The 576,716-nt window shown below is 39.5% G+C and overlaps 4 protein-coding genes, 4 long non-coding RNA genes, 1 other non-coding gene and 4 pseudogenes across 24 annotated transcripts, besides 26 other annotated features; 7 read left to right on the forward strand and 6 right to left on the reverse strand.

Annotated features, from left to right (window-relative positions):
* Positions 1-2,928: 2,928 nt before the first annotated feature.
* On the reverse strand, positions 2,929-104,537 carry LINC02201 (long intergenic non-protein coding RNA 2201). Its single transcript, NR_109881.1, has 12 exons — positions 104,466-104,537; positions 102,319-102,376; positions 99,923-100,043; positions 96,191-96,300; positions 79,403-79,446; positions 78,185-78,325; positions 73,634-73,837; positions 71,148-71,319; positions 15,110-15,214; positions 14,410-14,468; positions 12,866-12,958; positions 2,929-3,401 (listed from the first exon to the last, which is right to left on the reverse strand). It is a non-coding gene; the product is annotated as a long intergenic non-protein coding RNA 2201 (long non-coding RNA).
* Positions 49,695-54,515, forward strand: ARGFXP1 (arginine-fifty homeobox pseudogene 1; annotated as a pseudogene).
* Positions 67,953-68,052: an enhancer, noted in NCBI's record as "active region_22996". NCBI's record gives its function as "activates an Ori minimal core promoter by ATAC-STARR-seq in GM12878 lymphoblastoid cells {active_cell/tissue: GM12878}" and the evidence as "EXISTENCE:reporter gene assay evidence [ECO:0000049][PMID:35858748]".
* Positions 75,696-76,145: an enhancer, noted in NCBI's record as "active region_22997". NCBI's record gives its function as "activates an Ori minimal core promoter by ATAC-STARR-seq in GM12878 lymphoblastoid cells {active_cell/tissue: GM12878}" and the evidence as "EXISTENCE:reporter gene assay evidence [ECO:0000049][PMID:35858748]".
* Positions 103,657-103,857: a silencer, noted in NCBI's record as "peak5446 fragment used in MPRA reporter construct". NCBI's record gives its function as "represses an SCP1 promoter by STARR-seq MPRAs in K562 erythroleukemia cells {active_cell/tissue: K562}" and the evidence as "EXISTENCE:reporter gene assay evidence [ECO:0000049][PMID:32103011]".
* Positions 125,480-126,046: an enhancer, noted in NCBI's record as "NANOG-H3K27ac hESC enhancer chr5:122087198-122087764 (GRCh37/hg19 assembly coordinates)". NCBI's record gives its function as "activates a minimal SCP1, AML or CMV promoter by ChIP-STARR-seq in primed H9 embryonic stem cells {active_cell/tissue: H9 hESC(primed)}" and the evidence as "EXISTENCE:reporter gene assay evidence [ECO:0000049][PMID:30033119]".
* Positions 148,861-149,050: a silencer, noted in NCBI's record as "silent region_16269". NCBI's record gives its function as "represses an Ori minimal core promoter by ATAC-STARR-seq in GM12878 lymphoblastoid cells {active_cell/tissue: GM12878}" and the evidence as "EXISTENCE:reporter gene assay evidence [ECO:0000049][PMID:35858748]".
* Positions 148,973-208,520, forward strand: SNX2 (sorting nexin 2). Of its 2 annotated transcripts, none has more exons than NM_001278199.1 (15): positions 148,973-149,739; positions 169,243-169,360; positions 173,669-173,832; positions 175,846-175,912; positions 176,058-176,101; positions 177,449-177,590; positions 182,254-182,332; positions 189,873-189,948; positions 190,892-191,005; positions 191,257-191,350; positions 192,795-193,000; positions 200,027-200,170; positions 201,356-201,436; positions 201,552-201,623; positions 203,575-208,516. In NM_001278199.1, the coding sequence occupies exons 3-15, from the start codon at positions 173,794-173,796 to the stop codon at positions 203,623-203,625; spliced, it is 1,209 nt and encodes a 402-aa protein (NP_001265128.1). In that variant the 5' UTR covers positions 148,973-149,739; positions 169,243-169,360; positions 173,669-173,793; the 3' UTR covers positions 203,626-208,516. The 2 variants fall into 2 exon arrangements, with proteins under 2 accessions (NP_001265128.1, NP_003091.2); NM_003100.4 differs by having other exon boundaries at positions 149,057-149,188; positions 203,575-208,520.
* Positions 149,211-149,340: an enhancer, noted in NCBI's record as "active region_22998". NCBI's record gives its function as "activates an Ori minimal core promoter by ATAC-STARR-seq in GM12878 lymphoblastoid cells {active_cell/tissue: GM12878}" and the evidence as "EXISTENCE:reporter gene assay evidence [ECO:0000049][PMID:35858748]".
* Positions 149,431-149,480: an enhancer, noted in NCBI's record as "active region_22999". NCBI's record gives its function as "activates an Ori minimal core promoter by ATAC-STARR-seq in GM12878 lymphoblastoid cells {active_cell/tissue: GM12878}" and the evidence as "EXISTENCE:reporter gene assay evidence [ECO:0000049][PMID:35858748]".
* Positions 149,511-149,560: an enhancer, noted in NCBI's record as "active region_23000". NCBI's record gives its function as "activates an Ori minimal core promoter by ATAC-STARR-seq in GM12878 lymphoblastoid cells {active_cell/tissue: GM12878}" and the evidence as "EXISTENCE:reporter gene assay evidence [ECO:0000049][PMID:35858748]".
* Positions 149,611-149,730: an enhancer, noted in NCBI's record as "active region_23001". NCBI's record gives its function as "activates an Ori minimal core promoter by ATAC-STARR-seq in GM12878 lymphoblastoid cells {active_cell/tissue: GM12878}" and the evidence as "EXISTENCE:reporter gene assay evidence [ECO:0000049][PMID:35858748]".
* LOC105379154 (uncharacterized) lies at positions 161,914-219,526 on the reverse strand. 2 transcript variants are annotated; one of them, XR_007058917.1, is made up of 2 exons: positions 218,351-219,526; positions 161,914-163,583 (listed from the first exon to the last, which is right to left on the reverse strand). It is a non-coding gene; the product is annotated as an uncharacterized LOC105379154 (long non-coding RNA). The 2 variants fall into 2 exon arrangements; XR_007058916.1 differs by lacking the exon at positions 161,914-163,583 and adding an exon at positions 202,728-203,091 and having other exon boundaries at positions 218,351-219,516.
* On the forward strand, positions 170,065-170,204 carry LOC124901216 (uncharacterized; annotated as a pseudogene).
* Positions 183,622-184,126: an enhancer, noted in NCBI's record as "OCT4-NANOG-H3K27ac hESC enhancer chr5:122145340-122145844 (GRCh37/hg19 assembly coordinates)". NCBI's record gives its function as "activates a minimal SCP1, AML or CMV promoter by ChIP-STARR-seq in naive H9 embryonic stem cells {active_cell/tissue: H9 hESC(naive)}" and the evidence as "EXISTENCE:reporter gene assay evidence [ECO:0000049][PMID:30033119]".
* Positions 184,127-184,632: an enhancer, noted in NCBI's record as "OCT4-NANOG-H3K27ac hESC enhancer chr5:122145845-122146350 (GRCh37/hg19 assembly coordinates)". NCBI's record gives its function as "activates a minimal SCP1, AML or CMV promoter by ChIP-STARR-seq in naive and primed H9 embryonic stem cells {active_cell/tissue: H9 hESC(naive and primed)}" and the evidence as "EXISTENCE:reporter gene assay evidence [ECO:0000049][PMID:30033119]".
* Positions 218,915-219,064: a silencer, noted in NCBI's record as "silent region_16270". NCBI's record gives its function as "represses an Ori minimal core promoter by ATAC-STARR-seq in GM12878 lymphoblastoid cells {active_cell/tissue: GM12878}" and the evidence as "EXISTENCE:reporter gene assay evidence [ECO:0000049][PMID:35858748]".
* Positions 219,365-220,044: a silencer, noted in NCBI's record as "silent region_16271". NCBI's record gives its function as "represses an Ori minimal core promoter by ATAC-STARR-seq in GM12878 lymphoblastoid cells {active_cell/tissue: GM12878}" and the evidence as "EXISTENCE:reporter gene assay evidence [ECO:0000049][PMID:35858748]".
* SNX24 (sorting nexin 24) lies at positions 219,590-403,295 on the forward strand. 10 transcript variants are annotated; one of them, XM_011543349.4, is made up of 9 exons: positions 219,590-219,670; positions 265,004-265,102; positions 310,711-310,794; positions 320,032-320,136; positions 373,889-373,983; positions 375,382-375,414; positions 375,917-375,981; positions 381,659-381,722; positions 384,979-386,683. In XM_011543349.4, the coding sequence occupies exons 1-9, from the start codon at positions 219,611-219,613 to the stop codon at positions 385,112-385,114; spliced, it is 741 nt and encodes a 246-aa protein (XP_011541651.1). In that variant the 5' UTR covers positions 219,590-219,610; the 3' UTR covers positions 385,115-386,683. The 10 variants fall into 10 exon arrangements, 8 of the variants coding, with proteins under 8 accessions (XP_011541651.1, XP_011541652.1, XP_005272029.1 ...); NR_146145.2 differs by lacking the exons at positions 265,004-265,102; positions 384,979-386,683 and adding an exon at positions 372,185-372,314 and having other exon boundaries at positions 381,659-383,182; XM_011543350.4 differs by lacking the exon at positions 381,659-381,722.
* Positions 233,572-234,541: an enhancer, noted in NCBI's record as "OCT4-NANOG hESC enhancer chr5:122195290-122196259 (GRCh37/hg19 assembly coordinates)". NCBI's record gives its function as "activates a minimal SCP1, AML or CMV promoter by ChIP-STARR-seq in naive H9 embryonic stem cells {active_cell/tissue: H9 hESC(naive)}" and the evidence as "EXISTENCE:reporter gene assay evidence [ECO:0000049][PMID:30033119]".
* Positions 234,721-234,935: a silencer, noted in NCBI's record as "fragment chr5:122196439-122196653 (GRCh37/hg19 assembly coordinates)". NCBI's record gives its function as "represses an EF-1alpha promoter that drives an FKBP-Casp9 reporter gene in an ReSE screen in K562 erythroleukemia cells {active_cell/tissue: K562}" and the evidence as "EXISTENCE:reporter gene assay evidence [ECO:0000049][PMID:32094911]".
* Positions 237,351-237,645: a silencer, noted in NCBI's record as "tiled region #12893; K562 Repressive DNase matched - State 8:EnhW". NCBI's record gives its function as "represses a minimal TATA promoter and a strong SV40 promoter by Sharpr-MPRA in K562 cells {active_cell/tissue: K562}" and the evidence as "EXISTENCE:reporter gene assay evidence [ECO:0000049][PMID:27701403]".
* Positions 322,217-322,417: a silencer, noted in NCBI's record as "peak5448 fragment used in MPRA reporter construct". NCBI's record gives its function as "represses an SCP1 promoter by STARR-seq MPRAs in K562 erythroleukemia cells {active_cell/tissue: K562}" and the evidence as "EXISTENCE:reporter gene assay evidence [ECO:0000049][PMID:32103011]".
* Positions 360,570-360,639: an enhancer, noted in NCBI's record as "active region_23002". NCBI's record gives its function as "activates an Ori minimal core promoter by ATAC-STARR-seq in GM12878 lymphoblastoid cells {active_cell/tissue: GM12878}" and the evidence as "EXISTENCE:reporter gene assay evidence [ECO:0000049][PMID:35858748]".
* LOC124901213 (small nucleolar RNA U13) lies at positions 383,519-383,617 on the reverse strand. The gene has a single exon (XR_007059177.1). It is a non-coding gene; the product is annotated as a small nucleolar RNA U13 (small nucleolar RNA).
* Positions 396,466-396,760, reverse strand: RN7SL689P (RNA, 7SL, cytoplasmic 689, pseudogene; annotated as a pseudogene).
* On the reverse strand, positions 397,227-410,702 carry PPIC (peptidylprolyl isomerase C). The gene is made up of 5 exons (NM_000943.5): positions 410,486-410,702; positions 403,282-403,395; positions 402,752-402,845; positions 399,761-399,945; positions 397,227-397,980 (listed from the first exon to the last, which is right to left on the reverse strand). The coding sequence occupies exons 1-5, from the start codon at positions 410,600-410,602 to the stop codon at positions 397,852-397,854; spliced, it is 639 nt and encodes a 212-aa protein (NP_000934.1). The 5' UTR covers positions 410,603-410,702; the 3' UTR covers positions 397,227-397,851.
* Positions 402,339-403,538: an enhancer, noted in NCBI's record as "CDK7 strongly-dependent group 2 enhancer chr5:122364057-122365256 (GRCh37/hg19 assembly coordinates)". NCBI's record gives its function as "activates an origin of replication core promoter dependent on BRD2, BRD4, P300/CBP, MED14 and CDK7 cofactors, with strong dependence on CDK7, by STARR-seq in HCT116 cells {active_cell/tissue: HCT116}" and the evidence as "EXISTENCE:reporter gene assay evidence [ECO:0000049][PMID:35650434]".
* Positions 409,398-409,570: a silencer, noted in NCBI's record as "fragment chr5:122371116-122371288 (GRCh37/hg19 assembly coordinates)". NCBI's record gives its function as "represses an EF-1alpha promoter that drives an FKBP-Casp9 reporter gene in an ReSE screen in HepG2 liver carcinoma cells {active_cell/tissue: HepG2}" and the evidence as "EXISTENCE:reporter gene assay evidence [ECO:0000049][PMID:32094911]".
* On the forward strand, positions 409,899-430,747 carry PPIC-AS1 (PPIC antisense RNA 1). 2 transcript variants are annotated; one of them, XR_001742868.2, is made up of 2 exons: positions 409,899-410,265; positions 428,440-430,747. It is a non-coding gene; the product is annotated as a PPIC antisense RNA 1 (long non-coding RNA). The 2 variants fall into 2 exon arrangements; XR_001742869.2 differs by lacking the exon at positions 409,899-410,265 and adding an exon at positions 425,945-427,335.
* Positions 410,879-410,928: a silencer, noted in NCBI's record as "silent region_16272". NCBI's record gives its function as "represses an Ori minimal core promoter by ATAC-STARR-seq in GM12878 lymphoblastoid cells {active_cell/tissue: GM12878}" and the evidence as "EXISTENCE:reporter gene assay evidence [ECO:0000049][PMID:35858748]".
* On the forward strand, positions 444,760-445,057 carry RN7SL711P (RNA, 7SL, cytoplasmic 711, pseudogene; annotated as a pseudogene).
* PRDM6-AS1 (PRDM6 antisense RNA 1) lies at positions 460,208-464,293 on the reverse strand. Its single transcript, NR_146771.1, has 2 exons — positions 464,049-464,293; positions 460,208-461,916 (listed from the first exon to the last, which is right to left on the reverse strand). It is a non-coding gene; the product is annotated as a PRDM6 antisense RNA 1 (long non-coding RNA).
* Positions 461,868-462,412: an enhancer, noted in NCBI's record as "H3K4me1 hESC enhancer chr5:122423586-122424130 (GRCh37/hg19 assembly coordinates)". NCBI's record gives its function as "activates a minimal SCP1, AML or CMV promoter by ChIP-STARR-seq in primed H9 embryonic stem cells {active_cell/tissue: H9 hESC(primed)}" and the evidence as "EXISTENCE:reporter gene assay evidence [ECO:0000049][PMID:30033119]".
* Positions 462,413-462,957: an enhancer, noted in NCBI's record as "H3K4me1 hESC enhancer chr5:122424131-122424675 (GRCh37/hg19 assembly coordinates)". NCBI's record gives its function as "activates a minimal SCP1, AML or CMV promoter by ChIP-STARR-seq in primed H9 embryonic stem cells {active_cell/tissue: H9 hESC(primed)}" and the evidence as "EXISTENCE:reporter gene assay evidence [ECO:0000049][PMID:30033119]".
* Positions 463,218-568,243, forward strand: PRDM6 (PR/SET domain 6). Of its 4 annotated transcripts, XR_001742346.2 has the most exons (9): positions 463,218-463,496; positions 463,977-464,583; positions 473,631-473,938; positions 529,861-529,988; positions 533,491-533,615; positions 544,743-545,085; positions 554,124-554,300; positions 554,453-554,569; positions 560,802-561,057. XR_001742346.2 is itself a non-coding variant. In NM_001136239.4 (8 exons), exons 2-8 carry the CDS (start codon positions 463,992-463,994, stop codon positions 561,176-561,178), a joined length of 1,788 nt encoding a protein of 595 aa, NP_001129711.1. In that variant the 5' UTR covers positions 463,218-463,496; positions 463,977-463,991; the 3' UTR covers positions 561,179-568,243. The 4 variants fall into 4 exon arrangements, 3 of the variants coding, with proteins under 3 accessions (NP_001129711.1, XP_047273834.1, XP_011542028.1); NM_001136239.4 differs by lacking the exons at positions 554,453-554,569; positions 560,802-561,057 and adding an exon at positions 561,064-568,243; XM_011543726.4 differs by lacking the exons at positions 463,218-463,496; positions 463,977-464,583; positions 554,453-554,569; positions 560,802-561,057 and adding exons at positions 473,204-473,514; positions 561,064-568,243.
* Positions 525,131-525,636: an enhancer, noted in NCBI's record as "NANOG hESC enhancer chr5:122486848-122487353 (GRCh37/hg19 assembly coordinates)". NCBI's record gives its function as "activates a minimal SCP1, AML or CMV promoter by ChIP-STARR-seq in naive H9 embryonic stem cells {active_cell/tissue: H9 hESC(naive)}" and the evidence as "EXISTENCE:reporter gene assay evidence [ECO:0000049][PMID:30033119]".
* Positions 531,885-532,104: a silencer, noted in NCBI's record as "fragment chr5:122493602-122493821 (GRCh37/hg19 assembly coordinates)". NCBI's record gives its function as "represses an EF-1alpha promoter that drives an FKBP-Casp9 reporter gene in an ReSE screen in phorbol 12-myristate 13-acetate-treated (for megakaryocytic differentiation) K562 erythroleukemia cells {active_cell/tissue: K562(+PMA)}" and the evidence as "EXISTENCE:reporter gene assay evidence [ECO:0000049][PMID:32094911]".
* Positions 536,943-537,443: an enhancer, noted in NCBI's record as "H3K4me1 hESC enhancer chr5:122498660-122499160 (GRCh37/hg19 assembly coordinates)". NCBI's record gives its function as "activates a minimal SCP1, AML or CMV promoter by ChIP-STARR-seq in primed H9 embryonic stem cells {active_cell/tissue: H9 hESC(primed)}" and the evidence as "EXISTENCE:reporter gene assay evidence [ECO:0000049][PMID:30033119]".

Genomic DNA, 576,716 nt, shown 5'->3' on the forward strand with positions numbered 1-576,716 from the left:
GAGAATAACTTGAACCCAGGAGGCAGAGATTGTAATGATCCAAGATAGTACCATTGCAGTCCAGCCTGGGTGACAGAGCAAGACTCCATCTCGAAAAAAAAGAAAATCCACCACGGCAGAAGTTTTCTAATTGATCCTGCCCACAGGCAAGTCAACTTTTATTTTAATACATCAATATTACAATGGGATTCAAGTTTAAGGACAGTTCTTCCCCTCACCTTCTCCTGTAGCCCTTTGAATATGTCTCAGCCTCAGGCAAAAATAATGTCTAAAATTTTAAACAAGGATTTATCATCTATAAAAGTAGTCATGTAGATAATCTCAATTAATTCTCATAACAATTCTGTGAGGTAAGAGGGAGTCTATAGATTTAAAGCGACCTTGTCCTTCTTTTGTCTTCCTGGCCTTTAAGTCCAATCATGAATTTTGGTGAAGTACAGCTTCGTTTCTGTACTGTTCCAGGACTGGTAAGTATCAGTAGATTGCTGGATTCTCAACATTGGCCAGCTTCCAAGATTAGCCAGAATTTATTTCTGACAGCATTCTGTAAATTATGAATGCCAATTTAATTTCTCTTAACATCCTATGGCCCTGATCCCGTTTTTGAATTGGGCCAACTGATATCGCTCATCTCTACCGTAAAGCATTAAAATATAGTACTTAGTGAATAATGTTCAGAGCAATGATATAATTCTTGTGGGGTTTTTACTCTTTTAAATATATATACTAAAGAAAAAGAATGTGTACACACATTTTATTGAATAGTTATTTTTAAACTGAGAGCAAAAGATGAAGAGAGATTTGTGTAAAGAGCTCCCTAAGAGAAAGCAAAGAGGCAGGAAGTGTGGAAGAAAGAATTGAAAACACAGACCTGTCAAATTCCACTGAGGCATCAAGGGAACCGATTAAATGTGGTGAATAGAAAGAACTCTTTCTTCCTATACATAATGCCCTGGTACTGACCCCATCCTGACTGAAGTTTAATATACTTTATATCTACCAATTTTGGGAAATATTTCCATCACCTTGAACTAGGAGTCAAGGCTAGCTAAAAATAAAAATAAATTTTTTTTTAAATTAGATACAGTGATTTTGAATGGATTAAGATAGCATTTGAGTGTGTCGTGCCCTGAACAGACTTATCATCACTCACTGGGAGATGACTCCCTCATGTGATGCTGGGCTCCTGTAGTTTCTGTGTGGAGATGGCACTCTTTTACAAAGGCCATTGAAGTCAATTGTAGATATACTGTCAACCTGTAATGATCAAGCTTAACCATCTGCTTCAAACTGAATTCACAGCCTTATAGCTAAAATTGAGAATCACCCTTTCAGGTTGGAAGGGCTGGTAAGTACATGAGAAAGGGATAAAATATGCGGTCATATAACTGATTAAAAAAAAAGGGTCAAATGGCCTTTCAAAATGATCCATTTCTTTGGCTTTACTGACTGTTCAAAACAGCATTTTGTGCAGACTGTATGGAAAGAAATAAAAGTCTAGTCATTCATATTTTACCAGCTACTCTACACATCCCTAAAAGTTGACTTCATGGGGTTTAGATTTCTGTGGTGAAGAAGCCATATTGTCCTTCTGAAACCCATAGGAATCTTACGCAGACAAAACCCTCTCCACACTCTTCATGTGGAGACTGAACCTGGCCCACTGCACTACCTGTCAGAAGTGGAACTTGCACGGATGTATAAGACCCTGAGGTGGACTCACCACGAAGCTAATGAAGCTTAGCTCTAGAATCTTTTTTTTTTTTTTTTTTTTTTTTTTTTTTTTTTTTTTTTTTGAGACGGAGTCTCGCTCTGTCGCCCAGGCTGGAGTGCAGTGGCGGGATCTCGGCTCACTGCAAGCTCCGCCTCCCGGGTTCACGCCATTCTCCTGCCTCAGCCTCCCAAGTAGCTGGGACTACAGGCGCCCGCCACTACGCCCGGCTAATTTTTTGTATTTTTAGTAGAGACGGGGTTTCACCGTTTTAGCCGGGATGGTCTCGATCTCCTGACCTCGTGATCCGCCCGCCTCGGCCTCCCAAAGTGCTGGGATTACAGGCGTGAGCCACCGCGCCCGGCCAGCTCTAGAATCTTAAATCCCTGAACTTGATTTCTTATTGGTAATTCTGTAGTATTTTGCTTAAAAAAGAACCCCATAATTGTGAAAACTTCAGGTTCCACACAACCTGGACCCACCAAGAACAAAGTCACTAGAGCAAATGAGGTAGATATTCTTATCTCTAGTAAGCTTCAGAGCCCATGATTGATGTTCCTCTTTCGGAGATATTTACACAGAGGCAGAGAGAAATAGAGATGGATGCTTCTTAGTTTCTGCTCTCATCTGTGATTCTATGGTCTGAAGAGCTATATGCATTGATCCTTCTCAATTGTGGCTTAATCTGGATCCAGAAACCCTCTCTGAAAGAGGCTAACTAAGGAAATAGAACCTGGACCTTTTCTTCTGCAGTTAGCAAGAAAGAAGTTCTCAAGTTTGCATGTGAGATCCCAAAAGATAAACTTCTTCCATGATCACTACCCTTTCATTTGCTAACATGGCAAGTAGAGGCTGAACATTCGAATACAGAATGTCTTCAGGCCGGGTGCAGTGGCTCACGCCTGTAATCCTATCACGTGGGGAAGCCAAGGCAGGTGGATCACCCTGAGGTCAGGAGTTTGAGACCAGTTAACCAACATGGTGACACCCCATCTCTCCTAAAAAATACAAAATTAGTTGGGTGTGGTGGTGCATGCCTGTAATCCCAGTTACTTGAGAGGCTGAGGCAGGAGAATCGCTTGAACTAGGGAGACGGAGGTTGCAGTGAGCCGAGGTCGTGCCACTGCACTCCAGCCTGGGCAACAAGAGTGAAACTCCATCTAAATAAATAAATAAATAAATAAATAAATAAATAAATAAAGTCTTCAAAGGTAGCATAATTTCACTCTTACTCTTTTAATTGTGAGGTGCCAATGTGCCCTTTTCTTCTTGTTGAGTTAATTATTCATAGTAGGTTATTAAATTTGAAAACCACATAATCAACTGCAAATTTTTTAAATGTGGCTGTAAGTTCCCATCTACCTTTAGATACATAAAATAGGCAAAAAGTGTTTTGATTTTCAAAGAAGAGGAGTTCTCTCTTAATTAAAAGTCTGTGAAAGCCAAGGAGACTTTCAAATTTTTTTAAAGACCCCTTGTGTGAAATTTGCAATACATTTTTGAAATATGCCGCTGTCACAGCTGCCGTCTGATGAGGCTTGGGTTCCAATCTGTGCCTCTCCAGCAGTCTGTGCCACCATTGCTGCCAGGTGGCATCAGCTCCCGCTCAGCATCCTCCTCCTGTCTGCCATGAGGGAATAAAGCCGCATCTCCCTGGGAAGCTCCCACCGGTGACTCGGAAGAAATCTGTCTGCAGAAAAGAGATGGCAAGCATACTTGGAAATTTGAATTATTGCTGTAATCAGCACATTGCTTTCCTCCTTGTATTGAACCTTTGACATTGAAACAGTTTGCTTATACGTAGTTACAATATTTGTAATTTGCTTTGGGTTGAATTAAATGTAGTCATAGTTGTTTGTGGCTTTGAAGGAAGCAGAAAATATTTGTCTGCAAATTTAATGAAAATGAAATTAGCAAACTGATACTCAAGTAAGTCACCTTAAAACTTTGGTAATTACCAACTTATTATTTATTTTAAGAAAGTACCGTTAGAAGTGTCTATTTTAATTGGGCTGAGCCTAAAATTTAAAAAAAAAAAAAAAAAAAGCCTTACATAGAAAACATCTTTGTTGCTCCAAAGAAAAGTAGGTAATCCTTGGTTTAAGGCTAAGTATGCACATAAAGAAAATCAGAAAATGGAAGAAAAATGCTGAGAGCATCTGTAAACTTGGGCCTGCATCTTTTGTACTCCAAGGACAATTGTAGTAATTGTGCTGATGAAAGAAAATTTATGGATATAAGTCACTTGTGCCAATACAGCTCTGGCATATAGCTGTGGGTGCAGTTGGTGACTACAAAATCAGCCATTTGCAAGAAGACTTTTTTTCACCTTCAAAAGCTCCTCAAAGATTTTCCATCAATCCTTCACTATTAAATAGTGCATATCTTACTTTTTTCTTCTTAGACCATTGGAAAGACATTGGCGAGATTCCTGATCAATTTATATCCCAACATTGTATGACATTAAGGAAGAAATTTTCAGTCACTTCAAAATTGATTTCTTAAGCTGCCAACTTGCTTATACTATTATGGTAAGAACTTATAAAGCAAATAAAATCGCTTTCTACCTATAAAAGTGTGATTTGAAATCAACTTGCTGTCTAACCACAATATGTGGTGATTACAGAAATGCCAGCAAAAATAGCTCTTCATAAGAAAGATCATGCAGCCATGTCATAAAGTCATTTTCCTACTATTAGTTCTGCATCAACTCTCCCAAAACAGCATGATTTTACATTTCTTAAATATTTAATTTGTGTAACATGAGCACTTTTTGTACATGGTGGAGAAAAAAATTAACATAAGTGCAGGATAAAGTAAAATAATTACAATTTCCAAGGCTGTGCTTTCATTTTAGTGTTTAGATCTCTTATATACAAATATTCTTCAACATATACAATACACCTAACTCATATAACTAATCTTATTTTTCAGAGCTAGGAGTTGGGGAGGCAAGTGAGATGCCTAAGGCACAAAACTTAAGGAGATAGAGGGTTTTGGGGTCCTATCATACACTTATACTTTGCATCTGAAATGCCTCACCTGCCTCACGCTTATCCCAGCACTCCTGCTCCTAGTCCCACAGGAGTAACAGCCAATCTGCCATATTCATATTCAGATAGCTGTTGTTTTGTCCAATCACAAGTGTCTGGATATAGTTGCTTCCAAACTCGTCGTTTACATTAGGTATATCTCCTAAAGCTATGCCTCCCCCATCCTGCCACCCCAAAACAGGCCCCGGTGTGTGATGTTTCCCTTCCTGTGTCCATGTGTTCTCATTGTTCAATTCCCACCTATGAGTGAGAACATGCGGTGTTTTGTTTTTTTGTCCTTGCGATAGTTTTCTGAGAATGATGGTTTCCAGCTTCATCCATGTCCCTACAAAGGACATGAACTCATCATTTTTTATGGCTGCATAGTATTCCATGGTATATATGTGCCACATTTTCTTAATCCAGTCTATCCTTCTTGGACATTTGGGTTGGTTCCAAGTCTTTGCTATTGTGAATAGTGCCGCAATAAACATCCGTGTGCATGTGTCTTTATAGCAGCATGATTTATAGTCATTTGGGTATATACCCAGTAATGGGATGGCTGGGTCAAATGGTATTTCTAGTTCTAGATCCCTGAGGAGCCGCCACACTGACTTCCACAATGGTTGAACTAGTTTACAGTCCCACCAACAGTGTAAAAGTGTTCGTATTTCTCCACATCCTCTCCAGCACCTGTTGTTTCCTGACTTTTTAATGATCACCATTCTAACTGGTGTGAGATGGTATCTCATTGTGGTTTTGATTTGCATTTCTCTGATGGCCAGTGATGATGAGCATTTTTTCATGTGTCTGTTGGCTACATAAATGTCTTCTTTTGAGAAGTGTCTGTTCATATCCTTTGCCCACTTGTTGATGGGGTTGTTTTTTTCTTGTAAATTTGTTTGAGTTCATTGTAGATTCTGGATAGTAGCCCTTTGTCAGATGAGTAGGTTGTGAAAATTTTCTCCCATTCTGTAGGTTGCCTGTTCACTCTGATGGTAGTTTCTTTTGCTGTGCAGAAGCTCTTGAGTTTAATTAGATCCCATTTGTCAATTTTGGCTTTTGTTGCCTTTGCTTTTGGTGTTTTAGACATGAAGTCCTTGCCCATGCCTATGTCCTGAATGGTAATGCCTAGGTTTTCTTCTAGGGTTTTTATGGTTTTAGGTCTAACATTTAAGTCTTTAATCCATCTTGAATTAATTTTTGTATAAGGTATAAGGAAGGGATCCAGTTTCAGCTTTCTACATATGGCTAGCCAGTTTTCCCAGCACCATTTATTAAATAGGGAATCCTTTCCCCATTTCTTGTTTTTATCAGGTTTGCCAAAGATCAGATGGTTGTAGATATGTGGCATTACTTCTGAGGGCTCTGTTCTGTTCCATTGATCTATATCTCTGTTTTGGTACCAGTACCATGCTGTTTTGGTTACTGTAGCCTTGTAGTGTAGTTTGAAGTCAGGTAGCATGATGCCTCCAGCTTTCTTCTTTGGGCCTAGGATTGACTTGGCAATGTGGGCTCTTTTTTAGTTCCGTATGAACTTTAAAGTAGTTTTTTCCAATTCTGTGAAGAAAGTCATTGGTAGCTTGATGGAGATGGCATTGAATCTATAAATTACCTTGGGCAGTATGGCCATTTTCATGATATTGATTCTTCCAACCCATGAGCATGGAATGTTCTTCCATTTGTTTTTATCCTCTTTTATTTCCTTGAGCAGTGGTTTGTAGTTCTCCTTGAAGAGGTCCCTCACGTCTCTCGAAAGTTGGATTCCTAGGTATTTTATTCTCTTTGAAGCAATTGTGAATGGGAGTTCACTCATGATTTGGCTCTCTGTCACTGGTGTATAAGAATGCTTGTGATTTTTACACATTGATTTTGTATCCTGAGACTTTGCTGAAGTTGCTTATCAGCTTAAGGAGATTTTGGGCTGAGACAATGGAGTTTTCTAGATATACAATCATGTCGTCTGCAAACAGGGACAATTTGACTTCCTCTTTTCCTAATTGAATACCCTTTATTTCCTTCTCCTGCCTGATTGCCCTGGCCAGAACTTCCAACACTATGTTGAATAGGAGAGGTGAGAGAGGGCATCCCTGTCTTGTGCCAGTTTTCAAAGGGAATGCTTCCAGCTTTTGCCCATTCAGTATGATATTGGCTGTGGGTTTGTCATAGATAGCTCTTATTATTTTGAGATACGTCCCATCAATACCTAATTTATTGAGAGTTTTTAGCATGAAGCGTTGTTGAATTTTGTCAAAGGCCTTTTCTGCATCTATTGAGATAATCATGTGGTTTCTGTCATTGGTTCTGTTTATATGCTGGATTCCATTTATTGATTTCTGTATGTTGAACCAGCCTTGCATCCTAGGGATGAAGCCCACTTGATCATGGTGGATGAGCTTTTTGTTGTGCTGCTGGATTCAGTTTGCCAGTATTTTATTGAGGATTTTTGCATGGATGTTCATCAGGGATATTGGTCTAAAATTCTCTTTTTTTGTTGTGTCTCTGCCAGGCTTTGGTATCAGGATGATGCTGGCCTCATAACATGAGTTAGGGAGGATTCCCTCTTTTTCTATTGATTGGGATAGTTTCAGAAGGAATGGTACCAGCTCCTCCTTGTACCTCTGGTAGAATTCGGCTATGAATCCATCTGGTCCTGGACTTTTTTTGGTTGGTAAGCTATTAATTATTGCCTCAATTTCAGAGCTTGTTATTGGTCTATTCAGAGATTCAACTTCTTCCTTGTTTAGTCTTGGGAGGGTGTATGTGTCCAGGAATTTATCCATTTCTTCTAGATTTTCTAGTTTATTTGCATAGAGGTGTTTACAGTATTCTCTGATGGTAGTTTGTATTTCTGTGGGATCAGTGGTGATATCCCCTTTATCATTTTTTATTGCATCTATTTGATTCTTCTCTCTTTTCTTCTTTATTAGTCTTGCTAGCAGTCTATCAATTTTGTTGATCTTTTCAAAAAACCAGCTCCTGGATTCACTGATTTTTTGAAGGGTTTTTTATGTTTCTATCTCCTTCAGTTCTGCTCTGATCTTAGGTATTTCTTGCCTTCTGCTAGCTTTTCAATGTATTTGCTCTTGCTTCTCTAGTTCTTTTAATTGTGATGTTAGGGTGTCAATTTTAGATCTTTTCTGCTTTCTCTTGTGGGCATTTAGTGCTATAAATTTCCCTCTGCATACTGCTTTAAATGTGTCCCAGAGATTCTGGTATGTTGTGTCTTTGTTCTCGTTGGTTTCAAAGAACATCTTTATTTCTGCCTTCATTTCGTTATGTACCCAGTAGTCATTCAGGAACAGGTTGTTCAGTTTCCATGTAGTTGAGCAGTTTTGAATGAGTTTCTTAATCCTGAGTTCTAGTTTGATTGCACTGTGGTCTGAGAGACAGTTTGCTATAATTTCTGTTCTTTTACATTTGCTGAGGAGTGCTTTACTTCCAACTATGTGCTCAATTTTGGAATAGGTCTGGTGTGGTGCTGAAAAGAATGTATATTCTGTTGATCTGGGGTGGAGAGTTCTGTAGGTGTCTATTAGGTCCACTTGTTGCAGAGCTGAGTTCAATTCCTGGATATCCTTGTTGAATTTCTGTCTCGTTCATCTGTCTAATGTTGACAGTGGAGTGTTAAAGTCTCCCATTTTTATTGTGTGGAAGTCTAAGTCTCTTTGTAAGTCTCTAAGGACTTGCTTTATGAAACTGGGTGCTCCTGTATTGGGTGCATATATATTTAGGATAGTTAGCTCTTCTTGTTGAATTGATCCCTTTACCATTATGTAATGGCCTTCTTTGTCTCTTTTGATCTTTGTTGGTTTAAAGTCTGATTTATCAGAGACTAGGATTGCAACCCCTGCCTTTTTTGTTTTCCATTTGCTTGGTAGATCTTCCTCCATCCCTTTATTTTGAGCCTATGTGTGTCTCTGTGAGATGGGTTTCCTGAATACAGCACACTGATGGGTCTTGACCCTTTATCCAATTTGCCAGTCTGTGTCTTTTAATTGGAGCATTTAGCCCCTTTACATTTAAGATTAATATTGTTATGTGTGAATTTGATCCTGTCATTATGATGTTAGCCGGATATTTTGCTCATTAGTTGATGCAGTTTCTTCCTAGCATTGATGCTCTTTACAATTTGGCATGTTTTTGCAGTGGCTGGTACCAGTTGTTGCTTTCCATGTTTAGTATTTCCTTCAGGAGCTCTTGTAGGGCAGGCCTGGTGGTGACAAAATCTCTCAGCATCTGCTTGTCTGTAAAGTATTTTATTTCTCCTTCATTTATGAAGCTTAGTTTGGCGGGATATGAAATTCTGGGTTGAAAATTCTTTTCTTTAAGAATGTTGAATATTGGCCCCCCCTCTCTTCTGGCTTGTAGAATTTATGCTGAGAGATCCGCTGTTCGTCTAATGGGCTTCCCTTCATGGGTAACCCAACCTTTCTCTCTGGCTGCCCTTAACATTTTTTCCTTCATTTCAACCTTGGTGAATCTGACAGTTATGTGTCTTTGAGTTGCTCTTCTCAAGGAGTATCTTTGTGGTGTTCTCTGTATTTCCTGAATTTCAATGTTGGCCTGCCTTGCTAGATTGGGGAAGTTCTCCTAGGTAATATCCCAAAAAGTGTTTTCCAACTTGGTTCCATTCTCTCCGTCACTTTCAGGTGCGCCAATCAGACATAGATTTGGTCTTTTCACATAGTCCCATATTTCTTGGAGGCTTTGTTCATTTCTTTTTATTCTTTTTTCTCTAAACTTCTCTTCTCGCTTCATTTCATTCATTTGATCTTCCATCACTAATACCCTTTCTTCCAGTTGATCAAATCAGCTACTGAAGCTTGTACATTCATCACATAGTTCTTGTGCCATGGTTTTCAGCTCCATCAGGTCCTTTAAGGACTTCTCTGCATTGGTTAGTCTAGTTAGCCATTAGTCTAATCTTTTTTCAAGGTTTTTAATTTCTTTGCCATGGGTTCGAACTTCCTCCTTTAGCTCAGAGTAATTTGATCGTCTGAAGCCTTCTTCTCTCAACTCGTCAGTCATTCTCCATCCAGCTTTATTCCATTGCTGGCAAGGAGCTGCGTTCCTTTAGAGGAGGAAAGGCGCTCTGATTTTTAGAATTTTCAGTTTTTCTGCTCTGTTTCTTCCTCATCTTTGTGATTTTACCTACCTTTAGTCTTTGATGATGGTGACGTACAGATGGGGTTTTGGTGTGGATGTCCTTTCTGTTTGTTAGTTTTCTTTCTAACAGTCAGGACCATTAGGTGCAGGTCTGTTGGAATTTGCTAGATGTCCACTTCATACCCTGTTGGCCTGGTTATGAGCAGCGGAGGCTGCAGAACAGTGAATATTGCTGAACAACAAATGTTGCTGCCTGATCGTTTCTCTGGAAGTTTTGTCTCAGAGGAGTACCCGGCTGTGTGAGGTGTCAGTCTGCCCCTACTGGGGGGTGCCTCACAGTTAGGCTACTCAGGGGTCAGGGACCCACTTGAGGAAGCAGTCTGTCCGTTCTCAGATCTGAAGCTGCGTGCTGGGAGAACCACTACTCTCTTCAAAGCTGTCAGACAGGGACATTTAAGTCTGCAGAGGTTTCTGCTGCCTTTTGTTTTGGGATGCCCTGCCCCCAGAGGTGGAGTCTACTGAGGCAGGCAGGCCTCTTTGAGCTCTGGTGGGCTCCACCCAGTTCGAGATTCCCAGTGGCTTTGTTTACCTAATCAAGCCTTGGCAATGGTGGGCGCCCCTCCCCCAGCCTCACTGCAGCCTTGCAGTTTGATCTCAGACTGCTTTGCTAGCAATGAGCGAGGCTCCATGGGCGTAGGACCCTCCGAACCAGACACGGGATATAATCTCCTGGTGTGTCGTTTGCTAAGACCATTGGAAAAGCACAGTATTAGGGTGGGAGTGACCCAATTTTCCAGATGCCATCTGTCACCCCTTTCCTTGGCTAGAAAAGGGAATTCCCTGACCCCTTGCACTTCCCAGGTGAGGCGATGTCTCGCCCTGCTTCAGCTCACACTCAGTGTGCTGCACCCACTGTCCTGCACCCACTGTCTGTCAATTCCCAGTGAGATGAACCTGGTACCTCAGTTGGTGATGCAGAAATCATTCGTATTCTGCATCGCTCACGCTGGGAGCTGTAGACTGGAGCCGTTCCTATCAGCCATCTTGGCTCCGCCACCTGTATGATCTGTTTTTCTAATGACTTGGGGTCATCTATGGCTATGTCAAAAACTGAAACTTTGACCACAAGATTAATGATCACTTTTCCCCATCACTGACTGTGATTAAAACAAATTAAAACATTACGGTTTTCAAAGCCATCCACATTGTTTTTTTGGTTTTTGTTATTGTTGTTGTTGTTTTGCTTTTCTGAGTCAGGGTCTCACTCTGTCACCCAGGCTAGGGTGCTGTGTCATGATCATGGCTGACTGCAGCCTCAGACTCCTGGGCTCAAGTAATCCCCTCACCTCAGCCTCCCAAGTAGCTGACACTGCAGGAGCACATCAACACATCTGGCCAATGTTTTTAAATTTTTTTCAAAGCCCTCCACATTCTTACAGTTTTTTTTTTTATTGATTCATATTTATGCCTTACTTTTAATGCTGAAATATACCTTCTAAAACTTATTCCTGCCACTGAATTACCTCAGGCAAGTAACAATCCAGCACTTTTTGTACAGGAATACAATCTGAATAGTGATGAGTCTATGAAAAAATACAATCTTTTGCTGTAACAAGACATTAAGTAATATTGAGAGAATTTAGAAAATGTGACTAAATCCCAAAATATTGTTTTTTTGGTTTTTATTTTTTTTTTTTTGAGATGGGGTCTCACTCTGTCACCCAGGCTGGAGCGCACTGGAACGATCTCTGCTCACTGCAACCTCCGCCTCCCCAGTTCAAGTGATTCTCCTGCCTTGGCCTCCTGAATAGCTGGGATTACAGGCATGCACCACCATGCCTATCTAATGTTTGTGTTTTTAGTAGAGACAGGGTTTCACCATGTTGGCCAGGCTGGTCTCAAACTCCTGACCTCAGGTGATCCACCTGCCTCAGCCTCCCAAAGAGCTGGGATTAAAGGTGTCAGCCACCATGTCCGGCCTGTATTTTATTTTAATAATACTTACCAAATTATGGTTTGAAAACTTATTGGTAATATGAGTGAAATGGCCGAGGAGGAACCTCTGGCAATTGCTTCTATAATAAGTCATCACTGCTTTTCAGTCAAAGGTTACAAATATAAGTTATGGTATCTTTGCATTGTGTGTTTTTTAGTAAGGAATTCTATGGAGAATAATGCTTAGAAATTTGTTTCTGAAGCATTTCAAAAAGAATACATTGGGACTAATGGGCTATTTTCCCATGGGGAAGAATTTAGAACTGAAGTTCAGGAGAGTGGGCCTGACAACCTGCCCAGAGAGCTTGTCCATCTTTACTTTCTGGAGATCTTTGTCTCCAATTTTTTGTCCTTTTCTGCAGAACCCACTTGGCTAAACTTTCCTTTCACCACATAATATTCTTCCCTAGCATGGTCAGTGAATTCTGCTAAAATAACAGCACATAGCATTCATTCTGCATTGACTGTGGCTTGAGTGGTTATAGGTGTAAAGAAATTGACAGTTACAGCCAGGATTCCTGGCTAGGGAGTGGGCAAAAAGGGGCCTCTCCACAATCACAGGGTTGTCTTGATGCTCCTGACACCCCCAAGGCTGCAGAGAAGCCAGTCAAAACATCTGTATTCCTCACTCCCAGCCCTCACCTCAGACAGAAGCTTCTGGAAGTTCCCCAGCAGACGCTCAGGCTCTCTGGAGACCATGGTGGAGACCTAAACTACAGTGAGGACTATTGATCAGAGAGATGAACAAGCCCTGATAGCAAATCCAGCAGAAACCTCACCACTTTTTTTTCCCTGATAGCAAATCCAGCAGAAACCTCACCCCCTTTTTTTTTTCTCCCTGAAGACCTTTTCAAACCCTTCTCTATTCACTGAGTAGAAAGCAATAAATTAGAGCAGCAGGCTCAGAACTTGGAAGGCTCTGGCGGACAGGGTTAGGCTGAGTTATTGTTTTCTGTAACCCTCCTGCCTGCCCAGGAGTCATACATAATGGAGAAGGAGGTAAATAAGAATTAAATACCTGAAGTCTCTTTTTTCTTCTGTCCTTGATTACACCACTATTTTATTTATGATTCCCCAAAGAGAAGGAAACTTCCCTTATGTGCCACTGCTTCTGTAAATTGTTAAAGAATCACAAAAATGAAATACTTCACAGAAGGTTTTTCTCTATTATCTCTTTCCTGCCGTACTGACCCTTTAGAAGTGATGGTTTACCCATATGTGTTCCGGCTCACCTCTGCCATAGCCACCCGATCCCCATCACCCCCAGCTACAACCAGCTATAATCTCGCTGTATCTTATTTGCCAGTGGAGATCAAATGTATCTTAAGTCCGCACTGAGCTTGGTATAGTGTTACTAGTAGCGTCCAGGTTTTGCTTTATATAATATTGTTTTGCATCTCAGGGACAGTGTGCATGGCACACAGTGTACATTCTTTGTTTCATCTCTGCCTGAGAATTGAGTGCACAACACATGGGAGCAGGGAATAGGGGAAATGCAAACAGCTTAGGTTTGGTTTGGTTTTAAATACTATTCTCAATAGCTTGGTGGGGGATGGGAAGTAGGGAGTGTTTGTGTGAATTATTTGTGTAGTCTCTCAAGATGTCACTTTTCTTTGCCCAAAGATCAAAGAAAAATGTGTACAAACGAGAATACAAGGCTGTCTCATTCTGAATCTTTTTGGAAATTTCCAGCATTCAGTTATTTCCTCTAAACCAAATTTCAGGATTTTTGTTTCATACCCCTTACCCCTACCACCAGGAACTTTAAGAGACTGGGGATACAGGTTCTTCTTTCATGTTCTCTTCCTGCTAGAGGAAATGCCTTCTTAATAGAAAGGACTTGGAGTGTGAATAACAGGTTAGATGATGTCAAAGAAGAGACCAACATGATACCAGAAAGAGAAAGTCTTTGTGAAATAATTCTCCACAGATTCAAGGGGAAAAAAATGCAATGGAAAATAAAATCTGACACACATGACAGGCAGGATTCTTTAAGGACTTAAGTTAACCAAATATTCTCATTTTCTACCTTTTAAGACTTATTGTATGTGCTGTTCCATCAGACCAAAATAAGGCAGGTTTGAGGGAGAAATAAAGCCCAAAATGGAGGACACATTACACTGAAATTGCATTAAGGAGTGGTTTATTCATGGGAACGCAGCTATACGAACTCTGAGTCAGAGATATTAATAGTAGGCAAACTTGCCCACATTGATTCACTGAGTTCACATCAAGCTCCACAGTTTGCCTGACATGAAGCCTTTGAGTCTGTTGCCCCTCCATGAGTCTCAGCTCTGTGTGCCCTCATAGTGACTGCACTGTATTTTTTTCATAGAGGCTCTTTATTTTATACTATGTACACTATATATCTATTCATATCATATATATATAATATATATGGCATTGTATACCCAAATCATATTCTGTATCAGCAATTTAAGGGGATTTCAAGAGCACTTTTGTCTTTACTCAATTTTCATTTCACATACTGACTTTACAAGTTAACTTCCATGTGTGATCACTGTAATAATTAAGCTGTTTTGATTAATTATTACAAATTACCATAGCTGCAGTAACTGAAGGGCCCTGAAGGTGCATTCATGCAAAGTTCGCTAGCGATGCTTGAAGAATCACAGAAAATGCAAAGATACCAGAAGAGAGAGAAATGGAAAAATTAACCAATTTTCTAAAGAAAGATAAAAATATATTCCAGAAATTAAAAACCATCAAATTAATTTGATACCAATATCTAGAAACAAAATACAATTTTAAGATATTTAAATAACTCGGAAGCATTTGGGAAATACAATTAGCAAATGTAATTATACTATGAATAATTCATAGCAAACAAGGCTAATTTAATTTTTTGACCATACTTTCACTGTTTTTTTAAGGAAAAGTCATAAAAATGGTATATCTTAATTTTATTCTATTCTAATAGACAAAATAGAGAATAATATTAATTTATGGATTGCATCAAATTAGAGGGAGCTTGCAGTGGAGTCCTTTATTATTTTGCACTTAGAAATGCCATGGTTTAAATATTTGTCACCTCCAAAACTCATGTTGAAATTTAATCCTGAAGGTGGAAATATTGAGAGGTGGGACTTTTAAGAGTTATTTGGGCCATGAGGGCCCTGCCCTCATGAATGGATTAATCCATGCACAGATTAGTGGATTAACGGGTTATCATGGGAGTGGGACTGGTGGCTCTATAAGAAGGAGAAAAGAGACCTCAGTTAGCACACTTAGGCCTCCTTACCATGTGATGTCCTCTGCTGCCTCAATACTCTTCAGAGAATCCTCACCAGCAAGAAAGCCCTCACCAGATGTGGCCCTTTAACTTTGCACATGTGAGCATCCATAACTATAAAAAATAAATACGTTTTCTTTATAAATTACCCAATTTTAAGTATTCTGTTATAAGCAACAGGAAATTTATCAAGACAGTCCCATCTTGTCCAACATTTCTCTTTAACATCTTGGATGAAAAGCATAGAACAATTATACCTTGTTTGTGGATTTAAAAAAGCTGAACAGGAAAGCAAACACAGACAATTAGTATTGCCCGCCCCCCTCCCCTCCCCACACACACATGAGTAAACCTCATTAAACTAAAACTGAAGAGCAAAGCTAATAAAACTTCATTTAATCGGGAGAAATATAAAGTCTTCATTAAGGTGCAAAATTTAATTTTCCATGCACAGGATTAAGTAGATCCGTCTTGAAAACACATCTTTGGAAAAAAAACTGTTCTTTTTGTGGACTGAATATGCAACAGGAGTCAATCATGTGATGTATCTACCAAAAAACAACTGCAATCTTTAGTTACATTTTCAGTCCCCAAGAAAACGGGAGATTATCTGCCCACTGTGCTCCATACTAGTTGACGACACGTGGAGTATCGTCTTGACTTAAGGGGGATGCACCTTAAATCTAATCCATCTTTAACATGACAGCTTTTCAAATATTTGAAGACAGCTTCCAAGCTGCCTTTTCCAAGCTAAGCATCCCTCTTCCCAATAGAACAAGTTGTTATGTCACCAGGACAATTCCTTGTTAAAGACACTGCCCTCTACACATTTGTCAGCAACTCTTTGTAGTTATGTCATACAACTGAATGGGATGAACAGGATTGAACAGGATGTTCCAGATGTAGAATGACTGGCATAGAAGAGAGTAGGACCTTCACCTGCCCTGTGCAAGTTATTCTTCTATTAACCAAATCTAAAATTACAGTGCAGCTACATTATATATATACTTGCATTTAATTTATACTAATTCTACTATGTGTTTCACCAAAAATAAATTGAAAAGGATACTGCTCACTCAGTGAACACATGCTCCAGAGTAAACATGAAATGAGCAATGTGAATGGGGCATTCACGTTTCACAAATTGAACAGTTTTGATGGTGAGGGCAAAGTGTCACTCACCCTTATGCTTATGAGTGTCACTTATGACACTTAGGAGTGTCATTCATAAGCATAAGGATGAGTGTCACTCATCCTTACTGCTGTCCTTATGGGAAATTTCAGATTTTCAAGATACCTTTGACTTGATGAGAATTTTGTCTTTTTGTCACTTTTGATAACAACATGAGATTCAAGTCTTCTGTATTTTTTTTCTTTTTGGCAGTCACCTCACGTTGTTGAATTTATAGCATTTTTTTTTTTTTTTTTTGAGACGGACTCTCACTCTGTCACCCAGGCTGGAGTGCAGTGGTGTGATCTTGGCTCACTGCAACCTCCGCCTCCCGGGTTCACCTGATTCTCCTACCTCAGACTCCCAAGTAGCTGGGATTACAGGTGCACACCACTATGCTCGGCTAATTTTTGTATTTTTAGTAGAGACGGGGTCTCACCATGTTGGCCAAGCTGGTCTCGAACTCCTGACCTCAAATCGCCCACCCGCCTCAGCATCTGGAAGTGCTGGAATTATAGGTGTGAGCCACTGCACCCGGCCTATAGCCAATTTTTAACAACAGTCTTTTCATACAAACACATTTATATAAAAATGTAAATCAATTCTGCTCTATCTTATACTTTTAGAGTTGTTTTGTTTTGTTTGAGCCTAAGTACAGGATTTTATGTTTATTCCTATTACATTTCTTCCTATTACATACGACTCATCATTCCATATTAATGATTTAGGGGATCAAATTGCTATTAATATTATATTCAGCCTTGTGTCATCTAGTTTCCATAATAAACCAAAGCCTACAGCCTCCCTCTTGGTTGCCATTGCTGATTCATTAAGACTTTTGCACATGTAACAAACCTGCACATATACCCCCTGAATCTAAAATAAAAGTTGAAAAAGACTTTTGCATGAATTACTATATTTCACTGATTCTAAAGTGAATATCTCTTTCACATTTTACATATTTGAAATTATGGCTTAAAATCAGTGGGATCTTCAAGAGAATGAGAAGACAAGCCACAGAGTGGGAGAAAATATTTGCAAAATACATATCTGATAAAGGGCTATTATTTAAAATATACAAAGAACTCTTAAAACTTAACAATAAGAAAATGAACAACCCAATTTAAAAATGGGCAAAAGACCTAAACAGACACCATAACCAAAAATCATAGGAAGATGGTGAATAAACATTTACAAAGATGTTCAACATCATCTGTCATTAGGGAATTGCAAATTAAAACAACAATGAGTTACCACTATGTACCTATTAGAATGGCCAAAATTCAAAACACTGTCAACACCAAATGCTATTGACAATGTGGAGCAACACAAACTCTCATTCATTGCTGATGGGAATGCAAAGCAGTACAGCCACTTTGGAATACAGTCTAGGAGTTCCTTACAAAACTAGACATACTCCTACCAGATGATCCAACAATCATACTTGTTGGTATTTACCCAAAGGAGTTGAAAACTTACGTTCTCACAAAAACCTGCACATGGATGTTTGCTGCAGCTTTACTCATAATTGCCAAAACTTTGAAGCAACTAAGATGTCCTTCAGTAGGTAAATGGATAAATAAACTATGATATATCCAGATGATGGAATATTATTTGGCGCTAAAAAGAAATGAGCCATCAAATGAAAAGATACAGAGGAAACTTAATGCATATTACTATGATAGAACTTAAATAAAAGCAGCCTGTCTGAAAAGGCTACATACTATATAATTCCAACTACATGACATTCTGAATAAAGCAAAACTATGGAGACAGTAAAATGATTAGTGGTTCCCAGATATCAGTGGGTAGAGAGGGATGAATAGGCAGAATACAGAGGACTTTTGGGGCAGTAAAACTATTCTGTATGATAGTATAACAGTGGATACATGTCATATACTTGTTCAAACCCATAGAATACACACCACCAAGGGTGAGCCCTATTGTAAACTATGCACTCTGGATGGTAATGATGTGTCAGTGCAGGTTCATTGATTATAACAAATATCCTAACCCTTGTGCAAGATATTGCTAGTTGGGCAGTTTGTGTGGGGGACGTGGGGTAGATAGGAAGACTCTGTACTTTCTGCTCAAGTTTACTGTGAACCTAAAATTGCTCTAAAAACTAAACCTTATTGCTGGGCATGGTGGCTCATGCCTGTAATTCCAACACTTTGAGAGGCTGAGGCGGGCGCATCTCAAGAGCTCAAGACCAGCCTGGCCAACATGGTGAAACCCCATCTCTACTAAATACAAAAAAAAACAATTAGCCAGGCATGGTGGTGGGTGTCTGTAATCCCAGCTGCTTGGGAGGCTGAGACAGAAGAATCGTTTGAACCTGGGAGGTGGAAGTTGCAGTGAGCTGAGATTGTGCCATTGCACTCCAGCCTGGGCAACAAGAGAGAAACTGTCTCAAAAAAAAAAAAAAAATTAAACCTTATTATTTAAAAAAAAAAATCAATGTGATCTTAAAATCCCTGTTGGCCAGGTGATAGCCATGATATGGCAGTCATTACCTATAGATGCACAAACATGGTCATTGCTGCTCATATTATCAGCACTTCACATGAGTTACATGTACTGTTGAGATTTCTCATGTTAACTTTAAAATTTCTTCAAAAAGATTACACTATGATTTGTTACTAAAACAAAAAGTTATAATAGGCATGGAATAGCACAGAAACAGAGCAATGAGGTACACATTTCATATTAATCAGCAAATAATAGCCATTGGGGTAATGACCACACTCTGTGTTTTCTTGTGAATGGCACGACCTAGGAAAGAAGTGTCATAAGTTCATGAAAATGTGCTGCATTTTATTCCTGAGATAAGTACAAAAGGACCATCAAGTGACAAGTAATGTATTTAAGAGAAATTAAATATATTTAAGAGAACTATGATTACTTTCCTGCTGAATTCTACCAAATATTTAAAGAACTAATACCAATTCTTCTCAAACTCTTCTTGAAAATTGAAGAGGAAGGAATTATTCGAAACTCATTCTATACTCATTCCATGAGGCCAGCATTACCCTGATACCAAAACCAGACAAGGACAAAAAAAAAAAAACTGCAGGCCAAAATACCTGATGAACATAGATGCAAAAATTATCAGCAAAATACTAGCAAAGCAAATCAAACTGTACATAGAAAAGACTGTAAACCATGATACCATGATCAAGTGGGATTTATCCCAGGTTTGCAAAGATGGTTTAACATATGCAAATCAATAAACACAATATATCACATCAACAGAATGAAGAACAAAACCCGTCTGATCATCTCAACAGATGCAGAAAAAGCATTTGATAAAATTCAACATCGCTTCATGATAAGAACCTTCAACAAACTAGGTATAAAAGGAGCATATCACAAGACATTAAAGGCCGTATATGACAAACCCACAGCTAACTTTGTACCGAAGCTTTGACCTTTTCCTGGAACAAGACAAGGATGCCCACATTCACCATTCTTATTCAACATAGAACTAGAATTCCTAGCTAGAACAATTAGGCAACAGAAAGAAATAAAGGACATCCAAATTGAAAAGGAGAAAATAAAATTTTTCCTACCTGCCAATGGCATGATCTTACATATAAAAAAACCCTAAAAGCTCCACCAAAAGACATTTGGAACTGATTAAACAAATTCAGTAAAGTTACGGAATACAAAATTAATATCAAAAATCAGTAGCATTTCCTTACACAAACAACCAACTGGTGGAAAAAGAAATCAAGAAAGTAATCCCATTTACAAGATAGCCTTAAAAAATACCTAGGAATAAATTTAATCAAGGAGGTGAAAGACCTCTACAAGGAAAACAATAAAACACTGATGAAAAAATGAAGAAATCACAAAGAGATGAAAACATATTCATGGATGAGAAGTAATATTTGAAAATAACCACACTACCAAAAGTGATCCTTAGATTCAATGCAATCTCTATCAAAATACCGATGAATTCTTCACAGAAATTTTTTTAATCCTAAAATTCATATGGAACTACAGAAGACTCTGAAGAACCAAGACAATCCTAAGCAAAAAAGAATAAAGCTGAAGGCATCACACTGCCTGACTTTAAAATATACTACAAAGTTACAGACAGTAACCACAACAGCATGGTACTGACGTAAAAACAGAGACATAGACCAATAGAACAGAATAGAAAATCCAGAAATAAATCTACATATTTACAGCCAACTAATTTTCAACAAAGGTGCCAAGAACATTCAGTGAAGGAGAGACAGACTGTTTAATAAATGGTGCTGGCAAAACTTGATATTCATATGTAGAAAAATGAAACTAGACCCCTATCTCTCACCATATATAAAAGTCAAACCAAAATGGGTTAAAGACTTAAATGTAAGATCTGACACTATGAAATTACCAGAATAAAGCACTGGGGAAATACTTCAGGACACTGGTCTGGGAGATGATTTTTTGGATAAGACCTTGAAAGCAGAGGCAACAAAACCAAATATAGACAAATGAGATGGTATCAAGCTAAAAAGCTTCTGCATGGCAAAGTAAACAGTCAACAGAGTGAAGCGTCAACCTGTAGAATGGAAATAAATATTTGCAAATTATCCATTCAACAAGAGATCAATAACCAGAATACATACAGAATTCAAAACAACATAATAGCAAATAATCTGACTTCAAAATAGGCAAATGACCTGAATAGACATTTCTCAAAAGAAGACATATAAATGGCCAACGGGCATATCAAAAAAATTATCAACATTACTAATGATCAGGGAAACACAAAACCACAAAGAGATAGCATCTCACACCTGTTATAATGACTACTGTCAAAAAGACTATAAATAGCAAATGCTGGTGAGGATGCAGAGACAGGGGAATGCTAGTACAATGCTTATGGGAATGTAAATTAGTATAACTACTATGGAGAACAATATGGAGATTCCTCAGAAAACTAGAAATAGGTCTACCACATGATCCAGCAATCCCACTGCTGGGTATGTATCCAAAAGAAAGGAAATCAGTATATTGAAGAGATATCTGCACACCCATGTTTATTGCAGCACTATTTACAATAGCCAAGATAGGGAATCAACCTGTGTCCATCAACAAACGCTTGGATAAAGAAAACATTATATATATATATATATATATACATATATATATAAAAAAAATAGAATACTATTTAGCTGTAAAAAAGAATGAAATTCTGTCATTTGCAAGAATATGGATGGCGTTGGAAGGCATTATGTTAAGTGAAATAAGCCAGGCACAGAAAAATGAATATCACATGTTCTCATTCATATGTGGGAGCTAAAAAAGTGAATCCCATGGACGTAGAGAGTAGAATGATAGTTACCAGATGCTGTGAAGGGTAAGGGGAGAAGGAAATGAAGACAGTTTGATTAATGGATACAGAATGCAGTTAGATAGAAAAACTAAGTTTTAGTATTTGATAGCACAGTAGAGTGACTATAGTTAACGATAATTTATTGTAGATTCACAATAGCTAGGAGAGAAGATTTGAAATATTCCCAACACAAAGATATGATAAACATTAGAGGTGGTGGATATTATAAGCATCCTGATTTGATCACTACATATTGTATGCATGCCCCCAAAATATTACATGTACCCCATAATTATTATGTGCAATTATTATGTATTAATAAAAAAAATCTTCAAGTCAAAGATACATGATCTTATCCACTTACACACTTGATCCATACACCTGTTGCAGATAAAACTTCCATGGTCCTTTAGAACAACCAGGAGTGAACTGAGTAGTGAGAATTTTTCCTTGGCAGATGTGAAAGCAATTGTAAGACAAGCATACGAGTGAAGTCTACAAAGGATAATGAAAGAGCCTAGTGCATGGTTGTTAGAAAGTGAATGCAATCAATGGAGACAGCATAATTAGACAGCAATTAAAAAACGGAAATTTGATGCACCTGGATCAGACATAGCATAACTTCTCTTAGATACGATATTTTCGCTATGAAAATTTGTGCAAAGTGTGATTTTGCACACTTTGAAACATTTGATCAGTTAAAAGAGCCTAAAAACCTGATTCAGGAGGCATATACTTTTTGAAGCAAAGTTGATAGTTAACAGGACATCCTAGTCTAAGGTAACTAGGACAAGCACCTTCACGACTGCAATAGCATCCTAACTTTCCTACCTGCACCCACTTTTGCATCCTGAAATCCTTTCTGCATGCTTTCTAAATACAAATGCACACACATTAATGGGTTTAGACATCTGCATGATTTTCGATTACTCTTAAGAAAAATTCAAAACTCCTTCATGTGGCTCGGTCTGGACCAACTCTCCAGCCTCATCTCACTGCACGATGGCATTGTTGGCGCCAGACACTAAGTTCTTTCAGTTCCTTATATATGCCATGCTCCTGCTTATTGGTGGTTTCTCTGCCTGGTGTTTCACTTACCACTTCACTTCGTTTGGTAAGCTCCTATTCATCCTTCAGCTGCCAGTTCAGTGGTCACTTTCTCAGGGAAGCCTTTCCCAGCCTCCCTGACTACAGCAAGTTTTCTGTACACACACTGCACCATGTCTGTCTTTTGCACCATGTCTGTCTTTTGCACCATGTCTCTCTTTTTCATGGCAGTTAACCTGGTTAAAATTTTTCACTTATTTGTGTGATTATTTGATCAATGCTTTATCTGGTCCTTCCCACACACAAAACAAAAACTGCAAGCTCCAAGGATATAGTAACCATCTTTCTACTCGCCATTGTAATCCCTACTACTATTCCATTATGAAGTGGGTACTCACTAAATGTTAAATGAATTAATGTTAAGTAAAGACACCTCCATATTTCTTCTTTATTTTCTGTAACCACTTCTCATAAATCCTGGAAGTTGGCAGCCCTAATCAAATATGTCTTATTATAATGTTAACAAAATGTGGTGAAAGACCTCAAAAAGATAAAGCTGAAGTGCTCTTCCCATTAATGGTTTGCAATTACACAAAGACTAATGTTTTAAGGAGGATAAGATAGCTAAATGATGAATGGTTGTGATTCCACTGATAAAGAATGCAATTCCTCAGCCAGGTGCTGTGGCTCACTCCTGTAATCCCAGCACTTTGGGAAGCTGAGGTGGGCTTATCTCTTGAGGTCAGGAGTTCGCGGCCAGCCTGGCCGACACAGTGAAACCCTGTCTCTCCTAAAAATACAAAAATTAGCTGGCTGTGGTGGTGCATGCCTGTAGTTCCATCTACTCAGGAGGCTGAGGCAGAAGACTCACTTGAATCTGGGAGGTGGAGGCCGAAGTAAGCCAAGGTCGTACCACTGCACTCCAGCCTGGGTGACGAGAGTGAGACCCTGTCTAAAACAAACAAACAAACAAACAAAAAACAAGAATGCAATTTCTATTATCTTTTTTGTCATATTTGTGATTAACTTCTAAAAAAACAAACAAACAAAAAAACCTACCCAGCCAGAAATAGATATTTTCTTAGGAGAAAACTTCTTGTTAGAGAGGCTCAATTTTAAAAGTGTTAGCTTAGTCAATGTTCTGCATCACTTAAGAATACATAGGGACGGAATGCCTCCGTGATTATAGGGATTTGTTTTTATAAAATCTCAACAATGTCAGTTCTACTTTTTCTGACATTGAAATTGCCTAGGTGCTTTGGAAGACCCTTCAACTACAGAGCAATTAACTCCTGGTTTAAGACACCACTTCTGTGTAAAGATACTTCGCCTTCCAGGCCAGGCACGGTGGCTCACGCCTGTAATCCCAGCACTTTGGGAGGCCAAGGCGGGCGGATCACGAGGTCAGGAGATCGAGACCATCCTGGCTAACACGGTGAAACCCCGTCTCTACTAAAAATACAAAAAAAAATAGCCGGTCGTGGTGGCGGGCGCCTGTAGTCCCAGCTACTCGGGAGACTGAGGCGGGAGAATGGCCGGAACCCGGGAGGCGGAGCTTGCAGTGAACCGAGATCGCGCCACGGCACTCCAGCCTAGGACACAGAGTGAGACTCCGTCTCAAAAAAAAAAAAAAAATACTTCCCCTTCCGAAAAAAAAAATAGAATTAGCTAGGATTGGCGGTGGTGCCAAAACAATAGGCTATGGGGAGAGATTACTATGCTTCTAAGCAGTTATCAATGGTAGTGGTGCCATCTGGAAAATTAGTCTTGGCAAAATAAGTCTGGTCTAGCAGTTACGTCGGAAGGGATCCTAGGATTTTCCCCATTGAGCTGTGAGCATCGAGAGTAGTTGACAAGGTCCCACAGTTAATGGCTACTTCTGGCTACTGGCAGAGGCAAAGTGAATCTTCTCTGGAAGAAAGCTTCCTTAGTTATCAACTTGCGAACAGTGACTCCCATTGAATAAAATCAAGACGTGAATTCACAATCCAATAGCTCAAACACAAAAGAAAGCAATCCATTATGTCTGAGAGACAGTGAACAAAACCAATTATTTTAGACCCTCTTCTCAACTACTGCAGTTATTAAAATGGTCAGATAGAAAAATACAGACCTGCCTTGTAGGTAATATTTTGAAAAATTGAGGATGCATCACATAAAAGACAATCCCAACAGGAAAAATCCCAACAGATTTGAAAAGAAATAAATGCAGCTTTTAGACATTTTTTTAAATGGCATTATTAAAATTAAAAAACTAATCCACAATTAAAGGCCAGATAAGACATTTTAAGAGAGAAATAGTAAACCAGAATGTACGTCAAAAAAATACCTAGCGTATAGTGCAAAATGACGAGATGGAAAAATATTTTTGAAAAACATTAAGTGAAGCGGAAGATAAAATGAGAAAGTCTGCATACATCTAATCAGAATCCCAAAAGGAGAGAATAAAGAGAATGCAAAATAGGAAACAAAATGAGATCTAACAGGCTATCTACAAAGGCACGACAATGAGAATTACACAGTTATCTCAACAAAAATAATGGAATAAAAAATGTATACCCAGAAGAACTCTCTTTTAAGAGAACGAGGGTAAAATAAAGATTCTTTTTCACCCAAAGGAAGTAGATTTCCACCAAGGAACCAGCCAAAATAACTTCTAAAGGATATATTTCAAGATAAAGAATCATTCCAGAATGATAGTTTGAGATGTGGGGAGAAATAATTTTTCAAAAAGGCAAACATATCTATAAGGACAAACATTATATAAAATAATAATAATACACACAGAATTAAAGTACTGGAAAATAATAGCATATAGGTCAGAAGAGGAGTGATGAAAGTTAAAACATTCTAGGATCCTTGCATATTTTAGGAGAGAAGTTAAGATATTATTTAACTTCAAACTCTGATAACATTAAGTTAAGCATGCATGATAATATCTCAAGGATAATAATCAAAAGAATAGAATAAATTTACAGTGTACAAGACCAAAGCATGAGAGATAAAAATACAGAATAATACAAAAATAAACTAACAAAAGTTCAACAAAAATGTAAATAGATTAAACTCATTAGTTAAAAGGTGGAAATTATGAGATAACATTTTTAAGTCCAGCTATATACTGTAAAGAAGAAAACATCTAAGCATAAGAGTTTAGAAAGGTTGAACGTAAAGGGATGAAAAATTATATCCCAGACAGCTATTAGCAAAAAGGAAGCTGGAATAGCTATTTGAATGGTAGTTGCAATAGGTTTTAAGACACAACATCTTAATAAAAGGTTAAATTCACCAGAAATACATTGCATTATAAAATTATGTACATCTAATAAAAAACAGCCCCAAATATATAAAGCAAAACTGATGCAACCTACGGAGAAGCTGACAAATCCACAATCCCTCCCAGTTCCTAATAATCAAGCAGAATAAATATCAGTAATGAATAAGGTCATGAATTAGTGAATACATAGAGACCTTTTTTTGCAACAATTAGAAAACACACATTCTTCTCAAGTAGACATATAACATACATGAAAATAATATCTATGCAAGATCATAAAACAACAAGATTTAAAGAACAGATAACATTGTCTGACCACAATGTAATTAAGGTCCAAGTCAATTACAAATAAATAAATAAATAAATAAATAAAATGTTTTATAACATTTGTCTGTTTAGAAAACAGTTCCTCAAAAAGCTAAACATAAAGTTACCACATGACCCAGCAATTCCATTCCTAGGTATATACCAAAAGAATTGAAAACATATGTCCTCACAAAAACTTTACATTAATGTTCATAGCAGCATTATTTAATTGCCCGAAGTGGGAACAACCTGAATATTCATCAACTGATAGGTAAATAAACAAAATATGGTATATTTGTATAATTCACTGTTATTCCACCATGGAAAGGAATGAAGTATTGATACATGCTTCAACATGGATAAACTTTGGAAATATTATGCTAAGTGAAAGAAGCTAGATCACATATTGTATGTTTCCATTTAAATGAAATAACCAGAATAAAGAAATTTACAGATAGAAAGCACATTAGCGATTGCCAGGGGATGAGAGCAGGAGGTTTGAGGAGTAATTACCAGTGGGTACACAGTTTCTTCTTTTGGGTGATGACAATGTTCTGTAATTAATGGTGATGGCTGTGCAACTTTGTGAATCTAGTAAAACCTCTGAATCGTACCACTGAGAGTGATATAAGTAGAACTACTTCTGTTTCCACCCTTGGTTCTCAAACTCACATAATTATCCCATTGAGGATGGGTACCATAAAAATATCTTTGATTCAAAGTATCTATGTGTCCTGAAGGATGGCACTGAATTCTCGTAAAGTATTGCTTCTAAGCTGGCCCTTCAGTTTTCCCTTAACCAGGCCATTCTAACACTCTATCAGGCCAGCAGGTTCTAGGTGGTGTGAAATGAGATAGTTCCGGTGGATGCCCATTGCCTGCACCTCCTTTTCTTTAAAGGGAGTCCCCTGATCTGATGCAATATTATGTGTGATTCAATACCAGTTAACTAAACAGGGTTAACTCCCAGACAGTGGTACTGAAAGAAAGGCAAACTCATCTTAGATATGCCTGTTCCTGTCTCAGTGAATTGCTGGTCCTTCCAATGTGGCAAGTTTCCAATGTAAACCCCTGCAAATGTTTTCTTCCCTCTCACTACCTCTGACTGGATTACAAACTCATTTGTAATTAGTCATAGTGGCCCAAGGATAGATTAAGCTGACTGGTTTAAGTCAACTATATCCCACCAAAATCACAATTTTAAGAACAGAGGGAGGAGTTCACCCCCACAAATTTCATGTAATTAGGAAAAGGAAAATGGATGCTAGGCAGCTAAAGATGACAAAAACATAAGGTAAATATATCATCTATTACATTACATTACATTACATTACATTACATTACATTACATTACATTACATTACATTACATTACATTAACTGGTTCCTCCTCCTACTATCCAAAACAAGACTTTCCTGTTTGGGACATAACAGTGTAGAGCTGGAATTCCACTGATGAAGAACAAATGTGTACTAAAGCATTCACTACCAAAAATGGCTATCTACATATAAAGATCATAACCGTAGAGGAAAAATGTTTCCAGCTTTGATGGGAAACTTGTTTATCTGAGATCCAAGTCAACAAGTATGTAGAGCATAAGATATACACCAGATGCCACTGGGAAATACAAGAATGAGTAAAATACAATCCTGCTTACAAAAAAAAAAAAAACAAAACCCTTTAACATTCAGTGGAGATTATTGGAGTTTCAGATAGGGATGTTGTGCAGCCTCATGGAAACAAGCACACGTTTCTGCCCTACCGTCTCAAAGTTTTGTTTTCTGAAGGTCTTAAGGTGTCAGCACTGCCTTCTTCCTTTGTTCTTCACCAAATTAAATGCTAGACAGATCGTGACTAATGTTGCATATTAGCTTGTTGATCATAATTGCCGATTTAAATTAACAGACATACTTACCAGGAAACATTTGAGGAGAAAAAATTCCTTCAGGGGTAAAGAGTTCAATGCAATTAAAAAAAAAAAAAAAGGAAGAGAAAAAATTATAGTCTGGTTTTCCAGATAAAAGACAAGGTAGGTAAAGTAAAAGAATTGACTGCCTGTAAACTGGGGTTTTCCTGACCTTCCTTGAGTCCATTCACTCTTAGAATCACTAATATCCCTATTTTTAATGTTCACATTACCTACAGGAAGTCAGGTAGTAATTATCAGCAAACTCTACCTGGCTTCCAGGGTTGTTCAAATCATCAACAAATACACTGTGGACTTCTAACCAACTGTATAGAATATTGCAAAACACTTTTTATCAGACAGTTTGAAAACAAACAAACAAAAAATACTCCAGGTAACAGATATAAAAAGGGAATTCAGAGTCAGAAGCTGAGCAGTTGCAGAAAATTTATAGAAATATCTAAACCAATCAGAGCTCTTAATTGGGCTAGATCCTGGAGCTTTAAAGCTTGTACCTGACAGAGAATCCATGGTTTACGGCTATGCAAATGGAAGCTGGAATGAGATATCTACTGAAATCCAGGAAATAAAGACAAACTTCTCTGTTCATGAAACAAGAAACAGAAAATTTCTAATTACTGTCTAGAGAAACAGTAAAGAAACTTGCTATACACTAACAGCTAGGAGAGAAAAAAGATCCACTCTTGAGAAGCTGCACCACACATACGTGTGAGGTTCTCGCTTGTTTAACCCATGTAGTATACATTTATACACCAAGAAATTTGCATAAAAAACAATTCAGAATCAGTGAAAGCCATTCGGCTTTGACAGAGGCAAATGCAAAGTAAAGATAATCCGCTAGTCGAGGAGATTATTTATATTCCCTAAAATATAATCACTGCTAAGATTTTGGTATGTGTTTTTCCAGGCCACATTTTTCCATGGATTAAAATACCCACATCATATAAATATAGTCTGTGTGTTAGTGGAAGAGGGTCATTCTTACTGCCATCTTGAGTTTTGACATCGAATTTTTCTCTTTTGTTTTTACTTCAAGTTCTGGAGATACTGGATTGCTTTATGGTGTTGCTTTGTATTGATCCCTTTCGTGACCATGAGAGAATGTGTCTCTCATAAAATAATAACAATAAAAAGGCAAAGTCTAATTCATACAACATAAAAAGTTGGCTTAAAAAAATTTTCCTTGGGGATTAATAGATAATCTGTCCCTTTATTCTCACATAAAATCCATTAGAAGTCAAAAAACTCTTCAAACTTTTTTCTCCACATAGAACCTAATTTTGATCAAATGTAAGAAAGGTTTTATGACTAGCTGCTTCCCAAGCCTTGACTTTTACTTTAATCTTTACCTGTGTTTTGAGGATGCACACTCACTCACTCTGTCCTGAATCTTAGTCTCTTAACCTCTTAATCTCCTGGTTCCTTTTGCTTTCTTCAACACTGAGGACAAGAAAAAGGCTCCCATCCTCATTGCTTGAAGCACTGATTCACAATCTTTTCATTTATCACTTTTCAGCTGGTTCTAGAATATATCTCCCTTCCTCTCCATTGTAGAGGGATAAAATAAAATACCTAATTTTATAATCCATATTTTTAACATAATTTTTATTTATACCACAATCCCGGAATTTTCAGTCAAATTTTTTTCAAAGCAATCCCCCCCACCCCTCCCTTCTCTTTGCAAGGCCACTGTTTAATCCAGTTGAGTTTTTATATGAAAAACGTTTTAAGCGGCTCCAGTTGCTGATTTTACAAAGAATAAAAACAGAAATGATAGGAGCATTTGGCAAGAACCCTTAGACCTGAGCAGCAACCCACCGATACAGTCCTGCTACAGAAGTGATTTGTTTTGTTTCATGAACTTGTACAAGCAACTCTTTCTTTTTCAGTGCAAATGTAGTCACAAAAGGGAAAAAGACCAGCACACCATGGGGAGCACATATTCGGTTCTTTAACCAACTTTTAAAAATATGTTTTATGTCAATATCTAAATTACATAGAGCAGGCTGACACGCTCTCTTTTCCTTTTGTTTGTGAACTCTATTCTGAAAGTGGGTGTGAAATAATCCTTTTGCTTGTGCTTCTGGATTGGCTTTGATGAGTCAGATATTAAATATGGCTGGTTCAGATGTCACATATCGATGCAGGGCATAAATGTCAGCGTTTAGATGGGGAATAATTGGATTCATATCTATGTTATGTTTTCGAATTGCTGGGTCAGTTCTGGGTCTCCTGCTGTAAATTCTTCAACACAGACCCAAGTAAAAGGAATGTGACAGATTTAATACCTTGAATAAGTTATTAACTGTAAGGATGCATAAAACAGTGGCACTGCTGAGCAGAGAACATTACACTGCTCATAATTCTGTAAATGAAAATTCAAGTGTTTTTTTCATTTTAGTGAAATTTTTTTTCATTAGCTCTGTTGCTTTACTCAAGAAAGTTCTTTGTGTTTGATCTAATGTAAAATAATCACTTTTATTTGGCTATTTAATTTATGAATGTTTAAACTCTAAAATCCAAGTGTGAGAGAATGGATTTGATAAGAGAAGGGAGTTGTTGATAATGTTTCACTTCCCAAAATGTCAAGTGGCAGTCAGGTGGCTACTGTTGACTGCAACTGTGATTTTTCATGAGAACAATATCTAGTGCAAATCCCATTATAAAGACTTCATGAAATATCACCATTTATCGTCATAGCATATTTGCCTTTTTGTTATGGCCTAAAAGAAAGAGAACTGAAATCTAACCACACCTATTAATTTTAAAATTATTTGAAAAAGAAAAAACAAACAAGAAAGAAGCCAAGAAGCCAGGAGGAGAAGGATGGGTGTTTTTCATACCTCCCAGCATCAGCACTAGAGTCTTTAATGGTGGCTGGTGCTGGAGAGTAGCTTGGGTTTTTCTGCAGTAGAATAACAGCAGTGACTCTCTTATGCCTGTGTTACCAGGCCATCCCCACTCCAAGAAAATTCTTCATTTCTACAGCATCTTTTATCATTGCAAGCTCAGAGTGGACAGGGAAATTCAACACAATTACATTCATTTGGCCATCCATTTTATTACTTAAACATTGAATACCTCCTATAGAAAAAGTCAGTCACTGCCAATAAAGAGCTGTACTGTAAGTTATGCAAGAGTTTCTCAAACTTGGCTTATTCAACACCACCTTCTCTACTTATTTAGCACATACTTTTACAGGTACTCTTCCGAGTACTTTATGAATACTAGCCCATTTAATCCTCACAGCAGTCCAATGTCCTCTTTTATTGCCACAAGAAATTGAGGTTCACAGAAATCTAGTAATTTGCCCAAGATGACACCTTCACAAATTTTGCAGTGTCCACATCTCATCTACACATTATTTATCTGCTAATTTTCTTTAAGTGACTTTTTTCTCCTTAAGTAAAAGTATACTTAAGGAGTCTTATTGCTTCCATAAAAGGACAACAAATATTACCATGAGCTTAATAAGGTAATTATATTTTCAAATATACATTAAAATAAATACATATATCACATCACACCCACTAGGATGGCTACAATCAATAAAATGGAAAATAACTAGTGTTGGTGAGGATAGGGAGAAATTGGAACCCTCACACTCTGTCAGTGGGGATGTAAGATGCTGTAGCTCGGCCGTGCGTGGTGGCTCACGCCTGTAATCCCAGCACTTTGGGAGGCTGAGGCTGGTGGACCACCTGAGATCGGGAGTTCGAGACCAGCCTGACCAACATGGAGAAACCCCATCTCTACTAAAAATACAAAATTAGCCAGGGTGGTGGCGCATGCCTGTGATCCCAGCTACTAGGGAGGCTGAGGCAGGAGAATCACTTGAACTCAGGAGGCGGAGGTTCTGGTGAGCAGAGATTGCGCCATTGCACTCCAGCCTGGGCAAAAAGAGCGAAACTCAGTCTCAAAAAAAAAAAAAAAAAAAAAAAAAGTGCTGTAGCTACCATGGAAAACAGTTTGGTGGTTCCTAAAAAAATTAAACAAAGAGTTATTGTATCAGCCAGCAATCTCACTCCTAGAAATGTTGCCCAAAAGTTTGAAAATAAGGACTCAGATACTTGTACATGGATGTTCATAGCAGCATGATTCATAATAGCCAAGAAGTGTAAACAACCCAAATGTCCACCAACTGCCGAATGGATAAACAAAATGTGACACATCCATACAAATAAATTTCCAAATAATGGAAAATTATTTGACCATAAAAGGGATCAAAATACTCATACATCATACAAAATGGATGAACCTTGAAAACACGCAAAGTGAAAGAAGCCAGACACAAAAGGCCACATATTGCACAATTTCGTTTATAAAAAATATTCAAAATAGGTAAATCCATAGAAACAGGAAATAGATTCATGGTTGTCAGAAGATATAGGGAGAGAAGAATGAGGAGTGACTGCTGAATTCCTATGGGGTTTCTTTTTGAGGTGATAAAAATGTTCTGAGATTAGATAGTAATAATCAATGGTCAGTTTTGTGAATATACTAAAAACCACCAAAATCCACACCTTTAAAAGGGTGAGCCTGATGATATGTGAATTGGATCTCAATAAAGCTTCTATTTTAAAAATAGAAAATAAAAGAGAAAGTTTTTAAAAGATGCTTCAGGGATACTGCAAATATCTTCTTTCATTTGTAAGGCAAACATTTTTTGTATGTGAATAAGGATTTTCCAGGTACTATACAACAGAAACAAAACACAGAATTAAAAAATGGATGGAGAGGATGGTTTTTAAAAATACACACATATTACATTTTTAAAGATGTGATTGTGTTCCATCTAAAATAATTTCATGTGTACTACCAGAGGTAAACGCACCAAGATTTGGCAAACCCTGTTGACTATCACAGTGTTCAGCAAGCCTGGGTTTAAAGCCCAGTTTTAGCACTTACTATGTGAGCTGGGAAAGTTCTTTAATGTTTCTAAAACTTGATTTCTTCATCTGTAAAATAGGGATAATTCCTGGGAGTGCCAATATCAGGGAAGCCTGGGTCATTAACTTAATACAGTAACATGTCTCAGACCCTTGTTATAGACTAGAAAGGCAATGTGCTAGAAACATTATGGGTAATGTCATTGTATACTCTTAAAAACTGTATGGTCCAATTTAAATATAATAACCAAGTGTATAGTCTTCACTGTGCACAATTCCTCTAGGTACTATTGAAAAGCTAATGTCTTCTAAAGTCATACCCACTAAAAGGGTTATTGATACAGAATCATTGCCTTCTTCAAATTCCTTAAATTCAGACTCTGTTGTCTGACAGATCATACTTCGTTTTTAAAATTTTAATACATCAACTTATGGTAAAGTAAAAAGATTCTATCATTCTGCACTCTAGTAAAGCTATACCAAAAAATTGTTTATATTCTATTTATATTTATGTTTTAAATTTACAAGTTGTGGGGATCTTGTATATACCCTCAAAAGGGTTACATCTTAGAATGCTGAAAAAATTTGCTCAAAAATCTATAAACTTGCCAAAAAGAAAACATAAATAAAGTACAGAAACTATTACTCAACTCTTAATTGACACTGGGGTCTTGGTGTATCCTATTGGCTTCTGAGAGACCCACTCATGTACAACAGCATTCATTAACTAAAAATAAATTTCAAATGTGCAGATTCAGTGACAATAATAATAAACAAATGCCAAATTACTACGATATATTATACCCTTGCACCAGCAATCGAAATGAGCTTGGAGTCTTTGAAAGTCCATGTAGCAATAAAAGTATGGCCCCCAACTGGATCAGAAATGTGAGTGTGAAAACACTTTTTCTTTTAAAGAGTCTATGTAACAAGTCCTGAAGTAATAATTCAAATATTAAGCACACTATTACTCCTATCTCTTAGTCTCATATTTGATTGAATGCTTAGGAACCTACCTCACAGGGAGATGTTATGTTAACCAGTCAACTTTGCAAAGCAATCAAGGTTACCAAAACAGATAATGTTTACAAGACAAGGTCAAAAAGAACTTCAGCAACTTTTAGCACCTGAGTTAATCCCTAGTTTAATTTTTTCAAGTGTTTCCAGTCTGTCCCTAATTATTACTATTTAACTCACCCTTTATACAGAGCCAAGTAGAGTGAATTGGGCCCATGGGTTTTACATTTTTGTTAAAAGACAAAGGTAACATTTAACCAGGTTGAATTGTGGGTAGCAGCTCACTTCATGATTTTTTTCAGAGGAAATTTGACTGAACACATGGAGCTGGGTTTTGCAACAAGGTCACTATTTGCTTTACAAGTAGGTCTATATAAAATGGTATTTGGCAAGTATTCACCAAAACCCCTTACATTGTCCCACAGCTGAATTATTGTCCTTCCTGCTACCTTTCAATTACCAAAATAAAAAGGTCAGACTCATGACACTTTTTTAAAAAGTACAAATGTGAGTTCTGTTAGCAGTAACTATTTGTAACAAACTTCCATTTCTATTAACCACATTAGGACAGTGATATTTTCCTACATACATTCTGTGAGCTCAATAAATGCTCTCTGACAAAGCTGAGCTCTAATATGTGTGTGTGTGTGTGTGTGTGTGTGTGTGTGTGTGTGTGTGTGTGTATTTGTGTGAGAACATGCAAATATACAAATTGCCAAGTTGCTAAATGTCTGTTTATGTGTTTCCACAGAAGTGCTACTCTTCACAAGTGCCTAAAATGTAAAGATATATAGAAATAGGTATAAAGACCCAGGTATAGAGACACTAAATTATAATCAAATTAGAAAAGTAAAAGAAGTATATGTGTCTTATAGTACACACATTAATGGGGAAAACATTCTAGTTCGAATTTTAATTAACAGCTAAAAATTTAGAAAGTATTATCTGCTTTCAATGATAAAGTACTGAGTATATTTATTATTCAACTTATAAGTATTCCCAGATTTTATTAATAGGCTTATATTAGATTTGTTTTCTGTAAATTAAATCAACAAAGAAAATTAGCAACAAGCAGGGACTCCCTAGAAAAACTTTTATTTAAATTTTTAAAAATTATAAATTTAAAAGTTCTGTATAGAAAAAGAAGAACACATAAGTAAAGATACAAAATGAACTGGAAAAAATCCATGACATATATGACAAACAGAAAAGTAATATAATAAATATATAAATAATAATTTAAAATCTATAATAAAAAGATTAATATCTAAATTAAAATGTGGGCAAAGGCCCTGAGTGGGCAAGTCACAAAAGAAAGAATTAAAATGTCCATTAAACATGTAAAAAGATATTCAACCTTACTTGTAATTGACAGAAAGCAAATTTTAAAAGAGGAGAGAAACTTTTGACCTAGAAAAGTCCCACGTGTTTTTAAACTGGTAATATGAGGAGAGTTCAAAAAGCTCATGGAAAATGCATATTATAAAGAAACTATACATGGATTTCAAATTTTTTGCCCTCATACTAACTTGTAACATTCCTGAACAGGATGTGGTTTGAAGCACTAAGAAGGATAAGATATCAGTTTGAAAACACCCAGTATCAGAACAACATGATTTCTGCTAAAATTGAAGCCAGAACAAACATCAAATTTATGGTGAAGCTTGGGAGGAAGAATGGGGAAATCACTGATGGGATGAAATGGTGAGAAGATGAAGCCCACAGACAATCCACATCAATTTGAGGGGAAAAAATTAATCTTTTTGCTGCCCTAATTGAGGAGGACCAACAATTAACAGCAGAAACAATATTCAACACCATAGATATCTCAATTGGTTCAGCTGACACAATTCTGACTGAAAAATTAAAGTTGAGCAAACTTTCTACTGGATGGGTGCCAAAACTGTTGCACCAGATCAGCTGCAGACAACAGCAGAGCTTTCAATGACAATTTTAAACAAGTGGGATCAAGATCCTGAAGCATTTCTTCAAAGAATTGTAACAGCAGATGGAACATGGCTTTACCAGTACAATCCTAAAGAGACAGTACAATCAAAGCAATGGCTACCAAAAAGTGGAAGTGATCTGGTCAAAGCAAAAGTGGACCAGTCAAGAGCAAAGGTCATGGCATATTAGTCTGTTCTCACACTGCTATAAAGAACTACCTGAGACTGGGTAATTTATGAAAAAAGAGGTTTAATTGACTTACAGTTCCACAGACTGTACAGGAAGCATGGCTGGGAGGCCTCAAGAAACTTACAATCATGGTGGAAGGTGAAGGGGAAGTAAGCATGTGTTATCATGGAGGAGCACTAGAGAGAGAGAAGAGGGAGGTGCCACACACTTTCAAACAACCAGATCTCATGAGAACTCACTATCATGAGAACAGGAAGGGGAAAACTGCCCCCATGATTCAATCACCTCCCACCAGGCCCCTCTCCCAACACATGGGGATTACAATTCGACATGAGATTTGGGCGAGGACACAGAGCCAAGCCATATCACATGGCAACAGTTTTTTGGAAGGCGCAAAGCATTTTGCTCGTTGACTTTCTGGAGGACCAAAGAACAGTAACATCTGCCTATTATGAGAGTGTTTTGAGAAAGTTAGCCAAAGTTTTAGCAGAAAAACACCCAAGAAAGCTTTACCAGAAGAGGTCTTCTCTGCTCTGCTCATTCCTCTTGTCAAACAAAGACAATTTTGTAAGAATTTCGATGGAAAATCATTAGACATCTGCCTTACTCTTCTATTTGGCTCCTCATGACTTCTTTTTGTTTCCTAATCTTAAAATATCTGTAAAGGGCACCCTTTTTTCTTCAGTTGATAATGTGAAAAAAACTGTTTTGACATGATTAAATTCCAAGGTCACTCACTTCTTTAGGGATGGACTAAATGACTGGTATCATTGCTTACAAAATTGTCTTGAACTTGATGGAGCTTATGTTGAGAACTAAAGTTTATATATTTTTATTTTTATCTTTTAATTCCATCTTTCCATGAACTTTTTTAAAATATTGAGATGGGAGTCCCACTATGTTGTCCAGGCTGGTCCCGAACTCCTGGGCTCAAGCAATCCTCCCACCTTGGCCTCCCAAAATCTTGGGATTACAGATGTGAGCCACCACACTCAGCCTCCATGAAATTTTGAATCCCCTCATACATAGTATTGGTGATATTGGTCTCAATACAAGCACTCCCATTTTGTGAGTCAGGGTATAAACTGACTATACCTTTCTGGAGGGCAATTTGGCAATATTGTGTCAAGACATAAATATGCCTACCCTTTGATGCGACAATTCCAATTCCAGGAATTAATCCTAAGGAAATCATCAAATTAATGATCAAAAATACATACTTATACATGTTATGTAAATATAAACATAAATATGCGTGTGTGTGTGTGTGTGTGTGTGTGGTGGTATTGTATGTAAGATTCCATAAAACTTGAAAAAACCCAAATCTCTAAAAAAACAGGATAAATTAAATAATTTACTATGGCACTCTCAAATAATGAAATGAGCAACTATTTAAAATGAAAATGTAGAATTACATTTATTAACAAAAATTTTAAGGTATATTATTGAGAAACTAAGTTTTGAAACAGTTTTGGTCCTTTTTTTGTAAGAAATGTGTGTAACAAAAGTTTAGAGTTATGCTAAAATAAGAACATTAGTTGTCTCTGGGCAATGAGATTTTATATAATTTTTTTCTTGCTACCGTTCTGTATAGTTTAACTTTTTGGCAGTGTATGTATTATCTTTATAATCAGAAAAAGATCTCAACTTTATCTTATTGATATTCTTTTCCCCAATTCCCCAATTTTAGGAGCAGCAAAAAACATGACCCTACAAGTCAAACTGTTGACTACTGAACCTTCAAATTATTAATTATTGCCCTAACAATTCCCTCCTCTCTATTGGAAATACTCAATTTCTAAATTGCAATGTCTAACTTTCCCTTAATCTGTAGAACACAAGAAATCAATGTGAGTGACAGGAGTGACAGGTATTTATGTTTCTTTTCCTTTCCCAACACTTCTAGCACAGTTCTGCTGGAAATACATATGGTATTTATTCAACAAACACTGCTTCAATTGTAGTATCACAAGGATCCTGGAGACTTCCCAGTGTGGTCCATGGTAATGTGATATCAGTTAAAGAACTAAGTTGTTGGATTATCCAAAATAATAAAATAAATTATACTTCCCTGAGGTTTCTTCTACATCTAATTGATTAACACAAAACAAAGCTACATTATAATATACAGAAGAGGAGGATTTTTCTGATTCACAAATGACATAATTTATAAAATAGCAAAGCCATCACACTGATGGGACTGTTGTTTTTCTACATTACTTAGCAATCATGAAGCATGACAATATGAATTTTTTTGGGTGTTTTATAAAAACTTCTTAGAAGAGTTGGACGTAAAGATTACCGATCAGAATACTACCCTTTAAGACCTTTCCTCCTCATCCACTGAAAAGATACCAGCTAGAGCACTGGGAACCCACCAAGCAGACCAAGTGGAGGGCAGTGGTTTTAGGTATCCAGGTTGTGAGCAGCACATGGGCATGTTCACCTAGTAGACTTGCACCCTAGTATCTTTTAACACAATAAATGCAGTTGGCTCTCCATATCAGTGGGTTCCACATCCATGGATCAAACCAACTGCAGATCAAAAATATCCAGACAGGAAAAAGTTGGTGGTTGCATCTGTACTGAACATACACAGACTTGTTTTCTTGTCATTATTCCCTAAATAATACAGTATAGCAACTATTTACATAATATTTGCATTCCATTAGGTATTACAAGTAATCTGGATATGATTTAAAGTATTTGGGAGGATGTATGTAGGTTGTATGCAAGTAGTATACCATTTTATATGAGGGATTTGCACATCCCTGGATTTTGGTATCCAGCAGGGTCCTGGAACCAATCTCCCACAGATACCAAGATACCACCATACAAAAATTATATTATCTATTCTGTATAGTTTAACTATCCATTCTGTATAGTTTAACTAGTATTATCCATTATGCACCATTCATTTTTAAAACTGGATATACTGGATTATAGGATCTGCAAGCCATTAATATACTGGATTATATTGCCAATTTTTTGCCACTGACTCATCTTTCACTACAGAACTCACTACATTGCAGAGTTTTTATATCCTTATCAGTAATGTTAAGAAAATATGTAATCCTTGAAGAGTTTTGTTTTTAAATTACTAGACTGATCACTAAATAGCATGATGTCATTTGAGGCTCTGTTGCATTTATTACTGTGCTCTTTAGTGAGGGAAGAGTTCTTCATTTTCATCCAAAATTTTGTTTTTCTAATTTGAAAGTCATACAGGCTGAAAAAGACATTGTAACAAACCATAAAGGTATAAAGAAATGAAAACAACCCATACTATACCATTCTCAAATAGGATGAGTGTTTTGTACATGTCTTATAGCCAAAAGGTTAAGTGGGCAGGCTGGTGAAACCATAGTGCCCAGGGTTCAAATCCCAGATTTGCCAGTTACTAGTTCTGTGCCCCTAAGCAAGTGGCTTTGTGATTCAGTTTCTGAAGAGAAGGGAGGAGGGAATTAGTAGAGAAGAACTTTTAATGGGTGGTTATGAGAATTAAATAGGTTAATATATATATACAAGTGCTTGGAACAGTGCCTGGCACATGGTCTCATGTTAACTATAGCTATTATTTCTATTTTGAATTTATACATTAAATATATGGAATATACACATATGGAATCATATTGTTTGGCATCCTGCTTTTTCACTTAACAAATTACCTTGAGCATCTTTTTTTACCTTTTTTAAAATTTTTTCATGTAAATTAATATAGAATTGTGTAATCATTTTAATCACTACATAGCATTAAATTGCAGAGATGTATAAAATTCTGTAACCAATCAGAGGAAACCATTGTAAAGGCTCCATTCCATAATATAACCTCATCATGAAGATCAAACTGGGTTATTAAGCAAAAAAAGTGAAAGTATAGCCTGCTACTAAATCTTTAAAGTTTTTTACCAGCTTCACAAATTAGTGTCAAGAGGAAGAAGGACAGTGGGGAAGAGGCAGAGGGGAAGAAGGAGGCACACAGTGATTTTTTAAAAAGAGAGTTCTTTTAAAACAAAAAACTAATGTGCAATCCTTATAGCTCTCCTGATTGTTTATCCTCAGAAAATAACATCAAAGGCTCTTCAAAATCTCCTAAGTTAGTACCACTTGCTTTGGCTGATTTCATCACCTAAAAGATCTTACTTCAGATTGTTTCAGGGGAGAAACTGTCCCTCAATTAACCCTGTTGTCAGCAACACATGAAAAATAACCATGAAACAGAGCTATTTATAAACTGAATTTTGTAAGAAGAGGACCAAAAAGACTGATCTCAGATATTTGGGGTATAAAATACAGAGAGCATTTCAGTATATATTTCTATATAGAACTTTTTTTTTTGTCATGGGAGACTATAAAGTTTATGATCTTACAGGAATTTTTATTGCTGATGTATAGTATCTACAATGCTGATGTAGAAAAAAAATCATCTTCTCTGCCTTATCACCCAAGGTTTGAGTTCATGGTCATATCAAACTTCCAGACCAACCTTCCAAATTTTAAGGCCACGTTCTTATAGTATGGGGAGGATTCATATGGTCAGGAATATCATTGCAACAATCTTAAAGACCAGTCCAAAAAACCCTCTCAGTTTCAGAAATATTTCAAAACTCTTCCACATTCTTCAAAATCACAGGTTTGTGCTAAATCTGAAAAACAAAAGTATACTACTCTTTTTTCTATACGTGAAGATAACTTTATTGACCAACCTTCAGGCCCAGTGCTTTGGACTCGACCAGGCTCATTCACATCTGTGATGGATTACAAAGGACATGTGTTTTCAAGGCTAGAATTTAGTTTGTGACCATGGAATAGAAAACTTTAGTTAAGGGAGACCAAATGTTAAGCTCTGGTCTTATTTTTATATATATATACCAACCAATGATTCCTAAACTAGCCATGACTAATAATCCCCTGGGAAATTTTCAATGCAGATTCTCAGGTCCAACCCCAAACCTATAGAGTTGAAAACTCCAGGACCAAAACCTAGGATGTATTTATAACAGTTTAACACATATAATATATATACTTATGATATATATTACATATGTATAATATATATATATTTCCTCAAGAAATATTAATGCAAGACAGCACATATCCATCTATGGACTGGAATTTGGGAGGTACTGCTCTAACTACCTGGGTTAGACAGTATATTCATTTAGACAAATATTTCTAAGAAGTTACTGTGGTTATGTCTCTGGTGATACAAAGGAAATAAGTGTGAAATCCCTGTAAACAAGCTACTGAGTCAGCATTCCAGCATTCCCCAAAATGTTTTCCATGAGATGTTTATAGGTATTACATTTAAAAAGGGATTCATGATCAAATAAATTTGGTAAACTCTGGATTAAGCAAATTTAACTCATTTCTTTACTTCGGAATTTTTCAGGGACTTTAATATGTTGTGTCTTTCCAAGAAGGAAGTCAAACTTCTCTCTACATGGAATTCTTTTTTCACAGAGTATGTCTTAGAACAAATGTTCCAAAGAATACAGTTTTGGAAGTGCTGAACTAGATTATCAATTTCTTATGGACAATGATCATGACTTTCTACATTTTTCAACTGCTTGTAGTACCTAAAACAAAGATTACTAGTACATGGAAAGTCAGTTGGTCAAATGAATTCTCACAATCTGAAGGGTAGGTTTATTATCCAAGATGTTAAGGAAATGGAGGCTGAAAAAGCATTAAAGATTGCCTGTGCCTACAGAGTAAATCGGTCGTTTATTCCATTACTTTTTTGAATTTCATTTCTTCTTTTGGAGTGTTGGCTCATATTTATGCCCCCAGTAAAGCAATGGCTTACTTGTGAACTGCCAATTTGTCTCTTACTAACATTTTTAAATTAGCCTTCATAGATGCTAATAATTTTACTCAGAAGAAAGCTGTGTCTGTGGAATGATGTTAGAACTGTGACAGCAGAAACACCATAGGAGCCAAGGAGCTTAGCATGCCTCAAAAGGTGAGAATGGTACACATATGCACCAGTTTTTCTTATCAAAACGTATCAGCGCTTGTACAGGAATACAAGAAGAACACTGAGGAGAATAATCACAGCCTAAGGGAAACAGCATGGTAGTCTTGTAGCTACTTCCAGCATAAGGACCTTGCTGGGCATTATCTGCCAGGCTGTGGTGCGGGAAACCATTATACAGCATGGAAAAGTGAACTTGGCAAATGAAGGATAGGAGGAAAATCAAAAGAACAGTTTCTGTCATCAATTCTCCTTTTCCAGGACTGAAGCAAACTTGTTTGATATTTTTAGTTTGCTTGATTCTGAATGGCATGAAAATGCTTCCATTTCACTGGGGGAGGGCCAGCTGGAGTGAAAATCAAATGGCTGAGAACTGAGGTTTTACGTTTTATCTTTTAATATAGGAAAGAAAAGAAAAAAGACTCTATCTCAGAGTGGTTAGAAACCAAATTGTTTTTTATAGTCTGCATCCTGCTTCGATGAAATGGGGGTGGTTTTCATGATGTCATCCACATGGTTTAAATAAACAGTATACTAAGGTTAACAAGCTACAATCATAACAGAACTAGTAGGGGATTATAGCTGGGCTAATTTGATCAATTACTTTCAGTTCCAGAGGTCTCTAGATGAGACAGAAGCCAGTATACACATTTTGGCAGATGAAAAATTAGTTTGGTCAACACATACCCTGATGGTAATGAACATTCTTTCAAACTTCATTTTTCATCCCCAAGAGAGAAGAATCCCACTAATGCCAGTCACTGCCACTCAAAACCAGCCAAAAAGATAACTGTATTTTAGGAGCCAGAAATTTGCATTCCATGGGGTAGGCTAGGACTAGTCTTTTAGCTCCTCCATTGTGCCTGTGTTATATTTTAAGTTTTCCTCTCATTATTTTTCTCTTCAAAATTAATTGAAACTAGGAATAACTATCTAAAGTTTGTTTTTTTGTTTTTGTTTTTGTTTTTGAGATGGAGTTTTACTCTTGTCGCCCAGGCTGGAGTGCAATGAGGTGATCTCGGCTCACTGCAACTGCCACCTCCCAGGTTCAAGTGATCCTCCTGCCTCAGCCTCCCAAGTAGCTGGGATTACAGGCGTCCGCTACCATGCCTGGCTAATTTTTTGTATTTTTAGTAGAGATGGGGTTTTGCCATGTTGGGCAGGCTGGTCTCGAACTCCTGACCTCAGGTGATCTGCCCTCCTCAGCCTCCCAAAATGCTGGGATTACAGGCATGAGCCACGGCGCCAGGCCAACCATCTAAAGTTTTTAGTCATTCTATGCTATGCCTTCAACAGTTGATATTTTTGTTTTTATTTTTTTTTCCATAGCACGTTTGTTTGTTTGTTTGTTTCCATAGCATGTTTGTTTGTTTGTTTTTTCCATAGCATGTTTGTTCTGGGATACATGTGCAGAACCTGCAGGTTCATTACATAGGTATACATGTGCCACAGTGGTTTGCTGCACCTATCAACCCATCATCTAGGTTTTAAGTTCTGCATGCATTAGGTATTTGTGTTAATGCTCTCCTCCCCTGCCTCCTACCTCCGGACAGGCCCTGGTGTCTGATATTCCCCTCCCTGTGTCCATGTGTTCTCATTGTTCAGCTTCCACTTATGAGTGAGAACATGCAGTGTTTGCTTTTCTGTTCCTGTGTTAGTTTGCTGAGGATGATGGTTTCCAGCTTCATCCATGTCCTTACAAAGGACATGAACTCATTCTTTTTTATGGCTGCATAGTATTCCATGGTATATATGTGCCACACTTTCTTTATGCAGTCTATCATTGATGGACATTTGGGTTGGTTCCAAATGTCTTTGCTATTGTAAATAGTGCTGCAGTAAACATATGTGTGCATGTGTCTTTATAATAGAATGATTTATAATCCTTTGGGTATATACCCAGTAATGGGATGGCTGGGTCAAATGGTATTTCTGGTTCTAGATCCTCGAGGAATTGCCACACTGTCTTCCACAATGGTTGAACTAATTTACACTCCCACCAACAGTGAAAAGCGTTCCTATTTCTCTGCATCCTCGCCAGCATCTGTTGTTTCCAGACTTTTTAATGATCGCCATTCTAACTGGAGTGAGATGGTATCTCATTGTGGTTTTGATTTGCATTTCTCTAATGACCAGTGACAATGTGCTTTTTTTCATGTTTCTTGGCTGCATAAAAGTAAACAGTTTTTTAACTTTTTTTTAATTTAATTTTTTTTTTTTTTTTTTTTTGAGATGGAGTCTTGCTCTGTCACCCAGGCTGGACTGCAGTGGCACGATCTGGGCTCACTGCAAGCTCCGCCTCCTGGGTTCACGCCATTCTCTTGCCTCAGCCTCCTGAGTAGCTGGGACTACAGGCGCCTGCAACCATGCCTGGTTAATTTTTTGTATTTTTAGTAGAGACAGAGTTTCACCATGTTAGCCAGGATGATCTCAATCTCCTGACCCCGTGATCCACCTGCCTCGGCCTCCCAAAGTGCTGGGATTACAGGCATGAGCCACCGCGCCTGGCCTTCTTAACTTTTATTTTAAGTTCAGAGGTACATGTGCAGATTTGTTACATAGGTATATTTGTGTCATGGGGGTTTGTTGTACAGATTATTTCATCATCCAGGTATTAACCCTAGTACTCATTAGTTATTTTTCCTGATCTTCTCCCTCCTCTCACCTTCCACCCTCTGAAAGGCCAGAGTGTGTGTTGTTCCTGTCTATGTGTCCATGTGTTCTCACCTTTTAGCTCCCAGTTGTAAGTGAGAACATGTGCTGTTTGGTTTTCTGTTCCAGTGTTAGTTTGCTAAGGATAATGGTCTCCAGCTCCATCCATGTCCCTGCAAAGGACATGATCTCATTCTTTTTTATGGCTACATAGTATTCTATGGTGTATATGTACCACATTTTCTTTATCCAGTCTATCATTGATGGGAATTTAGGTTGATTCCATGTCTTTTCTATTGTGAATAGTGCTGCAACGAACGTAGGCATGCATGTGTCTTTATAATAGAATGATTTCTATTGCTTCAGGTTTATACCCAGTAATGGGATTGCTGGGCCATATGGTATTTCTGTGTTTAGGTCTCTGAGAAATTGCCACACTGTCTTCCACAATGGCTGAATGAATTTAAACTCCCACCAACAGTGTGCAAGTGTTTCTTTTTACTCCACAACCTCACCAGCATCCGTTATTTTTTTGTTTTTTTGTTTGTTTGTTTTTTTGTTTGTTTTGAGACAAAATCTCGCTCTGTCGCCCAGGCTAGAGTGCAGTGGCGCGATCTCGGCTCACTGCCAGCTCCGCCTCCTGGGTTCACGCCATTCTCCTGCCTCAGCTTCCCGAGTAGCTGAGACTACAGGCGCCTGCCACCTCGCCCGGCTAGTTTTTTGTATTTTTAGTAGAGACGGGGTTTCACCATGTTAGCCAGGATGGTCGCCATCTGCTGACCTCGTGATCCACCCGCCTCGGCCTCCCAAAGTGCTGGGATTACAGGCATGAGCCACCGTGCCTGGCTATTTTTTTACTTTTTAATAATAGTCATTCTGACTGATGTTAGATGGTATTTCATTGTGGTTTTGATTTGCATTTCTCTAAAGATCAGTGATGTGGGGCTTTTTTTCATATACTTGCTGGCCACATGTATGTCTTCTTTAGAAAAGTGTCTGTTCATGTCCTTTGCCTACTTTTTAATGGAGTTTTTTGTTTTTTTCTTGTAAATTTGTTTAAGTTCTTTATAGATGTTGGATATTAGACGTTTGTCAGATGCACAGATTCAAAAGTTTTCTCCCATTCTGTATGTTGTCTGTTTATTAAGCAGTTTTATATCCGTGGAGTATATGAAGGAACTGAGCAATGAGCTTTAGATACATGACTTTATCAGCTTTGTAAGATGCTGAATATAAAGAAATGATTTTTAGTATGTAAATAGAAGAAATGGATGATGAAGAAAAGCAAGTTATTTAAATTCCACAATTGCCTACTATTTAAAAGGCACTAGCTTGGTGGTACACGGTACTTACAAAATTGTATAAGTCATGGATCTGACTTGATTGTCTCCTAGGGGAGATGCCATCCACACCACAAATTATAACACACAGTAGATATGCCACAGAAGAGTGACAAAAATTTGACTCCTCATTCCAAAGTCAAAAGATTACAAGATCTCATTTGGGGTCAGGAATCAAGAAAAAATTCTGGGAAGAGCTTTCATTTGAGATGTTCAGGCCATGATATAGACATTTTAGCATAAGGAATAAGTCATAGGTAGCATGAAGCAGGGAATTAGGGAATGCCCAGGGAATGCTGAGGAGGACCTTTTGGTTTGCCCAGAGAATTGTGCTCCTAGAAGGCAGAGATCAAGACAGAAAAGTAAGTTGTAATCACTTTTGAAGGACTTTGGATTCCATAGGATTTGAATTTGGACAAAATAGTATAGGGAGTTGTTGAAAGTTTTTGAGAAAAGCCTATCGGAGTGAGAAGAATTATTTCAGAAACAATATCCATTCTCTAGCACAGTTGAGAGAGCTCAGAGGTGGGGCAAGTCAGAAGCTGTTATCACAGTAACTCTAGTTGAAAGATAATGAGAGTCTAAATTGGGCTAGTGGCAGTGGAAAATGAAAAAAAACCACAAAGGTTTTATACAAGGAGAATGTATAGGACTTGACCACTCGTTGTGGAATAAGAGAGATTGAGGAATTTTAAAAACTGGATTTCAAACTTGGGTGGATAAAACAATGGTGGTACCAACAATAGTGACATAAAAAATGAGAAAGTGGGGCTCTTTTGGTGGGTTTGGTTAGGTATCTTTGGAATTTGGGTGCTCCAATAACATCTAAAAACTTATAAAAACTTAGAAAGAGTAGTTGAGGGGAGATATACTGAGGGGGTTGAGAATCTGTTGAAGCAGAACAGAGTGTGAGTCCCCTCCAGAAAGAATTTTGGGTTCTATTTAAGAAATATTGAATGAGTTCCTAATAGTGCCAGGGACTGTGCCGGGCATAGTAAGGAAAACAAATATACAAAACAGATCCCTTAAAAAGTTCAGCATCTAGTAAGTTTCTCGTTCTGCTTCTATCACTTATTTGCTGTATAACCTAGGGAAATTAACAGTTCGGGATTGTTCATTTTGCTTCTATTCTGGGAATATTGCCGTGTACATGCTTAACCACTTAGGTGGTGGTGATAGATTTGCCAGGTGTAAAATTTTTTAGCATCATGGGGGAGCTCATGGGAAATGTTATTATGAACAGTCATAAGGGCTAGTGGAGGCAAGGAATTAGGTGATAGCCAAAATCCCAGTCAGAGTGGAGGAGCACAACACATGGGAAACATTTAGAGAAGTCTCTGAGGTTAGAACCGAAGCCAAAGCCTTCCACTAGTGCGTCACTTTCCGACAGTGCAAGCCAGCAGTGGCCTTGAAGCACTCCCATGCTGAGCTTAAGCACTGGATCCAGAAGCCAGAGGAATAACATAGACATTTCTAAAAAGGAACCCTGTATAGTAGAGGACAGTAGAGAAGTGTGAAAATTGCAGGTATCTTCACACTGTGCTGGTGTTTAGTCATTCAGTTGATACTTATTGAGTACTTACTGTGTGCTCAGGGCTACTTTCTGAGTGTACAATAGTGAGCAAAGCAGACATGTTCCTGCCTCAGTTTATTTGCATTGTGATAAAGGAACACCTGAGGCTAATTTATTGAAGAAGCATGATGCCAGCATCTGCTTCCTGTAAGGACCTCAGACTGCTTCTACTCATGGTGGAAGACAAAGGGGAGCCCATGTGTCGTATGATGAGAGAGGGAGAAAGAGGGAGGAGAGAAGGTGTCAGGCTCTTTTTTAACAGTCAAATCTCCTGGTAACTAACAGACTGAGAACACACTCATTACCATGAGGACAGCACAAGGCTTTTCATGAAAGATCAGCCTCCATGACCCAAACACCTCCCACTAGGGCTCACCTTCAACATTGGGGCTCAAAATTTCAACATGAGATTTGGAGGCAACAAATATTCAAACTATATTGGTCCCTGATTCATGAAGTTTGTAGGCTATTGAGGAAGACCACTATTAATCAAATTTTTACTTGACTGTAATAGGTGCTATAAAAAAGAAGGATACAGTTCAGCGAGAACCTCTAAAAGGAGGGTTTTCATTTAGATTGAAGTATCCAAAGAGCTGCTCCAAGTGAATTATGTTTGAGCAAACAGGGGATGGAGGTGGCCTTCAACAAAGTCCTTTATTGAAGTGAGAGATGAGGGGTGGACCGCCAGACAGATCTATTCCTATTCCTGGTCACTAGAGCATCCAATTATAGAATCCTGAAGGAATAAAATATCAAAAGGTCCAAAAACACCAAAGGTGAACCCAGTGACCTAAATACAGAGAGAACAGGAAATTATTCAAAGTCTAGTCATGCTTATTACAGAGGCTCTAGCACATAGTGGTAAAAACCAGAGTCTGGTATCAAACCAAAACTGAAGTCTGGCATTAAACCCCATGTGACTTGGACAAATTAGTAACTCTGTGTAAGCCTCAGTTTCCTCCTCTGTAAGGTAGAAATAATAAGAGTCACATACCCCTGTGACTGTTAAGAGAATTAAATAAAATAATTCATCAAACTTATAGCACAATTTCTTACACTATCCTTTAATAAATGTTAGGTGTTATCATCATCTTGGATAAGGATTTTTTACTGAGGTATACACTGATCCAGATACCATAAAATTCACTCTTTTAAAATGTGCAGTTTGGTGCATTCAGTACATTCACAAAGTTGTACAACCATCACTATCTAATTCCAGAACATTTTTATCAGCTCAAAAATAAGCCTCATATCCATTAGACACTTCCCTTCCCCTTTCCCTCCAGCCCCTGGCAACCACTAACCTACTTTCTGTCTCTATGGATTTGTCTATTTCAGACATGTCATATAAGTGGAATCATGTAATATATGGCCTTTTGTGTCTACTGAGCATAGTGTTTTCAAGGTTCATTCCTGTTGTATCATGTATTCATACTTCTTTCCTTTTTATGGCTGAATGATATTCCATTGTATAGATATAATGTATACATTATTAGTATACAAGTTTTTGTGTGAACATATGTTTCCAATTCTCTTGGGTATATATCCAGAAGTGGAATTGCAGGATCGAATGGTAACTCTGTTTAACTTTAGGGGGAAGTGCCAAACTGTTTCCCAAAGCCGTTGCATCATTTTACATTCCCACAAGCAAAGCACGAGTATCCCAATTTTTCCACACCCTCACCAACACTTGTTATTGTCTGTCTTTTTTATTTTAGCTATCCTGGTGAGTGTGAAGTGGTATCTGGTTGTGGGTTTGATTTGCATTTCCCTAGTGACTAATGATATTTATTGAGCATCTTTTTCATGTGCTTATTGGCCATTTATCTACCTTCTTAGAAGAAATGTCTATCCACACATTTGCCCATTGTTTAATTGGGTTATTTGTTCTTTTATTGTTGAGTTGGATACGGATGTTATTTAAAAATTTTTGGACACACTAAGGAAACTGCATTTCCAGAGAGAGACACACCATGCAGGACTGAAAATGGTTAGTCTAAGGGGATTCATGACAGATTTCAAAAACCATGATGAACAGAATGGCCCCAGAGAATTTCCAGCCAGACCCTTTCATCAACAGGAATGATTCCAACATGAAGGTGATACCACCACAGGATTCAGCTAGTCCCAGTTTCAGTCTGTCATCCAAGCTGGAGTGCAGTGGCATGGTCTCCACTCACTGCAGCCTCAACCTCCCAGGTTCAAGTGATCTTCCCACCTCAGCCTCCCGAGTAGCTGGGACTACAGCAATATGGAGAAGGCATCAAGAACGTACTTCATTCACCCACCAACAGTATGAAGAGCTAGAAGCTCTGTTTAGCCAGACTATGTTCCCAGATAGAAATCTTCAGGAGAAACTAGCTTTGAAACGCAACCTACTGGAGTCAACAGGTAAAGGCTTGGTTCAGGAACTGGCAATTCAGATTGAAGCAGCAGCAGCAGCAGCAGCAGCAGCAGCAATCAGCAAAGCAAGCAAACCAGATCCTTTCATCCAAGAAGAATGTGCCCACCTCCCCTAGAACATCCCCAAGTCCTTATGCTTTTTCTCCTGTGGTTTCAGATTTCTACAGCTCCCTTTCTCCTCAGCCCTTAGACCCTTCCAATTGGGCCTGGAACTCCACCTTCACTGAGAGTCCCACAGGTGACTTCCAAATGCAAGATACTCAATGGGAGAGGCTGGTGGCCTCAGTTCCTGCTTTGTACTCTGATGCCTGTGACATATCCCAAATCATAGAACTGTACAATCTTCCTGATGAGAATGAGATATCCAGCTCTTCTTTCCACTGTCTGTATCAGTATCTCTCACCCACAAGGTACCAGGTAGGAGGACAGGGTTCCTCTCTGAGCACCTTTGCTGGTCCAGCTGTAGGCCTATCTCCCACACAAACCTGACCCAGTATGACAAGCCAAAGCTTTGAAGCCTACAGTCTAACAGACAGCCTGGAATTCCAGAAGACCTCCAATATGGTAGACTTTGGATTTCTCTGACCAGAGTACTAATAAATATGGACCATTTAGAAAAGAGGTCTTCTTGCCTCTTGTACATGACTTTTTTCTCCTTTGTCTCATTTTAACGCAAACATCTGGGGCTGTGTCTCTGATTTCCATGGAAATGTTGCAAAAAGATTTTTCCAAGTAGAGCTGGGCACTATGCAATCAGCCCCACAATTCTTCCTGAGAAGCCTTCCTAGTCCCTTACATGGCCAATGAGACTCCCAAATTCCCTTCCCAAAATTATCCTGATTTTCTAAAAGTAGAACAGTGGTTTTGGGAGTTATCCACTTTATTTTTAAAAAACTAGGTCTCTCTCTGTCACCCAGGCTGGAATGCAGTGGAACAATCATGGCTCACCAGAGCCTTGACCTCCTGGGCTCAGGTGATTCTCCCACCTCAGCCTCCTGAGTAGCTGGGACTACAGGTGCCCGCCACCACACTCGACTAATTTTTTGTTTTTTTGTTTGTTTGTTTTTTGAGACAGAGTTTCACACTGTCACCCAGGCTGGAGTGCAGTGGCGGGATCTCGGCTCACTGCAACCTCCACCTCCCAAGGTTCAGGCGATTCTCCTGCCTCAGCCCCCTGAGCGGCTGGGATTACAGGTGCATGACACCATGCCCGGCTAATTTTTGTGTTTTTGGTGGAGACAGGGTTTCACCGTGTTGCCCAGGCTGGTCTCGAACTCCTGACCTCCAGTGATCCACCTGCCTTGACCTCCCAGGGTGTGGGATTGCAGGCATGAGCCACCCAGCCCGGCCAATTTTTGTATTTTTTGTAAAGGCAAAATTTTGCCATGTTGCCCTGGCTGGTCTCGAACTCCTGGACTTAACATCATCCACCTGCCTCAGCCTCCCAAAGTGCTAGGAATACAGGAGTGAACCATCGCACCCAGCTGGGTTATCCAGTTTAAAAGAATTTTTTTTTCAAGGAAACCAGAGAAGCCATCATCCACTTTTCTGTCTGTATCATTCCGATTTTAGTATATGTGTTGCCGAAGTGAGTATACACTATCATCCACTTTTAATGAGAGAAAGTTATAAACTTACATTTTGTTTCCAATTTTTAGGGTTTTTTTTTTTTTTTTTTTTTTTTTTTTTTGAGACAGCACTCTGCCTCCAGGCTGGAGTGTGCAGTGGCACCATCTTGGCTCACTGCAGCCTCTGCCTCCTGGTCTCTAACAATCCTCCCACCTCAGCCTTCTAAGTGGCTGGGACTACAGATGAGCGCCACCATGCCTGGCTAATTTTTGTATTTTTAGTGGAGAAGGGGTTTCGCCATGTTGCCCCAGCTGAATTTGGGATTTTTTTAAAGGGGACTTTCAGTCCAAATTTGAGGGGAAATTACTATCACCACTAGTTTGAATATAGTACAATGAAAAAAATATATATATAGTACAATGGTCCAGACATAATAAGAGGTGTAAAAACTAGCACAGGAAGAAATAAAAACAGATTTTTGAAGGTGAGATGAGAAACTCACAAAATTAACAAAATAAATAGCCAAACTTTTAGAATGACATTTTAGCACATTTTCCAGCCACATGATCAATCTACAAAATTAATATTATTTCTGAACACCAGTAATAAACATAAGGTAAGTACCTCTCAATAAAAAAATAGAAAAGTAGCTAGGAATTCACAAAGAAAATTAATACCTCTGTGGAGAAAACTTCAAAACTTAAAAAAAGACATAGAAAATGTTTTGAATATGCTGGGTGCAGTGGCTCACACCTGTGGTCCTGGCACTTTGGGAGTCCAAGGCAGGTGGATCATGGGGTCAGGAGACCAAGACCATCCTGGCCAGAATGGTGAAACCCCGTCTCTACTAAAAATACCAAATAAATTAGCTGGGAGTGGTGGCACATGCCTGTGGTCCCAGCTACTCAGGAGGCTGAGGCAGGAGAATCACAAGGATTGAAATTATGCAGTGTGTTCTCCAAACACGATGGAATGAAATTAGAAATCAATAGTGGAAGAAAATTTGGGAAATTCACACATATGTGGATATTAAACAACACATTCCTAAATAACCAATGGTTAAAGGGGAAATCACAGTCTGAGCAACATGGCAAAACCCTGACTCTGCAGAAAATGGAAAATTAGCTGGGCATGGCAGCCAGAGCCCACGCTCCCAGCTACTCAAGAAGCTGAGGTGAGAGAATCTATCCCCTGAGCCACAGAGGTCGAGGCTGCAGTGAGCAGTAACTGTGCCACTGCACTCCAGTTTAAGCAACACAGTGATACCATCTCAATAAATAAATAAATAAATAAATAAATAAATAAATAAATAGAAGAAATCATAAGTAAAATTGGAAAACACTTCTAACTGAAAAAAAATAAAAACAGAAGCACAACAAACCAAAACATGGGATGAAGCTAAATCAATGCTTAGAAGGAAATTTGTAGCTTCAAATACTTATATATGTTTTTTAAAAAGGTCTCAGATCAATAAGTTTTATACAGGAAGGAAGCTGGCATAGTTTTATTAATATTTGTCAAATTAAACTTTAAGGCAAAACTTTTTTATTGAGATAGAGCCTTGCTCTGTCGCCCAGGCTGGAGTGCAGTAGTGCAATCTTGGCTCACTGCAACCTTCGCCTCCAGGGTTCAAACAATTCTCCTGCCTTAGCCTCCCAGGTGGCTGGGACTACAGGTGTGAGCCACCATGCCCGGCTAGTTTTTGTATTTTTAGTAGAGACGGGGTTTTGCCATGTTGCTCAGGCTGGCCTCAAACTCCTGAGCTCAAGTGATCCTCCCACCTCAGCCTCCCAAAGGGCTGAGATTGCAGGTGTGAGCCACCTTGCCTGGCCAAAACAGTTTTTTAGAAATAAAGTTTATTAGGCAACAAGAAAAGGAACAATTAACCTGAAATATATGATAACTCCAAACCTGTATATACTTAACAACATATACCCAAAATATATGAGGCAAATTTTAACAAAAATTGAAGTTCTTAAGAAAACTTCACCAATACATAGTCATAATGTGGTATATTCATACAACACACTCAATAATTGATAATAACAGTCCAAAGAAAGCAGAAAGAAGGAAAGCCTAGAGCAGAAATAAATGAAATAGAGAATAGAAAAGCAATAAAGAAAAAAATTATGAAATCAAACCTGGTTCTTTGAAAAGATCAACAAAATGGCAAACATTTAGCTAGATTGCCCACCACCCCCAAAAGACTCAAATTACTAGAATCAGAAACAAAAGTCAAGATTTTATTACCAATCTTATAGAAATAAAAATTATTAGAAAGAAATAATATGAATAATTGAATGCAAACAAGTTAGATAAATGAAATGGACAAATTCCTAGGAAGACACAGAATACCAAATCCGACTCCACAAGAAATAGATGTTGTGAATAGAGCTTGCTGTGGTATGAATGTGTCCCCCACAGCTCATGCGTTGGAAACTTAATCCCCAGAGCAACAGCACTGAGAGGTGGGACCTTTAAGAGGTACTAGGCAGAGCCCTCATGAATGGATTAATGCCATTATTGTGGGAGTGGGTTAGTTATCTAAGAAGTGGGTTCCCGATAAAAGGATGAGTTCAGCCCTCTTCTTCTCCAAACCTTTATCCCCATCCCCACCCGTCCCTCTCTCTCTCTCTCTTTCTTTCTTTCTCTCTCTCTCTCTCTTCCCTCCTCTTCTCCCTTCCTTCTGCCATGGGAGGATGAAATATTAAGGCCCTGGCCAGTTGTGGCCCCTCCGTCTTCCATCTGAGGCTGGAAGACTTCCCGGCCTTCAGAACTGTAAGAAGTAAATCTCTCTTCTTTAAAAAAAAAAAAAAAAAAAAAAATTGTTCACTCCCACTGATCCTAGAAAAAATCAGCTCTCCAAGAAGTAGTAGATCATTGTTACTGGCTATCCGCCTTAGCAAATAGCAGATGCCTCAGAATTGGGAGGCATGGAGGTTCTTTCATGGCTAGAAAGAGCACTATAAACATGTTCTCCCTACTGTCATCTCCCCTTCTCCAAACCTTGTCCTCTTCCTTCCTCATGTTGGAAACTCTATCTAGCCCCCTCTTTCTCACCTCTGAGCACTCATGTGTCAGTCTCATGGTGCCATCTTGAGACATTTAAGTATACAGGTAGAGTCCCGAGGAACAGGAAACTAGTGCCAGAGTTGTTTGGCCAACGACCTTTTACAAATACAGGGCCTGGTAGATGGCAAAAATAAGTACAAACACCTTCCCTTCTCTGATCTCTTACACTCACCTCTGAACCTTGTCAGTACTGAGGCTGGCAGAGAGGCACCATGAGGGGGGAAATCCCAGAACTAGTGGCAGAAAAGGAATTCTTACCCTGTCAGAAACTCTGTGGCTTTTAAGCAAGTTACTTTCCTTCTCCAAATTCAGTTTTCTCCTCTTGCAAAGTAAGGGTAATAACACATGTTCTGCCTGTCTTGCAAGATTTTTGTGAAGATAAAATGTGCTAAGGTATGTAAAAGGGCCTTGTAAAATGCTATATAAATGAAAGTACTATTACCCAGGACTAAGAACTCAACTTGTGTATAGCATCACAGTTGTAGTTGAATAAGCTCCAGGATATTAAATATCTTTATACATCACTTCTGGGTAACTTGTGCAATATATAGTTTATATATGGAGTGTAATTTTTCACTTGGGGTATTGTTTTACTGTGTAAGTCCTAGTTATTTACAAAGGCTTTATTTGAAAATGAGCTAACACGTTCAAATTCCCCACATTCAATTTATTCACACATAGACATGTTAAATAAGAACTTCTTATTTTTCTGCTCAGATATTTCATCAAACTAAAATAAATGTTTAATATTATGTATTGTAGGTGTTTCAATATCTGGACTAAAATTGGTGTATAATTTATTCTGAGCACTTATATAGTGCCAAGTAGTATGTTAAACATTATGTCATATAATCCTTACCGCATCCAAATTAGAGTGTCATCATTATTCCCACCATTTCTGAGAGGGGAAAACTGAGACTAAACAAAATCACATCACCACCTGGTAAGAGACTAAGCTAGGAATGGAAATATAGTCTCCTTGACCTCAGATCTCACCCTCTTAAACTCCATGTTTGTAATATGCCAAGGAGAAAAAGAACACTGAAGAACTGGAGGGTGATTCTTCTGTGTGCATTTGGACTATTTATTTCCACATTTCATTATAGGATTACCTTGGTCAGAACCCACAAAAGAAAACAAACCAAAACAATTAGAGAAGACAATTAATATATGAACAGGGTTGATTGCCATTTGAGATTTAGTTAAGAAATACAAAGAATTTACTGAGAGTAAGAATTGTTAAACAAAGATATAAATTATTAAAGGAAGTTACAATATCTACTTTTCTGAAGAGTGCTAAGCAGAGTAAATCTCATCTTTTATAGCCTCTGCTAAATTCAATTAGGAAACTAGAGTCAAAGAAGTGAATGACAAGTTAAATTATAGCCAACATTAGAATAGTATAGCATATGAATGTTTATAAATTAAAAAAATACTAAGGAGAAAAAAGGGAAAAACTAAAAATCCTGTAAATGCCAATAATGTTACTAAGAAAAAAAGAACAAAAAATACATTTTAAAAGTTACTAAAATTAAAAATAACTGAGGTTACCCAACATTTTTTATACCTCTAGATACAGCATACAAATAAATCAATGAATTTTTAAAACCACACCACACACACACAGACACACACACACACACACACACACACACACACACACACCAACTTTTAATCAGGTTATATAAAAAGCACCATGGGTATTTGTTTTGTATAATGGTATGCATTAATGTTAATAAAGGAATTAAATATGTACCTTATATGATAAATATGCATATATATAATTTTAAATAGTTTTCAGCAGTAAGGGTAGATATTTGTTGTAAAACAATAAAATCAATTCAAACTAAGTTCTATAAATATGCTTAGTGTCACACTCACCCTACACACACTACAGTAACTCCTGCATATTGGACCTCTTACATCTTTTATAGTGTTGATTTTGTTCTTTTTATTTTATCTTATCATCTTGCCAATTACAAACTTACTGTTTTTAAATTATCCACTTGGGTACGTGTACACCATGAAATACTATGCAGCCATAAAAAGGAACAAGATCATGTCCTTTCCAGGGACATGGATGGAGCTGGAAGCCATTATCCTCAGCAAATGGACGCATTAGCAGAAAACCAAACAGCGCATGTTCTCACTGTAAGTGGGAGCTGAACGACGAGAGCACATGGACACATTGGGGGAAACAACACACACTGGAGCCTGTTGGGGGTGGGGGAGGGAGAGCATCAGAAAGAATAGCTAATGGATGCTGAAGTTAATACCCAGGTGATGGGAGGTTCTGTGTAGCAAACCACCACAGCACATGTTTACCTATGTAACAAAACTGCACGTACTGCACATGTACCCTGGAACTTAAAATTTGAAGGGAGGAAAAAAAGGAAACAGCACATTGAAAAATCTTTAAAACATTAAAAAAATAAGTTATCCACTTGGTTCAGCCCTTTAAAAGAGAGGAAATGAACTTACTTTTATAAAGTAAAAGTTAAAATATTTATTGCTTCCAGATCACCAGTTTAAATTAAAAACAGGCAGTGGGGATATTTTTTAATCAAATGCTTTGTTCTATTTATTTTACCTGTTTCATGTTCAATACTGGATGCAACATAGATTCTAATATTCCAAGTTACAAGTGAACAATGAGTATAGAACTGAACCTCTAATGAGCTACGTAATTCTTTTCCCAGAATGTTAGACTACCGGTTTGCCCAGCAAGCCATAAAGAAGATTTTTCCGAAATCTTTCCAATTCAATACTTTCTTTGTATCAATTGTAGTTTCTTATTTCCATTCCAGTTGGAGAATTAAGTTTGAAAGACTGTCCAGAGTATTCTTTCTCAAAGTGTGATATGCTATCTTGTTTGATGAATGTCAGGAGCATATTAAACATAATCACACAGTAATGCATTTACTGTGGAAGCAGTTGAATCATTTAAATAGTTCCAACAAACCAACTGCCTCTGTGAATAAGAACTGATTCTATCAGCACTTCAAACAGGCCTAGACCTACTTGGCATACAAAAATGCAGGTAACTCATGACTAATTATCAATAGGTAGGAAACATCTTCACAGATGGTGGTTTTCACTGTACTAAAACATGCACTTTGGGACACATACACACACACACACACACACACACACACCTTAAGGATTTGAATCAGGGATAAATCCATTCTAAAATTTTCCAGTTTATTGACCCTTCCAGATATACTTAGGTGTAGAAAGAAAAGTCTAATGCTAAATTTTGCATGTACATAGCCTTCCCAAATACATTTTAGTAAAATAAAATTGACACTAATGAAAGCACCGATTTCAAATGTAGTAATTGGAGATAGAAAAAAATAAGGCATAAATTATCTTAAGAAAATAGTTAAGTTACCTATGTTTTCTCCACAATTTGGTTTACTCTTCATTTGGGGAGATGGGAGAGTGTGCTACATCAAAAGTATTCATTAAGCGCATGTTCTCACATGAACTCCTAAAACAAGAATTTAAGTGCCTTTCAGTGGGAAAATATTAGCCTCATTGTTCATTTCCCTTCCTTATCCAAGACATACCTCATAGGTATTATAGTTCCGGGTTTCTAATTTGCTTGTTTGAGACAAATGATGCCAGAATTCAGAAAATCATTTGGGGCCACTCAAAACATTTATAAAAAGGGCTTCCCTTCATGCTAAAAACTCTCAATAAATTAGGTATTGATGAGATGTATCTCAAAATAATAAGAGCAATTTATGACAAACCCACAGCCAATATCATACTGAATGGGCAAAAACTGGAAGCATTCCCTTTCAAAACTGGCACAAGACAGGGATGCCCTCTCTCACCACTCCTATTCAACATAGTGTTGGAAGTTCTGGCCAGGGCAATCAGGCAGGAGAAAGAAATAAAGGGTATTCAATTAGGAAAAGGGGAAGCCAAATTGTCCCTGTTTGCAGATGACATGATTGTACATATAGAAAACCCCATCGTCTCAGCCCAAAATCTCCTTAAGCTGATAAGCAACTTCAGTAAAGTCTCAGGATACAAAATCAATGTGCAAAAATCACAAGCATTCTTATACACCAATAACAGACAAACAGAGAGCCAAATCATGAGTGAAGTCCCGTTCACAATTGCTTCAAAGAGAATAAAATACCTAGGAATCCAACTTACAAGGGACGTGAAGGACCTCTTCAAGGAGAACTACAAGCCACTGCTCAATGAAATAAAAGAGGATACAAACAAATGGAAGAATATTCTATGCTCATGGATAGGAAGAATCAATGTCGTGAAAATGGCCACACTGCCCCAGGTAATTTATAGATTCAATGCCATCCCCATCAAGCTACCAATGACTTTCTTCACAGAATTAGAAAAAACTACTTTAAAGTTCATATGGAATCAAAAAAGAGCCCACATTGCCAGGTCAATCCTAAGCCAAAAGAACAAAGCTGGAGGCATCACGCTACCTGACTTCAAACTATACTACAAGGCTACAGTAACCAAAACAGCGTGGTACTGGTACCAAAACAGAGATATAGACCAATGGAACAGAACAGAGCCCTCAGAAATAATACCACACATCTACAACTATCTGATCTTTGACAGACCTGACAAAAACAAGCAATGGGGAAAGGATTCCCTATTTAATAAATGGTGCTGGGAAAACTGGCTAGCCATATGTAGAAAGCTGAAACTGGATCCCTTCCTTACACCTTATACAAAAATTAATTCAAGATGGATTAAAGACTTAAATATTAGACCTAAAACCATAAAAACCCTAGAAGAAAACCCAGGCAATACCATTCAGGACATAGGCATGGGCAAGGACTTCATGTCTAAAATACCAAAAGCAAAGGCAACAAAAGCCAGAATTGACAAATGGGATCTAATTAAACTCAAGAGCTTCTGCACAGCAAAAGAAACTACCATCAGAGTGAACAGGCAACCTGCAGAATGGGAGAAAATTTTCATAATCTACTCATCTGACAAAGGGCTACTATCCAGAATCTACAATGAACTCAATCAAATTTACAAGAAAAAAACAACCCCATCAACAAGTGGGCAAAGGATATGAACAGACACTTCTCAAAAGAAGACATTTATGTAGCCAACAGACACATGAAAAAATGCTCATCATCACTGACCATCAGAGAAATGCAAATCAAAACCACAATGAGATATCATCTCATACCAGTCAGAATGGCAATCATTAAAAAGTCAGGAAACAACAGGTGCTGGAGAGGATGTGGAGAAATACAAACACTTTTACACTGTTGGTGGGACTGTAAACTAGTTCAACCATTGTGGAAGTCGGTGTGGCGATTCCTCAGGGATCTAGAACCAGAAATATCATTTGACCCAGCCATCCCATTACTCGGTATATACCCAAAGGAATATAAATCATGCTGCTATAAAGACACATGCACACGTATGTTTATTGCGGCACTACTCACAATAGCAAAGACTTGGAACCAAGCCAAATGTCCAACAATGATAGACTGGATTAAGAAAATGTGGCACATATACACCATGGAATACTATGCAGCCATAAAAAAATGATGAGTTCATGTCCTTTGTAGGGACATGGATGAAGCTGGAAACCATCATTCTCAGCAAACTATCGCAAGGACAAAAAACCAAACACTGCATGTTCTCACTCATAGGTGGGAATTGAACAATGAGAACACATGGACACAGGAAGGGGAACATCACACACTGGGGCCTGTTTCGGGGTCAGGGGAGGGGGGAGGGATAGCATTAGGGGATATACCTAATGTAAATGATGAGTTAATGGGTGCAGCACACCAACATGGCACATGTATATATATATATGTAACAAACCTGCACGTTGTGCACATGTACCCTAGAACTTAAAGTATAATAAAAAAATATATATAAATAAAAATAAAAAAATAAAATAAAATAATAAAATTTTAAAAATAAATAAAAGGGCTTATAGTTAACAAAACAAACTTTGTAATCACAAACTTTAATCAGAACAAATGAAACAACAAATGTCTTTGAACAAACTAGAAGACAGATAGACTTAGAAAACTTGGCTTTGCTGCTTAATAACTTTGCTTTGATGCTTCATGAAAGAATGGGAAGAGAATTGGGCTAGAAATCAGATGACCTAGATTCTTGTCCTGGCTTCACTATCTATTAGCTCAGTAGACTTGAGAAATCATTTTTTCTTTCCAAGCCTCTGTTTCTTCATCTGTTAAAAGAGAAAATAATAGAGACAATAGTACCTATTCTACTTTCTTCTCAATGAATGACACTTCAGAACCAGTAAACACTCACAAATCCTAAATCTCTTCTCCCAGTACCCTTTACCATTGGCTCTAAATAAAGCCTGGATCTCAGGTAAGAACACTTCACTCAGACTAGTGCTCCTCCAGTCTTATTTAAAAAAAAAAAAAAATCCTGAGGCTGGTGGTGTTTGGCTCATTAATTCTCTGCTTCTGTCTTTGCCATTCTCATCAACCTCCCTTGTCATTCTTCCTCCATCACCAAAGCCTTGGCTCTGGTTCACCACCTGGCTCTGCAACGTAAGTCTTCCTGTCATCCTGATGACTTTAGCTGTAATGTTCAAGAATTCATTCAACATGTTGAATCAGGGCTGCTCTGTCTATAGAGTAGCCGTTCTTTTATTCCTTTATTTTCTTAATAAACTTACTTTCACTTTGAAAAAAAAATATTGAATCAGGAACAAGAAAAGGGTGCCCACTCTCACCACTTCCATTCAGTATAGTACTAGGCATAGTAGTGTAGTCCTAGCCAGAGCAATTAGGCAAGAAAAAGAAAGAAAAGGCATCTAAAATTGGAAAGGAAAAAGTTAAGTTGTCTCTGCTTACAGATGACATAATCTAATATATAGAAAACCCCAAAGACTCCATAAAAACGGTTAGAACTAATAAATAAATTCAGTATAGTTACAGGACATGAAATCCACGTTCAAAAATCAGTAGCCTTTCTATACACTAGCAATGAACCATCCAAAAAAGAAATCAAGAAAACAATCCCATTTACAATAGCATCCCCAAAATAAAATAGGAATAAATTTAACCAGGGAGGTGAAAGACCTATACATTGAAAACTATAAAACTCTGATGAAAGAAATTGAAGAAGGCACCTCAATAAATAGATATCCCATGTTCATAGGCTGAAAGAGTTAATATTGTTAAAATGTCCATACCACCCAAAGCAATCTACAAATTTAATGCAATCCCTATCAAAATTCCAATGGCGTTTTTCACAGAAGTAGCAGAAATAATCCTAAAATTCATATGGAATCACAAATTTATTTTAACAATCTAGAAATCTGCCCAGGTCACATTTCTTAAGTATCCCCATGGTATTTCCAATTCTACATGTTTGAAATTTAACTGATAATCCTCTCCAACCAAAACTAGGCACTCCACAGTATTCCTTTTTTTCTTTCTTTCTTTCTTTTTTTTTTAAATAAGAGACAGGCTCCAGCTCTTTTACCCAGGCTGGAGCACAGTGATATTATTATAGCTTACTTTAGGCTCAAACCCCTGGGCTCTACGGATCCTCCCATCTCGGCCTCCCTGACATCTGGGACTATAAGCACATGCCACCATACCTGGCTAATTTCTTTGTAGAGACAGGGTTTTTCTATGTTGCCTAGGCTGGTCTCAAACTCCTGGACTCAAGCAATCCTCTGACCTTTGCCTCCCAAAGTGCTGAGATTACAGGCATGAGATACCACACCTGGCCCCGGTATTTCTTTTTTTTTTTTAATTAAAAAAAAGCACCATCATTCTCTTTGTCCTGCCTGAACTGGTTTTCTTTTCTCCTTCACCGAATTAACTCACCCTTCCTTCAAATATCAATTCGAACATCTCTTCTTTAAAGAAATCTTCCTGAACCAGCCTGACACTCATCACGTTAAAACTATATTTATTTGTATGATCATTTGATTAATACCCATCTCTCCTATTATAATCTAAGTTACATGGAAACAAAAACCATATCTGATTTGCTAAACATGATATCCCCAGTATTTAGCACAGTTCCTAGTATATAGTATGCACACAATAAACCCATTGAATTTATGGTTATAAGATAATTTAGTGTTTATACGTGGCAGATTTTGCTTACTTTGTCTCAGAAGTAATCATCCTAAATGTTTTTAATTAACCTAAATCACTCTAAAGACTTAGATAAGGCCGGGCACGGTGGCTCACACCTGTAATCTCAGCACTTTGGGAGGCTGAGGCGGGTAGATCACCTGAGGTCAGGAGTTTGAGACTAGTCTGACCAACATGGAGAAACCCCATCTCTACTAAAAATACAAAATTAGCTGGGCGTAGTGGCGCATGCCTGTAATCCCAGCTACTTGGGGGTCTGAGGTAGGAGAATCGCTTGAACCCAGGAGGCAGAGGTTGTGGTGAGCTGAGATTGCGCCATTGCACTCCAGCCTGGGCAACAAGAGCGAAACTCCATCTCAAAAACAACAAAGACTTAGATAAGACCTATATGTCCATTCCTAAAGACAGAAAATTGCTGAAAAGTAGACTGATTACATATGGATCACAGCCTTAACATGAGGCCAACTTCAACTTCACAAGGAGAAGAAGTAGTCATTAGTTAAGTACAAGAAGGTAGTGAGGCTGGGCGCACTGGCTCACGCCTGTAATTCCAGCACTTTTGGAGGCCGAGGCTGGCAGATAACTTGAGGTGAGGAGTTCGAGACCAGCCTGGCCAACATGGTGAAACCCGGTCTCTACTAAAAATACAAAAAAATAGGTGGGCACCATGGTGCATGCCTGTAATCCTAGCTACTCGGGAAGCTGAGGCGGGAGAATCCCTTGAACCTGAGAGGCGGAGGTTGCAGTGAGCTGAGATCATGCCACTGCACTCCAGCCTGGGCAACAGAGTGAGACTGTCTCAAAAAAAAAAAAAAGAAAAAAAAAAAGGTAGAGAAGTGAAACAAGAATGGAGCACACAGCCACACTGATATTCCACATTGCCACAGAGACACTGTCCAAAAGGAAAAGTTATGTTCATGCAAAGCCTCAAAGCTTGGTTGTCACTAACTGTGTCTTGCTTCAAAACTAATCTCTCTGGGCCATATCCAGTCAAGGCTCTCAACCATGAAGAGATTACAGTATCACTCTTGCATCTTTCCCCTCTCACCCTGAAAATGCTTTTGTGTATGTTATATACTAGAGAGATCAAAAGGCATATGAGAAAACACAGGATGCAGACGGAGTAAAATGCTTAAAATTAGAAGGGGAAATCATGACTTGCCATTTACTTATTTCTGCAATATTTCAAAATATGAACCACAAGGTATATGCCACTACTGTTAAAAATTGCAATACCTCTCCAGGCACAGCTGCATTTTTCTAACAACAAAAAAATGCAATACTTGCTTGATATTATAAAAATAATTAAACTTTATGGATTTAGATAGAAACTAGATGTGGGACAGGGCCACTAACCTAAAGAAAGATTTGTTTAGTCTGCATAAGTAACAAGTCAGAAATCTTTCTAACCCTGACAGGTAATCAGTATGTCACACCTTTCCCCCATGAGGGGAGACAAAACTTAATGACCATTGACTCTATCTGAAAACAGCCAAAATCGCATCAACAGATGGGTGACTGTCAATTAGCCATTTGTTAACCAGTGTGGATTTCTTGGCAGCTCTCCCACAACCTCAACAAAATGAAGAGAGGAAGTCATGAGCAAAAATGAAAGGATGAGTTCTCCTGAATCCCATTTTCAATTTTTTATAACATTTTATATTCTTGATAGAGAAATAATTGGGTGGGAAAATAATAACATGAGAAAATGAGGATCTTGTCCAACATAAGTTAGGGCCCTTTCTCTAAGATTTTTATGGGTTTCAGAAAAGTTATCTTTCTGGCTATAGATCTGCTAATATCAGAAATATCAAAAGAAGAGACTACATCCCTAATTAACTTTATCTGGTTATTAAACTTAAAAACATACTATTAATTCATAATAAAGCTTATTCAGTGTTTTTCTTCTGATAGCATTAATTTTCACTCCAGTTTCTTCATTAGAACATTAACAGACGTTAATGGTCAAGGGCAAATCCAAAGATTTAAAATAGAGAAAAACTATCTTCAAGAAAAACATTCTTCATCTTTAGGCTAAAATGTATGAGAATCACCAAGATGCTTGTTAAAATTGCAGATTCCAAGACATGTCTTCTATTTCATAAAACTAAAGTAATGCAAATTCTCTGCCTATAACTGACCTAATGAATTGGGGGGTGGGGGCTCATAGTCAGGGCCTTTACATGCTCTTCAGGTGTCAGGTGATTCTTGGGAACACTAAAGATGATTATTGTCACTTTAACGTGTCGTGTATTTGCTTTTTTAAAGGGGTCTTTTAAGTCTTTTTCTCAAAACATGTCTGTGTGAAAACTGCAGGAACCTCTGTGTGGGAATAAGGTGTTCCATTGTGTATCGCAAAGCATATTATTAAATTCACAGTGGCTACCGGGAATGATGGCAAGGAAGCTAGTTTCAGACAAAGACCTCTGAATGTACATTCAGAAGCCATCAGAACATCCCGCTTGAAATGAGATGACAGGTAGATTAGAATACTGTGGCGCTCAGCTACAGCCCCAATGTTCAGAAGAGAGAGAAAAAGATCTCCTAAAATATCCTCCCTCGGGATGTTAATGGCCCACCTCTAATCACACATCATTTATTGAATGTGAAAGGAGGTCTGATATGGGCAAGGTGCGATGACCCGGCAATTTATTTTACTTCTTGGTGTCACAGACATGTTTCTGTGGACTCAGCAGGTCAAAGAACTTAAAATGTTATCTAGAATAAGACAAACATGTAATTTTCCTCTGGCTTTATTCCATTTTTTAACTTAATGATTAATTAAGAGACATTCCTTTACTTAAAAAAATTGAGACAAGGTTGTACCAACCCTTACAGTAATTCGTAAAATCTAATGTCTGCAAAATTAAGCTTGCTTGGGAACCCATGGGCCAAAATTTCCAGCTGAGGAGGAATTTTTCCTAAAACTTAGGCATCCCCCAAATCTTTCCTGGGCAGCAACGTCCTCCCGGGCTTAAATTTTCCATCAGAACTCAGCCTTCCCTGTAAAACCTGTTAGCGTGATGTGTCTTCTGGCTGTGGCAGCGTTTGAAAGTCAAGCAAATAAGCCTTCCAGGGCTCACATTGAGTTAAGAAAACATATTCTGCATGACATTTAGGGCCAAATTAGGGACCAAAGTCCTCATTCTTTTACTCAAGACTAAGTTTATGTCTCCACAGGCAATGTGAAATGGAGTGTGGAGAAATGATCTCATGAAATAAATTAATTTAGACAGGATGCCTGGTTTGTTAGTACCCCACAGAGTGTATGTGTAAGTGTGTGTGTGCATGTGCTTGTGTGTTTAACAGCAGGTTAGGGAAACAGTAACACTAAAGAGATTAATGGAAAGCACTCTGCACTGGCAGTAGAATCGAGCTTTTCCTCTAGGCCCCACCACTTACCAATCATGTGACCTTAGGCATAACTCCCTAAGCCTCTGTTTCCTCGTCTGTTAGATGATCTTGTAAGACCCATTCAACTACCACCCAGGGTCATGATAAGCAGAAGGATAATTAACGAGAGTAGTCTGTATTGATATATCAAAGTTCAATATTACTGCCACTAAGTGTCCCTTCTAATATTTGCACCAGGCTCTGTAGAGACACATGGTCATTATTCTTGGGTACACACCGACACACCACAGCTTTGACCTTTCAATCTCTCCCACCAGGACCTTCGAGCCACACATTTACCAGCACTAGATGAACTCACTATCTCTGTAATGATCCCAACTATAGCTGCCTCCAGAACAAGATATCAGAATAGGAAATTGAATCTGAGCTTCTCCCATGGAAGGCCAGGGCATTAATCATGGTGAGCACACTGGGGGTTTTTCATCTGAGTTGACTGGTTGGGTTCATAAAATCTCTTTCATTTTTCATTGGGAGATTCCAAGTTTTATATATTTATTATCCCTCTCATTATTTCACAGCCAGCAGCATATTTTACTTGTAGCAGTGCCTAACTTGAAATAATTTTGGAAACCACAATGCTTATGAGGCATGGCTTACTGGGGCACCAGCAAGAAAACCTTGCTCTTTATTAACAGACTGGGTGAAAGATTGCTTACATTTGCACCCTGATGTGCACTGCCATTTCAGCTTTTTCCCCCTAACAACAACTACTGAACATGGGGATAATTTAACCTGGGTTTCCCCACCACCCCCCACCTCCACCTTGTCAGTTTCAAGGAACCTGGTATAAACATAATTTATGTAACTCCCCCTCTTCATACTGTAAGGCATTGACCATTGAGTGGCAACAGCAATAACAGTTATTTTCATGGCAAATGTGCTTCAGTGAAATATAGTACATGGTTGCCTCCACCTCTTTCAAGCCACAGTCTACCCTTAAGAAATTAGCGTCCATGGGTGGCTGTCAACATAGATCAACGTAAGGGGAAAAATATGTTCACTGAGAAGTTCTTTGGCCTGTGACTATAACACAAGGAACATGGTGATTACAGATGGATTTTTGCCTCTTTAAATGTTTCCATTCTTTTCCTACACTGCCTCCTCTGTGAGTTCATTTGGCTCATATCTGACTTACTTGACCATAAAAAAAGTGAGTTTAGGTCATTCAATTTGCCTAATAAAATACAACTGGAGTCTCTACCTTTAGAAGTAAAATGTTTATATATCTCATTTAGCATTGTTTCTTATAAATTTAATGAGATGATTGAATTAACACATTTCTCTAATAGGGAAGATACGGGTTATTCTTCTGAGTTCCCATTCAGGCAACAAGATGAAAATACATGGGCACAGACAATTGGGAGAAGGAGAAGGAGAGAGAGACACTACTAGAAGAGGAGGAGGAGGAAGACATGGACAAGGAAGTAGGTAAGAGTCATGCTTTTTCAATTTGGAATCCAGGACAGAAAGAGCTTGCAGTGTGGGGCATTCAGTGTTTCATGAATCATATCCCAGCATAGCTCCTGTGCCTCAGAAGGACCCTGACAATCAGCCAGACCATCTCCTTTCTTGAGGTCCCCTCAAAAATTCATGACAACACACTGCTTCAAAACCTCAGGAAAAGGCAATCCTGCAATGTTCTTATTTTGGGCCCATAACTAGGTTGTTGAGCCATTTTACTCCAGCACCTAGCACAATGCCCTGAACAACTGAAAAATCATCTTGAAGTGATGAATAAGTGAGTGCAGAATGTTTCTCTGGGTCTAATCTAAGTAGTTTAGGGGCAGTATGACGTGGTGGTTATGAGCCCCAACTCTGAAACCAAATGTGGTCTCAAATCTCAGTTCTGCCACTTCTTTGACCTTGTACTTCATTGCACCTCAGTTACCTTATTTGTAAAATGAGGATATTAGGATTGTGGTAAAGCTTTTTGTTTTTTTGTTTTGAGACGGAGTTTTGCTCTTGTTGCCCAGGCTAGAGTGCGATGGTGCAATCTCAGCTCACCACAATCTCCACCCCCCTCATTCAAGCGATTCTTCTGCCTCAGCCTCCCGAGTAACTGGGATTACAGGCATGCACCACCACGCCTGGCTAATTTTGTATTATTAGTAAAGACAGAGTTTCTCCATGTTGGTCAGGCTGGTCTTGAACTCCCAACCTCAGGTGATCCACCTGCCTCAGCCTCCCAAAGTGCTGGGATTACAGGCGTGAGCCACCGCGCCCAGCCTGATTGTGGTAAAGATTAATTAGGTACAATATTCTTAGTATAGTGCATAACACATAGTAAATGCTATTGAAGTGATTGCAGGGCCACTGGGTTGCATAGCTCTAAGGAACATTGGTCACATGAAAAGCTATGTGAATGCCACACCCTAGAGTTACGCAGGGTACAACCTGCAAGCTCAAATAATAGTGCTGGTATTTTGCTAGCATTATTATTACATTCTGCTTAGGCCTATTTTTTCTTTTTCCTTTTTGTCCCAATATCCACAACTTATGTAGAAAAAACATGAATATGTGTTGTCTGAAGTGCAAAATAAGAAAGAATTTTTACGCATGAGAAAACCAAAGCATTTTCTGTACTGTGTCTTCTTAGACATTTTCCTTAACCAAGACAAGCACGAGGAAAAGCCAGAGAATGAGAGTGTATTCATTCAAGTAGCTGACCACACACTTGGTCCAGAACCCAATCAGTCTCTTGAGGTAAACAGCCCGCATGCTTGTCAGCCTGAACACTGGTCTGTGATAGCCTAGAGGAAATGCACAGTGTAGAGAGAGGTACAAAAATGGCTGCCCAGAAGTATGTCTAGTGGAATGTCCAGATTCCATCTCCAGAAACCGAGAACCTCTAATCACGTAAACCAAAGAAGAGAAACCAGGCACAGTGCCATTCCCTTCTGTTGGAGCATGGAGTTTTCCTTGTCAGAAACACACAAGGATAACTGCCTTGAAGGCATAGAGGAATCAGCTCCCATCCCCATGAGTTCTAGCTGCTTCTTTTCTCTCAATCCTCACCTCAGTGTCCTTGCATGGTTTATGAGTACAGCTTCACAAACAGAAACACACACACACACACAGGAACCAAGTTAACTACAAACTCAAATGACTTCTTCTCATACAGAATTTCTGCCTCCAAGAAAGAAGCCTTTAGAACTCATTTGACAGAAATTCTCTCAGAAGGGGAGGTTGTTTTTGTTTTTCATGTTTATCACAAAGTAACCAAACAGCTACTCACTATTTGAGGAAAGATGCACTACCAACCAGACGGAGGATTCTCTCTCTCTCTCTTTTTTTTTTTTTTTTTTTTTTTGAAACAGGGTCGCGCTCTGTCATCCAGGTTAAAATGCAATGGTGCAATCTCAGGTCACTGCAGCCTCGACCTCCCAGACTCAAGTGATCCTCTGGCTTCAGCCTCCCAAGTAGCTAGGACTACAGACACGCACCATCATGCCAGCTAATTTTTATATTATTTGTAGAGACGGGGTTTTTGCCATGTCGCCCAGGCTGGTCTCAAACTCTTGAGCTCAGGAGATCTGTGCACCTCAGCCTCCCAGAAATGCTGGAATTACAGGTGTGAGCCACCACGCCTGGCCTAGAACTCATTTCTTAACTTCCATTCCTAGATCTTAAAAGTAAATAATTGGCCTCCCTGTTAAAATTATTATATGAAGATGGCTGGAGAGATAAGGATTATAATCCCTAGGGCCTGCAAAGAAAAAAAGGAGAACAGCAGCAGTTTCTTTCATCCCCCACCACACTACCATCCTTTGCCCCCTCCCCGCCGAAATACTTGCTGCACTTTGGCTGGGCACGGTGGCTCACACCTGTAATCCCAGCACTTTGGGAGGCCAAGGCAGGTGGATCACCTGAGGTCAGGAGTTAGAGACCAGCCTGGCCAACATGGCGAAACCCCGCCTCTATTAAAAATACAAAAATTAACCAGGCATGGTGGGGGGCGCCTGTAATTCCAGCTACTCATGAGGCTGAGGCAGGAGAATCACTTGAACCCCGGGGGTGGAGTTTGCCATGAGCCAAGATTTCGCTGCTTCACTCCAGCCTGGGAGAAAGAGCGAGACTTGAGACTCTGTCTCAAAAAAAAAAAGAAAGAAAGAAAGAAAGAAATATTTGCTGCATTTTAAGCACAGAGTTAAAACCAAATATTAACTTTTGGATTGATCTCAGGTTGCCATTGCCTTGTCTGACGTCAAAAAAAATAAGCAAAAGAGGGGCTGAGCATGGTGGCTCATGCGTGTAACCCCAACACTTTGGGAGGCCGAGGCAGGAGGATTACTTGAGATTAGAAGTTCGAAACCAGCCTGGCCAACACGGTGAAACCCTGACTCTACTAAAAATAAAAAAAATTAGCCATGTGTGGTGGCAAGAGCCTGTAATCCCAGCTACCCAGGAGGCTGAGGCAAGAGAATCACTTGAACCCAGGAGGCGGAGGTTGCAGTGAGCCGAGACCATGCCACTGCACTCCAGCTTGGGTGACAGAGTGAGATTGCGTCTCAAATAAATAAATAAATAAATAAATAAATAAATAAATAAATAAATAAATAAGAAAAAGAGAGAAGTGGGGGAAGAAGGAAGGAAGGGAGGGGAGGAGGAAGAGAGAAAAGGGGAAGTAACATATTCAGTATATACGGATTGCTTTCTGTAACAAATAATAGAAAATACCACAAAAAATCAGCTCTTCAGGGTGGATGTACCAATGTCCACCAGAAATTTCTTTTTTTGTGTGACAGAGTCTTGTTCTGTTGCCCAGGCTGGAGCCACCAAGACCAACCTCACCAGAAACTTTCTCTCTCCCTAGTCTGCACCCTTGGCATACCTTTATGAACAGGGCCCTGCAGTGGCTGGTGCGCCTCCAGAAATCACATCCATGTTCCAGGCAAAAATGAGGCAATTAGGCCTAAAGACTTCTCCTTGAAGGGCTTTGTCTTTTTGTTGGTGAAAAGAAGCCAGTCTCAGTAGACTTCTGTCTACATCTCATTGGCAGGACTCTATAAAACCATCAGATCTCATGAGACTTATTCACTACCACAAAAACAGTATAGGGGAAACTGCTCTTATGATTCATTTATCTCCCACCGGGTCCCTTTCACAACACATGGGAATTATGGGAGCCACAATTCAAGATGAGATGTGGGTGGGGACACAGCCAAACTATATCATTAAGGAACTTAGAATTAGCTGGTGTCAAAGCTACACAGAAGAATGCAAAATCATTTAGGATACTGCTCAGACTTCACAGTTGTAAAGAGACATATAACAATTCATTGCAGAATTCTTTGTCATCGTAAAAAAATGAAAGCAACCTAAATATCTACCAAAATTAGAATGGAAAATAAATTTTGTAACAGCTGTATCATAAAGTACCAAGCAACAGTTTAAAATAATTAAGTTTATTATATGTACTAACACTGAAAACTCCTCAAGACATATTAAGTGAAAAACAAGCTATAGTATAACAGCCATTTCACACCAGTTATATTAAAGATATCTCAAAATACTCTATATTTTACCAGGAATTATATATGTACAGATAATGATCTGGGAGGATGTACGCTAAGCAGATAGTAGTGTAAACATCATCTAGGAAGGAGACCTAGTTTCTAGGTGCTAGTCAAAAAGGATTGTATCTATATCATCAGAGTTTTAATTTTTACCTTAAGAATGTATTCATTTCCTGCTTGTGTAATAAAAAATTAACTGTAAATATTTTAATACCTTTAAAGTAAAATATAAAGGACATTGACATACTCGTTGAATTTTTATACCTACAATAGAATGAACAAGAATAATAAATGACTATTAAGAGAGTTATGCAATATTCTTAAATTATCCTAAAATACTGTTTCATAAAAATTACTGCCATAGGTTTCACTTTCATATTTTATCAATTTATTAATATTTTCTAAAAGAATATTTTAGACTATATTAGGTAGAATATTTTAGAATATATTAGAAATATTTAGGTATTTAGAAATACCTAAAATGTCTCTGGCCACAGGAAAGCATTAGTACTATGGACACATTTTTGTAGTAGCATGAAATAAGTAGGGGCATTTCCAGGTTTAAGAAATAGCAATGGGGCCAGGCGCCATGGCTCACGCCTGTATTCCTAGCACTCTGGGAAGCTGATGTGGGTGGATTACGAGGTCAAGAATTCGAGACCAGCCTGGCCAACATGGTGAAACCCCGTCTCTACTAAGAATACAAAAATTAGCTGGGCATGGTGGCACATGCCTGTAATCCCAGCTACTCGGGAGGCTGAGGCAGGAGAATTGCTTGAACCTGGGAGGTGGAGATTGCAGTCAGCTGAGATCACGCTACTGCACTCCAGCCTGGCAACAAAGTGAGACTCTGTCTCGAGAAAAAAAAAAAAAAAAGAAAAGAAAAGAAATAGCAATGAAGACAAGAAAATGATACAAAATGCAACTCAGTGTGAGTCATGAAATTTTACTTAGTTTACATAGGTCCTTACATTGTGGCAAGAATATATTAAAATAAGGTTTTAATGGAACATTTCAAAGCTATTTGATTTCCTTTCTTTTTATAATCAAGAGCACAACTGCAAGTCCCTTTTTCCCGTATAACAAAAATATTTCTGACTCAAAAATTCTGTGAGAATTTCTGCTCACTCTGTACCATTTCTTAAATATGAGTTTTACCTACACTCTTTTCTATATGAGATCATCTTGATTTCAGCTTAAAGGAGGTTTATTTAAAATGCTGAGACAGTAATTTCCATGAATTACCTGTCACTATGGGGAACATGGAGATGGGAGACTAGATCAAGCCTGTTGAGATTCAAACTTGTTCTTCCAGGAAAATCAGATCTGAACTTAACAATTATACACATGAATAGATGGGAGCAGCCAAAAGTCATTTCTATTTAATGCAGAAGGCATTAGAAAACTTATGAAGTAAATTTGCCTCCTTAATTATGTTTGTTGACACTGACTCTGAAATGAGTGTGGTTTGCATTCCTGAGCATATATGGACTGATTTCAGAGAAGGTGCTCAGAAGTGAGACAGGAGTACACATGGTTTTAATAATGACTATGCATATCCTGCAAAGTACGTAATCCACATAAGGATAATAAAAGACCTTTTAGTTCACTCAATTATCTAGTTAGAAAACTATAAACTCTAGCCAGGCTTCCTTTGTCCACTTAGCACACTTCTCGGGGCCCCCTTCCAGGTCAGTGAGTTTAGGCTCCAGGAATACACACTCATTGTTATCCCAGGTAAAACATCTTTTACAATCAATGAATCGTTAAACACAGTGAAGATCACTCGCGTTGTTAATACTTTTCTGCAGGATGTTCTTACACAAGCCCCAGGAAGACAGGCAAGCGAGAGTTCAGTCCGTGTGAGTTAAGGACAATCATGAATCCTCAGAACCAAACATTCCAGCCATCTTGTCCCTCCTGGCTTCATTTTGGTCCTTTCTCCCTCTGCTTCCATCCATCACTGAAGTATTTCCCACAAGGATCCAGGTCAATTCCAGCTCTCCTAGGACATGACACATTGGTATCTTAAGGGAATGATCTTCTCCTAAAGATTTTTTAAAGCTAAAAAAGAACAAAACTAAACACATCAAGAAACCATATTTTCCTTTCAACTTTAACTCAACTTCAGATTATTCACCAAGGCTCAAACTCAAATCAAGTTATATGTGGTTAGAGCTGGAAAAGAACCTGACAATCATCTAGTTCAAAACATTCATTTTCAGGTAGGGAATGGAGTCCAGAGAGAACAAGCAATTTGCCTAAGTGCACTCTGTGAGTTGATGGCCCAGTTTAGACTAGAATCTTGGTCACCTTGAGCCAAGGCCTCAAGAATTTCATGGACACCCTGATAAAAAAAATAAAATTAGGAAGTTATACCTTCTTCAGCAAATATTATATATTTCAATATAAACCCTAAGACAATTAGCTTGAGAGCTATGTCTGCTTGGGATTTTTCTTTACTTCAACTCTTTGCCCACCTCTCATATCCCTTTAGTGAAGATATTTGTGAATGATAATATTTCAAACTTTCTTTCCTAATCATAAACATCTATTTATCTGGATAACCTAGTCTCTTATTTTTACATTATATTTGAATTGAGTGTGTGAATATTTGCAAAAGTAATATTTCTTGGACTATTTTTTTGGGCCTCTTTAGATGTCCTGCTGTGTGAACTATTTGAACTAGAATATGATCATAAGTAATGGGACTCTTTCCACTGATAATATGGTTTCCATTAGAGCATAGTCTCCAGTTAAAGTTGAAAACTTTATTAGTTGAGTTACTATTGAATGATAAAAAATACTTTGCATTTACACAAAGAAAAACATATTGGAGTCCGGTTAGTTTGACAAAAGTGTGATATTTGCAGAGAAAGCCAAGGATTATCCACGCAAAAGGCCAAGTTAAATAAGACACAATTAGATCTCATTTGGCCTCCTACCTCTCAGGATTCATAAACTCACATTTTTGCAAACTTGGGGAAATAAATTTCATCTTAATTGTATCTTATTTCTCTTGGCTCATCTACATTATTCACACTCTTCTGACAGGAGCTTTCAGCAAATATCACATTTTCCTGCATCTTGCTGACCTTTTTTTCAAACTGGCTTTTCCTTTTCCTTATTAAATGTTTTTGAACAGATATCATATTTTATTTTGTTTAGAAAGGCAAAATAAAGGGTGAGAATTTATTCATCTACATGTCCGTGAGAAGAAAATAGACATCAACAACAGAATTTTTAGAAAAACATACTCCCAACCACTTAGTGGCAAAGATGCAGACTTTGCCACTAAGAATGTACACGGCTAATAAACCTATGCTGTCCCACTCTGTGGTGTGATATTAAAGGAGGTTGAAAAAATTCAGAGAAAGGAATCAAAAGCATCGAGACTTTTCTTTACACAATGAAAAAATTTGGACCAAAGGTTTAAAGTTCAAAGGTGCTATATTAATCTGTTTTCACACTGCTATAAAAAACTGCCAGAGACTGGGTAATTTATAAAGGAAAGAGGCTTAATCGACTCACAGGTCAGGATGGCTTGGAAAGGCCTCAGGAAACTTACAATCATGGCAGAAGGCAAAGGGGAAGCAAGCACCTTCCTCACAAGGTGGCAGGAAAGAGAATGAATGCAGAAGGAACTAACTACCAAATAGTTATAAAAAACACTGGATCTCATAAGAACTCACTATCATGAGAACAGCAAGGGGTAAACTGCTCCCATGATTCAGTTACCTCCACCTGTTTCTCCCTGGACACGTGGGAATTGTGGGGATTATAAGGATTATAATTCAGGATGAGATTTTGGGCGGAGACACAGCCAAATCATATCAGGTGCTGAATGTCAACTGACCTGAAGTAATACAACACATTACTACACTTCAAGAGGACTTGAAGTTGCCAGGAATCCCCTCCAGGATGCCTTACCCTCCTAGCCATTGTCTCCACATCAGTCCCCAACTCTGCTGCCTCTTATCTATTTTTTCTGCTCTTAAGTTGCCAAGACGATCATGAGAAAGACACAAAGTGTGTTGATGGGGCCTACTGCAGGCTCATTCTACTCTGCTGTTGGGTAGAAGATACTCCCGGGTTCTGGCGACAGGCAGGCCCTCATCTCCAGCCTCTTACAGGCTGCCTCTGGCCATCTCATCCATCCTCACAGCCTCAAGTGTCTTCTCTTGGTGCCTTATGCCACAGCTGCCTGTGCTGGGCTGGAAAGTCCCCTGAGTGTCATAACCTCTAAATTTGAGTATGAGTTCCACCACTTACCAGCTGAGTAACCATGAGCAAATTACTTAAATTCTCTGCTTGTCACTTTCCTCCTCAGTTAAATCAGGGTAATAATCTTTATTATGCAAGGCTAATAGGAAACAATGTATATATAGTATACGTAGTTTGGTGTCTAGGACATAGTAGAAGAAGAAGAAAAACTTCCACATGACTTAGCCATTTTTTTCCCCTGCTTTCTGTTTGACACCTTAATGCATTTCTCACAGAAGCTACTCCAGAGCTAGGCATGGTGGCGCGCACCTATAACTCCAGCTCCCCAGAAGGCTGAGACCAGAGGATCACGTAAGCCCAGGAGTTCAAATCCAGCCTGGGCAACATAGTGAGACACCTTCTCTAGAAATAAAAATATTATTAAAAATTTTTAAAGAAGCTACTGCAGAAAGCTTTTATAGCCTTAAGATTCTCAGTTTTCTCACTCTCAACCCATTTGATCAGTAAACATTGAGATCAGCCATCTCATGCGTGGTTCCTAGCCTCCTCCCTCTTCTGCTGTCCCGACACCCTCCTCAAAGCCCAGAGCTGCTCAGCACCTTCACTCAAATGTGTCCTTGTAGCTGTCTCAGAGTGAGAGGCATCTTCACACCATACCCAGGCTTACTTCCTTCCTTGGTCTTGTCTCATGCCTGATGTTTCTATCATATCTTCTTTTATTTATCTCTTGTGTGTTAGTAAGTTAATGAATATTTATTAATGTAGGTTTTGTTCCCACCCCACCAGTTCCTTCTCCACTCTCTACAGTTCTTCAAGTATTCTTATTCTAAAATACATCTCTGGGTTCTTCTCTCCTCTTGAGCTAGTACTCTGATCTTTTGCCACCAGGTCCACACACACTGCAGCAGCAGGTAGGGTTCAGGAATCAGGCTTCCCTTTCCCTTTGCCAGCTGTGTGTCCTTGGACAAATCACTGAACCTGTCTGTGCCTCAGCTTTTTCATCTGTAACATAGGCGGGAGGGAATAGGTTTGTTTTTATGACTAAATTAGTTAATTCATCCAAGCACCTAAAACAATGCTTACTCAGTTCATAATAAGTGTTCAATAAATGTGGTTCTCCTTGCCCACTGCTTATACCCGCTGCCTTCTTGCCACTCCTCCTCCATCCCCAGTGGCTGGCGACTCATTTCTTAAGGATTCTGATGGCTTCATAATCTCAAAATGAAACATCATTTCCCACTTTCCCCTCTCATTCTTCTTAACCTTTGTGCAGCTTTGACAAAGCTAACATCCCTCCTACTGGAACATCCATTGTCTTGGGACAAGGAAGGAAGTAACTGATATGTTTTTCCTATGACCCTCTCCTATCCAGGCCATGAGAGTTGACACTAGCACTGCTCCAAGGGGGCAAGAGGGAAGTTTCAAGAAGGAACTAGAAACAGACACGAATTTGGGTCTTTTAGTCAAAAGTCTTCGCAGAAAGTTTGTGTGATTCTTCACCCCTTGCCTCAATTTGGTCCTCAGAGTTGAAAGAAAATCCAGAGGGAAATGCAAGATAGTTAAGTATGGGAGCCCTTTGGAAGGAGGTATGGAACCCATCAAGGCTGAATATGCAAAGAGCAGTGAACTGGAAATGAAGCCATCACAGGATGACACAGGCCCCCAACAAAATTTTTTATGGCCCCAGAGTGTCACAGTAAAGCAACAGGAAGTTTCCCAGCTCCTCATTCCGCTTTCCCCAGAGGGATAAGGAAATACTGAGAGTAAGGCCAGAAAATCCCCAGGGGTCTCATGGGCATGCTGAAAGGACTCCGCTGTGGAGGGCAGCATAGACCATGGGACTAGAAACCCTCTGGGATCAAAAACATCTCAGAGGATGCTAGTGAGGATGGAAGCCAGCTACAAAAACCCATGACCATGGTGCCAGTGTGAAACCCTACCAGGCCAGCCCCACATCTCTCCCAATGGCCCATAAGCTACATGCCACACAGAAGAAAAAATGATAGGCAAAACAAAGCCCCACCTAGACTGTCAGCTCCCTGAGGACAGAGCCCATCCTACTGCTCTTTATCTAGCTTAGTGCTTTACAGATACAGATCGATAAATTTCAGCTGAATTTATTGATTACCTTGTTTCCTTTTCTGTCACCCTGAAATGGCACAAAAATCATCCCTCCATCTTTTTTTCCTTGTCTCTTCTTAAATAATGTTTTTAAATTCTGAGTAGATGAGGTTCTGAATAGATGAGGTTCTGAATAGATGAGGAAAGGCTATGAGAGAACAAATTTAAGCATCAGTACAGGACAGCTAGAAACTAAGTGGCTCTGGAATGTTCAGTAAATAAGTAGCTTGAGCCACTAGAGGGAGTGTGTACAGGAATGAATGAAATGAGATACAAACTGTGCTATAACATTTAATTGATAACCATAAATCTACGACCAGGAAAGATTCTTCTTTAAAAAAAAAAAGTAAATACTTTTAAAAGATAGGCTGTATGGAATATGTCAAATCAAGCTATTTCTCACCAAACAAAAGCAAAATTTAAACACTAGTTTATGCTGTGAACTTTTAAAAATATTAAATGTAGGCATTTGCAGTTCTGTGCCATTCAGTCCTAAATGGCAACTTAGTGTATGCTAACCAAATTAACAGCTCAATCTTACTGTTGTATTTTAGACTTTTCAATAAAAAAAATCATACATTAAATGTATCTCATTCCTCATTTCAAAACTTCAGGAGAAACTTTAGTGAGTCAGCATTTTACGCTTGAAGAAAAAGAGACCCAGAGTAGTTCATCAAATTATCCAAAGTCTTATAACTAGCTAGCAGATGAACTTATATCAAAAACTTTAGGCCTATATGGATAGAAAAGCATTTTAACAATCCACAAAGGGAGTCACTCGGTAGATTCCCTTTGTAAGACTCCTACCTTTGTGGTGTTCGTTCTTGAGAAGAAATACTCATTCTTTAGTGTTTTTTCAGATCAAAATGGCTCCACACCAACCTGGCCAGGGTTCTCAAGGTTACAGAAATTTTGATTCATTTACACAGCTATTGCCCCAGGTATACATGAGCTCCCAGGAGGACTGGGAAGGTCAGGTTCTACCACCATCCCCCTTTGTTTTCTTCTTAATTCTGGCCTCAGGCATTGCTTCTGCCAATTTTAAGCATCTAGTCAGTTTATTCCACTGGCTTTGTTACCTTTCCTTACAACTGGGCTTTGGTCTGAGCTACCTCAGTCCATCCCAACAGATTTCCCTAACTTGAGTCTCAGGAAAAAAAGTTGGGGCCTTGATAACTCCCCTGTCAGAGAATGTCTGGAACTCTTAGCAAAGCAGTACACTCACTCCACATGCTCTGCATTCTGGAATTGTCAGGATGGAGAGACATCCTAAGACAGAAAAAAATGTGTTGTTACAAACTTTGGGTAGAGCAATGTAAATATCCTGCCTTACTTATAATAAAAAAGGAAGATTACTCAAATGATTCTGACCTTATGACAAAATTACTTCATATTGACTTGCTTTCTCCACTTACAACATAGCAATGCCAGATACACTATTAGAAGTCTCAGCTCCCCAGCTGCCCACTGTATGTCGATATGGGATGAACCTAATTTTACGTACCATGACACATACAGAAAAATCTGGGAGTAACAACATCAATATTAATAGATAATAGCTGCTCTATTTAGACAGTTGGGCAAGTATTTTCCTCCTAAATAATTGGTACACTTATGTATCTGTTAAAAAAGGGTTTTGGCTGCAAGTAATAAATACTCAGTAAGGCTGGCTGAAACAAAGAGTGGTTTATTTTTCTCATATAACAAGCAGTTCTTCCAGAGGTTGTTCTGGCTTGGTTCAGTGGCTCAGGGGTATTATCAAGAATGCAGACTCTATATCTTTCTTCTATTATCCTCAGTACATTAGCTTTTCATCCTTAGGCTTTCCCAGAGGCCCCAAATACCTCACCCTATGTCTCATTGCCAGAGCAGTGTCACATGGCCACCGCTATCTGCAAGCAAAGGGGAATGGAATGACTATCATTATCTTAGATCCAGGACAAGGGCAAATGGTTAGGACAATTTTGTTGTATACAATCTGTGTATGTCCTTCCACCTCCAACAGTTGCTATGCATCTCCTGGGGCTGCCCTGAACAAATGATGGCTCTATAAGTGAGGGGAAAGGAAAGAATAACTATTGGGTAGGCAATTAACAGCACTGGCCACAGCTTTCTTCTATAATCTACCCTTTTCATGTTCTGTCATAGATGTTCGACATGATTTTTAAATATGCCTAGTAATATGTCATTGATTTCTGTCTCTGATAAGTACAGAAAGTCATCAGTCTCTAGGAAAGAGTCAAATCCTTTTTTAAAATGTGTGTGAGCATCCTTCCCCAGAAAAGCAGACTTTTCCTTCCTACTCATTTCTCTATATATTTCTGAAAGTATGCAATTTCAGTGGTCATCATTTAGTTATATTTGCAATTTTTTTCAATTTTCCTGAACATTAAATCAACCACCTACTCTTTTCTGTGACGAAATCAATGTGTGGATTCTCTGATTAACTTTGAGATGCTCTTCCCTGCTACACATAAAATTCTGTGGGTACTAAACCAATGAGCCTTTTCCAATCTCCATGATAACATTTATAGTCATTGTCATGTCAATGGAAAAAAACTTTCTCTGAAGCTTGGTATTTCAGTATAAACAAAACAAGCAACCTCATACACTTCTCCCTTCTTTTATGTCCCTCACATATACTGAAATAAATTTCACTTAACCATAGAGTGAAATATCCGCTAGCACTCTCCAGACAGTAATTGTTCTTCCATATTATATGCTGCTGATACAATATCCAACCTTATCGGTTGACAAAGAGATTCTTTTTTTTCTTTTATTTTCTGAGACAGAGTCTTACTCTGTAGGCTGGAGTGCAGTGGTGTAATCTCAGTTCCCTGCAACCTCCACCTCCTGGGTTCAAGCGATTCTCCTGCCTCAGCCTCCTGAGTAACTGGGATTACAGGTGCATGCCACCATGCCCGGCTAATTTTTTTTATTTTTAGTAGAGACGGGGTTTCACCATGTTGGCCAGGCTAGTTTTGAACTCCTCACCTCAGGTGATCCACCTGCCTCGGCCTCCCAAAGTGCTGGAATTACAGGTGTGAGCCACCATGCCCAGCTGACAAAGGGATTCTGTCAATTGTTCTTTCTGCTTTACTTCTGATCATAATAATTATCTTTACTATCATAAGTGCATTTAAAACTTTAATAGTAGTGTAATTTGTACTTATTTTTCTATAAGGGTTGAAGCTTTCAATAAAGCATTTGTATATCTGCCCTCTTCTTAAACTAGCAATTTTGTCCTGGAAACATTATTTTACCATTGTTCTTGGAATTTTCTATTGGTATACCAACAAAATCGCTATTTTTCTTGAACTACATCAATGGCTTTATGCCACTATATAAAAGTTTCATAATTGACAATGTACCAGGAATTAGGAGCAAATGGACTGCCAGTCTGATTAAATCTAATATTCAAATATTTAAATTTTTTACTTTTTTTTTTTTTTTTTTATGACAGGGTCTCACTCTGTCACCCAGGCTCAGGTTGGAGTGTAGTAGCAGAATCATGACTAACTGTAACCTCAAACTCCTGGGCTCAAGTATTCCTCCCGCCTCAACCTCTGGAGTAGCTGGGACTACAGGCATACATCACCACACCCAGTTAATTTTTTTTTTTATTTTTTGTAGATATGAGGTTTCATTATGTTGCCCAGGCTGGTCTCAAACTTCTGGCCTCCAGCAGTCCTCCCAAGTTGGCCTCCCAAAGTGCTGGCATCACAGGCCACTGTATCCAGCCTTTTTTTACTTCTGATTCACCCTCTTTTATTCCTACTGCCTGTGTGAAATCATCACAGTTACTAATTTATTTGTCTCAGGCCATGAGTCACATTTTATAGTGACACAGATGTGGAGCCTTTGTATGGCTGTGTTTGTCACTTTTGATCCATTTATTCATTTTTATGAATTGAACATATGACAATATATAATAACTATAAAAAGACAAATTCAGCACATGGATAACAAGCACATTGTGTGTAAATATGCCTCACTTGATGAACTGACTAACACAATTCTTGTCATACATGCACATTTTTAAGAATATCATACTTATTGAGATACAAAAGATTCCTGTGAAAATGTTAAATTTCAAAATTTACAAAATATATATGAACAAAATTGTTCCATTTTTCCCTCTGAAGGCTTCACACTGTCTGTGGAAAATTTAATATGCCACTGAGACCCCCAGTAGTCCATGGACACTTGAGGAATATTAAAAAATACTTGGGATACAGTTATTCCAACCATAGAAAGAGGAATTTTTTTTTTTTTTTTTTTTGAGACAGAGTCTCGCTCTGTCGCCCAGGCTGGTGTGCAGTGGTGCAATCTCGGCTCACTGCAAGCTCCGCCTCCTGGGTTCAAGCGATTCTCCCGACTCAGCTTCCCGAATAGCTAGGATGACAGGCACGTGCCACCATGCCCAGCTAATTTTGGTGTTTTTAGTAGAGACGGGATTTCACCATGTTGGCCAGGCTGGTCTCGATCTCCTGACCTCGTGATCCACCCGCCTCAGCCTCCCAAAGTGCTGGGATTACAAGCGTGAGCCACCACACCTGGCCAGAAAGAGGAATTTGAACTCCAAATCTATGGTCATTTCTGACTTGAAAGTTCTACACCTCCCATTTAATTACATTTAAAGGAAAAGTATTCCTATAGCAAACAGCAAAGGATGTTATTAGATTCATGAGCTTGATTTTATAGTTTATCCCTCCTGACTTCTTTCATTTTGACTTACTCATTAACTATAAGCACAATTCCAATTTCCCACCTGCCTAGAATCTTTGAAAATTCAAAAAGATGTCAAAGCACTTACCCAAAATCTGTCAAAGTTTAGGCTGTATTAGTATTGATTTGAGTTCATCGTAAATGCTCTAGACTGGAAGACAGAAAGAAGACCAACATGTAGAAGCGACAAAGTAGTGTTTTGTTTGTGTGTTTGTGGAGACGGGGAGAAAAGGAGATGTGGAGGACCGGCAAAAGCTAGTGCTCTCTGAGTGGCAAGGAGCTTCCAGAAAAAGCAGAGTGCTTTTTGGAGGTATTCAGTGAAACCATCAGTCATAATCGACCTGGGACTCTATAGAAGAGATTCAACACTAAGAAGGAAAGTAGGGTGATCTCTAAAGTCCTTTCCAACTCTAAGATTCTATTATAAGTAGAAAACAAAACACGACCTTTGTTGTAGCACTGGACTCTATAAAGTTTCCGTAAATAACAGTATTATCACAATAGAATTGATTGTAATCAAAAGAGTGAAGCACTCATTTTTACATAATGGATCATAAAAATAGTATTGATTAAAAAATATTAACACTGTACATATTAAAATAAAATCCTGTTTATAACATCACAATATTGTTCTTAATTTCTAAAAGAAACCCCAAGGGCTGTGGCACCTGAATAATCTCTAACAATGAACATATTGCCTTAATTATTAACACTAGCAATTAAAATGTAGGAGAGGCAAATTGATCTTTTTTCTCTAAGAGCTTTATCTGTTTCTCTAAAGGACAGTTAAAATCATCTAAGCACCATAAAAACTGGTGAAATCCTAAAAGGAAATTAGCAATTTCTAAGGTAAATATAAATTATTTTCTTTTGGACTCATTTTTTGATTTGTTTTGTTTTAGACATTTTCTTTCTATTTTCTAGTTTAAGCTGTAGCTGTAAATACAAAATAAAGCACAGGAAAAATGTTCCACAGTATTTGTCTCCAAAAAAGACCTAAGATATTTCAGTACTTTAACTCCAGCTTCTAATGTCCCAGTCAAATGTTACTACAGCATTTTTGCTTTTGACAGATGTTAGAAAACAAGCCAAGGCAGAAAATATCAGATACAGTGAATACAATGGTATTGAATACAATAGTAATAGTTAACAAAATGTGTCTTTATAGCAGCATGATTTATAGTCCTTTGTGTATATACCCAGTAATGGGATAGCTGGGTCAAATGGTATTTCTAGTTCTAGATCCCTGAGGAATCGCCACACTGACTTCCACAAGGGTTGAACTAGTTTACAGTCCTACCAACAGTGTAAAAGTGTTCCTATTTCTCCACATCTTCTCCAGCACCTGTTGTTTCCTGACTTTTTAATGATCGCCATTCTAACTGGTGTGAGATGGTATCTCATTGTGGTTTTGATTTGCATTTCTCTGATGGCCAGTGATGGTGAGCATTTTTTCATGTGTTTTTTGGCTGCATAAATGTCTTCTTTTGAGAAGTGTCTGTTCATGTCCTTTGCCCACTTTTTGATGGGGTTGTTTGTTTTTTTCTTGTAAATTTGTTTGAGTTCATTGTAGATTCTGGATATTAGCTCTTTGTCAGATGAGTAGGTTGCAAAAATTTTCTCCCATTTTGTAGGTTGCCTGTTCACTCTGATGGTAATTTCTTTTGCTGTGCAGAAGCTCTTTAGTTTAATTAGATCCCATTTGTCAATTTTGGCTTTTGTTGCCATTGCTTTTGGTGTTTTAGACATGAAGTCCTTGCCCATGCCTATGTCCGGAATGGTAATGCCTAGGTTTTCTTCTAGGGTTTTTATGGTTTTAGGTCTAACGTTTAAGTCTTTAATCCATCTTGAATTAATTTTTGTATAAGGTGTAAGGAAGGGATCCAGTTTCAGCTTTCTACATATGGCTAGCCAGTTTTCCCAGCACCATTTATTAAATAGGGAATCCTTTCCCCATTGCTTTTCTCAGGTTTGTCAAAGATCAGATAGTTGTAGATATGTGGTGTTATTTCTGAGGGCTCTGTTCTGTTCCATTGATCTATATCTCTGTTTTGGTACCAGTACCATGCTGTTTTGGTTACTGTAGCCTTGTAGTATAGTTACGTTTATTGCGGCACTATTCACAATAGCAAAGACTTGGAAACAACCCAAATGTCCAACAATGATAGACTGGATTAAGAAAATGTGACAAATATACACCATGGAATACTGTGCAGCCATAAAAATGATGAGTTCATGTCCTTTGTAGGGACATGGATGAAATTGGAAATCATCATTCTCAGCAAACTATCCCAAGAACAAAAAACCAAACACCGCATATTCTCACTCATAGGTGGGAATTGAACAATGAGAACACATGGACATAGGAAGGGGAACATCATACTCTGGGGACCGTTGTGGGGTGGGGGTGGGGGGAGGGATAGCTTTAGGAGATATACCTAATGCTAAATGACGAGTTAATGGGTGCAGCACACCAGCATGGCACATGTATACATATGTAACTAACCTGCACATTGTGCACATGTACCCTAAAACTTAAAATATAATAGTAATAAAATAAAATAAAAAAATAGTTAACAAAATGTCCCTTTTGGTAACAGATTACCAACCAATAAAAGCAAATTTACTGAGATAAAAACAAAATATCTGAATTGTTAATTGTTAGAGTCTGGTGCTATAGATTTGAGATGTCATGAATTTGCTTATATATATATATACACACACACTATATACTACAGATATAGCATATACTGTATATTGAGATATATATACACTATATATGCTATATAGTATACTATAATATAGTATGTTTACTATATATACTCTATAGTATATATAGTAATAGTATATAACATACTATTAGTATAGTATATATAGTATATATAGTTTATAATAGTATATATACTATTATATATACACACTATAGTATATAGTATACTATAGTATAGTATATATAGTAGTAGAATATATTATATACTATTATGTAGTATATAATACTATGTATAGTAATATATACTATTAGTATAGTATACAATAGTATATGTAGTAATATATATTGTTAGTATAGTATACAATAGTATATGTGGTAATATATACTGTTAGTATAGTATACAATAGTATATGCAGTAATATATACTATTAGTATAGTATACAATAGTATATGTAGTAATATATACTATTACCATATTATATAATAGTATATGTAGTAATATATACTATTACTACAGTATATATTACTATATATACTATAGTAAGTATGTGTGCATATGTGTATATGTATATACTATTTACTTCTTACATGACTCTCTAAGCAGTGTTTAGGAAAGTGAGTTAGAAACCACATGCTGAGCTCTCAAAGATCTGGTGATACCCATGTCTCGCCAAATTAATGGAAATAATTTCTCTTTTTTGCAGAGATCTACATAGGGCTTGCTCCCTTAAAGAAACTATATAACTTGGGGGCAGGCACAGTGGCTCATGCCTGTAATCCCAGCACTTTGGGAGGCTGAGGCAGGCAGATCCCAAGGTCAGGAGATCGAGACCATCCTGGCCAACATGGTGAAACCCTGTCTCCACTAAAAATACAAAAATACCTGGGCAGGTTGGTGTGCACCTGTAGTCCCAGATACTCGGGAGGCTGAGGCAGGGGAATTGCTTGAACCTAGGAGGCGGAGGTTGCAGTAAGCCGTGATCGCACCACTGCATTCCAGCCTGGCGAAATATATATATATATACTATAGTGTGTGTGTGTGTGTGTGTGTGTGTGTGTGTGTGTGTGTGTGTGTATACTATTTACTTCTTACATGATATATATATATATTTCTATATATATATAATTTTATATATATATTTCTATATATATAATTTTATATATATATTTCTATATATAATTTTATATATATATATATATTTCTAACTTCTTACCATGGGTAAGAAAATAAAAAGAGAGAAAACTGGGCATTTTAAAAGAAAAAATTATGCTACGCCCTGTGTATAATGATCATATTGCATTGTTTGAAATGTGAAACAGTGATTATGTTGCTAATTACTGAAAACTTCTAGATAAGAATTAATTTCTGCTCCAAATTATTTTAAGATCCCTCTTTACCTTAAATGCTATGAATATTTCTCTTCTAGGATGCGCAGAGATTGAATAAAACAGAAAGATACTATACGAACATTGGAAAAAATTATTTAACAAAATTAAATTCCATAAATATCTATGCTCCATGTGGCACAGTAACTCCTAATACATGAATGAAAAGCACTATTTCCTGATAGGAAATGCTCTCCCCACTACGGATACAATTACTTAAGTCCATAATTCCTTGCATTACCAAGCCAACTGAATAGAAGCCAAAGCTGCTATAAAGATTACATTGTAAAAGAAGCAAAATTTGTTGATTTGTAACTATTTTGAAGTTTAGTCTAATAGCTTAAATTTTCCCATTCCCAGGCAGTATGTAGAGATTCAAAAAGTACTATTTATTGGATGTCAAAGAGGGTGTAGTTTTTTTTTTATTTTTTTATTTTTAAAATGTATTTATTTATTTATTTATTTTGAGACATGGTCTCACTTCATCACTCAGACTGGAGTGCAGTGGCACAATCTCAGCTCACTGTAACCTTCGGCTCCTGGGTCCAAGTGATTCTCCCACCTCAGACTCCGAGTACCTGGGACTACAGGCACATGCCACCATGCCTGGCTAATTTTTGTATTTTTTGGTAGAGACTGGGTTTCACCATGTTGGCCAGGTTGGTCTCAAACTCCTGACCTCAAGTGATCTGCCCACCTTGACCTCCCAAAGTGCTGGGATTACAGGTGTGAGCCACTGCACCCAGCCAGGATGTAGTTTCTTAAACTGAGATCTAGAAGTGGCTCCTTAGAACTTTTTTTAAAAGCATGAAAATGAGCCAGGCACAATGGCACATGCCTGCAACCCTAGCTACTCAGGAGGCTGAGATGGGAGGATCACTTGAGCCCAGGAGTTCAAGATCAGCCTGGGCAATATAGTAAGAGCTCATCTCAAAAAATAAATAAAAAATAAAACATTAAAATAAGCATATGCCAAACCAAAAGTAATTTGAAAAGGCCTGACTCCAAATTAGGCCAGAGATTTATAGAAAATTAATCAATTATCCAAAAAAAAAAAAAAAAAGCTAGTGAGTATACTTTCTTCTCATTTTGCTCCTTTTTGATTGATGTTCAAAGAAATTTGATTCTAGAGGGAATGGGACTCCTATTCAATTTTCTAGAAGTTACTTATATGCATCAGAGAGCAAAAGGCAGCTAGAATCTGTTGGAGATTTTCTGGGATTACCTGAAGATTTAAGAATCATGGCATACGGGAAGAACTGCAAACTCTAAAGTTTGTAGACAAAGTTCAAAGTCACACTTTTCTAGGTTTATGTAAACTCTTTGGATCTCAGTATTTTTTTTTCATTTAAAAAAATGGGTATACTAATGCCTCAAAAGATTAAAGATAATATATTTAAATGTATAGAATATAAGAGTCACTCTCGCATAATATATTAAAAAGAGAAAACAGAAAGCCACTTAAGGAGCCTTAAGCAAAATTATATTCACAAACTGTTTTGAAGTCAGAGATATTAGATCAAATTGTAAATTACATGAGGTTCTAATCCTATTTAATTTATTACATTAGTATGTTTTAGAGATGGCATATACCCACAAGTCTTGAAAAACTTAAAGAAATATGTCAGTTAATGGCAGAAATAACTATCATAGGCAGTAAATGGTAAAGAAAGGTAATATATTAAAAAGTAAAAGTCTTATTGCTTCATTTTTAAACTTTTAATAAGGACTGCAGAAATTTAACATCCAAACTAAACAATCTAATAGAATTACTGAACATAGGCTTGACTGAAGGAAAATAAACATTATTTTGTAATCAAGAACCATATCTGAGTATGGTAATAGCGATGCTGAAGAGATAAGCAACATGGAAAAAAGATGCATTTTATTTAACCTCAAATATACAGTGTTCTCCTGGGTGTCATGATCTTCCTCATTCCTGGACCAGATTCTGTAATTCTACCTAGTGACCCTCTAGCCCTTAGCTTTCAAACTGCAGAAGAGGGGCTCCCTACATTTTTGTGTAACATTATTGCAAGGACTCCAATACCATGGTGTTAAATATATATGACATAATTCAGTAGGGCAGCTCTTAGTCATTTCACTCAAAATCTTCTTGCTCTGCTAAAGGGGCTTTGCTGAAAGACAAATCCTGATGACTGACAGCATATGGCACTCAGATTTGTCTGTCCTCCTCCCTAGAACTCGTATCCTGAGTCATGCTCACATGTCTGGAACTTCACCCATAGGAACTCTCTTCTGGAAGAACTTTCATTAAATTTTGCCAACAGCCTTCTGTAAGATTGCTCCACTCTACTGTCAGAAATGCTGATTTGTCTGAGGATCAAGCAAGGACTCACAGGAGTACTTTTCCAGGAAGCTCTTCAACTCCCATGCAATTAAGTTTCCAGCCCATTATTAAATAGATAGCTCCAACCATGTCTGAGATGCCAGATTCAACCACTTCCTGCACTGCAGAGAAATCACTGTTAGTGAACAAAAAAGTAAAAAACAAAAAAATCATGTTCTCCCTTATAAGAGGCAGCTAAACAATGGGTACACCTGGATGTATAGAGGGAAATAATAGACATAGGGGACTCCAAGAGGAGAAAGGGTGGGAAACAAGTGAGGGTTAAAAAATTATCTACTGGGTACAGTGTTCACTATTCAGGTGATGGATACACTGGAAGCCCAAACTCCGCCATAACACAATATATTCAGGTAACATACCTGCAAATGTACCCCCTACATCTATAAAAATTTTTTAAGATTAAAAAAAATTTAAGGCAGGAGAATTCATGTAAATTGGGGTAATCCATGGCGTGTTGGTGGGGCACAGATAATCCAAGCCCTCCCTAACACAATTTTTATGCTCTTCTTTTGTCATAATCAGGAGACTGATTTTTTTTTATTTTTTTTTTGAGGAGACAGGGTCTCACTTATGTTGATCGGGCTGGTCTCCAAGAGCTGGCCTCAAGCTATCCTCCTGCCTCAACCTCTCAAAGTACTGGGATTACAGGAATTAGTCACTGTGCCTGACTGAAGCTGGATCTTAAAAACACCATAGTTCCCTAAAAGTATAGAGCCAGTATGGTGCTGTAGCCAAAGGTAAAGCCATGCTTTGTCAGAATAAGGTATTGAATACAAAACAGTAGCTCATTCCAGTATTATCATATATGGAATACTGCATACAGTTCGGGTTGCTAAACTACAACATAGAGTCAAGAAAAATAAAATTCCAAGGAAGGATGGATAAGAAGTTAGCAATATATAAGTTTTGCTAATAAAGCATATGAACGCAATCAGAATGCTTTCAAAATCCAACTCAGTTACATATGAGGGAAGGAAGAACCTACTCAATACCTGTGATTACCTCCCAAGCCTTATCAGCATTTTATTTGTTTTGAGAAAAATGCTTATTTTGGGTGGCGCATGGGGGCTCACACCTGTAATCCCAGCACTTCGGGAGGCCAAGGAGGGCGGATCGCCTGAGATCAGGAATTTGAGACCAACCTGGTCAACGTGGTGAAACCCTGTCTCTACGAAAAATACAAAAATTAGCCGGATGTGATGGTGGGCACCTGTAATCCCAGCTACTCAGGAGGCTGAGGCAGGAGAGTCACTTGAACTGGGGACGGGGAGGTTGCAGTGAGCCAAGATCATGCCACTGCACTCCAGCCTGGGCTACAGAGTGAGACTCAGTCAAGGAAAGAAAGGAAAGGAAAGGAGACGAGAGGAGAGGAGACGAGAGGGCAGGGAAGGGGAGGGGAGGGGAAGGGAGGAGAAAGAAGCTTATTTTGAGATAGTTTTAGACTTAAAATAGAAAAAATTTATATAAGTAGTACAAAGACTTCACATATACCCTCTACCCAGCTTCCCTAAATGTTAATATCTCTCCTAACCACAGTAAAATTTCAAACCCAGGAAATTAACATTGATACTATACTATTAACTAGTGTACAGTATTTATTCAAATTTCACCAGTTGTCCCACTAATACCCTTTTTTCTGGTCCAGGATCCAATCCAGAATCTGACACTGCACATAGTTGTCATATCTCCTTTGTCTCCTCAGTCTGGACACTTCTGTAGCCTTTCTCTATCTTTCTTGACCTTTACATTTTTTAAGAGTATTGGCTAGTTTTTTTTGTAAAATATCTCTTAACCTTAGTTTGTCTGATGTTCCCTCATGAGTAAATGCAGTTTATACATTTTTGGCAAGAATGTCTGGCTGTAAGATAGAAATATATATAGGAAAATTACAAAAAAGAATGCCCACAGTTCTGTTGAGCCCTTCTCAGTGCATCTTATCTAAAAGAACGTGATGCCAATGTGTCTCATTACTGATGATAACTTTGATTTCTTGTTTAAAGTCAAGTCTACCAAGTTTCCCCTCTGTAATAATTTCTCACTGTAACTAATGAGTATTTCATGGAAAGATACTTTGAGCTTCTGTGAATATCCTTTTTCTCATCACTTTCACTCATTCATTTTAAGCATCCATTAATAAATCTTACCTATAGTATCTATTACTGAGGTGTTTGTCAAACAATGAGTTTCTATTTCCTCATTGTTTCTACTTTTTTTTTTTTTTTTTTTTTGGCAGGGTCTCACTCCATCACCCAGGCTGGAGTGCAATGGCACAATCACAGCTTACTGCAGCCTTGACTTCCCAGGCTCAGGTTATCCTCCCCACCTCAGCCTCCCAAGTAGCGGAGACTACTAGTGCATGCCACCACGCCCAGCTAATTTTTGTATTTTTCGTAGAGATGGGATTTTGCCATGTTGCCCAGGCTGGTCTCAAACTTGTGAGCTGAAGCGATCCACCCACCTCAGTCTCCCAAAGTGCTGGGATTACAAGCATGAGCCACCACACCAGGCCTGCTTCAATATTTATTAATTGAGATTTTAAAATAAGAAAAAACTGTCGGCTGGGCACAGTGGCTCATGCCTGAAATCTCAGCAGCACTTTGAGAGGCTGAAGCAGGCAGATCACCAGAGATCAGGAGTTTAAGACCAGCCTGGCTAACATGGTGAAACCCTGTCTCTACTACAAATACAAAAATTAGCAGAGCATGATGGCAGGCACCTGTAATCCCAGCTACTCAGGAGGCTGAGGCAGGGATAATTGCTTGAACCTGGGAGGTGGAGGGGAGGTTGCAGTGAGCTGAGATCGTGCCACTGCACTCCAGCGTGGGTAACAGAGTGAGACGCTGTCTCAAAAAAAAAAAGAAAGAAAGAAAAAGAAAAAAAAATAACTGTCTACTCATTCCTGTTTTTGTTTGTTTACTTATTATTTATTTATATCAATATAGACTCGTGAATGTTTATTTTATGGTTTATAATCAATTACCTAAATAAATTTTTTTTGCTCAATTTTTCCAGATTTGGCCATCGAGTACTTTTCCCAGTTAGCTCCCATATCCTTTTGGTAAGACTCCACATCACCTTTTGAATACTTCTTACTTTCCGGCTGTGGAAGATGTTTTAAATTCTTATTGTACTTTTCTTGCTCTCGCCCTGGAGTCAATCACTTCTTCAAATAACCATTTTCTGTTTATGCAGAAAGGGAGAGAGTTAAGCAGAATATTTTTAACTCTAGAGTCAGTCCTGGGCTTTTTCAAGTCTCTTTCTGATTCTACTACTTGGAGATACTTGCCAGAAAGTAAGTTATTTGAAAAAAATTTAAAAGGCTTACAGGACCATTTTTAAACTTTGGCTGAGGCAAACTCAGATGTAATTTCCCCATCTAACTTCTGGTCTCCTTGTTATTATAGTTCCACATACATCAGAAATAAAGTTCCCTTGGAGACTGGAGAACTCCACCTACCATTTTAACAAAATATTGAATTATGTGATTCTTGGTAGAGAGTAACAAAAGTCTTTTTTTAAGGGAGTTTTTTCAACATTCAGAGAGTTCCAAAAGGCTAGCTAGATCTCTAGTCTGAGTTTTCTGGGGGATAAAATATTTCAGACCCAATGAAGAAAACTGAGGAGCCAACATAACTCATTATTGTAGGGTTACAGACATCAGACTTTTTAGAGAAATATGATTTAGATTCAGGTTTAATGTGACAAAGATTGCTGACTCTTTCCAATATTCATTCTCCTTTTTTTTTTTTTTTGAGACGGAGTTTCACTCTTGTTGCCCAGGCTGGAGTGCAATAGTGTGGTCTCAGCTCACTGCAACCTCTGCCTCCTGGGTTCTTCTGCCTCAGCCTCCCAAATAGCTGGGATTACAGGCACCAGCCATCATGCCTGGCTAATTGTTGTATTTTTAGTAGAGACAGGGTTTCACCATGTTGGCCAGGCTGGTCGTGAACTCCTGACCTCAGGTGATCCACCCACCTCATCCTCCCGAAGTGCTGGGATTACAGGCATGATCCACCACGCCGGCTCCTCTTCTTTCTTAATTAGTAAAGCCCCAAAATTTGTCAGAAGTAGGTGAACCAGAGCAACTCCATCTTAAGTAGGAGCTGGATAAAATGAGGCTGAAACCTACTGGGCTGCATTCCCAGGCAGTTAAGGCATTCTCAGTCACAGGATAAGAGGTCAGCACAAAATACAGGTCATAAAGACCTTGCTGATAACACATGTTGCAGTGAAGAAGATGGCCAAAACCCACCAAAACCAAAATGGCGACAAGAGTGAACTCTGGTCGTCCTCACTGCTACCCTCCCACCAGCACCATGACAGTTTACAAATGCCATGGCAATGTCAGGAAGTTATCCTATATGGACTAAAAAGGGGAGGCATAAATAATCAACCCCTTGTTTAACATATCATCAAGAAATGACCGTAAAAATGGGCAACCAGCAGCCTTCAGGGCTGCTCTGTCTATGGAGTAGCCATTCTTTTATTTCTTTACTTTCTTAATAAACTTGCTTTCACTTGGCAGTGTCAACTCACCCTGAATTCTTTCTTGAGCGAGATCCAAGAGCCCTCTCTTGGGGTCTGGATCAGGACTCCTTTCCTGTAACATAGCCACCCAGAGTAGTAGAGCTATACTTTCCAAGCTTCTCTAAAGCCAGGTGTGACGGTGTCACCATGGTCTGGCCAATGAGATGAGTAAGTGACATTTGTAACTCCCCAGTTATATTCTTAAAGAAATGGGTCATGCCCACCACTTTCCTTTTTTCTTCTTCCTCATGACTGAGACATGGACATTCTAGCAAAAGCTAGAGAAGTCATCTTATGCAAAAAACATGGAAGTCACATGCTAAAGAGGTCACACATTAAAGACGACAAGCTACAGCCTTGACATCATGGAGCTGCCATGTTAGGTATGGTCAGCTTACACTTAGGTTGAAACATGAGAAAGAAATTAACTTCTGTTTTTCTTCAGCCACTAGTATTTGGGGATCTTTTTATAACAGTTAAACCTATATCTAACTAATATAGAAGCAGTATCTGGAAGGGAGACTTCCGCAACAAAAGACATATGTAATATTAATACAGCAATTGAACAGGAAACAGCAAATATTCAGATAAGCCAGGGTGGAAAGCTGGTGACTCTTATTATGTCATAATGAAACTTTGGCTAAACTGTTACCTGCCATACATTGGACAGTAAGCCATAAACTGTCAGAGTCTGTGACTCTAAGGCAACTAGTTGGAAAAATTCAGGATCTTGGTGTGTGTTGGCTGCTTCTTGCCACTTGAAGCAAAATCTTACAAAAGAGATAAAGTCTGAAATAGTCTCCCCTAAGGGAGGAGAATTCTATTTTATGAAAAGAGGCATTTTCTGTCTTGCCTGAAATATAACTTGAGTGAAAGTGCAGTAATTTGGGTGCTCAAAGGTTTAAAAAAAGTATTTTTGGTTTTTTGTTTGTTTTGTTTTTTGGAGATAGGGTGTCACTCTGTCACCCAGGCAGTGGTGCAAACACAGCTCACTGCACCCCCAGCCTCCTGGGCTCAAGCGATCCTTCTACCTCAGCCTTGGGCCACCATATCTCGCTAATTTTGGGGGTAGAGACAGATTCTTACCATATTGCTCAGGCTGATTTCAAACTCCTGGCTTCAAGCAATCCTCCTGCCTCAGCCTCCTAAAGTGCTGGGGTTACAGGTGTGAGCCACCGTGCCCAGCCAAAAAAGCCAATTCTTCTTTACCGAACACAAGCAAGAATAAAAGGTAGCTCTCAAGAGCAGCTGTAAGTGGAAATTAGAATGTGGCCCCCCATAAAATGGAGAAGGAAAGGAAGGAAGGAAGGAATGAAGGAAGGAAGGAAGGAAGGAAGGAAGGAAGGAAGGAAGGAGAGAAAGAAGAAAAGAAAGAAAGAAAAAGAGAAAGAGAGAAGGAAAGAAAGAAAGAAAGAAAGAAAGAGAGAGAGAAAGAGAGGAGGAGGAGGAGAATGTGGACTGCAAACCTTTTTCGAGCACTTTTGATAAAGTCCCTGACAGTCAGTGAGTGCCAACTCCGTCCAAATATCAGATGATGGCTGTGGCCTCCCACTCAGTCCATTGTTTTAAATGGCCTGAACATGGCTACATTAAAATTGAGAGGGCAAATGGACAGAGCACAGAGGGCAATAAATAGGTCAGATACTTTAGTTTCAAAACTGTATTAGGGTCAGATCTATGTTTGTGGTTCCTTGTACCTGAAACTAATGATGCAAGTAAACCAGAAAATTTAACTGGGGAGGGCAAGGAGGGGGATATTTTATTTCCAAGGAAATTATAGTCCTGTTGTTTTTTGGCTTCTGCTCCTGTATTAGTCAGAGTCCCATTAGGAAAGACTTAAATTCTGTAATTTGAGGAGAGTTTAATTAAGGAATTATTTGTACATGGTGAGAAGAAGTAGCTGACGGAAAGGAAGAGTAGGTCACCCCTTCAGCTTGGAACAGTGGGGTGCTATTACCATCCTTTAGTGAGGAGAGAAAACAGTTTCTGAAACTAGCAGACAAAAAGAGATGCCTGACAGGCAACAAGACCTTTGCTTGAGGGACACCACAAGCCTAGGGCAACCCTGTGAAGGAGAGAGCCACGGGAAGAAATACCCCAACCTTTCTCATTCTTCCCTTCCTCTGATCTTCCTCCAGCGCTCCCCATTTGCTGAACCCAATTGAGAACAGAACAAGGAAGTTCTATTGAGGTAATCTTGTCAGTCTCCCAGAAAAAAAGATTAGGGTAGAGAAGGAGAAAAATAAATAATCTAGAGGAGTAAATAAATAATATTCCACATAACTGCACACCTACACCAGCAGGAAAATGGGGTACAATGCTATGCAGCCTTTAAGAAAGGTTTATTCTCCAGTGTCCATCACAGATGAGGCCATGGAAGACGATGAACAGAGAGTTCCTCCTAAAAAACAGAACAAGATGTTGCCGTGTGAAGATCTATTCCCAGGGAAGGGGTCCTAGCAGTTTCTGTTCATCTGGACCAGTAACAGCCTCTTTCCTTTTCCAAATGGAGTCTTAACTGTGGTTATTATGCTGTGAAGGAGAGATAACTTATTTTTTAGTTCATAGGTTGCTAGGCCACAAGGAAACATACCCAGACAAAATGAGAGCATTACACATAGACTTTGCTCAAGATGTGGTAATTACATAGGACCTTTGAGTTATCTCCTCTTTGATAGGAAAGGAAATAAATATGCTTCATTTGTGAGAAAAAGCGTGTGCACAGATATTGATGTAGTTAAAGGCACTGACTGTGGCAGAGAATTGTTAATTATCCTTCAATATCTATTCTCCCCATCTTCCTTTAGAAATAGAATCCCAAAATTTATCTGAGCACATGGCCATCTGTCTCCTTTGCAGCCAACTTTGGTCATTTGACTAAGTCTTGGCCAATAAAATCTAAGCAGTAGTAATGTTGAAATTCATTCTTTTGTCCTTAAAGTAAAGGAAATGATCTCTGCTTCCCTCTTTTCTTCCTTCCTACTGGCTGTGATGTGGACAGACATGTGCAACAGTGAGAGCAGTCATATCTGGCTATAGGTAGAAGCTGCATGTGGGAAATGGCAGAGCAATGAGATGGATGAAACATGGGTCCAAACATTATGAAACCACAATTATCCCCAGACAACTTATTCTTGAATGTTATTTAAGAATAAAAGAAAAAGTCTCAATTATTTTGAGTATACACCTCAGAGGCCGAAACCTCTACCTTAACTAATACTTAAACCAGGTGTAACTAAAGAGAACAGGAAATGCAGTCACCCTGGAGAAAGCCAAGAGAAAGGAACCTACTCAAGATTTAGGGAGGACTATGCCTTCTCTCACACCCAGAACACTCTCCAAGTCCATGACCATTTGGGAGAATATTGCAAATATATGTTGATATGAAAACCCTAGACATTTCCTCACTGGAATTGCATGTGAAAGAATCTATCAGATACTCAGTCCAGATACTTACCAGATACTTTCTGCTTCTAAACTGAGGTGGCCCCATATACAAAAAGGGTCCAGCATGGCCCTAAAACCAAGAATTACCTGGGCAAACAGCAAATTCTCCCTTCTTTGAGGGGACAAAGAGTGATTGTCTTTTTCTTTCTGTCATACAAAGCACAGGGAAACGAAAAAATACACTTGGAAATGACAAAGAGTACTTTATTGAGTTTGGAGAAAATAGTGTGAAACCCAGGGCAAAGAAAGAGTCTCTACAATGACCAGTGAAGGGGGAAAGGAGGAAGAGGCAAGCAGGACTATTACCAAGAGAGAGAGGCGTGGTGGAAGCTGATTCAGAGCTGAGCCAAATGTGTAATTGAAACCAGAACTGGTTAGGACGAAAGTACAAGTTTAAAAGTGAGATCACAAAACCTATTCCAAGTAGCCACAGTGTTTATATGTAGAGATGGAATGGATCCTAAGCCTTAGGAGATCTCTTGCTTGTTTTCTAAGCAAGACTCATTCCAATGCCCAGCAGGGACACTTGAGGGCAATGAGTTAAGTACATCCCCATTTGATCTTCCTATCAGATGGGAAATTCCCATGTGCTTTATATAGTTTTAAGTTTTCTTTTGAAATGCAACTATGGAAATGAAATTAAGGAGCAACTATTAAAGTCTTGCACTAGAAACAATGAGTTTTACTTGACTATGGAGTTTGTTTAACTAAGGTGATTTGGAATACCTTAAATACCCAGGAAGGAAGACGATCCCCTTAGGGACTTAACGGCCTGTTACTTGTTCACAAACAGAACTAAAACTAGAGACTCACAGGATTGGTAAATATCTTTTTCTTCTTATTCCCTTGGCAAATGTTTGCCTGCTTGACAGAGTCCATTACTCATTTTAAAGGATGCTCATTGCCAGTTTCCTAAGTATACTATTATTAAAAGATGAGTACATTTTTGGAAAATGTCAATAAAACTTTAAGTTAATTTTAAGACTGTAAGATGGAAATATCTATGCAGATGTTGTATATTGATTTCTAAAAATATTTTCTTCCCAATGGCTGCTTCTCAATTTTGGGTTTCGGGATCTTTTCCCTCATCTACATTAACTGGAAAATTAGCACAGGAAAGGTAAGTAATGCTATATGAATTCTCAATGGTCAATAGAACTGAATCAGAAGGCCCAATTTGTTATCTACTAACCAAGAAATTAATTCTCTCTAATACTACTTCCTATCTATATGGTCTCGTACAAGCCTCTAAACCTCTCTGTTTTATTATGTTTAAAATGAGAATAAACAGCTCAAAAATTAGCTGGGCGTGGTGGCAGTTGCCTGTAATCCCAGCTACGAGGGAGGCTGAGGCAGGAGAATCACTTCAACCGGGGAGGCGGAGGTTGCAGTGAGCCAAGATCGCACCATTGCACTCCAGCCTGGGCAACAAGAGCGAAACTCCCTCTCAAAAAAAATAAAATAAAATCATAAAATAAAAATAAATAAATTAATAAATTAAATGGGAACAAAGGCCGAGTGTGGTGGCTCACGCTTGTAATCCCAGCACTTTGGGAGGCCTAGACGGGCAGATCACTTGAGGCCAGGAGTTCGAGACCAGCCTGGCCAACAGGGTGAAACCGCATCTCTACTAAAAATACAAAAATTAGCTGGGCGTGGTAGCACACGCCTGTAATCCCATCTACTCCAGAGGCTGAGGCATAAAATCGCTTGAACCCTAGAGACGGAGGCTGTAGTGAGCTGAGGTAGCACCACTGCACTCCAGCCCGGGGAACCAGAGCAAGACTCTGTCTCAAAAAAAAAATTAAATTTAATTTAATTAATTAATTAATTAATTAATTAAATTTTAAAAATAAGGCCGTGCGCAGTGGCTCACGCCTGTAATTCTAGCACTTTGGAAGGCCGAGGCAGACAGATAACGAGGTCAGGAGATCGAGACCATCCTGGCTAACACGGTGAAACCCTGTCTCTACTAAAAATACAAAAAAATAGCCGGGCGTGGTGGCGGGCGCCTGTAGTCCCAGCTACTCAGGAGGCTGAGGCAGGAGAATTGCTTGAACCCGGGAGGCTGAGGTTGCAGTGAACCGAGATCGCGCCACTGCACTCCAGCCTGGGCGACAGAGTGAGACTCCATCTCGAAAAAAATAAATAAATAAAAATAAATAAAATAAAAGTTATTTTCTTATCTACATGGGGAAGCACAATTGAAAGAATACATGTGAAGCCGGGCGTGGTGGCTCACACCTGTAATCCCAGCACTTTGGGAGACCGAGGAGGGTGGATCACGAGGTCAGGAGATCCAGACCATCCTGGCTAACATGGTGAAACCCCGACTCTACTAAAAATACAAAAAAATTAGCCGGGCGTGGTGGTGGGCGCCTGTAGTAACAGCTACTCAGGAGGCTGAGGTAGGAGAATGGCGTGAACCCGGGAGGTGGAGCTTGCAGCGAGCCAAGATCGCGCCGCTGCACTCCAGCCTGGGTGACAGAGCGAGACTCCATTTCAAAAAAAAAAAAAAGAATACATGTGAAACTGTACCATAAACTCTCAAATGCTGGTAGACTCCAGGCCTTTACCTTAGGTAGATCTGCCTCCAGAACTCAGCATCTCCAACTCTTTCTCTTGTTCAACCGCATTCTAATGCCAGCTTCTCTTCTTGCCTTCTGAGTTCTTACATTCTCCTTGCCTTCATTCTCTCTGTGTAAGAAATGGGAATTATATTATCTACCTGATGCAATTGGTATAAGGGCAACCTAGAAAGCTCCTGGTGCAATGCTTAGCATATGGTCAACTCAATAAATCCAACTAGAGATGGGCAAAAGCAATCAGAGGCCATCTAATCCACTTCTCTTATGCAGTTGAGGAACCAGTGCTGAGAAGTGAGGAAACTGCAGTTAAGCATGGAGCAGCAGATTTAGATGCCAGGTCTCTGGACTCTCAGAGTTCTTTCCACTGTAGATTGTGGTAGTATCAAAACAAATAAATGATCAAGGGGGAAATCATCAAGGCGTGTTTCCCAGTAGAGTCAGTGAAACCAGTATGAGAATGAAGTGAGGGGCAAGGAAGGGAAGGAAAAACAAAATAAACTCCTTTTCTCGTGGTTCAGTGGGCTATTATAGCTATATACATCACATAAATCTTCTAATGGAGGTTTTATAATTTGATAAAATATATTCTGATACATCACATAATGGAAGATTATCCAGCCACCAGAGTCTGAAGTAGACCGATAAGCACTAGCATAGAAAGGTGTGCCCAATATATTTAAGGGCAAAAGGTGCTGCATGGTATCTACAACATGGTCCCATTTTTGTTTCATGTATATAAGTCTTATGGTAATAAGTCTGGAAGGACATCATCCAGATCATTAGCAGTGGTTATCCTTCCATATAATAAAGACTTTCCTTTTCTATTTTATTTCTGTATTATTTAAATTCTCAGATTTTGATCATTAGGAAAAATAAATCTTTTTTAAGTAAAAAAAAACTTTTGAAATAAAGATCAATTGCATGAAAGTGCAATTATTCAGTATTACAAAAGATTAAGAGCTTTGGCAAGAAGAATGAAAATATTCAGCCCCTTTCTTTCTTAAAGATTATTGCATTTCCTTTATGTGAGCAATATGAGCAAAAATAAAAAATAAAGATAAAACAACAGAGGCAAGCACTTATAATGGAATATCTTTTCCCCACATGCCTAACTAAATAAAAAAAAAATGCAAAGCAGGCTATCTTGGAAGCAAGTATAAAAACTCTTCCCAGCCCCATATCTAAAAAGGAAACAAATCCAAATTATGTCTCACAGCACATGCACAATAGCCCTGCAGTGTTTTAATCCACTGTTACTTGGTATCTTAGTCCTAAGGATCTTAACCTTGTCTGGGAATCCCCTGAAATGTGTCAAAAGGTATACATAGTGCATGTGTACAGTTTTCTGGGGAAAGGAACTATAATCTTCATCCAAACCCACGAATATTAAGAACCACAGTATTCATGTATTCACACATATTCATTCTACGGACACTTGAGAATTGTTTTCTTCCGTGCATTGTTATACATGCGGTAGGAATGTTATGAGTCACTCTACACACATCATTTCTAATTCTGCCAGCAATACTGCAAGTAAAGATTATCCCTTTTTTACCAGTGGGCAATATGAAGAATTAAAGGTGTCTACAAATTCTTTTTTTTTTTTTTTGAGACAGAGTCTCTGTCCCCAGGCTGGAGTGCAATGGCATGATCTCGGCTCAGTGCAACCTCCACCTGCCAGGTTTAAGTGATTCTCCTGCCTCAGCCTCCCGAGTAGCTGGGACTACAGGCATGCGCCACCATGCCCAGCTAATTTTTGTAGTTTTAGTAGAGATGGGTTTTCACCATGTTCGCCAGGATGGTCTCAATCTCTTGACCTCGTGATCTGCCCTCCTCGGCCTCCCAAAGTGCTGGGATTACAGGCATGAGCCACCATGCCTGGCAAAGGTGTCTACAAATTCTTTGACACTTTTTCCATTGAGAATTGGGGCGCGATGCTCCTTCCCCTTGAGTCTAGATGGGCTGTGTGACTACGTTAACTAACTGAATATATCGGAAGTGACACTGTGTCAATTTCCAGGCCCAGGACTTAAGACACAGCCATCTTCCAGTTAATGTCCTTTGGAATAATAGCTCTTCAAAGCCAGCCATCACATTGTGAAAAAGCCAAAGCAGCCCTCTAGAGATGCCCACACAGAGAGGAACTGAGCTCACCAACCTGCCAGCCACATAGATGGGCTGTCATGGAAGTCGATGTTCCAGCCCCACTCCAGCTGCCCCAGATGATGCTGTGTGGCATAGAGAGGAGCCATTATCCCCAATGAGCCTGTGGTAGGCAGAATAATGGGAAGATGTACATATACTAATTCCGAGAACCTATGAATATGTTACATTACATGGCAAGGGTGAATTCAAGTTGCAGATAGAATTGCTAATCAGCTGACCTTGAAGTAGGGAGATTATCCTGGGATATCCAGATGGGCCCAATGCAATAAAAAGGTCCTTAAAAGAGGAAAAGAGAAGCAGGAGAGAAGGTTAGAGTGATTCAGTGGGAAAACAACCTGACCAGCTGTTGCTGGCTTTGAAGATGGAGGAAGAGACTGTGAGCCAAGGAATACAGGCATCCTCTAGAAGCTGGAAAAGGCAAGAAAACAGATTCTACCCCTGGATCTTCCAGAAAGATACACACCCCTGCTGACACCTTGATTTTAGCTCAGTGAGAACTGTGTTGGATTGCTTGCCTACAAAACTGTAAGATAACAAATGTGTGTTGTTTTAAGCCACTAAATTTGTGATAATTTGTCACATAATAGAAAACTAACACAGAGCCCTTTCCAAATCGCACATTTATGAGCAAAATGAATTATAGTTCAAAAACCACCGTGTTTGGGGTTGATTTGTTCCTCCGTGATAGACAACTAGAACAATAAAATTAAGCTCAGGATAATTAATCTTTCCAAGTGACCCAAAAAGTTCAATTCCTTGGCTGTGGTATGACATTTTTCGCTGTGAAAACCTTCATGGTCAAAATGTCACCAGCCATTCCCCCCCGCAGGCTTCCTGGACATCACTTGTCTCCTTGCCACCCCCTGAATCTGCTCTCCCAGGGGTTTCAAGTGCTCTCTTTGCATCAAACCCCACGTGGTCATTTCTCTGTCCTCATTCTCAGTGGTGACATTGTTGACCACCACTTCTCTTTCTTTCTCCAAGAAGAGGTTCTTACACACACCATTATTTCAATGTCAACACATTAAAATCCAAACATATCATTCTTAAAAATAATGACTACTTAAAAAGTTAATAGTACACAATGGCAAAATTAACAACTTTTTAGTAGGCTGTCAAACATTTTTATGAATGCCTAAGCCTCTTGTTTTAACTTACTTGAAGATGTTTCACAGATTTAATTTTCTATGTTTAAGTATCTTTTTTCAGTGGAACCATAAATGCCCTTTTAAATTAGTGGCAGTGAAAGTAGTTATCCTGGAAATAATTGTATTGAGCAATGAAGTTTTACAACAAAGCTATTTTAATCAGCTGAAATAACACTCTTCTCTGGTCATTATATTACTAGAGAAGGAGAGTTACATTTTCAGGCAGGGATAAGATCACTTCAGTTCTTCAAAAGGAACTTTCGTAGTAAGTCTTCCCACAAAGTCTCCAAAGTAAAGTGATAATTCACTGGAAAATAGGATCATTCTCCTTCATTCCTCCTCATTTGTTGAAGACCACCATTTCTTGATGTTTTTAAAGATTGATGATTTAAAGAAAGTCCGTTTCTCCTGAGTGAAACCAGTGAGAGATATTTCAAATCTTAGAGAAACTCCCTCTGGCCTACCAATCCAAACATAGATTAGGTGCAAGCATGTTTAACTTTAGAATATAATGAACCAAGTAGCCTTTTGACTCAAATCTCTGTGATACTCCCAGAAGTGTAGCTGTGAGTCAGAAGAGATAGCAGGGAAAATATATCACAAGGTGCTATTTGTTTCTAAAAAGATAAACATAAAATATAAAATGTGTGTTTTATGGTGCTGTGTGGTATCTACAACATGGTCCCATTTTTGTTTCATGTATATAAGCCTTACGGTAATAAGTCTGGAAGGACATCATCCAGATCATTAGCAGTGGTTATCCTTCCATATAATAAAGACCTTTGCACCAAATATTGAGTGTTTATAAATATTGCTCAAATATGAAGCAAACATGAATGTATTTCCCTGTAAACCAAGTCTCAATTGAATTTTTGTGTTCTTATTGCAATTTTACCAAATAAGGAGAATTGATACAGTGTGAATCAAAAATAAAACAAAAAGAGGATTTGAAACTAGGCTTTCATTATTAGGAAAGTAAAAAGGACTTCCAAGAACACTTGGGGAAACCTATCAATATACAAAGATAAAAAAGTCACTGGGTGACAGAGTAACTGGTCTGTTTCCCTACGGGCTGCAGGAGTGAGCTAATAAGGATACAAATTATTCTGTTGGGCTCCAAAAAAAAAAAAAAAAAGAAAAGAAAACTGTGAAGGTATAAAATAACTCTACCAGTTAGCACTCTGTAGTAAATGATGGAAAATCCAACTCAAACTTGCCTGGTTAATTAGAGAAATATATTGGTTCATGTAGTTGAAGGCTCAAGGACTAAGCTTCAGGCATAACTTGATTCAGGGGCTTATGCAATGCTATATGAGGTCAGTTAATCTCCAAGTTTTGATTTTGTCATTCTCTGAGTGTTGGCTTCATCCTGAGGCTGTCTCCCATTGTGACAGTAGCAGTGTCAAGCCTCATGTCCTTACATCACTGGATTCTGTGGAAATGTGAATGCTCTTCTTACTCAGGAGCCCAGCCAAGGTCTCCCCATGTCTCCCTGTCTCTGATTGGGTTAGATGCCCATCATCAACCCCATTACTTAACCAGAAGAATGGGATATGCTAATTGGTTCTCCCAGTTTCTCCCGGACACTGAGGAAACAGTCACACGCATACAAATATGGCAGAACATAGCGGGGTAGTTTCCCAAGGGAAATTTAATGTATTAGAAAGTGTGAATGTTTGTTAGGCAATAGTGTCCACTATAATAAACTGGTATCAGATGTTAGTACGAGACTTTTTTTATTGTTACATGATATTTTATAAATTTACGGGGTATATGTGCTATTTCATTATAAGCATAGAATGTCAGAATATTTAGGATATCCATTACTTCGAGCATTTATGATTTCTATGTGTTGAGAACATTTCAAGACCTCTCTTCTAGCTATTTTGAGATATGCAATACATTGTTGATAACTAGTCACCCTACTCTGCTAACTAACATTAGAAATTATTCCTTCTATCTAACTGTAGGTTTGTATCCGTTAACCAACCTCTCTTCATCTCCCCTTGCCACACACACACACCCTTCCCAGCCTCTGATAATTATCATTATCTCTCCCTCCACAAGATCAAATTTTTTAGCTCCTGCGTGTGAGTGAGAACATGGTATTTGTCTTTCTGTGCCTGGCTTATTTCACTTAACATAGTGACTTCCAGTGCCATCCATGTTGCTGCAAATGACAGGATTTTATTCTTATTATGGCAGAATAGTATTCCATAGTATATATAATATATATCATCACATATATATCATATATATATATATGTGTGTATCATCACATTTTCTTTATCCATTTGTCCATCCTGGACCCTTAGGCTGATTCCAGATCTTTGCTACTGTGAATTGTGCTACAATAAACATGGAAGTGCAGGCATCTCTTTCATATACTGATTTTATTTCCTTCAGATAAATACCCAGTAGTGGGATTGCTGGGATCATATGGATAGTTCTATTTTTAGTTATTTGAGAAAACCTCATACTGTCTTCCATAATGGCTAAACTAATTTACATTCCAATAGTGCACAAGAGTAGTAAAAGACATTTTGAGTATTGTTTGTATATGTGTAAATGAGAAGTAAAGTCATTTAGGTTTATAAGATGGTCTGATATGCAAGTATAAAAAATATTCAGCCCAGCCACTTTGATACCTAATGAGATAATGATTTTGTTCTCTTTCATTCTCTGTGTGTTTTTTTCAACTTTGTCTCCCACAACATCCATCCATGCAGACTTTGCTGTAGCCTCATCCATTGGCTTATCTGGATTGCTTACTTCTATATCTTGATCTTCCCAATTCCTAGTGCCTGGAATGTCCCTTCCCCTCTTCATTCTCTAATATCTAAATTCTCCTTTTCCAAAGCCTGATTCATAGCTACTTTCTCTCTGAAGCAATTTAGAAATAATGACCTTTTCTCCTACATTTTCTCATAATTTTTAGGTTAAAATTTGCAATTTACTACCAATTCCCACTCTCTAGATCATGGACGATATTATTTTGATGGTGGAAGTCACGCCAGCTGACCTTAATATGATCCTAAGTTTATTCTCCATAGAGCACTCCTGGAAGTCCCTATCAATCAATCAATCAAAGTCTGCTCATAAAATGAAACTTACTGGCCGCTTTGCATGAACACTGGGTATTACATTCTCATTCTTTTCACTTATAACCCTAACAGCTTGTATGTTATGAGTATATAAAGCTTTGTCCCTAGAAAATGTTCAATAAATGGGCCAGGCATGGTGGCTCACGCCTGTAAGCCCAGCACTTTGGGAGGCCAAGGCGGGTGGATCACGAGGTCAGGAGCTCAAGAGTAGCCTGGTCAAGATGGTGAATCCCTGTCTCTACTAAAAAAGAAAAATACAAAAAAATTAGCCGGACATTGTAGTGGGTGCTTATAATCCCAGCTACTCGGGAGGCTGTGGCAGAGAATTGCTTGAACCCACGAGGTGGAGGTTGCAGTGAGCCAAGATTGTGTCACTGCACTCCAGCATGGGTGACAGAGCGAGACTCCGTCACAAAAAAAAGAAAAGAAAAGAAAAGAAAATGTTCAGTAAATGTTTGGCGGGTGGCACTTAATGGAATGGAGTGCAAAATCTAAGGGTAAACTAAATGATGGTGGTAACTGGTACAAAAGGTAATTATGTATTAAGGATATACACTTCTGTGATGAGCATTTAAAATGTGAGAACTCCAGGTTTCCTTTCCCCAAATATGTTTTCACAAAATGGGAAATAAAATTTTAATGTACATTAAAGCTTTCCCTGAGGAAATGGTTGGAAACCATTTAAAGCAAAATACTGACATTTAACTATTCTTGATCCTAAGAAATAAAATATTTCAGCAGATTCACTTATTTAGAAAACACAATCTGTGGTAGGTGATATATTTGAGGAGAGGAAAAAAAAAATCCATCCTCACAACCAGATCTGGTTGGGGAATTATTTCTGGAATTGTGAACAATTATTGTGTATATTTTTAGCCACGGTTTCAGACGGCCTTATAGTGTTGGGAATTATAGCATTTTATAGCCCAGAAGTGATTATATAAAATCATGTTAAATTGATTATAATAAGAACTACGAAGGCAGTAATGTTTGCTGCTCTGCAGAACACTTTGCCCAGGAGACTCTTTAAAGCTGAATGGAACAGAAAATGCTGGTAGTCATATTAGACCTGTTCCTCCAGTAAAAGTCCACACTCACTAGCAACCACAACCTGGCAACATTTTCTTTGAATCTCACATCTCATCTACTACTGAACATCAAAACAGCCGGTTACATCCTTGTAAAACAGGACAGATTAGCAATTTAGCAGCATAAGTGCCTCTTCCTTCATCCCCCTATCATTTTTATTTTTATTTTATTATGTTTGTTGTTTGTTTGTTTTTGAGACAGAGTCTCACCCTGTCACTCAGACTGGAGTGCAGTGGCGTGATCTCAGCTCACTGCAATCTCCATCTCCTGGGTTCAAGCAATTCTCCGGCCTCAGCCTCCAGAGTAGTTGGGATTATAGGCATCCACCATCATGCCCGGCTAATTTTTGTATTTTTGTAGAGATAGAGTTTCACCATGTTGGCCAGGTTGGTCTTGAATTCCTGACCTCAGGTGATCTGCCCACCTCGGCCTCCCAAAGTGCTGGGTTTACAGGCGTGAGCCACTGCGCCCAACCGCCCCTCACCCACTCCCCTGTCATTTTTAATTTAAAAAGTTCTGATTTGAAAACACTGGTTTTCAATTCATTTAGGACAGTCAGTGAAGGGAATATAAAAATTACAAATTTCAAAACGTCTTTTTGTGTGTGTGTGTGACTAAGTCTCCCTCTGTCACCCAGGCTGGAGTGCTATAGCGCGATCTTGGCTCACTGCAACCTCCACCTCCCAAGTTCAAGCGATTTTCCTGCCTCAGCCTCCTGAGTAGCTGGGACAACAGGCGCGCGCGCCACCGCGCCCAGCTAATTTTTTGTATTTTTAGTAGAGACGGGGTTTACACCATGTTGGCCAGGCTGGCCTCAAACTCCTGACCTCAGGTGATCCACCTGCCTCGGCCTCCCAAAGTGTTGGGATTACAGGCTTCAGCCACAGCGCCCGGCCTTCAAAACGTCTTTCAATTCAAGCTATATAAAACTTCCAAGTTTTAAGCAGTTTTTAATATCAAATAATTAGTTCCTTGTCATTTTTCTACATTTATTATTAAGAAACTTCTAAGCAGGACATTTATCATGGTTTTCCTACACAAATGGCATTTCAGTGTATCCATGTAGTTGATTAGAGAACTTTTTTTTCTTTTCTTTTTTTTGAGATGGAGTCTCTCTGTGTTGCCCAGGTTGGAGTGCAATGGCGCAATCTCGGCTCGCTGCAAACTCCGCCTCCTGGGTTCATGCCATTCTCCTGCCTCAGCCTCCCAAGTAGCTGGGACTACAGACGACTGTCACCATGCCCGGCTAATTTTTTGCATTTTTAGTAGAGACGGGGTTTCACCACGTTAGCCAAGATGGTCTCGATCTCCTGTCCTCGTGCTCTGCCTGCCTCGGCCTCCCAAAGTGCTTTACAGAAGAATCTCAACTAATAAAGGCAGAAGAAATGGTAACAGAACCCCCAACGAAACAATAAATCTAGTCAATGAAACATCAATGGGTACTAATACCACTAGGTGAAATGTTCATGGGGAACTTTATAATGGATAGATCAGGTTGATAATACCTGAACATATTGATCAATCTTAGCATTATTAAAAGTATGTCAAGCAAACTGTATGTGATAAACTGGTAAATGTTTTATCTATTGCTGCATAATAAATTACTCCAAAACTGAGTGGTTTGAAACAACAGTAAACATTTATCGACACCCACAATTTCTCTGTATTAGGAATTCTGGAGCAGTTTAGCTGGTGGTTCTAGCTCAAGGAATCTCATGAGGTTGCAGTTTAGGTGTCAGCTAAGGTTATTGTCATCTGAGGGCTTTGACTAGGGTTGCAGGATCCATTTCCAAGATGGCTCACCCATATGGCTGTCAGCAGGGGGCCTCAACCCCGTGACCTTCTCCATAAGGCTGCTTGAGTTTGCAGCTGTCTTGATTGGCTTCCCCCAGATTGAGTGATCCAACAGGGAGAGAGGAAGAAGTCACATGTCTTTTATGACTTGGCCTCCTAAGTCCCATGTCATTATTTCTGCTATGTCCTATTGGTTCACAAGTCATTCCTCCTAGTCATTGTGGTAAGGGACTACACAAGGACATGAATATGAGAAAGTGAAGATTACTGGGGCCATCTTGGAGGCTGGCTACCGCAAATAGGAAGTAATCCTGTGAAGTATTCTTGCCCTGTCCTCTGTAAAACAATTCCAGGATCTAATCCAGCCTGTAGGTCTAACTACCCATTAGTTATAGCAAATGGAAGGCAAGAGGAATGGATAGAGGAACAAATTAAACAACACCACAGGGAAGCAACCAGTCTCTTCCATGATGTGGGACTATTTAAAGAGCAAGATCTGATTTCCTCAGCCAATAAATGATACAGGGGTAGGGGAAGGTGGGGAACAGTTACAGAGTGAAAGAGATTTAAGAGATGTAACAACCAAATGATAATGATTCAAACAAACCAATTGGAAAATACTTCTTCTGTACAGTTGTGAAAATGTCAAGGACTGGATATTAGCTTATATTAAGAAATTGTTAGGCATGTTCAGGAGGATAATGGCATTGTGGGTGGGTGTGTTTAATATCCTTATTTCTTATATGCTGAAGTATTTACAGCTGAAATGCTGTGATGTCTGAGATTTCTTTTAAAATAATTCAACAAAAATAACAAATAGTTGGGAATAGATGATACGAGACTGACAAAAATTTAAAAATTGTCATCGCTGACTGACAGGGTAAAGGGAGTTCATTTTACCACTCTTTCCAGTTCTGAATATGTTTTTAAAATCTCCACAATGTTAAGCCATAGAAAGTTTGGGGTTAGTCACAGCAGTTAGCATTACGCAGAGGTACCTAGAGGAACTGCAAGGTGGTTAGCTGTGTTTGGGGATGAGGCAGGTCTGCAGCTGTGGTTCTACGCTTTCATGAACTTAGAGTCTGTGGCAGGAGAGAAGATGAACTGCGATGCAAGGGAATGATGGGGGAGGTAAGGCGGTCAAGTGGGAGTAAATTGCAAAAGTCTGCACAAATTGGTGATAGTGGTCTCTTCTGGGGAAGTGGCAGCAAAACTAGAAAGGAAGGAAAAATCCTAAACTGGTGTTTGGCCACAGCCTACAATAATCTGCAGTTGCTTCTTGTCAGATCCCCACTATTTCCTGTGTAACTTCCCTTCCTGGAGCAACACTTTATTTTTGCCTTTTAGTAAATCTGTTACTGTTCCAACTCCAATTTCCTTAACTTCATAAAAGTTTTCTGTTCTGTTTAGAGTTTAAGGTTTGTTTGTGACGGTGCTGAAGAGGCCAGGGCAGGGAAAGAGGATAAAAGTTGTTTTTGCTGTTCCTTTTAATCTATCTTTGCCATAGGAATATTTCGACAGTCTTTTAAAGCATATGATACATGCTGGGAAAGTTGGAGAAAGTTACCGTATAAATATGAAGTGATAAGTATCATGAGGATAGAGCAGGGATTACAAAAGAAGACAAAGAAAGGCTTTGATTTTTATAACTATTTTAAATCCTCCCATTGTAAAAGTACGTGTATTTGAGTTGAACAAAAGGACTCAGAGCCAACTTTAGAAGGTTGTTTAAAATGTTTATATCTTCTCAGGCTTTCCTGGATGGAAACATTAGCAATTAAAAGGCTCCAAATTATTCATGGAGAAGAATAAAGTATTGTCTAAGGGATTGGAAAGCCTCAGAAGAAATCATCACAGAAATTGTTTTATCAAATTCTTGCTACTAAAAGATTGTATTTTATCCCAAAATAGAATGGAGTTTCCTAGCTATTCATGGCTCAGAAAAAACAAATCATCTTGTTGGTCAGCCTCAGATATAATTTGTCATTAAATATGGGAGTGAAGGAAGAGGAAATGTTATCAAGTTTCAGTGTCCACAACTGAAATAAAGTTAATTACATGACTGTTCAGAACATATAAAAATACCTTACTGTATATATAATGCTTTGGTTTGGGAAATTTGTTTTAATTTCTTTCTATACCTTCTACGACAAGGATGTCACAATGATTTCAAATAAAGAAGTTAAAAATATGAACCCCTATGGAAATCAAAGCACAAGTTGTAAAATTCAAAATTATGTCAAACTGATCACTTGGGGCTATATAGAACCATAAAACCCGATTTAATTATACCAGGGTGCTCAATAAAGAACAGTTTTTTTAAAAGAACCTGTATTTTCTTACCAAAGGCCCCTGTTTCCTTACCCCACAGTGAGCTAGATTATGTGTGGCCATATCTACCACACATATTATGTGTGGCTAGATTATGTGACACCACATTATGTGGTGTCTCTATCTGTGCTCTCTCTGGGCTGAAGGGTGGAGGTGCCCAAAAAAACAAGTATTACTGCTGCTTTCTAACTTCTTGAGCTTTTAATGTGGCCCCTGGACCAGCAGCTACCATGCTACCTGGGAGGTGTTTTCTTTAAGAAATGTATACTCGGCCGGGCACGGTGGCTCACTCCTGTAATCCCAGCACTTTGGGAGGCCGAGGGGGGCAGATCATGAGATCAGGAATTGGAGACCAGCCTGGCCAACATGATAAAACCCCGTCTCTACTAAAAATACAAAAATTTGCCTGGCATGGTGGTGCGCACCTGTAAACCCAGCTACTCAGGAGGCTGAGGCAGGAGAATTGCTTGAACCTGGGAGGCGGAGGTTGCAGTGAGCTGAGATCATGTCACTGCACTCCAGCCTGGGTGACAGAGCAAGACTCTGTCTCAAAGCAAAAAAAAAGAAAGAAAGAAATGCAGACTCAGGGCCTACTCAAAACCTACTGAATCAGAAACTATATTTTAACAAGATCTCCAGGTGATTCATATGCACACTATATTGTAAGAAGTATTGTTCTAGAACACACAAGAATGTTTCAGATTCCAATAGTCACCTTTCACTTCAAATCTTACCTATCTGATGTTTCCATCTGGTTATCTGAAATGTTTCCTTCTTGGCTCCATGCCCTCCAGCCCTGAGGTAGTTGCTACCACTACACCTGGCCTAGGCTTTCAGGATAATTAATCCTGGCTCAAATCCTAGAACCTAAGGTTGTAAGCCCCTTGAGGGCAGGGAACAAGTTGAAAGAATGTCTACATCCATTTCAGGACCTGCCACATAGCAGAGACTCAAGTACTTTTTGAAGAATTAATAAATGATAGATAAGAACATGGCCTTTGATATCAAACTGAGCTAAGTACAAAACCTGACTCTTCCACTTACTAGCTGCATAACCTTGAATAAATTACTTAATTTCACTGAACTTCACTAAAATGGGAATCATAATCCTATCTCAATGAATTCTACTGAGGATTAAAGAAAACTGAATGTACCTAGCATTATGTACATATTTCATTCTAAGGGGTCTGGGTTTTTTCATGTATTAATAAAATAGTACTACGTTTTTCCATTTTTAACTGTTGTTTCCTTCCTGTCTTAGTTTACTTAGGCTGCCATAACAAAATACCGTAGACTGCCAAAATTTTTACCTTGGACTTTCCAGCCTCCAGAATTGGGAGAAAATTAATTTGCTTAAGTCACGCAGAGTTCAGTTTCTAGCTAGGGCTCTCTTCCTGGCTTGCAGTCAGCCTTCTTGCCTTCTCCTCACATGGCAGACAGAGAGAGAGAGCTCTTTTCCTCCTCTTATAAAGACACCAAACCATTAGGATTAGGGCTCCATCTTCATGAACTTACCTACTCATAACTACCTCCTGAAGGCTCTGTATCCAAATACAGTCACACTGGGGCTTCAACATTTGAATTTTGAGGAGACACAATTCAGTCTGTAGCATCTCCAATACATAGCATTGCAGTGTTAACAATTGTAACAAAAAACTTCTATGTTAGACAGATTTACATTCCTTATAGCAATGCTATTATTTCTTTGGCCCTATAATGTCCTGATATTCCCTTTATTTAAGTTTTTCGGTTTCCTCAGCATTCTTTACCCATCTTAATATGGAGTCTATTTGGGTCTCTCCTCTAATAATTATTACCATTTTTTTTCTAGAAAACTGTTTATTCTTCTAGAAAACTGTTTTTTCTAGAAAATTGTTTTTATGCTTCTTAAAATCCTTAAACCTTTGATTAAGTCAATAAACTGCCAGAAATGCAAGCGATACTTATAAGCATTTTTTTTACAGTGCATCAAGATAAAAATAGGTTAAATATATGATTAGAAAAATTCTTTCTTTCCTTCCTTCCTTCCTTTCTTTCTTTCTTTCGTTCTTTCTTTCTTTCTTTCTTTTCTTGAGATGGAGTTTTGCTCTTGTCTCTTGTTGCCCAGGCTGGAGTGCAATGGCGCGGTCTCAGCTTACTGCAACCTCTACCTCCTGGGTTCAAGCGATTCTCCTGCCTCAGCCTCCTGAGTAGCTGGAATTAGAGGCATGCACCACCACGCCTGGCTAATTTTTGTATTTTTAGCAGAGACAGGGTTTCACCATGTTGGCCAGGCTGGTCTAGAACTCCTGACCTCAGGTGATCCACCCGCCTCAGCCTCTTAAAGTGCTGGGATTACAGGCGTGAGCCACTGTGCCCAGCAACTTACTTTCAAAAGGATTATGCAATCTAGCATCCTCTCCTTTACTTTCTGAATTCATTTCTGACTTTCCTTCTGCTTCCTTATTCCAGTGCAAAACTGCATAATTCTTTAGAAAGAGCCATTACCGGCTGGGCGTGGTGGCTCACACCTGTAATCCCAGCACTTTGGGAGGCCGAGGTGGGCGGATCAAGAGGTCTGGAGTTTGAGACCAGCATGACCAACATGGTGAAACCCCATCTCTACTAAAAATACAAAAATTAGCTGGGAGTGGTGGTGGGTGCCTGTAATCCCAGCTACTCAGGAGGCTGAGACAGGAGAACTGCTTGAACCAAGGAGGCGGAGGTTGCAGTGAGCCAAGATCGTGCCACTGCACTCCAGCCTGGGTGACAGAATGAGACTCCGTCTCAAAAAAAAAAAAAAAAAAAAAAAAGAGCCATTACCAACTGGGCGCCGTGGCTCATGCCTGTAATCCCAGCACTGTGAGAGGCTGAAGTGGGTGGATCACTTCAGGTCAGGAGACCAAACTGGCCAACATGGTGAAACCCCCATCTCTACTAAAAATACAAAAGTTAGCTGGGCATCATGGTGGCCGCCTGTAATCCCAGCTACTTGGGAGGCTGAGGCAAGAAAATCGTTTGAACCCTGGAGGCGGAGGTTGCTGTGAGCTGAGATCAAGCCACTGCACCCTGGCCTGGGCGAGAGAGCGAGACTTTGTCTCAAAAAAAAAAAAAAAAAAGCCATTACCTATTTTCAGTCCATGACTAACAACAATTATGAAGAATATGAACAGCCTTTCCCCCTAGTCCTTAGATGCTAATGTATTTTTTGACTGCTATGATCATTTGAAAACCATGCCCAGTTGAACTCTTAAATATTTCCAAGAACCTTATATAGACAAAGCATTTAACTCAGAGAAGCACTTAATTAAAGGTGTTTATTATTCAATAAATATCTAGCTCGTGCATTGTGTTTGGCAAGAATAGAAAGATGAGAAAAATACAGATTCTTCCCTCTGGGTGCTGGTTGGCTAGTGGGAAAGATATACATATGAACAAAAATAAAATATTCCTTCCTCATGAATGTATCTGTAAGATACAAATGACTGGCGGTATTTCAAATATACTTGGACTGGGGATATAAATTCACATTGGTGGCAGGAAAACTCAATAGTATTGTCTAGGTTTGCTACCTTCAATTCCTCTTCTCCCATTTTGTCTCGAATACACGCCAGGTAGGCTTTAACCCTCACAACTCTACTGAAACAGCTCTTGTCAGGGTCACTGGGTCCCTAGGTAATCTCAGTGTGCCCGTGGTCTAAATTTCATTGTAACATCTCACAATTGTGTTTCTCCACCCTGACTCTTTCCTCATCTGAACTCTAGACCATTCATTGGAGTGTAAAATAAATGTTTCAAAATTATATCTAAAACAAAATCTTCAATTTTCTTTCACAAATCTTCCTCCATGGCCATTCCTCCATCCTACTATTCACCTTGCTGCTCAGGCCAAAAACCAAGAATCATCCTTCATTCTTCTCTTTACCTTAAATTCTTCAAAATTTTCATCAGCAAATTCTGTCAACTCTACCTTGGAATAATATTCCAAACCCAACACCTATCACCACCAATGCTCCCACTGCTCCAAACCATCACTATCTTTGCCTGAATCCTAAAATAGCCTCTCAACTGTTCCCTCAGCTTCCATTCTTTCCACTTTGCAGTTGATTCTCCACACAGCTGTCATAGGCATTCTGCTAAAATGTCAGCCAAATCGTTCACTCCTCTGCTCCAAAATCCTCTAATAGCTCCCCATCTTACTCACAGTAAAACTCAATGCACTCAATGGCCAAAGATCTATGCAGTCTATAGTTGCCACCCCCCACCCCCTGAACTAATCACCAGCTCCTCTCCCCACCCTGATTGTGATCTCACCTCACTGGCTTCCTTGCTATTCTTCAACCGCACCAGGCATGCTCCTGCTTTAGGGCCTCTGCCTTTGCTGTTCTCTGCCAGATCTCTATCTGTATAGCTTGCTCCTTTAGATATGCACAGCTCACCTCCTTTAGATCTTTGTTCAGATATCACATTTTCAGACAGGACTTCTGTTTTAGACATGTTTCAATCAAAGAAGCAGAATTAGTTGAAAAGAGAAGGAGAGAGAGAAAATGAATTTGTTACATGGATTTGACTTAATCAATTGTAGGAGCTCATTAACCAGACTCTGTAAGGCTGTTTTCTTTGCATTTCATGCTGGAGTTTGAAGTCTATAGATTAGAGAGTAGGAAGGAGAGATGGATATAAAGTTGAAGAGAGCCTGGTCAGTGGGCCGGAATCCAACAGGGCACGCTGGACCCCCTATCAGTTCTCATTGCCTCCAACCAGATGATGGGGCTATCCTACATAAGAAGCCAGCTCCCTTCATCACAGAACTAAACACACACCTGACCCAGGAGTCAGAGAAGCTGCAGGAGGATGCCGGGGAAGGTGAACAGTTGCAGGCCCAGCTTCTGTGCTATATTAATGAAGTGAGCCAGTAAAAGGGCCACAGCATTACCTGTCCTGACTTTCTAAACATAAAAAACAACATGGTGGCTGTTTCACGTCTTCCCTCCAAATATTGCGCAAAAAAACACACAGGAGAGACATCATTCAGCCTAGTCAAGTTACACATTACAAAGCCACCACCTCTTTTATGATTGTTCAGTCTAAAATTGCAGCCCTGCCTCCAGCATTCAGTATCCTTCTCTTCTGCATTATTTCTTCTCCATGCCACTAACATTCTGTATATTTTACTTATTTGTTTTATTTAGCATCAGTCTTGTCCTACTTAAATGTGAGCTTCATGAGGATAGGGATTTTTTTTTTCATATTTATTCACTGCTCGGTGTCTCATGCCCAGAAAAATGTCTAACACACAGTAAATATCTGTAAATATTTGTTAAATAGAAGAATAAATGAATTATGTAAGCATTTAGATGAAAAATTTTAATAACTGTAATTATGATTATTTTTCAATAAAACATTTACATACAGATTTTCTAAATGAAGCAAGTGAGCATTACAGATATAGGAAATAAATTCACAATCTATAAAATAATAAGGGAGCTAAAGAACTAATGGCCTATAACTTACATTCACTCCCTGTTCCTTGGAAACAGGGAACAAGTTTATAGACAATAGCAGAAGAGCAAAAAGGTTTTGTAAGATCTTTCATGTAATATATGGAAAAGTGAAGACAATACTTTGTTAAATAAAAAGGGCTGCTTATCACCAGACTTCTCACATTAAATAATTAGGCACTTAATAAATTTACTTGGCTGCTGCTTTTTTTTTTTTTTTTTTTTTTTGCCTTTATTTTGAGACAGGGTCTGTGTTCTCTCACCCAGGCTGGAGTAGAGTGGTGCAATCTCAGCTCACTGCAACCTCCACCTCCCAGGCTGAAGTCATCCTCCCACCTCAGTCTTCTGAGCAGCTGAGACCTTTGTAACAGCCAGCTTAAGGTGTAGCTGCAACCTTTGTAACAGCCAGCTTAAGATGACCTCTCATGGGAGTTAATCTGTCATCTCTGTGGGAGTGATCAGTTTTACTGTAATTACTGCAACGGGTCTTGAGTCTAACGAATCAAGAATCAGCCTGGAAGGCAAGAATCTTCCGCTAAGTCATGTGGGAGATTGGGGGTAGGGTTGAAGGGTAAAACCCTGAAAGACCTCTGAAATATTCATTGGTCAGTTGGTATGCTGACCAGAAGGTGCCAACACAGTCCTCCTCATGGGAGACATAGGTGAGAGGCATGGGAATGGTGCACTGAACTCTCAGGAATAAAACTGTTCCTACAGCAACATGCCTTGTGGTGAAATACTACGGGGTGTGAATTCCTAGACTGGGCTTCACAGTATGGCACAGGTCACTGGCAAACTCCTCCCTCAAAGAGGGCTTTGACCAGGGTCTCACAGGTTTATCTTTTTTGTTGTTGTTGTTTTGTTTTGTTTTGAGATGGAGTCTTGCTCTGTCGCCCAGCCTGGAGTGCAGTGGCACAATCTCAGCTCACTGCAACCTCCGCCTCCTGGGTTCAAGCAATTCTCCTGCCTCAGCCTCCTAAGTAGCTGGGATTACAGTTGTCTGCCACCGCGCCCGGCTAATTTTTGTATTTTTAGTAGAGACGGGGTTTTACCACGTTGGCCAAGCTGATCTCAAACTCCTGACCTGGTGATCCACCCACCTTGGGCTCCCAAAGTCCTGGGATTACAGGCATGAGCCAGGGCACCCAGCTGACAGGTTTATCTTATTACTTATTACATTACTCTGGTAACCTTATAACTTTATATGTATGATTTATGTGTTGTCTTTAAATGTTGGTCAGTGATAGGTTTAAAGGAAGATCAATAAAAGAAGGAGAATGATGCCCAAGAACTTTGGAACTTAAGTTTTTAAATGTCAACTTAAAGAAATCAGACAGGGCACCTAGGAACATATATCTTAAAGACCAATTTGCATTCTACATGCCTGTTATCAAATGGATACCTCCTTTATCTAGCAATATTGCTTTTACTCAACAGCCTAATAACCTGGAAAGTAGTAAAACTAAATGTGTATCTTATTGATAAGCCATCAAAAATATTATAATATTTCACCTTTCTCATAAAATACATGCTAAAAAATGTATTAGGATATTAACTACAAGTTTACCTCTCTAGTGGGATGAGCTATGAATCCAAAACAAGATGAATCCTTTGGTCCTTTCAAAAGTAGCATTGTAGCATAGAACTGCAGAAAAAAAAAAATATATATATATATATATGGCAGTTTTCATAAATAAGGACTTATCCTCGAGCCTTTCACACATGTCTTTAGTTCTCTTTCTAGGGTTTTAAAGTAGCATAATTTATTTATAATCCCTTAAAGATTGTAAAGAAAGAAAGAAACTGTATAACAGCATCAACATGCATTAAACAAAGCTCATTTTTTCATTCCTGGAAACATGATAAAAATTAAAATTACTATGAAATAATCATATTTTTCTCCCAGAAGTGGGGCAGTGTTTTATTTAGCTTTGAGTTCTCAAAGTTAAGGCTAGTGCCTGGCATATCATAAGTGTTTTATAAATGTTTTTAACCTGTGTTGTGCCATGAGGCCCAGTCCAGGAATTCATACCTTGTAGTATTTTACCACAAGGCATATTGCTGGAGGAACTGTTTTATTGCTCTGAGAGTTCAGTATTCAGCCATTCCCATGCCTCCCGCCTATGTCTCCCATCTAGAGGACTGTGTTGGCACCTTCTGGTCAACATACCAACTGACCAACACGGCATATGACTATATGGCATATACACGAAATATGTAGCTACATGCCTGTGTTGTTATTTAAAGGCACACTCTAATAATTATCAAATGACTGTAAATGTACTACACACGTGGCTTACACCAAAATATTTGAGATAATGTCAGTAGCACATTATATTGATTACAATGCTTTCAGCTGCTAGGAACAGAAAGGTTTGTCTTACTTTGTTAAAACAATACGAAGAAACATTTTCACATGGTAAGAAGTCATGAGGCAGGGTGGGTTCAGGGCTGGTAAATTCAGCAGCCCAATGATATTTCCAAGGATTCTGGTTCTTTTCATGTTTCTGCTCTGCCTCTTCAGTATATCAGTCTCATCCTCAGACTAACTCCCCAACCCCTGCCAATGGATAATTCCAGGAATTAATAGAACATTCAGAGACAGAAGGGAAAGTCCGAGTTTCCTTTTAAGATCACGGAAAATTTTCCCAGAATCCACCATTCACACATCCATGAAACTTCTCCACAGGTCTCATTGGCCAGAAGTGTGTCACATGCTTTTCCTGAACCAATCATTGTCAATGGTGATGAAACTGCTATTGGTGGTTTAGAGCAATCAGGATTACCACATTCCCACACCTGCCAAGATGCAGAATATGTGGCCAGGTGGGAAAGAAGGACACTTGAACAAAATGAGGATTTTACAAAGATGGAGGAAGGGGAAATGGCCATTGGGCAGGCATGCAATGCATCTACTACAGGAGTAGAAATATAGCATTTCTAAATCTTTAATTATAATGAATATATTAGTCACAATTAAATTTTTAGCAATATTCTTTTCTGGCAGAATTTTATCTTTTTATTATATGAGGAGAGTTAGGGGTCAACATCTAGGCATGGATGGAAGTGAGACTGCGGAGATCAGCTCATTCTTTATAACATTAGCAGCAGGAGAAAATGAGAAGGCAAATAGGGGGTCAAAAAAGGGAGGCAGAAGGGCCTGTGGCACTTAGAGGAGACTCTTCTGCCATCTGCAAGTGTGAGCCGGCTTTTGCTGGACAAAAGACGTGATCTGGGATGAACTGTTTGCCCAGCCTGGGGAGCCTGCTGATTATTGGCTGTACATGTAACCTGGAAGGTTCTGGTTCTGTGAATTGAGCAAAAAATCTACCCACAACATTTGGAAGTACAAGTGGTGTCTCCTCAGAGAATAATGGTAGGGGCAGAGCTCTCAGAGCAACTCTGCTCTGAACTGACTTCCAGCGAGCTGGAGTTGGTAAAATAGAATGTTGTCAAAAACTTGGTCTCAAGAGTCTTGATCTCAATGTTGGCATATAAGGATATTATATTGTATGGTATTATCTCTTATGTTATACTCTGTTGTGTTGTGGGATTTTATATACTATATATCTACATTTGTATCTACACCCACACACACCTGTATGTGTAAGAAAAGGAAAGAGGGAGTTGGGAATGCATTACCTGTCATTTGAGCAGTTTTGGCCAGAGGCAAGAGCTTCAGGGAACTCCTCTTGTGGTTCAGCTGTTCCAGCACATAGAGTGCCTCTGCAGTTGCCTTGGTGTGGCTGTGGGATCCCTGCTCTCCACATAGTCCTCCTCCCTCTGAGCAGTGTGGCCCACTTAGGGCTCCTGTAAGTTTCCTGTGAAGTCCTGGGCAAGCTACTTTTCTCCTCAGGATGCTTTGTCCTGCCAGCCAAGTCATGTCCCGTTGAGGTGATGGGAGATTGAGTCTTTTACACAGACATTTGCAAATGAGGGCTCAAACTTGAATCTACAAGTTGGTGCTGGTGGCAAAAACTTGCAGGTGTCTGTTCCCATCTTCTAGCACTCCCCACCTCAGTGTCCATTCGACATCTTTCCAGCTTGCAGAAACTCTCTGGTCTCCTTTGAGTTTCTGTCTTCTCTGGGGTTCAGTGGGAGCCACGACATGTGTGGACCCTGGAGCTAGGGGTGGCTGGGAGCCTCAGATCACCCTGGATATTGCATAAAGGGTCAGGGTTCAATGGCACTGGCAGAAACCTCCAAAATGTGTTTCAAATCCATCAGCTTCTCTCCACATCCTAGGGAAGGGTCCATCCTTTCTTCCTGGACTATTGCTGGTGTCTCTTAACTAATCTTGCTATGGCTCCCACAATCTGCTCTTCATATTGTAGCCAGAGTGGCAGCTCCACATGGCTGGGGAGTCCTCACAATCGTGGCGGAAGGCAAGGGGGAGCAAGTCACATCTTATGTGGATGGCAGCAGGCAAAGAGAGGTTAGCAATATTCTTTTTTCTTTCTTTCTTTCTTTTTTTTTTTTTTTTTGAGACAAAGTCTCACTCTGTTGCTCAGGCTGGAGTGCAGTGGCGTGATCTCGCCTTGCTGCAACCTCTGCCTCTCGAGTTCAAGCGATTTTCCTGCCTCAGCCTCCCAAGTAGCTGGGATTACAGGCCCATGCCACCACGCCCGGCTAATTTTTGTATTTTTAGTAGAGACGGGGTTTCACCGTATTGGTCAGGCTGCTCTCAAACTCCTGACCTCTGGTGATCCACTTGCCTTGGCCTCCCAAAGTGCTAGGATTACAGGCATGAGCCACTGTGCCCAACCAGCAATATTCTTAATTGCCCTATGAGAATGTAGGAAGACATTTCTGAAACAATTAAGATGTTGTTGTTTTCTAAAAATAATGTTTTAAAAATGCTTGTTCACTTTTTTCTCTTTTTGTATTGTTAGCAGCGGTCTTCATGATTATCTCACTCATTTTAGTTCATATTATTATGTACTCACAATATTTCGTTTGTTTTCTTCACTGAAAAGCATTTTTTAATCCACACTTTTCTATGTACTTTGTATACAATTGTGAATGAAATAGACCAAAATTCCTGCCCTTATGGGGTTTACATGGTGTTACTAGTAGGATATGCCTCATATGAAAGGCATTTTAATAATGGGTAATAATTTTAAAATATAAAATATCAATTTTTGATAGCCTGAAAGAACAACCCAGTTTCTTGAAAGTTATCCTGAAAAAAAAATAGGTAAACATGGATGCAAAACTATTCATTAAGTAGCTGCTCACCACAATAGTCTATAACAGGGAAAAATTGAATACAGTCTAAATGTTCAAAAATCAGAGACCTAGCTAGGAGAGAAAATTGTGTGTCTGTATAGATAATCATTAAAAATAATCATGCTAGGCCAGACACGGTGGCTCATACCTGTAATCCCAAGTTTGGAAAGCAAAGGTGGTAGGATCCCTTGAGCCCAGGAGTTCAAGACCAGCCTGGGCAACATAGTGAAACCTCGTCTCTACAAAAAAAAATTTAAACATCAGCCGGGCATTATGGCACACACCTGTAGTCCTGGCTACTCGGGTGGATTGCTTGAGCCTGGGAGGTCAAGGCTTCAGTGAGCAGTGATTGTGCCTCTGCACTCCAGCCTGGACAACAGAGCAAGAACCTGTTCCCCACCCCCCAAAAAATTATGCTGTTTAGTTATTATTTAGAATATTGAATAGTCATTAAACATAATTGTGTGAAATAATATTTATTTGTAAAAATGTTCATGATGTAATAATACTAAATTTAATAGTATGGAAACAAAGCAGCATGGAAACCCTCTAATGACTCCTTTTTTTTTTAATTGAGATGGAGTCTCTCTCTGTTGCCCAGGCTGGAGTGAAGTGGCATGATCTCAGCTCACTGCAGGTTCCACCTCCAGGGTTCAAGCGATTCTCCTGCCTCAGCCTCCCGAGTAGCTGGGATCATAGGCGAACGGCACCACGGCCTGCTAATTTTTGTATTTTTAGTAGACACGGGGGTCTAGCCTTGTTGGCCAGGCTGGTCTCAAACTCCTGACCTCAAGTGATCCACGTGCCTCAGCGTCCCAAAGTGCTGGGATTACAGGCAGGCGTGGGCCACCGTGCCGGCCTCTAGTAACTTTTTATTACATATGAATAACACCAAACTGTTTTGTTGTTGTTGTTTGTTTTTCAGACAGGGTCTCGCTCTGTCACCCAGGTTAGAATGCAGTGGCATGATCACAGCTCACTGCTTCCTCAACCTCCTGAACTCAAGAAATTCTCCCACCTTACCCTGAGTAGCTGGGACTACAGGCACACACCACTATGCCCAGTTATAATAATTTTATTTTTTGTAAAAGCTGGGTCTCACTATGTTGCCCAAGCTGGTCTCCAACTCCTGGGCTCAAGCAATCCTCCCACTTTGGCCTTCCAAAATGTTGGGATTATGAGCATAAGGCACTGCACACTAAACTATTAACAGTAATTTTTCCTAGATGTTATGATTTGGAGTGAGGTTTTTATCCCCTCTGTTTTCCAGATTTTTTTTTTTTTTTCCAAGACAGAGTTTCGCTCTTGTTGCCCAGGCTGGAGTGCAATGGCATGATCTCGGCTCACCGCAACCTCCGCCTCCTGGGTTCAAGTGATTCTCCTGCCTCAGCTGGGATTACAGGCATGCGCCACCATACCTGGCTAATATTTTTGTATTTTTAGTAGAGATGGGGTTTCTCCATGATGGTCAGGCTGGCCTCAAACTCCCAATATGAGGTGATCCACCCACCTTGGCCTCCCAAAGTGCTGGGATTACAGGTGTGAGCCACCACGCCCAGCATGTTTTCCATATTTTTATTTTCAAACATGTATTGACATGATAAATTAAAAGGGAGCAAATTGAAGTCATCAATGCTGACCTGAAAGTCTCATTATAATAGCATCAACCATTTATTTAGTGTTTTCCACGTGCCAGTCAATGCACTGAGCACTTAACATTTGTTAGCTCACTTAATCCTTTCAACATCCTTATAGGTTAGGCAAGCCATGTTCTCCATTTTCTCCTCAGGCTGTAAATGATAAATTGAACCATTTATTATGTTAAATATCTTGCCCAAGATACACACTAGGAAGTGGTTTACCCTGAATTCAATCCAAAGTAGCCTGGCTCAGAGCCTGTTCTTTTTTTTGTTGTTTGTTTTGAGACAGAGTCTCACTCTCTTGCCCAGGCTGGAGTGCAGTGGCATGATCTCGGCTCACTGCAAGCTCTGCCTCCCGGGTTCACGCCATTCTCCTGCCTCAGTCTCCCAAGTAGCTGGGACTACAGGCTCCCGCCACCATGCCTGGCCAATTTTTTTTGTATTTTTAGTAGAGACAGGGTTTCACCGTGTTAGCCAGGATGGTCTTGATCTCCTGACCTTGTGATCCACCCGCCTTGGCCTCCCAAAGTGCTGGGATTACAGGCGTGAGCCACCGCACCCAGCCAGAGTCTGGTTTCTTAACCGTTGATGCTTTTCTGCCTACAAATACAGACTGTTAAAAGCAGGTTGAATATGGCAGAAAATCAAGGAATTAGATCACAAAACTTAGGGAAAAATATAAAGAGATAAGCAGAACTGTATCAAGAAAGCAAAATGACTAGAAGCTTCTCCAATGTAAAATAAAATGATCTTTTTAAAAAAACCTAAAAGCTGCTTCATAAACATTTATTGGATTAATAAATATGTAAAACACTACTGGTTTGGCTAAAAATTATTTAAAGAATAACTTTCAACTTTTCAATTCATTAATCAGTTGTGGAAAAATCCTGTCCATTGCTTCTTTTATTTCCCCCTTTCTGTTGCTGAGATTAACTCTTTAATAACCGGAGATACAACAAATGTGTATTACCTGCTAATTGACTACTATTCTACTAAGAATGATTTTATGGTGAAAAGGTTAAGACTATTCTAATAGAAAACAGTCTTTTTCTAAGTTTTTGTTTTTGTTTTTTTGTTTTTTGTTTTTGTAGTTTTCACCCAGTGCAAGAAATCATCAAAAGACAAATGGGATATACACTAATAAAACAAAACAAACATGATCTCTCTACTAACACCATTTATAGTCACCTAGTTGGAAAGAAAGACCATAGCTCATGATTAGAGAGAGCTGTTAGAGAATTGTATGAGACACCTCCTGTGCACCACTTCTTAGCCTCTTTTCCTTGCCTCTTAATCCTGTCACAGCTTTGGTGACCAGTAGCAAGTTCTACCACCTTCATGCTCAGCCTGTCAGCAACAGCACCTCACCTCAGCCTGTTTTGAGTACCTCTTACTCCCTATCCCGGGGTCTCTCTGACACCGTCCCAGAGGACATTCACAGAACTCACTTAGCACTCACACGAATACAAATGCACATGTATGAGTCTTCTGCTCCCCAGGGGAGTTGCCCTCTAGAGACTGCATCATCCACCCTCTCTTGCCCTCTGGCTAATTGTGTTCACCCAGTGAGAGGCAATGGCAGGAGATCAGCGGGCAAAAAAAAAAAAAAAGGTGGATCATTTCTTCTTTCATTCCTGTCCTGTTCCAGCAGAAAGTTCCCATGGTGACTCTGTTGCTTTATAACTACAGCTCCTATGGGCAATCCCTCTTGCTTGCGTCAGCACATCAGCACGTAACAGGCCATTTCCTCCCCTGGTCCCTTCAGGCGGGGCAGTGATAACATTCCATTGTTGCTAGTCCCTGGATGCCTCAACAGTCCTTGCTGGTTCCCTTAGCCCTACCTACACCTCTGTAAATAGCTCTTTTACTAAATTATCTTCAAAATCTCAGCTTAGCATTCCTTCTGTTACAATTACAGACAGTCTTTTAAGAGCTAATAAGCTACCTCCTTTGTAAGAAAAGTACAGGCAAAAAGAATACAAGTAATAAATTAGCATAGTTTAATCAATGAACTCTATGCTAGAAAGCTGAAAGAAAGAAATCAGGTTGAAGAAAGTATATCATAAGAAAAAGATATTGGGGCCGGGCACGGTGGCTCATGCCTGTAATCCCAGCACTTTGGGAGGCCAAGGTGAGTGGATCACCTATGGTCAGGAGTTCGAGGCCACCCTGGCCAACATGGTGAAACCCTGTCTCTACTAAAAATTACAAAAATTAGCTGGGTGTGGTGGCGAGAGCCTGTAATCCCAGCCACTCGGGAGGCTGAGGCAGGAGAAATGCTTGAACCCGGGAGGCTGAGGATGCAGTGAGCCAAGATTGTGCCACTGCACTCCAGCTTGGGTGACAGAGCATGACTCTGTTTCAAAAAAAAAAAAAAGAAAGAAAGAAAGAAAAATATATTGGTTGGGCCGGGCATGGTGGTGCATGCCTGTAATCCCAGCACTTTGGGAGGTCAAGGGGGTGGGATCTCTTGAGCTCAGGAGTTCAAGACCAAGCTGGACAACATGGTGAAACCCTTTCTCTATAAAAAATACAAAAATTAGTCAAGCATAGTTGCACATACCTGTAGTCCCAGCTACTTGGGAGGCTGAGGTGGTAGGATTGCTTGAGCTTGGGAGGTCAAGGCTGCAGTGAACGGAAATTGTGCCACTGTACTTCAGCCTAGGGAAGAGAATGAGACTCTGTCAGGGAGAAAGAAAGAAAAGAAAAGAAGAGAGGAAGGAAGGAAGGAGAGAAAGAGAGGAAGAAGGGAAGAAGGGAAGGAAGGAAGGAAGGAAGGAAAGAGAGAAAGAAAGAAAGGAAGAAAGAAAGAAAGAAAGAAAGAAAGAAAGAAAGAAAAAGAAAGAAAGGAAGGAAGGAAGAAAGAACGAGAAAGAAAGAAAAAGAAATTGAGCTTATCAATACAAGTCAAAAGTTTGATAGGGAAATGAGATAAAGATCATTCTTATTTCTAAAGCTGAAGATACAATTACAAGGCTAGTCAAAAGAAATCTAAATACAAGAAATGGACTTGTATTTATTGTTTTTGATGTTTAACCAAATTAACTCTTATCGTATCCACATAAACAGTTCCTAAACATGGTCCTGGGAAGAGATATGGTGAACTAGCAATATTATTCATTCTAACAATATGTTGTCAGCAATTCACATGTCTGAAATGGTCATAAACAATGACTTCAAGTCTAAACACTATTAGCACAGGTCACTTGATTTACGAAAACTGTGATAAATAAATGAGCTTTTAGTAAATACTAACAATAGGCCAGGCCCTGTGCTGATGTGTTCGTGTATACCATCTCCATTTATTTTCTTTAAAACTGTGCTGGAATGCGCAGTTGTCATCTTATTGGACGCTCTCTTTCACAGAATTCCCTTCTCTGTATTGTTCCAAATTAGAGTTGGGCAAAGAGCTTGTTTAAGATTTGGAAGGCAGAGCAAGCAACAACAATGACTCTTGGGAGATTGTCAGACACAGTAAGAAACAGATGCAGAGGTGCCCAGCAGGTCCCAGCTTGTCTTCTCTGTCCCCTGACCAGCTGTGGCCCCAGGCTCACCATGCGATGCTTGCCTGTGGACTAACACAGCCTGTATCTTAGATGAGAAAATATTTTCTCCTGTACCACCTTACTCAAGAATCAAATCCTCCAGAGGTAGGGGGTGGGAATCCAGTCAGTCTAGCTTGGCTTACTTGCCTTCCCATGAGGACAAGCACTTTGATATACAAGGGATTGCATATTGAGAAATAGGTAACTCCTGGGAAAGGAAATTAAGGCTAGAGAAAGGGGAATGGATGCTAAGGGGCCAAAAATAACAAGAATATCAAGTGTCCAGCCTATGCATTTACCCACTATGTTCTGTGTCACTGACTAGCTAATAATAATAAACAAAATTTATTCAGTACCTTCTCTGTGCCAGTAACTCAGAATTTATATGTACTATCATATTTAATCCACACAATAATCATAGAAGGTAGGTACTTTTCTTTCTCTGTTTTCTCCTGTAAACTGTAACTGACCAGAGATGGATCTAGTTAGAGGTTTGACTCTAATATCAGAACTACTAGATTTTCAACACCAATTTTGCTAATTTAGGGGAAACTTTGCTGGAATTTTTATGAATCCATCAAGCAATAATCCCAGTACTGCTAATGTATATTGTAGTGACTAACTATATAGCATAAATCTGATCCTTCATTACATAGGAGAGTTCTAAGCTGCACGAGATATTTTATTTTATATTATTTGTTAAAGTTAAAATTTAAAAACCTAGTTTTTCCTTAAGCTTTTAATTATAATTCATAAATTCTATGTTCTATTTAGTGAATTTTAACACTCACTTTTAAGGGAGCTTTTATATATTAGTTAATCTAATGCTTTAAAATATTTTTAAACTGAACTTAAAAGTATATTACTTTTTTTAACTTTTAGTATTACAATTGACTCAAAAATCTCTGTATCAAGTAATTATTTTTTAACAGTTTCGTTGAGATATGATTCACATGCCATACAATTCATCCATTTAAAGTATAAAATTAAGGTGTACAACTCAAAGTACATAATTAACTGACTTTACTATATTTCCAAAGATATGTAACCATTATCGCAATCAATTTTAGGACATTTTCATCACCTCACAAAGAAATTCCTCACTGCTTAGTCAAGTGATTCTTATAAATCAGCTGAGTTAAATTTATAGATAAGGTTAATCTTAAATTCTCTTAATTGTTCTAATACTCCATGAACTTAGTGAGATTTTAACTTAAAATCACAATTAAAAAACCATTACCCAATTACTCATTTTATTTATTTGTTTATTTATTTATTTATTTATTTTAAGATGGAGTCTCGCTCTGTCTCCCAGGCTGGAGTGCAGTGGGGTGATCTTGGCTCACTGCAACCTCCACCTTCCAGGTTCAAGCGGTTCTCCTGCCTCAGCCTCCTGAGTAGCTGGGATTACAGGCGCACGCCAACATGCTCGGCTAATATTTGTATTTTTAGTAGAGACGGGGTTTCACCATGTTGGTCAGGCTGGTCTCGAACTCCTTACCTCATGATCTGCCTGCCTCGGCCTCCCAAAGTGCTGGGATTACAGGTGTGAGCCACTGCGCCTGGCTACTCATTTTATTTATTATTATTATTATTTTGAGACAGAGTTTCACTCTTATTGCCCAGGCTGGAGTGCAATGGCACGATCTCGGCTCACTACAACCTCCACCTCCCGAGTTCAAGTGATTATCCTGCCTCAGCCTCCCTAGTAGCTGGGATTACAGGCATGCACCACCACGCCCATCTAATTTTGTATTTTTAGTGGAGACAGGGTTTCTCCATGTTGGTCAGGCTGGTCTTGAACTTCCTACCTCAGGTGATCTGCCTGCCTCAGCCTCCCAAAGTGCTGGGATTACAGGCGTGAGCCACCGCACCCGGTCCGGCTACTCATTTTAAATTGGAATCATGGGACCCTTCTAATAGGCCAAAATACCTAAGACATTATAAACATCTAAGTATAGATTATTCCTTAACAAAAAAATTTAATAACATGGTTTTGATTTACTTCATCATTTTTACATTTAATTCCAAATCTTCCCTGAGCTAAAAATACACCTGCCCACTAAAGAAAAATTATGTCAAACAAACATAATTTTGAGATTTGCTTTCTAGAGCAAGTTTGGGGAAATATTTTCTTCGCTAGATGAAAATGCATACCAATAAGACATTTTGGCCAGGGTTTGAGATCTAGAACTAGAAACACACTCAGAACAACTTATCTCATACTGGTGAGTGACAAGTCATGCCCAATTTGATAGACACTATATCAAGAGAATTGGCCGTTGGTGGCTTAGTGGCAGCTGAAGGAAGGGAGTTTGGAATAACCTAGAAGACAGAGAGGCCCAAGTCATATGGTGGCAGGCAGAGCCCAGAACCTTGTACAAAAAGAAATTTTATATGATGAAAGAAGCTGAGGAATTTTCGGACAGGAATGTGTGACATTTTGTGTTGTAATTACTCTGTATTGTTGTCATCCATCCTTCAGCAGAAGTATAATATGGTTATGTTTGAAGCATAAGAGGACAACTGGATAGCCAAGAGTGATGTAAGGAAGCACCAGCAATGTAAGCATTGATGCAGGCAGCAATGTAATTTGATGCAGTTGCAGAGAGCACTCCCCTCTCCAAAATATCCTTGGTTTATTAGAGAGGGCTCTGACTGCTGTGAGTGGGATGGAGGCTTGGGCGAAGTTATTTGGATATTATAGGAAAGGGTGAAGGATGAAGGACTTCAGAACCCCCAGGCAGCAAAGACTTGAGTTAAAGGAGAATGTAACCACATGCTTCTTAAGGAAAGTTTATTCCTTAAAAGTAAATGAAATAGAGAAAAAATATGGAGAAGAGATGATGGGTTATTTCCTATCATTGTTTCTAAGAAGTCATTGAGTATCGAATTTATGCTGAGTTATAGAATTCTACACAGTTACATTCAGCTACTCAGCAGCTCAGCAACCAAAGAAAAGGATTTCTACATCCTCTTTTTTTTTCACCAATGCTGATGAAAGAAGGTTTCAGCCCCTCATGTCATGAGGGAGGAAATGAATCATTTGGCTGCTCCAGCACCTACTTACTTCCCTTGAATTGCATCAACAGCCCTAAGATTTTGAATTTGGGTCTTTGTAATTAAATGGAATGTTCTGTCAATTTTTCATAAGAATTGTTTATCTTCATAACCCTCTGATTTGGCTTTATATAAAGACTTTTAAACAGTGTTTCATGTGGGGCTGTGCTCATGCGGCCCCAAACATCTGATCTGTTTGGTGAAGTCAGTCAAGTCACTGGCTGAAAATAATAGAAACAGATAAACTGGCTACTTGTCATCATGAAGACTCAAAAATTGGGCCTTATTTCCCACTTTTAATAAAGATACTTTTAATATTAATTACATAAATAGCCCTTTGTATGTAAACCAGGCTATTTGGGTTTGGCACCTTGAGCCCCTAACTATAAAACAGATTTTGAAGAAGCAGTGTCACTTTTATTTTCCTCTCTGCCTCGGTGTTTTGTTAGTAAAGGGATACAAAAGAAGAAGAGCGAGCTGTGCTTCGTGACACTGTGCCCTAGCTTCTGGGAGCTCTTTCACTCGAACCACCATGGTTATCCTGGCCATGCCTAGCATTTGTCCTACCTAGAAATCCGCCAACTCCCCCACAGAGAAGTCTGTGAATGCCTAGTGAAAGAAGTTGAAAAAATGTGAATCTCGATTAGTAACTCTTCACACAACCTTGGTAAGCCGTTAAATTTACCACAAATTAAATTTTGGTGGCATTTTGTACCTAGCTCTGCAGAACAATTCCTGCTGTTAACAGACTTAACAGTCTACTGAATATCTGCGTGGCTTCTCAACTGCTTTGGGGATAGGAGGTGTAGATGGACAATTACATTAATTTCTGCCTGGGAAAGAAGAAATATTCATGCAAGATTGAGCAGAAGTATCATAATGAGTTTGCTTTGTTCTTTTGCCGAGAAACACAGCATCCTCTGCATTGCACTTCTTCATATGAAAAAGTGTTTCTCCACAGAGTGGAGAAGTTCTTTTGGGCCTCGGTATAGGCCATGTCAGCTGCACAGTGAAAACCAAGAATGTGGCATTCCTTGCAAAGAAAGGAGATTCATTCTGAAATTGCTTCTCAACTTTCACGTAAATTATGCCCAATATTTTAACACAATGACAGTACAATCAGCTTTCTACTTCAGAATGTGTTGAGTTTTTTCCCTGTCTTCATGCAATTGTGAAGTACATATGAAACCAAGTGGGTAAATACAGTGTTATGGGCTGAATTATATTCTTCCAAAAGTTCATGTGTTGAAGTCCTAACCCCAGTTCCTCACAATGTGACACTATTTGGAGACAGGATCTTTACAGAGGTAATAAAGTTAAAATGAGCTAATTAGGGTGGCTCCTAATTCAACATGACTGGTTTCCTTATAAAAAGGGAAAATTTGGGCAGAGCACAGTGGCATATGCCTGTAATCCTAGCACTTTGGGAAGCAGAGGTGGGAGAATGACTCGAGCCCAGGAGTTTGAGATCAGCCTGGGTAACATAGCAAGACTTTGTCTCTACTTAAAAAGAAAAAAATCAGCCAGGTGTGGTCGCACACACCTATAGTGCCAGCTACTCAGGAGGCTGAGGAGTTAGAGGTTGCAATGCACTATGATCATGCCACTGCACTCCAGCCAGGATGACACAGCAAGACCTTGTGTCAAAAAAAAAAAAAAAATTTATTAGCCGGGCATGGTGGCGCACGCCTGTGGTCCCAGCTACTTGAGAGGCTGAGGCACAAGAATCGCTTGAACGTGGGAGGAGGAGGTTGCAGTGAGCCGAGATAGTGTCACTGCACTCCAGCCTGGGTGACAGAGCAAGACTCTGTCAAAAAAAAAAATAAAAAAAAAAAAAAATAAAAAAATAAATAAATAAATAAAAAGCACCGGGTGCGGTGGCTCACGTCTGTAATCCCAGCACTTTGGGAGGCCGAGGCGGGTGGATCACAAGGTCAAGAGATTGAGACCATCCTGGCTAACATGGTAAAACCCCGTCTGTACTAAAAATACAAAAAAAATTAGCTGGGCATGGTGGCGCGTGCCTGTAGTCCCAGCTACTTGGGAGACTGAGGTAGGGGAATCGATTGAACCCGGGAGGCGGAGGTTGCAATGAGCCAAGATTGCGCCACTGCACTCCAACCTGGTGACAGAACAAGACTCTGTCTCAAAAAAAAAAAATTGAATATTTTTAAAATGAAATTATGTCATCAACATATTCATTATAAAATTCTGATTAAACAATCTCATCAGTCATAGCTGTTCTTCTGGACTGTAATTACAGACCTTAATGAGGCGGTGACATTATTAGAAATGTAAAATTTTCTGGACCGGGCGCAGTGGCTCACGCCTGTAATCCCAGCACTTTGGGAGGCCGAGGCGGGCAGATCACGAGGTCAGCAGATCCAGACCATCCTGGCTAACACGGTGAAACCCCGTCTCTACTAAATATTCAAAAAATCAGCCAGACGTGGTGGCGGGCACCTGTAGTCCCAGCTACTCAGGAGGCTGAGGCAGGAGAATGGCGTGAAATCGGAAGGCGGAGCTTGCAGTGAGCCGAGATCGCACCACTGCACTCCAGCCTGGGTGACAGAGCGAGACTCCGTCTCAAAAAAAAAAAAAAAAAAGAAATGTAGCATTTTCTGGATATCAGCAAATACCACAGAAAGGTTGTCCCTCTTCTTTGGCCTTGTAACTTGACCTTCAAGCTCTATAAATTCCTATTCTTGAAACCTCTGGGCCTTGTGACTCTTAGATTACTACATATTAACTTCCTTTTGCCTGCTTATCTAGTATCTTTTACTGCTAACACGAATTTATGTTCATCTTTTCTCTCCGTCACCCTTAAGTCCTTTGCTGGCTAATCCTTCCACCCCCCACCATCATTGCTTTTTCCAAAACGTCTCTGGAGAAGCCTTTAGCTCATTAAGGGGACTCTCCAGCTCTTTCAACATTGTTATACTTCTGTTTATGTTTTCACGTATCATAAATTTCATATTGTAAATTCTTTGAGGGCAAGAACCATACATTTTATTTATCGGTTTATCCTAAGCACCTGCTGTGAGGTAGGTAGCCTTTTCCACTTAATTGATTACATCTATATCATTTTAAATTAGTGGTATGTAATTATTGTGATTTATGATGCTTTCCACATTTCTACAGATCAAATACACACCTTTTGTTAAGAAATAAACACATTTACTTACAGAGTAGTATTCATAAACATAGAAACCGGTTTTGCTTTTTGCGTGAATATCTGTTGGTTGATTTTTATTTTTTATTGCTACATTTGACAAACCTAATGTCATTAAAGAATTACGTTATCATTTAACACCTTTAACCATGTGACTGCTTGTCTCACAGGTTTACACTTGAAACTATTCACTGTGCAGTCAAATAAGCAAGTAATGTAGATATTATCTACAGAAAGAATTCACCTGGGATACAGGATGTTAAGAAAACAGAGGGTGAGGACATTTTATTGCCGTAGACTTTCCTCATTCAGCTGGAAATTTTCCCTTTTCATTTAACATTAACTTGAATAGACTGAATTTTGCATAAATACAGACATTTTAATCTTCATCTCTGATGCAACTCAAGAACATACATCACTGTTGTGTCCCATACATCACTGCACTGTTCACAATCTTTCTGGATAGATCTCCTGGTCATGGTGATGCAGTGGCTTCTATTTGCTGTGTGATGCTTCACTGTTCTGATGTGTCTTGTGTCTTTGCTCTTCGTGAGTTTGCATCTCTACATTTATGCTCCTGAAGATACTTCGTGAGTTTGCATCTCTACATTTATGCTCCTGAAGATATTTCCTAATGGGCATTTGGCCTGAAATTTAGGTACAGCCTCCTGATCCATTTAGCAAAATATCCCAGGGTAATGTGGGAGTGGTTGGAGAGATTTCAAGGCAGATAGGTAATTGGAAATCTAATGAAAGAGTAGTGAGTAGGAGGGCCTGATCTAGGATCAGATAAGAGGTATAGTTTCAGGGATTTGCCCTGGAGATAGTGGAAGGTCCTATAGAGCAGAGAAAGTAGGTGGGAAAAAAAAAAAAAAAAAAAACAACTATGTGGAAGAGATAAATCAGAGCCCAGTTCTCTGGAAATGGCTGCAGGAATGACACAGAAAACTGGCTAGTGGGGATGAAGGTGAATTTCTCTTTTTAGGAAAGGTGAAGGAGAACACAGGTGCCTGAGAGTCCTGAGCATTGAGGCCAAGCAATCCTGCCATCTCCTCAGACGTGTTATGGGGCCCAACAACATGGCTGCCAGCCAAGAGCACAGCCAGAATGCTCAGAGCTTCAAATCTCGATTAAGTAGCAATTGCAGCAATATTTCAAATTCCTTATTAGCAGGGAGAGATCTAATGCCTGATCACCTTTCTTTATTGAGGAGAGACAGAGCAAACTACAAATAATGGGGTACTTAGAGCAAAGAGCTTGGATGGAGTTAGAGCTAGAATAGAGAACTGGCATTTCTCATACAAGTGCTAATCTGAGTAAAAATATATAGAATGCTTTTCCACTCCACAGGATTTTATACAAATTTATTAAATTTATGAAGCTTATTTTAAAATAGGATTATTTCTAAATACTATATAAGAATACAGCAAAATGCAAATTCCTAGATACCATTACATTGTATCACTCACTCTAACCTCCTAAATAACTGCTCACTTTTGTTAAATAGAAATTGTAGGAGGCCATTTTTTGGACTGAGCTCCTATACCAGGCTCCATCAGATGAAACTAAAAACCAAAAGAGTCATCAGGTCAAAGTTCCATGTCACCAAACTGAAACTGAGTTGTTATCTGGCCTTCTGAGAAATTGGTAGAGAAAGATCAGGCCAAATTTCCCACACAGGCCAGTTTCAGTGGACATAAAAATGAAATTCCCTCTGCTTTAATCCTTACCAAAATAAATAAATAAATAATCAGAAGTAACCAACGTTAGTCAGTCAGTTATTTTTCTATTGTTCTGTCTTCCTGTTCCTGCCTTACAAGGGCTATAACTTTGAAACAACCAATCTGCTGTTCTTTCTTTGTTTTTGCTTTCAAGGCCCTTCTCTGTCTATAAAACCAAGCTCCTCTACTCACAGCTCATGGGGAAACTTCTTCTGTTTTCTAGAATGAGTGTTGCCCATTTCTAGAATGATGACTAAAGCCAATTAAGACCTTTAAATTGTTGTAATTTCGTATTCTGACATTTACAAAATCTATTTTTATATATATACACATACATATACATATATACACACATATATACACATATATGTGTATATATGTGTATATGTGTGTGTGTGTATATATATGTGTATATATATATATATATATATATATATATATATATATTTTTTTTTTTTTTTTTTTTTGTGACAGGGTCTTGCTCTGTCACCCAGTCTGGAGTGCAGTGGCACAATCATGGCTAACTGCAGCCTCAACCTCCCAGGCTCAAGTGATCCTCCCACCTCAGCTTCCTGAGTATCTGGGACCACAGGCATGCGCCACCATGCCTAGCTAATTTTTAAAATTTTTTTGTAGAGACAGGGTTTCACTATGTTGCCCAGGCTGATCTCGAACTACTGGGCTCAAGCTGTTGCCCTGCTTTGGTCTCCCAAAGTGCTAGGATTACGAGCGTGAGCCACCATGTGTGGCCTATTTTGACATTTTAAATCAAGTTGAATTTCCCGTCTTGAGTAGGCCTTCCTTTTTTTTTTTTTTTTTTTTAAGATGACTCCTAGGCTCTTGATTAGGTTTATCCACAAAATTCCATTCAAGCTGCTGCCATATTTTCCTCTGAATGTGCACATAGAAAAGGAGATTTGACTGCTTTTTGCTTTCAGATCTCCGGAGGAAAATCTCTTTTGCTATCCTCATGCTTCTTTTTACCTTGTGGTCAAAGCAAAAGAACAACAAAAAAACAAAACAAACACAAACACAACACACACACACACATGCAGAGATAAGTCTTTACAATCTACTTTCATCTGCACACAGCCTTTCTTCTTGTTACAGTGGAAAGTGGGAGAAATGTTTCTCTGGCAACCTAAAGCCAATCCCTCACCTGTATGCTGAATTCCATCCCCTTTCACCCTTTCAGATTTAAATAATCATGGTGGAGCCTCATGAAGGAAAATTCCACAGGTGATAAATATTCATCTGTAGAAAACTATTGACACAAGAGGATGTTAACAATATATTCTTAAATGAAAAAAGTCAGGCTGTACAACAATATGTATATTAGAATAGCATTTGAAATAGATAATAAGATACATAGGTAGATAGAAAAGACTGAGAGAATGTATATATGAGCAGTGATTATTCCTTAATAGCAAGATTATGGGTGGGGGTATGTGTGTCTGGAGAAGTGTCTGCATTTTCTAATTTGTATGCATAGAGTTTAATTATGTTTGGAAATTAAATTATTAAATTTTAAATACTTAAAGAGGCAAATCATGAGGTTAGCTGTTCACTCCCACTACGAATAAAGTCAAGTCTCCATCTGGAGCTTTAGGCTTTGAGTCTTATCCAAGAGCACCTATTTGAATAACACAGTAAGAATCCATAGCATCAATCTTATGTAGACCTTTTAAGAAAAGTACATTCTTGGCCTTATCCCACCCAGATAATTTGAACCAGAAAAGCTGAGGATAGAGCCCAGAAATCTGTGTTTTCTCAAGCCCTGCAGGGGATTCTGATGCACACTAAAGTTTGAGAATCATTGCTCACCATAAGTTGACTTCTACACAAAGACATAGTCCCATGGAGTGTGGAAAAAGCATAAACAAATTGATTGTCATCTGCCCATGCTCTCATGAACAAATGGGAGAGAAACAAAAGAATCCTTAACTAAGAGAAGGCTAAGGGTTAGTTTCTCTCACCACCCTGGGCAAATGGAAGAGATGGATGGGTGGAAGCGTTCCTACAGCCAACAAGTCTTCAGGAAAATTGAGCTTGACCATGCCATAACAAAAAGGTCAACATGGGCCGGGCGTGGTGGCTCATGCCTATAATCCCAGCACTGTGGGAGGCTGAGGTGGGCGGATTACCTGAGGTCAGTAGTTCAAGACCAGCCTGGCCAACATGGTGAAGCCTCATCTCTACTAAAAATACAATAATAATAATAATTAGCTGGCATTGTGGCACACGCTTGTAATCCCAGCTATGCAGGAGGCTGAGGCAGGAGAATTGCTTGAACTTAGGAGGTGGAGGTTGCAGCGAGCTGAGATCGTGCCACTGCACTCCAGCCTGGGCAACAGAGTGAGACTCTGTCTCAAGGAAAAAAAAAAAAAAAAAAGGTCAACATGAATTAACTGATAGCCAACTGGGTATGTGCTCTACTGTGTTATGCTGTCCCAGAGAGATGATTATTGGACCCTCCTCCCATTGGGCTGGCTAGATGTAGTCCTCTTATTGACAGGGGCAGGAAACTAGAGGCACTGCCCAGTCACATCAAGAGAAATCAGGCATCAGGGAAAGGCTGCCAGGCAAAGGGGACTCTCCCTTTTAAAAACATATCACACAGTAACATTTTAAACAGAACATTGGTACTTAAAATGCTGCATTTAATTGACTTCCATTAGCCTGTTTTCTATCTAAAGGATATGGTTTAAAACATTTTAAGGGAGAGTCATTACAATTAGTATTTGTCTGGAGGGGCATGCCCCAGCCCCATCCAAAGTGGTTATCCTAGGAAATTCTCATAAAAGCAAACTGATAACTGTAATAAAAGAATATGCCCATAATTGCACCTTAATAGAGTTTTTAAAATTTGGGAAAAAATTGTTAGTATAATCTCTACCAATTACAATATAATTTCTCAGATCATTTTAGGCCTCTTTTGTGTAATTTATTCATTAAACATTATGTCATAATTAAATATAAAGATTATTTAATTAGAATATGCCCTTAAATATGGAGGGCACCTAGGGAACATGTCAAGGCTATTTCTTCATTGGTAAAATGACAACTTTAATACAAAAACATACTAAAGAATAAGATGTTCTCACTACGGACACTATAAATAATAATGAACAAAAATATCACAATCTAGGCCAGTCATGGTGGCTCACACCTGTAATCTCAGCATTTTTGGGAAGCCAAGGCAGGAAGATCACTTGAGGCCAAAAGTTCAAGACCAGCCTGGGTGGTAGAGCAAGACCCCATCTCTACGAAAAATAAAAATAAAAAGTCGAAGTCTAAATCTATGTAAATAATATATTGACTCTATGTATAACATTCATTTCCCACTTATGCAAATATTTTCCATTTATTCCATATTTGCAAAAATAAAACCATTTTAAAAATATTCCTTAAAATTATACCATCTCCTTAAAATTATACCATCTTCTTTATTTCCTCGAATACCTATATTTACTTCCAAGTGATAATTTTTTTTTAAGTTTTAGGCTTTGCTGGATATTATTTTATGAAAGGATTAGATATTGCCTTAGGGAACTTTAAAAAATAATTTTATAAAAATTCTTTCCAATGGATACAATTTTTCTCTGTTTCTAGTTTGCTAGTGCATTGGCTTTTTTTTTAAGGTATGCAAATGTATGGAAATGATTCTTTTACTAGGAGAAATATCTATGTTCATTATTCTTGTTTCATGAACCCTGTTCTGACAAGGAGCTCACTCCAATACCAGAAATTAAGTTTCTTGGTAAACTCAGAGCTATTTTGAAATTTTATTTGTCTAGTAATGATGCCTTGAAAGAAACATAATGCCCATTCAGATGCCATCAGGCTCACTGATTTTCGAGATGATTTCATGTGTGATATAAGAACAGTAGGATCTGAGATTCCCTTGTTAGTCTTAACTTTCCAATAGATCCTATACATGCTGGCTTGAAATGACAATACTGAAATACTGAGCTCTTTCACGATCACATAAAAACATACCACTGTTATTTCCACCCATTTTAATAGTTCATGGTGGGGCTGGGTGCAGTGGCTCACGCCTGTAATCCCAACACTTTGCGAGGCCGAAGCGGGCAAATCACTTGAGGTCAGGAGTTCCAGACCAGCCTGGCCAACATGATGAAACCCCATTTCTACTAAAAATACAAAAATTAGCTGGGCATGGTGGCACACGCCTATAATCCCAGCTACTCGGGAGGCTGAGACAGGAGAATCACTTGAAACTGGAAGGCAGAGTTTGCAGTGGTGAGCCAAGATCCCGCCACTGCATCCAGCCTGGGCAACAGAGTGAGACTTTGTCTCAAAAAAAAAAAAAAAAAGAATAGCTTATGGTGTAGGAAGAGCAGATTAAGCAGAAAGTAAAATGAACCTCTAGCTCCATATGCCTTACCACCTCCAGGCCACCATTCTGTCTCATCTGCCCAGAATTTAAGGATTGAGATTTTCATGTTGGTTATGCACATTATGTTGTCTAATTTTCCCAAGAATCCATTAAGAAAGTTACTATTTTTATTATCCTCATCTTATAGATGATGAGACTGAGTCACAGAAACTCCAAAGCCTGCATGCTTCTCCACCACACAATATTACCAGAGATAGAGGAACCCCAACCCATTTACACTCATGGAATGCACAACTACCAGTTTTAAGCTATGGAATGGACTGAATACACTCTTCTTTCCAAAGACTTTGATTTTTTTATAGTATTTACATTTTGATAATAGCAACTGTGATAAAGAAGAATGCTGCTTCTCAGCAGTGATTTGTAGTTGTATTATTTAGGATTAGATTTGGCTGCATGTGACAGAAGTTCTCAAACAATGGCTTAAAGAAGATCACAGTTTGCTTCTATCTCATGTAAAAGCCTAAGGCAGGCATCTCTGGGCTGCTGCAGCAGATTCTCAGAACCAGGGACTCAGGCCCTGCCTACTTTATTGCTATACCAGTCCCAGTTTTACTTTATGGTCCAAGATAGCTGCTGGAGCTCTAGCAATTACATTTGGATTCCAGCCTGCAGAAGGAGAAAGTGTGGGAAGGGCAGGCCTTCCTTTTTTAAAGACATTTTCCAGAAGTTACACATATAACTCCGTTTGCATTAAATAGGCAGGCCATACTTATTCACATGGCTACCCCTGGCTGTAAGGAAGGAGGAAGAGTTCCCTTTGTTCTGGGTTGCCATGATGCCTGCCAAAACCTGAAGTAAGAATGGGGTAGGAATGGATTTGGGGAATCAACCCAGTCTTTGCCACAGGAGAGGAAAATGCATTCATGTTGGATGGACACAGGGTGAACAGGGGGCCGTGGTATACTGGAGAGCATATGCTCGCAGAGATATGGGCTACATGCAGCCAGATTTAAAGAGAAGCCAGAAATCTAAATTTTTATGTGAGATTTCTTGATTCTTAAATATTGCCAGTTGATTAAAATATAAAAAAACAGTGCTGGCCAAATAAAAGCCATCTGTGTCAAGCCTACAGGCTGACAGTTTGCTTCCTTTGATCTAAAACAACGGACTCTGTTTCTCTTTGAGATTTACTATTTTCAACCAAACAACAAATATTGATTGAGGACTACAGTGTATAAGGTACCATGTCAAGGGTGATGAAGGACAGAAAGATATAATCTTTCACTGGAACAAGAAAGTCTCTGATGTAGGAGACAGGGTTCATGACTAGAATTGAAAAAAAGAGGTTGCAGTAAACTACTCTTTAGTTTTGCTTCATTTTGTTTTGGTTTTGATCCAGTTTCTTTACCTAGCCCCTAACACTGTATCTTATTTCCTTAGGTCTTTTCTCAATGTTTAATAGTTTCCATTCTCATTTTAACTCACTCAAGTAAATGAATCTGTCCCTAGAATTCCATACTTCTAAAACGTATCTCTTGGAAATACTGAGTCTCCTTTTCCTTATTTTGTTGCTAATGTTTTGGTTGACAGAAAATTGTTTTAAGCCTTTCTTTACATGTGCTAGTCCTTGTAAAGTTAACCATATACACATACATATCATAATTTATGTCTGAACTTGACTTACTGTCCTCAAAAGGATGTGTGATGGGACAAAAATTATTAATATGTAAACGTCTATAACATTCATTCCTGCTCCTCCCAGAAGTAGAGAGTGAGAGGTATTGGTGGCAAAGACCAAAGTCACCCCATCAATTCTCTTGGGGAAAAGCAGTGAGTGGAACACCAGCAAGTCTTCCCCTGCCCTAGGATGATGCATCACTCAACGTTCCTGGTGTCCTCTGGTGCTGTCATGACTGGCAGATGGGAGTCAGGACCAGCTCCATAATTTGCAAGGCCCAGTGCAAAATGAAAACGTGGGTCCCCGTGTTCGTAGTTATTAAGAATTTCAAGTTGGTTACAGCAGAGCATTAAGCCAAGCACGACGCGCTTCTGAGTGTGGGTCCTGTGTTGCTGCACAGTTGGCGGTGACTGTAGCGGCGCACCACTGGACACTTCTGGCCAGGGAAGAGGGGAGCAGGTGGGCAGTAGGAAAACATAGGCTCAGAGTTGTAGGGTGAAGCTTTTGTTTCTGGGGAATCTGGGGGTGACAGAAGCACAGGGGCAGTTTACAGTATGAGTTTTTTTGTTTTTTTTTTAATGGAGGGAGATCAGGGTTTTCTTGTTTCCTCATTTGTTGAAGTGTTCCTATGATGTGCATGTCCCCCTTTATGGTGTTCAAGAAATGTGGCCAGGCATGGTGGCTCACGCCTGTAATTCCAACACTTTGGGAGGCCAAGGTGGGTGGATCACCTGAGGTCAGGAGTTCGAGGCCAGCCTGGCCAACATGGGGAAACCCCGTCTCTACTAAAAATACGAAAATCAAACAGGTGTGGTGGCGGGCACCTGTAATCGCAGCCACTCAGGAGGCTGAGACAGGAGAATCAGCTTGAACCCAGGAGGCAGAGGTTGCAGTGAGCCAAGATCGTGCCATTGCACTCCAGACTGGGTAACAAAAGCAAAACTCTGTCTCAAAAAAAGGAAGAAGAAGAAGGAGAAGGAGAAGGAGAAGGAGAAGGAGAAGGAGAAGGAGAAGGAGAAGGAGAAGGAGAAGGAGAAGGAGAAGAAGAAGAAGAAGAAGAAGAAGAAGAAGAAGAAGAAGAAGAAGAAGAAGAAGAAGAAGAAGAAGAAGAAGAAAAAGAAGAAGAAGAAGAAGAAGAAGAAACAGTTATTATCAAAGGATGCATTAGTCTGAAGCACTCCACTGCCATTCAGGCACTGAGACATAGGAGTTGCGCTATACAATGGATACTTGGACAGTGCAGGGATTAGGAGCCCTGACCTCCCTCCCCCACAATACAAAATTAGCATATAAGTTGTGACTCCCCAAAAACTTAACTACGAATTGCCTCCTGCTGACCAGAAGCCTTATCAATAACGTAACAGGTGATTAACACACATTTTGTATATGTATTATATATTGTATTCTTACAATCAAGTAAGCTAGAGAAAAGAAAATGTTATTAAGAAAATTGTAAAGAAGAGAAAATATATTTACTATTTATTAAGTGCAAGTAGATTGTCATAAAGTTCTTCATCCTCATCATCGTCATGTTGGATAGGTAGAGGAGGAGGAGGAAGAAGAGGAGTTGGTCTTGCTGTCTCGGGGTAGCAGAGGCAGAAGAAAATCCAAAATTAAGTGGATCCACAAAGTTCAAACCCATGCTGTTGAAGGGTCAAATGTGTAAACATTTCACAGTTCTTAGTAATGTCACTGATTAAGGGTTGGCCCACACTTTTATAGTAATAGGAATTTATTTGTTTGCATTTATGGCCTGTGAAGAAAAACAACAACAACATTATACTTGGCCATCTATCTCCCTCCTTCCCTCTCTCCATCCCTCCCTCCCTTCATCCAGCCCTCTTTTCTTCTTGCCCTCTCTTCCTCCCTTCCTTTCACCTTTCCTTCTCTCCTTTGCTTTCTTTCAATCAATTGTGAAGACTTTCATTATTTTCTAATAAGAATCTTAAAACATTTTCACTTAATGATAACCAATCATACTTATTTAAGCAATCAAATGATTATTTTTCCCAATACCATTGCAAAGATCATAATAAATTCTTATTTGTTCAAGGCTGCCATCCTATATGTAACCTCACTCACCAGGAGCTATATTCAAAGATAAGGCCCCTCCCTTCACTTTCTATATATTTTCTAATTTTTCACAGAAAGTTCCCTCAACCCTTCTGCCTTGAGTAATAGGTCACTCTGTCCCCTAAATACAGCTTGTGTTGGGTTCCAAATATCACTTTTATACCGTCACTTTTTTTTCTTAAGAGATGGAGTCTTGCTGTTTTGCCTAGACTGAAGTGCAGCGGCACAATCATAGCTTATTGCAGCCTCAATCTCCTGGACTCAAGGGATCCTCCTGCCTTAGCCTCCCAAGTAGCTGGGACTAGAGGTGCGTGCCACCACACCTGGCTAATCCATCAATACTCTTGAAAAAAAATCCTCCTTCTTTGAAATATATGACACCTGCTATCCCTCCTTGTCATTGGAAACCACATATTTCTGGTCACTCCTACTGAGGCTTCAAAATCCTTAGTTCCCTTGTTCTCCACCAAGATCATCCTTAAAAAGCCTAACATTGAATCAGTCCAATTATCCACCTCCACTCCTACACTAACATTGCTAGGCTACTGGAGAAAATCTATAAATGCAGAGATTATTTCTATCATACTGTCTCCACCTCATTTGGGCTTTCAATACTACTTGTCAATCCCTTATATGTCCCTAGCAAATGTTCTCTCCAATTCTACGCACAATCTACTGAAAACGCTCTTCCTCATGCCACTTATGCTGACATTAATTTCTTTTCTCTTACTAATTAACTTCCCCCCTACCCCCCAAAAATACTGCTTTTGGGTATTGACTTTTTCCATTTCTTACCCCTATATTTACAAACAAGTCTATAAATACATCCACTGAGGTACACTGATTGCATTCATTGCCCCAATTAACCACCTCCCTTTTCCACACCCTTTGCCCTACAATTTTGTAGTCCCTTCCCATTCTGATCCTGTGCTTGCCCCTGTAACTTCCTTTTGTGGAGGCTTGAAGAAGTGCTTGCCTATTTCTGCCTTCTGTTTGGAGCTCTGCTAGGACCTTGAACAGAAGCCCAAGCCAACCTGCTGGAGGATGAGAGCACATCGAACAGAGCTGAATTGTCCTAGCCAAGACCGTCCTAGTCCAGCCAGTCTCAGCCAATCTATCAGCTGACCACAGAGCATGAACAAGCCTGAAGATAAGAGTTGCCAAATCTGGTTCAGTAGAACTGCCTACTTAATCTGCAGACTCATGAGAAATAATAAGTAGTGGTTGTTTTCAACCACTACATTTTGGGATGGTTAGTTATGTAACAATGGCTGACTAACACAAACTCTCACCTCCATTTCTCCGCTCTCAGAGGAAGAAGAATCCTTTCTCCTTTTTAAGACAAATTTATCTACTTGCCCTTTATCCCATTCCTGCATTTCAGATCTCATCCTTTTGATTATCTCTCTCTATATTGCATTTTCAACCTCTTGCTCCCTTTTGACCTCTTTCCCTTATATATTAATATAAGCAAGTTCAAATCTTTCCCATTAAAATAAAACAAACATACAAAAATAAACCTGTGTCTTCCACAAGTTATTGACCTATTCTGTCATTCTTTTCATTTATATTCCTTGAAATGATAATAATTTATACTAGTGCATTAGTTAGGGTTCTCCAGAGAAACAGCACCAACAGGATGTATATATTTATAGAGAGAGATTTATTTTAAGCAATCGGTTTATGCAATTGTGGAGGCTCAGTGAATTTAAAATCTGATGATGTAGGCTAGCAGGCTAGAGACTCAGAGAAAAGTTACAATTGGAGTCCACAGGCAGTCTGCCGGCAGAATTTTTTTCTTGCTCAGAGGAGGCCAGTCTTTGTTCTACTATGGCCTTCAATTAATTAGATGAGACCCAGCCACATGATGGAGGGTAATCTGTTTTACTCAAAGTTTTCCAATTTCAATGTTAATCTTATCCAAAAAACATCTTCACAGAAACAAACACTATAATGTTTGACCAAATATCTGGGCACCATAGTACAGCCAAGCTGACATAAAATTAACCATCACAACTTTCTACACCCTTTTTTTTTTATTTCCATTAACCATTCACCTTTTCAGTTATCATCTTATTAATCTACCCAAGGTATGTGATACCACAAATGCTTTCTTCTTTGTCCTTTTACTTTCTTTACAGCCCTCTCTCATAGATTGCTTCCTATCTCTCTGACTGCTGCTCTTCAGGTTTATTTATGATCTTTCTCCTTCCTTCCTTCCTTGCTTCTTACCTTCCTTCCTTCTTTCTCTGTCTTTTTTTTTTTTTTTTGAGACAGGGTCTCTCTGTGTTACCCAGCCTGGTCTCAAACTCCTGGATTCAAGGGATCCTCCTGCTTCAGCCTCTCAAGTACCTGAGATTACAGGTCTACAACTGTAAATCATCCTTAGGGTTGTGATTCCCAGACTACCTGGGCCTTCTCATGTAACAGTGGCTCCAGCTACCAAATCTATATCTTCCACTTAGCTCGCTCTTCTGAGCTTCATTTCATTCATTCTTTCATTGAGGGTGTTAATAGGGTGTCTATCTTAATGAATGCAATGCACTATGGGGCCTTGTGGCAACTTTTAAAATGTCCCCCCAAAACCCTGCCTCCTGTTATTCACACTCTTGTTTTACTCCTTCCTTTGAGTGTGGGCTTCCAATGAATAGAATACAGCTAAAGTAAAGAGATGTTACTTATGAGATTAGGTTACAAAAACACTCTGGCTTCTTTTCTTATTAACTCCCTCTTACCCTCTCTTAGAGCTGTCTCCTTCTGTCTTTCTCAAAGGTCTTTGCTCTGGGAGAAGCAAGCTGACATGTTGTGTAGGAAGCCTTACGAAGAGGCTTATATGGCAAGGAACTCAGGTTTCAGGCCAATAGCCAGAAATAACTTGAGGCCTGCCACCAGCTATGCTAGTGAGCTTGCTAGTGAGAGGAAGCAGGTCCTCTCCAGTTGAGTCTTGAGATGACTGCCTACCTGGTCAATACCTTGATTGCAGCCTTCTGAGAGACCCTGAGTCAGGGGCACCCAGTTAAGTTGTATAACTAATGAGCTGGTCAAAGGGATGTGGACGTAAGTGGTGTGTGCAACTTCTGGAATGTGCCCTTAAAAGGAAGGTAACATCATGTTTCCCTTTGACTCCTTTTCTGCTGGCTGGAATGCAGTGTAATTGTTGTGGTGAGCTGACTTGAACTGTGAGGATTCTTGATCCACAAAAACCATGAGAAAATAAATATTTATGGTTACAAGCTGCTATGTGTTTATGTAATTTGTTTTACTGCAATAAATAACTTATACAGGGCTGGCTACTCAGGATCCATCCTCAAATAATGAATGCTCCCTGACATCAACGATCCTTCAGTCCATTGGGGTGATAGAACAGTGTCTGTGACCACAGCACAACATGGTAGGTGTTAAAATATACACAACAACTGGTGGGAGCACAAAGAGAAGATAATTTCAATCGTACTTGAAAGTGAAGTGATTCACTCAGTGATTTTATTTTGTCATTGAATGAGGAGGCTAAATCATTTGATGAAAATGAAGAGAAAAAGATGGTGGTATACTTGAGGAGAAAATGACTTTTTAGCACCTATGCTGGGAAGAATAGTTGAAGGAATTGGAAACGAAACAACTAATGATATTTAGGCAGTGTAGAACTCAGAATTGGAAATAATGGACTTATAGGATCTTCAATCTGAGGTTGGGATTCATTATGCAAATACTTTAGCAATCTGGATATAAGATTAGAGAAATTGATGGCTGAATTTGGGATTTCAGAGAAGATGAAACAGAAAATCAAGGAACCAAGGAAGAAGATGAGCTGAGAAAAATAGCAAGACAATTATTGCAGTTCTGGCTCATAGAGTTTAGGCTGACTAAGGAAAGAAAGACAATCAAAGCTTCTGAGAGTTTAGGGAAAAGGCACTTGATTCTGATCCCCCACAAATCACTGAGACTAAGGAGTTGATGCTGTATTTGGTTTAAACCTAGGTGATGTATTCCCTCCCTGAGGTGGAGAAAACTCACAGCTGAGAAGAAAGTTCAGGTATGCTACCATGAAAACCATGAATGCACTAGCAGAGACCACTAGTTCCCTACTTTCTTCTAGGGTAAGTGAACCCCTAATTTTTAGCGGTAGAAATAACAACTTCATTTCCTAATGTCTTCTGTAGCTAGACATGGCCATGTAGCTAACGAGCTGGTCAAAGGAATGTGGACAAAAGTGGTGTGTGCAACTTCTGAACTGTGCCCTTAAAAGGAAGGTGACATTATTGTTTTCCTTTCACTCTTTTTCTGCTGGCTGGAATGTGATGTAACTGCGGTGGTGAGCTGACTTGAACCATGAGGAAGAGACTACATCCTAGGGAGGGCAGAACAACAGAAGGGGCCCATGTCCCTGAATGATCTCATAGAACCTTCACACCAGCCCTAGTCCTACATAAGGGACAATTAATTAAACTTGTTCATTTTTCAAACCACTTTTAATGTGGGTCTCTGTAACAAGCATCAGGACCTATATTTCACCTATTTCAGGTGTCCACTAAAAAAGATAAGCTGGGAATATATATGACCATAGCATAAGACAGAAAGTAGTAAGCAATAAATAGAGACACATGTAAAAATTAAGGATGTGTATAATAATCACCTCAAGTCAAGCTGGGAGCTTTCATAAGAGGTTGAAGTTTTTGATCCATGACAGACTCCAGACTTTCCATAAGGTGGTGGATTTGCAGGCCAGGGAATGTGACTATGTGCTCTTAAGAATCATCCATTGATTTTCCTATCATTTTTCTAGACCTTTTGACTTATTGAGAAAAGAATTATGTGGCTTATGATAAAATTGGAGTGAATCGCAGACGAGAAATTATTCAGAGTCCTTTCGTTATCTAGAGCTGCAATCACTAAATAGGTAACCACTGGCCACATGTGGCTAATTAGATTTAAATTAATTAAAATTAAATAAAATTTTAAAACTCAGTTCCACACACCGGCCACATTTCAAGTGTTCAGGGGTCACAGGTTGCCAGTAGCTACTGTATTGGACAGCACAGATAGGGAACATTTCCATCATGTCAGAAAATTCTATTGGACAGTTCTAGAGAGATCTAAGAGACAGTACGTGTCTCTCGCTCACCAATACTCCATCTCGCCTCAGCCTGCGTGCAATCCAAGCCCAGAGACTGGTGCCCAGGCTCTACCACTTCCTACAGAAGATTTAAAAACTGGTAGTGCCAACAGAAATTATTTAGCCTAGTCCCGCCAAGAAGGTGATGTGGTAATAAAGTCCAAGATTCTGCCACATAAGTCGGGTCAGCAAGTCGGTGGCGAAAAGAGGGCCACGTCCCAGACTTTCTGGGAGGAGGCGGGACAAAGGGGCGGGGCGAGCGCAGCGCCCTCCGGGTGGGCGCCGTCAAGAGGCCGGGGGCGGGGCCGAGCGCGGCTGGGCGGGGCCTTGAGAGGCCGGCCGGGGGCGGGGAGGCTGGCGGGTCGGCGCGGGCCCAGCCGTGCGTGCTCACGTGACGGGTCCGCGAGGCCCAGCTCGCGCAGTCGTTCGGGTGAGCGAAGATGGCGGCCGAGAGGGAACCTCCTCCGCTGGGGGACGGGAAGCCCACCGACTTTGAGGATCTGGAGGACGGAGAGGACCTGTTCACCAGCACTGTCTCCACCCTAGAGGTGAGACCGCGTCGCTGCGGGTGCTGCGCTGCGTAGCTGCCGCGCGTCTCACCTTTCCCCTGCCCCGACTTGTCCCTCCCCATCCCCCGTGTTTGCAAGGACCGTCTTGGGGTGACACCTGTGACGCGAGCCCCACCTCCGGTGCCTGTCAGAGGGATGTGCTTGGGCTGAGCGCAGGGCCTCCTCAGGAGAGCAGCCTGCGGCCCGCGGGTGCCGACCTAATCCTCAGAGGGGCCAGAACCGAACCGAGCATTGCAGCGGCGCTTTCCCAGCTCAGCTGGCCTTCCTCGGTGTCTCTTGCACGTCCTCCTCTTCAAGCCGGAGAAGGGCTTGCTCTGCATCCCAGTAAACCTCCACCGAGCTCTTTTGAAGGGGTGCTCGCTTTTCCTTTCCAGAGGGAGGGTGTGCCGCTGCCAGGGGAGCGCAATGAAGTGAGCGCTGAGGGGCCGAGGGTCTGTGGGGAACGAATGGGTGCACTTTCCCAGGAATGGCCCTTCACGGACTGCTGGTTCCTCTTGAGGGAGCTGCTTCTGATTTGGACTGTTAAATAGGTAAATGCATTTGCCTCTTTTTGTTTGTCTTTAGTTCCTAGACTTTTAAAAGGTCATAGTATTTATAAAATGTAAAGCTGAAGGCAGGATTAGTCCAGGAAACTGCTGTTGTGTGTGTGTGTGTTTTCGAAGTTACCAAGGGAGAAATAGAAACAGATCTCCACTCCTTTTTCCTCTTTTCTCGCTTGATCAGCGATCTCTGAAGCTGTGTGTTCCTGTTTTTGTCAAAGGAAGCACCCTCTATAAACTTAACTGTATTGGGCCCTCCTTATATCCAGTTCCATTTGAATTGCTTTGCGTTTGATGAGAGCACCCACACCTCACAGCCTAATTTTAAGTGTGTGTATGTGAATTAAAATGTATGAAATTTCCCAGAGGATTGTTTACTGTGGGCTATACTTGCTTTTAAAGTATTTTCAATAAGCTTTCTTGGCTTGTTTAACTCTGCACCAAATCAATTGGAAATTACTGTAAAATATCCATTATCTGAAATTCAGTTACCTGAAACTGGAAACCCGGAAACAGTTTTCAGCACTGATCACATTCTGCTAATTGTATATGCAGTGTCCCACCCAAACCCCACCTCCCCTCAGGTTATAGGTTTTCTGCAGCTTAGTGTTAATTTCCTGATCATCTTTGTGTCTCTCACAAAATCTTGAACATGTGTATTTATTAGGTTGGTGCAAAAGTAATTGTGGTTTTTGCCATCCCTTTTAATAGCCAAAAGCCGCAATTACTTTTGCACAAACCTAATAGTAAATGTTTGCCTGAGTTAAAACCAGCACCTCCTAAAATTAATAAAAATTATCTTGCAGAATATATTTTCGGGGATTAGTATCCTTTTAGCCCTTTCTACTTACTATACAGCTACTTTAACATGTACATGTGTTGAAAGTGTCTGCAGGATCCTAAGACCTGTATTCCTTTTGGAGGATACAGTTTTTCTACCAGCGAGAATCAGAACAAACTTGATTGACCCTAGTGTGAACTAGAATACTGTGAAGGCTAAGCATTCTGTTGGGGGTCGTTTAGAGTTGAGTAGAAAGAACTATAATCTGTATTTCCCATGTGAATAAAACTTTAAAAAACAGAGTGTTACAACCTTTTTTCAGTAAGTCTGCAAAGTTTGATCATGAATAATTTATCTTGGTTAACGCACTGTAAAAGTTGTAAACACATTTGTTTTTGATTATTCATCTCAGCACCTTATTTAATGTACTCATTTAGGTTACTAATTTTCAGAAGGTGGTGTGGCTATGAGATTTGTAAAGTCAGATTTTTTTTTTCTTTTTAAATTTGGGAAGGATATATAGCAGTATTTCCTAGTATACCAAAACTGCTTTAAAGGAATGTTCTTTCAGTACTTCACTTTTCTTTTAAACAGTGCTTCTCAAACTGTGGTGTGCTGGAGTATCCACAGTATTCATCTTTAAAATGCAGATGCCTGTGCCTCACTGGAAACTTCATGTTTAATAAGTGTTCTAGATCCGTGTTTTGCAATCTTTGTAAATAGGGATCTTGTTGAAGTGCAAATTCGGATTCTGTAGGACTGGGTAGAACCCAGTATTCTGCATTTTTAACACGCTTTCCTGATATCAGTGCTTCTGGTCCATAGACAACATTGAGTTGCAAGGCCCTACGTGATTCTGATATAGATCATCAGGCTTGAATAGTTATTACCTAAGAAAATATATACTACTTAAACCATAAAATCAAAAGTCAGTCATATAAATTAATGTCTTTTAACTTAAAGTAAGTCAGAGTTTATTATATTATTCATATAGGAACTTTTTCATTTAAGAGCATTTAATTTGCAGGGGGATCAATTGAAATTTAAGTGAAAATCAAATTATAGAAAGCTTCAATGGCATAATTGTTAAGCTTGTAATGCCTATGCATTACTATATCTGTACACTTATGTGTATATTTTTACTTTTATTATTTTTAATTGACACATAATGTACATACTTATGGAGTACAGTGTGATGTTTCAGTACCTGTGTACAATGTGTAATGATCAAATCAGGATAATTAGCTTATCCATTACCTCAAACGTTTATCAGTTCTTTGTGTTGGAACATTCAAAATCTGCTCATCTAGCCCTTTGAAAATATACAATAAATTGTTAATTTTAGTCAATGTATGGTGTTCTAGAACACTAGAATTTATTCCTCCTATTTGGCTGTAATATTGTATGTTAACCCATTTTTGACTATTGGCCTCTTCCCAGACTCTTGTAATCACTAGTCTACTTTCTACTTCTGTTAGATGAACTTTTTTAACTTTTACATATGAGTAGGAACATGCAGTATTTGTCTTTCTGTGCCTGGCTTATTTTACTTAACATAATGTCCTCCAAGCTCATCCATGTTGTTGCAAATGACAGGATTTCATTCCTTTTTATAGTTGAATAGTATTCCATCATGCATATATACCACATGCTCTTGATTCATTCATCTGTTGGTGGATATCTAGATTGCTTCCAAATCTTGTCTATTGTGAATAGTGCTGCAGTAAACATGGGGGCACAGATATCGCCAACATATTTATTTCCTTTCCTTTGGATATTTACCCAGTAGTGGGATTGCTGAATCATCCGGTAGTTGTATTTTCAGTTTTCTGAGTAAACTCCATACTGTTTTCCATAATGGCTATACTAATTACGTTCCCATCAGCAGCAGTGTATAAGATAACTCCTTTCTCCACATCTTTGCTAGCATTTGTTATTTTTTGACTTTTTATTTATTTTTGTTTTTATTTTTTTGAGACAGAGTCTCGCTCTGTCACCCAGGGTGGAGTGCAGTGGTTTGATCTTGGCTCACTGCAGTCTCCACCTCCCAGGTTCAAGCAGTTCTCCTGCCTCAGCCTCCTGAGTAGCTGGGACTACAGGCGTGCACCACCATGCCCTATTTTTTGACTTTTTAATAGCTATTCTGACTGCAGTCAGATAATATCTTATTGTGGTTTTGATTTGCATTTCCTTGATGATTAGTGATGTTGAGAATTTTTTTCTTATGTGTATATTTTTTAACCCAATATTAAACTCCTCCCCTTTCAAAATTAATAACAGCCACATAAAGCTATATCAGTAAATAAAACATTTCAAACTCCTACTGTATGTTTCTTTTGTGACTGTGAAACAAAAAAGGGATGGAGACAGAGAAGGGAATGAGAAGGGAAAAAAATCTGGCAAAAGCCTGTTCTTCTATGGTACCTGAGAGGCAAGGCTTTAACTTGTTTATGAATACTGTTTTATTCCTTAAATGGTGCAACCCTAAGCTTAATGGTGCTTGACCTTTAAATACAGTTTTGCATGGAGTAGTAGATAGTACGTTTTAAAAAAAAGGTCAGGAATTTATATTAACTACCTGGTTCTTTTTTAAAAACATCTGTGTTGAGATATGATTTATATATCATATAATTTACCCATTTAGTATGTACAATTTAATGGTTTCTAGTGTATTCACAGATATGCCCAACATCACCTCAGTTTTAGAGCGTTTTCATCACCTCAGAAAGATACCCTGTACCCTTTAGCTATCATCCCACGCCTTAATTCCCTCATCCCCTCTGCCCTCAACTGTAAGCAACCACTAATCTACTTTCTGTCTCTAGATTTCCCTATTCTAGACTTTATATGAATGGATCGTATAATACATGGTCTTTTGTGACGGGCTTTTTTCCTTTAGTACAATGGTTTCTAGGTCTGTAGCACGTATCAATACTTCATTCCTTTTTATGACCAAATAATATTCTATAGTATGGCTGTACCACAGTTTGTTTAACCATTTGTTGATGGACATTTAGGTGGTTATGAATATGACCATGAGTATTCAGCTATTGTGAATAATGCCGTTAACATTCGTGTACAAGTGGAATTGCTGGGTTATGTGGTAACTCCATGTTTAATCATTTGAAGAGTTGCCAGACTGGTTTCCCAAAATGGGATGAGTTGGAGGCACTTTTTTAAAAAATTATTTTATTTTTTCAAGTTCTGGGGTACATGTGGAGGATTCGCAGGTTTGTTAATAGGTAAATGTGTGCCATGGTGGTTTGCTGCTCCTATCAACCCATCACCTAGGTATTAAGCCCAGCATGCATTAGGTCTTTTCCCTAATGCTCTCCTGTCCTCCCCTTACAGGCCCCAGTTTGTGTTGTTTCAAGTTGGAGGCACTTTAAACAGTCTGAGGTTAAAGGCCTAAAGAAAGAAAGTGCAAATAATAAAGGAGAAAAGAGAACTTATGTAATAACAGATTAAAAGATAATATTCAGAAGTCTTATAATGCCTCCCTTCAGATGATTCTTAGGGGAGGGAATAATAAGTTTATTTCACTTGAGGTTATGTTATATCAGTGAAGATAGCATTAGGCAGCTAGGACTGCTGGATGGGCTAGAGATGTAGCTTTGGGAGTCTATCTTAAACTTATTGAAAACACTAAACCGGGATCTTTGTGGAAATCTAGTCTTCCTCTAGTGGAGTGTATGAACCAACAGAAGTCAATATAATAAATACAATCGTGTGAATAAATACCTGCCATACCAGGTGATATATGTGTAATTAAAAATCTGCACAAGGTACAGAAACAGGTGATATATGTGTAATTAAAATAGAAATAGTATAGAAGACTGGGGTGACTTGATTGCATAGAGATGATCTTTGAGGCCCTGAAAGTGGTTGAGAATTATCAAGAGAAAGTAGAATAAGACAGGAGACACTTTTGATAAAGAGGAACTGCGAGCAAGTTTAGTATCTGCTGTTCTAACATAACAGGTAATAAAAGTATATATAACTTGTTTTCTTTTCTTTTCTTTTCTTTTTTTTTTTTTGAGACAGAGTCTTGCGCTGTCCCAGGCTGGAGTGCAGTGGCGCAACCTCAGCTCACTGCAGCCTCTGCCTCCCAGGTTCAAGCGATTCTCCTGCCTCAGCCTTCCACGTAGCTGGGATTACAGGTGCACGCCACCATGCCCGGCTAATTTTTGTATTTTTAGTGGAGACGAGGTTTCACCATGTTGACCAAGCAGGTCTCGAACTCCTGACCTTGTGATCTGTCCACCTCGGCCCCCTAGAGTGCTGGGATTACAGGCCTGAGCCACCACGCACAGCCTTGTTTTCTTAATTCTGTTTTCTAATCCTTGGGCCTCCAACTTTAAATGTGTGAATTTTTTGAAAATTTCATTACGAATTATCTATGTTTCAGAGGGAAAAATTTGTGAACAGGTATTTAAATGCATTAAGCATGGAAAATTAGTAGAAAGAGATTTATGAAGAAGCGTGATTCAAGTTGACCACTTTCTCTTGAAACCATTAAATTTAAGGAGTTTTGAATGAATTATTTTTAGATCCTATAAAAATAAGTTATTTTATGAAGTTGCTTGCGACAGGGATGCTCAGCTTTTCTTGAAGAGATTTTCTTAGCCTCTTCCCAGCCTCTGGCAACCACTGATCTGTTTTCTGCCTAAAGTTTTGTCTTTTCTAGAATGTCATATAGGTGGAATCATAGATTATGAAACTTTTAGAGTTTGACTTTCTTTAACTTAACATAAAGCATTTGAGAGTCATTAAGTTTGTTCTATGTATCAATTGTTAATGACTTGTTTATTATTGATTTAGTATTCCATTGTTTGTATGTAACAGTTTGTTGATCAGCTGAAGGACATTTCAGTTGTTTCCAGTTTGGGGTATTTATGAATAAAGCAATATAAACATGTATTTACAGGCTTTTGTGTGAGCATGAGTTTTCAGTTTTGCAGCGTACATACCTACAAAGTAGGGTGGCTGGGTTGTGTGGTAAATATAAGCTTAATTTTAAATAAACTGCCAAACTATTTTCAAAAGTGGCTGTACCATTTTGCATTGCATCAATAATGACTAAGAATGACAGTTTTTCCATATCCTTGTCAGCACTTGTTATTATCAATTTTAATTTTAGGCAGTGGTGAGCTGAAGGCTGGTCTTGCTAGCAAGAACTGTATGTTACATTTTTAGGAATTTTATGAACTAGTTAATAAACAGCCATTATTAAAAATTAAATGCAATGAATTTAAAATTAAATATATACCTATGTAAAGATTATACATAATTTTATAAAATTTTTATTAATGTTATAAATATGTAAAAATAATAAATATATAAAGCTCCTTGCTTTCTAATTCCTTTACTACATTTCACTATTACCTATGCTCTTGAGATTAATTATGTCTGTTGTGTCTGTATGGTGGAAGGTACGTGTCTTCGCAACTCTACCACAGAAATCAGCAAAAGCTAAAAATCTGGATCTTCTCCTCTGCAGATCTGATTGCTAAACATTTACCAGCACAACACTGATTTTTAGCCATTCTAAGAGGTGTTTAGTGTTACCTCATCCCTTTAATATATATTCACTAATGCCTAATGTTGCTGAGTATCTTTTTATGTACATACCATCTGAATATTATCTTTTTTGGTTATGTGTCCTTTTACATCTTTTGCTTATTTTTTTATTTTATTTTATTTGAGACAGAGTCTTGCTCTGTTGCCCAGGCTTGGAGTGCGGTGGTGTGATCTCGGTTCACTGCAACCTCCACCTCCCGGGTTCAAAAGATTCTCCTGCCTCGGCCTCCTGAATAGCTGGGATTACAGGCACCTACCCCCACGCCCAGCTAATTTTTGTATTTTTAGTAGAGACAAGGTTTCACCATGTTATCCAGGTTGTTCTCGAACTCCTAACCTCAGGCAGTTCGCCCTTCTCAGCCTCCCAAAGTGCTGAGATTACAGGCGTGAGCCATCACGCCCGGCCTATTTTATTTTATTTGAGATGGAGTCTCACTCTGCTGCCCAGGCTAGAGAGCAGTTGGCACAATCTCTGCTCACTGCAACCTCCACCTCCCCAGTTCAAGCGATTCTCCTGCCTCAGCCTCCCTAGTAGCTGGGATTACAGGTGCCCACCACCATGCCCAGCTAATTTTTGTATTTTTAGTAGAGATAGGGTTTCGCCATGTTAGCCAGGCTGGTCTTGAACTCCTGACCTGAAGTGATCTGCCTGCCTTGGCCTCCCAAAGTGTTGGGATTACAGGCGTGAGCTATTGCACCTGACCTGTTTTGCTCATTTAAAATATTGAATTTTGAGAATTATTTATGTTGTGAATATTTTTTTTCCCAGTCGGTGACTTGTGTTTTTTGTTTTGTTTCTTTGTTTTTGTTTTTTGTTTTTGTTGAGATGGAGTCTCGCTCTGTCACTAGGTTGGAGTGCAGTGGCGTGATCTCGGCTCACTGCAACCTCCACCTCCCCAGTTCAAGCGATTCTCCTGCCTCAACCTCCTGAATAGCTGGGACTACACACACGTGCCACCATGCCCAGCTAATTTTTTTTTTTTTTTGTATTTTTAGCAGAGACAAGGTTTCATAATGTTAGCCAGGATGGTCTCGATCTCTTGACCTCGTGATCCACCCATCTCGGCCTCCCAGACTGCTGGGATTATAGGCGTGAGCCACCGCGCCTGCCCAGTGACTTGTTTTTTTGTTTGATTAACCGTATCTTTCTCAGAGCAGATGTTTAACATTAACATTTAAAGGAAAGCTATCTTTTCTTTTTTTATTGATAGTATTTTAGATGTCACATATATGAAATCCTTTGCTAACTTTAACCCATGGTCACAAAGATTTTGCTTATAGTTTCTTCCAAAAGAATTTGGAATTTTACATTGTACATTTAGGATTCATGTTGAGTTAATTTTTGTGTGAGATATGGGTTGACATTCTTTTTTTAAAATACAGATACTTAGTTATTCCAGCACCATTTGTTGAAAGTCTAGCCTTTCTTTATTGGGCTGTCTTTTTCAGAAATGAACTGACCATATATATGTGGGTTGACCTATTTCTGTTTTGTTTCATTGATCTATTGAGAATCCTTTCCCAGTCTACACTGTCTTGATTATTTAATCTGAATCTTGAAATCAAGTCGAATGACTCCTCTAACTTTGTTATTTTAAAAATTGCCTTGGCTATTCTAGTTCTTTTGCTTTTTCTTATAATTTTAGAATCAATTTGTTGATTTCTACTGAAAAATCCTGCTGAGATTTTAATTGGGATTGTGTTGAATTCAGAAATTAGTTTCAGGAGAATTAACCCATTAACAATATTGAGCCTTCAAGCTATAAGCATAATCTCTCTATTTATTTAGTTAGATCTTGATTTTCTTTCACTAATGTTTGTAGCTTTCAGCATACAGATCTAGCACATATTTTGTTATGTGCTAGATCTGTATGCTGAGTATTTCATAGTTTTTAGTGCTTTTATTTCTTTTATTACTTTTTATATTTCCCCTTTGGTTGCATGTTGACCCTGTATGATAGCAACTGTTCTAAACACTTACTAGGTTTAGTAGGTTTTTGTAGAGTCCGATGATTTTCTGTGTAGATAATCATATTGTTTGTGATTGGAGTTTTATTTCCTTCTCTCAGTCTTTATACCTTTTTTTTTTTTCTCTTGTCCTAATGGCTGGGTAGGACCACCAGTATAATATTGAATAAAAGTGGTGATAGTGAATATTCTTTCCTTTTTCATGATCTCAGGATATAAGATGTTATCTGTAAGGTTTTTTGTTTTTTTTAATGAGCTTAATCAAATGAAGTTCTCCTCTGTTTCTAGTTTTCTGAGTTTTTATCCATGAACGGATGTTAATTTTGACAAATGCTTTTTCTGCATTCATTATGATAATCATATAGTTTTCTTCTTTAGTTTATTGATAAGTTAGATTATATTGATTTTTTTTTCTTTTTTTTTAAGCCCCACCCTCAGAATGATTTTCAAACTGATTCAAAAAAGTTGAATCAGCGTTGCATTCTTGGGATAAACCCCACACAATCATAATGTATTTATCCTTTTTATATATTGCTGGATGCAATTTGCTAGATTTTGTTTAGGCTTTTGTGTCTGTGTTCACGACAGATATTTGTGTTTTCTTTTTCATGTATCTTTGGTTTTCATATGAGAAATGCTAGCTTCGTTAAGTGATTTGGCGAGTGTTTCCTCTTATTTCATATTCTTGAAGAGGTTGTGTGGAATTAGTCTTACGTCTTCCCTAAATGTTGATAGAATTTACTAATGAAGTCATCTGAATTGTAGTTTTGTTTGTTGGAAGGCTTTTAACGACAAATTCAATTTTTTAAATACAGGACTGCTTCATGGTGAACTTTGGAAGTATGTATCTTTTAAGGAATTTATCCATTCAGTCTCAGTTGTGAAATTTATGGGCATACTGTTTTTTGTAGTACTTATCATCCTGTTAACATGTTTGTGGAGTCTGTGGATGGTAAACTTTTCTTTTTTTTCCTGATACTGGTAATTTACATCTTCTGTTTATTTATGTATTTTGATTTGGTAGAGGTTTGATATCCTCTTAGGATCTTCTCAAACAATTACCTTTTGCTTTCATTGATTTTTTTCCTCCTGTTGTTTCTGTTGTGAATTTCATTGATTTCTGCTCTGTTTTCTTTCTTCTGCTTGCTTTGTGTTTAATTTGCTCTTCTAGTTTTTTTTTGTTGTTGTTGTTAATTTTAGTTTTTATTTTTATTTTTATTTTTTTTGTAGAGACAGGGAGTCACACTATGTTGCCCAGGCTGCTCTTGAACTCCTGGCCCCAAGTGAGCCACTTACCTTGGCCTCCCAAAATGCTGGAATTACAAGTGTGAGCCACTGCACCGAGCCTGGTTTTCTAGTTTCTTATTAAAGTAGAAGCTTGGATCATTGATTTGAGACTTTTCTCCCTACTCTTGCTGTTTAGCTATGTATTTCCCTCTAAGCATGACTTTGGCTGCATTCCACAAATTTTGATAAATGTGGTTTTGTTTTCATTCAATTTAAAATAATTTCTAGTTTCTCTTGTGACCTCTTATTTGATCTATGAGTTATTTAGAAGTACATTATTTAATTTCCAAAATTTGAGGATATTCCAGATAGCTATTACTGATTTCTGGTTTCATTTGGTAATGGTAAGAGAATGTTTTATGCTTTCCATTTTTTTAATTTGTTAAAGTTTGTTTTATGGCCCAGAACATGTTCTATTATGCTAAGTGTTCTGTGTGCACTTTTGAAAAGAATGTATATATAGTCTGTTTTGTTGGGTGGAGTGTCGTACAAATGTTAGGTCAAGTTGGTTGATATTTTTCTGTCTTTCCCTGTTACCTATTTACTTGTTTTATCAATTACTGAGAGAAAAGTGTTGAAGTCTCCAAGATAATTGTATATTTTTAATTTTTATTTCTTGTTTTAGTTCACTTAGGTTTTCCTTTATGTATTTTGAAGCTATTTTGTTACATAGATGCTTAGGATTGTTTTGTCTTCTTGGTAAATTGACCCTTTTATCATATAATGTCCCTTTTTATTGATGATAATATTTCTTATTCTGAAGTTTACACCCTCTGATGTTTAGCACAACAGCTTTCTTGTAGATTGTCTGCATGACATATCTTTTTTATTGTTTTACTTTTAACTAATTTGTCTTTCAAGCAGGTTTTTTTTAGGCAACATGTGTGTAGTTATTTTTATATCCAGTCTAGCCATCTCTGTTTCCTAATGGGTATATTTAGGCTATTTATTTAATTATTGATGTGGCTAGATTAGATCTACCGTTTTATTTGCTTACTGTTTTTCTCTTCAGTTTTTTTCCTTTTCTCCTTTCTTGTGGATTACTTTATGTTTATTAGTATTTCATTTTATCTACTATGTATTTGTTTAATATCATTATATTTAAATATATATTTTAGTGGTTGCTCTGCAGCTTAAAATATACATACCTGAGTTAATATTATACTTCACGTAAAATGCCAAGCTTTACAACCACATAGGTTCATTTACCTTCCCTCCTTTACGCTTGGAAGTCATTGCTGCGCACACCAATAGCATAGTTTTGCAGTTGGCACCATCCTCAGGAAAAGTTAAGACAGAATAAAAAAAAAAATGGCAAAATGGATCCTTGTAAGGACGGGCCATTTTTTACATTTTGGCTCCCTCCTTAGTCGGCCTGCTATTTTTTATTTTTATATTGTTGCTTTTTGTATTCTATCCAGAACTTTTAGTGTCAGTCTGTTGGGGAGGGAGGCTTTAGTGGTCCTTGTTGATCTTGTTTGGAATCCAAAGTGCCACTTTTTAATTGAAGAGATACTAGCAAAAAAATCTTAAAATTTTTTATCCTGCATACTACCAGGTGATGGTGTGGGGGAATAAAGGAATATTCATTTATTAAGAATACAGATGTCTACTCAGTTGTATATCTTGGACAACTGTAGTTCTGATCATGAAGAACCTGTGTCACAGGCAGAGAAGCCATCAGTATTCTTTTCCACCATAACTTTCTCATTTGGCAGTCACTGTCCACACTCCTTTCCATCCACTAGAAAATAGCTCTTTTCCTATTTAGTAGGAACCTGGAAGAGGCATGGAGAGGCAGGACAAAGATAAGTAGGTTTTTGCAACCTTTAAAGATTAACAGCTCCCTTGGCTGGGTGTGGTGGCTCACGCCTGTAATCCTAGCACTTTGGGAGGCCAAAGCAGGTGGATCACTTGAGGTCAGGAGTTCGAGACCAGCCTAGCCAACATGGTGAAGCCCTGTCTCTACAAAAAATAAAAAAATTAGCTAGACATGGTGGTGCATGCCTGTAGTTCCAGCTATTTGGGAGGCTGAGGTAGGAGAATTGCTTGAACCTGAGAGGCAGAGGTTGCAGTGAGCCAAGATTGCACCACTGCACACCAGCCTGGGGGACAGAGCAAGACTGTCCCCCCCCAAAAAAAAAAGAAAGAAAGAAAAAGAGTGATAGCTCCCTGGCAGTTGAGCGGGGTACTCCAAGCTGCTGATGGTTGGACACCTGAAGGAAGTGGATTCCTCATAGCCTCTCCATAGTGATATGACTGCTCCCCAGCAGCCTCTACTTGAGTTGCCCACTGCCCCACATCATTCCCATTGTGCGGTCCACTCTTGGGCTCTGGACTATGAGGTGAAAAGGTTGTTTTTGTTATATAAACATGTTTGTTTTTCTTTCCTTGTTTCTGGTGTTAAAACTACGAGTACCCAAGGTATTAGCAATATGAACTTTCAGTTATGATAAGAATACATTATATGTTGCAAATAGTTTACATGTATTATAGCTGTATACTGTATTATAATCTTTACTTCAACAGTCATGTCTATTTTAAAGAACTTAAGAGGAAAAAATAATCTGTTTTATTTATTCAGATATTTACCATTTTTGTTGCTTTTCCTTTACCCAAGGTTTGCTCTTGTAATTTTTCTTTTTAGCATAAAGAATTTCCTTCAGCATTTCTTTTTGAGCAGATCTGTTGGTGATGAATATTCTTAATTTGTACTTCATCTGAAAACTTTATTTCACCTTCAATCCTGGAGGATATTTTCACTGTTCATAGGTTTCTGCATCAATAGGTCTTTCAACACTTTCAGAGTGTTATTCCACTGTTTTGTAGCCTTTGTGGTTTCTGATGAGAAATCCACAGTTGTTTGAATTGGTATTCCCCTGTAAAAATACGTTGTTTTTCTCTAGCTGCTTATATTTTTTCCCTATAGCTTCCATTTTCAGCAGTTTGAATCTAATGTGTGTAGGCATAGTATTCTTTGATTTTATCCTCAATGAGGTTTGCCAGGCTTCTTGAATCTGTAAGTTTATATCGTTCACCAAATTCTGGAAATTTCAGCTACTGTTTCTTTAAATACTTCTGCAGCAATCTTTCATCCTTCCTTCTGGAACATTTTGGTATTGTCCCATAGGTCCTTGAGGCTTTGTTCATTTTTTCAACTTCTTTTCTCAGGAGAAGTTATCTTTGTTATTCAGATCAGATATTTTCTATGGATTTATTTTCAGTTGCACTAACACTTTGCTCTTCAATAGCAATAACAACCCATTATTCTCTTTGGTAACAGCTCATTCTGTTATTGAGCTTATGTGAATGTTTTGTTTCAGGTAATTTTTTTTTCAGTTCTAACATTTTGTTTTCTTTCTTCTTTTTGTAGCAGCTTTCTTTTTTTGCAGCAGCTTCTGTTTCTTTGCTGAGAGCTGTCATTTCATTCACTTCAAATATGTTTACCTTTACTTCATACAACATAGTTAGAAATGCTTTTAAAAGTTTTAAAAAATAATGCATTCAACATCTGGGTTATTTCTAGGTTGACATCTGTTGACTGTCTTTTCTCTTATTTGGTCACATTTTTTGGACTCTTTATGACAAATAATTTTGGACTATATCTTAAACATCCCAAATGTTATATTGTGTAGGCTCTGCATCCTGTTATAATCCTCTGGAGACTATTGGGATTTTTTGTTTATTTTTTTGTTTGGTCAGGCAATCAATTTGCTTAGGTTCAGATTCCAAATTTCTGTTTTGCCTTCTGTGGGCAGTGGTTCTAATCTCAGTTCAGTTTTCAAAGCTTTTGCCTCTTCAGGTCTGTCTCATGCAGGCACCACTCAGGTCTTAGTCTGGGACTTTGACAGTGACCTAAGTATCAATTGAGTTTTCCAGTCTGTGAGAATTGCTGTGCTGTTTGGCTACACATGTGCTGCTCAGGGTTGACCCTGAGATTTGCACACATTCATTCACAGAATTAGGGGATCCCCTTCTCCAGTTTTTTCTCTGGGATTTTCCCCACATTCTTCAGTTTACAAGACCGCCCCACCTTCCCCACCACACACACACATACACACACACACACACACACAGACACACACGGACACACACACACACACACACACACACACACTCTTCCTCTAGCCCGAAAGATGAGGTTTCTTTTGGCGTTTTATCTACCCGTGCTGTAGCTCCTGTAGTGCAGCTCCATGCCTGGGACTTGCTTTCAGCAAATCTGCAAGAGAAAAGAGGGGGAAAAAAACAGGGATTTATTCATATACACATACTCCTTAGCTCATATGACCCCTTTGTCTGATTCATCTGGCCATAAAGATGAGATTTCTACCAGAGTTTAGCTGTCTCTGTCTCTATACCATTGCACAGGTCTGTGACTGAGGCCCACTTTCAGGACAAAACTATTAGAGAAAAGAGGAAAGGAATAGACTCTCTACCTTTTATGATCTGTCAGAATTTGTTTACTTTTTAGATTCCTCAAGTACCTTTTTAATTTTATCTATAGGCTTTAGTTATAATCAGAGAGAGAGGCTCTAGTTGGCTTACCACTTGTATGAGTTATCTGTTGCTGTGTAACGCATTAGCAACTTAAAATAATAAACATTATATCACAGTTTTTAAGGGTTGGAAATCCAAGAGCAGCTTAGCTAGCTAGGTATTCTCATCCAAGGTCTCTCATACAATTGTAGTCAGGATTTCAGCCAGTGCTGCAGTCATCTGACAGCTGAGGAGGATCCACTTTTTCTTTTTCTCAAAGAGTCTTACTCTGTTGCCCAGGTTGGAGTGCAGTGGTGCGATCTCAGCTCACTGCAACCTCCGCCTCCTGGGTTCAAGCTATCCTCCTGCTTCAGCCTCCCAAGTAGCTGGGACTACAGGTATGCGCCACTATGCCTGGCTAATTTTTTTGTATATTTAATAGAGACGGGGTTTCTCCATGTTGGCCAGGCTGGTCTTGAACTTCTGACCTCAGGTGATCCACCCACCTCAGCCTCCCAAAGTGCTGAGATTACAGGCGTGAGCCACCGTGCCTGGCCGAGGAGGATCCACTTCTAAGCTCACTCTCATGGCCATTAAGAGGAACCTTCATATCCTTGCCACGTGACCTCTCTATAGACTGCTCAGCATCTGACAACCCATTTTTCCCAATGAGTGGTCAAAGAGAAAGGGTAAGCACAAGACCAACCAAGATGGAAGCCACAGTCATTTATAACCTAATGTCAGAAGTGGGGGAGGAAGATAGTAAGACAGTTCACTTTGGTTGGGCAGAAAAAAAATGGTTTTGGGTTGTCGCAGCAGAAATACATATAAGTGAGAGAAAGGGTAGAAGATAGGGGAATTGGCTAGTTATGGAAGATTTGGGTGGTAAGAGAGAAGTAGGACTTTGGGAAAATATCTGGATTTCTGAATTGGGTCACCTACCAAGAAAAGCAGTTGTTCCTTCTTCCCAGTCTTTCTGCCTTTTACTTCCTTTTCTTGTCTTTTTGCATGCAGCTAGAACTTTCAGTATGATGTTGAAAAGAAGTGGTAAAAGGGGACAACCTTGTCTTGTTCCTGATCTTACTGGGGAAGCTTCAAATTTCTCACCATTAAGTATGATGTTAGTTGTAGGCTTTTTGTAGATATTCTTTATCAAGATATCCTCTATTACTAGCTTACTGAAAGTTTTTTATCATTAATAGATATTGGAGCCACTCTGCCATATTTTTAGGTGGATGCACTATAGGCTATTTCAATTTTTTTTTTTTTTTTTTTTTTGAGAGGAGTTTTGTTCTTGTTGCCCAGGCTAGAGTGCGATGGCATGATCTTGGCTCACCACAACCTCTGCCTCCCAGGTTCAAGCAATTCTCTTGCCTCAGCCTCCTGAATAGCTGGGATTACAGACATGCGCCACCATGCCCGGCTACTTTTTTTTTGAGATGGAGTCTTGCCCTGTCGCCCAGGCTGGAGTGTAGTGGTGCAGTATCAGCTCACTGCAGCCTCTGCCTCCCGGGTTCCAAAGATTCTCCTGCCTCAGCCTCCTGGGTAGCTGGGATTACAGGCGCCTGCCACCACGCCCGGCTAATTTTTGTATTTTTAGTAGAGACGGGGTTTCACCACATTGGCCAGGCTGGTCTCGAACTCTTGACCTCAAGTGGTACGCCTGCCTTGGCCTCCCAAAGTGCTGGGATTATAGGCATGGGCCACTGCGCCCAGCCTAATGTTGTATTTTTAGTAGAGACGAGATTTTTCCATGTTGGTCAGGCTGGTCTCGAACTCCTGACCTCAGGTGATCTGCCTGCCTTGGCCTCCCAGAGTGCTGGGATTACAGGCGTAAGCCACCGCGCCTGGCCCTCAATTTTTATAGTAATATAGAACATCTGATTGACAAACTTGTGGTTAATTCTTTGACATATCCATCATTATTTTCTTAAAACTCAGTTAAATGATAGTCATTGAGTGTTTTACTGCTAGATACTGAGTAAAGAGTAGTGAACAAGATGAGATACTCTTCCTTTCTATGTACAGCGTGCAGTCTATAAAACAGATAATACTTATAATGTGGTAAGAGAAATTATGACACAAGTAGGTACTCTATGGAAGTATATAGGCCAATCACCCAATCAGACTCTTCTAGAGTTACAGTTAAGGTTGTCAGGAGTACTTTCAGAGGAAATAATACACAAACTTGTTCTTTAAATTCCTTCAAGTGAAAGTTGCTAAGTTAAAGAGAGGCCCACTTTTGTGAGAATTTGGGACTTTAAGAATTAGTTCTCGAGAGAAAAGAAAGCCTCTTTAAATTTTCCTATAAGAGTTTGAAACTACTTTTGAATGTTCTAAAGAGATTTTTGTGCCATTGAGGGTAGTTTACTTAAAAAGCTGATGAGAAAATCTTATTAATTAGGAGTGGCATCAAAAGACTATTGATCCTACAAAATGCTTAGTAACTGTTGGGCGCAGTGGCTCACGCCTGTAATCCCAACACTTTGGGAGGCTGAGGCGGGTGGATCACCTGAGGTCAGGATTTCAAGATCAGCCTCACCAACATGGTGAAACCCCTTCTCTACTAAAAATACAAAAAAAATTAGCTGGGTGTGGTGGCGGGTGCCTGTGGTCCCGGCTACTTGGGAGGCTGAGGCAGGAGAATCGCTTGAACCCGGGAGGTGGAGGTTACAGTGAGCCGAGATCGTGCCATTGCACCCCAGCCTGGGCAACAAGAGTGAAACTTCATCTCAAAAAAAAAAAAAAAATTGCTTAGTAACTATACAAGAAAATATTGATACAATTTGCCTTTAATTAAGAAATTCCATTGCAAAATCTACCATTAAGAAAGTAAAAAGGTAAGCCAAAGATTGGGAGACTGAATTATTAATACATATCTGACAAAGAATTTTTATCCAGAATATATAAGGAACTTCTGCAAATCAATAGGAACAATAGAAAAATGAACAAAATATTTGAAGAGACTCTTCACAAAAGGATATCTAAATTCCCTTTAAACATATGAAAAATTGCTCACCATCATTACTTATCATGGAAATGCAAATTCAGAACACAATGATACATACTCTACATGCTAGAGTAGCGAAAGTGAAAAAAATGGAATATATCAAAATGTTGGCAAAGAATTGGAGCAACAAAGTTTCATATGCTGCTGGTGGGAGTGTAAAATTATACAACCACTTTAGAAGATAGTTTACTAATAACTTCTAAAGCTGAACATTCATCTACCCTGTGAGCCAGCTATTCCATTCTTAGGTTTATACAAACATTTGTTTACATGTTCACTAAAAGATGAACTAGAAAATTCATAGCAGCACTATTGATAGTATTAATAGTAAAAAATTGATAAACATCTAAGTGCTTATTAACACTAGAGTGGTTCAAGTATGGTATTCACACAATGAAATATTATACACTTATGATAATGAGTGGTCTACTACTACACAGAACAATATGGAAGAATCTTACATACATAGTAACATTAGGGCCAAAAACCAAACACAAAAAATAAGTACCATATGGCTCTATTTTATGAAGAGCAAAAATAGGAATAATTGATCCATACTGGTAGAAGCCCGCATGGTAAAGAATGGGAGGGAGCATAAGTGGAACTTCTAGGTTTGATGGTAATGGTCTTTCATGATCCAAGTGCATTTGCATAGGTATGTTGAGTTTTTGAAACTATCTAGCTGTACACTTTTGATATATACAGTTTTTTTGTGTTATACTTCAATAAAAAGGTTTTTAAAAGACCTAGTTTTGGCCAGGCACAGTGGCTCACGCCTATAATCCCAGCACTTTGGGAGGCCAAGGCGGGCGGATCACCTGAGGTCAGGAGTTCGAGACCAGCCTGGCCAACATGGTGAACCCCATCTCTACTAAAAATACAAAAAAAAATTAGCTGGGCGTGATGGCAGACACCTGTAATCCCAGCTACTCAGGAGGCTGAGGCAGAAGAATCGCTTGAACCCGGGAAGCAGAGGTTGCAGTGAGCTGAGATCACGCCATTGCACTCCAGCCTGGGCAAGAAGAGCAAAATTCTGTCCCCCCAAAAAAAAAAAAAAAGACCTGGTTTTAACTATTGTAATACGAAAACCATAATAAAGATAAAAGCTACACAATCTAGGTTTCATTGTGTTACTCATTATACGTTAGGGTTAAAGAAGTACAAGAGTGGCTCATTCCTGTGATCCCAGCACTTTGGGAGGCTGAGGCGGGTGGATCACCTGAGGTCAGGAGTTCGAGACCAGCCTGACCAACATGGTGAAACCCTGTCTCTACTAAAAATACAAAAATTAGCCGGGCATGGTGGTGCATGCCTGTAATCCCAGTTATTTGGGAGGCTGAGGCAGGAGAATCACTTGAACCCAGGAGGTGGAGGTTGCAGTGAGCCAAGATTGCACCATTGCACTCCAGCCTGGGCAATAGAATGAGACTGTGTCTCAAAACAAACAAACAAACAAAAAAAACAAGAATAGTCATTAGCTTAGATGAAATATAAATGTCTTGAGAGGTCACATTTTTAGTTTGAAGCGATAGAAATTTTAGAATAATTGGTCTTAATTCAACTAGTAGTAAGTTTTCCTCTTACAGTAAAACAGTGCTTTGAACTTCTTGGACATGCAACATGTTTTCAGGATCTGTTGAGTCACGTGGAATTTTGGTGTTTGGGCATATCTGCCCCCACCAGGAAAAACAAACAAACAAACATGGCAATAACAAAAACAAAATTAGGGATTTTTGAAAATCAAGGACATGATGTCGTTTTGGTTCTATTGTATATGACTGTAAAATATTAAATTTGGTTTTTGTTAATTATAACTCAGTATGACAAACTAGTACCTCCAAAAAGGATGACTAGAAAAGGTTTTCTGGCCAGGGGTGTTGGCACACACCTGTAATCCCAGCACTTTGGGAGGCTGAAGTGGGAGGATCACTTGAACTCAGGAGTTCAAGCTGGGCAACATGGTGAAACCCCATCTCTACAAAAAATAAATAAATAAATAAATAACCAGGTGTGGTGACGTGCATTTTTAGTCCCAGCTACCCTGGAGGCTGAGGTGGAAGGATCATTTGAGCCTGGGAGGTCAAGGCTGCAGTGAACCAAGCTCACATCGCTACACTCCAGCCTGGGCCATAGAGTGAGACCCTGTCTCAAAAATAAAAAGAAAAAAAAGGTTTTCTTTTTTAAATCTTAAGTGACTTTTTGTTAAGAAAGATGATGAGTTAAAAGTGTGTTATTAGTTCATTCTTACTCTCAGAGGAGGATATATAAATAGCTGTTCTTGTTCTTTCCTCCATTCTTTTCAAGAGAATGTTCTATTTCTGTAGTACATGGTGACAGAATTACAACAGGTAAACATGCCAATCCATTACCTATTATTGTTCTTTTTTAACAGTCAAGTCCATCATCTCCAGAACCAGCTAGTCTTCCTGCAGAAGATATTAGTGCAAACTCCAATGGCCCAAAACCCACAGAAGTTGTATTAGATGATGACAGAGAAGATCTTTTTGCAGGTAATTGTCATGTATTTATTTTTTAATAATGGTCAATTGCAGTATATTTTCTATTAGATAGAAAATATCTAAAACAAAACTGAAATTCTGTGTAAAGTGTTAGTGGCAGCTCTTGTAACAACTTAGAAGGATGGGGAATTTCCAGTCACATCACTCTATGAAAAATGTGGACTGTCCAGAGAAGCAAAAATGTGGTTCTTTCTGGCTGTAAGCATTTGAGAATAAATTGTATATTATAATTTGATTGGGGGCAGTATTTAGATGCAAAAGACTAATCATTGTGATGTTCATACTTTGAGAAATAGCAGTGATTATACCTTTTTATTGCTTAGAAGTTGTCCCAAAGCAAAATTAAACTATGGATTTAAAAATTATTCTATATTTATGTTTGAAAGCTGTTTTAATAAATTGCTGTACTATTTACCATCTGTTCCATTTGACCCACTTTTAGGTGAATAAATTGATGCTTAAGGAATTTGTTTTTGATACAGGGGCAGGATTTGGTGTAGTTCATCCTAACTTAAGAAGGACTCTGTTTAACAATTATCTGCTTTAAAATTAAAATTAATGTTTTAATATTAAAAAGCAACATCTTCCTTAAAATTAATGACACAAAAAATGAAAATGGTAAATTTTATTTTGTGTGTTTAATAGCCTAATTTACCTGAACTGGCTTTCATTGAGTTAAAACTTAATATGGATGGATTCTTTTGTGGCTCATAAGCTTGGGATTTTCACACTAAACATTTTTAACTCATGAGGTTGGGACTTCACATTAATCTCTAATCTTTGAGATTGCCTCCCTCAAACCTTGCTACAGTATTGGCACATTACCCATCTCACATGAAAAAGGAAAAAGAAAAAAAGATAAAAAATGAATAATTATGTTCTCATCTTTCATAGTGGTTCAATATTCAAACCATTCTGTGTTTTTGTACAAACATGTTTGAAGACAGCAATCCTCCATCACAAAACTCCATATAATTTACACCTTGATTCATTCCATGAGAAGTTGTCACTGGAGATGAATTCACATATTTTATTATGTCACAAAATTAAAAATATGATACCAAATACCAATCATCTTCTCTTTAAAATTTTAAGCCACCTAACAACTTAGAGTCAAAATCACCGTTAACCAAAGTTGTAATATTTCAGTATTTGTTATTGTGTCCTTTCATGGACTTTTTTCCAGGCAATCTTTCAAAGTTGTTTCATGGTATTTGTATCTTATGCTAAAAGATGACACAAGTTCTTTCTCTACTTAACAAGTACTAATCTAAAATTCTGTGTATTCCTTTAATGGTATAGGGTCATACATAGAGGTTTTAAATTATCCATTTTTTTAAAGACTCCTTCACCCTATAGTCTCAGATTTCTATGTAGATGAGTATGTTTAAACCTTACTGTAACAACAGAACTGTGTCTGTGTGTGTTTGTGTACATGCAAGGTTTTTTTTTTCTTAACAGTATGCACAGCTGATCAAAGAGTTAGCCAAGTGAGGACTATACAATGATATTTGCCCACTTAGCTTGGTTAGAAAAAAAATTAAAAACAGTTTTTAGACAGGTCTCACTCTGTCACCCAAGCTGGAGTATAGCCATGCCATCATAGCTCACAGCAGCTTTGAACTCTTGGGCACAAATAATTCTCCAACCCTTGCTTCTCAAGTAGCTAAGACTTCAGACATGTGCCACTATACCTGGCTAATTTATTCATGTTTTGTTGAGATGGGATCTTGCTATGTTGCCCAGGCTGGTCTTGAACTCCTGGCCTCAAACAGTCCTCCCACCTGGGTCTCCCAAAGTATTGGGATTACAGGCGTGAGCCACTGAGCCCAGCCAGAAAAATCTTCATAGTGTTTTATTCTACCTAGCAGTCTATACTAAATTCTGTGAATCAAATATGGTGAATATCAGTGTTTGTTTTAAAAAAAGAGAGAGATGGGAACTAAAGAACAATAAACATAGTCATCTGTCTCCTTTGTTAACCCAAAAATAGAAACATTTTTTATGCTTTAGCTTTCATCTTAAACTCAGCTGTATTTCATAATGACATCATTAAGTGACTGAAGACCTAATCTGATCATTTTTGTATGAATGAATGAGTATTACACTTGGTTCTTATTTATAATACATTTTAACAGGTGTAGCATTCCTCCTTCTATGGAGGAGTATGGTTCTAGGAAACTATAATAGGGAGCAGCGTATGTTACTGGGATGGTGAAAACTATTGTCCAGTAATGAGAAACCTATACTCGATTTGTCCCTCCTATACCAGAGGAGAGAATATAGATATTGCTGTAGTGACATTGACATAATCAGTTCATACATGTCTCAAAGTATGTCTCCAAGGAAAAATTAATCTTTACAGTTAGCACCTATGAAGCATCTTCCTGAACCTTTAGGTCTGCTTTAAATTAAACCTTATGAATTTGTAATATATTGGTTTACTTAAGCTAAAAGGTGTCATGAAGAAAATTTAAGACAGATTATATATATATGTTGAATCTAAATCCTACAATTTTTGAATGAAGCAGCCTGTTAGTGTAAATAACACAAAACTCAGTATCAGTAAAGTAAAATGTGATTAAAAAGTTTAAATGACTTTATCTGTACTGATTTCTTAATAAAGTTACTATCTCTCACAATATTTTGCCTGTGAGTCTGTTGCCAAAGAACAGTGCCTCTTTCAGATTCTGGGGTTTTTGTTTTGTTTGGTGCTTGTTGTTTTGCTTATTGTTGTAAATATCTCACACTTGTAGCTTTGATATACTGCTTTTTTTTTACTTTATCATATTACTCATTGGTTTCATTTCTTTACAAAAAGAGTAATAAATACCAGCAATCATCACAGCCTGAATTGCATATAAGCTTTTATTTTGTTACGGTAGGCTTATCTATAGCCTGTTTCAACATATATAGTCCATTTTCCTTCCTCTGGTTACCACAGTTTGAAAGATTTTTAGTTATTGATCATTTTCGCTTTTAATATGAAAAAGTGAAGAGATCATCTATACCAAGTAAGGATCTCATCAACATGAGATAACCAGTAAGAATAGCTTGATAAAATGTTGACGTGTATAACCTTATTTCAGGTAAATATGCTATTACTGCTATACCTTGAGGTATTAAAATTAAAATGGTTCACTGACTATCATTACCACCATCTTGAACCTCTAAGAATCTAAGGACCTCAGGTTAGAAACCACTGGCCTGGTCCTGTGTTTTCCTTGAGGTCCTGCCTTCCTTTCCTAGTATCAGTTCTACAGACTAGCAAAGTTGTAGTTTACATTATGGCCACCACTTGTGATTTTCCCTTTCCTGGCTCTGCTTTTTGCATATGCTATTATTCCATTATCATGGAATTCTTTCTTCATTTTTTCTCTACCCATTTCAGTCTTCTCAGATCCATTTTGTAAACTGTTCCTGATTTTTGTCTCCCAGCTCAACTCAAATTGTAGTGTTTGTTCTGTAGCTCATGTAGCAATTAAATGTCTTGTAACATTCTTTTCATTGTTTGCCTGGGTATTATTTAAGTCTTTTATTATTATTTAACATCCCACATGCTTTTGTCTTGTTTTCCCCAACTAAATTATAAACTCTCTGAGGGCAGGTATGATATTTTACATTTTTGTGTGTTTTTCTGTTGCACTTAGCACAATGTTATGTAGCCTGTAGACATTCAGTTTATTGATTTGGTTTGATTTTTTAAAATTATTAGTATTAGATTTTTCAAGTGAGTGGGCATTTTAATTTAAAACCTAAACACCTATTTGTTTTGTGTCATATTTGTGTATCCAACTAATTAATATCCAGTAATCTTTACCAATTAATTGCTTTATATTACTAACTTTGTAGCTTTTCCTAACCAGTTTTTAATCCAAGTTAAAATAGTTGTGGACAGACTTCCACCATAAAATTTGTCTTTATATGTATAAAATAATCATAATATTAGTGTAAATAAATATTTGAAAGGTAAGTTACCACAAGTATAAGTTGTTACAAATCCAAACATGAATGTGGAATCATCTGCATCATTGCTTTTCTTTCAGCCTGATCCCTACCACTAGTATAATTAAGCTAACTTAATAGGATTCTTTCTAAAATCAACAAAGTTACAGTTAGTTTTAAAGTTGTGATAAATAAGGATGCATAAAATTCCTTTGTGATAATTATTTTTAAATGACATTATTTTTATATTTGTGGGTAATATAAAAATATTTTTTATAATCCATTAACTGCTATGTAGAATATTGGGGGTTTGCTTGCCAGTGTTCTTAACTAACTTGTTTAATCTATGTCTAGAAGCCACAGAAGAAGTTTCTTTGGACAGCCCTGAAAGGGAACCTATCCTATCCTCGGAACCTTCTCCTGCAGTCACACCTGTCACTCCTACTACACTCATTGCTCCTAGAATTGAATCAAAGAGTATGTCTGCTCCCGTGATCTTTGATAGATCCAGGGAAGAGGTACAGGAAAATGTATTCTAAATTAATATGTAAATATATACCTTTTTTCCCCACCCAACATCACTCTGCTGTTAGTCATTTCTAATCAAAGCCTTTTAGACATTTTGGGAAAAGAATATTGGACTAAATTAGTTATGGGATCTGGCTTCTATCTTCCCCACTCTACCCAGTGACCTGGGCATATCATTTACCTTGTTAAGTGAAGGAGTTTGTCATTTCTGATTTTATGATAATAGTGTGCATTTCCTAGGGTTTCTCTGTTGGTCAGATGATATATAAAAGTGCTTTGAAAACTTAATCACAATAAAGTGATATTTTGAGTAAATTTATTTGATAAAATTTGTAATAAATACTGTTAATACTTAAAGGTTGATATTGAAAAAGAAGGGAGGATGTATATCAGTTAAAGGTACATTCTCATGATTTGGCAGTAATTTCTGACAAGGTGAATTTGGAAAAGAAAAATTATACAGAGATTATTTTAATGGCAAAATTATGTATTTAAAAGTCATTCATGGAAATATGTCGTTAAAATGACCATGATTAAGTAACAACCACATAAAAAATATAAACAATCTCGCAAACATAATATTAAGGGAAATAAGTAAGACATAAAAGAATACTTACATAATTCTAATATATGAACTTTAAAAACAGATAAAAGTAAAGTACAGGGCTAGATGTCAGGGTAGTGGTTATGTTGGCAGGTAAAGAATGGGTAGTAACTGGAGGGGAAGCAAAAGAGGGCCTCCTGAGCTGTAGTGATGATGCTTATTTCTGATTTAGGTTCTGATTACAAACGTGTTCACTTTGTAAAGGTTTATTGAACTGTACACTTAAAATTTATATACTTTTTATGTAATGATTTTTAAAAGTTTTACTTTAAAAATATCTGTACAAGAAGACAACCTTGAAATAAAACAATTATGGTTCAAAACACTTTGCATTTAGATAGTGTTAGACTATTAATAATTGCCTTGAAAATTTTGCAAAGTTGAATAATCTCTGAACTTTGTGCTTGAGAATAACAAAGCTTTCCTGCAGAGCTAATGTTTGGATTGCTTATTTTTAATGGCATTTACAAGGGCTTCTCTGAAGTCTCGACATAGGGTTGTCATTTTTCCCACTTACTGCTTTTTCACTGAGGTTTATAGTGCTTTCCTTCGCGTCCAGAAGAACGTGTTTATTAGATAATTAGAGAAATCTTGATACTAAAGTTGCTTTTCAGTATAATCACTTCTGCTGGTAAGTAAGGTTCTACTGGTAAAAGTAATGACTACCTACCTCCTTGGTATTAAAGGGTAGAGAGAGAACTTTGAAAAATGCTAGTATTAAAATTAATTAAGGAGGTAATTTTTTAATAATCTGAATCTGAAGATTCAGTATATAGAACAAAAAATTCCACAATATTTGTACAAAAAGACGAAAACATTTTTTCTACATCTGAGGAATTAACATGAGATTTTGGGCTGGGCGCAGTGGTTCACGCCTGTAATCCCAGCACTTTGGGAGACCGAGGTGGGCAGATCACCTGAGGTCAGGAGTTCAAAACCAGCCTGGCCAACATGGTGAAACCCCGTCTCTAGTAAAAATACAAAAATCACCTGGGTGTGGTGGCAGACACCTGTAATCCCAGCTACTTGAGAGGCCAAGGCATGAGAATTGCTTGAACCCAGGAGGTGGAGGTTGCAGTGAGCTGAGATTGAGCCACTGCACTCCTGCCTGGGCAGCAGAGCAAGACTCTATCTTTAAAAAAAAAAAAAAAAAAAATTGTTACTTCTCCAAATGGTCTTTTTCGTGTGTGTGTGTGTGTGTGTGTGTGTGTGTGTGTGTGTTTTATTTATAAAGTCAGGAAATGTGAAAGTTTTTATTGTTTTTCAAAAATGAAGTGCTGGGTGGCTAAATTATTTGTTGTGACAGTGACTCTTACAGAAAATAGATGATAAAAATTAGTGTCATGACAATAATTTAAATTATAATTTTTAATGCCAAAAAATAATTTATACTTTCTAGATTGAAGAAGAAGCAAATGGAGACATTTTTGACATAGAAATTGGTGTATCAGATCCAGAAAAAGTTGGTGAGTCAATACTTATTATATTTTGTATTTACTTTTTATTAGTTTGTTGGTTTTGTATGGTTTTTCTTCATACATCAATATAGTATTAAATGAGTTTTATTTTTATGCATGTGATTTTAATAGTAGTGTTTGACTTTTTTTGCAGGTGATGGCATGAATGCCTATATGGCATATAGAGTAACAACAAAGGTGAGCTTTTTGTGCTTTTAAAAAAACTATCGAGCCCTCATTATGTGTAGTATGAGGATATGGCTATGATTAAGGTAGAAGTGATCCCTGTCTTTATAAAGGTTACCACCTAATAAAGATTGCCAAGAAGTAGGTGCAATGAGTTGTGAGTGGTTTGATATGTAGTGTTCAGTGAGAGTATGCAGGATGGGACCTGATTTAGACCTCTGGATGCCTAAGCCAAGACATAGGTGAGGGAAATGATGGGGAGGAGGGGGGGAAGAAGAAGAATGCTTGTGCCAGGTGAGGAATTTGCTTGTGCAAAAGCCAAAAGTGAAGAAAGCATTGTGCTTTCTAGAATCTCCAAGAAGTGATGCATGATTGAAACGTTTGGCAGTAAGCCTTTGTGTATTATGAGCAGCCACATTTTAAGGAGTTTGGCTTCATGCTGAGTATAATGGAGAGCCATTAAAGAAGTTCAAAGAAGAGTGTGGCACAAGTAGGTTTTTGTTTTAGAAATATTTCTTTGGCCTCAGTATGAATTGGGAGGGTCAAAGTAGAGGTCAGGATTTCCAGTTAAAGGGACACTGCAATGATTAAAGGATTGTATGCCTTTAAATATTAAAAGAGCATGTCTGTCACAGCAGTTCTAGCTGTAAGCAGTAATACTTTATACTAAGAAAATGGTTCTGGAGATGAGCAAAATAAGTGGCTTCTTGAGTTATGTAGGCGGTAGAATTGACAGGACTTGGATGTAATGGGTGAGGAAGGAGAAGGATGCCTAGGTTATTGACTAGAGGGACTTTGCAGCTGTGAGAGTGATCCATGGAGAAAGGCAACACGGGCAGGAACACAGTGAGGATGAGGATGACAGTTGTTAATTCATTGGATAAATATTCATTAAACACCTACCATGGTGTCAAGCTTTGTTGCAAGCCCTGGGGTATAGTAGTAAACAATACAGACAAGGGTGGCATCTTATAGAACTTATGTTCCAGCAGGGGGAAATAGGGTAAGTTTGAAGTGCTGGTGAGATTTAAGTGGAGGGGTATTTGGATATATTGGACTGAAGCTTTGTAAGATATCTGGGCCAGATGTAAAGATTTAAGAATTATTAGCGTAAATAGAGTGAATAAGACCAGTTAAGATAGAATAATGCAAATACTTTTTTGTCCTATTAAGATTCTGTAAAATACATCTATGGTTTAGGTTTTTTTTTTAGTTAGAAACCTATATACCACATTAGTTAGATACTCTGCATTCTTTTGCAAAGTAGATACATGTATGTGTTCACAATTATGTATAACATTAACTTGTGGAATAATTGCTTGCTATTCAAAATTTGAAACACCTCTTCTTCACTTGTAGACATCTCTTTCCATGTTCAGTAAGAGTGAATTTTCAGTGAAAAGAAGATTCAGCGACTTTCTTGGTTTGCACAGCAAATTAGCAAGCAAATATTTACATGTTGGTTATATTGTGCCACCAGCTCCAGAAAAGAGTATAGTAGGTAAGCACAAATTTTTCAAAAATTAATTTTTGTTACTGTTACTAGTTCAGTTTTAACTGTATAGATTTGTGGATTTCTTAGTCATTCACTGTCAACATTTTATAATGTGTAGACATAACTGAATTTAAGTATTTCATTTATACTAATCATGCATGGATTGAAGAATGTATTGGTAATAGTTTTATTTTCTAACACTTGAGGATTTTTGTTTATGTAATACAGTAATGTTAAATATTGGGTAGAGGCCGTGTGTGGTGGCTCACACCTGTAATTCCAGCACTTAGGGAGGCCAGGGTAGGAAGATCACTTGAGGTTAGGAGTTCAAGACCAGCCTAGCCAACATGGTGAAACCCCTGTCTCTAGTAAAATACAAAAAGTAGCCAGGCATGGTGGCACGTGCCTGTAATTCCAGCTACTCGGTGGGCTGAGGCAGGAGAATCACTTGAACTCAGAAGGCGGAGGTTGCAGTGAGCTGAGATCACGCCTGGGCAACAGAGTGAGACTCCGTCTCAAAAAAAAAATTGGGTTGAAATTTATGAAGTTAAAAGCAGTTGGAAGCCCTAACCTTTTAGGGTCACTAGATTACCATTTTACTGAGTCACAATCAGAGAATACTTAATATTATTAATATGTTAACATTTTTCTAAGGGATGGAGGTGTTAGACCCTCACTAGCCTTGGCTCATATAAGAGCTATTTAAATTCATCTTAGTTCATTTCGTACCTCAATTTAAAGTTTAAAAACATTTCTACTTTTTTTTTTTTTTTTTTGAGATGGAGTCTCACTCTGTCATCCAGGCTGGAGTGCAGTGGTGCAATCTTGGCTCACTGCAACCTCCGCCTCCTGGGTTTAAGTGATTCCCCTGCCCCAGCCTTCCGAGTAGCTAGGACTGCAGGCACACACCACCATGCCTGGCTAATCCTTTTTGTATCCTTAGTATAGACGGGGTTTCACCATATTGGCCTGTCTGGTCTTGAACTCCTGACCTTGTGATCTGCCTGCTTTGGCGTCCCAAAGTGCTGGGATTAGACGTGAGCCACTGTGCCCGGCCACATTTGTACTTCCATAAGCAATAAAGACTTAGTTAAGAAACTGCAGAAAATTACAAAAGAGGAGGAAACCTCCATAGGCCTACCATTAAAAGACATCTGTCATCTCAAAATTTTGTAGTATTTTATTCAATGCTTTTTCAGTCATAGGTTTTTATTTACCTTTTTCTTTTTTTTCCTTTAAAGTAATTATCTTCTCTGTATTGTTCACAGTTTTAGTATATGTGCTGCTGAAGTGAGCACTACCATTACTTTTCTTTATACTTAGATTAATCTGAAAGTTTTTTTGTTTTTTGAGACGGAGTCTCGCTTTGCTGCCCAGGCTGGAGTGCAGTGGTGTGAGCTCGGCTCCATCATGGTGGCTCATGCCTGTAATCTCGGCACTTTGGGAGACCGAGATGGGCGGATCACCTGAGGTCAGGAGTTCGAGACCAGCCTGGCCAACACGGTGAAACCCTGTCTCTACAAAAATACAAAAATTAGCCAGGCATGGTGGCTCCTGCCTGTAATCCCAGCTACTTGGGAGGCTGAGATGGGAGAATTGCTTGAACTGGGGAGGCAGAGGTTGCAGTGAGCCAAGATTGTGCCATTGCACTCCAGGCTGGGCAGAAGAGCGAGACTCCATCTCAAAAAAAAAAAAAAAAAGAATTTTGCTGATTTATTTTTTCCCCCAAGCTGGTCTCAAACTCCTGGCCCCAAGCAGTCCTCTCATCTGGCCTCCCAAAGTGGTGGGATTACAGACTGGAGCCACCATGCTCAGCCAAATTTTGCTGATTTTTAAATTATTGTTTTTACTTTTTTAAACATTAGGTTTATAAAGCAATGTTATTGGTACCCTTTACAGTTTCAGAACCTAATGTATTTAGATGAATTTGTTATATTCTTTCTTTTTTTAAATTCAAAAATTGAGTTTAGTGGTTCTTTAACTTTTTGGTCTTTCAAGACCCCTTTGTAGGGATGGTTCAATCCAAAGTGTTGAAATCTGTAGGGATGGTTCTATAGGGACGGTTCAATCCAAAGTGTTGAATCAGGGATGGTTCAATCCAAAGTGTTGAAATTACAGGCATGAGTCACCACACCCAACTGAAATACATTTAATGTGGATTAAATTGTTTAAAACTTTTTTGCTTTTTCTTGAGATGGAGTCTTGCTCTGTTGCCCAGGCTGGAGTGCAGTGGTGCTATCTTGGCTCACTGCAAGCTCTGTCTCCCGGGTTCATGCTATTCTCCTGCCTCAGCCTCCTGAGTAGCTGGGACTACAGGCGCCCGCCACCACGCACAGCTAATGTTTTGTATTTTTAGTAGAGATGGGGTTTCACCATGTTAGCCAGGATGGTCTCGATCTCCTGAGCTCATGATTCGCCCGTCTCAGCCTCCCAAAATGCTGGGATTACAGGCGTGAGCCACCGCGCCTGGCCTGTTTAAAACTTTTATGTGTGTGTGTGTGTGTGCGTGTGTGTATATATATACACACGCGCGCGCACACACACACACACACACACACACAGCCCACCATTCCAAAAAGGATTTCAGGCAACTACAGATAATACAGTTTATATATAGAGAAATTATCAGGAAAAAAATAAATGTAGTCAAATAGTAATATGAAGCCAAGCAAAACAATTTCTTCAAAGTATGGTGAAGTCTTGAATAATTATTAAAGGTGGGTGACAAATTAATCTTTGAACTTCTAATTACATAGCTGGTGGTTTTCAGGTAACTTACACTTATAGCAGGGAGCATGGAAAAAGAGTCATAACTTCTCCTGTTTGCTGGGAAGCTTTATAACTGCCACTGAAGGGAGAGTCTTCATTAGCACGTAACTCTCTACTTTGGTAGGACCTTAGTTGACCTAAGAAGACTATTCCATTTAAACTGTTAGAACAACAAAGTTGAAAAGTATTAAAAGTTAACTAGTTACGGTAGGTTGTTTGGGGTTTTATTTATTTATTTATTTATTTATTTATTTATTGGTCACAATGTCCCTTAACAATTAACCTCTAAAAAGTAGAATGGATAGAAGGTTTTTAACTTCAGTGAAGAACTACCCAGTGGTGAGATTTTTTTTCAGGGAAATAGAGTTTGTGAAACAATTCACATCCCAATTCCGGTAGTTCAGTCAGAGGTAGTTGTAGTTTTAGGTGTCTTATTTTCCTTTTGAAGCCATTGTATTCCATTGGAATTTTAAATAAAACATTAATAGGTGATTAATAAGTTAATTAATGTGCCAAACTGAAGATGTACCAAACTGAAGAATTGTATGGTTTTACATAATCCATTTTTAAAAGGCTTTATTGGAATATAATTTACATACCATATAATTCATCCATTTAAAGTGTCTAGGTCGGGTGTGGTAGCACATGCCTGTAATCCTAGCACTTTGGGAGGCTGAGGCAGTTGGATTGCTTGAGCTCAGGGGTTTGAGACCAGCCTGGGCAACACAGCAAAATCTTGTCTCTACAAAAAATTAGCTGGGTGTGGTGGTGCGTGCTGGTGGTCCCAGCTACTCAGGATTGCTTGAGCCTGGGATATAGGGGCTGCAGTGAACCGTGATCATGCCACTGCACTCCAGCCTAGGTGACAGAGTGAGACCGTGTTTCGAAAAAGAAAAAAAAAAGGGTATCCAGTTCACTGGCTTTTAATATATTAAGAGTTGTGCATACATTACCACAGTCAATTTTAGAATATTTTTATTACCCCAAAATGGAATCTGGGATCCCTTAGCCATCATCCCCTAATGTCCTCATTTTCCCCAGCCCTAGGCAGTCACTAATTTACTTTCTTTCTCTAAGTATTTACCTATTCTGGACATTTCATGTAAAAAGGATCATGCAGTAGATGATTTTTTTGTGTGTGACAAATTCCTTCCACTTAGCATCATATGTTCAAGGTTATTTCATGTTGTAGCATATATCAATACCTTGTTTCCACAGAATACATTTTTGAAAGGAAAAAGAACAGGAGAATAAAAGAGAAAAATCTGCAGCCTGAAATTAAATTGCCCTTACAGAAGTAATTAACATGACTTATTTTTTAAATCTGAAGTTATAAATGACTCTGTGAAAGAGCTTTTTCTTTCAATCATTGTAAAACCAGCTGTGATAAGTAAATAAGAACATGCTCTTAGAATCTGCAGGAGGGAAAACATAACAAATTCATGGATTACATTTACTTTTATTTTTGTCATCCCAAAGTAAAGAATTTTAATTATTGCTCATGAGAAATGAAAATGTTAATTGAGCTTAAATTTATTGATTTGAAATTCCATTATGTATATCGGGTTAGAAACACATTTTAATTTACCAGGAGTATAAAATACAACAGATAAGGGATCTTTTTGATGTAAGCTTTTCTGTAAACAAAAGCAGTATGGGTCAGAAAACTATAAACATTTTATCTGTTCTCTCATGTTTTAAGTATTTACCAAGTAAAGATGTTAACGTATCATGAGATTTAATTCCTCAAAACGTTTTTGCTTTTTAGATAAGATACCAGTTACAAGTTTAGGGCTGTTAAGTTCAAATTTTGAGTGTATTTTAAATTATGAAGAAATGATTATGAAAGACTTTCACAGCAATATAAAGTCATCATGAATCTCATTCAACTTCTTCAAAGGGATGACCAAGGTCAAAGTGGGTAAAGAAGACTCATCATCCACTGAGTTTGTAGAAAAACGGAGAGCAGCTCTTGAAAGGTAATTCTAGACAGCTATATTTTATTACTCTCATGTTTGTACCTTAATATAAATGTAATTCCATTATATGGCAAAACTGTGTTTTAATGATTAAATTTTTTCCAAAGTACCACTTGGTGGCTTTTAAGACTGCTTTAAACTTTTTTAAGAAAATTACTTCTTTCAACAAAGTACTGTATAATTGTTCTGTATAATTTTTAGTAATCCTCATCAATAGTCTAACAAAATAACACTTGTTTTTCTATTATATGCTACAAGCAGGAGCATATAATAGAAAACATATAAAGACATGAGTTAGCTGGGGATAGAATTGTATCATAGGTAGTCACCAAGAGTTACTAAGAAACTGCTAAACTTGGAAAACATGGAAGTTGTGAATGGGGGGAAAAATAAAAATTTTTGGATGCAAATAATCCCACTTTGGTCTTATTTAGGTTTCTGGGAAGTTATACCACACTCATGTACTGTGTTGGATAGTATAGCTAATTATAGTTCATCTAAATTAACTTTTCTGATGAGTTTTTACTTAGTAAGAACATTATTAAATACAGTGAGAAGTACAGTTTGTGCCCCCCTTGTGTTTGTATAATTGATTTTTACTTGAATGTACAAAAGTATTAGTCTTTGCTTGAGTTGACTATATACAGTTGACCCTCCATATCTGTGGGTGCCTTATTTGTGGATTCAACTAACTATGGATGGAAAATATTTGAAAAAAATAATTACATCTATACTAAACATGTGCAGACATTTTTGGTCATTATTGTCTAAACAATACAGCTTAACAACTGTTTTCATAGTATTTCCATTATATTAGGTATTATAAGTCTAGAGATGACTTAAAGTATATGAGAGGCTGTCCATAGGTTATTATGCAAACACTACGCCATTTTCTATCAGGGATTTGAACATTTGCAGATTTTGGTATCCATAGGATGTCCTGGAACCAGTCCCCCACTGGTACTGAGGGACAGCTATACTTAAAGACTAATATATATGCTCTGTTTTCCTTTAGAGTACTTGACTCTACACATTTCCTATAGCTTTGAAGACTTGTCTTCCTTGAAGCAGACTAAAAGGGGGACAGATGGGAGGATGGGAAGAACCACACTTCCATAATCTTAGAATTATTCCTTCCTTGCTATGCTGACAAAGTGAGAAAACAAATATAAATTATCTTAAAGCCCAGCATTTAAGACACAAGTTGGTAATTACCTAGGCTTGAAACTTTCTAATTTCACTGGTTTTTTTGTTTGCTTGCTCTTTATTTTTCTCTGGCTTAAAATCAGTGGTTAGGGTGAATAGCACAGGTCTTGGGGGTGGTATCTATTTCTCTAGGTCACAAATTTTTTTTTAAACTATTTCAAGGCAACTTATTTCTAGTTTTCAGTAGTAAATTGTTTAAATTTCAAGAAAAATGGTACAGTGAAGTTAGATTTGAACAATTTAAGAAAAGCTAAAGAATATGTAGTTTAAAATCTTAGAGAAGGCTTAAAGATGGGATTATGTCTGAGAATCTGCAGTTACCCAGAAAAAGGATTTAAATTGCATCAAGAGAAGTTTAGGTTAGGCATTTGAATTGATTTTATTGTAGGAGAGGTCATAGACTGAATATTTTTAAGAATAAAGGTAAATCGGATGGTTGCCGGGTCTGTGTGGATAGAAGTAGACATGGGAGACTTTTCATTTTGTTCTGTACTAAGAAAAATTCTTCTGCCTTGGGATCCTGTCGATCTGTGACCTTATCCCCAACCCTGTGCTCTCTGAAACATGTGCTGTGTCCACTCAGGGTTAAATGGATTAAGGGCGGTGCAAGATGTGCTTTGTTAAACAGATGCTTGAAGGCAGCATGCTCGTTAAGAGTCATCACCACTCCCTCATCTTAAGTACCCAGGGACACAAACACTGCGGAAGGCCGCAGGGTCCTCTGCCTAGGAAAACCAGAGACCTTTGTTCACTTGTTTATCTACTGACCTTCCCTCCACTATTGTCCTATGACCCTGCCAAATCCCCCTCTGCGAGAAACACCCAAGAATGATCAATTAAAAAAAAAAAAAAAAAAAAAAGAATAAAGGTAGATAATGGTCTGCCTTGATTTCGCTTAGTCTTTCCTGAAAATGTAACCATGACCCTTTGAGAGACCTTTCAAGTCTTATTTTTCTATGAGTAAATTTGAAGTATTTCAGATGGCATGCTTGATAAGGAACTTAATGAAGATTTACTGTACCAAGGACATATAATTTGATTCTACCTTTACGTTTCTTCCAACTTGGCTGCATTGCATAGTACTTACCATACCTTCATGTACTATGAAATGTTGAGGAGAGTTTTAAGGGATATTGAAACTTGACCCTGTTTGTATAAAGACACTTTCTTTACTGATAAATGCTACTTGTTAAATGGTACCATAGTGGAATTTGCAATAGTGAAAAAAAGAAAGAAACAGTATAGTATGAGGGAAAAGTTCATTTTCAATTAGAAAAAAATCACTGAAGAAAATATAGGCATAAAGGTGTAGAAGCAAAGGAACTGGAATGGTTTCTTTTAATCTAATCTTAATTCTTCTGTGCAAGCTAATTTTCCTGTACACATTTATTTTTTAATCTGTACAGGATTCTAAAACTGCATTTTTCTTGCCCTTTCATATAGCCAGCTTTTCTAAAGTGATTTTTCTGTGATATTTCTTAAACTTTAAACATCAAACAGGTACCATCTGTGGGATACCCAACCCAGTTGGATCTGGTGGGTTAGGGAAGCATTTTTCTTCGTATTATTTTATTCAATAGTATGATATTTACGTATTCGTTCAAACTTAGATAATCCAGATGACTACCTTGAATGAAAGGATAAATATCTGGTATTAAAGGTTAGGAAGAGAAAAGGAGTGGTTAAATACCCAAGTATTCCCCTGTGCCACACTCAGTAAACTAAGCAGAGACTGCTTCTATTAAGAGTAGCCCTAACATCACTTGCTTGGTTTTCTTGAGAGTGCTTCAGATCTTTAGATCATATTGAGTGTATTTTATAGGTAAGGATACACATCTGCAAATACAAAATGAGAAATTTAGAGCATAATAATAAGTGTATAAGATTTATAATTCCTTTTCAGTTGAAACCTGTGCTAATACTACACACTTTCTGTGTGACCTTAGGTAAATTACTTACATGCATTTGTCTTTAAAGTGTAAGTGTGAGGCTGGGCGCGGTGGCTCACACCTGTAATCCCAGCACTTTGGGAGGCTGAGGTGGGTGGATCACGAGGTCAAGAGATCAAGACCATCCTGGCCAACATGGTGAAACCCTGTCTCTACTAAAAATACAAAAAATTGGCTGGGTGTGGTGGCGCGTGCCTGTAGTCACAGCTACTTGGGAGGCTGAGGCAAGAGGCTTGAACCCAGGAGGCAGAGGTTGCAGTGAGCCAAGATTGTGCCACTGCGTTCCAGCCTGTCGACAGAGTGAGACTCCGTCTCTAAATAAATAAATAAATAAATAAATAAATAAATAAAATGTAGTGTGTCAGGATTGTGTTCATTTCAAGCATCTAAAAATCCAACTGGCCTAAACAGTTAATGTAGATTAATTAATCCACTCTTTCAAATCAAAGAGTTTGGAGTAGGCAGCTGTTCAGGATTATCTAATTCATTAGGAAATTCTATTGCTTCTTTCTGATATCTGATAATACAACCTTTTCTCACCAGTCTACTGACTGAGTCCAAAGGTGTTAATTAACTGCAGTAGCCTCCTAATTGGTGTCCCTGATTCCATTCTTGGCACTTCTACTTTAATACAGAACTTTACAGTAGTCATTCTAAAATATAAATCAGATCATTTTAACCCCTCCCCACGCTGGCCCCATGCCCCCATTTTACTCAATAAAAGCCAGAGTCCTTTTAATGGACTACAAGACTTTATATGACCTGCACGCCTCACTCTGTTACCCATTTGATCTCATATCCTCCGTGATCACTCACTCTGCTTTAGGCCAGACTAACCTTTTGCTGCTTCTCAAACACCCTAGGCATTTTCCTACCTTAGTCTTTTCAACTGCCTGCTCCCTCTGCCTAGAATGCTTTGTTCCTAGGTATCTGCATAGCTAACTCATTTCCTTGTTCAAGTTCGTATGTTCAAATAACATCTTTCAAGTGAAGCCTATTCCAGTCATTGGCTTTCTTCTGACCTATTCTATTTATATTGCCACCAACCACATCTTAAATACTTGGTCCCATTTACCCCATTGTTCTGTCTTTTTTTCCCATAGCTTTTGCCACCTTGTCACATGCTTTATCATTTGTATGTTTATTATGTTTATAGTTTATTGTCTATCTTGTACTAAAATGTAAGCTTCACCAGGGAAAGAATCTTAGTCCCTTTTGCTCACTGATGTGTTCCAAGTACTCAAAACAGTGCTTAATAGGTAGTAAGAGCTCAGTAAGTATTTGCTGAATGAACAAGTGAATGTTATCCAAGACCCAGGCTCTTTCTACCTTTTTATTCTCCCATTATGTGCATTTGTGTTTTAGTTTCAAGCAAGATAAATATTTGTAACTCTGTTGCTCTCAAGCGTTTTATATAACCTGCTTTATTTTGTTTTGTTTCTGGTAAGTAAATAAGAATTTGAAAGCCTTGAGTGATTTTTCATCAGTAACTTGAAGTAAATTTGAAGAACAATTACTGAGCACCTCTTATTGGATGTGATATTGATCAATTCCATTGTCTTTTATTTCTGACTTTTTTCAGTGTTTCTATTTCTCCCCATACCTCTTTTCCTGTCTTCTTCCTACACTCATTTACCCTTTTTGTCCCGTGTCTTTCCTTTGTATTACAACCATCTCTGGTCTTAATTCCGAATTGGCATATGTTTATAAATATTTATTGTTTTAAAATCCATTTTATGTTTCTGTTCTTAATTTCAACATTATGTAAACATATATATAAAAGCATATAAGCTTATATATGAGAAACATATATATAAACTAAAAAATGCATACATGTATTTTTTAGTATATGTATTTAGTATATGTATTAGCTTTATTTTATGTTGCCCTTGAGAAGGAAAGTTTTATTCCCTTTTTCTGGAATATCATTTTTCAAAATTGATTCTTCAGAATGCTAATATGTAGTAGAATGAAAAAGATCTATAGTCAATTGAGTTTTGTCAACATAGGATTTAACAAAGTTAAACTAGGGTTATTTTCTGTAGGAGTTCTCACAACACTTAATAAAATGCTGTTTGATATGAATTTTAAAAGACAGGAATATATATATATTTCAAACTTTCTTGATATGGAATCAGTCTTTTTCATGGAATAGTACGTGAGACTAGTATTCTACAGAACTCACTTTGGAAAGCTGTTTTAGAATATAAATTATACAAGGTATTTCCACTTAGGTTTGAAATATTAGAATATTTCCTTTTTTTTTTTTTTTTTTTTTTCTGAGACGGAGTCTCGCTCTGTCACCCAGGCTAGAGTGCAATGGTGCAATCTCGGCTCACTGCAACCTCCGTCTCCTGGGTTCAAGCAATTCTCCTGCCTCAGCTTCCTGAGTAGCTGGGACTACAGGTGCATGCCACCACCCCCAGCTAATTTTTGTATTTTTAGTGGAGATGGGGTTTCACCATGTTGGTCAGGCTGGTCTCGAACTCCTGACCTCGTGATCTGCCTGCCAAAGTGCAGGGATTACAGGCATGAGCCACCTCACCCTGCCAGAATATTTCTTAGAGGTTAAGTACTAGATGTTTTGTCCTTCTTGGGTTTTTGTTTGTTTTTTACAAGTATCTGAGTGCCTGCTATTACCTAGCTGTTGTATGCACTGAGATGAGCAACTTATGCAAACTGCCTTCAAGTAGTACTCAGTCTAAACAACGAAATAACTTATCTGATATATTGTGAGAGAACTTCAGTGTTAAAATTGTAAGTCAAATTCAAGTGGGGAAATACCAACATTTCTTAAACCTGCAGGATTAGTGTTCTTGCTGCATCCCTTTTTTGGCTTCATAATATAGGTAGCAAAAATTTTTTTAAACCCAGCATAGATTGTATCGAAGATACCTGTTAAATGCTCTGGTTCTAGTATAATGACTTCTTATGTGGGCTACTGACTTAAAACGAAGTTTAGTATGCTGTATATTTTATTTAAATATATAAAAACAGAAGTTAACATTTTGATACTGATAAAATAGTCATTTTTATCAATGTATAGAATTTGACTTTAGAGAAGATTATCACTTTTTTGGAAACCTTAATTTTAGGCATATTTTATAATCTTATAAAAAGGTAGAAGAAATTACTGACTACATTTATTCTAAAGAAATAAAATAAATATGTTATTGCGAGGAAAAATATTATAACTGAAATATTACTGCATATGGTTATTAACTTGGGGAAAGATAGCAGGTTTTTTTTTGTTTTTTGAGACGGAGTTTCACTCTGTCACCCAGACTGGAGTGCAGTGGCAGGATCTCGGCTCACTCCAACCTCCACCCTCCAGGTTCAAATGATTCTCCTTCCTCGGCCTCCTGAGTAGCTGGGACTACAGGCACCTGCCACTGCGCCCGGCTAATTTTTTGTATTTTTAGTAGAGATGGGGTTTCACCATCTTGGCCAGGCTGGTCTTGAACTCCTGACCTCGTGATCCACCCGCCTCGGCCTCCCAAAGTGCTGGGATTACAGGCGTGAGCCACCGCGCCCAGCCGATAGCAGTTGTTTTTAATGGGATTAGATGAGTAATCGAGAATCATCAAATAGTTGACCTTATTTCCTTTTATGAAGTCATGATTGGTAATTTATTATGGGTGACAGGCACATGTGAGCTTTTCTAATAAAGGGAAATTGATTTCATAGTGGTATTTCTAACTTTTTCATTTTTATTCATTTTATGTGGTATTCGTTTATTTGATTTTGTATGGTATCAAATTAGATAAGACATTTACCAAAAACAGCAAAACCTTAAAAATAGAAATACTGAATAAATACCTTTGAAGAGGTATGGGGAAAATACTGAAGAAAATTTAGTTCTTGTCAAGTGAGGACTAAAGCTAATTGTGATCATTTAAATATGCTGACACGCAAAAAAGTATTGGTAGACTCTTCCCCATTCTGATGATAATAGCAGTTTAAAACTTGGTTGAGTGGAATATATATAGTAATATTAATATGTTTCTTAGAACTCTAAAATTATAGTTGAGAACATGACTCCACCCAAAGATAAAATGATGCAACAAACTCACATACCCCTTTGCAACATAATACTTTGCAATGAGAAGTTTGGTAAGTTATTTAACCTCTCCCCACTCCCACCCCTTGCCATTTCTCTTTTTACGTAATTATGAAAACTGGATAGTATATCAATTTTCAAAAGATGAACAAAAACCTTTTTAATTATTAAATTGCTGTAAGATTCTAAGTAATTACAGTGAGAGTAGTCTAATACGAGGTAGTGAGGACACTTTTTTTTCCTAGTATTTCTATTTTTTTATCATTTTGTTGAACTGTAATTCAAGATGCTACTGATAAAGGAGCAATTTTACTCTTAAATCTAGGTATCTTCAAAGAACAGTAAAACATCCAACTTTACTACAGGATCCTGATTTAAGGCAGTTCTTGGAAAGTTCAGAGGTATTATTTCTATATTAAATGTTTGTATATGAATGTTCTCGTTATTTGTCATTGTAATGTATATGACTATATATAGTAAATAATTGAGTTAATAGATGGAATAAAGCAATTATTATTATTATGTTTTGCTTAGTGCTTTAATTACCCTGCTAAATTAGTAGCAAAATATCTTTGCTTTGATACTTGTAGGGTGATTAGTCCCTTTCTTGAATACTTAAAACAAGATTTAAGAGAGTGATTTATAAGTAGTCTAACTCTGAATGCCCTAAGTTGTTCCTCAGGCATCATGTTGAAATAAGTTTATTCAGACTTCATTTTAGAGAAAGAGAAAGTTGAATGTGTATTTGCTTGTCTACATTTTGGTATCCTTATTAAGGTTTTGAAATGCAAATTTGTGACTTGAAAGAGCCTAAATTCTAAACATGATGCTCTTTTTATTTGAAATGTTTGGTATATTTTTGGCTCCTAAGAGCAATTTGAGTTCTAGTTTGCATTTTTTTCTTTAAATTACTTGAGTTGCAGAATTTTTAAAAAACTCAAAATTACACAAAGCTAACTGAGCATAAGGAGATTTTTCTCAAGACTTTCTTCTTTCCTTATAAACGGTTTATTTCTGTTAGCAAACAGGTGGCCAGTGTTAGGGTACTTGGCAATTTCTTAATATATTTTGACAAACAGGGTGTTTGTTCCATCTAAATGTAAACGTGCAGAAGAAAAGCAAATGGAAAGTCTATTTTTTAAGTTTTCCTTTGAGAATGTACAAGTAGTATATTTGAGAAATTAGATCTCACTATTGAAATGTATGAGAGTGAAGAAAATACAACCTCTTTTTTAAAATTTGTATGTGGGGGGGAGGGGGGAGGAGGGGGGATCACTTTTGTGCCTAGTTAAACCTCCAGGCTTTTAACCGGTTTGTTTGCCCTTATTTGTCATTCAATTCCAGCTGCCTAGAGCAGTTAATACACAGGCTCTGAGTGGAGCAGGAATATTGAGGATGGTGAACAAGGCTGCCGACGCTGTCAACAAAATGACAATCAAGATGAATGAATCGGATGCAGTAAGAGCTGATTTTTCGGCTTGAATAATGAGATGAATTAATGAGCCCAACAATTGCATTTTAAAGCTGTACAAGTGGAAAATAGGATATTAATTTGCTTATTGAGTTTAGTTCTCAGCCACATCAGTTGGCCACCATGGTTATAAGGTTAATTTGTTGCTTTAAAACAAGGAATTTAGCTTGCTATTGGTAACCTAATTTACAATGGTTTGTTCTTCCTAAATTAGCTCCATTTTTCATTTTTTTCTTAGTGGTTTGAAGAAAAGCAGCAGCAATTTGAGAATCTGGATCAGCAACTTAGGAAACTTCATGTCAGTGTTGAAGCCTTGGTCTGTCATAGAAAAGGTTTGTTTGCCTTACTACTTACGTAGTTAGCACCATAAAACTAATGAAAATATTTTATTTAAATTTTATGAAAATAAATATTCTGAAGTTATTGCAGAAGAGAGAAAACAATCATTTAAGACAATGTTTTCTAGTTCAACTTTATTATGTAAATTTTTTTTGTTCTATTTTGCTTTACTATCTAGTTTAGAAGTAGAAAAATAACGAGCTTAGAAAATTATTTGTTAACTGGTACAGATGTGAGCTAAAAAAAAGAACAAAGAAAACTATATTTGAATTTTGGATTAAAACTTGGTCACTTGATTAACTTTTTGTTAAGTATAGTTACAGTTAAATGGATGAAGAGGTCTTATCAATTAGTAACTTTGATTATAATAAAAAAACTTGAGATTTGAAAATTGCTTTTTGAAAATTTTTTGGAAAGTATTTGTTTTGTGTGTCTATTTCCTGTAAAACCCTTTGAAGTATTTTCTTCATTTTTGAACTGCAATATTGAAAAACCTGGAGGTTTTGCTAAAAATTCATAGAAAATTTGAGTTGTAATATTTTAATCCACAGTGAAATTATAGTTTTTTGGTTTTTTAAAGAATCCAACAATGTAAATATCAATTGTCTAAGACATTTAATAAGCAAATAATATGTAACATTACCAGCAATACATTTTATTAAAATAATTATAGAAACTTATTAATACATTTATTATTGAAAGTAGTTTGTAACAGCTTTTGCCATTTGAATTATATATATCTCTTAGGGAATGGGCTTTTTTGGAGAACTTTACATAATGTAGAGCAACGGAGCAGTTTCCACGCAGTGTAATTGTTAGTCATTGACAGTATTCAGCCTGTAAACATCTACTTTTCTTTATTTGAAATATCTGAAATGATCACATTCTAAATCTTTTTAGAAATTCTAATATTTTACTGAGATTGTTGTACAACAAAGAAACTAACAGTAAAATTTATGTTAATTGTGTATATAATTTTACCTTTGCTCCTGTTAGCTAAATAATATTCTCATTAAAATTATAGACATTATTTTCAATGACAAATGTTTAAAGGCCAGAAATGTGGTATAAATCAATTGTGAGTATTACCAGTTCTTCTCATATTAAAAATATATTTCATTTTTAGGAATGGGCAGAGAAACAGTGAACACTGTGGGAGAAAAAACAGGAGGCAGATTTTTATATTAAATGATTTAAACATAGTTCATCCCTTTGGAATATAAGCAGTGATTTGTCTGTGTTTTCAGTAGATCTCCGAGCACTTGGCATTTATGCCTGAGGCATTTTAACGACTAATTGTTTCATATTAATTAATTTAAAATATTATTTGAGCAACTTGTGCATAAGTAAAATTTAGAGAAAAGTGGAAAAATCAATACAATATTTTAAAATTTTATGAGTGAACACTAAAATTGCATACTTTTTTTTAAATTTCAGAACTTTCAGCCAACACAGCTGCCTTTGCTAAAAGTGCTGCCATGTTAGGTAATTCTGAGGATCATACTGCTTTATCTAGAGCTTTGTCTCAGCTTGCAGAGGTTGAGGAGAAGATAGACCAGTTACATCAAGAACAAGCTTTTGCTGACTTTTATATGTTTTCAGAACTACTTAGTGACTACATTCGTCTTATTGCTGCAGTGAAAGTAAGCCCTTTCTTGCATGCTTCTCACTTGTGTCGTGTACTTTAAAAAGTATTTTGTTTCCTATTAATTATGTATTTACATGTCTAAATTCCTCCTATACTAGCATGAATAAAATGGCTTCAAGATAAGTATACATAACTTAATACTTTCTTCCCTATGACTTGCACAGTACAATAGATAGAATTAATGTTTTTAACAGGTCTAAGGAATGACAGATAAGATAGAAAACATTTATACATTTACTTATGTATTTGCTTATACAAGTTTGGAACTAACTAATAGCATTTGTTTGCTCGTTCTAGCACTAACTGAAACTACTCACCGGACTCTATTATCATTAGTAAAGCTGACTGTGTAATAAATAGGATAAAACCAGAAACGATTATTGCAGTGAATATGTTTAATGGGGGCTTTATCATAAATTTGGATGTAATCAGACTTTGTATCCTCAAATATGTAGTCACCATGTGTTTATAGATGAGATGGGACTAGATTAGATCATAAATTGTGTTATTGAATGGTAATACTTATATAATAGTCCAATTTCTGAATAGTTGAGAAAGTAATCCAGTTAGTAAAAATTAGTATTCTGCAGATATCTGCAGTTTTCAGACAGTTAAACTGAACTGAACGTTACCCAGTGTATCATGTTTCAGAAGATACTTTAAGATCTTTGAATTTTTGTTATGGATATTAGTTATCATGGGGTTTGAGGGGTACTGGGTATTTACTTTTTACCTTGAATTTAAACATCTAGAAAGTTAATGAGATCTTGTTTCTTTCTTATGCAAAATTTTTTCAGCTAAAGTCTGTGATCAAGTTAATACTCATCTACAATGAGCATATTTATTGATGGTTCTGTTCTTAAGCAACTGGTGACATTTATTACTAGAGCATTCTTAGCACTTCAGAATGGTGCTTTCTTTTATTTGGTAAAATTACCAATTTTACTTGTATTTTACCGTTTTAAATGTTCCTAATGCTGTTGGTGATTAATTTCTCAGTATTTAGAAATGTTAATATACATAGCAATTGTCAGAGTATATATACTTCATTATATATAGGCAGCTTGTGATGTACAGAGATCCAGTTTACAGATTTGTCCCACCTACTCTCACTTCTTACCAGAGCACCCAATAGCATGAGACCTGTTGTAAAAAAGTGTGACACTTCCAACAAACCCGTGGGTCAAAAAAGGGGAGTTGGGCAGTGTCTGTAAGAATACATATCTGGGCCGGGCACTGTGGCTCACGCCTGTAATCCCAGCACCTTGGGAGGCCGAGGCGGGTGGATCACGAGGTCAGGAGATCAAGACCATCCTGGCCAACATGGTGAAACCCCGGCTCTACTAAAAATACAAAAATCAGCTGGACATGGTGGCGTATGCCTGTAATCCTAGCTACTCAGGAGGCTGAGGCAGGAGAATCACCTGAACCGGGGAGTCAGAGGTTGCAGTGAGCTGGGATTGCGCAACTGCACTCCAGCCTGGCGACAGAGACTCCATCTCAAATAAAAAAAAAAAAGAATACGTATCTGCTAATAAGAGCTAACCTGGAAAAAGACCCCCTGGCAGTGATGGCCTGCCTGTGTAATGGATATTGATCCCTCAAAAATAGCTTTCCTCATACCCTAAGTCTTTTTGCTGTGTTACTGTATTTCCTGAAATTACAGTTATATTCATGTTTTCCAAAATATTTTCTATAGAACACTGGCACCAAAAGATGGATTACAGTTAGCTAAGTTTGGGAAGTTATGTATATAGTATCCCTGTTTGCGAGATTCAGAATGCCTTTTAAAAGCTCAGAACTGGTTAGGAGTGAAAAAGAAAACAAATTTTAATCCAGAGGCTTCTAAATTCATTTGAACAAGAATTATTTTCCACCAAATATCTATTTACATATATGGAACACATTTGTGGAAATACTGAATTAATGATTCATTGACTAAAAGAGTTAAAGAGCTGTGGTGAAGTTGCCTTCAGGTAAATTAAGCTCTTTAAGATTAGTTTCTACTGAAACCTAGCCCAGATCAACTACACAAAGGAATTAAGATATTATGGAAGGAGGTGACAGGTAATTTTTATGGTTTTTGTTTTTGTCCTATTCTTTATTTTAAACTAATTCACTTGTATTTGAAAAAATAATGCACATACATGATAGTTCTAATAGCTCAGCAAGGTAAATTTGCCTGCAGAACTAAGACCTGTAGTCTCTGACCTCAGTCATAAACTGTTAGGTTCTTGTGTGTCTTTACAGAATTAGCTATGCATGTACATGAAGCTAATTCTCCCTCTGTCCATTTATTCCTTCCATCCCCTTCTCTCCCTCCCTTCCTTTCTCAAAAAGGAATATACTGTGTGTAGTGTTCTTTGTCTGCTTTTTACACCCACTCCACTTAATAGGGCGGTCTCCCTATCAACATAAGTAGATGTCCTTTTTTTTTTTTTTTCGCAGACGGAGACTCGCTCTGTCGCCCAGGCTGGAGTGCAGTGGCGTGATTTCGGCTCATTGCAGGCTCCGCCTCCGGGTTCATGCCATTCTCCTGCCTCAGCCTTCCGAGTAGCTGGGACTACAGGCGCCCACCATCATGCCTGGCTAATTTTTTTGTATTTTTAGTAGAGACGAGGTTTCACCGTGTTAGCCAGGATGGTCTTGATCTCCTGACCTCATGATCCGCCTGCCTCAGCCTCCCAAAGTGCTGGGATTACAGGCGTGAGCCATTGCGCCTGGCCGGTAGATGTCTTTTTAATGGTTGTATAGCATTCCATCATATAACATTTAGATATACCTTGAATTATAGTCTAGTCTTTTAAAAAATCAAGTGTTTTGATAACTCTTTGGACATAAAGATTCTATAAGTAGAATTGCTGACCAGAGGGTATATGCATTTTAAATTTCAATAAGTATTGCCAAATTACTGTTCAAAAAGATTTTACTTTGTACCCTAACCTACCTAAACCTACATGTTTCTTTTTACTAGCACCCAAGAATGAAGGTTTTTTGTTTTGTAAGTTGCCATTTACTTAGTGTGAATCAAGACATCTTTACAAATGATAAACCATTTGCATTTCTTTTTCTTTCTTTTTTATTGAGATGGAGTCTTGCTTTGTCGCCAGGCTAGAGTGCAGTGGTGCAATCTTGGCTCACTACAACCTCCGCCTCCTAGGTTCAAGCAATTCTGCCTCAGCCTCCCGAGTAGCTGGGACTATAGGCGTGTGCCACCACAGCCAGCTAATTTTTGTATTTTTAGTAGAGACGGGGTTTCACCTTGCCAGGATGGCCTATCTCTTGACCTCGTGATCTACTCACCTCGGCGTCCCAAAGCGCTGGGATTACAGGCATGAGCCACCGCACCCAGCCCTACATTTCTTTTTCTGTGAATGAACTCTTCATGTCCTTTGCCCAGTTTTTGTTTGGTTATTATCTATTTCGAATAGGTGCTTAATATTAATTAACCTTTGGTTTTATCCATATCGAGCGTACTTTTCTGATGATAGTTCTTCAAATTAGGAATACTTTGGGGATTAATATAGAGCCATTGTTAGGATCAAAAAACATCAGGAATTGGAACACTAAAGAAAAAGCTACATTTTACCCATTTCAAAATATTGCCTAAGCCTGGCGTTGTGTCAGGAAACGCCTGTTTTCCTCTTTTGTATAGTACATGGTCTCTGCAATTTAGAACTATAAGAGTTGGCTGTATCCTTACAAGCATTGTCATGTATTGGGCTTCTTTGAACCACTAGAGTAGGGTCAGAGATTGAGGGCAATGGTTCTTAATGTTTTTAGCACTAGAACTCTTCATAAATAATTTTTGTAGGGGATCCCAATTTATAAAACATACTAAAAAAATGTATTTAACTAAAAGATGGATTCCCCAAGGGGTTTAAACGCTTTATTCTTTGGCTATAAATACTCAGCACCTCTTCAGAACTCCATGAAGCTGGGCAGCATATTTTCAGATTAACTGAATTACAATATGATAATAATTAAAATTGTAGCATCAAATTTCCTGATGGGCCAAAAAAACTGTTAGACATCTGCAATCTTGTCTAACTGAGAGCAGCTTGCATACAAATGTATGCCATAAATTAGCAGAGTAATGGAGGTCCTAAATGGATGATCCGTGTAAACTTATCCCTCTTATAATGGTTCTACTAGAGTGGATTAGTATCTTGACATACAAAGGGACACATTGTTACGATTTAATTGATTTAATATAGCATTGTTAGAAGTTTGACTGGTGCTGGTTCTTTTTTATTTTCTGTTATTTTGTTACAAAGGAAAGAAAACAAACGAAGAAAAAGTTAATTTGTATATTTAAGATTAATTTTTTTTTCCTGAAATAACCTGACTTTAGTAGTCTTACCTTTATCATAGCTCCTACATCTGTACCACAATAAACATGTCCTGGTTCTAGAATACTATGAGATAATAAATTGGACAGGGACCAAATTAGTTTAGATTTAGCATATCAATGGAAAAGCCGGTTGATGTATACATTGAGAACTTAAGCAAATATTGAATTAAAGGGCATGTTCATTAGCTTTTTCCCTGTATTGGTACATATTTTAAGGAATCAAATTTTTACTGAACAGAGGAATTTATAAATGAAGAAAAGATATGGCCCTGTTCCCCTAAAGCAAGACTAGGTCTAAAATCTTACATTACTTTTTGGTGGTCGTGTGTATGTGGGTGTGTGTGTGTGTGTGTGTCGGAAGTGAGAGGGATTGTCTTAAGCTTTCCAACATGTGGTCGTGTGTGTGTGTGTGTGTGTGTGTGTGTGTGTATGTGTAGGAAGTGAGAGGGATTGTTTGTGTTAAGCTTTCCAACATGCGGCCGGGGACAGCTTTGAATGCAGCCCAACTCAAATTCACAAACTTTATTAAAATGTCATGGCCGGGCGCGGTGGCTCATGCCTGTAATCCCAGCACTTTGGGAGGCCGAGGCAGGCAGATCATGAGATCAGGAGATCGAGACCATCCTGGCTAACACAGTGAAACCCCGTCTCTTCTAAAAATAAAAATAAATTAGCTGGGCATGGTGGCGGGTGCCTGTAGTCCCAGCTACTCAGGAGGCTGAGGCAGGAGAATGGCGTGAACCTGGGAGTTGGAGCTCGCAGTGAGCTGAGATCGCGCCACTGCACTCCAGCCTGGGCAACAGAGCGAGACTCTGTCTCAAAAAAAAAAAAAAAAAAGAAAATTGTAAAAAACACTGATGACATTTTTTTTTTAAAGCTCATCACTTAGTGTTAGTGTTAGTATGTTTTATGTGTGGCCCAAGACAATTCTTCTTCCATTGTGGCCCAGGGAAGCCAAAGCATTGAACACTGCTGTTTTAAATGATAGTGACTTTTTCTGAATCTATTTGTGTTAGATATGTTACTTTTGGATTTTAATAAGGGATGTTTTAGGAAAAACGTGGTATTTTAAATATAAGAAAAGCAGACAAAGGAGACAGTAAGATTCACTTAATAATGTAAGAAAAATTATCTGAGAAGACAAATTAAATATAGCAAAGTGGATTTAAATACCCATAGATAAGGTGCTTTGACTGCCAGTTTGCCCTGGATATCTTTTGTCCTGGTTAATTTAAAATGTTCACGATCCTTAAGAATTCCTTTGGAAAAATGCTTTGGTTTCTGGTTGATTGGATTTTTTAATGCTATTATCACATTTTTAAAAATTGCCATATGATATAAATGCTTTTTAGTTATACATTTTTTCCATAATACTAACCTATCCTTTGCACTTTGGTATAGAAAGCTTAACAGTTAACTACATTTACATGTGTATGTTATTTAGAAGTAATCCATAATGGCTGTACCTACTGATTATTAAGCATCCACTAGGTTAAGTCACTATGCAATAATATACTCCTTATGTTATTTCTAATCCATAAATGTAGACATCACTTCCCACCTTTCGTATTTGGGATCATTACAGCTTGGAGAAGTTCAGTGAATTTACCCATGGTCATACGGTGACAAAACTAATATTAGAACCAAATTTGATTTTCTCCAAAGCCTGCTTTTTAAAAATATACTACCTACATATTTTTCTCTTCAGATCCCTATAGGAACATGTATTTTTACTGCTTCATGGTTCAAAAAGTTTTTTATTTGGAATAAATTAAAATAACTCGGGTTTAGTGCTTCCTGGTTCACCCAATTTATTAACATTTACTTCATGAATGTTTGATTAGTAATTACTAAAATAATTTTAATATTTCTCTAACATCAAGCCAGAAAGAGGATTCTTAGTGGGTTCTCCCATCCTATCCATCATTTTTTTCATGAGACTTCTAATTACACTAATTTGTCCATATTTCATTTCTTTTCTCTATTCACTTGCCCTTGCTCTGCCAGACTCCTTGAGAGAAGTCATGGATTTGGTTGACTTATTGTATTAGGATCTTTTTGTCTATTTCTTTAGTTCTGCAGTGTATATATAAAAAATATATATAGTCCTCTTCATCTTTTGCCCTTTTCATCTTAAGACTGTCTTTTTATTCATTTTGTTATATTTTACGTTTTGATTGCTTTGCCTTTTTTTATTTGCTATGGTAATTTCTTCTACCACATATCTTATGAGTTTTTCCCATTTTGTCTTTTCAATTTCAGACATGTTTCTAATACTTAATATGCTTCTAATATTATTTAGCGGGAAAATTTCCAGTGTAGGTATGACACTAGCATTTTCCTATTAAAGACATCTTCAAAGCATAAAACGCTGTTATAAATCTTATAAACCATATTTAAAGCCCTAAAGGCTAGTGATGAAATGGGTTTTGAATGTAGTTTTTATTCTGAACATGTTTCATCCAGTGACAGGGTTTTTTTGTTTTAAGCAAATGAATATGGAGATTATTTTCTTTGATATTGGCATACTTACTTTCAGTATCTTAGTATATTAGAATAGAACTTAAATACTTGGTTTTATTGTTTTCAGTATTATAACACTTCTAGTGTTAAGAAAGTATTTTAAATGTTACTCTTACTTAATAGCATTATGTCATTCACTTATAGGGTGTGTTTGACCATCGAATGAAGTGCTGGCAGAAATGGGAAGATGCTCAAATTACTTTGCTCAAAAAACGTGAAGCTGAAGCAAAAATGATGGTTGCTAACAAACCAGATAAAATACAGCAAGCTAAAAATGAAATAAGAGAGGTGATTACTAAATGCTTTAATCTCTTTACTTAAGTTTTGCATGAGTCATTCATATATACATAATTTTTCATAATTTTTTGTAAACCATTCAACACGTAGCTATTTTTGCATATTTTTATGAACTGTGTTAGAATTACTTTAACATTTTGATCATTATTATTAAAATCTCCAGAGCCCTTCATTACTTATGGAATGGATAAAGAAGCATACAAGGAAAACAGCTAAAATTAACCTTTACATTAATAATTACACATTTTTATTAGATGGTTAATTTTATTTCAGATTATTATTTTGTGTCTAAAAATGGTTTTAGAGCTAGATCTCTCCCACATTTAGCTGTCCAGGCAACATTATCCCCCATATATATGTATTATATATGGTATTTTAGTGAATTTGTATAAGTTTATTATAATTTATACACTTTTCTTACCATGCTTCAATAAGGAAATTGAAGAGGTAGGACAACCTTTATGTTACTAAAAATAAATGTACCTGCCCTTTGAAGAGTATGTACCAGTGTTTTGGTTACATAGTGGGAAAAATATCATTTCATTGCTTAAATCTTCAGTTATTTTAGTTGTTTCATTGTTCACTAATCACAACATTTTGTTGTTTCTGTACTGAATTTAATATTTATTGATGGTCTTCAGTAGACCATAATTCCACATTTTTTTCCAATCTGGTCATTTTACCATTACAAAAATATTTTTAAAATGTTTATCATGTAATTTTCCTAATTTAAAATATTTCCATCAGCATATAAATTTTGAAGAACACATATCCTTGGATTTAACAGTATTGATATATTCTGAAATAATTATTGATATAAAAAAGTAATTAAGAAAATTACACTATAGCACTGATAATTTATTTTGTGGTGAATTTTATGCCCAAAATCTTTCCTCTTAGTTATATTTAATTAAGCTTTGGACATTGTAGTTTATTAAGTACAGTATTGAAATATCTTAATATTGAGCAAATCTGTGGAATATTAAAGGAAATTAAGCTAACATGCATTTCTATTGGTTGACAGTTAAATGCAATTTCTGTTGATGCTAAATTGTGCATTGCCAATATTGAGCTTTCTCAGGATTTTCAGGCATTGTGATTAAATTAAGTGAGTGGTCTTGACAGTACTATACTTTTTTTTGAGATAAGCATAAAATATTTCTTTGTTTTTATTAGTGGGAGGCGAAAGTGCAACAAGGGGAAAGAGATTTTGAACAGATATCTAAAACGATTCGAAAAGAAGTGGGAAGATTTGAGGCATGTATAATAATTTTGCATTTATCTTAACAACATGGTCACATTTTGCTGCAATTTTGTGGTAAAGTTGAATTTAGCTTTCTACTAACGGACTTTTTAAAATGTACTTCAACAGAAAGAACGAGTGAAGGATTTTAAAACCGTTATCATCAAGTACTTAGAATCACTAGTTCAAACACAACAACAGGTAAGCCATTTTTGTTTATAACTTAAACTTCTAGAATTTGTTTTTGGTATACTTTCTTATTTTAAAAAGATGATTAATGAACTGGGCATTTAAACTCAAGAATAAGAAATGGAAGACAGAAAGCCAGTGATGGTAAAGGATAAAAGGGTAAACTAATCGGAAACTATCTCACGTGTTTTTTTTTTTTTTGCCTCTGCTTAACACTAAGGCAGAGATAGACTTTTCCCAGTTTTAGGCCATCAGAAACCTCATGGGCAACTTTCCCCTTTCACTGTCTTTCTAGTTTGTTTTCCTTGTTGGTCAGACCTGTTTGAGTAAATTCTCATAGTAAGTTCTTCTCTTCCATAACAAATAGAACTTAAGCTAAACACTTTTTCAGAATTAAAAAAAAAAACTGTACTGTTTTCATTTTTGCTTTATTTTGTTTGGGGTTGGTGGTGGTTGAATGCTGCAAGTGGCAGTTATCTCATTTACCATGGATTTTAATGGTATATTAAATAAAAAGATAATCACAGAAAATTTTCCTGTATATTTTAATGTAAATTAGAGTAACAGGTCAAGTAATTTAATATCTTGAAGGATTTCTTCCTTCCAGTTTTAAAATATGTGGATCTAGAATGTCATTTGTGTAAAACATAATAGGTTGTTTTTGAATTAAGTGGTATGATGTCTTCAAATTGTGTTTAATTTTTATTTAAACAGCTCATAAAGTTAAATTTTTTTAAATATGAAAATAAGTCATATAAGCTTGTTTTTAAAGGAATTGTTTTAAACATGACTTCAGTTGATATTTCAGTCTGTTCTCTGGACTATTCAAGGAAGACTGACAGCTAATTCTATCCAGTCCTTTTTTTTTTCTTGTTCAGTATTTTCTTTTCTTCCTCCTTATATCCCATTTTTTTTTGTCTAGCAATAACATAAACTGTCAATATGCTCTGAATTGGGAAATCCTGTCACTTTATGCTGGAAAAGGTCATTGTAGTTGTATTATTTGCTTTAATATATGGTAACACTGTTCTGTGTAAAATTTTGCATAAAACAAAAAATTGTACATTAAAAGAACTCCATTATTTTACATCAAAAACTAAAAGTAGCCAGGAGTAATTAATGTTTTAAATAATTTATATATGAAATATATTGACGGACTTCAGATAAGGAAATTAAAATGATTCCTTTAAGAACCAGACATTGGCCGGGCGCAGCGGCTCATGCCTGTAATCTCAGCACATTGGGAGGCCGAGGCGGGTGGATCACCTGAGGTCAGGAGTTTAAGACCAGCCTGGCTAACATGGAGAAACCCCATCTCTACTAAAAATACAAAAAAATTAGCTGGGCGTGGTGGCGCACCTGTAATCCCAGCTACTCAGGAGGCTGAGGCAGGGAATCGCTTGAACTGGGAGGTGGAGGTTGCAGTGAGCCGAGGTCATGCCATTGCACTCCGGTCTGGGCAATAAGAGTGAAACTCCACCTCAAGAAAACAAAACAAAAAAAACCCAGACGTTAGTAAATATTAGTCATTGTTAGCTATTTGTATGGTTTTTTAATGTTGTTTTTGTTTGTTTGTTTGTTTGTTTTTGAGATGGAGTCTTGCTCTGTTGTCCAGGTTGGAGTGCAGTGGTGTGATCTTGGCTCACTGCAACCTCTGTCTCCTGGGTTCAAGCTATTCTTGTACCTCAGCCTCCCCAGTAGCTGGGATTACAGGCAAGCGCCACATTGCCAGGCTAATTTTTGTATTTTTAGTAGAGACGGGGTTTCACCATGTTGACCAGGCTAGTCTTGAACTCCTGACATCAGGTGATCCACCCATCTCAGCCTCCCAAAGTGCTGGAATTATAGGTGTGAGCTACCCAGCCCGGCTTATGTAGATTTTTTTTTAATGCTGTACAGGATATATGCATATAAATGACAAAAAGGTAATGAGAATAACTTATATTTTAATTATCATTCACAGCTGATAAAATACTGGGAAGCATTCCTACCTGAAGCCAAAGCCATTGCCTAGCAATAAGATTGTTGCCGTTAAGAAGACCTTGGATGTTGTTCCAGTTATGCTGGATTCCACAGTGAAATCATTTAAAACCATCTAAATAAACCACTATATATTTTATGAATTACATGTGGTTTTATATACACACACACACACACACACACACACACACACACACTCTGACATTTTATTACAAGCTGCATGTCCTGACCCTCTTTGAATTAAGTGGACTGTGGCATGACATTCTGCAATACTTTGCTGAATTGAACACTATTGTGTCTTAAATACTTGCACTAAATAGTGCACTGCAAGACCAGAAAATTTTACAATATTTTTTCTTTACAATATGTTCTGTAGTATGTTTACCCTCTTTATGAAGTGAATTACCAATGCTTTGAATAATGTTCACTTATACATTCCTGTACAGAAATTACGATTTTGTGATTACAGTAATAAAATGATATTCCTTGTGAAATATTAGTAACAAATTATTTGGGTATTTAAACATTAGGAATCTTTTCAAAGCATTTTTAATAGGAAGAAATTTTTCTTCTAGATGTATATAGGTGATGCCATGATTCCTTAATTATTTTAATTGACAAAGCTGAACTCATTAAATGACTAAATGAAGCTTAAGTTTTCTTATGAAACCATCATAAATCAAAGAACATTTGACTCTTGATTGTCTTGGGTAAAGAAGAGAATAATTGTCTTTGCTTGTTTTTAACCATCTCTATTACAAGTGCCCAATTTAAGAATTAGGAAAAAAATGTATTTATATACTTTTACAAGTCCCATGGATTTTGTTCATCTTCTCGTTATCTTCAGAATCTCGTACTTTGCATATATTTAATTTATTCTTGTCTTTTGGTTTTTTTTCTTTTAAACTAAAAGTATATCATCTGTGCTCACAGTTGACAAGGAATGGTACCATGTTAAAATATACCATGATTTGATGAATAAGCAAGCACAACACAAAGCAAATTTGAAGTAAACTGAAATTTAGTTTGCCTTGGGCAATGTTTTTACCCATTCTGTATGCTACTTAGACAGCTGTTATCTAATCCTTAATGCTGATGAAAATTTAAGTCATGGCTGGGTGTGGTGGCTCACGCCTGTAATCCTAGCACTTTGGGAGGCTGAGGTGGGTGGATCACCTGAGGTCAGGAGTTCAAGACTAGCCTGGCCAACATGGTAAAACTCCATCTCTACTAAAAATACAAAAATTCGCCTGGTGTGGTGGGGTGTGCTTGTGGTCCCAGCTACTTGGGAGGCTGAGGCACAAGAATCGCTTGAACCAGGAAGGTGGAGGTTGCAGTGAGCCAAGATCATGCCGTTGCACGCCAGCCTAGGCAACAAAAGCAAAACTCCATCTCAAAAAAAAAAAAAAAAAAAAAAAAGATGACTGGTGTCAGAGCTATTTTTGTTTTTTAAAAAATATTCTTACAAACACCCCTCTTCTTGAGCTTAACCACCACATATCCCTTCCATAGGAACAAGATATGGTATGTGTAACTAAGTCATCTCTAGTGAGTCACTGGATACAATTTATATATCGAAGTATCCTTAGCATGTGTTTGCTTCTGCTTTAGTTGAAATGTTAAGCCTTCTATAGGTGTTATTCATATTTATACTCCCACAGCCCAGAAGAGTGGCTGATACATAATAGGTTAATAATAAGGGCTTGATGGGCCAGGCACAGTGACTCACATGCCTGTAGTCCCAGCTTCTTGGGAGGCTGAGGCAGGAGGATCTCTTGAGCCCAGGAGTTTGAGGCTATAGTACACTATGATCGTGCCTGTGAATACCCACTAACCTACAGCCAGCCTGGACAACATAGTGAGACCCTGTCTCTAAAAAAAATGAAGACTTGATGAGTTGAACAGGGAAAACAAAAGTTTGCTCTTCTAAAAAGAAACTGAAGCAGAAATAGTACAATCATCTTTTGTTGCTTCTGGGAATACTTTTCAGAAACGAATAATTCATAGTAATATATATCAGATGCTATCTTGTTGCTCCATTAATATTGAGCAAAAGATAGGCTTACCAAGAATAGTTTCACTATAATGATGTCCTAGTGTTATATCCACAGGTATATTACTTAACAAAGGTATAGTTTACACATAGGATGGTTATTCAAGTTATTATTAAAATCTTCCATTCAGATGTGGTACATTAGAATATTCAGTACCTCCAAGTAAAATAATAAATATTTTCAGCCTTGATTAAACTCTAGACTCCCTTCCAGACTTCCATTTCCCTTGCCCACATTTACTAAAAGATGAGTGTGCTGGAAATTTCAAGTATTATATGAGCCTCTGATACCTACCAGTATTTAAACAGGATTTAATTATTTCAACACTTCACCCATCAATCTTCACTTCTCCTGTTCAGATAAAAATGCTTTCATCCCAAATAAGTAAAACAAGAACATTAATAGTGCTAATAATATAATCTTTTCATTGGATAGGTCTGAGTTTAGCGTTTGTTTGTTTTCTTAATGAGATCAAAAGTTAAAGACCAAGGCAGCAAAATATTGTGAAACAAGCTGAACTTGGGATCAGCATACATTTGTTCAGTCTTGTTTCATTTAGTATGACTTTGGGCATATCACTTAAATCTCTTATCTATAAAACAAGTACATAAAAGTCTTGATTCCTGAAGTGCCTTTCTACTTTAAAATATTTTGTTTAAAATATCAAACTTCAATATAAATATGTTGGAAAACAATTCTAATCAAAGAACTTCTATTAAGTAAAACAAGACAAAATGTGTGTAAAAATATGCCTAACACATAGATTTCCTTGATTGTATTTTCTACTGAACTATTTTCAAGTATTCAGCTTTATACTAATATATTAATCTCAAAATACCTTTGTTTCATTGTTGCTACTCCTTAAACTTTTTTCTTTATTATCTAGATCTAGTAAAGTTTTCTGCATTCATTGTATTAATGTTGGTTCAAAAGTAATTGCGTCCTTTGTCGTTATATAAATTGTTTTATAAATGGCTTTAACTATGACATAAGCCTTTTAACATAATCAGCTTTCTTTAAAGGAGGAAGTCAGATGAGTAGAGAAGGAAAGTTATATTCCTTTACAAATGCTCTTAATTTTAATGTCTTAAGGGAATTATAGAGACTTCCATTATTCTGCCTTAAATAAGGGATGTTACTTCAGTTTTCTTGTCATGGCTCCCTGCATGGGCAGTCATGTTAACAAGAGTCAGGGAGATAGCAGATATTCCATAATAGTGACTGCAGATAGGCCAGTCAAAGTCATTTTGTTTTAAAGGAAGGGAGGTTGCTGGTAGTTAGGTGGGAAAATAACACCTGTGAAAAGGAAGTCCAAGTCACTGGCTCAGGGACTTTGGAGGCATTTTCATATCATATTCACTAGTCAAGAAACGTGTAGATTATATGTGTGAGTGACATAGTCTGTTTCAAAGTATTAGAAAAGAGACAATAGAATCACCCACCCTCCCTTCGACACACACTTCCTTATGTAAAATCAGAATCAAATAATTATCATTCCTAACCCTCACAGTGAAGGATTTGGTTTCATGTAACAATGAAAGTAGATAATGGGTCAGACATGGAAATAGCAATAAAAGGGAATTACAACAAGATAAATGTGAGTAATAGTTCATTTTCCTGCATTTTTGATGAGGGCCATGAAGATAGGTCATGGTAATCTATGGAGAAGGTCCTTAAGAGCATAGAACAATATAAATATAATATGGGCCATATATATAATTTTAAAATTTTCTACAGCCAAATGTTAAAAAGTAAAAAACAATTTTAATAATCCAGTAGCTCCAAAATATTATTTTAATATGTAATCCAATATATTGAAGTTATAAGATATTTTACATTCTTTTTTTGATATCTGATGTATATTTTACACTTTCATCACATCTCCATTCAGACCGGCTACAATTTGATCAGTTGTCACATGTGGATGACTAGTGGCTATGATAATGGACAGCATAGGTTTAGACAATGCCTATTCAACTATTCAACTTGTTTTACATTTATAAATCTCAAAATGCCTTTATTTCATTGTTGGTACTCTTTTTTATTACCCAGATACAATAAAGTTTTCCAAGTTTCATTGTACACATGAAATGAGTTTACTGTGGAAATGAAAATGCAGAGTAAGTCCAACAGCTAGTTTATCATCCTGAACCCAGTGAAGAAATCAAAGCTGAATAAAAGCGACTCCTAGTTGTTACTCTCAAGGGCAGGTATAATTTATGTGCAAGACTTTGTAGCATAATGTTTTGCAAGTAGTGGATGTTCAATATCTACAATAAATGAATTGTAGTACTATATTGCTTGAAGGAAGTTTATAACCTGTCTAGAACAACTTTCTCAATTTTACAACTAAACTAGGAGATCCAGGGCTTAAATCATGATTGAACTGATTATTCCTGTTAAATTTATGTGTGAACCATATGTGAACATTCTTTGAAAATGTATGATAAGCATTTCAAGATTTCTGTTTTAATTATTAACATTTAGAATTCTAGGAAATCTTTTGGGATACAGAGAACTTATTTCTTCCAACTGTTGCTTCAGACGCTGATAAGATTGTAGAAGATAGGGAAGCTGTAGTTTACTATCTAGTTTTTTAATGCACATGAAGTAATTTAAAATGCTCTTCTTCCTTTCTTGTCACATACTTTTAAAAAATTCTCTAAAGATTGAATAATTTTAAGTATTTCTTAACTGGGCAAAATGGAAACTTTGTAACTGAAGCCAGTCAAGGTGAATACACAGAAAATCATTTTCTTATTAAGGTCAGTTAATGGGATAAACCGTTTTAAGAGAGTTGAGAAAAAATAAAGTTCTATTTTAAATTTATACATGTAACTTTAATAAAAACTAAGTCAGACAAAATTTAACAAAACTAAATTGCCTTCTTACTGCTTCCATAGTCAGTCTCGAGTTATCTTGATTTTAACCTACTCTTATTTTCTAGATCTTCATTTCAAATATTCTCACTATATATGTGTATACAGTGTGTATATTTGTGTGTAGAAGTGTGTGTGTGAATGCAACAGGCTTTTAAACCAAACTTAATTTCTAAATTGTAGTTTTAAATATGTCCCAGCCTTCTGTAACTGAGACACAAAGCCAAATGCTTATGTTTTTAGAGTTATATTGCTTAGGTGTCATAATTTCACTAAGACCAACTTGAACTGATTCCACTTTTGAAATCTCTGCCCTTATTTTATTTCCATTGTCTGTCTCCTCAGGGTCAAGATCTTGTGGCTGGGACTATCTTGAGTCTCCTATAAAAACTATTCTTGCCGGGCGCGGTGGCTCACGCCTGTAATCCCAGCACTTTGGGAGGCCGAGGCAGGTGGATCACGAGGTCAGGAGATCGAGACCATCCTGGCCAACATGGTGAAACTCCGTCTCTACTAAAAATACAAAAATTAGCTGGGTGTGGTGGCGCGTGCCTGTAATCCCAGCTACTCAGAAGGCTGAGGCAGGAGAATCGCTTGAGCCTGGGAGGCGGAAGTTGCAGTGAGCCGAGATCGTGCCACTGCACTCCAGCCTGGCAAGAGAGCTAGACAACGTCTCAAAAAAAAAACAAAAAAACAAAAAACAACAAACAAAACTATTCTTTTAGTCTCTCTCTACTCTGCCAGTCCTACAACCTGCTCCCAAATTGATCTTCCTAAATAACTCTTGTCATGGTACTATGCTCAGAAATCTTCATAGACTCCTTACAGTCTGCAGATAAAGTTCAGATGCTTGCTCCATAATTTGGTCTCAAACTATTTTTCCTGTCTTGATTCTTACCCCTTAACTTCACTCACCTTTTGCTTTAATGAAATTAGGCTCCTGTCTCATGAGCATGCTCTCTTCCTTCCTGGTTCATGTTTTTGTTAGTGACACCCCTTCTCTGATTAACCTTTCCCTTTTAACAGCAATTGTTTAAATCTTGTCCATCCCTTAAACTTTAAAGCCAAATCTAAAGTCCACATCCTTTTAAGTACCCTAGCTAGAAGGAATGTCTCTTGATCTCTCAGTAGGACTCCAGTAACACTTTGTTCCTTTTAGATTGCAATTATAGAGATCTATCTTGCATTATAGTTGTGTGGCATTACTGCCTTGACTAATTTGTATGTCTCTTGAGGAATGACTATGCCCATGTTATTTCTTGTAGAAACCAGTGTTTTACAGCCAAGACAGTGTAATCGAATGATTAAGAATGCAGTTACACATTCAGCCCACCAGTATGAATCCTGGCTCAAGAGCCTACAATATTGACTTTAAGCAAGTTATTTATCTCTAAAAGTTACTTTCCTTATCTGTATAATGGAAAGTGTCCCTTCAGATGCTCCTTAAGGACACTAAGATGATGTGAATTTCTTAGCAATAGCAAGTGCTTTATAAAATATTAGCTATCATATATCCAATAAATGTTACTGAACACTTAACATCTCAGTCTGAACAAAGTACTCACATTTCGATTATTTCACCAGTCTTTAGGGCTTCTTCAAAACAACGAGTTTATGCTTGACTATGGTCTAAATAGGCTTACCAAAAAGAGCCCTTCCCAGAATAGTATGCCCTAGGAGATCCACACTGGGAGCCCTGGGGCTGAGCATCAGAGGTGGAGGGGAAAAAAGCAGGCAGTCAAAATCAATTTGTATTCAGCCAACAAAAGTTTAGAACTTCATCCACTACAGAGATACTCTACTATAGATAAATGAATGTTATCAGTAAATGTGAGAAACCTTTAAAAAGCCTGGAGACCAAGGATGAAATAGAAATATGGTTATTAGGGAAAGAAAAGTTCACTTCCACCCAAACACATGTAAGAACCTTGAATATGTTGTAAGCCAGAGGAAATAGTAAATCATGGAAGGAAGATGGTGAGTGAAAAAATTATAAGAACATTCGATGCAGCAGCAGTCAACCAGCCAAGTGATGGTAAAGGCCTGAACCACTGTAGTGGAAGTAGGAAAGGAGGTAATTTAGGGAAACCGTAATTAAGATGGCAAGTTTCATTTATTCTTTCATTTATCCATCCATTTTGAAATCTGCATGCAAATTTCAAAAATCCTGGGTAAAACTAATATCTAAGGGAAGAAAGAAGTCAGGTAGATGGAAAGAGTCTCAGAAAGAAGTGGGGATATTTCTTACTCTGCACAAAAGGAAAGGGAAGAATGAGTGTATTTGGAGATGAAAAAAAGGCAGGACATTTTTTGTTTTGGCAAAGTAAGAAAGCCATCAGGGAGTAATGTCAGCAGAAAGGCCAAAGAAGATTAGATACCAAAAAAGAATGGCACATGTTTAGGAAAAAAAAGGGAGGGGATGAGTAAAAGGACTATTGATGAGTGCTAATTTTCAAATGAGTGAAAATCATGAGTTTACAGTGAAGCCAACTGAAGAAAATATATATTTCTTAAGCCATCAGAAAGTATGACCTAAAACTGATGGATTTTTTTCAGTATTGGGGATTGTTGGTGGGTTTCAGAGAACATTTAGGGAGAAAGTTGCATTGAGAGAAATGAAGGCAAGAGAAAGGTGACAAGCATAAATTAGAGGATTTCAATGCGGTGATGAAGTGAAAGCAGATTTTCTACCAGAGAATGAGAGAGAAGAATTGAGAAAGTAGTCAAAGGAGGGAACTTAAGTTTCAGAAATGAAGACGTTAATTTTTAGTATGTTGGCACGTTTTGAAAAAGAGAATAACTTCAAAATGGCAACCAACCTGTATTTAGTAATGCCATCAGGGTTATTTCTGTGGCATTCCTAGAATTTGCTTTTAATTTAATTTTTATTTTGAGACGGAGTCTCACTCTGTCGCTGAGGCTAGAGTGCAGTGGCATGATCTTGGCTCACTACAACCTCCACCTCCCGGGTTCAAGCAATTCTCCTGCCTCAGCCTCCGGAGTAGCTGGGACTACAGGCACGTGCCACCATGGCCGGCTAATTTATGTATTTTTTGTAGAGACGGGGTTTCACCATATTGGCCAGGCTGGTCTCAAACTCCTGACCTCAGGTGATCTGCCCACGTTGGCCTCCAAAAGTGCTGGGATTACAGGTGTGAGCCACCGTGCCCAGCCTAGAATTTGCTTTTTGATTTGTCAATTATTTGGCAGTTTTCTTGCTTGTCAATGCATTACAGTCTACTTCATCCTTTTGATTTATTTTAGTTGATGTTTATCAAATTAATACATGCACATAATCTGAAAACTAGCATTGAAAACGCTAAATAGCCAGGTGCAGTGGCTCATGCCTGTTAATCCTAGCACTTTGGAAGGCCAAATTGGGTGGATGGCTTGAGCTCAAGAGTTCGAGACTAGCCTGAGCAACATGGCAAAACCCTGTCTCTACAAAAAAATACAAAAAATTAGCTGGGCATGATGGCTCACACCTGTAATCCCAACTACTAGGGAGGTTGAGGTTGGGAGGATTGCTTGAGCCCAGGAGGCTGAGGCTGCAGTGAGCCGTGTTCATGCTACTGCACTCCAGCCTGGATGACAAAGTGAGACCCTGTCTGGAAAGAAAAAAAAAAAAAAGGCTAAATAAAAAACAATGGTTCTCTGTCCCACGTGTCCTGTTTTCCTAATCCTTTTCCTCAGAGACAACCTCTTTCTAGTCTTAGCTGTTTCTCCTGCCATCATATACCTTCACATTTCTAAATAATAGGCATATATTGCTATCAATCATCAATTTTGGGCATTACCTACTTATCTTTTTTATGGTAAATCAGTTTGGTTCTCTCACTCTGCCATCTCTCTGCTTTACACATTTCTTCCCCACCCTTTCAATGTAGTTACATTGCAATCTTTTTGTTAAATCAGTGTTTGCATTATTGTGCCTATGCAAATATTATTCAAAGCTAAAAGTTGAAGTGTATTGTGATTTTCTTCCTTTTTTAAAAAATAAACTGTTTTAGAAGTTTTAGATTTACGGAAAAAATGTGAAGGTAATACATATAGAGTTCTCATATACCCTGCACCGTTTCTTCTATCAACATGTTAGTATAGTACACCTGTTACTACTAATAAATAAATACTGAAACATTATTATTAGCTAAAGTCTGTTGTTTACTCAGATTTCATTTGTTTTTGCTTAATGCATTTTTTCTGTTCCAGGACCCCTTCCAGGATACCACATCCAGGATACACTGAGTTGTCATGACTCCTTCTGCTCTTGGTTGTGACAGTTTCTCAGGCTCTCCTTGTTTTCTATTACCTTGCTATTTTTCCCTCAGGTAAAACATGCCTTGATTTTTTTCATGTGGTTGGTGCTTTTTTTTTATTATTGCTAATTTTTCCCATGTCTTCCCATAATAGTGTCTCAGTACATTTTCCCATAGACCACCCATACTGGGTAATCTAGCCATTCTAAATGTTTTCCTTTGAGCCCTCTCTCCTGGGGACTTCTCTATGGGGCTGGTGCTTTCTGGACTTGCTGTAGTGTTATCCTTGGACTCCTCTTGCTCTCAAATTTGGAATTGCCTTTACCATTCTCCTGGCATGTATTCCTTATATCCTGAGACTCAGGCCTTCCTCTTTCTTGGTATATTTTCTTGTGTTGGTGAAGCATATTTTCCAGTAGTTCCTTTAGGTTAAAAGGAAGACACAGCAGACAACATTGTGAAGACAGACCTCAAAACGCCTGCTTCTTGAGTCATGTTGCTTTAGTCTGTACTAGTTACCTTTTTAAACTCATTGCACAGTGGTAATCCTAAAGATTTCCTTTGCTTCTCCTTTGGGTTGTATCTTTTGTTTTCTATACCCCACAGTTTCCTCTTTCTTGATTTATTCCCTCATTTTGGTGAATATACAGAGTAGGTTCTTAAAAACAAATACATCAAAAGTCAATTTTTTTTTTTTTTTGAGAAGGAGTCTTGCTCTGTCACCTAGGCTGGAGTGCAGTGGCATGATCTCGGCTCACCGCAGCCTCCACGTCCCAGGTTCAAGCGATTCTCCTGCCTCAGCCTCCTGAGTAGCTGGGATTACAGGCACGAGCCACCATGCCCAGCTAAATTTGTATTTTTAGTAGAGATTTTGGGGTTTCAACATGTTGGCCAGGCTGATCTTAAATTACTGACCTCAGGTGATCCACCCACCTCAGCCTCCTAAATTGCTGGGATTACAGGTGTGGGCCACCGTACCTAACCTATTTTTAAGACTTTACCCTAATTTTTATAGATAATTTGAGTATAGATTAGAAAAATTTTCTCTTGGAATTTTGAAGACATTGCTTCATTATCTTCTAGCTTCCAGTGTTGCTGTGGAGAATTCCAAAGCGCTGATTTGTCTAATCTTTTGTGTATGAATGAGCTGTTTTCTTCCTCTCCTTGAAGACTATAGGATCTTATCTCCAGTGTTCTGAAATAATGTAAAGATTTGTAACAGTGGCCAGGTGCCATGGCTCACGCCTGTAATCCCAGCACTTTGGAAGGGCAAGGTGGGCAGATCATTTGAGGTCCGGAGTTCAAGACCAGCCTGGCCAACATGGCAAAACCCTGTCTCTACTAAAAAGACAAAAAAAATGAGCCCAGCATGGTGGTATGTGCTTGTAATTCCAGCTACTCTAGAGGCTGAAGCACAAGAATTGCTTGAACCCAGGAGGTGGAGGTTGCGGGTGAGCCAAGATCGTGCCACTGCACCCCAGCCTGGGTGATAGAGTGAGACACTGTCTCAAAAAAAAAAAAAAAGATTTCTAATAGCATGTGTTTGTTTTCATCCTGTGTGGGGACTTTCAATCTGGAAACATGACATTCTGGTGTGGAAATTTTCTTGAGTTATTTCACCCATGATTTCCTTTCTTCTGTATTCTCTGTCTTCTCTTTCTGGAATTTCCATTGTTTGAATATTGGATGACCTGGATTTGATTTTTGCTCCTATTTTTCATCTCTGTCATTTTGCTCTACTTTCTACGAGTTCTTTTTCTGTTTTCTGATTGTTTCTGTTTTTAACAGCTTCCTGTTCTTGTTTCATAGATGCAATGTCTTCCTGTATCTCTCTGAAAATATTAGTGACAGTTTACTTTATAAGTTTTTTCCCCCCTCCTGGTTTTTGTTTCTTCCAAATTGTTTTTCTATTTTGGTATCTCTTCCATGTTAGATGCTTTCCTCAGATATGTTACTTGTTAGATGTCTCTTCATGATTAGCAGTGGGATTTGAAAGCTGACTGGAAGCTTTGGGAGTAGTTATGGGGCCTGTCAACTTAGAGCATCACTGAAGAGTGATCTCATTGGGCTATTTGTAGGAGACTTTCAATGTTGGTATCTTCGAAGTTTTTCCTATTGAGCTATTTAGATTCCCGCAGAGAATACATTTCCTGTTGCCTGCCTAGCAGGTAAAGGTGTTGCTGCCAGCCTTTATAGAGTGTCAGCATTCATTATTCAGTATGTGTAGGATCACTTACCCTCAGACTCCAATTATTTTTGATAAAAGTATCCCTGCCCTCAGCTGGGCCAGTCAACTTCTTTGGAGTTTCACTCTTGTTGCCCAGGTTGGAGTGCAATGGCATGATCTCTGCTCACTGCAACCTCCTCCTCCCAGGTTCAAGCAACTCTCCTGCCTCAGCCTCCCAAGTAGCTGGGATTACAGGCATGCACCACCACACCCGGCTAATTTTGCATTTTTAGTAGAGATGGGGTTTCTCCATGTTGGTCAGGCTGGTCTCAAACTCCCGACCTCAGGTGATCCAACTGCCTTGGCCTCCCAAAGTGCTGGGATTACAGGTGTGAGCCACCACGCCCGGCGGGCCAGTCAACTTCTAATGCAAAGATTGTTTCTTTTTCCCTCTCTAGAGGAAATATTCTCCAGATGTAGAGGGAACAATGGATCTTCCTGATTCTCAGTTTTTACCAAGACTCCTTATTTTAGCCAATTACCTTCCATTCTAGAGGTACCTATTGTTCCTTTTGTGGCGCCTTTTGAGTATTGTGCTGTGTAAATCAGGTTGGTTCTGTTTTTCCTGCTGTTGGTTTAAGATTGGGATTTCTCGTTTGCTAAAAATGTTTCTTCCCTTCTATCTGCTTTTCAGCTGACAAATGTCTTGCTCTCTCCTCTCCTATTTTTTCTATCTCTGTGGGTTTTTAAAAAAAGGGAAAAATTACTTGCGTTTATACTGGGGCTAGAAGGTTGAAATTAGTTATATATTTTCAATTTGCTATCTTAACTCAGAAACCTGTACAACAGTCCGGGCGCAGACACAGTGGCTTATGGCTGTAATCCCAGCACTTTGGGAGGCCGGTGGGGGTGAATCACTTGAGGTCAGGAGTTCAAGACCAGCCTGGCCAACATGGTGAAACTCTGTCTCTAAAATACAAAAATTAGTCAGACGTGGTGGCACGTGCCTGTAGTCCGAGGCAGAAGAATCGCTTGAACCCAGGAGGTGGAGGTTGCAGTGAACTAAGATCACGCCATTGCACTCCAGCCTGGGCGTCTCAGCAAGACCTCATCTCAAAAAAAAAAAAAAAAAAAAATCTGTACAACAGTCTTTTTAAATGCAACTCATATTTTTTTTTTTTTTTTTGAGACAGGGTCTTGCTGAGATGCCCAGGCTGGGATTACAGCCATGAGCCACTGTACCCGCGCCTGACCTGTTGTACAGGTTTCTGAGTTAAGATAGCAAAGGTATCTGAAGCGTTTCTTTCCAAATTTTTGCTCATATTGAAGTAATTCTTTTTTAAAAACTGCCAGTACACTAAAAATTAATGTCAGCATTTCTGAAACTTAACTTTCCTCCTTTCACTACTTTCTCATTTCTTCTCTCCTTCATTAACAGAAAATCTGCTTTTACCTCATCACATCTAAATCCTCCAATTTATGCCTGTCCCCTCTCTCTTGCCTTCATTTCTCTCAACGTAACCTTCCCCCTTGATGTTCTCTCAAAGCAGATTGTTAAAGAAGTGAACCCAGCCCCTTAATTCTTTCTCTCATATGCTCTTTTGCCCTTCTGCTATGAGATGACCTTCACAGATGCCAGGGCCATGTTCTTCGACTTCCCAGGTTCTGAGCCAAATAATCTTCTATTCTTTATAAATTACCCAGTCGGTGATATCCTGTTCCATCAGCAGAAAAGGGACTAAGACATTAATCTATCAAATTAAAGATATTTCTTGCTACTTCTAGCCTAAGAATTTGTGTGAATAGTTGTACTGTTTCATTAATTTTTTCCAGAATCTATTGGGATATTTTTTAATCTGACAATATTGTGAAATACATCAAAAGATGTCCTAATGTTTAGCCATCTTTACATTTCTGGGATAAATCTTACTTTGTCATGATGTATTAATCTTATAACTGAATGCTGAACGTATAATATATTCGATTTACATTTTAGTCAAAACTTCTAAATGTTAGTGTTAAAGCAGTTTATCTCAATTTGTTGAAGTATATTTCTACCCAATACTAAGTAAATGTACTTTTAGTGTAAGAATTTTATGCCCAGATTCCAGCAGAATTTTGTTATTTTGCTCCTGAAAATTGTTTGCTTCTATTAATAGATACTAACTGTTCAATGTTTTATATTTGTATTTAGCATGCATTTTTATTAATGTTTTGAGGAAAAGATATTTAGCTGGCCTGTTACAGACTGTAGAGTTGGATTAAAAGATAACATAGGAACAACAGGAAAATACATTTGCCATGTTCTTTTACTTTGGTGCTCTATTCTCCCTTTCCTCGGTGGCTGGAAGACTCAGAGAATTTGGTTAGAAATTTAGTTCTTCTAATTATTAGCTAGTAATTTCATACTTACTCTCCGTGAGCCTGAATTACGCCATCTATAATAACTGAAATCGTAACAATTACCATTTATGGCTGGGCTAATAGACCCTCAAGAACACACCCACACATTGATAGTTTGTATACATTTTCAGCAAGGGAAAAGTAAATTATACACAGCTATTAGTGGAATACAGCAAATGGATATCATTTGGACCATTTATCAGACCTTCATGGAATCACACATTTCTGCCTAAGTCCAACAGGTAAATGGGTGAGCCATGCCATTACCAAAATATATATTTTAGGCTACTAACAGGTTGTAGGATATTATGGAAAGCATATTAAAAACTTGATTCTTGGGAGGCTGAGGTGGGAGGCCCTTGAAACTCATGTTGTGTCTTATCATAACGCTTCCTCATGTGACTGGTTTTTTGTTTTGTTTTTGTTTTTTGAGACAGGGTCTTGCTCTGTCACCCAAGCTGGAGTGCAGTGGCGTGATCTCGGCTTACTGCAGCCTCCGCCTCATGGGTTCAAGCAATTCTCCCACTCAGCCTCTCAAGTAGCTGGGATTACAGGGGTGAGTAACCACCCTGTAATCTGGCTAATTTTTGCATTTTTAGTAGAGACAGGGTTTCATCATGTTGGCCAGGCTGATCTCAAACTCTTGACTTCAGGTGATACACCCACCTCGGCCTCCCAAAGTGCTGGGATGACAGGCATGAGCCACCGCGCCCGGCCATGTGATTGTTATAGAGATGAAATGAGACATTATGTGATACCGAACATAGTACCTGCTGCATTCCACTAGTTTTGTAAAGACGAGTACTTACGTAAGTTACGTGCTGGGTACTATGCCAACCACGAGATGACGAGTTTTTAAAAGCATGCTTGCCCTAAAACCTAGTAGGTAGGGTAGATAAATAAATCATACATACAGTGTATAGTCACCAGAGGCTTAAGGTAACCTACAAGCTGGGCTCTGAACTCAGATAGCTTATCGTCCGCAGAGCTGGTTAGTTACCTCAGGAGGTGCTGGCCAGAAGTGAAAGAAAGGTGTGTAGTCACAGGGCACAGCTAAGGCACAGTTTTGAGAGAAGGGCACATCCTGGAGCTGCAAATGTGTGAGTGCTGGGTTAGGAGGACGGATCTTCAGATGAGACTAATGTAGAGGGGTCCACATCAGGTAAGTTCCTAAAACGAGAAGCTGCCTTATCCCTCTGTTGCACGGCTCAGGGTCCCATCATAAAGTCTAGAGTTTGCTAAGCTGAAATGTCCTCTGCACTCAAGGACAAACGGAGTTAAGTGCAATTGTTTACAGTCCAAGAAAGCTCGCTGGCTGGTTTTTTCCTGGATGGCTGAGGTCACTTCTCAGTGACCTACAAGTCACGTCCACGTTTCTATTCTGCTCGGTGCGCTAACCTAAAGAAGAAACCCAACGTTTACTTGACTAACTTGATAATCAAGCCTCCCCCGCCGGGACACTTAATCTTTTAGGTACCTTCAGCCTACTAGACCCTGGTCCGAGGCACGGGTTCAGTCCTTTTTTTTTCCGTATTCTATTTTTCCCTCACAGTTAAAAAGTACTTCACAGTTAAAGGCGGCATTTTAGAACTGCAGCGTGAAGCCAGAGCGTTTGTCTTAGTGACCGGCCAACTTTCGGGCTCACTTTCGAGCTCTGTGGTACACCACCATTCTCAGATTCGACGTCTAACTCAGGAGACGCTGACCTTCGAATCGAAGGGAATTCGGAGAGTCTTGGTATAAGCCGGCTGGTTCACCGCTGTTAATGCCAGCCGAGAGGGAAAAAAAAAATTCAACCAACCAAAACAAAAGTTAAAAGCGCCACTCTTTCTATTCTTTGCTGTCTGGCAATCTCTTAATGGTGGCGTCTAGCAAACTGCAAATCAAGCTCCAGCCGGAGTCCGCAGGGCAGGGAGCGCCGGGTGCGGCCCAGTCCCCGCGCCCAGCGCGTTGGCGCGCACACCCCGTTTCTGCAGACTCAGGTTTTCTGGCCCCGCCTCTTTCGGGCCCAGCTGATCTCCACCGCCCGTTAGGCCCGAAACCCAGGCGCCTGGAGCCCTGCGCCCTCTGCTTCCGGCCCCCGGCACGCCCAGGGCGCGGGAGCGGCCGGGTCAGCCCGCAGACCTGAGTCCGGCCCGCAGCCTCGGGGCCCCGCGGGCGCAGCGGGGCGGGAGGCGGGGCGGCCCGGCCGTGGGCGGAGCGGCGGCCGCGGCCGTGAGCCTGCCCCCAACTCGCCCTCAGCCGGCTGGCCGGCGCGGCCATGGAGGTCTACATCCCGTCCTTTCGCTATGAAGAGAGCGACCTGGAGCGGGGATACACGGTAGGCGCGGGCCGCGGGCGGACAGGGCCCCGCGAGCCAGGCCTGCGGCTGCTGCGCCCAGGAAACACCCTTGGCCGCCGCCGCCTTGGCGCAGGGGGTCCCCTCGTTTTCTCTCCCCTCCCCCGGCCCAGAGGAAGGGCTGCGCCCTTGGCGCGGTTGTCAAGGAAACGGGCGCCCCTCCCGGGCACGGCGGCTGCGGGCGCCCCTAGCCCCTCGGGGTCCAACCCTCTCCTCCCGGACGAGCTGCAGTCCTCGGACGCGGCACTAGCCATTCTCCCCGCCGCCCGCCTTCGGGAGCCCAGGATGGGCTGCGTTCCTTTCTGGCACAGCTGCCCCCTCAGTCCAGACAGTAGTAGCTTCGCGGCAGATTCACGCTGGCTTCCAAGTTCTGTACAATTAGTTCAGCTGGAAAACCTGTTTTTTTTTTTTAAATCATAATTTGCAGCTGTTTATTAGCCAAACTAAACACGTGTATTGATTTTAGATGATTTCCAAAGATTTTTCTTTTTGAGTTGTGCAGTTCCATGAAATGGCAAAATTACTTGCTGAGCACCTGTTTCATACCTAGGACTGTGGTCACCGAGAAGTGTGAAACAGGACCCCTGCTCTCAAGAGTGAAGGGGAGGGCAGAGACCAGGGCATGGGCCCTTTGAGCAACACGTTTACTAAGTGAATTGTTGGTGGAGATTTCCCAATGAATTCAAAACATTCTTTCCTGGACAGTCATTGCTAGTGGGAGAAATGTCTGAGTGTGTGTACACCTTGGAAGAATTTACTTCCAGTTGTTAAAGAACCTGTAGGGTTGAAGAAAGATTGCAGGGCAGTCTGAAAGATTTGTTATTTTATTTACATCAATCACACACTTGCTAAACACCAGTTACATTACTTTGATGGAGAATATTTTAACCCCTCTCCCCTCCTCTAAATATTACTGGTATTTGGTGACAGTCTGTTTGGGCCATTGTGTTTTCTTAGTTGGGACTAAATTACCCTCTCAAAGGAAGATTTAGAATGAAAAACAGTGATTGAAAAAATAGTCCAGGAAGTCGGTGGGTTTTTAGAATTGAGTAGACTGCTGGATCCAAGTGTTCTGAAACAAGTTGTTAAAGTGCTTTCCTTGGGAAGGAAAATGCAGGGAGAGGGAGCTGTGTTCCATAGTGGTAGTTATTTATATAAATAATCCTTTCCAGTGCATTCACATTTCGTTAAATAGTCTGTATCTTCCTTAAAAACAAACAAACAAACCCTCGAGTTTGTTCAAGGCTTTTTTTTTTTTTTCTTGGAGATTTTATCCAAGTCTCTTAAGCCTAAAACCTTGCTTGTTGTTGCTTCTCCCAGGTATCTCACTTCTCCCATCAGCACTATCAACAGTCATGGAGGGCTTACCATCTTTGGGACATTCATTTAGGATCTGAAGATAAAAAGGCTGCTTGTTAGAGGCGTTGGCTTTCAAAGAAAAGATGAAGTTGATCTTACCGGTTCAAGCTAAAAGTTAATTACCTGCAGAAATAAGCACTTTGAAATAGACCATAATTAAGGCTCATTGCCCATTGTTGATTTTCTTCTATTAGACGAGCTGTGCTTTTCTCCCAAAGCTTTATGTATCTTTTTATTATTTGTATTTATGACCAGGCATGTGCCACACTCCAGGTTGTGAATTAAACTGATGTGGAAGGAGCTCTTTTTTGGACAAATTCGGGAGAGTTTGAAGATTGCTTATGTGATGAGAGTTTGCTCTTTAAATATTTGCTTAAAAAAAATCCTAACTCATCCAGATTGGGAGCTAAACTGTTAAAATCTCTCTCTCTCTTTTTTTTTTTGAGACAGTCTTCCTCTGTCACCCAGGCTGGAGTGCAGTGGGGTGATCTCAGCTCACTGCAACCTCTGCCTCCTGGGCTCATGTAATCCTTCCACCTCAGCCCCTGGAGTAGCTGGGACTACAGGCACATGGCACCACTCCTGGATAATTTTTAAATTTTTTGTAGAGACAGGGTTTCTCCATGTTGCCCAGGCTAGTCTTGAACTCCTGTGCTCAAGCAAACCATCTGCCTAGGCCTCCCAAAGTGCTGGGATAACAGGCATGAGCCACCACACCCAGCCCTAAAATACCTTCTGAAGGGATTTTTTTGCTTCTGTGAGTTTGTGAAGCAGTTATTAGATACTTTTCCCCTCTGCACAACTGGTTTTATGATTGTACAGCGGTTTTTCATTCAACAAATATTTACTGAGTGCCTGCTCTGTGTCTGTATTCTGGGTGTAGGGAATATAGCAGTGAATAAGCTATGAATATAGCAGCTTAAAAAAAACCCCAGAATTTAAAAAATATTTCAGTTTCCTAAATAAGAAGCTTGTAAAATAATGTACACTTTCGTGTAAAAAATATCTTTTTACTTTAGCGATTATGTTTGTGTGAATGTGTGTTTTTAAGAGCTAGGATCTTGCTCTGTCACCCAGGCTGGAGTGCAGTGGCGCAATCCTAGCTCACAGCAGCCTTGGACTCTTGGGCTCAAGTGATCCTTCCCCCTTGGCCTCTTGAGTAGCACAGGCATAAATCACCACAACTGGCTAATTTTTGTATTTTTTGTAGAGATGGGATCTCACTATATTGCACTGGCTAGTCTCAAACTCCTAGGTTTAAGGGATCCTCCCACCTTGACCTCCCAAAGTGCTGGGATTATAGGCGCGGGCCACTGAGCCCGACCTGTGTTTGTGTTTAAAATTTAAAACGGCCGGGGCGTGGTGGCTCATGCCTGTAATCCCAGCACTTTGGGAGGCCGAGGTGGGCGGATCACTTGAGGTCAGGAGGCGAGACCAGCCTGGCCAACATGGTGAAATCCCATCTCTACTTAAAAAAAAAAAAAAAAAATTAGCCAGGCGTGGTGGCGGGCGCGGGTAATCCCAGCTACTTGGGAGGCTGATACAGGCGAATCTCTTGAGCCCCGGAGGCGGAGGTTGCAGAGAGCCGAGATCGCGCCACTGCACTCCAGTCTAGGTGACAGAGCAACACTCCATCTCAAAATAAAAAATAAAAATAAAATTTAAAACACATTACATCACATTCTAACAAATTCAGTAATAGGAAGTTTAAGGTAGAAATGGGTGGTTTCTCCTCTTTGCTTCTAGTCTCATTCCCCCAGAAGTAAAGTTTCTGGGTGTATCTTAGAATTTTTTCCTTGTGCTGTGAGCACATACTTTTTTTTCTTTTAAAAAAATAAATGGCAAGATTTTAGTATAGCTGTCATCTTACAATTTATAGACATCTTTCAATATTGATATGGAGAGGTCTGCCTCCTCTTTCTAACTACTGGAGATGGGCTCTACCACGGTAGGATGTGCCGTAATTTTTTCCCCAGGTATCTGCTGATGGCCAGGAAATCCTTGGACATGATTTTTTATGCCCACTACTAGGATTTCTGTAGAACCTTAACTAGAAGTGGTATTTCCAGCCCTTTACAGTTTTTACAGATATTGCACGATTGTTATTCAAGAAGTTTATACAAATTTATTCTCAGTGTACTAAGTAATTTACCTTTAAAGAATGAATTTTTGCCCTTTAAACATGTAAAGCTTTATTTACTGTGGGCCTGTACTGTGTTGGTGGCGATTTAAAGATGGAAGGGTGGTGTTCCTGCCCTTAGGGATTCTCAGCCCATATAGAAGCTGCTCAGAGCTAGGCCGGGAAAGGTTAGGGTGACCCAATGTCAGCTGGAGCCTTGTATCCAGGGGCCTGAGGGAGGGAGAGGTCAGTTTGGCCTGGCAGGGTGGCTGTGCTGAGGTGGGGGTGCTTAGGAAATGCTGACTTTGAAATCTAATTAGGTTTTTGCTAGGATTGTGAATTTTAGAAAGAGGAAATACAGGACAAAATCTTATAAGCCATTTTAAAACTCAGATATGCCCCCAAAAAAGGGGGGGGGAGGGGCACCTCTAAATAAGTTTGTGAAGAAGTAGGAGATGGTAGTGTAAGAAAATGCAGATGCACCCAAATGTTACTTCCTGGGGAGATTATTCTGTCCCATTCCCTACCCAATGGCTTACTTATTTAATATCCTCTGCTATAAACTCCCCAAGTATCCCCAAGCTATAAACTCCTTGAGGCTAGGTAGTGTCCATCTCCACTGTTGTATCCTAATACAGAATTCAGTACATGTCTGTTGAATGAATAATGAGTGATGTAATCTTCATAGGAGGAGAGAAACCAGAAGAGCAGTGATCTTGAGGTGTGTAGCAGCTCAGAGAGTTAGGTGGAGGGTTGTGCTGCAGACTGGAATTTCAGGATTGTGCGAAGTGATTGCAGTAAGAATAGTGGGGAGAGATCAGCTGACTCCCCTTGAGAGCTATAAGGGAGTGTGGACCTTCAGACAGGGAAGTCATAGGAGAATTTTAAGGAAGGAAGTAACATGATTAGCTTTGCATTTAGAAAGATGACTATCTTAGTTCAGGCTACTTTAACAAAATACAATCAACTGGGTAGTTTATAAACCACAGAAATTTATTTCTCACAGTTCTGGAGGCTGGGAAGTCCAAGATCAAGGTGCTAGCAGATTCAGTGTCTAGCGAGGGTCCATTTCCAGGTTTGTAGGTGATCCCTGCTTGTTGTGTAGAAGTGGCAAAGATCTCACTGGGACCTATTTTATAAGGTTACTAATCCCAGTTATGAGGGCTCTGCCCATGACCTCATCACTTCCCAGAGGCCTTACCATCTAATACCAATACATTGGGTTTAGAATTTCAGCATGAGAATTTGGGGGAGACAGTCAGACTGTAGCGATGATTCTGGAGTATTCATCATTTAAGAGACACTTAAAAATGATCAGAAAGGAGAGGATGAAGGCTAGAACTAAGACTTTAGCGTTGAACATGGAAAGGAAGTGATGACTGCAGATATCTCCAGTACCTGGTGACCAGATGTACAGCAGCAGTGTGACTACCGTGGGTGCAGGTACCAGTAAGCAAATAAGAACTGAAGCAGGGCAGATATTTCATTTGGGCACCCACTGAGTTTTTGGTGATGGGTATAGCTATTTGATTTTGGAGTCTAGGGTGGATTTAAGTCTGGCTTAGAAATATGGCTCTAAGGGGACATTCAGCATAAAAGTTAAAAAAAAAAAAAAAAAACCCACAGAGAAAGAGTGAGGAAAGAGGGAGGGCCAAGGGTAAAACCTTAGAACTTGAATAAGCAAAGAAGTCCCAGCACAGAAGCCAGAGGGAGAAAGAAACCAAGGAGTGTGAGGCTGGAAGAGAGAGGGTGGAAGATGCTTTACAAGAAAGAAAGTGCCAGATGCTCCTGAGTGGTCTTGCAAGTTGAGGATGGACAGCAGTCCATTCTAAGAACTGAGAATAATAGGTCTTGGATGCCACTGTAGGCTTGTAGTTTGAATTTTAAGATACATTGTTGACAAAAATAACAAAACTAGAATTACTACTTAGGTCACAATACAAAAGTATGAATGTATTAGACTTGAGTTTTTTGGTTTTGTTTTTGATTTTTTGAGACAAAATCTCCCTGCGTCACCCAGGCTGGAGTGCAGTGGTGTGATCTCGGCTTACTGCAGCCTCTGCCTCCTGGGTTCAAGCTGTTCTCCTGCCTCAGCCTCCCAAGTAGCTGGGCCTATAGGCACGAGCCACCATGTCTGGCTAATTTTTTGTATTTTTAGTAGAGATGGAGTTTCATCATGTTGGCCAGGCTGGTCTTTGAACTCCTGACCTCAAGTGATCCACATGCCTCAGCCTCCCAAAGTGCTGGGATTACAGGCATGAGCCACCACACCCAGACTTAGACTTCAGTTTTTATAGCTGTAAAAATCACAGCGTTGAATTAGATTCAAGTCCATTTTAAGTACCTGCGTGACTGCATGTGTTATGCGTAGACATATATATCTTCTTGGGACCTGGATACTATCACTGATTTACTTAATAAACACTTAGAAATGTAGCATGCTCTTCAGTACACAAGGCAGCTTCTTATATATAGGATCATAATGTGAAATATTATTATGATCATTATTATTTTGAAGCTTTTATGGATTAAACTACAAAAATAGAACAATTTAATAAACTATCATTTACCCATTACCTTCAATATTTTATAATTCTTTCATTCACTACACCTCAGTCCCTGTCTTTAAAAAAAAAATTCTGGAGTATTTTTAAGCAAATTCAAAACAATTTTATCTGCATAATTTTACAGTGTATACCTGACAGGTAAAAACTTTTAAAAAGCATAACCAAAATGTAAATATTACCGCAAAATTATCAATACCTTAATAGCATCCAGTTTCTGGTTGTTTTTGTTGGTTTTAAAATAAGCACAATGTAAACCCTGCCTTGGAATTAACAGTGATTTGTGTGCATTTTATTGGTACTGTAGTGCTATTTTATATATGTGTGTGTGTATAAATATATACACACACACATATCTATCTATATCTATATCTATATATATATGTATATATTTCTTTTTTTCTTTTCTTTTTTTAAAAATTTTATTTTACTTCAAGTTCCGGGATACATGTGCAGAAAGTGCAGCTTTGTTACGTAGGTAAACATGTGCCGTGGTGGTTTGCTGAACTATTTTGTATTTTTGAGAACAAGTCCGAGACACTGAGTGAGGGAGCCTGGCTACCTGAGAGTGACTCTTCTGTTTCAGAATAGCTTCTTTTTTTTTTTTTGACAGAGGGTTTCACTCTGTCGCCCAGGCTGAGTTCAGTGGTACAATCAAAGTTCACTGCAGTCTTGACCTCCCCAGGCTCAGGTGATTCCGCCACCTCAGCCTCCCAAGTAGCTGGGACTACAGGTGCATGCCATCATGTCCGGCAAATTTTGTATTTTTGCTAGAGATAGAATTTCACCATGTTGCCCAGGCTGGTCTCGAACTTCTGCGTTCAAGTGATCCACCCACCTCAGCCTCTGAAAGTGCTGGGATTGTAGGCATGAGCCACCATGCCCAGCCGCATTTAATAGTAAGGACACTTTTCTCCCTAGAACCCCTGAGCAAATAAGTCTCCCTTCAGTTTCTTTCTCATTAGCCCTAGTTGATTTTTCAACACAGAATTGCAGAGGAATTCCAGTGCCAATTTGCTGAGGCCAGGGTTATCTTAACCAACCATCATGGCAAGGAGGGTAGGTTAACCAGATGGAGTTAAAATAGGAGGCATCTCTGGAACTGGGAATGGGTTAGTCCATTCCTGTCACCAAACCCCTCAGGCATCACAGTGGGAGAAGGGCAGCAGGATGTCAGGAAGACCACAATTCCACGCCATGTCCTTCAGTCATCCATTACCAGCATGTACAATGAAGGAGGCCATTGTGTAACAAGGACGTAGCTGGCACAGTGCCTCATTCATGGTAGGCTCATAGCAGAAGCCCACATTAAATATTTGTTGAATGATTAAATCAAGCATGTGTAAAATATGTTCTTTAGCCTTTTTTTTTTTTTTTTTTTTTTTTTTTTGAGACGGATTCTTCGCTCTGTTGCCCAGGCTGGAATGCAGTGGCACGATCTCGGCTCACTGCAAGCTCCGCTTCCCAGGTTCACGCCATTCTCCTGCCTCAGCCTCCCGAGTAGCTGGGACTACAGGCACCCGCCACCAAGGCCTGCTAATGTTTTGTATTTTTTAGTAGAGACGGGGTTTCACCGTGTTAGCCAGGATGGTCTCGATCTCCTGACCTTGTGATCCACCCGCCTCGGCCTCCCAAAGTGCTGGGATTACAGGCGTGAGCCACCGCGCCCGGCGGTATGTTCCTTACCCTTAAGGACAAGAAATACCGTTTGAAAACATTCTTCTTGAACATTAACAAACTTAGAATGGTACATTCATTTAAGAATTAAAATAGGCACAAGAGGATTGAATTTTGGAAATATGTTGCTTAGAAATTTGGGGGCACAAGCAAGCTTGTTTTCATTGAGCTAGAAATATGTTTTAACTTTTTTTTAGATGTTATTTTCAAATTTATGTATTTTAAAAAATTTTTTTCGTACAGGTGAGGGTCTTGCAGTGTTGCCCAGGCAGGCCCTGAACTCCTGGTCTCAAGCGATCCTACCGCTTCAGCCTCCCAAGATGCTGGCATTACAGCCGTAAGCCACTGTGCCTGCCTTAAGAACTTGAAAATAAACCAAATAAGTTATTTTGTTCTTCAGCCTGTTCCACTAGGAGTGTACAATCAAATGACTGGTTTTAAAATCACTTGGATTGGTTCTCTACTTAAAACACAAGCTAGCTACCCAGTCTTGTATTTTGTATTTTTAAGAATTCTTAAAAAACTAATTTTGTTTTGTATTTGTGTAAAGCATAGTCATAATTCTAAATCAAACACACTGCATCGAGTTTATCTACTGAAATTCAGCATCTGCTTTTGTCCTCACTTTGTTATCTTCTGCTCTCATCGATTACTATTTAAAAAAAAAAAAGTGGTATGAGGCTGTCCCCAGCACTACACAGATGAAAGGGAATTATTTTTTCTTCTGTATATAGAAGCCCTTACTGCTAGCAGATTTATGGGATCAAAAGATGCATATAAAAATAATCATAGTGTAGGCCGGGTGCAGTAGCTCACGCCTGTAGTCCCAGCACTTTGGGAGGCTGAGGCGGGTGGATCACGAGGTCAGGAGATCGAGACCATCCTGGCTAACACAATGAAACCCTGTCTCTACTAAAAATACAAAAAATTAGCTGGGCGTGGTGGCGGGTGCCTGTAGTCCCAGCTACTTGGGAGGCTGAGGCAGGAGAATGGCGTGAACCCGGGAGGCGGAGCTTGCAGTGAGCTGAGATCATGCCACTGCACTCCAGCCTGGGCAACAGAGCGAGACTCTGTCTCAAAAAAACAAAAAAAAAAAACAAAAAAAAAAACATAGTGTTACTTATGTAAAAAAAAAATCTTATGGCTTATCCTTCCATTGAAAAAAATATAAACACATACTAATATATTTGTGTCTCCACTCCTTTTCTTAAACAGTGGTATACTAAAACATTTTATTTCAACTTGCTTTTTTTACTTAATGATATATCCTGGAGATCACTGCACAGGGACATATATGAAGATGTATCATTCTCTTCTGTACAGGTATACCTCAGAGATATTGTGAGTTTGGTTCCAGACCACTGCAGTAAAGTGATTATCTTAATAAAGCAAGTCACACTAATTTTTTGGTTTAATAATGCATATAAATGTTTACACTACACTATAGTTTATTAAGTGTGCAGTAGCATTATGTCTAAAAAAATGTACATACCTTAATTAAAAAGTATTTTATTGCTAAAAACTCTAATGATCATCTGAGCCTTCACTGAGTGGGAATCTTTGTTTGCCTTGATGTTGATGGCTGCTGACTGATCAGGGTGGTGGTTGCAAAAGGTTGGTGGCTGTGCCAATTTCTTTTCCTTTTCCTTTTTTTTTTTTGAGGCAGAGTCTCGCTCTGTTGCTCAGGCTGGAGTGCAGTGGTGCAATCTTGGCTCACCACAACCTCTGCCTCCTGGGTTCCACAATTTCTCCTGCCTCAGCCTGCCAAGTAGCTGGGACTACAGGTGCAGGCCACTATGCCCGCCTAATTTTTGTATTTTTAGTAGAGACGGTTTCACCATGTTGGCCAGGCTGGTCTCGAACTCCTGACCTCGTGATCTGCTCGCCTCAGCCTCCCAAAGTGCTGGGATTACAGGCATGAGCCACCACGCCCAGCCGACTGTGCCAATTTCCTAAGACAATTAAGTTTGCCCTATCAGTTGACACTTCCTGAAACATTTCTCTGTAGCATGTGATGCTGTTTGATAGTATTTTACCCTCAGAAATTCTTCCAAAATTGGTTTCAGGTGTCTGGGCATGGTGGCTCTAACTTGTAATCCTAGCACTTAGAGAGGCCAAGGCAGGAGGATTGCTTGAGTCCAGGAGTTTGAGACTAGCCTGGGCAACCTCATGAGACCCAATCTCTATTAAAAAATAATTGCAATCAACCCTGTCAAATGCTGCTGCTGCTTTATCAGCTAAGTCTGTGTAATGTTCTATATCCTTTGTTGTCATTTCAACAGTGTTCACAGCATCTTCATTAGGAGTAGATTCCATCTCAAGAAACCACTTTCTTTGCCCTTCCTTAAGAAGCAACTTCTTACCCATTAAAGTTTTATCATGAGGAGTCCATTGTAGGGTTATTAATTTACCTAATTTCAATATTGTTTGTCCTAAGGAATAGTGAGGCCTAAGGAGAGGGAGAGAGACAGGGAATTGCTGGTCTGTGGAACAGCCCAAACACACAACATTTGTCAGTTAAATTTGCCATCTTTTATTTATTTACTTATTTTAGGTTCGGGGGTACATGTGCAGGTTTGTTATATGGGTAAATTGCATGTTATAGGAGTTTGGCGTACAGATTATTTCATCACCCAAGTAATGGGCATAGTACCCAATAGGTAGGTTTTTGATCTTCTCCCTTCTGCCTCCCTCCACTCGCAAGTAATCCCTGGTGTCTGTTGTTCCCCTCTGTATCCATGTGCTCTTTTGTTTAGCTCCCTTATAACTCACTTACAAGTGAGAATGTACAGTATTTGGTTTTCTGTTTCTGTGTGTGTTTGTTAGGTTAATGGCCCCCAGCTCCAACCATGTTGCCACAAAGGACATGATCTTGTTTTTCTTTATGGCTGCACAGTATTCCATGGCGTATATGTACCGAGATTTCTTTATCCAGTCTACTGTTGATGGGCATTTAGGTTGACTTCATGTTTTTGCTACTGTGAATAGTGCTGTGATGAACATATATGCGTATGTGGCTTTATGGTAGAATGATTTATTTTCTTAGGGTATATAACCAATAATTGGAATGCTGGGTCAAATGGTAGTTCTGTGTCTTTTTTTTTTTTTTTTTTGAGGCAGAGTCATCCAGGCTGGAGTGCAGTGGTGCCATCTCCGCTTACTGCAACCTCTGCCTCCCAGGTTCAAACAATTCTCATGCCTTAGCCTCCCTAGTAGCTGGGATTACAGGTGCCCGCCAACATGCCTGGCTAATTTTTGCATTTTTAGTAGAGATGGGGTTTCACCATGTTTGCCAGGCTGGTTTTGAACTCCTGACCTCAAGTGATCTGCCCACCTTGGCCTCCCAAAGTGCTGGGAATACAGGCATGAGCTACTGCACCTGGTCTGTTACTTAATGGTTAAAAGCTGTAAATAGCTCAAAAGAAAAGTTTCCGTGACTCCAAAGTCTTCCATTCGGTGCTGCAGTCTATTTCCTTTGGGTCAGGGGTCTCCTCAGTATCTTTCCTTCATGGTTGACTTTTTAATAATAGCCATTCTGAAAGATGTGAGATGATATGTCATTGTTGTTTTGATTTGCATTTTTCTTTCTTTTTTTTTTGAGACGGAGTTTCGCTCTTATTGCCCAGGCTGGAGTGCAATGGCAAGATCTCAGCTCACCACAACCTCCGCCTCCCGGGTTCAAGCAATGCTCCCGCCTCAGCCTCCCAAGTAGCTGAGATTACAGGTGCACACCACCACGCCCGGCTAATTTTTGTATTTTTAGTAGAGACAGGGTTTCACCATGTTGGTCAGGCTGGTCTCCAACTCCTGACCTCAGGTGATCTGCCTGCCTCAGCCTCCCAAAGTGCTGGGATTACAGGCAGGAGCCACCGTGCCTGGCCTGAGTTTATTTTTGTGTACGGTGTAAGGAAGAGGTTCAGTTTCAATCTTCTACATATGGCTACCACTTATCCCTTCATCATTTATTTATTTATTTGTTAACTTTTTTTTTTTTAGGTTCAGAGGTACATATGCCTGTTTGTTATATAGGTAAACTCATGTCACAGTGGTTTGGTGTACAGATTATCTCATCATCCGGGTACTAAACCTAGTACCTGATAGTTACTTTTTCTGATCCTCTTTCTCCTCTTGTCCTTCACCCTCCAGTAGGCCCCAGTGTCTGTTGTTCCCCTCTATGTGTCCATGTCTTCTCATCATTTAGCGCCCACTTATAAGTGAGAACATGTGGTATTTGGTTTTCTTTTCCTGCGTTAGTTTGCTAAGGATAACGGCCTCCAGCTTCATCCATGTTCCTGCAAAGGACATTCTCTCATTCTTTTTTATGGCTGCATAATATTCCATGATGTATATGTACCACCTTTTCTTTTTTTGAGATGGATTCTTGCTCTGTCACCCAGGCTGGAGTGCAGTGGCATAATCTCGGCTCACTGCAACCTCCGCCTCCTGGGTTCAAGCGATTCTCCTGCCTCAGCCTCCTGAGTAGCTGGGATTACAGGCACGTGCCACGATGCCCGGCTAATTTTTGTATTTTTAGTAGAGACGGGGTTTCACCATGTTGGTCAGGCTGGTCTCGAACTCCTGACCTCATGATCCGCCCACCTCGGCCTCCAAAAGTGCTGGGATTACAGGACCTTTTCTTTATTTAGTCTTCCTTTGATGGATATTTAGGTTGATTCCATGTCTTTGCTATTGTGGATAGCCAGCACCATTTATTGAGTTTGCCATCTTTTTATGGGTGTAGCTTGTGGAACTCCAAAACAATTACAGTAGTAACTTGTAAGATCACTGATCACAGATCACCATAACAGATAAAATAATAATGGAAGAGTTTTTGAAATACTTGGAGAATTACAAAACTGTGACACAGAGACATAAAGTGAGCACATGCTATTGGAAAAATGCCGCCGATAGGCTTGCTCAATGCAGGATAACAACAAAACTTTAATTTGTAATAAATGCAGTATCTGCAAAGCACATTAAAGCAAAGTATAGTCAAACAAGGTAAAGCCTGTATCTGAATTGTTCTCCATTGTTTGTCTTCAATCAATAGCCTGTGTGCATGTCTTTTTGTATTTTTGTCAATGAGTCTTTAGAATAAATTTCTAGCAGTGGTTACTGGACCAAAAATTACATGCATGTTTAATGTTAGCTGATGTCGTCAAATTCCCATCCATAGGGACTGTGGTATTATGCATTACTGTAGCAGTTTATGAGTGTATATCCTCCCTCACAAGCTTGCCAACTGAGTGTTCTCAGGCTCTTGGATTTGTGCCAATCTGATAGGTGAACAATAGTATCACAATGTAATTCTTAATGTCATTCATGATTTTATGACTTATGAATGAAGTTGAACATCTTTTTATATGGTTAAAAATCATTTTCATTTCTTTCTGTGAGTAAGTTTATAAAACTGTATTTATTATTTTAAATGTCTCACTATTTCAGTAGCTGGGAATACAGGTGCCCACCACCACGCCTGGCCAATTATTGTATTTTTGGTACAGATAGGGTTTCACCATGTTGCCCAGGCTAGTCTCAAACTCTTGGACTTAAGCTATCCACCTGCCTCGGCCTCCCAAAATGCTAGAATTACAGGTGTGAGCAACCAGGACCAGCCTGACCTTGTCTGTTTTAATGCCATTGATTTCTAGGTATCATGCCTGGATATTGTAATCATTTGCCTGGATATTGTAATCATTGGCACTTGAATAAATGAATGAATGAGACCTGCTTATCTTAGTCTTTCCTTAAGAGATTTAGGGAAAGGAAAAAGTTAATGGCTCATGCCTTCAGTCTCGGGTACTCAGGAGGCCAAAGCAGACTTGAGCCCAGGAGTTGGAGACCAGACTGCACAACATATGGAGATCCTGTTCCCCCAACAAAATAAATTTGTCTGGGTGTGGTAGCTCATGCCTGTGATCCCAGCACTTTGGAAGGCCAAGGTGGGAAGATCCCTTGAGCCCAGGGATTTGAGGAGTAGCCTGGGCAACATAGTGAGAACTCACCGTACAAATAATTTAAAAAATTAGCTGGGCATAGTGGTATGTACCTATGGTCCCTACTTGAGAGGCTGAGGTGGGAGGATTGCTTGACCCCAGGAGGTTAAGGCTACAGTGAGCCATGATCAATCTACTGCACCCTAGCCTGGGTGGCAGAGCAAGACACTATCTCAAATAATAAATAATAATAATTGTCGATGAAAAGAGTTGAACTCTGTAAAATATTTGAGGATATTTATTCTGAACCAAATATGAGTGACCATGGCCCGTGACACAGCCATCAGGAAGTCTTGAGAACATGTGTCCAAGGTGGTCAGGGTGCAGCTTGGCTTTATACATTTCAGAGTGGCATGAGACATCAAATACATTTAAGAAATACATTGGTTTGTCCAGAAAGGTGAAACAACTCAAAGCCAAAAGCTTCTAGGCTATAAGTGAATTTAAATATTTTCTGGTTGACAGTTGGTTGAGTTTGCCTAAAAACCTGGGATAGATAAAAAGGGAATGTTCAGGTTAAGATAAAGATTGTAGAGACCAAAGTTCTTTTGAAGTCTAATAGTGGCTGCCCTTAGAGACAATAGGTGACAAATGTTTCCTATTCAGATCTTAGTTAATCTCTTTAGGATTGGGAGGGTCTGGAAGAAAAAGATCTTCTAGCTGTGTTAATACAGATTCTTTACAGATGCAAAGTTTTCCCCACAAAGAACAGCTTTGCAGGGCCGTCAAAACATGGCAAAGAAACGTGTTTCAGGGTAAAATATTTTGATGTTCTTCTTTCTCTCCTAATGTTATGCCAGAGTCAGGTTGGAAAGTAAATCATGATATACAGGGTTAAATAAAACCCATCTGTGGGCATGACTCCCAGACCGCTTAGATAGGAATTTGGGCAAGATAAAAAAAAATCAGAGTTTAGTCCTCATAATTAACATAAGACATAGACTGACCATTGATGTGCTTTATGTGTGTAAGTTCCCCAAAGTTCCTGGCTCATGGTCCTAGCTCATAGGCTGTGTTTGTTATTTTTGGGCCACTCTAAACATTGAAAGAAGTCTTACTCTATCTTTTATTCCATTTGTAGAATCAGATTAGCCCTGTAGGAGATGAAGGGGCACTAACAGTGAGAGGTGCATACCACATTTCTAACAATTTTTAAAGAGTGAAATAATTTTTTTATTGTTGTTGTTGAGACACAGTCTCGCTCTGTTGCCCAGGCTTGGAGTGCAGTGGCATGGTCTTAGCTCACTGCAAGCTCTGCCTCCCGGGTTCACGCCATTCTCCTGCCTCAGCCTCCCTAGTAGCTGGGACTACAGGCGCCTGCCACCATGCATGGCTAATTTTTTGTATTTTTAGTAGAGATGGGGTTTCACTGTGTTAGCCAGGATGGTCTCGATTTCCTGACCTTGTGATCCTCCTCCCTTGGCCTCCCAAAGTGCTGGGATTACAGGCATGAGCCACTGCGCCCGGCCAAGAAAATTTTTAAAAGCTGAATTATTTAATTATCTATCATAGTAGGAAAATGTCATCTCATAGTAACTGAGAATTAATTTTAGTTTCACTCAGGTGGGGTCTTTTTACCACTTCCTTTATGTTCCCAATCTAATAAATAAATGGAAGAGAAAGAAACTTGAGGCTGGGTGCAGTGGCTGACGCCTATAATCCCAGCACTTTGGGAGGCCAAGATGGGTAGATCACTTGAGGTCAGGAGTTTGAGACCAGCCTGGCGAACGTGGTGAAACCCTGTCTCTACTAAAAATACAAAAACTAGCTGGGCATGGTGGTGCGCCCCTGTAATCCCAGCTACTTGGGAGGCTGAGGCACAAGAATTGCTTGAACCTAGGAGGTGGAGTTGGCAGTGAGCCGAGATCCTGCCACTGTACTTCAGCCTGGGTGACAGAGCGAGACTTTGTCCACCACCCCTCCCAAAAAAAGAAACTTGACCCAGCCCTGCGAAGTATTACTACTTAGCTAGCACTGTAACTGAGTCTTCAAAAGGTCATTCCATCATTCTACCAAGCCAGCTGTTTCAGGATGATGGGGAATATGGTAAGCAGTGAATTTCATGAGTACGGGACCATTGCCTCACTTCATTTGCTATTTCATTTGATTTGGGAAAACTCTCAGAGGATTTTTTTTTTAACCTTCCTGGAAACTTTAGAAGGAGCAGAAAACCTTCCACAAAGCTAAAAGCCCTCTCAGATCCCATGTAATTTGCTGGTTAAATTCTGATTATTAGATTGGGTATATTTGAAACGCCCAATATGGTGTCCCTTTTCAGTTGCTTTTTTTTTTCTTTTTTGAGGAGAGTGAGTTGGTATTTGAAATATGCTAGTCCCCTCTTCTCATTGATTTTATAATTCTCATTCTAAGGAAGAGCCAGTAGGTGAATTGAATCTCACCAGCTGCCTTTTCTTAGTAGGGATTGTTTTATAAACTGTAAGCTTCTCTCTTTACACCCTCACCCTTTTCTCTATTTCTTGCTAATGGAAATTCATCTGATTATTGAGGTTACATAGACAGGTAGAGCAAAAATTCATTTTTGTGGTTACTTATTCTGTGTCCCCCATTCCCAGTGGTTGCATTGGTGTTGCGGGGCAGGGGCCGCTGACATGAAAGCTCACTCTGGAAGGCTGAGTGGAAGTTTGCCAGTTTGAGAAAGGGAGGGAAATCATTTTAGGCTCAGGGAATTGTATGGAGAAGGGTAAGAAGTGTGGATAGTTGGTAAGGAGGGACACGTACTGGGGTTGGAGCTTAAAGAATTAGGTTGAGTGGTTACAGTGGGACTGAAGATCCCCAGCTAAAAGTATGGTCTGGAAGCAGCCATGAGTAGGGAGTGGTTTTTTGTTTGGTTTTGTTAAGGGGAGAGAAACATCAGGGGTACAAGTGACAAAAGAAAAAAAAGAAAGAGGCTGGGCTCAGTGGCTGGCGCCTGTAATCCCAGCACTTTGGGAGGCCGAGGCAGGCGGATCACGAGGTCAGGAGATCGAGACCATCCTGGCTAACAAGGTGAAACCCCGTCTCTCCGAAAAAAAAGTACGTGGTGGCGGCGCCTGTAGTCCCAGCTACTGGGGAGGCTGAGGCAGGAGAATGGCGTGAACCCAGGAGGCAGAGCTTGCAGTGAGCCGAGATTGCGCCACTGCACTCCAGCCTGGGCAACAGAGCAAGACTCTGTCTCAAAAAAAAAAAAAAAAAAGAGAAAGGAAGGAAAGATAGTCAATTTCACCAGTAATTAAAGAAACCCAATGTAAAACAAGGCATGTTTTTTTTTTTTAATTCAATAGGCAAAATGGAAGAGATTGATAAAAACCAGTCCTTTTGAGGATGGAGGTGAGAGGAGACAGGTTCTCTAACACACTATTGGTGAGACTGAAAGTTGGAAGCTCTATTTTGGAGGTCAATTTGGCAGTATATATTAGATAAGATATTTATATACCCTTTGAAACAACCTTCCCACTTTTTAGTCTGTATCCATAAATTCATAAAGATATACATATAAAGTTCATTGTAGCATTGTTTACAATGTCAAGAGAAAATGAAAACAAGTCATCTACTTATTTAGCAAATATTTATCTACCTATTAAGTGGCAGGCATACTAATCTCCCTCTGGGGATACAGTAATGAACAAAACAATCAAAATTCTCTACCTTCAAGGAGCTTGCATTCTAGTTGGGGGAGAGTAAGAGTAAACATGATAATTAAATTAAATATAGTATCTTAGATAGTTGTAAGCACTATGGAGAAAAAGAAAGGAAGAGAGGTAAAGAGTGCTGGGGGATCATCAGAGAATCCTTCCCTGGGAAGGCAACATTGGAACCGGGACCTGAAGGAGGTGAGGGGGTGAGTCATGAGGTTATCCAAGGGAAATGTCTTTTAGGCAGAAGGAGCAGTATGTGCAAAGGACATGAAGTGGAAGTGTGCATAGTGTGTTTTAGGAATAGAAAGGATCCAGTGGGTTTGGAATGCAGTAGGAAAATAGAGAGTGATAAGAGATAAGGTCATATATAGTGTGGTGGGGGAAATAATGGGAGATGGAATGGTGGGGTGGGAGGGCAGAGCATAGGTCTGGTAGGCAGCAATAAGGACGTTGGCTTTTCTTTTTTCTTTTTTTTTTTTGAGGTGGGAGGAGACAAGGTCTTACTTTGTGGCCCAAGCTGGAGTGCAGTGGTGCAATCATGACTTGCTGCAGCCTTAATGCCCCAGGCTGAAGTGATCCTCCAGCAGGATCACTTGATGCTCAGGAGGCACAGCCTCCCAAGCAGCTAGGACCATGGACGCATGCTATCACACCTGGCTAATTTTTTATTTTTTGTAGAGGTGGGGTCTCACTGTGTTGCCAAGGCTGGTCTCAAAGCCCTAGGCTAAAGGGATCATCCCACCTTGGCCTCCCAAAGTTTTGGGATTACAGGCATGAGGCACCGTACCTAGCCCATGTTGGCTTTTACTTTGGGAAGTAGGAGGCAGAGGAGCGACGTGATTCAGTGGCACTGTTCCCAGCCCATGTTGGCTTTTACTTTGGGAAGTAGGAGGCAGAGGAGCGACATGATTCAGTATTTATTGATCACCAATCATGTGCCAGGAACTGTTCTAGATGCCAAGGACACAGTAGCAAAAAATGTAAATGAAAATCCCTCCCTTTGTGGAACTTACCTATTGGTTACATGAGTCATGTCTTAAAAGAATTACTCCCATTTTAGTGTGGAGAATAAACTATAAGGAAGAGTGCTGCAGTTAGGAAGCTCAGGAAGCTACTATAGTATCCCAAGTAAAAGATGATGATGGCTTAGAACAACATGTTAGTTCTGTAGAAGGAAGTGTTGGAAGATGGTTGGATTCCTGATAGCTCTTGGTGATTGAGGCCATAGGATCCACTGATGGATTAGATTTGGGGCATGAGAAAAAGTGACGAACAAGGGTGACTCCCAAGGTTTTTAGCCTGAAAAAAGGGAAGAATTGTAACCGCCCAATGGGTTCACCTTTCCTGCTGCCTAGGCTGAGCCGATTTATCAAGACAGGGGAACCGCAACAGAGAAAGAGTAATTCACAAGAGCCTGCTGTGCAGGAAACTAGAGTTTTATTATTACTCAAATCAATCTCCCCAAACATTCAGTGATGAGTTTTAAGGACAATTTAGTGGGTGGGGAGACGTCAGTGAGCCAGGAGTGCTGATTGGTCATGTCAGAGACGAAGTCATAGGGAGTCAAAGCTGTTTTCTTGCACTGAGTCAGTTCCTGGGTGGGGGCCACAAGATCAGATGAGCCAGTTTATCGATGTGGGTGGTGCCAGCTGATCTATCAAGTGCGGGGTCTGCAAAATATCTTAAGCACTGATCTTAGGAGCAGCTTAGGGAGGGCAGAATCTTGCAGCCTCCAGCTGCATGACTCCTAAACCATAATTTCTAATCTTGTGGCTAATTTCTTAGTCCTACAAAGGCAGTATAGTCCCCAGGCAAGAAGGAGGTTTGCTTTGGGAAAGGGCTGTTATCGTCTTTGTTTTAAACTATAAACTGTAGACTAAGTTCCTCCCAAGGTTAGGTCAGCCTGCACTCAGGAATGAACAAGGACAGCTTGGAGGTTGGAAGCAAGATGGAGTCAGTTAAGTTAGATCTCTTTCACTGTCTCAGCCATACTTTTGCAAAGGCAGTTTCAGAATGATGGCATTGTTTACTAAGGAGAAGACTGTGGGTAGAGCAGGTTCTGAAGTACCATTTCACAGGTGCTTAGTTTGAAATGTTTGACCAAATATCTGGGCACCCTGTGGCCCACTGAAGTTGTCACATAAAATTAAGCATGAAAAGCCTACTCCCTATCAACTTGGTATTCATACACATTTCCTTAAACCATACTTAATTAAAGAAAGGCAAAGTAAAATAAGATTTGTTTGTTTGCTTGCTTTTTATTTATTTTTATGTATTTATATTTTTTGAGACTGAATCTTGCTCTGTTGCCCAGGCTAGAGTGCAATGGCACGATCTTGGCTCACTGCAATCTCTGCCTCCCGGGTTCAAGTGATTCTCGTGCCTCAGCCTCCTGAGTAGCTGGGATTACAGGTGCACACCACCATGCCCGGCTAATTTTTGTATTTTTAGTAGAGTAGTAGAGATGAGGTTTCATCATGTTGGCCAGGCTGGTCTCGAACTTTGGACCTCAGGTGATCCACCCGCCTTGGCCTCCCAAAGTACTGGAATTACAGGCATGAGCCACCGTGCCCAGCCACTTGCTTGCTTTTTAATTCAATAGGCAAAATGGAAAAGATTGATAAAAACCAGTCATGATGAGGATGGAGGTGAGAGGAGGCAGGTTCTCTAACACACTATTGGTGAGACTGCAAGTTGGAAGTTCTAATTTGGGGATCAAATACTGTCTTTATTCTCCAAATAAAGATAATAACAATTTCATAATTCTACCTCACATGATACATCCATCCTATAACCCCAAATACACTAACTCCTTCCCTAGAAGAGAAGGTAGAATCCTTGAGTGATGTTTACTCTTCTTGATATCTGATGATTTAAATATGATGACATAAAGTTAATAATACATAAATATTATGACATAAAGTCAATACATCATATGCTACATGATAAGGGGTTAAGAGAGAAGAAAACAAAGATATTTGTTTGCTGTATATACATACATATTTTTGTAACAAAATAAGGAGGAAATACTCATGACAATTCAATCTTAATTTCTGTCACTGGTTGTGTGGTCATAGCTGGCATTGTTTATTTATGAATGAATGAATAACAAGAGTCTTGCTCTGTCACCCAGGCTGGGGTGCAGTGGCGAGATCTCAGCTCACTGCAACCACCACCTCCCAGGTTCAAGCAGTTCTCCTGCCTCAGCCTCCTGAGTAGCTGTTATTACAGGTGAGTGCCACCATGCTGGCTAATTTTTGTATTTTTAGTAGAGTTGGGGTTTCACCATATTGGCCAGGCTGGTCTGGAGCTCCTGAACTCAAGTGATCTGCTCACCTCAGCGTGCCAAAGTGCTGGGATTACAGGTGTGAGCCACCACGCCCTGCCATAACTGGTATTTATAAATACCTCTACCCATTCCATATTCCATTTGCCTTCAGCAAGCACCTCCGCCGGTTGTGTTTCTTTACCTGGTAGGTCACTCAAACCTTCATTCCTGAAGGGTCTGGGCTATTAGTAGTCCTGCCTGAATTGGGTTGCTGCAGTTTTTTTCATTGACTTTAATTACAGGGTACAGTAATATTAATACTATGCTTGAAGGGATCTGCCATATTCCAGACAGGAGATCCTTACCTCTGTTGTGGAGTAGTAGTCCAGTTTCCTTTTGGTAGGCAGGATCAGTCACCCCAGCCAGTACATAGCAGAGCAATACATGGCACAGTAACTCCCATTTTTGCCTGTTGATTTAAAGACATGAGCATAAAGTGGCTAGGCAACAGCCTTAGCTTTCATTTCATCAGAATCATTGTTGTGTCTCCTGATGGAAGCATTCCTCACTATGGAACTATGACCTCTAGGCCAGCAGAGCATAAAGTCCTGGGGACAGGAAGCAAACATTTTGCTAGTGGGTCACTGGGGGTAATGGTGAGTGGTGCTATTCCCATTTCTACCCCTTGATTCCTGGACCTATCAATCCTGGCTATGGGAGAAACAGCACTATATATTATATGTTGATTGAGAGCATATATAGCCTTGGGAAGAAACTTGACCCAGCCCTGCAAAGTATTGCAACTTAGCTAGCACTGTAACTGAGTCTTCAAAAGGCCATTCCATCATTCTACCAAGCCAGCTGTTTCAGGATGATGGGGAATATGGTAAGCCCAGTGAATTCCATGAGCATGGGACCATTGCCTCACTTCATTTGCTATGAAATCAGTTCCATGGCAGTGGATACAGTATCCTGTAAGTCCAGGGATGATAGTTCTGGCAGAAGCATTGTGTGCAGGGAAGGCAAGTCTGTATCCAGAGTAAATGTGTATTCCAGTAAGGACAAAACTCTGCCCCTTTCATGATGGAAGCAATCCATTGTAGTCAACCTGCTGTCAGGTGTCTGGCTGATCATTCCCAATATGGAATGGTGCCATATTGGGGCCTCAGTGTTGATCTCTGCTCCTGGCAGATTGGGTGCTCTGCAGTGGCTGTAGCCAGGTTGGCTTTGGTGAGTGGAAGTCCATATTTCTGAGCCTGTGCATAACCTCTATTCCTGCCACCATGGCTACTTTATGAGCCCATTTGTGTGATGACAGTGGTGACTGGGGAAAGAGGCTGACTTGTAGGCACAGAAGGAGTCATTTTATTCAAATCCTCATGATTATTAAAATCCTCCTCTGCTGAGATCACCCTTTGGTGGGCATTCACATGAGACACAAATACCTTCACAGTTTTTTGTCATTTACTGTTTAGAGAGGTCTTCCATGTAGGTATTCTTGGAAGACATGGTCTTCCAAGTCGTATTCCTTCCAAGTCCCTGACCATCCATTCAGACCATTGGCCACAGCCCCTGAATTGTTGTGTAATCACATGTCTGGCCATTTCTCCTTCCAAGGAAAGTTTACAATCAAATGTACTGCTTGAAGTTCTGTCCACAGGGAGGATTTCTCTTCACCACTTTGCTTCAAAGATATCCCAGAGAGGGACAGTGTACTGCAGCTGTGCACTTCCAGTTAATACCTGTATATCATGTAGAACCATCGTAAACCTCTGTCAGAATGATCATAGGGAACTCTCCATGGGGCCATAGGTGCAGACTGGGAGAGAGAAGGCAGTGTAGCTGGATTAGGGACTATGGCATGTGGGCTACCTCTTCCTGTAACTTACTTGTGCCTTTAGGGCCTGCTTGGGTTCATCTCATATATACTATTTCCATTTGATGATGGAGTGCTGCTGATCATGCCCAACTTTATAGCTTGATGGGTCAGATAACACACTGTTCATGATGGCCAGCTTAGGTCACATGGTAACTTGGTGGCCCATGGTTAAGCATTCAGTCACTACTAAGACCCAGTAGCAGGGTAAGCGCTGTTTCTCAAAAGTAGAGTGGTTATTCATAGAGGTAGGCAGGGCTTTGCTCCAAAATTCTAAGAACCAGCATTGCACTTAACCTATAGCAACCTGCCAGAGACTCCAAACAACATCCGTATCTGCCACGGATACTTCAGGCACCATTGGATCTGCTGGATCATATGGCCGAAGTGGCAGAGCAGTTTGCATGGCAGCTTGGACCTATTGCAGAGCCTATCCATATTCTGGGACCCACTCAAAACTAGAATCTTTTCAAGTCACTTGATAAATGGGCAGGAGTAACACACCCAAATGAGGAATATGTTGCCTCCGAGATTCAAAGAGGTCCACTCACATTATGAATCATAATGTTCTTCACTCAGCCTATAGGATTAAATCTGCGTCTCATCCAAAAACACTCTTACAGAAACACCCAGAATGTTTGACTGAATATCTGGGCACCCAATGGCTCAGTCAAGTAGACACATAAAATTAATTATTGTACCACCTTCCAAAAGTGAAACGTACTCTTCCTTCATAAACATCGTAGTGTTTTTCTTCATTTTGTTCAGATAAATATAAAATGAGAAACGTTTTTACATTTTATTATCTGATATTTATTTGCAGTTGGAAATAATAAATGCATACCTGTGGAAAGTGTGCAACCAAATTTTTAAAATGTGAATATAGTGCAGGATAAAAGTTTATAGAAAAGCTCTGTTTTCCTTGTTTATTATCGGTGAACAATTAGATCTCATTGTCAGTAGAAATTGATGACTGCAGCTTCCAAACTATTGAGCCTGAGCTAATAAATGCAACAGTTGTTCATAATTTGGTGGTAAATGACCTTTAAATGTAGCTGTTTATGGAGGCTGTCCTTGGGGAACAATTTAACTTCCAAATGACACCCATGAGTACTTGTTATCATTTAAATATGCTTCCTTTTGTCAATAACAGAATAACAAATACTGGTTAGATTTCTGACGTTGATTCAGATACCAGGAAACCTGCTGAATAAATTAGTGTACATTTGATTTATATTGACCAAAATTTTTTACATTGCTGTGTTACAGGTCAAGGTGACATGCATTTAAATGTGTTGTAGAGCAGAGGTCATGCTTGACTGACATGAATGCTTATGCTGCTTTTAATTAACTTTTAAATATTATCCTGAAATTTCTTCTTAAATACCAATGATTATGAACAGGATTGAAATTAACTTAGGATATTAGTGGTGAGCTTATTTAAAATGTCAGAAATCTTGATCTTTTTCATAAAAATTATTGGAATATATTATTGCTACGCTTTATCTCATAATTTGTATGGAAATCAAATCTGCTTTTTCCATCGTAGACTCTGAATTCATTGTCTGTGTTTTTTCCATTGATAGTTTTGCAGAAATAATCTGAGATAGCATTGAAAAAAGCAGTAATGGACTAAGTCTTACCTAGTACAGAACTACTTTATCAGGCAAATGCATTTCTTAGTGCTATGAGTTTTTTTTTTTTTACTGATGTTGTTTGTACATGGTTGGAGGATTGTTTGCAGGGTGATGCCATGGATTAACTTTGTCAGCCATTCATTAGTAGTACAAAGTAGTATAACTTTTAGGGAAACTTTAATCAACACCTGATTTGCCCTTTTGGAGAATGTCTTCACCCTGAATGCTGCTTCTTTTGGATTTAAATATTGTTGAGTAAAAAGCATTTTGCTTGTAGTATAGAATGTTTTTCATCTAGGCCTCATGTGAGAATTTTCATATAATTCAGAACTTTAGAATGGAGATGTACAAAGCTTTTTAGTCTCTATCAACCTAAAGATCTTTGTTGTTATTCAAAATGTGTGCCTTGGAAATTTAGGATAATCTTTTGAGCTTTGCATCCCGAGGAGCTGTAAGTAATCAAAAAGCAGCAGGAAGCTCCGCTGCTTCAAAACTTTGTATGATGAACTTCTACAGATGTAAACAGAGCTGCTCTCCAGAACAGAAAGACCTCAACCCTGCCCACATCTAGTGAATAGCAGTGGGCCTGAGATGTCAGCTTAGTTTCAGCCAATGACCCTTAGTTTCAGTGTTGTTCCTTAGCCTGCAGCTTTGTACCTAAGTTTAGTGTATTCAGAACAGCATATTGTCCATGGCTGCAAAAGTAGTGACAGTTAAAAATGCTAATAAGAGAGAAACGGAAGTGGAGATAATAAAATGGAAAGTGGTGGAAGAATGACAAACGCGTGTGCATGTGGAATGAATCATCCAATCATAGGAATGATTCTTTAGGACAGAGGGGAGACTCATGCAGCATTTCTTGTAAGCGGGCATGCACGTGTGCAGGGAGTTGGGGGAAGTGCCTGAGACATGGAAAAACTTCAGGTGTTAGCACCACTTCAGGTGCCTGACCCTAAGGGAGAAGGCAGGGAGTTTGAGAAAAAGGCTGTTGATGTGGTGGTGCTGCTGGTGGATGGCACATTGGAACACCAGCAAAGGAGGGTTTGGGCTTCTGGTGCACGTCGTTGTCTGCTAAAACCATGGTGCTCATCCCTTGCTGCACACTAGCATCACCTGGAGAGCTTTACAAACTACTGATGCCTGGGGCCCACCCTCAGAGAATCTGATGGTCTTGGGGTATGGATTGAGCATCAGAATTTTCTAAAGGTCCCTGGGTGATTGTTATGAACAGTGGAAGGTGAGAACTACTGCACTGAAGATGTCTCCAGGATGCTTTTGGAGTTTATTAAGGTAGATTACTTGCCCCAGCACATATTATTAATAAGTTAGTTCAGTAGTTCTCAGGGAACACTTAAAAACACAAATTTTCAAGTTTTGTCCCCAGAGATTCTCATGCAATAGGGGCTCAGGCTCTGGTACTGTTTAAAAACTCTCCAGGTGATTTTAATTTGTAGCTAAGCCTGCAGATTGTAGGGTAGATAGCTTCCCTGTTGTGGAAAAGATGCCCTGTAGAGTGTATATTTAGCATAAAGGAGAAGCATCAGCTTTGTTTTAAAGCTTTAAAGGGCTGGTTCACATTCTGATTCCGCAAAAGTGCATCTAGGAGTGGCTTATAAACAAATGAACTTAAGAAAAGCTTTTCTGGCTGGGCGCGGTGGCTCACGCCTGTAATCCCAACACTTTGGGAGGCGGAGGTGGGTGGATCACTTGAGGTCAGGAGTTCGAGACCAGCCTGGCTAACATGGTGAAACCCCCGTCTCTACTAAAAATACAAAAAATTAGCCGGGTGTGGTGACATGCGCCTGTAATCCCAGCTACTCGGGAGGCTGAGGCAGGAGAATCACTTGAACGTGGGAGGCGGAGGTTGCAGTGAGCGGAGATCACGCCATTGCACTCCAGCTTGGGTGACAAAAGTGAAACTCTGTCTCAAAAAACAAACAAACAAAAAAAGCTTTTCTGACCTCATCCTGCTCGAGGAAGTTCTAAGGAGTGTCATTGTTAAGTTTTGGAGCCAGATAGACTTGATTCCACATTCTGGCATCGTGACTAGTCAGGGAACTTGTGCAAGTCATTTAACTTCCCTGAGCTGCATTCCTTAAAATAATTATTCCCTTTTCTCGTAAGGATCTTCTGTAAGGATTTCTTGTAAGGATCATCATACCAGGCACAAAGAACTCACAATGTGGAGCAGCTATTGTTATTTCTGATACTTCTAAAGACATTTTTGCTAGTTGGAGTTAATACATCATCATATATTTTACCTTCCTTTCATCTAGTATGAGAATTTTTCTTTTTTTCTCACTTTTGAATGATTGCATATTTAATTCACTGCTTTAAGTTTTTATAAAAGCAGTATATCAAAAGATCCCTGCAGCGCTTTTAAATTGGAGAATAACATCTCTAGTGTCCCAGCCACTTCATATTTAAGAACAAATGAATAATGGTGATTCTTTGGTTAAACCAATTATTAACAGCTATTTATTGATCACAGAATATTCCAACTACCTTTCTGTGCTGTAGGCTCCTAGTGGTATTCTCTGGGAAAACCTTGTATTGTTTTCCTACTTTCTCCGTTTATAAAAAGTTCTTTTTAGGATAGGCCAAAGAACCAATCCTGAATTTGTAAGTACGGCCATCCCTCAGTATCCGTGGGGGATTGGTTCCAGGACTCCACGATGATATGAAAATCTGTGAATGCTCAGGTCCCTGATATAAAATGGCCTAGTATTTGCATATAAACTATGCACATTCTCCTGTGTACTTTAAATCATCTCTGGACTACTTAAATACCTAATACAATGTAAATGCTATGTAAAGGGTTGTTATATATTATTTGGGGAATAATGAACAAAAGAAAGTCTGTATACATTCAGTTTTTTTTCCCTTTTGTTTTCTATTCACAGTCGGTTGAATCTGTGGATGCAGAACCCACAGATACTGAGGGCCGACTGTATCACAGTATACAGCTCTAGCTGGCGGTGGAATGGGGCCAGTTCCCACCGAGACCCATTCACTGTTCAGTGCTTTGCTCTAAGCAGAAGTAGAATTTTGACTCCTATCAGTGTTCGTTCAGGTTCAGATGAGGCCAGTTTTAATGAACATCATTTTAACCCAGAGGTTAGTTTTTTGGTTTTTGGTTTTTGAGACAGGGTTTTGTTCTGTCACCCTGGCTGGGGTGCAGTGGTGCGATCATAGCTCACTGCAACCTCGACCTTCCAGGCTTAATAGGTCCACCTGCCTCAGTCTCCTGAGCAGCTGGGACTAAAGGCACCACACCACCATGCCTGGCTAATTTTATTTTTTGTATTTTTTTCTAGAGACGGGGTTTTGCCATGTTGACCTGGGTGGTCTCAAACTCCCGGGCTTGAGTAATCTGCCTACCTCAGCCTACCAAAGTGCTGGGATTTCCGGCATGAGACCATACCCAGTCCAGAGTTTTGTTTTTGAAGCTGTTTTTGCAGTCAGGGTTTGCTTCTTCTGTGAGTTCTGGGTCTAGAAAAATTCTATGAAGCTGATCTTTCTGTGGCCTAGATAATTCTAAATGCCTGCGTGGGGAGGCAGGCAGTCTGTTTAATTGGAAATTTAGCTCAGAGTTTATGTGATTTGCTGTGAGCATGTTTGCATGCTGGGTCCTTGGTAGGGCCTGAAGAGAGGGCTGGCAGGGACAGTCAGGCAGAAGTGCCAGGCAGGAGCTGTAAGAGGTGGCAGTAGATGAGGGCTGGGTGAAGGCACAGAGGTGTGGAGTGTGAGGCACAATTTCATCAGCTCCAATATTTACTTAGATTCATTTATTTAACGAATGGTTTTTGAAGGCCTGAATTTTACCAGGCACTGTACTGAGCCCTGGAGGTGCCATCACTTTCGGTAGTTTTCTTTTGAAGAAATGCCAGCACTCTCTTTCATCTTTCAAAGGGAATCTTTTTTTTTTTTTTTTTTTTTTGAGATGGAGTTTCACTCTTGTCACCCAGGCTGGAGTGCAATGGCGCAATCTCGGCTTACTGCAACTTCCACCTCCCAAGTTCAAGCGATTCTCCTGCCTCAGCCTCCTGAGTAGCTGGGGTTACAGGCACCGGCCACCACGTCTGGCTAATTTTTTTGTGTATTTTTAGTAGAGATGGGATTTCACCATGTTGTCCAGCCTGGTCTTGAACTCCTGACCTCATGTGATCCACCCGCCCTGGCCTCCCACAATGCTGGGATTATTGGCGTGAGCCACCATACCCAGCCAGGATTCTTTTTATTTGTGAACACAGTGTACAGTGGAGCAGTAGTTAAATCAGCTCATCCTGTATTGCTCCATGGAGATATTACTATATAAATACAGTTACGTTAGCAAGATTAAATATGAACAAATTATTAGCCTCAGTTTCCTTATCTTAAAAAAGGGTTACAATTAGTATGCAACCCCAAAGAGTCATTGCCAAGATTAAATGAAATAATGCATGTGAAATGCCTACCTCAGATTACGTTTAGCTAAGTGAGGATCAGCTGATGTTACTGGGCCTGCTTTCACAACCTTGGGTTGGTCCCTGCCCAGAAGGACAGATACTGATACAATCAAGAAAGCTGTGTGAAAGATAGGAAAGCAGCTGGGTGAGATATCCTGGCAGAGGGGACTCTAAGCATGCTTCCTTGTTGTCTAACATATTGGCTAACCAAGGTGGGAGCATTAAATAGGTGGGATTGTTCAAGTAGGAACATTGATGTGTATCCCTTGAGTGCTGATCGATGTGCGGCATATTTTACTTGTTCTGGTACTGAGCTACACAGCATTAGGGCCAGCTGTTATGAATCAGAAAGAAGCTAGGGTTATGTTTATTCTGCAACTTGACCTTTTTAGAAGGAGGTTCTTGAGCTTTTTGGGAGGAAGGAAGTAGCAGTGTAGTTGAAGAGTGAACTCTGGAGTTGAGGAAACCTGGACAGGCCCCTGGCCCTACCACGGGCTAACCATGTGTTGAATGGTAACCAGTTGCATAAATGCTCTGAGTCTTGGCTTCCTTCAATGGAGATAATGGTAACTGCTTCATAACCAATAGGAATTGTTTTAATCAAATGAAATAATAGATGCCAAGCCCTTAACACATAATTGGTTCAGTAGTAGCTAGTGTTGATATTTGTTTCTCAAAATTAAAATTGTTATTTTGAATTTCTATAAAGAGGTGCTTGAGTTAGGCTTATATGGGATATGATTTATGATCTGAATACAGTTCATACCATAAGCCCCTCTCCTGTTCTTATACCACTAAAGCAAACAAAAACAAAACTAATGCTTTCAAGTAAACATTTGATAGAAATTTCAGTATGGCAAAGGGATTTTGGGTTTATAGAGGTGAATTAGAATTTGACCTAAGTTATTTTATCCATGAACTGTTCAGAATTATTTCTTATATGTGCCCAGTAGAGACACTGTATTAAAACTGATTAATGATATAATTTCAACAAATGGAAAATATGATGCCATAAAAAAAGATTACCCAGAATTCCACAGAACTCAGATATTAAGATTTCATGTTTATGGGGAAAATGTGTGTGTCTATGGATAGCCCATACAAATACACACTTTTAAAGAAATCTTCCTTTAATATTTTACCATAATTTGCTTGGGGCTTATGCAGTCTAGGAGTGCAGCAGAACAGAAGTAAGCCAGACTTGGGTTCTCACCTTAACTTGCCTCCACATGCTTCAGTGTACTCCTTTGTACGGGGGAGTGGTATCATCAGACATTTTCAGGAGAAACATGTAATGGAGATAATAAATGAAAAGTTCCTAGCACAGTGCAAGGCACGTATCAAGTTGGTGCAAAAGTAAAGCCATTACTTTCAGTGGCAGAAACCACAATTACTTTTGTACCAACCTAATACTAACAAATAGTTGTTACCATCCTAGGTCTGAAAAGCAGGAGGAGAATGGTAGTCCTCTTTATGGCAAGCAAAACATGAGGAACACTTATTTATTTATTTTTTTGAGACACAGTCTTGCTCTTAGCGCCCAGGCTGGAGTGCAATGGTGCAGTCTTGGCTCACTGCAACCTCTGCTCTCAGGTTCAAGCGATTCTCTTGCCTCAGCCGCCCAAGTGGCCTTATTAGCCCTGCATGGTGGCGGGCGCCTATAATTCCAGCAACTGTAGCTACAGCTGGGATTACAGGTGTCCGCCACCACGTCTGGCTAATTTTTGTATTTTTAGTAGAGACGGGGTTTTGCCATGTTGGCCAGGCTGGTCTCAAACTCCTGACCTCAAGTGATCCACCTGCCTTGGCCTCCCAAAGTGCTAGGATTACAGGCATGAGTCACAGCGCCTGGCCCCATTGCTTTTCTTCAAGTGATTTTCTTAGATGAATATGGGTAGGCAGTAGGTTTTTGAGCTGGCCACAGTACTGACATTTTGAAAGTGTATATATTTTACAATTTTTTAGATTTGGAAGGGTTTTTAAAAGCAGCCTTTGCCTAGAGATGTATTCATTTTCATTGGCCATTAATGTCAGCGTATAAAAATGAAAAATATTAGTTTTTGAAGGCATCATATTTTGAACTGATTAATTGCTTAATTAATATATTGGTAATGCTGTAAGATAGTTCATTTTAAGGAATAGTTTCATTAAAAATAGCTGGAGATATTAAAAAGTGCCATTTAACCTCTTGTGATCTTACTCTCAACAAAGTTTCAACATTGAAGCAAAGCGTTTATGTTTATGTTATAAAGTAGCATAATTAATATAACCCAGTAAGTGAAGTGTTTTGAGTGTCTGCTTTGTGCTTACTACAGGCCATTGACAACTATCAAGTATGATTCTATACCTCAAGGAGTTTTTAGTTTAGCTCTGCACAAAATCACACAATACTTGTTGATCTATAATGAATGCCCTATGGTAATAGCTTGTTTTGAATGGAGATTTTGAAAATGAGATCAATGAGGAGTGGAGTGCAGTACCCGGAAGACCTCCTGCAAGAGATGGTGCTTAAGCTGCATTTTGAAGACTAGGTAGGATTTAAATAAGTGTGTGGAAAGGACAGGGCTTTGTCAAGGAACGCACCCTCAGTAAAGTTAGAAAGATAAAATGAACATTATATCATGGACGATAGAAAGGGAGCAGTGTCCTGTGTGCAGGAGGTCAGTGGTGGTTAGAGAGTGGAAATATTTTGGATACATGGGGCAGAGCCACATTGAGGAGGTCCCTGAGGAGGACTACCTTTGTTCTTTGTCCTCCTGGAGGGTGGGCATCTGCCATTGTTGAAGCTGTCAAAGTTAACCCTTAGACTTTTGATGGGCACTGGGGAGAGGAGGGCACATTCTGGTAGGGAGAATGTATGAGTTGCTTTCAGGGGAGGGGTGGAGATGAGAGAATGCCCTGTCACTGACATTACTCAAGCAGTGTCAGTGGGGCTGCCAAGGGTATTTCTCCGATCTGCATTAGGTGGGGATAGGGCCAGAAACTCTGAAACTCAATAACTGTGTGAAGAAAACAAGGCTGTACAGAAGTTTCTGAACAGCAAAGTGATATGAAAATGAGGAAACCAGGCTGATTGAACTTACCTTGGTATGCAGAATGTTTCCAAAGAGGTTAATTGAAATCAGGTATGGGACTATGGCTGTGGTCCAGGATGAAGGTGTGGACTGGGACAGTGGCATGGGATGGACATGAGAGATTCTGAAAAGAATATCTGGGCTTTAGAAAACTGTAGTTGGTAGCTGAAATAAAAAGATAAATAAAAAATAAAATTTAGTATCCTCTCTCTCATCTCTGCCTCACTCTCTACTCAGCACCTCTGAACCAACCCACCCACTCCCCAGCTTCAGGAGGACCGGGGTGCCCATGCTCTGTGTCTCATGATCTTCTGCCTACAGGAAGCCTATCCCATCCCCTACCCGAAGTTGGTTAACTTGTGTTTTTTCTTTCCAAGCTAGTTCTAGTTTCACTTCCTTCTGGTAGCCAATGGTGAGAGTTTTGATTCTGCCTGAGTTTGCTCCTTTCTCCATTGGTGGAGTCTTCAAGCCAATAGGCCAATGAATGATGATTCCTCACTGGACTCCTCTCTTGGTGGTCCTGCTCCTATGGACAGGAGCCCTCAGGCCATGCTTTGAAAGATGGCCACTACACATGCCGGATGTCCACTCTGTTCAGATGATGCTTGAGACTCAACCTGAATCTGGCTTTTCCTGGACTGGCAAGGTGTTGAGGGAGCAAGTTGTTGAGGAATCCACACAAGGGAATGATGGCTGACCTGGGAGGGTCCAGTACAGCTGCAGTGAGCCACATCTGCCTTGAGTGAAATTATTCCTAGATAATGAGAGAACCTCCTTTTTGGGACCCGGGGTGGGAAAATGGAGTGGGAAGGTTGGTGCCACTTCCTTGTTTTGTTCACAGAAGTGGTAAGATTCTTTCCTCCCTTCCAAGTGTCTGGTTGGTGCTCAGCTCAATGGAGGCCTGTTGTGTGGTTCTGGAGACCCAGTGGCGGTTCTAGAGAGGGCAGAGAGGTCAGGAGAATGAGGTGGAGAAGGGGCCAGTGGGAAATGGAAGTCAGATTACAGCGGATTAAGAAAGCTGGGAGAGAGTGAGGACCCTGCCAGATGCTTTGACTATGAAAAGAGGGAGAGAAGTCATAAGAGCAAGAAGGAAAAGCAGGGTCAGGTCAAGGCTTTTTGTAAATCAGACCAAAGACAGTGAGTACTTCAAGGTCAAGGAATGGAGTCAATAGCATAAAAATCTGAGAGTTTTGAAGGGAGAAGAGTGGAAGTGGAGGTGGGAATGAAGCTTCCCAGGAGGTGAACTGCTGTTCTTGGAGTTGTTTTCCCTGTCAGGAAAAACATCAAGGGATGAATTTAGAGCAGTCCCGTAGAAATATAATGCTCACCGTTTGTGGTGGCTTACGCCTGTAATCCCAAATGCTTTGGAAACCAAGGTGGGAGGATTACTTGAGGCCAGCAGTTTGAGACCAGCCTGGGCAACATAAGCAAGACCCCATCTCTACAAAATAAGAATAAAAAATTAGCCGAGTGTGGTGGTACACAGCTGTAATCCCCACTACTCAAGAGGCTGAGGAAGGAAGATCGTTTGAGCCCAGGAGGTCAAGGCTGCAATGAACTGTGATCCAGACAGAGCAAGACTCTGTCTCAAAAAAAAAAAAAATTAAAAATTAAAAAAAAGAAATATAATGCAAGCCACAAATGTGAGCTACAAAGAGATTTAAAAATTTTTAGTGGCCCTATTAAAAAAGTGAAATGAATTGTAATAATATATTTGATTTAATGCAATAAATCCAAAGTATTATTCTAACATGTAATCTGTGTAAACATTATTAATGAGACCACTTGTTATTTTTGTAGTAATTTTTTGAAACTTGGTGTTTTTATACTTACAGGGTATCTCCATTTGGACCAGCCATGTTTCAAATGCTTGACAGCAGCATGTGGCGAGTGCTATGCTATGTTGGACAAGGCAGATTTAGAGAATAGGAAGGGGTCCAACTTTCAGCAAAACATGTAGTGAGGCAAGAATAAAGGTATCCTGTTTCAGGAGCTGAAATCGCAAACTTTAGCCCCTGTCGAGAATACAGTCTCACTATTTTTTGTCTACACTGTCAACATGAGTTCTCTCCAGGCTCTTGGTTTCAGCTCAGTTGAGGAATATTGTTCTTGTGGTTGCCCTGTCCTTAAGTAAATGGAACTGTGGAATTAAGAGGCAGTATTGAAGGGGCCTGAATCAAACTCTTCAGACTCAGTTTCCCTCTCTACCACTTACAAGCTGTGAGACATTGAGTGAGTTACTTAACCTCTCTGTGCCTCAGTTTCCTTATCTCTGAAATGAGGATGTAATAACAAATTTAATCAATTTTTGTATGTATGTATGTATGTATGTATTTAATAGAGACAGGGTCTCACTATGTTGTCCAGGCTGGTCTTAAACTCCTGGGCTCAAGTGATCGTCCTGCCTTGGCCTCCCAAAGTGCTGAGATTACAGGCATGAAGCCACCAAGCTCAGCCAGTAATAACAAATTTTAATTAAATGACATTTTATAGCTATGTTATAGGGTTGTTGCAAAAACTGAATGTAGATGACTTAGAACAATACTTGACCCACAGTTAAGGCTTAACAAGTAAGTTAAATTTTAAAAGAAAATGTTTAGGGTACTTTGAGTCAGTGTTAATTACCATTGTAGATTTTTTCAAAAAAATGTTTAAGGACCAGGACTCGTTTATGGAATGTTGAAGTCTGAGTTTAAGCAGAAAACTGCTTCCTCCAACCTTCTGTTTACTTTGAAGAAATACCACACATAAAGTTTCACATTTACCAAATTAAAATATGTGAAGCAGTGATCAATATATTATCCTTAGGAGCTGCCTTAGAATGGGAGATATACTCTTTAAAATATTTCATAAATGGAATAGCCAAATTGAATCTGAGATACTGGTGTTTCGGAGACGTGTGCCAGTGACATAAGGCAGCTTTGTCTAATTGCATCCCACATTTGAAAAACTTTTTCATTAAGATTATCCGAATGAAGAGGTGGTTAGAATGGGGCTGAGGGTGGAGGAGAGGAGGCCAAGGAAGCAGAAACCTTGTAAAAGCTACTGCCCACATGCCCTTTATCTGTTAGTCAATGCCCCATTTTTCAAATGAGCTTTTACAATAACCAGATAGCTGGATCACATCACTAAGTGAGGATGCATGAACCTGCCTGCCTGCTTATGTCCAGCTCAACCCTTCTAACTGAGTGCAAAGTTGATTGTTGCCTATAAAAGTGGAAAATGGACCTGATAAAAATGTTTAGTCTGCAAGGCTTCATTTTATTTATCATATCAGAAAAGAACAATGTTTTGTGTTGTGGTCAAAATAGAAGCCGACCTTGCTTGTTCACAAAAGCTCAAATCCTAGAGATAAAGGGGGCAAAATAATAGAGTACAATAGAAGGAGTAGGGTGTAATTATTTGTAGCTTGTCAAGTGAAGCCCTTTCAAGCCCCAGGTGATTCAAATCTGGGAACTCTGCACAATTCTGTAAACTAACCACAACCAGCATCAGAGAAATCTCCCCTGGCCCACAGACAGCACCGAAATTGCATCCGTTTGTCATGCACTGAGCATGCCAGCCTCACACAATATCATTTGGTTGCAAATGGGCCTGCCCCCAAAGCCCTGAAACACATTCTGTGGTATCTGACTCTTGGCCTGCGATTTGTCATGTCCCTGCTGCTATCAGTGTGCAGTAATTTTAATAGATTCTGATGGTTTCCTTGTAGAAACTCAGGATGCAGCTGGTTTGGACATGGGACACAGGAGAGACTCTTCTGGCCAAAGACAGCAGGAGTGTGTGCAGAAAAATTGGAGAATCATTTAATTTCATTAAAAATTTGTTATAGGATATATGGAGTTATGTTTTATGATTTTTTTTAAAAAACATTTCACAGTTTAATATATGGAAATATGTTGTTCATTTTATCTTTAAAATAGTTGCCTTTTTAGAGATATATTACTGACAGTATACTTACTCAACTTTCAGAAGTGACAGCTGTATGAATGAAGTTAGTCTAATATAATGGTTTATTTGGTCCCTTACTGTTCAAAATGTGGTATGGATCAGCAGCATTGGTGAGAGTGTGTTAGAAATGCAGATTGTCAGGCCCTATCCCAGACCTGCAAAATCGGACCAGGGGATTCATACGCACATTTAAGTTTGAGAAGCTCAGGATCTCAGGCTTAGAGCACAGGCTTTAGAGTCAGAGAGATCTGTGTTGATATTCTGTCTTTCTGACTTAGCGTGCTTGACTCTGGGCAGTTTGATCAATTCTGCTAAGCTTCAGATTCCTCATCTACTGAGTAGGGATTATAATTACATCATATGGTTATTGTGAGGATTGAATAAAATTATATATACATAAAATTATATAATTAGGTATACATATATATTAAATAAATATGTATATATAAAATTATGATAAATATAAGTATCTTTATCTATACTTCTATCTGTATACATAGAACCTGACATAGAAAAAACATATAGTAAATTAAAGATGTCATATAGTGTTGGTTCCATGGACTTTGCCTTAAAAGCATTAACATTTGTCTAATTGTGAAACAATTCACCTGCAGATAATTTCTGTGGTACAAGGATTATGAATTTTGTTTGTTGGATTTTTTTTTTTTTTTTGAGACAAGGTCCCACTCTGTCACTCAGGCTGGACTGCAGCAATGTGACAAACTCCTGGGCTCAAGTGATCCTCTCACCTTGACCTCTGGAGTAGCTAGGAATATAGGTGCTTGCCACCATGCCCAACTAATTTTTAAGTTTTTTATAGAGACAGAGTCTGACTCTGTTGCCCAGGCTGGTCTCCGACTCCTTGCCTCAAGAGATTCTCCCACCCCAGCCTCCCAAAATGCTGGTATTATAGGCATGAGCCACCACACACACTGAATTTTGAATTTTATAGATGAACTTTAGCCAACTGTGGCTGAATTTAGCATTAGGATGCCTCTACTCCTTCCCACATACCTTGTTAGCCTTTTTTCCTACAGCGTCTTTCTGTTGTGATTTAGAGTATATGGTAGAGCCATAGACAGTGCTGGCTACTTGGAGAGTTGTGTAAAATGTACCACCCCCTAACTCTTGGAGATTGGACTTGGTCGCATCTCAGTGTCAGCCAGATTCTGGATAGAGAGCCCTCTAGGCCTTCCGGCCTTGGCACAGCACAGAGCTCCTGCCCTCATCTCTTTGTTCTGTGTTCTGGACCCACTGTGAATGCTTGGGGCTCTCTGTGTCTTGAAACATCCTGATTGTCACAGGTGGGGACACAGTCATTTTTTCCTAGTATGGACCTATGGGAAAAAATATAGAGATAAAAATTAAGGGCCAGATATAAAATAATTTTTTCCCTTGAAAAACACTGTTTTTTCCTCCTTTCCTTTTTTTAATCTTACAATTAATCTCTCAATCTCTGTCTGTAAATGTCAATTTTTCAGCTCACTGGCTTTTAAATTATGAATAATAACATAAAAATTTAGTTAATTAGGTCACCCAAGTATATGATTTATTTTCATATCAGACCAGTTAAGGACATGGGGGTGGGAGCATATATAGGGAAAAATGGGAGTAGGAGAGGAATTGGAGAAAGCTGGGCAGGGAGACAGAATGGCTTGAGTGGAGGAATGGGTGGAGCAGATCAAGGGAAAGAGCCACAGAGAAAGCAAAAGTAGAAACAGAGCAAGGTACTGCAGTGAGCCAGTGGATGAATCAGCGTGGCTAGGGAGATTTGTTCAGAATCATTTAACTAGCTATTGTCAGTGGTTTAGAAGGAGATAACTGTTCTTTAACACGGGTTTCTAATCTTGAAATTACACGCAGAATCTTATAGTATGTGTGTGCATGTTTCCACAGAGGCCTTCAGATTTTCAGATCTGTGACTCCAAGAAAGGTTGAGAATCACTCCACATCACTGCTCCTAATGGCACTTCTACTAAAGCCAAAATTGTCCCCTATGAGTTATATTTCTGCATATTTAAGGGCTTTCTTCTTTGTTTATACAATTATTAATAGCATTTTCTGTATTTATTAATATATGATTATAGTTAAATTTATTGAACAGAAATGAACAAATGGCATATCTTCCTAGATACTATTACCATTACATTCTTTTCTTTTCAAATTTTAAACTTCTTTCGTTGGTTGCTTTAGTGATGGTTAGCTTTTGCCATAACTCTATGAACTTCTATTAATGTCTGCATTACCTTAAGGTGTTAATGTTACTATCTTGGAGCCAGTAAGCTTCTAAAACTGTCAGAAATGTATTACTCAGGGTTGTCACATTATTTATTCTTTTTTTTTGTTTTTCGAGACAGTATCTTGATCTGTCACCCAGGCTGGAGTGCAGTGGCACAAAATTATAGCTCACTGCAAGCTTGAACTCCTGGGCTCAAGAGATCCTCCCACCTTACCCTCCGGAATAGCTGGGACTGCAGGCACGCATGCGCCACCACACCTGGCTAATTTTTTAAAATTTTTGGTGGAGATGGGTTCTCAATCTATTGCCCAGCTGGTATTGAACTCCTGGGCTCAAGCAATCCTCTCACCTTAGTCTCTCAAAGTGTTGGGATTACAGGCATGAGCCAGTACTCCTCGCCACATCATTGACTGTTAAATTAGAACTTTGCTTGAGTGGATTGGTGACTATTTTCTGTGATAATTCCATTGGTTCTTCGGAAGAAACAGATTTAGCAAACACTATTTGATTTATTCAATTGAATATATAAATATCCAGTTTTACTCACAAAGTTAGAATTTGGAAGTCTCAGATATGAAACACATTTTCTAACTTTTCCTTTGGTTCCTGTAGGAATCAGTTAGTCTGATTTGAATTCTGGATTTTTTTCCTCTACTTATTGCTGCCTTGAATAATTACCCTCAATTGTTTCTTTTTCTTTTTTTTTTTTTTTTTTTTCAGACAGAGTCTCGCTGTTGCCTAGGCTAGAGTGCAGTGGTGCAATCTTGGCTCACTGCAACCTCCGCCTCCCTGGTTCAAGCGATTCTCTTGCCTCAGACTCCCGAATAGTTGGGTGGAATGCGCCACCACCTCTGGCTAATTTTTGTATTTTTAGTAAAGGTGGGGTTTCACCATGCTGGCCAGGCTGGAGGCTCTTGAACTCCTGGTCTCAAGTGATCCACCCACCTCGGCCTCACAAAGTGCTGGGATTACAGGTATGAGCCAGCACACCCAGCCTGTTTCTTTATCACATAAAAAAAAATGTATTTCTCTCAATAAAATCTGTACTCTATAATTACAGTTCCAACTGCAGTTGACTCACCTTAAACTTTAATAATAGAGAATAAGCAATAGAGACTGTAAGGTGTGTCAGGTAGGGATTAGGAGAAAGGTTCTGACAGACGAGCAGATGTGTGGGGTGAAATAATAGGTGTCGAGGAGTGGGGGTGCTCTGTGGTTGCCGAGAGTGGAGAGCGTCTCAGCTTCTCTCTGTTGAGAAGCCCCTGTTCTAGCAGAAGGTATGTAGTCTCTGAATGGAGAGCTCAAGATTTATGCACAGCTGGTCAGAAAAATGCCTCCATTGTGGAAAACAAAATGCATTTGTACGAACATTTCTGCTTAGGACCATTGTACCAAATTGGCACGTGTATTCTTAGGGACCCGTTGGCCATTTCAGAAGCACGCTATTATGGAAAAGAACATGTTGAAATGAGAGTGGTATAAACAGTTTAGAAGTAAACAAGTCAAATCTTGTTATTTTAAAAGCAGAGTCAGAGGGCTGGCCTTGAATGGGGTTAGGGAAGCTTCCTGCCTCTGTGAGAATGGAAGGAAGAAAGGAGGCTGGGTGTGTAGGTGGGGTGGGGGTGTGTCCAAAGCCAGTCCTCTGTATTGGGGGCTTCCCATTTTTCTTGGATGTTGCTTCCTTCCTGCTTGCCTCCCTGCCTCTCCTCCCCAAGCTCATTCTCTGTGTTCCCTCTAGAGCAGAAACCTGTTGCCCACAGCCTAGCCAATGAGGTAGGGTGAGGTGGGGGTAGGGGAGCACACTGTTCAATGCCCCAGGCCCCTCCTGTGTTCCACGGTCTTCCATCTCTGGGTTTGGAATCCCTGGCAGCCCCTCCTCACTTTTGTATCATCTTCTTTTGTACATGCTTTGAGAATGGTGGCTTCCTCCTTTCCCCCCTTCTAATGCCTTACTATCTGTGACAGTTTTTGGTGTACTGAAAGCACCCATTCTTATATCTCTAAGGAATTTGGGGTCATTTCTAAGGAATTTGGGGTGGAAAGGCCTACAGCCTATTCTCAGTCTGCCAGCTTAACTCTGGACCAAGCAGCTCCTCCTTTCCTTTGGGCCCTGACTTTCCCAGATGAGCAGCCAGTTAAGGTTAAAGAATCAGTGGATTTGGAATAAGGATGGAGGTTTGGAGGATTCTGGGCTTGGGAAAAATAAGAGCAAAGGTACTGAAATAAAACCAAGTATAGTGTGTGCTAGTGCAGTGGTCCCCAACCATGGACAGGTGGTCGGGGGAGGGGGGATGAGATGAAACTGTTCCACCTCAGATCATCAGGCATTAGTTAGATTCTCATAAGGAGTGTGCACCCTAGATCCCTTGCATGCACAGTTCACAGTAGGGTTCATGCTCCTATGAGAATCTAATGCCCCCGCTGATCCGACCTGCTGTGTGGCTGGTTCCTAACAGGCCACAGACCGTTTCCCCGCGGCCCAGGGGTTGAGGGCCCCTGTGCTAGAGGACAGGGACAGGGTTCAGAGCAAGTGGTTGTACTCCAAAGTGCCAGGAGTTTAGTGGTAGGTGAGGGGGAGTGCAAGGAGATGCTACAGCTTCGTGATGACACTTCAGACATGAATTAAGGTGGAAGACTAAAGACATACAATTGATTCTTGACAGTGGGAAAACATTCATTTTTAGTAATTGCTTTGCAAATACCTATGGAATACTTTATAGAAGAGAATGTGAATTTTAATAAAGTTGTCTATTTGATTACTGGTACATTTCTGTCATCTTAATTTGTGTTTTCTGTTTATCAAACTTAATTCCTGTCTCTCTCTCTCCTCTCTTCTATTAGGTGGATAGTTCTTTATCTGTCTTTTCCATGTATCTTGCCAGCCACTCTGGAAGCGATACATTTTTGAATATTTAATACAAAAATTGTAACTTTTATTATTTGTTGTATATGTTTCTAATAACATTTAAAATTATTCGGGCCGGGCGCAGTGGCTCATGCCTGTAATCCCAGCACTTTGGGAGGCCTAGGTCAGGGAATCACGAGGTCAGGAGTTCGAGACCAGCCTGGCCAAGAGACCAGCCTGGCCAATATGGTGAAACCCCATCTCTACTAAAAATACAAAAATTAGCCAGGCGTGGTGGCAGGCGCCTGTAATCCCAGCTACTCAGGAGGCTGAGGCAGGAGAATTGCTTGAACCCGGGAGGCGGAGGTTGCAGTGAGCCAAGATCACGCCATTGCACTCCAGCCTGGCCAACAGAGCGAGACTCTGACTCAAAAAAAAAAAAATTATTCATTATTTTTATATTTCTCCTGAGTAAGGCAAGAACCTTAGCACACCTTAGTTACTGTTCTCCCTCATCCCACTTTTGTTTTTATAGGGGATGTCTAGAATTTTTGTTCAGCTTTTTTAATTTAAAAAAAGTTATTTTAACAAATAATTTATTCATATCCGTACTTACTGTTTTTTCCTGCATCCCATTGTTTCCCTCTGGGCTTACATTTTATTTGCTAAAGTATAGTTTATTAATTGAAACAAGGATCTCTGGGTGATAATCATTAATAAAATAAATAAAAATAAGTAGATAAGTCAGTAAGTTAGACAGTTATCCTAACTGTACCTATACTCTGGGTGGAGAGTTTAGCTCCATTCACAAGTCTGAGTTGACAGTCATCTTTTATCAACACTTTGAATATATTACTTGATTATTTTTGGCATCTGTTGTTGCTGGTAAGAAGTCTGCTGTCAGCCTAATTGTCGTTTATCTGTGAGTAATCTGATTTTCTCTCTAATAGTTTAAAGACTTTTCTCTATCTTTACTGTTCTGCATTTTCAGCAGCAGTATATTCAGGAGAGAGTCTATTTTTATTTAGCCTTTTCACCATTCTCTGTGCTTTTTAAATCTGAGGACTCGGGTCTTTATTGAATTCTGGGAAATTGTCAGCTCTTAGAACTACTTTTAGATGTATGTAGAGTCTTCTCAATCTAGCCTTTATGCCTTTTCATTACTCGATTTCATATTTTTTATGCCCTTATCTCTCTTGCTATGTTCTGGGTAATTTTATAAGATTCCTCTTCCACTTCACCAGTTTTCTCTTCAGCTTTGTCTAATTGGTTGTTTAACTGAACCAGAGTTCTTGATTTCAGTCACTGTATTTTTTCTTTGAGATGGAGTTTCGCTCTTGTTGCCCAGGCTGGAGTGCAATGGCGTGATCTTGGCTCACTGCAACCTCTGCCTCCCGGATTCAAGTGATTCTCCTGCTTCAGCCTCTGGAGTATCTGGGATTACAAGCACCTGTTACCATGCCCAGTTAATTTTTATATTTTCAGTAAAGATGAGTTTTCACCATGTTGGTCAGGCTGGTCCGAATTCCTGACCTCAGGTGATCCACTGGCCTCAGCCTCCCAAAGTGCTGGGATTACAGGCGTGAGCCACCGCACTCGGCCTATATTGTATAAATATATAGGATTTTTATTTGGTTTCTTTTCATGTCTACCTATATATGTTTCATTTGACTTGCTTTTGATTTATCCTATTCTAATGGGTGTTTTTCCTTTCCTTATCCTTTTGAGCAGATTAAGTGTTCTTTACATTTTTCAGTTCTATTATTTGCATTTTTTTGATTATTTGTTGACTGTTCTTCTATGGTTTATAATTTTAATCTGCAGGCTTACTTGGAATGTGAGTCTACCTTCCCTCCACACTGTTTTGTTGCATCCTCCTGGTCCCTAGTTCAGGCCAGGTTCCTATCCGTTAGGGAGGGAGAGAGTATAGCACAGTTAAGAGTGAAGGCTCTGAAACCTGACAGCCTGAGTTCAAGTCTTGGCGCTATTGGTTACTTGTGTGTTGTCTTGGGCATATTATTTAACATTTCTGTGCCTCAGTTCCTCACCTATCAAATGAGGATAATGATAGTATCTAAAACTGTTATTTTGATGATTTCAATAAGTTATTGCTCAGAAGAGTATCTGGATCATAATAAGCACTTCATAAATTCTGACAAATATATTCAGAATATTGCAGATCCAGAATGACCCAACAGGATTTTTGCTCAATATCTGGTTTCTTGGCTCCATCAGCTACTTACTTTCTGCTGCCTCCGATATGCAGCTTTATTTAAGCCACAACTCTAAGTGGCCATAAGAATCCCCATTTCAAGCAGTGGGTGATCCTGGCTCCCCTAACACTATTCCCTAGAAATGGACTTTTGATTCCCATTACACCACAGGAAATGAACTATCAGCCCCCTCTGCCTGCTTCTGGTCTTGGAATTCTGTAAGTTATAGATGTAATGGGATAACTTTGTGTTTTTTTGAGACAGAATCTCACTCTGTCGCCAAGAATGGAGTGCAGTGGCGTGATCTCAGCTCACTGCAGCCTCTGCCTCCCAGGTTCAAGCAATTCTCCTGCCTCAGCCTCATGAGTAGCTGGGATTTACAGGCGTGCATCACCATGCCTGGCTAATTTTTGTATTTTTGGTAGAGATGGGGTTTTGCCATGTTGGCCCAGCTAGTCTCGAACTCCTGATCTCAATTGATCTGCCCGCCTTGGCCTCCCAAAGTTCTGGATAACACGCATTGAGCTACCGTGCCTGGCCAGGACAACTTTTTAAATAACTTTATTTTGAAATAATTTTAAGTGTACCAGAAAGTTGCAAAACTAATACAAAGAATTCTCAGCATTCCTCAATTTTTAACATCTTTCCACTTTTGCTTTATTATTTCCCCCTGCCCTTCTCTGTTTTTTATAGGTATCTATATCTATATCTATATACACTCATCTATCTATCTGTATAGATGTATACAGGCTGAGTACCCCTCATTCGAAAATCTGAAATCTGAAGTGCTCCAAAATTCAAAACTTTTTTGTGTACCAACATGAGGCTCAAAGGAAACGCTCATTGAAACATTTCAGATTTCAGATTTTCAGATTAGGGATACTCAACCAATACATATAATGCAGATATTCCAAAATGGAAAAAGACTAAAACCCTTTTTGTCTCAGGCATTTCGGATAAGGGATACTCAATCCGTGTATGTGTATATATATATACACACATATATATATACACATATATATATATACACATACATATGTATATATATGTGTATATATATATGTGTATATATATGTATATGTATGTGTATATATATGTATATATATATGTATGTGTATATATATATATGTGTATATATATACATTATACCTCTTCTCCCTTCATTTTTTCATTATTCCTAAGGACAAAAAATCTCTTAACATAATCACGGTAAAATTGTCAAATCAGGAAGTTTAATATTGAAACAGTATTTTGTAGTCTGTATTACAAATTTGTCAGTTGTCCCAATAATGTCCTTGTTAGTATTTTTTTTTTTTTTGCTGGTACAAGATCCAAATAGTACATTATATTTACTTGCCATGTCTTTTTAGTCTCCTTCAATCTGGAACTGCCTCTCAGCCCTTCTTTGTCCTCTATGGCATTGTCATTTTTGTAAAGAGACAGGCCAGTTGAGACAGGCCATAGACTGTCCTTCAATTTGGCTTCGTCTGATGGTTCCTTATAGTAGGTAGATTTAGGTGACGCATTTGGGGCTGGAAAACCTTCTTGGGGTATCACATTCAGAGGCACATGGTATCTGTCTGCCCCCGACTAATAATGCTAATTTTGACCACTGGTTAGGTTTTGATGTTTTCTCTGTTGTCTATGATGGTTTTTTTTCCTTTTATAATTATTAACTAACACTTGGGAAGACATTTTGAGATTATATAAGGATTCTGTTCCTCATCAAATGTTTCTGTCCTGGTTCAGCAGACATTAATTGTTTTTTGCCTAAGTTTTTACTCTCTTGTTGGCAAAATGATGATTATCTACCTCCATCATTCCTTCTCTGTAAGGAAAAGATTTCCATTTAGAGGGGATTTTTTTTTTTTTTTTGACACGGAATCTCACTCTGTGGCCCAGGCTGGAATGCAGTGGTGCTATCTCAGCTCACTACAACCTCCGCCTCCTAGGTTCAAGCGATTCTTCCACCTTTGACTCCCAAGTAGCTGGAATTACAGGCGCCCGCCACCACACCCGTCTAATTTTTTGTATTTTTAGTAGAGACAGTGTTTCACCCTGTTGGCCAGGCTGGTCTCGAACTTCTGACCTCAAGTGATCTGCCCGTCTCAGCCTCCCAAAGGGCTGGAAGTACAAGTATGAGCCACCGCACCCGGCCTAGAGGGAACTTTTAAAGCATGAATTTATAGCCCTATCTTGACAATGAAGTACCCAATATATCTTTCAGGAAATGAGCTGTAGTTGAGCAATAACGTTAACTGTAATCCTTTTTTGTACCTTTTCAGAAACAGGAATTGTTAATTAAAATTTTTATCCCTTCAAGATTTTTCTGCAAGGATTTTAAAGTAAAATTTAAATAGTATATAAGAGTATGAAGTGAAAACCCAAAGCCTCTTTTCTGTCTTACCTCTCAGGTGGTAATAGTTTGGCATAGAGCCTTCCAGACAAAAATGGAATCATATGAAGTTATTGTTCTGGAAATTGCTTTTTCAAATGGAAGACTTACATATCAGGTATTTTTGACTGTAGAAAACTTTACCTAGTGTTTTTTTGTTTTTTGTTTTTTTTCCTAAGTAGTTTATTTTTCTGGTTGAAATGGTTTAGGAATGTTGACTTTAAAGTGCCTATTTATTCTAATATCAATGTATTCTATTTTAAAAATACCGATTGGCAGGTAATTTTAAGAATTCTTTAAAGCTAAGTGTTAAATTAAAAAAGCAAGTTACCAAATGATATGTACAGTATGAGACTATTTGTGGGAAAAATGCCATATCAGTTTTATTTTTATTGGCACATACACTTGAAGTAATCATGGTTATCTAGGGAAAATGCTGTTTTATTGAGGTAAAATGGGGGAGTTTTATTTTCTTTTATTGAATTTTTTTCAGTGATGATGTATTCATTTTTTAAAGTAAATTGCAATTTTTTATAAGTATTATAAGTCTTACATATTACCTCACATAGTTTTCAGTTGTTTCTTTCCACACTTCCTGCTCTTTAAGCAGTAATACATACTCCCAAAGAAGGCCTCTCATGATTCTGGAGAAGTATTACTGGATCTTCCAGATTTATTAAAAATTACATTGACTCTGGTCTGATTTACTTATGTAGAGACTTACCTTTTTCAAACCCTTGTTATGTTCGGCTGTATTATTCTTTGAATAGACTTTTTGGGCTGGCCAGGAAAATTAATGTTTCTGTGAAGAAATGTGTTGTGAATGTTAGTTATTGACTTGTGAGCAAACATGTGAGAATAAAATGTGTGTAAGTTGGAGACTGTTGAGTGACCAAAAGTTTGCTTCTCTCATTGAAATAGGAATGGTAAGGGTAAGAATATGGGAGTGTAGGGTCAAAGGCATGAATTTATAACATCGTGAGGACCTTCACAAATGGGGAAGTCCATGCAGCAGACTTATTTCTTTTGTTTTTTCCACCAATGATTAATTTTGAGAAATTAAAATTTAAACCTAAAGGAATATTGAAAGCACAGTATAAGGACATCTTATATTCATTCAGATTCACCAGTTAACCTTTTGCTGTTTGTTTTATATTCTTTTTCTCTCCCTTAGTCTCTCTCTTTCTCTACACACACCCACACCCACACACATAACACACACACATGCACTGTGCACACATTTTATTTATATTTTTTAGTTGAAGCCTCAGAAAGTTAGTTGTTATCTTACTTTCACTCCCAAATTACATTTTACCCTTTTGACCCAGTGGTTAACTAGAGTAATGATCTTTGCCTGAATAAGGTATTACATTGATAGTTGCAAAATGCTGCATTTTCTACCTGTCATTTCCTTTAAATAAATTTATTTATTTTTTATTTTATTTATTTACTTTTTTTTATTGAGACAGAGTCTCGCTTTGGAGTGCAGTGGCGTGATCCTGGCTTACTGCAACTTCTGCCTCCCAAGTTCAAGCAATTCTTGTTCCTTAGCCTCCCGAGTAGCTGGGACTACAGGCGCCCACCACCATGCCCCGTTAATTTTTGTATTTTTAAAAGACTGGGTTTCACCGTGTTGGCCAGGCTGCTCTTGAACTCCTGGCCTCAAGTGATCTGTCTGCCTCGGCCTCCCAAAGTGCTGGGATTACAGGCGTGAGCCACCGTGCCCAGCCCATTTCCTTTATTATTAATTAATTAATTAATTAATTTTTATTTTTTTCTGAGATGGAGTCTCACTCTGTCACCCAGGCTGGAATGCAGTGGCTCGATCTCGGCTCACTGCAAGCTCTGCCTCCCAGGTTCAAGCTATTGTGCCTCAGTCTCCCTAGTAGCTGGGATTACAGGCACGTGCCACCATGCCAAGCTAATTTTTGTATTTTTAGTAGAGATGGGGTTTCACCATGTTTGCCAGGCTGGTTTTGAACTCCTGACCTCAAGTAATCCACCCACCTCGGCCTCCCAAAGTGCTGGGATTACAGGCATGAGCCGCTGCACTCGGCCCCGTTTCCTCTAAATTTACTAGCTGGCATTCTTCTGCAAAGAGAAACTTCTCTCTTTCCTCCTTACTCTCTTGTATTTCTATAGACCCATGGCTTAAAAAAAAAAAAAAATTCAAAGTGTTTTCTATTACTGTCATCATTCTTTTAATGCCCAATTGTTTCAAATTTGTCACAAGGGATCTCCTTCTAGTCGGCTCTTGTGTCCTTTTGACATGACCCCATTTTTTTTTTTGATGACCATTTCTTATGTTTTGTCCAATAAGATATGCAGGTTCACCTTGTACTTTCACAATTCTACATTTCTGCAAGGACTCCTGCCTCCTTTTATTGGATAATGGTATGTAGAAACCAAGATCTGCGTGGTAGGTGTGCTATGGTTAATCATTGCTTTTAGACTCTTTCAGTAAATACAACTAAGAAATATGCTTATTTTATATGTATATATATACATACACATATACATATATACACATAGTTATATATGTAAAGTGTGAGCATATACACATATTTTAAATTATGACATTTCATTTTGTATCTCTTTTTCCCTCATGCATAATAATTCTAGCATTTCAGCCCAAAACTGTTTTAACAATAAACTCACTAAATAGAATTTAAGATTTTTATGCAGCACATTTTGTCTTAGAATATATTTCATTAGGTTTGTACAGTTAGAGTTCTGCATTCAAAAGTTACTTGAAGCCAGGAGCAGTGGCTCACGCCTGTAATCCCAGCACTTTGCGAGGCCAAGGCGGGCGATCACTTGAGTTCAGGAGTTCGAGACCAGCCTGGCCAAAAATGTTGAAACCCTGTCTCTACTAAAAAATACAAAAAAGTTAGCTGGGCTTGGTGATGGGTGCTTTGTAATCCCAGCTACTTGGGAAGCTGTGGCAGGAGAATCGCTTGAACCCGGTTGCTGTGAGCCAAGATTATACCATTGCACTCCAGCCTGTGCAACAGAGCAAGACTCCAAATCGAAAAAAAAAAAAAGTAACTTGAATTATTTGTTCTGTATTGTTATGTAATCAATTTAGTATGCAGTTAGGCTCTTTTTATGAGGTTTTCCAAAACCTCTTGATTTAAATGTAAATTTATAAATAAATAGAACATTTATTTGGTTTAAAACTATATAAAGATATTTTTGGAAAAGTCTTGGTCCCTTCCATTCTACACCCATGTCTGTAGGTAATCATTTTTATTAGGTTCTGGTTTGTACTTCTTGTGTTTCTCTTTTGTGCATGCACACACATACACACACGCTTATTTTATCCCTAATATATCTCCATCTCTTGTTATATATGTCCCTTGTTTTTTCCTTTCATAAATAATGTCATATTATATATAATCTTTTTTTCCCCAATTATTTTTTTTGGTCAGTATATCCTAAAAATCACTCCATATGAATTCACAAGAATCCTCCTCATTGGTAGTGGCACCATGGAACTTCTTTGTGTGACTGAACCATCATTTATCCAGTCAGTCTCCTTTGGATAGGCATTGGGGTTGTTTTTCAGCGTTTTTCTCTTATAAATAATGCTTTCTCTACCAATTTTTTAAATGAGCATTTGCTAGAGAAAAGGCATTGTCTTAGGACTGCTAGGTCATATGGTGAAGAATAAGATATATTTTCTGCCCCTGAAGTGCTTACTGCTTCTGGTAAGGGATGGTTTTAGAAGGAAGAGGGCTAGGAAGAAAAGTGGCGCAGTACCTAGTAGGTAAGTATAATCTGGATGCTCCCAGTAATTCTGAGTGTTGACTGCACATTCTCATAGAAGTGGGGTGAGACAAATATATGGGAAGTAACTGTTATGCTGTAGTCTAGTTTCCAAGTAAAAATAAAAAGAAACCTTTTAAATTAAATACTCCTCAGTAAATAAATGCTTAATAAATTTATTGAGCTACAAATGCTAAGTTTCAGTAAATCACTTCATTTTAGTTTAACAGTACTTTTTTTTTTTTTTTTAAACAGAGCACTTTCTAAAGGTAAAATATAGGTTGGGGAAATCTTTTTCTTGTTAGTATTATTCAGCCAAAACAGTAAATCTTTTTAAAAAGCTTCATATTTAATGTTCACTCCTACACATTTAAAATATACATGGTTGCACAGCCTATTCATGGTTAAAAAAATTAATATATATTTGTATTAATAATAGAAAAGTTATAAGATGGAAAAGTATAAAGGAAAAAATAAACTTAGGGGATAGGTGTAAGCATTAGGTTTTCCATGATTAACTTATGCATTTTCATTAATTTTAGGTAAAACATGTCTCTATTTTAACATGATGTCATCTCTAATGGAATACATTAGAGCTGGGTTAAAAAGTAATTTACCAGTGGAAAGCTCAGTGCTGTTCAGATTTAGAAGTCAGCCCCCCTGAGATAATCCACACCATTTTGTATCCCACATCTTGGACCAAGGGTGTAGGCAACCTTGGGTCCTGGTGATTGGAAGCAGAGGCACATCGGCACTGTGTTCTTTTCTGGTGGAAGGATGGGGTTGTGTGAGAGGCCCCTAGGCTGGGGGCTGGAGGGTGATGAATTATCATCCCCCGCAGGGGACACGTCTGCAAAGTGTGTCCACGCATGCCAGCAGCTGCTGCTTCTCCAGGCCAGCGTGCCCTGTGTCAGCAGTCGTCCCTGCCACCCTCACCATGTTCCTCAACTAGCCTAAGAAAATCCCCATTTCTGCTTATTTGAGCCATAATAGGACTGTTTTCAAAAGATTTCACTTGGAAACAAAGGAAAAGACTAAATACACAAACAAAAATGCAGCAGTACAGAAATGATACAGAAATATAGCAGCAAGGCCGGGCACAGTGGCTCATGCCTGTAATCCCAGCACTTTGGACAGCCAAGGTGGGCAAATCACTTGAGGCCAGGAGTTCAAGACCAGCCTGGCCAACATGGTGAAACCCCATCTCTACTAAAAATACAAACATTATCTGGGTGTGGTGGCATGCACCTGTGATCCCAGCTACTCGAGAGGCTGAGGTGGGAGAATCACTTGAACTGGGGGGCAGAGGTTGCAGTGAGCTGAGATCAAGTCATTGCACTCCAGCCTGGGCAACAGAGCAAGGCTCCATCTCAAACAAACAAACAAACATATAGAAGCAGAGTTTTGTTTGTTTGTTTTTAATCTTAGGTTGGTGAGGTCACAGGTCTTTGGCACACATGTTGTAATTCCCTTTCCCCATTCCTATGGCAGACATTGATGATTGATCCCATATATTTTCCTGTTGGCTCCACCTTGGAAATCATAGCAGTAGTGGATCAGATTTGGCATGTGAGTTGCATATCCTCTTCTTAAGGTAATTCAATTTTGCCAACAGACAGGATTTATCATGCACATGTTCATGTCATTCTCTCTGGTCTGGCTGGACTTAGCTGCAGCTGGCGAATGCTGTCCTACCATGTTGCCTTTGGTGGCAGCCACCATTCCTGTCATCTCTGGAGCCTCCTGTCCTGTCAAGCCACAGACCCTTTTATTTCTATTGTTACATTACCTATAGTTACCAGTTGATTGATGGATGCTCTACTCACTTGCTCATATTTTTTGCAGCTGCTTCATCCTGAATTTATTTCTCTCCATGGCCAAATTCAACAATACCATATGTACTGTCGGGAAAAAAAGTCTTAGGTCAGGAAAAAAAGTCTTATAAGTCTTGCCTTGTTTCTGTGATAGACCACAGCTTATTTATAATAGGCCACAGCTTGTTTATAAAGCAGCTAACTCCTCCCAACTACTACTTGTTAGTTTATGTGATTTTTAAAAATTATCACATTATGTGACTCCCTTCAGCCAAACATTGATCTTAGTAAGGTCTGAGGTTTAACTCTAACCACCAAACATAAATGCTTATGGCTTTTGGAAAATGTGAACTGAACGCTGAAGTCAAGCCTCTGAACCTTGTGTGTGTGTCAGTCTCACGGTGTCAGTAACTTAGAATTGAAAAGCAGATGTGAGCTTTCCTCTTGCTTCTTTCTAGTATTAAATCAATATAGTGTTTTAGAATATTATATTTAAGTGTCATTTCACAGGAGACATATAAACGTATCTACTTCAGAGGCCTCTCCCTGTGCATGAATTTTCACATTTTGTCTTCATTGCCTCATCAGTATGCCAGTAGGTGTCACTGTGTACATTAAATGGAAATCAAAGATGTCATTAGAAGAATTTCCAAAATTATGGCAATTTTTTTTAAAACAGAGTTCCCAACAGTAAGCCAGAATGTTTATACCACTTCTTTTTTTTATTTTTAAATTTTTTCTTAGGCTATCATAAGAAAACATGACATCAATTTTTCTCTCCCTATTTCTGCTACCTTACTACCTTATATGAGCCCTTATGTATATATGAAAATACTTATTTTGGATGCATTCATAAGAATTAGAAGACAGCATATAGACTAACATGTTAAAGGAAAGAATGGATCATTTTGAACTTACATATGTCACTCTCCTAGGATAGAACTATGCTGCCAGAAATCTTTTTCAGGGGATGGAGTGGGGATTTTATCACTCCAAATACTTATTTGTGACAATACAAGAATATTGTAAAAACAAAAAAAAATTAACGTGCAATGAATATGTGTGTGTGCACACAGATGCGCGTTTGCCAGCTGAGGACTTTTTTAACCAGTATTTTTAGGTCCTCTATACATTTATGAGGCTACTCTTCAGAATTTTTAGTTTTCCTGTAACAGAAGAAACTGTTTCCTATCTTGTATAATCCTACAGTTTCAAGTTTACAGTAATATTAGTGGAACTTAATTGTTTAAATGTCTGAGACTTTTTTCTGTGGGCTCCCTGTCCTGTTCACCCCTTCAAAAAAGTAAAAGTATTTGACTTTATGTCTTCTGTTGCTTCTTGGGGGAAAATACCATGATGGTCACTTAACTCATTTTCAGGTCTTTGATACTAAGATCAACAGTATTGTAAAATGCTTTCTTCAGTTGAGCAATACAAATTTAGGTTGTACCAATGTTCTGGAAAACTGTTTGTGTGCATGTATGTGTGTCGGGGTTGGTGCTGGAATTGTGATCTGTTGTCTGAAATAATTACATGTGGTTTTTCCATTCAGAAGAATGTTCCTTTTGTGAAGAATGACTTAAGGAAGATTCATGATGACTGAGTGTGCCCGTGTGGAACTTTAGGACATAGATGCACTCCTACAGAGTCAGTCTTAAATCATCTTCAACCCTATTTTCCCTGATACACGTAATAAAAATGAAGATGTGTTCTATGTGGTGGCAAGGGGAAAATTGTCTGCAAGACATGATACAGATAGCAATTAAAATGCACTGGGGATTACTCAAAATTCCTTTTCATTTATAACTTTTAAAATTAAGAATGCTTAAAGTAAAAACCCTTTCCCAGATCTGAGGCCCTGCAGGCAGTGTGGGACAGTGCAGTGAGCCATGTGCCTTTGGGTCAGAGGGTCTGGGCTCCAGCCACTATGGCAGCACTCTGAGTTTGTGTATAGGCAGAGCTCAGATTTTCTCCATCTTTGAGTTCTTTGGTCTGGGAAAGGAGAAGTGTTGTTGTATAGGTTAAGTGTAGGGCTTTAGCTGAATCAATAACATTTTGTTTCTTAAAAAAAGAAAATGAAATCAAAATAAATATGGAAAAATATCCATTAAATCTTGATGATGGGTAGATGCTTCTGTTGATACTGTTTTCTACCCAGAGTTTCTATGTGGTTGAGTTGAAGGCATGAGCATTAATATTTTCAAAGCATTCTGCAGGTAACTAACATGCAGCCAGAATTGAGAATCAATGGTCTACATGGCTTCTTATTCCTAAGCCGGCAGGCCAAATGTGGTTGATGGGGCATTTCACAAATCAGAGTTTAGGAACTGGAGTCAGAGAACCTTGAAAGTGTCCCCATCCTTGGGTGCACACAGGAGGGTGTCTAGAGGCTTACAGTGTTTATGCATTATTGGTGGTGGGCTGTCCTGGCCATTTTTGAGAGCTTCTTTTCCTTGATGCTTGAAGCTTTCTGTTTACCATTCCTGCTGGAATAACTTTCCCCACCTCCTGACAGCCTCCACTGTGAGATCTGTGCCCCACCTGAAGAACACAGTCTCTTCTGCTCTTTTCACTCCTATAGTCTTCAACATACACCTGGCTGCGAGTCGTGGTGACTTTGGAGCTAGACTAGTAAATCCCTTGCTGTTGGTAGGGTTCTGGCAGTAGATGTTCTAAGGGGAGGGTTGGCATAGGTAGTAGCAGCAGTAGCTTGAGTGAACATGTCTTCAGCTATTATGGAGTCCATAGAAATATACCATTTGCACCAGAAAAAATTAGTTCAACATACAGTCTATCAGTAATGCTTCTGTTGAATATTTTTATTTTTATTTATTTTTTGAGACAGGTTAGTTTCTGTTGCCCAGGTTAGAGTGCAGTGGCACAATTACAGCTCACTGAATCCTCGAATTCGCAGGCTCCATCTGTCCTCCCATCTTAGCCTCCCAAATAGCTGGGACTACAGGCACACACCACCATGCCTGGCTGATTTTTGTATTTTTTGTAGAGATGGGGTTTTGCCATGTTGCCCAGGCTGGTCTCAAAATCCTGGGCTTAAGCAGTACGCCTGCCTCAGCCTCCCAAAGTGCTGAAATTACAGGCGCGAGGCACTGTGCCTGGCCCCCTCTGTTGAATAGTAAAAAGTTCCTTCAGCACTTAATTTGACTCTTTGCTAGATGCTTATCTGACAATGATGAAGGAATGCAGTGAGCTCTTAACCTCCCAAGGCAGTGTATGCTCTTGTGGGGATAACCCTTAAAGGAGAGTTGGGGAAAGTTTTTCTTATTAGGACTGATTAACTCACAGGTGGAAAACCCAAGGACTTTAGTAGAACCCATTTTAAAAATCTTGATCTCTCCCTTTTTTCCAGCTTTACTGAATAAATGACAAATAAATATTGTGTGTATTTAAGATGTGCAATATGGTGTGGGTTTTTTTTTGTTTGTTTTTTGAGACAGGGTCTTGCTCTGTTGCCCAGGCTGGAGTGCAGTGGCGTGGTCAGGGATCACTGCTGCCTTGAACTCTCAGGCTCAAGCGATACTCCTGCCTCAGACTCCTGAGTAGCTGGGACCACAGGTGTGTGCTACCACACCCACCCAGCTACTTTTTTTTTTTGAGATGAGGTCTCACTGTGTTGCCCAGGCTGTGATGTTTTTGATAATACATATACAGTGTGAAATGATTACCACAATCAAGCGAATTAACATATCTATCACCTCACATAGTTACAATTTTGAGAGTGTGTGTAGCAGCAATTTTTAAAATGTGAACTATTAAAACGTTTTTTTTAAAAAAATGAAGAACAGAGAACATGCAGGTCTGTGCATTGGAAATTAAATTCAAATTTTCATTCTATATGGCCATGTAAAAATGGTGTGGTATAGAAAACATAACTAAGGGCCTGGTGGAATGGCTCACACCTGTCATCCCAGTGCTTTGGGAGGCCAAGACAGGAGGATCTGCTTAAGGCTAGGAGTTTGAGACCAGCCTGGGCAACGTAGTAAGACCCCATCACTACAAAAAATATAAAAAATCAGCCAGGTATGGTGGCACACACCTATAGTCCCAGCTGCTTGGGAGGCTGAGGCGGGAGGATTGCTTCAGACTGGGAGGTCAAGCCTGCAGTGAGCTGAGATCACACTACTGCACTCCAGCCTGGGTGACAGAGTGAAACTTCAGTCTCAAAAAAGAAAGAAAAAAGAAATAAAACAACAGGGAAAGGATAAAATGTTTTTAAAGACCTAAGAGCCAATAATTTATTCAGTTATCATTATAAGTAATGTTCCTTTTTCAGAGGGAAAAATGATTTATATGTCTTGAAAGGCAAAATATGGCCAGGTGTGGTGGCTCGTGCCTGTAATCCCAGCACTTTGGGAGGTCGAGGCAGGTGGATCACTTGAGGTCAGGAATTCAAGACCAGCCTGGCCAACATGGTGAAACCCCGTCTCTATTAAAAATACAAAAATTAGCTGGGTGTGGTGGTGCACGCCTGTAATCCCAGCTACTCAGGAGGTTGAGGTAGTAGAATCGCTTGAACCTGAAAGGTGGAGGTGGCAGTGAGCCAAGATTGTGCTATTGCACTCCAGCCTGGGTGACAAGAGCAAAACTCCATCTCAAAAAAAAAAAAAAAGCAAAATATTGCTCATATTTATGATGAAGAACTATTGCACTGTACCTAAGTTTTGGATCTCTTGAAATATAGCTTGTTTTCTTTTTATTATTTATTTGTTTCTACTTTATGCATTGACTGTGGGGGACAATAAGGAGAATGTAGAAGATTTATAAAATGCAGTATCTTTCTTGGAATTTATAGGCTATGTGAATAGATTGCAGTTAAACAACAATGAAAACTAGGGTATGTTTAGGGACAAAACACAAAGATATAATAAATATTCTAGGAATTTAGGAACGATCAGCCAGGTCCAGCGGGGCTGGTATGCAGGAGGTATTTGGGCATCTCATTTATTGCCTAAGTCCTGGACACTGTTGCCTTTCTGCTCCCTTTGTTCCATATGCCTGCTCCCATTGAAGGTTTACTTGGCCTCTCACTCTTGACTTTTGTCTCCTGTCATTGCCCCTTGGACTTTACAGATTGATCTTACAGGATCTTGACCCTCCATTCTCTCCCTTGGATGTGTCATACACACATGTTCTACCTGACCTTGGACATGGGGTAATACCAGAGATGCCTGGTAGATGCCTGGTCCTAGGGTCCTCCTCCACAGCAGCCCATTTGGAATCATTCTGCTCTGACTTGCTTCTTAATGGGTGTCTGTCCCTGGACATCCTGTGGTAGAACATCCTAATTTTGGGATATCCCAAAACTGATTGCATTATATCCGTTCCATCTTTCTCTCTTCCATAAACAAACAATATTCTTTTGTCTTATATATCTTTGAGTCTAAGACTGAGCTTCACTATCTGCCCAGTTTTCCAACCTAAAACATAAGAACAGTCATTGTCTGTCCTTCATCTGGGCATTCAGCTCTTTGCCAGTAATCTCTGTGGCCTCTGGCCCTTGTTCACACTCCTCCTTGTTCACCCATCTTCCCTGTGTACTCATGGTGGCAGTGCCACTCACTCTTCTCATAGGCTGTACCCTGCTGTGTCTCTCCATACCTCTTCTGAGTTTGCCTTTCTGAATATTTCTATTGCCTCTTGGCTCTCTATAGCCTGAAGGTCAGACTTGTAGGTGTAGTGTAGTGCTGAACCCCTTTCAACTCCAGTTGGGATGGCACCAGGTTCAAGAGGCTGAAGAAGAGATGCAGAGCCAGCAAAGGAGACATGGAGTTTTATTGTTTACATACAGGGGAAATGGAAGAGGACCAGGGAAGATAACCACACAGCCCAGTGGCAGAGAGCTGGGCAGGAAAACCACAACCACTTGCAAAAAGCATGCAGTTTATATAGCATTTCCACTTAACACCTCCCCTCTAACAACCTCCACCTGGCAACCTTCATTCCAGATGAAACTCAGGGCCTCGATTCTCTGTACACTTATGTTCTATGGGAGGGGATGGGGGCTCAGATGTTCCTTACAGACAAGGAACAGAATCTTCCTATTGGCCAGTACTGGATTCCCTAGCCCAGTACACACATTCAGGTGTGTCTGCTATACAGGGTCATCCTCAGGGTGACCCTGTCATGCTTAAGTTATTGCTATCAGGTGTATTTATCATGCATATGGTTAAAAAGAGCCCCTTCCCCGTCTTGTCCCAGCTTACCTCTTTAACCTTCTCTTAGCCAGTTCAATTCCCCTCCTTTTGATGACTGTCTTCCCCCAGACTCAACTGAGTTTCAACTCATATTAGTCTGCCACTGTTGCACAAATATATCATTGCAATTCTGGATCTGTATCTTGCTACTTATTGTTCCCTAGGCCTGAGACGTCCCCAGCCTCTTCAGTCTCATTTTCACCCTGTATACAGAGAACTCAGTACCCCACTCAGAAACATGCATTTCTGTGAATCATTGCCTAAATGTCCCAGACAGAGGTGGTTGTACTCTCCTTTGTACGTTTTTTTGTTTGTTTTTTTTTGATACAGCGTCTTAGTCTGTCACCCAGGCTGGAGTGCAGTGGCACGATCGTGGCTCACTGCAGCCTTGACCTCCCCAGGCTCAGAGGATCCTCCCACCTCAGCCTCCCTAGTCACTGGGACTACAGGCATGTGCCACTACATCTGGCTAATATTCGTATTTTTTTAAATAGAGACAGGGTTTCTCCATGTTGCCCAAGCTGGTCTTGAACTCCTGGGCTCAAGTGATCCACTCACCTCAGCCTTTCAAGGTGTTAGGATTACAGGCCTGAGCCAGCCACAGTGCCACGCCTCCTCTGCACTTTTAATGTACCCTGTTTATGTTTCTTCTATACCAACTTTTGCACTGTGTTTTGGCCAGTGAACAGGTCTTTCCCTCCGCTGGTCTGTGAAGTCTGACTGACCTGCAAATCATGCTTTATGCATCTAATTATCTCCTGTGGACTGGGCACCTGCACACTGCTCAGCTCATCTTTGTTGCGTGAATGAAGACCCATGTTGAATGGAGTTTTAAAATCTGGGAAGTTTTTGGCCATGTGCTTAATGTTGAGTTTTGTTTCCTAATTAACCTTAAGTTTTGGTTTACTGTGGTGTATCTATTCTGTGCTTCTGTAATTTAAAGCATAATTACTGCATGAATCTGTTTGAGAAGGGTATGTTTTTAAATTTTTATACTTTTGATAAGCTTCTGCTTTGTTACATTTATGATGTAACAAAGCCCTTTTATTGGTGGACTACTTTCTAATTAAAATACTCTATTTACAGATTTGTTCTAAGCCTCTTCCTAGGTACACAATATGTTTCAATAATTACATTAAAAGATACATAAATATAATGCATATTAATATTAAAAACATAAATGTATGTTATGTCTAATTGGTCCTACGGTTAAATGGCACAGTAGGGACAGGAGACCTTACATTTTTTTTCAGCTCTTATAAATTCTTGGGTTCTGTGGGTTAAGTTTAACATCGTTTTAGCCCCTAGAGCAAGAGAAGCTTGAGAATGATAGATTGTTGAAGTAAAGCAGTTACCCAGTGGAATACCTAGTCTTTTTTTTTTGTTTTCTTTTTTTTTGAGATGGAGTTTCACTCTTGTTGCCCAGGCTGGAGTGCAATGGCACAATCTCGGCTCGCCACGGCCTCTGCCCCCTGAGTTCAAGGGATTCTCCTGTCTCAGCCTCCCCAGTAGCTGGGATTACAGGCATGTGCCGCCACACCCTGCTAATTTTTGTATTTTTAGTAGAGACGGGGTTTCTCCATGTTGGCCAGGCTGGTCTCAAACTCCCGACCTCAGGTGATCCGCCGGCCTCTGCCTCCCAAAGTGCTGGGATTACAGGTGTGAGCCACCACTCCCGGCCTTTTTATCTTTTGTTTTTTCCTTTGTTTATATCTGGTCTTTAAAAAAAATTATTTTTTAATTATTTTAAGTTCTTTAAATGCCTAGCCTTTTCTACAAATCTGTAATTACATGATCCCAGTATTTAAAAATGTTTCTTGCAGTTACAGCTTTTTCTGTATTTTATAGACTCATTAATAATTTACATGATCATCAGATAATTCGGCTTAATATGTCTTATTCTATTCAGTATGCTCTTAAAGTTAACTGTGACCGAAGGAACATGTCAACTAAGAAAGCTAAACGTTTCACATTGATAATAAATCTGAGATTAATTGTTCTTTTGGCTTTCACTTAAACTCCATGGAGTTTAACTGGGAAAAAAATATGCCACCACTTTAGACCCATGTGAAAGGAAGACAGCCTGATGCTCCAGACCTGTTTGGAGCGGCCGTCTCGTATTTCCCCACTCATGAGCCACCACACACAGTCAGCTTCTAGCAGGCCTGGTGTGGGTGTTGTTTCCCAGGACACTTTTTAAGTAAGTGTGTAAGAACATAGATGTGTCCATTCAGAAAAGTTCTTCAAGTCCTTAATGTCCTCAGTGAAAGTATGTTAGAATGTATTGTGTTTTTATAGCCCACACTCCAGCTGTGTAGATGTGAAACAAGACTAAATAGGCATATTTGACTTCACAGGTTTTGTGGGTGGGGTGTTGAGGGTAGGTAAGGATCCTGATTCCATCCTGAGGTTATCAGCTAGGGGTAGAGAGTGGAGTGAAGTGGGAGATTGGGAGGTGGGAGGAGGGAAGGGGTATGTGGGACGATTAGTATCTGACAGTTGGGTTCATTCTGCCAGCGCACCCTGAGAGGTCCCACCACTCCTGAGCTGAAGGCTGTGATTTTGGGTCTTCACTGTATTGATCACAGGTGGCCTGCCTCAGCCACTCACTCAGGAGGCTTAGGAAATACAGGCTAATTTACTACTTAACTGCATCCAAAAAATTTATACAGGTTGAGCATCCCAAATTCAAAACTTTTTGAGTGCTAACATGATGCTCAAAGGAAATGTTCACTGGAGTATTTCGGATTTCAGATTTTCAAATTTCGGATGCTCAACCAGTAAGTATAATACAAATACTAAATCTGCAGCACTTCTGGTCCCAAGCAATTTGGATAAAGGATATTCAGCCTGTAATAACCCTAGGAACACCTGATTGGAGATCTGTCCAAACTTCCTGAGCACTAGTTCAAGATCCTCCTCTCTTTCCAACTCAGATATAACTTCCATCTGTAAGAGTAGGTTTATAATTACAGGTTGCAGATTTAGAGATACTACTTGGGAACTCAAATTTAAATGATTTTTACCTGACCCTGACCATTTACTACCTTCCTGGTTGAACTCAGTCCTTCAAGGTTTATAGTAATCCATTGAGTTGTGGATGTCTCAGGATTAAACATTCAGCCACAGTTAAGTACCTACTATGTGGTAAAGTCTTAAATAGACACTGGAGACAGAATAACAGCTAAGAGTCAGGTGGAGGATGTGTATATCAACAAATACAAATAAAACAACCACAAGCACTTCAGGTATATACAGAGAGCTCTAAGACCACAGAACCTGCAGGTAAAGTGTTCCTCTGCATTCTTAGGGTGACCATACAACTTGGCATCCAAACTGAAATGTTTTTGAAAGTACAAGGTGGTAGTATAGAGATTTGTGCTGGGATAACAGCAGTAGACCTGGGCTGTCTGGGAACAGCCAGGGCAGTGGTCATCTCTCCACTTAGCACCCCATACCTGGCTCACTCTGGGTTCCACCATGCTGCCCTCCTGTCTGTCATTGTACAAACATCTTACAAGATTGTATTTAATAGTTGTCATGTGCCTTATTAATTGTGAGTACAGCATAGTGGGTCTGATTTGAATCAATTTTTTGTTTCCAGGTAGGCCTAGAACAGAAAGTGTATGAAGTGAAAGTATTTTGAACTTGACATGCATAATCTCATTTACTTCTCAGAGCAGTTCTTTAGGGTTTATGTACTGTTGGTATTTCCTTTTGTTTTGAGTGGAGTTTTGCCCTTTTTTGCCCAGGCTAGAGTGCAGCGGTGCGATCTTGGCTCACTGCAACCTCCGCCTCCCAGGTTCAAGTGATTCTCCTGCCTCAGCCTCCTGAGTAGCTAGGGTTACAGGCACATACCACCATTCCTGGTTAATTTTGTATGTTTAGTAGAGATGGGGTTTCACCATGTTGGCCAGGCTGGTCTTGAACCCCTGACCTCAGGTGATCCGCCCGCCTCGGACTCCCAAAGTGCTGGGATTACAGGCATGAGCCACCACACCTGGCCTATGGTGTTTCTTTTTACAGTTGAGAGGACAGTGAGGCACACAGAAGTGAAGTAACTTGTTGGCCACAGAGTAAGTGACAGGGGCAGGATTCGAGCCCCAGCAGCGTGACTCTAGCCCCTGCTCATGCAGCTTACTCTGCTTGTGTTCTCTGGGTTTGGCTACAGGCCACCAGTGCCACAGGAGATGATTTAAGTGGTGCCTAGACATTGAATAACATTGACTCAAAAAGGAAAACGTTATTCCCTTTTCACTTATCTTTTAATCCTACGTCATTTTCTCCACCACCCTAAAAAATTCTCCAAGAACTTTAACTTGGCTTTACTTTGCTTATCTCTCTAAGGAAGGAGTAACTTCAGGCTCCAAACCTTAAACAAGAAATGTAATTTTAAAATGAGTATTTCATTTTTATACTCACCTATTTATAGCAAGTGATACTGGCTTCTCATATCTATTTGTGACGTAAAGTTTTCTTTAAATCATATTGAAGTAAAAAGTCTATTAAAAAAAATCAAGTCCAGATAGGATGCAGATGGGGCCAAGTTGTGAAGGTAGTGTGGGAATTTGTAATATGGGGGAACACTCCCTCCTCAAGGGAGGAATTAAGGAGTAGAGATAAAAGCCAGACGGCCCTCAGGGTAAAGTTTTAGCATTCTTTCACCTAGGAGTCACGGGGCTGGTAATTCTGTCCCATTTGCTGCCTTTTCCTTTTCTTCTGTTTGAGAAGTCACATGGCAAAATATTAGGAGTCTGTCTGACTTAATGATCTCTATTCCAGACATGTACTAATTTATACTTTGCGGTCATTTATCTACACTGGCAATGAATGGGAAGTAGTTGAAATTGTTATCTTTATAACTGAAGGGAACAATTTGTATGCAGAGGGGCTTGATCTGGTATCTTAGTTCTTAGAAACACCTAAATTCTCCTGTTTATAAGGAAAATTGAATTGTATCTCAAGTTATCAATTTTTATTTTCCTGATAATGGCACAAGAATTAAAAATCTATTGAAACTTCTTAACACCGTGGTATAAAATTTCAATTTAAAAGTATAACTGGGCAGTTATAGCTCACTGAATGGTAATTTTTTTTTTTTTTTAATTTTCTTTTAAGGACAGCACAATTAGATTTTGGTAAGATTGAGACTTCAGTGTCTTCTGGTATATTTGTCAGGACAGATTCACAAGTAGTTTGCAAGTGTTCACGAACAAATCAGGTTAGTAATACATTGAAACCAGCACAAATAGATTGTCCTCATCACCACATAGACAAAACAGTCAGGAGATGGGTTTGGTGCTGTAAGCACAAGTGGCACGATATAATGAAGTTGTATTCCATTAAGCTCTTGTGTACGGGGAGCAAAATGTCATCACCTGAATGTGGCTGCATTTCTGTGATACAACCTCATCTGTTCCGTCAACTAGTTTTGCTCTGATCAATAAGCAGTTTTCTGTGGCCTTTCACTGCTGTCAGATGTCATTGAGTGATGTAAATGCACGTCAGAAACTAGAAACTTGACAGCTCACCCAGAGAGGGAAGGGAGAGAGGAGAGGGAAATCACTACAATAGACATGGTTGACAGCTGACATCTCCTTGGGGTAACTGATTGGATACTGTAGCAGCCGGCACTTTTCCCATATAAACACGAAGAAAAATTATCCTGTTATGTGTAAAATACAGTGCAGATGTTTTAAAATAACTTAAGGGAAAAATTATTCTTGTAAACTGTAGCATAGTGACTATATAGACTGTATAAAATATAAAAAATAATTAGTTGCTGTTAGTTTTTGGCTAAGAACAATTAAGGCAGATGAAAATATTGTATTTCTACCCATTTTTTCCAACACCGACTGCCAGAACTATAATTAGTAAAGTTTGTCAGTGAAGAAAGAAATGTAGCCTTAAAGACATTTATTATAACAGTATTCATGCAATAGAATATTATGTAGCAGTAAAAGGAAGAAGAGGACTGTTTCTATGTCCTGATAGGGGAAGATCGTCAGGGTCCTCTGCTGAGTGAAAAAGCAAGAGGTGGAACGGAATGTCCTGTGCTGCCTCTTGTGTTGAAGGGAAGGACTTAAGACTGACTGTTCAAATGTGCACATAGCAAGGCTGAAAGGACCTTACGGTGAGCACTTGAGCGGGGAGTGAAGCGTGGGACTTGCTCTAAGAAAGGTTGTGATTGCGAGACTGACCTCACTGTGTATCTTTTTTTTTCTTTTTAAACCATATGACTGTATTACCTATTCAAAATACTGTTATAAAAAGACATGCACTTATTCCACATATGAATACTTGATGAGAAGTACAGCATTGTTACATTAACAAGGGACTCGCAGTCTCAGAGTACCCCAGTTAGACTCTTCATTACCAAAGCGAAAAAGGCATTCAGATATGTTAGAATGAGGGGTTTTGAAATCTCATTAAATGCTAGTTTAAATGAGTTTATTGTCATTGACTAAGATTCAGGGACACTTAGACATAGTACCTATTGCTTAATCTGTGCCAGGTACCGTACTCTGCTTTATAAATGTTAACTTAAGTCCTCACGGAGAAAGTGTTACTGTCTTTATTTAACAGGTGAAAAAACAGATGCTCAAAGAGTTTAAAACCTTACCGTAGGTCATGTAGCCAGTATGTGGGAAAGCTGGAATTTGAATCTAGGTTTTCCGTCTCCAAAGATAAGTCCAGGGTCTGAGTATCAGAGTGGAAAGAGCTGTAACTGACAGGCACAAGCACCCAAGCATGTGTATACCCGTGAGGACAGCTGCCTTAACCTGGCCTGCCGTGAAGAGTAGAGGGCAGTGTTAAATCCCTAGGGTGGTTCATCACTGCCAGGCTTACCTATTAAGATGACTTCTTGGCACTGTCTATGTTTCTTTGTAGCTCCCATTTAAGTCAGTCATGTGCTTACCATTGGCCAAACTGTCTATCCCTGAGGTTTCCATGGGGCAGAGACCGTGTCTCTTTTGCTGCCCACTCAGCCCCAGCTCAGAGTCTGATGCAGGGAAGGTACTTAATAAATACTTACCAAAGGAATGCGCCATTACTACAGGCAGATCTTGTAGTAATGACAAGATTACATTTCACTGGTGTGGTTATCTTTCACAAACTACCTAATGGAATAATTCTTTCTAGTGCATGCTTTTCACTAATGAGGAATGCAACTTTGAAGCCAGAGTAGATTGAGAGCTTGTAGGTTCAAGGCAGAAAGATATCAGTTTATTCTATAAATAGTGAACCATCACTTTATTATTAGGAGTAAAGTGGTAAAAGAAGAAGATTAGGAAGTTAAGACAATCACCAGAGATAAAGTTTACTTGGGGAAATGTAATTGAAAAAAATCCAATGGAACAAAGTTGCATTAGAACTTTAATCCTACCACTGTGGTGTTCAGGGTTTGTATGCTTTGCTGTGTGTCAGGACGTCTTGAGACCTCAGCTCTCCAAGGCTAATCCCTTGGTCTACAACCCAGGCTATTCTCTGTTCACAGCCACCCCCTTCTCTACTGCCTTTTGTTTTCATTTTTACTTTTGAAATTCTTTTCCTCTTCATTTCAGGACCAATGTTATTAGAATATAGGGAATAGTTCAAAATTAAGGTCATCCCTACTGCTCCTCCAAGGCCCAGCCTGAGGAAAGACAGACTTTTTTTTGTTTTGTTTTTTAATTATTATTATACTTTAAGTTTTAGGGTACATGTGCACAATGTGCAGGTTAGTTACATATGTATACATGTGCCATGCTGGTGTGCTGCACCCATTAACTCGTCATTTAGCATTAGGTATATCTCCTAATGCTATCCCTCCCCCCTCCCCCCACCCCACAACAGTCCCCAGAGTGTGATGTTCCCCTTCCTGTGTCCATGTGTTCTCATTGTTCAATTCCCATCTATGAGTGAGAACATGTGGTGTTTCGTTTTTTGTCCTTGCGATAGTTTACTGAGAATGATGATTTCCAATTTCATCCATGTCCCTACAAAGGACATGAACTCATCATTTTTTATGGCTGCTTAGTATTCCATGGTGTATATGTGCCACATTTTCTTAATCCAGTGTATCGTTGTTGGACATTTGGGTTGGTTCCAAGTCTTTGCTATTGTGAATAATGCCTCAATAAACATACGTGTGCATGTGTCTTTATAGCAGCATGATTTATAATCCTTTGGGTATATACCCAGTAATGGGATGGCTGGGTCAAATGGTATTTGTAGTTCTAGATCCCTGAGGAATCGCCACAGTGACTTCCACAATGGTTGAACTAGTTTACAGTCCCACCAACAGTGTAAAAGTGTTCCTATTTCTCCACATCCTCTCCAGCACTTGTTGTTTCCTGACTTTTTAATGATTGCCATTCTAACTGGAGTGAGATGGTATCTCATTGTGGTTTTGATTTGCATTTCTCTGATGGCCAGTGATGATGAGCATTTTTTCATGTGTCTTTTGGCTGCATAAATGTCTTCTTTTGAGATGTGTCTGTTCATATCCTTTGCCCACTTTTTGATGGGGTTGTTTGTTTTTTTCTTGTAAATTTGTTTGAGTTCATTGTAGATTCTGGATATTAGCCCTTCGTCAGATGAGTAGGTTGTGAAAATTTTCTTCCGTTTTGTAGGTTGCCTGTTCACTCTGATGGTAGTTTCTTTTGCTGTGCAGAAGCTCTTTAGTTTAATTAGATCCCATTTGTCAATTTTGGCTTTTGTTGCCATTGCTTTTGGTGTTTTAGACATGAAGTCTTTGCCCATGCCTATGTCCTGAATGGTAATGCCTAGGTTTTCTTCTAGGGTTTTTATGGTTTTAGGTCTAACGTTTAAGTCTTTAATCCATCTTGAATTAATTTTTGTATAAGGTGTAAGGAAGGGATCCAGTTTCAGCTTTCTACATATGGCTAGCCAGTTTTCCCAGCACCATTTATTAAATAGGGAATCCTTTCCCCATTGCTTGTTTTTCTCAGGTTTGTCAAAGATCAGATAGTTGTAGATAAGCGGCGTTATTTCTGAGGGCTCTGTTCTGTTCCATTGATCTATATCTCTGTTTTGGTACCAGTACCATGCTGTTTTGCTTACTGTAGCCTTGTAGTATAGTTTGAAGTCAGGTAGCGTGATGCTTCCAGCTTTGTTCTTTTGGCTTAGGATTGACTTGGCGATGCGGGCTCTTTTTTGGTTCCATATGAACTTTAAAGTAGTTTTTTCCAATTCTGTGAAGAAAGTCATTGGTAGCTTGATGGGGATGGCATTGAATCTGTAAATTACCTTGGGCAGTATGGCCATTTTCACGATATTGATTCTTCCTACCCATGAGCATGGAATGTTCTTCCATTTGTTTGTATCCTCTTTTATTTCCTTGAGCAGTGGTTTGTAGTTCTCCTTGAAGAGGTCCTTCACGTCCCTTGTAAGTTGGATTCCTAGGTATTTTATTCTCTTTGAAGCAATTGTGAATGGGAGTTCACTCACGATTTGGCTCTCTGTTTGTCTGTTATTGGTGTATAAGAATGCTTGTGATTTTTGTACATTGATTTTGTATCCTGAGACTTTGCTGAAGTTGCTTATGAGCTTAAGGAGATTTTGGGCTGAGACAATGGGGTTTTCTAGATATACAATCATGTCATCTGCAAACCGGGACAATTTGACTTCCTCTTTTCCTAATTGAATACCCTTTATTTCCTTCTCCTGCCTCATTGCCCTGGCCAGAACTTCCAACACTATGTTGAATAGGAGTGGTGAGAGAGGGCATCCTGTCTTGTGCCAGTTTTGAAAGGGAATGCTTCCAGTTTTGCCCATTCAGTATGATATTGGCTGTGGGTTTGTCATAGATAGCTCTTATTATTTTGAGATACGTCCCATCAATACCTAATTTATTGAGAGGTTTTAGCATGAAGCGTTGTTGAATTTTGTCAAAGGCCTTTTCTGCATCTATTGAGATAATCATGTGGGTTTTTTTTTTTTTTTTTAATTGATCATTCTTGGGTGTTTCTAGCAGAGGGGGATTTGGCAGGGTCTAGGACAGTAGTGGAGGGAAGGTCAGCAGATAAACAAGTGAACAAAGGTCTCTGGTTTTCCTAGGCAGAGGACCCTGTGGCCCTGGGTACTTGAGATTAGGGAGTGGTGATGACTCTTAAGGAGCATGCTGCCTTCAAGCATCTGTTTAACAAAGCACATCTTGCACCGCCCTTAATCCATTTAACCCTGAGTGGACACAGCACATGTTTCAGAGAGCACAGGGTTGGGGGTAAGGTCATAGATCAACAGGATCCCAAGGCAGAAGAATTTTTCTTAGTACAGAACAAAATGAAAAGTCTCCCATATCTACGTCTTTCTACACAGACACAGCAACCATCCGATTTCTCAATCTTTTCCCCACCTTTCCCCCTTTTCTATTCCACAAAACCGCCATTGTCATCATGGCCGGTTCTCAATGAGCTGTTGGGTACACCTCCCAGATGGGGTGGTGGCCGGGCAGAGGGGCTCCTCACTTCCCAGTAGGGGCGGCCGGGCAGAGGCGCCCCCCACCTCCCTCCCAGACGGGGCGGCTGGCCGGGCGGGGGCTGACCCCCCACCTCCCTCCCGGACGGGGCGGCTGGCTGGGCGGGTGGCTGACCCCCCACCTCCCTCCCGGACGGGGCGGCTGGCCGGGCGGGGGGCTGACCCCCACCTCCCTTCCGGACGGGGTGGCTGCCTGGCGTAGACGCTCCTCACTTCCCAGACGTGGTGGCTGCCTGGCGGAGGGGCTCCTCACTTCTCAGACAGGGCGGCTGCTGGGCGGAGGGGCTCCTCACTTCTCAGATGGGGCGGCTGCCGGGCGGAGGGTCTCCTCACTTCTCAGACGGGGCGGCTGCCAGGCAGAGGGTCTCCTTACTTCTCAGACGGGGCAGCCGGGCAGAGACTCTCCTCACTTCCTAGATGGGATGGCGGCCGGGCAGAGGCTGCAATCTCGGCACTTTGGGAGGCCAAGGCAGGCGGCTGGGAGGTGGAGGTTGTAGCGAGCCAAGATCACACCACTGCACTCCAACCTGGGCACCATTGAGCACTGAGTGAACGAGACTCCGTCTGCAATCCTGGCACCTTGGGAGGCCGAGGCTGGCGGATCACTCGCGGTTAGGAGCTGGAGACCACCCCGGCCAACACAGGGAAACCCCGTCTCCACCAAAAAATTACTAAAACCAGTCAGGCGTGGCGGCGCGCACCTGCAATCGCAGGCACTCGGCAGGCTGAGGCAGGAGAATCAGGCAGGGAGGTTGCAGTGAGCCGAGATGGCAGCAGTACAGTCCAGCTTTGGCTTGGCATCAGAGGGAGACCATGGAAAGAGAGGAAGAGGGAGACCGTGGGGAGAGGGAGAGGGAGAGGGAGAGGGTCATGTGGTTTTTGTCTTTGGTTCTGTTTATATGCTGGATATACATTTATTGATTTGCATATATTGAACCAGCCTTGCATCCCAGGGATGAAGCCCACTTGATCATGATGGATAAGCTTTTTGATGTGTTGCTGGATTCGGTTTGCCAGTATTTTATTGAGGATTTTTGCATCAATGTTCATCAAGGATATTGGTCTACAATTCTCTTTTCTTGTTGTGTCTCTGTCAGGCTTTGGTATCAGGATGATGCTGGCCTCATAAAATGAGTTAGGGAGGATTCCCTCTTTTTCTATTGATTGGAATAGTTTCAGAAGGAATGGTACCAGTTCCTCCTTGTACCTCTGGTAGAATTCGGCTGTGAATCCATCTGGTCCTGGACTCTTTTTGGTTGGTAAGCTATTGATTATTGCCACAATTTCAGATCCTGTTATTGGTCTATTCAGAGATTCAACTTCTTCCTGGTTTAGTCTTGGGAGAGTGTATGTGTCGAGGAATTTATCCATTTCTTCTAGATTTTCTAGTTTATTTGCGTAGAGGTGTTTGTAGTATTCTCTGATGGTAGTTTGTATTTCTGTGGGATCGGTGGTGATATCCCCTTTATCATTTTTTATTGCATCTATTTGATTCTTCTCTCTATTTTTCTTTATTAGTCTTGCTAGCGGTCTATCAATTTTGTTGATCCTTTTTCAAAAAACCAGCTAAGACAGGCTTTGATGAGTGAGTTGAGAGAGGGAATTTAGGTATGGATGTGGCTCTTTTAAAAATGAAGGCTATGGGTTGGATGATGCCTGACCACTTTTCCTTAGGTCCAGTTGAGGTGGAGGTGGGAGGAAGTGCTACTAACAGATGCACGTTGAGTGTCCGTGATCCAAAATGTCTGGGACCAGAAATGTTTCAGATTTCAGGGTTTTTTTAGACTTTGGAATATTTGCATTATACTTAGTGGCTGAGTGCCCCAAATCTGAAAAATCTGAAATCTGAAATGGTCTCAACTTACTGCCAAGTGCTGTTGACTCTACCACCTAATCATCTTTTAAAATTTGCCCACTTTCATCTCCATCTCCATCATCACTCTCCCTCCCATTGCCCTGTCATCTCACCCTGGTCTGCTGTAGTAACTTCCTACTCCATCTTCCCTATTCACCCTGAGCTCTCTAGAATCCATCATTTTGCAATCAGAAAGATTTTTCATGGCCAGGTGCTGTGGTTCATTCCTGTAAGCCCAGCAACTTGGGAGGCTGAGACAGGGTGATTGCTTGAGCCCAGGAGTTTGAGACCAGCCTGGGCAACATAGCAAGTCCCCATCTCTACAAAAGAGCAAATAAATTAGCCAGGCCTGGTGGTGTCACCTGTAATCCCAGCTACTCAGTAGGCTGAGGTGGGAGGATTGCTTGAGCTCAGGAGTTGGAGGCTGCAGTGAGCTATGATTACGTCACCATACTCTAGCCCGGGTAACAAAGCAAGACCCTGTCTGTTTAAAAAAAAAATTTTTTTTTCATAGTGCACATCTGATCATATCAGCTCCCACTTAAAAATCATTGAGTGGCTTCTCCTTTCTTGTAAGGTAAAAGCTGGTCTTTAGTGTGGCCTGTGAGGCCCTCAGTGTGGTCTGCCCTCTGCCTACCTTAGCTGCTCCAGAGCCCTCCTGTGCCTTGAGCTCCAGTCCCACAGTCTCAGTTCCTCAGGTAATCTGTTTCTTTTGTTAAACTGACCTTTCCTCTTTGTTTTGTCCTCATATCCACCGTCAACTCCCCCCAGGCTTCAGGCCTGTTTCGTCATGGCCTCCTCAGAGATTTAGCCCTGGCTGGGCTCTCCTGTTTCATGCCCTCTCAGTAGTTTATCTTCCCCTCATAGCATGGCGAAGATGATTCATTGTGTCCTTAGTTCACTGTATTCCCATCCTGTAGCACATGTTTACACATAAAAGTGATCAATAATTTTTCACTGAATAAATAAAGTAACGTGAGCTAGAAGTGAGAGTAAATGATCTATCCAAGATAGCATGGCCACTTAATATCAGAATTAAGACAAAACACACAGACTTTCCACTGTATCTGGTTTTTGTTTCATTATTAGTAGTCTGAGTCTGCATAGGAGACTTCTTCATTCTGATTGCATGAGGAAAATGTGCTTTTGACTCTGTTTCCAGGGAGACCTGGATCTCTGCTTTTTGTTTCCAGCCCTTCTGTGGAGTTGGTTCCTTCTGGTACATTTCCTTGGCCCCCTCTTAAGGTTTATCCTGGGGGGCCTGCTTTGTTCTGTTGGCATCATAAAGCTAGAAGTTGAACGTTTCTCACTTTTCTTAATTCTTTAAAGTGACTATTTTGGATTTCGTGTTTATAATATTTTGTGCTTTTTTTATCTTAGATGCTTTTATTCTGAGCCTTGATCCTGATGCTTCCTTACCAAATACTTTAAGCTTGAACAGTCCATTTGGGACCTTTATTTTTAACATTCTGCATCCCAAATTCTGTGTTTGTTACTTCCATACCTGATGACACCCCTGCCCTTACTGACTCACTTTAAAGGAAGAGGCTGTTTACTTAACAGTGGTGTGTTGTCTGTTTTCCCAAAATACAATCTCTGACCAGAGACTAGGTTGAATGATAATCTTTCTTTACATAAGCTGCTTGGAAACTGTCAATTCAGCCTTATCGGGGGGTGTGATTTGGGATGTGGGCTCTTTATGCTTGCATGGCATACTCTGTCATGGTCTTCTTTCTGAGCTCTAGACTGTTCAGAAAACTTCCTAGCTGGCTTTAATTCTGTTATTGAGATCTAGAAAACCTCACTACATTCCTTCTACTCATTTGTGCTGAAAATACTTAAAGACTGGGCTGGGCGCGGTGGCTCACGCCTGTAATCCCAACACTTTGAGAGGCTGAGGGGGACGGATCACGAGGTCAAGAGATAGAGACCATCCTGGCCAACATGGTGAAACTCCGTCTCTACTAAAAATACAAAAATTAGCCGGGTGTGTTGGCGTGCACCTGTAGTCGAGAGGCTGAGGCAGGAGAACAGCTTGAACCCGGGAGGTGGAGGTTGCAGTGAGCCGAGATTGTGCCACTGCACTCCAGCCTGATGACAGAGTGAGACTTCATCTCAAAAAAAAAAAAAAAGAAAGAAAAAAAAGACTGCTCCTCAACATCTCTCCTTGCTTCTGAAATGCCAAAGGGGAAGACCTCTGGCCCTGCTCTGGTTTCTCCATGGAAAATACTCTATCTCATTTGACAATGAACTTCTTAAAATGTGGCATCCAAAAATGATTCAGTGTGGACCTAGTATACAGGTTTTTCACTTCTTTATGGAACCAAAGGAATAAGCATGTTGTTTGCTTGCCTGGTTCTGTTCCTCGCTTCTCTCCTTCTTCAGATTCAGTTTTCAAACATTCAGGACGGAGGATCTGAAGAAAGCCACTGTGGTTTGGTTTTAAGTTTGCAGCTATATCTTCAAACCACGGTGGTGGTGATGTGCGTCATAAAATTTTAGGCCTTTGTGTAAGGACCCTGCCCAAAATCTGTTAGCACAGAAATCATAAAACTGCATTCTTCACCTGTCAACTAAGTAAATGTAAGATAGAATTATAAGTGGGTGCCCTAGCTTCATGGTGTTCAAGGTAAATAGTAGGCACTATTTAAAATAATGCCGGCCGGGTGCGGTGGCTTACACCTGTAATCCCAGCATTTTGGGAGGCCGAGGTGGGCGGATCACGAGGTCAGGAGATCTAGACCATCCTGGCTAACACGGTGAAACCCCGTCTCTACTAAAAATACAAAAAATTAGCCGGGCATGGTGGTGGGCGCCTGTAGTCCCATCTACTCAGGAGGCTGAGGCAGGAGAATGGCGTGAACCTGAGAGGCAGAGCTTGCAGTGAGCTGAGATCGTGCCACTGCACTCCAGCCTGGGCGACAGAGCGAGACTCCATCTCAAAAATAATAATAAACAAATAAATAAATAAATAAAATAATGCCAACAGGCTGGGCCTGGTGGCTCCCACCTGTAATCCTAGAAATTTGGGAGGCCCAAGTGGGCAGATCACCTGAGGTCAGGAGTCATATTGGGGTTAGAGCTTCAGCATACGAATTGGGAGGTGGTGGTGGTGGGGTGCACAGTTCAGTTTATAACAGGGCAGTGGACACCATACACAGAGTTTGTTCTTTGCCCAAGACCATTGTTAAGTGACCATATAATGAATACTCTCCTATTTGCCTGTAGTTTGAAGGCCAAATTATATAATTTGGATGACTACCAAGGGAGTTGCGTCCCCCATTTACATGTACAGCTCTTCCTTAGGACTTTTGGAAAGATAATTTGCTTTATAACATTGGGTAGCACTTTTATGTGTTGCTTCATAAGTAATCATATTTACTTGTCTTCTTTGCTAAGTTTTAAGCCTGTTGAAGCCTGTTGAAGCTGTGGATTAGAATTTGTAAAATATCTTACTCTGTCCTGTGTCTAGTACACAGCCTAGCATAGATTAGGAATTTAATAAATAATGTATAGACTTTTAGAGCTCAAAGAGTATGTGGTGATGATCTAATTTAACATTCTCATATTTATTGATGGAAAGAACAAAAAAAGAGATGCAGAGAAGTTAGATGGTTTACCAAAGTCACAGAATCCTAAGAAAGAACAGAATGTGGCCTTTATGAAATGTAGTTTTCTACTCTTTCAACATACTGCACTGCCTTTGAATAAAGTTTAAGTGAGGGCTAAAACGTGATTTAAGAGGGGGATTCCTTACATACTGTCTTAAATATGTCTCCCCATATACAAATTTAAGTGTGTATATATATAATCTGTATGAAAATTTATTTTATGCTCTTAGTGCAATTACAACTTTTTGTCGCTTATTAAGACTTCAGAGATACAAACCAGTAGCTCAGTAATTGCTTTCTTGAATCTGCCTTTAATAATTACATTTAGTAAAGCTGTATCGAAAATTAGAAAGGCAGAGACTAATGGAAAACTAGATTTTTCACTGAATTAGAAAGCAAGACAATCCATATATTGACAACACTTCAAGTTGAAACAGATCAGGAAAACTGTTTTGGACTGTTTGTGCAAAGAGGCAAACCTGGGCCTGATGGGCAGTGGCTTCCGCATTTTATGGAAGCAGAGAAACTCTAAGAGATTGCATGTAAATCGGCATATTGGGAAGAGAGAGTCCAGGTCTGATTTAGATACAAGTCATTTGAATCTTTTAAAGCCTGGAATTTCTCCATGGTACTAGCAAAGAAGTAGAATATAAAGAATTGTGTTAATGAAGTGGGAATATCTTTGAATTTAAAAAAAGTACAAAACTCATTTAGGGTCATATCTTGCAGTCAAAAAGAAACGTGTGCAGGAAGATTATAGTAGCTTCTGTAGTAGTTGATGTGGTGTTTTGACTTCATGGTCAGAAAAATTAGTCATTTTAGTTTTTTTTTTTTGCGTTTCAGAAAGCATATTAAAAATATCCCAATGGTGGATTAACTCAGGATTTTTTACATGTTAGGAAAATAATTAAAACTAAAATATAATGATATTAATTGAAATAAGCAACACTGATGCCTCTTATTCACCTGTCAGAGAGACAGTGTGTTTTTGCACAGTAAGCCAGGAGACAGGCCAGGTAGCCTGCTGATACACTAGCTCCCCTCCCAAACCAGGTGCTGGCTACACGGTTCACATGCATCAGGGCCCAACAAACTCTTCCCATACTGTGGAGGCACAGGGTTATAACAACTTTAGAAAAATGCCTTTAAAAGGGCCCAATTTATTTGTCACATTATCATGGATAGCTGAATTGTTCTAATAGTGGCCTGTTGAGCAACTTCATCCTTTCCTGAGAATGAGGGCAGGTGTTTGTTTACAACGTTTAGAGGTGGGATAGTTTATGTGTCTCTCCAAGGCAAGAGGAAACATCTAGAAAGTAGAAAATTCAGGTAGATTGTCATGTACAGGCTTGATTGCCTTCTTTTTCAGGTCAAGGGAGAGAGAGGTGTGAAAAGTTTGGAAAAGCCAGTTGGATGAGAAGGCATGTGAAATGAGCAGAGGGCATGTGGTGAAGCCTTTTTGAGAACTGTTGTCTGGCCAGATTAACTTGGAATTTAAATTTGTTAGAGCTCTCTGATTTCACCATCAGAAATTACACAAAGGATAGAGAAGTAAGGTAGCATAAGTAAGGTAGAGGATAGGGTTTTCCTGCCTTGAGAAGTGAATTTGCTGTTTGGTAAGAGAGATACAGACTAAGACAACTAACTGAACAGAATCTGATCCTGAAAATAATTATTTTGAATGGTACAGTAAGCATGCATGGTTCGATATGAATGAGTTAGCATTTGTTTATCCTGCACAGTATATAAAGTGTGGCACACAGTATGTGTATATGGCACCATCTCTATCTTACAGTGGAGTTGCAGAGCAATATACATGACAAAGCAATACACAGTTGTTATACGCAAGTAGAATGCTAAGACTCTAGAAAACAATCTGGTCAACCCCATCAAATCCCCAGATGTTATAGATGATGCACAGCCATAGAGCTGAAAAGTGATTTTCCTATCTGTGTGGCTAATAAGTGTCAAAGAGGGATCTGGAACTCAGGTTTGTGCTTCACAGATATTTTTTCTCATTATAGAATGTTTTCACTCAAAAATTTAAAAAATGAGATATACATGTTCAATGCAGAAAAACTGAGGGGAAAACATGAAATGTGCAAATAGGAAAAATTGTGCATAATCCCTCTTAAACATTAACTTTTTTTCTTTTTAGTAGAGACAGTATCTCACTATGCTGCACAGGCTAGTCTCAAACTCCTAACGTCAAGTGATTTTCCTGCCTCAGCCTCCCAAAGTGCTAGGATTACAGGCATGAGCCACCATGCCCAGCCAATATTGGCATTTTTTTCTCTCAGCATTTTTGGTAAAGAATATATATATATACATATACGCACACATACATCACTATTATGCACATGTATTTACTAAATAAAACAAAAATGGACTCTGTAGCCTGCTTTTTTTTTTTAACTTTAACAAAAGCATATCTTTCCTACTCTCCGCTGTGTTTCAATTGGATGTACTATTTATCCCTGAGGTCCCAGCAGCTTGCCTCTCTGAAATTTTCTTATGTGTCCATATTTGACACTGAGAATTTTAGTTTGTAAAAGGATAGCTTTGGCAAAGCCACGGTGAGGGATAGAGGGGTTGGTCACCTAGAGAGCAAATATTTGGAAAATAAAGGCACTAATCGTGGTTGGAGGTGTTAGTTCCTTATCTTGTGAACCATTTTTAGAAGCCCAGAAAAGGTCTTATTCAAAAAGTTTCTTTTAAGTCTATGTGTCCTGACTTGTGGAAAAATGCTTGGCAGAAGATCCACAGCTGTACTGTCTCTGTAAAGAAACACTATGGAGAGAAAGAAAAAAAATTCACATCCAGGTGATGTAGGGGATTTAGTTTTGAAAGTCTAATACATGAAACCTAGATGTAAGGCTTGAAAAAAAGATTTATTCTTCCTACATTGGTAGCAATGTAAGAGTTTTCAGATGTTGGATGCTTTAGATTTAGTTCCGGCTCTTGAGAATGGCATGAATTAGAGCTTTGCGTTTTCAGTTTTTCTATAGAGACCACATATGTTATATTACTAAGGGAAAGCAACCCATGGTAACAAAAAAAAAAGCTTGCAAAATGATTGTATTTTTGCAAGTCAACACCTTTTCTCGAATCCATTGTTCTTTCTTTAAAGCAGTCAAACAAATTACGTGATTATGGTATATCATGTAACTAGCAGAATCTCTTTGTTTGGGGTAAAAGAAATCAATACAAGAAGCTCTTGGAATGTCCTTTTTCTCTCTCTCTCTTTAGCGGCTCCTTATGTATGGTTTTAGAAATGCTGATTCTACATTAAGAATGACAGTGATTCATGCTGAGGCCCGACCTTGTTAGATTCCTAACTGCTCTCTGAAAATCTTTGACACTGATGTTGGTTATATGTATCTAGAAGAGGTAGTAGTTGGTTTAATACAGAAATATAGTTGTAAATTTTTCATCAGATAACTTTAGTATTTAAAGCTTAGTATTTAAAGTATCAGGCAGGTTTTTTTGTTTTTGTGGGGTTTTTGTTTGTTTGTTTTTTTGAGACAGGGTCTCACTCTGTCACCCAGGCTGGAGTGCAATGGTGCAATCTCAGCTCACTGCAACTTCTGCCCCCCAGATTCAAGCAATTCTCCTGCCTCAGCCTCCTGAGTAGCTGGGATTACAGGCACGTGCCATCATGCCCGGCTAATTTTTGTATTTTTAGTATAGACGGGGTTTCACCATGTTGGCCACGCTGGTCTCGAACTCCTGACATCAGGTGATCCACCCACCTCAGCCTCCCAAAGTGCTGGGATTACAGGTGTGAGCCACCTCGCCTGGCATTGGTCTTTTTTTTTTTAAGTAGGTTAACTTAAATTTAAAATAGCAATAAAGGCTATTCCTGGGTTCCGTGGTATAACTTCATATTCTGCAGTTGCCATCCTCTCAATGCTGCCTTCTCTGAGCAGTTTATTGAAAATTACAATTTTTCCCCCAGTGGTCCTACTTTCTTTTACTCGGCTTTATTCTCCCCCTTCCCCATGCCAGGTAATCGCTTTCTAAAACCTACTTGTGAGTTTAGTTTTTATATTCATTATTTGTTTTCTGTCTCCCCTGCTGGAATGTAATTTCATGAGGACAGAACTCTTTGTCATTTTACTTCAGTGATAGACTTCAGACACCTTGAATAGGGTCTAGCACATGGTATGTGCTCAAAAATACTTGGATAAAGGAGTAATCACATTTTTACAGTGCAACTATTTTTAAACCATGCATATCCTGGGAAAGTAAAATACCTGATCTATCTATCTATCTTTATTTTTTTAGAAGAAGAATTAAGCCAGGCATCATAGCTCAGTACCTGTAATCCCAGCATTTTCGGAGGCTAAGGCAAGCAGATCGCTTGAAGCCAAGAGTTCTAGACCAGCCTGGGCAACAAATCAAGACCTCATCTCTACCAAAATATAAAAACTAAAAATATTAGCCAGGCATGGTGGCATGTGCCTGTAGTCCCAGCTAATTGGGAAGCTGAGGTGGGAGTATAGCTTGAGCCCAGGAGCTCAAGGCTGCCATGAGGTATGATTACACCACTGCACTGCAGCCTGGGTGACAGAGTGAGACCCCATCTCTAAAAAAAAAAATTAAAATTAAAAAAAAAAAGAAGAATTAAAATTCTGAGTTTTGAAAGAAGGCTGAGTATTCTGTGATCTTTAGGAGCTTACTTTCCTCTTGTAAGTGGGGATTTTAAAACTGAATTGATGCTCTCTGACATCTGTTCATAGAACAGAAAAAGTTTCATTCTTAAACAGGAACAAGGCCTTTGTCTATGAGGAGGGTCTTTAATTGTAGTAGACTTTACGAAATGGCCTGCGTTCTTTCACGGACACAGAGGTTGTCCCTCTCCACTTCTTGTTTTCCCATCTTTCAGAGCCCAGCTGCAGAGCTTTGAAGCTGGCAGATGCTGTTCCCAAGCAACCTTCCCTTCCTGGGGTCCAAAAAGGACCATAATTTCAGCCTTGAAAGAACACAGGTGAATCTTGGATCTCATCTTCCTGATGCTCATAGAAAGGAGCCTGACTCATTAGGAATGAAACAAGAAAATTCGCATCCACCCGAGCTTACGCTTTACCCTTCTTTTGGTTAAAAAAATAATGATTCATCCATTCATCCATCATATGTGTGTGAGAGAGACAGAAAACACTTTTAAAGTTTTTTGATCTTTTGAATTACATAGGTTTTTAATGAGAATGTGGTATTTTTAGAAATAAGCATAGCATATCATAGTACTTCATGGTGTGTTGAAGAAATGATGGCTATTAATTGCTTTGGATTCCATTTTGATTTCTGAGAAAGCAAATAATACAGTAGTCCCCCCTTATCCTCAGGTGTTATGTTCAAAGACCCCCAGTGGATGGCTGAAACTATGGGTAGTACTAAACCTTATATGTGCTATGTTTTTTCCTATATACAGACACCTGTGATGAAGTTTAATTTATAAGTTAGGCACAATAAGAGATTAACAAGAATAACTATTACAATAATAATAAAATAAAAAATTATAGCAATACACCAACATCACTTCTCCTGTGACTTGGACCATTATTAAGTCAAATAAGAATTCCTTGAACACAAGCACTGCAATACTGCAACAGTCGATCTGATAACTGAGCTCCTACAGCTAGTTAAGTGACTAATGGGTGGGGGTGCAGACATCGTAAAGCTGCCAGAAAAAGGGAGGGCTCGTGTGCTGGCTGGGACCGGGCAAGACACCGTGGGACAGTGTAAGATTTCACCACTCTACTCAGTACAGTGTGCAATTTAAAACCTACAAATTGTTTATTTCTGGAATTTTTCATTTCATATTTTCAGACCATACTTGACCATGAATAACTGAGATCACAGCTAAGGGGGGACTACTATATTCAGGAGGATAACAGAATGCATTGAGCACCAGTTATGTGCCAGGCTAGGTGCTAAGGGTTTTATATACCTTGTCGTATTTATTTACTCCATCACCAGACCTAAGAAAGTAGGCGTTATCATCTCTGTTTTACGTATGAGGAAACTAAGGCTCAGAGTTGATAAGCAACATCTGTAAGGAAATACAGCCAGGAAGTAGCAGATCTGGGTGTTGGATGTGTCTAAGTCCAGACTGGTGCTCTTTCTACCATATCATGTAGCTTCTCAGAATAGCACTAATTATTAAGACGGGTAGTTTCTTATTGATTAAAGGCCTGGCCTTCCCTCCCCACTCTTCCCTTTCCCTTCCCTCACCCTTCTCCCCTCTTTCCCCTTCGTCTTCCCCTCCCCTTCTCCTTCTCTCCCCACATTCTCTACCCATCCTCCTCCCTCCCCTCTCCCTTTTCCCTCCTCTTCCCTCTCCTCCTTCCCTCTCTCTTCCCTTCCCCTTTCCTCCCCCTTCTCCATTCTTACCCCTGCCCCTCCCATCCCCTCCCATCCCCCTCCCATCCCCTCCCATCCTTCTTCCCCCTTCCTATTTCCTTCCCCTCCCCCTTCCCTCCCTCTTCTTTTTCTCCTCCTCCTCCTTCCTTCCCCTCCCCCTTCTCCTTTCCTTCTGAGTGAACTGGCATGATCATGGCTTACTGCAGTCTCAACCCCCTGGGCTCAAGTGATGAACCCCCTGGGCTCTAGCTCCCTGGGCTCACTCAACCTCCAAAGTAGCTGGATCTCAGGCACGTGCCACCATACCCAGCTAATTTTTAAAAATTATTATTTGTAGAAATGAGATCTCCCTATATTGCCCAGCTGGTCTTGAACTCCTGGGCTCAAGTGATCCTCCTGCTTTGGCCTCCCAAACTGCTGGGATTAGAGATGTGAGCCACTGTGTCAGGCCTTGGTCTTTATTTTCATAGCTTTTGGGCCCTCATGAACAGTCTTCTTTGACTATTTACAACTTCCTTTCTATAAGAAACCCTATCTTATATTGCACAGTCTGCCTCTATTATGTCTAACTTATTGGTTGTTCTAACAAAAATAACTCATTTTACCTTTCCACTATTAGATTACTGAGCTGGACTGAAGTTTATACATATTCTTCCCAATTTGTTGTCCAGCTGTCAATTACCTGCTCACCTTTTCTTCTGCTCCTTCCTTATTTTTCATGGATTCAACCTGCTGTGTTGCAAGGTAATGTTTAAGGCAGTGAGGATGTTAACAGTGAACAAAACCGATGAAGTTCCTATCATTATGGAGCTTATAATTTGTTAGACAAACAGACAATAAACCAACCAACCAACAAGCAAACATTGTATGTGTGTGGTGTGTGTATGTGAGTGTGTATGTTTGTGTGTGTGTGTGTGCATGCACACACCAGACCATGGTAAATGCACAGAAGAAAAGTAAAGCCAGGTCTGGGGATAGAGAATTATGGGAGCTAGTTGCTGTTTTAGATGGGGTGGGTAGATAACACCTCTCTGAAAACATGACCTGGAACAACAACTGAACAGAATGAGGGAGAAGCTTTCTAGGTAGAGGGAGAAGCACTCAAAAGCCTGTTATAGGTGGCAGTGAGGGAACGTGCCTATTATAGTTGCCGGTGAGGAAGCTGGTGTGGCTGGACCAGGGTGAGTGAGAGGGAGTAGGAAGTGAGGAAGGATCTGTTAGAGGATTGAAAAGGGCCACTTTGGCTGCTGTGAAATATAGATTGCTGCAGGGCAGGAGTGAAGCAGGGAGACCAGCAGGGAGGTTGTAGAGTGAGAACTGAGGCCTGGGTGAAGACACAGAGGGAAGACACTTCAGATTTACACATGACACAAAGCTTGGCAAAAACACTGGCTCATGTTTTGGAAGACAGAATCAATTTCCAGAAAAGTTTCAACAGCCTTGTCTAGTATTAGAGTCAAAATTAACATGATAATATTTAACAGGTCATTATAAAGCCTAACCTCAGATCTGAAAATTGCCTGTTTAAGAACTGTTGGGGAAGACTTGGGGGTTTTGTTTGATTCCAAAGGCATCATTAGCCAACAGTGAGATATGGTTTCCAAAACATTTAGGTGAATGCAGATTGCAGATACAGAAGCTTAAGCTAGAATCATGGGAGGTCAGGGTTCCACTGGACCGTGTGCTCATCAGGCCTCATCAGGAATCCAGGCCTATGAATGGGCATCGGCAGAGGTGAGTGCAGCAGCCCACTGCATGCATGCATTACAGGGTCAACCACCTCTAGTGATGGAGAGAGAAGTACCTTCTCTCCTGTAGAGATGTATGAATGTGGTCATTGTTACTCTCGTGATCATTTTCCCTACCTATCAACAGCTTCCCCTCCACTGATAAAGGAATAGTTGTAGCAATGGTTAGAAGTTAATAATATGAATAGGTAGCATTGTTTGGATTCTTGCTAAATGCCAGATAGTGTTTTAATGATTTGCATGGATAATTACGTTTAATCCTTGCAACAAACCTATGTGATAGGTGCCATTATAAACTCCATGTTATAGGTGAGGAAACTGAGGCTTGTACAGGTTAAACAACTTGCTCCAAATCATAGAGTATTAGCAGAGCCCAGAAGAGAGCAATGGAAGACATAAGATTCAAATCCAAGGAGTTTGATTCAAGAACTAGAACTCCTAACCGCTGCGTTATACTGCAAATCTTATGGGTTAAATTAATGATATCAATATTGTAATTTGTGCATATTTGGGACTAAATAGGTTTTTTGTAGGCTATTTATCTTTTATACTGTTTCTGTGGGAAAATTTGTGCTGAGTTTTAAACCATCTGAAAAGGGGATTTTGGGGACACAATTCATTTATTAATTGGGGAATGCCAGTATTTCCTTGAATCCTGGATTCAACATCTTAGGGAGAACATTGACAGACTGTGTTTTATTCTAGAAGGTATAGTGTAAGACCTGAAAACCATGTCATCTGAAAGACAGGTATAGGAGTTAGAAAAGTTTAATTTGGAAGAGAAAGGCATTTAAAGTGAAGCAAAATCTTCTTGTTGCTGAAATGATAAAACCATACACCCTGATATGATCTAAAGGCCCCTATTTGACTTCTGTTTCTAGGTGATCAGATCTAGTCTTCATTCACACTCTAATAATGCCCAAATTTATATCTCTAGTTAAGACCAGAGTTGTCAACTCAGTCCTCTGAAGCATCTCCACGTCATGTCTAATGTGCATCTCAAACTTAGTGTGGCTAGTGCTGAGCTCTTAACTTGCCACCACAGACTAGTTGATGCAGATGTCCGCAGCCAGTTGATGGTGGCATCACCATCCTTCCAGTTGCTCAGACCAAAAACCTCACCATTGCATTTCATTCTCTCACTTTCTCCCTTTTATTTTTATGTACTTTTACATAACATTTTTATGTATTTTTACATTTTTCCACATGCAGTCATCAGCTTATCCTGTTGGTTCTACTTTCACTCACCTCTTCCCACTGCCACTCAGACCTTCCCTCTAACTGTTCTCTCTCTGGATAACTCTTGGCACACAATGGTAATGCTGAAAGTTAAATTAGATTCTGTGACTATTCACTCTTCCATCTGCCTGGACCAACCTCCTCCCATCCCAGGTAGACTCAGGACTCACTCCCTCCTGTCATTCAGGTCTGTAGTGAATGAAATAATGGATCTTCAACAATGTCCACACCATAATCCCCAGAACCTCTGAATATGTTACCTTACATGCAGAAGGGACTTGGTAAAAGAGTTTAAAGTTAAGGACCTTGAGATAAGGGAGATTTTCCTGGCTTATCTGGGTGGGCCAAGTGGAATCATATGAGTCCTTATAAGTGGAAGGGGAAAGCAGAAGAGTAGGTTAGAGAAATATGACAAGGGAGGGGCGTGAGCTACTGTTGCAGGCCTTGAAGATGGAGAAAGCGGCTCATGATTCCAGGAATGTAGGTGGCTGCTAGGAGCTGGAAACAGCTAGCAAAAAGGTGGGGGCCTCAGTCTCACAACTGCAGGGATCCTATTGCAGGAACCTGTTATCACCTAGAACCTCTGCAGTCACACACCCCTGCCAGTACCTTGATTTTAGCCCATGAGACTTGAACAGATAAACCAACCAAGCCCATTGGACTTCTGATCTGTAGTACTGTGAGATAAGTGATGAGTATATGGCTATAATTTTGGGTGAGGTCTTGATGGTAAAATAATACTTGAGCAGAGACCTTGTATGGTTTTCTGTTCTTGCTCAAGTATTATTTTACCATCAAGACCTCACCCAAAATTATAGCCGTATACTCATCCAGGCCCTCTCTGTCCTATTACCCTGGTTTATTTTTCTCTGTGACACTAATATCTGTTAATTTGTGTGATTGTCCCACCCTCCACCCTCATTAAAATGTAAGTAAGGTCTGTTAGGGGTTTTTGTCTGTGTTCATTGTTGTATCTCCAATGACTAGCTCTGAACCTGGCACTTGGTAGACCATTAATACTTGCAGAGAAGAAGAGTGGAGTTAGCTTTTTGCTCCCTCTCCAGCCTCCTTCAGAGGTGTCTCTTCACTGCCTGGCTGTACCACAGTCAGCTGCTTCCGGCCTCTCACCTGCTGCTTCAGGGCTTTTGCACATGCTCTGCCCACAGTGCTTGTCCCTCCTCTTTGCCTGCTTTCCCTGTAGTCTGAAGCATCAGCTCTTTAGGAAAAGCTTCCCAGGTCCCTGAGAGCAAATTTTGCCCTCTCTTATTAAAAAACTGTTCCAAGGAATGTTCATTTGAGGGGAAAAAGAAGCATTTTATATTGAGTATAGCTCCAATAGCCTTTTTTTTTTAGAGACAACGTTGCCTTATAAATTACTAAGTCTGTACTGCTCAGTGTGAAATATTTCAAGTGTTATGCCAAATGGACGTTCTTTTCTTATTATTCTGTAAACTGCACCAAATCATAGTACATTTGGTCCGCTTTGTATTTGCACCTTTACATTGTATATAGTTTTGTTTATTTATCTTGAAAAATTTAAGTCCCTTTTTTTCTTGACAGAGAAAGACAAATGCTTTGACACTATCACTAAAACCTTATAAATTATAATAGGTATTAATCATATCTTTTTTTTTTCCATGAAGGCATTCTTCTTGGAGCTCTCTGGCTTTTATTCTAATTTGAACACTTTTAAGATCGCAAAGCTACATTTTAGGTTTTTTTTCTCTACTTTGTTTCTAGGTTAGGTCCACAGTCTTGGCTTCTTTTGTGAATTCCTTTTTTTTTCTTTTTTTAATATTCAAAGAAGGTTCCTGAATGTGTATATAATAAACCATTTGTGCTTCTGCATATCTGAAAATAACATTTTCCCTTGCCCTTGGTGGAAGATTTGACTAGACATGGAATTCTGCATTAAAGCTCACACACTATCAAACTTTGAAGACATTTGGAGCCAAAATTTTGAACAGGTTTTCTATGGATTTCTTTGTTTCTCTGTGTGCCAAGCACCTTTGACCACAAATCTTTCTAGAGAGGACAGCAACAGAGCAGGCTGTGAGAAGATGCCTCCAAGTGGCCTAGAAGCCCTTGTGTGCTTCCTGCTGGGCACTTTGTCAGCCTTTTCTTGACTAGCAGCCTTTTGCTTTTGATCTATCTTTCCATTGGCAGTTCTACACCTTCAGTAAGTTTTTCAAAAAAGATGTTTGGGTTATTTGTTTTTTGAGTTTTCCCGCAAACTGAGATTGACTTTTTGTTGTCTTTATACATGAATAATAATTTAGATGACTATTAAATAATATTCTGATAAAACTCCGCAGGCATTGCTCTACTTTTTCTGGCAATTAGCATGTCAGAGAAAAAGTTTAGGGTCATCCTGATCTTTGTTTCTGCTTTTTGCTTCTGTATATTAGAAGTGGTTTTTGGTTATGCTTGTAATTAAAAATAAATTCTAGGGTGGGTAGGTGTGGACATCCTTGTCTTGTTTTTCCCTGGGATATATAAACCCTTTTGATCTTTCCAGCTTAAGAAAGTTGGATTTCTTTTGTCTTTGATTTTTGCTCTTGTTCTAATTTTTTTGTTCTTTCATCAGGGATTCTTCTCATTGTAGATTGGATATTTATTCTCTTTCATCCATGATCTTCCTGACGTTCTTTTTGCTATCATGAATTTTCTTTCGAAAGCAGAATCATATCAATACACACACACATACATTTAATCACGTCCAACTCTTACATAGGTATTTTGTTGTGGCAATTATGGTAAGTTCTTACCTAATATCAATAGGTTCTTGGAAACTGCAACTTGAAGTGAAATGACATACAGCAGGTCCTTGAATCATGTCGTTTTGTTAAAAAGTTGATGAGGAAAAAAATTGATTTTGTTATATGTGCTTCAAGTCCCAGTTTCCAAAAACCTCTATCTGCAACATTAAGTGAGGGCTTACTATATTTAGAGAATTGTTTTTTGAAGTAGTGGTTGGTTTGTAGCAGTATGTGTTTTTCTTAAAAACTTTTTAAAATTTCTGAAATTTAGATATTTTTGAAATATGAGAAAAACGCTTCTTCCCCCCTACCCAAAATAGTATGATTAAATTAGTAATTTCTCTTGCTTTATCAATGTGGCATCTTAAAATAGAGGAAACGTGACTTCAGGCTCAAAGTAGGAACAAATCAAATTTTTGTGCTAGTTTTTAAAAATGTAAATGTACTTAGAAATCGAATATCATAATAATTCTTTACAATTAAATGTTTTCTTATTTTTGTACCCTCATAAAAACTATATGTGTTGTGAATTAATACCTTGCTAAGTACCTGAATTAATACCCTGCTGAGCACCTGACAATAGGCACACAAGAAATGGCGCTTTTAGAGATTCAACTTTTTATAGTGGAATAACAACCTTTTTTATTATCTTGAATGTTTATTCCTGCTAAAGAAGGAGAATGTTGATTTCAAGCCTGGCTTTAATATTTGGTGCATCTTGTTCTAATGAACAAGTATTAAATATACATATATATGCATGTATATGTATATATATTTATGAAAAGTCATATTCTAAGCAGATAGTTGTCCTTCATGTATATTTCAGATTCCCAGCGTAACGATACACTGACCTAAACTACTTGGAACCTTGGGCTTAAATCTTTATTTGTATATAGAACCCCCGTCTGTATTTGGCAAGCACTTGAATTATTTATTAGATACTTTTAATCTGTTATAGAGAATTCTTTTCTTTTTTCTTTTTCTCTTTTTTTTTTGCTTTAGAAGTGATCACTTTGTAACGTATGAGCTTCTGAAAGAGAGAGACCATTCAACTTGAAATATAAGTTAAGTCCTTCCTTAGCTTAAGTTTATTTTATTTATTAGATATATTCCTGAAAATTGGGGTATAAACCCACATTTTGAACTATTTTATCCTTGACTTCTAGTATAATTTCAGAGATGTTACCACAAAAGAAAAAAAGTTGGCTCTGACATGTAATAAAAACCACACTTGGGGATCAGATTCTTCTCTTTAAAGTAATGGCATTTGTTTTCCTTTTCAATTTGAATTCTATTGACTTAATAATGTTTCTAGAACTGTGGCAAAAATTTAGTCAAATGAACAGAATGATTTTTGTTTTGTTATGCAAACCTGAATGGAATCCTTAATACATTTATTTAATTACATGCAGCTTCCCTTACTTTATACAGAGGGGATTTCTGGAAAACTCTGAGGAAAGATGTCTCTAGGAATAGAAAACTAAACAGGCAAGTCAGAGCCAGGCGCAGTGGCATGGGCCTCTAATCCCACCTACTCTGGAGGCTGAGATGGGAAGATCACTTGAGCCCAGGAGTTTGAGTCCAGCTTCAGCAACATAGCTAAATAAATAAATAAAATAAAAATAAACAGGTAGGTCAGGCTTATATGTAATTTTATGTGAGATATTTGGAATGGAAACTTATGCCCCCATACATACTTGTCAAAATATACCCAATTAATTCTCATTTTAGCCGGGTGCAGTGGCTCACGCCTGTAATCCCAGCACTTGGGGAGGCCTATGCAGGCGGATCACAAGGTCAGGAGATAGAGACCACCGGTGAATCCCCATCTCTACTAAAAATACAAAAAAATTAGCTGGGCATGGTGGCGGGCGCCTGTAGTCCCAGCTTCTTGGGAAGCTGAGGCAGGAGAATGGCGTGAACCCAGGGGGCGGAGCTTGCAGTGAGCCAAGATTGCACCACTGCGCTCCAGCCGGGGCGACAGAGCAAGACTCTGTCTCAAAAAAAAAAAAAAAAAAAAAAAAAATTCTCATTTTATGCACCAGATTGGCCAAAGTAGGACTATGTTGACAAGGATGGGCCAGACATTCCTATTCATAACAGTGTAACTTAGTACATTAGAGGGGTGAAATCTGGCAACATTTTTGGTAATTTATCTTTTGTTAATTTTACCTTGTTGGGTTCTAGATATTTTTATAGTCCTAAAAATATTCTTGAGCTTTGTTCTGGCATGTGGTTAAGTTACCTGGAAACAATTTGATCTCTTCAGACCTGGCTTTGAAGTGTTGTTAAACTGGACTAAAACAGCTTTTAATCTAGTTCATTTTCCCTGCTTCTGAGTCAAGAACCTTCAGAGTACTGTAACTAATGCCTCGTGAATTATGAAGTTTTCTGCCCCAGCTTTTGGACACAGGCACCATTGCCAGTTGCATGTGAGCTCTGAGCCCTCCTCACTCCTTGGGTAGTTTACCCAATCTCACGTGCCGATTGGTTTTCACCTGAATACTTGAGGGAGGCCTCCTCAGCTGCAGGCATTCACCCAGGGTGCAGCTCCCTGTTCTCCATACTCCCAGCTCCCTTTCCTTAAACTCAGGGGATCACAGGGCTCTGCCTGGGTGGGGTCCCCTTCCCTGGGCCTGCGTAGCTTCTCTCTGGGCAGCAAGCTGAGGTAATAGTAGGTATGGCCTTGTTTCCTGTCTCTCACTTTCCTTCATTTCCCGATGTCCAATGTCTTGAGAGCCATTTTTTCCACATATTTTGTGCACTTATTTAATTTGCCCAGTTTCAAGTGGGAGGCTACATCTCCTTCCTGTTACTCTATCTTGGCCAGAAGAGACCTTGGTTTTCACCTTAAAGTGTGTGGGGTTTTTTTGTTGTTTGTTTGTTTGTTTTTCAATAGGAGTGAAAACAGTCCTTGTCCACCCACAGCCAGTCTGAAATTCCAGAGGCAACACATTCAACTCTTTTTTTCTTTTTTTTTTTTCCACGATCTCTGCTCACCACACCCTCCGCCTCCTGGGTTCAAGCGATTCTCCTGCCTCAGCCTGCCAAGTAGCTGGGATTACAGGCACGCACCACCACACCCAGCTAATTTTTGTGTTTTTAGTAGAGACAGGGTTTCATCATATTGGCCAGGCTTGTCTTGAACTCCTGACCTCAGGTGATACGCCCGTCTCAGCCCCCATAAAGGCTGACCTCTTGTCTGTCTTGTTCAGTGCTGAATCCCAGAGCCTAGAACAACCCCTGGGCTTCCTGGCTCGCAGGCCCTCAGTAAATATCTGTTGAATAAATAAACAGATGAATGGTGCATTCTGTGCTGAGTGCTTTCCCAGCGCCGTCCTGGAGGCCGCCACCTCACGAGGTGCCTAATCACTACTAGGAGTTTACCAGCAGAGCCAAGCAAGAAAAGATATTTCCAGGCAGCAGGGACAACATATGTAGGAAAATTGGAAAGACTTTACAAAAATGACCTGGCATGGTATTCAGGAAAATAGGATTTATTAAATTTTTCTTTTTTTGGAAACAGAGTCTCGCTCGGTTGCCCAGGCTAGAGTTCAGTGGCACGATCTTGGCTCACTGCAACCTCTGCCTCCTAGGTTCAAGCGATTCTCATGCCTCAGCCTCCCAAGCAGCTGGATCTACAGGCACACACCACTATGCCCAGCTAATTTTTGTATTTTTAGTAGAAATGGGGTTTCACCATTTTGGCCACACTGGTCTCAAACTCCTGACCTCATGATCCACCTGCCTCGGCCTCGCAAAGTGCTGGGATTACAGGCGTGAGCCATTGCGCCTGGCCGGATTTATTAAATTGACTCCATTTCTTTCTTCACTTTGTCATGAAAATCCTGATGAACAACTTCCTTTCCAAGATGTTTTCCCAGAATTTAGAAGAAAGTCTTGATAGTATTAGGCATATTGTGTGTTTTTTCAACTGTAACATTATAAAATATAAGAATTAAAGTTTATCGCAAACTTTGCTGTGGTGGAACATCCACCCTCCCCCACCCTTCATTGTGAATTTAGTGCTTGTGAAGAGTAACTGTGGAACTTGGTAATGGAACCATCTGGTCAGTAGAAGAGATGACATTCCATGAAGCAGCCATTGTGTAATTTGTCTTACCCTGGCCTTCAAGGGGGGGCACTTTGAGGGGTGAGCAAGTAGGTAGAGCCTTGCCGAGTTTTCAACCGTCTCCCTGTTTTATAGATTCTGTAGGTAATGTGCCAGTTAAGGTGGTGGTTTTGTGATAAAGCCTCAAACAATAAGACCCAGAACATAACCTCATTTATTTCATAAAGCTCAGCAGATGGAAACTACTTTCATTGCTACATATCGTCCTGATTTCAATCTGGGACTGATAGTAAAAAAGGGGCTCTGTAGCCTATTAACCAAACCCCCAAGTTAAAGCTGTGCTTCTCTTGTTTGTTTTCTTGAGGTGTTTTCCTGATTCTATTTCTGGCAAGACCTTTGAAGAAGAATAATTTTCTCTGGTGAATTAATAAACAGATTTTTTTTTTCCTAAAAAAAATCTAAGAATATCTGAGAGTTTGAAGCATATGCATATGGTTTTAGAAGAAAATATTTCTAATAGTTCACCAAAGGAAAGTATTTATTCAGGGGTATTTCTTGAAAAACAAAATATAAAATATTGATTAAATTGTTAAAAATTTACCACTTAGTAAAAAGAGGTTTCTTAAACTCAGTCATGCAGCAGAAGATTTTGTTTCTGATTCAAAGAAGCACAAAAATGCAAACAGATTTTATGTTTCTGGATTTCTAAAATAGTCATACTTACATGTAAGACAGAAATATAGAGCCATAGCAATCTATTTTCATAATGAAGATGTGCGACCTTGTATGTCATATGCCAAATTTAAGTAGTTTTTATTTTTAGACTAAAAGTAAGCATGCTTTTAATACTTTTTAGTGTCATGTGATCTCTACAGTTTTGTATTTTTTTCAGAAGGGCGATTGAAATAGAAAATTAGGCTTATTAAGTAATTAAACAATATTCCTTCATCTTAGTGTTTATAAACTCTCACTTAGCAAAACACAAGTCAAATACAAACTTTTGGAATGACAGAGCTCCTCTTTAGATCCTGCTAACCATCCCTCCCCATCCGACCTTAAAATTGTATTTTCATGAGCATTTCACAATATTTCTCATCCCTTGTTTCCAGTCTTGACCCACTGACCCAAGAATCAAGAAAATGTCATGTTAGTGCCTACTAATTAGTGCACCCAGAGAACCTTTTCATCTGGCCTTTCAACCTTGTGGAGCTAGGAGCACAAGCTGTCACTTGTATCATGCAGGGAAAATGAGCCTTTACTACATTTTGCCTGTTTTGCAAACAGCAGAATAAGCCCAGCTGAGACTAGAGATGAATATGCAGGTTAGAAAGAAATTAACCTAAAATGCACTGCTGTTTGCATGATTGTCTTATAGATGACACAGTACTGCCTGCGTTGAAATGCCCATAATGGAATACCACATGCCTGAGCTTTTTACCAGAGTATTCCTCTTGTAATACTCTGGTAAAGAGTATTGTTTCAATGCTATCATATTCACTTGGTGAAATCATTTTAAGCAAGAAATATTATTTTATTAAAAAATTAGGTAGGTTTTTTTTTATGCATTTAAGTTTCCCTTGTTTTTAGACAGGTTTTTGGAGGATGTCACACTTTGTTAGTGAGCCTTTGGTTCGAGTGCTCATTAATCAGTGCTGTTGGGCCAGGGTGTCCTGAGCCTTCTGGGTTTTGGGGGATCAGCTACTGTAATTAAAGGGATGAAATATATCATGGTCACAAACTTACCACATCAGACAATTGAGGGTTTTGAACTAATATAATTAATCTTTTAAATTTTTTCCTCAGGTGTTTAAGATAGAAGTGCTAATGAATGGAAGAAAACATTTTGTTGAAAAGAGATACAGCGAATTTCATGCTTTGCACAAAAAGGTAACTTGTTTTCTGTTTTTTTGTCTTTTCTCTATGTGGCAGATGGTATAATGTTAACTAACACTCCTTTCTGTGGTTCTAAGACCATTGATATTTCTTGTGTATGTATATACATTTTCTTTTATCATAAAGTAAATTTCTTTTTGGAATAAGTTATTCAGTTCCTTAAAGGTATGCTTTCTGAATAGGTAGATTTTCTGTTAAAATCATTTGCATGTAAAAATCTCAGGCTGCAAGCTGTTTGCAGTATGTTGCATTCGATGTTACAGGTTCAGAAAGAATAAAACCCAGACTCTGTTTTATCCATGAAATGCACTTAATGTTCCTTACAGACAGGGGAGAAAAAGCAAATGATTATCTTACAGGAAGTAACTTATTAAAGTCAACTTATACTTACATGTACCTGGAAAAGATCATATACATGTACTTCTGTATTCAAAGTAACATATACATGTACTTGTATATTCAAAGACAGGGGAACACAAGTTAAAAGAGGCTCTTAGCCTTTTTTTGAATTGTAAAGGGCCACTTTACAAAACTGATGTTTCAGCACTAGGATACACTTCTTTAAAAGTCTTAGATAAACGAAACAGAAAGGCAAAAGGAAGAGCTTTGGGGAGAAATGGTTATTAAAGCACAGAAGAGTAAATGCTTCTTTATTTTCTACCTAAATTTAATTTTTTCTAGATTATAAGTTATTATTGGCATGCTGAAATTATTTTAATATCTAGAAATACCTCATGAAATTGCCCAGAAAAATCCCGTTAACAGGATAAACTTATAAACGTTAACAGGATATTAGTGAGAGATTAGTGAGACTGTTTCCTTCTCTTTTCTTTTAAAGGGGAGCTCTAAGTTATTGGTACACTTTTCTGTTAGGACGGCAAGGGATAATCCACATCTAGTTCTCTGGTTAGCACTTTTTCAATCCAGGTTGACTTGGAAAATAAACAGTACAGGTGAACACAGATTTAGACCAGATGTTGCCAGTGACTTTACAAAAGCACCAACCCCAGGGTGCTCCAAAGAGAAACAAACCTGGAGTCTGGGGCTCACTTCCTTCCCAGGGAAGTGTGTTTTTGTTTATGTGTTTTGGGAGGAAACAGATCCTAGTGAGGTTTCTTCTGGGTACCTGATGAAATAAGTCCCTACTGTGGGATTAAAACCAGCACCCCCTGCCTTGCCCAGCCTCTGTTGACCAGTCTAGAGGAGGCAGCCTGTCACATGCAGGCCCCTTGCTAACCTCCCAAGTCAACACCTAGGACTCCATGACCCTAGCACAGCCCAGCTGTACTCTCCGGATACTCAGGAACCAGCTCCACACCAGGCACAGCTGGGTGACTGCCAATTAAGCCTGCCCAGAGCACGAGGCTGCCCGTGCTTCTGGAGGCGAGGCTTGTTCACCCTGTTCTCTGCTCTAGTAGAGTTTATTTTCTTCTGCAGAGGAGGACCCTCTCCCCAGTGAGTTTGGACAGTTCTTAGCTATTCATGGTCAAAAAAAATCCTAGATTTTCCAGGATTCTCTCTTCTCTCAGTTTCTGCAGCTCTATTAATAATTTTACCTATTCTTATAATTATATAATGAGGTCTACTAGCATTAATAGAATAGAAATTCACAAATCTCTCAATTTTGAATATTGTTGGCAGCCTTGTTAAAATATTTGAGACAACTTTACAGGGACATAGAGATAAAAATAGCTTTGTGGAGCAGAGTTTTATTTGGGATACACTGTCTAATTTTATGTATTATCAAGGGGATAGCAGCTGCTAGAAGTCTCCTTTACTTGCCCCCTTGTGATTGTATTCGATTTGGCAAAAAGGTAACTTTAAAAGGCAATGAAGGCCGGGCGCGGTGGCTCACGCCTGTAATCCCAGCACTTTGGGAGGCCGAGGCGGGCGGATCACGAGGTCAGGAGATCGAGACCATCCTGGCTAACACGGTGAAACCCCGTCTCTACTAAAAATACAAAAAATTAGCCGGGCGTAGTGGCGGGCGCCTGTAGTCCCAGCTACTTGGGAGGCTGAGGCAGGAGAATGGCGTGAACCCGGGAGGCGGAGCTTGCAGTGAGCCGAGATCGCGCCACTGCACTCCAGCCTGGGCGACAGAGCGAGACTCCGTCTCAAAAAAAAAAAAAAAAAAAAAAAAAAAAAAAAAGGCAATGAAATACAAATAACAATGGGGTATAAAAATAAACATAAATCTGTAATTTTGACTGTAAGATTGTGTGCTAAGAAGGGTTGAAATGGGTCAAAAATTTAATCAGAGTACTCAGGCTTGACTGACTGCTGCTGCCACATCAACAACCTTACCCTTTTATTGCAGTTTTGGTACCCTCGATTTCCATATTTGAATCTTGTGACATGCTTTGAATGTTAGAGTTTAACATAAAATATTTTCCCTTTAAATGTAGTTAAATCTGTTGTTACTTAATTCTCTTGAAATATTTAACTATATTACCCCTCCAAAAATTAGATTTGTTTATTAGCAAGCATGTATGTTGCCTTGTTTTAATAGGTGTTTCTTAGGTTTGTTTAGGAGTTGTAGCCCCTCTTTCAATAGAATTATCTATTTATGTGCTTTCTCATTTATCTGCTAGTGTCTAGATTGTTTTTGCTTATTAGTTTGGGTGGCCTATTAATACAATATTAGCCATTTGCTGGAAGCATTTTTTAACAAGGGCCTTTTAATTTTGGTTATGACATTTATTCTAAATGTATGCAAGTTTTAAATTTTTATGTTTACTGATGTGTCTGTTTTTACCCTTTCAGATTCTATCTTAAAATTAGTCATTTCTTCTTGAGCTATGATGAGTATTTGATTCCATTTTCTTTTAGTTTTTGTAGATTGTATTTTTCAAAATGTGAACTTTGATTATCTAAGGGCAAATTGCTGGGCAACACCCTAGATGTACTGAATTAGAATCTTTGTGATGGAGCCCAATAATCTGCAGTACCCCAGATGATTAATGCCTGTTGAAGTTTGAGAATTTCTATAGTATGATTATCACTTAGACACAACCCTTCCTAACCTACCTCCATCACACACACTGAAGTTACAAAGCTTAGAACCACACATCTCAAGGTTTTAAACCTTCAAGTGTGTTCCTACTTTTCTGTTACCTTGCATTATCTTCCAAATTCTTATAATACACACTACTTAATTTTTCATTTTCATTTTCTTTTTTTTTTTGAGACAGAGTCTCGCTCTTTTGCCCAGGCTGGAATGAAGTGGCTCAGTCAGTCTCAGCTCACCACAACCTCCACCTCCCAGGTTCAAGCAATTCTCCTGCCTCAGCCTCCCGAGTAGCTGGGATTACAGGCACCTGCCACCATGCCTGGCTAATTTTTGTATTTTTAGTAGAGACAGTGTTTCGCCATGTTGGCCAGGCTAGTTTCGAACTCCTGACCTCAGGTGATCCACCCACCTCTGCCTCCCAAAGTGCTAGAGTTACAGGCATGAGCCACCGCGCCCAGACTAATTTTTCATTTTCTATTCCTACCATCCCAGTCCAGAGTATTACTACTATATATCAGTATTACTTTAACCATTTCAGATCCTTATCCATTCTCTGCTGCAGACCAGTTTTCCTAAAACACCATTTTTACCTCCATTCTCTTACTCAAATACACTGAAACGGGTCTCTGTTGTCCACCACATCATAGATATTGACCCTCAAGGCTAATAATCTTAAACCTTGTATGAGTTTCCTATTGCTGCTGTAACAAATCACCAAAAATACAGTGGCTTAAAATTTATGTATTATTATTATTTGAGACAGAGTCTCACTTTATCACCCAGGCTGGAGTGCAGTGGTGCAATCTAAGCTCACTGCAACCTCCGTCTCCCAGGTTCAAACGATTCTTCTTCCCCAGCCTCCCGAGTAGCTAAGATTACAGGCATGTACCACCATGCTCAGCTATTTTTTTGTATTTTTAGTAGAAACAGGGTTTCACCATGTTGGCCAGGCTGGTCTCGAACTCTTGACCTCAGGACATCCACCTGCCTTGGCCTCCCAAAGTGTTGGGATTACAGGCGTGAGCCACTACATCCAGCCTTAAAATTTATTACCTGACTGTAGCTGAGTCTTTTCTGGGTTCTAGAAGAGAATCTGTTTCCTTGCCTTTTCCACCATTCCTCGTCTCGTGGCCTCTTTCATCTTCAAAGCTAGCAGTCACTCCACTTCAGCTTGTGTCCATCATAACATCTCCTTTCATCACCTCTCCTCTGACTTGACACCTTGTGTAAACAGCCTTTCTGATTCATGCAGATAAGTACCAGATGCTATGACACCATAAACTCAATCCCCTTTTCCTTGTCCTTCCCTCTCATGATAACACTGAGCCCACACAGATAATCCAGGATAACCCCCCTTTTCAGAATCCTTAATTTAATCACATCTGCAAAGCCCCCTTTCCCATGTAAGCGAATACATTCACAGATTCTGGGGATTAGGACTTGGGCATCTTTGAGGGAACCATTATTCTGTCTACTACTAACACCTTTACTGGCCGACTTTATTTTTCACTCCTCCTAAGAGCTCTTCAGTGACAGCTGAGCCAATATCTCCCATTACCTCATTATATGAGGTAAAAATGGCTACCCACCTATCTTTGCCATGTCGAATGTCTTTTCCTGTGTGTTCTGATCTATTCAAACCAAGACATTGCAAGTTCTCCTTTTTCCATGTTAGCTCCCTTTCTTCCCTAATCTCTTTGTTCTTAGAACTCCTGTCCATTTAGAATACAGATTTCTGCTTAAATTTTGGAAACATATGAGATAAAACTGTTATCCCTAAATTTTATCTAATTAGAAGGTACTTTTTTAAAAGTAGGGACCATGTCCTGTCTTTCATATCTTTCACACTGTTAGAGTGTCTAGTAGAGTCTTGGGCACATATTAGGTATTAAATAAGTATTTGGCAAATGGTATATTTGGAGAACATGCATATTTATGAATTACTAGAGGATCAGTTTCTACTGTGGGAGTTTGCATTCTCTGTTAACCCCAGGTTCTGCTTGCCCTGATACCTTTGTAGCTCCTCTGCTAGTACTAGGTGGGAAGAACACCATGACCGCACCAAAACGAAAACAAAACCCCATGCTAGCCTTGTTATGGCCCAGGCACAGGCTCCTGTGACAGGGTGAGCCTTCAGGCTTATGAGTGCTTTCCTGTGTGCCTTGGCTACACCTGTCCACACCCCACTATGGCCAAATACTTTACTATTTTAAATGGTGGTTCCTGAAAAGAGCTTTACCTCCCTAGGCCAAAAATTGCATGTATGGGCAGAAAAGTCTTTTCAGTGTGGCAAACTGCTAAGCACATTTTATTTTCATGCCTTCCCAGCTGCTTTCTGTTAGTCACAGCCCATCCTTTTATTCACAAAGGTTTCAGTGAAATATGGTGCTGGTTCATTTTTAAATTAACTGTCTTCATTTTTTATTATTGACTACCTTTGGCTTGAATAAAAGACTTCATTTTCCTGTGTTTAATTCCATGAAGTAGACAATAAGAACCAAAAACCTGCCATGTGGGGTCAAACCAGTAGCACAGCACCCTGTACATTCTCTTCAAAGGGAACCCTGAGGAAGTAGCGGTGGCAATACAGGGGGAAAGATGGGATTTTATCCCCAAGTGTTTCCCGCTTCTTTAACTTTTCTTTTCTTTTTCATTCTTTTTATTCATGTACTTGGGAAAAGTATTTCTGCTTCTTTGTGGAAAATGGTTACTATAACCAATGTATGCAGTGATAGGTCTGTGTGGAATAAGTTCTGTGTAAATTCTTCTAGCAGTATAAAAAAGGAAAAGGGAGTGGTCACACCAGGAAAAGGAGATTGTGTTTGTGGTATCGTGGAATCTGGTACTTATCTGCGTGGATCAGACAGGCAGTTTGCCTGGACACAGCAGGGCCAGGACCGTTAATCATCGGATGAAGTGACAGAGGAGTATTTATCTTGTAAGCAGCTGAGCCCTACTGGAAACATATTGTCTCGGGTTTGTCTCTCATCTAAAGCAATTCATTACTCACCTACAAATGCTGTCATGGATCCCAGCAGCTATGATCATACGCTTCCTCAGTACTCCTGACATAAATAAAAAAGGAAAAATATTTTCAGTTGCTAGATCTTCTAAATTTTTTTTAAAAGGAGAGACATATAATAGAGTTGATTTTCTATTCTGAAATATATGTTGTGATTCAATAGTTCAAAAGGAAGTTTCTTTATGTTTAAAGTGAAACTTAAGCTTATTACCACAGAATAATTTAGCATTTTGGCCTTGTTATTATGGAGAACTGCCTCGGACAGTATAGAGATTAAATATGTATTTATTCCCCTGCAAGCAATTCTAAATTCCCCTCCTTCTCTCTCCCTTGCATTATCAGTTTCCCCCTCAATACTGAATCAGTCTCATCACTATATGAACCTATCGCAGTAGTTTCTGTTTCACATAATAAAGCCTGCCTTCAGCCCCATGCTTCCCTCCTGTGCTCATCCCGTTGTACTCCTTCCTTCTCTTTTAGTAGAACGCCTTAGAAGAGGAGCTGCTACTTCCCCACTGCCCTTCTCTCTGTACCCCACGTTACTGACTTCCCATCATCTGGCACAGCCTGATCATGCCTGTCCTCTTGAAACACTTTCCTGATGGAAGCTACTCCCCCTCTTCCCCCAGTGATTGCCCTGCTTCTCCTCCCTGCTGTTCCATCTCACGTGAGGCTCGGGGCCCTCTTCCAAGCTCATTCAGGCAGAATTCAGTGGCTTGCAGTTGCAGAACTGAGGTCCCTTTTTTTTCTTGCTGGCTGAACACCAGAGGCAGCCCTCAGCTCCTAAAGACCACCCTCAGGTCCTAGCCATGTGGCTCTCTCATCACATGACACCTTACTTGAAAGCCAGCAGTCTGCTAGGACCATCATACAATACACAATGTAATCATGGAGTGACTGTCCTGACATAGTCACAGGTCCCACTCATGCTCAAGAGGAGGGGATCATACAAGGCATTTACACCAGGGGACCATTTTAGGATTCTGTCCCCCACAGCCCTTTTTCTCTATCTGTACCTAACTCCTAATGTCATCTCCTCTATTTCCACAGCTCTAATTACCTATATATTCTGACTCCCACATTTACAGACTTGTACCCAACTACCTACCCAGCATGTCTACTTGGATGCCTGTTGAGCATCTCTGACTTAAAATAGAACAAGTGATTCCTTTATATTAGGAATGTCTTTGATTGCATGTAGTAGAAACTTGATTAGATTTCTTAAGATATTTTTTATTCTCACATTACAGGAAAACTAAAAACAGGCAGTCCAGGTGATGCACGCATCTCACAACATTCATGTTCCAGGCTCCTTGTGTCTCCCTGCTTTAATGTCCTCATCTTAGCATGTGACTTTCACACTTCTGGTGACAACATAGCTCCTATTCTTCCAGGCATGGCTTCTGCATTTTCTGGCAAGAAGAGCCTGTTGCTTTTTGTTAGGAAAGCAAGAGCCCTACCCCAGTAGACATGTACACATATTGGTAACTCTGTCACCTGGTCACCCTAATTAAAAGGGAACCTGGAAAACCAGTTTATAGCTCAGCATCTTAGCCCTCTGAATGACATTGATTTTTTTTTTCCCCCAAAAAAAGAAGGAGGAAATGAATATTGGCTAAGCAGCTAGCAGTGCTAGCCACATCCCTTATTCATGTGGGATTAGATTTGGCTGTAAGTGACTCTAAAACCAAAATAATGGTGACATTAACAGATACAACTTGGACCCTCCCTTCATAAAATGTCTGGTGCTGGTGTGGCAGTTTCATGATCATCAGGGACCCAGGCTCTTGCTGCTTTACCATTCTCAGTGCGAGACTTCTACCTCAGAGGCAAAGGTGGCCGCTCTGCTCTAGCCAGTACATGGGCCCCTTCTTCGTGATGTACAACAAATTTCAGCCTAGAATGGTTAAGGGTGAATATACTCTTACATATGGAAAGAATTTTTTACTATAGTTTAGCTGCCCAGGTTTAATTGTATGAATTTTCTTATTCATTACTATGCTGTTTCTGTGCATGTGTAGTAAAGGAGTAACGTTGGTAGGTTTTTTTCAAGTTTTTAATTAGCAATTAAGCACATTGCACTTAAAGAGGCAGTGCATTAGTTTCCTATTGCTGCTATAACAAATTACCATAAATGTAGTGGCTTAAAACAATATAAATTTATTGTCTTACACTTCCTGATGTGAGGAGTCCAAAGTGGGTTTCACTGGGCTAAAATCAAGGTGTCAGCAGGATGACGTTTGCTCTAGAGGATCTAGGGCAGAAACCATTCTTTCCAGCTTCTAGAGGTCACCTTGGCTCGTGGCCTCTTTCTCCATCGTCAGAGTCAGAGACATTGTTTCTCCTAGTCTCTTTCCAACTCATTCTGCTGCCTCCCTTTTATAAGGATCCTTGTGATTACATTGAGCCCACCCCAATAATCCAGGAGAATCTTCCCATTTTAAGACCATGAATTTAACCAAATCTTCAAAGTCCCTTTTGGCATATAAGGTAACATCCACAGGATTAGGATTTGGTTATTTTTGAGAAAGGAGGATTATTCTGCCTACCACAGACAGCTCTAATGCAACTTCCAACAGAATTTTTGTTTATTTATATTATCCCCTAAAACTGCTGTCCCAAAAGGCTTAGCTGAGAACTATCATTCAGTTTTCATGAATGGAGTTGGAAAGTAATTGTTAGGAACATTGAAAAGATTAGGCCTTTATGTTTTTAAGTTCTCTCTCCAAATGATGTGGTCTAGTTAATGGCATTTCTAGGGACAATACTTATATACAGTTGCATTTTGTTTTGATTTCTTTATATGAAAAACATGTAGAAAGACTTCTTATCAGCAAAGTCCTTCATCCAAGTAAAATTTTGTTGTATTAATTGATTTTTGTAACTAAATTTCTTTACTTTCATTTTTATTCATTTATTAGGCTTTTAATTTTTCAGGAAAAAGGATTTCAATCTGAAATATCAACAATAATACCTACCAAAACAGAAAACCATTATTCTGAAAACTGAACAGTCAAGATACCTAAATAAAGAATTGTTTGACAAAATTGCAGTGTAATTATATTTTCCTCTATTTTTTATTGCAGATAGCAGTAGTTCACTTTCTTTTATTGGCCTTTTTTCCCCAAATAATATCACTATAATTAACAGACATCTCTGTTTTTTTTTTTCTTTTTCTTTTCCTATTCTGTCTTTATAGCTTAAGAAATGTATAAAAACTCCAGAAATCCCTTCTAAACATGTTAGGAACTGGGTCCCCAAAGTCTTGGAACAGCGACGACAAGGCTTGGAAACATACTTACAGGTAAGATATGTTTAGATCCTCATTTTATATAACATAAATAATCATATGTCTTACCACTTTTTCTCAGGACATGTGAGTGCAATGTAAAATATGTTAAGCAGCCAAAGATTCTAAATTAAAGGAAGTCCAAAATTACAGATATGTTGTTGGTTGGTTCTTGTAACTTTAATTAGGGTTCTATTTAAAATTGGTTCTATGTATTGGGGAAGTGAAATTTCAATAAAAAGGTGAAAACTGTTGAGGAGAGGATCTGTTTTTTAATTCAACTCTACAAATTATTTTGTTTTTTGCTTTTTGCTTTTCCTTCAAGATTTTTTTTTGCTTCTTTATAGCAATCCCAGCCTTCACGTTTTGAGTTTTGCGGGGCTGGTTGGGGTAGTGAGAGAAACTGAACTCACAGCGGGCCTGGCTAGTGTATCTTTGGAATCAAATTGAAAAGGAATGTATAAAAATTGCCGATGATGAAGTGCCAACCTCTTTGAAAATTCGAATGTCAATTTAGAAAGAATGCACTGGGACACTCTTTTCTGCAGCTGAGAGGAGCAAGCAGAGCTGCCTAAGTGAGAATAGGACAAAGACCGTCTCTTTACCAAGTGACAGAAGAAGCAAAAGGAGAAGGTAGAGCAGTATCAGCTTCTCTGAGTTTTAAAACAAAAAGAACTAGTGGCCCCAGGCGAGTACTCAGTGTAGTCATCATTAAGTCCAAAGAACACTGTGCAGGGCAGGAGCTGGGGTGGGCAGGCCCTGAGGTCAGCCAGTACCATTCTGCCACTAACCCATCTTGGTAAGGTGGCAGGTGCCATCCTGCCACTAACCCATCTTGGTAAGGGCCAGTAGTATGGTCCCTCCCTGGCACCACTGGAGAAGCGACACATGAGAATGATGGAGTGAACATGGCTGGGGGCAGGGGAATCTTGGCTCTTAAAACAAAAGAGCTGGACTCCCACCTAAGAGCTATGAATTAATGATTGACCCATCTAAGACACGTTACATCAAACAAATCAGCAGCCATGACTGTGTCCTCCCTTTGATATCTTCATGGCCCTTTAAGCATTAACCCTAGGGTGGATTCTGTTGAGGAGGGAAACTGAGGACTGTGGAGCTAGTATGCCATTTCTTCTACAGAGCTCTATGAATGGCTGTCCCTGAACCACTAGTGATGAGAAGATGAGGGGAGGCTGACTCCTCAGGCTTGTACTTAGTGAGAAATTCAGAGGACTATCTCTCAGTAGAAAGATGCCAGAATTCCGTTCCTGGCCCTTGTAGTTTTCCTGGTCTTTACAGTGCTCTAATAGGAAAGCTGACATGCAGAAGGCCCCTGAAGACATCTGAGGCAGGCTCTCTTTACTGTTTTTGCTCTTTTGCTTTTGAACTTGGTAGAAGAATCCTTCACTGTCTCTCTCTGGGGGTGAGAGCTTAAAGGAAATGGGGATTATTACAAATCACAAGAATGTGTGTGGCCATGGTTTTTGAGACTGAGGAGCTATGATCCTTCCATAGCTTCAGGCAACACTGCAGAGCAAAAAACAAACCCCTCCAAAAAATTAGACTTCAGAAATTGTATGCAAAGAGTAAAAATGCATGTTCTCTATAATTAAATGGAATAGGTAAACAATGCATTCTTATTTGTAAGCCAGATTTTCCATGATATTGTATATCTTCAAGCTTTAGTTCTGAAGAAAGCTCTACTCTGTTCCCCTCATTGTATTTGACACATGATTTCCATTACTACTCAGTGTAAACATTTTAAGTTGTTTGTACTTCGGATATAAATATGTGCATAAAATCATCTGGCACAGAGAGGAGTTTATAGTGACACTCAAATTGAGCTTAGAATTTTCTATTCTCAGAAATAAGGCTTGAAAGATGTGGTCGAAGGGCTCAGATGGCTTGCTTCCTGTTGTGCATTTAATAGTCAATTTGTTGTCACTTAATTCCCCCAGGAGTTTAAGGGAGTTAGTTTTCTTTTCCGCTTGATTCTATTTGCAGGCAATGGGAGGTAGATGGAAGTTGCAAAGATAAGCCTGAACACTTAATCTTAAATGAAATGCAAATCCTAGCCTAGGTGTCATTTCTTGATCATTTCAAGTCTCCTTAGAAGTAAGACAGCATTACTGTTTCTTCTGCTTGCTTACATTACACCAGCTAGAATCCATTCATGCTCAGGACCAGTCTGAAACCCAGGGAGTGGATGCCACCAGCACTTTCTCAGCAGGTATCATCCTGCCACTAACCTGTCTTGGTAAGGGCCAGTAGTATGGTCCTGATCTGGCCCATGAACCTAAGAAAGTGGTAATACCTCCAAGCCATAGCATCTTAAGTTCACAAGGAACTTAGACATTACATAGTCCGGTCCTTCAGCTATTTCACAATCATCCCTCTGGCCTCAATTTCCCACGCATAAACAGGCAGATCAGCTCTTGAGGGGGTCAGAGAAAACAACTCTTCCTGCCATCCAAGGGGCAACTAGTACATTCTGGACCATGGGTGAGTACAACCCCACACATTTCCTAAGGTGGTCACACACTGCTCTTTTATTTTAGAGATGGACAAACTGAGGTCCAGTGGAATTAAAAATCTTGCCCCCATTCCTGCAATATATTAGTTAAAGAGTTGGGAATGGAATTTTAGTTTCCTAACATCCAGTATGGGCTCCTTTCTTCATGTGTTGTGGATTTTTCTAAGTCAGGAGAAATTTTTCAACTTTGACATATAGCTTTACATAAGGCTCTAACAGATAAAGGAAAAGACCTGATAATCATAAACTATTACTGCCTAATTGACTATCATCCCCCAACTCCCTGGATAAGTAGATAGATGATTTTTTAAATCAATAACTTGAATAGCAAAAACTATGCATATGCTTTCATTTTCTGTGCTGTATTTAAGTAAGAGGCTAACTTAAAAACAAGAAAGGTCAAATTACCTATTTTCAAAATTAATTTTGTTCTATCTGAGATTTTAAACAAAGGAAACCCAACCTGTTTTGGCATCTGTACTTTTAAAACTGTTTTTTATTCCTTTGCTGGTCACCAATAAATGAAATTAATGAAAGAAATAAAACTAATGAAAATGAGAGGCAAAAAAGCCTACAGTTAGCATTTATTTGGCTTTCTTCAACTTGAAAATAAACATATCATATTAGTCTTCAAGATACAATTTATAAATACATATTTTCTTTTATGTTTTAGCATCTCTATTCAATTTAAGTAATTTTAGTTTAAAATAACTAAATTAGGAAATTTTCCTAGTGTATATTTTTGAGTGTAGGTTTCTTAAAAATATTTTACATTGTATTTGAAAAAACCACTTTATTTTCAAATAGAAATTTCAGATCTTAAGGGGAAAAAAGCAAGCACATTATTCAAATTAATGAATTGCCACAGTGTAAATAATTTATGGATAGGTTCTAATCAGTGAATTTACCTTGAAAAACTTCTGCCGTTCTAGAGATTTCCATATGATCATATTTGCAGAGTCTAACAGTTGAGCAATTACAGCAAAGTCTATTTAGTGTTACTTGCCTGGAGATTAAAAACAATAGTATGAAGGTTACATAAGTGAGTTTTAATTTTTTAAGTACATTTCTGAACCATTATTATTTTCCTACTTAAATTTTCAAATGATTTGATTAGAAACAAATTCTAAAACAAAAACGAAAAACCCTAGCTGAATATCCAAGTACGTATAGTATCTTAGAATCAAAATCTATAATTAATCAGGGAGACATCAGAAGTTATATTTGGCATTTGAGTAATTTGAAGTATGGCAGTCTACCTGATGAACAGTGAACCTTAATTTTATTTCCTAGAATCATTTTCTGTTTATTGAATAAGAAATCAATTAACTATTATTATGTTTTCTTACCTCTTTCCCCTTAAATAATATACTCCAGGAAAACTCCCTGAGGTTTAATGAATGAGGAAATCGATCTCCTGTAAAAGTAGAATTAAGTATAACAGTACCTTTCTATATGAGTGGAAGAAAATCAGTTGGTTTTCATCTCAGTAAAAGGTCTATGCCAAATAAAGAGTTTTCTGTTAAACTTTTATTTTTCCAAATTATATAAACTAGAAATTCATCTACTTTGGAGGATGTTTTAACTTGAAGATAAAAGCAAGTTAATATTTGATATTAATTTACCAATAAAGGTTGTATGTGTGTGTGTTTGTATAGTTTTGCTTAATGATAAGCACTCATCAAGCACCTATGATGTTTGAGGCAGAAGGGTAGATCTAGCTTCAGAGATACCTTGAACCATAGCCCAAATTAAGCTACTGTAGTTATTTTCTCTGTCGCTCCTCTCTGCTTCCATGGTGCAGGCTTCATCTGGCCCCCATAGTGGTACAAAAGGGCTGCAACAGTTCCAGACCTCACCTACTCTTAGCACATAGCCTAGTACAGAGGAAAAGAAGGTTTTCTTTCAGTAAGATTTCACAGAAGAAAGAAGCAGTGTCTTTCACTAGGAGTCCTGCAGATGTTTTTCCTGATCTCATTGGCTTATATTTGTGTGCATGCCCACTTCTGAACCTCACCACGGCCAACCATCCCACTGAGTTAAGTGAATCAAAGCCTGCTCCTGAAGATGAGGGAGAAGGGGTGATTTCCCTAATGAATAACCAGGGTATTCTTGGTAAAAGAAAAGGGAATATTCTCACTGTGGGTTGGGGCGTGGAGGGCAACCAGCAAATTACCATCAGAGAAAATGATAATGCTTAGAAATTTTGAGTAAATTGCCCAGGGTTATGAAAAAGTGGGGACTTTCCTGAGACTGGAATTCAAGGCTCTTTCCTAGATAGATAAAGCTTCTAGAAAATTTAAAGTCAGGCCGGGCTTGGTGGCTCACGCCTGTAATCCCAGCACTTTGGGAGGCCGAGGCGGGCGGATCACGAGGTCAGGAGTTCAAGACCATCCTGGCTAACACGGTGAAACCCCATCTCTACTAAAAATACAAAAAATTAGCCAGGCGTGGTGGCGGGCACCTGTAGTCCCAGCTACTCAGGAGGCTGAGGCAGGAGAATGGCGTGAACCCGGGAGATGGAAGTTGCAGTGAGCTGAGATTGCGCCACTGCACTCCAGCCTGGGCGACAGAGTGAGACTCTGTCTCAAAAAAAAAAAAAAAAGAAAAAGAAAAGAAAATTTAAAGTCATAAATCTCCTTGACTTTTGACTTAAAGACCAGAAATATTTCTTACCTTTATTTTTATTTTAAAAATATAAAATAATATTTGCTCATTAACACAATTACTTTTACATCTAAAAATTTTAATTACCAATGAAGTTATGAGCTAGACCATTAAGGAATTTAGCATCTCATAGTGTTTACCAGTTTCTGAAAAGCAGAAATCTTAAGAATAATTTCAGTTTCCCAAATTGATTTGACCATCAAACACAGTTTATATGATAGTTTTGCCTCCTGATTTGAGATGACTTCCTGTCTTCCCTGAGACTCCACTGAAATGAAAGTACAGAAACTTAAGAATGAATAAACTCCAACAGTTAAGTAGTAGATGGGCAAGGAAAAGAGAAGATCATCAAAGGAAGAACAATGTTAACAACCTTCGGGAAGATAGGATGTGGTGGGAGCATGTGAGTGGATAGAGCACAAAAAGCAGCAGTCCGAACTCAGTCCTGTGGGTCTGTTGTGGAGGCGGGAGGCAGCCTGTGCAGGCAGTGCTGGAGAGCTTCTAGGCTCAGAGTCTGCGGGTAAGGCAGAGCATGGGGTGCGCAGGGAAGCTGAAAACAAGTAGATCCATTCAGGGCACAGGTTGAGTGTTCCTCATCCGGAATGCCCCGAAATTTGAAACCTTGAGTGCTGGCATGACGCCACAAGAGGAAAATTCTCTACATAAGAACTTAATATAAACTGTTTCATGCACAAAATTATTTAAAATATTGACTAAAACTACCTTCAAGCTATGTGTATATGATATATAAGAAACATAAAGAATTTCATATGAAGACTTGTGTCCCATTCCCAAGATATCTCATTATGTATATGCACACATTCTATAATCGAACACATCTGAAATCCAAAACACTTGTGGTCCCAAGCATTTCAAATAAGGGCTATCCAAGCAATGTCTGCATGGAACACATGCCTAGGCTACTCATTCTATGCAGAATACGTGCAGCCTGATGTTTGTGACCAGATGAATTTTTTAAAAAAAGAATTTTCTTTTAAAAACAACAATACAACAACAAAAAAGTAAACAGAATGGCTGGGAAGAGCTAAGTCTTCTAATGTGGATAGTAGGGCCCCCAAGTTAACAACCCCCTTCGCACTCACCCCAGGGAAAAGCCCACCTGACTGCGCGCTCCACTCATACGGTTTGCACTCAGGCAAGGGGCCTGTGCAAGCACTGCTGCTGACATACTAGCAAAGGAAACCTACCCAAGCCACCCGGGCTACTTTCTTCAGTGTGATCTGATGATAATCAGGCATTTGAAGAAAACAAGTAGCATGAACAAAAAGACCAAGATGAACTAAAATACTGACTCTTCAGGAAAGAGATAATTTGGGACATAAAATATATCTCAAAAATTGATGTAATAAATCCAGAGAGCTTCAGAGTGGTATTACATCCTTAAGATTACAATAGGATGCTGTGTAAAAGGAACAATCCAAGAACACATGAGAGTTCTTAGAATTAAGTGTGTTATCCAACTGAAAACATTCAGTAGATGCTCTCTCTAGTTGGAAAACTGTTCCATAAAGCACAGATACAGAAACGTCAAACAAAAGACATAGAGGACCAATCCAGGTCTAACATCCTACTTCTTTCTGGAGTCCCAGAAGGAAAGGGGATGGGAGGTACAATACACAAGTAGGAAAGGGAATAATAGAAGGAAAAATAGTTGAAAACTTCCTCAGGTTACACAATATAAGCGATTTCTTTCTTTCTTTCTTCCTTTCTTCCTTTTTTCCTTCCCTTTCCTTTCCTTTCCTTTCTTTTTTTTTTTGGAAACAGAGTCTTGCTCTGTCACCCAGGCTGGAGTGCAGTGGCACAATCTCAGCTCACTGTAACCTCCACCTCATGGGTTCAAGTGATTCTCCTGCCTCAGCCTCCCAAGTGGCTGGGATTACAGGCACCTGCCACCATGCCCTGCTAATTTTTGTATTTTTAATAGAAACAGGGTTTCGCCATGTTGGCCAGGCTGGTCTCAAACTCCTGACCTCAAATGATCCTCCCGTCTTGGCCTCCCAGAGTGCTAGGATTACAGGCATGAGCTACTTTGCCTAGCCATCAGCATTTAAATAGGAAAGGTGCTCCGAGGATAAAGAACAAAGAATGACAGAATCCTTGTAATGCCTAGACATAGCCAGTGATATTTCAGTACATTTGAGACAAGATCCATAATCTTCCAGAAAAAAAAAAACAAACGATGGGCAAGGTTGAGCTTCAGTCATGGCTTCACTTCTTCATTTGAGGGTTGTTTAGTGGGTACATCCCTCCATTCTTCAGTAGAAACATTAACTTGTAAACTGGCGTAATATTTAGACAAAGGTTTTTCATGGAGTTGTGCATACGTTACTTGTTCCATTTATTACAATAACGTGGAATTTATCTTTCTGAGAAAGGTACATCTTATATCACTTGAGAATAATAGTTCTTGTTTATATTTTTTTCTTTTTGTAAACAGTAATTAAATGTATAGTTAGTATTAAGAGCTAAAGAGAAATAGCTCACAGAAATCAAGACTAAGGATAATCTAAGCTAATAATACAAATCCTTTTTTAAACAGTTTATTTGTAGAGAACACTTCCGAAGCTAGAGTGAGGCTGGCTTGTTAAATAATAGTAGATGCCCCTGAGTTACTGTCTTCACAAGACCCTATTACTTGACTAGCCTGCCCTTCATTCATTCTTTAAATTATACAGTATGATATGTACCGTTGGGTCAGTAGTCCACAGTGGGTCAAAGAGTATTGTATCTTTGACTTTTCCAGTTGTACATGAAACAGTTACTAAAATTGACCATATGTGCTTGAAAATGTGTATTCTTAAATTCTCAAATGCAGTGAACTTTCTCTCTCTCTATATATATATAGTTTTATATATAAAATACATATAATCAGATCAGTGTTAAGTATTCTGTTTATTAATGTTTATATTTTTAATTTTTGTGGGTACATAGTAGGTGTATATATTTATGAAGTACATGAAAGCATTCTGTTTAAATGTCTTGTATTTTAACTTGGCCACTCAATCTATAAGAACAAAGATGTGTTAAAATTTCCCACTTAAATTTCTTATCATTATTGATATAATTGGGGTTAGTTCAGCCATCGGTGCTATCACTCCATCTTTTTCTATGATTTTTTTTTTGTCTGCTTTTGGATTGGTGACCAATACTGTTTTTTTTCTTTCTATTGTTCCCCCATTTGTTTATATTTGTTTTTTTAATAGTTACCTGTTATCTTTACTTTCCTCTTGAACATTACAAGGGCCTTACAATATTTTAACTCTGTTTACGCTAGATATAGGAATCTGGGTTGACAGTTCTTGTCTTTCAGCACTTGCAAAATATTGTGACACTTCTTTCTTGTCTTCGTGGTTTCTGATTTTTAAAAAAAAATCAGTCATATTGTTTTTCCCCTATATTTAAGGTGTTATTTTAAAAAGGCTGTTTTCAATATTTTATTCTTGTCTTTAGTTTTCAGAAGTTTAATTTTGATGTGTCTTGGTGTGTATTTAAGTTTTTCCCCTTTTGAATTATCCTGGTTTCTTGAATCTGTAGATTAATGTCTCTTATCTGATTCAAAAGTTTTAGCCATTATTTCACTGAGTACACTTTCAGCTCCTTCTTCTTTCTCCTCTTATTCCAGGCCTCTGATAACAGGAATACTAAATTTTTTATTATAGACCCACAGGGACCTGAGACCTTATTCATTTTTCTCAGCCTATTTTTTTTTTTCTCCATGGTCAGGGTGGGTAAATTCTATTGTTCTATCTCCCAGTTTCCTGATTCTTTCCTTGATTCCTTGCATTCCACTGTTGAACCCTTAACTTAAGGTTTTTGTATCAGTTATTATATTTTTTAGTTGTAAAATTCCCATTTGTTCTTCTTTATATCTTTTATTTCCTTCCTGAGATTTTATATATGTCTTCATTGAGTCTCTTTTGTTTTGTTTCAAATGTATTTATAATTACTCACTGAAAAGTTTTTATTGTGGCTGCTTTAAAATCATTGTCCAATAATCTTTACATCTCTGTCATCCTAATGTTGGAATCTATTGATTAGCTTTTTCATTCACTTTGAGATCTTCCTGGTTCTTGGTACAATGGATAATTCTGATTGAATCTTATACATTTTTATAATTATGAGACTCTGGCTCTTATTTATACCTTCTATTTTAGCTGACTTTCTCTAACAGCTCCATCAGGGGAAGATGGGATGTGGAAGACATTACCTTGTTTTTCCCAGGTTAAGGTAGAAGATTAGGCTCCTCACTTGGCCCTCGTTGATACCTGGAGGGTAAGGCTTGCTCCTCATTACCATTAAGATGTAGAAAGTTCTTTGCTAGATTTCATCTGATGCCACCATAGAAGAGAAAGGGAGGAGTACCTCGTTACTGCCATTGGCCCTGGAAATCTAAGCTCCTCACATGGTTTCCGCTGACACCATAAGAGGGGGCACATTACCAAGTGGTGAAAGCCCTGGTCCCTTACGAGGCTGTCTCTGTTACCACCCTCTCATCGACACCTCATTACAGCCTTATAAGGGTGGAAGTCTAGGCTTCCCACTATGCCTCTGCTGCCATGAGTAGAGGTGAGGGCCACAGTTTCTTCCATGGTGTTTGGCTGGAGTAGAATGGTTAGTGTCTGCAAATTTTCCGTCTTGCTAGGCTGCCCCTCTCTGTGTTCTATGGCTGGACAGAACAGGCTTTGGATGCAGCTTTTTTTTTTCTCTATCTCTGGGCATTTCCTGGTTGCCACCTTTTCAGCTCCAAGTCTGCGATATATAAGGCAAAACAAAAATCCAAGAAAGATAAAATTCATCACTGTGTATCTTAGTTTATTTTCTGCAGCTATAATAGAATGCCACAGACGTTCTATTATATGTGGTGCCAGCCGCTTCCTGGGAGCAGTGAACAGTGTCCCAGGCCTGATTTGGAACACAGTCTCTGCAGGGAAGGCTTAGTTGTCCATCTGCTGTAATTTGTAAAAATAAAACCTTTAAAACACTTGGGAAAAAAAAAATATATACACACACACACACACACACACACACACACACACACACATACACAGCCACCATATTTTTTTTAGCTGTACATCAGTGGGCACCTGAGTTGCTTCCATGTTTTAGTTTTTGTGAATAATGCTGCTGTGAACATGGATGTACAAATATCTCTTAGAGATCCTGCTTTTGATTCTTTAAGGTGTATGCCCAGAAGTGGATTGCTTGATCATGTAATTCCATTCTTAATTTTTTGAGGAACCACCATACTGTTATCTACAGTGGCTGTACCGTTTTATTTCCGACCAACAGTGAGCAAGGGTTCCAATGTCTCCTCCTCCTCATGAGCACCTGTTGTTCCCTGGGTTTTTTATATTAGTCGTACTGATGGGTGTGAGGTGGTATCTCCCTGTAGTTTTGATTTGCATTTTTCTAATGATCGCTGATGTTGAGCATCTTTTCATGTGCTTATTGGCCATTTGTGTGTCTTTTTTGGAGAAATATCTCTTCAAGTCCTTTGCCATTGTTTAATTGGGTGGTTTTTTTTTCATTGTTGAGTTTTAAGAGTTCTCTATATATTCTGGATATTCTTCCCTTATTATGTAATATGATTTGCAAATATATTCTCCCATTTTATATATTGCCTTTTTTGATAGCAGAAAATTTTAAATTTTCATGAAGTGCCATTTGTCTGTTTTTTCTTTTGTTGCCTTCATGCCTTTGGTGTCATACCCAAGAAATCATTGCCAAATCCAGTGTCACAAAGCTTTTTCTTTGTGCTGTCTTCTAAGAGTTTAATAGTTTAGGTCTTACATTTAGGCTCTGGATCCATTTTGAGTTAATTTTTGCATATGATGTTAGGTAAGGATCCAGTTTCATTCTTTTGCATGTGGACATCCAGTTTTCCTAGCACAATTTGTTGAAAAGATTATCTTTACCCATTTGAATGATCTTGGCACTCTTCTCAAAAAACCGTTGGACCATATATATGAGGATTTATTTCTGTACTGTTTATGCCATTACATTGGTCTATATGTCTATCATATGCCAGTACCACCTGTTTTCATTTACTATAGCTTTAGAGAAAGTTTTGAAATCAGGAAGTGCGAGTCTTCCAGCTATGTTTTTCTTTTTCAAGATTGTTTTGGGTATTTGAGGGCCCCTTGAAGTTTCATATGATTTTTTGAATGGATTTTTATATTTCTGCAAAAATAAAAAAACTTCTTTGGAATTTTAATAGGGATTGCCTTAAATCTGTAGATCACTTTGGGTAATAGTGACATCTTAACAATTTCAGGTCTCCTAATCCATGAACATGGGATATCTTTACATTTATTTGTGTCTTCTTTAATTTCTTTCAGACATGTTTTGTAGTTTTCATTGTATAAGTCTTTCACCTCCTTGGTTAAGTTAATTCCTAAGTATTTTATTCTCTTTGATGCTATTGTGAATGGAAATAGTTTCTTAATTTCCTTTTTGGATTGTTTATTGTTAGTATATCAAAATGTAATTGATTTTTATGTATTGATTTTGTATCATACTACTTTGCTGAATTTGCCTGTTAGTTATAACAGTTTTTTTGTAGAGTCTTAAGGATTTTCTACATGTGAGATCATATCACATGCAAACAAAGATAATTTTACTTCTTCCATTCCAATTAGGATAGCTTTATTTCTTTTTCTTGCCTAATTGCTCTGGCTTAAACTTTGAGTACTATGTTGAATAGAAATGGGGAAAACAGGCATCATAGTTTTGTTCATGGTTGTAGAAGAAAAGCTTTCAGTCTTTCACTGTTAATTATGATATTTACTGTGGGTTTTAAATATATCACATTTATTATGTTGAGGTAATTTTGTCTATTCCAATTTTCTTGAATTTTTTTGTCATGAAAGGGTGTTGAATTTTGCAAAAAAAAAATTTTTTTTTTTGAGACAGAGTTTCACTCTTGTTGCCCAGGCTGGAATGCAATGGCATGGTCTCAGCTCACTGCAACCTCCACCTCCCAGGTTCAAGCGATTCTCCTGCCTCAGCCTCCCAAGTAGCTGGGATTACAGGCACCTGCCATCACACCCGGCTAATTTTTGTATTTTTAGTAGAGACGGGGTTTCACCATGTTGGCCAAGCTGGTCTCAAACTCTTGATCTCAGGTGATCCACCCACCTTGGCCTCCCAAAGGGCTGGGATTACAGGCGTGTGAGCCACCATGCCTGACCACCAAGAGTTTTTTTTTCACATCAATTAGATGATCATGTGGTTTGTTTCTCTTCTGTTAGTGTGGTATATTACATTGATTGATGCTTATATGTAGAACCATCCTTGTATTCCAGGAATAAACCCTACTTGGTCATACTTTATAGTCTTTTTATTTTTTAATTTTTAAATTTTTTTTGTATTTTTAGTAGAGACGGGGTCTTGCTATGTTGCCCAGGCTGGTCTCAGACTCCTGAGCTCAAACAATCTGCCTGCCTCAGCCTTCTAAAGTGCTGGGATTATAGGCATGAGCCACCCCACCTGGCCAATATAGTCTTTTTAATATGCTGCTGAATTTGATTTCCAGTATTTTATTGAAGACTTTTGCATCAGTGCTCGTCAGGAATTTTTGTCTGTAGTTTTCTTTTTGGGGGTGTCTTTGTCTGCCTTTGGTATCAGGGTAATGCTGGCTACCTAGAATGCGTTAGGGTGTATTTCCTCCTGTTAAATTTTTTGGAAAAGTTTGAAAAGGATTGGTGTCAGTTCCTTAAATATTTGATAGAATTTAATGAAGCCATCAGGTCCAGAGCTTTTCTGTGTCAGGAGATTTTTGACTATAGATTAAATATCCTACTAGTTAGAGACCTGTTCAGATTTTCTAGTTCTTCATGGTTTAGTCTTGGTATATTTTGTGTTTCTTTCTAGAATGGGCAAATTCTCATTTGTCCATTTCATTTAGGTTATACGATTTTTCTTTTTTTTTTTTCGTGTATTCCATTTATCTCTACTCTAATCTTTATTTCCTTCCTTTTGCTAGCTTTGGGGTTTCAAAATGTTTTATTTTATATATATATAATAAAAAATACATAATATATATATTAGAGACAAGACAAGGTCTTGCTATGTTGCCAGTGCTGGTCTAGAACTCCTGGGCTCAAGCGATCTGCCCACCTCGGCCTCCCAAAATGCTAGAATTACAGGTGTGAGCCACTATACCCAGCCTAATTTCCTAGGATCTTTATCTTCATGCAGCTTTTGTGGCTAGAATTGAACTGAATTTACTGAGAGAATTTTTATTTGCTTTTGCTGGTCATTTGGGAAGACTATCAACTGAGATTTCTTAAGGCATTGTTTTTGGGTTTTTTTTTTATTTTTTTGATCACACTGATTGCATTAATTTAGGTTACACACCTGTAAAGGAACTGAAGCAGCTACATTGTCTGGGGTAAATACTCGGGGTTCATTATCTCATGCCAGGAAAATTTAGTACATGGACACACACGAGGAGTTAGGAGCAGAGGTTTTGATAGGCAAAAGAAAGAGAAAGGAAAACAGCTCACTCTACATAGAGGCTTAATGACATGGGGTTTACTAAAGAATAGCAGAATCTCTGAATGATAGAGTCTCTGTGTCTGCCTTTGACCCTTTTCAAACACCCCTGTTGTTTAAGAAAACATTTTCCTCCGAAGTAGGCTGCCTTCCCCTCCCTACACGGGCTGTGTTTTCCACCTGTTATCTTTCTTTTCTGTGAGCTTCTTCACTTTCCTAAAGAAAAGATTCTGCAGTAACTTGATTTCCTTCCCCATGATGCAGTAAAAACTGGTATTTTATTTTGAAAATTGTTGAGTCAGTAGCTGTTTTGCTGCCTTTATCACTATTGCTTCATGAAAATGTTTAAACAACATCCCATCTGCCTCCTGAGACAAATGGTCATTAAGTGTCAGGCAGGGAGTGTCTTTTATCACCATGTGATGTTTTCTCTGGTGCTCTTTGTCACTTGATAAGCAGTGTTGTACTAGTTGGAATACTAGTACAAAACTGCTAGTTTGTAGCACTAAACTACAAAATTTTTAGTCCCTAAACTATTTTGTGAACCACATTTTCATCCATACTAGAGTGTACTCATGGACTTGTTTTTTGTGACTGTAAACTATTTATAAATTTGACATTTTATTATTAAATTTCCTAAAATTTCTATTTTATGGCCACAAGCCATTTTTAAGTACATATTTTCACCTTTTTCTCCTTTCTTTAAATAGTGCTAGCAGTTAATATTCTTTTAGGGAGCCTTTTCTTTAAGTCCTGTGCAGACCCCCAAGTTCTTATTTGTTTAAATCACTTCATGAGAATTGTAGAGAAGCCGTAATTCAGCTGAGAGCAACAGATTAAACTCAACTGAGACTCAGGTCTTCAGCGCTTTCCAGGTTCACTTACCAGAGAAGGGGTTCCCTCTTGCTCATCTCATCAAAATCACAAACTACTACATTTCAAAAGACTCACAAACTACTACATTTCAAAAGACTCAAAAGGCTGCTAGGATTTTGAGTCATGAAAACTACAATGGTTAAGTTTAGAACAGTATCTAATTACTATCTTAGAATTATTATTGTTTTTAAGTTAGTTTTACTTCTTAATGGTGTTTTCTCATCATTCATATAATTATGGATGTCTATATAAGTAAAAAAATTCTTATGCAAAATATGTTTATCTTTCTTTTTTTCCACCTTCCATTTTTGTGGTCTTAAGTCAAACATGGTCAGACATGAACATATCTGTTTCTAGCCATCCAACTCTGGCTGAGGATTCTTTGAAAATTTCTCCTTTAATCCACATCTGACAAGGTTAAGGCACTGATGAAACTGAGTAAAGTTGGAATGCAGCAGGGAAGCCCCATGCTGTCTATCCTTATTGCCACCCTAACCCTGACAACTCAGGGTTCTTAGAAGTTTTAGATTAAGAAGTGATTTGCCATGGCAGTCTTGGTTCTTACCAAGGATTTCCTTTAAACTGCATCTGAAGGAAAGAACAAGACCTATGTATTTGGGAGGGGGTGAGGGTTGATAAAAGAGGGATGTATAATTTGAACTTTATAAAATCACCATAGAAGCCTGTAGAATACAGTTTCTATGAAGGTCCTGCTTATAACATGAGACAAACTGTTCTTTGTTCTTGTTAAAGATTGTGAACAGTGTGTTAAATAATATTAATGGCTGGGATTGTCAGTACTTAACAGTACCGTCCTTCTACAAGTGATTTTATTGATCGATACAGACTCAATGTAACGGGGGCAGATTATTTTTACTGATTTTATCGAAACCTTAACCAAGTTTGTTAGTGTGCCACATATCTTTAAATAGATCTAGATGATGATATAGATTAAGAAAAGCAAACCACCATCCATCTCTTTTTGATCTGTTAATAACTTAAATCCATCATTGCTAGCAAGTGTTTTCAGATTCTGTTGTACATACATGTTTCTGTTGTGCCTGGTTAGAAATCCTGTAACCTAGTTTCAGTGGTTGGTTTTTCATACAGAAAAACCCTAACTACTTATTTAGGATTTAGCAGACAAGTTTGTCATCATAATTGGTGAAAGTATTCACAAAATATGAAAATGAAAAAAACTTTAGAAGCTTTTGTTTTGTAAATTTAGTTTTTGTAGACAGTGACCTATAGATTTGTAGATTTTATGGTAATTCTATAAGACTTTTTTTGTGCTAAGCTGAAAACTCTTTATGAAGGCTACAGATAATTTCTTAGAACAACGTATGGCATTTCCTTTCATAGTTTTTAAGGCCTGCATTATAACTATGGATAATTGTTCTACTTAATTTCAAATACATTTTATTTCTCCCAGTGATTTACATGCTTTCCATTTATCTCAAAATGATATGTACTTCATTTAAAATAATTTTAGTGCTACAAATAATTTCTTAGAACAATGCATGATATTTCTTTTCATATTTTTAAGGCTTGCATTATAACCATGGAGAATTGTACTACTTAATTTCAAATACATTTTATTTTTCCCAGTGATTTACATGCTTTCCATTGATCTCAAAATATGGTATATACTTTAAATATGACATATCACCTTTAAATGATATGTACTTCACTTAAAATAATTTTTAGTGCAGAGCAGTGTTTTAAATTTCTGAAACCATCTATACGTATTATTTCTTTAAAGGAAAACAGTACACTCTCTTTTCTAGGAAATAAACCAGTATTTTAAAAATTCAGATAATGCATTCTTGCACATCTTGGGTAGACAAGCCTGATGAAAGCCAAGCCTACCAAGCTATGGGTAATGATCCTTCAGAGGTGGCATAGGCCAGTGGAGGAGGCATCAGTAATGGCAATTAGAAATATCAAAAATAGGTATTTCATGGAGAGGGATTTGTGTGAGAGAAGGGAATTGAATAAAAATATTAACTCTAGTGGATTGTGGCCCCAGAGCTTTGATTGGGCTTAAAACATAAAACTTTGGGAGTTTTAAACCTATGAATTATACAATATTGACCACCTGGTTTGACAGTGCATACTGATTTTTAAAAATACCTTCAGCAGTCATTAAGTTCAATGACCTCACCTAGAGCCCCCTATTAATAAGGTGAATGTTTTGGGTTAAATTTTCCTCTAGGCTGGGCATGGTGGCTCATGCCTGTAATCCCAGCACCTTGGGAGGCCAAGGTGGGCGGATCACTTGAAGTCAGGAGTTTGAGATCAGCCTGGCCAACATAGTGAAACCTCGTCTCTGCTAAAAATACATTAATTAGCCAGACCTGGTGGTACACGCCTGTAGTCCCAGCTACTCAGGAGGCTGAGGCAGGAGAATCGCTTGAACCTGGGAGGCACAAGTTGCAATGAGCCGAGATTGTGCCACTGCACTCCAGCCTGGGTGACAGAGTGAGACACTGTCTCAAAAATTAATTAATTAATTAATTCTCCTCTAGAGCTGGCCATGCTGTTTGGCGGCTCACAGCTGCATGCTGCTTCTAGAAAGAAGACTGGTGGGATGTGGGGTGATGTTGCACAGACCTGTGCTAATTTCCAGAAAGCCAGCTCAAAGCCCCTTTTAGAAACAGGTGGTGTCATTTCATTTATATGGACAGAAAGACCACATATTACCTTTTCTTCACACTCAGACTTCTCTTAAAAGGTAGATGGTTTTATCTGATGAAAACATAATCCCTGAGTTGGCATTATATTTCTGTGAATATTAGTCCTTTTAAGGTGGCTGTGGGCTCTACTCTCTTTCAGTACTGCAATCTTCCATTCAGAGAAGATTTTAGGAAGGCAGACATCCTTTAGATATTTTTGATTAGTATTTTATCAGATTTGTGTGTGATGGAATCATGAGTTTTAAAAGAACTAGCTTTTGTAGTGTGTTTCACTTTTAGCTTGATGACTCCAGTTTAATCCAAGGAAGATCACTACAAGTCTATTTCATAGTCATGTACTTTCTAATGTAAGTAGTCTCTTTCTTCACAGACATTAAAATTCTCTCCTTGCAGGTTAATATATTTTAATAACTTTTTTGTTATTGTTCTCACTATGTAATACATATATATGCACATATCCAACATCTTTGGAAAACAAACAACAAAAATAATTTTCTGTAATTCATCCACTTAGAACAATAGTTCTGGGCCGGGCGCGATGGCTCATGCCTGTAATCCCAGGACTTCGGGAGGCTGAGGTGGGCAGATCACAAGGTCAGGAGTTCGAGAGCAGCCTGGCCAACGTGGCGAAACCCCGTCTCTACTTTAAAAATACAAAAATTAGCTGGGCGTGGTGGCAGCCGCCTGTAATCCCAGCTACTTGGGAGGCTGAGGCAGGAGAATCGCTTGAACCCAGGAGGTGGAGGTTGCAGTGAGCCGAGATCCTGCCATTGCACTCCCTCCAGCCTGGGCGACAAGAACAAGACTCCATCTCAAAAAAAAAAAAAAAAAAAAAAAAAGAACAATAGTTCTGAATCAGGGACAGTTTTTGCCTCACAGGGAACATTTGGCAACGTCTAGAGACACTTGTGGTTGTCACAGCTGAGGATGGGGTGCTACTAGCATGTAGTAAGTAGAGGTATGCTGTTAAACACCTCACAATTCACAGGCCAGCTCCTAACTAATAAATATTAATAGTGGCCCATAATGTCAAAATTATAGTATGCCTTCTTTGTCTTTTTCTCGTGCATGTTTATAATAATATATTTTCAAATATTATATCATCTATAATGCTTTGTAAATTCCTCTTTTAACTTAAAAATGTACCATATGCATTTACTATGTATTACATATCCTTGTAAGATAAGGTTTTTAAATACTAACTTTTTTATTATGGAAATTTTCAATATATAAAAAGTATAAAAATAAAATCTCAGATTCCTATCATACGGCTTCAACAATGATCAACTCAGGAAATCTTTTCTATATTCCTCAGTTATTCCCTCCATATTATGTTGAAGAAGCTGCCAAATATCATATTTTCATCCATGAATACTTTAGCATGTATTCCTAATAGATTTTTTTGGTAATAGGATTCTTTTGTAAAACAATTCTAACAAAGGCTCCATAATATCCTATACTGTGGATGCATTATATTTTATTTAACAGTCTGCTATTGAATTTTTTAGGTTGTTTCTAGTTCTCCTAGAATTTTTTTCTTGTGTTTGGTTGGAGGTGTTGGTTTTTTTGTTTTAATCTTCATGTAGCATATTCTCCTTGTTCTACAGGTGAAGTAGAAAGTGTGCAAACTAAGCAAGTCAAGAGTGAGCACAGGACCCTTAATTTCATTAAACACTGTGTAACTGGTAAAGATTAATGTACATATCTCTTGCTAATTCTTTCCAATTACTTAGTTCATATAAATTCCCAAGCCTGGTTAATTATGCTGAAGTCAGGTAGTAATTTTGAACAGTGTTCCAACAACAAGGGAATTTTCCTGGTGTAACCTTGCCCTCTCACACAGACTCTCAGCAGATTAGGCCCTCAGCCTGGAGTGCATTCATTTTCCACTCAGGCCTAATTGCTGCCGACTGGCTGCCACAGGTACCTGGATAGCCTGAGTTTAAAGAGTCAGGGACTTCTGAGAACAAATAAGGAAAGATTAATTGTTTGTTTTGTTCCCTCCCAAGAGAAATGTGGGTGCTTAATCAAGAAAAATAATTTCTTCTGTTGATTTGGCTTATTTGGAGAAAAGATAATTGTGTAAAGGTAGGTGCAAAATGATGCCTTTTATAAGAGAAATTGCCACTTACCTATACAAGAGACAAGCATATGGGGAAATAAATGTAAGACAGTGACGAAATGGATGGGGATGGCTCACATTTCTCATAGTAAGTAATTTGGCTGTTGGGCTTTTATTTGTACCGATAGTGCTAGCTAGTGTTGTCATTTGTTTTGTCTGGACCTTCGGAAATCTAATCAAGGAGACAATGGTGTAAAAAAAATCAACAACACTTTTCCAAATTGTTCTTAATTACTAGAGTACAAAGTGAACTAAATGCTGTGATGTTTCCAATTAAAGAACCTGTTTCAAGCAAGCGCTATTAAATCTATCTTTCCCAATCTGATAAATAAGCTATCAAAGAGTGGAGCCAGATTAATGGAGAGCAATTAGTTCTAGATTTCTTATAATAGGGAATGTGAACCAACATTGTTAATGAATCTTGCGGTTTATGGCATGGTAACTGTGTCATTTGTACCTCTGGCATATCAAAAAGGAAAATTGATTAAATGTTATCGTATTTCCTATGATTTTTAGTGCCAAAAACTGTTTTTTTCCAAAATCTACAGTTATATAAGAAGGACATTTGCCATATTCTGAATCAGAGTTGACCCTTGTATTTGGAAAAGAGGAAATGATTAAATTAAAAAGAAGTACATATTGTCCCTCTAATAGGAAGGGATAGACTTGCAAACACAAGAATGTCTAGACTAGGCAGAAGTTAGCAAACTTTTTCTTTTTTTTATTATTATACTTTAAGTTCTAGGGTACATGTGCACAACGTGTAGGTTTGATACATAGGTATACATGTGCCATGTTGGTTGAAGTTAGCAAACTTTTTCTGTGAAAGATTCGATAGTAAATATTTTAGGCCATGTGAGCCATATGGCTGTGTTGCAATTACTCCACTCTGCCATTGTAGTGCAAAAGCTACCATAGATGATACATAAAGAAAAGAGATGGACTGTGTTGAAACATAACTTTATTTACAAAGGCAGCAGCCAGACCTAATTTGGCTGTTAGGCTGTAATTGACCCCTAGACTAGAGGCTGGTGGCAGTTTGGGCAGATAGGCAATAGTAAGGACTTGAATGGAAAAGCAAGGCCCAGCATAAGGAAGATGTGGATTCAGAGCCCTGAGTCTCCACTCTGCCCTATAAACTAGGGTAGTTACTTAACCTTGCTGAGCACTAGTCTCCTTTCCTTACTAGAGAGAAAAAAAGATATACCACATAGAGTTGTTAATGATGACTAAATTAGCTAAAATACATGAAGCATCATCTAATTCCTAAAATATAACAGGCATACAATAAAGAGTAGCTACCATTTTTTCCTCAGATCTGGGCTATATTTAGCTTGTGTGTTTTTTCCTCATTTTCCTCAAACCCCAGAATGTCCCCAGGAATTCAAGGAGTCTGGAGGTTAATGCCCAGTCTTAAGTATTTAGTCATGAAAATTAAATTTGAAAATATTCTTTCAGGAACCATCTCACTGACTAAAACCATGACTGATTTAAAATGCTACTTAGGAATATACAAGGCAGAAATTTTAAAGATGATGCAGAGTGTTATGACTAGAAAGTTCTGATGGAATCTTTTACCCACTCACGCATTCATTAATTCATAAAATAAACGTCTTTTAAGAACCTGTGCTGGGCCAGACTCTCTGCAGGTGCTTTACCCTTATTATCTCCTAGCCCTCACCACCATACTAGCTCAGCAGCAGCATCTGGTATTGGAAGTCGGTCTGCCTAAATATGAGCTATTTTGTTTAAAACCACAGGTGTAAGCCTATCTGTAAAATACATCAGTTTTCCTCAGTAGACAACGTGGTAGCAACCACACTGAAATTGCCTTGAACCTCTTTCAGACCCTGGTGTTCAAGGGAGCCGATCTGATGAGCGCCTGTGGGAAGCTGGTACCTGAGGGGCAGCACGTGCTGCCCTCTCACTAGCGTGTCTCCAAGGTGGACCATGTACAATGATCCCCTGGGGAGCAGAAAGCAGCCAGGAAACTTGCCATTCTGTTTATTTTTCTCTGATAAAAAGGTGGATTAAGCTTTATTAATATACCATTTAGACCGATAACAGTACTTTCACAAGTTGAAATGTCAGACTGCCTGGGGTCACATTTGATACGGGCATCCCCACAACCAGGGGCCTGACTTGTTCATTAGAGCCCACTGCGATTTGTGGGGCCTGATAGGTGGACTTATGAGTTATATTATCTGCATTCACCTAAACCTCACAAAAGGCACACATGGCTTACCAGGAGTCCTGCTGGGAAACCACCGGTTGAAGATTAAACCACGAGCTCACGTGAATGGCAGTAGCACCTGCGCTGTCGCTTCTGCAAGTCCTCCTGAAAGTTCTCTGCAGCCCTCCCTTAATCTGACCCTTCAGAGTAAAGGCCCTTCGGACACCAAGTGGGAAAGTAGGTGACTTTTGAAAGAAAACAAATCTTGGAGAGAATAATTTGAACATGGATGTTTTTAAAAATGTCTATTATTATGGGATGTTGTTGCCAGAATGAATGTGTGTAACCTATAAAATTCTCTCTACCTCCCTTAAAACTTGATTGGGAGGCCGAGGCAGGCAGATCACCTGAGGTCAGGAGTTCAAAACCAACATGGTGAAACTCCATCTCTACTAAAAATACAAAAGTTAGCCGGGCGTGGTGGCATGCACGCCTATAATCCCAGCTATTCAGGAAGGTGAGGCAGGAGAATGGCTTGAACCTGGGAGGCGGAGATTGCAGCAAGCTGAGATCATGCCACTGCACTTCAGCCTGGGCAACAGAGCGAGACTCCATCTCAAAACACAAAAACCAAAAAACTTGGAAGTAGAATTTTTAGCCTGTTTAAAATGTTTCATAGGAAGAGTTTGGGTGGGTCTTTGACCTCAAATTGTTTTAAATGCAACATTTTCCCATTGTTCTGTAAAGAACAACTGTGTGACATCAAGAAGGGCAATTTCCTGACCAAATCTCATCAGGAAATCTTTGTATTTTAGGTGGACAGAATTGAAAGAATAAGTATTGTGATTTAGCAAGTGCAGTTGTTGGGTCTACTTGTCTTCATAAGATATTTTGACAATGGCAGTCATTAAAACCAGGTATTGATGAGATAAGCTGAATTTTCAGTCACTGTTGAACACAAGCAACAGCAATCACTGTGTTGCAACCTAATAGAGCATATCTATTCACAGTACTCACAAATTAAAATATTATCACTACTCATATTAGAATAAGAACAGCAGGGTTTTTTGTACCAGTAATAGATACAATAAAATAAAATTTGTTTATTACTTCATCTTCATATTATTTTAAAATATCTTTTTGTATGTGTTTTATACGGTATCTAGTTGGCACAGTAGTATCTTGATATCAGGTATAATTAAATATGCACTAAATATGCTAAATATGTTAAATATAAATAACCTAAATATGTTAGGGTTCTTTTACATTGGAGAAGTGTATGATAAAAAACGTTTGGAAAATACTGGTCTAACACTGTTCCATCCTGAATGGAACCTCCTACTCTAGGTTTTAAGTAAAATAGTGTAGTAACAGACTGTGTAGAACCTTTTTATTTAAAGATATTCTTTTTGTTTATAATTTATTTATAACTTGTTTATAATTTATTACATAAGGTGCTCTGTTTTCAAAAATCTGTGTTTTAAAAGTTCTTTCCCATTCAGAATGTGTCCACCTCTTGCTTGTGGGGTGTAAGTGGTGGGTTATTTTCAGGCTAGATGAAGGGCCTCACTTCCACATAGCTGAAACCAGAGTGAATTCTAGTTGTGGCAATGGAGTTAAGGTCTTAAGAAAGTCTAACACTTTCTAAAACATTTCCTGGTTTTGCCTTCTCTACTTTTTCTTGTCTCCATTTAGACAACAGATATTGGTTTTCAAAAAAAAAACTTTACTTTTTCCACAGAGGATGGTGGTGTTCTGAGAGGGAATTGTGGCTAGTATTCCATTTTTGCTATTTCCCGACCCTTGCAGGATTCAGGATGAAATCGTAACATCTCTTGTTCCAGAGTGCCTTTCATGTAACTGATACACAAATAAATTGACATTTCTTTTTTTATCTCTCATACACCTGGAATATCAGAGGATATTCCACAGTATTATTCCGGAAAGACATCAGAGCAGTGTGGATATGATGTTGGAACTCTGATCATCTGTTTCTGTTATTATTTTAAAACATTCACGATAGGAGACTAATCCTGGATCCCTCTTGCCCCAGTGAGACCTTCTTTATATTCCACATCCATTACCGAATTCAGCACCGTCGCACCCAGGGTGCTGCTTGTGGGCTTGCTTATTTCAGGCATTATTATTCTTTGTCTCTGCACCACCCACCCACCTACCCCTATTCAAGACTTTCTCCACGGGCCTCTCTTGTACTATTTTGGAAAAATCTGGGCCCTTCTTAGTTCTTTTGTAAAAACTACTCTCTTCACTAAACTCAGGCCCATGACTGTGCCCTGGAAGCTATTTGTGATTAGTCAAAAGAGTGCCTTCCTTGTTTGTCCTCGCCGCTGCCGTTGTTGTTTACTGCTTTTTTCCTTTCCTCTAAGATCATCATGGCAGTTTTCTCATTTGCTCTGGGTCCTCTGGCTTACTCTCAGAGTTTCTGGGTGGATATTCCTTTTCATGATATCTAGTTGCCTACCTACCAAACTACCTACTGAACTTTTTAATTTGAAGATATTCTTCCTAGACTACTTGTTTATAGTTTATTAAATGAACTGCTCTATTTCTAAAAACTTTATTTTTAAAGTCCTTTCCCGTTTAGAATGCGGCATACTCTTGCTTGTGGGGTATATATCTCTGATCGTGATAACTACCTACCGAAAACCTTTCGTGGCTCCTTGCCAACTACAAAATTGTGATATTCTTAGGCCAGGTATTCGGAATTCCAGCCTTATTCTGCACAAATCTTTTTTTTGAGACGGAGTCTCGCTCTGTCGCCCAGGCTGGAGTGCAGTGTCATGATCTTGGCTCACTGCAAGCCCCGCCACCAGGGTTCACGCCATTCTCCTGCCTCAGCCTCCCGAGTAGCTGGGACTACAGGTGCCCGCCACCCCGCCCGGCTAATTTTTTGTATTTTTAGTAGAGACAGGGTTTCACCGTGTTAGCCAGGATGGCCTCCATCTCCTGACCTCGTGATCCGCCCGTCTTGGCCTCCCAAAGTGCTGGAATTACAGGCATGAGCCACTGCGCCTGGCCATATTCTGCACAAATCTTATGTGTCAGCCACACTAGTTTACTAACTAACCTCTTGACTTGGCCCGTGTGATTATAGACCCTGTACCTGTACCCTCCTCTTTTCTCATCTCTGTTTGCCAAGGCACCCCACAGGCTTATTTCCAGTACACCCTTGTGTTAGGGTTCTCTAGAGGGACAGAACTAATAGGATAGATGTATGTATGAAGAGCAGTTTATTAAGATGAATTGACTCACACAATCACAAGGTGAAGTCTCACGATAGGCTCTCTGCAAGCTAAGGAGCAAGGAAGCCAATCCAAGTCCCAAAACCTCAAATGCAGAGAAGCTGACAGTGTAGCCTTCAGTCTCTGGCCAAAGGCCTGAGAGCCCCTGGCAAACCACTGGTGTAACTTTAAGAGTCCAAAAGCTGAAGAACTTGGAGTCTGATGTTTAAGGGCAGGAAGCATCCAGCATGGGAGAAAGATGAAGACTGGAAGACTCAGCAAGTCACCTTCTTCTGCCTGCTTTATCTTGGTTGCGCTGGCAGATGATCACATGCTGCCCACCCAGATTGAAGGTGGGTCTGCCTCTCCCAGTCCACTGACTCAAATGTTAATCTCCTTTGGCAGCACCCTCACAGACACACCCAGGAACAATACTTTGCATCCTTGAACCCAGTCAAATTGACACTCAGTATTAACCATCACAAGCCCACCCCTCGTCAACTTGAACCCATACACATCTCCTGAAATCATACTTAATCTTCAAATAAAGACAATAATGAGGTCATAATTATGTGTAACGTAATACAGCTATTCTTCATGCAATCAGAAGCTCACTAATCTTAACCTAAATGTTATTACATAAAGTTAACATTTAAATGCTGATAAGAAATCCATTTATCTTATATCACATGATAAGGGAAAAAGAAAGGAAATAAAATGAAGATATTTTCTTAAGTGTATACTTGCACAAACATGTTCTGTTAAAAATAAGGAGGAAATGTGACAGTTACAGTCCTCATTCATGCAACTGGTCATGTGATCATAGCTGGTATTGATGACTACCTTCTTCTACTGTCTATTCTGTATTCCCTTTGCCCTCAGCCAGCACCTCAGTGGGTCATGGTTTTTTACCTGACCTGGTGGAGTGATCCAAACCTTCATTCCTGAAGGGTCTGGGCCATTTGTAGTCCTGCCTGGATTGGGCTGTTGTAGTTTCCCATTCACCTTAAATCACAGGGCATGGTAATATTAAGAACCATCCAAAAGGATCTCTTGTATTCCACTCATACTCTTCCTTTCTCCATTGTGGAGTAGTAGACTGATTCCATCTTGATAGTCTTGGTCAGTCACCCCAACCAACACTGTAACTCCCTTCTTAGCCTGTTGACTTAGAGGTAGGAAGAGCTCATAGTGTCCAGATGGCAATCTTAACTTCCAGTTTAATGGAATCATTGTTGTGTCTCCTGGTGGCAGCATTCCTCCCTCTGGAACTGACACCTTTAGGTTAGCAGAACATAATGTCGAGGGAACAGAAAGCAAACATTTTGCTAGTGGGTCACTAGGGGTGATGGTAAATGATGCCACTTCCACTTCCACCCCTTGATTCCTAGACGCGTGAATCCTGGCTATGAGAGAAGCAGTAGCATATATTGGATGCTGATTCAAAGAATACACAGCCTCCTAGAGAGCTGCCCCAGCCCTGCAAAGTATTGTCACCTAGCTGGCATTGTAATTGTGACTTCAAAAGGCCGTTACATCGTTCGGTCAATCCAGCTGCTTCAGGATGATGGAGAAAATTGTAAGACCAGTGAATTTCAGGAGCATGAGCTGACTGCTGCACTTCTTTAGCTGTAAAGTGAGTGCCTTGATCAGAGGCAGTGCTGTGTGAAATACCATGACTGTGGATAAGGCATTCTGTGAGTCCATGGATGGTAGTCTTGGCAGAAGCATTGCGTGCAGGATAGGCAAACCCATATCTGGAGTAAGTGTCTGTTCTGGTAAGGACAAACCTCTGCCTTTTCCATGATGGAAGAGGTCCAGTATAATCAACCTGCCACCAAGTAGCTGGCTGATCACCCCAAGGAATGGTGCCATATCACGGGCTCAGTGATAGTCTCTGCTGCTGGCAAATTGGACACTCAGTGGTGGCCATAGCTAGGTCGGCCTTGCTGAGTGTAAGTCCATGTTGCTGAGCCCATGCATAACCTCCATCCCTGACACCATGGCCACTTTGTTCATGGGCCCATTGGGCAATGACAGGAATAGCTGAGGAAAGAGACCGAGTGGTGTCCACAGAACGAGTCATCCTATCCACTTGATTATTAAAATGCTCCTCTGCTGAGGTCATCCTTTGGTGAACACTCATATGGGATAGAAATATCTTCACAGGTTTTGACCACTCAGAGGGGTCCATCCACATACCTCTTCCCCAGATTTCTTTGTCACCAATTTTCCAATCATGCTTCTTCCAAGTCCCTGACCATCAAGCCAAACCATTGGCTATAGCCCGTGAATCAGTATATAATCACACATCAGACCATTTCTCCTCCCATGCAAAGTGTACAGCCAGGTTCACTGCTCAAAGTTCTGCCCACTGGGAAGATTTGCCTTCACCACTGTCCTTCAGGGCTGTCCTAGAAAGGGACTGTAGTGCTGCAGCTGTCCACTTTCAGGTGGTGCCTGCATATCATGCAGAACCATATGTGAACCAGGACCTAGTCATCTCTTCCACTGATCATAGGGAACTCCCTGTGAAGCCATTGGTGCAGGCTGGGGAGGAGAAGGCTGGGTGGCAGTAGTGGGAACCATGGGCATTTGAGCCACTTCCTCATGTAACTTACTTGTGCCTTCAGGACCTGCTCAAGCCTGATTACGTATATATCACTTCCATTTAATGGTGAAAAGCTGCTGTGCATGACCCACTTTATGGCTAGATGGATCAAAAAGCATCCTGCTCGTGATAGGCAGTTCAGGTTGCATGGTAAGTTGGCAACCCATAGTCAAGCGTTCAGTTTCTACAAAAGCCAAGTAACAGGCCAAGAGCTGTCTCTCAAAAGGAGAGTAGTTATCTGCAGATGATGGCAGGGCCTTGCTCCAAAAATCTTAGAGGCCTTTGCTGTAATTCACCTATGAGGGCCTGCCAAAGTATCCCTATCTGCCACTGACACCTCAAGCACCATTGGATCTGCTGGGTCATATGGCTCAAGTGGCAGAGCAGCTTGCACAACAGCCTGGACTTGTTGCAGAGCCTTCTCCTGTTCTGGACTCGAAACTGGCAGCCTTTTGGGTCACTCAATAAATGGGCTGGAGTAATGTGTTGCCTCCAAAATCTACATAGGTCCACTAGGCATTGTGCCTCTTTCTTGGTTGTAGGAGGGGCCAAATGCAGCAACTTATCCTTCACCTTACAAGGAGTATCTCAACAGGCCCCACACCACTGGACCCCTAGGAATTTCACTGAGGTAGAAGGTACCTGAATTTTAGTCAGATTTATTTCTCAACCTCTGGCATGCAAGTGTCTCACCAATAAGTCCAGTGTGCTTGCTACTGCTTGCTTATAGGATCCAGTCAGCATAATGTTATCAGTGTTATGGACCAGTGTGATACCTTGTGGAAGGGAAAATGGATCAAAATCTCTGTGAACAAGATTATGACACAAAATCGAGAGTTGTTGTACGCTGAGGTAGGACAGTGAAGGTGTATTGCTGGCCTTGCCAGCTGAAAGCAAATTACTTCTGGTGGGCCTTATGGACAGAAATGGAGAAAAAGGCATTTGCCAAATCAATGGCTGCATACCAGGTACCAGGAAATGTGTTAATTTGCTCAGGCAATGAAACCACATCTGGTACAGCAGCTGCAGTTGGAGTTACCACTTGGCTAAGCTTATGCGAATACACTGTCATTCTCCAAAATCCATCTGTCTTCTGCACAGGCCAAATAGGAGAGTTGAATGGATATGTGGTGGAAATCACCCCTGCATCTCTCAAGTCCTTGATGGTGGCACTAATCTCTGTAATCCCTCCAGGGATGTGATGTTTTTGATTACTATTTTTCTAGGTAGAGGCAGCTCTAACGGCTTCCATTCGGCCTTCCCACCATAATTGCCCTCACCCTACCAGTCAGGGAGCCAATGTGTGGGTGCTGCCAGCTGCTAATCATGTCTATACCAATTCTGCATTCTGGCATTGGGGAAATGACCACAGGATGAGTCCGGGGAATCAGTGGACCTAAAACTCCATTAATTACCTGACCTCCGTAAGCCCCTACTTTAACTGGAGGACCACAATGATGTTTTGGGCCCTCTGGAATCAATGTCAGCTCAGACTTTTCTTGATTCTCCACATCCAGGTGTGCTATTCTTAAACCTTAATGCACTTTAGTTGACCATTACCCCATCACATTTTTCCTTCTGTTATAGCTCTTATGGTATTGGTCTTAGTTCTCCACACCAGATTATCAGTCCTGTATGTCACCCATCTGGGCTCCCCACAGTGTCACCTAACTTTAGCTCAATCCTCCTTGATTGTTGTCCCAAGGCTGCCAGATACATACTTGGTTTTGATGATATTTGATATTATTTTAATCCTTCTTTTTGTTTGCTGAAAATAAATTTATGGTTTTTTTTTTGTTCTTTGATAGCTTGGAACATAATCCTATATTTCAATGAGTCATGTCTGCATGATTTCATTATGTAGTATTTCATTGTATTATATTCTCTACATTGATAGGGATATTTCTGTATTACTTGATATATTTAACTTTTGAAATTAAGCGGCATAAAAATTTTTAAATTTTGTACAGCAAAAATGTCACCACAAATTCAAATCCTAAGACAAAAAGACTGAAAAAATATATTCAAGACATATGACAAAGATCTGATTCCTATGATATGCAAAGAGCTTTTACAAATCATTAGGAGGAAGACAATCTAATAAGAAAATTGGCAGAATTCATTCATTTAAAAATCATTATAAATGATCAGTAAATGGGAAAAGATACTTGATTAATCAAGAAATGGTAGATTAAATGAGATAAGGTATTAACTTTTGGATCTGCAAAGATTAAAACAAAACATTTGTGCCCATCATTGGTAAGGGTACAAAGGAATAATCATTCCCATATACCTTTAAGGGAACTGAAATTGTAGCAACCTTTTGAGAAACCAACTTGACAATTCCCTCTCTATGAATCTGTCTTACAATTATTCTTACATAATTTGGCCGTGCTGTATGTAAGGCATTTTCATTGCAATATAATTATTAACATTGCCCAATAAGAGGGGATTTGGTTAAAAATGTATTGGAATATTCATATAGTGGAAAGATTTACAAAATGCTCCATGGAAATTCCAAAGAATGCTTTAAATGTATGTATTCTGATAAGGAAAGATGTCCAACACCTATGGCTGATATAGGAAGAAATATGGGAAATTCTCCAGAGACACTTTTTTTTAATATAGTGTTTGTCTTCTGATCAGTAACATTCACAATTTGGAGGTCCGTGAAGACCAAAATGTGGGAAATCTTGTAATCACTCAGTCATTAAAAAAAAAAAAAAAAACAGGCAAAAAGATCTTATCTTTTTATGATTGGAGTTGTTTAAAGTGCTGTTTAAGTGTAAGAAACCTGTGTTATTTATTCTCATAGCCACAACTTTCTGTTGTTATTCTTCTTTTAGCAAGACAAATAACATGAGTTTAGTAATTGTGCCATATTATCACTAGCCAAATAAGAGAATTTGCTGTAGAAGTACAAGGATGAAAGTCACTCTTCCAGATTGATGCTATTTATTTTTCATTGGCACACAAAAGGTTGCTAGTATCCCCTGGTCAGGTTCTGCCAGCCCTTTACACCAGTAATTGTATTGTTCCATGTCTTTATCAAGGAATCCCTTGCCAGTGAGTTTTTGGGAGGGACAAGTGTCAAGGAAGAGAAGCCACGATGAAGTCCCCGTGATTGAGCAAAGATTACACTGCTGAGGGCATTCTACAAAAACTTGTCAGTTTGCTGCCCAAATAAATGCCTAGAGTGCGTAAAACGCAGAGCACAGTGACCCCAGGAAGAAAAATCAATTGCAATTCATATTTCATATGTCTATGATTGCTTGTGAGAGCATGGCAGCGGTTTGTTTGCAGGGCAGCTTTTCCTCTCCTGTTGTTTCCTTTCTTTTCCCTTTTCTAATGGTATGTCTTTCACATTCTCTGATTTACAGTGGAGCAAAATTTGGATTTTTTTTTTCTTATCCACATTACCATTCTTATTACTGGTGCCCTGTACTGGATTTGGTAGTGCATTGCACTGTAGACAGGCATAGACCATACACTAGGAATGGTTATTTTGCTTTGAGATTCTTGAAGGTGTGGGTTGGTGTACTTTGTTTTCCTTTGAAGTGAAGAAATGGGGTTGTGGAAGAAACCATCTTTTATTCATAGAGTTATTCATTTATTAGGGTTTTAAACATTAAAAGTGAATTTTTACTTGTGGCTGTGGTCTTAAATGCTTTTTCATCGGAACAGGGGACCCATAATACCTGCTAATTTTAAAAATCACCCAATCTATCAACCCTCTCTTGCTCCAACCCACCCCCACCCCTTCCCAATACATACACTTTCTCATAAGAAGCTACTTTTGGATTCGTAGCCCTTCTGTGGACTGAGATGTCATAGGGATAGAGAAAATGCTGCTCACTTTATGGATTACTGTTAGGTCAACAAAACTTTGGCAGCATTGATTAACTTGACAGTGAGTACAGCAGTACATTTATCACTTATGGCTGTGCTGTAGAAAATCTAATAAGAGGCAAACAATTCCCTTTAGAGCAGTAACAGGTTCACTGTGGCTAACGGTGCATGCACTGGAAATTTCTGCCTTTAAATTATACCCTTGCTGCTGGTTGACTCAAAGCTACTGCACTTCTATAGTCATGCTGTTGCTGTTAATTTCATCACAATTATTTGACTTAAATAAGTATTTAAATTGTTAAGAATATATAGTGTTTAAACATCAGAGTAGAGGAATTAGGTATACTTCTAAGATTATGATTTTAAAGTAATAGCTGGAAATAGAGAGTTCTATTGTTTGAGTTCTTATGATGATAGGAATATCACAAGGAAATTACTTCCCACAATCACCATAAAATTTAGCCTGTTTCATAATGGAGAACTTTGGGGAAAATTTTAGTCTCAGCCAAATATTTTGTAAGATATTTGTAATAGTCTTTGATGTGAAATGATATACAAACATTGATAAGAATTTGGTGGAATGTTTCAATTTTTTTTCATATTGAAGATATCCTGGTAAGACTTTTCATACTTATTTTCTTTTCTCCTATATAACAAATAGCATTACTCATTTTCCCCATGTATTATTTAATCTTTAACAATGCACTTTGGTATACATTTGAAAAACTAGGACAAAATATGTTCATTGAATAACACGAATTATATCTAATGTTTAGAGAAGTGTTTACAAGTGTGATAAATTTAGTAGACCAGGGTAAAGAATAACAAGATTAGGTTTTGAACTGTTTTGTAATAGTTATCTGGAAAAGTAAAGAGTATTTGATTAATAAGTAACTCTTGTCACTTTATAGCATACAGAAAATCTGAAAACATGCTAAAACAAAAGCCGTCTTCTCAGGGGCAGTTCTAATTTCACATGGCAGTGTATATTTTTTTCTATCAAACTTCTTGTTAGACTTTCTAGAAAGATACCTAATTTATCTTATTTTTATTCCTGTGCTACCCTAGAATTCACAGTTCAGCTGGAGATATCCAGTTAAAATGGAAAAGTTCCCAGCTTTTTTAGTGTTTTCAGTTTTTCTAGGAAACAGTCTTCAATTGAGGGCTTTTATACAGTAGCATCTGTGAGATGATATAGTTTTCTTTGTTGGGAGAAAGTATTCTGCTTGAATCAATTGTCAAGAGGTTTAATGTAATAAGGCAGCTTGTGGTATGACTGAAAGAAACACAGTGCACAAGAAATTCCCACAGCAGTTTGTTTTTAGAAGAAAAACTGAGTTCACCTGAAACATGAATACATTGAAAACCAAGACTTAATAAGGCAGAGCTGAGAAAGAGCTGAAAAGGTTGCTGTCCAAAGGCCCATGTCAGTGATCTCATCCAATATTTGTCTTTGAAATTCTAAAAGGCATATAAACCAAAATTACTTTTTCTCAGGCTTTGGGAACTACTGCCTTGAATCAGTAACATTCAAGCCTGTTGATGTTACTGTTTTGATTTAATTCAATGAGAATGTATTCTGTGTAATCTACAGGGTAAATGTAATATATCCCTTCTAAAACAGTCTTTTCTGAAAGAGCTACGTCTACCACTCTGGATTTCACAGGTTACAATAGTAGTACCCCCACCATTTGCCCTCATGAACAGAGGCCGGGTATTGATTAACTATCACGCTGGCATCAGAACTACTCTTAGGATTCAATTTTTTTGTTGTTTTGCATATTTTATTGATCAAAGTGGTAAATGAGCATCAAGCGTGCAAGAAGACGATGAATTGTTTACTTGCATAAAATAACCTTTCAATAAGGGAAGATGCATGGCTTACACTTTGGTTCTGTTCTGCGGCCCGAAGCAGATGGCATTCAGCTGCTATTGATTTGCTTCCATAGTTAAGGAGCAGCCTGCAACCCGGCATGCCCACTGCATTGTGAAAAGGGGTGTAGATCTGGGGACCAGGGTGGAAGCCAAGAAGGGCTTATGAGCCCACCCCCAAATCCTAAAGAAAAAAATTTTGTTTGGAAACCGTGCATACCTACTTAAATGAAAACTTGAATTAACATAATTAGATGTGATAGGGCCACTTTATGCCCTGGTGCTTTTAAAGAAAGAACATTTGTGGTCATCACTTATGCAGATGTCTCCAGTGAATAACAAATACAGTAATAATCAGAGAATACTAATTTTAAGCATGTGATATTTGAAGAAAACTAAATAAAACCTCTCCTCCTGCCTTCGGGGTAAAATTAGGTAATCTTTAGATACACCACATAATGCCCACCGTTGAGCATTCTGGCCTTAAATAAAAATGAATATACAAGTTGTGCTGACAGCCCACCTTTCCATGTTTACCAGTTGTGCCATCTCCATTTATTCAGCGGTCCACCCGAATCTTTTGTTAGCAACCACATTTGTTTTTAAAATGACTTTCCTTAATAGGTAGTTGCAGATGTTGAATTTATAAACATTTTCCTTGAAGCTGTGTCCAACAATGACTTTATATCTCAAAAACTAGGATAGGTAGGCTAACCTACCGATTGTGGGTTTTTTCCTTCCTTTTCCACACTCATTAAATATCAAAAGTCCTTTTGTCAAAAACAATATGAAGAAATAGTAAGTATACTTACATCATAAAACATACATTTTATTCAGTAATACACACATTAGTCAAGTTTAGCCAACTTTAATTTTTTGCAATTTTTTTTTGCAATTTATAATTTTAAATATAAGTAACAAAAAATTTATCATGAAGCTGTTTGCCCATAATAGCAGAACTCTGCAGATCTACTTTACTGGGTTCTTCTCACAACCAACCTGTTAGAACAAATAATTGTTTTAAAAGCATTTCAGTAACTGTTATTCCTTATAATGGAAATGTTTTATTGTATGCTATTTTTCTTGTTTGTGGAGGAGAGAGGCAAGTTCACTTTGCTTGATCCCAAGTAAATGTTAGCTTTGTCTCTTCCCAATATCCACTCCTACTCTGGCAATAAAGAGTTTGGGGTTGAAATTTAATTTACTTTCTTCTATAACAAAATGAAGTTGCATTTCATATTTTTGACCTTCTCTTCTTCTAGTAGTAGAAAACTCAACTAATTTCTCAAGGTTTTCACATAAGAGACAGTCTTGACAAGCAGAAGGAGTTTAAGGTGCAAGAGGCACACTTGAAATGCTGGTGTGCTCAGTCGGGTGTGTGCCTTGACTAATTTACTTACTCTGTGCCCCTTCCAGTATCTAGTGTGACAGAGAATACCTACTCCATGCTTTGCCCCTGAAATATGAGCTTTCATTTCCAAGGTGGGAAAAGAGTATTTGGCATCAGCCTTGTCAGACTCAAAAGGAAGTTGAAAAGAAAGAAGACCTTCACTCTACAGGTTGCTGTTGGTGGAAGACCAGTTCAAGTATGGGAACAGAGAGCCATTGCCTCTGAAATTGCCGGTGCTCATGCTTTGTCCCATACAAATGAGAGCTGTGTCCATGAGGTCAAAGGGAATCCGTAAGCTTAAAGTGCAGATGATATCGTGGGGAATATACTTGAATACTTCTAAACCAAGCTCCCAGCACTCCATTTGCATGCCAAAGTATTGATTGTGAAAATATTAAAGCAAAATTATTAAGGTTAGAACTTGTCTTAATTCATGCAAAACATATGTTATTTGTGCCAATTTAGTATGTTTTTAGTAGATAAGTAGTATTTCTACCCTGACATAAAATTAGATATATTTAAAGTGGTATGCTTAATTAGCTTTTCATCAGAAAAAGTCCTCCCCATTCTCTTGACAACACCCTACACTGAGTATTAGCCATATTTAACAGTCTTTTGGCTGACCCAGGAAAAATTTGGTCAGCATCTTCTAGTATTTAGCCAAATCCTCTGACAACTTGACTCTTAAATATCAGCAATAGGAGAGTGAGAAGATGAAAAAGATGTACTTTTAAAAAGGTTTTACTGAGGTATAATTTACATAGCATAAAATGCACATATTATAAGTATACCATTAAATCATTTTTAGGAAATTTACAGAGTTGTGTGACCATCAGTACAATATAGTTTTAGAGTATTTATAACAGCCTCAATATTTGCCTCATGCCCATAGAATCTACTTTTTTTGTCTGTACAGTTTAAGAAATTTCCATTATAAACTTGAGATTTAAAAAATCAAATACATGTTTTGTTTTGTTTTTGTTTGTTTGTTTGTTTGTTTTTTGAGACGCAGTCTCGCTCTGTCTCCCAGGCTGGAGTGCAGTGGCACGATCTCTGCTCACTGCAACCTCTGCCTCCCGGGCTCAAGTGATTCTCCCGCCTCAGCCTCACAAGTAGCTGGGATTAAAAGTGGTAGTGCCTTCCTTTTCTTATCCATTAGTCTTTGACTCTACTCACTCATCCATTTCAGGTTTGGAAGGTGGCTTGTCCTTGGAATATAGACCACCTTGGAAGGTTATGGCTATATCTTAAAATGTGGATTTTGGAACCTGCCCTTCCAGATAGTCAAGAGAAAAAGATAGAAGGCAGGAAGCGGAAGAGAGTAATGTAACGTTCATTCTGTTTGTGCCTTTGTCATTTCCTTTGGCACACACATTTGTTTTCCAGGGAAGAATGACTGGTAGATAATAGAAGCCTTTTCTGTATTAATTTTGTCCCTGATTCCCTGTAGTAGTGAATGCTAGGGGGAAAAGGAAGGAGAACCTCAATTTCTTGAGCATCTCCTATGTCAAGGGCATGCCAGTGCTTCCTGTGTGGACTTGAGTTAAACTGAAGGAGCTGTTGTATCATATTCCACTGCTATTTATTCAGCCTCTGTTTTGAGCAGTTCTTTGAACACATGTTTAATCATATTCTGCATTTAGCATGTAAAATGTATTTTGTGACAAATTAAACTACTTTTTATATTACAGAATTTAGAATTATAATCAACTTAATTATTTGTGCTACTGGAAAAAAATGGGACCTATGGGTAATCTAAAATGAAAACTGATATAAAAAGCATTTTTTATGAAATGAAATTTTGTAGTTATCAGAATATAGGGCATGCTGTCAACAAATTAGGAGAAAGATGCCAATGTTCAGTAGATATTGAGAAAGCTACTGTGGCAGCTGCCCAGCACAGAACAAGTTGTTAACACATAATGCCTTTGAGGAATTTAGGTTGGCCTTTTAGATACCTAAACAGATTATTACAATGTAATATGTGTGTTTGAAAGAAATATGTACAGTGATACAGTTACTAAAGGGGGAGGGGTTTGCTTTGCTTTGTAGGTGGCTCAAAGAATTTACTTTGCTTTCAGCGAAGTCCTTTAGTAGAATAAAAACTGACATTAAATTTAAAAGAATAATAAAAATTAAGTCTGTCCATAGATTTTCTTGTATTATCTATAATGGATAATACATTAAATATTGTGTAGGCATTGGATATTTTATTTGAAAAAATATTAACTCTTTTTTAAAAAACATTTGAATAGTATTAATAGTATTAGTACTGGTAATAATAATGCAGGCTATCCGTAGTTATTGATCTGCTTCTCCAAATAGAATTTTGAATATCTGCTTCTAAAACACACCTAATTCACCAAGAAACTGAGGAAATAAGACCACTGGTGCTATTTTTCAGTAAGTAATATTTTATTCTCAATAGTTAAGTGAATAATTATATAATTAGTCCCAAAGATGGAAGTAAATGAGACATATTCTCAAGTGAGATTTTTCAGCCTTTTTTTTTTTTGCAAGTGCAACAATTTAGATTGTATTTTGATTATTCTTTCCTTCTATTCCTTCCTTTTTTCTCTTAAATGGAATATAATTTAAATTTTGCATATTCTTATTTACTTTTGCATAACTAAAAGGCACCTTATAATTTCTCTTCTCTTTTGTTCTTTCTCTGTCTTAAGACACTTAGAACCTGTGATTTTTAAGCATTTTTGAATATTTACCTATACCATATACCATCTGCATAAAATATAAACCATTTACCTTAGACTCTGTTTATCTCAAAATCAACTCCATTGGAGTCACTGATGAGAGCAGACTTAGCCAGGACTCAGAGTTAGCTTTCAGTGTTAGAATGACTGGCTATTCAGACTTTATCAAAATCCTTCACATATAACCAACAAAGTAGTGAAAAATTTTTGTTGTTGTTGAAACAGGGTCTCATCTTGTTGCCCTGGCTGGAGTGCAGTGGCAAGATCATAGCTCACTGTAGCCTTGACCTCCTAGGCTCAAGCAATCCTCCCGCCTTAGCTACCTGAGTAGGTGGGGACTACAGGCGTGTGCAACCATGCCCTGTTAATTTTTAAAAAAATTTGTAGAGATGAGGTCTCACTATGTGTTTCCCAGACAATGAGCAAATATTTTAAAACTATGACTGTATTGCTTCTATTTATATTTAGAGTGAAGTTGGTATGTTTGAAAAGGTGTACTTTTAGGTTTGCTAAATATTCATATTATTGTGATAGTCATCAGATTACTAACAGAAGGCCACTAAAGAATAATTGATATTTGTTGCTTTACTGTAACATCAGCATCAATGTTTTTTTCCAGAGTAATCATTAGTATTAATTAGTGAAGAAATGCCTATTCTATCAAAACTGGGTTTACTGATGGAGAGTTCAGTCACAGACACAGATCCATCACTCTTCTCTCTGTAGCTTGCTCCCCTCTTATGTGCCATATGATCATCACAGCAATCTGTTGGAAGCTGTAACTTGAATAGCAGATTTTTTCCCTGAAAATATGATTAGCTAACATGTTATGTAATTAAAAGTATGTAGGCATTTCAGACTGTATTCTTAGAATAGCTACAATACAGAAAAAAAAAATCCACTGCATTTTATACTTTTAAACTTCAATCTATCAGATTGATCCTTCTTTTTTCTTTACATAAATGACACAGTTAATGGAGCAAAGGATGTCTAAGCTTAAAGAAGCTCCTAAAAAATGAGAGCATTAACCCCAACTGCACTGAATTCCCTGAACGTCTTGTACTCTCCTGCTCAAACTTGAAGTGGGCATCTGCTGTTTAATGTAATTAGTTTCAAAGAGAATGTCAATCAGCCCTCAGGAGTTTACTCTGACCCAAAAACCCTCATAAGGAAATATCAGTGAGACAAAACAAGAAAAGTTATCGCAGTTGGGAAGCTTCTTCTCACTGCATTATTTGAAGTTATGCTTTAACAGAGTTCAGGTTGCTGTCTGACTCAGTTATATTCCAGTTGCAAAATTGTACTCAAGACAGATTGCTTTAGTGAGTAGCTATTTTCCTCTATTAGAAATGAAGACGTAGTGGACTGTGTAAAAAAAGTCAGGAAATGTTTGCAATTTTGACATGAGTTTTTAGCACTTATTAGGATAATAGGATTTAAAAACTAAAGACAAATTAACCTAATTTTTAGCCTGCTTTTTTCCTTATGCATTAAAAAGTTTAGTGAACAAATGAAAAAACGAAAAAGAAAAAAAGGTATAGTGAACAAGCTGTTTTTAGTTTCTCTTTTTTGTCCTTATTGAAGTTGAGATTGTAATGAGCCATAATAAAGAGGTCAGAGAGGGACTTCTTTGGGTAGCAGAGTCCATTTGATACAAAGCGAGAGCATTACTGTTCTGTTTGGATTATTTTTCCCAAGATTTAGATGAACAATGGCTTATTTTGTGGTAACTTATAACCATATCATCTCATGTCATGACCGTGTTTATTTATTTCCCTGTGGCATCCTCCTTGGTTGAGTCTTATGTACATAGTCAGCCACAGCATGACCTTTCACCAGAGCTTGAGAGAGGCACTGTGGATCCTGCCCTGGGCCAGAGGATGAGGGGGAACAGCTGACCATTGAAGGACCAGAAGGTGGTGAGAGAAGGACTCTTAGGAGCACTTCAGGGAGAGTTCAAGACCTGGATTCTCAACTCTCCTGCCCAAAAAGACACAGAGATTGTCCACTTGGTGGATCTGGGCTTGGTTTATTAGGAAGAAATGCAAGTCATTTAACTTCTCAGAGTCAGTTTTTCCATCTGTAAAGTGCTCTTGAGCTTATCTACCTCAAAGGTAGTTGAGAGGATTAAGCGACCCATTATATGTGAGGCCACTTAGCAAGCCATAAAACGTTATGAAGATATTAGATGTTATTATTGTTTCCTCAGCAAATCCCTTGCTTAATTTCCTATCAGTCTCTAAGTTCTTGCTTCAGCATTCATGTGAACTGGGCCTCCAGCTGCTTTGGGTCAGACACTTGTTGCGGTGGCATCTATTGCCTTCCAAAGCAGAGCATTCCATGAGGAGACTTCAGCATAAAGTTTCTCTTTATACTAAGCCAAAGTTCGCTTTCTCACTATTTAACCTTTCTTGGCCCTGATTCTGCCTCTGGAACAACCCTCATGCGTTCAGAGCCCTTTCTTTGCTGCAGAGATACAGTGATGATGAGGCGGACTCAGCCCTGCCCTCTTGGAGCTGGAGTCCAGTGGACAGAAGCCAAGTAAACCTATCAAGGAAATAATTGCTAGCACTCTGAAGGAAACAAATAAGGGAGCAAGAAAGAGGTTATCAGAGAGTAAGAATGAGTGGAAGAGGAGCTCCAGAGGATGCTGTGATAGCCTGGTTGTCAGAGGTGAGAGAAAGGAAGCAGATGGGTGGATGTGGCTATCATTGGCAGAGATGAGGAAAGTGGACAGTGATGGGTCATAGAGAGGCAGGGTTTTTTATTGTTGTTCAAAGAAATACTGAGTTCTGCTTTGGACATTTTGAATTGCAGATGTCTGTAAGAAATTCAAGTGGAGATGTTAAATAGGTATTTAGTTTTGATGAGTCTGGATCCCAGACAAGAAGTCTAGCCTGGAGATGTGAATTTTCACCTCATCAGCCTTAAGGTTTTAAAATCCATGGCAGTTAGTGGACTTAGGGAGAGGATGCTGGCTAAGCCTTGAAAAGTCCCAACATTTTGAGTTCAGATAGAAAAGGAAGAGGCTACAAAGGAGAGTGAGAATGTGATCTGAAACAAACCCAAAGAGTCACAGAAAAAAGAGAAGTGGGAGGGTGGTTTTCAGGGTGAGTGGTGACTGCTCAGAAGCTGAGTAAAGTGAGGTTAGAAGTGATTTAGCAACTCAAAAGCAACCTGTGGCCATGGCAAGCTGAGGATGGTGGAAGCCGAAGCCAATTTGCAGAGCATGAAAGAGTGAATGAACTGGAGATAAGAAAGGGAAACAGCATCGGTTGAACACTCTTGAAAACTTTTGCCATGAAGAGCAGAGAAATGGGCTATAGCCTCTAAGGGATTTTTTTTTTCCTGTTGTTTTATAGTGAGAGTGCATGTTTATGTGCTGATAGGAATGATTCAGCAGAGATGGAAAGGTGAAGAGACAGATAGGTAAATGCATGGGTGGGTGGGTGGGTGGGTGGATGGATGGATGGATGGAGGGATGGATGGGACTAGTGAATAACTAGGAGAAAGAAGAGCAAAATAACTAAAGAAATGAATATTTGAGAAAGTCAAGGAGTGGATTGAGAGCCAGAGCAGAGATATAGGAATTGGCTTCTGATGGAAGGAGGGACGTTTTCTCCGCTATAGCAGGAGGAGGAGAAGATCGATGGAAGTGCAGTATAGGTAGAGTTGTTGGGATAAAGATGAGGAGGATCAAGCCAGGTGGCTTCTGCATTCTCTGAAGTGTGAAGCGTGGTTATCAGCTGGGAGAGAGGGTGGAGGAAGGGATGAGGGAGATAAAAGGAGAAGAGGATAAGTTTTGAAAATGGGTAAAGGCTGATTCTTCTAGAGCAATAGTTTTCGAGTGTGGTTCCTGGATCAGTAGCTTCGGCATCACCTAGAAACTTGGTAACTTATTTGAAATGAAAATTCTTAGGCCCCACCCAAGACCAGCTAGATCAGAAACTCTCTGGGTTGGACCAAGCAAACTGTTTTAACAAGCCCTCTAGGCGATTCTGATTAGTTTGAGAACTACTGTTCTAGAGAAAAGTAACAAGATTTCTGGACAATATTTTGAGGATAAGAGCTTAAATTTAAAGTGAAACCAGTCTTTTTTGTATTCTGTGATTTTTCTCAGTGTTTAGCAGCTTGGGTAGAGGCATGAATGAGAGATTGCTGGGATTCAGCCAGAACTGAGCTGTCCCGAGTACAGCAGAGGGAGAGAGGCTGATGGGTTTGGAGGTGGTTCAGGGGACTGATTCTGATGGTAGATCACAGCTCCTTAAGCTGGACAAGAGGGCAGAAAATTTAGAGGGGGCTAATGGGAGTCAGAAAGTACTGGGTCAGTAGATTGGAAGTCTCGCCAATAGTAGCGGGGCAACACCATTGCACAGAAGGCCTTTATTGGAACTTATTGGCCCACAGAGATAGTGCTTTTTGAGATCTGAATAAATGAGTTTGCATACCAAGTCTATAGAACAAATACTTTCTTTGGCCTGTGTGCATGCATTAAGGGGCTAGGAAGTTACAACACAAGTGGATTACATATAAAATACAAGCTTTTTAAAGAGAAGTTAATCATAATGTAAATAAAACCATGTAAGAAAATGTTCTCTTTCTTTAAATTATTCAGGAAAAAGGAGCATGCCTGTCAGGTGTTCCCAGGTACTTCCCTGCCCCCCTTTCCAGGACACGGTTGGAACAGACTGAGGTGAGGGTGGTTGAGTAGACCACTGCCTGGTACAGTTTGTCTGGCCAACTAGAGTGGTTAAATAGGCCTGACAAGCTATCTAGGTTGTTGGTTTATCTGTTGTTTTTAGGAGTACCTTTGTGTCTCCTGAGCTTCTGCCCAGCCCCAGTGATGTCTGGCTCCTTAGTCGGGGGTGTACTAGGGATAACCATAGGCAGGGAGGAGAAGTGAATTCAAAAACTTGATCCTGAGATACCAGAGGCACATCGTCCAGCTTTTTATTTTTTAATTAAATTAGTATATCTCCCTCAAACTCAGCTAAGAACTTCAAGATAGGAAACGTTTGCTCAAAGATGTATGTAGACATTTTAACTTGCTAGAATATTAGTGTAAATTCTTGCTATCCCCCTTTAATTGCTCTTAATGGAAGGCTGTTAAATCATCATAAAATTTGTGATTAAAAAGACCTATTAAAGTAGAATTGTATTTTTTTTCCACCAGCCAATGCTAAATTATTCCCTGTGGCTCATTCTACAATGGTTTGGCCATTTCTTTTGTAAAGTAAGTTTAACAAAACACTCCATTTCCATAGGGATACAGTCTATGATTTGTTTAAAAGACCAAATTTGGGAGGATATTTTTCTAGATAATCAGCTTACATTTTTCTTTGTTTAGGTTCATCTCATTACCTATATTCTTGATTTCTTTACTGTCCTGTAATGGGTGTTCTTGGCACCTGCTGAGTTAGGTTTACAAACTTTTTATGTATTAGGCCTTTTCTTTTTATAGACTGTGCATGAACCTAATTGCTTTTTTATTTTTCATATGCTATTATTTGTGTTATGGACTTTTTTAAAGTAGTAAATTAAAAATAGCATATCAACGTTATTTTTTCTTTTTTCCCCTAAGTGTTCTACCCAGTACTAAAGCAGTAAATTAAAAATAGAATATCAGAATTTCTTTTTCTTTTCTCTTTCTCTCTCTTTTTATAGCAATCATGCTACTTAGTATTCTGTTCTATGGGCCAAAAACAGGACTTTACAATCTGCAGAAGCATGAGGGCTCTATCAGTATGGGTTTATGTGTTCTACCATAGATAAAAAGCCAAATCCAAGGACTTAACTAAAAGTGAGTTTTAACCTTAAGCACTCAGAAGGAAAGTGGTAGGTAGTTGTGGGTTTTGGCTCACTGGCTCAAGATTATCAGGGATTGCATTTCCTTGATTCTTTTGGCCTTTTCCTCATAATTATAAGATGACAACTAAGCTCAAAGACCATGCCCATATTCTAGCCAAGAGGAAGGAGGAAAGGGGTGGAGAAATGAGCAAAAAGATGGGGGCCACTGCAGCCTGACCAGTCACTTTAAGGAAGCTTTTTGACTTTTCCCATCCAGTCACTTCTTCTGACATTTTGTTGGCTAGATCTGTGTCACATGCTAAGGGACCGGGTGGGGGGGCGGGGGCAGGTGTTATTGGGAAATGTTGGGGAAGAGTAGGGCAGGGTATATTATTTTCATTAGTTTTTGATATTGCTCTTTGTTATTTTTAGCTTGGCAGCTTGCCACATACCCCAAGAAAATTGGTATTCCATTAGTAAAGAAGAAGGGAAGACTGGATCTTGCATAGATGCAAAAAGACTGGTGTAATCTGGAAAACTCCCAGAAAAGGGTATATTCATTCTTGTGTATAGGTCCCTGAACAAATGTCTGTAATTTAACTCCCAAGTTATAGAAGGATTCATTTCAATGTTAGATTTGGGAGAAGGGCTAGGGTACATATGTTTTTCTTTCCCTGAACTCAGAGAACAGGTTCCAGCTTGGACCCCCTGTGTAGTCCTTACCAGCCATGTGTAGACAGCCCTAATTTCTCATCTTTCTTGCTATTGTGTTCTGTCCCAGTAGGCTACTATTCCTACCTGTGTATTTTAGTGAACAACTTCATTGACTGTTTTTTGTTGTTGTTGCAGCCAAGAGGCCAAGCCCCTCCTCCTAACTTTCTTTATAGATATGTTTTTTATTTTATAGCCTATGAGCCATCTCCACAAGGGCCACTTTTCATACATTGTTTCTCTGAGGACTAGCTACACATCTTATAAGTCTGTTGTCACACTCTCTAACCATTTCCCACTATTTTCCCACTAAGTACTGTGCACTTTGAAGTTTGCTCATTGAGGGTTCCTAAATTCATGTAAAGCATCAATTACATTACTGTAGCATTTAAACAGGTGACTAAATATATTGTTATAACCGAACAAATATAAAATGGTGTTGGAAGTCTTCATTTAAAAAAATGATGTTAGCCTAGTATACTATGTCTAAACTATAGTACAGTAAGAATATATATACCTAGAAAGTCCTCATCTATCTAGACTATACCACTTGAAATCCAGCTGTGCTGGAGCTGGGTCAAAGTGTACAGTATGTAAAGAAAGAGAATGCTGAATAAACTAGGTAGTTGGGGGAATGTTTAAGGGGCCTGAGAGAGCAAATTGCTTTAAAGCACCGTAAACACTTTAAAAACATCAATTCATCAACACATATGGGCTGTGCTAATTGTAAATCTTTTATTAAAAACCAGTCTCCTAAGGCTGTCTGTAGGGAACATTTTATAAGCCTAGTTCTGATTACTGTTTCTTCTATAAAGTAGTAAAACAGCATTTCCATTCTATTGTTTGTATTTAACTAAATGCCTTACCATATTATTTGAATTATTAAATCTGTTTTGGTTCGCTTGTTGTAAAACACTAATATTAAATACCGTAGTCTCCTGATCTTAGGTTTCTCTTACAGGTACGTAGCTAGTTTATAATTGTATGTATGTATGTATATATTTATGTATTTATTGTTGAGACAGAGTCTCATTCTGTTGTCTGGAGTGCAGTGGCCCTATCTTGGCTTACTGCAGCCTCTGCCTCCTAAGTTCAAGCAATTCTCCTGTCTCGGCCTTCCATGTAGCTAGGATTACAGGTGCCCACCACCACACCCGACTAATTTTTGTATTTTTGGTAGAGACAGAGTTTCACCATGTTGACCAGGCTGGTCTCAAGCTCCTGACCTCAAGTGATCCACCCACTGCAGCCTCCCAAAGTGCTGGGATTACAGGTGTGAGCCACCGTGCCCAGCCTATGATTGTTTTTAAAATTTATTTGGATTTTTTTTTTCCATCATCCAGAAAATGCCTCTTAAATCCTGGCATTATCTATTATGTGTAATTGAAGTGCATTTTTATTCAATACACAGGTAATTTAAGTGGATCAAATATGTATAATATGTGACTTTAAAGTAATTGTACCCAGTTATTTGCTGAAAAGAATTGAGCTGTTCAGAAGTTGTCAAACAGGTTTTGAAATGTTATGAGTCCAGATCCTTTTGTTTTTTGTTTTGTTTAGTTTTGTTCCATTTTTTGAGACAGAGTCTCGCTCTGTCGCCCAGGCTGGAGTGCATTGATGCCATCTTGGCTTACTGCAACCTCTGCCTCCCAGTTTCAAGTGATTCTTGTGCCTCAGCCTCCCGAGTAGTTGGGATCACAGGCACGTGCCACCTCACCCAGCTAATTTTTTGTATTTTTAGTAGAGATGGGGCTTCTCCATGTTGGCCAGGCTGGTCCAGAACTCCTGCCCTCAAGTGATCCACCCGCCTTGGCCTCCCAAAGTTCTGGGATTATAGGTGTGAGCCCCTGCACCCAGTCGTTTTGTTGTTGTTGTTGTTGTTGTTTTAATAGAAAGATTAATGGAATGTGTTGCCTTTCTTAGTCTGAAAGTCTTTATATATTTGTAAGAATTAGTTGAGATGTTAAGATAAAATCCAAGGAAAATCAAGAATGTGTTTTAATTGAACCAATTTCAATGGCTCCCTTAAATATATCTGTGGAATAAATTAAGTTTATAAATATAATAGAAAAATATTGGGAAAGATAAAATATTCCAATAAAATTAAATAAGAAAAGAATTAAACTATGTAGCATAGTGCTATTATGCATGCAGTAAATGTCAGTAAATATTTGGGGAATGAATGAATGAATGACGCTGAAATGATACATAATTCGAACAGTAGTTTTGAAGCTAGAGACACCTAATATGAAATGAAACATATAGTCATTAAAATTAGCTCAATGAGTTAGTTAAGAAGCAGTTTAGAGATAGCCAAAGAGAGGATTTAATGCGTGGTCCCTGGATCTGATGAACACTACTACATATGTTGTAGTTGTAGTCAAAATACAAATCAGATTGTGTCATGTACAGTGAGATACCCCATCTACCACCCACCCACATAAGATCACTCAATGACTCCCAAGTCTACAGAGAAAAGAAAAAAATCCTTCACATGATCCAGAAGCCCTTCCTAACCTCTCCAGGTTAGGTGCCCCCATTGCTTAGCTTTATTATTTTCTGTGACCTTCCTTAAGGGTTTTTTTAATGTCATGCTTCTACTTTCCACAGGCCTTTGAACAAGCTGGAATATCCTACTCACATTATTCTCATTAGCTAATTCAACTCCCAGCTCAAGGGTCACTTCCCCAGGGAAGCTTTCCTTCACCCTACAGGTTAATAGGGGTGCTTTGTTACTAATGATCAAGGAAACTAGCTACTCCCCTTTAAGGTACTAATTCAGTTTGTAATTTCACATTCATTGCTGTGAATCAGCATTCATCTTTCCTACCCAATGGTAAACCCTGGGAGGACAGGACTATATTTGTTGGGCTAACCATTGTGTCCCCAGCATAATGCTTGTAGTTAGTAGGTGCTAAACAAATACTTCTATATGATTGGATTCCAGAAAAACACAGAATGTAAGCTTTGATATTAAAATAGCTCCAAAGACTATTGATTTTCCAATTTCTTTTGTTCCCTGGTTAGTTTTTCCTTTTAGCCACATTATCAGAAATGTATTCCTTTTTTTTTTTTTCAAATCTTCTTAAGCCAAATTATATTATTTCTTTGCACAGATTCATTATTATTTTAAATGGGCCCTTTTCGGCATTCAGCGTTTAGTGCAGGTCCTCAGATTTCTTGCAAGATACTCTATAAAGCCCTGTGAAACCATAGCAGATATCCATTTGAATTCCTTGAGTAGTGCAGTTTTTACCAAGGCACAGGCTAGACACATCTTGCAAATGGTGTCACACACAAAAAGGGGGATGCATGGTACAATGGGTTCTTCAGAGCACATCTGATTTTTATTTTTCAGGTGGTCAGGATCCTTCTTAAATCTGTTTAGTGGCTGCCTTTTTTTTTTTTTTTTTTTGAGACAGAGTCTTGCTCTGTTGCCCAGGCTGGGGTGCAGTGGCGCGATCTCGGCTCACTGCAAGCTCTGCCTCCCGGGTTCATGCCATTCTCCTGCCTCAGCCTCCCCAGTAGCTGGGACTACAGGCGCCTGCCACCACGCCTGGCTAATTTTTTTGTATTTTTTAATAGATACGGGGTTTCACTGTGATAGCAGGTATGGTCTCGATCTCTTGACCTGGTGATCTGCCCGCCTCAGCCTCCCAAAGTGCTGGGATTATAGGCGTGAGCCACCATGCCCGGCCTACTGGCTGCCTTTTTAAAAGTGTTCCTTTGCTAACCTGATTATGGCTCATTTTGTGAAATTTTGACCAGGTGCAGGGAAGTGGTAAGTAGAAGACTGAGGACTACAAAGCCTCTGTGAGCTCTTAGGTTTGGGTCCCAGAGGACAGTGACACTGCAGCCCATTTACTGCAGTGAGGAGGTATTGATTTTTCTCCCTCCTTGTTTTTAGCCGTATCTCTGAAGTAGATATGGTATGAAGCATCTTTCCTGGTGAAGAGAAGAAAAGCTTCAGTGGTGAACTTTGTCACCCCAGCAGCCGGACATTTCAAACCAAACTAGATGGAATGGAGAAAGAGCTTAAAGTGCTCTTGTAAACCTCTTGACTTAATTCAGTACCTTAGCTTTTGTGACAAAGAGGTTCTCTACAGTTTATAACAACCCTGATAGACAATGGAAAGAAGTGTGTGTGTGTGTATGTGTGTGTGTGTATGTGTTTTGAAAAGGGAATAAAAGGATCAAATCAGTGAAAACAACACAGCCCTGTGCTATGATCTTAGAAGGTTAGCAAAGTGGTCTTGTCCAAGTTTTCAACAAGATGTTCCATTCCTGTTATAATTGGCTGCTGGGTAGGTTTGGACCTAACTAGAATGCCAGCGTTCGATTTCACTGTGTTCTCAGTGGAGATGTGTCACCGTTTATGCTCGCCTTAGTGACAATTTTCTAAAATGGAAACTCGTGGGAAATCATTACAGTGTTTATATGTCTCCCTTGTCGGACGGCGTTATCCTGTGATATTTTACCAGTGTTTTCCACTGCATGATGGCATCTCACGAAGGTTAGGGCAGAACAAGTCCCTCTGTAATTTTGTGACTACATTTTACTTACTGAAGAAGAAAAGATAACTGACAATTAAGTATTTGGGATGTCACAGAAAGAACATGTGCAACTAATCAATGGTATCCTTTGGGAACATGATTTTATAAAGCTGATAAGGTAGAAAAATTGGGATTTTGTGATTTGTGTTACATGATGATAATTGTACCTTTTCAATAAAAAGAGCATTTCTTCTGAAGTAAACATTGAGCTTACAGGGGCTGTTGGTGGTAATGCTGTTGTTTTTCTGCCCCATGCAGGAAGTTTTTTATAAATGCTTTCATAGAGTTTACATTTTTAAAAATTCTTCATTTAAAGTGATATTTCTGAAGAAATATCTGGTCTGCTTTAGAGAAAGTCATTTATTCTTACAAGAGTGAGTAACATTGTGTAAAGAAAAATAATTTTTTTTTGTTTTTTACAAAATACACTCTATTGCCCAGTTTTACTGTTTATCAGAGTTGGATGTAGTAATATCGAAGTGAGTCAAATAGCCTGTCACACACCTGTAACAGTTCTTTCATTTAACCCCATTTCCTACGTGCACCATAATAATAACCTGATTTTTGTCTGCCTATATTCCTAAATGACAGATTGGATGGAAATTTCTTTAGTGCATTTCTCTGTTAATTCTATACCATCTCCAATCTGCAAGTCAATTAAAGAGTCCAGGATATTTTGATGCTCTTCAGTGCCTATTCTTTTCATACTATGTCACTTTTACTACTTTTATTGCACACGCTTCAATTAGAAAATGACTCCTTCCTTGCTAGTTTTGACAGTACTTTCTTCTTCTTCCAGCAGCTTTGAAAATGCTGGATAACCAGTGGCCACCCTCCTTAACAGAACAGTTAGTTAACTTAAAAGATCATTATCCCCTTGACTTTCCACTGCCTGGTTCCATTCTTGGTACCCATTATTGGATGACTTGTTTTTATGGAAACTATTTTGAAATCTTTTAGTTATTTTCATTGCTTGCCTCTAGCTCTTCCTAGGTTTATTCTTATTTCTCTTTTGTGGTGGCAGGGGGTGCTTGATAATATTGCCTTAAGTGGGGTGAGAGAACTGTTCAGCGCATTTGACACCATGTGGAAGGAACACTTCTTGCAGACCTACAATTTGAGACCCATGATTCTCGCACATAAACAGCTACTCTCTGTCTTGCATCTGGGTAATTAATTCTGCCTCTCACAGTATTTCACTCTGTGTGTATACCTGTAAAATTTATTGGGATTTATTTCTAGCTTTTTGTCCAAACTTGTCATATTAATTTTGAATTCTTGATGTTTTACTGCATAAATTAGTTGACAGGCCATGTGTGCCAACTTGCATCCAGGAATGGGATGAGCAGCATCAGAACTTCACCACCAGAGTCACTGGGTAATTAAGTAGATAGCACTGGGCCTGATCCCATCGCTACCCTGCAGTTCAGAATGCCCCTCTTATAACAGGGGCAGCATGGTAGTACTTCATCAGCTGTACTCTAACCCAGCAACGATAGAGTGGAAAATCATACTTTCCTTAATGTTTTGTTAATTTTGGGAGCCCTCCACACCACTGACTGCTGCATTTTAGAATAATATATAGAAGACATGGAAATCATGAATATGAATTACTCTCTAGAATCGGTGCAGCAATAGATTTTGGTGTATTAGAAAGAATCCTTTACCACAGTAGCCTCAATGCCAAACGTTTTCAACTCAGCCCAGAGCTGAAGGCATTAATGAATTCTAATAGCAAGGCAGCATACCCTCCAGTGGGATTCTAATTGACAAAGAGATAGAAAACTGAAACAAGAAGGCCAGCGTGTCCTTTGGGGAGCTGGCACACAGCACCGGCCACAGTGCATCAGGCTCCAGGCCAAAGAAAAGTGAGCCCAGCAGTGAGTGCTATTGCCCTGTCTAAGCTAAAAGCAGGTGTTCTTGGCTGGGCTGTCAGGGGTCTGCAAACCCCCTGCCACTGAAAGCACAATTATAGATGTATGTATGTTTTCCAGCAAGCAGGATACTCAGCTTTTATCTGATACTCAAAAATATCCCTGAAATATAGAGGGCCAAGAAGCTCTGTTTGCTCGATGAACAATTATCCAAACTTCAAAATGGATAAAATAGGTTGTTGGAAATTAATACAACAACAATACTCAAAGAAAAGAGAATTAGCATCTATCCATCGCTGATTGTGTATCAGAGATTCTTGGAGACATTTAATCCTCACAATAACCTAATTTTAAGATAGAAAGAGAAAGGATTCAAACTCAGGTCTTCCTGAAAGCCCACATACTTCCTACTCCACACTGCCTCTCTAAAGAATGAAAGCGATTAACCATTGGATATTAATAAAAAATAAAGATAAGCAATCTAAAACAATAGGGAGATAGGATTTGATATTCAAAAATTTGATTTTTTAAAACTTAGGAGCTTATTGTTGAGCAAAGTTGAGAGATTTAAACCCAACTGACATTTATTCTATAGGATGACCCAGGGTACAGCTTCAAGAAGGGGTGGTTCCTTCAGAGCAAAAGCCTTTCAAGAAACTGAAGAAGTTGTAAATGGAACAGTTGTGAGGTCCAGCCTTACTGTTCAGTTTCTCATGAATATGATCATGTGTGTATGAACAAAAAGATTTAATTCCTCTTTTGTATCTCTGTACCAGTTGATGACAGTCATTTGTACATAATATATTACATTAGGTAAATTCTTCTGTATTTTACTTTGTCTCTGAAGTATTAGTTCTTTTCTCCCAAGCTTTTAAAACAGAGCTTAGGAAATATTCCTGCCCACATAACTAAATGCTTAACTAACTCTCAATGCTGCCTTCTCTAAAACTATAAATCCCAAAGTACATATTGGTCATTGTTTTATGGAAAATATTATTTGAGAATATTCGGTGAAAATTTAGCAAAGTAAATTCATGCAAATTTCTGGAGTTTTCTGTAGTGCTTTTGCCAGTATATCTTACGTAAAGCAATGTGATCATCTGTTTGGAGAACTCTGTTTGGGGAAGCTGAGCAGGATTAATTCCCGTCCCTGTGTTGCAGTGTAAATAGCTTTTTTCCTGTCTTTTGTCATTAATGATCATGCCGTAGATGTAGCCAGTGCATTGTAAGCCGATCTGTCAAGGCAAATAAACAATTCACCTTGTTAAAATTCCCTAAATCTTGCATTAATAAACCTAAGTAACCCCCTGAACACTCAAGAGATGTCTTCCTCCATACTGCGGTGATGGATGACACGTCTAAAGATCCTGGAAATTAAGTAGTTCAGGTCATTAAAAGTGTCCCACACTTGTTATTGATTTAATTTATTTTAAGAAGGTGGGGGTGGAGATAAGAATGTTATACCCTCCCCTCTTTTTTTAAATCTGAAAGCAACCACTTGTACAGATAATTAAAACTATTGCCTGGGGTAACAAGTCTGCATGTGTTACAAATTAGGCTTTATTATTCAAATAAGTATTGTATCATCCTCTTAAACAGATATCTAGAAAAAAAAACAATCATTGAAACATGTGTCATAGCCAAAATACCTCGGAGTTTTATATGTGTGATGACGCCTAGAACTTTTTGAGTTACAGGCACTGAAATAATGACCTCTGGGCACCTAAAAAATGTCCTTGAATAGGTAAAAACTGAGATGAAAGTGAAATGATTTAAGGAAATTTAATTGAAATAGTAATGAAATTATGCCTCTGGATAAAGGAGGTTTTTTTTTTCTTTTTATTTTCTGAACTTTTTATTTTTCTATTTTTATAACCAGGAGAAAGTAAACACATACACACACATGGATGGAGAGAGGGACAGAGGGATGGACGGATGAATGCATTGGTAGATGGGAAAACGCTTAGAGAGTGATACGCTATTTCGATTCTATCTCACTATATTCTAAGGCAAGTTTAAGTTGTTGTTTAGTGTGTGTGTTTACTTGTTCATTGCTAGCTTTCTTCAGCCCATGCTCCACTGGACCTGTAAGATTTATCATCATGTCCCAGTGCCTAACATAATAGATGCCCAGGAAATTATTATTTAGTGAATAAAGTATAACACCCCAATTTTTTCTTCTATCTTTTATTCCTTAAGCTTCCATGGGAATGGTGAGCTGTGTAAAGAACCGTAGCAGCCCCCAGTGGAAGTGGCTCTTTAGATGACCCCTCTCCAGGGACTGAACACCAGGAGGGTTCTGCTCTAGTGTGGGACAGAGGGCAGCCTAGGAGGACTGGCAACCTGTATAGTTACCCACTTCATTTGTATGACCTGAACTGGGTAACAGTATTACAAAACCTGATGAGGAATTGGGGCCACTCAGTATGTGAACCATGGCTAAGAACAAGATGTGATATAGAACTATGTATCTACAAGGTACATAATTTCACCTCACTTTTGTTACTTGTTATGTATCTTATGCACCACCCTTACACAGTATTCCTGATCAGTTGTGTGAGTGATATTTCACCACTGATTCTCATAGTTCTTTAAACAACATGTACTTACTGGACAAAATTTACCCATGATAAGTTATGAAAAATGACCCTTAAGAATAGTTGTATTGAAGTCAGAGATTATGATAAAACCTTTGATGCTTTTCTCCTGTGGTCTTTTAGAAGAGGGGGAGGGGGAGGGGGAGGTGGCAAACTTATATTCAGTTCACACACTCTGGTAGACTTTAAAAATACATAGATAAGAAGATACATACTTCTTTGTCAGATTTCTCCTTGACATTGCATAATCTGGATCTCTGATTACTGACATGGTTATGCCATCATGCCAGCTATGTAGCAGAGCTCACTAAATGGAAGAACTCTATAGATTTTTTTTTCAGCATGTACACTGATTTACACTTAGCAGTAAAGTTGTTACTGACCCTTTAAGTGGAGCTGTCCAAATGGCAATAAATGTCAGTTGATTCTAATGCCAAAACAGGTGATAGTTGAGGGTTCTTGACTAAATCTTCCAGTTAAAAAATAATTTATCATATTTCCTAAATAGTAGTGGTCTCCTGTGGGGAGATACACACACACACACACACACACATGTATACATAATGTATATCAGACCACTTTATCACTCAGTAAAGAAAATTTGATATACATATCTTAACAGTATTATTGATGTTGCCAGGTTTTGAAATATTCACTCTGGATTAGAATCTCCATGAAGGCAAGAACCATTTCTACCTGGCTCCCCACTGTCTTGTCCCCTAGTCAGCATCTAGTGTATAGTAGGTGCTCTATAAATGCCAGTTGAATGAAAGAACAGATAAACTGCAGGATTTGCCGGCAATCCCTAGCATGTGTGTCAGCCCGAATTCCTGGTGGGCAAAACAGAGACCACTCCTCATCTTGACTGTGAGGAATGTTGCTGGTAAGAACTTTGATGGACGGTTATGACTTTTTGAAATAGTTCATTTGATTGATCACCTAGCAAACTTCACTTCAGTTTCGAATTCTGTTTTCTGCTTTCACAGGCTGTCATTTTAGAAAATGAAGAACTTCCCAAACTGTTTCTTGATTTCCTAAATGTGCGACACTTGCCCTCTCTACCAAAGGCAGAAAGTTGTGGGTAAGAATCATGTTTGCATATTGGATGTGTATTTTAAATTACTCTTCAATGACCAATTGATCTAACAAATAGCCCAGAGTGATGCCCGAGTAGCCTGCCGGCCACGCCCACTCTTTTGGCTTGCTGCAGCACTCGCTCGCCCCCTGCTTTTGGTTAAAAGAATTCCTCTGAGTCCTTATGCCCATCTTGCGGCCAAATGGCCATGGTTCGGTAACCCATGTTTAGACTCAAGGAATCAATCTTTTCAATTACACTGTTACATAGAATGATGTTACTTGATGGGAATTATGAATCTAATTAACTTGTTATGGGCTCATTTATTAGTGGAAACTCGAACAAAATTCATATCCTGGTGGTACACATTCATATAATTTTAAAGTTATGAATGATCTTAGAGATGATTTGATGCAACTCCTCTCATTTTGTAGTTGAGCAAACAGAGACACAGGAATTTAATGACTTTCCCAAGATCTCTTGCCTTGTAGCTTGCAGAACCGAGGCCTTCCAAGGCAAGCCCTCTTCCTCTACTGTCCAGCTGCCTCTCTCAGGAACTTCCAGTGGCAGGACTACAAATCCTAATCCCTATCTATTGGTCTAAACCCATTGGTCCTAACCCAAGGACCCAGAGGTTTGATATCATCAGCAATTAGGAAAAGCTCTCCCGAAGAATTAACTCTGAAATAAGCCACTGGCCCAGCAACAGCACATGACATGGGCTGAGCTAGCCTCAGAAGGCCTTCAGGAACATCCATGGCATACTGTATCCATTTACAGGGGAAAAAATCATCACAAACTCTCTGAAAATCCATGCAGGAGAGAGGTTTACCCATTTTCTTGCTGCCTGAAGGAACCACACTTAACTACAAGAAAATCAAGCAGGCCACACCCAAAGTCATGTTAAACCCCAGCCATCTGCTGGATGATGGGGCTGCAAACACCTGTCACAGCTCCTCATGAGCACTGTTTACTCAGAGCCACTTTCCACTTATTGCATAACAAAAATTATACACTTGGCAAATACTGTGTTGTCAGTGTGTTCTGTTCCAACTTGTATGTATTTACGGGCAGGTTAGGCTTCATATATGTTTATGTATTTTTTAGAATAGACATTAGCAATGGCAGTGAGCGAAATGTTTTCTCCATTATACAAGCCCAAAAGTAGTAATAAAACCTGAGGATTTTTAAGTAATCTTAAGAGAAATCAAAGAATATTCCAGTCTTCAGATTCCTTAGAATGGGGCATAGCCATGCTGTGGCTCAGTGGAAACTCACAGCTCTTTTAAAAAATAACTACCAATTCAGTCATCTAATAATATTGGGTATTTTTTCCTTTGTTGGCATAAACATTGACTCAACATATGTGGTTTTTTTGTTTTTTTCCTTTTTCAAAACTTTTAGATCTTTTGATGAAACAGAGTCTGAAGAGTCAAGGTAAGGACTAATCCTCATCAGCCAGGAATAGGATTATGGTTTTGCTAAATGTTTAATCACCTACGATGTGTTTCAAGTTATGTTTTTCTTAAGAACCTTTGTTTGGAAATTGGTTTTAAGATTATAAATATTTGATAGGGAATTACAGGAGTAACCAGTTAGAATTAAGAGTGGAGGAATAAGAGCCCTACATTGTTTCATGCAAGTAATCAGAATGTTTTATCAACAATCGTATTACAAGATTTTTAGGAAATCACGTTTCAGCAATGATTTATTGTATAGATTGTATATTTGCTTCAAATTCCACAAAGAAATGTTTAGAAGATGAGAGCAGTGCCCATTTGTTCACTCTTACTCTGCGTGCTATTATTCACCCACACTGTTAGAACATAAACCTTGAGACGTCCCCGCACAGCAGTTTGATCCCCTCAAAGCTAGTTTGTAGTGTTTTCTGTTTACCATCGTCCCCTGATGCTGACATGCCTGTTCTTGACCTTTCCAGCAAACTGTCCCACCAGCCTGTGCTGCTGTTCCTCAGGGATCCATATGTCTTGCCTGCAGCCAGCGGTAATCAAACCTGTCATCTGCTAACAGCTCTTTACTGATCTGACCCTGCACCACATAAACCACGTTTTTAATACAGGTCTAACAGAGTGACATTGGTCCCGGGCTTAATAATCTGCCAATAAACCAGTGCTCTTGGTATAAGCGACACTTAGAATTTTAATTGGGGCTGGCCTTTCAGGAGGAAATGTAATTTTTCTTTCTCTCTTACCAGACTATTTTGAATTAGAGTAATAAGGAAGAATGGTATTTATGGTCCTTAATTTTTCTGATCATGTCATTTTGGCCTCTGCTTGTTTTTGTCCAGATGCCAAGGTTCAAATTCAAGGCTCTAGTCCTTTTTAAAAATGCCTCTTCCCGGCCAGGCATTTTTAAAATCCCAGCACTTTGGGAGGCCAAGGCGGGTGGATCATGAGGTCAGGAGATGGAAACCATCCTGGCTAACACGGTGAAACCCCGTCTCTACTAAAAATACAAAAAATTAGCCGGGCGTGGTGGCCGGCGCCTATAATCCCAGCTACTCGGGAAGCTGAGGCAGGAGAATGGCGTGAACCCGGGAGGCGGAGCTTGCAGTGAGCCGAGATCGCGCCACTGCACTCCAGCCTGGGCGACAGAGCGAGACTCCGTCTCAAAAAAAAGCCTCTTCCCCGAAACTATGTGTATATACATTGCAGCATCTTTGATGGCAAACTATATATTTTTAAAAGTTGCATATTTTAAATACAATTAATTGATCTAAGTATAATTGTAATCAATATTTTCGACTGAGTCTTTTCTCTGTGCAAAGAAATTTAAATTCATCAGAGTCCCTCTCAAAGTGTTCTGTTATGCATCTCTTTATGAGCTCATTTGCATACATTATCTCATTTAATTTCCTTAACAACCTTGTGAACTAAGCAGGGCAGATATTATCATTGACTGAATGAGAAAATTGGGGTCCAGGGAAGTCCCTGACTTGTCCACTCTCAGATGGTTGATGGGTGGACCTCTTGTTGCCTATGTATTCCTTCTGTGCTCTTTGCATATAGTGAATCTTGTTTCTGGGAGTCACTAAATAGTAATAGATAAATAATCCATTGAAACCCTCCCTGTTTCTGACAATAAAACCTTATGAGCAGGAGAAAGGGAACTGCTCTCTATAGCAAGGATACACGTACTCACATCACCCACTTAGCTGTCAGTTTGAAGAAGGGTGGCCAGGACGCAGCCCTGCTCCTCCCTAGGAAGGGTTGAGGGACCCTTCCTAGTAGCACCCCGATCAGAGTGAGCTGCCTTTGCTGTATAGGAATATGACCTCATATTCTTTTTCCTATAAGATCCTCGCAGTGAAGAATAACTTTCTCTCTGTAACGTTTGCTTCTTATGTTTAACAAATATACATGTTAGTTGATGTCATGTTAAAATATCATATTTAACAAATATTCATAATGCAATCTAATATAGATTAAATAGATAGTTTTATAAATTATTCTTATTATCTTTGAAAAATGGCTCCACAAGCACTTTTTCCATGTATTGTTTATGCTCAGATATGTCATGCATCTGACTGAAATTCCTGCAGAAGTGTAGACAGTGAAATGGTTACTGTGGACTAGAATAGCCAAGATACTTGATAGAAGAGGGAAGATATTTTATGACCTTTAAATCCAATTCATACAGCTTATTGAGCAGTGCCTACCATGTGCTCTATGCCTGGCTTGGACAGTGAAGAACAGGAGGAACTTTCTGGGAAGAAACATCAGGGGTAAATGTCTTGAATTGGAAAGAGTAAAACGTATGTATCATTGGTAGCATGGTAATATGGATGAAGACTTGCAAAATAAGGGAACTCCTGTTTGAGAATAAATGGATCACAGGTTTGATGGATGGGATGGGAGGTATGGAAGGACCAGTCACCAGATCTGTTTTCTTGGAATTTTGACCAATCCAGTTTCACGAATCAGATTCTTGTGATCTTAGAAGTGTTATACTAATGATATATTCTTGCAAATCTTTAGCATTTAATTTAAAGAGAAACTTTACTTGCATCACATTTTTGTTATGATGCCTCTTAGCAAGATATTAAGGTTATTATTCCAGAGGATATTGCGTATGGAAATTTCTTCACAGATGTACTGACCCCGCCCCCTACAAAGTCAGAGGAGTGTCTGTCTTCAAAGATCTGACATTTAAGCATTATCCTCTTATAAAATACTAATAATCAAATATCCCTTAGCTTTTAACATTAGAAATCAGGAGAGTACTCTCTTAACAGATTGAAAAGCATTTGCCTTTTGGTCTTTGTTTTGATTTTCCTGGGAAACTCAAAACAACTCTTGCCAAAGTCCCCAGTGATTTCAGTGTGGCTGAAGCCCATGGATATTTTTCAGTCCTCATCTTCCTTGGCCTCTCATGGACTTTAGACATGTTGATCTGTTTCTCCTCCTTCAAACAGTGTCTCCCCTTGGCTTTCCCACTTCCTTCCACTCTCTAGCAGCTGACCAGAATGCTGTCATAGACCCTCTCCTCTTCTCACTACACTTCCTTTCAGATAATCTCCTTGTGTGTGGCCTGCCTACCACGTGTATACACCTGAGTCACAATATTGTATCTCCATCTCAACTCTGTCCTGGGAGCTCCAGACTCTTACCTGTGGTTTGTTTGCAAGGCCCTCTGTGGCCTGCCCCAGGCTCATGTTCCTACTGGACCTCCTCATACACTTTGCCCTAGCCACCCTGGAATTCTTTCTGGGCCTCAGATGTGCTGTTTCCTCCACCGTGAGCCTTGTTTTCTCCATCCATAGCCGGCTGCCTCTCATCTTCCAGGGCTCACATTGAATGCCACGGCTTCAGAGAGCCTGTGCTGATTCTCCCTCTCCACGAGCCCCTCTACCCATTCACAATACATGTTCATTAAATAAGCAAAAACCAACAAAAATAACAGCAAAACCTGCCCTAAATCACCTTCCTTCTCATCACCTCTCAATGAGAATCAAAGTCAAGGACAGTTTACTGAGTAATGCTGGCAATAATGGACATTGTAGTAAATCATGCATATGATGAAGCCAAAATCCACAGTTTAAAGTAGAGTGGAACGGATGAGAAAACAACCCAAAACCCTGATTATGTTATTTCTGATCGCTAGTTGGTGGACCTTGCTTTAAAACACCTCCATCCCATTCACTTTTTGTCAGAGAACCCTATTTGCTTCCTTCATAGTAATGGTCACAGACTATCTTATCTTTGTTCTTTGGCTTTGTCCTCTAAATCCCCAGCATCTAGCATATGTTCAGCTCTTGGTGGACATACATACAGAGCCTCAGCACTTGCTGTTCCCTCTGCCAGGAATGCCCTTCTCCCGGACACCCTCCCAGCGGGCTGCTTTGTTCCTTCCTGCAAGTCATCACCCAAATGGCACCATCACTCAAATTCTTCCCTCACTTCCCTGTCTCTGGGCCCTCTCCAGCCCATGCCCTGCTGTATTTTTCTCCTTGCCCTGTTCTTGTCACTGCTTAACATGTTACCAGCGCAGTAGAGTTACCCATAGTATGTAATGTTATTTTCCTTTATGTCTTTTTTGCTTAACTTATTTAGTTGAATCCTTTTAAGCTAAATATACTTACAATGTAATTTCACTGACCTTCAAATCGACTTCTATATTGTGAGTGGCAAAGAATAAAGGCATGTCTGCCACCGTCATGTAATATGTCCTATTTGAGTATCTTTTAGAAAATTAACAGCTCTATTTATGGCAATTGATTTTAATATCCTTCTATGTGGGAGAAATACATTTAGAATTAAAATTAACTTAGCTAAATTATTGTTTTTTATTGGGCTCTAAATATACATGTGTAAGGCCTATCACACGCTTTCAAAGATATATTTCATGAAAAACCATTACTTCATGTTGGGGAAAGGCATGCACTAAAAAAATCAAGTGTCATCAACCAGAAATAACTGGATATTCATGTATTAGAGATTTTCTAAGATATAGTTTGTGTGTTCATTCGCTTGTCTCCCCAATTTTTAAAACAGCCTATAAGGTAGATACTATTATGAAATCCATTTCACAGTTGAGGAAAGAGAGAGACAGAGATGTTCAATAACTCACCTAAGGTCACACAGGTATTAAGTGGTCGATCCAGGAAACAGAGGCCTCTCAATAAATATATGTTGAGGTAAACTTGTCACCACATTCTATCACTTACTTGACTTCCCCTTTGGCAAGTCTCACGGGTGCCTCAAACACAAGTTCCAGACAGAGTTGATGATCTTCTATTTTACTCCTCTTCTGGGTCTTCTCCCACCACCCTCTGATTATGCAAGCCAGAAACCCAGGAGGCATCCTTGACTTCACCCCTTCCCTCACTAGCCACATCTAACCTGTCACTTGGTCCCGTCCTTCATTTCTCTAGAATTCCTCCATGGTTCTCCATCCTCAACCTCGTTTGGGCTGCCACCATTGCCCTCTCGAACTACTGCAGTAGTCTCCAAACTGATCTTGTGTCTGCTTTGAACTTCTCCAGTCCATTCTCCAGCTGGCAGCCAGAATCATCTTTTTCAAAACACAGTTCAACTCTGTCCCACTCTGCTTAAACTCCCTCAGTAGCTTCCCATTGAGTTTCAGATAAAGCCCAAACTCCTATCCATTCTTCCCAGGTGTGATGGGGCACCCCGTGCCCTCCAGCCTCCTCATTCCCACTTTTCTCACTATGTTGGCTTTCGTTTAGGTCTCTGAACCCTCCAGGCTCCCTCTGGCCACAGACTTGCCACCTGGCTAGCTCCCTCTGCCTACCCCTAGCCTCTGAGAGCCTTTCTGCCTCCTCTGATGAGGCCCAATCCCCTAGTAAATGATTTTATTTACACAGTAGACAATAGAGGCTAGATGCATATTTTTTTTCTTAAAATATTGGACTACTTTTATTTTCTTACATAATAATGATATTTATTTAAAGTGCTTTAGGATAGTTCCTGGATATCATTATGTACAGATTAAAGTTTAAAAATTAAACTTCTGAACCATGAGATAGATTGGTTCCCATTCAAGTAATCCATTCACATTTTACCTACTGTAATGACTGGAATGTGCTGTAACATACTTTGCACCCCTGGCCTCCCTTCCTGTCTCCTATAATAATGGAGCTGTGTTTTCAAGTTTGGCAGGATGGCTTCTGTTGGAAATTTGCCCTTTTAAGTTAGGAAGACTGACCCCCATCTTACTGCTCTCTTTCGAAGCTAGTCTAATGGAACAAGTAGACTCAGGACAACTTGGACTAAATGCACTGTAAACCACAATGGAAAAACTGCAGTGAGGTATTCCCAGTAGAAATCTTGGAATTCCTTCAAGTATATTGAGATTTTGTTAGAAATTGAATTGCCAGTGTAATCCATCTTCCTTTTGAGAAAACATTCAGATAAAGAGCTGAGGCCTAGCAGCATTAACTGTTAGAACATCCCTTAAATCAATAAGCTACAAATCTGGCCGCACATTCCTGCCGCGCCTGGTGGTGTGCTCAAGTGGCTTTAGGCTGAAGCAGCATGACTGATAGCACATCCTCAACCAGGCACATGCCTGGCGATGCAGATTCCTGTGTTTACCGTAAGCATTGCCTTGTTCCATTCTACAGAATGCAATTATATTTTGTTTCACATAAGAAAAGCAGTTTTTCTTTTTTTTTTCTTTTTTTTTTTCTTTTTTTCAGATTTTCCAAATGTGGTTATTGAAGGAGTCCTCCATGGGATATTTTACCCTCATCTACAGCCCAGGTAGAAATCCTACATGGCTAAAAGAAGCAGAAGCAAGTTTCGAAGTCACAGTCAAGGAAATCAATACCTACCAATTTAACCTAAACGCTATGATATATAACAGCTCTAGCTAGTGGTAAAGTGCACAGTCCCAGCTTAATTCAGGGCAGGGACATTTCCATTAGAATGGTGCTCTTAAAAATAGAAACTGAACCGGGGCGGTGGTCAGGCTAAGGCCAAGTGTTTAAGAAGTAGAGTGTAGCTGCCAGCGTAGAAACCCATGAAAAGGAGGCCACAGGAGATTCCTGGGAGCACTGGGTGTAGCAAAACAAAGCCACTCTCTGCTTCAGTCGCACCATTTGCTAATTGAAAATCATATCCTGAATCATACTGAGACTGATCAACTTTGGTAGCTTTTTTGTTCAGATCTTATGACACACTACTCTTCTCACCGTGAGATTTTCTCAGCCAGTGATAGTACATTCTGAAATGCTGGCACCAGGAGACGGCCACAGACACACACTGCTAAATGTGAAGATGGAACTAAACTGGAAATTAAATTATACTGACAATATTATGGCATTTTTAAGATCATGGCATTTTAATTTACATTAGAGTGGAGTTGCATCATACTCAGGGGTTAGCTTCCAAGGTCAGTACATAGGTAAAATGGGCTATTAGGATGATCCTTGAAAGCCCTTTAGAAGGGTGCCATGTTGGAAACCTGTACATCCACAACAAGTAGCTTTTCCTCCTATGTTGGAAAAAAAGACTGTTTCTTTGTTTGAAGACCAAGTGAAGTTGTTGGTGTTTGTTTAGGGGCCATTTTGTTAAAAAAAAAAAAAAAAAAGCACATAACTTTTAACACTAGAATCAGCCCGCAAGATGCTTGCCCCGCTAGTGGCAGATGTGAACTGACAAGGAGTGAAGCGCCCACCCAGCGGATGGACAGCACCCACCTGGGTTTACTCAAGGGTGTGCATTCATTTTAGGTGGGATCGCCACAGGATTTCATGTTATTTTCCTTACGGCTTCCTTTTCACTGACCTCATTTGTTGAGTTAATGTAAGTTAAATGTGTTTATGATATAACTCCACTGTACATCATCCTTTGAGTAGTAAAGGATAAAAGCATATATACTACCTATATGTATGTGCTGTATGTGGGCATTTCATTGAGATCTAATTAATAGCTAGCCTATTTATGGTTATTCGTTTTAGTAAGTTCTGTGGGAGCAAGGTATTTAAAATCAAAACTAATAACTACATCATGGTTTTTGATTAGGATCTAAATATTCAGGTTTTAAGCCTGCTGCAAACTTTTAAAATATTATGATAGATTCTGTACTACATGTGGGAAACAAGCAAGAACTAAATAATCAAATGTTGTCAACCAAAAGTAATAGTTGGGTATTGGAGATTTTTTTAAAATGTTTTTATGTTATTAGCTATTTGGAGTTAAATAAAAACAGAACAAGGAAACATTTGAGTTTGTCTTCTCCTAAGATTTCACTGGAAACATGGTTTGTATCTGTCTGTTTACACACACACACACATATGTGCACACACAAAACCTCTCACACATTCACATAGATGTTTATTTCTAATATGATAAGATAAATTATTATAATAAATTATCTCATCTATTAAGTCAGTAGATGTTCATTAAATATTTGATGATTTACCAAGATAATAAGAATTTTTTTGAAAAAACCAAGTATCTATAGTGGTACACTGCCCAAGAAATCTTTTCTGAGAATTAAGTTTTTTCTTAGTGATGACTTTCGCTTTTTATATTTATGTAAATTTTATTTCCCATGTCAAACAAGTCATATGCAGACATCATAAGATTTGCAGGAGGCACACCTCACAAGAGTGGGAAAACCCAGTCATCACACTTATGCACTACACAAGGATCATATCTATTTAAACTTTTAATGTGTAATTCTGTCAGGGTTATTGAAGGAACTAGAAACCAGTGTAGGTCTTTTACGCAGAAAAGGCTATAATGCTGAAAACTGAATGCTTACAGAATCTGTTGGAAGGGTGAGAGGAGTGCACTCCTGGTAGGTGTCCAAGAACAAATTCCAGAATGCCCCAGCAACTTCTAGCACTGACCTGCCTGGGGAGCTACAGCCTGTGCTGTAAGCAGGAATACAGGGAGTTAGGGGGCTGTGAGCGAAGCTCTTGAGGTAAACAGCATGAGAGCTGCAATCCAGGGATCAGCAAGTAGAATCAAAAAGGACCTGTTATCTCCATGAGATACGGAGCTCCCAGGAAATATAATGGCGATCTCTCTATGAGGTGCGGCCTCATAGCAGCACCCAGGAAGCTGGTGACTGGGCCTGCATCACAATTGCCTATCAACATCCGTGGCCTTGCTTGCCAGCAACCACAGCCCAAAGTGGCAGGAGGATGGTATTCGCCCACTCCCACCTCCCACTCCATAGCTCCCTTCAACGCACATCCAGTTTGTAGAACCTTATTCTCCATCCCAGGTGCAGGGAGTCTGGGAAGAAGCTGCTAGCCTTCTACAGCTCAGGAATGCACATGGGAAAGATGATGGAACTTTTTTTTTTTTTTTGAAGACGGAGTCTTGCTCTGTTGCCCAGGCTGGAGTGCAGTGGCACAATCTCAACTCACTGCAACTTCTGCCTCCTGGGTTCAAGCATTCTCTGCCTCAGTCTCCTGGGCAGCTGGGATTACAGGCGCATGCCACCACGCCTGGCTAATTTTTGTATTTTTAGTAGAGACAGTGTTTCACCATCTTGGCCAGGCTGGTCTTGAACTCCTGACCTCGTGATCCAACCACCTTGGCCTCCCAAAGTGCTGGGATTACAGGCATGAGCCACCGTGCCCAGCCAGAACATATTTCCATCATTTCCATGGTTGAAAATTTAATAAAAAATATATAAAACTATAGATAAAAAATAAATTTGTCTCCCATCTCATCTCCTAATACCGAATTCCCGTTCCACAGAAGGGAGTACTTAATGTGTCTGTACTTAATGTGTCTACTTTGAGTAATATTTCATCTACATACAAGCAGATATTGTATGTTTAGTGTACATATATTTAATTTCTCCTCTTTTACAAAAATGGTAGCACGCAATACCCATTGCTTTCTATTTTTTTTTATTTAACAATATCTTGGCAATCTTTCTGTATCAGTATATAAAGTGCTATTCTCTTTTTAAAAAAAAAAAGCTGTATGGATCTTCTATAATTTGTGTAACCACTACCATATTGATAGACATTTTACTTTTCGATTTCACTAGGCATGCCTGGCCCATATTGCTCTACAGGTTGTGCATTGCACAAGTCCAAGCAGTGTCATTCACATGGACCACAGTGTTAATAGTATTCCAAGTCATGCTTGGAACCCTGCACTTGGGGAAATATCAAAAACTTTAATCATTCAAACCATGGATTCACAGGCAATAGAGAAGTAAAGGACAGAGAAAGGAAACCAGAGGAAGGAAAAGGAAAAAAAAAATCCCATTACCACTTAAGTCAGGATGTGGGGACATCATTTGTCCTGCCTGGTTCCTGGACTTGGTGTTTTGCCTGGACTGTCTTCGATGCTACCTTATGCAGTGCCTCTCAGGCCTCATCTCTGCCTACTCATTCTGCATATTGGCAGCCCTCGTGTCCTTTCTCCTGGTGTCCTTGTTACTGCCCCCATTACAATCAGCCATGTGAACAACCCCAATATCACCATGACCATCAATACCTGGTAAATCCTACAGTTACAGTTATAAGTTCCCATTGAAAAGAAGTTGAGCTCTCTTAATCAGTTTAGAGAAATATGATCACACTTTTGAAATAACAGATGGTTTTCATCTCATTTGTCAACTTTGATCGATTGACAATGGCTGCTTGAAGTGCTGCATCAAGAAGAATTCTGGCACACCTGTGAGGATGGCTACTATCAAAGCAGAAAATAACAAGTGTTGGTGAGGAGGTGGAGAAATTGCAACCCTTGTAACTGTACATTGCTGGTGGAAGTGTGAAATGGTTGCAGCCTCTGTGGGAAATGGTATAACTTCTTCAAAAAATTAAGCATTGAATTGCTATGTGATTCAGCACTTCCACTTCTGGATATATACCTAAAAGAAGAAAGCAGGGACTCAAACAGCTATTTGTATAATGATATGGTTTGGCTGTGTCCCCACCCAAATCTCATCTTGAATTAATCTTAGTTCCCATAATCACCACAGGTCGTCAGAGGGACCTGCCAGGAGGTAATTGACTCATGGGAGCAGTTACCCCCATGCTGCTGTTCTTATGATAGTGAGTGAGTGCTCGTGAGATCTGATGGTTTTATGAGGGGCTTTTCCCCCTTTTGCTTGGCACCTCTCCTTCCTGCCATCATGTGAAGAAGGATGTGTTTGCTTCCCCTTCTGCCAAGATTGTAAGTTTCCTGAGGCCTCCCCAGACATGTGGAACTGTAAGTCAATTAAACTTCTTTCCTTTATAAATTACCCACTCTCGGGCAGTCCTTTATAGAAGCATGAGAACGGACTAATACATATATTCATGTTCATAGCATATATTCATAGTAGCCAAAAGGTGGAAACAACCCAAGTGTCCGGCAATGGATGAATGGATAAAAAGGAAATTCTGACACATGCTGCAACACAGATGAACCTTGAAGACATTCAGAGACATAAGCCAGTCACAAAAAAGCAAATACTGTATGATTCCATTTCTATGAAGTATCTAGCGTAGTCAAATTTATAGAGACAGAAAGTGGAACTTTGGTTGACAGAGGCTGGGGGAAAAGAGGAAATGGAGAATTAGTGTTTAATAGGTTTCAGCTGGGGAAGATGAAAACATTCTGGAGCTGGCTGGTGGTGATCATTGCTTAACAATGTAATGTACTTAATGCCATAGTATTGTACACTAAAAATGGTTAAAATAAATTTTATGTCATGTATATTTTACCACAATAAAAACAATAAAGGCTTTTGAGTGACTGCAGGCTCAGAGAATAAGGCTGTACTGATCAGGTAGCACTGTCTGTCGTGGGTGCAGGAGAGCTTTTGGCACACATACCAGTTACTAGTCTCACATCCCTGGCAACCTCTACAATCCTGAAACAGTAGTTCTAAACCAGAGATTTGCATCAGAATCACTTGGGATTCTGAATCAATAAATCTGGCCAGAGACCTGTCCTTGGGTAGTTAGAAACACCACCCAGTTCACTCTGATACACACCTGTATTAGGGACCACCAATTGATGGAGATGGTTTATGACCCACCCTTTAGCCATCTTGAATTATTTATTGACTTTCATAACTCCTTCAGAATCCAGTACCAAGAGAACATCTGTTCAACTCTTGGGGGTGTTTGTTATATGAGGTCACAGGAAAAGACCCTGAAGAAGCAGGAAGGACAAGTTTGGGTAGTGGTCTCAATAGATGCACTATACATAATTGGGAAGTTGTATATTCATTCATTCAGTTGTTCAGTGAAATGCATTTGGGTCCCCCCACTGGATTAAGGCACTATGTTAATTACTTAAAGAATACAGATGTAATCCTTGCCTTCTGGAATTGTTGGCCATTTACTAGGAAGGGTTTTTCCATCTTAATGAATTGGACATAAAGTTCAGTGATTAAGGCTGTCTTCTTCCAGTCTCTCTACTCCTTGCAAGTAATTATTTTCATTTTGGCTTTGTTTTGGTTTTTATTCTTGATGATAATTACAGATTTTGAATTCAGCAGCGGAAACACAGGGAAGTAGCAGGCAGTAACTCAAAACCAAAATGTCTGCAACGTTTATGTTTTCTGTCTGTGCAGATACATAGTGACAGACTGGATTCTGATGAGGGTGAAGGTCTATTTTTGTGTGACGGGAAGGAGGGCATATTATCTATGTTAAGTCATTGGAATACACTTAATTTACTAGAAGAAAATTTTGTGTCCTAAGAATGTGGTTGTAAATCTGGCCTATAAAATGTGAACCATTTTCTGTTTTCATTACACTTAACAGTAGTTACAGTGACAGCTAGGACATTGGTGTCCCTAGCTACAATATTCTATGTCATTTAGATACTCCTATGAACTCCTATGTACTGAGTTTCTACTGGATGTCATGTATTGTTGGACTAGGGTTTTGCATATTTTATCACGTTAAGTTCTTTACAGAGTAGTTTTTAGTGCCCCATTTTACTGAAGAAGAAATTGAAGATCAGAGACATTAATAAAAATAGTAGCTAACATGAATGAATACTAATTTAGGGGCCAAGAGGCACTGGGCTAAATCATGTTAATGGACCATCTCATTGAAGCTTCACAACATCTTTAAAAATGTGTGTATTCTTATTCCAATTTAAAGTGATTAAAAGGAAGCTTAGAGAAGTGAAATAGCTTGACCAAGGATACCAGTTAATAAAGCTTGGGCGAATCCAGTCCCTAATCAGCCTCACAATAGAATTGTATTTATGTGCTTTTTTGGAGATGGGGTCTCCCACTGTTGCCCAGGCTGGAGTACAGTGGCATGATCTCGGCTTACTGCAGTCTCCACCTCCTGGAAACAAGCAATCATCCCACCTCAGCGTACCAAGTAGCTGGGACTACAGGCACACGCCACTGTGCCCAGCTGATTTTTTTTTTTTTTTTTTTTTTTTTTTTTGTAGAGACAGGGTTTCACCATGTTGCCCAGGCTAGTCTTGAACTCCTGGGCTCAAGCAATCCTCCCATCTCAGCCTCCCAAAGTGCTGGGATTATAGTTGTGCGGCCTATGTGCAATTCTGAACCAGACATGAACGCTTAAATCAGAACTAGTATTGCAATAGCTGCTAATATTTCCACAATGTTATAAATTGCAAAGTGCTTTCCCATCTCACTTGATTAAACCAAGCTCCATGCTAACAGCAGCCTCCTCCCAGGGCTCTTTGATTTCATTTTTACTGCAGTCCATTCTCGACACAAAAACCAGGGTGATCTTTTTAAAATGTTGATCAGATCATATCACTCTCTTGCTCAAAGTTTTCCAGTAGATTCCATTCCCACTAAGAAAAACATTTAAATTTCTGCTGCCCTCTCCGAGTTCTTTCTACATTCTTCCTGCAGGTGCTTACTGGCAACAGTGGCCTTTCAGTTCCTAGAACATGCCAACCTTGGTCTCTCCACAAGACCTTTGGACCTGCCAGTCTCTGCCTGAAACCCTTTTCATCCTTCTTCAAAGGCTGACTCATTCTCACCCATTAGGTATCAGCTTAAATGTCATCTTTTCAAAGAGTTCTTCTTCAGTCACCCCATCTAAAGTAGCACCCTAGGCCCCACTCCATACCATTATTCTATTGTTGCTTCCTTCAGAGCTGCTATCACCATCTGAAGTTATCCTGTTTATTTGTGAACTTGTTACTGCCTTTCTCCTTCAAAGAATGTGAACTCCATCAGAGCAGGGGTAGCGTCTGACTTGTGAACAGTTTCTCTAGTGTGAGGCCCAGAGTCAATGTGAAGAACAACTGTTGAATGGGTGGGTGGATGGCAGCCTATGTTCTGGCCCCCAGTTCAGTGCTGGCTGCATATTCCATAGCAGGGGTTTCAGAACTGTGTTTTGAGTAAATGACCTTGAAATCAAGATTGGCTAACATCTTCCCGGATTCCAGGTGTGATTTGTTACATCCTCCTTGTTCTGAAAACAGTGACTGTGTATAGTTTGCTCACCAGTCTGACAAAGAGTGGTTAATGGATTATGTAACTACATATTTGGATGATCTCTTAAATGTCTATTCTTTTTACAAATACCTAAGCTAATTCAGTGTTTATAAACCATAGCTTCGTGACACCCCAGGACAGTGGTTTTCAAAGTGTGAACTCTGAACCAGTAGCATCAGCATCACCCAAGAACTCTGTACAACTTTTCAGGCCCTACCCCAGACTTGCTGAATCAGGCAGTCTGGAGAGCTGACTAGCCCTCCGGGTGATTCTGATGCACCATAAAGTTTGAGAACCACAGTCCTAGGGCACTTCAAATTATTTTCATATTGTGCATTTTTAAATGTTCAATTTCTTTTTAATTAAAAAAGAAAAAAAAACACCTCAATACTTCTAGAAGGAGCGGGCACAAAATCAAACAGAATGCCAGCATGGCTACTGCAAGAAGCTGGTGACTTTGTAGTGGGGGTTTCAGGCATGAGCCACCCTTTAAGGCAGCAGTCCAGTGCTCAGCAACTCAAGCAAATAACAGGATGACTGGACAAAATAAGTAAGGTATTTTAAATGTAATAAAAAATATACCATTCACTTAGAAATTGCCATATTTTACATGAATTTTATACCTAGTTATAGTAACTTTTCTTCATCACAGCAGGCAACATGGTGTTTTTCTAAAACCTTGGTATCTTTCCAAATTCGACCTTGGTAAACTAGAATCCTTGCCCTTATGAAACTTACAGAATAATGTGATATTGGCTGGATAAATACTTGAACAATTGTAATTATAAAGTATGTGTTAAGTGTTGATGAAGGAAAATAAGAAGGTTTACTTGTACATAGGTAAGATACCTAGATTTGGGCAGGCAAGGGCCCTTCTCTGAGATAGTGACATTGAAGTTGAGACCTAAAGAATATTGGAGGAATTAGCCAGGAAAAGCAACAGGGAAGGGGAAGGGTGTTGCAGGGACATCAGCAAGTTACAAAGCCCCAAATCAGAAGAGAGCTTCAGTCAAGGTCCTGAAGGAAAGCCAGTGAGCCTGGAGGATAATGAGGGGCTACGGCTAGTGAGGTGGGCAAACTATGCAATTTAGGGTAATGTATATAATGGCTCACACTTTATCTGAGTTATTTTTAAAAGACTACTGCAGTTGCTTGTGAAGAGTGGACTGGACAGGCTCAGGATTTGAAGCAGAGAGACTTAGGAGGCCACTTGAGTAGATGAGAAGTGACCTGGTGTAGGGTGGCAGCAGTGGAGAGGATGAGATACAGAGATTCAGGATGTATTGCAGCGCTATAAGTGAACTCGCTGATGGATTTGGATGTGGAAGGTAAAGGGAAGGGAGGAAGAAGTGAAGGATGGGTTTCTGGCTTGAACAACTGGGTGGATGTTGGTGCTATTCATGGATGGAGGTTGGAAGGGTGGGACTCCTATCTTTAGGAAGCTCAGGGAGCTCCACGTGGCTGGAGAAATCCTTTCCTGGGCCTTGTTTCCTCTATAGTTCAGACACTTCCACTTCCCATTTCCAGGATATCTGCAGCTGTTTGAAAGTAAAACTAGATGCAACACAGACCCATCAGCAGAAGGAAATGAGCCTAGGTTTTTCCCACCATGGTGACAGATTTTTGCAGAACCATTTCCAACTTTTTCCCCAGTTTAATCTGGTCAGGAACAAAGCAGAGCACCGAGATCAAACCTGTGACTTTGTCCTCAGTCAATACATCATACTGCTACCGAATTCACAAGTGGTGAACGGTATGATTGTATATAATTGCTTCATGGGGCCCCAGGAGTGCCACATAAATCACCCAACAAATGGGGATTCGAATTTAATGGTTTGCAGAGTGGATGCCATGCTTCACAGTACCTAAGACTCTAGGGAGGGTGGTTCCTTCTCACCTCTTAGGTCAAATCTCACCTGCTCCGCTCATGTGCACCTCCCCTGGGCCTTTCCTCTTGCCATCTGCCACTCACCTCATTTTTGCCAGTCTACTTCTGTCATGCCCTTCAAACCTCAATTCAGAAAATAAAAAGTTGTTTTTTTTTTTTTTTAAGATAAGTCTTTTGAAAAATAGTAGAAATAGCTGAAAGGCAAGTCCAGTGTTTGACAATCTTCAGGGGCTTGAGGGATTATAAGTACCTCATAGTCTAAATTTGAGCATATTCTTTTTGGCCATTTTGATAGGGTTTGGCTGTGTCCCCACCCAAATCTCATCTTGACTTGTGGCTCCCACAGTTCCCTCGTGTTGTGGGAGGGACCCGGTGGGAGGTGGTTGAATTGTAGGGGGTGGGTCTTTCCCATGCTGTTCTCATGGTGATGAATGAGTCTCAGGAGATCTGATGATTTTGTAGGGGAGAGTTTCCCTGCATCAGCTCTCTTCCCTTGTCTGCTACCATATGAGACGTGCCTTTAACCTTCCACCATGATTGTGAGGCCTCCCCAGCCTCATGGAACTGTGAGTCCATTAAACATCTTTCTTTTGTAAATTGCCCAGTCTTGGGTACGTCTTTATCAGCAGCATGAAAAGGGACTAATATACATTTATTCTGAACATACTTACTGAACATTAATTAGGTGTGAAATACTCTGTCTGGGGGTAGATTATGAATGAGATCTAATCCTTGCCCTAGAGAGGAGCTTCCAGTCCAGGGAGGAGATGGGAGACACCAGGGCCATAAGCAGGTACAGCTCAGAGTAAGGAAGCATCTGGAGATGGCTTCCCAAAAGAGCCCCACATTGAGTACCCAGGGATGGCCAGTGGCAAGCAGAGAGCACCTCACACAAGGCTTGGAGCCAATTCAGGAGTTCTGAAGTCTTTGTAAGAGAGGCTATGCTTCAAGCAGACACGGTTAAATCAAGTCTGGAGTTTCTGTGCCCTAGGCTGACCAGTTCTTCCTCCTTTACCCTGGACAGTTTGTCAGAGTGCAGCTCCTGGTGTCCAGCAGAGGCACCGGAAGCAGGCTTGTCTTTTAAGACCAGGGAAGAAAAACGGTCATTTTCAAATAGAGATATCTGGATCCTGGAAATAGATCCAGGATATCTATAACAGGACATAATGTTACCACCTCGGACAAATGGCGGCTGTAGTTTTAACAGCGCTTTGAAGGCCCACCATGCTCCAGGAAGAAAGTCCTCACATGCTCTGAAAAGTTAATGGGGGTGGAAACGTACCTGAAAACGTACCTGACTGCTAATAAAACTTTACAAGTGTGTAATAGAAGGGGTTTTGGTAATTTGGGTCCTCCAAATCCTCCAAATCTGTGAGTCCTCTGCATCCTAATCTAACTAGGGTGGGAATTTTTTTTTTCCTTTGACACAGAGTCTCGCTCTGTTGCCCAGGCTGGAGTGCAGTGGTGGGATATCGGCTCACTGCAACCTCCGCCTCCCGGGTTCAAGCAATTCTCCTGCCTTAGCCTCTCAAGTAGCTGGGATTACAGGTGCCTGCCACCATGCCCTGCTAATTTTTGTATTTTTAGTAGCAATGGGGTTTCACCATATTGGCCAGGCTGGTCTCGAACTCCTGACCTTGTGATCCGCCCGCCTCGGCCTCCCAAAGTGCTGGGATTACAGGCATGAGCCACCGCGCCTGGCCTAGGGTGGGATTTTAAAATTCATTTTGTATTAACTCTATTTGTCAGTTGGTCTTTTTTTCTGACTTGATTCCTGGGACTAGTCACTCCAATTCTGCATTAATGCCAGTTGTTTTTCCACCACTCTAGAATGTCAGTAACACTAGCAAACCTTGGAGGCACTTATGTTATATCACACCTAAAACTTACTCTTGGCCAAAATCTTAAATCCACAGGATGAATTACAGACTAAAGTAAAAGCCATTATGTACTTAATGGCACCAAAATTTTCCATTACAAATACTGTTTTTAATTCTTCTTTAATTTGAAAAAAAAAAAAAAGAAGTGCCTTGAGGGGCTTTGAATTTCCAAGCTTTCTAGATCAAAGATTTCTTCAGCTCTCTGGATTATAGGAATGTTGAAAAACAAAAACAAATCATTTTCCTGCTGTAAAATCCTTGCCATGTTTTTGTCTTTATGTAACTCAAAACGGCTAAACTAAGAAATGAGGTTGGTGAGTCCTGTTCAAAATTCATCAGAAATAAAGTAATTGATAATTCCAAAAGTGTCATTCCAACTAATTGACCCAAAAGTAAATTTTACTGAACTCTTATTTGATGATCCAGAAAACTGCTAAAGAGCACTTGTAAGAGAACAAAATAAATTATGGCTAAGAATACCAAAATATTTTAAAGTGTTGATTAAAGTGATTCAAGACTAAATTATAATAATTTGGGCTTGGTGGTGGTGTCCAGTGTAAATTTCCCTCTGATTCCACATCCGCCCACAACTATAAATGTGTCCTTCTAGTAACGTGATCTGCAAAACAGTGAACTATTTATTTCAAAAGCTTTTGCAGAAAACATTAAAAAGTAACAGTTCCTATTTTCATAGTCATCAGTTTGCTCATGTTTTCTGTATGAGGCCTGACCCTTGGTGTACAAGAAATAAACTGCTTTTAGCAGGGGGATGTCCTTAGCTCTTGGTCATCTGGCATAACAGGTAACATGATAATTTACCACTGGTGCACTAGTGGGTTCAGAATTTCAGCACTTCCAAAATGAAGCACTTTTTGCCTTGTTACTAGAGAGAAGTCAGGTATGCTCACAGTAGTGAAAAAACTAGATGGCATGTATCGCGTAAAGCGCATGTCCTTCTGCATGGGGGAGAGTGGTGTCTATGTGCTCTTGGACATTGTGATGTAAAGCACTTTTGCATGTACAAGAGGTCATTTGTTTCCAATTTTTCCTCCATGTTATCTTTATTTAAAATTAAAGAGAATTGTTTTCTTTTTCTGATTATTAAAAAGAAATGTACCCTAGAGAAAAATTAAAAACTGAAAAAAGTAAAACTATAGTTAAAAAATCCCACCATTTGCATTTACTTATGTGAATTTGCATTTTGTTGTATTTGCTTTATGAGAATGTGTTTACATAATTGAGATCATGCTGCATATAGAACTTCTGCTTTTTCTTTAAAACAATCATTTTCTCATGTTACTCTGAGTTCTCTAACATCAGTCTTAATGAATGCATACTATTCTATTATGGGATGTGTGTTTTATAACCATTTTGGGACATTGAAGTTGCTCCCAGTATTTTGCTACCATAAATATTCTGCAATTCACATCTTTACACATAAAAAATTTTCAATATTGCTATATTTGGTGAAGACTTTTAGGTTGCAAGTCAAAGGAAATCAGTTTGCCTTGGCTTGAGAAAAAAGAAAATGTATTAGTTTACGCAGCGAAAAGCTAAGTGTGGATTAGCTTTGGGCACAGCTGGACACAGCAGCTAAATGATGTTTGTTTTCGGAACCTTTCTGTCTTCTGGGCCACTTCCTTCTGTGCTGGCTTCGCTCTTAGGCCTGTTCCTTTACATTCTTTCAGAAAGATGGCAGCTCTTTCCCAATCATTCTGGAAGTCCAATGATGGCTCATTCACATGACTGAGGTCCAGCACCTAGGCCTGAGCCAGTCACTGGAGCCAGGGCAAGGGAATGTTCTGGATGGCCAACAGGACAGCCCTGCTCCCTCTTGCACCTCCCCTGCTCTGTTCATCTGGCCCCTTTGCTGTTTCCTGAGCCCACCCAGCCTGCCCATCACTGATGACCACTGTTCCTATCCTCTCTGCCTCCACACAGTTCCCCCCCCGTCCCCATGGCTTGGTGCTCCCTCACTTCCTTCAGTCCCCGCTGACCACCCCTTCACTGTCTATTCGCTTTCTCTGACTTCACTGACTTATTGCTCCCTGATGTTGTGTTATATATTCATGTAGTATAATTTGTCACCTTCACAAGAACCACAAGGGGTGACACCATTTGTTTACAGCTCTATCCCACCCTACAATATTGATAATATTTATCAAGTGAGTTAATGAACGAGTCTGCCAGGCCAGGTGTGTACCCATCTGTAGGGTCAGCCCACCCTAAGGACTAGAGATGGGTGAGGGAAGGATGTGATTTCTCAAAAGAAAAATAAGAAATTGGGCAGCCATCACCAGAGCAAGTGGACTAAATGCCAGGCTGACCAAAACACTGATGATCTCCCTTACAATTTTGGATCACTTTCTAAAGCCAGTCCCAGGAGTGAGAAATTCCAAAAAGTTATAAATGTTTGGGTTTCCTGATAAGGACTGCTTCCACTTTTAGCCCTACAAAAATTCTCCTTATAGCAGATAAAATAATAATTCTTAGACGCAGAGCATCACATCATGCCCCTCCGCAACTTCAAACAGATAACCCTTCCGTGTACCATGACCAAAGACTCACCCTGGCACCCAGGCCCAAACTGGTCCAGTCTCAGCCTTACCTCTGACCGCGCCCCTATCCCGCTCCCCTTTCTGCACCAGGCCCTAACACACTGGCTTTCTCTTCTGCCCTGGAATTCACTCATCTTTATCTTGGGACCTTCATATTTTCTCTTCCTTCCTCCTGGAAGGCCCTTCTTGCTGCTTCCTACCCTTCCTTCAGGCCTTAGCACAAATGCCATCCCTCCAGAGGCCCAAGAGAACCAAGAGGGGCCCAAGAGGCCTTCCACTCCGACGATGCTTCTCTCCCGGCCTCTCTGGCAGACATGGGCATATTTTTTTTTCACAGCACTCATCACCCTTTTTATTTGTTTCCTTGTTTATTCTCTGTCTTCCCCCACTAGACTGTAAGCCCCATGAGGCCCTTTTCTGTCCATTGTTGTATCCCCAAAAGTCAAACTGGTACTTGGCAGATCAAAGACCCTCAAAAAATATTTGTTGGAAAAAAATTAACAAATTGCTCTCCAAGAGTGTTGTAGCAATTTGCAAATCAGCAGTAGGAATACTCAGTTCATCTCTCACTGAGGCAATTTTTTTAGAATACAACTCGGTGAGATGGATCCTCACTGCTTGAGTCCTGGAGGAGAAGCAATGGCACTGTTTTCTAACAGACAACACTTCCCATCTGAACAGAGATCAAGCACTCTCTATTATAGCCAGGTATGTTATAACAAGGCCCCTGTAGAATTTCACTTTCCCATTAGTTTTTTTTTTTTTTTTAAGATGGGGTCTTGCTATGTTGCCCAGACTGGAGTGCAGTGGCAATTCACAGGCATGATCCCACTACTGACCAGCACAGAAGTTTTGACCCACTCTGTTTCCAACCTGGGCCAGTTCACCCCTCCTTAGGCAACCTGGTGGTACCATGCTCCCCAGTGGCCACCATATTGATGCCAAACAGTATAGATACCCCATCAGTATAGCTCACTATAGCCCCGAATTCCTGGGCTTAAGTAATCATCCCACCTCAGCCTCTTCAGTAGCTGGGACCACAGACATGTGCCACCACATCTGGCCTCATCTAGTTTAAATATAGCCTGAGTGGGTTTTGTTGTTGTCGTTGCTGTTTGAGACAGGGTCTCACTCTGTTGCCTGGGGCAATCACAGCTCACTACAGCCTTGATCTCCTGGACTCAAGCAATCCTCCCACCTCAGCCTCCTGAGTAACTGGAACTACAGATGTGCACCAACATGACCAGCTAATTTTAGTTTTGTTAGAGACAGGGTCTCACTATGTTGCCCAGGCTGGTCTCAAACTCCTGGGCTCAAGCAATTCTCTTGTCTCAGCCTCCCAAAGTGCTGGGATTATAGGCATGAGCCACCATACCCAGGCCTTATAGCCTGAGTCTTAATCCCCTTATGTAAGTAACAAAAAATATTCCTATTGCAACTGGGCTAAAGATAACTTTCTAAAAATGTTACATTGAATAACAATAAGTAAATAATCACCTTAAGTATATGAGATGTGGATGGGCATAATTTCTGAGTTATCTAATTATGTTTGTAGTTTGATTTATAAAATCTTTCTAATCTGTTCACTGTTAATGCTAGAGTGTGTGTATTTTTGTATATTTCTTAAAGAACTTTACATTTTTAAAAAGTCTTGCAAAAAGAGTTGATCTAAAAGTATTTAATATAAAGAACAGCAAAGCACCCTTTTGTCAGAAAGAAATCCCTATGACATATCTCAGATTACACTAGTCAAATTTCCCTTTATCTGAATTTCTGTTTGGATACAAAATAATAATATCCTCATCTGTTTCAGATAAATGTTCAGCATTACCCAATATGGGGATCATAATGAATTCAGAAAAAAAATATTGCATTAAAAAAATAGCCAATTCAAAGTTTTTTTTAGTTTTAAAATAGCACCACTTGAGGAAGGGGATATATTTAAGTTCAAAGTCCCTAAGCAGGTGGTTTACTAAAGTTCAAGCAAACTAAAGGGTGACGGTTTGATTTTTATAACTTTCCTGTGATCTGGGATAGAATACAAAAAGAAAGTAAAAAAAAAAAAGCAAATAATTGAAAGACAACACAACACACACACACACACACACACACACACACCCCTGCCAAAGCATATCCTTGTTTTCTGCCAGTTGTGTCACCAATCAGCGATCTCAACCACAAAAGGCGTTTTCACGTCTATCTTGCCACTGTTGATGATCGAGCAGTTGGTGAGTGGACGGTCATGCCCATCAGTTGCTTGGAGCTCTATGGAGTGCACCACTGTCTGGTGAGAGAAAAGTAGACACATGGTTTAATTCTGACCAGCAGCTATAGCAATCCAAAGGTTAAACCAAAGCCAACTCCAAAAGCCCAAGTGGGAAGGAAATAAGGTTGGTTGGTTGGTTGGTTTTTTATGACTACTAAGCGTTTTTTATGCACGCTAACTGTGGAAAACTTAGAATATTTAGAAAATATATACATCACATAATAAAATTCACCCATGACCTTCTTACTCAGAGACCACACTGGTATATTTCCTCACTTCTTTTTAAATAAGCATTTTATATTCTAAAAAAGTAGATATTTTTGTAAACACCCAGCTCTAGTAAAAGGCATTTCCATTCACCTGGTATAAGCCAGCGTAACAGTTAACATGAAGTCTGAGTCAGTTTCAGCTCCATCCTGTAATAGGTCTTCACATGTATGGGCCAGAAAGCAGATTCAGAAATGGACCTAGTTCTAGGTTTGTCCATTTTAAAGGTGACCCAAGCCATTAACCTATAAGTTGAGCCCAATACTAATGTAACCCCAGCCCCCCACAGTGCTGTGAAGGCACCTTTCTCTACCCTGGAAGGCTTCACAAGCCCAACAGTACAGTATTTCACACTGAAGTAGGTTAGGACTGGGCAAGGAACAAGAAAGTAGGTTTTTGGTGGGTTTCCCAGACAGCATTGAGGCTACTAGCTCAGTTCCCAAACTTGTGTTAGATAGAATCAGAAAAACAGGTAGTTGTGAAGGAACTGCAGCGAGCAAGACTGGTTTATTTACATTTGGATGAGGGAGGTAGAATAAGTCACATGAAAACAAAATAAAATGAAACATGGAAGAGGGAAAGGGAGACAAGGATGGTCCAGGCCTGGGATGGACAGACTTTACAGTAACCAGTTTAGGAGCTGAGAGAGCTACTTCAGGCACCTGTAAGGCAGAAATATTGAGAAAGAAAGGGAATGAGGGTTTTAAGAAGTGTTCCTACGGGTTGTGAATTGGACTGCTTTGACATTCTTTGAGACCCAACAGTATAGATTCAAATTCTCTTCAATAATTTTTGGATGCGTGTCTCTGTGAATGTGACCTAGGTGTCTGAGCTGAACCAGATGGGATTCTGGGGTGGTTTTGTTTTGCTTTGTTTTCAACTATTTTATTTTTAATTCTGGTAAGAAATACATAACATAAAATGTGCCATCTTACTCATTTGTAAGTGCACAGTGCAGTGGTGTTGAGTATATTTACATTGTTGTGCAACCAATAGCCAGAATTTTTCATCTTGCAAAACTAAAACCTTATACCTATTAAATACAACATCCCATTTACCCCATCCCCAGCCCCTGGCAACTACCATTCTACTTTCTGTTTCTATCAATGTGACCACTTTAGATATTTTATATAAATGAAGTCATATAGTATTTGTCTTCCTACGACTGGTTTATTTCACTTAGCATAATGTCCTCAGAATGTCTTTCCTTTTGGAGACTGAATAATATTCCATTGTGTGTATATATGGGGTCCTGGTATATATTGGTTCCATTAAAAAGGGCTTTACATTTATATCAAGTAGTAAAATAAATCAACTTAGTCCTTAATTTCTCCTTGTCAAGTCCCTAGCTGCTGCGCCAATGACCCTAAGAATTAAAATGCCATACCATATATAATTTATTCACCTTTGAAGAGGCCAGTCAGCTATATAATGGATCTCTAACAAGCATATTTTAAGATTAAAATAAATCACTGAAAGTACTCTCAATAAAAATATAAAGCTTTGAAAGGAAAAAAATGTATCAATTTACCATCCCATCAATGACTTTTCCAAACACCACATGTTTGCCGTCCAACCAGGTGGGCTTGGTCAAGGTGATAAAGAACTGAGAGCCATTGGTGTCAGGCCCAGCGTTGGCCATGCTGACCCACCCAATGCCATAGTGCTTCAGCTTGAAGTTCTCATCTGGAAATGTCTCACCATAGATGCTCACACCTGAGACAAAACAAGGAAGAAAGTCAACAGATGTCTTCCAAAAGTCAGCTCTTCAAAGGGAAACATAAGGCCTTAGAGGAATCAATTACTAGAACCCTATAGGAGGTAGGGATGGGGAAGACATGTTCAAACATAAGCAGACATGAAGGAGGGAATAAAATTAACTCCTTAAGGGAACAGGGCACTAGGGCCTAAAATGAACAAAGAAAGCCTTAAATATGGCACAGGATAGTGGGATACTCTCTGGCCTCATACCAAGGGCCAAACCTTGATCAAGCAGGTCCATGACTTCGCTCTGAAGTGAGAAGGAACTGAAGGGCAGGAAAACATCCTAAAGCCAGATGAAAAGGTGTTTGAGCCATCCTAGTGGCTGTGCACCTGTTTCCTGAGGCTCAAAGCTCAGGACAGTCCTGTGACTTATCCAGGATTGGGTGTTACTCAGCACCCAACCAGGATGCACCAAGCATTCAATATATACCCACACCGAATTCTCATAACAACCCTGAAGAGTAGGTATTCTCCGTCCTATTTTACAATGGGAAACAGAGGTTACAAAACTTGAAAATAGCAGAGCAGAATTTGAACATCTGACTTTCTGATTCTAAAGCTGGTGCTTTTTCTTGCCTCAGCACCAAGAGCAATAGCAGCTGATCTGGAAGTTGTTGGTCACAGCAACTTCAGGACCCATCAGGACACAGAGGATGATGACAATTGGGAGCACCCAGTGGTCAACCTTGAACAGGAGAACCAAAGCAAGGCAGGAAGTCTGGAGTTCTAGCAAAGCGGCAGGCAGAGTGGAAGACCTTTCTCCACAGACCATAAGAAGGATCTGACCATCCTCCAATACCTCAAGGGTCTACCAGGCCCACCTCCCCTTCTGTAGGGCCCCTTATCTATCAGTTGCCAACTTCAAAATTCTGATTCAGTTAGAAAACCCAGAAGTAGGCTGGGTGCAGTGGCTCACACCTGTAATCCCAGCACTTTGGGAGGCTGAGGCGGGCAGATCGCAAGGCCAGGAGATTGAGACCATCCTGGCTAACACGGTGAAACCCTATCTCTACTAAAAATACAAAAAATCAGCCGGGCATGGTGGCGGGCGCCTGCAATCCCAGCTACTTGGGAGTCTGAGGCAGGAGAATCGCTTGAACCTGGGAGGCAGAGGTTGTAGTGAGCCAAGATCATGCCATTGCACTCCAGCCTGGGTGACAGAGTGAGACTGTGTCTCAAAAGAAAAAAAAAGCCCAGAAGTGGATATCAAAGCCAAGCAATTTATAACTGGTTGGTCAGTGACACTTGAAGTGGCCTTGTAGGAGAGTGCTCCTACAGAAGGGTCTACACTATATTTAAATTGCCCAAAACATTGTCTGTCCAAAATTCAGAGAATTTTAATGCAAGATGCACACTGGGCAGGGAAGGTAGTGAGAAAAAAAAGGTAGCAGAAAAGAGGGCAGAGTGAAGCTCAGTCACCATTCCTGCCAGCACCATTCCTATGGCAGGAAGGTGGGATGCCAGCACCGAGGGCACGGGCACCAGCGCTGCAGGGTTTTCCAATGAGATCCACGAGCGTCCTCAGCAAATCCCATTGCCTGGGGCAACCTAAATGCCTTCCTCCACTCCAGTCTACATCCCCATACCCCTCAGCATTCTTGCAAGAACTAGAAGTAATCTTCACAAAGTGCCTGGCAAATCAAAGCACTTAATAGTAGCCATTTTTGGTTATAAACAAACCATTGCAATAAACATAAAATTAGAAATAGTGCTTGAAAATGGCCTGTTGCTTTAAAAATGGACAACAAATATCCACCGAAACCAGTATTTGTTGAATTAAAAATCTTAAATCTAAAGTAAATTTAAATTATTTGGAGTTACATATATGGTGTATGTTCAAGAAAAGAACTAAACTTTTAAGAGAAAACAGTGTATGGAGCTGGATAGCTATAATCCTGAATGAGAAACAATAAGCTGAAGGAGATTTGAAACTCTCTAAATTTAACTATCTCTACTTTATTGAACTCCAACTTTGTTTGTAAGAGTTTGTTTCTATTACAATTTTGACAACTCAGCTATTGCTTTAACTTTAAAAAAGTATTGGTTCCCAGCTTTGTCCAAAGGACAGCAAATAGTAAGCTTGGGTCCTGACGAAACCACCACCCTGTAAACTCAGACACTGGATTCAGTCCTCCTGTTCCCAAGTTTCCCAAGTAGAACTCACTTTCTGTAACCCAACATTTTAGAACAGAAAAATGAAAACACATAGCCAGGAGTGTGAGTCACTTTTTTGCAGGTTAAATCTTAAAAGTTCTCTTGGACTTGTTTTTCACTGTTTTGTCAATATGATGAAAGATTTTGAAAGAAGGAGGAAAGTGCGCTGTGACCCTGCTGCTAACTCTAGTCTCAATCTCCTGGCATGAGGCCCGTCTTCCTCCTGCAACGCCCACCTCTGCCGCACGCTGCCATCCCAGGGGAACGCAGCTTCATGTTCCACACCTTTTCCTTCCTATGAAAGATATTTTTCTGTATGGCTACTGACTAGTAGTCTGGTATTTTAATAACTGCAAAATGAATACATCTCAATTACGGAAAGACAATAAACACCAAAACAATCCTGCTTAAAATAAGGACGCCTCCCTCATACCTGTCGAGATGCTGCTAGATGAGTCCCCAAAACTCCATCCTTCTCAAAGAGGTACAGTCGTCTTTACAACTGTGTTCCTTAGCTCTGGATTTCAACAGACTGGGTTCATATACTGGCTTAACCTTAGATTTCGGTTTGGTAAATGGGAAAGGAAAAATGCAAAGACGTTACCCCCAGTGCCATCTCCAGTGGTGATGTCACCTCCTTGAATCATGAAATCCTTGATGACACGATGAAACTTGCTTCCTTTATATCCATATCCTTTCTAAAGAGATTACTTCAGTTGAATAACAAGTAACAGAGGCCATACTGAAAGATAAACTCAGTGTTGATCTAGAAAGGACAAACTGAGAAAATTAAACAAAATGCCTACAGAACTTGATTCTATCCCAGCTATGGTTTACTGAGAGAAATTTATCATTAGCTGACCAAAAAATAAATATGTTATGGAAGTAGAGTATTAATGTGAATAAGTTAAAAGAGAGCAAACCATATTTTCACTTGATGATGATTTTCTCCCAATTTCCAGAAGCCTAAGGGCACTGAGTGCCCAAATAATACATATTTAATTGGAAAATAAAGTCAAATGTGGTAAGGTTCATCTGACATACTAATTTAATACTTATTTTCTCAGATGACATCTTTATATTTGGCTTCAAAGAAAGAAGACCCAATTTAAAGGAAATAAAATTGAGACATACCTCTCCTGTTGCTAGAGCAACAAAATTTTCCACTGTCTTGGGCACAACTTTTCCAAAGAGGCCAATCACAATTCTGCCAACATCTTTGTCTCCAATCCTCACATCAAAGAAGACCTGTGTGCAGTTGAAAGGCAAAGTGGAAGGTTATAAGGTGGAAAAGCACAAATACAAGGTAAGTCAAAATTAAAATCTGAGAATTGACCCACATACAAAAGCCCTGCCCATCAGTATTTTGTAAAGGAGCATGACATCAATTAAAGGTACTTTAAAACTATTGTGTGGGTGCATTTCACTCACAAATATTCTTTCAAGAAACATTTATTAAGCACCACCCATGGGCCAGGCACTGTACCAGGTATTGAGTTTAAAGGCTGACTCAACTCTGTCAGTGTTGGCCAATGAAGTCTTCAATAATTCTTCTCTTCCCATACCCCAGACAAACGCTGCTGCTACTTCCCATTTCCTGGCTTTATGGATGAAGAGTAGAATGGAAAATATTGCTCTCTTAGAAAGTAATGCTCTCTAATCTTGGCAGGACAAAAGAAAAAAGTTGTGAGGAAACAGGCTAACCATCAAAATTTATTTTTTTAAATTTCAAACAGTCCTAAATTTGCAATGAGTTCTCAATAGATGTCTGCCATCCAGGAGATGGCAAAAATGATGAAACACAGCAGTCCTTCAAAAGGCCTGCCACTCATGTCCAAGCACAATAAAGCACCAGGTCCCCAGCTTTCCAAAGGACAGCAAACATTAAGCGTGGGTCATCACGCTGACAAAGCCGTCACCCTGTAAACTCAGACACTGAATTCAGTCCTCTTGTTCCCAAGTTACCCAAGTAGAATTTGCTTTTCCTAACCCAACATTTTACAACAGGAAAAAGAAGACACATAGCCAGGAGTGAGTGTGAATCCACCTTTTGCAGGTAAAACCATAAAAGTTCTCTTGGACTTGTTTTTAACTGTCTCATCTGAAACAAAATTATATGCATTTTGCTTCACAAATCACTGTGTTAAGATGATTCTGAAATAGAACGCTTGAAAAGGCCACAGAGTCAAAGGGCATTCTATTAGCGCGTTTAGATTATATGAACCAATTTACTGTTTGAATGGGTAAAAAAGACATTCAAGAGATGGCTTTAAAAAATATAAGAACGGTTGTCAAAGAAAAAAGATGTCTTACAGTTTAGAAAAATCAGTAAGTAAAGACTGTCAAGCTTCAGTTCAAGTCAAGAGCTTCTGCCAATACATCAGTACATCTGTCACAGGGTGATGTGATATTTAGTGTTCCATGTGGCATTTTACAATTTTTACATGGCCAAAGCAGCAAAACTTTTATTATTACTTATATAGAAGAGCTTTATAGAATGCATGAGAAGGGGCAGTGTATTAAAGGAGTGCAATTCAGCATGGCTTGGGATAGGAAGGTGCTTCAACACACCCATGGGCCTGGTCAGTGCAGAGCCGGCTTACAAGAGAAGCAGTTTCTCCAAAGGGATTTGCAAGCCAAGGTGTAAATTCAATAACCAGCAATAACGAAGCAGCACCCGGAAGCCAGAGATGAAACCTTAAAGAAACATCATACGAGACACTAGAAGAGCCTTCCAGACTTTTAAAATAAAGAAGAGAAAACAAAGCCTGTGAATGTTTAGGAAGGGAATAAGATCTGGGAGAGCAGCATGAGCAGATGAAGAAAAAGTACCTGTCACCCAACATAACTCTTCAGCAAAAATCACATATTTTTACACACAGCCTAGCACACATATTATTATAATTTTTTTCCCCAAATTGAAATATCCTTCAGCTTCATGAGTGAGCATAAGAACACACAGCAGGTTTTGCCAACTCTACTGGAAAGGATAAAATCCAATCTCATTTTGTCAATAAGTATTTATGCAAGGTTATGTAAAAGGCAATGTGAGGGCACAAACTGTATAAGAGAGTCCCTGTCCTAAGGCAGTTTAAAATAAAGAGATAGGATAGGCAAACCCATAACCACAGTACAGGGCAGTGTGTGACAAATGCCCCCCAAACACTGTATGCCCAGGCCTGCAGGAACGGTGAGGCTAAGGAGGAAGGCTTGAAGGGAGGCAGGCCTGGGAGGAGGGGAGCCATCTCCCCAAACAAGGATGGGGGTGAGCCTTGCCTGGCAGACTTCTTTCTGGAACCAATGCACCTAGGCAGGAAATGTGACCTGTGTGCAGAGAAGCAAAGCTGCCCTTCTGACCACAACTAGGGGTTAGAGTGGGTGGGGGGCCAGGAAAGAAGCTGCCCACCAGTTCCAGAAGGCAGAGGAGAGATGCTGACGTAAGCATGAGTTTTGTTAGGCAAAAGAGAGAAGACAAAGAATAAGGTCAAGCGAGGCTCTGGGAATGTTACTCAAACGGAGAGAAAGAGAATCTGGGGCTCTTATACCAGTTGAAGAATAAGGTCATAATGGCCTGCACTGGGGTGGTGGCAGAAGGAAATGTACGAGGGAGACAGAAAAGGCATTTATTTATTTACTTATTTACTGAGACAGAATCTCATTCTGTCGTCTAGGCTGGAGTGCAGTGGCACAATCTTGGCTCACTGCAACCCCTGCCTCCCAGGTTCAAGTGACTCTTGTGCCTCAGCCTCCAGAGTAGCTGGGATTACAGGTGTGTACCACCACACCTGGCTAATTTTTGTATTTTTACTAGAGACGGGGTTTCGCCATATTGGCCAGGCTGGTCTCGAACTCCTGACCGTAAGTGATCCGCCCATCTTGGCCTCCCAAAGTGCTGGGATTACAGGCATGAGCCACAGCGCCCAGCCAGGAGAGGCGTTTAAACAAAGGGGCAGACACTGGAGGAGGAGCAGGAAGAAAGAGGGAAGGAAGCAAACATGACTTAGTGGTGGTCTCAGTGTGGGTAACCCACATCATCTTATATAATTCATCCTCACCACACTGGGAAAGGTGGGACAGGAACTATTATCACTAATTTACAAATGAGAAAAGTGGGAATTAGGGAGGTTAAGTGATTTACCAAGGTTTCCCTACTATGAGTGTGAGAGCCAGAATTTCAAGGCTGCCTCTAGCTAAACTGGTTTATTGTTAATAGGGCTCTCCGGGTCGAGCCAGGGAAACCCTAAGGAGTAGAAACAGTGTTTTTAGTTCCCCAGTGGCCAGCTAAAGGTCAGCAGGAGGAGGCAGTCAAGAAATGTTAAAAGATTCAATGTCAAATGATACTCAAGGAGGACCTGGGCACACACATTCCTAGACAGGAGGTGAGACAGCTGCCAGCAAACACTCTCACTCTAAACCCTCTCACCACTGGATTCATCTCTGATGTTGCTGAGTGCCTCTGGGAACAAAACCCAGTGCTGGGCCAGGGGTGGGGTGGGGCTACAAAGCTCCTACCCTCAAGGAGCTTCAGTCCAACAGAAAACACATATATGAATGCTATAATATAATGAGAAGTCAGATTTTATAAGACAAGTACAGATAAGGTGTCATGGTAAGGGGTGGTGATTATCTGTGGAGATAAGTGTGGGCTTCCTGGGAAAGGTGATATTGGATTCCATGCTAGACTTTGGGGTGAGCACCTCAGTCACTTGTTTTTTCCCTCAAGGCTGCCCTTGAAAGTCATTTGAAAATTACTCGGCATTGGAGATGGGAGGAGGTAGAGGAAGAGGGAGGAGGCACTTACACAGCCTGACCCAAACCCCTGTGGAATTAATCCTGATTCCATTTCCAAAGTAACTAGGGAACACACCCAGTACATGAGCTGCGATGTGGAAGAAACTGTTCTCAAATGCAGCTCCACCACTCAATGGCCATGGAAACTTCAGCAAGTTAATTAAACTCTGAACTCCCTTTCTTCATCTGTAAAATAAATGATGATTCCTTTCAGGTCTGCTCTGTCACAGTAGGATTAAGAAGATAAACACAAATAACACTAACAAGTGACTTCTGAAATCAGGGACTATGGACTATGTGCTTTACCTGCTGCTATGGTTTGGATATTTGATCCTAATGTTGGAGGTGGGGCCTAATGCGAGGTGTTTGAGTCATGGGTGTAGATCCCTCATGAATGGCTTGGTGCCATCTCAGTAGTGAATGGGTTCTCACTTTGTTAGTTCCCATGAGAACTGGTTTTAAAAGGAAGCTGGCACCACCCCCTTCAGCTTCCTCTCTCTCCACGTGATCTGCACCTGCCTGCTCCCTATCACCTTCCGCCGCCGTGACTGGAAGCAGCCTGAGGCTGTCACCAGATGCCCAGTCTTGAATCTTACAGCTCATAGCAGAGCCGTGAGCTAAATAAACCTTTTTTCTTCATAAATTGCCCAGCCTCAAGTATTCTTTTATAGCAACATAAATGGACTAAGACATCTGCTTTACCACATCTAATGTGCAAAGCCCTCCCAGGTAGGGATGATTTCTATCTCCATTTGACAAAGGAGGAAACTGAGCTGTGGACATTAGATAACTTGTCTAAGGCCATCTAGCCACAGCCTCCTGGCCACTACATGCTAATGTGCTTGCAAGCTGTAATATGTGTGCAGCTGGAAGGATGGTGGCATTATTTCATACACTCCCGATGCCGGATCCTGCACAGATCCCATGGCATTGGTTCAGAAATATAGGTCAGCAAATGTAATTCTGTGGATTTGGAGCCCAATGAGCCAGAGCCCCCACCTGAGCCTCTATGGCTGGGGCAGGAAGCTGCCAGGCTGGCCCAGCAGCAGGATCTGTGGACCAAGTTAGTGCCACTAATGGGCCATGTGGGCAGAATAGCACCTCACACCTCTCTTATTTACAGATTCCTATTTTTAAATGAAATCAGAGGTAAACAAAAACACTGCTGGGGAAAACAATACACTAGAGCAATGGCCAATTAATGTACTTGTCTGCACTCAGAGAAATTATTTTTAACGTCATTTTCCAATAGATTTAGTTGTCTTTACAAGTTCATGAAAAAGTAATTTAACAGAGCAGAATCTGTTTAAGACGCACCTACACAATCAGCTTTTAGAAAAACTTAATGACAAATTTGGTAGGGGGAAAAAAGACATGTTAAGTAACAATTCTGAGAGTAGGGTGCATGCAAACTCTCCCTCAGTGACAGTGTCACAGACAAGGGTTTAGGATGCTCAAACCCTTCCCCTCCTGCAGCCACCAGCTTCCTCCTCTCTTGGCTCCATCTTCCAGTGGTTCCCCGCCCACACTGCCTGCACATCAGAATCACCAAAAGCTTCTAAAAGATAGGATACTGAGCCCCACCCATACAGATTGTGATTGACTTGCTCTGGGGTGGGTCACTGCATCAGTAAGTTTAAGAAGTTTCCCAGGTGAAACCTGTTCCCAAATATTGCAGGGGACGTACTTACACTAAAAACATTTATTCATTGTTAATCTGATATTCACATCTAACTGGGCATCCTGTATTTTATTTGGCAATCCTATTCCCTCTCCCTCGCCCCCTTTCTAAACCGTCAGCAACTCCTGTTAGTTATATCTCCAAAATCTATTTCAAGTCCTTCCCTTGCTCCCCATTTCAATGATTACCACCCTAATCCAAGCCACCATCTGGACTCTGGCATGGTGCCCTGAATGACCTCCCATTTCACTCTCCACTGAGTGACCACATAAATTTCTCGAGTATATATTGAGATCATGCCATTCTTATGCTTAAAACCCTTCAGTGGCTCTGACTGCAGAATAACACTTCAAATTTTAAGAATTGCCTCAATACCCGCATGCCTACCTGCAGCCTCTAAGGCCCTGTGTGATTCCGCTGCTGCTCACCCCTCCAACCTCATCTCAAGTCACCTCTCATTCTGTGCTGAAGCCATTCCGTCCTCTCCACATCCTCTGAATGCAGGGAGGGCTTTCCTGTTTGAGGACCTATGCATATGCAGTTCCCTTTGCCTCCTTAGTCTTCTCTGCGCTGGTTTTTCTCATTTTTCAGCTATTTTTAAATGTCACCCAAAGTATATTACAGTTTATTTCCTCCAACATTTCATAATTGTGCGAATTTTATGTTTATGGCTTTATCCCAAGAGACCCCGTTCAGCTCTGTGGCCTTGCACAAACCATTTCCCAAAGTTAGACATGCCTACAAGATCAAGAGGCTGGGAGTAAGATCAGAGCTTCTCGAAACCATCAGGCTGTTTATCAGCCCCGCCCACAACGTGGCACGGCCTTTCTGCGACATCAGATGCTGAGCTGGACCTCCTCCTCCCCACCCCCTAGTCCTCCCCGTCCTCAGGTGGCGTCTGCGGTCGAGGATGTAAGCATTCTACTCGTTGATTAGTATCGTTTCCATTGACAAACCCCAGACTGATGAAGACCACTTTCAGCTGCAGCCCGCCCCCTCCAGCTTCAGCTTCGAAGACACTATTGCCAGTGGGTTTTCTAGAAGTGGTGATCATGGGCACCAAATTATCCCCTCCCTCTCCCTGCATTCTCCCATTATCGTCTACCCTTGGTTAAATACGCTGAAAAAAGAACTGAAGCGGAGTTAAGTACGAGGAAGCCTTAAAGACGCACTTTCTGGCAGCCCCCCGCCCCCTTTCCCCGCAGTGGAGGCTGCCCCAGGTCTACAGGTGCCGCCTTCGCCCGGCCTCGCGTAGCCCACAGCAGGGGCCGCCCGCCCGCCGAAGTTGAAGGCGCACCTCCCCTTCCCGGGAAGGACGACGGTTCCCCAAAAGAGGCGGAGGGTAGTCTCTCATCTGAACCAGGCGCTTTAATGCCTGCCTGAAGCCACCGCGGCCAGCGTGGAGACCACGCAGCGGGCGGGCGGCTGCAAGCCCTGGGCTCCGAGCGCCTCTCCTGTGCGGGTCCCGCCCCCCTCCCCGCATTCCTCTCGTTCTGCTCCCGAGCCCAGGCCACGCTGAAGGAAGTACTTGGGCAGTCTCTTTCCTGGAGAACGGGCCCGCCGGTTCCGGAAGCCTCTCCTACCCCCAGGCTGGTCACCTCGGACTACCGACCCGGGACAAGAAGTCCAAGCAGACTGCGGCGGAGGTAGGCTGGCCTCAGCCCAGCTCCCCCAGGGTCTCCCCCGGAGCGCCGGCCTCCCAGCACGCGAGCAGCCCCCTCCCACCCAGTCCCGCGGCCGCCTCCAGTCCCCCTGCGCCCGGGAAGCCTCCACCTCGCCCGCCCTGACACCGAGGTCCCAGTATCCAAAGCGCCCCCAGGGCCCCGCCCGCAACAGGGGAAGTTGCAGCCCGCCGCTCTCGGTCACCTTGGCCGTCACCGAGGGGCCTCGCTTGCGGAAGCCCTCGGCCCCCGAAGAAAACACAAGTGCGCCGAGCCCCACGCAAAGCACGAGAGGTAGCAGCAGCCGAGGACCCGGGCCCATGGTGAGCGGTGGCAGCGGCGCTACCGGCACGGGCGCTACCGGCACGGGCGCGACACAGGCTCTGGGACAGCTGACGGGACTGCCGGCCGGCTGCGCCTGCGCGCTCCCGGTTGCGGGGGATGGGGATCGGGCAGTCCGGGAAGGGCGGGGACCCGGGGCGCGTTCCTCCCAAGTTCAGACTCGCGACCCGAACTTGGGATTCGGAGGAGCGCGCCCACAGGGCGCAGCCAGGGCTCGACCGCCGCGCCTTAGGCGGGTGCGGAGGGCGCCAGGGACGGGAGGGAGCCCGGGTTGCCCAGGCGCGGAGCCGGGCGCAGCGGGCTAGGCTGGGAGCACCTCCAGGAATTTACCGCGTAGGCGCGGATTAAACTTGGACGGGAAGACCAGGACTCTCGGGCTTCCGCGTCCGCCCGGCAGCTAGCGCTCCGCGGGACTGGGAACTCTGCAGCCGGTCCCGGTGTGATTGCTGCCGCCTTGGGAGCAGCCTCCGCCGCGGCCGCCGAGTTCCAATGGCCCATTGGAACCTTTTGCTAGGTTTTGGACGCTTAGCAGAACTTTGACATCGCTGGAGGCGTGGAGCCCTGTTGCACTCGAATAATGGCCTCTCTTTGAGATGATTCACGTCTAGGGAACACTGGAAAATGCTGGATTCACAGTGCCCCTTTGCCTTCGAAAAACTTTTACATTGGCTTTAAGTACTTTATTTGGAGGATGATTCTGTGATCTTATCTACACTGTTCACAAGGCAGCACTTACACAGGCCCAGAACCATGGTCATGTAGGATTCTTTCCTGGGGAAACAAAGTAAATAAACTGACTTTTAGGTGTATCTGTAGGATGGATTTTTTACAAACTTAAGAATTATGTTTAGGAAGATTAATGACTGGGGAAGTAAGTTCTTATTATATTTTTAAATGGAAAATTCGGGTTGCAAAACCACAAATTCTGATCTCAACCGTGAAAATAAATATATCAAGGCACTTAAATATTGAAAGAGATGTACCACAACGTTTACAGTAGCTATAGATAGAATTGATAGCTATTGATAGACTTATGGATTTTTGAGGGTTTAAAAAAATTTTTTTTACAGTTTTCTGATTTCCCAGATGTTCTACAATGAGCATATAAGTATTTTATAACATGGAAAGGGTTATTTTAAAACTCATTGCTTTTTGAATTAGAATTTCAAAAGAACTTTTTTGTTTTAGAGTAACAGCCCTAAAATTAACTAAAAATTAGTGGTATTCGCACATAGGTGCCATTTTAAGGGGCTGGTGCCATTACTTTCAAGCCAAGATTTTCCTCGGATTAAGAGATGGAATTTCTAAATGTCAGATGGGATTCCTAGGTGTACCTAAGTGTAGATCTAAAATGACATTGGAACCATTAGAGATAAAAGGAGTAACCACTACTTCTTTGGGGTGAGAAAAAGGAGAAATGCAATTCTGAGCTATTTTTATGATTCAGTCCAGTGAAAGACCTAATGGCTTTCCTCTTCATCCCCACCCCCAATAAGGAAAGAGTCCCCCTTGTGTAGCAAGACAAGGGTATCTCTCAGAGCACTTACCCTACGAGGTGACTGTGAGGTGATTGTATATATTTATCTGTGTTCATTAATTGTTTTTGTCTGTCTGCTATCAGAAGTAAGCAGGGCCAGGGCAGGGATCAGGCCTATATTTATTCCCCTTTGATGACCCAGATCTAGTGCAATGCCTGATATATAGTGATTTCTCAATAACTATTTGTTGAATGAATGAATGTGTCCAACTACTTTTTATGCTACCACCATCTCACCCTCTAGGCAAAGAAATGAAATCTTTCCCAGCTCCCTAGAAACTCCTCTTATACCCTCTGCCAGTTACAAACACTTTTTTCTGCCCAAATTAACTGCAATCCTGACTTTTCTTGTACTATAGTTTAATTTTGTTTTAATTTTATTTGAATAGGGTATTACCGTATGTATTTCTTTTTGCTTAAATTTTTGTGAAATTCATCTATATTTTTGCATATAACTATTTTGGTGGCTAATACAAAGTAGGAAGCAAATTCATTTTTTTCATAAGAATATTCATTTATTTCAGTACAGTTTATTGAAAATTCTCCCCTTTAACTCACCGCTCCATACTGTTCTTCTGTCACAGAGCAAGTGCCCATGTATGCATAGGTGTGTTTGTGGGCACCCTATCTGTCCCATTGGCCTATTTGTCTGTCTTTGTGCCAATACTACATTGTCTTCATTAAAATAGCTTTATAATAACTCTTCATATTCAGTAATACATACCCTCTTAGCTTTGTTCAACAAATTCTTGGCTGTTCTTGAGCTTTTCCATGTCCATATAACTTGAGAATCAGCCTGTCAGTTTCCACACACTGAGATTTTGATGGGGATTGCACTGCATCTGTAGACCATTTAAGACTTGGCAAATTTACAATATTGAGTCTTCTAATTCATGAACATAGCATATTTAAGTCTTCTTTGGTTTCTCTCAATAAGATTTTATAGCTTTCTGCCCAGAGGTCTTACACGTATTTTATTAGTTTGATTTCTAAGTGTTTTTTTATGCTATTGTCATGTATTGTAGTAAAATTAATTTATATATTAACTTTGTATATACCAACCTTGTTAAACATATTCTAATAATTTATCTGTGAATTGTTTAGGATTTTCTCCATAGACAATTATGTCATCCATGAATAATGACAGTTTTATTTCTTCTTTTCTAATCTTTACATTTTGTATTTCTTTTTTGGCCTTTTTACACTGGCTGGGATCTGCAGTACAAAAGGAAGTGGCAACAGTGGGAGTCCTTGTATTGTAGACTGAATTATCCTCCAAAAAGATATATTGAAGTCCTAAACCTTGGTATCTGTGAATGTGACCTTATTTGGACTGCCTTTGCAGACGTAATCAAGTTAAGATGAAATCATACTGGAGTAGGGTTTGCCCTACTCTAATATGACTTGTGTCCTCATAAAAAGGGAACAGACACAGACACACGCACAGAGAACACCATATGAGGATGGAGGCAGAGATTGGAGTGCTGTATCTACAAGACAAGGGATGCCAAAGATTGCTGGCAACCCCCAGAAGCTAGGAAGAGGCAAGGAAGGATTTGCCCCTAGAGCCTTCAAAGACAGCATGGCCTTGCCAACACCTTGATCTCAGCTGCTAGTTTCCAGAACTGTGAGACAATGCATTTCTCTTGTTTGAAGTCACCCAGTTTGTGGCACTTTGTTACAGCAGCCCTAGGGGGCTCATACACCTTGTCTTGGTCCCAGTGTCAGAGGGAAAGCTTCAGTGTTTCACCATTAGGCATGATATTTGCTGAAGGTCCTTTTGGGGGATATCTTTTTTCAGATTCAGAAAATTCCTTTCTAGTCCTTGTTTGCTAAGAGTTTTTAGCATATATTTGATTTAAATTTTATTAACATCATCTATTGAAATCAATTGAAATAATTATGTGATTCTCTTACTCTGTTAATGTGATGAATTGCATTGATTTTCAAATCTTAACCCAAGCTTACATTCTGGAATGTGTCCAACATGGATTATCCTTTTTATATATTACTAGATGTGGTTTGGCAATATCAGTTTATTAACAAAGTTGCCAAAAACTGAATATAGACTATCTTCTGAAGTTCAGGAAGAAAAGAGTGGGTAAAATGTGGCTCTGGCTGTCCAGCTGAGACTGAGTTCGTCACCCACATGTCATTTCAGTGTTAGTGGGTAAATCTGCTAATCTTATTTTCAGGATATTTGCATCTAAATTCTTGAATGAGACTAGCCTGAAATTTTCCTTTATTGGAGTTTCCTCTCAGCTTTTGTATTAGAGTTGTTCTGGCCTCTTAATATGAGTTGGCAAATGGTAGCTGTTTTTCCCCTACTCTTAAAGGGTTTGTGTAAGATTACCATTTCTTCCTTGAATGTTTCTTAGAAGCCATCTGAGCCTGGAGTTTTCTTTATTGTAACATTCTAAATTATATATTTAACTTTTAAAATAGTTGGAGATTATTCAAATTCTCTATTCTGTTCCTTTACTTGAAGTATTTTTCAAGGAATATATCCATTTTATTTATATTTTAAAATATTGTTTTATAAAGTTGTTTAAAACATTTTTTAATGATTTTGTAGGTCTGCGGGACCTGTAGTAATGTCTTCTTTTTCATTCCTGACATTGGTTGTTTCTTTTCTTGTTTTCCTTGAACAGTTTCACCAAGGAAGCTGATGAATCCAATATATTTTATCTTATTAATTTATGTTCTAACTTTATTATTTCCTTCTCTCTGCTTTCTTTGAGTTTAATTTACTGTTATTTTTCTGTCTTCTTGGATAGACTCTTAACTCATCAATTTTTAAAGCCCTTCCTTTTTTTATATAGTACTCTGTATACAGTTAAAATGATAAAGTTCCCCTTGCACTTCTTGAACGTTTTGATATGTCATATTTTCATTATTCTTTGAAAATAATTTCTAACTTATATTTTTATTTCTTTTTTGACCCATGTGTTATATAAAGGTATAGTACTTTATTTCCAAACATGATTTTTAAAAAATCCTTTTGTTAGTGATTTCTAACTTAGTTGTATTGTGGTCAGAGAACATATTCTGTATTATTTCATTCTTTTAAAATATGTAGAGACTTGCATTATCACATAGGATCTGAACAATTTATTTGATTCTGCCCTCGTTAGATATAGTATTCTACATATGTGTTCATTAGATCAATTCATATCTCTATCCTTACTTTTATCTGCTTGTTATAAGAGTTACTGAGAGAAGTGTGTTAAAAATCAATTTCATCATTGACTCTAGTTTGTTTATTTCTCCTTGTAGGTCTGTAAATTTTTTCTTTATATGTTTCTTTATATATTTTTGAGACCCTATTGAATGCAAACACATCTAAAATTATCTTTTGATTAATTAAATTATCTTATCATTATGTAGTATCATTCTTTATTTCTAATAATGTGTTTTGCCTTAAAGTCTGATATTAATTCTCCGTCTACTGGATTGGTCCATTATATGTTCTTTTATTATTCTTTCAGTAGTTATACTAGAGATTACAGTATATATTCTTGATTCCTTAAAGCCTACCATTACTTGTCACCTTTACTCTCTGGGTAATGCAAAAAGCTCAGGACACTTACCTCCTTTTCCCTTCTTAAGAATTGTATGCCTTTGTTGTCATGTATTTTATTTTACCCCATGACACAATTATTATTGTTTAATAAAGTTATATACACTTAGATATATCCACATATTTACATTTTCATTGCTCTTCATTACTTCTTGCATTTCAGACTTTATGTGGCCATTTTCTTTCTGCCTGAAGAAGTACATTTGGTATTTCCTTAACTGCTAGTCTGCTGGCAACAAATTATTTTATTTTTATTTGCCTGAAAATGTCTTTACTTGACTTTATTCCTGAAGGATATTTTTGCCCAGTATAAAACTATTTTATTTCTGTAGTATCAATATGTTACTTCCTTTGACTTCTAGCTTCCATTATTTCTGTTGGAAAATCCACTATTAGTCTAATTGTTGCTCCTTTGAAAGTGATTTGTTTTTTAAAATCTGAATGATTTTAACATTTATCTCTCTATATTTTGATTTTAAAGCAGTTTTATTAGAATTTGCTTAAATGTAGATTTCTTTTTACTTATCCTACTTGGGACTCAGGATTTCTGACTCTTTACCAAGTTTAGAAAATTCCCAGTCATTAACTCTTGAAAAGTCAATTATAATCAATCTCACTACCCTCGTACAATTACTTTCTTTTCTTTTTTTTTTTTTTTTTTTTTTTTGGAGACGGAGTCTCACTCTGTCACCCCATGCCTGGAGGCCTGGAGTGCAGTGGCAGATCTCAGCTCACTTCAATCTCTGCCTCCCAGGTTCAAGTGATTCTCCTGACTCAGCCTCCCAAGTAGCTGCGATTACAGGTGCCTCCCACCACACTGGGCTAATTTTTGTATTTTTAGTAGAGACGGGGTTTCGCCATGTTGGCCAGGCTGATCTTGAATGTCTGACCTCAGGTGATTCACCCGCTTCAGCCTCCCAAAGTGTGGGATTACAGGCGTGAGCCACTGCGCCTGGCCCAATTACTTTCATTTATGCATATTTCTCTATACTGTCTTTTACATGCACAAGACATTTGAAGTAATATACTGTAAAACTGTACAATTAAAATTATAAATAAAATGTAAGACCATGACATGAAATCCAAACAGTACATGGATGAATTATAAGAAGATTAGCTAATCTGCTAGCAGTTATCTTTTGTAATACTAAAATAAACAATGGCAGCATAACATTTTTGTAGCTTGCTTCTTTTGTTGTAGTTTTGATCCATCACAGACTGTTTGTGTTTCATTTATTAATCATTTATGAGTACCAAAGGGTACAGTTTTGTCACATTTAGTGTTTTCCCCCTAGCTTATTAGAAGCAAGTTTTAGATTTCTGCTACTTGTAAAATAAATGTGGCTCTCAAAGCTGCATGTCAATGTCTTTTATAAAACTCTTTATTTATTTTTTGTCCGCTATATCAATTTCTTCCCTCATTTATGTAAATAACATCTTAGTTAAGTCAAATATTACCTTCCTCTCAAACTAAGACGGAACTGGCACAAATGCCTTTGTTAAATTACATTCACTTTTAGCAAGTAAATGCCTAAACCCTTGTTAATTACTAGCTATTTATTTGAATGATGAATTCTGCTTGGGAAATTTCCTTTAAATGTCAGAATGAGGGAAATGTACAGTGACCTGAGATCATCCAGGAGGCACTAGGGTCTCCTAGCTAGAACCCGAGATCAGGGCTGAAGTTACTGGGGCTCTCATACTGTTCTTGTCTTTAATGTGCCTAGCATCTTTTTCTGGAGCTAATCATTTAGGCAAATGTTCTGCTCCTTTACTACCTGCCCCTGCCAAACTTTCAGTGACAAAATCTTTAAGGGATTAAAAACGAATCTTGCTTTTATTTGCCAACCTGGACAAAACCAACTAGCACTGTTAATGACAGGTATCATTAAGATACTCTGTTCTCACCCTCCCTGAGCTCCTTCAGCAATCAGCCAGAAGAGAAGCAGCAGCATTGATACTTACCCAGGCTGGGCACTGGGGTACAAAACCGAAGATGCCCTCAAGGAATTTCAAAGGTAGGATGTGTACATGAGAAGGGTTTAAAAACTATGTAAAGGAACGGGTTCAGCCCACGGAGAAAGATTGCAGAAGGGAAATACTAAGCAAGGCATCTTGTATACAATATCCTCTATAATCCTGAGAGGGAGGTATTGTTGGAAACTGATAAAACTGAGGAGTTGAAGTTCATCGAAAACCTCAATGTGTCTGCATCTGTGAAGTTCAGGTGTGATGGAGATTTCGCAAATATCTAACTTAACTGGTCAAAAATGGTTAATTTAGAGAACATGGAAGCACGGTTGCACTGGAGCATGATAATTAGGAAGTGACGAGAATTAGAGAGCGAGTAAATATGGCTCTTGCAACTGGTGAAATAGGAGATTGATTACACATTGATTATATTCCAAAAATTAAGGAAAATTTAATTATGCAAAAGAACAAAAATCTCATGCTGTAAAACCCTGATGATTCCTACTTCATGCTGCATTGATCTGAGAGCTAGATGTGTCTTCCTTGACAGTTCAGGCAACCCTGATTCTAATTCTTTGGAGACAATCTGTTATTAAATTGATCTGTGTATTTATGTTCTGTCCTATTCACTGTTATTTACTATTCACCAAGGCTGCCAACTTTTAAACAGTCTTGATATAAATGTTTGTTCCTAAACCTTTGCTGATAGATGTGTTTTATGTAACAGTTACGGAGTCCATTAACATGAAGCACTAAAACACAAAAAGAAACTGAAGAGATTTATAAGCATATGAAATGCCCTCACCAGAGACAGTTGAAATAATAAATTGAAAGTCAAAGGAACATTTGTGAAGTTACTATGAGCAGATTTATCTACATCAGAACACGTTTCTGGGACTGAATCATGCTATATATTATGTTTAACTTAAAAGGTAAAATACAAATTGATTCTTTTATATTGGTAATGACTTATTGTGTTGAGAAAACCCTACTATTGTAGAGGAGAGAAATTTCACTTTGAACACTCCTATGTCATTTGTTAAATTATCTGAATGATTTTTCTTTACAAGTTGGAAGTTTAGGAAAGCTCGAATTATTAATATTTTTATGTGATAGTAAAATACTTCCAGTATTATTGTTTTACAAAAATATCCAATTCTGAGCCCAGTTGTGATAGCAACAGTATTCTAGGAAAAAATTTTTCTTGACTGCAACTTGAGGTATAATTAGTATCCTCAGAAACAAATATCCCTGCCCCTAGAAAAGAAAAACGTTTGGCAAAGCAAAATGGTGGCATCTATCTCCTCGTTAAAACATCACATTGACAAAGTCCATACACTTCTCTGTTTCAAAAAGTCCCAGTCCTTTTAAACATTGACATTCTTATCATTTTGTGTGTTCGGCGCTGGCCACTGACTAACAGTGTCTGTGTGGATTTCTCCTTGAATATCTTTCCTCCATCAACTGATAAGTTAGTCACTCCTAGGATTTCTGGTCAAGAACATGGCTCAAAGAAAGCAAGCTGATAGTACATATTTGAAATTGCAACAAAACATTCCTTCTCTTCTTGTTCTGTGTTTTGTTGTTGCTTGCTGTTTATTTTTTCATATTTGAGGGTAGATCTAAAGGCTACTGAGCTTTCAGGTTGAGGTCGCCCGGGCACTAGAGTGGCAGTTTAATATGCTTTCCTGGGAGAGAAAAGACACTGGTATTGTAAATCTAGCCTGTATTCACTATCACAGGGCTAATCCATGGCCATAAAATTAGAGTCAAATATAAGATGAACTGCAAGCCACTCCTTTCACATCAATCTATACACACAAGCTAATGTGTTATTTTAGGAGTGAAAACAAAATTCTTAATTGCTCCTTAAAGACGTAGCTCAAGGTATGGGATGATCATAACAAATATTTTTGATCACATTTATTTTTCCTGTATGTAACTTTTTATAAATAAATAAAAATGTTAAAATTCAGGAAACTAAAGGGAGAAAATTTTCAAAGTCCCAATCCCCCAAAGTAAATACTGTTTTTTTTTTTTAATTGTAGAGACAGGGGTCTTACTCTGTTGACTAGGCTGGTCTTGAACTCCTGGCCTCAAATGATCCTCTCAACTTGATTTTCCAAAGGGCTGGGATTACAGACATGAGCCACCACACCCAGCCTAAAACATGTTTTTGAGCCAGGTGTGGTGGCACACACCTATAATCCCAGGGATGATGGAGGCTGAGGTGGGAGAAATGTTTGAGGCCAGGAGTTTGAGACCAGCCTAGATAAAATACTGAGGCCCTCTGAAAAAATATTTTTAATTAACAAATTAAATGAAAATTAAAACAGTCTTTTGAAAAATGTAAGAAAATTTACAGAATTGAAAAAATTTTAAGTATCTCTCCTGCAACAACAAAATTGTTCAAAAGAAAAGATTTCCAAATCTTATAAACACCAAACAGTAGTTTTCATGGGCAGGAACTAAAAATTGAATTTGAAAATGTAGCAGGGAGAAGTGAAAAGAATCCCAGCCTTGGTGGAGAAGGGTATGGAGATCCACTCACCTATGTCCCCCACCTGCTCTCAGGCAACACCAGCCCCTGGTAAACCATGGGGTGTCTTCTCTGCCCTGCTTTGCACTGGTCAGCTGCTGCAGCCAGCCAGGCCCAGGGAGGAATGTGGCAGTGATGCCCCATCCACCCTCCTTCTAAGGATATCAGAACAGGAAGAACGTTAGTCCAGTGCCTCTCACTTAACAGATAAGAATGCTGAGGTCCAGGGAAGTGAAATAACTCAACACAGAGCTGGCTCTGTCACTAGGCAGCAGTCCTCCCTCCCTGGGCATCTGAAGGGGTACCGGGCCGCTTCTCCACTTCTCTACGCAGGTGCCTCTGCTGCCTCCAGCTGCCTGCAGAGAACTGCCCAGCAGTGGTGGGCCAAAGTCAGCCTGTTTTCAAGCATAAGCCCAAATGAAAGTTTTTAAATAGCAAAGGAGGATTTCAACCTCCCTTTCTACCAAGGGCACATCATAAGTCCATTTGAATGATTCTGAAAAGCCTCTACGTTTTCCATTCAATGAGGAAACATGCCAGAGGAACTCAAAAACTAAGATTTTCAGTAACAGAACCCAATAAAGCCCTACTGTCCCTTCAGGCTTGACAGAAACCCTGGAATTCTAGACCCTTGGGGCTGGAAAGAGCTTTATAAAGGTGATATTTTGTTATGAGTTTTAAGCCACAGTTTAGAAAAAAGAAGGAAGTTATTACTTCTGTCACCAAGAGGGTACTAAACATTCCTGCCTTCAACTAAAACTATTGCAGAAATAGTTTTTCAATTTTTCTGAACTGAATTCTAAAGTAGCAGTGTAAAATTGATCTCATGGAATTAATGTATAGAATGGTGATTACCAGAGGCTGGGAAGGGTGGGAGGTGGGTAGGGGGAGATGGAAAGGGGTCGGTTAATGAGTACGAACATACAGTTAGATAGAAGGAGTAAGTCCTAATGTCCAAGAGAACAGTGTGACTGTAATTGACAGTAATTTATTGTATATTTCAAAATAGCTAGAAGAGATTTGGAATGTTCCCAATACAAAGAAATGACAAATATTTCAGGTGATGGGTATCCCAATTACTCTGATTTGATCATTACACAATGTATGTATATACCCTATAAATATGTACAACTATTATGAGATCAATTTTTTTAGCTCATGCATATGAGTCAGAACATGCGATGATACTTGTCTTTCTGTGCCCAGCTTATTTCAATTAACAATGTCCTTAAGTTCCATCTATGTGGCTGCAAATGACAGGATTTCATTCTTTTTATGGCTGAATAATATTCTATTGTGTATATATACACATTTTTAACCATTTGTCCATTGATGAACACTAAGGTTTTTCCATCTTTGCTATTATGAATAGTGCTATAATAAATACGGGAGTGCAAATATCTATTTGATATACTGATTTCCTTTCTTTTGGATGATATACACCCAGCAGTGGGATTGCTGGATCATATGGTAGCTATGTTTTCAGTTTTTTGAGGAATCTCCATTCTATTTTCCGTAGAGGCTGTAGTAGTTTATATTCCCACCAGGAATGTATGAGCATTCCCTTCTCTCTGCATCCTCACCAGCAGCTGTTATTTTCCTTTTGGTAATGGCCATTTTAACTGGGGTGAGATTATATATCATTGTGGTTTTGATTTGCATAGCCCTGATGACTAGTGATGCTGAGCATTTTTTCATATGCTTGTTGGTCATTTGTATATTTTCTTTTGAGAAATGTCTGTTCAAATCTGTTGCCCATTTTAAAATTAGATTACTTGGGTTTGTTTTTTGCCATTCAGTTGTTTGGTTTCCTTAAATATTCAGGTTATTAATCCCTTGTTGAATGGATAGTTTGCAAATATTTTCTCTCATTCTATAGATTGTCTCTTCACTTTGTTATGTCCTTTGATGTACAGAAGCTTTTTAGCTTGATGTGATCCCATCTGTCTATTTTTGCTTTTGTTTCCTGTGTTTTTGAGGTCTTATCCAAAACATCTTTGCCCAGGCTAATGTCCTAAAGCATTTCTCCAATGTTTTCTTCTATAGTTTTATGGTTTGGGGTCTTACATTTAAGTCTTTAATCCATTTTGATTTGATTTTTGTAGAAGGTGAGAGATAAGGATCTAGTGTCATTCTTCTGCATATGGTTTTCCAGTTTCCCAGCACCATTTATTAAATAACCTGTTCTTTCCCTAACGTATGATCTTTGTCAAAAATCAGTTGGCTGTTAATGTGTAAATTTATTTCTGGGCTCTCTATTCTGTTCTGTCGGTCTATATATCTGCTTTTATGCCAGAACCATGCTGTTTGATTACTGTATTAGGGTTCTCTAGAGGGATATAACTAATAGGATATATGTATATATGAAAGGGAGTTTATTAAGGAGAATTTACTCACACAATCACAAAGTAAAGTCTCATGATAAGCTGTCTGCAAGATGAGGAGCAAGGAAGCCAGTAGTGGCCCAGTCCAAGTCCCAAAACCTCAAAAGAAGGGAAGCTGACAGTGCAACCTTCAGTCTGTGGCCAAAGGTGGGAGAGTCCCTGACAAATCACTGGTATAAGTCCAAGAGTCTAAAAGCTGAAGAAGTTGGAGTCTGATATTTGGGGGCAGGAAGCATCCAGCACAGGAGGAAGATGAAGCCTGGAAGACTCAGCAAGTCTGCTTTATTCTAGCCACGCTGGCTGTTGATTAGATGGTGCCCACTCAGATTGAGGGTGGGTCGGCCTCTCCCAGTCCACTGACTCAAATATTAATCTCCTTTGGCAACACCCTTACAGACACACACAGGAACAATACTTTGCATCCTTCAATCAAGTTGACACTTAATATTAACCATCACAATTACTATGGTAGTATATTTTGAAGTCAGGTAGTGTGATGCCTCCAGCTTTGTTCTCTTTGCTTGTGATTGCTCTGGCTATTTGAGGTCTTTTGTGGTTCTATATGAATTTCAGAATTTTTTTTCTATTTCTGTGAAGAATGTCATTGATATTTTGATATGGATTGCATTGAATGTGTAGATTGCTTTAGGTAGTATAGACATTTTAACAATATTAATTCTTCCAACTCATGAGCATGGAATATCTTTCCATTTTATTGTGTTCTTTTCAATTTTTTCATCAGTATTTTATAGTTTTCATTACAGATATCTTTCACTTCTTTGATTTAATTTATTCATAGGTATTTTTTGTAGCTATTGTAAGTGCGGTTGCTTTCTTCATTGCTTTCTTTTGACTTATATACACTGTTGGTGTACATAAATGCTACTGATTTTTGTATGTTGATTTTGTATCCTTAAACTTTACTCAATCTCTTTTTTTTTGTTGTTTTTTTGAGACAGAGTCTCTGCCACCCAGGTTGGAGTGCAGTGGCACAGTATTAGTTAACTGCAACCTCCACCTCCTGGGTTCAAGCGATTCTCCTGCCTCAGCTTCCAGAGAAGCTGGGATTGATAGAGTCTTACTCTGTCACCCAGGCTGGAGTGCAGTAGTGAGACCTTGGCTCACTGCAACCTCCACCTCCCAGGTTCAAGCAGTTCTCCAGAGAAGCTGGGATTATAGGCACCCACCACCACGCCCAGCTAATTTTTGTATTTTTAGTAGAGATGGGGTTTCCCCATGTTGGCCAGGCTGGTCTGGAACTACTGATCTCAAGTGATCCCCCTACCTTGGCCTCCCAAAGTGCTGGGATTACAGTCATGAGCCACTGTGCCTGGCCTGAATTTCTTTATCAGCTCTAAAACTTACTGAGTGGAGTCTTTAGATATTTCTAAATATAAGATCATGTCATCTGCAGACAAAGATAATTTGAATTTTTCTTTTCCAATTTGGATGCCCTTTATTTCTCTTGCCTAATTGCTCTGTCTAGGACTTATAGCACTATGTTGAATAAAAGTGGTGAAAGTAGGCATGCTTGCCTAGGAAGGGCTTTTGCTTTTTCCCCATTCAGTGTGCTGTTAGCTGAGAGTTTTTCAGTAATGGCCTTCATTGTTTTGAGGTATGTTGCTTCCATACCCAGTTTGTAGAGAATTTTTATCATGAAGTAATGTTGACTTGTATTGAATGCTTTTTCTGCATCTAATGAAATGATCATATGGTTTTGTCCTTGATTCTGTAACTGTATTACATTTATTGATTTACATATGTTGAACCATTGTTGCATCCCTGGGATGAATCCCACTTGATCACAGTGAATGATCTTTTAAATGTCTTGTTGAATTTGGCTTGCTAGTATCTGGTCGAGCGTTTTTCCATCTCTGTTCATGAGGAATATTGGCCCTAGTTTTCTTTTTTTGTTATGTCTTTGTCTGGTTTGGTATCAGGATAATGCTGGCCTTATAGAATGAGTTTGGAAGTATTCTCTGCTATTCAATTCTTTGGAATAGCTTAAGCAGAATTGATATTAGTTATTTAAATATTTGGTGGAATTCAGCCATGAAGCTATCAGGTATTGGGCTTCTCTTTGATAGGAGACTATTTATTACTGCTTCTGTTGTTATTCGTTATTGGTCTGTTCAGGTTTTCCATTCCTTCACAATTCAGTCTTGGTAGGTCATATATGTCCAGGAATTTATCCATTTCTTCTAGGTTTTCCAACTTGTTGGCATATAGTTGTTCATAATAGTCTCTAGAATTCTTTGTATTTCTGTATATCAGTTGTAATTTCTCCTTTTTAATTTCTGATTTTATTTGGGTCTTCTCTTTTTTTTCTTTTTTTTAAGTCTAGTTAAATGTTTGTCAATTTTATCTTTTCAAAAAACCAACTTTTGGATTTGGTTTGTTCTTGCTTTTCTAGTTCTTTAAGATGCATTATTAGGTTGTTTATTTGAGCCTTTCTACTTTCTACTAGGCATTTATTGATAAAAACTTCCCTCTTAGAGATGCTTTTGCTGTATCCTATAGGTTTTGGTATGTTGTTTCCATTTCATTTGTTTCAACAAATTTTTTAATTTCCTTCTTAATTTCTTCATTGACCCATTGATTGTTCAGGAGCACGTTGTTTAATTTCCATGTGTTTTTATAGCTTCCAAAGTTTCTCTTGTTACTGATTTCCAGTTTTTTTCCATTGTGGTCAAAAGAGATTCATGATATGATCTCAAGTTTTTTGAATTTGTTGAGACTTGTTTTGTGGCCTAACATTTGATCTATCCTGGAGAATGTTCGATGTGCTCATGAGAAGTTTGTACATTCTGCAGCACTTGGATGAAATGTTCTGTAAACATCACTTAGGTCCATTTGGTTTAGAGTGTAGTTTAACTCTGATGTTTCTTTGCTAATTTTCTGTCTGGATGATCTGTTCATTACTAAAAGTGAGATGTTGAAGTCCCCTACTATTATTGTATTACAGTCTATCTCTCCCTTTAGCTCTATTAATATTTGCCTTATGTATTTGGATGTTCCAGTATTGTATGTGTGTGTATGTGTGTGTGTATAGAATTGTTATGCTCACTTACTGAATTGACCCATATATCATTATATAGTGACCTTCTTTGCCTCTTTTTATGGTTTTTGACTTGAAGTCTACTTTATCTGCTATGAGTTTAGCCACTCCTGCTCTTTTTTGGTTTCCATTTTCATGGAATATCTTTTTCCATCCCTTCATTTTCAATCTATGTGTGTCTTTATAGGTGAAGTAAGTTTCTTGTAGGCAGCATATAGTTAGGTCTTGCTTCTTTATCCATTCAGCCACTCTATGTCTTTTGATTGGAGAAATGTATTTATTTACATTAAGTGCTATTATTGTTAGGTAAGCATTTACTACTGCCATTTTGTTACTTGTATTTTGGCTGATTTGTAACTCCTTTCCTCCTTTCTTCCCTTGTGGTTAGGTGATTTTCCTGGTAGTGTGTTTTCATTTCTTGCCTTTTATTTTCAGTGTATCTATTATAGGTTTTTATTTGCGGTTACCATGAGGCTTACAAAAAATATCTTATAACAAGTTATATTAAATAGATGACAAATTTGATCCCAAGGAAAAGAAACAAAAAAACTATAAAACTCTCCACCTTAAGTCCATCTTCCTCTTGTACTCCCTGCACCTCTTTTATAAGGTCAGTACTCCCTGCACCTCTTTTATAAGGTCATTGATCCTACTCAAGAGAGGGCTGCCCTCATGACTTATCACCTCTTAAAGGCCCCATCTCTTAATATTATCACATTGGTGATTAAGTTTCAATATATGAATTTTGGGGGTACACATTCAGACCATAGCAGTCACTGAATGTTTAACTGTATTAGCTCTGAATTTACCCATGTGGTAGATTGTTTAATGACCCCAAATCACCTCCCTTACCTCCCAATTCCAGTTATGCACTCCTCTTTATAATATGTCTTTGCTTCACATCCCATCCAGAGGTGGTGTCCATTTCTCCAGCCCCTTGAATTTTGGCTGACTTTGTTTGCTTTGATCAATAGAATGTGATAGAAGTGAGGTTGTTTGAGTTCCTGAGCCTAGGTATCAAGTAGCCTCGAAAGTGCTGCTTTCACCTCTTGGAACACTGCTCAGAACTGCTAAGTGAGGAAGCTAATCTAGTCTACAGGAGACTGGAAAGCCACCTGGAGAAATATCGAGGCACTCCAGCCAGCACCAACTGCCAGACATGTGAATGAGGCTATCTGAGCCCTCCAGCCAGATAATCATCCAACTGCATGGAGCTACTTAAGAAAGCACAGGCTAAACCAGCAGAGAAATTGCCCGGCCAACTCACAGAAGTATGAGAAATGATAAACTGTTGCTGTTTTAAGACACTAAGTTTTGGGGTGATTTGTTACATAGTAATAGATAGCTGACACAGCCTGTCATAATCTTTTAACCTGTAATTATATTACAAGAGCTTATTTCATTAAGGGAACCTTTTACAATTCCTCTGCATTCTTGCATTGTTCCTCATGCAGAGAAATTCTCTCTGTAATGAATGTTATTTGCCTGCCTAATAAGAGAACACTCTGAACTTCGAAGGTTAGTAGAGGAAGGAGAATCTCATATGCGGAGTGCTACTTCTCCCTTTCTTCTCATCACCATCACCACCCTGGCATGGATATAGACCCAGCTCCAGGTGAAGTTGGACCTACCAAAGACTTGGGAGTAAGTGAAAGGAGAAAATACACACACACATACACATGCACTCACATAAACACACACACATGGTACTATATTCGTGTTCTCCAGAGAAACAGAACCAATGGGAGGGGAGAGTGTGTGTGTGTGTGTGTGTGTGTGTGTGTGTGTGTGTGTGTGTGTGTGTAGAGAAAGAGAGAGGGAGAGAGATTATGAGGAATTGGCTCACATGATTATGGAGACTGAGAATTTCCACAACCTACCATCTGTAAGCTGGAAACTCAGGAAAGCAGGTGGTATAATTAAGTCCAAGTCTGAAGACAGGGAGACAATGACATAAGTCCCAGTCTGAGGGCAAGAGATGACATGTTCTAGCTCAAGTAGTGAGGTAGGAAAAAGGGGTAACTTCCTCCTTACTCCACGTTTTATTTTCTTCAGGCCCTCAACAGATGGGGTGACACCCACCCACACTGGGAAGGGCAATCATCTTTACTAAGTTCACCAATTCAAATGCTGCTGTCATCTGCAACACCCTCACAGATCCACCCTGAAAAAATGTTTACTCTGGATATCCCATGGCTCACTCAAATTGACACTTCAATTAACATATATATCATTATATACTATAGTAACCATTATATATCATTATATTATAATGTAATATATAAAAAATATATCATACACACATATAGAAAACCCAAGGTCACAAAACCAGTAAAGAGAGGAACTAGGATTCGAACCCAGCAGTCTGGCTTCAGAGTCTGTGCTATTAACAATTGCACTCCACTGCCACAAAGAGTCATATGTGTGACTTCTAGATGTGGCTATTTTAGGAGCCCCCAGGTACCAATCCATTGTAATGGGATTTTCTGCTGCACTGGCTCCTTATCTAACTGCAGCCTGCCTCCTTGGGCCAGACACTGTTCTTCCTCCTTTACCTAGGGACACCCTCTTGTCTAAATTTTTAGAGTCCAGGCCCAAGGGTGGGAGCTCCTTCATCCCAGATGTGTAATATGGGGAATTCCCATTCCCTTTAGGGTTTGGCAGATACTGTAAATTGCCTTTCTAATTTCATTTAGATTTTAGCACCTTTTCTAATTTCATTTCAATTTTCCTTCTTATACTATGCAGGCTGGAATGCTACAACTACATTCTCCAAGACTACCTTGTAGCTAGTTTCTGCATGTGACCTAGCTATCACCAAGAAGACATATTGCTTGAGACTAGGAGGCAGAGATGCTAAATGTGAATGATAGCTCTGCAGAGAGAGAGATCAGATCTTGCAAGTGCAGAGAACAAGACACCTGGATTTCCTGGGACAGCTGCTCTGGGGATTTTGGATTCCAAAGGCCAGTTCTCTTGTCTTTCCAGAAATTCTTACAAGGTACCTACTACTGTTTAATGAATTATTCTCTGCTTCAACTAGATAACATGGATTCGGCTGTCTACAGTCAAAAATCCTGACAAATACAGGATGATACTGCACCCCCAACCATAGGAGTGGTCCCTACAAATGAAGCACATTGGAATACAGTAGCACCCTGACTTCCATATGAGTAATCTCAAGGTTTCCCTTTGATTCCAATTTCACCTGTAGGCTCCAATGTAACAGTGGAAAAGCAGAGGTCATGATGGAGAGAATAGGAGTGAGCCCATAAAACCTGGTTTGGCTGGGTGCGGTGGCTCACACCTGTAATCCCAGCACTTTGTGAGGCCGAGGCAGGCAGACCACGAGGTCAGGAGATCAAGACCATCCTGGCTAACATGGTGAAACCCTGTCTCTATTAAAAATACAAAAAAATCAGCCGGGCATGGTGGCAAGTCCCTGTAATCCCAGCTACCTGGGAAGCTGTGGCAGGACAATCACTTGAACCCAGGAGGTGGAGGTTGCAGTGAGCTGAGATCATGCCACTGCACTCCAGCCTGGCAACAGAACAAGACTCCATCGCAAAAACAAACAAACAAACAAAAAACCTGGTTCAATGATCAAATATTGAGTCAGGGATAGGCTAAGCCAGCAACAAAATCAACCCACAGGGACTTCAGGCCTCAGCAGAATGAACAAGGGAATCTACATTTGGAGATCAAGATCAAGTTGGTTTGAGAAGAAAAGCCAGGACACCAGGTCTAAATTGAGTTCCATGAACAGTATTTGGCCAAGTCAGAAACCCTTTGTGAAGACCCCTAGCCCCAACCACCCACAGGTGTACATGTTCTCATATATATAGGACATGAGGACATGTCTTAACATTTAATTGGTGACCTTTGCCCCTGTGGTATGAGAAAATGGTATCTCCTACTCAAATATCAGATATTTTGGTTTAAAATGTAAAATGAGTCAGAGTTAATTTGTCTCAGTCAGCCAACATGTCATAAAAATATTTTAATTCCAAGTATTGCCATAGTTTATCTTATACGTAAGATAAAGTAGAGCCAATAGAAAGATGCAAAAGCAAACCAAAGTTAGATTATTGCTTCTGATGGGACAAACCCTGTCCAGGAGAATTGTGGGGCCTTTCTTTGATTGACAGGTAGATTTGGGAGTTTTTAGAGGGGACCAAGCCTTTTGGGGCAAGGGAAGATGCAGTTGCAAAATACCACTTGCTGGTTCTTTGGAAAAAAAAAATAACAAAATCTATAGACCACTAGCTAGATTAACCAAGAAAAGAGGAAAGAAGATCCAACTAAGTTAAATTAGAAATGAAACTGGAAACATTACAACCAACACCATAGAAATACAAAAGATCATTTAAGACTACTATGACAACTTTATGCACACAAACTAGAAAACGTAGAGGAAATTGATAAATTCCTAGGGACATACAACCCTCCTAGATTAAATCAGGAAGAATTAGAAACCTTGAACAGACCAACAACAAGCAGTGAGATTGAATTAGTAATTTTAAAATTGCCAACAAAAGAAAGCCCAGGACCAGATGGAATCACAGCTGAATTGTACTGGACTTTCAAAGAAGAATTGGTACCAATCCTACTGAAACTATTCCAAAGGATTGAGAGAGAGGAAATCCTCCTTAAATCATTCAATAAAGCTAGTATCACCCTGATACCAAAGTCAGGAAAGGACACAACAAAAAAGGAAAACTACAGACCAATTTTCCTGATGAACACAGATGCAAAAATCCTCATCAAAATACTAGCTAACTGAATCCAACAGCACATCAAAGAGAATTCATCATGATCGAGTTTCATCACAGGGATGCAAGGATAGTTTAATATATGCAAGTCAATAAATGTGATCTATCACATAAACAGAATTAAAAACAAAAAACCATATGATCACCTCAATAGATGCAGAAAACGCATTTGAAAAAAAAAATCAGCATCCCTTTAGATAAAAACTCTCAACAAACTAAGCATAGAAGGGGCCTACCTCAAAATAGTAGAAGCCACATATGATAAACCCACAGCCAACGTCATACTGAATGGGAAAAAGTCGAAAGTATTCCCCCTGAGAACAGGAACAAGACAAGAATACCCACTTTCACCCCTCCTATTCAACATAGTTCTGGAAGTCCTAGCCAGAGTAATTAGGCAAGAGAAAGAAATAAAGGGCATCCAAATTGGAAAAGAGGAAGTCAAACTACCACTGTTTGCAGATGATATGATTATATAACTATAAAATCCTAAAGACTCCTCAAAAAAGACTCTTAGATTTGATAAATGAGTTTGATAAAGTCTCAGGTTACAAAATTGATGTGTACAAATCAGCAGCACTGCTATTCACCAACGACCAAGCTGAGAATCAAAATAAAAACTAAATCCCTTTTACAACAGCTGCAATAAAATAAAATAAAATACTTAGGAATATACTTAACCAAAGAGGTGAAATATCTCTACAGGGAGAATTATAAAACATCACTGAAAGAAATCATAGATGACACAAACAAATGGAAACGCATCCCATGTTCATGGATTGAAAGATTCAATGTTGTGAAAATGACCACACTACCCAAAGCAGTCTACATATTCAATGAAATTACCATCAAAATATCAACATTTTCATGGAATTAGAAAAAACAACCCTAAAATTCATATGGAACCAAAAAAGAGCCCATATAGCCAAAGCAATCCTAAGCAAAAAGAGCAAATCTGGAGGCATCATGTTGCTGGACTTCAAATTCTACTACAAGGCTGTAGTTACCGAAGTTATACCAGCATGGTACTGGTATTAAAGTAGTCATGTAGACCAATGGAACAGAGTGGAGAACCCAGAAATAAAACCAAATATGTACAGCCAACTGATCTTCCACAAAGCATACAAAAATACACATTAGGGAATGGACACCCTGTTTAATAAATAGTGCTGGGAAAACTGGCAAGTCACATATAGAAGAATGAAACTGAATCCGTATCTCTTGCCTTACACAAAAATCAACTCAAGATGGATCAAAGACTGAAATAAGAGCTGAAACTATAAAAACCCTAGAAGACAACATTGGAAAAAATTTGTAGACATTGGCCTAAGCAAAGAACTCATGACTAAGACCCCAAAAACAAATGCAACAAACACAAAAATAAATAAATGGGACCTAATTAAACTAAAAAACTTCTGCACAGCAAAAGAAATAATCACCAGAATAAACAGACAACCCACAGAATGGGAGAAAATATTTGCAAGCTATGTGTCTGACTAATATCCAGAACCTACAAGAAACTCAAACAAATCAGGATGAAAAAAAAATCTCATTAAAAAGTGGACAAAGGACATAGACATTTCTCAAAATAAGATATACAAATGGCCAAAAAACATGAAAAAATGCTCCATGTCACTAAGCATCAGGGAAATGCAAATTAAAACCATAATGAGGTACCACCTTACTCCTGTAAGAATGGCTATTATTAGGCCAGGTGTGGTGGCTCATGCCTGTAATCCCAGCACTTTGGGAGGCCGAGGTGGGTGGATCACTGAAGGTCAGGAATTCGAGACTAGCCTGGCCAACATGGGGAAACCCTGTCTCTACTAAAAATACAAAAGTTAGCCAGGCGTGGTGGCAGATGCCTGAAATCCCAGCTACTTGGAAGGCTGAGACAGGAGAATCACTTGAACCTGGAAGCAGAGGTTGCAGTGATCCAAGATTCTGCCATTGCGCTCCAGCCTGGGTGACAGAGTGAGACTCTGTCTCAAAAAAAAAAAACCAAAAAAAAACAAACAAAAAAACAAAAAAAGAATTGACTATTATTAAAAAGTCAGAAAACAATAGATGTTGGTGTGGATGTGGGGAAAGGGGAACACTTTACACTGCTAGTGGGAATGTAAATTAGTGCAACCTCTATGGAAAACAGTATGGAGATTCCTTAAAGAGTGAAAAGTAGATCTACCATTCAATCCAGGATTCCCATGGCTGGGTCTCTATCAAAGGGAAATATGTCATTATATGAGAAAGACACTTGCACACATATGTTTATAGCAGCACAATTCACAATTGTAAAGATGTGAAACCAACCTAAGTGCCCATCAACAAATGAGTGGATTACGAAAATGTGGTATATATGCACCATGGAATACTACTCAGCCATTAAAAGGAACAAAATAATGTATTTTGCAGCAACTTGGATGGAGCTGGAGGCCATTAGTCTAAGTGAAGTAACACAGGAGTGGAAAAGCAAAAACCATATGCTCTCAATTATAAGTGAGAGCTAAGCTATGAGCATGCAAATGCATACAGAGTGATATAATGGACTTTAAAGACTCAGAAGAGGGAGGGTGGGATGGGAGATAGGGATACAAAAACTGCACATTAGGTACAATGTACACTAATCGGGTGACAGGTGCACTAAAATCTCAGAATTCACCGCTATATAATTCATGTAACAAAATCCACTTGTACCACAAAAGCTATTGAAATAAAAAGAAACACAGCTTGTTGATTTCAGTGATCCATTGAGCCCCAGCTCAATCCCCATGGCATCCACCATGGCACAAGTCCAGGCAGTTCACCATTGGAGAAGGGTCTCTTCATGTCATGACTGTTATTAGCTGCATATCCCTAAAGGCAGAATTCCCAAACTTGGAGCATTTTATTTCCTGGAGTTTCCTCTTTTTCCTCTTTGTCCATAACATGAATCAATAATAAGCTTCTTAAGACTGCTCTTGTATTAGATAATCATTTTTATTCTACAAAATTGTTGGAACTTACATCATCCACAAATTAAAATTCTTTTTCTTTCCTCCCCTGTTTTTCAACCCTTTTTTCCTTTTAAAATTCATAACCTCTGGTCATTACTTTGTGGTTTTTATCTGACATAAAACCACTTTAGCTGATTAAGGTGGTTATTTGTGAAAGTACCATAATTATCTTTATTACATATTCTTGAGTTATATGCTTCATATAATTAGCACAAATATCTATAATAGAGTAGAAAAAACACAATAGAGCTTCTTAGATAACATGGCATGTTGAACCCATTTGTCTAATTTTGCTCCCTCCTGAAACCCTAGAAAAACTATAGCAAAGAGATTTAAAGTGAAAGGTAAACTCATCAGGGCAGAGTGGACAAAACAAGAGATAAGAACAACATTTTGTAAATTAGAAAGCAGACGGACAGGAGGCAAATGCAAGAAACCAAAATCTAAGCCTGTGGTGGAAAAAGCTGAGAACCAACCTGATTTTGAAGCACAGTCCTCAAAAGCCTTGAGCAGTGGCAGCACCATTTGGTTTGAGCACAAAGGCTTGGTTTGAGGAGGAGGAGGGCTGGACCAGAAGGAAGAAGTTGGGTGGTGAAGAGCAAAACACGGAGGCTCAAATGACAGCTGTTGAGGGAGTGAGCAGGCCCTTCTGCTGGCTGCCCACTCCACCCTGGGAACTGGTCCTTCAGCCTAGGAGCTTTATTTCCTGCAGAGGGTGAACTGATTGTATCTGGACTGGGAAATGCCAGGCAGGGCTTTTGGGGGCTACCATATTAAAACAAGGAAGTTAGGCAAATGTTTGTGCACTAGATGCTGAATCCTTTCTCTTTTTTCTCCCACTTGACTCTCAGAATACAGAAAGTTATTTTTTTCCTTCTATGGAGGAAGAGAGAAAAGTATCCTAGCTGGAAATTGACCAACCCTAGAAAAAAGACCTAAAGATACTGACTGATGCCAAAAGTTGTCCCAAAATAACCCAGCCAGATAATTCTTCAATTAAGTTCGTCATGGATAAACTCAAAGCAAACGTCTCAAAACTTCCAATCAGGTTTCCAGTTCCCCATATTAAACATAAGTAGACAGCCAAAGATTGCCAGGCGTGTAGGGGTGTCACTAACCCAGAAGATAGAGGTGAAAAGGAACCTACAGAAAGAAAAGCAATTTGGAGAAATCAGAAGCAACGCAGAAAGAAGAAAACTAAATGAAACAAAACCCCAAAAAGGTCATTAATATGTACAGAATGTTAAGAGAAGATACTACTTTTAGGTAACAAGTGTTTTTAACCAAAAAACAAAACAAAAACCTAACTTTCAAAGAACAAAAATTAATTTTTAGAAATTGAAAGTATAATAGCAAAAATGTTGTGGCTGGAATGTAAAATAACTGAAAAAGTTGAATAAATCTTTCAGAAAATAGAGAAAAAAGGCAAATGGAAACTACAAGATAAAAGATAATAAAATTGTATAACTAGTACAGAAGTTCCAATAATAGCAGTTTTTCTTTCTTTTTTCTTTTTCACAAAGTGAACATAGAAAAAGGAGTGGAAGAAAGTCTAAGAAAGTACTTTTAAAAAAAAATCCCAGACGTGAAGAACATGACTTAATTGGCCCATGAGGTGTCAAGCATCATGAATTAAAGTGACCCACACCAAAACATATCAATTTAAAATTTTGAAATAAGAAGATTCTGTAAGTTACAAAAAAGGATAAACAAAACAGGTCACATACAAAGGATCAAGGGTCAGAATGGTTTCAGACTCCTCAACTGCATCACTAGAAGCTAAGAGACAGTAGTGGAATGACTGCAAATTCTGAAGGAATTATTCCCAGCCTACAATTCATTACCAGTCATGATATTTATCTAGCATAGAAAAAAAGAGGCATTTTTCAGACTTGAAAGCTCTAAAAACTATTACCTCCCCTGCACCTTTTCTTAGGAAGCTTCTGGAGGCTGTACCTTGCCAAAGCAAGGGAGTAAATAAACCAAGAAAGACTAAGACACAGTATATGGTACCAGGAAGCTTGAACATGGGAGTATGGTAACAGGAATCCTTGGGATAATTGGGAACAGGATGTCAGGGTAGTTACACAGCAGGAGAGGAGGGAAACCAGTCCTGACTGGAGCAGTGTGACTCAAGAGATAGACTAGTGCTATTCTGCTGCCCTTTCCACCTCATAATGCTGTTAGAGGCTGTGTCCCACCAACACAAGAGAGTGCACCAAGCAAGAAGAAGATGTGAGACCCACGAGACAGAGAATCTAAACCCAGAGATGGGCAAAGGCAGTTCAGGGATGACAGCCAAAGGAGGTCTCAAGATGGCAGCTGCCAGTAAGCCTGGTAGTAATAAGCTTAGACGGAAGGATAGGAGAGTGGAGTCCTCTAGAAGGGCATCTTTTTAAAACAATTATGTATATCTATACATATAGAAATATATCTGATAGATTAGCTGGATGAGATGGGTCTGTGAGTGAAATGTTTTAAAAGGTTTTTGGAAGATATAAGAACAATTGAGAAGAAACTAGCAAAGAAAGTAAGCAAATGAAAAATCAAGGCAATTATTAACTTCAGGAAAAACAAAGGGTGTACGATGTTGAATATATTTAATCTAAAATTGTACTATATACTGGGAGGATGAAGGAGGTGAAGCAGATGGATGGTGGTGGAAGAAAATGAAATCCTCAGGCCAGGCACTGTGGCTTACGTCTGTAATTCCAGCACTTTGGGAGGCTGAGGCCGGCGGATCACCTGAGGTCAGGAGTTTGAGACCAGCCTGGCCAACATGGTGAAGCTTATGTCTCTAAGCTGTCTCTACTAAAATAAAAAATTAGCCAGGCGTGGTGGCACACACCTGTAATCTCAGCTACTAGAGAGGTTGAAGCAGGAGAATCTCTTGAACCCAGGAGGTGGAGGTTGCAGTGAGCTGAGATCATGCCACTGCACTCCAGCCTGGGCGACAGAGCAAAACTGTCTCAAAAAGAAAAAGAAAATGAAATCCTCAACTCCCATAATAGAAAGTCAAGTGATATTGTCTAAAACAGAGGACACAAAGACAGCACAATTTTATATTTAGTATTACTATATAGTGTTTAGGAGTGAAGTATGATGTTTGCAGCTTACTTTTAAAGGATATACCAAATGCATGGGTGTATATGGTTGTCTATGTATATATATAAGTTAAAAATTTTTTTATAATGAAGGTTATGGATAACAACATATGACTTAGAAAAATTAACATGTGTAAATGCTACAAACAATACCTCAAAAGTGTTACTCGCTGAAGACAGAGACCAGGAGTGTAGTGAAAGGTGAGTCAGGGATTGGTGTTTTTGTGAGAAGCCTTGTAGCTGTTACTATTTTACTTTCTAAACTATGAATGTGCCTCACTTAGATTGAAAACAAAATTTTATTTAAAGATGTAAAGAAAGGGGAAAAAAGGACTCATGGTCCAGTTATATTCTACCAGTAACTAGTTACATGACCCTGGGCAAACCCTTAACCATAGAGGATAACAGGGTTCTGGACTGTTGTATGAAGAAAGTTCAATTATTTCAAGTTAAAAATCATTGATTCTCTGATCAGACACAGGCTTATTTATTTTTTCAAACTTTGTCTTTCATTACTTTAAATTTATGTGTCTAAAAGTCCAAAACTATTTCCAGATTATCAAATTGCACTGACTAGAAAGGTAATTTTCAATGAGGATAACTTTAGCTGTTTATTTCACAAAAATTTGCACATGTACTCAGATTTATCTTCCTCACCATCCAACAAGAAAACCTGGTCTTCTAGATTCCTAGTCTCTAACATGGAAAAAAATATGGAGCACGTGGAACAAAAATAGCTCGAATGTAGGATCACTTGGGGAATAACTTGGACTTACACAGTTACATGAAAAATCTCCAAAGTCATATTCGCCAGAATTACATCCAAGAACAACGTTTTATTTAGCAGCTAACTGAGATGAATAGCAGCTTCAGTAGCTCTAAGCAAAGGCTCTATTCATCAAATTTAAGGACACAGGCAAAGGAAATTGATTCATTTCTGGACCTGATTGAGTTTCCACAGTTAGATGCATTGGAGGGAGACACGACCTGAATGCTCCAATTCTGTGGTTAGTGCCTGCATGTAATCTGGTCTGGAGCACCCCACCCTTGTGTCCTCAAGTCCAGCCAGGCTCACCACATGGAAGACACTCTTATCGCCATGCTACTTTTGGGATAACCAATGAAATCTTTAACAAAACGTGTGATCTTTCAGCGAAAATACAACTTTCCCTAGGAGACGCCTGTATATATGAAATAGGAGATGCATGAAATATTGGAATATCTTATGAAGAGCAGGGCTCAGCTTGGTACCTTGCACTTTGTTGGTGCCCTGTCATGCTTGTTGACTCAAAGGCGTCTTGTTAAATGTATTGTTTGCCACTGTTACAGGATTTATTTTCACCTTCCTCCCCATAATCTTGAAAATCTAGTTGAGAGCCAGAAGTTTCTTCTCCCGTGGCATGTTCTCACCACCACTTCTATAGGTCTTTAGAGCCACTTGATCACTGGTTCAGTGTCTTAACCAAACTGTTAGAGTCTAAGCTCTGTGAAGGCACGGGACAAGTCTGTCTCATTCACACTCCGTAAGGCAAGGCCAATAGCGGTTGCTTAGAAAATACTTGTTAGAGGAGCATTCATCCACCCTGCAATCCAGGCTTGGTTCTGGTTTTCTATTCTCAACATCCAGGAGACTTGCTTGATGTTGGGATGCTAGGTTCCTTAGTTAAGTCATTAATTTTGGTGTTTAAGCCTTGTCCTTAAATTCAAAGGGCACTGGGTTTGAGCCACAATTTGACCAATTAGCAATGGGACCTCAGACAATTTACTTAAACTCTGTGAGCCTTAGTATCTTCATCTCTAAAAAGGAGGTGATAATAACACCTTCTTCACAAGATTTTGGTGATAATTAAATAAGATTTTTATATTTATATATGTGCCAGAACCATATACATAGTGTCTAGGACAGAATCTAGCATATCATAAGTACTCAATAATGTTAGATCTTTTCTGTTTACTACCCAAGTTACTGATGCATATAATTCCTTGGACATAGTAATAAAGGGCTGAAAACTATTTTTAATAGTCCAAAAAGACTAATAGAATTATTATATTTACTTACAATAATATTAACTAAAATGTTAAGTTATTTTGGGAAATGTATTAACATATCCCATGCTTGCAAGCAGTCTTTCTTGGTGCATACACATCTTAGATTAATTAAAAATAGGAAAATGAACTATTTATATATGTAACTTGGTATATAAAAACCCAGATGTGGAGTTCATGAGGTGTCCTTGGTTACTTAGGATTCCAAGAAGTCCGTTTTTAAATTTTTTATTTTATTTTAGATTCAGGGGTACATGTGCATGTTTGTTACATGGATGTGTTACATACTGGTGGTGATTGGGCTTCTGGGGTGCCCATTACCCAAATAGTGAACATTGTGCCCAACAGATAATTCAACCCTCACCCTCCTTGGTTATTTCCAACCACCTGTTTTGACCCTGGCTTCCAACTCCAGAATCGTGATGGATTTACAGAATTTTGGGGACTGACGTGTTTGCTACTGGACAATTGTAGTGTGTTTAGTAATAAAACAGAACCAGTATCATAACAATAACATTACATATTCTGAATGGACTGAACTATTATAATTTTGCCTGAAACTCATGACAACTGCATATATTTAGTCTGTGTTCAAGAATTTTATTGCTAATTACCAAATAGTACAAAATGAATAATTGTTACCAAAAAAAAAAAATTTGCCAGGTGCAGTAAGGCTTTGGTTATTAGATGGCAAGAATGTTACAGTGGCATGAAATGACTATGACATTATCAAGAAAAATGGATTTATATTTGAATAGTCTAGACTACTTGTAAAATCCTATAAAACCCTCAACTCTCTTGTATTTTACCCTAAAAAGTATTTCAAGAAATTATCAGCTAGCATACTTTGGAGAGATAGTATAGAGATATAAAGTCAGAGAAGAGTAACTACTTACCAGTCTCATAAATATGCTATAAAACTGTAATTATTTCATCAGACTTTACTTCTTTATAACCAAATTTCTTTGAGACTGCTTATGTTATTCAAGAAACAAAGAGAGAAAGAGAAACTTGATCTTTTGTTAGTATTTCCTAACTAAACATTAAGCCATTGCAACCATGGAGTAAGTCCTATTTATGTTTTCTTAAACTAAAGATGTTTTAATATCCCCCTGTATTTTTATCATTACTTTGTTGAAAATATTGTGAAAACCTGCTGTATTAGTCCATTTTCACACTACTGATAAAGACATACCTGAGACTGGGCAATTTACAAAAGAAAGAGGTTTATGGGACGTACAGTTTCACATGGCTGGGGAGGCCTCACAATCATGGTGGAAGGCAAGAAGGAGCAAGTCAAATCTTCCATGGATGGCAGCAGGCAAAGAGAGCTTGTGCAGAGGAACTCCTCTTTTTAAAACCATCAGATCTCACGAGACCCACTCACCATCACAAGAACAGCATGAGAAAGACCCACCCCCATAATTCAATCACCTCCCACTGGGTCCCTCCCAGAATACATGGGAATTGTGGGAGTTAAATTCAGGATGAGATTTGGGTGGGGACACAGCCAAACCATATCACCTGCTTCAAGGAGAACTTATACACCACAAATACTCATGTGTCACTTGTGCCTGTTGGGCATAGAAAATGACTCACATTTCTGTCACTCATATGTAAAGAATTTATGATGTATGTTTTAATCTTCCTTGCCTAAGATCACTTCTACAGTGAGACTTGACATTATAGATGAAATTTTTTAAATGCTGCCTTCTTGTCTGAATAAAAGTGATCTATTGCAATCCTTTGATTACAATATATAAATTAAAAATAGAAAGTTGTGGCTGGGTGTTGTGGCTCACGCCTGTGATCCCAGCACTTTGGGAGTCTGAGGCAGGAGGATTGCTTGAGTTTGGAAGTTCAAAACCAGCCTGGGCAACATAGCAAGACCCTGTTTCTACAAATATATATAAAACTAGCCAGGTGTGGTGGTGCACATCTGTAGTCCCACCTACTTGGGAGGCTGAGGCAGGAAGATCGCTTGAGCTCAGGAGTTCGAGGCTGCAGTAAGCCATGATTGGGCTACTGCACTCCAGCCTGGGTGACAGAGTGAGATCATGTCTCAAGAGAAAATGAACAAAATAGGCAGTTGTGAGTACACTTATCACAACTTGGATTTTGTAAAAGTATGAAAGGGAGCTTTCAGTTTTCTTACTGAGTATACATTTTAATGACTATTAGCTCAATAATGATAATATCTAGCATTTTATATCACTTTTACATGACATAATTATACCAAACAATATCTCATCTTTTTCCTACAATAATCATATGAAGCAAGTGGTACAAATATTATTAGTCTTGCTTTGCGATGAGGAAATTGAGACTTGGAATTTAAATTGCTTGCCTATAGTGAAGTGGCTAATAAGCACTAAAGTCAGGACTCAATGTCTGGTCCTCTTACTCCTAGTTCTGTAATTTTCCCCTTTTTAAAAAAGACTGAGATGAAATTCACATAACATAAAATTAACCATTGTAAAATGTACAATCCAGTGACATTTAGTATATTCACAATATTGTGCATTCATGACCTCTATCTAGCTCCAAAACATTTTCATCATCCCTAAAGAAAACTCCATACCCATTAAATAGTCATCTCCCCATCCCCTTTCTCTGGCCCCTGGTAATCACAAATCTGCTTTCTGTTTCTATGGTTTTGCCTTTTCTGGATATTTCATAAAAATGGAATTATATAATATGTGACCTTTTGCATCCGGATTCCTTTACTTAGCAGAAGGTTTTCAAGGCTCATCTACACGGTAGCATGTATCAGTACTTCATTTCTTTTTATGAGTGAGTAATATTCTATTTTATACATGTGTACATATCACACTTTCTTTGTCCAGTGATGAACATCTGGATTGTTTCTAGTTTTTGGTTATTGTCAACAGTGCTGCTATATACAAGTATTTGAGTGCCTGTTTTTTGTTCTTCTGGGTAGAGTCCTGGGGTAGAGTTTCTGAGTCATTTGGTAATTCTATCTTTAACTTTTTGAGGGACCACCAGCCTATATTCCATAGTAGCTACACCATTTTACATTCCCACCAGAAATGGATGAGGGTTCCAATTTCTCTAAGGCTCACCAACTTGTTACTTTGCATTTTGTGTGTTTAAAAAATTATAGCCATCCTAGTGCTTGTGAAGTTCTATCTCATTGCATTGTAGTTTTGATTTGCATTTCCCTGTTGACTAATGTTGATTATCTTCTCATGTGCTTGTTGGCCATGTGTGTATCTTCTTTAGGGAAAATGTCTATTTAAGCCCTTTGCTCATTTTTTATTGGGTTGCTGTATTTCTTTTTTTTTTTTTTTTAAAGAAATTATATTTTCTCCTCCTAAAATTCCACAGTGTGCCTTTGGAAAATTTACCTTCTTGCTCCATAACTGTATAGTTATGCAAGAAAAATGTAGTTATCACATTCTTGAGATTCTTTGATATTGTAGAGCTCTGTGTGTGTGTGTGTGTGTGTGTGCGCGCGCGCGCGCGCACGCGCGCGTGTGTGGTGTGGTGTGGAGTTATCTTTATCTATGAGTAGATATAGAAATTACCACAGGAGGTGAGTTCCATGGGCGGAATGGATAACCTAAGATGCAAAGGGTGAGATTATCCATTTGTCCATCATGGTGGTGCTGTCCTTAGGCTGGGGAAGTCGCTCAGATGACAAGCCAGGCTGAACGGCAGGGACAATGGCAGGTGTGAGAATGTGGGCGCTATTTAACTTGGGCCAGGAGGAAGAGTAGTTGACTGATGTGCTGCCCTGTGTCAGAGAATAACGTGGCACCTGCTTTGGAGTAAAAGGTAAGATGCAGGTGTCAGTGGGAGTGAGAGTAAGGGAGAAAGCCAGACACACTACTAGCTGGAACAGCCTCCTTGGCCAGAGAGTATGATCTTGGGCCAGACAATTCTCTAAGGAAGTCTTAATAATTTTTATGGTGTTTGTATTTTGAGTAACAATTTCCTTTTTGTCTGTCTTGGCACTGAGTACTGCTCTTTGTGAAAACACCAGTCTGTCTCAGGTATGCTAGGGAGAATACAGAAAAGGGTTCTGGGCAATATTTGGTAGTGGGGAGGCAGGATGCTCCCAGAGCCAAGTGAGGGGGTGGCTACAGTGGAAATAAGGATGAGAAGACACCAGAGGAAGGAAGAGATTTCCTCTGGGACCCTCCCTGACATCCTTTATGTTTGGCCCTCAGAAGGTTGGATGTTCTTTTGCAAATGTGACTGGACAATACTTTGAGATGGTAATTTACAGACTTTTCTCTTCCCATATTTCCCCTCTTTGCCTCCTTCCTTTCAATCAGATAGTTGGCAGTCATCCATAATCTCAGGAGAAGACAGCAAACTGGCCAAAAAGCAAAAGCAGATGGTAAGTTACTTGTTTTGTGCTCTAAATGCCTATATCTTTAGGGACACAATAGATTCTGGGTTTGAACAGAATGTTTGGGAGAGGGAGGAGCTTTCCTCTAAACGTGAAAAAGATTTTCCTGGGTCACGGTGGGGTAGAATTAAGGAGGTACATGGGTGTGAATGCAGACAGAAGTGGAGGTCCAAAAGGGGCCTTCACCATGCTTTCCAGTAGATCCTGGATGCAGTGAGGCCCCAGGGAGTAAACGGGTGTGTGGGAGGTGCAAGGACAAATGGTCCCCCCAAAACGTTCACGTTCTAATTCTCAGAACTGTGTTACCTTATGTGGCAAAAAGAGACTTTACAGATGTGATTACGTGAAAGATCTTGAGGTGGGGAAGTATCCTGGAATACCCAGATGGACCTGATGTGATTCCAACGCCCCTTATAGGAGGGAGGCTGGAGAGCAGAATCAGTGAAGGAGTCGTGATGATGCTGCCCTGCTGGCTTGAGGGGTTCCAGCCAAGGAGTGCAGGTGGCCTCTAGAGGGTGGGAAAAGCAAGTTAAACGCATTCTCCTCTAGAGCTTCCAGAAGGAACCAGCTCTACTGACACCTTAATTTTAGCCCATAGGACCCATAAAGGAAGTAATCGTTCTTGCACACTGGGCTTGGGGGCTGAAATTCCTACTCTCTACACACCAATGTTTTCACTTCTGCTTCAGGGGAGGGCATCCACTGTGGGCCACATGCTTTATACATGCTTGTTCTAGTTCATCTTCACAACCCAATGAGGTAATATCCCCATTATCAATTTAATTTATTCCTGAAAATGTGCCAGATAGAGCATTATTGAAATGGGCTTATTCAAAAATAAATTGCAATCAATTTGGTCCAATTATCACCAAACGTCTCTTTTTTCTTTTTTTTTTTTTTTTGATGGAGTCTCACTCTGTTGCCCAGGCTGGAGTGCAGTGGCATCATCTTGGCTCACTGCAGCCTCCGCCTCCTGGGTTCAAGTGATTCTCCTGTCTCAGCCTCCCGAGTAGCTGGGATTACAGGTGCTCACCACCATGCCTGGCTAATTTTTTTGTATTTTAGTAGAGACGGGGTTTCACCATGTTTGTCAGGCTGGTCTTAACTCCTGACCTCAAATGATCCGCCCGCCTCAGCCTCCCAAAGTGCTGGGATTGCAGGCATGAGCTATCGTGCCCAGCCACCACCAAACATCTTAAACATCTATGTAACAATCCACCAAGGATTTCCACATCATATTAAAGTATTCAGAACACCCATCATCTAATTATTAAATACATCAGTGAGTATTTTGTGGGTATTGTACTATATAGTATTAATACCAATTAAATTTTTCTTCTACACTGTAGAGAATTGTAATGCAGACTAACAACATGCATGTATGTTAAAGATACACAACAAATGCAAATAACACAAACAAAATGCAGTTCTCTAGGGAGAATGGCTGAGCTACAACTATGATGTTTTCTACTTCCTCTAGCTTAGGCTCCTGTGTGAAACATAAACTTTTTCTCTGTTGTGCCCATGAGAATTCCTTCAAACTTGGGCGACCATATAATTCACGGTCAAGTTGGCACAGTTTTTGTGAGTGAAAGGAGAGCAGTTAGTAATTACATTGCGGCTGAGTACAGTGGCTCACCTCTGTAATCCTAGCACTTGGGAGGCTGAGGTGAGAGGATAGGATAGCTTGAGGCCAGAAGTTTGAGACCAGCCTGAGCAACATAGCAAGACTCTTGTCTCTACAAGAAAGAAACAAAAGAAAACAAAAAAACTCACCGGGTGTGGTAGTGTGTGCCTGTAGTCCCAGCTACTCGGGAGGCTGAGGTGGGAGGATCGCTTGAGTCCAGGAGTTCTGGGCTATAGTGCACTTTGTTGATCGGGTATCCACACTAAGTTCGGCAACAATATGGTGACCTCCAAGGAGCAGGGGGCTCCCAAGTTGTCTAAGGAGGGGAGAAGCAGCCCAGTTGGGAAACAGAACAGGCCAAAACTCCCGCGCTGATCAGTAGTGGGATTGTGCCTGTGAATAACCATTTCACTCCAGCCTGGGCACCATAGCAAGACTGCATCTCTAAAATATAAAAAAAATAAAAATACTTAGCCAGATGTGGTGACATATGCTTGTTGTCCTTCCTAGCTACCGGGGAGGCTGAGGTGGGAGGATGGCTTGAGCCCACGTTATGAGGTTATGGTGCGCTATGGTCATGCCACTGTATTCTAGCCTGGGCGACAGAATGAGACCCTGTCTCTAAAAATTAATAATTATTGATTAATTAATAATTACCTTGGTATAATAGCTGAAACTGGAATTGTCTAGGGCAAAGTGGGATGTTAAGGAATTTGGAAGATTAATATGTCTTTATGCATTTTGCTCTCACCTTGTTTTTGCCAGATCCTAAACTGTGAAGTCTTCTCTTTCCTTTTCCCTAACTTTAAAAAATTTTACATTTTCTAAAATGCAATATATTCTTGTCATTTAAAAAAGCCATGTTTTGTTTTCACCACACACAAGAAAGGTTACTTGTGAGACAATGAAAGTGTTAATTAGCTTGATGGTGGTAATCACTTGACGAGGTATACATATATCTGATCATCACATTGTACACCTTAAATATATACAAGTTTTATTTGTCAATTATACCTCAATAAAACTAGGGGGGAAACCCCACATCTAGCATGAGCCAGATACCTTGTACATTACTTAATTTTCCTGACTTGGTGAAGGACCCGTCCAGATACTGTTGTGCAGTCTACCCTTGATAGTCACTAGACTGTGCACACCTTTGAGCAAGTGCTGCTCCTATTCATCTTGGTGACCCTGTATCTCAGAGTGCCAGGCACAGAGATGGTACTCAACCACATGTTTGTTGAATGAGGGAACACCATATGTGAGAAAGAGACAAATTTCACCTCCTTTACTAATTGGATGTGCTAATCTACTTTAGAATGTTTCCTTTTTCTCTCTAGATTGCCACATGGAATTACATATTTTTTCCTAATATTGCCTTGGTAACCTCTGCTGGTACCTGTTCTAATATGTTAGCATGTGGCTCATCCTTCTATCTAAAGCTGTGGCTACTCTGTGGACCTTATAACAAAGAGAGTGTGAACTTCACATTAAATGTGATTCGAAGCTTCTAGATTCCATGTACATATTCAGCTATAGAAGCACCTCCTAAACATGGATGGAAATGCCTTAACACATGTCAGATGAGATTACAGCTCAGATTCCATGCAGGATCAACACACTGCCCTGCTATCTGGTGAAACTGTGCTAGTTTTTATAGTAAGAAAATAGTCTAATGAAGCTCTTGATCCATGAAGAGTATAAGTGTGCTCTACGAAGAGAAATTGTGAGTAATTCATGACCCAAGTCTAGGATAAAATATGGATCATTAAAACCAGCATGCCTCAATCTGAGCTTTCAATACTTAGAACTTTGGAATCACAAATATTGGATCGTTATCATTTTTGAGCAAGCAAGCTTTAAGCATTTCTAATCCTAGTTTTTCAGGGGAATTGTTTATAGAAAACTCCCTCTTAACTTTGCTAGGTAATTGGATGTGCTAACCTACTTTAGAATGCTTCCCTCTTCTCTCTAGGCTACCATATGGAATTCTAAAGACACACATTCTCCTTTCTCAAATCTCTCATTTTGCCCACCATTAATTTAATTTTGATGGTAGAGGTCTACCCTGAATATTATATAATATGTATTGCATTTCAATACAGACAAAGAGGTGAGGATGAAGAATTTCAGCTCATTTTTTTTTAAATCTGAGGCTAAAATAAAAACAAGAAAATGTCAGAAGGACCATTAAAGACTTTCTTTCTGTCAAGCTCATAGATGCTTGAATAGCCTCTATCCGTCTCAAAGACCCTAGATGGGGAACAGTTATGTAGCATGTTTGTTGGTACTTCAGATGGAAAAGAAGGACACTCATTTAGGATGCCTTAAACAGCCCTGCCCCACCGAGGCTAAAATGTCTTTTAAGAAACAACTCTAGAGAATGGGACACCTTATTGTTTCTTCAAGAGCTGGCATCTTTCTATGCCTCACTTTTCTACTGTGCTACTATGAGGTGCGTCAACTTCTTGCTTTCTTCTTCCAAAGAACCTGCTCTTATGGACCCAGAGACTCTATCCCCAAATCACATTACCCAAGAGAAAAAATCTGATTGGTCAGTCAATCCCCGCCAGCACAGAGTTTGCCTCTAGGCAGAGATCTTAGACAAGGTCACCTAGTCATGTGTAGATAGTTGTGATTGGGTTAACCTCCCATTCTTGGTCAACTTAGCTGTGGCCAGTGTACTGGTTTTAAATGATACACTTATATGTTACACCTGCTGGTAACAAACTCCTCACAAGGGAGGCCATGGGAATGGTAGGCACACTGAAGTTTCCCAGCCCCTGGCATTCTGTTCCTTTGGATAAGTGAGAGGAGTTCTTTGATTTTTGTCACCACTCATTTCTTTCTTCATTAAACTTCCATCTGCCCTGGTCTACCATATTCCCCACTCCACTCCAATCCCATAACATCCAGTGGTGAAGCTTTCCCTTCTGAGTGTGTATATTTGTTCATGTTTGACTCAGAAATCTGGAAATTGAGTGTATTAAATAAATAAAAGTTTCCTCCATTCTTCCAGGAGCTGATGTAGCTTACGTTATTTCCAAACTCTGTATTCCATGTAGAATTCATGAAAGCCATGTAGTTCAAAATTAATTTGATTATTCTCTCAGGTTATCTGGGGCTTTGCTAGGACCAGCCAAGTTCCCATTTCTTTCGTTTGTGTCGATCAGATCACATAATGTTTTATACTTTCATTTCTTGGCCCCATGATTACACACCATGGAGCTCATTTAGAATGTCCTGGCGTTGCTCCTGTGTGAGATATGAGTGCATTCTGCGAGTCCACAGACGTGTGCTGGCATTTCTTATTAAAGAGAAAATGGACCACACACTTCTGGCTTGTGCTTACAAAGTCTGAATGGAAATTATTAGACCATAGGGAAGACTTGCAAGAGATAATGGTAATGTAGTAATTTTATCAGTTCATTCCATCTGAGAGGAAGAATCTCTTAATTTTCCTTCCTTCATTGGAAGAACTGTTTATGAACGTATAGTTCAATGACTCCAAAGAGCTGTGTGAGGGCTCCATGGGGGTCTCACGGGCAGAAACCCTTAGCTTCAGAAAGGACTTAGGAGTATAAACAGACACTAATGCAGAAATAATTCAATGTGTAGCTATTTATGACTGGCATCAGGAAAGACAGTGAGCCCTGTATACATAGGCAGGGTGCAAGAATGCACTCTCTTAAAACACAGAGGGCAGGTGGACTCAAACTCTCTAGGTTGCCAGCTCCACCCTCTAGCCCTGTCATAGTCTCTGAACTACAAGCCTCCTGTTGGCTTTGACTCTCTGGGTTTTGTCTGTGACAAACCTCCATGTGGTAGGAATTTGGGGTAAATGCATTCATTCATTTGTTCATTTATTTATGTGTACCCTTGTTCATTCATTCATTCACTAATGCACTCAATCATTCATTTATTGATGATTTAACAAGTATTTGATGAGAGCCTCCATGTGCCTAGTGGCATGTCAGGAACTGAGTGGTGTATGAGGGGTATATGAAAATAAGGGTAAGTCACAATTCCTGTATCCCTGTTCTCCAGAACTTTATGGGCTTTTGTTTTTGTTTTTGAGACAGAGTCTCGCTGTGTTGCCCAGGCTGGAGTGCAGTGGCACCATCTTGGCTCACTGCAACCTCCACCTCCCGTGTAGCCTCAGCCTCAGCCTCCCAAGTAGCTAGTATTACAGGCGTGCACCACCATGCCCAGCTAATTTTTGTATTTTTAGTAGAGACGGGGTTTTGCCATGTTGGCCAGGCTGGTCTCAAACTCCTGACCTCAAGTGATTTGCCCACCTCAGCCTCCCAAAGTGCTGGGATTACAGGTGTGAACCACTGCACCTGGCCCTTTATGGTTTTATTTAAGAGACAAACCTAGCACATATTTTAGAGTTTAGTATAATACACGACAGTTCAGAATGTCAGTGCCAAAAAAGTGACCCAGATAGTATGAACTATGGGAATTCCCAGGAAGGTGAACATAAGCAGAGGAGGTTACCAGGAGAAAATGGGACTTGAGCAGGATTCTGAAAGATAGGGGCTTTTAGCAGGAATGGAACAGAGAGGAGGGACCTTGAAACAAAAAAAACACAGAATAAGCAGAGGCAGAAAGTCATACATGATAATACCGTTTATAGAAGAGAGTGAGGAGATTATTCTGGCAAGAGGAAAGGTACCATATTTGGAGTAATAAGGGATAAATGTCAAATTAGATGAGGGCCAGATAGTGAAGGAATTTGAATGAGAGAAACAACGTGTTTTGACTTTATTTGATATAGGTTTTGAGAACCTTTAGCACATGTCTTGAGTACAAATGTGATGCTGTTGCAAAGAGCTTACAGTAGCTCAGGGGTTCCACCATTACCCAAATAATCAGATGGTGTTCCTGGAAGTACAGTAGGGAGGGGAGCTTTGACACAGGCAGCCCCCTAGTAAGTAGTGAGAAGAGGAAGGGGAAATGGATCAAAAGGGAGGATAATGTGATTTTTCTAACCCTATGTGAAAAGTTAAAGGGCTTTCTTTTTCTTTTTTCTTTTTTTTTTGAGACAGAGTCTCATCCTGTTGCCCAGGCTGCAGTGCAGTGGCACCACCTTGGCTCACTGCAACCTCCACCTTCCGGGTTCAAGGGATTCTCGTGCCTCAGTCTCCCAAGTAGCTGGGATTACAGGTGTGTACCACCACATTCGGCTGTTTTTGTTTCTTTCTTTGTTTGTTTGTTTTTAGTAGAGACAGGGTTTTGCCATATTGAGCAGGCTGGTCTTCAGCTTCTGGCCTTAAGTGACCTACCCATCTTGGCCTCCCAGAGTGCTGGGATTAATTACAGGTGTGAGCCACTGTGCCCGGCCAACTTTCTGACATAGGTTTGCATGTGTAAATTTGAATCAAACAGGAATTGCCAGTAAGAGATATCCTTTTGTGCAGTGGCTTATTTAAAAAGGGGAATGTATTGGCTCACATAGCTCAGGGCAAGAGGGAGGATTTAATGCACAACTTCAGTAATTTCATATAAAGTTGACGACAATCACTTTTTCTTGTTCTTTGACTAAGGTTCACATAACTCACATATTTAACATATTACATAATCCTTAAATATTTAGCACCACTTACATGTCCAAATTCCCATAGATGATTTTAGAAAAGAACAAACTACAACAGATATAATAATGCAATAATAACACTTACATAGTACTATATGCTGGGCACTCTCATAAGCACATTATGTTATTCATATAATCCTCACAATAACCTTATCAGATAGGTACTAGTATTCACAATTTTTAAAAATGAGAAAAAGGCCCAGAATGTCTTAATACATTTTGTGTTGCAATAAGGGAATACTGAGGCTGGGCAATTTACGAAGAAAATAGGTTTATTTGGCTCTCAGTTCTCTGCAGGCTGTACAAGAAGCATGATGGCAACATTTGCTCAGCTATTGGTAGAGGCCTCAAGCTGTTTCCACTCAGGGCAGAAGGTGAAGGGGAGCTGGCTGTGTAGAGATCACATGGCTAGAGAGGAGGCAAAGGGGTGGGAGGGAGATGCCAGGCCCTTTTTAACAACCAGCTCTCTCAGGAACACCTGCCCTCCAGAGAGGGCATTAATCTATCCATGAGCAGTCTACCTCCATGACCCAAACACCTCCTATTAGGCCCTACCTCCAACACTGGGGATCAGATTTCAACACAAGGTTTTTGAGGACAAACATCCAAACTGTAGGAGGGAGAATTTTATACATCTAATAAGTTGTACAACTTGGATTCAAACCCAGTCATTCAGACTCCAGAGTTCATCCTCTTAACCACTATACTTCTACTGATAGTAAAACTTGACAGATGTCTCAAGAAAATTACAAATTAACATCCCTCAAGAGTATAGATGAAAAAATTTCTCAAAATACTTCAAACCAAATTCAGGATGAATTATTTGATAAATAATTCCGGGCTGTTCATCAAGACCAAATGGATTTATCCTGGGAATGCAAGGGTGGCTTAACATTTGAGACTTGAGCAACACAACACAATGTATTACAGAATAAAGGACAAAATCACATGATCATTCCAATAGACCAGAATATACATTTGACGAAATCCAACATCCTTTCATGGTAAACAAAATAAAATAAAATAACTGGGAAAAAACAAAACTGCATCAAACTGATAAAAGCTATGTTTGAAAAATTCACAGCTAACCGTGTAGAAGACTGATTGCGTTTTTCCCTAAGGTTAAGAAGAAGGACAAGATTGTCTCCTCTTGCTACTTCTCTTCAATATTGTACTGGCTCTAGCCAGGGAAATTAGGCAATAAAAAGAAACAAAAGACATCCAGATCAGCAAACAAAAAGTAAAATTACTTTTATTCACAAATGACATGATCTTTTATGGAAAATGCTAATGAATCCACAAAATAACAAATTTTAAATGATAAAGTTCAGCAAGGTTGCAGGATACAAGGTCAACACACAAAAATCAATTGTATTTACATATACAACAGTGAACAATGCAAAAATGAAATTAAGAAAACAACTTCATATATAATAGTATCAAAATAATACAATACTTAGGAATAAATTTAACAAAAAATGCAAGACTCGTAACTGAAAACTACAAAACATTGTCAAAAGAAATTAAAGAAGACAAATAAATGAAAACACATCTCATGTTAATGCATCAGATGACTTAATATTGCTAAGAATATAATACTCCTTGAATCGATCTACAGATTCAACACATCCCTATAAAAATCTCAGCTAGCTTTTTTTGCAGAATTTGACAAGCTGTTCCTAAAACTCATATGGAAAGTAAAGAAGTTCAGAATAGCAAAGAAAAAAATATTGAAAAAGAAGAGCAAAACTGGAGAACTCCCACTTCATGATTTCAAAACTAACTACACAGTTGCAATAATCAAGGCGGTGTGGCGCTAGTACAAGAAGAGATATATGTCAGTGGAATAAAATTGAGAGTGCAGAAATAAGCCCTTACATTTATAGTTAATTGGTTTTTCAAAAGGATACCAAAACTACTTAATGGTGAAATAATAGTCATCTCAAGAAATGGTACCATGACAACTGAATATGCAAAAGGGTGAAGTTGGACCCCCAACCTCATATTATCTACAAAAATTAACTCAAACTGCATCATAGACCTTACTATAAGAGTTAAAGCTATAAAACTCTTAGAATAAAATACAGGAGTAAATCTTAATGACCTTAGTCATAATATGACCCTAAAAGACCAGTGGGGAAAGAAAAAATAGGTAAACTGGACTGCATGAAAACTTAAAACTTTTGTGCTTCAAAGAACACCATCAAGGAAATGAAAAGACAACGCACAGTTTGGGAGAAAATATTTGCACATTATATATCTGAGAGGAAACATATCCAGAATACACAAAGAATTCTTAGAACAACAAAAACACAAATAACCTAATTTAAACATGGGGAAAGGAATTAAATAGACATTTCTCCAAAGAAAATTTACAAGTGCCCATGAGACACAAAAAGGGCCAGGCATGCTGACCCACACCTGTAATCCCAGCATTACAAGGAGGTCAAGGCGGGAGGGTCCCTTCAGCCCAGGTGTTCAAGATCAGCCTAGGCAACACAGGGAGACCCTGTCCCTACTGACAAAAAATTTTAAAAATTAGCCAGATGTGGTGATGTGCACCCGTGGTCCTAGCTACTGGGGAGGCTGAGGCAGGAGGATCACTTGAGCCCAGGAGGTCAAGGCTGCAGTGAGCTGTGTTCATGCCACTGCACTCCAGCCTGGGTGACAGAGCAAAACCCTGTCTCAAAAACAAAAACAAAAACAAAAGAAAAGAAAAAGAAAAAAGGACACACAAAAAGATGCTTAACATAATTAGCTATCAGAGAAATACAAATAAAAATCACAATGAGAAACCTGTATCAAAAAGAATGGGTTTCTTTTTGAGGTGATGAAAATCTTCTGTAACTGGATAGTGCTAATTGTTGCATTACTCTGCAAATATACTACAAATCATTGAATTGCACACAGTTAAAAGGAAAATTTTATAATATGTAACTTATATTTCAATAAAGCTGTTATTTTTAAAAAGCATGAGAGAAAATATTGATAAAGGTAGTTACAACAAATTTAAATAGCAAACAAAATTCTGGAGAGAAAAAAAATGGGCTACTCATAACCCAGAACCCAAAGAAGGCTAACTGTCTTAACATAAAAGGAGCTTTTACAAAACAAAAACAAAAAACAAAACCACACACAATCTAAAGGGAAAAATAGGCAAAGGATATAAATTGAGTTTTTTAATAAAAAGAAAACTCAACATATAAAAAGTTGCTAATTTCCAATAATAAGTGACATAAGTATTACAACCTCACAGAGAAACCAATTTCAACCATCAGATTAGCACAAATCAACAATTTTGATAACACTGTGCTGGTGAGGATTCAGGAAAAACTTTATAAAAGTTTTTGCCTATAATTTTTTTCTCCAGAATTTTGTTTTCTATTTAAATTTGTTATGGCTTTTGCAATGCAGATTATTCAAAGCTTTTTATGTAACTAAATAAAATAAATGAGGGGCAATTTGGAGATATATATATATATATTATATAAAAACATTGCACATTCACATACCCTTTGACCCAGCAATTCTACTACTGGGAAGGTATTCAGTGGGAACTGTAAATACTTAACAATCAATTCGCCCCACAAAAAAGGGTAATGGAAGCCTTTTATTTGTAGACTTTGCCAATTTTAGTGGTGTAAGTAGTTCCACCACACCAATTTCAAGCTACTGTCCTAACATCAACTGATATCAGAATTCCTGAACTTTTCACAAATGGCTGTCACAAACCCATCTTAGCACACCATTGAATATTCATCAGGAAATGCAAAAGGATATATGTGCCAAATTGCAAAATTATGTGTAATAGTAAGAGATTTGAAACAATCTAAATGGCTATCAATGAAGAACTGCTTATTAAAATACAGATGGCAGAGAAACAAAGTAGACAACTGCTTAAATTAATTGGAGCATAACATTATAAAAACAAATTGAAAATCATCTTTATTTACAAGTATATAACAATCTCTAAGCTATATTTTTAAATGGAAACAACTAAGATGCAGAGCAGTGTATCATACAACATTTGAGGAAAAGGTATAACTATATATGTACAGAATATCTCTGGAAGGATATTTAAGGTACTAGAATCATTTATTTCCTCAGGAGAGGAGAAATGGGTGACTCATCCACATACCTGATCAGCATGCTGCTGAACACTCTCCAGGACTCTGCGACTATCTGGACTATCCTCTTGAGTCCTCTGTTCTGCACTCTAGCCACCTTGGCCTCCCCAGAATCTTGGCTCCATCTCCTAGACTCAAGAAGTTGCTGGTCTCCACCTGGTTTCCTCCTCCTTGTGCCATGTCCTGAAGGCTGTTTCAATCTGTGTGGCTTGGTTAGGGCTCAGGTCCAGACCTGGCCAGTCAATGTACTCTATTTCCTTGGCTGTAATGGCTAGTTCAGGGATAATAGGGTGACCATATCAGTCTAAGACTCAATTCCAGAATTTCTGTTGGAAGTTTTTCTTCTGGGATTGCTATCTTATTCTAGAAGAATAAGGTGGAGGCAACCACATGAAAGATTCTGCCTGACATTAAATTCAGAACAGAGGAAGGCAGAATGAAGAGACTAAGAGACTGAGACTTCATGATGTTGTTTGAACCTCTGAATGCATCTATACCCAAAACCCATAACCTGTTTTTTTTTTTAATATTTGAGCCATCAAATCCTTTTTTTCCCAGTCGAGATCAGTTCAATTTAATTTCTGCCACCTGCAGTTGAACGAGTCCTCAGTAATATAGCTGAACTAGATCAGCCCTGCTTCTTTTTAACACCCTTCTCAAACTCTGGGGATAAATCACAGTGGTCCTCTGTCTTCACGCACGCGCGCGCACACACACACACACACAGTCACTCACAGACTCACACCAACTTGATCCTCTCCTTTTTCATCAAGGAGAAGGGAGCGGAGGACTCATACCACCCATTCTGTATCTGGCAATGAAAAGACAAAGAGTGCCAATAATCATGTCACAAGTAAAATGGCATCTACACAAATGAAATGCAACATTGCTAAATGTGAATGTACTTCCAATTCATTTTTACCAAGAAAAAAGTCATTTAAGAAATGCTTGCACTCATCTTAAAAAATCATTTTTTGGGGGACTAGCCCTGTAAAGCAACTCATGGAAATCTGTAAGAGAATGAGACCAACAGAAGATCTTGAAGGTGACAGAATAGTAGTGACAGTCCTAAGCGAGGAGGTTACTGGAATGTTTGACCTTCTCTACTGGCTCCAAGACAAACATTTGTTTTGAGGAAACAATTGTGAAAAATGCTTCTGTTTGAAAACATTAGCTTACGGAGCAAACAGTTGATTTAAAAATCTATACTTAAACTATTAGGTTTCTGCCAAATAAAACACTTGTCCACCCAAACATATGTTTCAATGAAAAATGCTTGCCATTGTAGACAGAGCAGAAGGAAATGCCCAAAATATGGTCAAACTTAGCAATAGTTTAAAAATCAAGTTGTTAACCACTGAATTGTCAAGATGGTAATTTTCCAATCAATGTTCCAGTATCACTTGTCAATTATTGTACTATAAAAATAGACTAAGGATGTATTTTATGATTATTCATCTTTTAAAACATTCTATTTAAGAATCTGGCAGTCTTATCAATGCAAAAATAGTTTTTTTTCTTTGAGAGTCAGGAATCCTAAGTTGCTTTTTTGCAATTTCTTCTTCTTCTTCTTCTTCTTTTTTGAAGGGAGGTTAACTATATAACTTGGAGTCTTCCCAAAGATCCTTTCCTTACAGATTAACCTTACAGATTGGCACTCTTTGTCTCTGTTGTTTCATTCCAGAATACAGAGTAGGAGCCCCTCCACTCCCTTCTCCCTTACAGAAAGAAGACCAAGTTGGTGTAAGTCTGTGAGGGACTGTGTATGCATGTGCATCTGTGTGTATGTGAGGTTAGTAGACCGTGGTCATTTGTCCCCAAAGTCTGCGAGAGAGGCATGTTAAAAAGAAGCAGGGCTGATGCAGTCTAGCTATATAACTACGGTTAATCTGTAAGGATCTTTGGGAAGTGTATTTGTTTATTCTAAAACATTTTCCTACATGGTCTTTACCTCAGATGTATCTGGATCACTAGTCTTTTAAACTGCATTTCATTCCTTTTTTTTGTTGTAGTTCTTTATAGTTTAAAAAGAGCAGCTCAGAAAATCATAGTGTGTGCCATCCAGAGCTAGGAAATGGCATTGCCAAGCTCACCAAATCACAGTCCAGGAGAATATGTGCTGTACTGATGGCTTTATCCTGGAGCCCTGAACTGTTTTTCAGTTTCCCTAATTGTGAGTTGATTCTCAGACTTAAGCCTGAGCATATTTTAGGTCACAACATTCTCATAAAAGCATCTTTCAGAATCTATGGAATGTGACTTCAGGACCCCCAGGGAGATGAGGTCCTGGTTCTTAAGGAGGGCAGCCAGCCATCCAGTTTTTCTCGTGAATGGAGGAAGAAAAGTCACCTGGGCCTCTCAGACTGTGTAGGGACCAGTCTTCGGGTTTTTGCTCAGGCAGCCCCCGTCCTGGAACACTTTTCCTCAGTTCCTCCCTACCCACCTGAATGCACACAATCTTTATGGCCCATCTCGTTTGTGAAGCTTTGCTTGATTGTCTCCTAAAGGGATGGCTTTCTCTTCTGAACTCTTATGCCACTTGTCAGCTCTTGAACCCGAGCATTAGAGAGAGAAACTAGGTCTCTGAAAGATTTCCACAGTAGAAGATTATGGAAGGCAGGGGTACCACAATTTACACACTTTTGGTTTTCCTCACAGTGACCTGCACAGTGTCTTTATTTTGGTTTAAAGACAAGTTTTCCAGTTTCAAAAGGAAACGGAGAATAGGTTATTTTTTTCTTTGAGAGGCTTTTACATAGAGAACATAGACTCACCGGAAACAATCCAATAAAAACAAGCCTTAGTGTCACCCTCTGACACCCCAGCTCAGAGGAGGGTAAAGGCATGCAGCCAGACAGGAAAGTGTATGATGAGGGAGGCAGACAGGCTTCCTCAGGTTCCTCTAGGTATATGTAAGAGCCGCTGTGAGAATATGCATTCTCTTTCCTCAACCCGCCCTGGGAGGGGGGAAGTCTCAGGAACCCCCTCATTTAGAGGGTAGCTGGAAGCTGCTCCTAGAGACTGTTGCTGGGCACTCAGGGGAACCTACCATGCACTAGGAACTGCCAACCCTCAGAAGGTGAATCAACCATAGCATATGTTTCTAATTCGAACAGATGTACTGTAACATGCTTACCTCATCCTGGTTATGACTGAAGTCCTATAAGCTTCAACTAATTTAAGCAACAATCTGGTGACCAACAGAAGACTGTGTCTGAACCAGGTAGCATTTGCTAGAAGAGCTTCAAAGAAGATTGTCCCAGAGATCCCTACCAATAGTCTCGTGCACACAGTATGTGTTCATTAGATATTCTGTACAGCTGTTAAATTGTAGGTAACTATAATTGGGTTTGTCTATTCTTACAGATACTTGGAAAAATATAAGATTAAATTCCTGGGGAAAGGGTGGGATGGGAAGGAGATAGTGAAGGGAATTTGTGAGTTTCTGAAGGGATAGCTATTCTTGTCTAATCATTTCTCTTTTCCTTGACTTGTCAAGACAAAAAAAAAAAAAAAAGGAGTTGTTTTTCACCCAGTTGCTATTCATTAAATCTTTATGGGACTGAACTGCCACCAATATGTTTTAAACTCACGAGACCTTTGCAAATTATAATAGCTGATTTCCCTGCAAACGGAAAGGATATATTTAGAGGCTTTCCTGGGAGAATGAACTGGCCCCAGGGATTCATAATGGACTGCAGAGCCTTTCACCTCAAGGTCAGTAGGTCAAATCCAAATCAGGCCTGAGGTGGCTGAGAGGCATCATTTGACTGGCAGCTGTTGGGTGACCAGGGTGAAAGGAACTGGAGGCTTCGGCTGCATTTCAAGTAACGTGAATAGGTGCTGTCTGCCAGGGTCCTGGCGGAGGATGAAAGAGAGTGGTCACAAATCTCCTGGGCTTGGTCTCCCGGACCCAGAGGCCATTTTTGACCTGGCAAAGTGAGGAGCTGAACTTCCAAGTACTTTTGTGAGAGGAGGAAAGCTGAGGGAAGGACATGTCTAAATTGCCAAGGCCTCAGAAGAGGAGGGTATGTCAGATGAATGGCGAGGCACCTGCTGCATCACCTGAGGCCAGAGCTGGCTTCTGTGTGCTAAGCATTTCACTGCCTTCTATCTCCTCTGCCTCACTCCTCGCACCCTTTCTTTCCAATGGTGGCTGGCGCTGTCTTCTGTCACTAAGTAAGGATGAACAAGTGAAGATGCAAAGGGATCAACGGGCAGACTGCAGTGATTAAAATTAATGGTGAGGGTTTTCTAGTTTTTAGTTGGGCAATACATTTTACACCCTGCTCATCTTAGACTCACAGCATGCAGGAGTAGGGTATAAAATATGTAATAGGGTGGGGAGGTCAGAATTCGGTAGCTGCTTCATAAAAGCTTAGGACAGAACACTGCATTTGTCCTGCCTCTTCTTTGGACTGTTGAAGAAATTGAGGTCCAGATAGTTGGAGGTCGGTCACCGTGTCAGGGTCTAAGTTACCAGCAAGTTAGGCGACTCCAATTGATGAGAACAGTCAATGGAGGTACTGAAAGAATATCGAGTAGTACACAGCAGCTTAAGGGAAGCAAGTGTGGCCAGTAGCGAGGAGGCAAATCCTTGACAGTTCTTCAGGAGAGGCCCCTTTTACTGCTTTAGCCACTGGCTATAGGTTAGGGCAGGGAATATCCCGCTCTGGACAGAAAACTGGCATCTTCTTGCTTCAAGTCTCTATTTAAATTTCACTTTCTAACAGAAGCTTTCCCTGGCCACTATATGTAAAACAGTAACTCCTTCCACCTACATGCACTCCCTTTCCCTCTATCCTTTATTGCTTTCCATAGCACTTATTCCCATCTAACCATTACTGATTTATTACTTACTATTTACTTTCAGTCTCCGCCTCCAACCCCCTTCTCCATGATCCCATTTCTGAGGGGTGGAGTGTCCTCCAAAAGTTGCCTGTGCCCTCAGGAGAGGAGGTTCCCTTAGATTCCAAGTCTGGGCAAGTTTCAAAGCTCCTCCCTTGGGAACCTCATAGGGATGGGGGTGGGGTCCTGTTTTTTTCTCACAGCTTTCCCTTTTGCCTGCAATCCAAGATCCTCAGTGAGAAGGCTCCTCCCTGGTCCCAAACCATGGAGGAAAGGAGCTTTCTAAACAAGCGAATGAACAGGTATGGAAGGAAAAAGGGCCACCGCAGGCCAGAGTCTCTGTGCTGTTTAGATACCACATTTTCAACCAAGTTTTTGCTGGCAGGCTCAAGGGACCTGTCTGCTAATACGGCTCAGCAAAGATTCCTCCTAGCTACATCCAGCCTTTCCTTCTCCTCCCGCCCCCCTCCTTTCACCTGCAGCCCACCCCCCACCCCCATCCATTTCCTAGGAAAACAAATCTCTGGGAGGAGGCAGGAAGAGTGGATCTCAGCGAACCCTTCTGAATAAATGTCTATATTAATGAATTATTAACTCAGCCACCCGTGACCTTAAACCTACTAGAAGCAGGAGCACCCAGGGCAGAGCGGAGAGCTGCTGAATCCTTTATTGGAGTCCTGTCAAAGGCAACCGACCATTTGTTCCACTCCCCCATCAAGAAAAAATAATATGAAAGGCAAACTTTTGAATTGTATGTTAAACGGAATCAGATAGAGGGTCTCCTGGACAGAACCCCCTTCTCTCCTCCTACCCCTTCTGCTGCTCCCTCCCTACCCTGGCCTCCAGCTACATCCTTCCCCTCCCAGCTCAGGGTACAATGGGCTTCCCAAGGATAATTTTCGGGGCGAAAATGCTCGAGAAAATGATGAATTTGGGTAATTTATCGATCCTGGCTCCTCTTCCCACTTGTTTTATTTTAGAGGTCATTAATCAATGAAGAAAAACACCACCGTGTCCCCCCGTTTGCATTTAATACACTCAAGGCTCCTCATTTATTCCTCTGGAACAAATTCCCAGCAAATATTCACCCATCGATTTGGGAGCGATGGATTTTTATAAAGGTTTGATCGCTTTCTAAGTGGTCGAAGTGATTTGTTTCCGTGGTCTTCTCAGTATTGAAGGGGGTGGGGGAAGCGGATTTGAGGGGGTGCATGTCCTTGCCGTCGGTGGGCTCACTTTCTAAAAACTATTGAGATGCGCCAGGGTGGCCGTGACCAAGCGGGCCCAGGGTCAACTGTGTGAGGGGGAAGCGCCCCTCAGAGCGCGCGCAGCGTCGGGGGTCCAGCTTACGCCGCTGCGCGCCCTTGTGCGCACCGGGTGAGGATGCCGAGCTCTGCGGGCATCCCGGAAGCCGCGGTGGAGGCAGGGGCCCCGCTCGGCGCAGTGGGCCTGCTGGGGAGGTGCAGGGGAGGTCCTGACTCCTGGTCTATTCCCTTCCAGACTTTTTCGTTCGCTCCCGGACCTTCAGGGCTCTCCCTCAAACTTTCTCCTGCCCCCTTCACGGGAGGTTCCTGTAGCCTCTGGGCCTTAGGGTCCCGTAAGCCTCGGGATCGACTTGTGCCCGGGGTGGGTGTGGCGGAAGCTTGAATCGGATTACCCAGGTACGCCACCTGTAGACGTAGTGGGCGAGGGGGACTTTGCTACCTTCTCAGCTTCTTCCCTGGACCCCGCAGCGAGGGGAACCAAATCTCTCCCATGATAGCCCCTCTGGCGTCAGTCTGGACCGAGTGGCTACAGGTTGGACTAGGGTAGGCAGAAGATGCACTTGGCACCTTACCGAACGGTATTTGAATCCGTCTCCATTACTCATTAATGGCGTGACCTTAGGCAACCCATCTAAACTTTCCGAACCTCAGCGGTCCCCATCTACAATATGGGGGTTAATGATAATGCCTTCTCCGCATGTAGGTGGATTAAATGGACATAAAGCGCCTACCCCCGCCCGGCACGTCCAAAACTCTCATTAACAGGTCAGCTAATCTTATTACGAGAGGAACCCTCCCTCCTCCGCTTCCCAGAGTGTGGGCGGCATGAGGCCACGGAAGCAGCTGCTGCAACTAGCATTTCAAAATCCAGAGACTTTCTAATGGTGGCAGGGGGTGAAAGGGTAGGGGGGAGGCAGGGTTGGGACAGGTAGAGGTAGGTTCTTGGGGACTTCCAGTCTTGGGGACCAAGCGCTTGGAACTAGCTGGGTTTGGGCAGAAACAAGAAGGCAAATGACGGGACCGCCGCCGGAGTCCGGACTTCCATCCCTGGAGTTCACTGTCTCTCCCAGGGAACAGAGGAGTGTCCTGGTTTCTCAGCAATGAACCAGGAGAGTGTGAGAAAGAGCATTTGTTTCTTCTCCCGTGGCCCGACAAGCCACTCTTCGGCAGTTCTGCGAGCAGATTAATTGAAACGGGCCTGGAACTTCATCCTCTCCTCCCGATGGAGTTGCTGGAGGTCTGCGGACACTGCCTGGTTAGCCTCCGGGACCACAGCGCCGTGGGCTTTCCCTCGTGGTGTCTGCCTTAAACTTGGGTGCTATCAATCTATCCAACAATGACGGATGACCTTGTCATAACGACGCCAGTCAAAACATTTTCGGTCTAACTCTCTTCCAACCAACATCGAAGCATCCTGAATGAGACCCGGATGAAGTCTGAACAGCACGTTTCCCAGGTTCAGAAAACTTGAGTGGTGGGAAGAGAAAAAGAAACAAGCAGAAATCAGGAAAGAATGGCTATTAATTGCTCAGATTGGCAAGTGCTAAATAAGTTAGGTTGTTTGGAAAAAGATAAATGCCGTTTCTTCTCTTTACGGTATGGCCAGAACCCCGGCGATGGGAAAGTACCTCCTGAGTCGGTCAATTTCACACACCCTGCCTGTGCCCTCTACCATCTACTACCGAAAATGCCAGGAAGAGCTGGGGGGCAAGTGCCTCCTTCGTGGGTGCGAGACTGCATCGAAGGGCTGCCCTGGCACAAAGTCTGGGGAGAGGACATGGTGGAGGTGGGGCTGCACTCCCACCCTGCCCCTCTAACACCAGGTTTTGGGTAGAGAAACCTATGCGTGACCTCCTGCGGCAGCCGCAGGCAGCTGACCGCAAACAGCCTCGCCCGTGTCCCGGAGCAGTTGTGCCACCAGACGTAACACTGGATACTTGTCTCCGGGCCCCAAGAAGGAGAGGGAAAGAGCCCTCCAGAAGACAACCCGAGAAGGGGTCAGCAGAGCGCTGGGTGGAGTGCAGACTCCATTGCAGCCGCCTCCCAGCCCCACGGCCAAGCTTGAGTCCCTCCAGGACCAGCTGCTCTCGGTCTCAGGACCCTCGGTCCTACGCCTCCCTGCACCGACAAGCCTCCCTCCTGGGCTGCAGACAGAGGGTTTCACTGCAGCGCGCAACCCGTCCCGCTCCGCCCCCAACTTTTCTCCCCGGAGGATTTATGTTAGAGGTTGCGTGGCGGGCGAGTGGACTCTGGCACCCAGAAGCACTTCAGGAAAAACTGAGCCGGGCAAAAGCGCAAACCCGGTCCTGGCGGCGCGGGCTTGCTCCAGCGCGGACACCACAGCGTGTGCGGAGATGCATTCCCGTTGCCGCATTTCCACTGCTTTCAAGATCAGGGCACTGAGCTGGGACCCAGAAAAGACATATCATGGGCAGAAAGAGACAACAGGCTAGCGGCAGACGTCACGCCAAAAAAACAGGGGATGGGAGGGCGGAGGAGTTTGTGCGGGAAAGGCGCTCTGGCGATGTGGGTCGGGCCGAATTAGAACTTCCTTCTTCCCTCTCCCCTCCCCTTCTTCTGGCCTGCCTCCCCTCCCCCCTCCGTTCTCTCTCTCTCTCTCTCTCTCTCTCTCTCTCTCTCTCTCTCTCTCTCTCACACACACACACACACACACACACACACACACACACACACACACACACACACACACACACACACTCACTCTATTTTGTGCTGTCGTAAAACCCACGTGTCCAGCCGGGAAGCTGCCAGAGCGTGGAACCAAGGAGCCAGGACGCGGCAGCGGCCAAGCGCAGCAGCCCACGGCGGTTGAGTCGGGCGCCCAGGTCCGTCCGCACTCTCGCGCCCTCCGCGGGCCTCCCAATTTTCTCGCTTGCAGGTCGGGAGGTTTCCGGGCGGCACAATCTCTAGGACTCTCCTCCCGCGCTGCTCAGGGGCATGTAGCGCACGCAGGGCGCACACTCTCGCGCACCCGCACGCTCACCGAGACACCCGCACGCACCCACCGGCAGCACCGAGTTTTCAGGTAAGGTGAGGCTGGTCTGGGACTTAAGAGTCTAGGGCTTGGTAGATAGGAAGGTTGGTGGTCCTAGGTTGGGGGCGGGCGGCGAGACTGTTCTGCCTCCTGGCGCCTGAGGCCAACGCGGCTCGGGCGCTGCGCCACGCCGGCTCGGGTCGGCTCCGGGCGCTGGCTGAGGGCGGGGGCTGCGTCCTGCAGCCGAGTTCTACGGGGCAGCGCCCTCCTGTCGGGCCCCAGCATTGCTGGATGGGAGCTGGACGCTGCGATCGGGGAGGCAGAGCAGGGTGCACACAGCTCCCTCTGTGCGGCGCCGCAGCTTCGGAGTAAACTTTGCGCCCAAGCGGAGTTGGGAAGAGGGAGCCGCGGAACCGGGCGGCCGCCGGCTGAACCACCGGCTCGGGCACTTTCTCCAGGGTCCCAGTGGCCCTCTTCCCGGCCCCTTTCGCCCAGCTCACGCGCCCCCTCTTCCCTGCCCTCTGCCCCCAGTTCGAGGCGCCGGACATGCTGAAGCCCGGAGACCCCGGCGGTTCGGCCTTCCTCAAAGTGGACCCAGCCTACCTGCAGCACTGGCAGCAACTCTTCCCTCACGGAGGCGCAGGCCCGCTCAAGGGCAGCGGCGCCGCGGGTCTCCTGAGCGCGCCGCAGCCTCTTCAGCCGCCGCCGCCGCCCCCGCCCCCGGAGCGCGCTGAGCCTCCGCCGGACAGCCTGCGCCCGCGGCCCGCCTCTCTCTCCTCCGCCTCGTCCACGCCGGCTTCCTCTTCCACCTCCGCCTCCTCCGCCTCCTCCTGCGCTGCTGCGGCCGCTGCCGCCGCGCTGGCTGGTCTCTCGGCCCTGCCGGTGTCGCAGCTGCCGGTGTTCGCGCCTCTAGCCGCCGCTGCCGTCGCCGCCGAGCCGCTGCCCCCCAAGGAACTGTGCCTCGGCGCCACCTCCGGCCCCGGGCCCGTCAAGTGCGGTGGTGGTGGCGGCGGCGGCGGGGAGGGTCGCGGCGCCCCGCGCTTCCGCTGCAGCGCAGAGGAGCTGGACTATTACCTGTATGGCCAGCAGCGCATGGAGATCATCCCGCTCAACCAGCACACCAGCGACCCCAACAACCGTACGTAGCCGCAGCCCGCGCGCTCTCTCCCGGGGCGCCGGCGCCGGCGCCGGCGGGCGCGGGTGCCTGTCAGGGAGGCGGGTCGGATAGGAGTGACACGGGGCCGGGTGGGTGGGGAGCACCTGGTCCTGGCCGCTGGCCCGCGCCTCCCCGATCTCTGTGACAAAAGTTTTCTGGCGTTGGAGAAGGAAAGAGAACGGATGGGACGGCCGGTGGCACTTTGGGGTTCCCTCTCCCTCCCTCTCCTCACCTGCTTCACAGTCCCAAGTGTTTGGGGCCGGAGTCTACCGTGGACCCGGCCTAACAGACCTCTGCCCTCCCGCCGGACAGTGCCCGGGGCCAGGCGGGTACTGGCAGCGTGTGACAGGGGGTGTCTGGGTCAGGCCCTGCCTGGCCTTAGCCGGGACGAGGGAGGGACCCTCAGCGTCTCTGGGGAGCACGCAGACCAGGGCTTGTTTTTGCTACTCTCCACCCCACCTCTGGAGGGGTCATTTTCGGGCCGCGGGGTTGTGGGGGAACCGGCGGGAGCTGTTCGCTGGCCAGGCCTCACTGGAGTAGGAATTTTAGATGAAACTGAGTCCGTTTCTCCTTGAAGGCAGGCAGTATTCTTAGATCTACTATTCATTTAAAAAGAAGGAAAAGAAAAAAAAATGACTGCTACTTACTGAGAAGAAAATTTCTGTTCTCCTCCGATTCCGCTGATCCCGCTTTATCCGCGCACCTTTGACCCCGCAAACATTCATAACCCATGTTGGTTTATGTATTTATTTTTAGAAATTAGGGTGACTGTAATTTAGTAAAAGACGCTTACTCCCCTCTTCCTCCAAGTTAATAGCAAATGCCTAACTAAACATCAGAATTCCTGTAGCTTCGGTTTCTATATTCACAATTTGAAACGCTTATCACAAGTACAGTTCCATTTGGCGGTTTTGAAGCAAAACTCTAAATGAAGATCAAGCAATATGTACTGCTTTATACCTGCTTCTTTTTGATAATTTCAGAAGTTATACTGTGTTTACACCTATACTGTGTTGGGAGTGTTAAACGTGCTCCCAGAGACTTCTGGAGATAACATTAAAGTGTGTTAAGAGCGTCAGATTGAAAGCAATACAGGATTTGAAAGATCAGCATTCATTCAGCTATTTTCTTCATCTCATTCCTTCGTCTGGCTTCTGTATGAGTAAAGTTAATTTAAAACATTTATTTTTATTCAATTTTGAATAAGTTGCTTCTTGCAAAATGTCTACCGCTCTGTGAACTTCTTAATTCGTTGTAAAAGCAAAATAAGTTCAGTTATAGCTCTTTAAAGGATTCCCTAAGTCGTTGATTTGATGAAAAAAAAAACACTGGGCAACTGCCTCGTGGTTGAGGTCTATGAATATTTTCATTATGTTGGACATAGCTGTGATGGAGATAATAATTACCAACAGAAAGAGCAATCGTATTTACTTTTTTCTTTATGAAGTTTGAGAGTAAAGCACTGGCTTAAAATAGTGGTTTCAACTCTAATTTTGCTGTGCAGTTGAGAAGACTTGTATTTCAGAGTTTCAGAAAGTTTTACAACATTATACTCTCCCAACAGATTTCAAAAAATACTTATCTCCTACTGAATTTCTTGAATGTGTGTTTTTGAAGCAAGTATTTTAAATTATGAAATAAAAAGATTTTTAAACTGCCTTGGAAAAGGTATGTCTTACTGCTAAGTGAAATATAGCCATTGCAGGCTGAGAATGCTTCATCAATCTTGCAATTTCACTTCTGAATTAAATATATGCTAGAGAAGTCACCAGCAGTACACCCCAAATCCCTGGCTGTGTGCTGAGCTCCTGTACTGTTTACAATGCAGTCTGGAAAATTAATACGTTTTCACCAGAGAAAACAGACTAATTCGAGAAAGAATTAGGATAGATTCCTAATTAATATATGGGTATTGAACCAGTTTATTGCCTGGGTAACTTTTTTCTCTGGTTGGAGAAAATAAATTACAATTTTATTTAAATAATTTATATTGTGTTAATCTTCTGGTATCTCCTTTTGAGCCAACTGGATTGTTTCAGTGTTTGAAGTGCAGGGGAAAAGACAGAAGGGAAAGAAAATTAGATTGTCCTATTAGAGTTACACCCCACGTTGCTCACTAATTAAAGGGCAATTGAGAAAGAAAATAGAAAGCTGAGATAGCGCTGTGTAATGCTGGGAGACGAGATCTCCCATTCTTCCAGGAACTTCTCTGGACAAGCAAGCTTAGGCACTCATTTGAAGCCATGGGATGTACTTTTACAAAGATGAAACGTGATTGAGTTTAATCTAAGTAGGGGCTTAAAACAAGTCAGAAATGCAAATAGTGGGAAACTCGTTTCCTTTGGCAGGGGAAGTTGGCATAATGGTTATTGAAAGGCTGTGAAAAACAGAAGCTTCTCCTCATTCTCGAGTTGTATGTGAGTGGAGGTGGAGTGAAAGGAAGGGTGGAGGCAGAGGGAAGCTCCTATTAATTTATCATGTATAGATTTCCCTAGTTTTTCTTTTAGTTTTTTTACCATCTCCCTCTAAAAGAATTCTGTGAAGTGACCACTTAGCATTGCTTCATTTTGTCACTTCGTACTTAAAAGGATAGGTATTGAGTTGTTTTCTCTTTTTCTCACAAGGCGAAATAAAAAGGGCGGGATGCGGGGGTGCCTCCTTACTTCTCCCTTCCCTTTAGCAAAGTAACTTTTTGCCTAGGATCAGCAATACATATCATTGCTCTGTAAGAAAAGAACTTAGGAACACTAGTTTCACCTTGAAACTTTATTGGCATCTATGGTAAATGTCACAGTGATGGGGCTTGTAGCTCTCTTTCGTTCTAAAAGATTTTAAAACAGCAGAAACTGCAAGCTACCCGGGTGAGCTTTTCCAGTATGTTCCTAACTCCGTATCAGTTTACCCTGTGACTGAAGTACAGTTTCCACCGAAGCTCTGAATGCTTTGCTGTTGCTGCTGCTGCCGCCTTCTCTTAAAAATCAAGTGGTGCCTCCTGCGATATAAATGGGGGATGGGGCCCTTCCTTCCCCGTCTAATATTACTGCCCTCATTTGCTGCTGGGCTGCCTGAAGCCATTGATTTAGTCAGGCTCCATCGGAGTGGCCTCTTCCCGGGTTCTGGGAGCTGGTGCGTTGCCTGCTCTTGAAAAGTAGAGAGAGACAGTCACAGGGCGCGCCTGGCGTTTCTGAGTAGCATCCCGGCTGTTCTCTCAGCACAGCCCATTAGTTTTTCAGGCCTTTTTTGTAAAGATGTGCTTCCCTAGGACCTGGGAGGGAGGCGGGAACTGAGCCACTTTGGGTGTCTCGGGGGAGAGTTGGACCACTTTGCAAATTCCCCAGTTGGGGGAGGGGTCTCTGTCCCCTCCCGATTTACTGGAACCCTCCTGCGCAGGGAACAGGCTGGAAACAGCGCCGGTGTGTGCATGGGTGTGGGAGCGGGGCTTGAGGCTTCCTTGTTGGGAACACCAGGCTTTCCAAGGGTTTAGGGAGAGGGGCTGGGGAGAGAAAAGGGAGTCTGGGCCTAACACTGGTTTGTCCGGTTGCTTGCTAAGGGGTCAAGGAAAGAGACAAAGGAGGGCGAGTGTTTTCTGACCTTCCCTAATCCCTTCCCACCCAGGTGGAAAACGCAGGTCCTGTTTGGGCAACTTCGAGCCCAGTGGCACACCAGCAGGCTTTTTGTGCAACCGAGGAACATCCACTGCGCCCCTTCTGCCCTGCGCCTCCTCTGTCAAAGACCAGCGAGCGCCTTAGATTGCAGACCTGGTCCGGGTGGGAGGGAGCTTTGGCTTCAGTGCGTGGGCTTTTGTGTTTCTCTCTCTCTCTCTCTCTCTCTCTCGCGTGTGTGCAAGCCCAGCCTCATCCCATAACACACATGATTTAGCTATTTTACATCTTTCGTTATCTAGCGCCCTGAAACCGAACATACAGCCATATATTAGATTGAGGTTAGAAGAGGTGGCGACTGTTTATTCAAGGTGATAAAATGGTCCATCAGCAGTAATCTCCATCGATATGTGCCACCAGGAGATGAAGGATGAGGGGACAAGCCACAATTAATTGCCCTATAGTTTTGTAGGAGAGAGTGGAGCCAGCCCAGACCCGCTTCGATCTCCTCTCGCGGCTCCTATTCATCATCTCCGCATTGTATATGGCAGCCTCGCAGGGGCAGGGGCCGGCGAGGTTTATCTCTGCGCAATATTCTCTCACCCTCACAAACTGGCGCTCCCATTTAATTTATTAATACAGTCATCGGAAGACAAATAAGACCCACATTTTCTCCCTCCCACCTTCTTGCTCTCTTCTTTTTGTCTCTCCCTCTTGGTCCCAGGGTCAAGCCCGCAGCCAGGCAGGGCAGAGAACGCCCAGAGCTTTTGCGATTCGCGGGGAGCTTTAAACTCGCGTAGAGGGAGAGTTCCTGAGAGAATTCCCAGGAGCTGGGCCGCCCCGCAGGGTCGAGACTGAAATCAATTGGCTCCCCTTCCGGCGGCCAGGCAAACCTGCCTCGCCTCTGGATCTGCTTCTAGACCCGCTCCCGGGGCTTGGAAGACCCCTGCCGGGTAGAGGAGGAGGGCCGGGTGGGTGGCGGGGTGCAGTGGGGACGTCGGATCGTGGGTGGTGTCGGCGGCCACGCCTCATGTCAGAAGAGAGCCTTTCGTGGGCAGGAGCGGGGTGGGACCTTCAAAACTCAGCCTTCGGCGCTGAGGCCTGGGCGCCCCACCCCGCCCATCGCTCCCTTTCAGCCATCCCATCTAGCCTATAGCTCGAGAAGGCAGTGGGGGGACCGCAGGCTGGAGCCCCGGGGGCGTGAACCCCACGCGAGAAGTTCGGGCCCGGATGCTCTGCCTGCCCGCCCTCTGCCCGGCTCCCCAGCCCCCACGCCCCTCCCCGCCTAGGGCGCACGCGGCACTGCCAGCAGGCGGCACTCCCGGGTCCTAGTCGCCGGGCTGGGATCGATGGGCGCCGGCCCCTCGGGTCTCGGCCTGCGAGACTGAGGGCCGCGACCTTGGCGGCGGTAGGGGAGGATTTACAGCCGGGGTGGATAGTGGCGCCCAGGCGGGGAAGCAGGCTTTTCACCTACTCCTTGCTTTCCTATATGCAGGGCGGGTGAGAGCCAACGAAGGCGTCGGGCAGGTACTGGGGAGTGAAGATGTGATGTAGCTCTCACTCCCCACGCGCCTACACATGACTGTTGGCCTCTCCACACACCAAAAGCCCGGAAGCGTTTTATATTTCACCTTTCCTAGAACGAGAAATGAAATTCCAGAAAAGAAAACCATGGCCTGCTTTGCCGCCTTTACCTTAAAATAGATATATTGTAAAGATCTATTGCACTTTAAAGACATTGAAACAACACAGAAGGATAGGAAATGAAGAGTGAAAGTCTGCTCTTAACTGCACTTGGCCTGGCCTTCTGATGCCAGGAGGCGAACAAGTCTGTAACCTAATGACAGCACCTTCCTTTACTCAGAGACGCTTAGACAGGAGCATTGACAGATTTACTCAAGATAGAAGAGTATTTATGAATAACAATTATGAACTTGTACAAAAACTCTTCCCCTGATTTTAAGAGAAAGTATGAACATTTACTTGCTTCCTTGTTAGGAACCTAAGTAGTTGTATTATGTATTGCTTGGCTTGGAATGCTCTGTGTGTGTATATATAATATAATGACATATATTATATACATTTATACATAGTTTGGTCCTCTCATATAGCCTGCTTCTCTTTCAAACCTTTTCATGTAGGTGTTTATACTCTGCTAGAATGTTTGTCTTCTTAAGCATATTTGTCAATCCCAAGAAATGTTACTTGTTTTTAATATCCTCAAGCTACCCTGAGACTCAGACATAAGTTAGAACCCAAATGTTTCAGCTGGGGGATTTTGTGTATTAAAAAATAACATTGGAATATAACATGTATCTTGATGGCAGTTGGTCAACTTTTCTGGCAGAATATTTTGATATAGCATGAAGTGGTTCACAAATTAAGAAGACCCCTGTTGGGTGGACTAATTAAAGTTGATTGACTTTGTCTAGCCTGCTGTGGACCTAACACACAGATAGTCTTCTAGATATTGGGAGAGCCTCAGTTTTTCACTTTTAATAGTAGCATAATGCTACTATTAAGTTTTTCAACTCTTTATGGAGACAAATGAAACAATAAGTTGAAGACGGCTTTAGAGGACTTCTTGGAGAAAGGCCTTAGCCACAGTTTTATTATCATGCATTACAAATATTAGAAGTGTGCTTTTTGTCTATGGAGGTAGTGGCTGGAGTTGGTACCTATGCTGATGTCGTTGATGGGATGACACGTGTGGAGAAGCATGTTGGAAGTTGACTGTCTCTGGCACAGGCTGCTAGGGAATGAAAACTAAACACTCTTCTGACCATTTGCATCATTGAGTCAAGCAGAAAAAAAAATCAGTTAAGTAACTCCCTGGAGTGACTTATTTCTATTTCCATGGGCATATTGCCTTTGCTTATTGTCATTTGCTTTTAGCTATTTTTGCAAAGGTGCTGAAAGGCTGTCTCTGAAGTCAGACAGTAACATTCAAAATTATAGACATTATCTATGTATTTTCCTATCCAATCTCTTACTTTAATGTCCGAAAACACAAGAGTGTGGGAAAGAGAGAAACCTCTATAACTCAATCATGCTACAGCAATTTTCATGGCCCCCAAAGTTACTTCAGTGAAATATTTCAATTCAATTGAGTCATGAGTTTGAATGTTAAATTTCCCCAGCTTTCATTAGTCTTTTAAAAATCTCTGGGTTTAGAGGCCTTGCAGTCAGGCAGCCTTGACTGTGAATCCTTTCTCTGCCACTTTCTAGCTTCTGGTTCTTGGTGGAGTAGTAGTGCTTGGGAATTGCTTTATCTGCAGAATGGGAATCATGATACTTAGATAATATGCTGGTTTTTGGTTCTAGACAGGTGTCTGACACATGGTATGCACTGTAATTGTGTTTATTGTCTTTCATGTAATTCCCAAAATGTCTTGAAGTTTTTATTTTCACAATCAATAAGCTTGAGAGGGTGTGTGAAGTGTGTGTGTTTCAGAGGAGTTGACATATGGATAAGTGTGAGAATACTCCCATCCAGGCCCTGGGGTCAAAAGCAGAGTCTGGGAGAATTTTAACAATAGTTTGTGTTGCTGGCAGAGGAAGGACAGAAGAGGGCCTTTGTGCAAGGGAGGCCCAGCGGCATGGACACTTCTCTGCTTTCCGAAACAAGTTGTTGCTTTTCACTTCAGAGGTCTGGGGACATTTCTGAGAAGCTTGCAGCCCTCATTCTTCCAGCTCTCTTGGGAGGAGTAGAGGAGTAGCTGCTGACTGAGGCAAAGGTTTGGCTGGCTAGAGCCCCCTCCAGTGAGACAGGAGGCTTACATAGTCAGCCCTCCTTTGCTGTGAAGCAAATGGCAAATCGAGGGCTCCCTTACCATGCTGGGTTGCGATTAGCTGTTCCTGACACAAACGTTTCATACAGACTCACAAGTTTCTTGGGCATTTCGGTCATTTCAGCGCAGATAGGGCACATCCAGGGTGATCCAACAGGCCTGGCTGCGGCCAAGGCTGGCGGCGGCAGGTACCCGGGTGCCCCGAGGGCCACCCGCCGCCCCGCTCTGGCGCATCCATCAGTGGCCAGCTTTCACCGTGTCTGCCAGGCGGGACTCGCCAGGTGTCAGGCTCAGTGCCATAAGCCTGACACTTGCGCGGGGTCGCCGTGGCTCCTCAGGGAAGCTGGGCCAAGGAGGCTGGGTCGCGCCGGCGGGCGCCGAGGCCACCTTCTCGGGGCAGGCCATCCGCGCTGAGGCGCAGACACGGCGGCTCCTCCAGGCCCATTAATAACCCGGAGGGCGCTGCGATCCGACAGCGCAGTCGCCACAGGCTCTATTTCCCGTGGCCGCCTGCCTCCTTCCAGCCCAGTTCGAGTGGAGGGATACTGGGCGCCCACTACCGCCCGGCCCGGAGGGTGGGGGTCCCTCTCGCGCAGGCTGCTTTGGAGAGTGTCGGAGAGAGACAGCTTTATCTACAGCTTCACCCATTGTATAGCACAACAGAATCGCATTTAGCCTGGAGAACAGCCGTCGGGGCAGGAGTTGGTGCCTTCTCTAACAATTAGGCTGATCGTTAAATTTGCTATTCCTTTCTTCCGGCGTCTAGGGAGAGCGTGCACACCAAACCCTCCAGAACAGCACCCCGGTCCCCCACCCCGCCCCACCTGTCCCCGCCCTGCTTCAGTGCCTGGAGGGAGAACTGACTGGTCGCTTGAGGGACCCCATTTCGGGCGCGCCCTTGGAGTCCTGGGGCTGCGGCTCCTGCTCTACCGGGCTGCAGGCTTGCTCTGCCCCGTCCCGTGGCGTTTGGGAGGCAGTCGAGGAAGCCTCCGAGTCTCTGGGTCGAAGGAAGTGCGAATGGCACCCGCGATAGACTGGCCGTCTCCCCCACCCCGCCCCGTCTGGTGATTTTAAATCGTCTCCTGTGTAATTGTAAAAAGAGGAAAGCTGAATACCCAGACGACCAGTATAGAATCTCTTCGAGACAGCAGATTGGGCAAGAGACGGGCTTTTTTTCGCAATACAAGGATAAACACATCCTGAAACTCCAGATAGAAACCTCAGGAATGGGCGAGAGGGTCAGAAGGAACGAGAGACAGTAGGGAAGAGAGAGAGAGAGACAGAGACAGAGGGAGAGATGCAGAGAGACTGAAACGGGAGGAAGAAGCCTGGAACTGTCGGTTCCGTGGAGAGCGGACATGCTATCTGCGCCCAGATCCGAAGGCTTTTTGGGGAGCCTAGAGTCCTGGCCCGGTACCAGGCAGATCTGGGTGCGGCGAATTCCAAGGGAGCGGCGCGGGTTCTCTTCTCCTCCTCCTCTGAGTTGCTTCGGTGCCCCCAAGGCATCACCTTCCTCGAAGGTGGCTTACCCAGGCGGGCGGTGATGCTGTTGTCTCGGGAGTTTACTCAAAGATGGGCCGCTCGGGGCGGCCGGATTAACCCGCTCCCTTCCCTTCCTCCTTCTTGTCTCCCGCAGGTTGCGACATGTGCGCGGACAACCGCAACGGCGAGTGCCCTATGCATGGGCCACTGCACTCGCTGCGCCGGCTTGTGGGCACCAGCAGCGCTGCGGCCGCCGCGCCCCCGCCGGAGCTGCCGGAGTGGCTGCGGGACCTGCCTCGCGAGGTGTGCCTCTGCACCAGTACTGTGCCCGGCCTGGCCTACGGCATCTGCGCGGCGCAGAGGATCCAGCAAGGCACCTGGATTGGACCTTTCCAAGGCGTGCTTCTGCCCCCAGAGAAGGTGCAGGCAGGCGCCGTGAGGAACACGCAGCATCTCTGGGAGGTAAGTGGCCGGCTGCACAGCGCCTCCCCACCGAGCAGGAGCCTTGGCCAGCAGGGAGCCTTGGCCGGCAGGGAGCCTGGCCTTTGGCTGTGGCAACTGCGAAGAGAGCCTCCCTTGGCCCCCAGAGGGTAGCGGAGAATAGATTTCTCTGGTCCTGTAGATGCCTGGTGTCTGAAGCACCTGCAGTAAGGAGGCTGACAGAGCTGGGACTGACACAATAGCAACCCAGCCAGGGAAACAGCCTACAGGTGTCTGAAGACAGAGTCACCTTAAGCTGCCTCCATTCCAGCTGGAATGGATTTGACCGTTGGTCTCTGTGAATTTTGAGAAAAAGAGAAAACAGCTGAGGAGATGGAGCAGCGGAGGGTGGGCATTAGAATGTTTGAGCTGGGTGACCTTTATGTCCCATTCCAAGCACTTCCAGTGTGTTTCTGTGTAGTGAGCAGAAAGGAACAGAAGCATAGAGGGGAGGAAGGAGAGGCTGGCCCCTTTTCTCAGATAAAAACAATTTTGTCAAAGTTGAACGTGAGAGATCACATGTTTCACAACTTTCAAAGGGCCCAAAGTAAGCAAATTATATTGGGAATCAAAGGGCCCAAATTAAGCAAATTATATTGGGAATCAGAAATCGCAAATTCTGCTGCTTCTCTGATGAACGGAAATTATGTAATCTTCATCAATATGGAAAATCAAAACATGGGAACAGTGTGAGCACTTTGGTGTAACCCAATTGAGGGTAATACTTTAATGGCACAATCTTACCTGAAGCAATTATTTAAAAATAACCTATTTGAAAAATGTCAGCCTGAGGTTTCTCCCAAAACATCATGGTGGATTATTGAGGTTCACTTCTGAAGAGATAGATGCCTATCATTAGGTCATCCCCCTACCAATCTTAGCCACCTCCATCCATGGAAAGTTGCTTATGTAATACAAGATGACAGAAGTCATACCCTTAAACAATATGTAAATCTGACTAACTGGGCAAGTGGTATAATAAAGTAGGAATAGCTAGAAAATAAAGTTTCTTAAATGCCAGGGGTCAGGTTGACATGAACCCCTGGGCTCCATTAATGCATCGTTTCTGCAAGAGATTGCCTCTCATACTTGGCTTGCTGGCCTGTCAAAATGATCTTTTTCACTGTGAGCTGCCTTATATTCACTAAATAAAGCTCATGGGACTCATTAATCCACTCAAATTTTTGATGAGTGCCCACTCTGGCCAGCACTATATTAGGCCATGGAGATACAGTATGAAAAACAGACCTGGTATCCGGAACCCTCCTGTGACTGTTGGGGATGGGGTCCTGAGGCCTGTGTCTGCAAAGCCTCTTTTGATGGAGGAGGAGCTGAGTGTATGAGTCTACAGCCCAGCAGCCCAAAATGAGGACGTGGAAGCCAATGAACTACCTACCCTATAGTTATCTGCTGGAGTGCCCCGGCTCAAAGCATCTGGTTTGGAAACATTTTGGTTTTTGTTTCTGACTAATTAATTGTAACCTCCAATGTGGTTTAAAGTTTATAAAACACTTTTAGGTACTTCTCATGTTCCAGTAGTGTTATTAGGAACTCTAATATCATATAGTTAAAGGTCTGCCAATATTTTTCTAAGAAAATCGTACAGCAATTGTTCAATAGTACAAATTTACTCTACCTGAAAATGTTAAAACTGAACACTATTATATTGCCCTTTGATGCCTATCTATTTTTAGAGTGCCAGGGGACAAAGACATAAACATGAACAAAAATCTCATAGTTCATTGTGGGTTTTTTCCCCCCCAGAAGGCTTTGAATGATTGGGATGTTGGCAGGAGGCCACTACACATATAGACTATAACAATGCATATTAACACTGAAAACTATGAAACCTTTCTTTTCTACCTTTACTTGTACTTGATGAAGTTAAAATTTTGTTGTAGTAAAGAGACTGGGGAATTTAGTCAGTGTTTTTCTTTTTCTTGATACTTCAGTAGATATAAAGTGAATTTTATCTATTGTTCAGGGCATGTGAGTTGAGTGTGCTGGGATGGTTCTTAGAGTTGGTTCTCTGTTAGAAAAAAGACTTGCTGGGTGTATGCTTGGATGATCTACAGGATCCAACTCCTAAATTCAGGACATAATCTATTTTTTTTAATTATCTGTAACAACAGTTAGAATAAGGTACATTTGGGAATTGAAGGGATTTTAAAACTTTAGCCATACAAAATGTGTCAGTCTCCTGGGAGATCACGTGAAATGCGACTAACTGGGGCCAGGTAACTTAGTGCCAATATCCATTTGTAAAATAAAATACTTACTTTATAAAATAGGTTTCAGATTTTTATTAGCATAATGATTTTTAAGATATAGAATATGAGTTTAAAATTTTTAAGCATTATGATTTATTTTTATGAAACATGACCGTTTGAATTGTTACATTTATAATACAATATTCCAAATGTTAGATTGTTCCTTAAATTTTAGTTCTTTCTTTCAAAGCTAAATTTTCTTCTGAAATTTAAAAAAATCATCATATTATTCACATTAGAATCAGTAAGTAGAATACATTGTAGGTCTATCGGAAATGTTTGGCAATAATTGTTTAATGACTCATGTAATAATTATCCATTTCAAAAACTTATTCTTTTAGATGTCTTCCAGAATAGCAAGTCAACAAAATGTATTAAAAAAATTAAAAGCAGTTGAATCATGATTATTTTATTTTAAAAGGCAACTGTAATCATTTCTCTTCCTCACATTTTTTCAAGTCATTTGCTGATGAAGAAATGTCTTTTTATTTCAAGTTCAATACTCAGGTCCTGATGGATCTTACCAGGGTTACTTATCTTTATTTCAGTACAATAAATGGATTGCTAATCTTTTCCTGTCACTATTTCCAAGTAGATGATGGATTTTTGTTTCAGTTTACACTTCATTGTTTTTAGTATGGTTGTACTTTATTATACACATGAAGGCTTATTACAGAAACAATCAGATTCACCTTAGTTACTCCTTTTATTTAATCATTAGAAGCTCTATTTTCTTTGTAGAAAAATGACTTTTTGTTATTTAACATACATCAGCCATGGAGAGCTTGTTTGGTTTGTAAGCATGCAATCATTGTTTTAGTTAATATTTTCTTTGTGTATAATCATAGTTCTTCAAAATACAGCAATTTAAAGGAAGTTAAATATCATTTCATTATATTCAGTACATTTTGACTCTTCTGGGTATTTATGGGAAATTCCAAGAGAGTTGTTTTTTCTTTTTTTGCAATAAGCCAAGGTAATTTTTTATTTTTTATAGTTTAAGAAGATTACAAGCTAAAAGCCAAATAATTAGTCATTTATTTTTGCTAGTTTCTTTTAGAATCAGAATTTTAATGTGTTTTTTAAACAATAATAAATTCAGATACTTTAAAACAAAACATTACAAGGTGCATCAGACAATGACTTGCCTTGGTTATATATATTTATTCCAAGACTTGGATGCATGATACATTTCTAGCTATTTGGACATCATATGAAATAAAATCTTTCTCAATGTTTTCCAAAGAAAACAATCTTTCTCAGCAATTAGGTCTTATTGATGAGAATGAGATAATTTTATCCTAATGTGTTTTCCAATAAAGAAGTGAAAAGGCACATTTGATTCCAACATTTATGAAAACATTATCTCAATTATTAATGTGCCCCCTTTCTCTTGAGATAAATTAATCTAGTTGCACACGGTTTCCTCTTTCTGCTTAACATCAGAATTTAATATGACTGGACCTGAGGAATGTACCCAGTGTATACTTAAAATTCTACTGGAATAAAATACGGAAGTTTAAAATAAGGTTACAGTTTAAGATAGGCTAGAATTACTCAGGCCTTTCAACTCAGTGCCTGACTTGACAAGAAATTTTAGCAAGAATGACAAAATAAATTGCACTTATTTTCACCCTAGAAAAATTATCCTGCTAATTGAAATAATGTAGTGACTTGTTAGTAATACAGTTAAGATACTAGAAAGGGCTTTAATTTTACAGAACCTGTCTTCTCTTTGCCTGAGTAAATTTGAGTGTCTCGTTTTCATTTGCACTATGTGGAAACCTTCATTATTTTTCTTCAGAAAATCAAGGGGGATAACATAATGTGAGCCTTTTTGTGATTTGGTTTTGTGCCATAATATTTTAGATTTAATAAGAGTTTTGCTGTTAAGCAAATGGTCTATTTTTCATCATTACTGCTTAGCTTAAGTCAAAATATATTAATGAAAACCAATATTAAAAATATATTACACATTGCTAAATGTTTATATTTCAAAACCATCATAGGTAATTGGTTCTAGAAGAAAATGAATTGATTTCATATTTTAAATATATTATGTATGTTTCTATAAATGACTCAATTTCATATATACAGTACTATACCCACTTATATGTATTTAGATGTTGAAAAAATTATTTTAAATTAATCATTTTCAATTAAATTAGAATCACTTAAAAGTTGTCGCAGTGATAGTACTGTAATTATATATTCCATATTCTGCTTTATAGACTTTGGCTCATTTTGGCGTGATTCACCAAGACACTAGGGGATAGAATTATGTAGCTGTCGCAGTTATATTGAAGTAAAAATCATGTTTTTCAGCAATTTATCATTTAATATAATAGTCTGCCTGTCAGTTTGGTTTTGAATATGTCAAATTTGTGAAATTCAAATAATTTCTCCTTAAAAATAAACCATAGTAATGCTACTATTATGTTTTAAATTATGCAGAGTAACAGCTGGTGTATCTCTCTGGCTTTGCCTCATTTGATTTGAAGATGTCTTTTATAGTGGTGCCTATTTGATAGAGTGTGAGCATTTTGTAGTTTTACATAAACTGTAAAACCATCTGCCACCTCTTGGAATGGTTTCCAGCATTGTGTTAAAAGTCAAAACTTAGTACTTTAAGTTGCTTTGAAAATGTCCATTTAAAGTTCTGGTCCTTTTGGTTTATGTATCATGCTGCACAGTGCCACCCTTGGTTTTCTAAGTCCGAGAATAATTCTGCTTTAAAAAAAAATTATAACAGCCATTTGGACATTCTCACATCAGTGAGGTTTAATCCCAACATGCATGTGACACTACAGTGCTTTAGCTGCAAACACTTTATAAAGACTGATGAGTTCTGTATCCACCGGATTATTTTTCTCATTAGTTCAGTTTATCTATTTTTACAAATTGCTTCTTTTATCAATAGCATTTTCTCAATATGAAGAAAATAATTCACAAATATTTACTGGTCCATAACTGCATATTTTCTTACACCATGTAATTTTTTTTTCTTTTCCCACACTGACTTAAAAGTAAGGTATAAAAAGAGAAATCAGTATCTCAGAGGTTAGTGGGTAAATGAAACCTGCCCTCCCCAGTCACTGCCTGGCAGCAAGTGATCTGATGGAAATGTCATACCATAACACTGGTCCCAAGAAGCCTGCAGGGGAATCTTCTTATTTCACTGTGTAAATTAAAGCAGTTTTAATTTGAGAATATCTATTGTGTTACCCAGAAATCACTTACAGTTGTAGTATAATATGGATTAAAAATTGTTGTGATTGAATATGAAAAACTACACATTACTCAGCTGGGGAATATGCCTACAATATCAAAGTCCTCTTGTCTCAGAAGATGGATTTAATACACTGGTAGTATGGGAAAAACCATTTGCTATTCTAAAGAACCCTATATGTAGAACAACTATGAGCCTGCCTCCTTCGTTCTTTTTCTTTCATTCTTTTTTAGGATCGTATATACCCCAAGATTTCATTAGTTCAGACATTCCTTGTATATTTACACAGGAAATACAGACTTCGGTATAAGTACTTAGCATAAAAGTCAGAGAAGCCAGAGCAGAATATACTTTTCCTTGTAAGCATTTGCCACCTCACTCAAATAAGTTACAGAATTCCATTATCCAAATTGTTACACATGTGTGACAGAGGTTGACCTTTCGTCATGTCAATCCTTTTTGTGTAGGCCCCAGGCTCCAGCCTAATGGCTCAAACCCTGATTTACTCACTGTAATAAGGGCAGGAGGTCGAGCAATTGTCAGGCTGCCTGTTCGTACTCTTCTTGGAGCCTGGTTGAAGGCTGTTAACACAAAGCTTTTCAAAGTGAATTTACAACCAGCACCACTGACAGAGGCCAATCAGTGCACCATAAATGTCAGGTTAGTGAGATTGAGCAGTAAGTAAAGTACTGACAGCACACTATTGGCTGGAATCAATTGGCCAAGGTTTAACTGAGAAGAGCAATCTATGTGTGGCGGGCTTAGGGAAAGAGCATAGTGTGCAGCCTGGGTTTCCAGGTAGACTCCATAGATTTACTGGTTAGTGGGAGCATAAGGGTTGGGACATCACACACATTTGCTTCAGCGCATCCAGCATCATCCATGTTGATGTGATGCACAATCCGGGAGTTCAGTGTGGCCGGGCCTCCTGACTCTGAGGCTTGGTGGTAAAAAATGGCGCAGCATTAGACAAAAAAGAGAGAGAGAGGAAAACTGTTACAGTACGAGGCTGTCAGAACTGGGGGACACATCCAGTGCATTACAGTTCAATGACAGGTAATTTGTTCAAATTCCAAAACTGTAACAGGGATTTCCACAAAGATACAGACACAAATAAGCTTGCTCTTTTGCTCTTCCAAAGGCTCAGCAGTGTGAAACTTTCATGGAAGTCACTAATGCGTGATTATGGGTTGAGGGTCTGAATATCCATGAGATGTGGTTTCCCCACCAGACGGAATGTTTTTATCATTTTGTGTAATGACAGCCTGGACAACAATTCATTTAGCTTTGAAGGCATCAGCATGAAAACAGAGGAATCCATTAAAATGCTGTATGCAAGGATTTATAAATTAGGCAATTTCCTTGATTATTGCAATCATTTACAAAATTGATCATTCCAGTGTGGTATAGACAGATTTCAGCAATGATCATTGACAACAAGCACATTCCCTGACATCTATAGCTGCTGGTCACTAAACCAGGTTACTCTTCCCCCCACCCTGCTGTTCTTGGTCTCAAGGTCAGGTGGACTTTTCAAGGAATCTTACAATTATGAAATTTCATTTGTCTTCAGAGGAGACCCACCTAGGCTGTGAGAGCAGGTGCAGATTGTTTTAAAGGTTACATCATTGTTTTTGGAGTTGAATTGTACTTTTGGGGGAGGGTTTTGATCATACGTATATGCTTCAAATCAGTAGCACAGATTTTGATATGATGCCAATTTAAAAGGAAATAATTTTTGCAAATTGCACCTGTAAATATTTGTTTGATTGCAGATCTAAAATTCAATAATGTATTTATTTTTGTTGGTATTTAGAATTCTAATTATCCAACAGATATATTGTGGAATCACTGGATTTTAGGTCAATTAATTTTAGAAGGCCTAATACATTGTTACAAGTGTGAAATGCTCAAAATGCTGCAGGTTTTCCTATATAAGAACATACACACATCAAGTTCACTTGGTGCTTTATCACTAGCCACAAACCACAGAGTTGCTTTTATTCCTGAAATATCAGAAATGGGCATGCCACATGAATCTGCAGGGCTCTTTCCAATGAAAGCTAGCCATGTGGTTTATGCTTAGTACAAAGTAACTGACTTTGAGACATTTGTTTCTAATCATCCTTTTGTTTTCAGTCATCCTTTTCTCCCTTTAAAACTTTAACACAAACTGGGACTTGTAAAATAATAACACTTTAGAAAATTGTTTAACACAGTGTTGGGAATACAAACAATTTTTGTTCTGATTTTTGTCCTGTTTGTGAATACATAGTAATTTGATCTCAAGGTAGTTCTTTGTTTAAAAGGGGAAATGTTGTATTTCAGGAAGTCCAGTGGTTTGGTGGCACCTTGCCTTTATTTGCTAATGTTGCCTAAGTCAGAAGTTCATTTTCATTTTTAGTTAGTTGTAAAACTGACTACTTAGAAATTTAGTAAAAACGTAATATTTTCAGTCAGTGTCTTGATATTATCTCCTCATTTTTAATTAATTTTTTTTCACAGCATTTCTGGTTTCTGTTAAGACTTAAAAGCTGCGTGGTTAGCTCTGACTTGGGTGAACTGTGATGAGGCACTCAGTATAACACATGCTTTTCCCAGTGCCTCTGTACATTTATTTAGTAAACCAAAATCTATAGCATGCAATTGTGAAATAATGATATGGGATTTGGCCCATTTTATTAAAATGAGCAGTGTTTTTCACTCTCTGTGGTCATTTTAAATTAAAGCTGCCTCAGATAATGAAGTATCTTCTATAGAAACATCCAGTGTAATCTAATTCAGTAGAAACGTCTTAAGTGCTTTTTAATTGGAATCAAATTAAATGTAGTCAAGTCATGTTTTCAATGTCTTGTAAAGCACCAAGAGCTAAATATTGTTAGCACACCTGGAAATATTAATGTTTATCACAAAAGAACAGCATTAAATTATGAGATATCCATGTATACTTCAAAATGGTAGATAGCTCCTAAACAAATTCAAGGTTAGAATACAATGCTTTTGGAACCTGTTGTGTTTGTCCCAAACTAATATTAAAATTTATTTATGATATTAAAATACACAAATAGTTTCTGGGGATAAGAGTCCTGAAAAATATTGGGCTACTAAGGAAAGCACTTAATTTCAATTTGTTGCAATTAATTGCAGAGTAAAATTTGACCCAGATAATCCACAAAGTGGAAAATCTCAAAATTAAGCTTAAAAAGCGGAAATTAATTTTTATATTACAAATAATGTGCTCATTGGAAAGTCGAACTATGTAAGGGTATAAAGCAGTGGTAACCATTGTTGATGGTTTTCATAATGGGTTTTTGAGACATGATTATATAATATATAGATTTATTTCATTGAGTCACAGTTTTGGTAAAAGATATTTGCACTATCTCTTTGATACTGCAAAACATCTTGGAAATTGCAACCAATGGCACTGTTTTCACAGGGTTCCAGTAAATGTTTAAATTTGGCTCACCCATGAATAGATTTTCATTTTGTCTAGTCTTATCCTCTCCACTCTGTATTCTCCTGGTGGAAAATTTTATTAACAGCCTGCAGACCCTTCTGATATTATAAAAACACTTCTACCAATATCTTCATATATTTTATAGCACGTGTCTTTAATAAAAACAAAGCGTTTCTGGGGTCTATGAGGAGATTATAATGGTCTCCAGGAAAGGAAGGAGAAAATTTCTGTTTCCTTTTTATACATGAAAGTGTTAACAAAAAAAGATCAAGTATCTTTGAAATGCTTTTTAAGGTAGGGAGACATTAATTTATCCAGTTGTGGTGAGACATTAGTGAAACAACTTAATTTCTTTATACCTCTTTTTTCCCCACATGTGAAGGAGAGTAATATTGATGGCTATGTAAATTACAGAGAAAATATTGATGACTTTTGTGTAGTAATTGAGATTTTCCCCCGTTTTCAGTTCGATTTTAATGGTAAATTTTGTCTCTAGTGGACTCTGCACATAGATATAAAGAGTATCATTATTTGATAAAACAAAAGATTGTATGTATTAATGGTAGACCATGATACATCGTTTGGATTTAATTACTTACTAAAAACTCAAGTTTAAGTAATATTTCAGTGTAAATTTACTTAGCAATGCTTACAAATAAAAAACAATTATGTACTAAAGGGATACCATGCAACATGGATGTTAAAAAAAACCCCATTGGATGGCTCTCATTTTTAAAACTGTATTTTTAATGGAGGGCAACAAGGATGACTACAAATGTTGGCACATTTATATTTCCTAAATGTACCTGATTTCAGTAAGCAAAATGCTAGCTGAAAATCCTCACAACAAAGAACCAACTTGCAAGATGAAAATGCGAGAATTACTCAGTAACATCCAGAAAAATCATAAGGAAGCCCTAACATGTGAAGCCTTTTTGACCACAGACCTCAAATCAGGAGCAATTCATTAGGTAGGTTTGACACTGGATATTGAATTCTGAATAGAAGATCATCTCAGTGTCCAGAGTATTGTGACCTGTCCATAAATATTAAATGACAACAAATCAACATAGTGGCATATTTGGCACTGTCTGTAAAAATGTGTGTGCAGCCATATGTGTACTTGTGAATACAGACATAACAGTATATCATGCAAATTCTGAATATATGTCACTGTTGACCCTGTGAAAAGCAAGAATTCCAAGTGACACTCTGCAGTTAGAAATTTTAGATGAAAAAATAAACATAATTGCCAAAACATGTCATAAAGAACAAAAATTTTGACTAAAATTAATATTTTTCCTGATATATATTTATTTCATATTAATCATTTCCTTTTTTTTTTTTTTTTTGAGATGGAGTCTTGCTGGAGTGCAGTGGCACAATCCCGGCTCACTGCAACGTCCACCTCCCAGGTTCAAATGATTCTCCTTCCTCAGCCTCCCGAGTAGCTGGGATTACAGGCAGCTGCCACCACGCCTGGTTAATTTTTGTGTATTTAGTAGAGATGGGGTTTCACCATGTGGGCCAGGCGGGTTTCAAATTCCTGACCTTCAGTGATCCACGAGCCTCCCAAAGTGTGGGATTACAGGCGTGAGCCACTGCACCCGGCCTACTTTTTTTTTTTTTCTTTTTTTTTTTTTTTTGAGATGGAGTTTCACTCTTGTTGCCCAGGCTGGAGTGTAATGGCACAGTCTTGGCTCACCGCAACCTCCGCCTCCCGGGTTCAAGCTATTCTCCTGCCTCAGCTCCTGAGTAGCTGGGATTACAGGCATGCGCTACTAGGCCCAGCTTATTCTGTATTTTTAGTAGAGACTGGGTTTCTCCATGTTGGTCAGGATGGTCTCGAACTCCCGACCTCAGTGATCTGCCCGCCTCGGCTTCCCAAAGTGCTGGGATTTCAGGTGTGAGCCACCACGTCCGGCAGTTTTTACTTTTATGGCAACCTAAGCAGGGGTGATACTCAAACTATGTCACGACCAATCCAGGTTAGTCCCTGAGCCTCACATAATCCTAGATTCCCACAGTAATATCTGTGCCCCATGATCTGCATATCAGCTCTGAATCTAGGATAGCTGGCTGAACTTCAGCAAAGCTATTCAACAAATTAACAGTAATAATAATAATATATATTATGTGTAGGGTTTCAGATATGCAAGATGAAAACATTCTGGAGATTGGTTGCATAACGATGTGAATAGACTTAACAGTACTAAACTGTACATTTAAAAATAGTTACAATGGTAAGTTTTGTGTTAGGTATATTTATTTTGCCATAATTTAAAAAAATCTATGTTTTCAATGACTTTCCTGCAGCTCAGTAGGTCTCAACCTCTAGCAGGGAGTCAAGCATAGTGCAGTCTGGGGACCTGCCCCTAAATGATTTGGACTCAGTGGTCCTGAATTGGGGGTCAGGAATCTACTTTGTTAACAAATGTCCCAGGCAGTCCTGAAACTATCCTTAAGAAACAAAACGCCGGCAGGGCGCGGTGGCTCACGTCTGTAATCCCAACACTTTGGGAGGCCGAGGCGGGCGGATCACGAGGTCAGGAGATCGAGACCATCCTAGCTAACACGGTGAAACCCCGTCTTTACTAAAAATACAAAAAATTGTCCGGGTGTGGTGACGGGCGCCTGTAGTCCCAGCTACTCGGGAGCCTGAGGCAGGAGAATGGCGTGAACCCGGGGGGCGGAGCTTGCAGTGATCCAAGATTGCACCGCTGCGTTCCAGCAGGGGCGACAGAGCGAGAAAACAAAACAAAACAAAACAAAAAAAAAACAAAATGCCAGTCTCGTCCTTTCTCTTCCTTGCCCCTTGTGGTTGTTTGCCCCGCTTCCTGCCTCTTCCCTTGTCTTTGCTACTCTTGAGCTCACCTGGCCTCTCTTCTGCTTCAGGTCCACAGTTGGTTTAGTTCTGTTAATAATCCTGTGTTAATTCCAGTCTCTACCTTGCCTTCGCCCCTGCTACATCTTGGCTAATCTCCTGTGGACATTTCCAATCTCCTCCCTTATCACCTCTCCCACCTCCCCAGATATAGATAGATGATAGATGTACATATTAAAGAACTACTAACAGACAGCAAAATGAACTCCCATGACTTCCATCTTTCTGTATTTCAGAACTCCGCCTGGCTAAGCATAAGGAGGCAGCCAAAAGGGCAGAAAACACTGCGTGTAAACTGCTGTGTGTAATTAGCTCCTAAGTAATCAGGGTGTACTTCCAGAGGAAGTGGCCCACTGGAAGGTGTTTGGCAGTGTACAAAGGGCCTGGGTTCTAGCTCTCACTGGGTGTGAGCTATGTGACCACCTGCAGCACACCTTAAGTCCCTAAGCTCTTAGCAGTGCTGCATCCAGCGACACTGGCCTTTCCACTTCTCCTGCCAGCCCCTTCAGTGCAGTCCTATATCATATGGAGAACCCATATGTTCCTTGCATGACATTTGTGATTTGCAGTCTGTTAATTTTCCATATGCCAGCTTTATCTGCTAATTTGCTGATCTTTTTCCCTCCTCGGCTTCCCATTGCTGCTGTTGATGGAAGTCATCCGAGCATGTAGCCTGTTTTCTGTTCTTTCTCACACCCGGAGAGCTCACCTGTTCTTCTTGTTTCAATTGCTCCCCAAAAGCGATGCTCTCAGATTCAGTATCCCGCACTGATCTGTCTTAAATCTTATATCCTTAGTTGTGAACATCTCCATCTGAAAGTCCTGACATTGTTTCAAACTGAGTTCACTAACTGCTGGCACTCACATCTCCCCTAATCTTTATCCTTATCTTTAATTTATGGTGCTCTCTTAGTCCTTTTTAACCTGTGAACCCAACATTTTAGAGTTACTCTAATGGCTCTTTTTTTTTTTTTTTTTTTTTTTTTTGCTATGCTGTATTCTTCTTTTATTTCATGTGTGCAAATTTAAATTTATGAAGTCAATCATTAGTGCCACAACTATAGCCTGACAATTTAAAATTTGGTTCACTTTTATAGTAAACAACATCTCAATCTAATGTTTAGACATTTAGCTGATTGTTAAACATTAGCTAAAATGGATCTTTTCCTGAAACAGTGTTGCCAGGTTTTAAAATATTAATAGACATTATGTTGTACACTTTTGAATTAACATAAAAATTGAAGGACGTTAGTGCAGAAAGTTCTCATATCCCTTCCCCACTAGTTTTTTTTCTTTTAATCACATCTTCCATTGGTGTGGTACATTTGTTACAATGACTGAACCAATACTGATGCATTACTATGAAGTAAAGTCCAGCGTTTACATTATGGTTCACCCTGGTGTTGTACAGTCTATGGATTTTGACAAACTCATAATGTCATTTATCACCATGTAAAAGCTTTTTTTAAATGTTTATATTCCCAGCAGCCAAGAATGCCTAGCATACATAGAGCATTTAAAAATTCTCTTTATCTGATTGCAATAACGAGAGCTAACATACTTAAGCTGAGACTATCTGCCAGGCACTCTGCTAAGAGCTTTGCAGGGGTTATTTTAATTTATTCTCACAATGACACAATAAGGTAAAGACTACTGTACTCATTTTTCAGATGAAGAGCCTTGTTAGATGTAGGCACTGAGAGCCTTTTTTAGATGAAGGCAGGTAAGTAACTTGCCCAAGGCCGTATGTAGTAAAGGCAGGATTTCCATGTAGGTGTTGTGGACTGTAGAGTTCTTGCTCTTCACCGGTCTGCTCTTTGCTTTCTGCCCCTTCTCACTATCTGGCCTGTACTCCCATTAAATTACAGGGCCTCAGCCTCTGCCACAGGCCTCTTTATTCAGCTGACCCTGGCCTCTGGACCCGGAGGTGAGCTTTCTTTTCTAGGTGGACACTGCACTGGTTTTTCAGACAGAGCAGTTATAGCTTCACAGAGACCCCATGGCTCAGGCCCTTGACATGGTTAGCCTACCTTGTGTTCCAGGGCCATGGGCTTCATATTTATTATCCTAGAAAGTTTAAACTCAGCATTCAGAGAAACACATTTATGGAGAACCTACCATGCATGAGGCATTGTACAGGTCACAAGGATGGAAAATACCAACTCTGGCTTTCAAAGATAGTAAAGTAGTAGAGGATCATGAGTAACTCCAGTTGGGAGCAGTGTGCAAAAAGTGCTTTTGAGGTGCACAGAGGAGGCAGAGGTGACTTCCCGCCAGAAAGATTAGGGAAGGAGGGAGAGTTTGACCTGGAGAACATAGATGGCTAATTCATGGAGTCAAGGATCTGAAGGAAAGATGCCCCTGGGAGAGGGTCAGCCTTTCATTGGTGGGGCTCCACTGTCTTTCCAAGCCCAGGTCTGCTTCCTCTGTCAGCAACTTCATGCAAACTAATAGAAGCACTTCTGTTTCTTTACCAATGTCTCGCTAATTTTCACTGCTGTGATTTTGCCTGTGCTATTTATTTACCCACAAGACTCTCTTCTTATTCTGGTCAACCCATCTCTTTTACTATTTTAGAGTCACATCTCCCAAGAATTCCTTCCAGGCTAATCCCAGGTCTTCACCACCCTTTCCACACTCACTTTCCTTCCAGCATCCCCTTGAGACTTGTTGAGGTTTTGCTTTCTCTCCCGATATTACTTGTAGCCTCAGTCAGTTTGGTAAGCTTATTTGGGAAATAGTTCTGCTAAAAAATTAATTTTTTTAAATGTAGAATTCAACATTGACTGGAGGTCCTTCATTTTTGTATGCTAAATTTGATCATTCAGGTTTAAGATTAAGGTAACAGTTGAGGACAGACACCTGATAGAAAAATGAATGACTCTTGTGACTGGGGAGGCCAGGGTGCTGAAAGCCTGGTGTTTTCAGAGGAGCATGGTGGGAAATAAGGTTATGGTAGTTGGGGTCAGATAAATTAGACTGTGGGAAAGACTTCATTTTATTCCAAGTGAAATAGATTTTGAGTGGCAGTAGTAGCATGAGCTGACTTATGTTTTCAAAGGACCACTCTGGATGCTTGGTGGAGAACAGTCTGTAGTGGAACAGGGGTGGATGTTGTTAGGAGACACTCAGAGGACAGGACGTGGCTGGAGAAATAAATTAGGAGTTGTAAGTGCATAGCTGTTGTTTACATCCAGAAGACTGCTTGAGGTCTGCTTGGGTGAGGGTATGCAGAGCTTTGACTAGAGGAGGTGTAAGACATCTGTAGTTCTGTAAACCTGTGTGAGTCAGATCTGCAAGTCAAATGTGGGCTAATTACCATGTAGCAGGTGTAGTTGTGGATGCCTCATCTCATTCCCCTCCCCTGACAATAAAGGGAAGAGCCTTACGTTTGCCTTCATGGTTGCTGTGACTCAGTAGTGTAGTGACGTTGGAATGATGCTGCCACTCCTAAATGTGTTGCATCTGTGAACCATGGGGCCTTTATACTTCCCAACTGAGGCCATACCAGAATCCTTCTCCAAGGAAAGGGATGCCTAATCTTACATACCTAAATGTTGTACTGAAAATCTCTTTTACCTCCTCTACTCATAGTGAGCCATGCTAGCCACACATGGGTGCAGATACACATGGGCACACGTTCACACGCACACACTGTTATCAAAATTTTTGCAGTATTTTTCCTCACTTTAATTATGTTTTATCATTACAAGGGCTGAAAATATTTATAAAATGGAATTTTGAAAGTGTAGAAAAATATTTTAAAAAGAAAAAAACAAGAAAAACAAATTTGGTGTAATTCTTATTGCAGTTAGTATTTTCTTTAAATTCATAGATGAAAGCATGCTGCTTGTCCTCATCATAAAACCATGATAAGATTTCCCCATATTGAAAATCTTTGTGAACATAATTTCTATTGACTCCATACTCTTAATATGATTGAATCCAATTGCTCAACATTTGTGTTGGTTCTTTCCTCCTCCCTCTTCTCTTCCCTTTCTCCCTTTCTTTCTTCTCTCCTCCTTTCCCTGATCCCTCTCTCCTCATTTTGAAAATATTACTAATCATTTGTTATCCTGAGCATATTGGATCATGCTTGCCAAAATACCTGCAGGAAAAGACACAGAGGAACTCCCTCTATACTAACAACAATAATAGTAGGAATAACAGTGATCATTTTTGTTGATCACTTTTTAATTTACAAGAGATTTCATCACAACTGGCTGACTGTTTTGTTGCTGTGCCCTCTCAAATGCAGGGAGTGCTCCGTGCTGCCTGGTGTGAGTGAGATAGGGAAGCTGTGGATCCCGGAGGCTGCTTGCTCAGTTCCTCTGAAGGTCGGGTGGAGCTGGCTCTTTTGACCCACATGCTCCAGGGGAGCTTTCCATCTGTCCAAATGTTAGCCTGGAACTAAACGCCTCCACACAGTGATGAAATCCCTAACAAATGTAGTGACAACACTGAACATAAGGCCTTAATTTTTTTCAAATTGCTTGCATTTACAGTTAATTCAGTTTGAATTATAAGTCACCTCCATGTGAATGACTCATGCACTCATTATTAGGAGCTTTGCATTCTAAAATGTACAAAACAGAGAGGAGCTGGTTTGCAAACTCGGCATCACCAAGGTAATATTAAACTAGTTTCAAACTAAGAAAGTGGTTTCCTGTCATTGCACATCTTGTATTCCAGATCCAGAGTTATCAAAGAAAACCGTCATATCTTTTAAGAACACCTTTGGATCACTGTATACAGTAGTTATTGGAGGGGATATGTATGGAAATCAAACTCAATTATGTAGCATAAGTGAAAAAAAAAATTATTTTTCTGTTACAAGACAATTTGCTTTAGGCCAGTTGAAAACCTTTTCCAAGTCCAGACCTGTTGGGACCTAGAGGGACGGTCAGGCTAGGCTTTGTAAGTTGTGATGGAAGTGAAAAAATGACTTCAAAAGCAAATAATTTTAACACTGTATAATAGACTGGGGAGAAATAGTAAGGAAATGCCCAGAAAACAACCATATAAATAGATAATTGCTGAAATATTTGGATAATTTCAAGAAAAAGTGCAGGCTAAATTTTTGGACAGTGAAATCAGCTTTCCATAATAACTCTGTCTCCCAGCCAGTAATTTCCTTGTTCTCCCTAATTTACTTCACTTCTCTGTAGCTGGAAAATTCCTTTGTTTTGTACCCTAATAAGCTGGCTCTGCAGCCACTAAGTTCTATTGTGAGATTTTGTCTTGCCTCCTGCTTTTATGCACATAACTGGTCCCTGCCAGGGAGCTCTGGAGCCCCCAAATAGCTTTAAGCTTTCTAATGACTTTTCCCAGGGGTCCTCCAGGACTGCCCGGCAACCCAACAGTTCATTTAAATTTGGACCCAAGTCCAGAGTAACTCTAGGGTTATGTAATTTTAACAGTTTTAGAGCTCCTAGTAAGGGGGTAGGGGTGGGGCCTGGGGAAAAAGGCAATAAACATACCCATACCCAGGTTATCTCTACTAGGGAGCTTATGGCTAAAGTAGTCACAACTCGGATTGTCCTGCCCTAGAAGGCAGTGGGTCATTTGAGGTACCTTTGGTTTTTGGCATTTTTTTTTCCTCTGGCCAAGGCAGTGGCTTCTACTTCCGAAAACTCTGTTTAGTGGCCTGGCATGATGGAAATTTTCATAATCTTGACTGGATCACAGCAAGTTTGTGTCTGAAAAGTTTAAAAATGGGGACACATGAGAAAGGACTAGATAACCAGCAGGAAGGAAGATGGGTTTCTTTTTGGTGTCCCCATCACCTTTCCTGTTTGGTTAGAGTCACTGATGGATTTTCCTCAGATTCGTCCTGCTGGTGTAAGAACTCTAAAGCTAAAGTTCTGTTTAATCTTGCCAAAGTTGCCAGAGCAAAGAGCAGCCACGGAGTGTGTCACGTTGGGATGAATGTGAAGGCCTAAACAGCATTTGCTCATTTGCTTTGCATGTGCAGTGACTATCATACCAAGAGCTGGACCAGAAATTGTGGATTATGTAAAGTGCTAATGGGCGCAGTTCCGATTTTGGAGGAGCTTACAATGTGATAGGGGTGAGCCATTCATTCAATTATTCAACATATATTTGATAAGCTTCTCAATGTGCCAGGCACTTTAAAGGGTTGTCTGAAGATAGCATTGTCTTAGAAAGACACAGTCCATGACTAGATGGAGCTTACAGTCTGTGAGGGAGACATTGGATACCTGAGGAAGATGTTTAAGTGAACCTGGGCACCTGATTTTGAAAATCCAGAGGGATAACTGAGGAGATGAATGAAGAGCCAGTTGGGGAGGTGAGTCAACTCAAGCCTCCTCTGGATGTTAGTTTGCAATCAGGTTTTTCAGGATTAGTGTATGTGGAATAGTAATCATGAAGAGAGATGGAATTCAAGTTGGGATAAATGGCAAATGCAAAAGCCCAGAGGAGGAATGAGCAAGTTGTTTTGTTTAGAAGGTTGACTTGGAGTGTGGCTGTCTCTCAATAGGCTGATATTAAGAAATAAGGCTGATAAATTGGAGTCGCATCAGTGAACTTCTTGAAAACTAGGTAGAGAGTTGCGGTTTGAGATGCAAATAGGAAACTACAACATAATCTTTAGGAGGAAAACTTGAGGAGGGCAGCTTGCAAATGAAGAGAACATGGGTTTGACTCAACAAGTAAGGTAAAACTAGGTTTTGCAAGTTTCACCACCATCCAAGCTCTCCCCTTCATTTGGGCTGATAAAGATTACGATAAGTCTGGGGACATCCCTGAACCCTTGTGAATTTCAATGACCAAAGCACAGACTGTCTTACACATGAGCTGTCAGTCAGGGTGCACAGCACTTTTAGGGCACTTGAGTGTTGTAATGTCTTACATTTGGTAGCATTCTAAGTAGAAGGACAAGAAGTAGAGAGCAAACAAGTATGGGTAGAATGGTGCTGGAATGGGGAAGAGGAGTCTAAGGCAGCAATTTTCTGCCCTAGAATTTTTTTTCTTTTCTTTCCTTTTCTGATGGTGATTGTGGTAACATCACGCACAGGCACAGGTATATGACCTTCTGTTGGAACAAAAGAGGAGTGTCTTAGGTTTTGAGACAAATGAATGCATCTTGCTAGATTTGGGAGCTAAGTATCTTGGCTCTTATGCATCCTTCCACAAATGGCACTGAGTTGTGTTCAAAAATGGAGGAAACAAACAAAAAACAAAGAAGACCCCACCTGTGTAGGGGCTTGGAGTTCAAAGATAGGGGTGATGGTGTTCATATGATAGTAGCAGAAAAAGTTGAATAATGCACTGGAGTGACTGATGTGTAGTAGGTAGCATTAACTGTTACTATCTCCTACCCACAAATAAACAAACAAGAAAAAAACTAGCCTAAACCGACATCCAAACTAATAAGAAAACTAAGGAATGCAAATGTTTAAATGAGTAGAGATTAGAGTAGGGAAAAAACAAGATGAGAGATTTAAAAAAATGAAACAAGAACAAAATGAGTGATAAGGGTTAGGACTTGAGAAGAGGACGTGGGCAAAATGATGACAGTTTCTGAGAAGGTGAGGAAAGAAGTGAAGGGAGAGACAGGTCCTGAAAGCCGCTGGTGCTCAGGCGCCCACTGCAGGAAGGGCTTACAGTCCTGCCACCTTCAGGGCGGCTCTGTGGCTTCCTCAGCTGCAACATCTACACTCCTGCTACAGTGACCAGAAACTTCTGCCGGTGATGCCTGGCCCTGCCCCCTCTTGGAATTAGAGGAATGCATCTGTTTGTGGGCTGGAGATTAGAGCCCAGGGTCGGGGACTATGAGGAAAGCTGTCTTTTTGGGTGGCCTCACAAGACATGCTTCAGACCCTAAGCTGATACATCTAAACTTCCTTCTCTGATAATCTATAATTTTCTGTTTTTAGAACTACATTGTCAGCGGTGTCAGAGAGACCCTTCTCAGATGATTCAGCCATTTAAAACCAGCAGTAATATCTTTTGTTTGGAAATTAAGCAACAGAAAGGAATTCAAACAGTCAAGCTAAGTAGACGCATTTTTTAAATGAAAATACATGAGTGGTTATACTACCAAGTTAAGTCAAGTCAGTTTTATTCCAGAGCTTTAAACAAGGTTAAAAAATTATATTTTAATTTATTTGCATTTTTTAACTTAAAATTTTTTCATTCCATTAAAAAAAGTTTAAGGTTTTTCCCTCGTCCTCTCTCCTAGAATGCTTAATATACATTAGGTATCTTACAAAGAGTTATTGGTTGATTTTGAATATTTTTTATTCTGTTAAGGGTATTTATTTATCCTCAGTTAACTTCTTTCCAAAAAGATTTAAAGTGGGTCTTAGAAAGCCGAAGTTTAGAGATGGATAAATGTTTTGAGAAGATGAAAATGGAAAATTTTAAAGAGGAACAAATGTGCATAATTTAAAAATATTCTAGATGCTGTTTTGAAGCCGTCCTGTGTTATGTCCAAACAGTGTTGTTTTGATGCAGTTACCTGGTGTCATTCTCCTCTAGGAATTCTGCTGTTTGGTTGTTGAGTGGAAATGGTGTGATCATGATGTGATGTTTGTCCTATCCTCTGGAGGCAGCGTCACACAGTGGACAGGGTGAGAGGTGTGGAGTTGAGCAGTTCAGTGGGGTGGTGGGGGTAGCTGGGATTTTATTTTTTAATATAAAATTAAGGGCTTTTCCTTTATTAAACAAGTAAATGATGTTCATTACCAAAAATTCAAAAATTACAGGAAAAAATTTTAAATTCTCACAGCTCACCATCCGGAGGCAAACTCTAAAATTTTAAATGTATTTTTCCTTAGAAATTTTTACATATGCCTATGGGCATGTAGTATGCTGAATAGACTTTTAACTTTAAATTATTATCTAAACATGCCCTAGTGTAATTTGTATTCTTTGTTACCATTATATTTAAAATATTGTCCGTTAAATGGACAAGTCAGAATTTGCTTAACTGTTTCCTTACTGTTAAACCCTTAGCATCTAGGTTAATAGATTTTCATTATTTTAGTGAGCATATTTGGACATGTTAGTTAATCTTTTGGAGCCGTAGGTTTGGCTTCTGTATATTGGGAATTATCTCTCTTACAGAGTTATTGGCAGAAATGAATAAGGTAATAAATGATAAATAGTGGGTACTTATTAAATGTGGGACCTTTTTCCTTATGTTTGGGCTTAATATTGTTGTTTTAAAGATCTGTGAGTTGATGTTTATAAATGTTAACTCACTGATGTTTTTAAAATGAAAATTACAAAAATGTAAAATTTCTTACTTTGTGCAAAAGAGCAGGGTCCTGAAAAGTTGCTTTAGGTCCAGTTTTGCACACTTAAAACGGAGTATCTTTAAACCACTTGGCTCCCAAGCCACCAAGAAGCTTTTTTTACCTATGTTTTTATAGAAATTTCAAACATGCCCCAAAGTACAGAGAAATAAATAGTGAATAAGTTCTCTTGCACCGGCAACTTATTTTGAATATTTTTTTCTTTCTATTCTTGTTTTCTCTGTTTGCTCCAACTTTTCTTTTTTTGCTTCATTTTTTGTGTTGTTTTTTCTTTTTGTTTTGTTTTGCTTTTTTGAGACAGGGTCTCACTCCGTCACCCAGACAGGAGTGCAGTGGTGCAATCATAGCTCACTGCAGCCTCAAACTCCTGGGCTCAAGTGATCCTCCCACCTTGGCCTCCCCAAATGTTGGGATTACAGGTGTGAGCCACACACCAAGCCTGTTTTCTTGTTGGACTATGTAAATGTAAATCCCAGTCACCTTAACATTTCACCTATAAATATTTTAATATCTGTCTTTAAAAGACACAGATTAAAAAACCACCACATAACCACAATCCCATCCTCACACCTGATAATATTAACAATAACTTCTTAATGTTGTCTAAGTTCCATGTCTCTTCCTTCCCCCCCAAATATTTTTTATAGTTAGTTTGTTTCAATAACAATAAAAACAAAGTCTTCACATTGTTGAAAAATCTCTTGCATCTCTTTTAATATGTAACAGTTTAGTTGGGGAGTTTTTTAGTTTTTTTTTTTTTTTTAAGAATTCCTGAGGCTGGGTGCGGTGGCTCATGTCTATAATCCTAGCACTATGGGAGGCCAAGGCCGGCGGATCACGAGGTCAGGAGTTCGAGACCAGCCTGGCCAACACAGGGAGACCCCGTCTCTACTAAAAATAGGAAACATTAGCTGGGCGTGGTGGCGGGCGCCTGTAATCCCAGCTACTAGGGAGGCTGAGGCAGAAGAATCGTGTGAACCTGGGAGGCAGAGTTTGCAGTGAGCCGAGATCCCACCATTGCACTCCAGCCTGGGCGACAGTGCGAGACTCCATCTGACAAAAAAAAAAAAAAAAAAAAAAGAATTCCTGAGTCTCACCTGTAACCTGCTGAATCAGAATCATCAGGGGTGTAGTCTGATGGCAGACATTTTATAAATGTTCTAGTGGGGATTCTGATAGACAAACAGCCTTGAGAACCTCAGTACAAAGGAGTAAATTTAAGATACCTTTAAAATGAGTGTTTTAGTAAAGTAGTCAACCTTTTGAAATATAATTACCATCTAGTTCCCTAGTTTATTTATCTTGTGAATGTAAACATTTTATTTATTGGATTTCTCTGAAGCGGGACTAACTTCTTCTTTGGGTGATGACTGAGATGATTTATGGCTTCTTTCTCTGATTGCTTCTTTTGTTCCTGGTGATCATTTCTCGTTATAGGTGTTTTTCTGCTTTCTCTTGAGTACTCTCTACTTAAATCCCTCAATGTGTTTGCATCATATTTGTAGTTATCGATCTTTTCATTGCAATTTTTTTATTACATAGGATAATTGCTACAGAAAACTGGGAAGAGGTTAAGCAGTAAGAAGAAAATAAAAATTACCTATAATGTCTCTAGTTGGAGGTAATAACTTGGTATTTTCACTGTATTTAATTCTAGTTTTTTTCTTGTGGCAATAAACCTTTAAAAAAAAAGTTTAAAATCCGACTACAAGAATTTTGGTAATGTTTAAAACATAGTATATTGTAAAATGTTTTAAATTATGAAACATTCTTTACTACGAGTTTAATGATTGCCTAGTATCCCAGCATATGGATATGGCCTAATTTTGGATATTTGACTTGCTTAAATTTTTCCCCTGGAATGGAAATCCTTATTTGAATCCTTATAGATTCTTATAGATTCTTTTGGCATATCTATGACTATTTTATTGGTATAAATTTTTTATGTTTCTGGGTTAAAATACTTATATATTTTAAAAGCTTTTAATTTTGCCTAATTTACCCTCAGAAAGGTTATATCAGTTTACACTCCCCTGATAGGGTGAGAGTATTTGCTTCTCTGATTCCTTGTCTATATTCGCTACTTTTTCTATTATAAACCATTTGTATATCTTTTCCTCTTTCATATTAGTGGCTTTTAACAGATGACCTGATTATATGCTTTCCAGGCACATCACACCTAAGGATCCAGTATTTGGCCCTTTTGACTCTTGAGTGTTTGGAAAACACCTTTTGGAGGTCTGGGAAGCCACCTGTAGTCAGTTCAAAGCTTTTGGCTCTCATTCCAGAGATTAAGGATGTGTAGAACCATGTGGCTGGCTATTGAGATTTTTCATGTAGTCGGTTACTTTTACATACTGCATTGCCACAGAGATCATGAAATGCCCTGGTTCTGGAAGTGGCTGCATTTCATTGGTAGGCTTTAAAATAAATCCAAAACAAATAAACTTTCTCAATTGTCTTTGGGATCCTTGGAATCCACGTTTGCAAAAAAAATATTTTACAATTGGTTGTTTTATTTTCATTTCTATTGCCTTTCGTTCTCTTCCCACATTTATACTGATGCTTTAAATAGGCATGATTTCTCGTTCCTCCCATGCAAACTCTTAATGCCACTCTGATAACATTGGAAACTTTAGGCCCATTTGATACAAACCCTTAGATGTACTTCTGATTTCTTATCTGGCTTTTCTGGCTGCCTCAGTCCTGTCTCTTGTATCAGATGAGAGTTCTATGGGCTCTCGTTAGAGGGCAACTGAAAGAGAAATAACATGGAGAAGAAAAGGAGAAAGCTGAGGTATGGGTGGAGAAAGGGAGAGCTGGGGTATTTGAATATTCTGAAAAACTGGAGAATCCATGGTTTAGAGTAGGTGACATTCCTTAAACGATACTCATTAGAGTGACATGAGCAAGGGCAGGGAAGACAGGGTTCCTGCCAAACTTTGACCTGGTCCAGGTCAGGCCAACCTTAGAGACTGACTTGCCAGATTGAATGGCTGCTCCTTCTGTGTTGAAGGCAAGTTGGGTTGGGCATCCTTATTTTGTGCTGCCGTTGTCCTGCAGCACAGCAATCATACCATAATTCTCTGCATATATGACTGTTTATGTAGCACAACAGGAAGAGCCAATCTGGTGGTATTCTAAATATTTATTTCATTGTAGATGTCCAGCAGGATAATTCAGACGCCCTAAGTCCACTTTAGACACTCGCATTTGTAGAATGAATGTTGCCAAATTTCAGTTTACTTTTGTGCTGATCAGACACACTTCATATAGTGCTTTAAAAGACCTCGAAGTGTTTTTATGGAACAGACAGACACGGGAAGTTTGGTTCTAAAGGGCTAAGACAAAAATATTATTGCTCCATTGGTAAATGTATTTACCCAAATCTGTTATTTCAGACAATAGCCCAACTTAGCACTGGCATTAAATGGAATAAATCTGTTCTTTTACTGATACGGTGTCTAATTTAGAAACTTTGCTGTTTTTGGCAATCACACTGCCTTGATTTAGGTGGGACAGGGATCAGGGATTAAAATGGCTCTTCCCAAGAGGAAAGTAGACAAGTTTGACAGCACTGAAAACCCAAGACATTGCTGCATCCGGAAAATTTATGGTTAAGACTGGAGAAGTCTGGAAAGTTGGACGGCTCTGTCATTTATTAATTTATTGGCCTATGTAAGATGTTTTTATTTTAGAAGACTGATCTACGACCTCTGAAAGGATATGTTTTCAAACTCTGTATTTTTTTTCTACGTGTAAAATAAAGATATTCTACATACAATTTTCTAAAAGAAAAAAAAAGTAAAACAAAGTGGGAAAAAAGGTCCATGATATTGCATCCAGATCTGTGAAAAACTTTTCCTTTTTCTCTATTCACGTTTTGTGTATTCTGAAGGTTTGATGCCAGAATTTCATCATTACCCTGGAGACTGACTGCAGGCAACTTACAACATTTTTTTTTTTTTTTGAATCTTGTGTTGCGTTTTTCTGAAAACCCTCCTAGTACCTTGCTCAATTTGTATAATTACATACCGCACCCCCTCCCCCCCACCCGCCGGCCCCGCCACACACACACATGAGTGGCAAAAAAGCCACAGTGCATAGATCCCAGGGACTTCAGCTGTGGGTTCCCTTTGTGTTCCTAACTCAGCTGGGCTTATAGTACATTTTAAGTCTTGGTGACTCATAGTCTGTTTGTTGTGTTGCCTCATTTAAATTGTGGCATCATAAATCATTTCATTTTTTAATCATTTGAGTAGCAAACACCCCAAAGCATTGAAGTTAACAATGTTAATGGAGGTTTACTTTGGATCCCATTGTTTTAATATGACAAATGGCCATGCATCAAGCTGCGTAGCACAGTTTATTTATGCAGACATAATTAGCCCTTTGAAATGAAATATACAGTGAGCCATTTGCCAGAAATTCAAAGTCTGCTCAACATGGCCCATCCTCCAATCTTACTCCTCCTATGTGCTTGATAGGTTCAAGGCAGAATGTAAGCAAGGATACTCTTGGCTGGGGGAAATTGGAATTAGGATTAAGGAAGAAGTTACCTTGTATTCAGAATGGAACACTTTCTTCTCCATTTCTTTGACTTTTTGGGGGACTTCCAATAGGAGAGACTTGAAAAGTTGGAAAAGAAATTATTTTTGGTTCTAAATATCTGAAGAAGGGGTAGTTCCCCAAAAGAGTCTCATTGAAGACAGGGAGTTTCATGCACTGGAAGACACTGTCCTCTAACATGCAGGTTCTGGGGAGAAACTGTAGAATATTCTTTCTCAGAGATCTTGGAGAACAACATATGTAAGCTAATTTTCAGGATCTTATCAAAACTTTATAGGGTCTTTTTCCCTGTATGTGTTTACTTTGTTGTGCTTATATGTGTGTGTGGGTGGGTTGGGGGGAGGGGAGCAGGAATAGAAGATGTAGTAGTTCATTCATGGATGAACAGTTACTGCTTTAAGAACTCAATTACTTACATTTTAATAGCTAGTGCATAGGGACCACGTTGGCATAACAGACAAGTTCTGGGAATGATGAGTCATCCCTCACAAATTCATTTCAGCTTCCCACTTTTGTACATGCATAAGTAGGCCCAATCTTCCTCATTAATCTGAGGGGTAGTATCAATGAGGGCAGAAAGAGGGGACAGAGGCTGCCTCCAGGGTTCCATAAGTTATGTCACAGTGATGGCAATCACTATATCTCTTTTGCTTAGCATGAAATGTCAAAGGAGGTGAGTGACCGCTTAAAAGTCTGGGCTCTGATGCACCAAGTGTTTTTTTTTTTTTCTGTTGAAATTAATATAGCATCTCCTTAATAACAGAGGGCCAGGACTCCAGCAGTGAGCAGTGGATCAGTACTATTTGGGATGAGTCTTTTCTCTGGGCTCAGCTAATTAGTTATGGAATTGGCCTCATGCCAGCCACCACCATACATACCTGGGTTCTGACATGCTCTCAGAACCAGCCTGGTGCTTTTTAAGATGCCAGTAGATTCTTGGATTCCATGTTGACCAAATTTTGTCTGTTTAAGCAAGATATATCTGCTGGACAAGAGATGACACATATTTCTACATTTTCTTAGAATGTAGGAAATAGGATTTAATTTTAGGGAGGCTATTCCTAGCCAATAACAAGAATTTCCAGAAGTTTTACACCTGTTTCTACCTTCGTTTCCAAGAAAAGCCTTCTAGCTATTCACCTAATCCTAGCCCCCCAGGAGTTACTATCATAATCTCTGTCTATATAGTTATTAATAAACCTTTTATGTTTTATAACGTGACACAAAGTAGTCTTCTTTTGGGGTGAGGACTGTTCAATGAATGTTGATTGTTGTTGCCCTGGTGCAAATGACCTACCAGTAAATTTCCAGGAAAACCCTGGCTCCCAGAACTTAGACTGACCCTACCCCACTCCCAACACTTAACTTTTTTTTTTTTTTGAGATGGAGTCTTTCTCTGTTGCCCAGGCTGGAGTGCAGTGGTGTGATCTTTGCTCTCTGCAACCTCCACCTCTTAGGTTCAAGTGATTCTCCTGCCTCAGCCTCCAGAGCAGCTGGGATTACAGGCACACACCACCATGCCTGGCTAATTCTTGTATGTTTAGTAGAGACAGGTTTTCAACATGTTGGCCAGGCTGGTGTCGAACTCTTGACCTCAGGTGATCCACCCACCATGGCCTCCCAAAGTGCTGGGATTACAGGCATGAGCCACCGTGCCTGGCCCCAACACTTACTTTGTTTTACTCCTATTTACTGGAAGCATTGGGAAAATATAACAGTTGGGGAGGAAGGAAAACACAACAAGAGGTTGGGAAGTTCTCATTTCTAATCTCTGGAACTGTAAATTCAGTCTCTGTGTGTAGCATCGTTGAGAGAAGTAAGTGGAGAATTGACTACTTTTTTGGGGTTGAAAAAATTTAAGCATTGTTAGTTGTGAGACTTAATCCCATTCAAGTTTTATTAACTTTTAAATCTATGCCTGGAACATCTATGGATGAAATAAAGCAAAGGCTTTTGATCCGAAAACAGTGCTTTTAGAGAAATGCTATTCTAAGGGATTTCTTCTTTCTTTCTTTTCTTTCTCTTTCTTTCTTTCTCTTTCTTTCTTTCTTTCTTTCCTTCTTTCCTTTCTTTCCTTTCTTTCCTTTCTTTCTTTCTTTCTTTCTTATTGTACTTTAAGTTCTAGGGTACATGTGCATAACGTGCAGGTTTCATACATAGGTATACATGTGCCATGTTGGTTTGCTGGACCCATCAACTCATCATTTACATTGGGTATTTCTCCTAATGCTATCCTTCCCCCAGCCCCCGACCCCCTGACAGACCCTGGTGTGTGATGTTCCCCACCCCGTGTTCAAGTGTTCTCATTGTTCAATTCCCACCTATGAGTGAGAACATGCGGTGTTTGGTTTTCCGTCCTCGTGATAGTTTGCTGAGAATGATGGTTCCCAGCTTCATCCATGTCCCTGCAAAGGACATGAACTCATCCTTTTTAATGGCTGCACAGTATTCCATGGTGTATATGTGCCACATTTTCTTAATCCAGTCTATCATTGTTGGACATTTGGGTTGGTTCCAAGTCTTTGCTAATGTGAATAGTGCCACAGTAAACATACGTGTGCATGTGTCTTTATAGTAGCATGATTTATAATCCTTTGGGTATATACCCAGTAATGGGATGGCTGGGTCAAATGGTATTTCTAGTTCCAGATCCTTGAGGAATCGCCTCACTGTCTTCCACAATGGTTGAACTAATTTACACTCCCACCAACAGTGTAAAAGCGTTCCTATTTCTCCACATCCTCTCCAGCACCTGTTGTTTCCTGACTTTTTAATGATCACCATTGTAACTGGCGTGAGATGGTATCTCATTATGGTTTTGATTTGCATTTCTCTGATGACCAGTGATGATGAGGATTTTTTCATGTGTCGTTTGGCTGCATAAATGTCTTCTTTTGAGAAGTGTCTGTTCATATCCTTTGCCCACTTGTTGATGGGATTGTTTGTTTTTTTCTTGTAAATTTGTTTGAGTTCTTTGTAGTTTCTGGATATTAGCCCTTTGTCAGATAAGTAGATTGCAAAAATTTTCTCCCATTCTGTAGGTTACCTGTTCATTCTGTTAGTTTCTTTTGCTGTGCAGAAGCTCTTTAGTTTAATTAGATCCCATTTGTCTATTTTGGCTTTTGTTGCCATTGCTTTTGGTGTTTTAGTCATGAAGTCCTTGCCCATGCCTATGTCCTGAATGGTATTGGCTAGGTTTTCTTGTAGGGTTATGGTTTTAGGTCTAACATGTAAGTCTTTAATCCATCTTGAATTAATTTTTGTATAAGGTGTAAGGAAGGGATCCAGTTTCAGCTTTCTACATATAGCTAGCCAGTTTTCCCAGCACCATTTATTAAATAGGGAATCGTTTCCCCATTTCTTATTTTTGTCAGGTTTGTCAAAGATCAGATGGTTGTAGATGTGTAGTGTTATTTCTGAGGGCTCTGTTCTGTTCCATTGGTCTATGTCTCTGTTTTGGTACCAGTACCATGCTGATTTGGTTACTGTTGCCTTGTAGTATAGTTTGAAGTCAGGTAGCATGATGCCTCCAGCTTTGTTCTTTTGGCTTAGGATTGTCTTGGCAATGCGGGCTCTTTTTTGCTTCCATATGAACTTTAAAGTAGTTTTCTAATTTTGTGAAGAAAGTCATTGGTAGCCTGATGGGGATAGCATTGAATCTATATATTACCTTGGGCAGTATGGCCATTTTCACAATATTGATTCTTCCTATCCATGAGCATGGAATGTTCTTCCATTTGTTAGCGTCCTCTTGTATTTTGTTGAGCAGTGATTTGTAGTTCTTCTTTACATCCTCTGAGGGATTTCTTATAGAGCAGGGTAAGAAGAAAAGGGAGGAGTGATATTTTACCGTGAAACCATATAAAACATACCAAATTCAGGACTTGGTATATCATTATCATCAACTATAATTATCATTAACAAATAACATCTTCAAATTCTAAGTATGGCAAAAATCTCCTGGGGTATTTATTAAACCTGTAGGTCTATCCTAAATTCACTGAATTTAGGTGTGTGAGAAACACCTTGCGTTGTAAACAAGCACAAAATTTGAGGACATTAAATAAAGGTACACTGCTTATCATATCATCATGTGTCTATAAATATTTCCTTTCCTTTATTTCATTAAAAAATATCTGGAGTATTAAGATGTGTTCCACTTAGGATCTAAGACAGGGAGAATCAGAAAATTCAATATTTCAAACCTAAGCAATTCCTGTTTATAAAAATAGCATCTGCACTGATTGGCAGCTTGCCTGCCTGCCTGTCCACCTTCCTTCCTCCTTCCCTCCCTTCCCCTTCCCCTTTACTTTCCCTTCCCATTTCCCTTTCCTTTTCCCTTTCCCTTCCCTTCCCTTCCCTGTCCTTTCCTTCCCTTCTCTTTCCTTTCCTTCCCTTCCTTTCCTTTCTATTCCCTCCCCTCCCCTCCCCTCCCCTCCTCTCCCCTTCCCTCCCCTCTCCTTCCTCTCCCCTTCCCTCCCCTCCCCTCCCCTCCCCTCCCCTTCCCTTCCCTTCCCTTCCTCTCCCCTTCCCTTTTCCCTTCCCTTCCTCTCCCCTCCCCTTCCCTTCCTCTCCCCTTCCCTTCCCTCCCTTTCCTTTCCTCTCCCCTTCCCTTCCCTCCCCTCCCGTCCCCTTCCCTTCCTTCTCTCCCTCCCTCCTTCCCTTTTTCTCTCCCTCCTTTTTTTCTTCCCTCCTCCTTTTTTCTCTCTTTATCTCTTTCTCAACAGCAGTTAGCCCTGAAAGGTTATCTTAAAGAATTAAGAAATTTTCAAGCATGAGGAATAACTATTTTCTTAATATATTTAGCAGTACACATATGTTTTTTGGTTAGAATCAGGCACACAGAATCTTTTTGTAGTGACTTTATTTAAATTCTGTCATTTATTTAGTTTTTTTTTTTTCTTTTGAGACAGAGTTTCTTTCTTGTTTCTCAGGCTGGAGTGCAATGGTGCAATCTTGGCTCACTGCAACCTCCGCCTCCTGGGTTCAAATGATTCTTCTGCCTCAGCCTCCTCAGTAGCTAAGATTACAGGCATGCATCACCATGCCCGGCTAATTGTTTTGTATTTTTAATAGAGACAGGGTTTCTCCATGTTTGTCAGGCTGGTCTCGAACTCCTGACCTCAGGTGATCCGCCTGCCTCGGCCTCCCAAAGTGCTGGGATTACAGGCGTGAGCCACCACGTCCAGCCTAGGAATATTTTTAAAATGATAAAGCCCATGTGTTCCATTAAAGTGTTTATGGCATTAAGTGATTAAAAATTGCTTTTGAGCCAAATGATAGCCAATAAACAGTTACTAGTTCTCTCAAGAGATGGTCTGGGAATTCAGTGCCACTGCAATCCTGCTTACATTTCTTTATTCTTAATAGCACACAGTATTGTCTGCTACTTTTTTCATTATATTAAAAATTATGGTGATGCACGTGTTCTCACTCATATGTGGGAGCTAAAAAATTGATCTAATGGAAGCAGTGAATAAGATGGTGGTTACTAGAAGCTAGGAAGGCTAGTAGGGAGGGGAGATAAGGAGGGTTTGGTAAATGGGCACAAAAATACTGTTAGGAGGAATAAGATCTAGTGGTCACTAGCACAATAGGGCAGCCATAGTTAATGAGAATTTATTGTGTATTTCAAAATAGCCAGAAGAGTAGGTTTGGAATGTTTCCCACACAAAGAAATAATAAATATTTGAGGTGATGGCTAGCTCAGTTACCCATGTTTGATTACTATATGTTGTATGCTTACATCAAAATTTCACATATATTCTATAAATATGTACCAGTATTATATAAAAAAAGAAAAGTTAAAGAAATTATTATTAATGTTGACAGCATTTACCGTATGCCTGGCATTGTTCTGTGCACTTTGCACATACTATCCACCTTAATCCTTGAATCTTCCTTTTGAGGGTGGTGTAATTATTTCCATTTACTATGTCAGAAACTGAAGCCTCGAGTGGCTGTGTCTATCACAACACCATGATGCATCGGAGTCATAAATTTTAATATCTATCTTTCTCAGCAGATTGGATAAAAGTAACTTGAGGCCAAAGGTCATGTCTGACTCAAATGTATATTCTCAAGTTTTGATTCATATTTTCTGAATGAACAATGATGATAAGAGTTACTTATTGATATTGAATGCTTATTATATGTCTGGTACAGTGCCAAATGTTTTGTTTCTAGGACTACCTAGGGTTGCATATCAGCTCTGTTCCTTACTAGAAGTGAGTTCTTGGGTTAGTTGTTTAGCCTTTCTGTACCCTGGGTGCCTCAAAGACAAAATGGAAATAGTAATAGTATCTGTTCCATAAAGCAGTTTGAGAATGACGTCAGTTAACATATAAAGCACTTAGAACAGTGCCTGGCACAGAGCAGGCAGCTTGTGCATATTAACTATCATTATTATTTCCAACCTAGACATATCCCCTTCTGACGTATGTGCCCTTTTCATAACAGCTATCCTACTTTATGTCATACTTAAAAATTTTTATGTAGAGAGTTCCAAACTTCCTTTGTCTATTACTTGAGCCAAACTTCTATATTGTAGTATTTTCAGTGCTAAGAATCCCATGCATTACCACGTGGGGTGTATAAATGTAGAGAAACATCTTAGGCCTTTCAAAATTAGAATTATTCCTAGTTGTAATTAAATTAAAGTTATCAATTTTCACATAAGTAGGATAAACAAATTCCTCTGTTGAAGTAACAGCAAGTTATGTGGGTGGTTGTGTGTGTGTGTGTGTTTCCTCTTTCTAACTTATCAAAGAGAAGTTTTGAAATCTTGGATTTTCTATAAGCGCTTTCTAATGGGTTTCCTTGTTTAGTTTTTCACAAGAGCAGGTATATCATCCCCATATCTCTGGTGAAGCACTCTCCAAGTGTGTTGACATTTCAGGAAGTCTTGAATGTTGCTAAATGCATCTGTGTTTTCTGCTGAGTGGTTGGCCCAGACTCAAAAAAGTGTGCCTACACAAGATAATTTCCAAGTATGATTTCTAACATCATAGAATTGTAGTTGTGCACACATATGTGTATATGCAGGTCAATATCGCTTAGAAGCACCTTCCTTTTTTATTAACATCATTGTTTTGGAAGTTTTTAGTTCATTTAAATTAAAAATTATTGTTTTAATTATTTAAAAAATTATGTCCCAGATATATTAGCTTTTTGATGTTTTTTCCTATTTTGCCAGGATGTAGAAATTATATCTTTACAGTTGTTGAAATTTGATTAACTCTTACATGTTATCTTTAACAAATATTATCATGAAGACTATTCTCTGACAAAAAGTATATTTTGTCCATTTAATTCTCCTAGCTTGCAAAATGTACAGTATTCTAATAGTTATCTCCCTAGTAAAGGCTATGTCAGGAGAGAGGGCACCTTGATATTGATAACACATTTTGTTTTGGAAAGAAGATATAAAGTCAGTGACATACAGTGTGAGAGGCCTGTGAATATGAAAGTAAAAAGGAAATAATTACTTGATTGCAGACATACTGTTAGTTATCTCTGTCATAATCTCCTTTTCCATTTAAAAGAAAGTATTCTTACTATTATAGGTAATGCATTTTGCCAAGCAAAGGGGATAGAAGCAGGAATCTTATATAAATCCTTCCTATGCAAACACGTATGTTTTTCCTACAACTGAAAGAAATAACTACCTTTGATAGTACTAGTAATCTTTTCCTTTTGGAATTGAGTTAGTGAAAGCTTCCATCATAGGAAGGAAGAAAACTTCTAGTAGCTTATTACACATTCCTGAAAAAAAAGACAAAAGAGCAAAACACAACCTAAATATCCTTTTTTATTAAAAGTCAGAATTAGCATTGCAAATACAATCCAGAACTTCAGAGCTGTCACTTAGCATGAACCTTTTGATAAATTGGATCCTGATATTTACAAAATCTATTAAAATACAACCAATAGTGTGTTTGTTTATATGTTGACAAGATGATATACACCCTGAAGGTCAAGGGTGATGTGAACTGTTATGGTGTTCTTGTCAAAGTAGCTGAAAAAAGTGGGGTGGTGGCTATTTAAAGAGTTTTGATGGAATAATGGCTTTACCACAAGTGTGACAGCAAATGCAAGGATCATCTTGAAAAAGTTCAGTTGATTTGAAACAAAAATCTGTGATGTTTATCAATCAAAAAAAAAAAAAGGAAAGTCTCTTCTTCCTTCTGTAGCATGTTAGAAAGTTGGCAGCTCAAATGGAAAAACAAATAGTGAAGTTAAACAGAAAGAAAAGCATTGATTTAACTTCTTGGGTGGTTTATCAAATGCCACACGAACTTTTCATTCTGTCTTGTCATTTATTAATTACCCTCTTTTAATCAAGCCAGTTAAAGATCAGTTTACAAACTTTTGGGTTACTTCTGTGTAAATAGTTCCAACAACTCAAAGTCACTTTGTCCTTTTACTAAATAATCTTCTCTAATTGTTAGCCAAGTTGTACTTCTTTTTCTCTCATAAAAACTCGAAATTTATCTGAAAAATAAATGTGGGATTTAAATAATGCTTTTCCCAGCATGATTTTATTACTACATTTGAGTTCCTTGTTCTCTTTTTCTTAACAATGGTAACGGCCTTAGTTATTAGAGATGTTAGCTCAAAAATGTAACACCGAAAAGAATGTGAATGCATTAAAGGTCTGTTAAGTTTTTCAGTATAGATCTTTATTTTAGTGTTTCAAACTAGCATCTAGAAAAAAACTGAGTAAAAACTGTATATGTTAATTTCAAAGTAATAAGTTTATTTTAATGAAAGGAATTGGTACAGTATGTTAACCAAATATGAATTGATATAAGAAGATAGATTTGGATGTTAGATCCCCCCATCTATTTAGAAAACATTTAAATTGTTATGTATTTTAAATTATAGCACACACAGAAAGCTAATTTTATGGGCATTTTTTAATTTAATCTTAAAAGGAACTGAGCTTTTTAATGTGTCTGTCATAAAATGGTTTAATTAAATGAAATTAAGCCAGAATAACTGTAAACAGACATAAAAATTATTAACCTCATATCTCTACCAATCATTTTCAATATAGGATTTCTGCTAAACAGTGTGTGGTTTAGCTCCCAGGAATTAATTCTTTGAGTACATTTAAATAAATTGGATCATCTCAAGTTACTGCTCCGAAGGCAGAGATCTGCAATAGAATGTTACCTAAGACATCAGTGTTTTAAGAAGCTAATCACATCGCAATGCAGGGACATTTAACCTGCAGTGGTTGACACATTCAGCCTCCACAGGCAATAAGGACAACCAGATCTTATCAAAACAATGCATTAAAAAGAGCAAAAGTATTCTTAAAAAAAAAACCCAAGTCACTGATCCCTGTACTCCTTAAATAATTAAAAACTTTTGCTGAAAGCAAATTATCTCTGTGGTTTTCTTGACTTACAGGTTCATGATCACCTCAGAATTAGCAATTATTAGATGGTTTACATAGGCCGGAAACTGTGGTGAGGTAAACATATATCAAAGTATTATGAAAACAATTAAGTGCTACACAAGTGGGAAGTGTTATCATATTAACATGAATGAAGCTACCTTTGCCTGTGTGCATTTAAAACATTTTATTTATTCTATCAGATGAAGGTTTAGAAACCAGCAACTCAGACACAAGTAGTGGAAAATCTTTAAGGCAACATTAAGACTTCTGAAGTTCACCATGCTGAAAAAGCTGAGGTTGTTGCCCAAAACAAAAATAAAACAGAACAGAAAGACATCATTAACTGTAAGAGTGAATGCAGACATTTCTCCACTCAGGTGGCTTGTGCATGTCCAAGGGCTGAGCTCAGCTTTGTATTAAAGACCTGTGGATTTAATAAAACTTTAGGGTGAACCAATTTATGGTTGCTATAGATGGGAAGTTAGTAACACAACATTACAACAACCACCCTCCCTCCACCCCCTGCAACTCCCTAGCCTAGAGCCCTCTAAGCCATTAAACTATTACTAAAGCTGATTAATCAACCCTGACTGCTTCTAAATAAAACAAATGATTTAAGAATTAAAGTTTCTGTATCCTATTATCAAACTCATTAAGTCATCTCAAACTGCTGAATTTTGGATGAATTTCTAAATTCCTAAGAATGTATTCATACACATTTATTCTCCCCTCCCCATATTTATCCATGATACACAAATATTAAAATAATCAGACCAATCCGCTTGGACAGTGGAGATCAACATAATCACTTTAAAGTTTTGTTAGATTGTTTTGTTAACTGTCATACTGCCTTGGGATATTTTAAAATAATTTTTTATTACTTTTTCACTCGCACTAAAGTAAAGGAAATTAAAGTATGAAAATTTTATTTGCAGACGGTCTAAGATCTTACGGTAGAAATGAAACTTTCTTGTTGGGCCAACTCTCACTGTTCTGCTAGACGTGCATGGGTTTTGCAGAGGCCTCTTTGAAGTGAGAGTGACCAGATTTCTTGTGAGTTTCAGGGAAGATTTCAATTACAAGGTTATATTTCAACCCCATCCCTCTCTGAAGTCAGACCTTTATCTCCTTTTGGAAATCATTCCATTTACGAGTTTTAAGACTATGATCATATGACTACAATTTGAATATATTCTTTGGCATGTTACATGGTGACCCACCACTTCTATTTTATTTCTGTCCTGGTCGTTTTAATGTGTTTATAGGGTTCATGTTGGCCGAGAACTGCTGTGAGATATGGGACGTTATTCACCGAACAGAGCAGACTGTTTTGCAAAGTAGACACCCGAGAGGCTAAAGTGTTTTTCACTGTTATTATTTTCTTTTATTTTGTAGAAAGAATGAAAATATAAAAAGAAAAAATAACTTAATTAGAAACTAAGTAGCCAGTACATCTAAGAGATTACACATATATTTTAGCACATTTGACTCTATTTTGGAGCCTTTTGACCAAATTTTTCTTCTGAATTTTAATTCTCTTATTTGAGAATAAGGGGCTGGAGATGTTATTTGAATTGCTTTTTTAATTTGCCGATGGTGGTAGAAAAAGGTTTAATAGAGGTGATTTTATGTGTGCTGAATTTAGGCAAAAGACTGCATGTTTCAGTGTATTTCCTCTCCATTTCTTTCTCATTTTCCGTCTTTACTTTCCATATTACTTTCAGCGTTCTCTCTCTGTCTCACCCACTGCTCTCCTCACTTCCCAGAGTCTGGCTGGCAATGTGCATGGGAACCTTAGCAGCTGAGGGGCATCCCAAGTTTGCATTGTGGTTTGGTGGCAACAACCCACACTCTGCAACCAAGCTCTTGGGGCTTTAATTCCCAGCTACATCTCTTTCTAACTGTATAATCTTGTGCAAGACACTTCTTCTCTTCATGCCTCAGTTTCCTATATGTGAAATAGGTTAATGGATGGTTGTGAGGATGAAGTGAGATAATATATGGTGCATCCTTCAGACTGTCCCTGACATGAGGTAAGCAGCAGATATGTGTTTGCTGTCATTTCACAATATACCCATTTCTAAGTTACTTGCACATATGTGTGGACAGTGGGATGTGGAAGAGTAAACTGGAACATGAAATTGGGAGTTGAGAATTCCAAGACCTGAATCTGATTCTGCTGTGAGTCAGTGTGCAAGGTGACTGCAAATCACTATTGGTGTCTTGGGATCATCAAATTTTAGGATTTAAAAATTTTCATATTACCCTGGCATTTTACTTATGGATGAGCAAGTCAGGAAGTCCTTAGAGCTTAAAATTACTCACCCTCTAGCACACATTGCTAGGGCAGAGCCGGCCTTGGAAGCCAGTGCAGTGTCTTGCTTCTTAAGCCAGTGTTTCCCAAAGTGTGGTAAGTTGTTGTATTTAAAACCATCCTTCTGAGCAAACTAACACAAGAACAGAAAACCAACACTGCATGTTCTCACTCGTAAGTGGGAGTTGAACAATGAGAACACATGGACACAGGGAGGGGAACATCACACACCCGGGCCTGTCAGGGGGTGGGGGGCTAAGGGAAGGATAGCATTAGGAGAAATACCTGATGTAGATGATGGGTTGATGGGTGCAGCAAACCCGCATGGCATGTGTATACCTATGTAACAGACCTGCACGTTCTGCATATGTATCTCAGAATTTAAAGTATAATAAAAATAGAAAAAAATAATTTTAGGTGATACACAGAAAAGTGTTCTTAATATACCTGGCACATCAAACCCACAGTTTTACAAATAATATTGCTTATGATGAGGCTAAGTACGAGGAACAAACTGATTTCAAGTCATTTTAAGAATATTAAGTATGTGATGGTATGGGTGGTATAAAGATACAGCAAAAACCACGAATGCTGATGCTGAAGTATGGGAAATCCTGCCTACTCTGGGTTCACCCCCGCACCTTTCAAATACTGATATAGGCCAGGATTATGTGACAGCCCACATGGTTTTCCATGATGTAAGAATTTTTCTGTTTCACTCATGATTTCTTGCCCAAAGAAAAGAAACTTAGGCCTGGGGAGTTTTCCCTGTTCTAACGACTTTAAAAAACAAGCACATGAGTGAATATTGGTAAATAATATGACTTATGATACCAAAACATAGGAATCCATGTTCTGGAATCCTAAATGCAAAAGGAAGCAGTAGTTGTTGGCAATTGTACCAAGCTAAGAGAAGTGTGAAACATACTTTAGAGGGAAAAGACAGATATGAAAACCAAAATGTCAGGAATGGTTCTGATAGCAGGTTATCTAATCACATGCATATGAGCATTTACTCATTTGCTTTCAGCAGAGATTATTAAGCACCTATATAATCTCTGCTCTTTATCAGTGTGTACACAAAGGTAAAACCTATTTCACACAGCAACTATATTTTTGAAACATTATAATTTGAATTTGCTTTATTCAAGTCATACTTTAGGGATTTGGGAAAGTTGAATGTTTTCAGGAAAACTAGTAAAGTTTTTTGTCAAACAAAATTATTCCTTTATCTCTTTGGTAAATTTGGATTTTTATATATCACATCTGTAAAAAGCAAAGCAAACATAATCATAGAATTTTCAATATTTGGACACATTAGATGCCAAGTGTTTGGTTTTGTTTCAGTTGTTTGCTGTTTCTTTTTGAAGGCATAGAAAGAAGCTATTGGAAATGTCACCTGGTCTAAGGAGAGAAGCAGCAGGGCCCTTCCTTAGCCTTGTTAAGCACCATGTTTCCTGCGCCTTCCGTTTAAAGTACATGATATGGTTTTGCTCTGTGTCCTCGCCCAAATCTCATCTTGAACTGTAATCCTCACGTGTCGAGGGAGTGAGATGATTGAATCATGGGGGTGGTTCCCCCATGCTGTTCTCCTGATAGTGAGTTCTCATGAGATCTAATGGTTTTATAAGCGTCTGGCATTTCCCCTGCTGGCACTTTTCTCTCCTGCCTCCTTGTGAAAAAAGTACTTGCTTCCCCTTTGCCTTCTGCCATGATTCTAAGTTTCCTGAGGCTTCTCCTACCATGCGGAACTGTGAGTCAATCAAACCTCTTTCCTTTATAAATTACCCAGTCTTTTGTATTTCTTTATAGCAGCGTGAAAACAGACTAATATAGTACACTAGTTCAGTTTTTAAATGAATGAAAATTCTAATATTAAATTAGCAGTTCTTTGACAAGAAAAAGAATTTATTATTTCTTAAAGTAGAGGTCTAAACTGGCTGAAGTGAGCTTTAAAGTATACTATAGAATCTCTTGGTGGATTCCGTATTAGGCATATGTTCTTGTTTAGGTAGTCTGTGAAATGATCTTCTCATGGAAACATTCAGAAGAGATGCACCTAATAGTTTATGGATGATATTCAGTGAAAATTAGATTTTGTATCTGTTTTTTTGGGAGTTGTGTGTGTGTGTGTATTTTAGCATATGGATGGTGTGGTCCATAGATTCTTTGTTGTTCTTGAAAGGGTCTTTAGAGAATCATTACTGGTATATGCTGAACCAGTCCTCAGGGATGCAGGTGTCACTCACTGTGTGTGGCCTGTGCTGGACCCTGGTGACTTTATTTCTATAGGGTCACTGCATCTACTGTTTTGATTCCTTTGACTTATCCAACCAATTTTTAAAATGTGAAGATTTGGGGACCTTGGGTTTATTACAGGTACAGAATTGAATTGAAAGATATCAGAGATTCTGGAATCAAGATGTGGTTGGAGAGGAGCATGAGGGATGGGGTGGGTGATGTGGGAGTACGACCTGGAAGGAGGAAGGATGGGTGGTAAAAAGGATGCTGCAGGAAGGGCTTCTGTTTGATATAAATGTTTTTATGATTTGTTTGTAGAAAAGATGCTGACACACTTGTAACCCTTATTTCAAAGGGCAGCAAATCTTGCACTTGATTTTTCTGTGTAAATGAACTGTGTAATTGGTAATAGTTTATATCAAACCATTCAAAAATTTTCTAAGCACTGTTGCAAGCTCGTAGACTTCCCAAGTGATATCATAATAATATCATAATTACCGCGGCTTATGAAAAAAATGGGTTAAGTTCTAAGATGTAGTAACATCTTTAATCTGAAATTATCTGCGCTTGGCCAAATCAGCTTTCCTGTATTTTCTTTCACAAAACATTTGGTCCCAATTGTAGTTTTCTTTCTTTCAGAAAAAAAAAAAAGGTCAGAAAAAGTTCAAAATGACATGATGGAATATATATTTGTTTGGAAAAATGATCTGGTTATTGCCATGGCAGCTATATTAAATTTTTAGGGTTATGTGATATAGTTTTTATATTAATACCATCTTTGAAATTTATTTACATGATGTAACAGCTCTGATGGTTACATTACATCTTTGAAAGCAAAAATGTACAAACTAGCCAAGATTTATGCAGCTTCTCAGCAGGGCAAAATTATTCACTTTAAAGGGAAAAAAAGATATTTGTTGGATTTTAATTATACCATTTAGATGTTGACATGTATTAAATTTATTACAAAAGAAATGCAAAGATGACTTACAGAAAAACAAATTCTTACCTAATAAAAAATGGCACATATCTTGATAGGCTATGAATTTTTGCTTTCCGATGAAATTGTTACAAAGTAAATGTCTGAAAAACAGGTTTCATGAATAAGACAGAATCTTTACATTCAGTCTTTCTTCTGGTGCATAGGATTGTTTTATGTGTTTACTCTTGCTGAGACTTAGGCTTGTAAATGGCTTACTAATAAACAGAAGGCAAGTTGTTAATTCTTAAATTTTAATTATAGGTATTATTATTTTTAAAGTTGTTTACAGGCTATTCTTTCATCAGGCGTGTCCCCCTTTTAAATTGAACCTCAGATTCTAAGTTAAAATTTTTTTTATAAAGTCAATTATTTTTTAGAGTTAATTCTGATAATTTTTACAAGGGTGATTATAGAAATTAAATAGAGAAAAGTATAAGCCATGTGCAATTTATCATGATTATACTTCCTTGGTTTTATAAACCCAGTTTTGAGAAATTATATCCCAACTCAACATTATTTTATAAAATAAATATATCAAATTCTGATTGTTTTGAGGATATGGGAGTAATATTATTTCCTCCCTTTAAAATATTATTTTAACTTAAAAAGAAATATGATGTGCTGCAATGAGATAGATCTGAAATGATTTAGAAATTTTGAAGAAAATTTTCAAGTTTGAATTTGCCTGAATTAACATATTAAACATTATTTAATATCTTGGCATTTATGTAATTAATTCATTATATAATTAAAGCAATTGTATAGGAATTTTTCAGAATTTTTTATGATTTGTGAAAGGGGATCACTGAGCTACAGAAAAAAAGGTTTTTATTTTTCTAGAAATTCTCTTTTGTAATTGTATGTCAGGCACTATTTGCAGCCCTTGATATGTCATATTTCTTTTATTTTTTGCTTACTCTATAGAGTTATTATTCTCTTCTTATACACAAGAATGAGCTTGGAGAAATTAAGTAACTTATCTGAAGTCACCCAGCTGAGACTTGATTCCTGCTCTGCCCAGTTCCACTTAATACACAATACCCAAGGGCCCAAAATTCTGTCATTTCTTCTGTATTTAGCTATGCCTAGTTTTTCAGAAATATTGAAGTAGAAGGAAATTTGTTTTGGAAAGGGAAATTAAAACCCACCAATAGAAAATAATGATAATGGTACTGTTTGAGCACTTAGTGTGTGTCAGGCTCTTCACATGGACAATCTCATTTTATCCTCACAGAAACTCTGTAATATGTCATCTTACAAATGACTTAAGTGTTTTGCTGAATCTCAGATTCAGAACCAGGCTGATTCACTCCATGACCATGCCTCCTTTTCATTTAAATCTAAATGCACAGCTTAAACATTTGCATAACTGAATTCACTTTTAATTATGTGGACTTTTAGAAAATACATCTTTTTAACAGTTTATTCTTGACTCAACGGCTCGGAAGGCATAAATTATGATTAAATTTGCCTAGGTCTAATAAAAGATTGCGACTTAGGTTATCCCACCTCCCTCTTACTGGGTATTGAAATTTTTTTATATACTTGAAATGGTTGCATTTTGACTCTTATCCTTCTGGGTTCCAACAGTCAAGTACTTATATTAAGACATATTTACATAGTCATCAATTCATAGGGTCATGGAAATGGGCTGGAGAATCCCAAAGATCATCTTATTTAAAGCCCATGCAATGGAGCACATGGAGATTCAAGTTCAGTGACTTAGTAGGTCATACAGTTAATACTGCCAGAGTAAGAAGTAGAACATAGGATTCCTCATCTGTAGCTCATCTAGCAACTAATTAACTAGGGAATATGAGGGGGTAAGCCAGAGGAAGATTAACAATGCCTAATTTATACAAAATTTACAGCTCACAAAGGAAATGATTCTATTGAATGAGCTAATTTAATGTGATTATATGTTTTCTTTTTAAAAAGTAGGAAAAATGGTGGCATCATAGGATTTGATCAAAGCTGACAGGGAATGCTTTGGTGTCTTAATAACCATTGACTCACTAAATCCAGCAATAGACAGTGCTAAATGTTCACAAAGCTGAAATATTGAGCAGCCCAGTGTAATCTGGCCCACACACATGATTTCTAACCTAAAAATATCTGTCTTATGAAATAAACCAACCAAAGGATTCTATTTCAGTTTGCTTTTCTAGCGATCCTGAAAATGTGGTCAGGGATTTAGGTAAAACCAGTATATCACAACACAATTGCAATCAAATTCAAAATGAAAGCACAGTGAAGACCAAAAAAAAAAAAAAAAAAAAAAAAACAAACAAACCAAAGCAAAACAAAACAAAAAAAAACTCAGGATTTCTAGCTCAGGAAAGGAGGAAATGAGAGTGAGATCACGTACTTCAGAGACCGAAGAAACCCATCAACCTTTGAAGAGAACCTCCTCGAAAGTACATTAAACATCCCAAGGACTCTAACTCAGTCACGGATGTTCTCATTTCCATTTCTCCAGTCAGTACTATCCTTTTATCTGAAAGTATGGGATTTGGCAGTAGTTTTTAAAGTGTGTGTGTGTGTGTGTGTGTGTGTGTGTATGTGGGTGTGTGTATACACACCTCCTTTGAGAATCTAATAAAAACTATGAACCTTCTTCCCAGAAGGTTACTCATATGCACACACACCATTTTCTTGTGGTTTCAAGGTGTTTGTAGCCCTGCCTGAAGCTTCTCTATAGACCCGACGTAAGAGATTTCATCCATTATTTCCTTTCAGCCCACAGATGCTTCCTGTGGAAAGAAGGGAATCAATCCCACGTCCTGTCTAGAATTTAGGAAGCCTACAGGTTATAACAATGTGTAACTAGGTGCCTTCTTTTCTTTGGGGTCTGATGTGAGCCATAACCTCTGCAAAACAAAGGATCGGCAAACCTTGTGTCCCAGACATTCAAGTTGACGGGATCTCTTGGTTAGATTTCCTGGGAACCAAACCTTACGACGCAAATGCCCATCCAGAAACACAGGGCGTCTCTCTGGGAGACAGCATGGTGTCCCAGTGCTGGCTGCACACTTGCCAGCCTCCCACCCAGCTGTGTGAAAGGAGCTTTATTAGCCAGCCCAAACCAGGCTTGTTTGGAGTCCTGGGCCACTTCCATTTTCTGAGGCTCTTGATATATTGAAAAATGAAAAAAATGCCAAAATAGGGTTACAAAAACAGTGGTATACTTTAAATGTTTACCTTTAACAACTTAATGCTTTTAATACCAGAAACATAGAACTGTGCTATTCATAAGTTAATTACAGGATTTATAAAAATGTTAATTTATGGTTTGCTACAGGCAGTGTGGTCCAGTCAGGGGATCCAATTTAGAGTTGTGCAAAGAAGGCCTCCTTCTTTCAATCCTGTCAGTCTATCTCTGTGATTGTATGCATAACCTCATCTGGAAATGGCTTCAAAGGTCTAAATTTGAGGCTCTTTATGAAAGTGGAGCTGAGTGGCCCTGCTAGCACCCCCTGGAGAGGACTTGCAGAAAGCTCTTCTGAGGAGGAGCTGGGGTTGCCCGTGTCACCAGAATCCCTCGCCTTCTCCTTTGAGTCTCACCCTCCTCAGGGAGCCTGTGCTCCTGTACTAGGACAGCTTCCCCTAGAGCTCTATGAGGACTAACACAGCCATCTATGCAATGGGAAGGATCCTGGGAATGGCCAGCTGCTCTCCCCCATAGTGGATGACTTCAGCCCTTACTACACATTTTCGAATTCCTTTAAAAGGTCATTGCCTCCTTTCAAACTTCACTTAAGGATAAAGATCAAAGTGCAAATATTCTTTTCAAGAGTAGCTCCTTGACCCACCTTCACAACTAGGTATAAATTACAGCTACCAGGATCCTTATGAGAGGAGAACTGGGGCCTGAAGAGAAGCACTGAGGCATGAATGGGGTGGGGGGATGGTTTGAGGAGTCAGTGAAAGGGAAGACTAGGGATGGTAGCAGTAGTCCTCAGCGTGGGACAGTTTTAGGGATTGGAATGGGAGGAGAACCAACACTTGGAGAGAGAGAGGTACATGCTAGGCCTCTCCATTGGGTGAAGTCTTTATCCTGCTGCTTTGTAGCAGCCTCAACTCTGCAGACACTTTTGGACATTTTTAAAGGAAATGTTCATTTTAACCATTTAGGCAAGGCATACTTTTGAAAGCAACATTGTATCCCATAGAATTCTCCCAGGGCATACTCAACTCTGCCTTAGCTGTTTTGGCTCACTCACAGAGCAGAGAGACATGGCCCGGCCCTTAATGCTTGGGTACCTGGCAGGCGTCGTATCCTTTTATCTATATCCATCTGACTGTCCATCTCTTCATCCAGCTACCCATCCAAGCAGCCATCCATCCAAACAACCAACCAACTGACAGACATTCCCAACACAAGGCACTATATGCCAAGCACCATGCTAATGCCTAGGGATACCATGGCAAACAAGACAGATTTTATCCTTGCCCTCATTGAGGTTATATCCTTGCATGCTTGTTTAATGCTGCCTTTTAAATCCAGCATTGGTTTAAATGATTAGCTTTGCCTCTCTTTAAGTCCTGAGGTCCTTTTTGCAAAATTGTAATGGATTACCTTTTCCACATGTAGGAATCCCATTCTAGACAACAAATATCCAAAGGTTGGATGGGAAAATCTACAGATTTGGTACCAGATAAGATGTCTTATGATTTGTTTTACATGTCTCTCACCTATGGCACTGTAAATTACTTGAGGGCAGGGAGTGGGTCTTAGGTTTTTAATGCTCTGCACCAAGCACAGTGGCTGGCACACAGTAGCTGCTTACTAAATTTTTGTTGAAAGAATGCTGTCTGGGAAGTCAGAGGTCTAAATTCAAGACTCATCGTTACTGTCATCACCCTCTATCCTTGGTGCCTCATCTCTTGGATCTTGATGGGGAGGAAACCTATGGCAAGTAAATGTCTTTGATGTAGGCCAGTAGTGGCTCTTACATACTCCCTTTCTTGAGCACCCTGAGTCTGAGGGGTGGCTTCATCTCTTGCATAGTTGTCTGATCCAGGGCAGGACAGTGTAAACTGGGAACTGAGTGCATGCTCAGCACTGTCCCAACGTGACATAAGGAAATGTCTTCTCAATTATTTAAGATCTAAAAATATGTTTTCTGTCCTTGACAGACGGCCACTTTTCCCTTAATAAAGCATGTCTGACAATCACACTTTGTTGGTGTGGTTAGGAAAAGAATGTCGTAGACTTAGGAAAACATAATAATTTAAAGAGTGACACATTTCAGCAAAGAAATAAAGCTGTTGCCTGCTCTGAAAAGAAGTAAAACCATAGGAAACCATTACTTCATTGGGACAAACATTCTGTGTCTTTAGAAAGTTCTCACTAAAAAAAAGCGGGTGAGCTCTAGGGCATAGTGTGTGTCTGCGCATGTATAGAAGTAGTCTGTCTATTTTTTAGAGATGTTCCCTTTACAAACATTTCCCACTTAATACTTTGTAAGTATTTAATACGATTGCTGTCTAACATAGCAGTTTGCACCTAGGCTTTGGTCCAAGCTGCTTCTTGGAAATCATATTTTTCAGTAGCTACCAGGCTGAGGTGTAGTCAGTAACTGAGGTATAGTCAGGTTTCAGCAAGGTCTATTTGGTATTGTACCCACTAGACTATATAAACCAAAATTTCTGCTACAATAAAGAGTTAAATAGTACTCCATAAGACGTGTTGCACGAGGCATATGGAGATTTCAAGTGTGCATCGCAGTGTGAGCATTAACTTAAATGTGTCATTTTATAGTTCTCTAGTGCAGAACTATTTGGTGTACGATTGTATGTAACATGCAAATCCCATCAGTTCACACTACTATTATTTGTAGGATTATTTTAACAAAATAATAGTTCCATTTCCTGTTTGGTATAAAACTAAGGCTTTATTTTTAAAAGTGGAGGAAGATGTTAATACAAATTTCTCTGTGGTTTATTTTCCAAAATTGATACTTTCTCATATGTAGCATGTTGTTGTTGTTGTTGTTTCCAAAATCCATCTTTCACTGACACGACAAGGGATGCTGAGTAGCTCTTCACATTTGCTAGCCACAGTCTGAGATTATTTGCAAGGCAGGATTCTCTGATGCCAAGGGCTGAGGTCTAGTTTACTGATCCCCTTCCATCTCAGCAAAAGTGTATATGAGAGAGAAGAGAGAGAAAAGCCAGAATAGGAGGGAAGCTGGAAACTGTGGTGCTTACTCGTTCATCTCAGGATATGGATACAAACGTGGTAATAATGAAAGCTGCCCTTTGTTTACAATACACACAGTTTGTGGCAGCAATCTTTATAAGCCCCCAAATGGCACTTAATAAATAAAAGAAGATACAGGTTTTCTTGATTAGTTAGATATAAATGTTTACTCAAGCTTTCATGAGAGTTTTCTTTATTTTTACAGAGCTCTCTCTGCTCAAATGAACGCGTGAACGAATGTCTGTTTTTTTAATGTGAACTCACTATATACAAAATAAGTTTTCGCAGGATCCAAATTCATTTCATTTGTAAATTATTTAATAGATGTCAAGAATTCTTGTTGACTGCTTTAATTAAAGATAGATTTTTAAAGACTGGATTTAAGCAATTTTTAAATGGGTAGATTGTGTCAAAGAATTTTGCAGTCTGTGAAATACATTAACACTGATACTAAAAAGAGAGAGAGAGAGAGAGAGAGAGAGAGAAAACGAACAAGAAACTGCTCCATGCAAATATTTCCAAGGTTGTTCTTAGCAATGTAGGGTTACCATTTTTTTCCTTTTTAGTGTTGATGTTGTGTGGACACTGGAGACAGTTGTGCACTGTGGATATTATTGCTGCAACGGAGAAGAGGGAAAAAGATAGGTTTGTAGCAGGGCCTGTGGATGGCACCAAGCCAGTGCCGTGAAAAATGGCAAACATGTCACAGCTAACAGCTGGATGCAGAAATATTTCTCTTTAATTTGGATGGATAAAATTTTTTTCACAGCAGGGCACTCTCAAAAGAGTACAACATCAAAGAGGGCGGGTCTCACCAGTCAGACATCAGCTGGCTCCAGGATGGAGCAAAATGAATGAACTGTCAGGACTTTTCCAGCATATATGCTTTTGCCAAGTGAAAAGTTAAAGGTTCAGTGGCTTGTTCAGATCACAGACAGAATCCTGATAATGGAAGCCTGATTCCCCAAAGTCTTCCTCTGATCAACAGACAGAGCATGCCTGAAGAAGACTCCAGAATGATGGATGGCAGGCTTCATATCGACGGCTGCCGCCGCCTTCAGAGATAAGTGGAATTCACCAAATGCTCAACAGTTCTCAGGAGTGCCTGAGTCCCCATGTCATAATCCTCAGAGTCACCGACTCTCCTCTGCTAACTTGACACTTAGCAGTAGCTGACCCACAGTGTGACCAAAATACCCATTTCCATTTCTTCACATGGCCGGCTCTCTGATGAAGGCTTTGCAAACAACACCACAGGTGTTTTACAGTTCATTGACACTTTTCAACTGTTTTTCTGATTACCATATTTCAGTCTTGACTTATATGTTAGTATTATCTGCACACTCAACATAAACCTCTAATGATTTTCTAATATTTCTGGAACTTGATGAATGTGAATTGACAAAGTACAGTATATAGCTTTATATCAGCATTACTGAAAATACAGCAATGGTGTATATAACCATTACTCACTTATTTTATGGGGTATTTATTACTTGACCTTTGAAGCCACATTTTAGAATCTTGGCATTCGAGACATTCCAAAATATTCCAGACCAAAGTGAAAGGAAAGGATTTCCTTATTAGAAACAACAACAAAGTAAGTTAATTGTAATAGGTGGAGGAGGGAGAAACTATTAAAATGAAAAAATGTATAATATATATTTGAGAAAAAATAAAAAGCTGAACACACATAATATGGGCACACTAGTCGGTGTTTAATGAAGAAGCTTTATTGTAAAATATGCATATTCACGGTCTTATGCATTGTCTTTTTTTTTTTAATGTTGCTGGTCATTATGACACATTGCGATAAGCAGAAATGGGGATTTGTGTCTTTATCCATTGCATGATTGCTAGTTGTTTACATTTTAATAACATTAATTCTCACTAAATTGACATTTGTTCTAAAAATAGAAATTTGATTGATAAAGAACTTTATTAATCATTATGAATGTTTTTATGACCCTCATTTGGAGAATTTCAGTTAGTTTTAAAGGAAGAGCTCTACATTTCTCTCTGATAGGGCAAATAGGATGTGATGAAAAAAGCAATAACATGGTGGCCTATGATTCACATTTCCCAACCATATAACTGAGAGCAAATCATTTCATCTTTCTCAGCCCAAGGCTTATTACCTGTAAAACAGAATAATATTCTCAGCTTCTCTTGCAGGTCAGTTATACAGATAAATAAGTCTGTAAAAGTATTTTATAAACTCAAATGCCACACGAATATGTATGACTTGGTCATTAACTGATGTTCTTTGCTTGTGTGAAGGTGGAGGCAGATGCTTTCACTTATTTTGAAAGTTTCATTTTGTGATCTTTCTTCTCAAGCCTTGATTTAGCTTTATTTGAAAGTTTAAAACCAGAAAGGTTAGTAGGCCACACTGTTGTGGTATTTGCTGTTTTCCTCTCTAGACTGGGGAGCAGTGCTGGATCTCTGTGGATCTGAGGCTCCAGGCTGAAATCCACAAATGTCCCGGGCTTTGCATCCAGGTACATGTGACTGCACAGACAGCTCACCTACCTTGAACATATTGAGTGTTCATGCAGGAATATGGCACTGTAAGTTGGGGCTCCCTCTGGTCAAAAATGTCAGTGACTTCAGAGATCAAGCAATCCTATATGGTAGGTGATGTTCAGTGAGAGATATTGGGATATTGGGGTTCTAAAGCCACAGCTAATTAAAACATTTGTACTTGTTAATTTCAAGCATGCTCCAGAAATGTTCTCAAAGGTATAGTGGGTGCCTATGTCTTTTGCATGACAAGCGACACTGCAATGAACTAAAAACTGATTAACTTTAGGAAAGTGTGGAGTTGAAGAAATGCTTCCTTACCGTTTTCTGAACAGTATTTACATTCATATACCATTTCTTATTTTGACATAGTTTGCTTTATTTTAAAAATAGATTCATCTGGGAGATAAAATATAAACTATTAACACGTCAACTGTTTTACTCCTGTATTCCCTTGATGTCATTCCAAATCTTTTTCTTCTTTCTCTTTTCTTTTTCAACAAAAGTTGATTTCCTGGTGTGTACAAAACCCTGTGTAAGGTACCTATCAGTAAATTACAAAATGATTAAAATGCACTCCTGCCCTCAGTGAGTTTATGCTCTGGTAACCTTAGAAATAGTTTATTTGCATATGCTGCGCATAATATATTGTGGCCAGTGTCCGTGAGCAAGTTAGTAGATTATGTCTAGACTGACGTTTCTCATCTAATAATAGTGTTGGTCTAAGGCTGGCTATGTTCTTTGAGCTCTTACTAGATGTCCAGCATTGTTTTCAGTCCTTTACATATACTCACTTATTTGGTTTTTATATCAGCTCTTTGAGGTAGGGATTATTATTAGCACCATTTTTTTTTCTCAGAAAAAGAAAGTCTCAGTTTCCTTAAGAGGTTAAATAACTGACCAAAATCACGTCATCACAATTGTAACTCACATGCATTGAAACTGACACCCACATGCAAGCTCTTAACCTCTGTACTCTACACCCTATGGTCGCCCTTAACCATAGTGGTTTATATCGTGTGTTTTCACTGAGAATACTTAAGAAGGTCTCCTTTAACAACCACCGTTCACCTTTTAAAAATCTTTTATTTAGCAATAAAAGAAATCTGGTTACTAATTTTTCATAGTCAAAACAGCCAAGAATCATTTTTTTGAGTAAATGGTTGTAGAGCTGTCTTATGGACTACAAAATACTGGGCCTCTACCTCCTGACACGCAGAGGAATTGTGTAGTAAAACATATTTATCTATGTTGGCAAACAGTATGCTTTCTTAAATTTCTAATACACTTGACTATTGGAACCCCAATTTTCTGAATTTTATAGAAGGATGGGGCTGTGTAAAGGCACTGTGTAAATAGGTAGAGGATATCTGAGAAACGGTGTCTTTTTATCTGGTCTTCCCTGGATACTCCATGAGCTGTGAAAGGATTGTAAACAGCGCTGGGTTCACAGGTCTAAACTGGAAATCTCCAACGACCTTTTCTGGGCCCTTTCTGTGGTAATTGTTTATTCCATTTTAAATCATCATATGAAATTCACCTTTGTATTTCATAGAGTTGAAAGAGATTGGCTTCAAAAAGCATGTAATATTTTTTAATCCTAGTTGTTAATACTTAGAATCAAGGTTTAATTGCGTTTAGTGGTAATTTCTTCTTAAGCTTTGAGTAAAATCCAAGATCTTTAAGAAAATACAGAATTATTGTGAGAATTCAATTACTTCGGCATGCATTGGGTTCCTTCTATGTGCTGGGCCCTGTATTAGATGTATGGGCATAAAATATGCTTCCTCACCTCAGCTGCTTGGCGAAAACTGGAGGCTGGCACTTCAACACACAACCAAATGCCAGTATCTGGAGCCTTGGCACAGGGATATGCCAGGGTTGGGAGCATGGGAGAGGGCGTCTGAAATGTCTCCTCACTCCCTGAAAACTGGCTAATCCCTTTTATATGAAACCTTCGGATCCCACTTCCCCCTCCCCATGCTGAAATCCAGGGAACCCGTTCGGGGAGGAGCAGATTCATGATTAAGTTGTAATTCAAGTTCCTTTTGTCTGAGGTCATTAGCTCTCTTCAGGATATTTACAGGACTGAATGAGGTGAGGAAGGCCTCAGCACACTCCCAGATGGGGAGGCAGAGAAGTGGAGAGAAGGTGAGAAGGCCTGGTGATGAGTTCTGGTTCTGTCATGGACTAGTCGTCTCACTTTGCTTAGACTACTAACTTTTGTAGACGCCATTTCCTTCTGTATAAATGGATGGGGTTGGAACAGATGGTCTCTGAGGTCCCTTCCAAATCTGATTTTCCTGGGCTCTAAATTTAGCCACAGTGCTCGGCATTCTGGCAGAAGAGTTGGTGACTGAGTTTTTCATGGAGGCCTTATCTACTGGAGGAAATGTGCTGCCTGTGCTTTTTCACACAGGGTCCCCCAGCTCACCTTGGGCCCCTAGAGGTGTCCTGGGAACTGTCTCAGAGAGTCATAGTGGGGTTAGTTGTGCTGGTGAGGTGCTCTCATCAACCCCTCATTTTTTAACCAGGGCAAATTTCATCTGTTTTTATAGTGGAATTACATTTAAGACGTCCTTGAATTAAAGGGGATCCTTCACTTAAAAAGATCTTTGAAAGCCTGTGCTGGTAAAAATGGAGGGAAATTAAAAAAAAAAACAGAAAAAAACAATACTCTGTACTCCCCTTCACTGGAAAACTACAGGACAGAAAGCTTGGATCTTGGGTCAGATGATGGCATCTGGGAAGCACAGGAGTGATGAATGTTTGCAGTGTTTCTAGGCTGTCACTTCAAACAGTTTTCTTTGAAAGTGCCCCCAGCTGTAATGGACTGATTTTCAGTGGTGGCAGGAATTCCCTTACAGCTGGGCTTACAAATGTAAATGTCTAATGAGGCCAAGCAGGTAAGTAAATTAGTGAAGTAAGTAGCATGTAAGACAGTAGAGAGGTAGAGACTGCAGAACTGGAAAAGCTCAAGCCCAGTCTAAAGGGAGCCATCTTTTCTTATCTTAAGGGGATCACTGCCAGAGATCGAGGACCCATCTTTTGATTTTTCAGAAGTTAGAAATCTCAACTAGATAAAATTAAAAAAATTTTTAAACATTGTTCAGGAAAAACAAGGTTGGTCTATTGCTTGAATTTAGCCTGAGAGCCACTAGTTTGCAAAGGAGAAACACTTTGCTCAGAGCCACCAATACACACAATTCCTATCATTTGGAAGATGGTATTATGCTTATGTTAAAACGAGCTTAGATCAGTCACTGGCTTACACCATTTCTATGATTATTGTTGTTATCATAAGCTGGCAGCCTTGGTAAATGACAAAGCAGTGGACAAGCCACTCACAGACAGTTGTTGTAACGTGCAACCCTGGTGCATAATTTACTCCTGCTGCTCTCATTTAAAGCTAGATTTTGTGCAAGGAAAATAAGAGCATGGGAGAGAGTGGCACTTCCTAATATCCAGGATCACAATACAACTCCTTTCTTGTGGTAGCTTTCGGTTAATGCCATGCATGATTTGTAATGAGTGAGAAATTGTGTGATCATTATTTCAACCATATGTGTGATGTCCCAATAAATAGAATTAGATTCAATACTGTTAAAATCCGCTTAAACAGGTAAGAATTAGGTCTCCCTTTTTCTTATATTTCTACTCCTATTGATAAAAGAGAAAGAACAGACCAAAAGCAATGGTTTGAAAATAGCAGCAACAACAATCACAAAAGAAATCAGAGGCTGATAGTATAGTGATATGTATTACAAATATTTTCCCAAGAGGATAACAGATAGTTTTTAACATTAGGTAACATAGCTTCTCTGTTTTAACAATGCATGCAAAAACTGAACTACAAAAAAAAAAAAAAAAAGGGCTAGGTTTTCTTTTCATTTATTTTTTTCTCTGATGTTTTTTGAAATCAGTTAAGAGACTCTTGCTATACTTTAGGTGAGAAAAAACATCTTATTTGGGCTAAAATGGTTAACAGTGGAGAGAATGACATAAATGCACTTGAAAAGTACGTAGAAGACAAATTCAACTGGATTTGATGATGGCTAGGCTCTGGGGGCTGAGGGAGAAAGCAGTATCAAGGTTGAATGAGTTTGTTCAACTCTGGGTATGTAGTCGTGGGGTTTAAGTAGGTGCATGGGATTTGCGTCACAGTTTCATGTGAAATATTATAATGTTAGTATTAGCTAAAGCCAGGAAAACCAAACCTCATGCCATGTGCTACATTGTGTGATATTTGGGAAAAGCCTGACAAATAGCCTTTTACTTTTCCTCAAGGCAAGTAGCAGTTTATATCAGGCAGGCAAAAATTGTAGATTTCCTTGTAGTCACGATATACTTAGTTAAGATTACTGCTGAAACAAGAGTGTAGGGGGAAACACTTTTCATACTAATTTTCAAGGTGGACTGGTTAGTGGCTGGTGATCAAATGAGCCAACGGTTAAGACAGCCCCCACTAGTTAGACATGTTAGAGGATTTTACTTGCTGTTGAAGATAGTGGCTTCATGCACAAAGGAGGATTGTTGTGTGCACTTCTCAAAATGCTTCATAATAATTTTCACCAGCAGTCCCTGTGGAAGGTTTATTCTTGAGGGAAGGGAGGGTAGGGGGCTGGGTCATCAACATTTCTTACTCCATCAAAGATTAACAGTGGCATTAAGGGAACCAAATGGCTTTGGTCAATGTTGCAATTTTGAAGAAACTGGTTAAGATTAAAAATTTCAACTCTGAGGCTGTCAACAACAGTTTCAGAGTTGAAATTTTGAATCTTAACTAGTTTTTTTAGAAAAACAAAAACAAAAACAAAACCCCACAACAACAAAAACAGAAACAACTACAGTGTAATCAATCCTAAATATGTTGTCTATCATTAGATTGTTCATGTAGCAGATGTAGCCACCCCATGCAATGTTTCCATTTTTTGCCATTATCCAAAACCTAGAAATTTAAAGAAGTCATTAGCCTTAAATAAATATAATCCAAGAATCTCTTCACTCTGCTCAAGCTAAATTGATTATCAGCTGTGATCACCCTGGTGTGTTTACCCAGTCATAACTTCTCAATTGTTTTTAACAGATTAATGTTTGAATTTCATTGTGGGGTTAGTGGAAAGGTTGGGGTTGGAGAGGAATGAGTTCAAGAAAAGCAAAAAATAAAATAAAATAAAATAAATAAAGTAAAAAAAAACTCAGCTGTTTTTAAATGACTAGTAAAAAGAAACTGTCATCACTAAGCCCGTTTGCACCCCCTCCCCCGGAATAGAACTGCTGAGCTAAACTAATATGAATGACCATACTAATTTTGGAGCCTAAATGTAACCAGTGAGGCTCTCTCTAACACTTATTTTCCATGCTTATTTGAAAAGGAAAATTGGAAGGGCGGACTAGCAAGAGTGAGAGACACGATTTGTCAGGATGCTCTGGAGAAGTAGCTACCAGCAGAAGGATCCCACTGCTGATTTTATCTGAAAAGGTGCAGTGTATGATGGTCCTTCTGAGAACCATACCCTTAGGAAATTCTTTAACTGTCCCTGCTTCCTGGATGGCCCCAGGACTGGGAGTGACTTTCTAGAATTGCTGTGGATACATGACCGCCTCATCTCCCACTCCTCTAGATACCATGTCTCCCTAAGTGCCCTGAATCTGAAGTCGTTTCTGGAAAGGCAAGCTGTTGCCTCTGCTGTTGGCACTGACTCTGTGTTTGCTTGGCTCCCTAGTTGCTTTCACAAGACTTTTTGTCTCATGCTTATTGAGTGGTTTGAAGCAGATTTCATTTTCTCAAATGCTATCTTGAAAGGAAATCTGCTTGAATTGATGTGAGGCAGTAACAATTAGACAACTCGGTTAAGAAATGTAGGATTCATAGGAGACAGCCATTTTTTTTCTTTCCTTTTTTGAGGGTCTCTCTTTTTTTTTTTTTTTTTTTTTTAATGACTCCTCTCCTACTAGTTTCAGGTCCTGAAAACTGAAGCCCTACATCTTCTTTGAGGTGAGAGTCCATTTATTTCACCCAAATCAGAGTCTGTTTTGCCAGTTCTTTACGGCTCCATAACTCTCCAACTGCCTTCTGCTGGGTGTCGCCCAGCCTGTTGAACAGACAGTTACTGCCTCCCGAATGCCTCTGGGCAGTTGTGTGTTTGAGACTGGGGGGCCTCGAATGTGGATGTTCCAACAATGTCAGTGCGGCCTCTCCTTTCAGCTTGCTTTGTTTATCCAGCAGCTCATTATTTAAGACTAGCCTGTCAAAATAAGTTAAATATTCTTTGGGAAATATGGTCACATCCGTGAGATACCACAAATATGTTTAATACAGAGAAGATTGGCTTGATAAGAAAAACATGATCGACTTGCATCATCAAAACATATTTTCCTGTTATTCCGGTTGAGTTGTCCACAAGCATCAATAAGCACTAGCAAACCTAAGGGCAATAAATTTCTGCAGCTGACACATAAAGACACCAAGGGAAGTAGGGAAAATGATTGCTGATGATTCGTTCTAACTACTTGACCTTCTGACCTCTTCTCCAGATATATGACCAGGATGGGACACTACAGCACTTTATTGATGGTGGGGAACCTAGTAAGTCGAGCTGGATGAGGTATATCCGATGTGCAAGGCACTGCGGAGAACAGAATCTAACAGTAGTTCAGTACAGGTAAAGTATATCTTGATTTACCACCTACAGAGCTGAAGCCATTTGGCTTGCATATACAAATTCAGGCTTGCCACTGGTGGGTAAAAAAAATCCTGCAGAACTCTGCAAGGACTGGCAGACATTTTTTTTTTTTGCTAGGTTTCTGAAACCTCCTTAGTTCCTATGACAGTAAGAGCATTCATGAACATTTAGGATTAAAAGTGCTCGTAGATGGCCTCCTTCACTCCGTGCACATGGTGAAGTTACTCCCACATCATTAGAACTTCCAGAATGGTCTGAATGAGCCCAGCAAACCCACTGACTTGGGGTGCTTTTCCCAAGCAGTCGTCTTCACACAGATAAGTAGAAGGTCAGAGATTCAGCCTCAGGTCTCTTGCTTTCAGTCTCCTTCATGCTGTCTCCTTTGAGGAATAGCTTTATTTGCACAACAGCATGGGAAACCAAGAACTCGCTACCTTCCCAAGGATACCTTTCCAAAACCGTTAGACTTAGTGGCAGTGACAGAGCCAGGGTAACTCTCCTGCTCCGTCTAAAGGTGGCAGTGGGTTTGGCCCTTTGATGATTCAGGATTTGTTTCAGTTGATGAGGCAGTTTCCGGGCATAGAGAAGCCCCTGGTTTCCTGAAAGGTATGGGCAAAACACAGAGGATAACAAAGGCAGGGTGGAGCCATCCCCATTTCCCTTAGGGGGTCCACATAGGGAGGCCTCTGGGGAGCTGAGAAGCAGGGTGGATTCCCCGGACACTCAGCCAGTTCTTCTCAGTGCACCTGCTGGTGAAGCATTTCCACTTAGTGCTAAGGAAGGCTGGAGTGGAGATGAGAGGGCAAAAACAAATCAAATAGGAAAAAAGCCCCACCACTAAGCCTTCTTCTCTCAAAATCCCTCGAAAACGTGTGCTATATAAATATATGACCTCAGTTATAAACAGCCGTGTTCTCTTTAGAATCAGAAGCAACTGTTTAGCTTTATTAGGCACCACAGACACATCAAAGCAGAGGGCTCTGTGCTCAGCAACTTGGAGTCCTGCCTATGGCTATTTATTTTCCTTTCCTTTTTTTTTTTTTTTAAACGAAGCTTAAGTTTTTTCTTTTTAACTTTCTTCCCCTTGTTGGTTAAAGGCTGCACAAATTTGGCTTGCTCTCTGAGGTCTTCAATTAAAAAAAATGTGGGCAGTATGTGACTCACCGCCTTGGTTTTCAGTGCAGTTTTATTTCATTAAATAACAGTTTAAATGAAGTAGCACAAGACAGTATTTCATTACACTGCTGTATGTGGGCTTTATTCACCTTTATTACAGCTGCATTTCTGTTGTGAGGTTTTTTATAAAACTCTGAGCTAGAAAATTAGTGAAGATTGTACTTGTCCACTTAGTAAGAGATAGTTTGGTTCTGTAATGGGTACCCAGGGAGCTATAGAGGCAAATTCTGAATTTGGGAAAACAAGAACCCCCTAAGAGGAAGGTGGGCACGGGTAAGTCATTGCCTATCTGTCAATATTAAGTGGGTTTTTTACAACTCCCCCTTTCATGACGGCGCTTACACTATGAGCTCTCTCTGCCGATCTGTTTTCGATTACTTCAGATCTTTACAAAATGAAATACAAAAGCCCAATTTTAAAAACTGGCATTCATCACCAGTGACCACGTCCAAGAGTAAGAAAATAGAAAAGTTGGACCCTGAAGAGCCAGGCTAATTTTTATTGTACATGAATGTCCTCTTCACAAAAAGTCAGCTGGTTTAAATTCATTCTGTTATGATTTGTAATATCTAAATGGAATTTTCTTCAAAGCACACTTGATTGATTGACCCTTAGCTGAACGTTTTGTTTTTATTTTGAGGCTGACAATAATGTTTATTGGCATGTGTTCCACTTCAACTGCGTTGGGACGCCATGAAGCTATCTTTATGAGTCATCCAACCACAATACTAAATACATGTCAGCAAAGGAAATATTATCTGAAAAGGGAAAAATCCCTTTGATGTGCTTCAACATGCAGAGATTTCTGCGAGTTTTGGAAGCTCTGCCCACTTGTAAGGAATGGTGTACGCTTACACATTTTTTTCCGCCTTTCGGCCTATTCGGTGCCTCAGAAGACCACCCATTGCTCGAAAACAGTTCTGCTCTTTCAGCAGCAAAGTGTGTCATTTGGTTTTAGCACATTCATTTGCTGGGCGCAGTGTTTATATTAAGGGAAGCCAAACCGAGAGATGAAATGTTGCAAGGGTGAAGTACAAAGTAGACTCAATTTTTCTCAAGTTAGAAGATGCCAGTGATTTATAGCTCAGCTCCAATTTTGATTTTTTTATGTAGCAGTGGAAAGAATTAATAAAATGCAGAGCTCTTGGAGATGCAGAGGGAGGAAGGGTAGCAAGAGCTAGGCAACTGGCTGGAGTTTTTGTCAGATATTCATAGAATGTTGGGAAAAACATTCTGCTTAGCTAGCAGTGCCCTCATGAGACAGAATGGCAGCAAGTAAGGAAAATAACAAGATAAATGAAATTTTTGCAGCTGCAAGTACAATATTGAGAATCTGCACTTTTTTATTGATCTTTATGATCCTATTGCCAAGAGCCACTTTGTGGTGACAAAATATGTTGACAAGTGCATATCTCACTGCCATGAAAAATGTGGAGAAGCATTCGCCTTATGTCTGCAGTGTTATACAAGGAACAAATTGCCCTGCTACAGCCAATTCCTTACAGAAAGGAGAAATTTAAGGCCCACCAACCCTACACACTTTTATCTTGAACTTGAGGTTCATATTTGTAATAGCAGTTCTTCATTGAGAAAACCAGTCTCAGTCTCCTCATTTTTTTAATCTGTAGGTTTTTTTTTTACAGTACCAAAGCTATTATAAAAAATGTTCATTTTTCAGTACCTTCACTGTATCGTTTCAGAGTGTAATCTTTCAGCCAGAGTAAAGTGCTCCTCTTGTATTTATTGAATTTCCATCCATTTCACATCAGAGGGTTTTTCTCTTCTCCTGTATCAAACTTTAGAAGAGCAGTGGAGAAGATTTTTATTTCCCTGAGTCCTTATATCACAAAGCTGCTTAATTTTATTACAAATTTTGGAATTCCCAATGCCAAGTTGCAATAATACATTTAATGCTTTTCCTTCAAATAAGAAATCAATAGTATTTATATATGAGGTTGGGGCACCAGTGTCTTTGCAATTTTCCAGGAGGGAATTTTCTCATTAGTGTGAGATGAAATTTTTTTAAAATTAATTCTTCCTTTCTGATGTCTCCTGGGCTAAATATCTGTCTCTTCAGCCAGTTCATTCTAGGGAGGGTCATTGTGGAAATAAATTGAATGCTGTTTATCACACTGAGTTACAGACTCTAATTGGTTGCTGGGGACAATCAGTTGGATGTAAATTTATTACAAACAGAAACTGTTTAGATGGAGCTGCGTAGAACTTTTTCAGGGCAATAAAAATATGGATGGGGGCACATGAGTCCTATGTATTACTAAGCTGGGTTTTCTTTTGTTTTGAATAGGTCGAATATATTCTACCGAGCCTGTATAGATATCCCTAGGGGCACCGAGCTTCTGGTGTGGTACAATGACAGCTATACGTCTTTCTTTGGGATCCCCTTACAATGCATTGCCCAGGATGAAAACTGTAAGAATTTATTTTAGCTCTGAATTCACATTTCAATATACCTATTTCAAAGCTAACTTTTTAAGAGCTTTTTTTGAAACTCATGAAACGTGGTTCACTGTAATAAGTAACACAAACATATACAAGTCTATTCCATCGTTTTCTTTTCCCTGCATGTCATCTGCTTTCTCTAGGGCATCTTAACCTGTATGGGCCAGTCCTTCACTTATCAACAACTTCAAAGCCTTTGCCAGAATTTTAAATAATAGTTGAAGCAAGTTAAGTCAGCTGGTATTCACTGAGTACCTACTATGTGTCTGGTTCTATGCTTGCCACCTTAGGGATTACAAGAGCAGTGTAAGATTCACCTTCTGCTCTGAAGGGATGTACAGTCCTGTGGGAGCCACACTGTATGCAAAAATGAAGTAATAAGAAAGCAATGACATTTAATCAGGGGTAACACCCCTTTAGTTGATTGGGTGTGCTTCCTCCTACATAGTCATTTGCATGAGAAATAATATTTAAAATGGTAGATATGTGACTGAGGAATTTGTGTCTTTCTAAATTTTTTGTCTAAAACCATGTCTGGAAACATGTAATTTTCTCCTATCTTTATTACCGTGCCAACCATTATCTTTAAAAGAATTAACATCTAGGCAAATGTGAACTTGCAGCAACTTTCATGTAAACTTTATATTTCTGCTCTATCAGTTATTTGAAAAGTATTTTAAAGTGATTTCGTATTTGGAACAGAATTAGGTTATTCTGATATGCTTCAGTGAGAAACACTGGTTTCAGTGATATTGTGTTTTCTTGTCACCACATTGACTAATTTGTGAGCTGATAGTTTGATGTTATGCTACAAAAAGAAACAAAGATAACAGATATCTTTTGATAATGGATAAGAAACTTCATTTTGAAAAAAGTGGGTTTTTAAAATTTTCTTCTCCACTTTCTAACACATGCACTCACACAAAAACTGCAATTTAAAAACGCTCATATTATGACTGATCAAAATGCTGATCGTCAGATATTTCTTTCCCATTTTGTCTTTAATTTCTTTGTAAAAAGAAAAATCGTCAAAAAGCCTATTACTATCAACTTTCCTTTTCTATTTTACCCTAACCCCAAAACCAATCTCAAATCAAAAAATAAATCTTTGCACATACAGTACATTCCTCTGATTTTGCAAGCTTCCACTGGAAAGTTTCTTTTCTGCAGCCATATTCCTGTTTGAGGGAGTTCCTGTTTTCATAGGAGAAAATCTCAGTGTTGGCCATGAGTATGCAGTGAGAGGCAAATGTAGACATAGAAGCCACTGTGCTCTGCCTCAAACAGAATGACTCCATGCCCCATGCCCCCAAAACTAGATCTTTATCTATGCACAGAAAGGTGTCAGCATCAGCCAGCCTCCCCATCTACTAACATGTACTTGTCTGTAGGTTGGAACCTTGATGTAACCATCTAGAGTGTTTGATCCAAAAGGATTCTAGAAATCTCACGAGATCCTCTGTTTCTTCTTTTACTACAACCTGCTACAGACTCTGAAGCTGTTGTTGTGGTGTGTGTGTTGAGGGATGTCTAGAGTAAACAACATATCAAGGCCAAACATTTATTCATTCATTGTTCAGATGTGTAAGGAACACCTACCATGAGCCAGTGTCTTTGCTGGGTGATATAAATACAGCAGTGAACAAAATGGAAAGAATCCCTGCCCTCATGGAGCTTACATTTTAATGGGGGGAGACAGATTATCAACAGATATATAAGTGAATAAATAGTTGGTCAGATGGTGATAAGTGTTGTGGGCTAATAAAGCAGAAAAGGGGTAAAGAGGTGCCAGGAGTTGGGAGTTACAGTTTCAGAGAGTGAACAGGGTAAGCTTCACTGGGAAGGTGGCCTTTGGGCAAAGACTTAAGATGGTGAAGGAACAAGCCATGTGTTAGTAGGTAGAAGAGCATTCCTGGCAGCCAGACAGTTATAAGTCCCAAGATGGGAATGTTCCTGGCATGTTGGAAGAGCATCACAGAGGTCAGCATGGGTGCGGCTGAGTGAGTGAGGTGAAGAGGGGTTAACTTAGATGTGGGTGCGTGCTAGGGCAGGGAAGACCTTGTAGGGCCCTAGAGGCCATTGTCAGGACCCTGGCTCTAACTCTGTGTGAGCTAGGCAAAGGGAGCTGTTGTAGGGTTTTGAGAAAAAGAACTATTTGACTGAATTTTTTTCAGGAATAATCCCTGAGTGGAGACTGGACAGTAGACTGGACAGGGGGAAGAGCAGGGAATCCAGCTAGAGGCTCTTGCAGAAATCCAGGGGAGAGATGATGGTGGTTTGGACTAGTATGGAAGTGGTGGAGGTGGTGAGAAGTAGTTGGATTCTGGATATGTTTTAAAAGTAAATCCAACAGCATTTTCTGACACATTAGATGCTGAGTGAGAAAGAGGAGTCAGGGATGACTTTGAGGCCTTTGGCCTGAGGAGCTGGAAGGATGGCATGACCACTTACTAAGCTCTGAGCCAGAAATGGAAACTGTGGAGTGACCACTTAGGAAATGCATTTCTTACCCTCGATCTGGATCTCTGGCGTGGGAGACTCATATCCACATGGTGCTTCCACCTGACAATGCTGTCACACGGACAGGAGGCATTGAGGGGTTGGAGTAGAGCATTTTTGGGTCTCTGTGCCATTCACAGCCACCTGAAAATGGGTGTCTAAGAGCATACCACTGGCCTTCAGATTTGGTGCCACCGTGCCAAAAATGTACTTTCTGGAAAAAACATACCAGTTTGCTTTTCAGTTCTTCTTTCTGCTAGTGTCTAACCTGAGTGAAGCATTCTTGAGATTGATGATTAGAGTATTGAATAAACTCTACCAGGATATATGATATATCATTTAGCACCTGAAGTCCTTGAAAGAAAATTTGCAAAGCTACAACAGCTTGAAGTATTGTAGACTCAGTAGGAAAACTAAGTAGTTCTTTTGGGTTCCGTTCAGAGCTCTAAGTAAGGGTTGAGGGAAGTTTAAAAGGAATTAAGCCATTGACTAAAGTGCTCAACAGTGACAATCCCCTTTCCCCCAAGGGTATTATAGGAATTTTATTTCAGTTCCTGTCTCAGAGTCATATATCTGTCATGTGATTGGCCACCCAAGAAACCAGCAGAAGGCTTCATCAGATCGTGTGGGGGAGATATATGACTTTGACTGCCTCTAAGATGGATTCTCATTCCATGTGATTCACTGGGAGACCTGGAAACACCTAAATGAGGATTCCTTCTTCTGTGCTAAGAAAATACTCTTGTGATTTGAAAGCACAAATGTGTAAAAGGGCATGGGCAGATAATTTAACAGATAGCCTTCCACAGCCCTGAGTAATTTAAATCATCTCCACTGGATTAGCAATTCCAAGACATTTTTATCCCACTGAGCTAGCCACAAAATAAATTAGGTACCTAAAAAGAAGCTTGAGATCAAAGACTTTTTCAATAAAATACCTCCACAGAGCCTCTTTATAGGGCTCTGCGCACAGTGAACAATGAAGAAATGTGCACTGAATAAATACTGAGAATTTCTATTACCATTATTAGAAGGGATTAAATATTTCAGGCAGATTTTTTGTTGTTGTTAATGAAATTGATACCTGGACCAAGGCATTCAAGGAAAATATGATTTTACTTAGTGAGTAATATTAAGCACTTTCACTTATAAAAATATAACTTTTTTCCCATGGTTCTTTCAACATTGAAAGTACACATTTCCTATCGAGAGTGTGCGGTGGGTTTGGGTTCAGGACGTGCCCCCTCCGCTGGCGGCCCCAAAGCAGGGCGGCCGTGGGTACACTCACTGCCCGGACAGCTCATTGAAAGCTGCCTTGACTCAGAGAAGACAGCAGTTCACACAGGCATTTGGGTTCTGGAAGCAATTCCCATGTTATTTTCTTTTTTAAAAAGTCGTATTATAAATGTAATAGAGCTCCAAAGAGAGTGCCTTTCCATCCACTGTGGGCCTTTCAAAAGAGCCTGAAGGAACGCCTGTGTCGACAGATCACATCCGCAAGAAGGAATGAGGTTCCCCAAAGCTTCCAGTGGGGGATTAGCTCCTGCAGAGTGTAAAGACCTTAGTGTATTCATATTCGTTTCAGAGGAAATTAAAAAAAATCCTGGGAATAAATGTTAAACAAGTCTTCCTGCTGCTTTTTCTGTCTCAGCATATGAAGCTGAGGTGGCAGAATGTGAACCTTGATGGCAACAGGGGAGTTGCTGCACTGGAGTAAACCCTGCCTGGAGGAGCCCTGCCTTTTTCTTTTGATTTTAAAGAGCAGAAAATAAAAAGTGGGACCTCTTCACGGTGCCCCTCACCCCCACCGTTCCACCAACAGCGAGAAACTAGGTCAGAGTCAGGAAGGCCCTACTCAAGCCCTTAGTGGTGACCTTTAGAAGATAATGTATAGTTCAGTCCACAAGACCATCTGTGCAGGGCCCCAGGGGAAGCGTTGTGATGGGTGCAAAAAGCCAGGCCCTGTCCTGGAGGAGCTCAGTCTACAAGAGAACACATAAGCACATAACCACAATATCAAACACTGTGCAGATGCTGTGTGAGGTGGCCACAGCAGAGAGCTTGAGCTCGGGGCTGTCAGGCTGTCTAAGTCATTCAGCTGGGAGAAGTCAAGGTTCCAGGCCTCTTGTGTACAGTGCAAAGCTGGGGTTGGCTTAGAACCAGGAACCAAAAGATACTTTCCTGTCCCTGAATGGGGAATAGAAAAATGCTGCCCTCAAGCCAGTAAGCTAAGGAACTGTCCATCTTGGGGCACTGGTGAAAACAAAGTCACACTCTAAAACCTAGCCCTAGTCGTAGGATGTTATGAGGCTTGATTTTGTACTACTTGCCAGCTATGGAAACCCTGAGCCAAGAAACTAATATAAAAATTGGTCTAGAGCTGTTGAAACCTGTAGGTTCCTAGAAGAAGAAAGAAGTCACTCCGCAGGGATGCTTCTGACTCTTCTGCAAGACTCCAACAAGAAGGCAGCACCCACTAAAAAGGTGTTGACAGAGACAAATGACAAAGGTCTCAGGGAAAGTCACTGTTATGAGAGATTTGACTTTTTGCGTGCTGTAGGATATTGTGGTGTGCTGCCTCAAGCCCAGCTTTGCTACTGGATGGAGGTGCTCATTCCGACTGTTTGTGGGAGTGTAGGGGGCTGACATCTCGGATGAGTTGTTTCCAGGAATTACCTTTAGCCCACTTGAACCACCTCGCCCTTGGTCATACTTCCTCCCACAGTAGCCCATGACCAATGACTGGTCAATGTGGGGTGTATAAAGGACTGTTCCCTTGCCTCAAACCAGGACAACCCTAAAGGACATTCATTCCATCCAGCTCCAGAGCTGTTAAACTCCTCCCTCAGCTCAGTGCTGCTTGCCTCACTTCCCAACAGGTGTTGATCCTGAGAGCAATCCCCAAACCCCAAATCCCCATTTCAGAATCTGTTTCCTGGGCGACCTAATTTGAGACAGGTACTCCCAGATTTCCATTTTCAATCCAGACCTCCTTACTGAGCGCCAGACTCCTCTCCAGCTGTCTTGGCAACATCTTCACTTCCATGTCTCACATGCAACTCCAACTAAACCTGCGTAAAACTAAAACCACTCTATTCACTCCCACTAACTGCCTCTCCCATCTTTCAGCAGCTCTCACTCCCAATCATCCAATTGCTCTGTCGAGAAACCTTGACACCTCACTCTTGCTCACCCTTCTATCCAATCAGCCACCAAGTCCTGTTGATTGCATATTCTTAATGCATTTCTTCATTTCTGCTGCCACCTGACTAGTGTCACCATCCACTCTGGCTTGGACCCCTGCAGTAGCCTTCTGCATGACTTCACACTTTCTTTCTTTAGTTCATGGTGGCCAGAGTGAAGTTTCAACCACTTGCTTATTTTATTGTTTCAGTTTATTCACTTGTTTTGTTAATAGGTAGCTCTGTCCCATAGATCAAAATGCAGAAAGTACTGTGGACATAAAAGTCTAGTCTCCTTCCAAGATGCCATCAGTAATGTTGGCAGATTCTCAGGTATTCTTTCAGAGATAATTTTTGCCTATTCAAGCATCTAATCGTATTCCCCCTTTTATTCTCTGGCTGTCATTCTCCCACATGTATATGTAGCACACTATATACACTGTTCTGTACTTTGTTTCTTTATTTACCGATACAGAGTGATGATGCCTTTAAAGCGTAAATCTGATCATCTCACACCCAAGCCTAAAATCTTTTTTTGGCTTGCCATTACTCTTTGCTAAATCCCCAGTTCCTTAATATGGTAGCCTATGGGTCACATAGAGTCTCCAGAAACATTTTCTATGGCCCATATAGCATTTTACAAGATTAGATTCTAAACATCTCTAGACTGGCCGTGCCCTGTTCAGAATGTGACCGCCCCCACCATCCTCTGTTGTGTTAACCTGCCTCCCGTCACCCCGTCAGATATTTCCGTGGCCTGTCCATCTCCCACAGGCATTGGCAATTGTGCTGCCTTCCTCTCAAGCCTCGGCTGCAGCCCATCTCCTCTTCTCTCTCTGGCCACATTGCCTTTTTTTCCATTCCTTTAGTGCCCTGAGCTCCTTCCTACTTCAGCATGGCACAAGACTCTATGGCAAAGCTGCCGATATTCCATCTTTTTGCATTGCCTTTTCCTCCCTTTGCACTTGTATGATGCCCGTGTACCCCTCAGGAACCCAGATTCTCTGATTTATCATTTCCTGATATCCTTTCTTTTCTCTAACAGCACTTACCACACTTGTCTTAACTGTATTTTGTCAATTCTAAAATTTATGTTTTTGTTTTTTATTTTACATTTTAATCTTTCTGAAACTGGCAAGTGTCTTGCAATTAATGGTGACTTACGATTATAATGGTGAAATTAATGGAATGTTACATTTGATGAAACTGAGTAAATATTTATCTGTAAAAACATCAGCTTAATAACTGTCTTTCCCACTAGAGTTTATGTGCCAGAGGGCAGTGACTTTGGTTTTCCTGATCCCCCTATATCCATGGTGCCTAGCACAGGGTCAGGCATGTAATAGATGCTCAGCAACTATTTGTGGACTGAATGAATGAACGAGGAAGGGGTAAACTGAACTTAGTTTTATAGATCCTGAATTTGCCTCTCTCAATATTTTAACTGTCCAAATTTCATGCGTTCATGTTCTTCCTTGACTGTATCCTTTAAGGCTTTGAGAGTTTGCCCTCTTCCCCTTAATTTTTGCGTTTCCAGACTGAAGAGATTGACTAGCTCAATATTGCTTCTTGCAGAAACCACTTCATCTTTTTGGTCATTTTAATAACCCATCTCTGCACCTTTTGCCGTTGTCTATGTTGTCTTTCTTGTGTTGGGATGAAATTTCCTGTCCTTTTTCTGAAAATTTCTTGTGTTTAGTTTATACCTTTAATGGACATAGTCAGTGAGGCTGATATTTAGGAAGAATAATCTTGTGTGTCTCCTAAAAGTGCTGCTTTAAATTTTTTTTAGGAGATAGAGTCTTACTCTGTCACCCAGGCTGGAGTGTAGTGGCATGATCATATACAATAGAGCATTGTAAACTATCGTCACCCTACTGATCTATCAAACACTAGATCTTATTTCTTCTACCAAACTGTAAATTTCTACCCATTAATCAATCTCTCTTCATCCCTACTCCCCTGTCACCCACACATTCTTTTGTTTTAATATAAAAGGTTATGTGACCTTAACAATTTTTTAGAATTAATCAATTAGGTTACTTTTTTTTTTTTTTGAGACGGAGTTTCACTCTTGTTACCCAGGCTGGAGTGCAATGGCACGGTCTCGGCTCACCGCAACCTCTGCCTCCCAGGTTCAAGTGATTCTTCCGCCCCAGCCTCCCAAGTAGCTGGGATTACAGGCATGTGCCACCACGCCCAGCTAATTTTGTATTTTTAGTAGAGACAGGGTTTCTCCATGTTGGTCAGGCTGGTCTTGAACTCCCGACCTCAGGTGATCTGCTTGCGTCAGCCTCCCAAAGTGCTGGGATTACAGGCGTGAGCCACCACATCCGGCTCAGTTAGGTTACTTTCTAGGAGTGTAAGTCAGAGCTCAGAATCTATCATCTACACTTAGAGTATTATTTGTATTATTTACCCCCAGAAGCATTTTATTCCTTTTCTTACAGTGAGGCAGCTGGCCAGTATTTCCCACTCTCTTGCATGTTGATGACATCTTCATTCTATGGTTTTTCTCACCATGCATTACTTCCTGTTAGTTTGAAATTGCCTGGCCTGTAAAAGCTTAATGTTGCCTAAAACCTCGTGGGCTTCCCTGTGCTTTGCCTCTCCTGGATTAGTAATGAAAGGGCCAAACAAGGTGGTTCTACCCCAATCTCTGACAATGCTGCTGTTTTTATGTTTTATTTAAAAAAATGCCAGAGCATGGCAAAACATTCCTTCTTGTCGTTCAGTGCCTATTTAAAAAGTAACAATCTGTGTGCCATAATATATTTTTTAAGTGTAAAAACTGTCCACAAATTCTATATTGATTATATTCTTTTGCCCCAGAATTGAAATATACATAAATATTTGTATATAGAATAAAGACATACATACAAACATACGTACGTAGGTGTATATAAGTATATGTATAACGTAAGTATATATAACATGTATATTTATGTATATAATACACACAAAACAATGTACTAGCTGTAAAAACATCCTTTAAATTTCGAAACACAGCTATTGAGCAGAGATGCTATGAATGTATGGTCAGAAAAAAAAAATTCTGTCTTATAAGTCTGAAAGCTAAAACTTGCCACCTAGATATGTTCTTAAGTGAATGTGTGACCCAGGGTAAGTTACTGGACCTTCTTGGGACTCGGCTTTTGTCATTTGTAACAGGAGAAGGTAGGATTAGATCAGTGATTCTCAGCCCCGATTTCACTTTAGAAGCAGTTGGGAAACTTTAAAAAATGTAGATGCCCAGGCCCTATGGAGAGATTATAATGTAGTTTTTAAAGATTCTCCTGTGTGAGTCTAATGTGCAGTACCCAAGGTTAAGAACTGCCAACTAGACAAACGCTAGGCTCTTTCTAGGTCTGCAAGTCTCTTGCTTTACTTTTCTTTCCTAAGACAGTATGGGCTATGCCGACAGAGCCCTGCAGACAGAGCTAGTCCTCTGGTTGGATTTGCTTAACACATGTGATGCTGCAGAATGTTCTCAGTTGAAGAGTGCTTAGGCAGCACACCTACTCCTTTCTGTGCCCACACATGGCATCTCCCTGTCCACTTGAGCACAGAGCTTCGTGGCAGTCATAGTCCCCCACCGTTGAGGATGCCTGCATCTTCGTGCCATGTAGCATTCTCAGAGATGATCTGTGGCACAGCATGAGGAGTGCTCCCAGGTCATGTGTTTCCTGCCACGCGGCCTTGAACTGGTGGCCAGTGGCCATAGTCTGCATTATTTTGTTACTTGCTATCACAGTCTTTTTGCCAATATCCTTTTCAAAATTTTTGGTCTCTAATTTCATTCTCTTGACCACCTGGTAACTTTAATCTCTCAGCCTTGAAATGATCCATAGATATAGTAGTTAAAATAAAAAAAGAAGAATTTTTAAGCCTATTAGGTTCTAATCACTTCTGGACCTATGAAATGACCAGCAAATAGTTTACAAATATTATTAACTCACTAATGTCTTAATAAAAAGAACAGCAAATTCTAGCTATATTATTAGATTTATCTCCTCGGAAGTATTTCTTCTAGTTCTCTCCCCACTTCCACTGCCACCACCCCAGTTTAGGGCCATCTCCCTCACACCCGTCGCTTCTCCTTCTATAACAAAAATGGTAGTTGCTGTTCATGATAGGCCCTGTAATAAGTACTTTCATTGGTGTATTTAAACCTTGTAAAAGGGGACTTTAAAGATGAGGATGCTAAGGCTCATAGGGCCGAACATCTATTTAGTGTCAACCATAGGTCAAGCTCTTTACTAAATGCTGTCTCTATGTTATGTCATTCAGTCCTGAGAGTGACTATTTTACATTATACCAGGGACCAAATCACGGATTTAGATGTTCCATACTTGCCCAAGGCTAGTAAATAGTGGAGTTAAAACCTCAGCCATCTCAGCCACCACACCATGCTGCTATTATTTTTAGAAGCATTAGTACCACTGTCCTCATTTTATAGATGGAATAACTGCGGCCCAGAGCTATTGAATACTTTGCCTAAGACCACTTAGCTAATAAGAGGAAGAGGCAGGATTTGAACCTAGGTCTTTCAGATTCCAAAGCCCGAGTCACAAGCACCACACTTGGTTGCCTCCTACTCTTTCCTTATCCACTTGCATCCCATCTATAAATCAGGTCTCTCTCAAGCCCTTCCTGAACACTGGTTCTATTTTTCTTGCTATCCCTCTGCTCAGGAATGGTCTGTGTCTACTTCCTAGGTCTGAAATATCTTATTTATTTATTTGGACTTTTAAGGCCCTCTGAGGTCTCCTTCTGACCCCCAATCCTTATTCCTAGAGTGACCAGATCCCATGCCCTGCTCAGTCAGCCCGTCTCCCTTACTGCATGCGACACTCCTCCTGCCTCCTCCCACCTGCATGCTAGACTTCTCCTGCCTCCAGGTGTCTTTCGTCTTGTTCCCTTCATCTCTTCAAATAGCTTTTCCTGGATACCTATCCTGTGCTGCCAAGATCTGGAGGAAAGCCTGAAATTCTCCATCAGTCAAGCTGAATCCGTTTTCTCTGCACTGCTCAGGGCTACCCTCTCTGGGCAACATCCCCTGCTCACTCCCTCTCTCTTGCTGTGCCTCCCATCTAAACTCCCTCCAGGCATAGGTGCAGTGTGGTGCTCACTATGGACTCCTGTATGTCTGAAGTCATAAGTGAACTCCATGAGGGCAAAGACCATGTAAAACAATCCTGAGCATACAGTTGCTTCATAAATAGGCATCAGATGAGTTATTAATCTGTGATAATAGTTTTTTCCCCTCAAATCAGATGGTTTGTTATGTTAATTCTGAGTCCAGAAACACAAATTCTTAAAAGGTTGATTTATTTGATTTTTTAAAAGTATGTGTTATTGTGCTTATTTTAAAGGCTAATAAAACTGTTCTTCTAAACTGTTGCTATTCTCCTAGTAAATGTCCCTTCAACGGTAATGGAAGCCATGTGCAGACAAGACGCCCTGCAGCCCTTCAACAAAAGCAGCAAACTCGCCCCTACCACCCAGCAGCGCTCCGTTGTTTTCCCCCAGACTCCGTGCAGCAGGAACTTCTCTCTTCTGGATAAGTCTGGGCCCATTGAATCAGGATTTAATCAAATCAACGTGAAAAACCAGCGAGTCCTGGCAAGCCCAACTTCCACAAGCCAGCTCCACTCGGAGTTCAGTGACTGGCATCTTTGGAAATGTGGGCAGTGCTTTAAGACTTTCACCCAGCGGATCCTCTTACAGATGCACGTGTGCACGCAGAACCCCGACAGGTAACCCTGACTCTCACTGCTGACAGTGTGTTTGCTTAGTGAGACCCACTGCTTGCCTTCCCGCCAACTTCTGAGCACCTCCACAGGGGAAGCCCTGTGATTTGTGGTGTCTGCATTCTGGAAGGTCAGAGAGAAATGCAAGACCACTGCTTGACTTTCTTGCATATAAGGGCTGCACAGACAGGTTGGTGGCTGCAGAGAGGAATCTGCACTTGCCTTCCGAACAGTTCTGCCCAAGCCTAAAAGAGAGAGAAATAGAAGGAACGTTTATGAATATCATAGGTGGAAAAATGAGGTCAGGATAATTAGAATCTTCTCTGTCTTCCAAAGATAATATAGCTGGCTGCTCTGCTGCTGTCACAGTCATTTCAGGGTTCACCTCCAGTGTGCCGTGGGTATGAACTTAATTAAGTACTAAGAGGTAATGAATTGGAATTTTTTGCTTAGTACTATTTTTCTTCAGAGCATGCAAACCCATAAATCCTGCAAAGCTGTCAAAAGGAAATACCTACTCTGCTAGTGATGTGGAGGAAAACAGATGCCACTTATTCAATAAACTAATATCCACACAGAAGAAAAATGTTGACTAGATACCTCAGAGTCAAAGTTGGTTTGAAAGTTTGTCAATAAAGAATTTTATGGCCATGAACTGAGGATGAAATTTAGCTGAACAAGTGAATTAAAATTTCAGGTACTCTGATGAGTGGCACAGTAGATATAATGGAACTATTATTTATGAATCAAAACCGGTTTATTTGACAGTTTTGATAGCTGGGAGCGCAAAAGACAAAAATCAAATTAATTCAATAAGAAAGGATTGCTTGTGTTTTTATCTCTCCTTCATGTTCTATGAAAACTTGATTAAAATCCAAGTATCTAAGAATAGCATTCAAAATGCACTTTGAATATAAAAGCAGAAGATAATTTTTGAAGCTGGGGTAGGAGACTTGGAAGCAGGGCTCTTGGGTTATTTTCTTAATTTTGCCACTAATTTAAGCAAGCCACTTGGCTCTCCTCGCCTAATAATGTACACCCAGCTCTTCCCTCCCAGCTCTGGAGGGTACACAGTGTGCCTAGAAAACCCAAGCAGAGGCAGGGAGGATGGAGGTGGCGGGGAGAGGGAGTGGATATTTTGTAAAATAATAATAATCAATTACAGGATACATGTGCACATTACACATGCATACATTTTTATTTGTGCTGTTGGAAAAACTACTTGCTTAGCATCAACATTGCTGTAGCTAATTAATGTTGAAACATTAATTAGGGTTGTTAAGGCAGCTATGTCTTCACAATCTTTATTTTCAATAGGCGAGCCCCCTGGTGAGAGTATCAACAGACTTCTGCACATCTTAGTACTATTGGCGTAGAGGTGATACAAAAGTTAAAAATGTTTTCCTCATTCAGAAAAGATATTTTTCAAAATTTGCCTTCCTTGCAAGTATACGTAGAACCTCAAGATATGTCTCTTTTAAGTTTGCAAAGCATTTTAGTAGTCTTTAAAATACAAAAGATGCATTAAAATCTGATTATAAACTTGCTTTTTAAATAGAGTGAATTCAGATGGTTGGATCTATTATTTGCAAAGGTTCATTATAGTCATAATAACTAATTATACCAGGTAAAATAAAATAATAGTTGAAAAATTTCTGGATAGTAGAACTTTAAAAGTTTAGCTTTGAAGATGAGATGAGTTTATGCTGAATGCCATATAAAGCAATGAAACTATTTCATGGTAGGTAGATACTGAAACAGACTGTTTTGTCTGATCTCAGTTACGCTTAGAAAATCATATGTGTGGGGCCGGGCGCAGTGGCTCACGCCTGTAAACCCAGCACTTTGGGAGGCCGAGGCAGGCGGATCACGAGGTCAGGAGATCCAGACCATCCTGGCTAACACGGTGAAACCCTGTCTCTACTAAAAACACAAAAAATTAGCCAGGCATGGTGGCGGGCACCTGTAGTCCCAGCTACTTGGGACGCTGAGGCAGGAGAATGGTGTGAACTCAGGAGGCAGAGCTTGCAGTGAGCCGAGATCGCACCACTGCACTCCAGCCTGGGCGACAGAGTGAGACTCCATCTCAAAAAAAAAAAAAAATTATATGTATGTGTTATGATGTCTGTCCTGTAAAATAATAATGTCATAATTCGTAATATACTTATGTATATTATCAGAAAAAATACCTGAAAAACTAGAAAGCTTACGTATTCAAAATACATTTCAGTGGGAGATTGTTAGGTCTATACTGATTCCAAGCTAATTTAGAGTTACTGGCAAAAATCTAGGCGGCATGAGACTCCTGTCTTATCATGGACCCTGATGGGCTTATTTGATTCAGATGTCCAAGTGTGGAATTGCCAGCCTTTCCAGATGAGGTGAAGTAATGGGCTTGTTATCTGGGAAGGTGCCAGAGTGGGATTAAATTACTGAAGCAGTGGGTTCCTTCCCTGCAGTTTGTTGGTAAAGACTTGAGAGGTGTTCACCATCATTCTTGAATAAGTTAAAATAAAAAATTACTTCAAAAGATCAGTTCCTTTATAAGCAAAGTAATAAAATACAATGTTTCTTAGTAATGATGAGGAAATGCTTGACTTACATCATCACATCTGAGTTGATTGTTGAAGATAAGGGGAAATAGAGGGAGATATCCAGTCACTTGGACCCCCTAATTTCATTCTAGTTACATAATTTGCTTTTAGTATAAAGGGCTGGAATGGCTCATTTCTGTTCCGGAACCCAGTATGCTCTGTTTGTACCAGAAAGTTTGGAGATAAGAGATACTCTCCGTAATTTCTTAACCACATGGGTGAATTGCTAAACGGAAAAAATGTACAGAACTGTAATGGGACATCAAATTTGTTCATGACAGTAGCTACGTTTGGAACCTTTTTATGGTTATTATCCACGTGGATTATTACTGCTGAATACAGGTTGAGTATCCCTTGTCCAAAATTCTTGGGACCAGAAGAGTTTTGGATTTTGGGTTGTTTTGGATTTGGGATGTTTGCATTATACTCACTGGATTAGCATGCCAAATCTGAAAATCTGAAATCTGAAATGCATCATTGAGCATTTCCTTTGAGCATCATGTTGCTGTTCATAACATTTTGGATTTTGGAGCATTTTGGATTTTCATATTTGGGATGCTCAACCTGTATACGTATATTCTTTAGTGATTGATTCCAAAGATCAGCTGGCCTTTAGTCTTTAGCAATATATGCCCATTCAGCCACTTACAGTGAAAAGGCTGGATAGTTAGAATGCATTTCCCTTGCTCAGAAAACTCAAAAGCTTTTATTTTGATAGGAAAATCTTGCTAGAACCAGGTACAAGAAAGGCAAGAAAGGGGGACACAGGAGAGAAAGTCAGAAGGTAAAACAGGTTAGAGTTTCAAACAAGTCCAAATTTGAAACAGGCCCTTGAATCTGAGGTCCAAATGATTTTTTATTCAATGGACTGAATATTTGGCCATGAAACCCCAGATATTTCAACCTCCATCCAAGAGACTTTGTGTCTGTATTCATGAGCTTTTTCATGTGAGATACCATCAAAAGTCTATGCCTTGATATAAAGGAAAGAAATCCGTAGATCCTCAGGGATCCCAGCCTCACCATTTATTTTGTTTTATTTATTTTTTTTAACCACTGTGTTATTCACATTTAACACAGAAAAAAAAAATCTGTCTGACCTGGCAAAGTAGAAATCAGCACTAAAGACAAAAAACACACCCATGAGGGTCCAGGAACCATGGAATTATTATTACTTGATTTTGTTCTGTTAAGCAAAATCAAAAATCTCTTCCTCCTTTTTCCCAGGCTACTGACTTTTTCTTTTCCTGAATAAATTCGAAGAGAAGCAGCTGTTGGAATCTAAATCAACCAACATTTTGTTCAGGAACTTTATAAACATTTGGGGTTTTGCATAAGCTTATTGCCTAGGCCAAAGTAGCTTTTCTTGCTTTTGCTCAAACCAAAAGTGCTTTTGCTCAGCACTCCCATTGGGGGCAGTATGGTGGTGGGGGGTATGCTCCAGAAAGGGGTAAGCAAAGCCTTCAATCACAATGGATTGTTTTCTGACAAGTATGTTCTCTTTTATTTCCTGCAGAAAGTGTCTTTATAATGCTTATTTTTATTTTGCATCCCTTTTCTTTTCCTTTCTCCTTTTTGACTGTTTGTGCCACATGGGGCAAGTCTGCCTTCAGCCTCCTGGGCACACCATCACCTATTCACATTTGTGTTTTAAGTATCATTGTTTGTAAGAGATGTGGTGGGATCAGAGGGTAAAATGACATTAGAAGGGGCTCTCTGATAGGAGGGCCTGGAGAGAATTCATCATCATAATAGTTTCTTAGAATGTATCAGTATTCTTGTGTCCCACTTCTTCCCCATCCCCCAAGTGTGAAGGTTATCTTCTTTCTAGCTTTGATGTTCTTCAGGCTGTTTAGTCTTGCACTTCTGTCACTGTCCTGAAATATTTTTCTCCTTACGTAGAACTGAGTTCTTTTCTCACTCCACCCAGCCAGCAGTGACCTAAGTAATCTCTCTTTGAAGTCTTGAGAGATTTGCACTTGGGCTGGCTGATGTTGAACAAGGAGAGATTGTGGCCCCAACTGAACAAGTTTTGTCCTGGAGGCCATGGAAGAAAAAATTAAAGCAGGATTAATATTTTTAAGCCAAACCATACTTAATTTTGTTAAATGTTTCATCCTTTTCCCATGTATACACCAAACCAATTACAGATTAAAAGCAAATGAATTGCACATTTTACTGGAGTTATCTTTGGCAAAGGAGGTGCCAGTGACCAGGAGTGCCAGGAGATGTGCAAGATTGTCTCTCTGCCTTCTTTCTGCTTAAACATTTACCAGCATTGATATATACCAACTAAATCTACCCAGGTGTTTTCTGTTCTTCAGTTCTTTCTTTCTTAAGGAGCACCTTTCTGTTTTTTCATCAAGCTGGGTATTTCTGTGTCAGAACTAGCCACACAAAGCTATTTACATTTAAATTAATCCAAATTAAGTAAAATAGTACTTCAGTTTCTCAGGCGCACTAGCCACACATGAAGTGTGCAGCAGTTGCATGTGGCTTGTGGCTCCAGTATTGGCTAGCTCAGATACAGAACAGCTCCGTCATTAGACAACACTACTAAAGATCTCAAATGGTAAAAAAAAAAAAACAAAAAAAAAACCATAAGTTACTTGTGGTTGTGAGATACTGTCCTTTTGTGAGGCATACTGTTTGCCTTTGCTTTGAGAAGAGTGAAGTGCTATATGTCTATGATGATTTAGAGAGAATAAAGTGCTTTAAAAAGGAGATTTTGGGACTGGGCACAGTGGCTCCCACCTGTAATCCCAGCACTTTGGGAGGCCAAGTCAGGCAGATCACTTGAGCCCAGAAGTTTGAGACCAGCCTGGGCAACCTGGTGAAACCCCATCTCTACAAAAAATATAAAAATTAGCTGGGCATGGTGGCACGTGCCTGTAGTCCCAGCTACTCAGGAGGCTGAGAGGTGGAAGGATCACTTGAGCACAGGAGTTTGAGGCTGCAGTGAGCCACGATCACGCCACTGTACTCCAGCCTGGGCAACAGAGCGAGACCCTGTCTCAAAAAATTAAAAAAATTAAAGAAGATTTCCATTTAGTTGTGCAATGTCATGAGATCCTGGAAAGAGTAAAGCTAAACTCAGCACTCAAGAATGTCAGTTCTTAAGAGTGTCTCCGAGTATGACACATCAAGGGAGGCAGAACTTCAGAACTGATTATATCCAAAAATTTAATAAGTCTTACCTTTTGGTCAGACCTTGGAAAATTAATGGGAATGTTGGTTGTCAGAATAAAAAGCTGAGTAATGACAATTAATTGTGCGCTCCAAAGGCCCTTTGGCTGTATATTGAAAGACGTGGAGTTAGGATGTGCTAATTGAAATGGGCAAACATAGTCTTAACTCCTGTGGCCAGTTGTCCCAAAAGAAGTTGTGATGCCTGAGATTCCAAAGTGATGAAAATGTTTCCTAAGCTCTGCTGTTGGGCCTGAAGATTTAATTTTTGAACGTATTCCTGTTTCCCTGGATGAAACCCTAGGCACATAATCAATTTTAAAATTACTTTTTGATCATTTTCTTTTATTCATATTTTAAGGAAATATTGAAAATACAAGAAAAGGGGGTTTAAAGGAATCTTGTCTACTTACAGTGTAACTTCTGTACTTTCTAAGGGCTAACTTTCTATAAATTTCTAGGCTGAAAGAGACACTGTTATTATAGTGGCAGGTGAGGTACATCCTTCAGTTCTAAATTCTATACAGAATCAGCCTCTGCAAAGGTGTATGTGACCAAGTATTCTAAAATCTTATTTTTCAATGTACCTAAGAATGAAGGAATATTGCTTTGCTTTTAGAGATTAACTAAAACAAGGTTTGGTCCTATATTTTGGTACTAGATTTTCTTACTCTGAATTCTCAACTTTTTACCAATGCATTTAAATTTTCCATATTCCAATGAGCATGTACACACACACACAACCATAGAAAGCTCCATGTATAGGGAGCTGACTTGTAGACATGATGGAGAATAGAGATCATATTGGTGATGCTGTATCTTGGGAGGCAGTGTATTGTACAGATTTCCTGGGTCATGCACATTTGTCAATTACCTGAAAACAAGAACAAGCATGAGATGCAAGAGATCATCATCTTCAGTCCATTCCCCTTACCAGGCAGATGAGAAGACAGGTCAGGGAAGTTGAGTGGCTTGTCCAAATGCCACAGCTGATCAGAGTCAGGGGTCCTATCTCTCCCGTTCTAGCCCCTTCCATTCAGTCAACCTGAGTTCTGCGAAGTTTTAAAAACTGTGCCATAGGTCACTGCATCCCTAGCATATGCCTCTCAAGCCAGTGCCAGGCAAAGGTGATGTTTTAGAATCCGATTTGCCTTCCATTGGCGTTACTTTGATATAAGAATTCAACATAAGCCTCTCTGTGGTCATTTCTGTTCTCCTGTGTGTAAACCTTTACCACCGTGAACTATTAACATAAAAAGGATGGATTGACTTCTGACTGTGAGAAATAAATCACCCCAACTTTTGACAGCAGAGTTAGAAAAAAAAGAAAAGATTAATTGGTTTTATTTAGTGGCTTATTGTTTATTGTGATAGCCATTAAAAATAGATAACCAGAGGCTAATAAATGTTAATGGTCCCTTCACTATTAGAAAAATCAATTGTCAGTGAATATAGCATATATTAATATATTATTTTGTTTATAATCTTCAATAACAGTTTAGAAAATTCAACCCTGAGAGAATTATTTTTTCAGGAACCCTTTCAAGTTTAATGTTTGCCACAAAGAACAGATTCGGCAGGAGGACATTTTCATCTACATATAATTTTAATGGTTTTCAAAGGATTATTTTATGATTATAATAAAATGCATGTGTAATTTGGCAAGATTGATAAACTCCTTACCAAAGACTTTTTATATATTTCTTTGAAACTTGTTTGAGAGCAGTTAGATAGATTTCTAAATGTAAGTAATTAAAATTGTATAGTATTGAGTTATTGACCAATCCTTGGCTATTAGTCAAGCTAAAAAATTCTACAATCAGGGCTCAGTGTGCTGAAGCCTGGTAAAATAATAGTATTTGTGTTCAGTGAGGCAAGTGGCCACAATTAAGCAGTTCACTTGACAAATGAGAGGGTACACTTTATTTTGCACTTAATTGAATTGTTGTACATGCTCAGTCACCATTGTCTCCCGGCCCTTCATTTTGGTTTCTGGTCATTGGAGCTTGTGCATTTGTTAAAGGTTGAGCAATTAAGTCTGCTTTCACCATTGGTTTCTGAGTGCAGCCAGAAATGTCTGGCTCATAAGCCAGGGCTTAGTGAATGCTGTTAATATCCCTCACGACAGATTATTAATTATCTGAACAAAAATTTTGATAAACAAATTAGAATCCTGTCAAGGAATGATATGAAATAGCTTTGAATAGGGAAAACTCCCTGGGTTTTATATCACTCACCAGATTCTGCTTAAGTAAGCAGAAGAACTTCTGTAGAGAAGACAGAATTTTAATCTATTTTATGAAAACCAAAAATTGATTTACTTCTCGTGAGCTGGGAAGAATGTGCTCTGATAATCTTGCTAATTATCAGGTATTTGTCACCACTTCCTTCCATTTGCTTTTGCATCAGAATCATCCTTCTGCAAGCACAATGACATCCTATCATTTCTGTGCTGCTATAAATCATGCCTTGCTGCCAGATTCAACTGGGGAGGTGATGTTCAAGAGAAAGATCTAATGGATAAATATTTGGAGGAGGGAATAGTAGGTAGAAGTCAGGATATCTTTGACAAAGAGACACATCTGGGTGTACATCTGTGTTCATCTGTGCAATACCAGTGATTATGCTATAAGTCCACCACAGTTTAATATCCGTTAAAACACACATGTAACTTGCTGACTTGCCTGTGTGTTTACCTGGTACTTAGGATGAGGTCCAAACATCCTAGAACGGCCTTAGTATCAAGAGCTTGTGTCCCGGGAGGACAGTTTATCCTCAGTTTTCTGAACTAACAGAGATAATAGCAACTGCCTTCTCTGTCCCAGGGGATTATCATAAAGATTAAACTGGATAACTGATTTTAAAGCACTTTAAAAAGATGAAAGTGCTATGGAAGCACAAGAGACAATTATATATTTTCTCTTGTAACAGTCTGCTTAATGAAGTCTATACTTTCCCTACTTACAAAAGTACCCTAACATTTGCCTGGGGAAAGATAAAAATAAGAAAGTAGGGGTTTCCAAAATGGTATGATTAGTACTGGAAAGGGGTATTCATTCGGGAATTGATGTGTCTCAGCAGCTCTGTGAATTTTGTTCCTGTGGCAACAAGTAAAGTAGTGGGAATCCAGTGGCCAAAGCTCTATGCCCTGTCTTAGAAACTGAGAAAATGTCACCAATAAGTTTTGGCCCCTTGTCATATGATTCTGACTTCCACTGACCAACGCAGAAAACAATGACCAGACAGTCTGTTTATTTGTTTCAGACCCTACCAATGCGGCCACTGCTCCCAGTCCTTTTCCCAGCCTTCAGAACTGAGGAACCACGTGGTCACTCACTCTAGTGACCGGCCTTTCAAGTGCGGCTACTGTGGTCGTGCCTTTGCCGGGGCCACCACCCTCAACAACCACATCCGAACCCACACTGGAGAAAAGCCCTTCAAGTAAGTAGTGGCTAGCCCTCCACCCTCTCTTTCTCTTAGCCTTTCCCAAGAGCCAGCTGATGCATCAGCACAGTGCTGCCTGGCTTAGCCAGCTGGCACAGGCTACTTGGAAGGCCAGTGTCCAGGCTGCAAACGAATCTCTCCTTGTTTAGTGGCTGACATTTGAAAAATGAAGTCAGGAAACCTATGCACTGGTCCTAGCTCAAGTTGCCAACCTTGGTCGTGAGACAAATCTTCTGGGTCTGTTTTCTCATCATTAAAATAAAGAGGTAGGAGTAAATAATTTTAATATTTTTTTCAGTCCCTGATGATCTGTGCTTCTGGAATTTTATCTAGGAGCGACACAGAGCTCCTGTGGCCATCAGCAAGCCTTACGATCATCAGAAAGGTGACCACAAGTTTAGAACATCCGAATAATCCCCTTTTGGAGAACTTGAACCCTTCAGGATTCTGATGAAATATATCCTCCTCTTTCCTATGTGTTAAAGAGTTTGAACCTATTATAGCAGCCAACTTGTGACTTTTCAGTGTATACTTTGGACTTTAGAATTACCATGTTGGTGAAAAAAGAAAAACAAAACCAAACCCAGAGTACATTGACTTTTTGAGGATTCAGGGAATGTGGAAACAGATGGAATTGAATTCTAAGGGCTTTGGCAAGATAATGGCATCTGAGCAAGAGAGTGTGTTTCTACACATGGCACACTTATCCAAATGGTGGACATCTGAATCCGTGCAAGATGGTCTATTCATTCACTTATTCACTCATTCATTCATTTACTCATTCAGTTATGTATGTGTTCATTCATTCAGCTGGTATTTACCAAGTATGTACTTTTTTGCTAGGCACCCTGGTAGGTACAAGAGATACAAAGGTGAATGACATTTAGCTGTTCCTCCTTTTCTCCATCTTTGAAAACCTCATAGTCTAAGGGGAAGCCCAATTAGTAAACGTATTATAGGGTGAAAAGTACAACAGTAAGACATGTATGTATGATGTTTCACAGTAGCACAGAAATGGAGTAATCAATGCTATCTGGTGGAAATGATGTTTCAGATATGTTTTGAAGGATAAGTAGGAGATTTCTAGACATACGGGGCATGGGGGAAGGTATTTCTGGCCGTCCAAACAGCAGGTGGAAAGGCCTGAGAGTGTGAGTCAGCATGCATGGTTGATTGGTGTTCTCAGAGCAGTTTTTATGGTCTGTGTGATGAACTCTTTTCAGTTCAACCCTCTTACAGCTCTCTTCACTCATTTGCTCTACTGGCTTTTTCTGTTTGAGAAGGAGAATTAAAAGAGCATAGAGTTACCGCCTTATGTACCTTCTGTAGGACATGATCAAGCAAGAGAGGAAATGATTCAGGCAGTAGGAGACTAATCCCCCTGCTCAGTCTCAGCCAAGAAGTCTTCCCAGAGCCTCATTACCCAGGATTTTCCATCCAGACCTGCTGTCGTGGCGCACTTTGTGCTCAGCCTGAGGCCAGGCTCAGCTTGGGAAACAGAGTTCTCTGGTCTGGGTCCTGCCTTCCTCTCTGTCTGCCAGTGAAGGGAGAAGTTCATAAAAGATAGTCATTGTCCCTCTTCTCCTCAATAATTAGTTACTTTATTCAGCATTCTTAACTATTCTCCAACATAGTTTAATTTATGGTGTTAATAATCAAAATAGTGATAATTTTTGTTGCGGTACATAGGTGCAGCTTGTTCACTGCATAAGAGCATCTGGCTAAGTGGGCAGGATGGGGCCTAAAATCAAGTCTGTACTATGCCACCCATGCTGTGCCGCCTGAGGCTGCAATAGCCCAAAGAGGGCATCTTTTTCTAATCCACCCTAAGGAGCTGCATGGGCTACCACAGTCCTAGGAGTTCCCTATCACCAGTGCTTGTATCCTGCCTAGTGGACTTTGTCATTGCCCTCAGGCCTGAGCCCCGTAGGGTTCCTAGGTTCTGGCTTCACTGCTCTGGAGGAGGGTGTTGACAATGAGTGGCACGTTGCCTGTGCCTTTGAGCAAGAGAGCTTTTCAAAAGCAGAGATACAGGAGGGTTCAGGATCCTTCTGGCCCCTTATATTAGAAAGGGCAGCCAGACCAATACAGTGCCAGGAGTCAGATTGATTTTTATCTTGTTGCTGTGTAAATAGATTTTAGTAATTAATTGAAGCGGTTTCAGGGTCAAAATGGGAAATAGATTTCTATTAATGTTAAGGTGTTACTTATGTGTAACCTTGTTGACTTCACTCAATTTTTTTCCTTTAACATCTGTTTTTGTCATGTTTCCAATAGAGTTGCCATTTTAACTTAATTTTAATTCATCAGATTAATATTTGAAGGGCTTTGCTGATTGTATTTTTCCTTTTCCAAAAATATATGTTTTGATCATACCTACTTTCATCTGGAAAAAAAAGGAAACAACTAAGGTTGTTGGCTTAAATTCTGTGTATATGTTTTAGTTCTTTCTGTTCCTACTTTTATCTAGACAGCCACATGCTGTAGTTGTTTTTTTTTATTTTAATTTATCAAATAGATATTCCCAGGGGAGAGCTGAGTGTATGCTTATTTTGAAAGTGCAAGATTTAAACATCTTCTAGGAAATGGAAAGTTAAATCCTTTAGTGTATACAACCAGGTCTTTCAGAATTGATCTATCCCAAGGGAATTTTGGGAATCTTCCAACCATAGCTCATGGATATTCATCCCATGGACATTTGTAAATATTATGAAGATATCCTTTTACAAGCTTATAAAACAAACATTTTTAAAAACCTTTTTTTTGCAGATTAGTCAATAAAATGGGTTTCTCTACAACAGTTAATTTTACTACTTCAACTAATGGGTATTGGCTTACACAATGTTACAAAGAAGGAGAAGAATCTTGTAAAGGCACATAACCCTCAACTGTATGTCTTGGGGAGTTTCCAAATAGATGCCCCAGATGGCTCAGTCCCCAAATTGTCCCACCCATCCAGGGCTCAGGAGGCCTTTACAGAATTCTCAGGGTTGAGCTGAGATTAAGCTTGCCATGTCAGAGAAAGCCCTTTACAACTTCTAAAATCTTCTGCTGAGAAGTGGTTTTTGAAGGCATATCAAGATTACTGCCATCCAAAGAAGGCTGCAGAAGATTTGGCATGAAGAGGTCAGAGTTTCAATCCAGGCTTTGCCTCATATCTGATTGACTGAAATTCCACTGAAAGAATCCATCTCCCATGTTCTAGGTAGATGATGGGCCTGTCAGCAGCTACCCTAGGCCGTAGACTTAGGATTTCTAAGATAAAGGAGCATGTACGAAAAATAAAAATTGGAGGATCACATTGAAGGTCTTGGCTTTCAATTTGCTCTATGATACTGGAAGTCATGGAAAACAAGGAGCAAACGCAAGATATCATTTAACAGCAATGGCCAAGCATTTTATTGCAGGCAGGCAGGAAGGAAGGAAATAAAGAAGTTAGTTGGCAGTCTAAAAATTATTCTATGCAGCAAGGACTCCTTCCTCCTTCTTACTAAACAGTGTCTTGATATTTCAGTGGGCTGCCCTGCTGTGCCTGAGAGGATCTGTGTGAGCTGCCCGAAGCCTGGCTTTCTGAACCTGGGAAACTGAGAACAGGCCAGAATTTTCCTTAGGAGGGGTTCTTCATTATTGTTAGAAGCAAGGAGAATCATTCATCGCTATGTTCTTTCATCAAGAAAATGGAGTTTGGCTCATGATGAAAAAAATCAAAGGAAATTCCAAAGGACATCTAATATTTGAACAAGATCTAGGCAAAATTAAAGCAAATCCAAGAAGCAAATCAGTAAATATGCATTGAACACATCATACATACAAAGCCCTGTGCAATTTGGTTCAATTCAAAAAGTATTTTGTGGCATATCATAGAGGCACAGAAAGCTTGTTGCAGGTTTTCTGTGGTAACAGAACTTGACATCGCTTTGTTAAGCTCCTCGTACATATAATCCAGTCAACCATCATAGTAAGTAAAGAATGATCTCAAACTTTAGAGGTAATTAAGTCTAATTAAGATGCTCACAATGGTATAATAGAAACTCCTCACAATGAGGAGTTTCTTTTAGCTGAAATACTTAGTAGACTTTCCACTTCATTGTTCCTGAGATACTCCCGTCAAGGCTGTGGCATCAGCACCTATGCTAAGGGAAGGCACAACGAAGCCCCTGAGTGCAAGGGCGCTTTTCCCTCCTGACGCATTACCTGCATCTTTTCTTCCTTCTTACTCTGTTACACTGCACGAAGTCCAGGCTTAGAGATGCCCCTGCCAGTCAGTCATCAGGGACTGTAATTCAGGGTTAGTTTAGATGCCAACCAAGTGAAGTCTGGCTCTGACTTCTGTTGAGTCAGTTCTGTTGAGATGAGTTTCATTAAAGTATGAAAATATTTTGTGGAAGAGATTTCTCTAAAATGTAAGATAATGAACATAAAACTGAAGTCCTTCTCTTATTTTTAAAAAATATTTTTATATCTAGCTCTTACTTCCTCAAATATATAAATTGCATTCTTGTCATTCCCAGACAACATAGATATTATTTCTGGTAGCCTTCTTTCCTCAAGGAGAACTCCCTGAGAAAAGATTCTAAATTAAGGTAATTTCTACACGTTTGCTTGTATTTTTACTCACACTTGGTGTGCAGATGGCTCTAGAAATGATTTTTCTGGAATACTCTTCTTATGCACCCTATATATTGGACAAATTTTCTGACTATTACAACAAATTGTTCCATTTGTGTAAATATCTGCAGTGCATTTAGGCAAACACTTGAGAAAAATGTGTTTTTCTCTTAGTGTCTCCATCCAATCTGGATGTTAAAATATTACATATAGACATACACTTTTGCCTTATATGAAGCACTAAACTGCCAACTCGTGTATTCCTCATATTCTAATACACAAGATTAAAAATGCAAAACCATGACCCAGGCACATTTTCATTTCTCACAATTGTTCAAGCTATTCTACTCTCTTTGAAATTGATTCTAGAGCTTCAAGATAAAAAAAAGGAATATAATAATTTGAAAGTTTGTCAAGCAGTGAAAGGTAGTATATTTTGACACACTAATCCAGTAACTAATCAGTTTTCTAATAAACAATCAGCAGTTCGCTAACGTGTCATCAGCACTCCAGGAGCTCTGGAGAGGGGATGAGCTGCCCACGGACGTTAATGAATACACCAAAAATCATTAGGTGATCAATACTTCTGAGTTATTTTCATTGAGCTGATAGGTCTGATACATTAAAGCTGACATTATACATTTGTCAAGATCACAGTGCAGTTTTTAACAGTGGAACAGGCTGCTAAAAATATTCCCCGAAAGACAATCAAAGAAACACAAGTTCTTCCCCCTGACACACTCCGCTGGTGCAGGAGCCCTGAAAAATCCAAATGCGAAGTGAAGCTCCTGCCTCCCAATGTTCAAAAACATGCAAGAATTCCCAGAGTGGATTGATGTGTTCTATTTTATAGGTACTTATTTCCAAGACAGGGCACTTAATATAATTTACTGAAGAGGAGAAAGAGTGGAATGCCTAACAGATAACAGGGCTTGTGGCTTTCTTGTCTGTGATAAGGCAGGGAGACTATGTCATGGTGGCTTTTGCCACAGCTTTCATAGTGCAGGGGCTCACAAACTGGAGGTTGCATTATTTAAAAGTGGGACAATTGTCTGTAGCTCTTCTTGAATATCTTTTTCTTCAAAGGTTTGAGGAAAGGGCATTAGGGGTGGCTGAGGTGGCCTCTGAGCTGTATTAGATGCTGGGCCAGTGCTCTAGGCAGCCCAGGTAAGTAAGGTGGTGATGGAGAAGTCGCTGTCTGTGCCCAGCCAGCTGCCACAGTTCATCTGTGGGTGTGTGTATTTACACACACAATCACAATCAGCCAGGGACAACATCCACAGAAAAACAACAGGCTCCCACTAGATTTTGAATGTGTGTTCTGCTTTTTGTAGATTGAGTAGCCACCAAGCTAGTAAGTGAAGGTTGTTTGGAAGATATGGACATGGGAGATAGGGAGGAACTCAAAGTCTCTAGATTACAGTCTTTTTTTGTTGTTGTTTCTCATTTAAGTTAAAAAGAAGAGATAAATCTTGAAGTGTGACATTTTCTCCTCATCAGACACACTGCCCTTAATTCTAGCCCATAGGTACATCCTTTCCACTGTGCCACTGCAAATTCTAGTTTTATAAATTATTTTAACCCTAAGTTTGGTTAGGCTGTGACACTGTAACCAGCTTTTGCAAAAAAGCAGCGACCACGCCTACTGCCCCTCACAGTCACTGCAGTCTAACATATTGCTTCCTCTAGTTTCCAAATTCCAAGATGTACACTCTTTGGCTGCTGTTCTGAAGGGAGTAGAATTCCCAATTGTAAATTAGCAGTAGGTGAAATTCTATTTGTCATCAATTTCTCTTTGGGGTTACAGAGTAGAAAACTGCAGGCAAGCTGCTTCTTTGATGGCTCACTCCTAAAAATCTCTTTTTGTTCTTTATCTATTTGAACTGACAGTGATCAGAGCTGCAGCAGGACAGGGCTCTCTGGAGAAATCACCTTCCCCCTGCCTATTGACAGATCCCTCTGTTCTGCATCAGACGGGCTTTGTCCCATCACAGGCATCCAGGCCTTGGAAGGAGCCACCAATTAAACCTCTTGAGCTGGTAAAATCTGAAGCCACTTTGGAGTGTCTGTTCTGATTAGGCAGGATGAGAGGAAGCCCATCACCCTGCAGGCCCCGCTCCCTGGTCTCAATTTTCTCTCTTGCCTCCACCAGGTGCGAGAGGTGTGAGAGGAGCTTCACGCAGGCCACCCAGCTGAGCCGACACCAGCGGATGCCCAATGAGTGCAAGCCAATAACTGAGAGCCCAGAATCAATCGAAGTGGATTAACGGATTGACTGGTTGGAATTAAACTGCAAGGAAAGTCATGATTAAATGTCACGGACACTTAAGCAAAACCAAAGATTTCCTCTGAGCAACTTTCAATCAGTCCCAGAAAACCAAAAGCAGTAATAAAATAAGTAAGATGTTAAGAGATATTGATCCTGGCATGGAAGTCAGACCAGGAAAGAGATTATTTATTTATGACTTAGGGATGAGACTTATTTCAGTGGACAACTAACCTGGGATGGTTAACATTTCCAGTCCCACCATGTATTTTGCTTTGTTTCTAAAAAGCTTTTTAAAAACTGTTATTTAATACCAAAGGGAGGAATCGTATGGGTTCTTCTGCCCACCGTTGTGACTAAGAATGCACAGGGACTTGGTTCTCGTTGCACCTTTTTTTAGTAACATGTTTCATGGGGACCCACTGTACAGCCCTTCATTCTGCTGTGTCAGTTTGGCCTGGCCTGACACTGGCTGCCCCAGCGGGGACCACGGAAGCAGAGTGAGAGCCTTCGCTGAGTCAATGCTACCTTCAGCCCCAGACGCATCCCATTTCCATGTCTTCCATGCTCACTGCTCATGCACTTTTTACACGGTTTCTTCCAAACAGCCCGGTCTTGATGCAGGAGAGTCTGGAAAAGGAAGAAAATGGTTTCAGTTTCAAAATTCAAAGGAAAAAGTTGAGGACTTATTTTGTCCTGTCAAGATTGCAAGAACATGTAAAATGTACGGAGCTTCATAATACGTTATATTGTTCCGAAGCAGCTCGTTGAGAAACATTTGTTTTCAATAACATTTTAGCTTAAAAAAAAAAAAAGAAAATGAAAATAAAGTTCTTTGGTTTAAGGCTGGAGATAAGGTGTTAGGCTTCATTGTAATTTTTTTAGTTGTTTCTGTGAAAGTGTTGAACATGTGAACAAAAATAGTGCCAAACCCCATCGTCAAGGCCCTTTTAGCAATTTTATCTTTCTTCCTCTTGCAGATGAACCCCAGGAGCCCCCTTTCCTCTCTCCTGAGTGTGGGAGGAGCATGTCTACAAACACAAGTGAAAATAGCCCAGACAAGGAGACTTTGAGAGGAGGAACCATGGAGAAGGTTGTGGTTAGAACAGATAGCCCAGGAGCAGCTAATTTTATCAATAGGATTACTTTGTCTTTTCTTGAGATTGATTAATTGAAAGAGAAGGAATTCTCCACACAATTTCACTATTCTTTGAGTGCTGAGAATGTGAGTTTAATTTCAGCTAGCCTGTTGGTGGTTCAACAGTGGTGCTCAATGAAATTGGGTCACATTTAATGAAATGATCTAGTTTTGGGAAGAGCTGATAGCTCCCAGCAGCATCTCAGCGACTGTCTACCTTGATGGCCAGTTTAGATAAAAACTGTTCAGTTTTATCTAGAGTGTTTAATAACAACAGTTTCTGTTTGTAAATTTCATCATCACCTGATATCAGGACACAGTCTTTTAAGGAACTCCTTGTCTTTGAGCTTTCCCATTGTCTTCCCTCAATAAAAATGAGACACATAACTGAACTCACTACTAAAAGGCAAGGATACTGTGTGGTTTAGTTTAATCTATTATTATGTATCTGGCTCTGAGAAAATCTCTCTTCCCTTTTAATTTTGCTTCTCTATTCCTTAGCACCCCAGCTACCACATTTTAAATGGAATTCAACAGGGTCTAATTAATAAGTGTTTACAGTTATTATTTATATACGTATATATACATATATACACATAATAATAATCTCTAGAACCCTGGGCCATAAAGAAAAAAATGGCTAATTCTGACCTCTGTTGCCCAATCTCAAGCCATTCACCTAGAATTTTCCTCCAGTTCTTACTATCTCCTGGTCATGAAAGTAGTAAGGAATCTATGCTGCTGTATAACAGTAGCTGATTGAAACTATTCTCTCTGGTAGTTAGGAATGTGTTCTGATTTTACAATTCCCTGCCCTAAGTGATGGATACGTTTGCAAACAATGTGCGTCACTGGGAAGTGTGAATGAAATGTAGCCATATTAACCTGAAACCTGCAAGAAAAGGACAGATCAGCTTCACAGATGAGTAAGCTGTTCCATTTGTTAAGGTTGAAAGATTTACTCAAACTTTTTGAAAACAACAGTAGGGAATCACCTGTATATTTCTAATTTTTTTTTTCATTTGAAAAATCAGCTCAGCCATTTGCCACATTTCACAGTGGAACACCATGTACTACTCAGTTCTCATGAGCTTCAGAACGTGGGAGAATGAGAAGGCTTCCCTCCTCCCTTGATGTCTGGCATGGGAAGGTTTTCCTTAACAATGATCTCTCTGCCACCCTGATAGCTTTGCTAGCTGATCCCAAACTTCCACTGAATGTGGCAGTAACCTGTACTCCAAAACACTCTTCTAGTGTTCTGCTCCATTTAAATCTATTTTTATCCTCTATTATTAAGAGAAATTGTTGGCATATATATTCCACCAAATTTGGTCAGAAAATATTTTCTGCCTAACAAATAGAAAATTGGATACTCTAATTTTCCAGGCATGTGGGCACATTCACAATTTTTACATTGCTGTCCTATTGCCAGCTTCTAGCAGACCAGCCTAGGCTGTCTGTCCACAAAGACAGGCTTACACCTGGACATTGACTTGGAACCCTGAAGCAGGTACTGAGATCATTTGGGTCCAAAATGATTTTAATCTAAGTGTATGCTGGGGAGGAGGTTTCTCTTTGAAACTTCCTAACAATTGCTTTAGCCTTTTCTATTTAAAGTGGACACACAGTCCCCTGGGATACAGCAAATGGGTGGTAGAAATTGCAGTCGTAAAATTTGCCAGTTTTTCTTATTAGTAACTTCCTAATTAGTAGTGCTATAAAGAGAGTAAATGCTCTGAATCACTGGGGAAAGGATATTTAAGATAAGAAAGGTAGTCTGTCAGAGCTGAATCAGGGTTTGGCTCTTGAAGCAATCCTTCTTTACTCTTTTCTTTCAATGGGGATAAAATAATAATAATTTTTTCAGAATAAGACTTTTCATCCTAGCGTATGTTCCTTTATTTAGCAGAGTCTAAGACGAAAGGTAATGCCAGGGAAAAGTCAGGGTGCAATAGGATGAGAGATGGAGCTGCAGACCTTTGCATTTCTAGAAAAATCTCAATATCCCAAGGCAAAGTTGTATTTTCCCCAGGATATGTGCATACATTTTTCATAGATAAGCTTTTCATTTTTGTTTTGTTTTTATCTTTAAAAATGACTTTTTTGGAGGAGATATACTTCTAAAAAGTTATTGTATGGCTAATTAAAGCTATGAAACTTAATCTCATATAATTTATATAATTTGATTCAGTTGGTACATTTTTTATTGTGTTCATTTAAATGTAGCCTTCTTGGGAAACTATGTATAACAGGAAAAGATCATGACATCATTGTGTCCTCATAGGGCTCATAATTGAATTTTACCTTGTAAAAATTTCATTCTGGTTCAGGTATGCAAAGATTTATACGAACATTTAGCAGTTCATCAATTTTTAAATCAGATGTTCATTGTTTCATTCATTTATTCAACAAGTATTTATTGAACTCTTATTTTATATAAAGACCCCATTTTATGTGTTCACCATAAGCAGCATTATTTAAGTGACTATTCATGATAAAATAATATTCTCCTCCTAAGTGGCTGCTAGTAAAATGGGTATTTTAGTCCTTTAGACCATTGTCTCAGTGAAGTTAAAGATTTTGTTCCAACTGGGAAAATCTGAGAGAGGTAAATTCATCTGGGGACCAGAAAATAGCATATTGCAAAACAAGTTAAGATGCACAACTTGGTTGTCTTTGCTTAACTCACTGGGCTATTGGTTGTTAGCAGCAGTATCAAGAGACCAGGATTAGGGCCTGGGTCTTGGGTTTTTATGACCCCCCCTTTCAATGATAAGGCAACAAGTTGGGTACAAGGCTGGAGTTGCTCAGGGAAGGAGATCTGCGACCCTGAATGGGTCAGAGTTGCCTCATTAGTGGTAAGCGTTGGCAGTGTAGTCCCTTTCCCCGGTGTGCAGAAGTAACATTATTTGTTTTGCACTAATTTAAAATTTAAAATGCAAGTATCTATTGAGTTGTTTAAAATGGGAATCATGGCACGTCTCACAAAGAGGGCATTTCCAGAACAGCAGGGTTAACGGGTCCCTCTGAGTGTACCCAGCAGCCTGCGTTTAGGAGCAAATTCATTGCTCTCATATTAAGGCTATGCATGCCTACAGAAACCAGGCCAGGAATAAGAAATAAATAATCACATTTCCTGAAATGTTTATCTGTTTCTTCCTTGACATGAATTTAATTTTTATTTCCCAGAGTCTTTACTAGATCCTGACATCAGATTTTAAAAGATACTGAGATATATGCTTCTTTAAATGATAACTGTAAGTTCCAGAAATGTTATTCACTTGTCAGGATCCTTTTAAGGTGAAGAGCTTTGGAAAATTTTATGCGCTAACTAGATACCTGGGTGATCATCAACCCAAAGTTTAAAGTTCTCCCCTCACTAGCATTTATCTGAACTACCACAAAACAACAACGCAGGTTACTAGGAAGGCACCTATTTCAGCCCTCCCCAAGATTGCATTCTACAAACCCAGAGATCAGCTGTCAGGTACAACTGGCCAGACAGAGCCAAACTGAAAAGAATATTGCTTTATCTGTGGAAACCTTGCCACAGATGTTTAACCTGTAGTCCATGGCTGTGTTTGACATTTAAAATATTTATTTAGTTTCTTCCTTTAAATAATAAATGCCAGATGTTTCATCAGATCAATATGTAAAACGATAACAAAAAATATGTCGGAAACAGGTCAAAGTCATGAAACATTTGAATTGTCTTTCCTATAGACTGAATATGCCACCACTGCACTTAGAAAACCTATGGAGGAAATTTTAATGGAAAAATAAGGACATTCTGCGCTTATTCCCACAGAGGTTGATGGGAATGATGATGATTATAAATTATATTGTGCAATTACTGCCATGCCTTGTTCTAATGCTTAATGTGGATTATCTCTTTTAATCCTTAGTAACTCTATAACAAAGATACTATCATTATCCCCTTCTCATATATGCTTAACAGTTTTAGCTTTGTAGCTTCTTTAGTTTTTTTCCTCCTTCAAAGCCATAAACAGGCAATTGTTAAAAGAGGAAAATACTTCTCTATGTAAAGCTTTTTTTTGAGAACAAGAGCTTTTAAAAATTAATAAACACAAGTATAATTTATTTATAAAATGTGTTTGTGGAAACAATACTGAAGTGCTATTAAAACACGTATCATTATAGATGCTGATTTTGTCATGCCCAAATCTCATTGCTGGACAGAATTTCAACTATTCCATTGCTGTCAGGCATTGTTTTTGTTTTTCTAAGCAGGAATCTAAAATTCCACATTGAAAGAAAAAAAAATAACCCTCTCAAGTGTGATATACATTAGGACAAATGGCAACAGGCAGGAAGGGCAGGTTGTGTTGGAGGGTGGCCAGAAGAGAATAAGGTTCGAACACTATCGACAGGTAAAAACACATCCTCAACGGGGCTAAGTGAAATCTCGTTTTCTTTCTTTGTTCTGACTGAATGCTAAGTGAGTTACTTTCCAGGCATCAATGGAGTCATTACGCAGTTGTGTGCATTAAGAATATGGGCTTATGTTGTTAGCCTGTTGGTTTAAAGCAGTGCAGCAGAAAGACTGGAGTCATTATAGGTTTGGTTTGTCAAAGGCACAGATAGTGTAGTTACATGCATGAGGTACTCAAGGAACCAGTTCAAGTTCTGGGGCACAATCTAGATGAAACTGTGAGGTTTGTTCAAAAAGTAAGTGTACAAAATTTCATCATGAACTGGCTTTATTACAACTCTTTACCGTGGTTTATTGAAACCACAATGTATACTACTTTCCTCCAGATTCTGATTCTAATGGGCACATTTGTTTGTTGAAATGATAAATATATTTTCCTTGTCAAACATGGTGGGTCCTGGTTGATATCTCCTGTTTCCTGCCTTGAAAAACATCCTTGTTGGTGCCTTTCTCCCACTTTGGTACATCACTCCCAACTGAAAACAGTCTAGATATAAACTTTAACAAGCTGGAGATCTATTTCTACAGCACAACTCTTTCATGTTTAAAAGCAATTATGCCGTATCAGGTGATTGCCACATGTTGGGGAAAGCAGCCATCTTAGAGCAAAAGTCTGCCAACCCACAGTCCCTGTTGATCCACATGTGGGCATTGTCTAATGTTAACAAAATCAGCACTTGTAGACTTACTTTCTCTGAACAATCTAGTACACTTCTCTAGTTTCTCCCAACCTGGAGAAAATGTATAGCAAAAGCCAGAGGCAAAATTATTCTCCTTAGCAGTTCTAAGTATTTCATGAAAAAGCCTTCCCCCAGTTTAAATGCAGAGGCTAAGGTGATGACTAACGAATTAAGGAAAACTTTGGCTCAGATCAGCAAAATTATTTTGGAAACTTAATGTCCCAAGTTAATTATTTTTTTTATATCAAGGGGAAGACATCCAGTTCTGTAGGATGCTAATAGAAGTGTGATATTTAGATGCTATTAGGACATTGTATACATTTCTTTAATGTGGTTATTTTAAGTTTAGGACTGTAAATGTTCCCTACTGGAATAGAAATATGTCTCTCTCCAACTTTCCACCAAATAAAATGGTTAGAGTGAATGCCCAGTTTCACATCTGCCTTTTGGAGTTTGGAAAGCTTAAACAAGTCAGTTAAGAGAATGAGAAGAATCTCACTGTGGGTGATAAGGAGTGTGTAGTTTGCTGTAAGGGCCACTGATATGACAAGAATGATTATCCCACAGTAAGAATGGGTAAAACTTAATAAAGTTTTCTAACTTTATTAAACTCACATTATTTAATGAAAAAATAACTGCAAAGGACCAATGAGATCATGCATGCTGCTGTATTCTTGTGATGGAATCTACCAGGATTAAGTTGTATTTAAATGAAAAAACAGGTACACATTTAGAGATCATTGACCAAGAAATGTAAATATATTTGATTAATAAAACGTTTTTATGATGACTCGATCTTCCCTTGGATTCTGTCTTTTCCAGTCCCACAGTCATTTTTCAAGCACCATCTGATTCTAGTGTGCAGCTTAGGTAGTAGGCAGTCAACAAACTCTTGTTGGGGAAGTATAAGCTAGAAAATACACCTAGCAAGCAGGAAGGTTGTTAAAATTCAGCCCTGAGGTTTATTCGGATGCATTTGAGATTACTGTTTTCCTTATTCATGTGCTCACATGCTCATTTGCCCAACCAAGTCAGGTGCACAGCTTCTTAAGGAAACTGTGCGCAGAGACCCAGCCACAAATCTGTGGCAGGCTGGACTTGATATTTGACCTCTAACCCCATAAGCTTTGGAGCACAGCAGAAAGCACTTGCCCGGAGAGTGGCCTGGGGCTATGACTCTTCTGAATGTATGTGATTGGGGGCTCTCAGAAAGAAAGCCAAAGTCAGCTGTTTGTCTCTTGTTCTGTTGGAAAATAAAATTTCACTTAGAAAAAATATGTGAGCATGTAGGAATAGCAAGAAGGACACTGATGCTGGAGTGGATTGAAAGAGGTGGAAATTGCAGGAGGTAAGGTCAAAGAGTCAAAGTGGGCTGGACCATATAGAGCCTTGAATACCATTGTGAGAACTTGGCATTTCCTCTGCGTGAGGTGGGAAAATCTCATTTTGAGCGGAGGCAGGATGTTATCTGACCTAAAGTGATAATTTTTGCTTCTCTGTTGAGAATAGATTGTGGGAGAACACAGACTGAAGACAGGAGATGTTTAAGAGGAGATTTCAACGCAGCTGAGAGATAGATGATGGTACCTTCCTCTAGGGCAGTAATGGTGAAGGTGGCAGGAAGTAGTTAAATTCTGGATATAATTTGAAAATTGAACAGTATTTGCTGATGGGTTGGATGCTGGATATTAGATAAAGAGAGAAATCAGGGATCACTCTAAGACTTTTTGGTCTAAGCAACTGAAAAGGTGGAGATTTTAGATTTGGGAGTTTACACTCCATTTTGCGTTACTCGTCCTTTTCCATAAGTACCAGGACTATTCCAGTATAATAAATGTGCAAATGATAGTGCATACCAGGCGGCTATCTTACAAAACTGTTGACTGTCCCAGAGTAGCCAGGCTTAGCACCATGCCCCACCTGGAACAAAAAGCTGAATCTCATCTTGCTGTTTCCACTGTAGCACAGGGTTATTCCATTGCCCAAGAATGGCATGCCTGTGTTTCTTGAGAAAAAATATTACATCAGAAGTGAAGATATACTTTTGAAATGGTGGCACTCTCCATCCACGGGGCACCTGAGCCTCATTCTGGAAATTTTTTAAGGACAGGGTGCTCTGGGAATATACATGGACTCTTTACCGTGTCTAGCTTATTTCTTTGCTTACGCTGTAGGCTCAGTGTGGAAGGCAGTGCCAATCACAGGGGTGATTGGTGGTTTTCAGCCTCTTGGATGGGACGATTCTGAGCACCTTTAATGAGACATCTTGTCTATACACAACTAATGTTTGCCATTCATCCATCCATTCATACATCCTCTTGACAAAGAGTTTCAAAAATCTATGTGCTAAAGTGCTTATATACAAAAATGAATAGGACTTGGTGGGTTACAAAATCTGGATGGGAGAGAAAGACATGTAATCAAGTAAACTATAGAGGTTGTAAGTAGCTATACAGGAACCAGTGGGGACAGAATTGAGTGAGTAGTCAGTTCTCCCTGGAGGGAGGAGGTCTGGTAAATCCAAGGAGTTGCTTTCTGAGATGTGAGTTGAAATGAACAGAGACAAGTGTTTGAATCCCCTACTAAACAGCAACCATAAGGTACGGTTCACGTGGGCTCATTTGGAAGATCTGCCAACTATGTTGATGTCTATCCAGTGTGCCCTTCCCTGGGACATTTGTCTCACATGTGAATCAAAGGTTTTTCTGTTATTGTACACACACACACACACACACACACACACATATAATTGTTGTTATTCCTGTGTGAATAATACTATTGCACATGGAAACTAAAGAATCTTCCAAAGGTCAACAGCAAACATGGTTCATGGCATTGAGCCAACTTGTGGATATTCTTACCTTTTTGAGGTAATGGACTTCTTCGGGAATGTGATTTTAAAATAGACTGCTCCACAGAAAAGTTTCAGAAACACGCCGAACTTTTTATTGAATTTCAAGGAGGGGTGGCTGCACTCCAAGACCCCTAAATCTAAGATCTTGTATTCGGAATGGTGCTTTTCAATAGTCAATTATAGCTTCAAAAGACTGAGCAGAGATGAAAATAAAAGACCCCTAGTAGATAGTAAAAACAGATGTATTTCTTGATGACTCTAAATAACAAGGAAGAACAGAGAGTTGATTGGCTCACTCTCAAAGCTAGGGAGGCAAGGGACTTAGGAAGCAGAAGCTTCTCTCCCTATTTATGGTTTAGTATGATCCTATAGACACCCAGAAAGAAAACCAGCCTAATCAACCTATTAGTGAGATCACCTTGTTATCATTTATAAGGGTAGCTCATGGCCAGGCAGAGATTTTCCCCGCTTGTTATCATCCGAGATTATTCCCTTTTCCTATCCTCAAGTTAAAAACAAATGTGTATATAGAAATTATGCATGACATGTGCCCAATTGTAAGGAGATACTAATTATTTGGAATCCCAGTTATAACCAAAATTAGTTATTTGACAAATATCAGGTAAAACAGAACATTTAATCCCAAACTTCTCATGCAATAAAGAGTAATCTTACAGGGTCTTTCTTCCAGTTTTCCCTGCTCTCAGGTAGCACACACACACACACACACACACACACACACACACATACACACAACACACACACACATACAAGAAATATTAATAATTGTTTTATTTTTAACCTCTGTAATAAGAGAATTTCAAGCTTCCATTACTTATATGCTCTTGTGAGTTTTTACCATCTTTGCCATTTGCAGTGGGTTGAATGGTGCCCTATGCCCACAAGATAATTCACAGAACTGTGAATTTGACCTTATTTTGAAAAAGGGTTCTTGAAGATGTAATTAAATTAAGGATTTTGAACTCATCTTGGATTATCCAAGTGGGTCCTAAATCCAATGACAACGGGTCTTTAGAAGACACAGAAGAAGAGAAGGCATACCGAGGGGAAGTCCACGGATAGAGGCAGAGATTGGAGCTATGCATCCACAAGCCAAGGAATGCCTGGAGCCACCAGAAACTGAAAGGGAAGAAAAGATTATTCCCTAGAGCGTTTGGAGGGAGGATTGCCTTGCTCACACCTTGATTTCAGATCCCTGAAGCCTCCAGAACTGTGAGATAATAAATTTCTGTCATTTCGGTTATTTGTCATGACAGCCCTAGAAAACTAATACACCATTATAGTTCATAACCCAACATCTTGCAAATAAGAAATGGGTAATAGTTAAATTTTGATCAAATTCACTTTTAGGAAATTCTCTTCATCAAGATAATTTGATTTCCTCTTACTCTTATTGGTCAATAAGGCTTGGCATGTTGCTTTTGCAACACAGAATGATAACACTCTCTAATGACAACTGTTCTTAAATATGACTGCAAGTACTTGGATTTTATGGAATCTGTGTACCACTGACCTCAGGGCAAAGCTCTTTTTGCAAACTCATTTTCATTCACTTGATAACTTTTATTTTATTTTTGCGACAGAGTCTCACTCTGTTGCCCAGGCGGGAAGCACAGTGGCAGATCTCGGCTCACTGTAACCTCTACCTCCCAGGTTCAAGTGATTTTCCTGCCTCAGCCTCCAAAATACCTGGGATTACAGGCATGGGCCACGATGTCCAGCTAATTTTTGTGTTTTTAGTAGAGATGGAGTTTCGCCATGTTGGCCAGGCTGGTCTCAAACTCCTGACCTCAAGTGATCCACCCACCTCAGCCTCCCAAAGTGCTGGGATTACAGGCGTGAGCCATGGCGGCTGGCCATTCATTACTTTTTTTAATCAGTTCAGGCTGCTATAACAAAATGTCATGGACTGTGTGGCTTAAACAGTGGACATTTATGTCTCACAGTTCTGGAGGCTGGAAAGTCCAAGATCAAGGTGTTGGCAGTCGGTTCCTGGTGAGAGCATGCTTTCTAAGTTGCAGATGACCACTTTCTCACCCCACCTGTAAACTGGGGCTTCAACATACAAATTTTGGGGGCACAAAACATTCAGTCCATAACACTGACAATTACTTGATTTTTAAAGTTTTACTCTTTGCAGAGCATATAATGGCAGAGAGCATACATGTAGCACACCGATTTTAGGCATATATTTAAAAGAGTTATACATTTTAAAATAAAAAATAAAACATTTAAAAATTAGTCATAATTTTTTTCATGTAAACTATAGGAATGATAGTGTCTGTAAACTTTCCCCAAATTATCTTCCTGAAAAGGCATTTGGTCATTCGGTTTCATGATAGATAGCTTGAGCTGTAGGTCTGTTTCTTCATCTTGTCAGTTTCTTTTCTTTTTCTTTATTTCCTTTCATTCAAAACCCTTAATCCCCAATTGTAAGTTATTGGCAATGGCAACAGCTATTAATCGCTCTGTGAGAGTTGTTGACATTCAGGTTAAACACGAACCCAAGAATTAAGGAGAATTTTCGCACTGAAAGTTACTGTCAGCACTCTGTTGGACTCTAACCTGAAGAACTCTCATTTCAATTTGAGAGTTAAAAGCAAGTGATTTCCTAATCTACTCTAGTTGTATATGGCTAGAGAAGGTACTTCTTCCTATTCTGTTGTAGCATTTGTTTATTGTTTTAACATGTCCAATAATACAGCATTGTGTCTTTTTCCCTCCAACAAACGATAAAAATGATCAAGTACCAGATAAGTTTGGCAGTTAGACATTTGCATTCCAGTTTGGGCTTATTAAGGAATTATGGTTTCAACTTAAAAATTACAATATCTTAGCATTGATTATAGAATCAGAGTGTTCTCAACTGTTTGACAACCACAGAGCTCATTGTGAGCAGTCCATATAAATACAGCCCACTAATGTTAGGTACACTTTAAAAAATGCATCACTGGGATATTAAATCTTGGGATGAGGGTGTAACATTTTGAATCATGGACATGTCCTTCTATTTTGTCCCTCTTTGTAGTCATTTCCTTTGCCATGTAAGCTTGTAGTTTGGGTCACTAAAGAGGTGGAGTCTATTTTCCCACACCTCAAATATGGGCCAATTTTGGCTTGTTTGGCCAATAGAATGTGGCGGCAGTGACAATATGCTGGTTTTGAGCCTAGGCCTTGAGGTTTTGCATGTTTCTGCTGGCTCTTTTGCACCTCTTTCATTGCCATGAGAACATGCCTAGGGTAGTCAGCTGGAGGAGGAGAGACATTTGGAACTGAGCCAAGTTGCCTCAGTAGCCCCAGCTGATCACCAGCCAACGCCTAAATGTATATGAGCCCAGCCAAATTCAACAGTGCTACCAAGCTAATCCCCAAATGATTCCAGCTGCATGAGCGATATGTAAATTGTGCTTGCCACAGAGTTTTTGTGATCCTTTGTTGCCTGGAATAACTATGGCAATAGATCATCAATACCATAGCCAACAGAGCTTGGCGTGGAGAACCAGCATGCTTGTATTCGCCATTGCCTTTTTATACGGCTCATGCAAAAGACAGTCAGTGGCTGTGAGTTGATTATGTTTACAGTTTTCATTGTTTCCTTCAACATTTAATTAAGTTTTGGAGGCACATTTTTGGCCACCTACTGTTCTTTGTGAATGAAGCTAGATATGGATTGATACTTAAGGACAATTATCTTACTCTTATTCTTGCTGCATGCGTAGCTAGTGCCCCTTCAATACTCAAACTAACTCATCTTTCCATCTATATCATAGCTCATAAAATAATTATTAACAAAATCTCTTCTGTAGTATGTTCTCTCACTGTTTTTGTTTGTTTGTTTGTTTGTTTTTGAGACTGAATCTTGCTCCGTTGTCCAGGCTGGAGTGCAGTGGCACAATCTCGGCTCACTGCAACCTCTGCCTCCCAGGTTCAAGAAATTCTTTTGCTTCAGCCTCCCAAGTAGCTGGGATTACAGGTGCGTGCCACCATGCCTGGCTAATTTTTGGATTTTAGTGGAGACCAGGTTTCACCATGTTCACCAGGCTTGTCTCAAACTCCTGACCTCAAGTGATCCACCCGCCTTGGCCTCCCAAAGTGCTGGGATTACAGGCATGAACCACTGTGCCTGGCCTGCTCTCACTATTGATTAGAAGAAAAAGTCATCACATTTCTCCCCAATCTGTATTACATATATGTTGAATTTGTATACTGTATAGCAGTGGTTTTGTCCAACTGCAAGGTGAAATATCTTCACACATGTTTTGTTTACTTACTTGACAAACATTTATATAGCCGGTACCTTGTGCCAGGCACTGTCCTAAGTGCTTTACAGTATCGATTTACTTAGTCCTCTTAGCAGCTCTAGGTAGGTACTATTATTATCCCTATTTTACACATGGGGAAACTGAGGCATAGAGACGTTAAGTATCTTGCCCAAGTTCATATTGCTAGCAAGTGGTAGAGTTGGGATGTGGATTTAGGCACTCTGAAGTCCACTCCACAGTCCGTGTTTTCCATCACTGCACGTGATAGTAATTGCTCCTCCACACTTCATGTCATTGTTATGACGTGAAACCCATGATACCATTTGAAAAGGGAGCTTCTCCAGTAGCTTGTTCTGCTTTCTTGCCAACACAATATCCATCAGTAAGTATTTAGCTGGCTCTAGAGGCTTATTGGCAATGACGTGACTTGTTTTGCTGTAGAGAAGGACACTTTAAATGACAGCTCTGTACTTTGGTCTCACCTATGCCTTGGCAGCACAATTTGTATTCCAATTTTTACTGGAAAGTATTATTTTGCACTTGTTTCAGAAAAACTCTGTTGGTTTATCAGGAAGGTTGTTATGCTGTGTTTAAAAATAAGGGGAAAGCTTGAGTTACTTCATGACCCTATATGAGAAAGATTCATAACAGAAAATGCACTAGAGACAAGGGGTGAATGCATGAATAATCTTATAAAATCTATTGGATTTACTTGTCCCAGTCTGTCTCTCTGTCTGTCTGTCTATCTATCTATCTATCTATCTATCTATCTATCTATCTATCTACCTATCTCTCATATATCTATCTATATATAGAGAGAGGTAAAATATTTATACTTGAGTTTTGGTGATCATTTGCATTTACATTACCCTGAGTCGTATGTTTTTACTACTATTTTATTACTTTTTTTGCATTTCAGTATACTCCCTTGGGGTGTGTGTGTGTGTGTGTGTGTGTGTGTGTGTGTGTGTGTTTGAATTGGGAATAAAATAACACAAAATTGAGAGGCAGCAGAGAGTTAAAGTTTATGGATTTAAGCCAGATTGCCTGGAGTCAAATTCCAAATTCGGCAGTTGATCTCTCCCTGACACAGTTTTCTCATCTATAAAATGGAGATAATAATAATAATAATACCTACCTCATGAGAGGTAGGTATTAATTTTGAAAATTAAATGTGTTCACTTGAAACAAGTATATCTGGTGTATATGTATGTGGCATATAGTAAGTGCTTTGAAAATACTTGCCATCTAACAAATGAAACATGTATGGATAACAAAAATGAAAATGTAACAGTTGTAAATAATAATACGTAAATATAATGAAGAACTGTACCCTGTTGACTGAAAGTTAACCACGACAAAATGACAACATGGAATCCTAATAGTGTTTATATGACTTTTAGGAACATAATAGTTATTGAGGACAGAATGAGATTTTTTTTTTTTTGAGATGGAGTCTCGCTCTGTTGCCCAGGCTGGAGTGCAGTGGTGCAATCTCAGCTCACTGCAACCTCCACCTCCCAGGTTCAAGTGATTTTGCTGCCCCAGCCTCCCAAGTAGCTGGAATTACAGATGCATGCCACCACATCTGGCTATTTTTTGTATTTTTAGTAGAGATGTGGTTTCGCCATGTTGGCCAGGCTGGTCTCGAACTCCTGACCTCAGGTGATCCACATGCCTTGGCCTCCCAGAGTGCTGGGATCATAGGCCTGAGCCACCACGCCTGGCCAGAATGAGATTTTTTTAAAACCTATAACTAACCTTACATTGCAAATTTGTGACCTGTATATAAACAAAGTTGCCTCTTACCTTTTCCTCTACTACTGGCAGACCACATTCAGGTTACTATTGCTGCATAACCAATTCCCCTAAATTTTAGCAGCTTAAAACAATCTTTATATTTTGCCTACAATCTTGTGGATAAGGAATTTGAGAAGGGTTCTGCTGGTCAGTTCTTGTTTGGAATCGTCAAGCAATGGCAACCAGCATTTGGATGGTGCTGGATCATCTGAAGGTTAGACTGGGCTGGATGTCCAAGATATTCTAGTGTGGCTTGTAGTTGATGCTGGATATCAGCTGGGAGATTAGCTGGGACTACTGAACAAAGTGCTTAGACATGGCCTTGCTAGCG

Source organism: Homo sapiens, chromosome 5 (genome assembly GCF_000001405.40).
Source record: "Homo sapiens chromosome 5, GRCh38.p14 Primary Assembly".
Taxonomy (NCBI): domain Eukaryota; kingdom Metazoa; phylum Chordata; class Mammalia; order Primates; family Hominidae; genus Homo; species Homo sapiens.

Excerpts from the sequence above, each read along its gene's own strand:
- SNX2 (NM_003100.4), top strand. The coding sequence starts at position 149,081 with ATGGCGGCCGAGAGGGAACCTCCTCCGCTGGGGGACGGGAAGCCCACC. Across the intron at positions 149,189-169,242 it reads GCACTGTCTCCACCCTAGAG|TCAAGTCCATCATCTCCAGA; the intron begins GTGAGACCGCGT and ends CTTTTTTAACAG. Across the intron at positions 191,351-192,794 it reads CTTGGTCTGTCATAGAAAAG|AACTTTCAGCCAACACAGCT; the intron begins GTTTGTTTGCCT and ends TTTAAATTTCAG.
- SNX24 (XM_011543349.4), top strand. The coding sequence starts at position 219,611 with ATGGAGGTCTACATCCCGTCCTTTCGCTATGAAGAGAGCGACCTGGAG. Across the intron at positions 373,984-375,381 it reads CCAAAGGCAGAAAGTTGTGG|ATCTTTTGATGAAACAGAGT; the intron begins GTAAGAATCATG and ends CAAAACTTTTAG. Across the intron at positions 375,415-375,916 it reads ACAGAGTCTGAAGAGTCAAG|CAAACTGTCCCACCAGCCTG; the intron begins GTAAGGACTAAT and ends TGACCTTTCCAG.
- PPIC (NM_000943.5), bottom strand. The coding sequence starts at position 410,602 with ATGGGCCCGGGTCCTCGGCTGCTGCTACCTCTCGTGCTTTGCGTGGGG. Across the intron at positions 403,396-410,485 it reads GCCCCTCGGTGACGGCCAAG|GTCTTCTTTGATGTGAGGAT; the intron begins GTGACCGAGAGC and ends AACTGCACACAG. Across the intron at positions 402,846-403,281 it reads TTGCTCTAGCAACAGGAGAG|AAAGGATATGGATATAAAGG; the intron begins GTATGTCTCAAT and ends TAATCTCTTTAG.
- PRDM6 (NM_001136239.4), top strand. The coding sequence starts at position 463,992 with ATGCTGAAGCCCGGAGACCCCGGCGGTTCGGCCTTCCTCAAAGTGGAC. Across the intron at positions 533,616-544,742 it reads CATTGCCCAGGATGAAAACT|TAAATGTCCCTTCAACGGTA; the intron begins GTAAGAATTTAT and ends CTATTCTCCTAG. Across the intron at positions 545,086-554,123 it reads TGCACGCAGAACCCCGACAG|ACCCTACCAATGCGGCCACT; the intron begins GTAACCCTGACT and ends TATTTGTTTCAG.